The sequence below is a fragment of the Gopherus evgoodei genome, chromosome 8, assembly GCF_007399415.2.
Source record: "Gopherus evgoodei ecotype Sinaloan lineage chromosome 8, rGopEvg1_v1.p, whole genome shotgun sequence".
NCBI lineage: Eukaryota > Metazoa > Chordata > Testudines > Testudinidae > Gopherus > Gopherus evgoodei.
Genome location: NC_044329.1, coordinates 78,276,112 through 78,720,005, shown reverse-complemented (window position 1 = coordinate 78,720,005; position 443,894 = coordinate 78,276,112). Strand labels below are relative to the sequence as shown.

General features: G+C 43.5%; 4 protein-coding genes, 1 long non-coding RNA gene and 1 other non-coding gene across 12 annotated transcripts; 3 read left to right on the top strand and 3 right to left on the bottom strand.

Moving 5' to 3' along the window:
• Positions 1-35,206: 35,206 nt before the first annotated feature.
• FNBP1L (formin binding protein 1 like) lies at positions 35,207-155,280 on the top strand. Of its 3 annotated transcripts, XM_030571877.1 has the most exons (17): positions 35,207-35,360; positions 108,434-108,549; positions 120,935-120,988; positions 122,816-122,963; positions 123,423-123,485; positions 126,267-126,371; positions 126,986-127,114; positions 132,340-132,486; positions 133,945-134,148; positions 136,484-136,642; positions 140,173-140,187; positions 149,283-149,392; positions 150,204-150,336; positions 150,845-150,939; positions 151,650-151,798; positions 152,152-152,310; positions 153,562-155,280. In XM_030571877.1, exons 1-17 carry the CDS (start codon positions 35,337-35,339, stop codon positions 153,567-153,569), a joined length of 1,818 nt encoding a protein of 605 aa, XP_030427737.1. In that variant the 5' UTR covers positions 35,207-35,336; the 3' UTR covers positions 153,570-155,280. The 3 variants fall into 3 exon arrangements, with proteins under 3 accessions (XP_030427737.1, XP_030427736.1, XP_030427738.1); XM_030571876.1 differs by lacking the exon at positions 153,562-155,280 and having other exon boundaries at positions 152,152-152,860; XM_030571878.1 differs by lacking the exons at positions 136,484-136,642; positions 140,173-140,187; positions 153,562-155,280 and having other exon boundaries at positions 152,152-152,860.
• Positions 155,281-157,950: 2,670 nt separating this feature from the next.
• BCAR3 (BCAR3 adaptor protein, NSP family member) lies at positions 157,951-288,191 on the bottom strand. 4 transcript variants are annotated; one of them, XM_030573728.1, is made up of 14 exons: positions 288,165-288,191; positions 286,351-286,477; positions 281,748-281,862; positions 253,166-253,493; positions 216,092-216,131; positions 176,137-176,265; positions 174,418-174,860; positions 172,291-172,391; positions 169,536-170,179; positions 164,389-164,504; positions 163,279-163,450; positions 161,870-161,981; positions 160,092-160,304; positions 157,951-158,379 (listed from the first exon to the last, which is right to left on the bottom strand). In XM_030573728.1, exons 2-14 carry the CDS (start codon positions 286,438-286,440, stop codon positions 158,201-158,203), a joined length of 2,682 nt encoding a protein of 893 aa, XP_030429588.1. In that variant the 5' UTR covers positions 286,441-286,477; positions 288,165-288,191; the 3' UTR covers positions 157,951-158,200. The 4 variants fall into 4 exon arrangements, with proteins under 4 accessions (XP_030429588.1, XP_030429585.1, XP_030429587.1 ...); XM_030573725.1 differs by lacking the exons at positions 281,748-281,862; positions 286,351-286,477; positions 288,165-288,191 and adding an exon at positions 262,438-262,807; XM_030573727.1 differs by lacking the exons at positions 216,092-216,131; positions 253,166-253,493; positions 281,748-281,862; positions 286,351-286,477; positions 288,165-288,191 and adding an exon at positions 210,026-210,091.
• An 86,097-nt stretch (positions 288,192-374,288) lies between these two features.
• Positions 374,289-374,373, top strand: TRNAR-UCU. The gene is given in 2 exon segments: positions 374,289-374,325; positions 374,338-374,373. It is a non-coding gene; the product is annotated as a tRNA-Arg (tRNA).
• Positions 374,374-374,691: 318 nt separating this feature from the next.
• LOC115656401 lies at positions 374,692-380,454 on the top strand. Its single transcript, XR_004001654.1, has 2 exons — positions 374,692-376,469; positions 376,557-380,454. It is a non-coding gene; the product is annotated as an uncharacterized LOC115656401 (long non-coding RNA).
• Positions 380,455-380,887: 433 nt separating this feature from the next.
• Positions 380,888-391,962, bottom strand: DNTTIP2 (deoxynucleotidyltransferase terminal interacting protein 2). The gene is made up of 7 exons (XM_030572876.1): positions 391,838-391,962; positions 388,135-389,903; positions 386,292-386,421; positions 385,286-385,381; positions 384,507-384,671; positions 383,077-383,186; positions 380,888-381,314 (listed from the first exon to the last, which is right to left on the bottom strand). Exons 1-7 carry the CDS (start codon positions 391,922-391,924, stop codon positions 381,221-381,223), a joined length of 2,451 nt encoding a protein of 816 aa, XP_030428736.1. The 5' UTR covers positions 391,925-391,962; the 3' UTR covers positions 380,888-381,220.
• An 8,391-nt stretch (positions 391,963-400,353) lies between these two features.
• GCLM (glutamate-cysteine ligase modifier subunit) lies at positions 400,354-431,678 on the bottom strand. Of its 2 annotated transcripts, XM_030571903.1 has the most exons (8): positions 430,974-431,678; positions 424,810-424,875; positions 423,233-423,317; positions 412,760-412,816; positions 409,179-409,381; positions 406,967-407,081; positions 404,182-404,272; positions 400,354-404,080 (listed from the first exon to the last, which is right to left on the bottom strand). In XM_030571903.1, the coding sequence occupies exons 1-8, from the start codon at positions 431,097-431,099 to the stop codon at positions 404,068-404,070; spliced, it is 756 nt and encodes a 251-aa protein (XP_030427763.1). In that variant the 5' UTR covers positions 431,100-431,678; the 3' UTR covers positions 400,354-404,067. The 2 variants fall into 2 exon arrangements, with proteins under 2 accessions (XP_030427763.1, XP_030427762.1); XM_030571902.1 differs by having other exon boundaries at positions 400,354-404,272; positions 430,974-431,675.
• Positions 431,679-443,894: the final 12,216 nt, after the last annotated feature.

Genomic DNA, 443,894 nt, shown 5'->3' with positions numbered 1-443,894 from the left:
GTTAAGCCACACCCACTTGTTAAGCACCTGTACAGTGAAGTATAACAGCATGGGGAAATGGAAATTGGGTTTATGTGGATCCCCCTTCAACAAACTTTTGTGTATTGCTCAGCTGCAGAGGCAAGACTAGCAGAAGATGAATAATCTATTGTACAAATGTACAACAGTTGTACCACATCAAATCCAAACTTATGTACATTTAATTATACGTTTGAGTAATATTAAAACAAACATCACAAGTACTGTGAAGGAGCTTTACTTACAGAAAACAGAACTTGAATGTAGGATGGACACTACTTGATACAATTTATTTAAAAATTAAATAATTTCAAGCTTTAGATATGGTTGGTCACATCTGGTAGTGTGATCTGTGTGATAATAGCCATCTTAAACATAAAATTGATCATCGGATGCTATGACTTATGTACTTTTTACTGCCTCTGTCTTCTGATGCAGCCCTACCAAGTCTATTGCTAACATTCCTAACATTTTAACAGCTTCACACAGCTTGAGATTTTTAGAATAACCTATCAGATACATGTGTTCTTCCTAACATCCTTAATAAACCAAAAATTATATTCTCCCAAGACCTAGTGTAGGCAATTGTACGATCTGTACCAGCGATGGCATTAAGGGCTACTTACGCAAAGCTGCCATGAGCTAGAGGGAATTGTGAGAACTGACCTAAAAATAACTTTTGCTTCAGAATTTTTAGATCGACACATTTAAATGGATATAGTAACTTTTCCAACCGGACATTTTTATATCCCTCTCCCTTTAATATCTAATACTTCAATAATAGATGAACATTCTGTAATTTGCATGTTTACAGAAACCAGTAACAAAGCTACATTTATTTCTAATTTATGGAGATAGTTTTTCATTGAATGCAATTTTGTTTCTTGTTTACAAGACTGTAAGCTCTTTGGGGTAGGCGCCATATTTGTATAGGATGCACATCTTGCAGGATGGGCGAAATGTGTCTTTTTATTTAATTATATGCCTGAATTCTTTTTCTAAGTGCTTTTTTTAATGTAAAATGTTTGAGGATTTTTTTCTGATGCACAGAAGTGGTGAACACTCACCTGCAATCGCAAATAGATTTTCACTTGGTGCTTACAATTAGTACAACCATATTGCTTAGGTAAATATATCTCCCTTTCCTGTCTCTAGGTGACTTATTATGTACATGTTTAAACATTCATTCTATGTCATTGTTAATCTCTGGGCAGAGATCATATATTTATTATTGCTGTTAAGCAGCATACAGGCTGCAGTGAGGAAACAGATGGAGATAAGACTAGATTCAGACGTCCCCTGTGACATGTTTGTGGCAGTACTGCTAACGAGCCTCAGCAGCTCAGATGGCCCACACAACATATGCAGAGCCGTCTGTGCTGCCGCTGTAGCAGAAGGCATGTTGGAGTGGGCTCAAGGCAAATTTGAAACGGCTCTATCTGGGGCAATTTTGCACCTCTGCAATTGTTCATGCAAACTATTGTAAGCGGTCTGTCTATTAGGTCAGTTCTCAGTTACTGGAGACTGTAGTTGTGGTGGTGCATGAACTAGGCCATCACACTCTTTGAATTGAACTGGGGAGGCACAGGTCTTTTCCCCTGTCCCTGCACCAGTGGGCTGAAGTCCCCATTGGACACCACAAAGAATTTTTATAAAAGCAGTTTCCTGGAAGCCAGAGGGAAGCGTAATTTCTGAGTAGGCAGCAATACATACACACTTCTTGGAGCACCAGGTTATATGCAGAGCTGGGCTGCTTCTAATTGTCTAAATCTTTTGTGGAGCTTCTGCACCCTAAATGGAAAGACTATTAATTCTCAGGAAGAAAAACTCAGTAAGGCTATGTCTACACTACAGACCTTATAGCCACACAGCTGTACTGCTGCAGTTGTGACACTGTAGGGTCTCCCGTGTAACTACTCTTTCCCATTGGCATAATTAAACCACCTCCTACAAGTGGCAGTAGCTATGTCAACATAGTGCTGTCTATAGAGGCACCTGTCCACACTGGTGCTTTTGTTGGTGAAACTTACGTTGGTCAGGGTGTGTGTGTGTTTTCACTTTTTGGCTGACAAGTTTTACCAACAAAAGTGCTAGTGTAGATGTAGCCTTAGTGAAAGATTAGTTTTGTTGCTGGAACAGCAGCTTACACTGGATCAGTACTGCATGGTATGAGAGGAATTTCCATGCCTTTCCATGGGAGTACCATTTTGCTGTACTGTGAAGATTTTGAATTGGGTGTTAGATATTACTACTCAGTACTTATCCAGAGTGTTACATCTTCAAAGCACTTGACAAGGATTAAGCGGGCAATATTATGCTGCCTTGCATAATGTCCATGTTCCCAACTAGGCTTTGAAGTTAATCCCTATTCACATACTAGGGAAATAAGGATATGGCTACACTTACAGCTGTACAGCGCTGGGAGTTACAGCTGTCTTCGTATAGCTGTGTAGGGAAAGTGCTGCAGTGTGGCCACATTTGCAGCGCTGTTGGGAGTAGTGCATTAAGGGCAGCCATCCCAGCGTTCAAGTGGCTGCAACGTGCTTTTCAAAAGAGGGGAGTGGGGTGGACTGTGACAGGGAGCGTGGGGGAGACAGAGAATGGATTTTTGGAGCTGACACTGTGTCAGCTCCCTGCATTGCAAGTTCTAAGGACTGGAAGACACACAGCACCAACCTTCAATCATTTTAAAAGTTTTGACCCCTTCCCGCACCCCTCTTATTCACTAAATGCAAATAGCCTTCAGACCAGATAAGCAGCTGCTCCAAAATGGACTCCCTCCTCCCCTCCTCCGTGTTGCTTCTCTCCTCAAGCAAAGTGTGAACATTCCAAAGGAATCCCCTTGCCTGCCTCTGCTCGAGCAAACGAGCTGTGTTTGTTTTTTAGATAAGCAGCTCCGGGAGCCCGGAGTTCACAACAAAACAGCAGAGTGGCTGAACAGGCATTCTAGGATACCTTCGAATACCTCGGAGGCCAATTACAGCGCTTTTGGTGGCCACACTTGCGGAGCAGCGCTGCATCACCAGCGCTGCAATCTTTATGCCCCAGGCAGAGCAGGAGTACAGCCAGCGCTGCAGCCAGGGAGATGCAGCGCTGTATGTGCCTTGCAAGTGTGGACGGTTAGTAAGTTGCAGCGCTGTAAACCCACCACCAGCGCTGCAACTCTCCAGTGTAGCCAAGCCCTATGTGGTGGTGCAGGGTGTAAAAGATCAAGATGTTATCTGCATCTCAAGCTGTGGTATGCTGACTTGTCTAAACAACATGCCATAAAAAACTTTCTCTAAAGAAATTTGAAACCTAAATTAGAAAAGTAATTCTTTGAACTGAAAGCATTTGTTGTGTTCTCAGATGCCTGTAACCCAAACAGTGAAAAGTGTATTTCCCAAACAACACCCAGAACAGAAAGCAAAACTAAATCTCTCTTCAGTAGAAGAACTGTGTTTTCCACATTCAGGCAAAAATATAAGCTAAGAAAGAGAGTTTCATCAGGATAGCAGTCCTTGCAGTGTGAGCATGATGAAGAGCCTGACTACTCCATTCCACCCCACAACCAGATTTTCCAGTTGAGGTCAAACTTCCAGATTTTGTAACTGCTTTGGAGAGGATGATTAAGGAGATTGGTATGGGAGACAATCAATGATGGCTATCACATGTAATTCAGATGGCTAGCTGCTATGATTACTCTTTAGAGACAACCACTTCCCAGACAAATATTATGAAATATAGACAGTAGAAAATGAATCTTTAATGTAAATATGAAATGTACATTTACACAACTCCACCCTGGCCCTTAGATTTGATCTCTTTATAGTGTTCTTTCTCATTAACTTCCTGCTGCCAGTTGTGCCAATCTTGATGCCTCCTTGTTACCTTTTCTCAATCTCATTTTCATATTTTCTTTTTCTGCCTTGTTCATGGGAACACACTCCCAATCTCAATCTACCCTACTTTTATTATTCAAATTCTTCAGACTCACTGCTTTCATGAGGCCTGTAGAACAAAAACATGCAGTGCAGTTCAACCTATTCATAAATGATCTGGAAAAAGGAGTAAACAGTGAGGTGGCAAAGTTTGCAGATGATACAAAATTACTCAAGTCCAAAGCAGACTGCAACAAAAAGATCTCACAAAACTGGGTGACTGGGCAACAAAGTGGCAGATGAAATTCAGTGTTGATAAATGCAAGGTAATGCACATTGAAAACATAATCTCAACTATACATACAAAAGATGGTCTAAATTAGCTTTTACCATTCAGGAAAGAGATCTTGGAGTCATTGTGGATCATACTATGCAAACATCTGCTCAATGTACAGCGACAGTCAAAAATGCTAACAGTGTTAGGAACCATTAGAAATAAGAAATATATATTGCCAATATATAAATCTGTGATATGTCCATGCCTGGAATACTGCATGCAGTTCTGGTCACCTCATCTTAAAGAAGATGAATTAGAAATGGAAAAGATACAGAGAAGGTCAACAAAAAATATTAAGGGTATGGAACAGCTTCCATATGAGGAAAGATTAAAGAGACTGGGACTGTTTGGCCTGGAAAAGAGATAACGGAGGGGAGTATGATAGAGGTTTATAAAATCCTGAATGGTGTGGAGAAAGTGAGTGAATAAGGAAGTGCTATTTACTCCTTCACATAACACAAGAACCAGGGGTCACCCAATTAAATTAATAGGCAGCAGGTTTAAAACAAAAGGAAGTATTTCTTCACACAGTGTACAGCCAGCCTGTGAAACACATTGCCAGGGGATGTTGTGAAGGCCAAAACTGTAACTGGATTAAAAAAAAATTCGATAAATTCATGGAGGATAGATCCATCATTGGCTATTACCCAAATGGTCAGGGATGCAACCCTATGCTCTGGGTGTCCCTAAGCCTCTAACTGCCAGATGCTGGGAGTGGATGACAGGGGATGGATCACTTGATGATTGCTGTGTTCTGTTCATTCCCTTTGAAGCATCTGGTATTGGCCACTGTCAGAAGACAGAATACTGGGCAAGATGGACCATTGGTCTGACCCAGTATGGCCATTCTTATGTTCTTATTTAAAATTAAGATGAGAGGAATATGAGCATTTTTAATCTTAACTTAAGGTAACTTTCCTCTGGATTTCCCAGTGCATCTTATTCTTTTGTCCGTTGCCTAGAGATTGCACATTCTCTGTGGCAGGGATTTCATATGCTTATACTTACCAAATAAGTAATAGTAATAACAATAATTATTATTACTGGTTGAAAAGCAAAAAACTAACTGAAAAAAATTGAAATTGTTTCCATTGTGCAGGGTTCAGAACAAACCTATTTCATTTTTTTTATGAAAACTTCCACAATTTGTTCTTACTGGAATTTACCGAAGTAGAAGATTTGGAAAAATGACATTTAACAAAAATCTGGCTTTTAGTAAGAAAACATGGGTTTTGGTAAATGTAAAATTTCAAAAAAATCAGTAACTTCTGTAAAAAAAAAAATCAAGGACATTTTGTGACAAACAAGATTTTGATTAATTTTGAAAGTTGCATTTTAAAAAGTTTGGTGTTTCTGTTTTGTTTTTTTTTTACAAAGAACGTTATGTGCAAAATTTTTGATGTGCTCTACTAGCTATGTATTGCAACAGAATTAAGTAGTTTCTGCCCTTATATCCTGCTCACCTGCGCAGCCCAGCCTGTGAAACAGTCCAGAGGCCAGAAGTGCTCATTTTGAGAGCATGCTCAAGAGCAACGTCCCAGATCCACCATTCCTTTTCTTCAACCAGCTCCACCTCTGCCATTTGGCCTGTTTGTGGGTTACCTCAGACTGCTGGGTATTGGACATAGTATCTCCAGACTATACCCCGCAATTTTAGGTGCCCCTCATTCCTGCCCCCGCATCTTCCCCATCCCTCTTCAGGGACCCTTCTCATGAGCAACTCCTCATTCAGGAGGTCAAGATCTTCTACGCCTAGGGGAGGTAGAAGAGGTCCCTTGGGACATGAAAGGAAAGGATTTCTACTCCCAGTACTTCCTAATCCTGAAAACGAAAGGAGGCCTCAGACTCACCCGGACCTGCAACACCTCAACGAGTCTTTCAAGAAGTTGAAATTTTGCATGGTTTCACTGGCCTCCATCATCCTCTCCCTGGATTCGGGAGACTGGTACGCCGCTCTCGACTTATGGGACTTTTATTTTCATATTCCTTGGTCACAGGCGTGTCCTTCGCTTCATAGTGGGCAGGCACCATTTCCAGTTTATGGCGCTGCCTTTTGGCTGGACTTTGTCCCCAAGGGTGTTCACAAAATGCATGGCACCAGTAGAAGCTCACCTGAGACATTGAGGGGCCAAATTTTCCCATATCTTGATGATTGGCTCATCAAGGGCAGGTCTCAGGAGCAGGTGCAGAGGAGCCTTGATCTGGTTAATTCCACCTGCCACAATCTGGGGTTGTTAATAAACAGAAGTCCACATTAACGCTAGTCTAGCACATAGAATTCATGGTGGCGGTCCACAACTCCATGCGAGCCAGGGCCTTTCTCCTGGAGGCACATTTTCAGGCCATGTTGGACTTGATCTCCCACTTAAAGAGCCACCTGCTCTCTACGGCCCACACTTGCTTATGTCTGATGAGCCACATGCACATACATGGTCACCCATGCTCAGCTCCATCTACAACCTCTGCAAGTGTGGCTGGCCTCAGTCTATATCCCTGTAGCGAGGCAGTGGGATACCGCACAGCCCCGCTGAGGGACGAATCTCCCATACCACCACCGTGGCCTGAGGAGGCTGAAACCTACTATTACTGCCTTGCCTGAGGGCCTGAGCATTCTGACTCAGGGTTTGTTGCCCCGCCCTGACCTAGGGCCGGGCTTAAGACTACTGTTACCACTCAGCCCTGTCTGAGGGCCTGTAGTGATGTGGTGGGATACCCCGCAGCCCCACTGAGGGACGAGCCGCGGCTGAGCCGCACTACAATCCCCAACAGACACAGGTTGGACCAGGTGGTCAGGGTGTCGGATCACATCCTGTTGTCCCTGCATTGGTGGTTGGACCCCAAGCCAGTGCTGCAGGGAGTTCCCTTCGCAACCCTGTACCCATCACTGACCCTGGCCTGGGATTTGGGTTGGGGAGCCCACTTGAGCGAGCTGAGCACCCAGGGCCATTGGCTGCGGGACTATCTTGCCCCCTATATCAATGTCAGGGAACTCAGGGTGGTTTGCCTAGCTTGCCAGGCATTCTTGCCCCACCTGAAGGGCAAGGTGGTGCCAGTTCTGACAGACAATACCGCCATGATGTATTACATCAACAGGCAGAGTGGTGCCAGGTCCTCAGCCCTTTGTCAAGAGGCACTCAGCCTTTGCGACTTTTGTGTGCAGCATGCCATTCATCTGGTCGCCACCCACCTGGGAGACATCATTAACATCTTGACAGATCGCCTCAGCAGGACCTTCTCATCTCGCCGGGAATGTTTGCTCCATCCAGAGGTGGTCAACATAATCTTCCAGAGGTGGGAGACTCTCCAGGTGGACCTGTTCACATCCAGACAGAACAGGAAGTGTCATGTGTTCTGTTTCATTCGGGGCCTGAACAGAGGTTCCCTTTTGGATGCCTTCCTCATTTCATGGTCGGGAGCACTGATGTATGCCTTCCTGCCAGTGCAGTTAATTCACAGGGTCCTCATGAAGGTCAAGCAGGACAGGCAACGGTTATCCTGGTAGCCCCTGCAAGGCCCTGTCAGCACTAGTTTGACATGTTGCTGAGCCTTTCAGCAGCCGCCCCTCTTCTGCTGCCTCCTTGGCCGGATCTGCTGCCCCAGAACCATGGCAATTTGCTGCACTTGAACCTGGCAGCGCTGCATTTGACAGCTTGGCTACTGCGTGGCTAAGCGCGGACGAGCGGGCATGATCGAGCAGTGTCCAACAAGTCTTGCTGGGTGGCAGGAAACCCTCCACCAGGGCAACATACCTGTCTAAGTGGAAATGGTTTGAGTGCTGGGCTTCAGAGTGGTGTCTCGTGGCTGAGCAGGCCTCACTGCAGGGTGTATTGGATTATGTGCTGCACTTCAACCTCCAAGGCTTGTCCTTCTCTTCGATCAAAGTCCGCCTGGCTGCCATTTTGGCCTTGGATCCTCTATTCCAAGGCAGGTCTCTCTTCACCCATCCTACTTTTGAAGGGTCTAGATGCCTCTATCTGCATGTCTGGGACCCTGTCCTGCCCTGGGACCTGAATCTCATGCTGTCCAGGCTCATGGAACTGCCATTTGAACCTCTGGCTTCCTGCTCCCTCCTGCTTCTCTCCTGGAAGGTTTCATTCCTGGTTGCCATAATGTCGGCTCGCAGGGTGTCTGAGATCACAGCGCTCACCTTGGGGCTGCCCTATATGGTCTACAAGGACAAAGTCCAGCTGTGACTGCATCCGGCATTTCTGCCCCAGGTCGTTTCTCAGTTTCATAGTGGCCCAGACATATACTTACTGGTCTTCTATTGGAAGCTCCATGTGTCTGACGAGGAACACAGGCTTCACACCCTGGGCGTCAGGAGAGTGTTGGCATTCTGCATAGCTAGAACAAAGCCGTTCCGTAAGTCAGCACAGTTGTTTGTTGCAGTGGTGAACAGGATGAAAGGTTGTCTGGTGTCTACTCATACAATCTCATCCTGGATTACAGCCTGTATCGGTTACTACTATGATCTGGCAAAGGTGCCTCTGCCAGTGATCATGGTGGCACACTCAATAAGGGCACAGGTGCCTATCCAAGAAATCTGTGGGGCCATTTGGTCATCTGTTCACATGTTCGCATCGCATTACGCACTGACCCAACAGGCTCGAGACGATGCTGGCTTTGGCAGAGCTGTGCTGCAAGCTGCAAGACTGTGAATTCTGAGCCCACCTCCATTGATACTGCTTGTGAGTCACCTAGGATGGAATCGACATGAGCAAGCACTCAAAGAAGAAAAAATGGTTACCCACTTTTGTAATCGTTGTTCTTCAAGATGTGTTGCTTATGTCCATTCTATTACTTGCCCTCCTACCCCTCTATTGGAGTTGTCGGCATGAAGGAACTGAGAGGGTGTAGGGCCAGCAATGCCTGATATACCGACGCATGGGCCCAGCACTCAAGGGGGTGCCATGGCTGGCCCTATGGATACCGCTATGGCAAAAATCTCCCATGACCACACGCATAGGTGCACACACACCTAGAATGGAATGGACATGAACAACACATCTCCAAGAACAACAGTTACAAAAGATAGGTAACTGTTTGTTTTTTCCCATTGCAGTGATGGTATCCCCAGCTTAGCAGGATATAACTATTGACTTTGCATTAATTCCCTTGTGCAGGAATAGATAGTGGTACAACGGTGGAACCATCTGCTTTTCATTCCCTTGTAGTTAGATGAGGAGGGAGGGGGACAGGGACATGCAGAGCACTTTGTTTATGTACACAGGGATGTCCCTTGAATCCTCCTGAGTGATCTTGATGAAACTTCCATGGAGGTACTCTGCAGTCCTCTCCCAAAGGTTTCTAGGAATGGCAGCCCATGCCCATGGGACACTTTCCCATGCCACTCTGCAGTAACTTCAGCAGGTGCAATGGCAGTAAACAGTCTATTGGCATACAGGCCTAGGTGGCTTCTGGACACCAGCAGCAGCTGTGCTCTCTGTGCCTTTTTTACCCTCAGGAGCGAGATATCACCTAAAATCACCACAGTCTGTGGAAAATGGAGCCAGTAGTCAGTGCCATTGCGCTATTGATGCCAGTCATCTCTGTGTTCTTGGGGAACCAGGGTGCAGTATCCAGCCTGACTCATGAAAGACACCCTCCCCCACAGCCTCTGCTTAAACCAAAGCCCATCAGAGGAAAAAGCTTGCAGAGAGCAATGAAGGGCAGTGGGAGACACACCTATATCCCTCATGACAAGAGTGACAAGATTAAGACATCTCCATTAGCATACAAAATGGAGAGCAGAGACAACTCCCCTAGCCTCATCTGCATGAGAGATGGGACAGGGAGACATCTCAATTTGCATACAGAATGGAGAACAGAGAACCGCACTGAACTCTGGGACCAGATAAAGCAGAGTACGTCCAGACTACCCGCCGTATTGGCGGGTAGCGATCAATTTTTTTGGGGATCGATATATTGCGTCTCATCTAGACGCGATATATCAATCCCCGAATGCGCTCCCATTATGGTTAAGTTGGTTGCATCTCTCTCTCTCTTGCTGAACTTTACTCTTTTGTGGTTTTAGCTTCCCCCATTCACTCTACAGCAATGCTTCTTTTACCTAAGCGAAAGATCCCTGCAGCGCCAAAAATACTGTGGGGTTTGCTCATCAGGTAGGTTACTGCCAGTACAATTGTGATGTGAGAGTGGGGATAGGGACATGCTGAATCTGGGATGCATAAGAGTAACTGCTTGAAAGTGCTGCTTGACCCAGTCCATGGAGCCTACGGGCATATAAGGAGAGGCAGCTTGCAAGTGCTGCTTCATCCAGCCCAGTGAGTCCAGAGACATGTAAGGGATCAGCTTGACAGTGCTGATTGACACGATCTGCTCAGACTTGCTCTGTTAGAGTGTGTGTGTGTGTGTTCGTGTTCGTGTTCATCCGTTCTGGGACTGGAAAAACCCAGCCCTAGGGAACCTAGGTCCTGCAGGATAGTTCCATTGCGAGGGGACTTGCAGAAGGGAGAAGTAGATCTCCATATGAAAATACAAGTGACACAAGCAGTATATTGATAGAATTACAGAATTCTCTCCCCCAGAAGAGTAACCTGAATAAATTAGCATACCCCAAAGTAATGGGCAAATCTGGTAACACTATTCTCATAATTTCCTACTATACTGCTCATTTCCTTTACCCTCGCGTGTCATACTCACTATGGCTCAAGCTATGAATAGTGCCTTATTCAGGGCCGGCGCTACCATTTAGGCAGCCTAGGCAATCGCCTAGGGTGCCAGGATTATTCAGGGGGCGGCATTTTGCCAGGGGGGCGGCAAGTGGCTCCGGTTGACCTGCTGTAGTCTTGCCTGCGAAGGGTCCCGTTGATCCGTGGTTCTGGTGGAGCTGCCGCAGGCATGCCTGAGGGCGGTCGGCTGCTTGCGCGGCTCCGGTGGACGGCCTGCAGGCATGCCTGCGGCAGCTCCACCGGAGCCGTGGACCAATGGACCCTCCGCAGGAATGACTGTGGCAGCTCCACCGGAGCCGCGGGATCAGCGTGGGAGGCGGTGAAATGGCCATGTGCCTAGGGCGTGAGAAACCCTAGTGCCAGTCTGGCCTTATTATGCACACACTCCAAAGCAGAAGTGTCAGTGTCTTGTTTAAAACTTTGAGGGGCAAGGGAAGGGATTTCTGAATCTTAACTTTTGCTTTCCTTTGTGACTATACTGACATTATTATTTGTGTGTTTTATCTGTAGCTGCTTCTGTTGTAGCATGAAGGGGTTGCCCCTCCACCCCCGCAGAATGCCTGATCCAGGCATGGAGGAGAAAGAAGAGGACTCAGGATGATATGTTCAGTGAGATCTTGCAAGCCAGTGCTGTGCCAGACCGTGAGCTGAGGGCCTTGAGGGTGAGTACTGCAGACTTTATAGAGAAGGAAAGAGCAGAGAGTAGGAAGACCCAGGAGTAGGAGAGGAAGATGCACCAGGGCATAATGGGGCTTCTCCGGCAGCAAACAGATGCTGCAGACCTATAGGTTCAATGTTCCTGGTCTTGCTTCGCTTTGCAATCCATGGAGAGCTCCAGTATAGTACCCTGCACCCTCCCTCAACATTCCATGTGGCCTCAGGGTCTGCAGCCCTGCCCCTACCACTCCATACCAGGGACATTAAGGACAGCCACAGATTCACATGCAGTGAGTGTCATGGTTAATGTATGTGGGACAGGTTGGATCACAGAAACCCCCCTGGGTCTGCCACCTGATGTGCTGAGACAAGCTCAGAGGTAGTTTTCCCTGGCAGCTTGGAACTTCAGTCCCTTGCCTGGTTTGAGCCAGACACGGTTGCCTGCTGCAAACACAGATCCAAGTCTGAACCACGTCCCCCACAAGCTGCAGGCTTAACTGAAAACAGCTTCAGAAGTGCTCCTGTCTCCAGTACTCAAGATACCCAACTCCCAATGGGGCCCAAACCCCAAATAAATCCCTTTTACCCTGTATAAAACTTATACAGGGTAAATTCATAAATTGTTCACTCTCTATAACACTGATTGAGAGAGAGACACAGCTGTTTGCCCACCCAAGTATTAATACTTACTCTGGGTCAATTAATAAGTAAAAAAGTGATTTTATTCGATACAAAAAGTAGGATTTAAGTGGTTCCAAGTAATAACAGACAGAACAAAGTGAATTACCAAGCAAAATAAAGTAAAATAGGCAAGTCTAAGCCTGATACAGTAGAAACTAAATGCAGTTAAATCTTACCCCCGAGATGTTCCAATAAGCTTCTTTGACAGACCAGCCTCCTTCTGGTCTGGGCCCAATCCTTTCCCCTGGTATAGTCCTTGTTCCAGCTCAGGTGGTAGCTAGCCGATTTCTCATGACTGCAGCCCCCTTTGTCCTGTTCCACCTCCTTGTATATCTTTTGCACAAGGCGAGAATCCTTTGTCCCTCTCTGAGTTCCCACCTCTCCTTCTAAATTGAAAAGCACCAGGTTAAAGATGGATTCCAGTTCAGGAGACATGATCACATGTCAGTGTAAGACTTCATTACCACTTGCCAGCACACATGTATACAGGAAGACTTACAAGTAAACAGAACCATCTACAGTCAGTTGTCCTGGTTGATGGGAGCCATCAAGATTCCAAGCCACCATTAATGGCCAACTTTGCATAATTACAATACGACCTCAGAGTTATATTTCATATTTCTAGTTTCAAATACAAGGATGATACATTTATACAAATAGGATGACCACACTCAGTAGATTATAAGCTTTGTAATGATACCTTACAAGAGACCTTTTGCATGAAGCATATTCCAGTTATATTATATTCACACTTATTAGCATATTTTCATAAAATCATATAGAGTGCAGCGTCACAGTATATGTAGCTAAAATGGACATGAACGTTCCTTCCCTTTCTTTAAGCTCCATACCATACATTTATTAAGGTTTTCTATGCATTTGCTTTTAACTTGCACAGAATTTTCTAAAGTATTTTCATTACTCAGTAAAACATTATTTTTTGGAAAATAATTAATCTTTATCAGTTTCCAACATATGCTGAGAATGCCTTGCAGTACTGAAAGCACCCACTTAGTTATTGTATGCTGTGACACAACTCGTAAGATCAGTGACAAATGCATTGTAATAATCATAAATCGAAGGCAAGCACCACAAAATTAATAGGTGCATTGTCAGTGTTATATTCTTAGATGTGAACCAAGTATCACGCTATTCCAACAGGCCCCCAAACAGCGGGGCCAGGTAGAGCACAGTACACCACAACGCATTACTGTGGTTTACTGTTAAAGTGCTCTTTCAAAGCCTCTTTGAGCCATATAGCTCTGCTTTGAGCTCTTGTTATAGCCCTTGTGTCTAGCTGTTCAAACTCAGCAGACAGCCTGAGCTGCTTCACCTCCACCTTGGTGGCAACTTTTCCACCTTTGCTTCACAGATATTATGCACAACATAGCAGGCAGCTATAACTATTGGGATATTTTTCTTACAGATATCCAGTCTTGTGAGTAAACAATGCCAGCATCCTTTCAATCTACCAAGAGCACATTCAGCTATCATTCAGCACAGGCTGAGCCAGTTATTGGATCTTTCCTTGGTTCTGTTGAGCTGGCTGGTGTACAGTTTTATGAGCCAGGGTATCAAGGGGTAGGCTGAGTCCCCTAGGATCACTACTGTCATTTCAATTTTGCCAATGGTAATCCACCAGTCCTTGCTTATTATTTTAAAGAAAAGTCTTGTGATCTTAAAGATGCAAGCATCATGCATCTTCCCAGACCAGCCAACGTTAATGTCGGTGAAGTGTCCCTGGTGATCCATCAGCACTTGCATAATCACAGAAAAGTAACCCTTTATTTTGATGTACTCTGTGGCAAAGTGCTCTGGTGCCAAATTAGGGATACACATGCCATCTCTCACTCCACCGCAATTCTGGAACCCCATTGCTACAAATCCATCCATTATGTCCTGCACATTGCCATGAGTCTCAGTCCTGCATAACAGGAGTCAGTCAATGGCCCCACACACTTGCATGACAATGGCCCCACAGTGGATTTTCCAACTCCAAAATGATTTCTCACTGAGTAGTAGTCTGTTGCAAGTTTCTACAGTGCTATCAGCACTCGCTTCTCCGCTGTCAATGCAGCTCTCATTCTGGTGTCCCTGTGGTGGAGGACTAGGGCAAGCTCAGGGTACGTCTTCACTACCCGCCGTATCGGCGGGTAGCAATCGATTGCTCAGGGATCGATATATCACGTCTCATCTAGATGCGATATATCGATCCCCGAACGCGCTTATATCGATTCCGTAACTCCACCAACCCGAACGGAGTTGCGGAATCGACAGGGGGAGCCACGGACATCGATCCCGTGCCGTGAGGGCTGTGAGTAATTCTATCTTAGATACTTCGACTTCAGCTACGTTATTCACGTAGCTGAAGTTGCGTATCTAAGATCGATTTTCCCCCCTAGTGTAGACCAGCCCACAGTGTGACGCAGTAGGGAGCGGGGCAGATTGACCTGGGAATGTTGTTTAGTTTTACTGGGACTGTCTGCATTGGGGATGGGAGAGCAGGGGATGACTTAAGGTGAGGGATGGGACCAGAGCCTGTAACCTGAGCCAAGAAGGGGGGTGGGGCGAGTTGACACCTTTGCCCAGGAAATTGGACAAAGGGGGGGGGAGAGAAAAAGGGGGGAGAGAGCCTGCTGACATGTTTTTTGATTTCAGTTTTGGGCTGGCTGGGAAGAGGCAGGGAAACCCACGTCTGGGATCTAAGATCCTTGCCCCCTAGAGGGACCTGGCTGAGGGGTCCTGGTTGTACCTACAAGCCCTGCTTGGGATTGTGTTCCTGTTGTCTAATAAACCTTCTGTTTTACTGGCTGGCTGAAAGTCACGGTGAATCGAAGGAAGTGGGGGGTGCAGGGCTCTGCACCCCCCACACTCCATGACACTCTGCACACAAGACCCAAAAGTGGTCCTGTACCATTTGCAGCTGCTTTGTTAATACTATCAACAACCTTAAATTAGCTCTCGCTATGTCCCACAGCAATCTATCCTCCAGGAAATCATCATGTTTCCTGCAGTTCTTGCATCTCTGCAAATAATGAAGGATCATGCATCCTGTGCCTGCAACACTCTTGACAACAGTGCAAAATTGTGCAGGCTCCGTGCGTCTGTTAGAGATGGCAGACAGTGACAAGTCCCGTGTGGATTCATGGGATCTTCAAAATAGGCAAAAAATTATCGGATAGAGATAGCATTATGAGGTGGAGAAAGTTATATGATGGGAACTTGACCCCACCCACAGTCTGAGTCACCCCTGTGCGACTTGTTTTTGCTCCATTATGCATTGCCAAAACTTTCCAGAAGACATGACACTGGACGATGACAAGTTGCACCCTACGATAACTACTTAACAGTGGTGCACCACATCGTGCATCAAAAGAAGTACTCCTGGTGAGTACACAAAGCACTGACACAAGGAGATAAGTATGGACACACACAAGTGATATAGTATCAGAGGGGTAGCAGTATTAGTCTGGATCTGTAAAAGCAGCAAAGAGTCCTGTGGCACCTTATAGACTAACAGACATTTTGGAGCATGTTTCGGATTCACCCATGAAAGCTCATGTTCCAAAACGTCTGTTAGTCTATAAGGTGCCACAGGACTCTTTGCTGCTTTTACAAGTGATATACTAACTGCAGCGGCTTTATGCCAACATAATTTGAGTTGGCAAAAAGTTGTAGTGTGGACATGTCCTACATCTTTGTCTATGCTTAACATTTGTACTGGCATAGCTAGGTCAGTCAGGCATGTGTGAAAACCACATCCTTTTAGTGACATAGTTGTGCTGACAACCTCCCCTGTGTAGACGCAGCTTTGCCAACAGAAGAGTGCTTCTGTTGGCGTAGCTAATGTTGTTTGTGTTTCGACACACGGAAAAACTCCTTCTGTCAGTGTCTTCTTCATCGACACTAAGGGGCTGTCCCAGCCTAGGCTCTGCAATGTAGACATTGCTTATATTAAATTGAATTTTTATTACAGATTTCATGCTATGATTTAACACACATACTTAAGACTCTGTAGATTTTACTATCAATTTCTCTTTGTAATTCTGACTAAGCTTCTATTGCATTCATAAAATCATACAGGCTCCCTCTAGTGGTTAATTTAACAATTGAAAATGTCCATATCTATTAATTAAAGACTGTACGCCAGAGGTGGGCAAACTATGGCCCACGGGCCACATCCAGCCCACAGGACCGTCCTGCCTGGCCTCCAAGCTCCTGGCCTGGGATGCTAGGCCCTGACCCCTCCCCTGCTATCCCCCCTCCTCTGCAGCCTCAGCTCACTGCTCTGCCACCGGCGCAATGTTCTGAGCGGTTGGGCTGTGAGCTCCTGTGGCAGCACAGCTGCAGAGCTGGGGCCTGACCCGGCACTCTGTGCTGTGTGGTGGCGGTGGCATGGCCCAGCTCCAGCCAGGCTGCGCGGCTGTAGTGCTGCCAGCCACCAGTGCTCCAGGCAGCATGGTAAGGGGGCAGGGAGTGGGGTGGGGGTTGCATAGAGGGCAGGGGAGTTCGGAGTAGTGGTCGGGGTGGGTGTGGATAAGGGTCAGGAGGAAAAGGGGGTTGAATGGAAAAGGGGTCCTGAGGGGGCAGTCAGGAAGGAGGGGGGGTTGGATGGGGTGGCGAGGGGGCAGTCAGGGGACAGGGAACAGGGTGTGTGGATGGGGCAGGAGTCCCAGGAGGGCCACCAGGGAACGGGATGTTTGGATGGGGGAGTCGTCCCCGGGGGTGGGGGGATAGGAAGTGATGGCTGGGCCACGACTCCCTCCTCTAACCGGCCCTCATACAATTTACGAACCCAATGTGGCCTTGAGGCCAAAAAGTTTGCCTGCCTCTGCTGTAAGCCCAAACCAGGAGAAAATAATGTATTAGTTTTCCATCACATGATGTAGGAAGCTCCTATGACTGCTGCAGTTAAAAAGCCCTTTTGACCCCATCGCTGCTGTGTATGGTACTCTCTGAGTATCAAAGTGGGGATTTTCTTTCTCCCCTTGATTGTCATTTGGTGGATGTGAGAGAGGTTTGGAAAAAAAAGAATATGGGGCCCTATATGGCAGATTACTATCGGGCTAAAAGTCCACTTTTTTTGAAGCTGTTTCACTAAAATCACTGCTAGCTGCTTGATTTGAATGCCACATCATTCTCACTTCTGACTCTGTGATTCAGCTGATCAAGAAAGGAGACAATAAAGAAGCACTTTAAGACAGATATTCTCTCTCTCTCCCTGGCTATCGAATGTGATTGCAAAAGTGAGATGGACAGGGTAAAATTTTTTCTTGTCAAGAAAAGATTTCTTCTTCCCCAGATTTTTCACTGTTGCTTCTAAAAGGGAGGGTAAGTATCACTGTAAGACCCCCCCCCCACCAAATGGCTTATATTTTCACACTGAAGGTAGTAATTGAAGTGCATTGTCCATGTTAGAATCTCCTGTAGCTGGAAAACATAAAAACCCCACTCTTTTTCCTCACTGAGGAAGGTACCACTTTTTCAGTTCAGCAGTTTGCAGGGGGAGATGGTATCCTTTCTGGATTTTTCTGAGGCAGATAAATGCTCCTGCATTTCAGACCTACGCATCCCTATATGCTAGGATTGTTTTCTTTGTACGGTGCCTTTTAAATATAAGATGGCTGTCTGCTATGGAGGCTGGGATGTGAGGGGATTCAAGATGGAGGATCCAGACCTCTCAACCTGCCCAGGCCAGAAAGTAAGATGTAGTGTGTGACAAAAACCCTAAAAGACGGAAATAAAATTTATGAATGCAGGAAACTTAAAATGATGTGGTATTTATGTAAATAGGTAACTCTTTTTATGACCTTGTTTGCCTTGGGCTTTTAGCAACTAGTGTAGGTGCACTGTACAAACCCCTAGCATAGATATGGTTTACACTAGGGCTCCTTACTTCAATTTCAAAGCAGGGTAAGCTGTACTAGTACGAATAATCCTGCATTTCTGCGAGTCAGGTCTGTACAAAAGTGGTGCAGCTGCAGGCCTGGCCCACAACATTTTGGCACCTGAGGCAGGGAGCTCAAATGACGCCCCCATGCCCCATCGCTTGGGCCAAAACTTTGAAAGGTCTCAATTCTGTCGTCTTCGTGTTCTACTCCTCTCATGGTACTGCTCTGCTACCTACCCCAATAAAGGAGAACTAACAACTTAAAATGCCTTGTTAAAAATTTTTAAGTAACACTTAACTTTCAAATGCCTGAACAGCAAATGTAACTCTTCTTGTCTGCATAGTAAACACTGGCATTTTTATCTGTTTGAATAGTCAAAGTGGTGCTTTCCGTGCCTTCTTGGTTGCAATGATTTGAATTGCTTCCTGAAGGTCCACAGTCTGGGCCAGCTCATGCTCTATTGAGATGGTTGCAAGGCCAACCAGCCTTTCCTGTGTCATTGTGGAGCGTAGATGTGTTTTTATTAACTTCAGCTTGAAGAAGCTGTGTTTTCCACTGGCAACTGTTACAGGAAGTGTTAGAAGTATGCACAGAGCAACAAAAGCATTTGGAAAGAGAGTGGTCATCTTATTTGTGCATATATATTCCAGAACAGCCTTTGGAGTTGATCCTGCTGAAATGTATCTTGAAAGGGCTTTCAGTTCATCACTTAAATCAATATCATGCATGTCATCATGTGTCAACACTATCTCCAGTGCCCTGCATTGCTGGTGTAGGTCTTCTTCAGGTATAGTGAGAAGTTTTGGAATATCATACAACATCCCAAATATCCTTGAGCTGCACTTAATGTTCTTTAACTGACTGTATCGCACAATCTAGCACCTGGTTAAATAATTCAATTTTGAATTGTTGTTTGGGGTCTCTTATGGGATTATCCAGTGCCTCGTAATCAAAATTTCATCTTCTTTGGTGACTCCTGTATTCTTGAATGGATGGGAAAATAGCTTCAGTGTGAAGATCCTCTACCAACTTCTGTGCGCTCTTCAGAACATTTTGAAATCCCTCATCTGACCATAAGACTGTAGGTATGACTTTGCTTTGTCCAGTTGTTCCACTGCTCCAGATATATCAAGGTCAACACCTTGGAGTCTCTTGCTTACAACATTTATTTCAAATAGTATGCCATGCCATAACACTAAGCCACACAGAAATTTGAAGTTATGTATGTTTCTGGTGATTCCATTTCCCTCTGCCACTGTTCTACCACAAACAGTTCTTGTCATAGCATTATCCTCCATAATGACAACTATGGCATCATCTAGTTTCCCAATTTGGTGTCTGATGGGCTTTATCGCCTCCACTCGACTTTCCCATCATGTGGCACTCAGTGGTTTCAGTGTCAGAGAGGATGTTCCAAGGTGTTGCTTCAAAATTTGCCATCGATGAGTTGATGGCGAGAAAAATACATAGATGCTTTGAATTACGTTAAAAAATTCAGCAGCCTCACTAAAAGCTGATGCTGCATCACTGATGACCAAGTTCAATGAATGAGAACTGCATGGGACAAAAAAAGCTTGAGGGTTTAACTCTCAGATCTATTTCTGCATGCCTCTGTTCTTTCCTTTCATGTTGGCTCCATTATCGTAGCCCTGACCTCTCATGTCAGCTATCGCAATTCCTGTACCTTCCAGCTTTTTAAGAAGCACATTTGTCACACCAGCTCCTGTAGTATCATCAATGTCAATAAATTCTAGGAAATGGTCTGTGACAGTCACCATTGCAGGGACATTTTCACTAGGTTCTGTTGTTGTTACAAAACGCACCATTAAAGTCATTTTGTTCCATGTGGCTGATGTCAGGTGTGCAGTCCAGAATAACAGAATAATATCTTGCTGACTTCAGATCTGCCACAATCTTCTGTTTGACTGTTGTTGCCGGTAACTGTATGATCTCATTTTGAATTGTTTTTCCAAGGTAGTGGTGTGTGTATGTTTCTTGGGTGGTGACTCTTCTTAGATGCTCCTGGAGTACAGCATCAAACTCAGCCATCAGCTCCACAATTTTAAGGAAGTTTCTATTGTTTGGCACGTACAGCTGATCTGAAGTGCCATACAGTGCTAGGTTTTGGGTAGCAAGCATTCTCACAATGGCAATGAGCCTTTTCAGAACATTTTGCCAGTAAAGAGACTTTGATGCAATCTTCTCTGGATGCTGATCATCTATGGTGGCCTTTAACCTTAGTCTCATCTCAAGCTCTTTCCACTTATGGAATGCTCTCTGGTGATTTGCTGCCTTCTCACGGCATGCCAGATTTCTAGCCAGATTTTTCCAGTCTTTTGTTCCAGAACCCAATGTGGCTGGAACATTAGACTGGAAGAGTTTGCAACAAAATCAGTATGCAGTGTTCTGGAGTTTTGAGTACATAAGCCATGGCCTCTCCACTTGGTCACCATTGGGGATTTCACACCAGTAATTTGTTGGATGGAAACTTCTATTTTCCTTGTCTTTGGGGAACATGAAGTTTTTCACTTGCTGTGGTCCATGCAGTACAAGGAAGTCCTTCAGGCTACTGCTCAAGTGGGTCCACAGTCCTGGATCATCTGGACTTAAGGAACTAAACTCAGCAGCAGCTGTTTCTTGTGCCTCCACCACACTCTTCTCTGATCTACACTTTTCTTCAGGAATGTGCATGGTTGCATCCATTTGAGATGAAGATATGGATGCTGTACTAGCTGCCAGGCCACCTGCACTCTGACTAACTGGAAGATCAGGCATCTCCTCACCACTCACATCCTCACTGGGGCTGGAAGGCTCACTGTGAACATTTGTGTCTATGTATCTCAGGAGAGCTCCTTCCTGCTTAGATAGAAAAGCTTCCTTTACTTTCTTTTTCTGAATGCTGCCCCAGAGGGTGTTTCCTTTTTTCACTCATGACTGCTGTTCTGTGCCAGCTATAGTGGCTCTCAACACTCAGTTGAAGGGGACAAATACGCAGGTTGATAGCAGGGCCTGAGTGAAGGAAGATATCAGCGTCTTAAGGACCTAACTGGCTCTTACTACTTCAGTTGACTGCTAGTTCTCCTCAAGTGGGCTCAGGGAAGCAGCAGGAAACAGGAAGCTCCCTGAGGAGCTGGTGTTAATCAGTCCAGGCTCCTTGGGGTGCTCCTAGAGAGGTACCTAAGAGGCTCTTCCTCCTCTCTCTCCCTGCAGGTCCTGCTGCTTTCTGTTATTCCCTCTCTGCTTTTCTCCTGCCTGCCTGTATTGTCTCTTGTGCCCTCCTTCCTCCAGCACAGCACTCCGCCATCTCTGTGCATTTAGAGCAGAGAGAATACATATGCACCAGCAGCAGACACAATTTTCTACACTCTGGATCCTAGTAGCACCCCCCCACAGTCTGGCACCTGAGGCGACGCCTCAGTTCGCCTCATAGTAAGGCCAGCCCGTGCACCAGGGTAGCAACACTTGTGCTTAAAAATCCAGTGTGGGAAAGATGAATCCTAAACACCTGAGTTTCATGATTTTTTATATTTTTTATAAATAATTTCTAACAGTGAAAGGGAAGGGGACATCAATTGTGTGCACAACATATGTAATGAGACTAAAATGAGGGAAGTCCTTTTGAAATTAGAAACATCTGAAGGAACTTTTGCAGCAAAGAGGAGCTACTCTACTTTCTCTTATAGATGTTATATTTGTTCTTTCTTTATAGGTTTCCTTGATCTAAATTATCTAGAACAGGGGTTCTCAACCTTTTTCTTTCTGAGGCTCCCTCCCCAACAAGCTATAAAAACTCCACGGTCCACCTATGCCACAGCAACATGTTAGGAGGTAGCAAGCAGGGCAATTGCCTGGGGCTCCACAACACCGATGGCCCTGTGAAGCAAAGTTGCTCAGGCTTTGGCTTCAGCCTGGGTGGTGGGGCTTGGAACCCCAGGCTTCAGCACCATGCAGTGGGGCTCTGGCTTTCTGCCCTGGGCCAGACCAGGTCTAAGGCCACCCCTGCTTGGTGGACCCCCTGAAATCTGCTCAGTGGACCCCAGAGCCCTGGTTGAGAACCACTGATCTTGACTAAAGGGTCATGCTTTGCTCTTTGTATGACACAATCTCTTGGAAGTGTATCTTTTTTTCCTGGTATGCTGTACATATGTCAGGGAATCAACTCATGTGAGTTGAGTAGAAAGAATGGGGTGGCTTACACTCCTGAACTTTCCTATTTTATTCTGCCCATTGGTCTCATAGTGTAAAGGAAATGTACATGTTATGTTAAGGAATTACTTTACTGAGTAGCGGTAACACTAGGTTTGACCAATCACTATAAAGTAAGACAGTAAATGACCTTATGCTGAAGTATAGTTGCACTAGATATTAACATTGCACCAGAATTTGGCCTTCGCGTGGGCAATCCTGCTGTCTTCCATACTCTCCTAGTTCGAGAAATTATTGTAGAGTGGTGGTTGTTATTATTTATTATTTTAACTGATACCACTGCGGGGAGCCATCGTGAGCATTATAGATATCTGGTAGCGCACGCTCTGCATACCATGAGTTTGGAGACCAATGCTAGGGGCACTCCAAACACTAGGCTGTATTAACTCTATCCCTTATTGTGAAATGGAAGAGATCCTATAGTCAGTCCTTCTCCAGACCAAACTGCCATTGAAGATTATTTAATCTATTTAGTGTATCTGGGAATTTTATATTCTGTTCAGCACTGTATTTTGTGCATACAACAGGATTGGTTCTGTGTATTTGCTAGAGGCTACACCAAGTACTGTAGATAACAAAAAAGGAATATTTCATGCTATCATATATTAATATTATTGCTAATTTCAAACAGATGAATTGCAAGCTTCTGCTGGTGTTTGCTTTGCATTGCCAACCATATTTCCTGCCATTTACCATCTAGACAGAGCCATCCCTAGGGTACAGCAAATCGAGGTGACTGCCCTGGGTCCTGCGTTCTGTGGGGCCCTGCATGCACTTCTTGAGAAGGCGGGCACCTGGAGGGGAGGGGAGGCAGGTGGAGTGAGGAGCCAAACAAGGAGGTGAGCAGCAGGTGGGTGCAGGGGGGGCGAGGAGCCCCCCTAACAACCTCTCCCTCCCCCCAATGCGTGCTGCCTGCCGGCAGACTCCACCAATCAGCATCTCTCGCTCCCTCCCAGCACCTGCTGCCTGCTGTGGATCACCTGTTTTGCGGCACCTGGAAGTGCTGGGTGGGGAGAGGAGAGGAGTGAGGGCGCAGCATGCTTGTGGGAGGGGGTGGAACTAAGCAGGGAAGAGGTGGGGTGGGAATTGGTGGGGCTGGGGCGGAGTGGGGGTGGGAAGAGGTGGGGCATGGGTGAGGCCTTGGGGGAAGGGGTGGAGTGGGGGCGGGGCCTGGCAGAGCCAGGCGGGGGGAGCACTCTGCGGCAGATAGAAACTTGGTGCCTATGTCCCGAGCCCCACATCCCTCTAGGGATGGCCCTGTATCTATAGTATAGGTTTTTACACCTCTTTTGGTACTCAGAGGAGTATGTATGTTGCTGATAGAATGAAGGAATATATATTAAACTTTTTTGTCCAATATTTACTGGTATAGTTGTGTGTCTGCTATTTTTAAGTCATTGTAACTGGGTAGAATGAGTGGTTCTTGTCCTAGCTTAAGTCAGATTATTTATAATGTCATTGGCAGTGCAATAGCAGGTTGCTGATGGTTCCTATGCTATGATATACAGTAGGTACCTGAAATGTTCCTGTTCCAGGGGGTTTTATGGGCCTGGGATTCCTTTCCTTTTTATGGTGGTATATTTATCACGTACCCATCTTTGTGACTTGATGTGAGCAGGCTGGCTAGCACCATTTGCTCTCTTTATGGCATACAGTAGGGTTTTTACTGTGCAATAACTGATGATGGGCCATTTATTTTATGCTTGGGGGTGAATGAATCTTCACTGAAGCTGGTGTGTGGCACTGCTGCCCTTCATTCAGACACAGTCAAACCCTTTTGTGGAACCAGAGAGCTGAAGGAATAGGAGCCATTACCCAAAACACAAACGTAGCACAGCTAGAGTAGATGCTGACTACATGTTGCCTGAGGGCTTGCCTTGGAGACTGCTACAGTAAACTGTGGGTCTGTGGGATGGATCAGTGGAACTGTGTGTATGTCTGTGAGTGAGAGAAGCAGCAGAAACAAATAGAAGGACATAGAAGGAGCAAAGAAGTCTAGACATAGCCAAAGAAGCCCAGGTAGCATGATCCTGGAAAAAAAAAGCCGAGGGGGAACTTTTGGGTACAGTGGCGGCTGAAAAGAGGCCTAGAACTATGAGCAAAGAAACTCTTTCCTGTTTTTGATTCCACATATGTTTAGGGAAACAGGACTGCGTACATTCTTTGGAAAACCTTGTAAACAAGATGGCATCAGAGAATATAGCTTACTCCATCAATTTCTCTGACCAGAAATGAAACCTTGAAAATTAGTTAACTACTCAGGTCAAAAAGGGGTAAGAATATGTGTGACTAGGGTCTGAGTGGGGGCCATCTGAGGTCACTCAATTAGGGTGAACTGAAAAGAATGGGGCAGACAAACCCCAAAGCTGGTGGATAAGTCATACTTAAATTTACCAAGCCAGCATAAAACAGCTTATTTATTACCTCGCTGGTTATTCAGAAGTCCAAAACAACACAGTTCCCTTAAAGCACCCAGCCTCAGGCCACCATCCAGATACCTAAGTCAAATATGATGATGATTCCTCTAAGTCTTATTTCATCATATAAAATAAAAGGTTCTATCAATCCCAAAGATCGAACATATTACCTCCCAGGTTAATGAATATTCCAGGTCTTACCCAAATACGTGTATCCAGCCAATTTTTATTATCTAAACTAAAATTTATTTAAAAGAAAAGAGAGTGAGTATAGGTTAAAAGATTAATACACATACAGACGTGAGTTCAATTTTTGAAGTTCAGATACATAGCAGAGATGGTGAGCTTTGTAGTTGCAAAATGTTCCTTTAGAATTTTAGTTAATAGATTATAGTCCAATGTCCAATATCTTATCCAGGGCATTCCAGTTTAGGACTGGGATCTCAGTTCTTATGGCTTAAGCTTCCCCTGTATGAAGTGAAGCCTCAAGCAGATCTGAGATGTCAGAATCAGGAACCAACAGTCTTTCTTGTTCTAGCATTCACTTGACCACACAGTCCTGGGTAAACAATAGACTTTTGATGTAACCTTCTGTTTTCTACACACCACCAGTAATTAGTTACACAAATTAACTTAGGGCAGTTTATCACAAACTTCAGAGACATATAGACCCTGACATTACTTCACCCAAGATCAATCTAAGTGTTAATGTTTCTTGTTGATCTCTGACAGACAGTGACAGATAGGAATTGTCTATTTACATGGCTAGCTTCTAAGATACATACAATTAGTATTACTTCTAACAATATAGGTTTGCATTTCCAAGTTCTAGCCTATTTAGCATACAATGGCCCTAATTATCATTCACATACCTTTCTAACATGTCTTTAAAGGTCGGCTTTGGGTCGTTCAACCTGCAAGCTGTTTAACCCTTTCTGGCCATAAGTTATATTTTGTATAAGATTTGTTGCAATTATATAACAGTGGTAGCAATAATGATTTGCATGGTTATATTTTAATTAGACAATGTCACAGTATGATACAATCAATTTGTATATAAAGTAGAGTAATTCAAAATACTGTCAAGATACAGTACAGAGAAACAAAAGCTGATGTGTACAGGATGCAAAGATGCAAACAATTATACTCACTAGAGATGACCGCAAACCACAAAATTCCACTATAGATCCAGAGTTCCAGCACCCCAAAGCTGGAAAATGTTCACACTTGAGGTTTTGGTTTTGTTGCAATGTCGTTCATTGGATAAGGCACAGTGAACTTGGAGTCATCAGACTTAGGTTCTACTTTTTGTTCTGCCATCGAGTCTTTGACATTTAATAAGTCACTTGGGGCCTGATTCTGCCACTGTTTCTCTTGTAAAGTAGTACCTTTCTATAGAAATAGTTTTATGGTACTATGCAACATGGGAAAAACTAAGCAGCAGCATCAGACCCTTAACCTCTGTTTGCATTTTCCAAAATCCTTAGGTTTGGGGGATCTGGGCCCAGGCAAATGAGCAGTCCCAAGGTAGCAGTGAGTCAGTGAGAAAATCAGATTCTTTCAGAGCAACTGCAAAGTGTGTGTGTGTGTGTGTGTCTTCCTGAGGAAATATGTGACAGAGAAAGTACCCTAGTGAGAAGCAAAGAGCCAAGAGGAAGAATACTTACAAGGGAAGAAGGAAGAGGACAATATTTGTTTGAGAGATCAAAAAGTTGGGTTTATCTGGCCTTCATTTAATTTTAATCTGACACTCTAGATAATGAGTTTGTCAGGAGTTACTCTGTATTCATTCAAAGCCCTTAAAAAAACCCACTGTAATTCTTTCTTCAAATTTTATTTTAGTGTTTTTATGCTATTATTTCTATGGAATTATTTAAAACAGTCTAATAACAAAGTTGCTTCCTTATCAAGATTTAACACAGAGACAGAGCTACAGGCATATCCCTTTAGATGAGATCATTGTTTTGATCACTGAGATACACAAGTTCCATGTACACAGTATGTCTTTACTATACACTATTTCAGTTTCTATTGTTGGTTTATTTATTGAATCCTATTATCCTTTTAATGGGACAACAGCAAAGACAAAGAAATTAGTTGTGTCTCAGTTGTAATGCAGAGTACATGGATTTCCTACAAAATACCTCAAAGCAGAAAAGTTTCCAGTGGGGACACTTTTCAGACTCAGTTTCGGCTTTCTTTGATGCTAGAATGGAGTCTAGAAAGGAAAACTTCTGGCTATATATTGAGTTCTTTGAGTATTGTGGGAAAGAAGAGAAATCATAGGATCTGCAGCAGTGTAGGGGTTTGCAGGCTCAGTCCCAGTGACCAAAAAGGGATTGGGCCTTTCTCAGGTCCCACCATTTTTACACATTATGCCTGATTTACACTAGAGTAATGAGATCACAGTCAGGCCCATTGTTCTTAAATTACACCAGAAATTATTTTTCTTTTGTCATTGTTTTGGTGTTAATGCAATAGGCATTTATGTTCTGTTATTTGCCAGTAGATGGCTGTCAAGTCCAATACAAATAATTAATTGCCTCCTGACTTCAGAAATGCATTATGCAAAAATGACTGCTTGAACCTCCTGTTTAGTTAGCATGTTAATTAAATACACATTTATTTAAAAAGTTCCACTATATAGATTAACTACCTAGCTAGGATACTTATCACATTAATTAAAACATTGACAAAGGGTTTTTAAACATCAATTGTGTGCAATTATATAGTATAATAATAGCCATCAGGAGTTCTGTAGAGCTCATTGTTAAAACAATTACAAAGCTCTGTACACTTCTTACAGCATTAACAACAATTGTTTCAATCCATTAGTTAACTAAATTTGTTAATTTAAATGTTATAGACAATCTACAGCATAGTTTGTTCTCCTAACATTTTATAAAGCTGCTTCTGGACCTGTAATTCTGCTAGAGAACAATAACTGGAAGGGTTTTACTTTTTAGAAGGGAAGTATCTTTCTCTGGTATACTGGGTCCTTTTCCACAGTATTGTCTTGTATTTTATCATATTTTAGTTTGACCTCTTGTGAATGTGCCAAAAGACTTTCATATAAATATATATACTTTGATAGTGTAGATGTTTGTGTTGCGTTACTGTATGTAGTGCAGTAAATGTCAGATTAAACTAAAAGGGAATTGTTTTAGCCTGTCAGAACACAGGGATGCTGTACAGTTCCTGATCCATAGCTGCACATACTTCAGTTATGTATTCCCCTGTGCTTTGACTCAGCAAGGAGAGGAGGATTTCAGAGTGGAGTTGGCCAGGCCATGGTGGTTGTGGGGAAGGCTATGCCAATCAAAGCAGAGGGATTTATAGTATTCATGCAGACAATGCAGGTGTGAAGAGTTGAAAAGCACATTTCAGGAAAATAACAGCTTGAAGGAATTCCCTGCTAACTAGGTAATAAATATATTCAGGGTTTATAAACCACCCAGCCACCAGCCTTCATGTTAATTTAGCTCAGGAGACAGTTATACATCTCTACCCCAATATAACGAGGCCCGATATAACATGAATTTGGATATAATGCAGTAAAGCAGAGCTCCGGGGGGGTTAGGCTGCACACTCCAGGGGATCAAAGCAAGTTCGATATAACACGGTTTCACCTATAACGTGGTAAGATTTTTTGGCTCCCAAGGACAGCGTTATAGCGAGGTAGAGGTGTATTTTGTCAACAGGAAGCACCCACAAATTATCATTTAAAAGGGTAATATAAAAATAAAGCAAGGAAAAAACCATGAATGGAATGAAATTTCCTAGTTGTCTGCAAGGAGTAAAAATCCCAATTTAACACAGCAAAGAAACTACAGGTTGCCACAAATTGGGGTAAATGGCATCTCATACAGAGAAGGTGGTACCTGGAAAGTATATGTTTGATCCACTGGATTCCATAAGAGAATCCAGCAAGAGAGATGGGACATAATGGAAGGAAAAAAAAAGATCTCTGATTATAGAAAGATATAAATTCCAGTGCTAAAAGGTCATAAACAGCAATCTTGCTTTTCTGTTGTAGTTAATTGGGCAAATCAAGCCAGGAGTTAATCATCCATTTTTGGCAGCCCCAAACGCAAAATTTGAGACTATGAAAAGGCAAGCGTCTTTTGTCTTTAGAAAGCGTCTCTTTGGGGAGTACCAGAGGGGTTTCTCTGTTAGTCCAAATTAATCACACAAATCGCTGTTCTGTCAACTTAATTTCCTTAGGTACTGCTGTAAACTGAGCAAAAACTGCTCAAGTGAACAGAATCTCTGAGACATAATTATTTTAATAAGTGGAATTCAGTCTAAAAATGAAATCAGAAGTTTTAAGTTTTAAAGAAAAACCTATACTAATTTGTCAACCATGGGAGAAAAATTATCTGTTTACATATAGTAATAAATAACCAAAGGTAAATGCAAACTGTCACCAGCTTCCACTAAAAGGAAATGATGGTTGCATGGGTACCAGAATGATATGATTTGAGGAGTGCTTCCTGGAGCCTGTGCCAGGTATACAAATTACTTACATACATTTTTAATTAACTTCCCCCCATGTCATCCAGAGTAAGCAGAGATTTAAAAAAAAAAATCTGGTTGGTATTAAAAAAAAGACTCGTCTTAAAATATATTTAGAGATATATATCTGCTGCAGAAGTAGAAGCTGCACTACATTACAATGTGATTTAATAACTCCTTGGGAAAGAGCCAATTAGTATAGAAAACTGGAGACCAATTGCCTTCTTCAGCAGGAATTCCAGAAATAAATGATTTATTAATGGCAGACATATTTCCAACAATATTCAGCACAGATGTACTGGACTGTTTCCCACTTTTACAGCTATGTCCTCAGGTGCTGATTTTTTAAGCTAAGCAGATTTGAGCCTGGCTCAGTATATGGATAGGGGTCCTCCAAGGAAAATATAGGATCATGCTGGAAGAGGGTTTGATTCATGATCTCACACATCCCTCTAAGTCAGTATTGAATTAATGCCCCTGCCTGATATTAGGGTGGTGGTGCTGGATTTGCTTTTGTTTTTTAATTAGAGTTAAAATTAGAGTCTTGATTATTTGTGGTCTTGAGTGGTTTGTCCTTTTCAGATTTCAGTCTGGGTAATTACTTTCTGCCTATCTAAAACTTCCTTGTAATTTCAGTTGGATACAGTCAAACTGTTTTTGTAGTGATACTGTGAGCCGCTGAAACAGCTGCTGTTTTCTACTGAAGAGGTGGTTGAATGTCAATGGTTCAGGGAAGAGTGAAATGTACCTGGGCATGTAGACATCTTCGAGATGGATATAAACCTAATCCCTATATCTGGAATATAAACTACAAGATTTGAGATGTTCAAAAACTAATAGAAATTTGGGACCCAATCCTGAAAACAAATATGCACATGCTTAGATTTAAGCATGACTTGCCCCACTTAAATCGAGTGTTCGAAGGATGTGGGGTTTGGATTTGAATTCTGCAGCATGAACCTCTCTCTGTCATTCATTCATTCATTCATGTGTGCAGAAACACACAAAGATAAGTAAAAGTGTTGCAGAATCCCACAATATGGAAAGAGCTGTATAAATATAGGGCCTTTGTTATTTTGCGTATTTATATAAAGTTTTTAATCCTACAATGCATTCACTGTTAAAATCTTAATTTGTTTTGCTTTGTTGTAATGCTGTAATAATGTAATACAAGAATTACACAGTTTTTGTCTCTCAGTTTTGGAAGAACTCCACCCTTCCTCCAATTGTTTATAGAATATTTCATGATTGTCCAATTTCCCCATAATTGTTTATACAATTTAGTTGCAGAACTGACTGCAACTCCAAGAGGCACAGAACAGAACTTGCAGTCCAGGGGAGAGGGGCTTGGGTGACTTTAAGACACCTTTGTACCCTCCTGATCCATCCTGGGCTGCTTCGGGGCGTGGAACAGTCTCTGTCATAAATTATACAGGCCAGAGGGGCTGTTTAAATTATATACTATGGATTACAGCATTGCCTGGAATCTGTGCAACACTGAATGCTGTGGCCCCTTCCCAGTCAATCCTTAGTATATCCCCTACACCAGGGCTTGTGCAGGAGTCCTTGAAACACAGCAGTATGGCTGTCTTATGTACCTGGATTGCAGGACTGATGCCTGCTTGCACTGGGGGAATCCTCCAACAGCCAGCATTGGGGCTTTATGCCACTCTGGCTCTTCTACTTGATTTGAAGGGAGCCAGAGTAAGGGCGAGGATCTCACATATGTATACAATTTTACCCCCTATTTCATAATTTTAAAGTTCTAAATGCCAAAAACAATTGTATGCAATCTGTACTAAATAATAAATGCATGATAGTACTACTGTGAGATCCAAATGGTTCTACAGAATTGAAAATATCAACTTGAAAGCAATGTTTCCTGCGGAGAAGCTCAATGTCTGATGACTGCAGCCATGATATATTCTGTCATTGAAAGTTCCAAGCAGTACTAAATCACCAATATGACAGTAAGTCTGGTTATATTAATATGAATAGAAAAGCCCCTGACATTTTGTGGAATTTTTGTAAAATGTATCAGGTTGAATTGGGAATATTTAATTAGTTCTTATGCATGAGTTCCATAAAAAATTAAAAGTTCAGCACTTTAAAATACTTGCAACTCTTCAACCAACCAACATTATTGCAAGTATTAAGATGGAACCTCTCCTGGATGTAACTTTCATATATAAAATCTCACAGGTCATATTTTTCAAAATTGTGGGCCACAAGTTGGGTAACTCAAGTTGTCTGAAGTTCAGCACCCAAAATTAAGGCACCCAGAGTCACTAATCAGTTTTGACAATCTTGGTCCTAAGGTAATAGCGTTTTCATTCCTTTTCACCTTTGACAGTAAGATTTCTTACAACTGGGACAAGTTACAACTTTGACCTTAATTTGAAAGATGAGTTCTGTGGTAAAAAATGTATAGAAGTGAACACATTATTCTAATTTTGACCTACTCAGGATCTGAACCGAAATTTCCAGCATTTACAAAGAAGTAGATTAACTTACTGTCTTCTGAAGGTTTTTTTTCAATAAGTGCAAAACCATAACAATTTTAAGGTTGACATTTCTCATGTCCTTGTATCTAAACAAAAAGGTAAATCTACTTCTACAGTTTAATAAAGATAATTTATTTTCCTAGATGTGAAAGCAAATTTATCTTGAATTATTTAATTTTTTAAAAATGAGTTATTAGTGTTTGAGGAATCAAATGTGTATGCAGTTCTGGTGAGCTTTTTTTATTCATATTAATATAACCAGACTTACTGTTACATTGGTGACCTCTTGTGCTTGGAGCTTTCAGTGACATAATGTATCATAGATGCAGTCATAAGACGTTGAGCTTCTCAGTAGGAAACATTGCTTTAAAGTTGATATTTTCAATTCTGTAGAACCATTTGGATTTCACAGTGCATTTATTAATTAATCCAGATTGCATAAAATTGTTTTTGGCACTTAGGACTTTAAAATTATGAAATATTAACTGTCCAAGTACAGGCAGCAATCTGAGTTCTACACAAGTGTGTGTGTGTGTGTGTGTGTTTGTGTATGTGTGTGAGTGTGTGTAGTTTAGTGTCTAGACTAAAATATAGGGATCTGTTAGGGTAAATTCAAATTGTGAGCTCAACTGTAAAAAGTTTGTGAACGTTCATAAGATGTCATAATAACATATGATAACAAATGTGGATGAGAAAATTGGACTGAAATAGTCCAAACAAATGACCTACTGATATAACTCAAGGACTATGTTAAGATCATGCCTGGTAACAAGAAAATGCGGGTCTGGAGACTAACGAACCAAAATTGAGGAGTTGGGTATTAGGCCTAATTGGTAGCCAAAATAATGAGGGGATGGGCTATTCCATCCATCACTTTCTTTTTCGGTCCTTAAAGAAAGAAACGTTGGGGGAAAAATACAGAAGAATGGAGGGAGGTTACTAGAGTGAGTTTCAGCATCATGACTGCCACTCCCATCATCTGCTGTGATCCTGAGCCTTAGTCATCCTGATCCTGAAAGATGTCCTGACATGACCAGGCCACAGAGGGGTACCTAGATGACACTGGAATTCACCTGGAGCAGGGAGGGGTGACAAACACCACGTGGGATGAAATGGGATTACAACTTTAACAGCAGCAACAACAGCTCCAGATCATTTCTACGAACTTCTCTTTTACTCAAAAGGTCAGTTATTATCATCTTTGATACCATGTGAGAAACTGTCAAATAAAGGTCTTTTTTTCCCTTCTAAAAGCTCTCTTCAGCTAATGGGAAGAGGAGCAAGGAATATTGCTAAAATGAAAGCCTTACTTTAATACTTTACATTTCAAATGCTAACTGTTTTTCCTTCTTTTCTGTATCTAATAGAAGGTTAAAAGAATTTTTAATGGTGTGTTTGCCATGGTACTAAGCAGACTCAGGTCTCTGTATACTAAACTCTGAACCTTATTTAAAACTGTTTTAATGTTGGACTGTGAGAGAGTCATGTTAACACCTCTGACTCTTTGGACCCATATATTCCATCTAAATTAATATATTTTATTGCCCTAGTCCTGCTTTCAGGGAACATAACATCTGGCACAACACACACACAAATCTGCACGCATACAGGGGACTTGATCCATTTCCTGCTGTAAAATCATTGATTTAAACAATTACTCTAGGAATGAATTTGGCCCATGATCTTTATCATAACAGCTGTGCAGAGACATATGTTTCATACAAGATCATCTGTTTATTATTTTGATTATTCCTTGCTTTACTGAAAAAAGAAAGTTGATGGAATTCACAGAGACGTATTAAAGCTTAACTTTGTCCCTTTATAAGATTAAACCTATTTAAACAAGACAATGAGGCAAACTACCTAAAAGGTGACTTGCAAATTAAATTTTCCCCCCCTTCTTTGCTTCATGATAACATATAACAAGGGCTTGAAAAGTGTTTCTCCGCACCCCTCTTTGCTTTTTTTAAAACTTAGAAATTCAGATTGTCTATCCTGAAACACTAGGGATGACTAGAAAGCTAGCAGGTTAGCCATGGTAGACATATATACCAAGGAAGTGAAACCTCATTGAAAGGGAATTTGATTGTTTAAAAAGTTGTTAACAAAAACCAAAGAGTTTTAACTTAAATTTTTGAGAGGAAAAATGTTTAAGTTAAATAGATGTTAATAGAAAACAAAGTTTTAAACAATCATAATAAAAATCAGCTCCTTTTCAACACCTCCCTTCAATTAACAGCTGAGGAAGCATAAATTGTCATGAGTTATTCTTGTCTATCAACAAAAATTGGAAAAATAAGACCTCACAGTTCTAAGATGAAAAACAAGCAGAAAGAGACTTTAAAATAAGGACTTTTTCAGGATCTATTAATGCATAATTATAAAAATAAGGTGGTCAAAAACAGCTTCCTCCTCCTTTCAGGTCTCTCTTAGCATCACAATAGTGTATCTAATCAAAGCCTTAGCATTGTTCCCTATAGTTCTGGTTAGATGAATAATAATGCTTTCAGATACAACTGCACTGGCAATATTGATTTAGAAACTGAGTCCTGCCTGAGTCGTCATTCTCTGGGGAATGGCGTGGCCTATAGTGAGGTACAAAGCTTTAAGGGGAACATCTTGGTCAGGTGACATACAGCACGATTTTATGAGAACCTGTAATGACATGAAATCCTTGTTCATAAGAAGAAATGTTACATAACAACTGTGCTCATGTATTATATTTACTTACTGAGTCAGGAATAATTTCCCAGTCCCAGTTCAATGCTCAGCAGCAGTAAATTTCTGTAAAGATCCCACTTAACTTCCTTTATTTGCATGATGACTTGATACAACCATTAGACAATAAACAAGTATTATATCGCTCCCTCTGCCTGGATTCTCTAGGAACAGGCTGGGTTGGGATCAGTACAGGAGAAAAAGGGAGGGGCTCTTTCTTCCGAACTTTTACAGCAGGAGGTTTCCTGAGCGGGCAGGGGGAGGCTGCCAGAGAAAGCCTTGGAGCAGCGGCGCTCACCTCTTGCCCTCCTCATGCTGGGAAACAGCCCGTCTTCCCTGACCTGCTCCCCCGCCTTCCACGCTAAAAGCCTCCCCTAAAGCGAGACCCCCAAGAGTTAGCCCCGCCCGCGAGACTCCCCATAGGGGGACGTTCCCTCCCCTGGGGGGGCAAGGACGCCCCCCATTTCCACCCCCAGAGCCCACCCCGCGGAGGGAGACCCTGGCTCCCCCTCCCCATAGTGAGAGCCCCTGGAAGGAGCCCTAGAGGGCTGCGCCAGGGCTCCCCTACGGGCCGTGTTCCGTGAGGAGGTAGCGCTGCCCTGACCTTGTTCCCGGGCCTCCCTGGGGAGCGGCGGCCTCTCCCCTCCCCCGTAGCCGGGCCCGCCCCTCTCCCAGCCTCCTCCGCGGCTCCCCCTCCCCTTGTCCCCAGCCCGGTGGAGCCACCGCAGCCCGACTCGCCGCAGCCACCTCTCGTCCTGCCGTGGTCGCCGAGGAGACCCCGGCCGTGTGCAGCCGCCCCGCACCCCCTTCCCTGCAGCCTGCGCTGCCCGCGGAGCCGCCATGAGCTGGGGCGCGGAGCTGTGGGTGAGTCGCTGCTGGCGCCTCATTGTGTCTGGGATTCACCCGCTCCTAGTCTGCCGAGGGGCTCCCGGGGGAGCGGGGCCGGGGGCTGGCGGGCTTTTGTTCGGCTGCCGAGAGGAGGGACAGGCCCGTGGCCCTCGCGCCCCATGGCAGCCGGGCCGAGGCGCTTGGGGGTGGGCACTGGGGAGGGGGCGAGTTGGCCGAAAGAGCGGGTGAGTGGGGCTGGATGGGCAATGGGGAGCGCTGGGGAGGGGGATTGGGGAGGTTGGGGATGGGCAGCGGGGAGCGCTGGGGAGGGAGATTGGGGAGGTTGGGGAGGGGGATTGGGGAGGTTGGGCAGCGGGGAGCGCTGGGGAGGGGGTTTGGGGAGGTTGGGGATGGGCAGCGGGGAGCGCTGGGGACGGGGATTGGGGAGGTTGGGGATGGGCAGCGGGGAGCGCTGGGGACGGGGATTGGGGAGGTTGGGGATGGGCAGCGGGGAGCGCTGGGGACGGGGATTGGGGAGGTTGGGGATGGGCAGCGGGGAGCGCTGGGGACGGGGATTGGGGAGGTTGGGGATGGGCAGCGGGGAGCGCTGGGGACGGGGTTTGGGGAGGTTTGGGGATGGGCAGCGGGGAGCGCTGGGGAGGGGGATTGGGGAGGTTTGGGATGGGCAGCGGGGAGGGGAATGGAAGAAGAGGGCTTGGCTAGGCGGTGAGGAGGACTGGGGAGGGGTATTGGGATGGGAAAGGAATAATGGGGAGGGGGATGGAAAGGGGAGATTGGGGATGGGCAGTGGAGAGTGATGGGGAGGGGGATTGGGATGGGATTTGGGAAGGGGATGGCTTGGTTGGGCAGTGAGGAGGACCGGGGAGGGGGATTCAGATTGGAAGGAGAGGTTGGGGATGGGCAGTAGGGGGATAGAGATAGGAGATAGCGTGAGGGTTGGGGGCTGGGTATTGGGATGGGAATAGGGTAGATGCTGGGCAGTGGTGTGTGGAAATGGCAATTGATGGGGCTCTAAGAGAGTGCTGCATGCATTCTAGTGCCCATCACTGCCGTGGCTTGTCAATGGTAATGAGGGGCAGCTGGTGGGAGATGACATTGGGGATGACAATAAGTGCCTTTAGAATAGTTTTTTGTGAACCCACAACAGTATATCAACAAACAAGTTTTTTTGGTGAGTGAGGAAAGGGGTGAAAAGGACTTTCCAGTTTGTTCAGTCCCTTTTGGTGCGAATCAGTTGTGCCTGGTATCCTGTGTCAGAGGATTCAGAGAATGCTGAGCTGCTGGGGATGGGCTAGCAGTAGATAGCAGGAGGTGCTGTGGTGAAGAAGAGTGGTTAGTGAGTAATGTAAGTAAAGTCTGATCCTGTGTGTATTTAGGCACCTGAGCAGTCTCATTCAGTTTGGAGACAACTCACATCCGTAAAGCTACTCTCATGTGTATTTGCAGGATCAGAACCGTAGTTACTTAAACAGGAGGTTGAAAAGAGAGGACTGTATCTATACATGCCTATTGATGGCACATAATTGTCAGAACAGTTCACTGTTTTTGAAAAAAGGAGAGTGCCACAAGCAAATAATTTTGAGGTTTGCCCCTTACTATGTACAATTATTTTATAATAACGACCTAAAGTATTATAGCATAATACTGAGTATAGGGCTGTTACTTTCCTGTGGTACTTTTTGTACAAAGGGTGCATGGCGGCAACCCAGGCTGTAGCCTCTCCTATGTGTCCACACTACATCTTTGTTGTAAAAATTTCCACCATTAGTACAAACAGTTTAATTCTGCTAATGGTAGTTAGCAGGGGCGGGCAAACTTTTTGGCCTGAGGGCCGCATCAGGTTTCGTAAACTGTGTACAGGGCTGGTTAGAGGAGGGGGTCCTGGCCTGGCCCTAACCTCCTATCTGCCCTCCACCCCCAGACTCCTGCCCCATCCAAGCCACCCTATTCCTTGACAGCCCCTCTGGGACCCCTGCCCCATCCACACACCCTGTCCCCTGACCATCCCCGGACCCTCGCCGCCCCATCCAACCCCTCTGATTCCTGACAGCCCCCTGGGACCTCTGCCCCGTACAACCACCCCTTCTCCCTGTCCCCTGACTGCCTCCTGCCACCCCATCCAACCCCCCCTCCTTCCTGACAGCCGTCCCCGGGATCCCTGCCCCCATTCAACCCCCTATTCCTGCACCAACTGCTATCCACACCCCCGCCCCCTGACCACCACCCTGAACTCCCCTGCCTTCTATCCAACCCCTCTGCTCGTGCCCCCTTACTGCGCTGCCTGGAGCACAGATGGCTGGTGGCACTACAGCCACACGTCCTGGCTGGAGCCAGGCCACGCCACCGCCGCCACCACACAGCTCAGAGCACTGGGTCAGGCCCGGCTCTGCAGCTGCACTGCCCCAGGAGCTCACAGTCGTGCTGCCCAGAGAGAGCACTGTGGCAGTGGCAGTGGCAGCGGAGTGAGCGGGCTGAGGCTGCAGGGGAGGGCGCACTGCAGGGGAGGGGCTGGGGGCTAGGCTCCCTGGCCAGGAGCTCGTGGGCCAGGCAGGACAGTCCCGTGGGCTGGATGTGGCCCACGGGCCATAGTTTGTCCACCTCTGTTGTAGAAGGACTGCTAGTGTGGACAGGGCTCCAGGTAACCACCAGTATTTTAAGTACCAGGATGTCTAACCCAGTTCAGGATGAATCAACATGATATGGTACGTTTTCTATACTAGTGTGCCCGCCGTTGTTACTACAAATGGCACAGTGGTGGTTGCAATGGTGGGAAATTTTAGGGAAAAAATCTTACTGTCTAGAAGGGCTCAGTTTTCCAATTTTAAATGCCTTTTGTCATAGGTAAAGCTAGGTATTATGATGATGATTACTATAGATTAGGGCTGTCAAGCGATTTAAAAAATTAATCACATGATTAATTACATTGTTAAATAATAATAGAATACCATTTATTTAAATATTTTTGGCTATTTTCTATATTTTCAAATATATTGATTTCAATTACAACACAGAATACAAAGTGTGCAGTTTTCACTTTATATTTATTTTTTATTACAAATATTTGTGCTGTAAAAAACAAAAGAAATAGTATTTTGTTTCAATTCACCTCATACAAGTACTGTAATACAATCTCTTTATCATGAAAGTTGAACTTACAAATGAAGAATTATGTACAAAACCCCCCTGCATTCAAAAATAAAACCATGTAAAACTTGAGTCTACAAGTCCGTTCAGTCCTACTTCTTGTTCAGCCAGTCACTCAGACAAAAAAGTTTGTTTACATTTATGGGAGATAATGCTGCCTGCTTCTTGTTTACAATGTCACCTGAAAGTCAGAACAGCCGGTCTCATGGTACTGGCATCTCAAGATAGTTACGTGCCAGATGTGCTAAAGATTCATATGTCCCTTCATCTTCAGCCACCACTCTAGAAGACATGAGTCCATGCTGATGACGGGTTCTGCTCAATCCAAAGAAGTGGGGACAGACACATGTTCACTTTCATCATCTGAGTCAGATGCCACCAGCAGAAAGTTAATTTTCTTTTTTGGTGGTTTGAGTTCTATAGTTTCCGCATCACTGTGTTTCTCCTTTAAGACTTATGAAAGCATGCTCCACACCCCGTGCATCTCAGATTTTGGAAAGCACTTCAGATTCTTAAACTTTGGGTCGAGTGCTATCTTTAGAAATCTTACATTGATACCTTCTTTGCGTTTTGTCAAATCTGCATGGAAGTGTTCTTAAAACAAACATGTGCTGGGTCATCATCCGAGACTTCTGTAATATGAAATACATCATAGAATGCGGGTGTAAAAGAGCAGAAGACTTACTAGTCTCCCCCAAGGAGTTCAGTCAAAATTTAATTAATGGGTTTTTTTTTAACAAGCATGGAAGCATGTCCTGTGGAATGGTGGCGGAAGAATGAAGGGGTATACAAATGTTCAGTATATCTGGCACGTAAATACCTTGCAATACCGGCTACAACAGTGCCATGCAAATACCTGTTCTCACTTTCAGGTGACATTGTAAATAAGAAGCGGGCAGCATTGTCTCCCATAAATGTAAACAAACTTGTTTGTCTTAGTGATTGGCTGAACAGTGAGTAGGACTGAGTGGACTTGTAGATGGTAAAGTTTTACATTGTTTTGTTTTTGAGTGCAGTTATGTAACAAAAAAAAATCTACATTTGTAAGCTGAACTTTCACGATAAAGAGATTGCATTATGGTACTTGTATGAGGTGAATATACTATTTCTTTTATCATTTTTAGAGTGCAGATATTTGTAATAAAAATAATATAAAGTGAGCAGTGAACACTTTTGTATTCTGTGTTGTAATTTCAATCAATATATTTGAAAACGTAGAAAACCATCCAAAAACATTAAATAAATTTAATTGGTATTCCATTGTTTAGCAGTGCGATTAAAACTGCGATTAATCATGATTAATATTTTGAATTGCTATTAATTTTTTCAAATTAATTGCATGAATTAACTGCAATTAATTGACACCCCTACTGTATACTGATTTATTTGTTTAAGAAGAAAGTGTGGAGTGAAAAGACAATTTTTTTGGTAAAAACACTTTACTGGAAAAATAAATGTTAGAGCTTTATAGTTTGAAGTTGTTTAATCAGTATTGCTTCATTTTATCCCCGTCTGATAGTTGGTCTGTTATGCTAAATGGAATACAAGGGATTTGTTGGGATGTTTATGTGACAGTGTAACATGTTAATTGTATTCCAGATAAGACACCTGTTTGAGAGGTATCAGTACTTAGATAGAAAACTGTTTGGAGCATGGATTATCTTTCTGTTCTGTCACTGTGCAGCACCTAACTCAATGGGACACCCCAGTCCAAGACTAGGGCTCTTATGCGCAATGATAATATTGGTTCATTGCCTACTAACAGTAGGCTAACAGTCCTGCTACACTGCCTTCGCAAACTAAATAAAAAAATATAAGTGAAAGTTCTGGTAATTTTATTAACAATAGCAATTTATAGAATTCGTATTAACAGCACAAATAACTAAATTGAATTCACACCTGTGCAAAAAATAAAATAAAATGTGTAGCTCAAATCTTCAGATAAGGTTACGGGTTATTGCTTTCAGCTTTTTGGTACTTTGGAAAAGTAGAGATTTTTGTGTTACGAGGACACTGGATTTTCTTGTGTAAGCTCCAAAACAATTATAAGGTGTTTTAGAAACACAAAAAATAAGTCGACTAGATTTTGGCTGTTTGGGCAGTTTCCCAAGCAGATTCACTTTCTACTTGTGAGTGACAGTTAAATGGCTGTCCTCAAAACCTTCAGAGTAGTAAATATAAGATTGCCTTCATCCTACATGTAAAGCGGCATAGATGAAAGAGGTGGATCTTGAAATTGCACTTATTTGAATGACCAGCATTGTGTACATAGGAGGCAGGCAAATCAGTTGAAAGATAAACTGATATGGCCAAGGGAACTTACAGTTAAAGTTTACCAGTTACCTATTAAGTGTTATTTTGCAGTCCATTAATTGTTCATATGCATTAATTTTGAGAACGCTGTCATGCTTTTTAAGCATAGAGTTTGACCCTGCCATTCTTACCCATCTGCAAAATTCATATAATTGTTTGTTTTAGCTAAGTACTCTGCCTCTTTACAATAACAAAACATGAGATAGAGTAAGGGCTCTTATTAAGGATACAGAGGTTCATTATTAAATGGTGCAAGTTCTACAGACTCTAAGTGTTTTTTAAAATGCTCAATAATAGAGATGTATATACACTTCTACCCTGATATAACGTGACCTGATATAACATGAATTTGGATACAACGCGGTAAAGCAGTTCTCCGGCGGGGCGGGGCTGCACACTCCAGTGGATCAAAGCAAGTTCGATATAACACAGTTCACCTATAACACAGTAAAATTACTTTGGCTCCCGAGGACAGTGTTATATCAGGGTAGAAGTGTATATTTAAAAAATAAACAATCCATTTTCTTTCTGTGTGACTACCAAAGCAATGCTTTGTGTTCCTCCTGCTGACTGCAACATCTTTCATCTGTTCCTTAACCTGTTCTGATATCAGTTCATGTGAAAATAAAGATGTTTTGGTATAAGACAAAACATAAATTAAAGTGTTTTATGAGAACAGCCACTTCAGTCTAGGCTAAAAACATTTAAGAAAAAAAAATCAATATTTGTTAAGCTTCAGAGGGGCAGATGTGAAAAATTTATGGCAGGGGTTCTCAAACTGGGGGTTGGAACCCCTTAGGGGGGCAGCTGTCACCCTCCATCCCAAACCCCTCTCTGCCTCCAGCATTTTATAATGGTGTTAAATATATAAAAACGTGTTTTTAATTTGTAAGGGGGGGTCACACTCAGAGGCTTGCTATGTGAAAGGGATCACCAGTACAAAAGTTTGAGAACCACTGATTTATGGTATCCTTTTATATTTAGATAAAGCAGTGGTGAAAGGGATGAACTGATTGACCCATAGAAGTCCAGAACCCATACAGTTGTCACTCTCAGGGTACGCACATCGACCATGTGCACACTAGCCATTTTTCTAAAAAAAGGAAAAAAAAAAAAAAGAAAAAAAAATCTTCAGATTGTTGTTAAGCCCACTGCAGCCCCAATAGTCACTGATAGTGATGACTTGGAGAGTTAGTGTAAACAGGGCACTTGCTGTTTCTAGTATTTCATCCACCCTGTTGTATAGACCTGCTCTGAGCAGGTTTAGATGAAACAGTACTGAAAGTTCACCTGGCTGCCTGGAGTCTTGCCTTTGCTAGTACTTGCACCAGGGCTAGTAACAATGGGAAATTTTCAGAAATAAAGCTGTTGTACATTAGCAAAAGAGAATACACAGCCTATTCATCATCTAGATCACCACACCACATGGATATGTAACACTTTTAAATATAAATCTTTGATAATTTTGCAGTTTTATTAAACAAATGCAATTTAATGTGTGTGAATATTTAAAATTCCCTTAACTCTTTTCCCTGTGCTTGAATAGGATCTCTTTCTTTTGCTGCTTATTGTTTGAAGTCCTGCTACTCTCAAAAATCTGAGTAGCATGGGCAGCTGGAAATTGGCTTTTCTTCTCAAGTCCGGATGCTGCTTCTGATTACTTAAGAATAATGGTGGGTAGGTAGAGGTGATGAACTGGAGAGAAGTCTTAGTGAATTAAACAAAAGCAAACCAACACACATTATGTTTGTGTTGTATTTCTTTGATACTAGAGATTATACAATTATACTGATACTAGAGATTATACAATTATAGTATTAAATGTACATTGTAGTTACAATTTTTTAAAAATAGTCTTCATAGTCCATAGCTGTATCAGACATACTACAATAGAACTTTTTTTTTTGTGAATTAATGTTTTCTGCATCATTTAAATGTGGATATTTTTTGCAAACAAACCATTTTATAAGTACTACACTCTCCAGAGTTTGCGTGTCTCAGGTAATATATGCACGTATTGGTTGCTCTGAAATACACTGCTGAACTTTGTACCTTAGCACACCAAAAATGCGTGTGTATTGGCTGAACAGAATGCTTCCTGTTGTGTGTTAGTGCTTACATATATATGTACATTCTTCTTATTTGACAGCATTCCTTTCAAATAATATGAACCAAAAATAGTAAAAAGGCTTGTTAGTTTAAGATGACATATCTATAGAACTACTTTCTTCTACAGTTTTTCTTCATGGTGCATAAAAAATTGATCCATCTCCATTATTTCCCCACTCACATATCTTGTTACAAGTTTCTGATCCATTTTTAAGAGTGTTTTCCCTGAATAGCTTTGTTCTCACTAGTGTATTTGTTTCTATGGTCACCCCTCAGCATATTCTAAATGCACATGTGTCATGGTATAATTCCCCACTCTGAACCTTAGCGTCCAAAAGATGGGATACCAGCATGAATTCCTCTAAGCTCAATTACCAGCTTAGTACTTGTAGCACTGCCACCAACCAGGAATTCCAGTGCCTGGTACACTCTGGTCCCCCCAAAACCTTTCCCGGGGACCCCCAAGACCCAGACCCTCTGGATCTTAACACAAGGAAAGTAAACCCTTTCCCTCACCGTTGCCTCTCCCAGGCTTCCCCTCCCTGGGTTACCCTGGAAGATCACTGTGATTCAAACTCCTTGAATCTTAAAACAGAGAGGAAAATTCACCTTCCCCTCTCCTTCTCTCTCCCCCTCCCAGACTCTCCCTGAGAGAGAAAGTAATTCTAACACAGCGAGAAAATTAACCTTTCTCTCCCTCTTCCCTCCTTTCTCCCCACCAATTCCCTGGTGAATCCAGACCTAGTCCCCTGGGGTCTCACCAGAATGAAAAAATCAGGTTCTTAAACAAGAAAAGCTTTTAATTAAAGAAAGAAAAAACAGTAAAAATTATCTTTGTAAATTTAAGATGGAATATGTTACAGGGTCTTTCAGCTATAGACTCTGGGAATACCCTCCCAGCCTAAGTATACAAGTACAAATTAAAATCCTTTCAGCAAAATACAAATTTGAACTCCTTCCAGCCAAATACACATTTGCAAATAAAGAAAACAAACATAAGCCTATCTCGCCTTATCTACCTAGTACTTACTATTCTGGACATATAAGAGACTGTATCAGAGAGACTGGAGAGAAACCTGGTTGCACATCTGGTCACTCTCAGAACCCAGAGAGAACAACCACCAAAAACTAACAGCGCACACACAAACTTTCCTCCCTCAAGATTTGAAAGTATCCTGTCCCCTGATTGGTCCTCTGGTCAGGTGACAGCCAGGCTCACTGAACTTGTTAACCCTTTACAGGCAAAAGAGACATGAAGTACTTCTGTTCTATTAACCCTTAACTATCTGTTTATGACAACATGTCTTTACAAAGTTTAAAATATTATTTGTCATTCTGTCTTGGTGAGGATGCACTGTCTGATGGTTAGACCAGACTACAGGGAGTCTTGGGTTCTGTTCCCAACTTATCTAGCTGTCACCATTTATGTTCTTGTGTGAATTACTCTGTCCTTCAGTTTCCCTATCTGTAAAATTGACTAATATCCACTTCATATAGGATAATTAATATTTGTAAATCTGAGCTCCTCTGACAAAAGATAACATGTAATGACAAAGTATTACTGCTATATTTTATTATAGAATGAAAAATGCTGCTATTTTATTAAAGCAAATATATTTTTCAGGGATTTAACTAAATTTTAAATTTGCGTACTGGGTATGTAGTGAGCTCATGCTCAGTTCTGTAGCTGTGAGATGGTTACACATTTAGGCTTCATATCTGGAAAGACTTAAGCACATGCTTAACTTTACACACTGATTTCAGTGAGACTACCCATAGTGTGTAAAGTTAATCATGTACTTAAGTCTTTCCAGATCTGGAGCCTTAATGGTTAAAAACAGCATTGGTAGGTATTATTTTACTTTCATCCTCTTGCATAACTTGCATTGTTTCATGCCTGCTGTGTAAATTATCCAAGATGAAAATAGAGAGGTGATAGTTCATTACTAGCTGTTTTTGCTGAAATGTTTGGAAATGATAGAACCTGATTTGTTAAATTAATCTCTATTCATAATGAGTCAGAACTGTTGAAAATATTTAGACCTTATTTTATACTGTAATGTTTCAGCATGCTTTTGTGCATATGGAATTCTCCTCTGTGACATTAAAAAGCATACAAGTTACCTATTTTTATATATTTTTTGTATTTTAATTTTCTTCTTGGAGTTTTTTCAGTTAAGCTAAATATGAAATATCCTTCTATGTACTCACTCCCATTCCAATCATGCAGTGAGCTCCAAAGACATGGGAGTTTCTAATAAAGTCCAAGGGCATTGTGGTCTGCCTACATGGAGCGCAGTGCACGATCAGGGCTTTTGTTGTTGTTGCAAATTCATTAATAAAACGAAGTCTAACACTGGGCCTTTTTCATTAGGTGTGAAAAGTGACAAAAGAAAAATATATTAATTAGAACCTCACTAATCTATACTAAATCTAGGCATTTTCCCCTTCTTTGCAAATATTTAAGAACTCAAGCTGGAATAAGATCCTTTATGTTACTAAGACTTCATCATTTTTGCAGAATGTGCTATAGAATATTTACCAGTATACTGCTGTGAGTGCCTTGGGAAGGAATTCATGCCTCCTTCCATATTAGGAAAGTGCCCAGTACATTGTGAAATAAACTTTTAAGTATTTTCATAATTTAAAAATAAACTACAGTTGACCAAATACAAGAACAAAGTATATATTGTTATGCACTTATCTTTGGTTATTTTCACTGTTGATCAGACTCAAAATCAGGTCAAGTCCGTTGAAGTCAATAAGCATCTTCTCATTGACTTCAGTGGGTTTTGGCTGAAGTCATTTGAGTGGTGCTGATTAACTGCAGCTCCCATTAATCAGCAAGAATTGGAGTGCTCCTTAACTCTCAGTATCTGGTCCTTACTTGCTAATTTTCAAAATTCATTAATTAGCAATGGGTCTCCCAGTTGTTACCGTGAATTAATACAGTTGTACTTTATCTGACTTTTATGAGCCTAAAATTTTCTTCATGCAAGTATTTTCAGTAAAGAAAGTGTTTGTTTATCAATTAATATTTAGTGGTTTGGAACTATAACCTTTCTGACAAATACAAATAGGCAAATAAGAATTTGTTACACCGATTCACACTAATGACTGTTCTTTCTAGTCCAGCGCGTTGTCTCTGATGGAGACCAATACTAGATGCTTAAAAGGAGGTACAAGAATCCTCACAGTGAACAGGCATAGAGTAATCTGCACACTTGAGAGGTTTCTTCCTAACCTCATTGATTAATGGTTGGCTAATGCTCTGAAGAATGGGGGTTTGTATTTCTTACAGGTTATATACTATGCAACGTAACTGAACAGTCTCATTTTCCATATGTTTTATTCTTTTATGAATCCATCTGAGCTCTTGGCCTCAGTCATATCATGCAGCATGATTTCCACAGACTAATTGTTCTGTTTACTCTGTGTGTGTGTGTGTGTGTGTGTGTGTGTGTGTGTGTGTGTGTGTGTGTGTGTGTGTGTGTGTGTGTGTGTGTGTGTGTGTGTAATATATATATAGCTAGTCCCTCATAACTGTCAGAATCGCCAGTCCTGATTATTATTGTAAAACAATATTTTAGAAATCTATGATAGGTGTTCTGTAAACTTAAAAAAAAAATCCTCTAGCCTGAGGAAATGTTTCTTTAGTTTTAAATCTTAATGTGCTGTGAATTGATTTGCTAGTATGTTCACACATACAGTGTGAAGAACACTATTTCATCTAATGTTCGGATTTCCTATAGATATTTTTCAATATGTTCTCCCATGCCTCCGTTTGCATCCTCTCTCTGTCCAAGAACTGCTAAATAGTAGCCTCTTAGGCCACGTCCACACTACAGAGTAAAATCGAAATTAATAAAATCGATTTTATAAAACAGGTTTTATAAAATAGATTTTACGCGTCCACACTAGGGCACATTACTTCGGTGGTGTGCGTCCATGGTCCCAGGCTACCATCGATTTCTGGAGCGGTGCACTCTGGGTAGCTCAGTAAAAGAATGGGACCAATAACTTTGATTTCCATCCACATTAACCCTAAATCGATATAGTAATATCGATTTTAGGGTTACTGCTCTCTTTGAGCAGGAGTACAGAAATCGATTTTAAGACCCCTTAAAATCGATTTTAAGTGCCTTGTAGTGTGGACAGGTACAGCGTTAAATCGATTTAATGCTGTTTAAATCGATTTAACACTGTAGTGTGGACCAGGCCTTAGTGATCCTCTTTAGTTGAACATACAGGTTTCTTTGAGCTGTGCAACGAAATGCAATGAGGATGGTTCTTGTGGCTAAAGTGTAGTCTGGAAGAATTGTGAGTCCAGGGATCTGAGTTCTATTTCTGCATCTGCCATAGACTTTCTGTGTGATCTTGAATAAGATGTTTAAATATCTCAATGCTTTAATGAGTATGATCTTGGGTAAAATGTTTAATCTCTCAGTGTGAATTGATCTGCCCACAGCAGTGCTTTTCGTCGTTAAAACTTTTGTTGTTTAGGGTTGTGTTTTTTCACACCCTTGAAAGTTTTAATGATGAAAGTGCCAGTGTAGACATAGCCATACCCTCTGCTGTGACCCAGTGAGGAAAACATCAGAAGAAAATTTCATGCTGAAGAGCCCACAGGTCCAATTATTACTCCAACAGCATTTTGTTTTAGTTAGAAATATTTGTCTGTATCTTTCCAGCAATTGTCTTGTTCACAAGCATCTGATCCTTTCTGCTACTTTTTCCAGGAAGAGTGAGTCACTGGCCCCAAGATTTTTCATCAGTTTATGTTCTGAGTTGGCAAAAATACTGCCATAGATGTTCAGCTAAGGGATTTTCTGCTGTCTGTTGACTAAATGTGTGCATATTTTTATGTATCCCTTTCAGAATCTTGTTAGGTTCCTCTCCCACCCAATTTGAAACACTGCTAATCACTTGATGGCTGTTAGAATTACGTCTGTTCCTGATTTTAGTTGTGAAGCCTTGTGAATGTATGTCGATTTGTAAATCTGGATGATTTTCAAGGAAGTCCATGCAACTATACATAGGATGTTACAAATCCTGGAGTGCTATGGAATGCTTAGCATTGGAAAAAATGTCTCTACCTTCCTTGCCAGAGTCCTTATTCACAATTCTGAGAGCTGGCTATCGCAAGGGAGTCTAAGTGCTACTACTTCCAGTTTGATTTTCTGATTGAGAATAGCAAGAGGTTGTCTGAAATTACAAGGGTTGCATATCTCAGTGATGCAGAAGATTTCTTCAAAGAGAAATCCGGTCAAAGTGATGTCTGGGACATGATTCTTTGGAAGTGCAAATTACAGCATCACAACGGTGGGAGGGAAAAAGTGAGAATATGGGCAAATCTATTACCAATCTTTTAATTTCTGTGTTTGGAGATTGTTTCCCTTCTCTAGGTAATAACTGTGTTGTGGGCTGCTAACATTCTAACAAATGTTTGAAAAACAGAAAATAGTATTGATTGTGGAGTCTAAAGATAGATACACTCAATTAAGGTAGCAACTTAGAAAAAAGGGCCTGCCCTAAAGAGTCATTTGTTTGTTTACTCCTGATACTAGGTTAGTGCATATTGTGTAGTAGTTGGATGCTTTCTCTATGACATTAGCAGAACAGCTTCTTAGCCTATTCAGTGAAGCCATTCATTGATTATCTTAGTAATTCTATATTGAAGGGAAGTTCATATACTAACACTTATAACTTTTTTCAGAATATTTTGTTCATAATGCATGCACACAGATTGTTTATGATGATGTACAATTTTTGTTGGTAGGAAAAATTGTGAGAGGGCCAGACTTGTTCAGTTTTTTCCTTGTGTTAGAAAACAAATTGGTCAGTGAAGGCTGAAATTCCAATCAGCTTGCCTCAGTTGCCTCTAGTGAGATTACATATCCCAGTCCCAGTGCTGTCTTGGCAGAAAGTTTATGGATTCATCTTCTTATCCATGTCAGTGCTTCCAACTGTATGCAGAGAGGAAATAGAGGAGAAAATAACATCTTACAGTGATGAAAACAGAAGGTTTTCATTAAAATGCTGACCCTCAACACTGACTCTTATTGCAGTTAATTCCCATAAATGTAAACTGTTGGCTGTTCATTGTACTTAGAATTTTATTCCAAGATGAGAATAACATCATCATAATTCCTTTTAGGTGACTCACCAGATTGCAAATACATTAATGGCTTATAGTCCGCTGTTCTTGTTTGCCTGTACGTTTCCTAGATAGAGCTGTAGAATGTTGAAACAATTAAATGAGAGATTTTGGATAGCTTTCTTTTTCTTCTCTTCTGTTGCTCCTGTTGTCATGGTCACTTTGCTTCTGCCCTATGACTTGGGTCATGTGAGTGTATCCAAACTGGTCGTAGCTGATCTTTGTCATTGTATATTTGCACACTGGGAACACATCTTCTCTTGGCAGTTACTTGTTCAGTCTGTGGTTTACAATCCAAAATTGAGATTTTTTTTATTTACTTCCTCTGGGGGAGAGGTATTGTCTTGTTGTTAGGGTACTGGGCTAGGAGTAAGGAAACTTGAATCTTGTTTCTGGCTTGCTGTGGACTTCCTATTTGCCTTAGACAAGTAAATTAACTTCTTTACCTCCATCTGTAAAATGGGAGAAATATTTCCCTTCCTCAGATAATTGTTTGAAGCTTAATTCATTAATGTTTGTCAAGTGCTTTGAGATCCTCTAATGGAGGGCACCATATAAGTACAAAGTGTTATTATTTTTAGTTATTACTACAGGTCAGAGCTTTCGTTTCATGTGGAATTGAACATTTTTTAAAACAATGGAAACTAAATTTAAGGGCAACAAATTCTATTTTTTTCCCTAAATCTCAATGATCAGAGTTATTGCCTAATTTAAATAAAATGAAATTTTAAATGATGTCTCATTATTGTAAAATATTATTTTCTCCCAACTTTTGCTTACTTGGATCCTTTTTTATCATTTGTACAAATAAATCAAGCAATATGCTGTAAATGTTAACTAACTAGTTACTCCATAGACTACCATTTTAAAATATGTTTATTTACAGTATTCATCAAATAGTAGTGCATAGCAAATTTTATTCATTAAAGTGAAAAGTTGGTTTATCATTTGGTATGTATTGTTTGTTCATTTAACACTTGTACTTATCAAATATTTGTTTAAGAGGGCGGTATAGTGCAAATTCACTTGATACAGGCTGGCACTCAACTGATTTTTTTTTTTTTTTGTTATTCCATATTTACTATAAACGATTAATGCCTTTCAAGCATTGTATGACAAATCGCTATGTTTGTTGTGATAGAGTGTGGAGTGTTAGCTGCATGTACTGAAAAACCTTGAAGTGTGGCAGCATGAAAACATCATAGGAATGGGGCAGTTCATGAGGCAATTTTAAGAGCCCCATGAAATTCTTTTTATTTTTAATAGTTTTGTTTTATTTTTCAGGAATTTTGTGTTATGTCATTTATCTGCATGGGAAGGGTCGGGTCAGGAACCTCCTCGGTGTGGGAGGTTGCAGAACAAGCCCACCCTGCACTCACTCTGGTCCTTTCCCTTGGGTTTGGGCTTGGCTCCCTGCTCTGGGTGTTGGAGCACTGCTTAGATTTGTCTTGGTCACCCCTCTGTCATGGTGGCAAACTTGAGAGAATGTGGCCAACTGTGACCCCCGTGTGCTAGGTCACAAAGCCAGTTACTCAAATTTAACCCAACTGTTGCCCTGTCGTGATGGCGGAACGACCAGGCCAAACCTGAGTGACACTGCAGCCCCATGCTCCAGGTTGCAGTGCCTTGAATGAGGGGCTGGGCCATACCACATGGGACAGGAGCTTCTGCTGCAAGATGAATTTTTTGTTTTGTTTGCTGTTTTTTCAATTTATTTCATGTAATTTTGTATTTGAAAAAATACGGGGCTCTAGTCATTTTCTATACATGGTATCAAAGTTCAGTTAGGGGATCTGGCTTAGAGCTGAGCTGATGAAAGACAATTGTGTGAAAAGATCTTGAACTACTCTGTAAGTCCTTAGGAAAGGAGCATTTGAGTGTTAATTGGTACAGCTCCTTTCTGATGATTGAGGTGTCCAGATCTACTGCATGGACATGAACATATAACTTCCCAACTGTGGTTTATTGAGCTGTAGCTGGTAGCTTGTGGAGAGTTGATTTTTCAGGTAGTAGCTCCTTTCTTTGTTTCTAGCTGCTAGATTGTTAGAGCTCTGTGTGGATACAAAAATATCTGGATCCGCATCTGCGGATCCGCTAGCCGTGTTTTACCTGTGTCCGCGCCTGCAGCAGCAAGCCCTCTCACAAGGGCTAGTGATGGGGGGAGAAAGGCATGGGCGGGGTCTTGCAGGGAAGAGGCAATGCGAGAGTGGAGACTGAGGGTAAGGGACAGTGCAGGGGCAGGGCCTTGAGGAGAAGGGTCATCGTGGAGGGGAGAGGTTGGGGGAAGGGTGTCACATATGCTATGCTTGAGCGGTGGCACATGGCGGCAGCAGCAGTGCGTGTTGCATCACAGTGGGGCAGAGGAGTGGGGTGCCAGGGCCCCGCCCACTCCAATCCCTGTGGCCAGGGGCGGGCCCTGCTGCTCAGGAGCCGGCAGACCAGGCGAGTGTAGCCAGAGCTGCTGGGCCAGGCCATGATGAGGATGCTGGCGCTGTCCAAGGGGCCTGAGTTGCTGGACTGGAAGCGGCGCAGCAGGTCGGTGCTGGACAGCCCCGATTCACCCAGCCCCAGCCACTGGCTGCTGGCCACTGGCCCCGAGCATGCTGCGCTCCCTGGGCTGCCCGAGCTGGACTCCACGGGCCAGGTGCCACCGGTGAGTAGAGCCCTGCGCAGTTGTAGCTGCATCCGATCCACTATCGGCAAAAATGGTTTGTGGATATGAAGCGAATTTGCAAGGCTGTATAGATTGTATTAAAAGAAGCTAAAAAATATTACTTTCCTAATAATTCTTCCATGTAAGCAGTTGTAACAGGCACAGTGATGGTATGTACTTTTGAATAGGAGGAGAGGTCTGTGTGTTTGTCTCAGGGACCACCTCCCTTTCTTACACAATCTCTGTGCTATGATGTGGTCTTCACTATGAAATGGTTTGAATACTTGTGCAGTAGATGTGTAAGACTAGAAGCTGAGATTCTGTTCATGATAATATTAAGTTCTTCTTCGAGTGCTTGCTCATGTCCATTCCAGTTAGGGGTACGCATGCCGCATGCACGTTCATCGGAAGATTTTTACCCTAGCAACACTCGGTGGGCTGGTCTGGTGCCGCTATGGTGCCAGATATGTACCCCTGCCGGCCCATCCGCCCCTCAGTTCCTTCTTACCACCTGTGTCGGTCATTGGAACAGTGGAGCGCAGCTTAGCTGGTTTTTATAGCTATTTGCTCGTTTTTATAGTTATTGTGTATATAGTTCGATTTTCTATAGTTCTAGTTAGTCTATTTTTAGTAGTTCTTCATAATAGTTATTGTATATAGTTAAGGGGAATCGGAGGTTAGCCCCTTCTCCTCACCTGGTACCGGGGCCCATGCCCGGTTCACCGGGCTTCAAACCGTGCTCGGCCTGTCATAGGCCGATGCCCACAGGAGACCCTCATGACTTCTGGTTAAAGTGCTTGGGCGAATCCCACCTCGCAGACAAGTGCCACATCTGCAAGGCTTTCAAGCCCTGGACAAAAAAGGCACAGGACATTCATCTAAAGCAACTTTTGAGGGAGGCAGCTCTAACTCCTCCATCTTCGGCACTGACTGCGGCACCGGGGACAAGTGCCTCCGCACCGGAGCGCACGGCTACAGTGAAGGCTCCTCTACACCAGGCTTCACCGGCCCAAGCTCCTGTCTGGCACTGCTCTCTCTCCCCGAGGAGCAAGAAACATAAGACTCCTGCGGCTCCTGTATCTGTGCCGCAGTCAGAGCGTACAACTAAGTTGGACCGCCTGGCACCGCCAACTGCCGCGGCACAGAAGTCTTCTGCACCGTTGATTCCGGTCTCACAAGAGCCGTTGAGTCCGGTGCCTATCAGCTCTGCAGCACATGCCATGGTTGAGCTTATCGTGCCCTCCACGCCGAAGACGTTGTCCATGGCACGGGAGTTGATTGCCTTGACGGAGCCCGAGCTGCCTCAGCCCCTAGCACTGCCGGTGCGGGTTGTTCAATCGTTAGGCAAGCCCGCCATGATGAGACCATCCTCACGTCTCCAGTCACGATCCAGGTCCCACAGGCACTCTCGGTCCTGTCATCGATCCCGATCCCGCCGTTGCTCGCAGTCACGGTATCGCTCTCCATCTAGGTACTGGTCGTACTCGCGGCACCGTTCAAGATCCCGGTTGCCGTCCCGATACTCTCGGCACCGGTCCAGGTCCTGGCACCACTCACGGCACCGTACCTCTCACAGCTGGTCTTGGCACGGAGATTCAAAGCACCAGTCAACCTCCCGGCACCGCGCTGGTCGCAGGTCCTGGTCTCACTCTCGGCACCGGTACGACTCCCAGTACCATTCTCCGGTACTGCGTAGAGAAGGATCGCATGGACGCAGAGACCCTGTCCAATCGGCCTCAGCTCCTCTGTGGCCTTCTCGTCATCCATCCGTCTCATCCCATGAGGACAGTGCTTCATATGGGGACTCGGATACTCACACCCATGGCCCAGACCAGGGACCTCATCAGGGTCCTTTTGGACACCTTGGGCTTATCACCAAGCCCAAGGGGAACGCGCTGGTCCATCACGCTCCAGTCCCTCAGAACACCGCGTGCCAGAGGCCACTGTTAGCAGACCTCCCCCGGCTGGTACGGAGGAAGCTCATACTCACGCACTGGACCCGCACGATGTTCCGGCTCCGGAGGTCCCGCAGGATCAGGAGTCAGTACAGGACACACTCATCCTTGGGCTGTCATCCTCCTCTTCTCCGGATGAGGCAGTAGTGGGGAGGTCATCATCAGGCCTGCCTCCGATTGACCTTAGGTCATACCAGGACCTTCTGCGGCGTGTTGCCCAGAATATCAACTTGCCGGTAGAGGAAGTTCCAGAGGTGGAAGACCTGGTAATAAGTATATTGTCGGCAGAGACACCAGCTAGAGTGTCTCTCCCCTTCATCCATTCGATCCAGGCTAGAGCAGACACCATCTGGCAATCCCCGGCATCCATCCCGCCCACAGCCAGAGGGGTCGAACGGAAATACATGGTGCCTTCCAAAGGGTGTGAGTACCTATATGTGCACCCCCCTCCCTGTTCATTAGTTGTACAGTCAGTCAATGAACAGAAGCGCCACGGCCAACAAGCCCCTGCACCTAAATCAAGGGAGGCCAAGCGAATGGACTTGTTGGGACGGAAAATCTATTCCGCGGGAGGTCTCCAACGCAGGGTAGCAAACCAACAAGCTCTGCTGAGTAGGTACAACTACAACACCTGGGACGCAGTAGGGAAGTTTACAGAGCTGGTCCCGCAGGACTCCCGCCAGGAATTTACAGCACTCCTGGAGGAAGGAAAGAGAGTAGCGTGGACCTCCCTACAGGCCTCGTTGGATGCCGCCGATTCGGCAGCTAGAAGAGTTGCCTCTGGAATAGCCATGTGACGTATATCATGGCTGCAAGTGTCAGGCCTGTCACCTGAACTTCAACATACTATACAAGACTTACCATTTGATGGCCAAGGCTTGTTCTCACAAAAGACGGACCCTAGGCTTCAGAGTCTAAAAGACAACCGCGTAATTATGCATTCACTGGGAATGCATACGCCACAGACTCAAAGACAGTCCTTCCGCTCCCAACCTCAGCGCCCATACCCCCCGCCTAGGCTGAGGCAAGACTTTACCAGAAGACGAGGTCATACCAACCACAGACGTCAGTCTGGACCTCAAGGGGGTAACAATTCCGGTCCCACCAAGCCAATAGTGGAACCCAAATCAAACTTTTGAGGGTGCGCCTGAGAGCAGTGTACCAATTGCCTCCCAGGATCCTTTTCAGTTCTACAGCCACCTTTCCCCGTTCCGCCCTGCGTGGTCCCAGTTAACTTCGGATCTTTGGGTCCTACACACGGTGGAGTTTGGATACCATCTTCAGTTTCTTTCTCCCCCTCCCTTCCAACCCCCCTCCTCACCCCTCTTCAGGGACCCCTCTCACGAGCAACTCCTCCTGCAGGAGGTTCGGAGGCTCTTTACAATCGGGGCTATAGAGGAGGTACCGGGGGAATTAAGGGGCAAGGGGTTTTATTCCCGATATTTCTTAATCCCCAGGGCAAAAGGGGGCCTCCGGCCTATCCTAGACCTGCGAGGACTGAACAAATTCATAAAAAAGTTCAAGTTCCGCATGGTTTCCCTGGGAACCATCATTCCTTCCCTGGATCTCGGAGATTGGTACGCTGCTGTCGACATGAAGGACACATATTTCCACATTGCAATTTACCCCCTGCACAGACGGTATCTATGCTTTGTCGTGAATCATCAACATTATCAGTTTACCGTCCTTCCCTTTGGCCTCTCCTTGGCCCCTCGGGTATTCACAAAGTGTATGGCAGTAGTCACCGCTTCCCTACATCGTCGTCGAATACATGTCTTCCCATACCTCGACGACTGGCTTATCCGAGGGACTTCCGAGGCACAAGTCACCAGTCATGTGACCATCATCAAGCACCTATTCATGCGTTTAGGCCTGATAATCAATTTAGAAAAATCCACTCTGGTGCCTGCGCAGAGGATAGAGTTCATTGGAGCCATGCTGGACTCCACTCTTGCAACGGCCAGTTTGCCTCTACCTCATTTTCAGGCTATAGTCTCCCTTGTACAAAGACTTCAAAGCTTCCCAACAATCTCTGCCCGCACCTGCCTTGAATGTGCATGCAGCCTTGGCCTCCTCAGTCAGATGGCTGCATGCACATTCATCACAAAGCACGCCAGACTGCGTGTGCGTCCTCTTCAAACTTGGCTTGCCTCAGCCTATCATCCGGGCAGAGACGCCATAGACATTATACTCACAACTCCACCGAGCATTCTAGGCTCCCTCGAGTGGTGGCGGACGCCATTCCTGGTGTGTGCAGGTCTGCCGTTCCATCCACCGCAGCCCTCCACGTCCCTAACAATGGACGCCTCATCTCTTGGCTGGGGTGCTCACCTAGGGCCCCTTCGCACTCAAGGCATTTGGTCTTTGGAGTTGACGTTACATATAAATGTCCAAGAATTGCGAGCGGTCCGACTAGTGTGCCAAGCATTCCAGCATCATCTGCAGGGCCGTTGTGTTGCTGTGTTCACGAACAACACAATGGCCATGTATTACCTAAACAAACAGGGAGGGACACGGTCCTCCCCCCTTTGTCGGGAGGCGATTCATCCGTGGGACTTCTGCATAGCCCACTCAATAGACCTGGTAATCTCCTTTCTCCCAGGAGTCCGGAACACACTCGCAGATCAACTGAGCAGATCCTTCTTGTCGCACGAGTCGTCCATCTGTTCGGACATTCTCCATTCTGTATTCCAGAAGTGGGGCTTTCCCCACATAGACCTCTTTGCCTCCCGAGAGAACAGGAAATGCCAGGTGTTCTGCTCCCTACAAGGTCGCTCCCCGGCCTCCCTCTCGGACGCGTTCCTAATTCCATGGAAAGGTCGCCTATTTTATGCCTTCCCACCATTTCCTCTCATCCACAGAGTTCTACTCAAGCTCCGCAGGGACAGAGCCCAGCTAATACTGATCGCTCCGGCATGGCCGAGACAGCATTGGTACGCCCTGCTGCTCGACCTCTCTCTGGCAGACCCGATCCCCCTGCCACTCTGCCTGGACCTCATAACGCAGGACTTCGGCAGGCTTCACCACCCGGATCTGCAGTCCCTTCATCTGACAGTGTCATGGTATAATTCCCCACTCTGAACCTTAGCGTCCAAAAGATGGGGTACCAGAATGAATTCCTCTAAGCTCAATTACCAGCTTAGAACCTGTAGCGCTGCCACCAACCAGGAATTCCAGTGCCTGGTACACTCTGGTCCCCCCAAAACCTTGCCCGGGGACCCCCAAGACCCAGTCCCTCTGGATTTTAACACAAGGAAAGTAAACCCTTTCCCTCACCATTGCCTCTCCCAGACTTCCCCTCCCTGGGTTACCCTGGAAGATAACTGTGATTCAAACTCCTTGAATCTTAAAACAGAGAGGAAAATTCACCTTTCCCCCTCCTTCTTTCCCACTCCCAGTCTCTCCCTGAGAGAGAAAGTAATCCTAACACAGAGAGAAATTAACTTTTCTCTCCCCCTTCCCTCCTTTCTCCCCACCAATTCCCTGGTGAATTCAGACCCCATCCCCTGGGATCTTACATCAGAATAAAAAACAACCAGGTTCTTAAACAAGAAAAGCTTTTAATTAAAGAAAGAAAAAACAGTAAAAATTATCGTTGTAAATTTAAGATGGAATATGTTACAGGATCTTTCAGCTATAGACACTGGGAATACCCTCCCAGCCTAAGTATTCAAGTACAAAGTAAAATTCTTTCAGCAAAATACAAATTTCAACTCCTTCCAGCCAAATACATATTTGCAAATAAGAAAACAAACATAAGCCTAACTCGCCTTATCACCTAGTACTTACTATTTTGAATCTATAAGAACCTGTATCAGAGAGATTGGAGAGAAACCTGGTTGCGCGTCTGATCCCCCTGAGCCCCCAGAGTGAACAACAACCAAAAACTAACAGCACACACAAAACTTCTCTCTCTCAAGATTTGAAAGTATCCTGTCCTCTGATTGGTCCTCTGGTCAGGTGACAGCCAGGCTCACTGTTCTTGTTAACCCTTTCCAGGCAAATGAGATATGAAGCACTTTTGTTCTATTAACTCTTACTTATCTGTTTATGACAGACAGTTGCTGTCTGGTTGAACCAATCGGAGTTGCGTTGTTCCACCTCAGTGCAACAGGTGCTGCTGGGAAGCAGAAAGCCTTCCACGTGGATGACATATCTTGCCAAATGGAAGCGCTTCTCCCACTGGTGCGCCCAGCATGACTTTATCCTAGAAGGTTTATTGGTCCCCATTATCTTGGACTATTTATGATCCCTCAAGGAGCAGGGTCTGGCGATCTCTTCGATAAGGGTGCATCTTGCAGCTATTTCCACCTTCCATCCTGGGGAAAATAACAGTTCTATCTTTTCTCACCCTAAAGTTTCCAGATTCCTCAAAGGCTTGGAGCGGTTCTACCCTCAGGTCAGCGCCCAACCCCTACTTGGGATCTAAACCTCGTATTAGCGAGGCTCATGGGTCCCCCCTTTGAGCCTCTAGCCACATGCTTGCTGCTGTACCTGTCCTGGAAGACAGCCTTCCTCGTCGCTATCACCTCGGCTAGGCGAGTCTCCGAACTTAGAGCTTTGACTGTGGATCCCCCATATATGGTATTCCACAAGGACAAGGTACAGCTGCGACCGCACCCGGCATTCCTCCCTAAGGTGGTCTCTGCTTTCCACGTTAATCAGGACATCTTTCTACCAGTCTTTTTTCTGAAACCGCACCCGTTGCGTCGGGAACAACAACTGCACATTCTGGATGTCCGCAGGGCTCTCGCCTTTTATATTGAGAGGACCAAAACCTTCCGACGTTCGCCTCAGCTATTTGTAGCTGTGGCAGAGCGCATGAAATCCGTTGGGAAGAGATTGGCATGCCCTTCATCTTGGGTGACATCCTGTATCCGGGCATGCTATGACTTGGCTCACGTCCCAACTGGCCATCTCACCGCCCATTCTACTCGGGCTCAAGCCATTCTACTCGGGCTCAAGCCTCATCTGCCGCGTTCCTGGCCCATGTTCCCATCCAGGAAATATGTCGCGTGGTTATCTGGTCTTCCATCCACATCTTTGCATCGCACTACGCATTGGTCCAGCAGTCTAGAGACGATGCCGCCTTTGACTCAGCGGTCTTACATTCCACAACGTCTCGCTCCAACCCCATTGCCTAGGTAGGGCTTGGGAATCACCTAACTAGAATGGATATGAGCAAGCACTCAAAGAAGAAAAGACGGTTACTCACCTTTGTAATTGTTGTTCTTTGAGATGTGTTGCTCATATCCATTCCACACCCGCCCCCTTTCCGCACTGTCAGAGTAGCTGGCAAGAAGGAACTGAGGGACGGATGGGCCGGCAGGGGTATATATCCGGCACCATAGCGCCGCCACTCCAGGGGGCACCCTGCCGGCCCACCGAGTGTTGCTAGGGTAAAAATCTTCCGATGAACATGCACGCGGCACATGCACCCCTAACTGGAATGAATATGAGCAACACATCTCGAAGAACAACAGTTACAAAGGTGAGTAACCGTCTTTTATAGCTTGTTTTTGTATAAGAATCAGTAAGTGCTTATTTATTAACATGGTTTTCTGTGAATAAAAAGTATTTCTTCTGTAATATGTAGATGTAATTTCAGCCATTTGCATCCTTTTTTTAAATTAGTCCATTTGTTTCTTTCTGTTAGTAATCACATAAAACTATCTTTAATATTCCTAATGTGATTATTTATTGAACAGCTACAAGGAATCAATAATTGGAGAAGGATTGACTTTGACATTGATCCATGTTCGGTAACCTGCTGCTGTTACATCCGAGTAATTTTTGAACACAAAGCTATAGGGCCTGCCATACTTCTAGCACTATATAAATAATAATAAAGTAGGTGTTTGGAAAGTGCAAACACATTTGACCATCTAGAAGAGCACAAATAAAATCGCTCCCTGACCTATGGGGGCGTAAATAAGTTTTTAGTTTCATCATTTCCTTCTGGTCATCTCTACTAGGCTGATATCATCGTGTAGAAAAAGCTGAGTCCACTGGAGAAAGGACCATTCTTATATTGCTTTGTAGTGAACTCACTGTTTCAAAAATACTACTGAGAGGCTCCAAAAGGATTGTTAATTTGATGCTGGACGTTGAGGGAGAGGTGGAGAGGAATACAGCATGGCTTTCTAGAGCAGGGGTCTCAAACGCAAATGACCACGAGGGCCACATGAGGACTAGTACATTGGCCCGAGGGCCGCGTTACTGACACCTCCCGCCCCGGCCACCCTTGGCCCCGCCCCCTCCCTCCCTGCTTGCCCTGCCCCCACGCTGCTCCAGGAAGTGGCTGGAATGTGGGGGAGCAGGGACACGTGGTGTGTGTGTTGCTGTTGCTTCAGGCACCCCCCCAGCATCTCCCTCTGGCAAGGATGGGGAACCGCCACCAAAGGGAACTGCTGGAGGTGGTGCCTGAAGCAACATCAACACACACCCTTGTGCCCCTCCTCCTGCAGGTTCCGTCCGGTTCCCGAAGCGGTGCTGGGGCAGGGTAGGCAGGCAGGCAGGGAGGGAGACTGCCCTGCCCCAGTGTTGTCAGGCCAGAGCTGCTCTAGGTAAACGCTGGAGGAGGGCAGCGGGGGTGGGGGGCTGCAAGGACCTCACGGGCTGCAGAAAATAACTACTACCCGCAGACCGTATGTTTGAGACTCCTGTTCTAGAGCCATCACATTACATTTGGAAAAATCATATATTTCTAACAATCTCCCCTTTACAATATTGTATTTAAGCAATTTGGGTCCTAAAACACCTCTTAATTTTCTTAATTGAGGATTCAAGTGAAAGCAGTTTTTTTGACAAAATGTCTCAGTATCCATTAATAATCTTTTATTTTTTTGATCTTTGGTCAAAATGTTAAGAACAAGTTGTTTTCAGTTTTTAAAAAAACTAAAAAATAAAGAGGGGAAAAAAAAAGCCCTACACCAACCAATAAAATGGTAGTAACTTGACAAAAAAAGGACAGATATTTTTAAAAGGTGTGCTCGTCAATTCTTGTAGTAAAAAGTATTTATTACATCCCACATATTTTTGATTGCAGATTTTTGTAATATAAGCATTATTTACAGAGAAACAGATGCTGTTTACTTGAACATCAAAATGCTGACCAACAGATTTAAGATTGGAAAGAAAAAGTTACTTTGCTGCCATATTATGACTCTTTTTGTTTCAGCATTTTAAAAAAACAAAAACAAAACAAAACATAAGCTCATTAGAATGATAGGAGACAGCACCAAACAAAATACCCAGATGACAGATAGGGCTTGATCCTGTGAGGTTCAGAGTTTAACTTCTACTGAAGTTAGGACTTGTGGATGCTTAGCAACATACATGTTTGTAATACATTTCTAGATTGTAACAAGAGAAATCAATGGAGATGTAGCTACTATAGTACATAGGAAAGAGACTACACCAGTAAAGAAAAGCAACCCCATGAATAGGTGCAGCCTGCTTGAAAAAGAAATAGCAAAACAAAGAAAGCAAAGATATTAGAAAACTTTGGGACTTTAACTCCTTACTCATATTATGTCATGATAACAGTATCATCTCTGACAATACCTGTTATCATTAACATGCAGATATGACTCAAGTATCATGATTGGCTCCTACATGAAACCACTTGTCAGAAGCAATGTTTGTCTTGTACAGCACCAAACACGGTAGTACTTAAATAAGAAATAATTGCTGCCAATCCAAGCATAGGACAGAGTTCTTCACAAATTTTCCTCTGTCCCCTAGTTATATGACTGTCAGTGGTTGTAGTTTAGGAATGTCTACAGATCCAGACTAACACGGCTACCCTCTGATACTAGATAGCCAAACAAGAAGCTAGAATTTGGTATAGTAAAAGACTGGAAACTAGCAAAGGTATTTCAGGAGTGGGTGATAACATAGGAAGATTTAAAGCTAAACACTGCTATTTAAAAAAGAATGACAAAAAATATAGTGGTTGAAAGGGGATGTGATATATATAGTATCTGGATTTTAGTAAAATGTTACGACTCTCAAAATCTTACCCTCAGCATGAATTCAGATTAGCACCAAACATGGCCTGAGAACTGGCTGAAAGACCATAAACAAAGAGTGATAAAAAAAGCAGGGTTGAGTTATGAGGGGCATGTTTAGTGGGGTACTTCAGGGGTCTTGCTTCAGTTTGGTCTTTATTATGGCTTTGATCTTGCAAATGCTTATGCTTGTTCTTTACCAACATGAGTAGGTCCACTGAAGTCAATAGAACTACTTACTTGCTTAACGTTAAGCATTTGCATAAGATCTTTTAAGATCAAATCCTCTAGAAAAGTGAATAAAACAGCATGTTAATGAAATGTGAAGGTGCTGTGTGGATATAATAATGATGCACACTTGTGGATAATCTTGCCTACTTTAATATTATAAAACAGATTTTCATGGGATGTATTTCTGTGGTAAGAGGCACAACTGTATTCTGAGCTTTAAATTTGGCATATTGGCTGCCACTCCCTGTAGATTAGTGATGGGCAACATGCGGCCCATGAACTGCACACAGCCCATCAGGTAATCTGCTGGCGGGCCAGCAGACCGTTTGATTACATTTGGATGGCCGTCTGCAGCTCCCAGTGGCCACGGTTTGCCATTCCTGGCCAATGGGAGCTGCGGGAAATGTAGTTCTGGACCGCAGCTCCCGTTGACCAGAAATGGCGAACCGCGGTCACTGGGAGCTGCAGACAGCTGTTCAAATGTAAACAAATGGTCTGACAGGCCACAGGTTGCCCAACATTGGTGTAGATCATAGTTACTGTACTGCATCACACTAATCTGCAGGAATTACTGGTAATTTGTGATTTTAAGTCATTGTTTTGTATTTAAAAAGTCTGAGAGATTTCTGAGCTTGGATTGCTGGATACTGGGCTAGTTCAGAACATTAATACAGGTCACTGCTTGTGTTTATGAATGCGGAAAAACTGATAAGTTCAAATGATTTATATATGAATGTTAGGTTTATCATCAAAACTACACTAAACTCATATTTTCTGTTTCTCTTCTTTATTGACTGTTTGCAAAACATGTGCTCCTTATGCCTCATTAATTCATTAAACTTTTAGACGGTAATATTTCAAGAGACAATAACTCTTATACAATGTGATCTAGAAGATATTGCAAACCTAACTAAACCTAGAGAAAATAGCTGGTTTTAAGAGCCTTTGCAATGGGTCAAAGTAAATCTAGGAAAAAATGCAGATTGGAATTCCTGGATGAGTAGCCTATCTAGAGAAGATGGCATAGTGTTGGATAGAGGGGGAAAAGAAGAGATTTTGACTAATCTGCTGCCAGGAAAATCAGTGTGTGAGTTTTTTTTAATAGCTCAGAAATAACTTGAATTAGTGTACAGTAGGTAGGTTTATGAAATATGAAGGGGAAAATAAGTATCTCAATCGTTCAATTAAAATAAAAATAATTAAAACTAGAAGATGATTTAGCTTGCTTCCCATTGATTTTTCACTGACTGACAAGTCTTAATCTTTTGTTTGTACCGTGATACTCGAATACTTATTTTCACAGCAACAAGTTGTGATGCTCTAAACAAAGGACTTAGACCTTTAGGTGGTGACTAAGGGCAAGAACAGATGAATTTTTTTGTTTTTAATGGATCTGGGAGAAAGACCTCTTGTATCCTATTTTCCACTTCACAGTCTCATCCCCGCTTAGGTCCTGCATTCTCGCCGAGGTCTAACACAGCCTTTTGAGGCTGGATTTGACCCCTCCATAATATTAAATAACCTCTGCATTGCATTGAAGGACCCTCATCTAATATTTGTGCCATCTCCATTCTCACGCACCACACCCCACCTATCTTTTCTCTCTGGATCTGGGTAATTCAGCCAGTATCAGTATCTCTGAGAAGAATGGTCCAGTGGCTAGGGCACTAGCTTAGTACTTGGAAGACTCGGGTTCAATTTCCTGATCCACTCCAGACTTCCTCTGACGCCTTGGACAAGTCACTGTGCCTCAGTTTTGTAACTGCAAAATTGGGAGAATAGTACTTCCTTGCCTCGTAAGGGTGTTGTGAGGATAAATACATTAAAGATTGCAAGGTGCTCAGACACTACTGTGATGGGAGCCATAGATAATGACTTAGATTGACAGATCTCAGCATTAATGATCAAATCCAGATTAAAATTGCATTAAAGCAAAATATCATTTTATTTAAAAGTACAAAGAAGAAACATTAAATAAGGGAAAAAACCTGTTGCTCTCCTTTGGAGTCTCTCTCCCATTTGTCCACATCTTTATTAAAATGTGGTTCCCAAAACTGGTCGTAGCACTCCAGTTGAGGCCTTACCAGTGCCAAGTAGAGTGGGGCAATTACCTTTGGTGTCTTACATACGACTCTCCTGTTAATACAGCCCAGAATGATATTGGCCTTTTTCACAACTGCATGACATTGTTGACTCTCATTCAATTTGTGATCCACTGTAACCTCCAAATCCTTTTAAGCAGTAGTACTATTTAGCCAGTTATTCTCCATTTTGTAATTGTGGGTTTGATTTTTCTTTCTTAAGTGAATGGAGTTTGCACCTGTCTTTACGTAATTTCCTTTTGGTGATTTTAGGCCAATTCATCAAGGTTTTGAATTCTGATCCATTCCATCCAAAGTGCTAGCATCTCCTCCCAGCTTGGTGTCATCTACATATTTTTTAAGTATACCGTCCACTCCATTATCCATATAATTAATAAAACTATTGACTAGTATGGAACCTGGCACAGATCTCTGTGGGACCCCACTAGATACGTCCCCCTGGTTTGAAAGTGAACTGTTGATAAGTATTCTTTGAGTACCATCCTGAAATTACTGTAAAATGGGTAGAAAACAAGTTGCATCTAGACCACATTTCCCTAGTTTGCTTATGAGAATGTATGTGAGACTGTGTCAGAAGCTTGGATGAAACCTAGATATATCATGTATACTGCATCCCTCCATAAATTAGGCCAGTAATGCTGACAAAGAAGGAAATTCGGTTGATATGGCCTGATTTGTTTTCAACAAATCCATGTTAGCTATTCCTTATAAGCCTACTATTCTCTAGATGCTTACAGATGTACTGTGTACTAATTATATGTCCATCACATACCCAATGTGAAACTGTTTTTCCTTGTTCTCAGTTTTTGATTATTTTGTTAATTATTGTATCCAGTTTTTGAGCTATAGAGCTGGAATAATACATATTTTAAAATTCTAGTCCTGTCTCTTATGTGATTGATTGGCGTTGGTCTTGACTGGAAAATCCTAAAAGTATGTACTCTGTGTATCATCTTCAAAGGTTAGGCCTTAGTGGAAGGGGAAGGAGTCAATAAACATTAACAACAAATTTCACCAGTCTTTGTTTTTAATTTTTTTAAGAGTGAGAGGCTCTTCACCCATCTTCCTGACCCAAAACATGAACATAAGAACGGCCATACTGGGTCAGTCCAAAGGTCCATCTAGCCCAGTATCCTGTCTTCCAACAGTGGCCAATACCAGATGCGCCAGAGAGAATGAATGGAACAGGCAATCATCAAGTGATCCATCCCGTTGCCCATTCCCAGCTTCTGGCAAATAGAGGCTAAGGACGCCATCCCTGCCCATCTCGGCTAATTGATGGGCCTATCCTTTATGAATTTATCTAGTTTTTTTTTTTTTAAATCCTGCTATAGTCTTGGCCTTCACCACATCCCCTGGCAAAGAGTTCCACAGGTTGTGTGTTGTGTGAAGAAATACTTCCTTTTTTTGTTTTAAATCTGCTGCCTAAATAGAAGCTCTTGTCTCTCCAAACCGGCAACCAGGATATTGGATTGTCCCAAGTCTGACTGTAGGGCCATTTTACATAACCCTTGTATTGGGAGTGCTTTTTCCCCATCTTTATTCATCTATACTGCCGTTAGAAACCTGCAGCTGGCCCATGCCAGCTGACTCAGACTCATGGGGCTTAGGCTGAGGGGTACAGAGATTTGGGCTCAGGCTGGAAGCCAGGCTCTAGGACCCTGCAAGGTGGGAGGGTATTAAACAGTTAATTGCTTTTAGCCATGTTGTTTCCCACTTAGTGATTCAGAATTCTGTCTGTCTCATGACACCAAGAAAGACCACATTGAATTTATTCATCTGAGTTCCTTCTCATTTTTGCCATTAGATTTTATTAGCTTCTTCATACTTACAAAATATTCATTTGACCTCTCCTTTTCATTTGCACTTTGCTGGAAATTATCAGCATTTCTCTGTTCTTGTTCCATGCTTTAGTTTTTAGAAATGTCCTCCCTCCCCACCCCTATTTCCTCCCCTGTCTTTTTTATTACCTCTTTTCTTACTCTTGGACCTCTCTTGAATTTTATATGGTTAATGACCTTTTATACACCAATACTTGACACTTCTTTCCTTCCCTTCACTTTGTCTGATGCAGTCTCTAAGTATACATAACTAAACTGTGATGGCCCTGTGTAGTTTCTATCATGTTTAATTGAGTTTGGTGTTTCATTTTCCATGTACTAAGATTCAGTGATCAAGAAACCTGGAAAGCTGCTTGTTTTACTGATAACTTGTTTGCTTTTTTGATTATCTAGCCAGGGAGAGTAGGCCAAAGAAGTTCCTTGCTGTGCATCTAAAATAGATGGCTTTCTTTGAGTTGCCATGTGCCAGGCCCTTGTAGTGGATTTTTCTAGGAATCTTTATGAATAAACTGAACTATGTATATGCTCGAGGACCATCAAGAGAACAAACAAAATACACTTGAATAACTGGCTTAATACAAATGATTTGCAAATATTGATAGTTGACTTTTTATATTTAATTCTGAGATGATAGTTTTTACCTGATTAATATGATTTTAACTAGCTGAATTTTAATTTGTTAAATAGCAATATTTATAATGATGTATTGCTATTATTGACCCTCTTTGACACTGCCAGTTCCAAAGTTGAATTTAGGAGGAATGGAGAGGGCATTTGATAAATTTGAATTACAGGGGTACCAGCTGCTGTATAAAATCTTTTTTCAGTGTGTATTTAGCTCCCCTTTGTTCTTTAGGGGGCAGACAGCTTAGCTCTGTGACATATATGGCTTTCTCTTGGGATTATAAAAACAATGACTTATCTACTATGGCATATGATACAAACAATACATAACATTTTTAAAAGGATACTGTCAAGTGGTCTTAGGTCTGATGTTTCAGTAGTCTTATATAACTATTTCAGTCTGATGGGGAATGTCTTCTGGATATTCTCTTTTGCTTTACAATACACCATTTTGTCGCTGAAAAGATTGAAAACCTTCTCCCTAGAAACTCCTTATGCAGGACTTAAATCAGTAGATTGGGGGTTATTTTCAGGCTTTTAAGATGATTTTTATTAACAGAGTAGGTGCAAAAATAAGTTCCCAATAATGTCCTGTCAATGTTGGCTACCACAGATACAAGTAGGGCTCATACCACTGTATTCATTTGATGGAACAGTGCAGAAGTACCCGCAGCTTATATCCTTTAATGTCATATAGAATATCCTGTTGTCTTGGAGTTGTACTTAAAAAAAAAAAAAATTGCAGAAAATTTCAAGTAAAAAGAATGTTTCCTTTAAAAAATGCTTTATCTATTCAGTGTTTCTGCCAAGATTTCAGGCTCTTGATTTCACCTCAGTGCTAGCTTTTATAGTATATTTGTTGTTCTCACAGCACTGGTTCATTAGTATTCAGTATTCTGTTTGCTACTGTACTTGAGCATCTGCTTGGTTTTGTTTAAACACTCTACCAACTGCCTTGTTGTTGTACTGTAAAAACAGTTCTTCCAGCGTCTGTATTATGTAAAGATGAGTCTGGTGGTTATTTCGGACTCTAATGTGCTTCTCGATCAAAGGTGTCTGTTGGGACCTGTTGACAGGCCTACTACATTGTGATCTATGCAGCCTGGTTTCTATTGAAGTTAGTGAAGCTATAATCTCATCCTGGGAAATGGATGTGTTTGTCAGTTTACTCAGCCTGTCTCTTGGTTTGAGATTTATTTACATTCATTTTGTGGATACTGCTAGAGACATAGCTAATCAAAACATTTAATACAAGTTTAATTTTTGTTAAAGGTACCTTTATGTTTAACATAACCAAGCAATATTAAGATGTGATAGCTTAAAGAATACAACTAGAGGTACTGGTAGTAACTCGAACTGGGCAAATAATGGATTTTTTTGGTTTGCTGGGTTGAACTGAAAACCTAATTTTTTTTTTTAATTTTCAGTGAATTGAAAGTTGAAAAATGTTGTTTTGGGTGGAACAAAATGTGTTTGGCCTAAAACAAAAAGTTTCTTTTAGATTTGGAGCAAATTTTAACATTTTAAAATGATATTTTTAAATACAATTAAAGAGAATTTCAAAATGAAATGTCATTTCAGACTGAAAAATTGAAAGATTTAATTTTTTTCAGAATTTTGTTATTGTGACCAGAATGATTTTGCTAAACTGACACACATTTGCAAAATTTTGTGGTGATATCACATCTGCATTTTTCAGTGGGGGAGGGGGGAAATTTCATTTGAAAAAATGTCCCATTTCTAATAACAGCTAAAACTCACAACAGCTTAGAGAGTATGTTCACTAAATTATTTTAAAAATCGCTCTCCTTTTACTAGCCATTGTGTATGTGAATGGTTTGATTCGTTAAGTGATCCTTCATCAGCTGTAAGAGATATTAGCCTATTCTGTGAAATGTTTAATAAATACATTTTTAGATTCATGCTGATACATATTGTACAGGTGTTACCCACAACCAGTGTAAAGATTGCCACAAAAAGAGACTTTTTAATTCTCTTGATTCCAGACACAGCAGTGGGTTTTTAATACTAATGCATTGGTACCAAGTGAGGATTTCCAATATAATTTCCTAATACAAAATGCATGAATATTAACTGCAGGCACTCGTGACATGAATCGATTTTGCATACACAGAATCTCATCTGAAAAAAAATTGGGATTTTAAATTAGTGAATACAGCAGAGGAAGAACACTTTCCAAGTTGGAATATAATGTTTGTTTCTAGTCTAAGCCATTTCTTTCAGTATTTCCAAGTAAGATTTGTTAACTCTTATCTGTGACTGCTACCAAGATCATCACTTTTTGGTTTTATTTCAGTAATAAAAATGGGGCTGAGGGGATGCTGAAATTTACATGCACTCTCTGGATTCTTGCTTCCACAGGAAACATGTTAATAAGAAATGTGTTACTGTAATACCACTAGATGTGTTATTCCTGTACACCACCTGGCCTTCACATGGTTCTTCCTGCAAGCTAGACTGTAACAAATTTACAGAACAGTGAAGTTACTTCATGGCAAAGAAAACTGGAAAATGAGTCCTAATGTGAAAATTCCAGAGATCCCTATATCATTCTGAAATATCAAATTTGTATAAAATAATTTTTAGAGAGACGATTTAGTTGTTAAAAGAAAGGGAGCTCTGGAAATATTTGTTTAAAGAATAAGCCAAGAGATGTTCAAATCAGGGGACAAATAGTGATACACTCCTATCTTAGGTTCTGCCGGATGCTTTGTTCTGGACCTGGATAGTGGGGATACTTCAGCTTTGTACAAAAACTTGGTTAACCAAATCTCAGCGTGCCAGTTAAAGAATTACTTATTTTTTTCTCCTCCACGCCTTCTGCTGATGTGAAAGCAAATACTGACAAACCTGATTCTGGGGCGGTGGAAGATCAAATCTGTAATATTAAACAACTTGGACAGCTTTTTTAAGTGGATTGTCTCTTCCTCCATATAGAAGAATAATCTTTTAAAACACTTAGCAAGAACAATCTTTAAATAGGAAAAAGAAATGAAATTTGGCAACAAAAATGGCTGGTTGCTGAAAAGTATGTAATGTGTGACCATCTCCTATCCATTCTGAAGCGCTTCATATTAACCCTCTTCCCCAAACCCAAGTAAAAAATCCTCTTGCATAAATAGAAAATGTGATCATTTGGAATCTCAAAAACCAAGTTAAGAATTTTTGTATTAAATTTGTATTAATTGACAACAGGAGACCTCTTTCAAAAAGAATGTGAGGTTCTCTTTTATACTACTTACTAACCTTTTTGAAATATATTTTAGAAACACCTAGTGCTTACAGTCTTTAGTGATTTACAGCTTCAAAGCACTGTACAAATATTGGTTAATCCCCACTATGCTGTAGGTGAGTGTTGTTCTCATTTACAGATGGAAGAGTCATTTCACTCACTTTCCCCTGGGATTAATACTCCAGGTTCTATTGTCTGCTGGGCTGACCACAGTGCATATTGTGTGCTTGCCTCCTGTTCTTGAAACATATTTAGTCTGGGATCCAATAACAATGATTCAGGATAGTAGTTTGGCTACATTCAAGGAGGGGATGTTATGATGAATTGGGGAGTCTATCTCTACCATTTAGGAATTCTAGTTGATAATATTAAGTTGTTACTCTGAAAATTGCTGCACTGTTGAATGTTTCTATGTAAATGTAGAATCCACCATTGCTGACAGCGTAATAAGCATACCTCTGCCAGATCAGGGACAATGGTCAGTCACGTATTCAGGTGGAAGCAGCTGAATGACAAATGGGTTGGTTGAATGTGAGAGAAGTTACTTCATCCAGCTTGTTTGCAGGGAGAGAGTGGAAAATCCCCAAACAGAGCAAAAAGATGTAAGTGATTAAAGCAGGGGTTTAAAAAGGAGTCAGAGGCAGAAGGCTTTAAAGAGAGAGAGATAAGTTGTAGGCAGGAAAGGAGAAGAGATGGGTTTGCTTTCATAGCAGAGAGTGGGGCCAGTTGAGCTGCAGGGCCAGCTCTGAGTCAGAGAAATCAAACTGACCTGGGGGAGAGAGGCTCCCTGTCTCAGAAATCAAGATACAAACTGCATCAGAAGGATACCAGACACCTCCCAGAGGACCCTACCACCAGCCCGAATAATGTTTGAGAGTGGTGAGAAAACTGAGGCAGGGAACTGGATGTAGGATTTATTTCTGTATAGATCTGTGTCTTGTCCTATTAAGTAAAAAGCAGTGGTACTTTAGGACCTAGTGCAAAGTCTTTGTGTATCTTATGTGGCGTTCCTGTCACATGCCCTTAAGAGTTAATTTGTGAACCCAGAGTGTCCACAGGGCCAGAGTTCTGAGAGGGACTATATATACACTACAGGGGAATCCAAGGGGTCAGTACTGATCTCTGGGGCTAGGCAGTTGCATTGTGAGATCTCACCTCTCAGGAGGCGGGCTGCTAGATAGAAAGTCTGCACCCTCAGAGAGCCTAGAGACCCCAAGCTAGGGGCAGTGCCCTGTGTTCAGACACCAGAAGCTTAAAGCACATGGGGATTCTGTGTCTTGTGAGTTCCCAAGAGGGGGTGTTCAGCTAGATTTGTGACAGTGGTGAGGTAGCTATCTACAACATTGTGACAAATATCTTTCCATGCGTTTAGTATGATACTGTCTTCCATGTTCCACTTAACTCTGGAATCTGCTTAGTCATTGAGAGCAGTGGCTGGCAAAGTGAGGGCTTTCTTTAGTTAGTGTCAGTTTCAAGATATCTGCACCTGTATTTTCCCTTCTGTGGTCGCTTAAGGGCACCCACTTAAAGGTTTTTGGCTCCTGGGTTTCACCTCTCTTGGGCAAAGAGCTGCATTTCATTCCCTTCTGACTGAGGGTTTTAATGCTGCACATCTCCCTGCCTTACAGTGCAATATCCTCAGCAAGCCAGTCTGCCTGTGCTTTGTGCTCTCTCTCTGGGGGCTATAAACATTGCTGGCAATACAGTTACAAGTTACCACACAGCTCCTACTAAACTGGCACATTTATTGTTAAGGTAAAAACATTACAGAGAATGCGTATAAAAGCAATAAAAGAACCTAAAACCTACTAGGTATCACCACCAATTTCAACATAGGGCTCTGGTAAGTCTGTCCTTCAAACTCCACAACTGGGTTTTCCCTGTGTTTACAAGCTCATGTCTGTCTTTAGCTCATGAACCAGAACCAAGGCTGAGCAAATCAGCTGTTCCTTTATACAGTTGGGCTTTTGATCTACAGTCTCTGGGAACAGGTAGTCACTAGTTGACAGCCCTCCCCTCAGAGTGTAGCTTCAAAAGGCACTTTTTCCCTCTCCAGAACCAGAGTCATGGTGTTCACCACTCCCCAGGAAATCCACTTAACACATATTGTCCCAAAAAATCCATGCTTGTCTTGTTCATTTCAATATAGTCATATGAACTCTTTACATTTCCAAGGACTCGCATCTGTTAGAGTTAGAAAATATTAGGGCTATCGATTAATTGCAGTTAACTCATGCGATTAACTCAAAAAAAAATCACGATTAATGCTAGTTTTAATCACACTGTTAAACAATAGGATACCAATTGAAATTTATTTTCTCATATATTTTTGGATGTTTCTATATTTTCAAATATATTGATTTCAGTTACAACACAGAATACAAAGTGGTACACTGCTCACTTTATATTATTATTTTTATTACAAATATTTGCACTGTAAAATTGATAAAAGAAACAGTATTTTTCAGTTCACCTCATACGAGTACTGTAGTGCAATCTCTTTATCGTGAAACTGCAACTTACAAATGCAGATCTTTTTTGTTACTCAAGAACGAAACTGTGCCAAACTTTAGAGCCTACAAGTCCACTCAGTCTACTTCTCATTCAGCCAATCGCTGAGACAAACAAGTTTGTTTACATTTACGAGAGATAATGCTGCCCGCTTATTATTTACATTGTCACCAGAGAGTGAGAACAGGCATTCACATGGAACTTTTGTAGCTGGTATTGCAAGGTATTTACGTGACAGATATGCTAAACATTTGTATACCCCTTCATGCTTCATCTGCCATTCCAAAGGCCATGCTTCCATGCTGATGGCACTCATTAAATAAAATGCATTAATTACATTTTGACTGAATTCCTTGGGGGATAATTGTATGTCTCAGGCTGTATTTTGCCTGCATTCTGCCATATATTTCATGTTATAGTAGCCTTCGATGATGATTCAGCACGTGTTTCGTTTTAAGAACACTTCCAATTCAGATTTGACAAAACACAAAGAAGGTACCAATGTGAGATTTCCAAAGATAGCTACGGCACTTGGCCCAAGGTTTAAGAATCTAAAGTGCCTTCCAGTGTCTGAGGGGGATGAGGTGTGGCATGCTTTCAGAAGTCTTAAAAGAGCAACACTCTAATGCGGAAACTACAGACCCAAACCACCAAAAAAAAAAATTTAATCTGCTGGAGGCATCTGACTCAGATAATAAAATGAACATGCATGATCTGCACTGTTTTGGATTGTTATTGAGCAGAACCTGTCATCAGCATGGACACATCCTCTGGAATGGTGGTTGAAGATGAAAGGACATAAGAATCTTTAGCGAATCTGGCATGTAAATATCTTGCGATGCCAGCTACAACTGTGCCATGCGAACGCCTGTTCTCACTTTCAGGTGACATTGTAAACAAGAAGCAGGCAGCATTATCTCCTGCAAATGTAAACAAACTTGTTTGTCTGAGCGAATGGCTGAACAAGAAGTAGGACTGAGTGGACTTGTAGGCTCTAAAATTGTACATTCTTTTATTTTTGAATGCAGTATTTTTTTTGTACATAATTCTACATTTGTATGTTCAACTTTCATGATAGAGATTGCACTACAGTACTTGTATGAGGAGAACTGAAAAATACTATTATTTTGGTTTTTTACAGTCCAAATATTTGTAATAAAAATAAATATAAAGTGAGCACTGTACAGTTTGTATTTTTGTTATAATTTAAATCAATATATTTGAAAATGTAGAAAACACCCAAAAATATTTAAATGATATTCTATTATTAACATTAAATTAATTGTGATTAATCACACAATTAATCGTTTGACAACCCTAGAAAATATGAAATATCATGATACTTAGGTACTATGACTATAAATCTAAATGCCATATAAATAGAAAACACCTGTAGATAATAGTCGTGCTCCTCTACCAGGGCAGGATAGAAATCTCTTATAAACCCCATCCATCCGTCTTCTTTATTTTTACTGCTTGCTTCCCAGATCATCCATCTCTATTACAAACTTCTTGTAGGAGACTTATTTCCTCTTATGTTCAGGATGTGATGAATTGATAGTACTAACACAAACAAGACAAATGTCTGTTTGTAGTTTCAGTTGTATTTTTCTTCTTAGAGATGTGTTGGGAAGCAGAAATGTTTGACTTGGATTTACTTAAACATTGTTGTAGCATGAATTATCTTTATAAATAAATCTTGTGTCTTGAGGAAAGAATGTAATTTGGTTAGTCTTCATGTTGAATTTCTTTAGCTGGAAAAAATATGAGACACTCTTCTGATTAAAAACCTACAAGAAATGGAAGCTCCAAAGCTAGAGAACTCAGGCCATGGCTACACTTGCAGATGTAGAGTGCTTTGGGTTAAACCAGCCTTCGGAGAGCACACCAGGGAAAGCGCTCCAGTCTGTCCACACTGACAGCTGCAAGCACTCTGTCGCGGCCACATTCGGATCACTTGAAGTGGCATTTGGAGCAATGCATTATAGGCAGCTTTCCCACAGAGCACCTCTTCCCATTCAGGCTCTGTGGCTTGTGGGAAGGGGGCATGGGGTGTGGGGCATTCTGGATCCTATCCCAATGCCCTGTGATGCATTGCTTTGCATCCCAGCAATTCCTGTGTTTCCGTCCACATTTGGCTCCATCTTTCAACAGTTTGTGTGCAGCGCACTTTGTCTTCCCTTTCGGTCTGCGGGAATGGAGCCCGAACTGCCGCGGAACATGCTAACGAGTCTCATTGCTTATCTCATTCACGGACATGCTCTTCACCGTGGAATGCTGCTTTTGGGCTCAGGAAAGAAGCACTAAGTGGTGGGATCACATCGTCCTGCAAGTCTGGGATGATGATCAGTGGCTGCAGAACTTTTGGATTAGAAAAGCCACTTTCTTGGGACTGTGTGTTGAGCTCGCCCCCACCCTGCGGCACAAGGACATGAGATTGAGAGCTTCCCTGCCAGTGGAGAAGCGGGTGGCTATTGCAGTCTGGAAGCTGGCAACTCCAGACAGCTACTGAGTGGGAAAGTTGACAGTTGGAATTGTGTTGATGCAAGTTTGCAGGGCCATTAATCGCATCCTGCTCAGAAGAACTGTGACTCCTGATAATGTGCCTGATATTGTGGCTGACTTTGAACAAATGGGTTTCCCTAACTGCAGAGGGGTGATAGATGGGATGCATATTCCTATTTTGGCACCAGCCCACCTAGCCTCCGAATATGTTAACCGAAAGGGGTATTTCTCCATGGTTCTCCAGGCGCTTGTGGATCACCGTGGTCATTTCATTGACATTAACGCAGGCTGGCCTGGAAGGGTGCATGACGCATGCATCTTTTGGAACACTGGCCTCTTCAAGAAGCTGCAAGCTGGGACTTTTTCCCAGACCAGAGGAAAACTGTAGGGGAAGTCAAAATACCCATTGTGATCCTTGGAGACCCTGCTTACCTTTTCATGCCATGGCTCATGAAACCCTGCATAAGGAACTTGTACAGCAGCCAGGAATGGTTCAACTACAGGCTGAGCCGGTGCTGAATGACTGTGGAGTGTGCTTTTGGCCATTCGAAGGGCCGCTGGCGATCTCTTTATGGGAAGCTGGACTTGGCCGAAAACAGCATCCCTGCGGTTATATCTGCCTACTGTACCCTCCATAATATTTGTGAAGGAAAGGGTGAAAGCTTCACTCAGGCATGAGCCTCAGAGGTTCAACACCCTGGAGGCTGAATTTGCACAGCCAGAGAGGTGGGCTATTAGAGGGGCCCAGAGTGGGGCTGCAAGGATTGAGGGAGCAATTTTAGGCTGAAAGCCACCAGTAATGTCTGGTGCTCTGCACGGGAGTTAAGTGCAGTGGCTGTGTTTGGTACACTGACTTGCAGTGATTGTTGCTTTCCTGGGCTAAGGTATATTTTGCTTTATGCACTAATAAAGTATGTTTTCAAAGTAAAAAACTCCATTTATTGAAAAGAAAATTCATTTATTGAAGAAAAACAAAGTAACACAGAAATACCAAAAGGGCGCAAGGGGGTGGGGTGGGGACCGGTTCACTCATAGGCTTGAGTATGTCGTGATTTCATACTCTTGAATCCTATCTGGAATGCTGTGCGCTGAGTGCTGCCCTTGAGGATGGCTATAAGGCATGTTGATGGGGGTTGAGTGCAGTGGCTAAGGGTCGTAGTTTTCGTGGGTGGGTGGTGAAGCTGAGTGTATATGAGGCAGCTGGGGGCGGTTAAGAACTCAGATGTTAAGGAAAGTGGGTTGGAGGAGACATAGGGGTACGAGGGGAAGAGTTTTGGGACGAGCTTGTTTACAGACTGCTGCATGACTTCATGCAGCATGTCGTCTTTGCTTTTACGTGGCCTCTTCTGGAATCTTCTAATTCTGTCGGCCGGTGATAAGAATGATGGCTGAGATCTCAAGGTTGCACCTAGATAGGCCAAATGCAACACTTAACAGAGGCAGCATTGTACACACCACACAGAGCAATGATTTCCATGCACTTAAGGAGGGCAGTCACAAAAAACATACTTTGCGTGTCCCAAAGCGAGCACATATAACCCATGGGAGCCCCAGAAATGCTGAGTAAGCACAGAGTCCATGGGGACTGATTGTTTCATGTCTGTACTGTCCTCTGGGTTTCTGTGCCATGGGGAGAGCCAACAGCTGCAGAGGGCACCTACACTGAACATTGTCTCAACATTCTCCACAAGAGTTTATCCTGGAAGATACCTCGCTGCTGAGGGTGACCAGGGAAGCAAGAGAGGGTCTTCTACTACAATGCGGCTTCCGCCCTGGCCCATACGCAGCTTGCCTGTGTTCAATAATGGTTCTCCCACCCCTCACGGCACAGTGGTGTGGACACATTAGCCTGACTGGGACAAGAACCATGCTGGCTCTCCCAATAAACCTGCGCAGGCGCATTGCCCCATTCTGGCTGAGACTTTTGAAGAGATCACCGATGCCAATTACCGCAATGTGATAGACCACATCAGTGCACTATTCCGCATGCAGCCCTTACTCTTCTCGCCCAAAGAGCCTGTACCTAAAAACTTCCTTCCCAAAAAGAAAGCCGCTTACCAGGAACCTCCTCTGTTGTTTGTCCTTCCCCAAGCACCGGATGCTGCGACTGGCTTCCTTCCTCCTGGCTCGAGAAGAGCTCCTGGCTGCATGCATCTAGGGATTCTGGGATGTCTCCCCTGCACCTCAGCACATCACTTGCGCTTTCCTCCTCCTCCTCCTCTTCCCTCCAGCTCCCTTGCTGTGCTGGGCTCAGAAGTGTGAATGATGATCTTTGCAGTGGAGGTGGAATCACCCCCAAGTATTGCGTCGAGCTCTTTATAGAATTTGCAGGTCGTGGGGGCAGCACCGGAGTGGCCGTTTGCCTCACGGGCTTTGTGGAAGGCATTCCGCAGCTCCTTCACTTTAACCCAATACTGCACCATATCCCAGTCATGGCCCCTGTCCATCATGGCGCTTGATATGTGCCTGAAGGTATCGTAATTCCTGTGGCTGCAGCGCAGCTGTGACTGCACAGCTTCCTCCCCCCAAACACTGATGTGGTCCAGCACCTTGCCATTGCTCCTTACTGGGAAGGCATGGCTACCTGGAAAGGTGCGCTGAGAGCACTCCACGCCTGGCTGAGCAAACAGGAAGGGGATTTTCAAAATTCCTAGGGAATTTAAAGGGCGGATCTAATGCTTGGTCACCTGAGGATAGGACAGCAGAGTTCAAAAGTCAGAGTGGCTAGAACAGGGATTGTGGGACACTTCTGGAGGTGAGTCAGAGCGTATTAGGTGTCCACACTGGCACTGCAGCACTCCGAGGAGAGCACAACAAATGTTATTCCTTTCGAGGAGGTGGAGTACCAGCCGTGGAGTCAGAGCACTCTGTGCCTTGCCAGTATGGATGGGGAGTGAGGTAGGATGCTCTTGGCGGCTTTATTGTGTTATAACGCGCAAGTGTAGCCAAGGCCTCAGTTTAAACACATTCTCTCCTAGATAGGAAATTCCTTAGCAAGTGATAAAAGTGTGCCAATTTTAATGTAGCATACTTTATAAAAACAGGCCTGTAGCAAGCATACACAATAGGGATTCCTTTTTCTGTGAAACTTGTTCCTGATTTGTTTGGTTCTGTGTGAAGCCAAAGAAAATGGAGATGTTAAATGTAATATAGTTCCTTTTTAATTGGTGTAATGGAAAAGTCCAGCTGAGATCTTATCTCATGCAGGGGAAAATAATCTTCTGAGGCTTTATCTTTGTTCTGTTTTATCAACTATTTGGAGCGATAGCTTCTTACAGTCTATTTGTAACTTCGCGAAGAGAGAGAAAACACTAATCCTATGATGTATTTTGTTTTTATTGTTGCCCCTTTCACTTTTTTAGGCTTTAGAGTGTTGAGCCCAGGGTACAAATATGAGAATCACATTCCACTGAAGAAATGCATAAGTATTGTCACAACCCTCCTCCTGCCTGTAGCCCACCAGATTGCTCTGAGGCGAATCAGCTGTAGAATCCCTGGGTGTTTTAAGTTTCTGGAATCTAAACTGAGCCCCACCACTATCTCTGGTTTGAGGTCCCTAGAAATGTTCTTGAGGTGAAGATGATCAGTCAAGCATCCCAGTCTGAGAGCTGTGACCACACAGTCCCCTTCCTAGCCTCTGGAATCATTCTCAGACTCCCTGTAGTTTAGACATACCTTCTCCTAGAATCCCACTGAAAGTATGAACCTTTGGGTTTACCTCTTCCAGGGATCATGTGGTAAATGTAGCATATAATACCAGACATTTTGTACAGAATTCTTTCACATTATTGTTCTTTATTTAATCACACCAGAAATACATGGATCTTCACAAATCTTCAGTTTCCTCACAACTCTAGGGCTTTGGGCTGGGGTCAGAGTCCTTTGGGCCCATCCAGAGTTCTTCTGCTCCAGGGCATGGCTTATGTTCTAAGACATTGAACCTTCTCCCTAGAATAGCTTGCTTCCTCTGGTCTTGGACAGTCCATTCCCTTCCTTCCTCCTGCCCGAAGTTTGGGAATCTTGTCCCCCACCCTCCGTTCCTGAAAGTCCTTTTATAAACTTGCTATAGTCACTAGTTGCTTTTTTCTGTTTTGGTGACTTTCCACCGCTCTACATTCTTCCCCTTCAGATTGAGGAGGAAGTATTTTTCCCCAGATTGACAAACCTCCTTTAGTGTATCTATTGTCTAGTCAGTACTCAGTGTTTAAATTTAATTACTCCCCATTGTCGTCAGTCTGGTGTATACTTGTTGCAAGTCCTGTCAATGGATGGATACACATCAACATGGAGACTTTCCATGATACAGAAACTTCATAATACCAGCCTGAATTCATAAGTTGTACAGACACAAGGCTGGCTTTAGGCCAATTCACCTGATTCCCTGCAATCGGGTCCTGTGCCAGGGCCCCGCGCCTTAGGCGCCTTTTGAATTTTTTTTTTTTTACTCACCTGGCTGTGGTCTGCTCCAGTGTCTTTGGTGGCAGGGAGTCCGCTCCGGGGGTCTTCGCATTTCGGCAGAAGGGGGTCCTTCGGTGCTGCGGAAGACCTGGAGCAGACCCCCTGCTGCCGAAGTGTCACCGAAGCCCTGGACTACCGCCAGGTATTCATTTCGGGCCCCACTGATAATAAAGCCGGCAGACAGATCCCCCAATCCATCTATTATTTACCATTAAAATATATTAAACTTTTCACACAGATTATACATGACTGACTTGGTGCTGGAGAGAATACAAAACATAGCAGACACAGGCATACAGTCAGTACAAGTGAGAGTAGTGTTATGTCTCTACAGCATAGCCTGTTTGAAATTTTACAAGATCCTTTGATTAGTGCTGAACCAACTAAAATATTACCAGGAATGAGCTGTTTGCTGACATGTTTTGTTTTGGGGGGTGAGGTGACCAACCCTGTTGTCTGAATCGGTCTCTCTAGTGCGGTGTTGTTGGCAGAAATCCATACCGTAGTATCCAATGTATTTTTATGCTGAAAAATGACACTAATGAAGTGTCAGTTTTGCCATATCACAAGATATACCATGTTTAGTGAAAAATCTGTAAACGGGAAGATTACTTACACAAGTTACAATAGTAACACGGTGTTTCTATTGCTGTCACTAGGGCAAACTGTTGCAAGATTTTGCATTGCCTATAAAATTAAACCACGGTTCAAAACATGGCTGTTAATTTGGTGCCCCTGAGTAAGTACTCTTTGATTAGGGAACTTTTTTTTAATTACCTGCCCAGTGAGCATCTAACTAGGTCCTTCCATCAGGGAGGTAGGGAAGGAAGCAAGAAGGGAGACTCAAGAAGAGCAAAACTGAGGTAAGGGAGGGATGATAAAATGGTGGTGGTTGGCCAGGGAGACACAGCAAAAGTAGAAACTGAGGATAAGAAGAGTAGAAAGGAACTCTGGTGGAAATAACTGGGAGAATGAAACAAAGAAATGGCAGCTACCTCTTTTTCATACGCAGCAACAACCACAATATTTAGATTAATGATCATTATTATTATTATTATGCTTGCACATCTTCCTGTGTTCCACTGTATTCAAGAAAATGTCTTGTAGCTCTTAGTTTATGGCAGAAGGTAGTTCCTGATGAGGTACCTTGATTGTAGCATGATAGATGCAGAGAGACACAGACACCCCTCCTCCGCCCCGCCCCAAGCCAGCAAAAATAAAAACAGGATGTAATAGTCTGTTGCTGATGATGTCATTCCTTGTTTACTTTTGCCTGCTTAACCAAATGCTGTTTATCTGGTGTTTTCTTCAGAAATATTGGTGCTGATTGGCTGCAATATGCATTTGTATGGATTCAACATCAGACGCATGCTGTGATGTGGAAGATGCTTGCTGAACACAGTGCCTTCTTAAAACTACTTGTCAAGTGCTGGAAATGGGCCATTTTCATTATCAGTACAAACAGTTGTTTTTCTCTTCTGCTGACAACAGCTCCCCTTAACTGATCACTCTCCTTATAATGTGTATGGTGACACCCATTGTTTCATGTTCCCTGTGTGTGTGTGTATGTATATATCTTCCGTCTGTATTTTCCACAACATGCATCCGATGAAGTGAGCTGTAGTCCATGAAAGCTTATGCTACAATAAATTTGTTAGTCTCTAAGGTGCCACAAGTGCTCCTATTCTTTTTGCGGATACAGACTAACACAGCTACTACTCTGAAACCTACAATAGCTACAGTGCGTTCTAGAAAAATCAGAACTGAGCTATTTTGAACCTGTGCTTTGTGTAGGTAGCAGGGAAAAGGTGATCATCAAGGTTTAGAAATATGTATTTCCCACACAATGAATTTGTATACCGTTCTAGTTTGCACAATGTATATGTCTAAATTGAGTCTGGTTTATGACGTTCTTTTGAAAACATTATGCTTTTTAAAAAGCTCCATGGGCGAGTACATCACTGATCTGTAGCTTTAATTGACCATATTTTTAAGAGGATAATGGGGGGGAGGGGGGATCCGTTTTAGTCTCCATATTGCTGTCCTTCCTTTCTTTTTCCTTATATGTTGAGCCTTGCAATGAAGGTACCTGTGTATTAGGCTGAGATGCTTTATGAAGGGTTTTGGGAATGGAGGTTGTTCGTAGCTATGAAATGTTCATAACGCTGAACAAAACGTTATGGTTGTTCTTTCAAAAGTTTACAACTGAGCCTTGACTTAACACAACTTTGAAACTTTAGTATGCAGAAGAAAAATGCTGCTTTCCTTTATTTTTTTAGTTGTTTATTTTTAACACAGTACTATATTGTATTTGCCATCTTTTGGGTGGGAGGAGTGTCTCTGCTGCTTCCTGATTGTGTACTTCGCTTCCAATTGAGGTGTGTGGTTGACTGGTCAGTTAGTAATTCTTGTGTTCGTAACTCTGAGGTTCTGCTCTACAGAATTTTATCTTGAAGCCTGCCAGGGTGAAGAAAAGGGGATTTTTGCTGGGTACTTTCTGATCTCAAATTTAAAATAAAATCTTCTGAGATAAACTGATGCATAGCTGAATCATGTTTCATTTTAGTGTTGGTTATCTGAATCACAAAATGCAGAAAAATTCCACAGTTTTGAAGTTGCCAACTGAGACATATGTTTTTAATATAAATACTTCATTCAGTTACTTTACATGTTAAAATAAATTTTGCTTTAAAATCAGTGAGTGAAAATAGATTTAATTATGAATAAGGCAACGTTTTTGTGAGATAATACTTAGAGACATTGTTCAAGCAGAGACAGGAAGTCCCTAGTTTGCTATCTTCTTAACTCTGATCAAACGTGTTTTAGGTTTTAAAATCAAGTGAAAGGAAAAAATATAGAACATAAAATACAGCTACTCACAGGAAAAGAAAATGATGGATTTTATGTATTTTAAAAATTGCTTTCTTCAGTACATTAAATAAAGCAGTCACAGATGGTAGTGAAAGAGAATTCTTTTCAGCTCAGAATAGGAATGGACCCTTTGGAAGACACAACCACTGGAGCATCAGTTTTTGTCCACTCCATTGTAAAAGAGTTTCAAATAACTTGTCGAACTCCAGTTAAGAGAGTTTGAGAGCCCAATGAGCTGATATAATTGTCACTCTGTTCATTAGATTCCTAGCTCAAGTCAGCATGGGCCTTGAATCCTGCCAGGTGCTGAGCACCCTCCACTCCCATTAGTTTCAATGGGAGGTGACAAAGCTCAGGATTGAGCCTATGGAGATTAATTTGATTAACAACATTTTTAGTCTCCTAATTTCCACCAATAAAGTAAATAAATTAAACAAAATAAAATACAAGAAAAGATTTAATCCAGTAAAATTAAAAACATTCAGTCTGAATAGTTTTGTGCACAAATGATAATTGTAATTTTCATGTTACCTAGAAGTGAAAATATTAGAAAATGAAACTACAGAAAGTAGTCTAATATCTCTGAATCTGATTATATATGTGTGGCATGATTGCTCTGTGTGTAGTTACAGAACAGAACATATAATATATATGGTGCAGTGCATTTAACATTTTATTCCAGCACTATGAATTGTATTCTGTGAGTTCATTATTTAGCATGGATCCAAAGCTCTCTAACAGTTTAGAAGAAATGTATTATTTTGGAAAGAGACTTCATGTTTGTTAAAACCAGTAGTATAGACCCACATTTAATGTGTACCATTATTATTACTTGGTGAGGGTGATTCTAAGGGACACGCCTTGTCCTGGGTCCATTGATGTAATTGGAAATTCTACTTTTAATAAAGAACAGTTTATGGCCCTAAATATTTCCACAAAGATAAACAGTTCTGTTTTAGTAGTTCAGTTTTATCTACAACTTATTCTTTTTTGAGTGCTTACTCATGTCCATTCCATGCTAGGTGTGTGCATGCTGCATGCACAGTTACCAGAGATTTTTCTTTTAGTGGTATATGTAGGACTGGCTCTAGAGCCCCTTGGAGCCACATGTGTATGCACCAATATAAGGGATGCCACCAACTCCACACCCTCTGAGTTCCTTCTTACCGCCCATGATGGTTGCTTGGAACGATCTCTCTTGCAAGACTTCTTTCCCAGTCATTTGGACTTGCAGTATATTGTATAATTTTTGTAGTTAGTGTATATAGTTCTTAGTTAGTATTAGTGTACATAATGTGAATAGTGGTCCCTGTCATCACAGGGGCTGGGCCTCAATCCGTATGCCTCCTGTGGCAAGCCCATGCCAGTGAGTGACTTGCACTCTAGCTATCTAAAAAGTACCTCGAAAAAACTCGTGTTAAGGAGAAGTGCCAGATCTGCAAAGACTTCAGACTGCGCACTCAAAAAGATATAGACATTTGTCTGAAGGCCATACTCATTCATGGAGGCAGCCCTGAGACTGGCTGTGGTGGGGCGATGACTCACCGGCACCGTACCGCCTGTTGGTCGTCTAGGGAATTAGCTTTTTCAGCATGGAGCGCCCTCTGTAGGCCGGTGTCTCACCTGCTGTTGTCCCCTGTGTCCCTCTCAGGCCCCAGTGTCAGGGTCCTTTCCCCAGCAGTAACCCACAATTTGGGTCTCTCCCCCTCCCCCAAGGGAACCCCCAACCCTCCATCTCACCTCAGCTTGCTGGGGCAGACTGCAGTCTATAAACCACTCACCACCGCTCTCTGTCTCTGGTCCTCAGCCCTCTTAAAGGGCCAGCTGTGGTCTCATTGGGGTGTAACCCTACCTGTGTCTGCTTCCCCCAATCAGCCTAGCGTTTCTCTGCCAAAGCCCTCTCCAGGGCTGCTTTAACCCTGTCCAGGCCGGAGCAGAGTAACCACCTTGCTATACTGGCCTTGGAGCCAAGATGCTCCGAATTGGTGTCAGCACTTTGGCTTCAGTGCAAAGTGCTCCACTGGCACTATGCTCTGCTTGGCACTCTTTTTCATCTCTGGTGCCGAGGAAAAAACATAAGAAACAGTACACCAAGAGAGGGCACTCTCCAGTGCCAAAGAGGGACAAGTGCAGAGTGACTAGTGCATTGAGATCCACGCTGGACCATTCGTCCTCTCCAGAGCCACTGTTGTCTCTGGCGACTCTGCCTAGAGTGCCAAATCAGGTTCGGGACCCACTCCTGACAAGTGGTCATGGGACTTCACGCCTGTGGGCCTCTTTGACTCTGGAGGTTTTCGAGCAAAGAGCTCCTGTGGACAGAAGAAATTAAGGAGTGGCAAGCATCATCGCAGCACTAACCATTATGGCACCACCCAGAGAAAAACCCTCCATGGTCCCATTTCAACAGTCTCCGGCCCATCATTGGTCACTAGTTCCCTGGCACCGACTGGAGGAAGAAGCAGGTATGGTGCATCCTGGGTCTCCAAGGGAAGAATCCTATTCAGAGTCCAAAGGGGAATCCTTCACTCCACTGAAGAAGTATCGGTACACAACCTGTGCACCGGACTTTAGTACCAACCCTCCAGCTCGAATTGTCCCAATACAGTGGCAGTATTGGAACCGATGGGGGTTTCCACAAGTAGTGGGACCCGTTACCCATTGTTCCTTTTCATACTCGGTGGTATCCAAGAGGCAAGCCACTGTTTCATCCTACCCAAGACCTGATCCTGACTCTGGTACCAATGTCCCAGAAGTGGCCCCAATTGGAAGTGGTACAGGTGGAGGAAGAAGAAGCATTTCCTCCGTCAGTGCTAGCCGCTTCCTCGTTATCCCCGGATGAGGCAGTTGCAGGCCCTAGTAACCGTTCCTGCTGAACAACTACAGGGGCCATCAAGAGCTCCTGAAACAGGTCACCAGAAATTTGGTGCTGATAGCTGAGGAGTTGAAGGAGTCTGTGCACGGCTTAATTGATATCCTGGCTGCAGTGGCTCCCTCCAGAGTGGCCCGGCCAGTTAATGAGGCAGTGTTGGAACCTGTTAGAGTGCTATGGCAGACCCCTTCATCTCTGCCCCCTATCTCAGAAAGGGCAGAGGAAAAAATACTATGTCCTGGCCAGTGGGTTTAAGTACCTCTACGCATGCCACCCCTCTCCCCCGCACCGGGGTCCCTGGTGGTGTCGACTGCAAATGAGTGGAAGAGACAGGGGCAGTTGAGCGCAATTCCAAAAATAGAGGCTAAGAGACTGGAGCTGTTTGGACACAAGGTTTATTCAATGACTAGCCTCCAGCTATGTATCTCTAACCCGCAGGCTCTGCTAGGGAGGTATAGTTTTAATCTGGGGGACTCAATGGCCAAGTATAAGGATTCCATGTGGCAGGAGTCGAGGCAGGAGTTCATGGCCATCCTGGAGGAAGGCAAGATGGCAGAAGGATGCCTGGAGGAAGGCAGCTTTGGATGTGGCCAACTCAGCAACCAGAACGATGGTGTCAGTGGTCACCATGAGGTGCTGTTCGTGTCTCCAGTCATCGGGCCTCTCTCATGAAGTGCAACTGTCTATCCATTACTATCCCTTTGAGAGTACTTCCCTGTTCTCTGAACAGACTGGCTCCAAGCTTCACGGCATGAAAGACTCAAGGGCCATGCTTCGGTCCCTGGGCTTTTACATGCCCCCGTCCTCCCAGAAGCCCCAGCGGCCTCCCAGATTTCCAGCACCCCCCAGGCAGGAGCCCTACTAAAGAAAGGGAAAGTGCTATAAATGTTGTCAGCCCCTGCCTTCTGCCTCAGCCTCCAAATCAGGTTCACGTAGCTACACTGGCAGCGCCAAGCAAGCCTTAGAAAGGTACTCCCAAGGACAGCATACCAGTCTTGACTATGGAGACACCCCCACTCCCCCCCCCCTTTTTTTTTCTTTTTGGACCACCTGTCATCCTTCCACCCACCATGGTCTTGCATAACATTGGACTGGTGGATGCTCAGTACTATAGCAGCTGGATACACCCTCCAGTTTTTGTCCACCCTTTCCTGCCATCCCTAGCCTCTGTCCCTCTTCAGGGATCCTTCTCACAAGCAGCTTCTTATTCAGGAGGTGCAAGCCCTCCTATGTGTGGGCGCTGTAGAGGAGGCTCCTCGAGGCTTGAGAGGGAAAGGGTTTTACTACCAGTATTTCCTAATCCCGAAGGCCAAAAGGGGTCTACAGCCCATTCTGGACCTGCCTCACTTCAACAAATACCTCAAGAACCTGAGGTTCTGCATGGTCTCCCTCACCTCCATCATTTCCTCTCTTGATCCAGGAAACTGGTACGCCACCCTCAGTTTGAAGGACACTTATTTCCACATCTTTGTCTTGCGTGGGCACAGGAGATTCCTCAGGTTTGTGGTGAGTCAATGCCACCACTAATTCACCATGCTTCCCTTTAGCCTCTAAATAGCCCCACGGGTTTCACAAAGTGTATGGTGGTGGTTGCAGCATTCCTCAGACATTGGGGTGTTCAAGTCTACCCATACCTGGATGACTGGCTGATCACAGACTCAGGTTCAGCACTGTATTGTTATAGTATGGGCCACCTTTCAGGCACTGGGTTTATTAATAAACGAGCAGAAGTCATCTTTGGTCCTGGTTCAGAGAATAAAGTTCTTTGGGGCACTGATCGACTCCACCCAGGCCAAGGTCTATCTACCAGACTATGCTGCACCTGATCACTGAGGTCACAACCCACTATCTTAAAACCACATGGGTTTGCCTCAAACTGTTGGGCCACGTGGCAGCATGTACCTATGTGATGCAGTATGCGTGGCTACACCTCAGACTCCTACTGATGTGGCTGGTGTCAGTCTACTTCCTGAGCCCACACCACTTGGACTCAATATTCACAGTTCTGCTGGTCATCCTGGCTTTACTGGCTTGGTGGAGCTGTTCTGTAATGAAAGGATTAGCCTTTGCTGCCCTGTATCCATCGGTAACCTTGGTTTCAGATGTGTCAGACCTGGGGTGGGGTGCCCAACTTGACAGTCTCAGGACTCAGGGCCTCTGGTCCCAGGAAGAACTCTCCCTGCATGTAAATTTCAGGGGGGCTGCCCGGTGTTCCTTCCCCAGATCTCAGGCAAGGTGGTATGGGTCTTCATGGACAATACAGCCTCAATATTCTACATCAACAAGCAGAAGGGAGCTGGATCTTCAGCCCTGTCCGAAGAGGCCCTCTGGCTGTGGGACTTCTGCATGAAACACACCATTCACCTGGAGGTGTCACACCTCCCAGGGGCCTGGAACACACTGGCGGATTGTCTCAGCAGGTCCTTTTCCTCTCACCACAAGTGGTCTCTTCACCTGGAGGTTTCCCGTGTCATCTTCCAGAAGTGGGGGCCTTCCCAGGTGGACCTGTTCGCCACCAGACAGACAGGATATGCCATCAGTTCTGTTTGCTCCATGGGCTCAGCAGGGGCTCCCTCTCTGATGCCTTCCTACTCTCGTGGGCAAACAGACTACTATACACCTTCCCACTGGTCCCATTGATTCACATGGTCCTCCTGAAAATCAAGCGAGACAAGGCAAAGGTTATCTTGATAGTTCTGGCATGACCACGCCAGCATTGGTTCAGAGGCATTGGACCTCTCAATAGCAGCTCCACTCATGCTTCCATCCTGTCCAGACTTTATTTTACAAGATCACATCTGGTTCCTTCACCCAAACCTCACCTCCCTGCGCCCAACAGCATGGCTGCTGCATGGCTGAATGCTGAAGAGCGGGCCTGTTTGGAACAGGTACAACAAGTCTTGCTAGGTAGCAGAAAGACTTCCACCATGGCTACCTAAGTGAAAACATTTCACTTGTTGAGCCTCCGAATGGAATCTTTCTCCATCCCGTTCTTCTCTACAGTCTGTCTTAGACTATCTGCTACACCTAAAACGGGTTCACTTAGCAGCAATTTTGGCCTTCCACCTTCCAATGCAGGGCAGACCAGTGTTCTGTCATGAGATAACGGTCAGGTTTCTCAAAGGCTTGAAAAAACCATGACAGGATCCCTGGGGTACAGCCTGGGACTGTGGGACCGCTGTGCCCCCTTAACTTTCTCCAGCCTGGACTGTCTCTCTCAGTGCATTGCTAGTGACCAGCAGCAAACCTCTCCAGGCTCTGTTATCACTCAGCACAACAGCATGTGAAGCCCCACACCCAGCTATATTGCATGAGTGCTTCCAGAGTCACTCATGAATCACACAGGGAAAGGCACCAGCCAAATCCCTTCCAGCACTGTACCCCAAGAATATATAGTCTTGCTCTGCTCAAGATAAGCAGTGCAAATTTATTAATTGGTTCATCACTTCATCAAAGGAAAGTGGATATACACCAGCCTTTGCGAAACCTGAACAGATTTGCCACACAGTTCATACGAACTCACTGGTAAAGATAAACAGTAAACAAAGTTTATTGACTACAAAAGCTAGGCAAAAAATCAGAGTTAGTTACCAAAAGAAATAAAATATAAGCATGCAGTCTCAACCCTACTAGAGTAAGCAGTTTTTCTCACCCCACTGGACACTGCAAACCTTAATATACAGATTTCACCCATGAAATCTGGGCCAATCTCCTTTCTTAGAGTCTTGTCGTCTTCTCAGTATCTCAGTTGCTTGCAGTGCAGGTGGGGACAGAAAAGGCCCCGCATCTGGCCACTATATCTGTTTTATAACCTCAGTCCCATGTGCTTGGGGAGCACAAAGTCCAGACATGTCTAGGGGCTTTGCTGAGTCTCCAGGCAAGGTTGAGCAATTCCCCTGGTGTGGCCTCATGTAGGTGAATCATTGCTGGACAATGGTTGTTGATGGGTTGATTGATACCCTGCTCTGGTGTTGGTTAATTTCCTTGCTCTTGCCTCTGGGGAGCTAATATCTGGCTGATTCCCCAACTTACAGCATGTTTTAGTGATAACCATACAACACAATTTTCATAACTTCATATGTATTAATGATATACATAATGGATAGAGAAATGACTTTCAGCAGGTCATAGCCTTTCCCCTGATACTTTACAAGGCATGTTTTATATGTAAGATCACGATTGTATAAAAATGAGGATTATGGGGGTTACAGGACTCTCTCCCCCAAGGTACAGAATGGCACAAAAGACTATACCCTCAGATTCACAACCTGATTCCCCCATGGGACCTAAACCTGGTCCTGTTGAAACTCATGGGGCCTCCCTTCAAGCATTAGCATCTTGTTCCTTACTGCTTCTCTCTTGGGAGGTCGTCTTCCTGGTGGCAATCGCCTCGGCCAGAAGGGTCTACAATATCAAAGCCCTGATGTCAGAATCCCCTTATACAGTGTTCTTCAAGGACACGGTCCAGCTGCGCCCCCATCTGGCCTTTCTACCAAAGATGGTGTCACAATTCCGCAACAACCGGGACATCTTTCTGCCTGTCGTCTTCCCTGAGGAATGTCAGCTCCATACATTAAATGTTAGATGAGCCCTATTTTGAGAGGACTAAGCCCTTCCACAACTCTACACAACTGTTTGTAGCAGTACCAGAAAGGATGAGAGGGCTGCCAGTGTCATCCCAAAGAATCTTGTCCTGGATAACTGCCTGTGTCTGGGCTTGCTATGAGCAGGCGAAGGTTCCGCATCCAGCCATCGTAACCACTCATTCCATGAGAGCTCAGGTCTTGTCAGGAGCATTCCTCGTGCAAATACCAGTCTAGGACATCTGCAGAGCCGCAACATGGTCATCAGTTCATGCCTTTGTGCCTTACAATGCCATCATCTAGCAGGCCTGTGACAATACCAGTTTTGGAAGAGTTGTGTTGCAATCAGTGGGCTTGTCTACACTGGCAATTTACAGCGCTGCAACTTTCTTACTCAGGTGTGAAAAAACACCCCCCTGAGCGCAGCAAGTTGCGGTGCTGTAAAGCACCAATGTAGACAGTGCACCAGCGCTGAGAGCTACACCCCTTGTGGAGGTGGGTTTTTTAGAATGCTGCGACCATACAAGGTACATTAAAGCATTGCCAGGTTAGACTAGCCCTGCATGTCCGGAAACTCTGAGCCCACCTTCGAGGGTACTGCTTGTGAATCACCAAGCATGGAATGGACATGAACAAGCACTTGAAGAAGAAAAAACAGTTGTTAACCTTTCTGTTGTTCTTTAAGATGTGTCGCTCATGTCCATTCTATGACCCACCCTCCTATCAACTGTTGGAGTTATCGGCAAGAAGGTATTGAGAGGGTGTGGAGCCGGCGGCACCCCTTATATCAGCGCATGCATACATGGCTCCAGGGGGCTAAAGCCGGTCCTACAGATACCACTAAGGGAAAAATCTCTGGCAGCTGCTGCGTGCACACCTAGCTTGGAATGGACATGAGCAACACATCTCAAAGAACAACAGTTATGAAAGGTTAATAACCATTTTTTTCACTTTGGTGTTGTAAGGATTAATGTGTATGTATATCTTTAAACATGAAAAACATTAACTTGTATTATTTATATATCTAATTTATCATCACCACCTATATGGGATTTGTGCACACAATTTGTGCAGCCTTGTTATGCTTTGTACCATCACTTAAATACAATTCCCAGAGCTGCTCTGGCACTTAAGTAGATGGACAAGTAGATGCAAGAAACCATGTTGAGTTGATGTGTCAACATGAAAAAATTAAATGTCGTGTTAGAGCTTTTTGCTCTGTTACAACACCCTGAATGTGCTTTCATTCATTTATAATAAAGTGTTTGATATTCTTAATGCTTTCATTGAGTGAGATGGGAATTAGAATACATTTTGAGACAATGTAAAGTTACCATCTGAGTTAAAAAAAAAAATTCTTGTTCAATTATCAAGATATTTGGGGTGGTATTTTCAAAAGTGCTTAACGTTGAAGTCAATGGGAGTTTCTTCAGTGAGAAGAGAATGAGGGCAACACTGAGCACTTTTCGGAGTATCACCTGAAGTTTTGTCGTCTACTTATTTTTTCTGAGCAGTCCATAGGCATGATCTCCATGTCTGTGTATTTTTGTGGAATGAAAATTATTTATTTTGGTTCACTGGGCTAATTTGAGCATGAGCTTTCATCTTAATGTGGTGTTTCCTCATCAGAATAAATCAGATTGCCATGTACCTCTTAGTAAAATAAATATAGTACTTTTTTTGTTGGATATTGTATTCACTTCCTTATTTAAACATAACTCATGTTTCTTGTAGAAGTGTCATAATACTTTTTATGTGTGTCTGCGTGTGTGTGTTTGGTGTTTTAGCATTAATTTTAACTCACATTTGGAAAAAAGGAATCTCGTAAGCAATTTGTCCTTTATTTAGCCCATCATTTTTGGAGATGTTCAGAGTTAAAATTACCAAGTTAATATAGAATCATAGAATATCAGGGTTGGAAGGGACCTCAGGAAGTCATCTAGTCCACCGCTCTGCTCAAAGCAGGACTAATCCCCAACTGAAACATCTCAGCCAGGTCTTTGTTAAGCCTGATCTTAAAAACCTCTAAGGAAGGAGATTCCACCACCTCTCTAGGTAACCCATTCCAGTGCTTCACCACCTTCCTAGTGAAAAAGTTTTTCCTAATATCCAACCTAACACTCCCCCCCCCCCCCCCCACACACACGCTCCAACTTGAGACCATTATTCAACACTGGGCAAGTGGCTACGTTATTTTTCAAAGAACTTTCAGAAGCAATCTGACTGCATCTATATATCATATGAAGGTTTAGGCATTCCCACAGAACTCTGTAGTGGCTCCAAAGAAATAATGAACAGTTTTGTCATGTCACCTCTCATTCCTTTTCAGAATTAACATTATACAAGATCTCTTTAGTTAGTTTCTCTGTTACTTTAACTTGGCAAACACTAGGAAATGCAGTATAAATGCTGAACTTCTTTATCCTCTGCATTTTTTTCCCCATGAAAGCAAATGCCTCCTTAGAAAAATTCTGTCCACTTAAAATGAGAGTTGGGATAAGCTGGATAAATCTGGCTTTATCTGATCAGTCTATTTTAAGAGGCTTATATTGTAATATGTAAGAGTACTAAGGTAGTGCAGATAGTTGCAAAGCAGTGCTAATTACGAACTTCTCCCAGTAGTCTGAGTCAGAATTTCTCCTGGAGTCTAATTACAGTATTTATTACTATTATAAATTTAGCTTATTGAACTAAAGGACAGTCAGCAGTTGTAAACACTCATATACCATAGGGATGAGTATAGGACAGGGGTTCTCACAACAAATTCTTTGTTGGCCTCAGAGTGCAGACCAACTCTCACTGGTGGCCGCACTGACACTTTCCCCTAAAATACTTAATTAAATTTAGGAAAAACAATTAAATATGCACAGATACACATCCAAATCATTGTAATTTATAGTTGTAGGGGTTTTTGGCAGACTCAGTCAAAAAAATAATGCTGCCTCCCTGTTTGGGAGTGATATTTGTATATTTGTTAATATCACAGCACACTTAGTAGCTGCCTGGGAGACTGTGAAAAGTGATGTGATACTTAACAGACTCACAAGTATCACTTTTCACAGATAACTAGTAAGTCTGCTGTGGAAAGTGATACTTGCATATTCGTTTATATAACTTTTCTCAGCAAGTCCCAGGACCCATTAAGCCCTGGATGGGGAGAGGAAAAGCCGAATGGGGATGCAGCAGGGGCCAGAGGTGATGGTTGGATGGATGTGGGGCCAGGGAGGCAGCAGGAGCCCAGGGCAATGGGGTGGGGGGGATGGATGCAGGGCCGGGGAGGCAGTGGGGGCCCATGGAGATGGGTGATGAGTTCCACTGTCATGTGGCCAGAGCCAGGGCCTGGTGTCTGCTGCTGTGCGGCTGTGCCAGGAACTGCATGGCCAGAGCTAGGGATCAGAGCCCACTGCCATGCAGCCAGAGCTGTGGGTCAGCGCCCAGAGTCAGTGCCTGCAGCTGCATGACTAGAGCCCGAAGTTGGGCGTCGGAGCCTGGTGCTGTGTGACTGGAGCCAGCACTCACTGCTGCGGGGTCAGGGGTCGTCACCCGGAGCCAGCTCCCGCCACCGCATAGCTAGAGCCCAGGAACAGAGCTGTCGGTTGGTGCCTGCTGCCGTGCAGCTGGGGCAGGGGATCAGCGCCAGGGTCTGGGGCTGAGGCTGCACGGCTGGAGCTGTGGGTCGGCACCTTCCACTGCACGACAGGAGTTTGGGACTGCAGCCGGGGGCCAGCGCCTGCTGCCACATAGCTGGAACCAGGGTCTTGAGGCTGAAGCCCTACAGCTGGAGGCCAAGGCCCCATGTCCAGAATTGGGGTGCAGGGAGGGTCAGTACCCACTGCTCTCTGATTGGAGCCTGGGGTCACGCGGCCAGACTCCTGGAGTGCTGCCGCTGGATCCTGCTGCCCAAAACCCCTCCCCGCAAGGTGGGTCAAGAACTCATCTTGCTCCTGCAGTGTTGTGCCCCACCTTTCCCCAGAGATAGTGCAGTAGACTGACCAGGCTGCTTAAAATCTGCTTAAAATCTGTGATTGTTTATGTAGCATGTTAATGATTCTTTGCAAAATGTTGCAAGTTTAAACAGGTAGACCTGTTGAACTATTTGAACTTTTAGAATTCAGGCTTGATATCAAAATGGCTGCATAATGTTATCCTCTACACAAATGTGTACTAGCTATTTTTACCAACTTCCTTATAATGAGAAGAAAAAGAGTTGGCTAAAGAATAAAGCCAGCATCCCTAAGGTAAAGTTTTGTAACTCCTTGTGCCAGCATGAGGCTTAACTATTTGTGAATAGTCAGGACCTTGTCTATCCATGATTCCACAGCTGCAGAATGCATTCTCTTACTGCAGAATTGTTCATCAGAATCCAGCCTTTTATTTGCGTGTGTACGTACAAGGTTTAGAGAAGGTTGACAGCCTGTAGAAAAAAGAACTGGAAGAAAGCTAATGTTTGCCACTGTTTCAAAAGAGTAAATGGAATGACCTTGGTAACTGTAACCAGTATGGAGTAGTGAGCTTGCTATTGATCCCGGGCCAAATCATGGAAAAGGTGAAATGGGATGAAATCAGTGAAAAATTAAAGGATAGTAGCATAATTAATGCCAATCAGCATAGTTTTGTGGAAAATAAGTCTTAACAAGAAACTTGACTTTTTTAATGAGATTACGAGCTGGATAAAGTATCTCTTCATGTAATTATTTAGACTTCTGTAAGGCATTACCTGGAATACTGTTTCCAGTTCTGGGTGCTACACTTTAAGAAAGATGTGGACAAATTGGAGGGAGTCCAGAGGAGAACAAAAAAAAAAAAAAAAGTTTAGAAGAATGATCTATGAGGAAAGGTTAAAAAAATGGGTATGTTCAGTCTTTATCAGTGATTTGAAAGAAAATATAAAATCATTACTGGAAAATTTGCAGATGATTCCAAATGGTGGTGGACTGGTAAATAATGCTTGTGAGAGATCAGCTACACAGTTGGTAAGGTGGGCTCTTCATCAACATGTATTTTTTAAAACAGCCAAATACCAGGTAATACAACTGAGAATAAAAAACATAGAAGAGTGGCAGCTGTATCCTGAAATGCAGTGATGCTGAAAAAGAGTAGCAGTCATGGCAGATAACTAACTGAACATGAACTCCCAGTGTGATGTTGTAGTAAAGAAGACAAATGTAATTCTTGGGTTTATAAATAGGGGAATGTCAAGTAGGAGTAGGGACGTGATATTATAGAATCATAGGACTGGAAGGGACCTTGAGAGGTCATCTAGTCCAGTCCCCTGCACTCATGGCAGGCTAAGTATTATCTGGACCATTCCTGACAGGTGTTTATCTAACTTGCTCTTAAAAATCTCCGATGATGGAGATTCCACAACCTCCCTAGGCAATTTATTCCAGTGCTAACCACTCTTGACAGTTAGGAAGTTTTTCCTTATGTCCAACCTAAACTTCCCTTGCTGCACTTTAAGCCCATTGTTTCTTTTCCTATCCTCAGACGTTAAGAAAAACAATTTTTCTCCTGCCTCCTTGTAACAACCTTTTTCATACTTGAAAACTGTTATTGTGTTCCCCGTCTTCTCTCTTCCAGACTAAACCAACCCAATTTTTTCAATCTTCCTTCATAGGTCATGTTTTCTAGACCTTTAATCATTTTTGCCACTCTTCTTTGGACTCTCTCCAACTTGTCCACATCCTTCCTGAAATGTTGTGCCCAAAACTGGACATAATACTCCAGTTGAGGCCTAATCACCGTGGAGTAGAGCGGAAGAATTACTTCTCATGTCTTGCTTACAATACTCCTGCTAATACATCCCAGAATGATGATTGCTTTTTTTTGCAACTGTGTTACACTGTTGACTCATACTTAGCTTGTGGTCCAATATGACTCTCAGATCCCTTTCCACAATACTGCTTCCTAGGCAGTCATTTCCCATTTTGTATGTGTGCAACTGATTGTTCCTTCCTGCATTGAATACTTTGCATTTGTTCTTATTGAATTTCATCCTATTTACTTCAAACCATTTCTCCAGATCATTTTGAATTTGTATTGAAATTGTATACAACATTAGTGAGACCTTTGCTGGAGTACTATGTCCATTTCTGGTGTCCCTGTTTCACAAAGACTGTCAAAAGCTTGGAAAGAGTTCAGAAAATAGCTCCAAGAAGAATTTGTGGTCTGGAAAACATGCCTTTATAGTGAGAGACATAAGAAACTCAATCTATATAATTTATCCAAGAGAGGATTAAGAGGTTGCTTGATCAAGGTCTACAAATACCTACAGAGGCAAGAGATTTCTGATCGTGGATGGGTCTTCTCATAAAAAAATAAAGACTTATCTAAATCCAATGGTTGGAAACAGAAGCTAGACAAATTCAGACTAGAAATAAGGTGCAGTTTTTTAACGAGGAGGGTAATTAACCATTGAAACATCTTACCTCAAAATTTGGTGGATTCTCCATCATTTGAAGTCTTTGAATCAAGACTGATGTCTTTCTAAAACATATGCTATAGCTTATACAGAAGTGATGGGCTTTATGCAGAAATTACTGGAGGGATTCTATGGCAGGGGTGGCCAACCTGAGCCTGAGAAGGAGCCACAATTTACCAATGTACATTGCCAAAGAGCCACAGTAATACGTCATTAGCATCTCCCCGCTCCCAGTGCCTCCCACCCAACGGCAGCCCTGCCAACAGTGCCTCCTCCTCCCTCCCTGCACCTCCCGATCAGCTGATTCATGGCATGCAGGAGGCTCTGGGGGAGAGGAGTGAAGGCATGGCAGGCTCAGGGGAGGGAACAGGTGGAGTGGGGGCAGGGCCTCTGGCAGAGCCAGGGGTTGAGCAATGAGCACCCCCCTGTCCCCTGGAAAGTTGGCGCCTGTATCTCCAGCCCCGGAGTCGGTGCCTATACAAGGAGCAGCATATTAACTTCTGAAGAGCCACAAGTGGCTCCGGAGTCACAGGTTGGCCACCTCTGTTCTATGGCCTTGTTATGCACAAGGTCAGACTAGATGATCATAATAGTTCCTTCTTGCCTTGAAATCTATGAACAGTGCAGCAACTGAGGACTGGGGAGCTAAGGAGGTAAATTTTTGAAGCTGGCTATAAACTCCCTTCCCTGGCATATAGAGAGTATAAGGAGGCTCTGAAATGTGTTTCTTGGTCATCATCATGTGGACTCTGCTGCTGGCTGCCTGAAGAGTCTAATAAAAATCCATCCTTGAAAATAATGATGCTAGAACACAGTCATCAACAGACTTTGTCTATGAGCATTTCCAGCTCTGAGCCAGAGGCTCTGTACGTGTTCTTATGGGGTTGGGGGATGGGAATGAACAATATATTTTTTGGTCACAGAGCATATAAACGTTACCACAGAACATAAGTGTTGCTGCCACGGAATTTGGTGCCACTACTGTAGAGTATATAAGTCCCTGTTTATAACTAGGGTAGAAGTGAGTTCTAAGTGATTGCAAATACTGAAATAATGCAAGAACCTGTGGTTTGACCAGATGTAGCTCTCTGCACTTCTGTTATTCACTGGCTAGCAGGTATAGGGTGCATCACAAGATATGGTGATTGCTCCAGGAAAAGGGAAGACCTTATGCTTATGCTGTAGCATTTGCCACTGGACCCCACAGAGACCCTCTTTCCTTTTCTCTTGATTGGCAGTCAAGACTGGTGTTGCAGAAAACTAAGACTCAATCTAAGACTCCATCAAGGAAGAAAAGGAGAGCAGAAGCTTAATTCAGGTTAGGAAATGTTCTCTTTCCTCTGGCAGAATATCAGCTCAGCAGTGGGGACTCTGCCTCTCACATCTTAAGTGTTGTTTTGATACTTCTGCCCTAGACATCTTCAGTGATGCCCCCAATGGCCATTCCCTCAAATAAGTAAGCGAGGCATTCCAAATTAGATCTTTTAAAACAAATCTTGGAAAAATGTCATTTGAGATTTGGAAGGCTTGAAGGTGAGAACGGTGGTGTAGTCAGGCTGTTTGTTCTAAACTGATTTTTTTACTTTTTACTTTAAAGAAAAATATTTACCAAGTAAGGGTCAATAGTTTAATTTCAATAAACCACTACTCTGAAGTTAAAGGTTTGGTTTGTTAATATGGATAATATTCTACCCATCTTGACTTGGAATTCACTGTTTCCATTTGCAAAAACAATGAGGAGTCCTTGTGGTACCTTAGGCCTGATCTACACTGAGGCAGCGGGGGAGCGGGGAGAGAATCGATCTAAGATACGCAACTTCAGCTGTGGGTATAGTGTAACTGAAGTCAACATATCTTAGATCGACTTTCCTCCCGTCCTCATGGCATGGGATCGACGTCCGCAGCTCCCCCTGTCTACTCCGCTTCCGCCTCTCACCCTGGTGGAGTTCCGGAGTTGATGGGATCGCTTTCGGGGATCTATTTATAGAGCCTAGATGAAACCCGATAAATCGATCCCTGATAGATCGATTGCTACCCACCGATCCGATGGGAAGTGTTGATGTACCTTTAGAGACAGACAAATTTATTTGGGCATAACGAAAGCTTATTTGTTAGTCTCTAAGGTGCTGCAAGGACTCGTTGTTGTTTTTGCTGATACTGACTAATACGGCTACCAGTCTGAAGCCTGTTTCCATTTGGTTACTTTATTTGGTAACTAATTTGCATTTGAGAAGGCAGGTACATATAAATGAATAAAATCCCCAATATTCTGTGCATTTTGGAGTGGGATATCTAAACTACTTGAATTTTTACATGCCTAGTTCCCAGTAACAATTATGTTATTCCTGAACTACTGTTAAAATACATCCTGTTGAATGATCTACACTGACTAAGTATGGACCTTTGTGGAATGTCAGACTTATTTCATTTATGACTCTCAAGTTTTGAACTGCATTCCAGTTGGTGAGTGGGCAGTGTAATATCCACTAGGACCATCCATCAACTAATCTCTGCAACCCATTAATAGAATGTCAAATACAGTGTTAATTAAAAAATTCTGTAACACACTTACATGTTTGGCTGCTAAGAACAGTGTTTCATTAAATTGGGAGCTGTTGCTTTGTCATTTATTTAATAGCATGTAGACAAACAGCCCTAATTATACAGTCTACCTCATGTATATTTGTCTTGGGAGGTCAGTGGGAAAATAGTTTCTGCTAAGGCAGTAGACCGACATTTTGTTCATTATCTTGTGTCAGTCTTTATTAGCTAATATAACTTCCACACTTTCCAGAAAGGAACTACTTGTATATCTAAATATTTAATGATTTTTTGCTAAAAGTGCCAGACTTAAAATTAATTGTAATTGTACACACCAGACCACATTTACCCAGTTAACTTTGTCCCCTGTGTTGCACAGCCTGCTCATATTCAGAATAGATTAGGCTTAGTTTTGCACAGGTAAGCCAATTCAAAACTGATGTAAACATCAGTAAACAGTGTGTTAAATTTCCTAATTAGGTGGTTAGGAGAGCTTTTAGTACTGGCAAGAAAGGTAGCATCTAAGCCTTCCCTGTCAGGTGGTGACTGTGATTTTGCCTTTGTTGTCTTTCTGGCACAACTCAAAGCTGGTTTGTGTCTCATCCCATAATGTGGCTACCTTTGCAGCAGTGAGGAAGAGTTCCTCTGGTCTTGTGGGAGCAATGGAGGGACTGAGGTGAAACCTGCAACCAATTTTGCTAAAAATATGAGTATTGGGTTTGATTTCCACGTCCAAACTGAATCCCTCTCTACCTTAGAAGTTTTATGTTGTTGTCATTCTTCTTCTGCCTGCTGACTGAATGAAACTTCCTTGGCTGTTGCTTGTTCATCTCTGTATGACTGATAAACAACATAAGGCCCCTTGTCCCTCTCTAGGGAATGAGCACACTATCTGCAGCACTCCTATTCCCTTCAGAGTAGATTCCTTGTTGTATATAGAATTGTAACAAAACAAACTGCTTGTTGGAATTAATAATAATATTTATTGATATGGGAAACCACCAAACACTAATTTAACTGTAAATTCCTCTTTTAAATCCAAAGGCCAAACGGTATTTTATGCAGTTGCTCTAAACAAGTCTAACAGTCTAACAATAAGCAGTTTCTACATCCAATACAGTAACAGTATTTATAAGCATGTGATCAGTATACTTACTAATAGGCTAAATCCAGGGAGTGCTTAGACCCATATTTGTCATCTCCAACTTGGTCAGGCAGCAATGAACTTTAATAAGAGTTTACTTTTTATACCCTTTAACAAACAAGTGATGTCATTGCCAATAACTGACTTCAGCTAATTTGCTAGCTTTAGCAAAAACCTAGTTTGCAGCAGTTTCTCCTTGATTCTTTCCTTCCTTCAAGGCTTTCTTTTATTCTCCCCACCCCCTTGCTTGTACAGCAGAACAGTGGGAAGGTTTGGGTCTGTTTCTTTTGAGACAATTTCCCTTTGTCTTGTTACTGCAGTTCCTTTTTACTTTATTAGTTACTTAGGGAACCATACATCCTTCCCATGCTAAAAGTAACACTATTTTCTGTTCTCCTGGCCTTAACTTTCTTGCTGATTGGGGTCTTTTCCCTACTGGCCATGAGCTATAAGGAGAAAATGTTATTTTTTTAACCAAACTTAGGCTAATTTTAATTTTTATTCTTATCCTACACTGCAGAACACATGTATTCATTTAACATATTTTCTTTATCTGGTAGTCATTGAGAGCAGAACGTTCTACAGTATGTACAGGATTTGGAGAGAATGAAATGTATACATTGAATGTGTCCAGTTTTTATCTTTGTTTTCATAGTTATACTGTAAATAGGAGTTTATTATATTTTTAATCAAAACATGAGATGTCTTTTGTAGATTTAAAAAGAAAAAAAGCAGTTCTGTTTTGAGGCATCTATTTTTGCTGAGTCTAAATCTGTCCTTCAAAGGATACTTAATTTTTCAGGAAGCTGTATTTTAATCATCAGTCTTTTTCCAACATCCAAATATTCCACTCAGTATTGAACATGAATTCTTCAGATGAAGACAAGAAACAAACAATCTTTGTGAAGTCAACTCCCTATAAATGGAGTGGAGCATACCACTCCTATTGATCATATCAGCAAGGGCAGGCTACTGACTTGCTAAACTAGGGTTTCAGGCCCTGGTCCAGCTAAGTGCGTAAGCACATGCTTAACCTGAAGCATGTTAATAGCCCTGTGGACTTCAGTGAGACTGTTAATATTCTTAAACTTAAGCTTGTGCTTAAGTGCTTTGCCAGATCAGTGCCTTTGTGTTATAGGTAGTGCATGTAAGCCACCTATAGTTAATGTTGCTTAGACATTTCCATTATTAAAGGATCACTTTCATTTGTTTCCCATTCAGTCCTTAGGTCATAAATATGCTTTTCTCTGATTCAGGAGATCAAGTTTAAACTCTTAATGATGGAGCAAGCTTTATGTCCAGATTCAGATCCAGGGCTGGAGGACATCTCTATACATAGACTTCCCTGGACCACTAGTGCCCCATCCACAACAAGATCTCAGACACCAGAGCTATTAGAGGTAGGCAGCACTCTGCACCAAGTACATTTACAGTACTGTAGACCCTGTCTTCATCTGCCTCTAAACAGAAGGAGGTAAGGAGTAAATCTCCAAAAAGATCTTGGTCACCAGCACACTAGAAGGCTACAGAGACCTCCAGTCCCACAGAACGCTCCATGCAGGATCTGAGTGATGCTGGTATTGCAAGGACAAAGAAAAAAGGTCAGTCTAAGACAGACTCACAGAGTTCAGGTGCTTGGACCCAGACTGGCAGACACATGGTTGAAAAGAGCTATAAATCCATCTCTGAACAACACTCTCTGTACCATATCACAGAAGTCAATGGTACCAAAGACTGCGAGGCCTCTTACGGTACTGAGGGAATGTGAGCCAACTCACATTGAGGCCAAGCATTCAAGGCCAAGAGTTCTGAAGCCATCCTCCACAGGTCCTCTGCCAGGCCAGTTTTTGTTACCATCAGTACTGCAAGAGTTCAGGTATCATAAGCTCTTTGGAGCCAGCCTCCCCTATTAATGAGTGCCAGGCATTTCTCAGCGTCAAGATCCTCTCAATCACTAGCCCCTTTATCACCTCGATAACTGTATTTGCCCTCGTTTACTTTGCAAGTGGAACAGCTCTCTCCCATCTTGGATTTCAGGGTAAGTTTCCCCTGTCTATTCTAGGACACATTACTCTCCTGCTTACAATTGATGTTTTGCAGGAGGGTAGACCTCAAATGATACCCACATCACAGGAACACAGATGAATGCCTCCACTTTTTGTCATTTGGCCCCCCTCAGTGGCCTCACTGGGATCTGTCGGCATTCTGTTGTCAACAATTTCCTATGAGGTCTTTCCCGCCCTCTTGTGGGAATAGAGAAGGGCCCATTTTCTTCAGTCCCCTCTGTCACCACCTATGCCAGAGGAAGAGACCTTTGAGGAGCAAGAAGCAAGGCAGATAAGGAGGTGACACCTCTTACAAATATTTTTTTTCTTATCAACAGATGAAGCTGGCATGCCTCCACCACCTTTTATGATAGATGAAATTCAGGCATTTTCAGGACTTTATGAAGTGAATTGATGACATACTTCAGAATCCCTTAAAGGAGGTTCCGGAGTCCTGCTATAAACTCCTTGATATTTGACCCACCTCGTCATCTCTGAGAATTGCCTTGCAAGTGAATGAAGCTGTTATGGAGCCTGCTGAGACTGTTTGGCAAACCCCAACTACAGCATTGCCTACCTGCAAGGGCATGGATTAAAAAGTATTAGGTTCTGGCCAGGGAATCTGAGTTTCTATTTCTCATCCAGCTCCGAACATCCTAGTAGTGGAAGTCGTTAATGCACAAGACAGGCAACATAGCTCAAAGTCTGCCTCATTCAGTAAAGACCATAAGAGACTCAATCTTTTTGGCCACAAATCCTACGCATCAGCCACACTTCAGATTAGCAAAGCATCAGATGCTCATGGCTAAATACAACTACTTAATTATAACAAATTTTATTTCCTTTATTAAGCATCTGCCAGAGGAACATTGTGACCAATTTAAAGCCAATATTCAAGGGGGCCAGTTTCTAGCAAGGACATTGCTTTAGGCCTCCTTAGACATACCAGATTCTGCAACATGGTCTGTATACACTGCAGTGGTCATGAGAAGAGACCTTGGCTGCAGATGTTGGACAGGGAGAGGTTCAGAGTACCATTGAAGATCTCCCCTTTAATGATCTCAAGGTCTTTGTGGACTCAACAGATACCTCCTTTCCTCTAGTTTTCTTGCACTTAGCATATCTCATTTCAAGGATTCAGGAAAGTCCTTAAATGATAGTAAAATATTGCCTTCAACTGCTGGGACACATCAGCTTGTGTTCTTTGTAGTGTAGTATGTCAGGTTAAATCTTCAGAGTCTACAGGGAGGTCTTTGAACAGTTTACAAATCAAGCAAACACAGTCTAGGCTGGTTACTCTCTTCCCCGATGGGTTCTGCACTCAGTAGGTGGAAGGACCTCACAAAGATGTGCACAGGTGTTCGGTTCATTCAGAATCTCCCTACCACAGTGAAAACATCGGATGCTTTGCTTTGAGTTGGCGGACACATCTGGGACCTCTTAAGGTGCAAGGCAAATGGTTGCTACAAGAGCAGCTTCCACACGTAAATCTTTTGAACAGAGAGCTGTCAGAAATGCTTGCTACAAATTTTTACCTCTAATCAGATCAAAGTCAGTGAAGATCATGACAGTATGGTATGCGTGTATCAACCATCAAAGAGGAGCATGTTCCTCATCTCTCTGGGCTGAAGTGATAAAACCCTAGAATTGGTTCGTAGCCAAAGTACATAGTTATCTCAGATTCTTACCTACCAGATATTCAGTACACCATGGCAGATGACCTCAACAGACATTTATTTCTAAATTATGAATAGGAACTAAACTCCAGAGTCCTCCACACGATATTCTTAGCTTGGGAGTTCCTGGAGATCAATAAATTTGCCACAGCAACCAACTCAAAATGCATCAGGTATTGTTCTGGGGGGCGAGGGCGTCTCGATCCCCTATCTCTAGGAGACTCATTTCTCATCTCGTGGATGAAAAGACTTCTCTGCGCATCTCAACTGACATCATTACTGTTAAAGATTCTCAGCAATATCAAATAAGATTGGGCCAGAGTAGTACTGATTACACCAATGTGGCTAGGCAAGTCTGGTACCCCTATCTAATGAGACTCACCTCTCATCCTTCCTGGGAGCTTCCGATCAGTCCTCACCTACTGATTCAAGATGTCGGTCAAACACTTTACTCCAACTTCCAGATTCTGAGATTCCAAGCATGATTCCTCAATGGTTTTTGGGAATAGAGATATCTTGTTCCTCAGAAGTACAAGTTTTATTAAACCATCTTCAAGAAATACTTACCTCCAGAAATTGAAATATTATCTTTAGTGTAACAGGCATCAGATTTCTCGAACTCACTCTCCTCTTCCTAGGATATTAGATTATCTGTTGGAATTGAAAACATTGGGTGTTTCTGTGAATTCCATTAGGGTTCATTTAACACCAGTAACAGCCTTTCACACCCTTATAGGGTTTTTTTCACTGTTCATACTACAGCAAGATTCCTAAGAGGTTTGTTGAATATCTCCTCACAAATCAGAGACCTACTTGTAGCTGGGGCCTTAACCTAGTCCTTAATTTCCTTTCTGAAGCATCTGTTTGAACCACTAGCTATATGTTTGTTGTTAGATTTATCTATGAAGATAACCTTTCTGATAGTGATCTCTCTTGCCCAAAGGGAATAAGAATTGGGGGCTTTAATGGTGGATCCCCCATTTACGGTATTCAACAAAGCTAAAGTGTTGATATGGGGTCATCCAAGATTGTTACTTATAGTGTCCTCAGAATTCCACATTAATCAAACCATTCATCTCTGGTTTTCTTCCCCAGACTGCATCAGACTAGTCAAAATGCCCTATTCCATACTCTGTATGTCAGGAGGGCATTGGCCTTCTACCAAAACAGGACCAAACCATTTAGAAAATGTCATAGATTGTTTGTATCCATTGCAGGCAGAAAAAAGGGTTTGGTAACTTCAAAACCGAGGCTATTAAAGTGGATCTGTGGTTGTGTTAAGACTTGTTATAACAGAGCTGATGTCCAGTCCCCTTTGAGAGTGATAGCATATTCTTCAATAGCACTATGTCCTTACTTAAGGATGTACCAATTGCAGACATCTGTAGAGTGGTGACTTGGTCCTCTGTTCGTATCTTTTCTAATCATTATGTCCTGGTGTCTGTGGCAAGATCAGATGCTGCTGTAGGCAACTCAGTTCTCTCTTTTCTCTTGGACTCTGCTCTCAACCTCCTGCATCCTTAGGGGGGGTACTGCTCAGGAGTCACCTGGAGTGGCACACCCACAGGAACATTACTTGAAGAAGGAGGAGAGTTTACTAACCTTGTGCAGTAAGTTGAATTCTTTGAGGTGTGTCTCCCTGTGGGTGCTTCACTACTTGTCATCCTCTACCTCCTCTGCTTTGAATTTGCCCTTGTGGGACTTTGCAGTGCAGAAGGAAGAGTGATTCGCCTACTCAGCCCCATACAGTCTTGCATGTGCAGGCTGAATGGACACCACTACCAAAAATCTCTGATCAATTCCAGTTACTGCACATGGTGAGTAACCTCTCTTTCCAGCAGCCTTTGTTTCATTCAGTGCCAAATTATTCTTCTCATGGAAGCAAAAGCAGGACCTCCTATCCCTAGCTGTCCTCGCTCAGAACCTGCAGCTTCTAGAATAGGGGTCTCAAACACGCGGCCCACGGGGCTATTTCCTGCAGCCCGCCAAGTCGCCTGCGCCTCCCCGGCCTGCCTGCAGGCCAGAGGTGGGCAAACTACAGCGGATTGCCCCCCTCAAGCCCTGCGCCGCTCCCTGAAGCAGCTGGTATCATGTCCCTGCGGCGGGGGGTGGGTGGGGAGTGGAAGCAGAGGGCTCTGTGTGTTGTCCTGGTTCTAGGCACACCCTCCCCACCCCTCGCAGCTCCCACTGGCCGGGAATTGGGAACCACGGCCAATGGGAGCTTCGGGGGAAGTACGCGGAGGAGCGGCAAGCAGCGCACGGTCTCTCCTCCCCCAGGGGCTGCAGGGACATGGTTCCAGCTGCTTGCCGGGGCCATCCCAGAGACGCTCTAGGTAAGTGGCTTTGGGCTCTGGCCTAGAGCCCTCCTGCCCCCTGGCCCCTAACTCCCTGCACTGAGCCCCCCTGCTGAACCCCAACCCCCTGCTGCACCCCACACCCCAACCCCCTGCCCTGAGCCCCCTGCCTGCATTCCAACCCTCTGCCACACCTCATGCTCCTTCCTGCACCCCACACCCCAACTCCCTGCTCTGAGCCCCCTGCCGCACCCTGCACACCTCCTGCACTCCCTGCCCTGTGCCTCCACCACACCCCTCCTACACCCTCTGGGGGTAGAGAGGGGGCGGAGTTGGGGTGTGGACTTCTGTGGGAAGAGGCGAGGCAGGAGCAGGGCCTCATGAAAGGGGTGGAGTGGGGGCAGGGCCAGGGGCAGCGAGGGAGAGTGTCAGTGATGCAGCCCTCGGGCCAATGAACTAGTCCTTATGTGGCCCTCGTGGTCATTTGAGTTTGAGACCCCTGTTCTAGAGTGAGATGGAGGAAGATGAAGGAAAGAAAGGAAAGCTTTTCAGTGAGGAGGAGTGATCCTTTTGTTAATGGTAGAAGGAGAGATGTATATTACTTATACAGGTTCATCTTTGTATATGTCAGTGGTAAATAAGTAACTTTCATTAACTGATCTCTCAAATTATTTGTTTTTTATTTGATCCTGTAATATTGGAAAGATATTCTCTGTGGTTATATGTTCTACAATATTAACAGTTTGATGTTCCAGAATATTAAGTTAAACCTTGGCAGCAAATCAAAGTAGTGGAGTAAGCAGCCAAAACTAGGACAGCAAAGGAATTGTTTTGCTCTTCACTGAAGGAAGTATTTTTTTAATGGCTCTGACCATTGACTCCCTACCAAAAACACCTTATTGGGATTTCATTTGGATACAAGGCTAATATTGTCAAAAGTAATTACAAAAACAAGAGCAGAATATAAAAGAGCAAAGCTTCTGAGAAAGTTAAAATTTATGCTTACATATGATATTTTAATGCCTCTCAAAAAAAACCCTGTTTAAACAATGCTCAGGGTCTGACTTCAAAGAAATCTAGAGTGAAGGCCAACACTGTCTTTAAATCACCATTATAGCACAAATTAGATGTGTGGGATGTATTTAATCTATGCATCAGTGCCCTAAACATCAACAAGTTGAGATTTGAGAACAATCTTAATTCTGAATTTCTTCCTTACGTTTGTCAAAACTGATAAAATGTTGTTTGATCTTATATACCCTAAATGATGGTGTATTTTTACTACCAGTGTCTTCCAGATGTCATTTCAATCAATGTTATATTGTTTAAGACTGCCAAAGTGCACTGTACCTCAGCATTCCTTGATGCAACTTCAAATCACTGTAGTGTGCATTGGAACAAGAAGACTAAAGTTGTTTATAGGAAAGGCTGATATGACTCATTAAGTTAAGGTGCAATATTGAGTCAGGGCTGTGGTGGTGCATAGCTTAAGATAATGAAGAAAGTAATGTTCTATTATGCAAACTTTAAATATGTAAAGGCACCACGATTAGCCTTGCCTAAACCTCATCACTTTCTTTCTCTGGTATTAATTTTTAATTTTATTTTATAGCTGTATTATTTACCTATTAGGTGTATCTGGACACAGTTTCTATGGGGGACACTGTATGATAGCTTGTATTTTTTTTACATTTGCTCGTGTTTTTGAGATTATTGAGCAATTGTTCATGAGGAGGTGTGCTAAATATGGTCAGAATTTACAATAAATATTGTCATCTTAAAACACAAATCCTGGACTTCTCTTCAGCATGGCATAGTGTTTAAACTTTTCATATAAAAATATGAATGTGTGCAGTGTGGTTTACCGAACTGCATCTTCATTTTTTGTTAGATATTTCATTCACATTTCCCCTTTTTATTTTTGGATTCCTTCTTCACCCTCAATGAATGTTTGCTCAACCTGTTGATTTGCCACCTGTAACAGTGAAAATTCAGCTTTGAAGGTAGCAGTATAACAGGGGGTTTTGATAATTTCTAAAGAAATCTGCTTTTTTTTTAATCCAGTTTCTGTCTTCTGTTGCCAGTTTGTCATAGCCCTGTTCATTTTTAGAACTAACTTTGCTCTGTCTGGAGACTGTCACCAGCACCTATCATGGAGTGAGCATTTGCTGATGTTTTTAACTATCTGTTTTTGAAATACGGAATGTATCCACCTTTGTTGTACAGTATAACTTAAGTATGTTTTCTGTCATTGAGTGATCTTAAGGATGTAAATACTTTTTTGAATGCCTAGAAACCAGACCTAGGGTCTGTGTTGAGGAATTTTTAAATTACTAAAAAATCTCTTGTGAAAGAAATTGTACTTAAATAGTTTGTTAACCAGTTACAGAACACTTGTCTCCACTTATATTTTCAGTGTTGTGTTGGAAACTTTCCTTGATTGAAAAGGATTGTTTATTTTTAAAGTAATACAAATATTAATGGCCATTACTTTTTATGAAAAAAAAAAACAGCCGTGAGTAATTTTTAAATATGAGTACAGGTGCTTTTACATGAAGAGCCAAAAGTATGTATGCACATGTAATTTTAGCATACTTATATTCTGGCATATGAGGGTTGTGATATGCATAGGACTGGCTTTATTATCCCCGTTGTAGTGAGTTATATCTAAATATCAAAGACCACAACTTCATAACTAAATGAAATTGATAGAATTTTGTGATTTTTTTTTTTAAACCTTGTGTAGCTAATTGAATTTCTTTGTTTTGTTTTGAAGGATCAATTTGATAACTTAGACAAGCATACGCAGTGGGGCATTGACTTCTTGGAGAGATATGCAAAGTTTGTAAAAGAAAGGATAGAGATTGAACAAAACTATGCAAAACAATTAAGGTAAGTTGTATTTATTTATTTTTTAAATCCTACTCAGTAACAGTTACTCTGAATTATATTATCAGGTTGGTAGATAAATATTTATGATTCTGTTGTTCAAGGTCTGTTTTTCATCAGTCATCTGAATTAGATCATTAGTTACTTTTTACGAGAGACAGATTTTTCTGATTTACCAATCCGAAGTGCTCTCCCCTCTTGTGTCTTTTGAACCTAAAAGATGTGCTCAATGGAATCTTGAGGCTTTTTAAGAACTACTGATACTTCTGCCTGGTTTTGGGGTTTGCTTCTAGCAATCTTTTCACATCAGCCAGCTCTTTGGTTTCTTCTCTGTTCAACAAAGTTTAGCAGCAGAAGCTTTAGCATCCATTTGTTATGTTGATTGGCGGAATTCACTTCTTTGTGTTAGAAATCTGATAGAAGTCATTCGTGAGCAGAATTTCAGAAGGTAGGAATATAAGAATGTAAAGAGCTCAAGAAGTGGTTGAAGTGTGCAGAATGAAGCACCATTTCGCAGCTCTGTGTTGGCTTGTTTTGCTCGTTCTATCTGTTTAAATGAGGAAACCATTTTATTTGGACAGTTAAATCAAAAACTTTTTCACAGACAGCGCAAACAGGTCACCTCTTTGCTTAAGTAACTGAAGCTTATCTTTTGACTACCTTACAGAAGGGGCCCGTCTTATTGTCTTCAGGTTTGTCTGTGCCTTGATTTTTAAAATGTTGATCCTTAATTATAAAGGATTGTGTTGTCCATATGTGAACTCTTTTACCTACTGTGTTCTAAAATTTATATTATCTGTATTATTATGTCAATATTATATAAAAACAAACCTTTCATTCTTTCATTTTTAATATTGTTTTGGATAAGATTTGTAATTCCTCCTGAAGAGTATAGTGCCTTGGAATTCTTGCACAGTGCATTTTGTAAATGAAAAATGTATACCTTTATAATTTGCTCTAATCCAGCGGTCACCAGCCTGTAGATCGTAATAATTGGTCAAACCTGGAGGCTCTGCCAGCTGATCGTTATCCCCGGCTGCTAAAAGTTGGGCAGAGCATTGAGACCAAGGCAGGCTCCGTGCCAGCTCTAGCCCCTCGCCACTCCTCGAAGCGGCCAGCACGCCCCTGGGGGGTAGGGGGGGCAGGAGTCTCCGTGCACTGCTCCTGCCTGCAAGCACCATCCCTGCAGTTCCTATTGGCCGCAGTTCCCTGTTCCTGGCCAATGGGATCTGTGGGGGCGGTGCTTGCAGGGAGGAGCAGTGCGCAGAGCCACATGGGCCCCCTCAATGGGCTGCAGGAGTGTGCTGGCCGCTTCTGGGAACAGCGTGGGGTGGGGGTAGGCAGGGAGCCTGCCTTAGCCCCGCTGCTCCTCCAACAGGGAGCCGCCCGAGGTAAGTGCCACCCAGCGGGAACCTGCACCCCAACTCCAAGCCTCCTCCCAGAGCCAGCACCCCAAACCCCTTCCTGCATCCCAACCCCCTGCCCCAGCCCTGAGCCCCCCTGCATACAAACTCCCTCCCAGACCTTGCACTCCTCACCCCCTCCTGCATCCCAGGCTCAGCCCGGAGCCCCCTCCCACACTCCAAACCCCTTGGCCCTAGCCCAGAGCCTGCACCTCCTCCTGAACCCCAACCCCCTGCCCCAGCCTGGTGAAAGTGAGTGAGAGTGATGGGAGGGAAGGGGGCGGGGCCTCAGGGATAGAGTGGGGTTGATCCTGAGTTGCACTTAAATTCAGAAAGTAATCTTGTGCATAAAAAGGTTGGAGACCACTGCTCTAATGAGTCATTTTCTTGAGCACAATTAAAGAGGAGCAAAAGAAGAAATGTGTTGTATAAAACTTATAATGTCATCATATGTTACATGTTACATGGTTTCTCTAAAGGGAAATTGTGTTTTACTAATCTATTAGAGTTCTTGGAAGGGGTCAACAAACATGTGGACAAGGGGGATCCAGTGGACATAGTCTTTGACAAGGTCCCTCACCACAGGCTCTTACGTAAATTAAGCTGTCGTGGGATAAAAGGGAAGGTCCTTTCATGGATTGAAAACTGGTTAAAAACAGAGAACAAAGGGTAGGAATTAATGGTAAATTCTCAGAATGGAGAAGGCTAACTAGTGGTGTTCGCCAAGGGTCAGTCCTAGGACCAGTCCTATTCAACTTATTCATAAATGATTTGGAGAAAGGTGTAAAATGTGAGGTGGCAAAGTTTGCAGATGATACTAAACTGCTCAAGATAGTTAAGACCAAAGCATACTGTGAAGAACTTCAAAAAGATCTCACAAAACTAAGTAATTAGGCAACAAAATGGCAAATGAAATTTAATGTGGATAAATGTAAAGTAATGCACATTGGAAAAAATAACCCCAACTATACATACAATATAATGGGGGCTAATTTAACTACAACGAATCAGGAAAAAGATCTTGGAGTCATTGTGGATAGTTCTCTGAAGACGTCCATGCAGTGTGGAGAGGCGGTCAAAAAAGCAAACAGGGTGTTAGAAATCATTAAAAGGGGATAGAGAATAAGACGGAGAATAGATTATTGCCCTTATATAAATCGATGGTACTCCCACACATCTTGAATACTGTGTACAGATGTGGTTGCCTCATCTCAGAAAAGATATACTGGCACTATAAAAGGTTCAGAGAAGGGCAACTAAAATGATTAGGGGTTTGGAGAGGGTCCCATATGAGGAGAGATTAAAGAGGCTAGGACTTTTCAGCCTGGAAAAGAGGAGACTAAGGGGGATATGATAGAGGTATATAAAATTATGAGTGATGTGGAGAAAGTGGATAAGGAAAAGTTATTTACTTATTCCCATAATACAAGAACTAGGGATCACCAAATGAAATTAGTAGGCAGCAGGTTTAAAACAAATAAAAGGAAGTTCTTCACCCAGCGCACAGTCAACTTGTGGAACTCCTCACCTGAGGAGGTTGTGAAGGCTAGGACTATAACAGGATTTAAAAGAGAACTAGATAAATTAATGGAGGTTAAGTCCATTAATGGCAATTAGCCAGGATGGGTAAGGAATGGTGTCCCTAGACTCTGTCTGTCTGTCAGAGGGTGGAGATGGATGGCAGGAGAGAGATCACTTGATCATTACCTGTTAGGTTCACTCCCTCTGGGGCACCTGGCATTGATCACTGTCGGTAGACAGGATGCTGGGCTAGATGGACCTTTGGTCTGACCCACGACAGCTGTTCTTACGTTCTTATGTTACCAGGGAATCAAAGAATCGGCAGGTTATTGGTTGTTTCAAAGTTTCAGGAACATGAGTCAGGACAGGTAGAATTGGATATGCAGTAGGTTAACAAAGTCGTTCAATGATATACATATTTAATTTGTTCTTAATTTATGATTGGAAAGAAGTTGGCTTTATTATGTGTCAATTTATTATACTGTCAGTAGATATTTGTAATGAGCTATCAGATGTTTTTGATACAGTAACTGTTGTTGATGAAAGAGAAGAGTTTTGTTTGTTTTACTTCCTCTTTGTCAAATCAAAACAATTCCGGAGATTAACTCCTTTTTATTTTTATTCTGTTCAGCACATTTCTTTCATGCTAACACTGTTGCAGTGGGAGGTACAACTTTCTATTATATGGTGCAGAAGTATAACTAGCATAACTTCAATACAAAATAAGAGTCTGAATTTGTCCAGCTGCTTTAAACTGGAGTGAGGCAGAAAAAGCCACTCCTATGGATTCTGGATGAGTGTTATTCTCTAATTGTGTAATATTCCATGATCTCTAGAGTCATCTAGTTGATTTGAGTCAGTTATAGAAAATGTTTTGCTTAAATCATGACGGTGATTATGCCCTGTTGACTAATGTGTACTACTGGGTTGTTGTTTTTTCTTCATAGCAGATTAATGTACGTTTCAAGCCACCTTGAGACATATTTACCAAAATTACTGTATATATAAGAAACAGAGAAACTTTATTTAAATGTAAGTGTAAAAGTTAAGATGGAAATGCAAATTACCACCATATGTGTTTGTTTCTTAAATCTGTTTTCCTTTGATTGGAGCTGAAAACTTAAGCTGTTGTTTATTATCCAAATGTGGATGTGGCAAATTTTCTTTTAGTGATTACCTTAAGAACCAAAGCACATGAACTCTCATATTCCAGAGAGGTTGTTTTTTGTACTCAGCTACCACGTAGTTCCTTTCTATGGTGTTTTGTCTTCAGTTGAGTGCTTTTTCTGATAACTCACTGAGATATTAAACCAGTTTTGTGATCAGTGCTCACCATAACTGTTAGTTGGTGCTATTCCAATCTTTCAAGCTACTAGAGTGCCATTAAAAGTGGAGCTTTTTCTTTAACTATCAAAAGGCCTGGAAGTTCTAATTGCATTGCTTCATATTCTGTGAAAGTAGACTTTAAATATAATTCACTTCCAAAATCTCCCTTAATGGAATATAAAGATTGCGGGACAAATTCAGAGTTGGTTGCTCCAACTGTATTGAAGTCATTCAATCAAAACAACTTTTAGAATGTCAGTGAAACTGTGCCCACTTGTAACGCAGCTTACAGCACTGTATGGACCTAAAGACCATATGCAAAATTCAAGATAACTACACCTCTATACAAATATTTACAGTAAAATGCTGTAATGTAGTGACACGAGGCAGTTGATGAGATTTACATAATTCCATCCTATGTTACAGAAAATAGACACATTTCCGTGAAAGCTAGTACTACTTCCAAAGAGGGTTGAATTGGGAGATCCATGATATACTTTAAGAGTACTAAGCATCTTAACCCCTAGATTTCATTAAGCAATAATTATTGCTTGCCACCTCATCCCTGAGTCTTTTCACCAACCCAGAGAGCAAAGTGGTGTATTCCTGCCACTAAAAAAATCGACCATCTTACTTTCAACTGCAATAAAATGTTTTTTAATCTAGCGCCCTCATTTTGTCCCCACTTTATTTTTAATTATATTAATTTAGTGCTTGCGCATGCTGCTGAACTGACCCTGTTAGACTGTGAAATCATTTGTTCATATACAGACTTGGGCACAGCACAGGTAGTGCAGTCCAAGATTCTCCACTCCACCCTACTGGTGCATGTAAATCCTTTTCTTGAAAGGCTACTGTTAGAGATGAGTAGTTCGGTTTCTGTGCCCTTAGTAATGCTAAGAATCTCTGCTGAAGCCATTAATTAATGTGAAAAGTGGTGCTCGTTTGTACACTGTGGATATGTGTCCACTGAGTAAGGGGCCATAACTAGACTGGAAGGATTAGATTTTTATTGGTAAATATTGATTTCACCGTTCACACAAACTGATGAAAAAACATTTCCACTGATACTTTGCCTATTTGTAAATTTCAGTTAAGAAAAATGCTGCTTGAAAACTTATTAGAGTTTGATTTAAGGATTTTTACTTGATATATTTTGACATGTGAAGTTGACAATTTGTGTTTTAACTGTTATAAAGCTTTAACTTTTTCAGTCTCATACTGTTGTTAAATTATTATATATGACCCTCCTATAATTTCCTACAAATGCAAAAATGTAAGTAGATAAAAGTTGGGGGAAAAGATGCTTAAAAATAAAAATTGATATTATCCATCAAAATTATTTTTAAAAAATATCAAATTCTGCCAAGCTTAGCCATAACTCATTTCACATAGGCTGGCAATGACTTTCAATCATTGCTAACCTGGATGGGATTTAAATTGATGCCCTAGTGGTAGAAAGAGTCATATTTCATTGTCAGCTTTCTAACAGCTTTTTTCAACTCTTATTTTCTATCCTCACAATTACAGAATGAATTTTCTTTATGCTGTAAATGAAAAAGATCCTAATAATATGCTCTGCTAAAACAGACTCTTATTATTTTCCAGTGTGTTTGCTTTGTATTGCAGAAGATAATTACAATGCTAAACAAACTGTTCATCATAAACTCTTTTAATACATCTTGTGACCTTAAAGATTCAAAACGTTGTGGGTTGAGGGTAGAAGAAAAGATTAATCTGAGTTGTCATTAAGAACCTGACAGAATAAAATGCTTCATAGTCTAGATTCTTATTCTTCAGCTTCACTTTAAGTCCACATGCCTGTAGTGAGCTTCATTTGGGCAGATCCCTATGTCAGTGCTTTGCAGTTCCTTTTCCTGCATAGAGCTGGGTGATTTTAAAAAAAAATTCTTTTTGCAAATGGTATTTTTGCCGAAAAATGTATTTTTTGGATCTCTGAATCTATTCACAATTCAGATAGAATTCAACAAATAATTGTTACTACTTTTTTTATTTCAAAATGTCAAAAAATTCATTTTGATGATTTTGAAATGCTATATTTCAACTTTTTATTTTGAAATGGTGTTCCACTTTGAAATTTGGCCAATTTAAAAAAAAAAAGTGTGTGAGTGAGTGAGAACATCATTTTCAGGTGTTCTCTCTCTCTCTCTCTCTCTCTCTCTCTCACACACACACACACACACACACACACACACACACACACACACACACACACACACTCTTTTTTTTTTTTTAAATTGGCCAAATTTCAAGGTGGAACACCATTTCAAAATGAAAAGTTGAAATATAGCATTTCAAAATTGTCAAAATGAATTTTTTGACATTTTTGAAATAAAAAAAGTAGTAACAATTATTTGTTGAATTGGGTTGACCCAAAATGTTTTGGTTTATTTGAAACAGCCCCTCCCTCCACCCCCAAATTCTCGATTCAGCAAAATGTTTGGAAAAAATAAAATTTGGTCCAGACCTAACAGATTTTTTGTTTGTTAGATTTTTTTTGGTTTGGCCTCATCATCTGGACAGACCAGTATATTTAGAGTCTAAGAGCTAAGCTCAAGTTTAGATACAAATGTCAAACATTTTTCTTTTTTCCAAGAGATATCTGTCAGCAAATACTTTCTAGAGTGCTGCCTGAGTGTCTATTCCTTATGCCCTCACAAACTCCCTGAGGCACCTAAGGGTTATTTTCCAGGACATCAGTTTATTTTCTCTTTGCTTTTCAAGACTTGGTATTCTCATTTTAGAATAGCCTTTTGTGCTCCTTCGATTGTTCTCTCCGTGCCTTCCATTTTTCCACTGACTCTTGCACTCATGATCTGTCTCTCCATGTTTATTATCTTTTGCACTTATTGAAGCCTGAGATATTTACTGTTTGCTGAGTCCTTAGAAAATTTGACAAAATTTGATGCGTCAGATTACAAATTCATGTCAGCTCAAATGCGGTCAGGATCCAACTGCTGGCTAATTTGTTTTAAATGCTACAGTGTGTGTTGTTTTTGTTTGGGGGGAAGGTTGTCATAAGGTATTTCTGTCTTCCTAGAAATGATTAATAAAAACAGCATCACACTGAAAAAATAAAACTAGAACAGAAATCAGCATGCTGCTAAGTCATCAGTAATCAGGACCCTCCCCCACTGCCATTCTAAACTGTATGCTTTATATTAAGTGGTTTTCCTTTCTTATCTGTAACATGCCAGAAAATCTTCTCTTGAAAAGCCTCTTGCACAGTTGCCTAGCTACAGCATTGTTATGCTTGTTATGGATTTCACCTTCTGAATAATAATGAGGTGTATTTTAGAAGTTCCCTGTTTATAATGGAAGCCTCTATATAGAGTATAAGGCAGGAATATAAAATAATACCAGAAAAAGCAACATAGGAAAATAATTTTGGGTGCCAAGGAAGAGGTTTTGTCTTTTTTGACATGAGAAAAAACACAAACCTATCCAGATTATATGGAGCCTTGTCTGCTTTTAATCTCTACCAGCACAGCAAGTAGAATTTCCACACAGACAATGGACTCCATGATACTGGAGAGAAATTTTTGTCTACACGTCGAGAGTTAGTATTGCCCTCTGAAGTAATTTTTATTCAAAAAATGATTTAGAACAGTAAAAGTTGAATTTGTGAAATAGTTCTGGGCATCGTAGGTATACAAGTATTTATCTGTGTATCTTATTGGTGGTGTTTATATAATCTTTTAAGTTGCACATTTTCAGAAGTTTTGGATGGATTTTTTTTTTTTTTACTTTTTAAAAAGTAGGAAATTGCATGTCAAAATAAAACAGTATAGTAAAATAATGTCAAGCACTGAAAAATTAGGAAAGTTAGAAACTACTCTGGATATGAATCAGGGTTGAGTAGTGACTGAGGTGGTTGTCTGCACAACTCCTGCCTCATTTGTTGTGGAAGTTGGAAGGTGTGCATTGAATGAGGCAGATTACTGCAGGAAGAGAAAGGAGGATCTCATGATTCAAGTAGCTGAGTGCCACTTTGGAGAACTGAGTTCTGTGTCTGCCTCTGCCACAGAGTTCCTGTGGGAAGCTGGGCATTGCCAAGCCAGGCAGCATTCCATGTGCATGAGGAGAGGGAAGTAAACCCACTGTTCCTTGGCTCACAGATCAGATTATGATCTCTTCTTCCACACTGGCTGCTGCTTATATTTTTGTGCACTTCACCATTGAGCATTGCTTCATACCTCTTCCATACAGAGGCAAGTATCATTCTCCCCAATTTACATATAAGTTAAGAGAGGTTGCACAAGGTCACTTCTGGCGAAACTGGGACTAGAACTCCAGTCTCTACTATGACAGGCCCGAGTCTTGCCTACTCTTTCATACTGCCTCTTCTACAGAATGTTGCAAATCTGTGTACTTACATCTACTTTTCTAACTACTAGGTACACTTCCTTCACAGAGGTAGGAATAGAATGCAAAAATCCTGATCTCCAGCATTCTATTGCTGCTTGTCGGTGGGTTACCCAACAATTTGCTGAAGTGTCACAACCTCCCCAAAGGGGCTGGTCCAAATGGAGAAATAACACTTCTTTAGTTCAAGTGTTAGATATCTGTCCTGGGAATTGCATGGTTCAGAAATTAAACCTTAATGCTGACTTGGGGAGGGTTTTTTCTATTTGCACATGATTTCTTCCCTCTCCCCATTCTCTTTGAATAACTATCTTATTTAAGTATCAGAGGGGTAGCCGTGTTAGTCTGGATCTGTAAAAGCAGCAGAAAGTTCTGTGGCACCTTATAGACTAACAGACGTACTGGAGCATGAGCTTTCGTGAGTGAATACTCACTTCGTCAGATGGCATGCATCCGACAAAGTGGATATTCACCCATGAAAGCTCATGCTCCAATACATCTGTTAGTCTATAAAGTGCCACAGGACTCTTTGCTGCTTTAGCTTATTTAATTCACAGTGAGAAAACATCCTTAGAAACTTTTATTTTTGTGATAACTGTGTTGCAACAAAACATAGGTGATCCACATTTTGATGCTTTGTCACACTGAAAAAAGTGAAGGGTGAGAGTATTAGTAAAGTAAGTAGACACAGTATGGCTTTTGAGTTACACAGCAGAGCAAGAGAGTGCTGTTCTTGCAGTCACCCTTTCAGTGTAACTGCTCTTTTAAATCCTAGAACTGTGAACAAAGGGGAAACCTGGGCAAAAGCTATCCTAATGCAATATGTAAATAATATGCTAATTGGTACTGTTTTTTTATTGTTTGGATTTAAAATATATAGTGTTGTTTCAGTGGATAAAAATCTGTGGCAAATGAAATACAGTATGGGGTATGCAGTACCCAGGGTATGCAGTATTGGGTATGGTATTAGCAGCCTAAAATGGAGAATATACAGCAGTTAGTTCTGCTATCTGCCTTTCAGATTGCAGCTAGTAGATAGATTTAATGGTGAAGAAAGTGCAGTATACATAGTATTTTACAGAAATATCTGGGGAAGAAGTTCGTATGCTTTCAAATGCCTATAAACAAACTTGACACCTCTTCACACTGTACTCACTGCCATCTTCTGTTGGCTGCAGAAGACTCTTAACAATAAAGTTGGGTGATACAGATTCTGTTGTGAAAGGTTTTAATAAGTACTGACAAGAACTAATGCTCTGCAAAAGTCCATGGCTATTACGGAAGGAAAGCTGAAGAGTCTTCTGTTAACATGACCACACTGGACACTAGAGCTACTGAAGTAGATTCTTAAATTAATTAGCAGAAAATTTTCAGTAAGTTCAAGGAAAAACTGAAGAGAATAACAGGTTGCATAAAACATGATAAAATCTGATTGTATGATAGAGACTATTGGAATTACTGGAAAATCAAATAAAATGTAAAAATATTAGATTTAAAGATGTGCCAGGGGCCAGAGATGTGCCAGATCCTCTTGTATTTTGTTAAAGCGATGGTTTATTTATTTGACTTTGACACAGAAAATTATTCTGTATTTGCTGAAAAAGATACAAAATTCCTTCTAGACCGAGGCAGGGAGATAAGTAATGGAGCCATAATTGCAACTTTTGTGGTTTATAAAAAGCGAGAGAATTTTGAAGGCTGTTAGAATAAAAAAGATACTGCAGTATGAAGATGTGATATTTGTCCACATACTGAAAATAGAGGGATGGGGAGAATTAATTGTAGGTTTGGTTTTTTTTAAGGCAGGACTTTCATAGTGTTCTGCAGATATCTTTCTGACTTTAAGGAAAGTTATTACCTGTGACAATAAATCTTACTTTTGGGACAGTAAATCTGGTGCGGCCTGGCAGGAGTGGGTGGAATATATGCTTTGGAGAAGGATTGTATTTGAAAATTGACACTCAAATATTGTTTCTCTCTCTCTCCAGGGCCGGTGCAAGGTTATTTTCGCCCTAGGCGAAACTTTCACCTTGTGGCCCCGGCCCCCACCTCTGCCCCCGGAGCATCGCTTATTATAAACTTTCAAAAATGAATATTGCATAATGTGGCATTGTTCATTAGAATTTATACACATTCGGCTTGAAAACGTATTAATTTCATTATTTAATCTACATATTTAATGAAAATAAATGAATAATCTGACAGGGGTGGGGCTGGCTGGCTTTGGGCATGGGTGTGCGGCAAGGGTTGGATGGAGACTGGGGGTGTGGGGCTAGCTGGCTTCTGGTGGGGGTGTGTGGCAGGGGTCGGGTGGAGATGGGGTGTGAGGCTGGCTGGCTTTGGGCAGGGGGGTGCAGTAGGGGTTGGCTGGAGATGGGAGTGTGGGGCTGGCTGGCTTCAGGCAGCGGTTGGCTGGAGACGGGGTGTGGGACTGGCTGGCTGGCTTTGGGCAGGGTAGGGGTTGAGGAGCTGGTTGGAGATGGGGTGTGAGGCTGGCTGAAGGCAGCTGGTGTGGGGCTGTCTGTGGGCAGGGCAGACGGTGCAGCAGGGGCTGGCTGTGAGCAGGGTAGGGGGCATCTGGCTGGCTGCAGGCAGGGGATGCGGGGCTGGCTGTGGGCAGGGCAGGAAGTGTAGGGTTGGCTGGGGACAGAGTGGTGGGTACCAAGCCTGTCCCTAGATATTCTGGGGCCCTACGCACACCCCCTCCATGGGGGTGGGTATGTGGTGCCCCAGGCATCTGGAGGGGGTGGGAGCGGGAGGGCACCAGGCTTCCATGGGGGGGCAGGGCTGGCTTGGTGGGCAGTGGGGAATCACCCCCCAGGACTCACTGGCGGCTGGGTCTCTGCACTTCTCCCCTCCCTGGCCCTGCTGTAGAGCTCAGGGGAATGGGGGAATGGGGTTGTGGCGGGGAATAGCCGTGCACCTGGATGCTACTCAGTGCAGTCTTGATCAACACATTTGCTGCACTAAGTCAGACACTGATGACACAGGGATGCACTGCTACAGAAATAACTGCAGGATTATTGCCTAAATTTTGAAATGCAGTAGAATAACATTATAAAGAATCCTGTGACATGCCAATGCAACATAAGGTGCCCACAATCTTACAGAAAGGAAAAAAAGAGAGAGAGTGAGAGAGAGAGAGAAAGAGAAAGAAAGAGAGACAGGGTCGCTAGGCAACCACTAGGCAAACTAGGCGGCCGCCTAGAGTGCCAAGATTTGAGGGCACCAAAAAGAGGTGCCCAAAATGTCTGGGAAGCTCACCCGGTGCCGGCTAAACATGTAACCCTCCTCCCGCCACTGTGAGAGGGGGCGCTGGCTGCGGCTTTGATCAGCTCCAGCTGGCTGGCCGGGAAGTATCTGTATCATTTGTGTCTCCAGATAGGATAGTAAATGTAATATAAACCCTGCTGTTTGTGAGCCTTTTAAGTTGCATGTGAATAAATGAGGTGATTTAGTTACTATGGCAACAAGTGCCTTAAAATATATATTACTCTGTTGGCTTCACTGCATTTACACCAAAATGAGTTTGCCCTGTGAAGACGTATCAAATTCTTGGTTCAAATAGTTTACAGTATGTGACCCTAGTGCTGCAGAGAGACCTTCACTGGTATAAGGCTCTGCCCATGAATATCCATTGTTGCACTGGGGCCTATTTTTTATCACTGCGTGTCTCTCCAATTTTTTTTTTTAAATTGCAACTAGAAAAGTGCTTTTATAATAACAGTATATATACTTTTCACCTTTAACAGAAATCTGGTTAAGAAGTACTGTCCCAAACGTTCATCAAAAGATGAAGAGCCCAGGTAAAATATATATATTTAAAGTTTTACATAGATAAATAGCAAGTACTACTGTATATTGTTTAATCTTTTTTATCCTTAATGGAACTTTTTCTGTGTAAATATTTTTGACAGATAAATTAGCAAATGAATGAAATGAGGACCTCCTCTGTTTGGCCTCTTGTTCCATTGCAATTAAATATCACACTTCACTGTTCCCACTATTGATGTCTTAAAGTTTTAGGTGTTGTCAATGTGGTAATTTGTATTAGCAGCTTTCCAAATTAAACTTCATTTAGCATAAGAGTTTGAAAGTGAAGTTTTAGTGCAATATATAGATATATTCTCACATTGCTTTTATAGGATTGGGAATAATTTGGCCTTAATGTGTGTGTTTCTTTTTCTTACAATTTTTATTAACCTTTTGAGAATCCTGATAATGTGCTACCAGTGCAGCTCTGCAGATTTGGGTTTTGATTGCATGCTGAATTGTCATTTATTTTTGTCTAGTGAAACTCAAGTGTGTTTATTACTCTGGTGACTTGCTTTGGCTCTGAGAGGCAAAGTAGATTTGAATGACCATTTGTGGTAGTAACACTACATGTTAAGCAACGCCTTTGTCAATAGTGTAAAGATACATCTACACTGCAGTGGGGAGATGTGATTCCCAGTTCAGGTAGACGTACATGCTTGAGCTAGCATGCTAAAAAATAGCAGTGTGGCTCCGGTGGCACAGCTGGCATCTTGTGCTAGCTGCCTACGTATGATATAAGATTTCCCATGGAGTTGTCCTTTGGAGGCTAGCCTGAGCCACCACCACTGCTGCCATTTTTAGTACACTAGCTCCAGCAGAGCTGGCACATATAAACCTACAGTCACTCCCAACTACATAGCCTAAGAGAAGTACTTGTTTTGCTATCCTTGTTGTTGATGATTTTTGATATCTGATTAAAACACAGTGCTAGTTTTTAAAGTATAAATAATTGGACTATGTATGAAAGAATGGTGAAAACCTAAAGGTAGCATGTGGGATGGATTTCACATTGCAGTCAGGGAAGTGCTATGCAGAAATGCCTTGGGGAACCCCACCAGAAACACCTTCAGTTCTATTCAAACCCCCTCAAAGAAATTTGGACTGCAGGAGTCAGGATTTCCAACTCTACAGTGGAATTCAGGCCCTGCCAGCTTTAAGAAGATGGCAATATTCCATAATTAAAGAGAGATGCGTATTTTAATATGGTGACTGTTTTTGTTTCTTTCCTCCCTTCCACACACACTTTCTACCCCTATTTTTGCCCCTCCCCTCCCCCTTTTTAGTGCCAGCCATAGTGGCACCTTACCTCCAGCCAAGAGGTGGGCAGGCAAACAGGCAGCTGTCTCCAGAGCTGGTAGCAAACTTGTTCTGTAGATCATCCATCGGGATGCATATGAGTGGTATGATTGGCATATTCCACCCTCAAGACCAAGCACATCATCTCTGCAACAAGTTCAGCCTCCGAGCCTAGGGACCTAAGTCCGTTCCCAAGGTCAGGCCTCTCAGTTGGCAGCTTAGGAGATACCACTATACTGCAGGGCCTTCCAGGTAGTATTCTTATTCTTTCTTTTCCACTCCCCAAAATCCATGTTCTTATAAACTGTGTATGAAGAGACATTAGAATGTGGTACGTCTTAGGCCCAAAATTAGGCTTTCCCCACTGTGCATTTTCATTGTAGTTCAACATTAGTCTAAGGCTTATTTTACAGTGTATCTAATTTTAACACATTCTGTGTTCTCTTAATGGCTAAGTAAAGAAATCCTTAGTGAAAGTAAAAATCAATTTCACCTTGTGTTTTTAATGTGTATTTTGTCAGGTTTACATCATGTCTAGCCTTTTTTAACATCCTTAATGAGTTAAATGACTACGCAGGACAACGAGAAGTAGTAGCAGAAGAAATGGGACACAGAGTGTATGGAGAACTAATGAGATATTCTCATGATCTAAAAACAGAAAGAAAAATGGTAATTCCTATATTCTTATCCAACAGTAGTGTATAAAATGACTGTTTTCATTCAAAGAATCTGTATATTTATTTGTCTAGTCAGTAGTATAAATGTGATGGTAGTTTCAATTATAAGTTTTACGTGCAACTTAATATAACATCAGAGGAAGTGGGTATTCACCCACGAAAGCTCATGCTCCAAAACGTCTGTTAGTCTATAAGGTGCCACAGGATTCTTTGCTGCTATAACATCAGAGTAGCTCTCTTGTTATGGTGTTCAAAATATAAATATAGAATAGTGTACAAAAATAACCTTGGTCTATAGTGCTGTTCTTACATGGATGGTGATATCTCCAATAAAGTATCTTGATAAATTAGTAAGCAATTGACAAAGCATACTGAATGTAAACTAGAACAGAAACCAGTAATGTTAACAGTATCTGAGATTTGTGAAAATGTCTTATTTATGCCCTTACAGCATCTTCAGGAGGGACGAAAAGCTCAGCAGTATCTTGACATGTGCTGGAAACAGATGGATAATGTGAGTTTTTCTGTTAATATTAATAGCGGACAGTTCTACACAACTGTTGCCATTATGTTTGCTTTTATGTTTTTGATCAGTCGGTGTTTAGTATTTAGCTGTATCACTGAATGATCACATTAGATTTGTTGTTCAGTAGCCAAGAGAGAATACAATGTACTTGTAGTTCATTACCTAATTAATTTCTCTGTAAGTTGTTACTCTCTGTCGGAATTACCCTTTTGGGGGTTATGTGACATAGAGAAGTAGCTTTCAAATATATTAGAATGTTCTTGAAAATAACACTCAATCCTATACCCCAGAGGCATCTACTAGCAATCTTTCAGCCTAGCAATCCTTCAGCTATCAGTCCCTTTTCTCCTAGCCTGTTCTCATTGTAACTACCTACAGTTTATCTAAGAAATAGCTTATTTTGTGGAGCAGTTTCACTAGTTATGTTCCATCTTTTCACATTTTTATAGATTTCCTGCTGCGTCCTTAGTAGTTGTAGTAGATTTTCTAAGTTTCTGTTCTTACTAATTAACCCAACTGTGTTTAAAGACTTGAAGGTATGTAGCATTTATTTATGCATTATTTAGGAAGCTTCAAGTCTGTCATCAGCATTGGACTTAATCAAGATAGCTTGTAACAAAAGGTTTATTCAAGAATGGCGCTATAACTAATGTGTATTGTATAGTCCTTCTTTGTTTTTCACTTTCAGTCAGCATAAACTCAATTAAATAGAGAAATACAGGCAGAGTACTCCAGGGTTCCATTCTTTGAAAGGCCCAGTTTAAAAGGAGGCAGAACATAAACTCTACTTTCCATGAATCAGTGTTACTTTTGAAGTGATATTGACACATTTTCCCCCTGTGCCAATGCACCATCCTTAGAATGTGTTGCATCTTGGTCAGATATCCTGAAACAATGGTGGAGAGGTGGAAGATTCATATTTAGGAAGGCAGAGTCAGAAGAATGAAAGAAATTTTTGAAGACACACGCTTTACATGAAGGAGAGGATAAGCAATAGGATTTCAAAATACTTCGTTTGTAAAGTGTCAATAGAGGGTAGCAGTTGGTTGCTGAAAATTGTTCCAAAAGGTACAACGTTCTTTTTTGGAAATCTTGACTATTGTTTCTAAATTTTTGGAAAGGAAAGTGCTAATCAGGAAGATGATTACAAAAACATTTGCACTTCTGAAACATTTCCATTGAACCAGTGCCAAACGAAGGAAGAAAGAGAGAAGGGAAATAATTAAATCATTTTAAGGTGAACTAACTTTAGAACAAAAGTGAAAACTGAGTTAATCCCAGATTTCTATGCTAAGTGGTCCCCATTTACCAGACTGAGGGGCATGCAGTGCAGAAATAGATTAACTGACCTTTCCCCCCCCCCCCCCGTGAAATCCACAGGCTACTGCTCAGTTCGCTGAAGATGGTTATTTAAAACTTATTTCTGTGCTGAATGCCCCTCACATGCCGAGTAAATTGGAGAGGCAGATCTGGGTTTGCCTCAGTTGTAATTTTTAGCTTTCCAGATCATCTTTGAAACTTCAATCTTACAAACACTAACTTCCCTCTGAATGACAGAATAAATTAGAATTACATATCACTGCACAGGAAAAATTTGGTGATTTTTCTGGAGTCTCTCTTTCTGGAACCATCTGTCTTGGAAATCAAGGTGACTAAAACTGAAGAATTCTCAGTATCTGCATAGGAATATATTTCAGTCACTATGGAAAACAGCATTACTGGTCCTGAAAAACACCATTCAGGTAGATGCTAGCACTTCATGTGTTCACATACTTTAATCATTTATTGGTGTGTATGTATCTTCCTTAATGCATTGTTTCAAGTCCCATCTAATTCTGGCTTAAAAATAAGGAATTAATAGGGCTTTAGTCAACCTGATGGGTAACAGCCTTTTCTCACCCTGGATGTTTAATAATGGGGCATAAAATAGAGCTATCATGTGTCAATAGTCAGAGACCACTTTACAGTAAATGTGCTGAGAATTGCAGTCTCAGTAGGTTGGCAATACCGACAGTGCACTTCTCTGTGAGATACTCTCAAAATATATGAAGATAAGTTGTCTTTGGCTACAAAGTCTTACTACAAACCTCTGAAGGCTTGATCTATGCTGTGAAATCTTACCATATCTGACAGATTTGTCATCAGTAAGGTTAGCTGATATGATGCCAAGTATGGGTTAGTGTGGTCAGTGTAGACCAGGACAAACATTGTTCAGCATCATGTCAGAGGGTCTAATTGTGGTTAGCTGAGACACTGCTGAACACTATTTGTTCTGGTTTATGTTCACTGCTAAACCATGCTCAGTATCTTGTCATTTAACATAATTGTAACAAATTGGTTAAAGAAATTAATTTTAAAATTATATAGATGTCTGGGTCCAGATTTGGATTTTCTTCCCCAGTATCTTCTTGCGTGCCCTCACTCCCCCGCCATCTGAATTTGAGCTAAAATCTGGACCCAGCTGTTCTTTATAAATAAATTTGTCTCTGTAATTGGGTGTTCGTTATTTGGTTGCTTGTATAATAATTTTAAAACCTATTTTGAACATTTCTGTGCTGGCACCCCATTAAGGTAAATGGAGCAAGTTAAAACCTCTGGAGAAAGGGTGATTTGCAGATCGAACAAGACAGCAGTGCTTTGATTTTCAGAGTGAAGGCTCTTCTCAGCCAGGATTAATGGAAACTTTAAATGGAAGCTTAGATATCTAGGTTTTGAAGTTGCTGTAACTGTTGGTTTGTTAGTACAATATAGTTTTCATGATTTTTACAGAGCAAAAAGAAATTTGAAAGAGAGTGCAGAGAGGCAGAAAAGGCACAGCAAAGCTATGAAAGACTGGACAACGACACCAATGCAACCAAGGCCGATGTTGAGAAGGTAAGACACATGACACTTCTTCCTGTCCTCCTTCTTGTTGTTACTATTATTAGAAAATGTTAATTTTTGATGGCTTTATTTTTTGTAGCAATATTTGAACAGCATAATATATTTATTTACATATTTTAGGCAATATCAAAGTAACAGTATAATTCATCTTTTAAAACTTAATATACAGTGTAGTGAGGCAGTGTGTCAACATATTGACATATTTTAGTCCTTTTTTTAATTATTCAAAGGTTGATCACAGAGCAAATTACAGGTAATGTCTAAGACAGAAGCTGTAGATGGGGTTATTCGTCTGATGTAATTTGTGGTGTAATGTGCTTAGAATCTAGTTTAATGGATTCTATTGTATTTTTCTGAACCACCTTTAGTCCAGGGAAGTTTTTTATGGCAGTTTCTAAATATGACCTGTAGATTGACATTACAAATTTAGTGGCACTCACATTCCTTCCCGTTTTGTTAATTATAGGAAGAAATGTTTGTGCCTCCACAGCTACTGTGACTAATGTTTTTAATGTAATTGGTGGGAAAGCTAGTTAAAGTAATGTTACATTTCTTTTGAGAGAACGCGAATGAGGCATGTTTGTACTGATGTGACTTCCCATTAGGCTAAGCAACAATTAAACCTGCGTACACACATGGCAGATGAAAACAAAAATGAATATGCTGCACAACTACAGAACTTTAATGGAGAGCAACACAAACATTACCACATTGTCATTCCTCAGATTTACAAGGTAAAACAGTATTTAATAAAAGTAATTTCTTAATTTTTTGAGGGGAAAGAGGATTTCAAAATTTAAAGAAAGAGATCATCTTGGTAGATCACTTCAACACCTAAACTGATATAAGATATCTAAAGCATATAGGTCTAGGTTTTTATTAGGTTACATTTATTGTTCATAGCAATTAGATTTAGAAATGTAATTAAAATACTGTTATAGTTTCTGAGAATATTGTTATAAATAGCAAGCTTCTTTTTGTTTGCTTGAATACTAGCATCATATTGCAAAAGAAGAAAATGTTTCTTTCAAGGACATAGATTCTGTGCAGCATTCATTTAATACAAAGTGATCAATGGATGGCAACAAATTGGAAATCCTTCAAAGGTCTTGAAGTCTGTTGAAGCATTTCTGATAACACTGGGAACTTCACAGGCTACTCCTCATCACTCCCATAACCGCCTTGGTCATTGGGGCACCATCATTGATGAGCAATCAACCAATTGTCTCCACCCCTGATGACTGTGTGTCAGTGCTTGAGTGTCTGCGCAGTCCATTCCTGTCCACTCTTTTACATTGTCAATCCTTCTCTTCTTCTGTCTACCTCTTCTACTCTTCCCTTGTATTGTCCCTTGGAGGATGATCTTGGATAGGCCAGATGATCTTGTTACGTGTCCATATCACTTCAGTTTGCGCTTCTTCACAGTCTTCAGGAGGTCATCATATGACCCAGCGCGTTGGGTGAGAATTTTACAGAAGTATCTTATCTCTACTACCTGCATTTTCCGTTCAAGTTCTGCCGTAAGGATCCATGTCTCGCACGCACACATAAAAATGGAGATGACCATAGCGTGCAGCAATGTCAGTTTGGATTCCAGAGAGATGTTCTTATTCCTCCAAATTGGCTTTAGCTTTGCCACTGCTGCTGTTATTTGCACAGTTCTTGCCTGAATTTCAGTGATGATTGCTTCTAAATACTTGAACTGCTTCACTGTCTCCATCTCTTGTCCACTGACAGTGATGGAGCTGATCCCATCATATTTGTTTGTCATCAGCTTGGTTTTCTCTGCACTGATTTCCATGCCATATTTTGCGGAGGTTTCATCTAATCATTTCACAAGATTGGCAAGTTCATCTTTGCTGCCTGCCAGGCCATCAATGTCATGAGCGAACGAAAGATTTGAGATTGTTTGCCCCCCCAATTGTGACTGTGCATATGTGATCTTCTAGGGCATCAGTCATTATGCGCTCCAAGTAGGTGTTGAACAGCGTGGGCAAAAGAAGGCAGCCGTGCCGGACTCCAACAGTGGTGTGAAACCATTCTTCTATTCTGCTCTTGACGAGAACTGCACTTCTGGCCATGGCATACAGTTGTTTAATGGTCAGAATAAGCTTATGATCAACGTTGTACTTCATGGTTGCCCAGAGAGCTTTGTGCCGTACTCTGTCAAATGCCTTCTTGAAGTCAACAAAGACGTGGTAGATGTCCTGCTAGTGTTGTAAGTACTACTTACGTAGAACACGAAGGTTGAAAATCTGTTCTGTAGTACTTCTTCCAGCACAAAAACCAGCCTGTTCTTCAGCGATGATGTTGTCTGCTTGTGGCTTCAATCTGTTCAATATGGCTTTCAGCATCACTGGGATGGCTAATTAAGCTTATGGTCTGGTAATTTTGACACAATTGCAGGTTGTCTTTCTTTAGCAGAGTGATGATTAGTGACTGTGTTATGTGTTGTCTTTCTTTGGCAGAGTGACGATTAGTTACAGAGAGGGCCACTCTCTGGTCTGCCAGATCTTGTTGCAGATCTTGGTGAGTACATCTATTACTATTTCTCCTCCGAATTTCATCAGTTCAGCTGGGATGTTGTCAATACCTGCAGCCTTTCCATTCTTGAGTGATTTCACAGCTGTCTCCACTTCTTCACATAGTATTGGAAAGTCCTCCTCCTCTGTTCAATCTGGGCTGTCTAAGATACTAGGATCTGCATTTGTCTGGTGGTTGTATAGATCAGAGCAGTATTTTGTCCACCTATTGATGATGTCCCTTTCTTCTATAAGACTGTTCCCTTCTTTGTCTTGAATTGCGTTAGCTTTGGTCCATCTTTTCTTAATCAGATCTTTTACAACTTGGAAGGCCTTTGCTATTTTTATTATTGATACACTCTTCAATTTTAGAGCATTGTTTTTCAATCCATATCTCCTTGGCCACCTTCATTCCTTTCTTGATCTTTCTGCCAATCCCTCTATATTTATCAGCTCCCTCAGTGCTGTTCTTGTCTCTCTTAAGTTTTCTTCTAATATCACACATTTGTAGTATTTCATTTGTGACCCATGGTTTTGTCTTCTTACGATGTTTCCCAAGGATGTCCATTGCTGCCTCATTCATCACAGCGTTGAAATTATTGGTCATTGTTTCTACGTCTTCCTCTAGAGCAAGCAGTGGGGCAAATTTTCCACCGATCATTGCTTGGAATGATACTGCAATGTTTCGGTCTCTGAGTCTGGTGAACTTTGGCCTGACGATTTTCCTTAACTGCAACCAAAAATTTAGCATCACAAGGTCATGATCACTTCCAATATCAGCATCAGGAAAGCTCCTTGTTTTAGCTCTGTTAATCCAAGAACAAAATTGGTGCGTGCCAGGTTGATCATCTGGTTGCTTTATGTGCTCCTAATGTGTTTGCAAGAACCAGATTCTTATCGCTGACAACCTCCAAAAGTCTCAATCCTCTCTCATTGGTTACTGCATTGCAGAAAGGGCCACAATAACCTTGCCAATCTGCCTATGCATCAGTACCCACAGTATCCATTTCAATCTCCTTGTACAATCAGGATATCTTTCTTGTGTACCTTATCAATGATGTCTTGGAGCTGATTGTAAAAATCTTCAATTTGATCATCGTCATAGTCTGTTGTAGGGTCATAGACTTGTACCACTGTCATTAAACGGTACTGCCTTTTAGACGGACGTCGGTCTGGGGGCAAAATAGGCCCACTGCTCCTCCTGCATCTCATAAGAGGCGACTAAAATGGGGCTGCCTGGAGAAGGATGGGCTCCACCAGGTTAGAAATTTGCCCAAGACTCACTATGTGGTGAGCAGGTCAACAATGTCCATACTGGATTGATCACATCCCAGGTTGTTAATGACTACGCCATCCGTCTCCCACCAGGGTGAGCACGACAAGTATACTGCTGGTGTATACAAAGAGGATCCGTGGAAGATATAACATCTCCATGGCCACGTGGAATGTAAGGCCATTGAGACAATTGGGAGGTTGAAAGAACGCACATATGAAATGGTACAATACACCTGGCACCTCCTAGGAATCTCTGAGATCAGATGGAAGAACTTTGGAGAAGTATTAACGGAAGAAGACCATATACTCTATTACAGTGGAGAGGACAAACGTCAACGGTGTAGGATTTCTTGTGCATAATGATATCAAAAATTCAGTATTAGGATGCCGCCCAGTGTCCAGCAGCCTGATTTTCATCCGTCACAGGCTACTACTGAGAATCAAAGTGAGAGGAAACAGAGGAAGAATGAAAACCTTAAATTTATTTACATGTTTAATAACCTGAGAATACTTGAGATTTTCCAGGAGCATGGGAGAGGATCACAAAAGAATTGTTTGTTTGAAACTCTAGGAATCCCAAGAGGAAATTTTTTTTCCTGGAATGCTACCTCCAGTGGATCTGTCAATAGAAGACTAAGGAAGGAATTGTAGTACCTACCTGAGACTGCAGAAATCTGTGTATTAAGCAAAGACCCAAGAGGAAAAATTTTGATCATTTTTGTTTTCTCTTTTGATCAGAGACTTGGTTTATTACATTTCTCCAGGGTTAAAATACATTTTTTGTTATGAGAGATTACTCTTGTTTCCTGAAGTCCTTAGCAAATAGGATCCCAAAGACCTAGTTTTGCTTTATTAAAGTGTCTTTCAACCTTTTTTCATGTGCGGACCCCTAAAAATTTTCATATGGAAGGTGCAGATTTCTTTGGAAATCTTAGACATAGTCTGCAGACCCCCAGGGGTCAACAGACCACAGGTTGAAAACCTCTATTCTGTGGTAACAAAAGCCTTTTGCAGACCCCTTAGATATAGCCTGTGGACCCCCAGAGGTCCATGGAGCACAGAATGAAAACCACTGCTTTCTAAGGCTCTTACTTAGCACTTCTTTTTATTGTTTGTTTGCAAATCTTGAGTAGTATTTACAAGCAAATAATTACATGACTCAGCCGGTATAGTTTTATCTCAGGGATATTATATGAGATGCTGCTTGAGACATCTGCTTCTGTTAGGATAGATTTAGCAAAGGCTTTAAGCCTACCTCAGATGCCAGTTATTGTAACTAATAGGCTGAGTTTTGAATAGATTTTATAGTGTCTTTTTATAGTAAGAGTGGGATGAGCTCTAGATATGCATCATTATATAAATAATGGATTATTGTGTTTTGGTTTGTTTTTAAATTTGCTCAAGGGTGTCTGGGATTTTGAACTTAATGGTCCCTTTTTCTGTTTTAAATGTAGGACTAGCCAACATCCAATGAGATAGTTGGATAAGAAATGGTTCTAGTTGGCTTTCATCACAAAGCTTATGTAACATTGATTTTTTTCCTTGTTTTCCAGTACACATCTCTTGCAGGAAAGGGTTTGTGTTTTAAATGGGATATTAGAATTTTGTCCTATTTGTACATGATATTCATATCCTTTCCCCATGTTTTTATTAATTTCTGTTCTATTGGCAATGTGTGTGAAATGGAAGGAAAGTTCAAAACAAAAACAAGACTTAAAAGAAAAAAGCCTCAATTTTTTGTCAGCTAAGATTAGAAAGAATCACGTGGGTGCGGGAGGTTAGACGATGGGAAATTCAGCCAGTTGTCCTACACAGTTTTCCAAATTTTATCTGAATTGTTTCTTAATTAAAGGAAGTGTCTATGTGATTAAGGGGGTGGAGAAGCAGACTCTGACAATAGGAAACCTTGTGTTTCCAAATATTGTCTTTAATAAAGAGTATCCAGTCTTCCTGATTACACTGTGTTCTGTACATCTTTTGCTAAAAAAAGTGTCAGTGACAAAATGTATTTAAAGAATATTATTTTTATTTAGTTGTATTCAGTTTTGTCCTTATACTGGACAAAGAAGTTCCATACTTTGATATAAAATGGCTCCTGAATCTGCAGGATGAACAAGGAATATCAGTAAACAAAATCATATTATCTTTTTTCTTCTTTGTAGCATCTTCAAGAAATGGATGAACGGAGGACCATCAAGCTTAGTGAATGTTATAAAGGTTTTGCTGATTCTGAGCGCAAAGTTATTCCCATAATCTCTAAATGTTTAGAAGGAATGATTCTTGCAGCAAAATCAGTTGATGAACGCAGAGTAAGTGAATTCAGCTCATTTTCTTTTTTAATATGCATGAGTAAGTTAACTAATATGGGAGCCATGGGGCATATTATTGAAAGGGGGGGAAATACACTAAATATTTCAGATTTATATTGTCCACTTATCTTTTAATCTAAAAGAGCGATATCCTGAAGTTAACGTTGTCTTTGAGCGTTTTACCTGACTAAAAAACGAGTTGTGACTTCAGGATTTGGTCAAAATGTTAATTTTCTGTTTTGATGTCAGTTGTCTACATCAAAAATTTTTCATGCTTTTTCATCCTTTTGGCTCATCTCTGTTAATGCAACCCCACTGGTACTTAGTACTCAGGTTGGCTTTGCACAAATGATCATTCCATCTTAACAGTCTATTTTGACAACTAGGGTTGGGTAGCCAGGCCTGGATTAAACCAGTGTGAGTTTGTGATCGGGATGCTTCTTGACTGGGAACTAGGCTGACATCAATTTATTTTACATGAGCTACTGAAGAGCTGTCTGAAATAGACAGACAGCAGTTTGATCTCGCAGCTAAGCGTAAAGACTGGAATGGTTATGAAGTCCAATACTCACAAATTAGAAAATTCCAGAATTGTCTGCTTGTGCAAACTTAATTGACCCTGTGGTTCATATGTCATTTAAATTACATGATCACACTATATATATCTAAGATACTGTATTATGGGATCCTACTCACTCAAATGGAAGTTTTGTCACTGACTTCAGCGGTAGCCGCACTGGACCTTATGTTAGTAATATCTAAAACCAAAACATTTTATAAAAGGAATTATATTGGGAAAGTATTTTTCATGTGTAATTAAAACAATTACAAAAAACAGTATATATATGAAAGCTCACTAATATGTCTGAAATAGGATGTATAAAATTAATTATTACTGTGGAATGAAGGCAGATGCAATATTTGGTTTAATCTATAATATTAATATTTAAAACTCCTGTGTGTTACAGTATCTAAGTGTTATTTTACAGATGGAACAATTGAGTCAGAGGGATTTATTGACATACCCACGGCTATAGAGGGAGTCAGTGTCAGAATTGATCCTATAAACTTTGGATATCATGCTTCCTGGTCCCCCGGCTTAGCCACTAGACTGCACCTCTGAATAGATTAGATCAGTGGTTTTCAACATTTCTTCATTTGTGGACCCCTAAAAAAATTTTGAATGGAGGTGTGGATCCCTTTGGAAATCTTTGACATAGTTTGTGCACTACTGGGGTGGTCTGCGAACCACAGATTGAAAACCCTTGGTTTATATGATAGTACAAGTGCTAACAGGAAAACTGTATCTTTAAGTATAATTATTCATTTGGAAAGCATATTCATGTCTGGAATTATCTTTTATGCAGTCCATATTGCTTCTGTTGTCTTGGGTGAGTATGTTTAGAGCATAGCCAGTGCAGATTTTTTTTAAAGCTCACTGATGTTGCTTATATACAGGATTCTCAAATAGTGATAGACTCCTTCAAGTCTGGGTTTGAACCTCCTGGAGACTTCCCATTTGAAGATTACAGTCAGCATATTTACAGGACTGTCTCTGATGGAACCATCAGTACACCAAAGCAGGAAGGAATGAAGATCGATCCAAAAACCACTGTGGGCAAGGCTAAGGGCAAGCTGTGGCTTTTTGGAAAGAAGCCAAAGGTAAGAATTGTGAAGTTACTATTCCCAAATAAAAATGTGCTCAGGATTTGCAGTTTGTGGTAGAAGGAATTACTTCTTCTAAAGGTGACTCACAAAAGAAAATTAAATTACATGCCTTCCCTTTTACTTTGCAGGTAGAGGTAGCAAATGGATTCTACTATTTGTTGCTGGTTTTGAAAGTTTGTGATAATATTTTCATAAACATGGTTTCTGTTTGAAAACATGAAATATTTGGTCATATAGTAAAACATCTAATTTTTCAGAGTTTCTTATGGACAGGTGCCAAAGGGAAATCTTAAGACTAAACAAATAAAAGAATTAAGAGTTATAAAACTACTTTTGATAAAAATGTTAGAACAGAGATGTTACTCCTCTCTTACTTCTGTGCATGTAGGTTTAATTGATACTTTCTGTGAAAGATGCCTTCATGGACCAACAAAAGGGGCCACTAATACTGATGTTGGCTATTTAAATAAGTAATTGAACCTACAAAGATTAAATTACATATATTTTAGATCTTTTTTACTTGTTCCGTATTAGACCGTATAAACGAATCATTTAATTATTCCCAGAAATTTTAATGAGGACTCTCAATGCTGCTAGTCATTAGCAACTTAGTGAAATAGGAAAGCTTTATTATGATGAAAGAACTACTCTCCAGACTTCTTTCCACTTGGGATTTATGTTTTTGCAGATAATATTCCAGATATACATACAAGTCTTCTCTAAGGGAAGAGATAGAATATCTAATTCCTGCATCCTCCTCGTAGCACATTTTCTAATTGCTCCTGTGTGATACCAATGAAAACCTGGATTATTTACTTTTCATCCACTGTAATTATTAACTGTAATATATCACTTTATCATGCTAACATATTTTACTAGTATTTGTCTAGAGGGCTACACAAGAGATTAGGACTGAATTTAAATTAAAGAACACCATCAATTTGAAAATCATACTTCTGCCTGAAAATTTTAGCCATGGCCTCATCATGGTGTAAATTGGCTAGTTCCATTGAAATAATGAAGCTGTGCTGATTTACACCTGCTGAGGACCTGTCCTTTTGTTCTTACTTTAGTTATAATTAACACCTAAGATGACTGTAGTTGAAAGAAGGTATCAGGAAAAAAAATTCTCTCTCTTCCCCAGTTTTACTTTGTACATTTGATAGCACTTTGTATATTGTCACTGTTTCCTTTGTAGAGTCATGCTACAATTCTGCAAATACTTACCCACTGAGTAGTGCTGCTGAACAGAGTGGACCAAATCATGTGTAAAGTTTTGTCATATATAATGGTTACGTGCATTGCAGAATGGAAGCTTATGTCAGTGTTTCTGATTTTCTGGGGGGAAAAAACAGTAACAAGGGAGCATACTTTTTTATTAAGTATTTTTTTTAAAAATCAGAGTATTATTTAAACAATTTGTAACAGAAACTGGATTTTTTTAAACTGACTTTTAAAAATTCTGGTTGACGAACTAGCTGGATGTTGACGTTAGCCTTTGTGACTTGATGTATCTGTGAATCTGGTGGGTCTTAATTTGCATGTCAAGATACTCAACCTCTTTGTAGATGGTAGTTTTTTGCAAGAGGAAAGAACTATAGAAGATGGAGGAGAAGTGTATAGCAGATGAGGGAAAAGCAGATTGGAAAAGGAGTAGGGAGGAGGAGATGAGGTTAGAGGTGGGTGATTTAAAACAAAAGTGGAGGAAGAAAGAGGACATTAAAGAAGCTGTAATGGTGAGGAAAGCCATACACCTAATGTTAAAGTCCAAAGACAGTGAATCTACCTTACCTACTTCAGTAGTTCCCCACAGCTGGGATTACAGATTTGTGTCTCTGTGTCTGGCCTGTTTAGGGACATTATAATTGTAATTCTGGGTTTAGCCTATCACATATAATGGAAAAAACTTTACAGAGAAGGAGGAGCAGTGCAGGGTGAGGAAGAGCAGGAGTCCAGAAGGATAGTGACAAGGGTTAGGGAATACTGAAGATGCTATTGGGAAGTATAAAGAAAGGAGACTATCTCAGGTACGTGGGTATTGCTAGGATCTTGGAAATTGAGTGGAAAGTATTCTTAAATTTGTATTCTTTATCTGCACTAATTTTAACTCAAAAGACTAATTCTGAATAAAACAGTTTAGAAACATGACTATCTTTGCTCTGCAAACTGTTTTAATGTTGATACAGTTATGGTGGTAAATCTTCTAGTAAAACGTGCTATGAACCGTTTTTGTGTTGGATGGAGATTTTGTTACTGAAAAACAGAATTTTCATTTTAAAATTACTTTGAACATTTGGCTTATTTTTTCCTTTCTTTATTTCCATATTAGCCACAGTCCCCACCCCTTACCCCTACTAGTTTATACACATCCACTTCTCCTAATGGGTCCCAGTATCCCATATTCTCCATTGAACCAGTGCATTATTGCATGAGTGACATAAAAACAGGGAAGCCCAGAATTCCTTCTTTCAGAAGCCTCAAAAGAGGGGTAAGTTTGATCACCAGTTGAAAATGCATGATGGGCTATGAAGTGTGTTTGTGGTGTGGCTTTTCTGATACCCTCCACCCTCATTATAAGGCTCGCTCTGGTATAACACTCTGACAAAACGTCACTTTTAAGGTACTTTGCTCTCTGTTACATCATAGTTACCTTCATTTTAAAAATAATTTATAACATTAAAAATGTTTGACTCCAAAAGGAAAGTGTTATAAAGAGGGTGCTGAGTATGTGTTTGAAATCTTTTTTGTTGTTGTGCACATTCACAAATGTCTTACCTCCATCATGTAATGCATTTTTGCAGTAATTTATCATTGGGTGTATAGTCATCACTAAAAAAATTGACATGTCTTATTTGCTGATGTCTTACTAAAATAGTAGAAGTTGATTTCCGAGAAACTGAATTACAAGGGGAAAACCCATCTCTCATTATAGTTTAAATGTGACAGTGTGCAGTTTTTAACACATTAAACCATCATTCATTTCTTCTAATGTATTATAATTTTTTTAATGTAATGTACATTGATAGTTAAACTGCTTTTGCTTCCTAAAGGTTTTTATTTTTTGTAAAATACCTTGCCTCAATTATAAATTACTACTAAATGTCACTTTCTGAGATTTATTAGGGGAATGCATTTATTAATTTATAAAGCATATTCAGCAAATTTGTTCTGTTGACAAAAAAATTGAAAAGTTGAAATGGTTTCCTAGAAACATATATTGTACTAGTGAAAAATGAACTGGCAGTATCCCATTATGTCAGTGAAACAGTCTGCCTTGTTTATGTAAAATTTATAGCATTTGTTGATATCCATAATCAGAAATTTAGATATATATGGTTGGATTTATATAATTCTTTTTCTGATATTGAAAATGAAATAAACCCTCTGTTTCACACTGTATACAACCATGGCGGATTCTGTTGCTCTAGAGTGGAGCTCAAAGTCCAACATCATATGACATTCCAGTTAATGATTAGAGGAGCCCTGGCTGTTAGTTGATTATATTTCAGATTATTTTAAATTTACATTCTTTAATTTACCTTATCTAGTGCCTGGTTACTCCAAACCCTCCAGTTACTCTGTATACCATCCCTTATATACAGAAGCGTAGGTTGCAGAAAACCCTTGTGGACATCTAAGATCTTTATGAAGGACAGATTTCCCCTTCCTCTCCTTCTGTGTTCATTGATCAAAACTTGCTTTGGTCAGGAGAGTATAAGGAAACTCCTTCAATGCTGTTGATTAATGAGGTATGGGAGGTTCTTGAAATTACACTAATCTTTTCTGCTTTCTCTTGATTACTGAATATGCCTGCTAATTACTCAGGAAGCAAGGCCCGATAGGAGTTTTAATCAAGTAGGCTATTTTATTACATGTAAAAATCATCTAGGGGCAGTTTTATTATATAAACAGAAAATGAAGTGCCTCTTAAATGAAGTTTTTTATTTTAAAACGCACTGATCGCAATGCAAAACAGAAAGGTTAGCGAATGTGATCAAATATGGCATTAATTAAAATTTATAAAGATCATTCAAGCTTCTACAGATCTGAGCTCAGCTCAGTGGAAGTCCCACAATACCAAACATTATTCTCTCTTGTAAACCTTCAGGGCAGCAAATATTATTGTTAGTTTCATTTTGAAAAATTTTGCAATATCATGCAAGCACTTTAAAATACTACTTTAACAAATGTCAAGGGAATTGATGCATCCTTTTGCAAGCTGAACAATTTACCATAGTTGTAAAAAAAAATTCCTGTCATATGGCAATTTAATATTGTATACATTTTCCATCAAAATATATAAAAATATTTCAGATATTGTACATTGTCACTATTTAACACACACACAACTGTGATTTCCACTCTTTTACTGCTGTAAAACATTTTCTCAATGGGATTGACATTCTCTGCTATCAAATGGCATTTTAATTTGCTTCGTTTTTTAATTTAAATTCACCAGTAAATTGCCAAATAATATGCAGAGAAGCTGAGTATGTTGGATATTTTGTTTATCTGCCTTGTCCAGGATTTTGCTCAAGGAATATTTGAACAAGGCAATAAACAGGAAACTGCTCTCATTACTCTGTGCTTCGTGCATCATCAAGAGTCCCCATCAGCAACTGTGTGTAACAGAAAACAAATTAAAACTGTAGGGGTTTTCTTTGTTCACTGTTACCATTGCCCCTCTGAAATGAGCAGAAATGTAGCTATGTTGTTTATTTAATGAGAAGGAGAAACCCAAATGTCATTCCATGCTATAAATTAAGGGAAAGTGATTCTGCAAACCAGACACATCAGATAATGGGTAGTTTTTGTCACTTATTTGTTAAAATGCATTATTATTTATTCTACTTCCAATTTGTAATTGTCAAAGAGTTTAATGCTGTGAAAGGTGCCAGCTTGATATCAGTTTGAATGGAAATGCAAGCTTTAAAACAGACCTATCATAAGCAATGAAACTGTAAGTCTCACCCATGCTTCTCGGCCAGTTCTCCTCAGTGCGTGTCTGGGGAGATTACCTCTAGAAAGCAGAGTAGTTCAGTCTATGTCCCCATCACATTAGTAGAATTTACTGAGCTTGCTAGCCAGGGTGTTTTTAATAAAGGTGGATTTTTAGGTAGAAACTTGTTAGAAAGTTGCTTAAATGGGACCTCTAACCTTTCATGTATGCCACTCGTCAGCAGTCAGAGCGTAATCCCGTTTGGTCACAACTGATGTGGTGAATATGAATCACTGATACATTGATGAAACGGTCCTTTCTAACCCCTTCGTGGTGCTCTGCTTGAGAAGCTTAACATATTTGGTAGGATCACTCTTGAGTGTATGGCACGTCCCTAGGATATGGCACCTTATTGGAGCTGTACCAGTCTTCTCTGTCATAAGGTATTGCTTTGTCCCAGGAGAAAGTCCTGTTTATTCTCACCAGTTTGTCTATAGATTTTAATATTTTTGAGTATAGCGCAATGATCAATTGAACAGTTTAAAATGTAAAATTAAACTTTTAAGCTTGAAATGGCAGAGAAGAGATTTTGCGCCTTCCACAGGAAACCTCTTTATTTTTGTTCTGTTGGGATATTAACAATTTTGAAGTGATGCAGTGTATTCCTAGTCATGATTTACCAAATTTTTGTATATGGTAGACCAGCCCATCATCATCAAATTCTTCAGCTTTGTGCAGTGTTTGCTTTATATTTTGTTTTTCTCTAAATATATATTATTTAATACTAAAATAAATAAGTTGTTAAATGAAGCCATGCGTTGTAATTCCACAAGGCAAACTACCCATTATCATTCAGTGTAAGCTTTAATTGCCAATAATTCTCTCAGCATAGGTGCACTTCAAACTTGTATTTTGCTGTTTTTTTGCTGATAGTGAAGTGCATCATTTAATTTTGAGTTTGTAAAATTTTACTTTAAATATTTTAAAGATATATTTTTAGGAATAAACCTTCACTTCCTAAATGATGATTGCATGTAAATAATTTCCCGTTTCTTTCTGTTTTCAAATGAACTGTTCAGTGGTCGGTGAAGATGGTAAGCCTGTGTGCTGATCTGTCTGCTGTACTTCTGATAAAATAGCATGAAAATAATCTTTTGAAATTGTTTCCATATCATAATTGCTTTGAATCAGGGGCTGAAATACATTTTCAGATTTTTCACCTTGCATACATGGCCTTTCGTTTTAATCATCCATGTTCAGTGTGAGCTAATTGGACATGTGATCTGGATGCAACTTATGTATGACTTAGAGTGAAGGTGGACAAATTTCATGTGTTGGTCATAACGAAAATATATTTCATGGTTTACCAGGGATTGATAGAAAAGCTGTTAAAACTTTGCAGAATAGTTATATGAAAAGATTGTGCAAGTTGTATAAAAAGGGAAAGATAATAAGAATAATAAAGGTCTTTTGGACTTAATTTTAGTGGTTGAAGGAAAAGTACATCTCTTTCCACTTGTACTGCCAAAGCTCTCAATTTGAATGAAAAATTCCAACACACACCTATCGGCATTTAGTTTCCTGGAGTGAATAAATGATATTCACAATAAGAATCCTGTTCTTCTAATTTTACTATAAGGTACCACTGATGTAAAAAGGCGGCTGGGGGTGGGTGAGAGAGGCAGGAGGAAAGTTTGTCCTTTCTTGTTTCTTTATGATGCGTAAAGAAAGCAATATGGTGGTGGCTGTGTTTTTTACATTAGAAATATCGGATCGTGATTTTCCTGGTTGTACTGAATGACTGAAGTAGTAGTGGAATGATGATAACACAAGTGACAAGGGACTGAAAACCATGCAGTTGAGAAGGGAAGAAATTTTTAGACACATTGTTTAAAACTTGGTGTGGGCTGGTGTTGGGTCAATGAATGCCCATTTAACTCAAAATCCTGACAGTTGGGAGAAACGCACTGCTTGTTAAATTCTCCCCTTTTCAGATTGTCTTTAATGCCAGATTCTTTTCCAGTGTTTAAAACAAACAACTCTCTAAATAACTAGCACATGAAGGATGCAGCATTTTTATCAACTGATATTATTAACTGTAAGGCTTGAACTTTTTTTTCTCCTCTCCCCAAACGCATTCTCTCTGTCTCTCTCTCTCTCTCTCATGCATATCTGTCGCTCAGGTGTGGGCTTTTGGCAACAACCTCTTAAAATTCATATGTATAAATACCCACGCACACTTAATTGAGAGGACATATAGGGGCTTATTCCTGCAATATTCTGAAGTGAGGGAACTCATAGTGCCCATAATCCATACTATTTTGGGGAATACAATGAAAAAGTTGACAATGCTTCTGTAGCTTTGATTCAGGGTAGTTTCTATAATCCACAGTTCTTCTTCGAGTGCTTGCTCATATCCATTCCAGTTAGGTGTGTGCGTGCCGCGTGCACGTTCGTCGGAAGATTTTTACCCTAGCAACACTCGGTGGGTCGGCTGGGCGACCCCTGGAGTGGTGCCGCCATGGTGCCAGATATATACCCCTGCCGACCCAACCGCCCCTCAGTTCCTTCTTACCGCCCGTGTCGGTCGTTGGAACAGTGGAGTGCAGTTTTACTGACCTCCACCTCCCTAGCTACTCGTAGTTCTCTAGTTATTTTGTTGTGTATATAGTTCAAAGTTATATAGTTATAGTTAATTTTTATTGTTCATAGTTAGTGTATAGTTAAGAGGGGTTCGGGGCTTAGCCCCTTCCCCGCACCCAGTGCCGGGGCCCTTGCCCGGTTCACCGGGTGTCAAACCGTGCTAGGCCTGTCATAGCAGATGCCAATAGGAGATCCACACGACTCTTGCCTTAAGTGCCTCGGGGAATCTCACTTGACAGAAAAGTGTCGCATTTGCAAGGCTTTTAAGCCGAGAACAAAAAAGGAGCAGGACTTTCGGCTAAAGCAGCTCCTCATGGAGGCGGCTCTTACCCCTCCGCCTTCGGCACCGAGCGTTGGTCAATCGGGCAGAAGCGCCTCCTCGGCACCGGACCATGCCGGTACTGCCAAGGCCTCTCGGCACTGGCCGTCGCCGGCACCGAAGTCGACTCGGCACCGCTCCCTCTCCCCAAGGTCGAGAAAGCCTAAGACTCCTACTGCTTCTGTGCCACCTGCACTGCAGCCAGAGAGCTTGTCTAAGTTGGATCGCCCAGCACTGACACCTGCCCCAGCACCGATGACGTCAGCACCGTTGATTCTGGTCCCACAAGAGCCGTCGAGTCCGGTACCTGTCAGCTCCCCGGTGCGAGCCGTGCTTGAGCTTACTATTCCATCCACGCCGGAGACATTCTCAACGGCGAGGGATCTGATTGCCATGACAGAGTCAACGCTGCCTCAACCCCCGGCACCGCCGGTGCGGGTAATACAGTCTATTGGCAAACCTACCTTGATAAGACCATTCTCTGTCAGCATAGCAGAGCGGCACCGTTCACGATCACGGTCCCGCAGACGTTCCAGGTCCTGTCGGCACTCCTGCTCCCAACACCGCTCGCAGTCCTGGTACCATTCTCCTTCTTGGTACCGGTCGCACTTGTGACACCGGTCGGTATCCCGTTCGCCGGCCTGCTACTCTCGGCACCGTTCCAGCTCCAGGCACCGTGACTCCTGTAGCCGCTCCAGACGTCGAGCCTCGAGATCTCGGTCGACCTCCCGGCACCGCTCCAGTCGCAGGTCCCGATCTTGTTCCCGGTACCGGTATGCCTCCCGGTACTGGTCCCCAGTGCCGGGTAGAGCATGGTCCGCTAGAGACAGAGACTTTGCCCAGGGCTTTTCAGCACCTCCATGGCCATCCGGACACGCATCAGTGTCATCCCACATGGACAGCTCTTATGCTCAGGACCGCGATTCTGATGTGCCCACCAAAGTCTTCCAAGAGACCAAGGACCCCATCAGTGGTCTTTCTGGACACCTTGGGCGTACCACCAGGCCCAAGGCGTACCAGTAGTTCCGTCCCGCTCTGTCTCATCAGAGTACCGAGTGCCAGAGGCAACGGTTAGCCGTCCCCCTCCGACTGCTGCGGAGGAAGCCCCAGTTCACGCACCGGACTCCCAGGTTCCACTGGAGTAGGAGGTCGCCCAGGAGCAACAGGCCACACAGGACCCGCTTGTCACCGGCATCTCCTCTTCCTCTTCTCCAGATGAGGCGGTGGCAGGAACATCCTCCTCGGGCCCTCCTCCAATCGACCTGAGAGCCCATCAAGACCTCCTAAGGAGGGTAGCACTCAATATGAACCTCCAGGTGGAGGAGTTCCCGGAGGTAGAGGACCCGGTAGTGGACATTCTATCAGCGGATGCCCCCACCAGAGTGGCCCTACCGTTTATTCAGACCATCCAGGCGAATGCCGATACTATGTGGCAGTCCCCAGCCTCTATCCCCCCTGCGGCCAGGGGAGTCAAGTGTAAATATATGGTGCCCTCTAAAGGGTACGAGTACTTGTATGTCCATCCTCCTCCCTGCTCACTAGTCGTCCAGTCCGTTAATGAGAGGGAACGCCATGGCCAGCAGGCGCCAGCCCCGAAATCGAAGGAGGCTAGGCGAATGGACCTACTCGGCCGCAGGGTGTACTCGGCAGGGGCCCTACAGCTCCGGGTGGCAAATCAACAAGCCTTGCTTAGCCGCTATAATTATAACACCTCGGTGGCAGTGGGTAAGTTTACGGAGCTTCTCCCTCAAGACTCCTGCCAAGAGTTCACTGCCCTCTTGGAGGAAGGGAAAAAGGTGGCCAGAACTTCCCTCCAGGCCTCGTTGGATGCAGCAGACTCAGCAGCCAGGACTCTGGCCTCGGGTGTTGCCATGAGGCGCATCTCATGGCTTCAGGTTTCAAACCTCCCACAGGAGCTGCAGTATACCATTCAGGACTTGCCATTTGATGGTAAAGGCCTCTTCTCGGAAAAGACTGTCCCCAGGCTGCAAAGCCTGAAGGACAACAGGGTCATAATGCACATGCATACGCCGGTGACCCAACGCAGGCCTTTCCGTCCCCAGCCTCACCGCCCATACTCTGTGCCTAGACGAAGACAGGACTTTGGCAAGCGGCGCGGCCGAGGTGGTCGCAGACTACCGTCAGGACCCCAAGGGGGCCAAAATCAAGGTCCCTCGTTACCACCACCGGGACCAAAGACGAACTTTTGAAGGTGCGCCCCTGGGCGGCGTACCAGTTACAGGCCAGGATCCCTCTCCTCCCTTCTCCAACCGTCTCTCCTACTTCCTCCCGGCGTGGTCCCAGTTAACTTCAGATCGCTGGGTCCTACGCATGGTGGAGTATGGGTACCACCTCCAGTTTATTTCAACCCCACCCTCTAACCCTGTCCCTCTTCAGGGACCCCTCTCACGAGCAATTCCTCTTACAAGAGGTGCAGACGCTCCTTGCCATAGGAACTATAAAGGAGGTACCGATGGACGAAAGGGGCAAGGGGTTTTACTCCCATTATTTCCTAATCCCCAATTCGAAGGGAGGTCTCAGACCTATCCTAGACCTGCGAGAACTCAACCAGTTTATGATAAAGTTGAAGTTCCACATGGTGTCCCTGGGGACCATTATCCCATCTTTGGATCCTGGAGACTGGTATGCCGCCCTCGATATGAAGGATGTGTTCTTTCACATCACCATCTTTCCTCCGCACAGGAGATACCTTCGCTTTGTAGCCAACCGTCAGCACTTCCAGTTTACGGTCCTGCCGTTTGGCCTTTCTACAGCCCCAAGGGTATTTACAAAGTGTATGGCCGTAGTCGCCGCCTACCTCCGCCAACGTCGGATACGCGTTTTTCCGTATCTGGACGATTGGCTCATCCGAAGGGCCTCCGAGACACAAGTCACTCAGCATGTGGGCATTGTCAAGGACCTATTCACACGTCTAGGCCTGATGATCAATATAGAAAAATCCACTCTGGTTCCCACGCAGAAGTTAGACTTCATAGGGGCTATCCTGGACTCCGATCTAGCCAGAGCCTGCTTATCACAGCCTCGGTTTCAGGCAATGGCAACAATCATCCGAGGTCTACAGAATTTCCCGACGACCTCAGCTCACACTTGTGTCTGTCTCCTGGGTCACATGACTGCCTGCACTTTTGTAACCAAACACGCCAGGCTCCGCCTCCGTCCTCTCCTAGTTTGGCTGAACACAGTATACCGCCTGGGCAGGGACCGAATAGACATGATAGTCACCATTCCCCCGAGCACCTGGGCTCCTTAGAATGGTGGCTAACTCCCTCCCTGGTGTGTGCAGGGATGCCGTTCCATCCGCCCCAACCCTCAATGTTCCTGACGACGGACGCGTCATCTCTCAGCTGGGGTGCTCACCTCGGTCACCTTCGTACTCAAGGCTTTTGGTCATGTCAGGAACTGGCATTACACATAAATGTCCGAGAACTGACAACAGTCCGTCTGGCGTGCCAGGCGTTCCAGCAACAGTTGCGAGGCCGTTGTGTCTCAGTGTTTACAGACAACACAACGGCCATGTACTACGTAAACAAACAGGGAGGGACACGGTCCTCCCCTCTTTGTCAGGAAGCCATCCAACTCTGGGACTTTTGCATAGCCCACTCCATAGATCTGGTTGCGTCCTTTCTCCCAGGCGTTCGGAACAATCTGGCGGATCGACTCAGCAGGTCTTTCTTGTCTCACGAGTGGTCGATCCACCCGGACGTTATGCATTCTGTTTTCCAGAAGTGGGGATTTCCCCACATAGACCTGTTCGCTTCCTGCGAGAACAGGCAATGCCAGATGTTCTGCTCCTTCCAAGGTCTCTCCCCGGGATCGATCTCGGACGCTTTCCTGATGCCATGGAAGAGCCAGCTCCTTTATGCCTTCCCACCGTTCCCACTGGTTCACAAGGTCCTGCTGAAACTCCGCAGGGACAGAGCGCGCATCATGATCGCTCCAGCATGGCCCAGGCAGCACTGGTACACCACGTTACTCAACCTGTCGATAGCCAACCCAATTACCCTGCCACTCCACCCAGACCTCATAACTCAGGACCACGGCAGGCTTCGCCACCCAGACCTGCAGGCTCTTCACCTCATGGCGTGGCTGCTGCATGGCTAAACCAGTCAGAGTTAACATTGCTTTGAATCAGTACGACAAGTTCTCCTGGGTAGCAGGAAGCCTTCCATCCGGTCAACGTATCTGGCCAAGTGGAAGCGTTTCTCCTGCTGGTGCAAAACTCTTAATCTTACTCCCACTGAGGTCTCGATCCCCTCTATTTTGGACTACCTCTGGTCTCTCAAACAGCAGGGCCTAGCAGTATCATCACTGAGGGTACACTTGGCAGCCATCTCTAACTTCCACCCAGGCAAAGGTGTTCGTTCCATGTTCTCACACCCTATGGTCTCAAGGTTCCTCAAGGGCTTGGAGTGCTTATACCCTCAAGTACGCCGCCCAACCCTGACCTGGGACCTCAACCTGGTTTTAACCAGACTTATGTCTCCCCCATTCGAGCCGTTAGCAACCTTCTCGCTACTATACCTGCCTTGGAAGACAGCTTTCCTCGTAGCCATTACATCGGCCAGACGAGTCTCCGAGCTTAGGGCTCTTACGGTGGATTCGCCGTACACTGTGTTCCACAAGGACAAGGTGCAGTTGCGACCACGCCCGGCATTCCTCCCTAAGGTGGTTTTGGCCTTTCATGTTAACCAGGACATCTTTCTCCCGGTCTTCTTCCCGAAGCCACACTCAACGCGACGGGAGCAACAATTGCACTCCCTGGATGTCCGTAGAGTGCTCACATTTTATATTGAGCGGACAAAACCATTTCGTAAAATGCCCCAACTCTTTGTCACAGTAGCAGACCGAATGAAAGGCCTACCTGTTTCCTCTCAGAGGATCTCATCTTGGGTGACGGCGTGCATCCGCACTTGTTATGATTTGGCTCATATTTTCCCAAGCCACATCACTGCGCATTCTACCAGAGCTCAGGCTTCATCTGCCACCTTCCTGGCTCGTGTACCTATCCAGGAGATATGTCGCACAGCTACTTGGTCCTCGGTCCACACCTTCGCTTTGCATTATGCTCTGGTTCAACAGTCCAGAGATGACGCAGCCTTTGGCTCAGCAGTTTTGCACTCTGCCACATCTCACTCCGACCCCACCGCCTAGGTAAGGCTTGGGAATCACCTAACTGGAATGGATATGAGCAAGCAGTCGAAGAAGAAAAGACGGTTACTCACCTTTGTAACTGTTGTTCTTCGAGATGTGTTGCTCATATCCATTCCAAACCCGCCCTCCTTCCCCACTGTCGGAGTAGCCAGCAAGAAGGAACTGAGGGGCGGGTGGGTCGGCAGGGGTGTATATCCAGCGCCATGGCAGCGCCATGGCGGCGCCACTCCAGTGGGCGCCCAGCCGACCCACCGAGTGTTGCTAGGGTAAAAATCTTCCGACAAACGTGCACGTGGCGCACACACACCTAACTGGAATGGATATGAGCAACACATCTTGAAGAACAACAGTTACAAAGGTTAGTAACCGTCTTTTTTGATGTTACTAGTGCATCTGTTGTAAAAACTCCATTTCACTCTCACTTAGCTCATGTTGATAGTAAAAAAAGCGGGACTTAAAGATTACATAATTGTATGTAAAAATTCATGATTGCGATACGATTTACTAACTGTAGTTACTATTTCTTCTCAAGTATGCTTTCAGGCATTATTGACCAAATTCTTCAAGGGAAATATATCAGTAAGGGATTTGGGATGAATACCACGATTGTATTCTTTTCTTTTGGCAGTAAAGTGGAAAACAGACACTCTAGGCAGATTGCAAACCATATACACCTATTGCTTTCTGGATTTCAGTTGTAATTATTATTTGGTACAATATTTCATGCTGTCTGTTAACTTACTAAATTGGCTTTGATTGCAAGGGCTGAACTAGGAGGACCTGTGGTTCAGTTTTCCTGTGTAATTGTTTATAGAGCCATAAATTATTTATTATGGACCTAACCCAGCTATTGAAGAAACTATTAGCATTTCTGTTGACTTCAGTGGGACAGGTATTAGGCTGTAGGCGTGGTTGTATCTGCAAAGCAACTTACAGCAACTAAACTTTATTTTACAGAAGTGTATATTTAGATAATTTTGGAAATACTGATGATGGGGTGTAGTTCACCAAAGTTAATAGAATTTAGACAATATGAACAAATTTTTTTGGTTTTATTCTAATATTGCTCCTGTTCATTAAGTGATTGTTGTAATATTATGAAGAATGCTTTGAACTGGCATTACTGTACATTAAAAGTACGTAGGGGTTACAAATTTTGCTGACTTGCAAGTTTACCAGATCTGCCATTGGCAAATTAATTTGCATGGTCTATACCAGAGATCGGCAACCTTTAGCACGCAGCCCGTGAAGATAATCCACTGGCCGACCGGGACAGTTTGTTTACCTGCAGTGTCCGCAGGTTCAGCTGATCACAGCTCCCACTGGCTGGGGTTTGCTGTTCCAGGCCAATGGGGGCTGCAGGAAGCAGCGGCCAATACATTCCTTGGCCCACACTGCTTCCTGCAGCCCCCATTGGCCTGGAACGGCAAACTGTGGCCAGTGGGAGCTGCAGTTGACCGAACCTGCGGACGCTGCAAGTAAACAAACTGTCCTGGCCAGCGAGCGGATTTCCCTGATGGGCCATGTACTAAAGGTTGTTGATCCCTGGTCTGTACTATAAAACAAAGAAACTAAGTCTAAATTTCCTCACAGCTTAGCTGAGATGGTTATTAATTTTGATTTATTTTCTGCTAGTGTGTATTCTAAGTCAGTTTATTCCCTATTCATGTATCACTCTTGTGATATGTATCCAGTAACGATTTTATTAAGACTTCTTGTTTGATTATTTTTTTGACGTGCCGAAAAGTGCACTAGGCACTTCAGGGCATATGCTGAGAGAGAGATCATGTCTTTTTAAATGCCTATAATCAAACTTGTCACATGATGTGACAGAACAAAACAGTAGGGAGGGGACAGAGTGAAGAACAAGGGGCATGACAGTAAGATCATATGTAATCGGATTAGGTGTATGCTTGATATAGCTGTGTGTATAGCATAGTTGCTAAGAAGGTTCATCCTGCTACCTCATGTCAGAGAAAACTGTGTGTGGATTGTCAGTAGAAATAGCTATAGACAGAATTTTCCAGTGTTTAATAGTATTTATCTTTGTTGCAGGGTCCCGCTCTAGAAGATTTTAGTCATCTGCCTCCAGAACAAAGACGTAAGAAACTGCAGCAGAGAATTGATGAACTCAACAGAGAACTACAGAAAGAAACAGACCAAAAGTAAGTGTGTCCTTCACAGCTTAGTCCATTTTTTGGTCACCCTTACCTTTGACCATATCTCTCTAGGTTTCTTTTTATAAGCCAGAGTTTTCAAAAGTTAAACTGCTCTTAGTAGTATGTCAATTGTTGGTCTGTCCACTTTTAAAGTATATGTGCTCCATCGTTATCAACTTTGTTGTTTTAGCAACCGATTATCCGTTTTTATATTATACATTACAAATACTATATCTAGAGTTGTGAATGCTCAACAGCTCTAAAAATCAGACCTTAAGTCTGTCAAGCTGGGCATCTAAAACTAGTGAATACATTAGAAAACGTGGGCATTAATCGTTAAGAAATGACCATATGCCAGGAACCAGGCATCAGAGGTGAATTATAATGAGATTGAAGATGGGTGGAAAGACCCAGTATTTGAACTGTGTATGGCTTTGCAGAGGGAGTGCAGGCGGGGGGGCATAAGCACAGTGGGAGGGAAGACAGGATACTGGGCTTTGCCCTTGGGGAGAGGCTAAGGAAATGAGGGCCTTGTATTATTGAGAGAGTGGAGGGGACAGAACTGAGGAGGGAGACGGTAGCTTCTCTTGGGGCAGGAAAGAGAGAATTTTTATATTCATCCTCTGTGTCTACGATGGTGGTGGTTATTATTTGTATTACTGTAGAACCTAGAAGCCCTAATGATGGACCAGGAACCCACTGTGCTAGGTGCTGTACAAACATTGTTTTAATATTTATTGGACTGTTAAAGACAAAACGTCTTGTAATGTAACTGCCACTTGTAATAATTCCTGGGCATTCATATACCACACTACAGGGATGCACTCATCAAAATGAAAGATGTTTATGAGAAGAATCCACAGATGGGGGATCCAGGCAGTTTGCAGCCAAAATTAGCTGAAACTATGAGCAACATGGATCGTCTTCGAATGGAAATACACAAGAATGAGGTTAAAAGCTATTAAATTCTTCCTTGGCAAGTGTATTGAAATAGGAGTATGCTGGTGTTCCCTGTACGTCACAAACATAGGAACTAGAAAATTTCTCTGTTTGAAGAAGTTAGCCTGATTCAGTTTTCCATGGAGCATCCTTCCCCCTAGTATGTTGATGTAGGTAGACTGAGATGATATGCACTGAGTAATTTAATGTAAATTATTTTCTACAAATTTATTTTTAAGTGATTCATGTTAAATGGTTCCAGATGTCAGCTTTTACCGTTTTCTTAACACCACTGCTGAGTATGAAACTGAGATGATAGCTTTGTGCATCAAGCCAAGTAAATAGGAAACTTTGCATGATGATTTGGAATTTAGCAGATATCTGGATGTATATTGGCACCTAAATTCTACACCATTAAGTGTATTTGAAATAGTACATTTGCTGATATATAACATCTGTTGGTTGAGACTTCTCTGGTAATATTGACCCCAGACGTTTTCTGACTTTTTTCCCCATAAGGCCTGGCTCTCTGAAGTTGAAGGTAAAGTAGCAGCAAGAGGAGACAGAAGGCACAGCAGTGACATCAACCACCTTGTAACACAGGGAAGAGAGAGGTCACTATTTTAACAATACCTACATTGAAGCTTTACTGGAATTCTCAGTAGATTTTTTTATTTTTCAAAGCTACTCCTACCATGTCTATCTGGCATCTAAGTGTGGGTGATACCCACCTCTCCTTCTCCCACATTCCCAGATTCACTATGTATGTCCTTCAAATGGCCTCTTTTGGCCATAAGGTTCTAGGTTTTACTTCTTTTCATTCTTGCCACTTCAGTAAAATAATTTTCCATTAAAACACATGCATACACAGACTAGTCAGGTAATTCAAGGTGAAAACGGTATATGACATCACTGAAGGGTCACTCTTTCAATTAATGTCCCCTGTTGACTTCTATAACTTCCCAAGCATCTCAGGTAGATTTTTTCCACATTTTGCTCCTCTATCAGATCATCCCCATTGCTGTATCTTCCTAGTTAAATGTTAAATTTGGGCTGTTCTAGAAGCAGAGCTCAGTGCAAGCCTTTAAAAAACAGCTCTGCTCCTTCAGAAAACAACATGCATTAATACTTAATCCGTAATTAAATATTGCCAACCTGTTTTCCTCATGTGTTCACACAGATAGCCTAGAACAACTTTGAACAGCCTTTTCTGAGTTGCACTAGGGTTCAGATATTTTTTTGGATATGGAAATGTAACTTTTAAAGTTGTGTGGGTGGTTTTTGAGAAATATACAGAGTCCTTACTCTATTCATTGCATTATAGCCCTGAGGGAAGCTACACGGATGACGCAAACCAGGAAGTTCGAGGTCCACCACAACAGCATGCCCACCATAATGAATTTGATGATGAATTTGAAGATGATGATCCCTTACCAGCTATAGGACACTGCAAAGCAATTTATCCTTTTGATGGTAGGGTTAACTCTGTGTATTGTGTTTATTTGATTTTAAAAAACAGAACAAAAAACTGATAGATTATTTTGTTTTAAAAAAATATTAGCAGCTGCATTTAAGGTCATGAGAAGTATTCCATAGATCAATTTAACTCACTGGCAGAATAGTATTTTTATATTGATGTAACACAAATAATAGAAAAACAGCTTCTGGCATATATTCAGCTTTACAACATGAGACCAGATTTTTGTCTTCAAGCCTATGTTTGTCCATATGTTCCCTTCCATAGATTATCAGTACTTCCTGTTTATATAAAGCTTACTTTTAAATTGTGTCTGAGCTGTGAGACACTTTTTTGTCTGTTTTCCCAGGTCACAATGAAGGCACTCTGGCAATGAAAGAAGGGGAGGTTTTGTACGTTATCGAGGAAGACAAAGGAGATGGATGGACAAGAGCTCGAAGACAGAATGGAGAGGAAGGCTATGTGCCAACATCATACATAGATGTAACTCTAGAGAAAAACAGTAAAGGTGCAGTAACCTATATATAACAACTAAGCTAGCAGCTTACTACTCTACATTCCATAGGGAAAATACTGAATCACACAATTTCATAGAAGGTGTTAGGATATCTGAAGGCATTTGTGTGGTCTGTTGTTCACCATGTGAGCTTGGCTAGAAATTTTTTTTTCCCCAGAGATGTTAGTACTAAAAGTAAGAAAATGTTTTAATTTAATTTAATTGCTTTGCAACATTTGTCTTATTTCTGCATTTATCTCTCTGAGATCCTTTAGTGTTTTCATTTTATAATTCATTGGATCTGCTCCACTGATCAGATAATCTTGTTTTTATACTACTATTTTTAAATCCGTTTTTAATATTCACTTGATTCAGAAAGTAATTTTTAAAAAATTCTGTCGGTACAACAATGTACTTGAAAATAACCCCTGTTCCAAATTGCAATTTCTGAAAACCTCTTCAGGCTCTATTGTTCCTGCATCAGCAACTCTAACTACCATATACTTAAAACTCTATAAATAAATAAATAAATAAATAAACAAACAAACCACTTTACAACTGACTGAGCTCAGTTACTGAAAGTGTTCATAATTGTCCTTTCTTCGTAAATATATTAGCAGCTTTCACACCATAAAAAGGAAGATATTCTCCTATTCTCAAAGGTTTAAAAAAGCATAATCCACTCAAGATGGTCCATTAAAGATAAAGTACTGTATGATGACCTACCGTTTTAGTCTCCTGCCAGTGGCTATGACCCTAGAATGTTGTCTATTTGATACTACATTGGCTTGGAAATGTTTTTGATGTTACTATATGGTAAAACATAAAATGTGTCTTTCTGAATTCCCATTCTCCTTTCCATTCTTGAAAAGCTCTTAGTCTCTTTTTCTGAGTTCTAGTAAATGTTTTACATTCCCAGTGTAAAGGATCTTGTACCATAGCTAGAGGCTTTACATTTCATCACTTGTAGGTTAAAATTCAAACATTAGATCTACAACCATTTTCCTCAACCTAATTTTAAATAATAAAGGATAGGAAGGTACATTGTACTACTTGATTACTGGACAAATAGCTGTTCTGGAATGTATATTGATAATAAGTTTGAAAGGGCTTTTGCTTGCGATCAGATATGGTTAATTGTTCAGGGATTAAATAGAACAGCTATTCTATGCCATTTAGGATGGCTGATTAGAATTGAGAAGGCTTCTGTTTTCCAGAGGCTTTCAGTAACTCTGTTCTTTTCTTTTTCCTCTTGGACTGCAGGTTCCTGAAGCGGGTTTCTGAGAAAATGGGCGAGATGTTGAAGGAGGTTACATGCAGCTGCTTTTGGGGGAGGGCATTAGGCTGGGAGGCCCAGCAAAAAGAGGGAAAAGCAAGTTGCATGAATGCATGCAGACATACATTTGTTCACTAACATTCTTGGCATTTCCATACATATGTTCTGAATTGTTACAAATTCTTAAATTTCTGAAGCAAAAGAGAACTCCATTATGGCAGAATAGAAAGGCAACTAGATTTTAAATACTTCAGTCTCATTTTCCTAAAAGACATACAAACTATTCATCAGTTTGTATTACAGTTTGGCTGTCTCAGCTGTCTTCTTTTTCTACCCCATTTTAATTGGCAGTCAGAACCACGTCATTTGTCCACATCTGCCAGTGCCACCTTCATGCTCGCCCTAACCTCCTCCTGCATGTCTAAAATTGTCAGACACCGCTACATAACACTTTATTATCTCCATTGCTTCTTATTTTATTTTGCATTTGTAGCAAAACCACTTTGTTTAAATATTTCCAGCACTAAAGTTTTCATCCCAGTGTCCATGTTTGCTGCTATAACTATTCCAATGCAACCATCATTACATTCCAGTTTTCTTGGCATTATAACTGATGTAAACCTTTATGTATTTATGTTGATTTGGGGAAAAGACTATATCTCAGCTCTAGCCCCTGATGTAGTCACAGGATCTCCAAGAACTGTGGTTCATCTTCAGCACTTCAGTAACCTATTGTGAGCACTGAAAACCTGGCATAACAACAAAGAGATTCACCACAACAAGACAAATGACTGTTTTTAGAAGTCAACTGCTTGCCATTCAAATGCTGCCTTAAAACTAGAGAGTGCCTAAATCTGTTGATTGCCAATCCTACCACTACAGTATCCCACAAAGGGCTTTGTGTCTCAGCTCAGTATGACCACCTGTAACTCATTCCAAAGTGTAGCAGCTGCTGAGGTAGGCAGGGTAGGTGTTTGTTTTCTAGAGCTTTACCTTAACATAATACATGGTGCATCATAAATTTTATGCATTGAAACTAAAGATGTCTAAAAAACTGTATGGAAACTTTGATTGTTTTTTAATTTTGGGTTATGAGGCTCCAGTGGTAGTCTGTTTTTAGGTGATGCTTCATTGTATGGACCAGTTGAAATTTGAGTGATACTTTGTAATGATCTATGTGCACTTTTACTTGTAAACAATTGACATTTGGATATGTTTATACGTGTAAATATAGCTGGCTGCAGTGCCCCTATTGCTTATGGTGTCTTTTCTCCCATTTGTGATTCTATTAATAAAATAAATCTGATCTGATTCAGTGGTGAACACTAGAGTAGAGGGAGGGAGATTTGTATCATTTAAAGCTTCATAAGCCCAACCACTTGCTGTTTGGGGAATGAGATAAAATTGGCTCTTTCACAGGGTTTGAAGCAATACTTGGACACAGCAGTGCTGGATTCCTTTTTTTTCATTTGTTTGTTTTGGTAAATGAAAATTCAGTGTTGTTAGAAATTGTACTACCAGTAATACTAAATCTGAGTGATTTCTTGTGTGGAAGTGTATTCCTTTATGTATACCACTATTACACAGCTGACCTAGTGTATTACATTTGGGGGCTATTAAACTCGTTTAGATTTTTGGATATTGTATACAGGGTTATTTATATAAGGTGACATTACTCAATACTGACAAACTACATAATGTAGTTTTTTGTTGTTTTTTTTAAAAATGCTTTTTTATTTTGGAAATGTGAGCTGTTTTCTTGGCTAGAAGCCTCACAGGTCACTGGTAACACTTCCTGGTAAAGAACTAACTGTTCTTTTCATGCTACTGTTTGTTTTTCCAAAAGCAGAATTTGCTTCCGTTGGAGGCAAATCACTTTCTTGAGGGATAGTGCAACCTGTATGAGGGTTATTAAATATAGAGGGAAAATTTGTACTTGCACAGCTAGTTCTAACTCATTCTGAAATTTTGAACATGAATTGTCTTAATCTTACATTTTCCAGTAATTTTTAATCTCTTTGTGCACATGTGATTTCTTAAATGTTAAATGCTTTGTTTAAAAATAGTGTTCTCTGTTGAGAATATTTTAATGGAATAAAAACTTTTCATGGTCAAGCTAGCTTCCTTTTTGTCTTCTGTTACAAAACCATCCCTGTACATCTATCACATTTTTTATACTGATATGTTGATAGAGGGCCACATTCTGTCACCCTTACTTACTTGGTCTGTGTTGCAGTGAGAGGAACAAAAGTGGCAAAATCTGGCTCTGAGTTGCTGAAATATATATATATAGCCTCTAAACATGTTTATTGTGGCTATAATTTTATTTATACAACAATTTGTATATGAAAGTTACGTATCACAAGAAACACCGTGTGTGTATATAATGAGTTTATGGTGCCAATATCAAACCTGTCTTGACCATAAGCTTGTTCCATTTTTTTTTAAATGTGTCTATGTCAAGCCCTCCCAGCTGATTAAAATACAAGTTTGCCATTTGATGGGCCAGATTAAAATCTGTGCCAGGTGAGCTCCCCATCCCCAGGAGGGATTTTTAAGTTGTTATACTCATTGAGACATTAGTGCACTTCTAGCTAGCCATCCACAATAGTCATATTAATGCCTACCTCACACTACAGTAATTCATTATCATTATTGTTTCCTTAAATGATAGGACCAAAAGCCAGACCTCTAAAAGGCCAAAAAGGTCATTAACTGTCTCCACCTGCTACAGAAAGTAAGTTAGTATGCCAGGTAGTGGGCTCTGGTCTCAGTGGAGGAGAGGGTCTGTCTGTGACTCAGTGTGAGGTCCAAAACAACATTGAGCTTTGCTTATACTGTATTTAAGTGTGGCCCTGGAGCAGCACAGGAGTGATTACTGACTAATAACTGAGGTTACTACATGGAAGTTTGCTTCTCCTCCTTAGTCCCCATGTGTACTCTCGCCCACCCCCCAATTATTTGGGGATTTGCATACTTAACTACAAGATCTCCTAGCTAACTTGAGAGCAGGGATTTGTGTAACTGAGAAATAACCAAACAGCAACTCCACACTTCAATGAGACATTTCTAGTTCAGTGTAAGAGATTTTAATCGGCATCATGACTTTGTCACTGAGACTGTGATTATTTATTTTTCCTAATCTCTTACGGGGAGCCTTATAAAAATCCAAGTAAATTAAATTAGACTCTCACTTTTATCTACTATTTGAACTTCCTGAAATAATCCTAAAGCACTAGAGATGGTTTTTCTTGTAGAAGCTGATTATAGATATTGCTATAAAATATACCAGAGGTATGTTACTCTTAGATGAGGCTTCTGAGTAAGCCCTTTCTAAGGTTTTTCTTAACTTTTTTTTAATTGATAAACTCATTAGCAAATTTTCAACATAGGTGCAGTTGTGGCTCAACTATTTCATAAAATACCATCCAGTGCTGATGACTTATTACAGGTGAGCTTATCTCCATGAACTAATTCCTTGAACTTCCAACACCACACTTAGAGTGCTGTATAGAATCAAGAGGAATTGTATAATCTGACCGCAAAGATTGATACATTAATCTAGCTACTACTTACTAACCTCTGTTTCCTCCTTTTTGCTATAGAAAACCTGAGATATAGTTGCAAACCTCTAGCTGATGGTGAAGTTGAAGACATTTTAATTATCTTGATTGCTTAGCTATTTGTTCTTCTCATCCCCCCCACCCCAGATTCATTTCCAATGCACATGGCATAGTTTGTATTGGAGCCTGAACAACAACCCAGAACACTCTAGTATTTAGAAGTTACTCTGGACTTTTGAATAGTAACTTGTGCATTACAATGTCCTGGGAGACAAGTGGTATCAGCTCGTGTGTTTTGTGTACATTAGGGTACAGTTTGAAATATTCTTTCACCAATCAACTAGTTAATTTTCTACCCCACCAGTTCCACTGGAGTCTAATCCCCCCGGGACAGTATAAAATCACCTTATTTCCTGTGATTATAGTGTACAATGATCCACTGTATAATATTTCACAAAGATATTTTAATTCACAGCTATGTACAGGTTCATATTCACTTAAGGAATATCATACAACTGATTTTCTAAAATACCTTTTTTTTTTTACAGTACACTGTGTCATTACTGATAACATTAAAACACCAATAGTAATGACTAGTAGACATCAATAGACACTTTTGTAAATCAGAATACATTATGCAGACTATCTTAAATTTGACTGTTCAAGAAATTATTAAAAGAGTCCTGTGGCACCTTGTAGACTAACAGACATTTTGGCGCATGAGCTTTCGTGAGTGTTGCATCCGATGAAGTGGATGCAAAGCTCATGCGCCAAAATGTCTGTTAGTCTACAAAGTGCCACAGGACTCTCTGCTGCTTTTACAGATCCAGACTAGCATGCCCCCCCCCCCGATATAAGAAATTATTAAAATGACATAGCTGCATATTAATAAATAATTTCATTTAGAAATCAGTAGTTTTAAAACAATTCATAAATGTGCATTGTGCAATTTACAAGTCCTAAAGATTCTGTGAACGCTAGAGGCTTGTACAGTGACAAATTGGCAATTTCTTTTAATTAAATGGCAAACGAAGTAGTTAATCTTAACGGTCCATTTGATATTTCATTGCTCTACCTGTTTCACTGGAGGAGGTTCTAATTTTCGGGAGAGTGCAGTTAAAATCTGGTTGAATTTCTCATATCGCTCTCTCTGATTAACTTGTGCTCCTTTGCTGCCCCATAACAATCTCATTTGAAATTCTGTCTTGAAGATCTCACTCATCTCATCATCTGGCTGAAAACCTAATGAGGAAAACAGAAAATGCATAACTTTGTATGACCTGAAGAACTCAGTGGCTCAAAAGCTTGTCTCTCTCTCTTGAAATTGGTCCAATAAAAGATAATACCTCACCCCCCCTTGTCTAACTATCAAATCAGCTTTTACTTGGCAATGGGCCGGGGGGGGGGGGGGTTCTAAGTTTATTGTACTTTTCCAAAGTACATCTATGCTAAAATGTTGGGTTCTTTTTATGCGATTGGCTTTATCTCCCAAATAAATATTTGCAGATATTAAAAAGCTGGGTAAATACTAAAAAGCACTTCCCTAGACTATGCTGTGGGGACACGTAGATGACTCTGGTTTAATTAAAGATCATTAGCACAGGATATACTGAGAAGCGAGGAAAACTTTGGCTCTTGCTATTGCATAAAAGGTCAGACTTGGAGATCATAATGGTCCCTTCTGACCTTAAAAATCGACAAAGACGGGATGGTGTAATGGCAACTCCTGAAAAATGTAGAGCTCTCAGAGTATATATTTGCCTGTAATAACTTTATAATATCAATATTTTTAATTTCCCTGCACCAGCTGTTTAGTGTGATTAAATATTGGTCGTAATTATTGCCAACACACAAGTGGAGGCAGAATTTTTTGCAGGCAAAATGCAATCACTTGAGCTGGAATTTAGTCAGATTGGTGGGGTTAATGGATACTTATTTTGAAAAGTTCTATGGGCTCTTTAATGCAAGGCTCTCAGTTTTATGGTACTTCCAGAAGTACAGAATCCCTGAAAACCATGCCGGGACTTTGCTTCCTGAGTCAGAAGGCAGACTACCACCTACTGAACCACCTTGACCAGTCTTAAATTATATGAATGGTTGTAAATGGTCCTCAGCTCCTTATCAACATATGTCCAGAGTCCTCTTGGCTAATGTATGTGTATATTTATTTAAAAGGTCACAATGGCTCTGACTTGACAGATAAATGTGCTTAGCAAAAAAGTGTATAGTGCAATTGTATCACCATGCTGCTAACTGGGTAAATACAGCATACAGTCTAACTAGAGCCAGCCTATAGAGTGTATTCTGCTATGGTGGCCTGGAAGAGACTTTGATTTAGGAAAATCTCAGCCTTGTGAGGGAGAGAAGAATGTATTTCTTGCAGCAATTCCTAGTCGATTTAAGTGGAGACCTCCTCAAAGATATTCACAGTACTGTACAACAAGAGTTCATACAGAAGATGGGTTATGAGCTAGTGACAAACCTTCAGTAAAGGGAGAGTCAGATACAAAAGGAATTTAGAGAGAATGTAATCGCTACTACAGAGACTGATACACTAACAAAAGGCAATAAGAAGCCATGGAGCCATAGGTTTAACAAGGAAATACTCCTTTTCATACAGTGTGTTTCCTTCTGTAGGGCATCTGCTGAGAGTTGCACACACTAGCTGTAGCATCATGCCCTCAGACTAATCCAGTTGAGGGAACAAAGGTAAATTTCTGGTCAATCTCCCCGTTTACTTTTTAGCTTTCTCATATTTGCCAATTGCTGTAGAAAAAGCCTGTACCAGATTTTCTAAGCTGTTATTTCAGTTACTAATAAGAGCCTGGACTCTTGGGAGAATATGCAGTCTCTCTTCATTACTTTAACAACACACCTCGCACATTCTGTTCACTCTGAGAAATATTGTATTGGCGAAACGTGCAGCAAGATTTTACTCCTGCCAGTGGCCCTACCTTCCAGTATCCTCTCCGCAGTCATTCTGTACATGTCAGCATTTTGTGCTATAAAACGAGCTGTGGCTAAATGCTTGAGCATTATTTCACAACTTTGATCGGTGTTTTCCCACAGGTCCATCCCATCAAAAATGACAACCTGTCGCTCCATCAAGGTAACCGAGGGCATCAGCAGGGGCACAGTTATGTTTTTTTGTGGAGCACAGATGGTCTCTGGAAGAGATGCAACACAGCCAGTCACAATCTTAAATCCTGCTCATGTAAAAGTGAATTATAGTACAACATTCTTCCCTAAACCAGTTACAAGTAGGATTTGTTTTGAGTATTCTTCCCTTCCATAATATGCTTTAGTAATCCTTCAAATTAGCATCCTCACTATTCATCCCTGCCCCCCAGCTTCCATTTAATATCCTGATAAATCTAGAATCTACTGTAATGCTGCAAAACTGAATCTGTGTTCTCTGCGGAAGTATTAGGGATTGAAGGCTAGTTCCACAGAGGAATTTAAACAACAAGGAGTACTAGTGCATCAGTGCCACTTTAGACACTTATGTTTAAAATTCAGATCTTCAAAACCCCACTCAGCTGCCACCTTATCCTGAAGATCTTAAGTTTATGCTATTAAAGTACACTGCCTGTGAGCACATGCACAGCCACCAAAGTCCTGATGCAGACAGGATTTACAACCCAGGCATTCAGCTCCTGCTCCTATTGGAACATGGATGCAGCAGGCATGAGTCTGAAGTGGGAGCAGCCGCAGCTACACCTGGCTAGGAGTTTATGGGGCTCTGAGCCTTCCCACAAGTAGAAGCAGCAGCACAACATGACCTGACAGGGCAGAAGAATTAGCTCAGGTGGGAGACCCTGATCCGCCTCCTTCCTTCTGCATGAAGATTGGTTTCCACTGCTGCTTCCCTCTCCCCTCCAGGATGCAGAGTGAGTAAGGGTACGGCTACATTGCAATCAGAAGTGCGACTACGGCTCCTATAGACATACCTGAGCTAGCTTTGATCTAGGCACCTTGACTGGCAATAGCAGTGAAGCTGCAGGTGACAACAGGCTGGCTGCTCTCATATATATCCTGGGTCCCCAGTGGGCTTGTAGAACTAGCTTGGGTGTGTCTGCAGAGGCTGCAGTCTCACTTCTGATGGCAGTGTAGACATACCCTCATAAGAGTCTGCCATGCCACAGCTCTTCCTCCTTTGCAGGGGGAAAGGGAGGCTCTTCACAGATTTGCAGAAGCAGAAGGGCCCTGTCAGTTCCCCTGCCCTTCTCGCACTCCATAGTGGGTGTGGGGAGGGAAGATGCTGGGAGCACAGAGATGTTATACACACTGCACACATGCACACATCCACTCTTGTTTGGCTAGCTATGGACTTACTTGCAGATGTGGACTCCTCTGATTTATTCATCTCTGTGCTGTGTTCCGTCACAATGATGCAGTGTCACTTCAGCGCATGATGACACATAGCCACCAGAATGAGTGAAATGCCCCTTCTGTACTGATCTACTATGCTCACCGGGCTTTTCTAAGGCAGACGTACAGCCTACCTCTTCTGTGCTATGGGAGTTTAAGGCATTCACAAACTTGTGGGGGTAGGACTATGCCTATTCCTGTCTAGTCCATTATTTTAGAGGGGAAGCAAGTTAAAGGCAATTCAGACTGAAAATCTGTCATTTGCAGTAAAGGCCTTAGTGCAGTTCCCTTAATGAAAACAAAAGTGGTGAAGGCCAGTGTCACACAAGTCTGCCTGCAATCCCTCATGCTACACACTCACCTCTTCCTTCATGCAGAGCTTTGCTGAATGGCTTCAACTGCTTTTCATATGTAATGGCAGTTTGGGTGTAGTGGTGCCGTAAAGTGATCCATGTTTGTTCTAACCTTGCGATCTGTTCAATGCAACAGAGAGAGTCCTATTTTCATTTTGCAACTATTCTTATGTAAAGCAACTATGCTGCTTCTGGCAGACACCAGAGTGTTAATTTGGATTGGTCTGAATCATAATAATATGATACCATCGTTTGTTTAAGCTTATGCAACGATTTGCCTCTTCCACTGGATGCTGACATTAATAAGTAATAATACCTTGATACAATTTAATACCACTGAATAAAACCTCCTAGTATGTAAGCAAAATAATTGTATGTTCCTTGAGGAAAAGCCACAACCCAATGTTCTGTTCCCATGAATGGCCTTTATGGTCATCTAGGACAAGTTTCAAATCACCACAGGCCAAGATACAGCTAACAAAATCCTCTCACTCAAAAATTAAGGCAGCATTCCTGGTGCCACACCTGGCAATCTCTCCTTGCAACTACTGTATCACTTTCCTTGTGTTGTAGTAAACTTTCAGACAAACATACAGCTGATGCAGTAACAGCATGTTTCTCTGATGAGTGATTTTAAAAGGGCCCTAAACTTAGTTTTAATGTCAGGGGGGGAAACGTCCAATTTTTTTTACAGGATTGACAAATAATTGCTGTACCATGTCCATTTGCACACAAAAAATGCACATTTCTTTATTTACAGACCAGCTATTCTAAGTACTCCGTGTTTCTAAAGCTGTTATTCAAGATTAGATATGAGAACTGTCTCCCAACTGGCATGTGGGAGTGGAGAATTTTGTTTAGATAAATGTTACTAGCTGAATTCAGATAACATCCATTCTTTTGGTATTTAGCATTTCTCTTTTTTACTGCTGGTTGCTCAACATTCTCTCATCAAAGTGTTAATCCCAAAAGGTCATCTATACCCTGCAGGATCATACAAAAAGCTTTCACCAAAGAGCATAATAAAGATATATTCAAAAGAGGCAAATTTCTGTAACTGCAAAAAATAGTTGTTTGTTTCATAACAAATTTTTTTTAATAGTACAGAAGAAATGTCTTGATGCTATCATACCCGCTTTGCTTTAAAATAAACAGACCTTTATTCTATAAAGCAAAGTTCCCTTCAATGCCAGCATTAGAAGAAAATGAGATTGTTACAATTAAAAGCTTTGTAAGTTCATAATGGCTAAACATATCTTAGCTCTTATGACCATCTGTCTGTCTACATGGGGATGGGCATTCTATAATGCCCATTCCTGTCATCTCTAAGCACTTGTCTAATGGCTTTAAAATGTTGAAAAAAATTAACTAACGAAAATTAAACTCTTTGAATACCATAATGGGAACATTATTTTACCTGTGGCATTTCAAGTGCTTTCATGACAGCAGAGAATGCATACAAATCCCCCAGGGAGTCCTTCAATTCCACTGCTACCTGGATGATCCTGTTTAATGTTGCAGCCCTCTCTTCTACGTTTCCTGTGCAGCCCAAAATATCCACAGCTATTCCAATTGCCATAGTGTTGTGTCTAGAGAGAAGCAAGTCAGTGATGTCTAGAGTAAACTACTGAAATGCTAAGATGTGATCAAATAACAAAGGCAATACTTAAAAGACCTCAATGTCCCTAGGCAGGATTAAATGTTTGCTACTGACAATGCTGCTGTTACATGGAGCTCAGTGACAATAGTATGCTTATGTGATATAGACCGACTATAGATTGGAGGCTTCAGGGTAACAGATCTGCCCCTATGTTACTGCACATCTGCAATGGGGTGTCCACCCCACACAGGGCCTGAAGGGGTAAGGTGGCTAGATAAGCCAATTAGCCACTTCAGCTGTACCTAGCAGAAGAGCCAGGGATTAATGAGAAGAGGTTCTGCTGGACAGGAACAGGTGGTGCCTGTATTAAGCCCAGGAGCGGAGAGCAGCAAAGGCAAGTAGTTTGTAGTCTCTGCCTGGGAGAAGGGAGATGTGGTTGGGGCAAAGAGATAGGTAGCCTGCAGTTACTCCCTGGGAGGAGGGAGTTTGGGCTGGTAAACTCAGGGAAGGGGGAAAGCCAGAGGGCTAGGAAAGGCTCAGGGGAAAAGCAGCAAAGAATAGGACAGGGCAGACCTTGGCTGCTGAAGAGAGGGCCCCAGAGCTGGAACCTGGAGCAGAGGGCAGGCTCAGGTTCCCCTACCAGAATCAGACCCTTAACAGCTGTTTTTTCCCTTCAAGGATTCCCTCCATGGAGCTGCCTGATGATCTCCAGGAGTCCTCCTAAGCACAAAGCTGTACAATATCTCCATGTCCCAACAAAATTACCCCTCAGTGGATTTCAACATAGTATACAAGAATACTGTAAAGTGTTTATTGGGGAAGGAGGGTGTTTCTATCTGGAGATATAAGACACACCAATACCAACTATAGACTGATACTCTAGCCAAGTGTCCCAGGAGTGAAGCACAATGTAACAAGAATGTATACCTTTCAATTATATCCAAGCGCAGTTGGTGTCCATAGGGCAATGTAATGAGCTCCAAACCTGATCTCACTCCCATCTTCCTCCTCATCTCTTCAGAGACCTCTAGTATCCTAGCAACCTGTCAAGCGCAAAAGTTCTCACACTGAGCCAGGAAGTTAACTTATTTAAGGAAATGAAGAGTTTGATTCATTCGTAGTGTTACTCTAACTCGCTGTGCAGCTAGAACACTAATATAAAGTCATTTAAAAATATCCCTGTTAAACAGAAACATGCTGAGTACATTACACACAAGGAGGTTTTGTGCAGAACTTAGAAGTGCTTTCCTTTAGTGAGCCAAGTATATGAAAACAAATAAGAATTATGGTCAAGAAATAAGGACTAATTCTTTGATCTGTTTTTTAAAAAACAACAGAAAACAAGCAGCATCATAAGGAGATTTTCTTCTAGAGAAGAAAGCCAATCCCACAACAGATCTGATCTAGCACTCTACCAAAAGCAGATCCCCACACATCAACAAAAGCACGGAGTGGTCTTGTGGCTTGATCTTTGCTCTGACACTAATGCGCTGTGGCCAAGATACTTAACCTCTTTGTCTCGCTTTCCTCATCTGTAAAATACTGTTAACAGTGCTGTTTCTTCACTCCACGGGGCTGTTGTGAGGATGAATTAATGTACACAAAGCATTCTGAATTTGGAAAGGACTATGTGAGTGCTCCATGTCTGACAATAATTCATACAAAAAAGCCCTCTATTTTCCCTCCACGCTGCATTAGTCCTTGCCTTTCAAATACAGGATGATTATTTGCAATTTGCACAGCTATAACAACTATTAATCTGTATTAATCTTAATAATGTTCATATTATCTAATGAGTATTGTTTTAATGTTCATATGCTGACAAATTTCTAATCTAATCTGCCTTTCTATCACCATAGCATCTAAATGCCAACCTCTGTCTGCAGAACTGAATTGAGTCAATATGGAGCTCTAGTTACACCATGACACTGGGTTCCCAGTGGCTTTGCCCCCCTGGACCATCCCCATTCCCTCCCAGAGGGACAGTAGTGTTGGCACAGGGCCTCATGGAGAGGCCAAGGTTAATCTGCTTGGGTGAATGGATCAGACCCACTGCTCATCTCCTCCTGCCATACATAGTTCCCTACTTGAGCGGAGCTAGTGTGTGCCACCAGAGCATTAGGGCTGGGAGTTAATAGCCCATTGATATGAATGAGACAGTTTCTCCTCTCACAGCTATTGTTCCAGGCTTTCTGCAGACAAGCAGGCCTGGTCTACACCTGGGGGGCGGGGAGGATCAATCTGAGATACACAACTTCAGCTATGAGAATAGTGTAGCTGAAGTTGACGTATCTTAGCTCGACTTAGCTCCCATCCTCACGGTGCAGGATCAACGGCTACGGCTCCCCCGTCGACTCTGCTTCCGCCTCTCGCCCTGGAGGAGTTCTGGAATCGACGGGAGCACATTCCGGGATCGATTTATTGCATCTAGATGAGACACGAGAAATCGATCTCCGATAGATCGACCTCTACCCGCCTATCTGGCGGGTAGTGTCGACGTACCTGCAGACATCACTACCTCAGTTACACCTGGTCAATATTTAGTGTTCCTTCGCAATTCTGAGGGCTACAAACTTTATTTTTTAAATGAAAGCTGAGATTCTGATGTAAACAGACTTCAGAAGCTTGTGTCCTACACACAAATCTATAGTGCGCAGGCTTTAATCAGGCCCTCTCTGTATGCAAATCTGTCGTAATACTTTAGAATTCTATGGTACCAATAGTATATAGCCAATTCCAAACAGATGGCAATCATTCAGTCCCAGCAGCACAGGCAGAGAACAGGTTGTCATTTCAGGTTGCATCTAAATTAGTCCGATGCTGACAGGGGGGAAAAGCAAGATTAAAAGAGAATCCATAGCACTTTGAAAGAGTCAAACTGAGTGAAGCACAATGTAGCCATCAGAAAGAAGCATCTCCAGCCACATTTGCTACAGGTCTTTTAATGTTCCATTATGGAAGCAGAGGTTTTAATTAAGTTTGCTAGGCTAATTACAGCAGCTAAGATTTCCTACTAAACTAGGGTACATATAAGGGAAGTACTTCAGTCAACACACACTTTTGCTATTAGATGAAAGCCATTATCTATGGTAGAAGGAGAAAAGGTACTAGATTAGTTAGATTGCGCTGGGCTTTCAAAAAAATAAGGGCTAGAGAAGTGTGATTATTACTTTTCTAAAGAGGCTTAGAAAACATGACCTATGAGGAAAGTTTGAAAAACTGGACAAATTTAGTCTTGAGAAAAGAAGATTGAGGGGGACTTGAGAAATCTTCAAATATGTTAGGGGTTGTTATAAAGCAGACTGTGAACAATTGTTCTCCATGTCCACTGAAGGTAGGACAAGAAGTAATGGGCTTAATTTGCATTAACTAAGATCTAGGTTAGCTATTAGGAGAAACAGTCTAACTATAAGGGTAGTTAAGCTCTGGAATAGTTTTCCAAGGGAGGTTGTGGAATCCCCATCACTATAGATTTTTAAGTTGGACAAACACTGTCAGGGATGGTCTAGGTTTAGTAATTCCTGCCTGATGATGTCCATTTTAGTCCCAGACTTCTATGATTCTAGGACTATAAGGTAGCCAAATCCTGGCATTTTTTCCGGAAAGGCGGTGCAGAGGTGTAGCTGCTAAGTGGAGGTTCCCTGAGCCATTCTGTGTATGAGGGACAGATGGGCCCAGGAGGGCCTAGGGGGGCACATTTAGAAGCAGCCAGTGGCACTGCCTCAGAAAGAAACAGTGTATTCTACTTCAACACCTCCTGGTGGATGCCAGCAGGTGGTCAGGGTGGGTGTGCTAACCACACCCCATACCTGGCTAATCAAGGATAGTAAGCATACTAGCATTGGGGGAGTACTAGCAGTAGCATTTTGCTGGGGAAACTGGCACAACCTTACAGTGTGATATCCATGTTAGGCAGGTTCATCTGTCATTACTCAATAAACCTGAAATCTCTGCTGCACCATTTGTTCATTTTTCTGGCTGACAGAAGTCACATGTCCCATTCTCCAACCTGACTCCTAAATGAGTCTTGGAGAAACTGTGCAGTTCTCCGTGTAAGTTATTAGAAGCCACAGGGTGGAAGAAAAAGCCCTTGCTAGGGCACTGAGCACACAAATCTTTTTTAAAAACTGACCAACTCTCTTCTAAATCTCATGCTCAGTGAGTAGCAGATGAGACAGTGCTGTATCTTTCTGAGGCAAGTTTTACAGCAAACATTGGAGAGAAGAGTTTGTTTTGAGTTATAACAAAATGATAGTCACAGCATTATCCATTTCTGCCTCAGGAGGAGCCATTGCCCCTCTCTGAATATTGGGCAGGTGATGTACATTTCTTTAACATATTAGAAACACTATCACTTCTCACTAATATAGTTCCCAAATGACTGACGGAATTAACTGATGCAATGATTTCATCTATACAGCCTCATGTGAGTGCACAAATATGCCATTAGGAAATCACTACAATGTACCATCTCTTTGGCTTCCAGCGCACTTTTTACAGGAAGTGCCCTCCTAACAAGAAGCAGCAGAGCTGGAAAGGCCTTTCCATTCTTTCTGCAGTGGGCTGGCTGGTGCTACCATTATTTAGAATTGATCAATAACCATTCAATTCTAATGAATAGATTGTATAGAGAGTTTAAAGGAGTGTAATGGAGCTGATGGCAGTAAGAAGGAAATGCTATTTGAAACTGTGCACATGTAATACTGACAGACCCCGGTCGTTGGTGGGTGGGATTCAACCTGGAGCCTTTGGAGCTTAGGGCATGTGCCTCTATCACATGAGCTAAACACCAACGGCCTCTTAGCTAAGGCTGTAAGGCAGACTCATTAATTGCTCTCTAAGTGGCCTTAGTGCCACTAGATGGGACAGAACACTATACCCAGAAGATGTGTGGGTTACACACAGATCATGTCATTTGAATCATAAGCATTGCAATTATGACATACCCTAACTTTCCTGGATTTCATTATCATAGAATCATAGACTATCAGGGTTGGAAGGGACCTCAGAAGGTCATCTAGTCCAACCCCCTGCTCAAAGCAGGACCAATCCCCAGACAATTTTTTACCCCCGTTCCCTAAGTGGCCCCCTCAAGGATTGAACTCACACCCCTGGGTTTAGGAGGCCAGTGCTAGACCCAGTGCTACTGATTTCAATGAGAAATGCCACTTTCTCTCTCTCAAATACTGTGTTTCTAATGGGTACAGCACTCACAACCATCCACTTCAGATGACTGAGAATTCAAATGGGTTTCATGTCCCCTTTAAATAAAATCATTATCCTGTAAAAAGGGCTGTCTGTACTTGAATTTCTCTCTTCCTTTTCCCATGTTGCCGATTCCAGAATCACTGCTCAAAGATTTGCCAGTATAACCAAACCTGCCTCCTTGTAAAAATATCTGTGCACTTCTGATGCGTACCAAGGTGTGCAACTAGGGGATACAAGTGGCACGCAAGGAGACAACTGCATCTAAAGGCTCTGCAGCCACCTTTCACTACCTCTCATTCTGTCAAGGCCCAAAGACCCAAACAAGGGTTAGAAGAGCAGTATTCAGACAAGAAGCTAAAACAGATTGTATTCTATTCAGGTTCTTGTCTCATGCCCACCATTTTGGTATCTGAGTGCCTTCCAGTAAAATGAGCAATGTGTGGTGTTCTCTCTCTCTGATATGGAATTCATTCCTTCAGAATAAATACCATTTTTCCTAATCTCAGTTTCATGATTCAGCATTTCTGCTGTAAATAAATCTACAACAAATAAAGAGAACATCAGATTTGTCTGGAATGGAGGGAAATATAGGTCTAAAATTAGTGACAACTAAGAGGGATTTTTGGTCCAGAGACAAATTTGTAATCATTCCTCCAAGGTTAAAAACTCTTCTCCAACCTTACCCCTTGAGAAATCCCTGCAAGTCCCCCTAGTAAATACATACATTACCTTAGTCCCAGATCTCGCATTTAATTCTTTCAAATCTCTTTTTTAAAAAAGCTTAATCTGGCAGGGTATCCAGCGATATGCAGAAAAGTTATTTCCCTTTACAATTATTAAAAACCAAATAATAATAAAAAAATTACCTTGCAGTCCATTCTAAGTATATGCCGCGCAATAATCTTTGGATTACTGTTGGTGAATAGCTCCTTAACTCTTTTTAACATTGGTGTTTCAAGTGGCTTGTTTTCAGGAGGGAGAAGTTTGGATTCAAAATCATTTGGTTTAAAATTGGATACTGTCTCAAGAACAGGTGCTACAAACATGCTGCCCTCTTCAGTCATCTCAGTCCAAGCTGCTAATGGATCCATTGAGCTCTGTAAGGCATCATCTTCATGGATCAGATAACTTGTTTCAGAGTTCCCTGAGAGCAATCCATTCTCTTTAGCTATCAGATGCTCCCCGTAGCTGCTTTTCTGAGACAGACATTGCTGTGTTGCTCCACAGTCTACGGAAGTGGCGGGGTTTAATTCACAGTAGTGTGTCTCTGAACTGTGCCAAGCTAAAGGAGACTGAGGTTGCCTCAGCGAGGGCACTTTGTTGGGCTTAGGTGGAGGCTTGGGACAGAGCTGGCTGTCTGATCCTCTAAGAGCTTCTCCTACTGGCGACTTGGAAGCGACCCTCTGAACTACCATGGGGCTTAGAGTAGGTTCACTGCCTGTTCTAAATGCAGGGGAATTTGAACATGGGCTGGTATCTACTTCAGGTAGCTGAGATGGATGCCTCGAACCTGTAGGTGAAGAACAGAATCATTTTTTATGATGTAATAATAGCATCTAAGGCAATACTACATATCATCCCAAGATACACTTTACAGTTCTTTTTTTGTTGCTGTTGTTTACTGGGGAAGTGTTTCAGATCATGTAAATTCTTCATTCTGTCAAACACTGTTTAAGACATATATTTTAAGAGATGAGCTACCAAGCAAATTCTCCTCACAAAATTCCAGCTACAGGGAGCAGCTGGGCTGTAATGTCATCCTGTGGTAACACTGACAATAGCTCACATCCCCAGAGCACACAAAGGCTGTACAGTCAGAGCTGGAAAATCCTGGCTTGGAATAGGAGTGAGTTTGTAACTTGATCTGCCAAATAAAAATGGAAGCTTATAGCTGCACCACACAAGGCCTGTGAGTCATTTTTAAGAATGACAAGTTTTGAAATGAAAGAAAAACTTCCTTAAAGTGGAGTCTGGGCATGTAGCGAGGTATGAAAAGAATGAACTTCAGGGATTCTAATTCTGTATCCCTAGAAGACAGTTGACTCAAATGTGGGGGAACGTGTGTGCACTGTAATATTTACACACATAGGCCCCATCCTGCAGTTAGCACACTGGCAAACATCCCTTTGCCATCAAATGAGGGCTGGCAGATTCTTAAGACAGAAGTCCCCGAACCGTGGCCCACGGAACACTTACTGGTTGTGTGCAGAGAGCTGACTGATCACATCATGCTGCTCTTACTTCTCATTACCAGCTGCTGCATTGCATTAAAGACTCCCAGACTGTAAGGTCTCCAGAGGAGGGACTGTCTCCTACTACATGTCTGTATGGTGTCTAGGGGCCTTGCTCCTGACTGGAGCCTCTGGCCACCATCACAATATAAAATCACACATGAGACACTTTCCTCATTTTACTTTTCAGGGTAATTGCAATAGTTACTACAGAAATGTTGTTGCAGTCATGAATGGGAGGAAGGCCATTCACCTAATTTGCAAATGGGAGGGAAGGCAGTTTGTGCAATTATGTCTGGGAGTATGGTGGAAGGAGAGATGCTCATGACTAGACAATCTCTCTATTAAGGTGTGGGCCACACTACAGAAATGTTTGAGAACTCCTGCCTTTAGAAATCAGTTTAAAATCCACAACACCCATTTTATTTTATTTTTCAAACAGATTTAGTGCTCTAGAAAAGTTCAAGATTGACAGCCTTGGAAACCAAAGGCCAGAATTTATCCATAGGGCTACTCACAACCTCAGTGCAAGCTTCCTCACACAGTGCTCCTGTTTGGCATATAAGGGGGTTCCCTTACAATTTTCCTCTCTGGGTGTAGCTTGGAGAATGGGTGTGGAGGGGGTGGGGAGAGGAAGGTAAGCAAAATTTCTCAGACAATTGTGCAAGTGCTAGTAAGTCTTCTATCAATATGGTAATGCAAATGAAACTGACCACATTCTTGTAAATGTCATACTGCTGCCGCCCAGGAAAGTTACATGGGGCAGCAGCAGCAGATTTGTGATATAAGCAGAGAGAGGAAGATCAAAGGAGGATAAGAGGAACAGAGTGTACAGCTGCCCCACTTCCTCTTCCCTAACCACCAGCAGTAACAAGTGGTGGAAAATAGCAGAGTACTGATTCTGCATTAGCTGCATTGCCTGAGTAACAGCAGCAAAACGTACAAAATTGCATCAGGTTTACTGCAGCTGCTCAAGAAGCTATGGGCAGGATGGTATCAGTGTAACTGTTGAGGGTCTTGTAAAACTCTAGGGTTGAGATGGTGACACTGCCAAGAAATGGGGACCTATAGTGCCAATCATAATCATCATTTTTCTGATGTGTAAACCTGATCACTAGGGTGCCATACCAACCTGATAGGTGCCTTCAAAATAGAGTACTTGGTTGAGCAACTATAATGAGCCTAACAACTCCATTTCCATGGGCCACTGAACGGTCATCAGATGCTAACTGTATTCAGTACCCTCACACCTGAGACTGAATTTCATGTGGGCTCCAGTCTCTCAAAATCTCTAGCATATTAAAATGTAACCTGAAGACAGAATAGAGGGCTGACTACCTGCTGGCATGCATCTTCTAAGGAATTATTAGAAATCTGCCTACAGACATACCTATTGGCAGGTAACTTTCTGACTGGTGAGCCTTTAGGGGGAATCTTTTCTCCTGGACGTGATCCAAACTAGCTGGCTGGCTACCACTTTTTTCTTTGTTTCTGAGGGGGGAAAAAAGCCAACACAACAATATATTATTAAAGTGCAGTAGGACACTTAATATGCAGGCCCAATTTTCAGCTGTGTCAGAACTAAGGGAAGTCCTCAGCTTCCCACTTACAGCACCTTAAAGGGTCCCTTATGCTGCCAGAGCAGCCCAAAGGGGGCTTAGTATGGGCGAAGATCTGGCTCTTAGCATTCAGTACTGAGAGTTATTGCTTTGTGCAACATGGTAATAGGTCTGCAATCATACAACATGGCAGGGCAGAAATTAATGCTTTATTCTCAACCTTTTGCTTGCTGTGAACCCCTCTTACAGCAGAGGAAAGATTTGTGACTCCTTTTCTCTCCTAGCCATAAAGAAAGGGAGGAGGATTGTATCCCCAGGTTGGAGTATGTGTCACAACCCTCAGGTTAAGAACTCATTCTCTAACACAGTGATACTCAGACCTCGGTGGTTCAGAAGCCAAATTATCGATCAACAATAGAGGCACAGTAGTTTGAATTATTTGTTTCATTTACTATAGAACTATATATTCAGATTTAAACAATATGACGGGAGAAATATTTAGTTTATTCTCACAGCAAAATGGTTGACCAAGTATTATTATTGTTTTATCAACTTCAATTGGTTAATAACATAGTAAAAACATCCGGATTAGTTAGTAATTAAATCACACCATTGTTTTAATATCACGTGCCGCAAACAGCTGCAGGAGATGCATTAAAGAGCCTCTTGCAGTTTGCGAGCCTCAGTCTGAGTATCACTGCGCTAACAGAAAAGAAAGCAGCCCTTCCATTTCTGCCATGGTTCAGCCACAGGACAGTAATTAAGGACATGCTTTAGTTGATGCTCCCAGGAAAATCAGATGCAGAATAGTTATTTACAGGCTTTGGATGAACGACTTGTTCAGCCAACATTCAGTTTTCATAAAAGGCATTAACTACCAACTGCATTTCTAAGTTCAAGAGCAGACAGCATTAGCAGCCCAACCCCACTGCTGCACAGACACACCTCTGCATCAGTCTGAAGTCCCACTGACTTTGCTGCGATGACTCATGGGCTAGCCCCTCCTCCCCCAGAGTCCCATTCAAGTTAGGTGGCTCCATAGAGGCATAGGGGTCCAGCTGTGTAGATCAGATTCCAGGATCCAGGCGAGAATCTCAGACAATGATTTGGAATTTTTGTAATCAGAAAGTTGCTAGAGCAGTTTGGTTCCCTCTTTGTTGGCATGCTAAGACTTTTTCAATACAACACCTGAATTGGGCAGTAATGAAGAACTACAAAGGCTGTCTCCTTCCAAACAGTCAGCTTTATTAGTGCACTTTTATTTTACTCTTTTTAACCATCTTAACCCATTGGTGGCATTTTCTTCACAGCAGCAAAAGAAAAAGGCCTCAACTTGAGAGTAACAACAAACCTTTTACTTTTTTTAACCTTCAATTTAAGTTTAGCATTTTTATTATTTCTAAGCTACTGCACAAGCTGCATCATTATTGTATTTACAGAGACTGAGTCCAATTTCATTCACTCTGGTTTGACACCATTGACTTTGGTGGAGAGGCTCCTGAGTCACACCAGTGTGAGTGAAAGGAACCAGCACTGCAGAGCCTATACACTATCTCGCTGAGAAAATGGATCTCACTGCAAAAACCCCAAATCATGTTTTTTCAAAATCTGATTACACCATTCATCTAGCTTGTTAGAATATCTGTACTTAACTGGGCTGCTGCCATATTCAAATGGCATCAGTAACCTCTGTGCTTTACATTCATATAATTGAAGACAGTTACCTTAAAGCTCCTTATTACAGCTGGTAGTCCTCTAAGGCCTGAGTCAGTGGGAGTCTTTTTACTGACTTCACTGGGCTTTGGATCAGGGCCTTAAAAATTAGTTATTAAAGGAGATCATGAGGCCTGGTTCTTTCCCCTTGAAAGTAGAGGACAAAACTCTCATTGACTTCAATGGGAGCAGGATTGGGCCCTTGACTCCCCTTTACGGAAGATGGTGGAACAAGAGAAAAGTACCTTAAAAGATTTCCTCTGGTTAAGCTGTGCTCCTGGGACTGCACGCCGTATATACTGAGGCTCAGCCTTTTTGCAGTCTCTGTTTTTCCTTCAGTAATATTGCATTCTCTTTGTCGAACTGGAGATACTCCATACTTTTCCTCTAGACACCTCAGTGGCACGGTCCTGTTGATAGGCTGAAAAATTATTGCTCCACTCTGCTTTGATATTGGCCTGCGATTCCCCACATAACATCTCACTAACCCAGGGATGCTGTCGAAACTTTCAAGTTCGAACTGATACTGAACGCGGCAGTAGGCTTCATTGAGTCTGAGGACTGTTCTGTGGATTTTGAAATGTTGAGCAATGTTTTTCCACTGACAGGTAAGAACAAAGTTTCCAGGACTGGAGAGAGAATCCCTAATCAGGAAATCTCCATCTCTCTGAACTAGGCTTTCTGCCACCTTAGAGAGAAAACATAGAAAAACAAAAACCCCACATTCAGAGTCAGAAGAGGAATACTCAGCCTGGGTTAGTATCACATCACTAGAGTCTTGTTATTTAATCCAAAATGTAGGGCCCAATTCTGGCTGCTCTGTGAGCACAGGTTTAAAACCAGAAAAGACAGGATGGAGGAAAAGCGTGGGGCAGAATGTCACCCTCTCTAATTCAGGCTGCTTCTAAAATCCAGAGGCCATTCTACAGACTTTCTACAAGAGCACTCTGTGAGGACCTTCTAGGACAGGGCCAGAGAATGAGGTCCACATGTCTGTGTGCATACTTCCCCAATTTGTCAAAAGAAACTCAACTGCGAAGGGGAATGAAGTTACTCAGAATACTGGAGTACATAACACAACTTCTGATCTCTCTCTCTCTCTCTCTCTCACACACACACACACAATTTTAGAGGACATTGTTGCAGGCAACCAGAATTTGTCTTTTAGTTATTACTTCCAGTTACTTCAAGAGAGACAAAGAGCTATTCTTAAAATGGGTTTCATGTAGTCTTCTCTGTTTTGCAGTATGCACATAAAAGCTGAAAAAACCCGGCTTCTTTCTGAACCAAGCTGGTCCTTCCCATTTGACAAACATTAATTCATTAATTTTCAAACCACAGAGCTGCCTGCTTCTGACTGCTCTCACTGATTTTCAGCATCTGCTGATGGCCCCAGGAAAGCTCATAACTGCAAGCACAGCATTTGCCAGGTGCATGTTGATGATTAGCCAGCAGGGGGAGCTCGTGATGTTTTTGGTGTAAAAGACCAAAATAAAAAGATAGCGACTCCAAATAACTATTAATTATTATTACTACTATTACTACTAGTATGCTCTTTTATAATTTCAAACTCAAGAAAAGTAGAAAATTGGAACATTTTAAAATTCTGGATAAAAATACTAATCTAAATTCAGGCCAGCGGCTGAACAACAATAGTAGGGGACAGAGTGTAGCTCTTGTCTATAGCACAGAGGAGCATTCTTACCTTTCCTCATTAGATGATTTTTTGTTTGTTAAAGTATAAGAAACAGTGGATTTCTTCCCTCAGTCTCATTTCTCACCAAGGCATATTAAGTAAACAATATCAGACACCGCTCTTCTCTCACACTGGAAGACATTCTGTTTCTATTGAATTGGTGACCTCATGCGGACTCTGTATGTGACACTCCAGTGTTAACCTGACTGTGTCTGTATATGAAAGCCCACAGCTTTGTCTGTGAAGGGAAGACCCAGGAGGGACATACCTGCCGCGGAATGCGTCCATGGTACCAAGCATGGCTACGTAAGTCTTCACTGCTCAACTGCAGCTCTTCCTCTAACTCTTTCTTCAGCTTTTCCGGGGTGTTGTCCATAACCTGCCTCTCCTTAGAAAACTGCAATAAAGATTAAAAGGTTTGACTCTGCCAGGTTTAGTGATTAACATTTTATATCACTTAAAACTTTCATCCCATATGTCACACACTCTGCAATAGCCACTGGAACACAGGTGCTACATTTCAAAAGCTGACCTGCCTTTGATCTCTAATCTGTATTTACAAAAACTAGTGTCAGGTGAGAAGGTGCGTAATGACGACACACTGTACTGAGTGCATAATAAATGGAACATTTGTGCATCAAGAGATAACATGCACCTACTGAGCCACCTCAGTAATTGCATCTGCCCAGTAAGAATTCCATGGAGGATAAGCAACAGAGATGGGTCCAAAGCCGCCACCCCAAGACTTTGCAGTTTAATTCAGGTCTGAACTTTGCTCTTTTGCCCCATTCTCAGAAAGAATATCCTAAACTACCAGGGCAGATACAGAGCGCACAATTCAGTATTTACGTTGCATGTGAAATATCTGCCTTATTAAAGGCAATTTTTCCTTCAAACACTTAATTCTAAGTAGAAGTACAGACTCATTGAACCCTGCATCTTCAGGCAATTCTCCTTATTCCTTCCTGATGAGAGCAAAAATCTTAGTTCCCATTAGGGCACCTCCCTACAATGTGTAAGGTCTTCTGCGGGATTCTTCCACCTCTGTAATATATCAACCATAAGATCTTCTGTGGGATTTCTCCCCCTTTCAGCAAGCACAGGATATTCAGGGGATTGCCATGTCACTCTATTCCCAAATGATGTACCACTTCTATCTGGGGTCCTTAGTCCTTCTCTAGAGTGTGACTAGGGTGACCAGATGCCCCAATAAAATTGGGATTGTCCCGATATTTAACCCTTTGTCCCGTATCCCAATCGTTGTATGATCAGGACCCCATTTGTCCCGATATTCAGATAAGGAGGCGAGCGGGAGGGGTAAGTAGGCAAGTGACGGGAAGGGGGGTGAAGAGGCAGAGAGGGGTGGGGTGAGGGTGAGGAGGCGAGTGGCAAGCCAGCGGTGGGGGGGGGAGAGGAGGCAAGCGGCGAGCCAGTGGCGGCGAGCGTGAGAAGGCAAGCAGCGAGCCAGCGGTGGGTCACGGGATAGCTGGGAAGTGAGGAGGCGAGCGGCTAGCTAACGGCACGTGGGGAGGCTAGTGGGGGAGAGAGGCGGTGAGCAAGGAGGCAGCAGCAGGTGTGGGGGCTAACGGGGGAGTGAGGTGGTGAGCGGGGAGGCAGCAGCGGACGGGGGGGGCTAACGGGGAGTGAGGAGGTAAGCAACAAGCCAGCAGTGAGCGGGGGTTCTTGGGGCAGGCATGGGGGTTTCTGGCAGGGGAGTGAGGAAGTGGTGAGCGGTGGGTCGGGGACTGAAGAGGGACACAGCAATCCAGTGGCAGGCCGGAGGATGAGGAAGGGAGCAGTCACAGGGGGGTCGAGTGAGGAGGGGGCGGGACCTGGGGCAGAGTGGGGGCAGAGCCTGGGAGGAATGGGGCTGGACTGTGGGCGAGGCCGACAGCACCCCAATGTATCCTGATATTTTACTGTTGTGATCTGTCACCCCAAGTCTGACTTTGGTGATCCATAAAGACTGTGGCTTCTTCTCCAGAGAAACAATAAGGATACTGTTGTCCAATTTTTCATAGTTCTCATAGGGGAGAAGTTCTTTGGACATTCTAACTTCCTCCAAAAGGCCTGTGATTCAAACCCTACATTTGATGTTGCTGAAATTCCTACAAAAAGCCCCAGATGTTCAACTATCAAATATTTTAATGAGATTCAGTTATTTGTGGATGCCGACATGATGCTCCGTTGATCCTGGAGAGAGACATATGTTACCTCCAAAGGAAAAAAAAAAAAAAAAGCCAGAGCTAAAGTGACACAGAATGTTATGCCCCTGATAGGAGGTAGGTTACCATGAAATAATAATCACAGAACTCCCCGCCCCTCCATGGCCATACCTTTTTGTTTGTTTGTTTTAAAAAGTTATTTGGGTGGGATCCAAGGCCCCCGGAGTCCTTTCCCAGGACATTTTGATTGAATGGTACAGTTTACGCATTGTTTATAATAAGACTGCAGAACACTGCTGTTCACCCACTGATCACAGTCTCTCTAGGAACACTGTGCTTTCTAGAGTTTCCATCCTTGCATCCTTTCAGCATATAATGGAGAGCAGATGATGTGTGTTTTGTGCTCTCATCAACAAACCTTGGTGCAGTCTGGAATAGACCAAGTTACAACCATTTGTTAGAGAGCATATTCGTGATGGAAAAATGTCAGGCAAGGTGAGCGTTCCACTGCCCACATCATTTAAACAGATTCATTCCAAGATGAATTTTCTTCCTATTACTTCCAAGGAAAAACTATGTGCCTCTTTAGACAATAAACAGCTGAAGGTTTAGTTTATACAGTTGAGGTCAACGAAGCACTACAGTAGCACTTTAAACTCCCATGCAATTTTGTTTGTCAGCCATGTTACCATGCTGTTTACACAGGTATACGTGCTTAACAAGGATACTCGTGTTGTGCAAGAAGGGACAAGTCCTGCTCCTTCTCCTGCAGCCAGGATGCCATTCTGCTTCAGGGATCGGGCAGGATTTGGGGGGGTTGGGTGTATATCCTATACATGGAGCTCCCTGCATAGCAGAATGCAGTGATGGGAGGGCACAGAAGGCCACAGCTTGGGTGCTGAAAGAATCATGCAAATGGCTGCGACAAGGACTCTCACCATTGAAGTAGAGGAGTCTCCACAAATCAGCTCCCTGATTGCTTTGCAGCCTGTAGGGGAGAGGATTTGTAGTCTCTCCATCCCACACAATACCTCTGTTTGGTGCCTGGCTCAGCTAATTGGGCCAAGCACTCAGTGTAAGATTCCTCCCACGTTAACTGCATAATTGAGAAAAATGGGGGCATAGATATAAACAACAGGCCAAGTCATCCCTCCCTGCAGTAAAGCAGAGTAAATGAACATTGCACTGGGGATCTTCAGGGGGTGGGGTGGATTGAGCTGTCCTTCCTGCGGCTGTGGAGCACTAACCAAGCCACTTTTGCAGCTGCTACTTCAGCCCTCCACAGCTGTTTCACTCTCCCATGTGGTGCATGTGAGTTTCTGTGCATGAGTGGGTATCCAGAGCCATAGGACTCAGCTCCAGCACTCTCATCACATAGCTGCCCAGTGATCTTTAAATACAAGGGAAGGTGTGAAAGATTAAAAATATTATCCTACAATAAATGGGTTAAACTAAATGAGATACAATTATAGCATTTGTATGGACTAAAGAGGCGAACTGTTGCATCTGCGTGACAACTTCATGCCAATTATATCTTTGCAGTTACTTAGGGAAGTTAGTGTACAAATCTAGGATGGGATTTTCAAAAGTAATAAAGGGAGTTAGCTGCCCAATTCCCATTTTAAGTGGATAGACGTTGGGCACTTAAATTCCCACAGGCACTTTTTAAAATATCAAAATAACTCAGTGCACAAATGTAATTCTAAATATCTTGTATATTCATCTACTGTATTAGATGGAACACATTTATCAGACAGTGTTTCTGTAGTGTACTTGTTCATGAATTGTAGCTCCTAAATGAAGAGTTTTGATGCAATCTATTGCTTCCTGAAAATTTTCTGGATATAAAAAAGCAGTAGTTATATTATTAATCAAGAGTCACTCTAGAAATGAGTGCATTTCAATGGTAGGTGACGCTATTACTATATAATGGAATATGACTTTGTGACATGCCACAGGACCAATCAGGATGAAAGATGCCAGACCTTCAGCTCAAGAGTGAATTTCATTCATAATGAACAATGCTGACAACTAACCTTTATCTTACAAATGGAGGCTGAGTTATCTACCACAGCTGTTCCAATCAGGATACAGGCATATATTTAATATAATACAGGAAATAAATAGTGGGTAACTGGATTATTCACTAAATTTAAAATGAAAGTAATGAAACAGTGTGCTCATCAAGTTACTTCTAGCATCATCATAAGAAAAACATTTCTTATGAAAGGAATCCAACTTAACCAAATAGTTAAAATTCATGATCAGCCTTTTAAACTCTCAACAAACTGGAACCTAGAATAGATTGTTAACTCTTCAGGGGAGGGATTGAGTTTTCCTATGCATCTGTACAGCACCTACCACAACAAGGGCAGCCTACAGACAGTACTACCACTCACCCAAATCTATTTATAGAACTATGGTGTTTGTACTTAGAGAGCAGCAGCAAATAAACCATATATTAGACTCATTTTTCTTATTTTTTTTTTTTTGTAAATCGAGCAGCTTTTGTCTTAATTTTGGGTCTTGGACAGAGACAAACACTGTCAGCAGTTATCTAATAATAATAAACAATAAAGAGGTTTGAATGGAGCACTGCTTCTATCATGCATTTGCAGAGAGATGGTGTGGGCGATAAAAGTAGTTTCAACCTCTAAATATGATCCTATTATTCCAACCCGTGTTGTGACATAATTCACTTGGGCAGAGAAACAAGGAAGCCTGCTGCTCAGATTCCTCAGGATCTCCAAGCAGTAACAACAACAACTTCATATGCAGTCCTGATTCTGCAACAAGAACCATGTAGGCAAATCCCTGTGCCTGCATAGAGCCACTTTGACTTCATTAATCCACAGGGCCTGCCCAAGAGAGTCCCTCAGTGGTGAATTCTGCTAAGAATCCCAATGGGAACACATGGTCCCAAGCTTTTCATTTTCAGTAAAACATTTCAAATCACCACTGCAATTATTTTACCATTTTTCCAATTAAACTTGCAGCGTTTATCACGTTGTGCGACGGATTTCCCTTCAAGTCTCAAAGCTAGGATCACAAACTGCCATTAATTCCACAGGCTTGTTTTGATACAGTATGTGATTTCACATTTCAAAGGCAAATATAAGCTGTTAGGTGCAATGGCGATTGGAAAATACCACTGAAGTTCAAGAAAATCAAATTCTGAAAGATCCACTCAAGTTTTGCCTGTTTAGGATAAACTATCAAAAGTGACTTGGATTATCATCATATATTATATGTATGAAATTTGACAACCTATTGTTCTGGGAAGTTCCTATTAAAATATACTATTCTCACATCCAAATGAAAATGATTATTTTTATTTGTGCAGATGGGATTCGTCCAAAGAGACCTCTTTACTACAGCAAGCCCTAGTTCTTAACCCTCCATTCAGAATGAATCACATTAGGATAATTTTGAACTGTGCCCATTGCTCTGTAGCAATTTTGGGCAGGTCTGCACTACAGCCTAAAATCAATATAACTTGCATTGCTTAGGGGTGTGCAAAAGCCTTCCCTTCCACCCCAAGCGAGGCAAGTTTTGTGCTGTTCTATTGACATAGCTTCCGCTTCTCGCCGAGTTGGAATAATTATGCCAACGGGAAAGCACTCTCCCTCGGCATAGCGCATCTTCACCAGACATGTTGCAACTGCACTATTGCCCTTTGTTTGCAAGCTAAACTAATAATTGTTGTTTATCTTGTAGACTACAGGGGCAGATTTCACTCTCCCCTACACCAGTGTAAATCTGGAACAACTCCATTAAAGTCAATGGAGCCACATCAGTTTAATACCAGAATGAGGAGGAGGAGAAGAGTCAGGCCCACTGTGTTACATACATCAAAGCTTATGTTGCTTCTACTTTGAAGGCTTATCTCAATTCTAATGTGAAGAAATAAACCAAATCTAGTTTCTATCTGAGTCTGAGAGACAGATACTATATAGTCAGAGGATGGGTAGAACAAATTGAATAATCTTAATTTGCACTAAAAATGGATAGGAAGTAATGATAATTATAAGAAATCCTAACCTAACCCAAACTGGCTGGAATTATGAAGACACAAATGGTTTTCTTTATAAGATTATGTTGGAAACTGTTCAAGATCTTTATTGCACAAAATCTCCAGATGCATTTTTGGTTACCCAGGGGATTCACTGTCATCTCTCTGTGTATCCCGTTGGTAAAGTATTATTTACTCAAAGCACATCTAAGGACTACTACAGTTGTTTCTGTAGGTCTCAACTTTCCTGATAAAAGGTAACCCAAAACTCTGATCAGGTTTTTATCAGACCATTCGCTAATGTCTTCTGCTCATGCAGCTTCCCTTATGTCCTTCATCCCAATGATAGTATTTCAATTATTTCCTGCTGCTATGGGTACAGTTTAGGTAGCAGATATTTAAATTAGTCCCAAGAGGCAGCCTTGATATTTCTGATTCTTCTTGCTTTGAAAGGAAAAAAACTCAACTTTTGAGAGGGCAGCAAAGCAATCAGACAGCAATATTATGATTAGAAATCAATGAATCAATTAGGGAAAAAAGGGGGAGTCACTTGAACTAGGAATTGAACCAACCCCACACCTTGCCCAACATTCTAATAAATTCAGCTACATATTCCTCAAACCCATCTTCTCCCCAACACCCCACAGGCCTCCTGCCCTTGGTTAAATCCATCCTGAAGTCTTTGCTAGCCTAGTTGCAATCTTCATATCTCACAGGTTCTGGCACTTCCTTAGAATAGATGAAGGGAGGAAGGAGGTATGCTCTGGCTTCAGATACGGGGAAAACCCAGAATTCACATGATTTGAACAGAGCAGCTGTCCAGAGTGCTAGACTGACGACACCAAAAGGAATAGCAGCACAGGTGAAGGGGATGTTGGGGATTTGGGAGGTGAGGGAGACCAAGACAGAAGAGAATAGGAGATGAAACAGAGGAGAAGTATTGAGGAAAAGAAAGGGAAAATTCACGAGGTCTGGAAAAGCTTCCAAAATGTAGGGAGTGAGTGGGGCTCATCTGAATCCAACCCCAGTTTTCTGAGGTTGCTCCTCTCTCATAATAATAGGAGAAGATTTGGCCTAGATAAGATGACAAGAAAAACCTCAATATTTGCTGTAAAACTTGTGGCCTCTGTTTAAAATGTACACTTACTGCAGTAAGTTTAACTCTGCACTCTTTTGACATTTGATTGTGAGTACCTGGCACCGCATGCATAAAGATATTAAAAGGTATCAGATACAACAAAACATACTTTACAATTCCCTAGCCCCTAAACTACTAAACAAGACAGACTTACATTAAGTATTTCACATGTATAGGTGCAAAAAATATCCCCAATGGGATGCTATTTGGGATTGGACTCATTAACTTTACTATTTGAAAGCATTCTGTTTGGTCCTTATTCTCTTCTGCTCAGTGGTTTTATTGCACTTTGCAGATAGCTTGTAATACTGCAAGCATGCAAAACCCAGAGTAATTTCAAACACTACTTTGGGGGAAGTGGAGGGATCAGAGACTCTCTTGCTAAAAGGTACATCTTGAACCACAGTACTAACTTCTCTGCATAGATTTCCCCTAATTCCTCAGAAAAATGGGAAGTGTTTGTGGGACTAAGATGGTGTGTGACAGATATTGCAACTGCATGCAACATCTTTAGGGACCATAGTATATTAAGTGTGTGAATGGTTTATGTACCACTGTAGGCCAGGAATTGTATGCAACTCCAGGGAGAGGGATGCCACAACTCCTCCATGAACTAAGAATAGTGGGGGGTGATTAAGGTGAATCACTCCGGGACTGTAAACACCTCTAGAGAGGTACCAACCCCTGGGGAGGCTTGCATATATTAGTTCAAACTGGATTTTCCAGAGACCAACAGATAAAGAAAGATCTTTTGGCATAAAAAGGCTGTGTTTAAACAGACCTAGTGCCTTCTTTCTGATCCAGCAAATGAACAGGACTTTCTGTGCAAGGGCCCCAACCCCTGCAGAAGGATCTGGCCTACTGGAGCCTCATAATACTGATGCATGCGTGTTCTTTTATTGTTTTTAACATTTTCTCTGTAATACTTTTACCTGAGGAATAAATGTGCTTGTTTAGAAGAAGCTGTGTGTTAACTGGTAGCTACTGTTCATAGCCCTTGAAGGGAAAGCAAAGCACAGGTGCTGGCCTTTAGGTAGTCTGACTTGCTGGGGATATTGCAGTGTAAGACAGGGAGCTGTGCAGCCTTAAAATCCCCAGTCAGAAGGGACTGGGACAGAGGTCCTTAGCCAGAGATAAGTGATGGCTGGACACCTGAGACCTGACTGGGCATTCCTGGACAAGGTGAAACTTTTAAGTAAATGAATACAATGGCAGCAGCTACAAGAGGGGCACATCTTGACTATAGCATATAGCCCATGTTATTAGGTCAGGTACTGGGGAAATCCAGAGGAGGAAAGAAATTCTCCCCAAAGTAGTGTTCCATGGCTGATACTGCAGACTCGGGGCTTCAACACACCCTGCAGCTCCTGCACTCCCCAGTCATGGAGGAGAATGGCAGGTGGCTACCCATTTCTACACTTCACAGGTGTGGATCCCTGCGTAATCTCCCTGAAACCCACGCTCCTGGCACAGTGGAATCTCACCAGTTCTAATGAGATCAGAGCCCTCTATATGTAGGGGTGTGGTAGACAGAATTTGGCTCAAAAAAGGGAGACATAAAACTGTTCGAAAGTGAATGACATAACTAGGCAGGGCCAAGCCCAACTGCCATCTTGTTCAGAAGAAAGTTTTGAAGTTCAGACTGATTTAACTCTCCCTTTGAGATGTTTCTATTTGATTCACTCTCTACATTTGAGATGGCCAATATATAGACCTTAAACTGAGCCAAGTGAACTCTAGAATTAACCAGAGACCTGAACTAAGCCAGATAGAGTAGAATGACATTTTATGGAAAATCCAAATGGGCACTGGCTGAAGAACCTTGTATCTTTGGTGTTAGCTGGGAACTTTTGGAGGAACAACCGGTGAAAAGTATCAGTAATCAGACAAACTTCAATATCATCTCACTGCCTTTTTTGAAATTCAAGTAAGTCACACAAGCTGAGTGTCCACCAGAAGGCAAGGAGCGTGAAGCCCTTCTGCCATTTATGGAGATGTTCCTGAATGGAAGAGCCGCCTGACCATTGATCTGGTTTATGCCCAACAAGCATACAATACAATATCACAGGGTTCAGTCCAGTGCTCACTGAAGACAACAGAAAGAATCTCATTGGCTCCAGTGGGCTTTGGGTCAGGCCTATGTTGTACAATCCTTAACTCCAGTAAGGAAAATGATACCTGCCGCATAACCCAACCGTAAATATAACTTAATCCTTAATTCCTGAAATGACACCATTCACAGACCAGGGTATATGGTTCACCTTTAGATAATGGAGCCTAAAGCTCTGAATTCTAAAGTTCCTATTCAGCTGTTGAATGGTACTTGTTCAGGCAAAATTCCCCTTGATTGCAATGGGGATTTTTGTCTGAGTAAATCTTAAGGACTGTAAGATTTGATCCAATGTGCTTATGCAAATATACGTGAGAAATGCTCATGTCCAATCTATTACTAAGAAGCCAAATGCTGATGTATGAACTCAAGCAAAGTTCCCATTTCAGCAAATGGGAATATGTTGAAGCAAGTACAGAGTAAAAAGTAAGCATGGAATTTAGGAGTTAGAGCAAAGAAGGAAAATTGTGGTAACAAAGGCACAAAGTAGTCTTGGATAGTTCTCAAACATAAAGAGAATCCTTTACCTCTTTTCAATTTACGTTAAGGAAATAATGTCTATTTTAGCAACACAGTCTGTGGAACATCTTCACTACACCCACTATAGTCATGCTCGGAAAAAAAGCTGGGGTAGGAGAGATATCAGTTACATGTGTGTTAGCGGGCATGTGGGAGTTGAAACCTTATGAATTACGTAAAAGTAGCATGAGCACTCAGAGAGAGGAACTTTCCCCTTGAAAGATCTTAGGACATGCAGACAGATCAAGAAGGAAAGAAGATCTTTTCAAACACAATTTTTTTTTAAAAATCACCCTTGATACCAAGGGTGCAAAACAAACCTCATGCAGATCCAGAAGCAAGTCAATAGGGAACCAAAGTTCAGAGAGTTATGTGAAATTTCACAGTATCTTGGTAAGTTATTTCTTCCCAGCCCAGCCTCTCCAGTAACAACAAATGTTATGCCAAAAACAAAGAGCCAAAAGCTGGGCTGTGGTGACTTGCTAGCTCGTGGTAGCAGACGGAATATTCTTCACGTGAATGCTGAAACTGGATATGTGAAGCCCAAAGATACCAGTGAATCAGATTTAGATTGTCACATAGTGAAGAAATATTAGTTAAAAATCACCATCTATAAAAAGCCATTGCAAATGCCGTCTTTCTCTTGGATGAACTTGCAAGAGTGGCCTCTTATAAAAGGCTGCCTGCCTGGGTTACATTCATAACATTAGGACATTACTGGGTGATGTGGTAGCTCTACATACTGGAAGTTTCAAAACCTGGCAGCCATGAGAACCTGAATGGCTTTCCCCTTTTGAACAGCTTCAGATGAGGGTGACTCATCAACTGTATAATTAGGATGTTACGAACAAATATAATACTTGAACAGGTTCTCCCCTTCCAATCGTAAAGAACATATTAGCTGAATAGAAGTTGCAACATGTTCAGGGCTAAGATGTCTGTTTACCATTTTTACCATGGTTGCATCTGAATTTCCAGATTCTGAATCCCAAAAATGACAGATCGAACTTTTAAAAGGAACCATTTTCACTGGCTTGACGCTCACATAATAAAGGAACACAGTTCAGGGGGAAGTAGCAGTGCCTCTGCCCATTTCTACTGACAGCTGCCAATCAGACTGCAATTTTCTGTAATTTGCAGTAAACAAATGCACCCCTGGTATAACTCTACTGATGTCAGTGGATTTATTCAGGATGAACTTGTCCCGGTAACTGCACAAAGCTGATCCCTAACAAAATCAAGGATAAATCTCATATAAATATAATCTATTTCCACTGAAGTCAATGGGTTTACACTGGTGTGAGAGAACAACTAGTCCTGAGTTCTTATCAATGCTGGCACCAAAATTCATTGGCGTGCTAGAGAAAAGAGGCATTCAGCTTCCCATCTTGGATCCCATGTTCTCTTGCCCCCTACCCATTTCCATGTCTGACTGTTTTCCCCTCAGCAAGGGTGACCCATTTCCAAAATGTAGGCCCTTCTTAAAATAGCAGTTCATTGGATTTAATTAAAGATAAATCAGCAGTGCCTTCTGGAACACATGTATTGAAATCTATTTTAAATGCTGGAAATCTCTTTAAATAGAACCTTATTTTTGAAAGAGACCAGCTGTAATTTCTTTCTGCATAAAAGGCTTTATTCTTTTCCCATACAGCAAACACTATTAATGTTTCAGTTTCTCCAGAGACTATATGGATTAGACCAAATGGAAAATTACCATGACAACACCAGTGTTATTTTAGATATTAGAAATTCATGCCAAGTCAAACAAAGGGCATGGACGAGAATGATCGTTTTAATTCAGTTCTGACAGCAAATAATAAACCCCAACTTCATTCTGAAAGTTGTAGAGCAACAGAATTACAGTGAGAACCTTTAAAATCCCAATTAAAATTAAAAGCAATAAAGTTAACAGGACAGAGTCTCCTTTCTTTGACACCGGTGACTACTTCAATGTGGTTGCATCAGTGAAAAAGGAGAAGAGAATCTACAGTGGGGTCAAATTTGCAAAAGTGCCAAAGTGATTCAGGAGCCCAAATCCCTGACTGTCAGGGAGACCGTCTTTAGGACCTGACGAGCATAAGTCTCACTGAAAGTCACTTTTGAAAACAGGACTAGGCTCCTTAATCACTTTGGCACTTCTGAAAATGTGACCCCTAATATTTTGAAAATGGAGATGAAATAATTCAGGACGATATAGGATTTTGTCCTGGAAACCATATATAGTGAATGAAAGGTGAATAAAATCTAAATCACCAGTGCACAAAACAAGCTTGCACTCTACTGAATGCAGTTAGATGGTCTGGTGAGGCACCGTGCACCTATCACTCGCTAGCACTGTCAGCAGCATCAACAGGCTTGGGAGAGAGACACAGCCAGCCTTCCTCAGCGAGGTAGCTGTTTGATGCAGTGCTGGGCATCTGATGGAGCTGAAGCAAAAGGGGAAGAGGCTCCAATCATGCAGCTACATACTGGGCTTGTGCAACAATCTGTAGCATGTTTTTTTGTTTTCAGACATAAATCAGGAACTAAGTCTGGGTTCTAGGATTCATTTAAACACAAACTAGTCTGTAATTACAGGAAGCCAGTCTCTAAAATAATCTTAAGGTCTGCATTAATTACACTGTACAGTGACTGCATTGTGTCTAGATAGTGACGGCATCTCCATCAGTGAGGACACTGTCTTATTCTCATCACAATGACAATACCTGTTTATGCCAATAGATGCTCATCTCTGAAGGCCTCATTGCACCTTCTTCACACATACAAGCTGCCATGTGGGCTCCCACATCTACAAACTAACCCCACGAGAGCAGCACAAGTGGAGAGCCTGTTTATGTGGTTTGGCCCTTGTGGTTCTTATTAGGGATGGGGCTGAACAGTAAAACTGATCCAAAGCCCTTTGAGGAGACTTCGATCACAATTGATTGTGGCTCATATGGAATGTGTCCCACCCAATGTCTGTAAAGCACTTAGCACTTTTAGGATATTATAGAATCTCACATTTTAAATCTACAATAAAATCGGAATTGCCTGTAGGGTTTTAAAATAATACTACAATAAAAGAAAAACTAATGACCTTGACCTAAGACAAGTGTATGAGATGCTGCCACAGAAAAGAAGTACCTGTTCATTATAGCATTTTGGCTCCTTTGGACCAATTCCAAGGCTTAATTAAAGCACTTCTGAATACTATTACCTGAACAGAAAGCAAAGACTCTGAACATAGTGGTGTAAATTTTCAAATTTAGGTGCTTAAATTTAGGCACCTAAATCTATATTTAGGCATCTAAATCAAAGCGGCCTGATTTACAAGGTACTGAGACCTTGAAGCCATAGGTGCTGGAGCTAGGGTCCGCAACCCCTGGCTTGAAGGGGTTTCCATCATATACAGGGTTTACAGTTTGGTTCAATGGCTCTCAGCACCCCTACTATACAAATTGTTCCAGCGCCCCTGCTTGAAGTTACTATTTAATTCCATGGGATCTGCTGGTGCTCAGTATCTCAAACTCAGGGCACTTTGATTTAGGTGCCTAAATATGGATTTGTGCATTTAAATTCAGACAAGCAAGTCTGAACATTTTTAAGCCTCTCCTTCAGCCGAGAGTACACTGTCGAAAGGTACTTCCATTATAGGACCATCACACACTGTATCTAAATGTCATTTTAAAACAAGCACTGTTGAATATCAACTAGTATGCAGTATAGTCACTGTTATTGCAGAAGGGCACCTACCTTAACTCCAATAATGGATTTACGGTGATAAAAACAGCAAAGAGCTGCTATGAGAGTTTGAAAAACATTACAATCCTTAGGCATTTTCAAATCCTCTGTCCCGTGGACCCTTTGGATTAAAAGTAAATGGTCACCACCAGCAACTTTCAGGAGTTACTTGTGAGCTCTTTTGTATTGACTTCGGCCTGCCAGGGCTCATACACTCCCCCTTACTCACACATCAATTTGGGACTGTTTCCTCAGCTAATGCTGATACTATCAGTTCAGTGGCTTCTGGCAGACTAGCTTGCAGCCTGCCATGTAGAGAGTGCCAGAATCCTCATGTGATCTATCACACTCACCAATGAAATTCTAACCCTCCGAGAAAGTGCCTCTATTTGGGTATCCCGTTGGATCAGACTTGCAGAGTACAAATTATTAAACCACAAGCTCAAGGCAGACTCTTCTTCTCAGCAACGTACAACACCTGAGTCACTCACTGCACTCCTAAAGGTTTGATTGCTCACTCCTGCTGTCTCTGTTCAGTCACAAAGTATCTACATGTTTCATAAATAATTCTGTTCAGCACCCAAGTGATAAGGAGAGAGAGGGAGAGTGGCTGCCTAGGGCTCATATGCCTCTGTTACTCTTCATAATCAAAAAAGGTGTTATATCCTTAGAGTATAGATAACCAAGGAAAATGTCAAATCTGTTTATTTTTAATTAGGAAGCTTCAGGCAGCCAGTCACAGGAAAACAATTGGAAGAAGCCAATTACATCAGCACAGCCATTATTAGTGATATAGCTAATGCAACCTTTTGGAGTTTAATTAAGACCATCAATGAACAGCCAGAGCCTGGTGCAGGCCCCACGTAACTGGGAAAGCTGTTAGAAAGGAGAACATACGTGTAAGTTTGAAAACTCTTCAGTGTGGAAATAAAGTTAAACCTAGTCCTCACAGAAAAGGAAGCAGTCATATTTACATACATGCTGTGCCTGTTAAAGTACACCGCTACCTCAATATAGCACCACCCAATAAAACACGAATTTGGATATAACGCAGTAAAGCAGTGCTCCGGGGGGCGGGGCTGCGCACTCTGGTGGATCAAAGCAAATTCAGAATAACACGGTTTCACCTATAACACGGTAAGATTTTTTGGCTCCTAAGGACAGCGTTATATCGGGGTAGAGATGTATTCCCTTTCATCTGTTTCTTTTAATCTCTTCTTGTATTGTGGAAAAAAGTAAATAAAGCATTGCTGATTGGCTCTCTCAATACGGTCATATTTCCTTTTCTCCTACGCTTTTCCTTTCCAATGCATTAGTCCTAGATTATGCTCATAATAAAGAAAAAAAAGCAGCACTTAAAACTTTCCTCAAAAATATACCGTCATAAATTGATTGGTTTGTATATGTATCACTGCCCTCCACTGGATGGAAACAAAACTGGTCAACAATATGTCTTAGTCCCTGTATAATTAGGAACTAACAGAGACTCTTTTTTAACTCAAGTGTTAGGGACTTGTGCCTTTGGAGGAAAGACTGGATTTCTATACAGCTTCATTATTGTGACAGTCTGAATGGCTATGATATGCAACACAGCAATAGCTGTGAGATTCCTTCATGACCACAGAATTGTTACAGTATTTTAAGAAGTTAAAATCTATAGTATCAGTGGAGAGGAAAATTTTAGGAAATGATGGGTGAACAAAGGAAATGGCTGTAGGCAAAAAGCTGGATTTAATTTAAAAAATAACTACTGTCCACAACATAAATAGCTTCTGGAACTCACCACCACAGGATACTATGGAGGCAAATAGTTTAGCAAGATTCAAAATAGGATTGGACATTTTTATTTATGATAACATCTTCAGATTATTAATTTTAGTCATTTAATTTTAGATGGATTTTTTTCAGCCAGTAGTTACTGAAACAGATTCACTGATGCTTGTTCCAGAAGCAGTTCAGTGAGAGATGGTTTTCATGCAAAGCTCCTTTCCACAGTGTTTGCCTGCTAAGATCAACTACAAACACACATACTAAAATAAAGAAGGAGGGGTTGTCGTGTTAGTCTGTATCCACAAAAACGAGGTGTCTGGTGGCATCTTAAAGACTAAGGCATTTATTTGGGCATAAGCTTTCATGGGTAAAAAACCTACTTCTTCAGATGCATTCCATGCATCTGAAGAAGTAGGGTTTTTTACCCACCAAAGCTTATACCCAAATAAATCTGTTAGTCTTTAAGGTGACACTGGACTTCTAGTTAAAATAAAGAAAAAGCCCTATTGTCCAGTGGGTGCCCTTCTGCTCCTGACCAGGGTGTAAGTGAGACAGCTCTCAGAAACTCGTGTGCAGAAACACTGGCTACTGGCCTGTAAACTCACAAAGTGTCAAAAAAAGCCATGGTACCAAAATGTGGCCACTTCTTATGGATACAAAGCACACCAGGGTTCACTTCTCTTAGTATTTTAAATGGAAATGAATTACAAAACACTGGTCTGATCCTGCAACCCACACTTGTGCGAGTATCTCCTTGGGAGTCAATAGGCCAAACTCTGATTCTGTCTCATCTGAGTTTTTCCAGATTTACACCATTGCAACAGAGCAAAATTGGCCCAAGGTATATGCGTATATGGATCAATCACAGAAGGATGCCAGACCAAAGTTTACTTGTTCAACAAGGCCTGATCCACTGCCCACTTAAGTCAATGGAAAAAACCCTAAAGACTTCAGCGGGTGTTGAATCAGATCACCGCTTTCCGAGAAGTCCCTCACCTCAGAGCTCTACGACCTATCAAAGTTTTCAGTTATTACTTTCTTAGTGAATTGAAGCCTGCTGCCTCTCACAACAGTACATCCACTCCAAACATCTGTGAAATGTTGGAAGTAGCTGACCATGGAAATAGATAAAGTTTAAGGGCCTGATCCTTTACTTGAGGTGGGGTGTGTGGTGTGTATGTGAGTCCCCAATGAACTTCAAGGAGCTCATCTGCATGTCTCGGTGTAGAACTGGGCCCTAAAGTGGCAATTACCCATCTTGGGAATTCAGAGTGTGTGATTTCAAACCATCTAGTTCTTTCAAGACTGGCACTCTCTGTTCCAGTATTTATTTTAATGGGCGATGACTGAACTCTAGAAACCACAGATTTGAAATGCAGACAAATAAACCTGTATATTATCTGTACACCTGGATCTCCTTGGGGCTGGTGTGTATGCTGCAGCTCTTCACTGGGGAATAAACAGAGACTGTCAAGTCAGTGCTGACTCTCACAGCTTCGCTTTCACTATCCTCTTCCTCCCTGTAGTAAAGACACTGTGCAAACCTACCACCACATGGTTTCAGTCTAGTAGGGAATGAGGCTACTATCACTATAGAAGAGCTGTCCAAATAACTTTCATTTTAACCACAGACAGTGGACATCTAGTCATCACAGTGCATGCAAAATTCTGCTAGTTCAGAAGCACCGAGTTCAGCGGCCGACAGGAAAGTGGTGGGTGGGAGGCCAAAAGGCTTCAAATAATAAATAAATAATAATAGTAGAGCACCATATTCTGCCCTTCCATGGTATATCTCATCCGAGAAAGCCAAAGCATCTTTCAGATATTAAATTTAACCTTGCAATACCGCTGTGAGACAGGTATTATGGGTACAGATGGACAAAGTCAGTCACCTGGGGCCAGAAATTCAGAAGAATTCAAGTCCCATTTAGATATCTAAATAAAGGCTGTACTTTCAAAAGATCTGCACCTAGAATCTCTCATTGTGACACTTATGGCCAGACTTTCCAAAAACACTTGGCATCCTTACACTGTCAACTTTGCTGAAAACCTGGTTCATTGTTTTGGTGCCTAAATGGGAGCTCAGCCTTTCAAATAATCTGGCCTAGATTATGGACGCTGAGCTCCTTTGAATGTCTGTGTGGCCCACAAGAGCTGCAATGATTTGTCCAAATCTGACAACATGCCAGGGCAGAACCAGGAGTGTAGTGCAGGCTTCAAATTCCCACTACTCTGCTTTCTCCAGTAAACAGCACTGTCTCTCTTTTTTAGCTGACCGCAGTAGCCACTTCAAATCAATGGGTATGTATAATCAAGTTTTTAATTCAGATACAGATTCTGACTAATTCCTTCATGTAAGAAACTACAGCACAGTCTATCACCAAGAAAACATGACCGGTTGTGAAGAGGTTCAAATCATGTCATCTTTAGGACTGGTTCTAAATTCACCCTTTCAGATATCAAGATAGATTAGATACAAAAAGCACAGAATTACCAGTCTGTGTGGACGTGGGGCTTTTAAATATATGGGAATGGATGTGTGTGTGAATTCTGATCCCACCCTCCCAGGGTGTGCAGGGCTGGCTGAGAGAGCGACTCTCTAAGAAACTCCTTCTCAAAACTGCACCTTCAGCTGAGGATTCAGACAGAAACGGGCATTGGGAAAGATCCAGACATTGTCTTGGAGTTTGGCTTTTTTCATGGTCAGGTCTAATTTAGTGCACATTATTCCATGACCATGGAAACAAGGGCATTTCAGGCCACCTATGGTAAACAGCTATTCAGTTAGTTGCTAAAGGCTAGAGAAGTTTAATAATGCTGATTCCTTAAGAGGAGGGAGTGAAGGCTTAGGACAGCAGAGAGGTGTAGAGTGCATCTGATGTGGGTATTTTGTAAAGGGCTACTACAGTATCTAGGCCCAGTGACTAGAGTGTAGTCCAGACATCCAGCTATAAACAAGGATGATTACTGACCCTGCACTATGTATATGTATTCCAATGCCCACAACCATTTTACACATACACTCATGTCTTAAATGACAAACTAATAGTTTTGTAAACCTCACTTGGAGCTTGTCTACATGGGGAAATTTACTGAGCTAATTATTGCAATATAAACATACAGCTGTAGTTTTACTGGTATAACTCTCTGCGTGGATACTTATTCTGGAATACAAGTGTTTTTTTCCAGTTTAGCTTATGCAACTTTGAAAAATTTCCTCATGTAGACAAGCGTTTAAGGCTTAGAGAACGATTGTGCCAGCTCTGCTCACGATCAGTGATATCTTGCCATTCACTGATTTTCATGGGGCTCTATGGAGTGAGGCACTGCTCAACATGAGAGGTGGTGGCAGAATCGGGCCCTTAATGAAGAGCCTTAATGGCCAGGTTCTGTCCCGATATATATCATTGACTTGAATGGGGTTTAACAAGCTGTAAGTCAGAATTTGGCCGTAGATTTCAAATTTGACCCAGACCAAGTTCAATCTCTTTCAGGTTTTCAAAGACAAACCAAAAATCACAACCAGAGATTGGAACAAGGACAGGAAAAGTATGAGATTTCTCTTACTTGGTTTTCTTCCAAAGCTTCTGAATACGACCTGGTTGCCATTCTTTCCTTCTCCTCTATAAAAATAGAGGAGTTGGTCCTATGCCTCCAATAGATCCCCAATGGGCCAAACCTCCTGACTTGAATGGGTATTCACAGACATAATTGGATGTGATTTGGCCCAATATTTTTTGATGTGGAGGTGCGTGTTTCTCTTTGGAAAGGCTTGTGAAGCAGCAGATACAACAAAGCTAAATTACTGCATCCACAATCTGAGATGAACAGTATGGCACAAATCACAAATAATAACTGGCAACTCATTCCTTCCTGTCTGTGAGAGTAAAGAAAAGAATCTGTTCAGAAGTGACTACTCACAGTGGCTGAGTGCCAGAAATAATGATCCTGGCCCTCAAGAAAAATAATACTGTGCAATTTAATATGACAACTGCTGGCATCCTTTACAAAAACAGCAGTGTAATTGTCAGGAAATAAAGACTTATTTCTTTAGATAATGAATACTGCATCATTATACTGAATTAATCCTAGCCAAAAAGCATATAAAAATGGGATATTTGTATTTATCAAGGTTTAATGCCAGCATTCCGTTGCTCTGTTTGTGTCTGTGAGAGAGAGAGCATGCACATATGCACCCCCTCCACAAAGAGTTAAAGAAAAGTCCATCTGCTTTCATTATTTGAGAACAAAGAACGCAGGACATACCTACAAGATGGGGGACTCTATCCTGGGAAGCAGTGCCTCTAAAAAGATTTGGTGATCATGGTGGATAATCAGCTGAACATGAGCTCCCAGTGTGACACTGTGACCAAAAGAGCTAATGCAATGCTGGGATGCATAAACAGGGGAATCTCAAGTAGGAGTAGAGAGATTATTTCACCACTTTATTTGGCACTGGTGCGACCACCTCTAGAATATTGTCTACAGTTCTGGTATGTACATTTCAAGAAGGATGGTTGATGAATTGGAGAGGGTTCATAGAAGTCACAAGAAGGATTAAAGGATTAGAAAACATGCTTTATAGTGATAGACTAAAGGAGCTCAATCCATTTAGTTTAACAAAGAAAAGGTTATGGGGTGACTTGATTACAGTAGATAGGTATCTACATGAAAGATGAGTATTTAATGTCCTTCAGTCTAGCAGAAAAAGGTACAACACAATCCAACAGCAAGAAGTTGAAGATAAAAATTGAAGAAGTTTTCAAACTGAAAATAAGGTGTAAATTTCTAACTGTGATAGTAATTAATCATTGGAGCAATTTACCAAGGGTTGTGAGGGATTCTCCATCACTGACCATTTTATAATCAAGATTGGAAGTTTTTCTAAAAGATTTGCTCTAGGAATTATGTGGGGGAAATTCTATGACCTGCGTTATACAGGAGGTCAGAACAGATGATCACAGTGGGCTCTTCTGGCCTTAGAATCTATGGCCTGGTGTGACATGTTACTAAGACACAAGACTGGAACCTGGCCTGATTTGTGGCCTCTTTGTGTTGCACTGCTGGCACAAAGCAGCCATAAAGCTGGTGTAGCTGGTTATGGGAGAATCACCAGAGTGTGAGGGAATCCTCTGTTAGCGAAGAAAAAGTCTAGCAGCTCCTATGCAGTGCCACATACCGGTAAGCTGTTTGTAGTCAGCCTTTGGGCTGCTCTAATTTACACAGGGGAACCAGCTTGGTGCATAGATGACCTAGGAAAATAAAGAACTCAAAAAAGTGGTCTAAAGACATTTTTTCACCATCCCATCCTGCATACATCTTGACAGCCAGCCACGCTCTGAGTTGCTGAGTGCAAGAAAATAAATTTCCTGTGTCATATACCTTCAAAACATCAACAGCAGACTTGAATTGTGTCCCCCCCCCACTCAGATCTGGGACTGTTACAGCACTTTTACGCTGTTCTGACCAGATATGCCAAACCCAAGGAAAAAACACAGAAATTGGGCTTGTTTTTGGCTTAATTGGCTTGTGAGTTGCTTGTTGGCTAGTTTTTGGCTTGTAGCTTGTTTGGCTTGAGCACCTTGTTGCCACTCCCCCTCCCTTTTTTTTTTTTTTAATCGGCTCCCAGCAAGCCGGGGCAAGGGTGAGGGAGAATCAGGGATGCACAGCAAGGTGCTTATTTAGTTGGGGTGCTTATTTACCACGTGAAAGTTGGCAACTGAGATTCTGGCATAAAGGGCCCAGGCATAAAGGACAAGGTCTTATCACCATCCAGGAACTGAAGTACTGCAAGAAGAGACAATCCTGCATTTCAACATAATAAATGGCTCATTAAAATAATTTATAATAACCTTATGAAAACAGACAAATAGTTGAAGTAAGGACACACTCGTGTGTAGCCTAGATTCACTAACAATCAGTCTACACACTCACAACTACGATAACACGCTGAATCAGATGGGAAGCTGTCTGGGAACTGTTCTCATTTATTCATAAAGATTTCAGCCTTGCAAATCAATTATGTAAAATAGTAGATTGTATCCCATAATGCAGGGTTGGGCAAACTTTTTGGCTGAAGGGCCACATATGGGTAGGGAAGTTGTATGGCGGGCCATGAATGGTCATGAAATTGGGGGTTGGGGAGCAGGAGGGCTCTGGCTGGGAATGCAGGCTCTGGGGTGGGGCTGGGGATGAGTGGTTGGGGGTGCAGGAGGGTCTCTGGGCTGGGACAGAAGGGTTCGGAGGATTGGTGAGGGAATCTGGGCTGGGGCAGGGGCGTGGGACAGCACCAGGGGGCCAGGCTCTGGGCAGCACTTAACTCAAGCGGCTCCCAGGAACAGCAGCATATTCCCCCCTCTGGCTCCTATGTGGAGGTGCGGCCTGGCAGCACTGCATGCTGCCCTGTCCATAGGTGCCATCCCTGCAGCTCCCATTGGCTGCGGTTCCTGGTCAATGGGAGCTGCAGGGGTGGCACTTGGGGCGAGGGCAGCGTGCAGAGCCCCTTGGCTGCCCCTACGCGTAGGAGCCAGAGTGGGGACATGCCACTGTTTCCAGGAGCCGTGTGGAGTGGGGCAAGAACCCGACCCTGCTCCCCAGCTGGAGCGCCGGAGCAGGGAAAGCTCCCAATACTGCTTCCCGGCGAGAGCTCAAAGACCTGATTAAAATGTCTGAGGGGCCATATGTGGTCCCCAAGCTATAGTTTGCCCACTCCTGCCATAATGGAATCATATGTATTTCAGCCCGAACCAGATAAAAAAAATGGGTTGAGACACCTCTTTTAGTCCATATTCAATCAGCAAACTATTCAAACATTCGAATGAGCCTCATATGTTCTTCAGTGAAATATAAATATCCTGATCCCATTTTAGGTCTCTCTCCAAGAAAAACAGCTAAAAAGGCTGCACAGACAGGAAGACGGATATAAAGAGGAAAGGCTTCAAAGCTAACTTCACATAGTGCAATGTTCAATATCATACATTTCAGATTTTATATAACAGGCAACCAGTCACCGGCATGTCCTGATGAATGGCACTGAACTACTGACACCATATGGGACACAGGGTATTGCAGATTACAGCAAGCATACATGAAGTCTAATCATGGTTATAAATGCTACAGCTATAAAACGGCATCTGTAGGAGTGTGAGCAAATGTGTTATAAATGGAATCTGAAAGCAAAATTAACCACGTGATTTAAAAAAAATTGAGTCTGAAGCATCTAACCTGTAGGATAGCAACACTCTTAACTTAAATACAAGAATTTCCCTTTCCCTTAACAGGACCTTCTTTATTAACATGTCAGAAATACACAATTCAGCCCATTTGTATTGGCCATCATTGCCGTCAGCAGAGCTCCCACTCCCCATTCTTCCTGGTAGTTAGTCCTGTCCCATCCCCTCTGTTAATCTTCTGAGGAAGATGCCTCCACACAGTGGCACTACCTCCCTGGTTATTCACAACAGAATAATGCACGTATTTTAGAAAGTGCAGGTCATGGGGAAGAGGAAGGGCGGAAGATGTCCAAAATGGAAGGGGGTGAAGGCACTCCTGAAACTGCTACCTAAAACTAGCCCCTCCCTAATTCAACTGCATGTGGACCTAAACTAAATATACAAAAGTCTGACATCAAAAACCTATCACTCAGCAGGCATTCTGCCATCTGTGTATAGGGCAATCCTTACTGGGACTGGCCTTTTCTTTCCCATACACTCTCCTCCCTGTTACCTTTGCTTTTTGCAGGCTGTTGTAGCTGTGGCTTCTAATCATAATTCAGTAGACACAGCAACAGGTGTAATCTCACTTGTTTGCACTGCAGGGGAGTGGTGTGGGAGAGGTCAGTGTTATTTCCTTTTTCTCTGTTTGATGGTTCTATGAGGCAATATAAGAAACATTCTATAGCTGTCACAACAGTGGCAGAGATGGCAGCTTGCCATCTATCTGGTTTTCAATACACTTTCAGCCAGATTTTTTAAGGTATTTAAGTGCCTAAAGATGCAGATAGGTGCTTAGTGGGATTTTCAAAAGTGCCTAACCAGGTTAGGCACCTGACTCGCAGTAACACCTACCTGCATCTTTAGGGACCTATATATCTTTGAAAATCTAGCCCAAATTCATAACTACAACTGGCCATTTTCACACCAAAACACACTGTCACACACACCCTGGCAGGAGGCTTATCTGCAGCAACCTCTTTCTTATCCCCTTCAGCCACCTCCTCTTCTTCCCTTTCTCCCGTTAAGGGCTGATGTAAAAAGCTGCACAGAGGAAACCATTTACAGTGCACACCACCAGCAAGTTTCATTGGTCCTACAACATCCAAGAACTATGCTGCATGTTCCTGAGCACCATCTATTGTCTTCCTAACTGGTAGCATATATACAGCTATAGAAGACTCTTGTAACACCTCTTCTCTCACTTCGCTCTTCTTTAAATTATTTTTTTTTAATGTACCCCTCAGACAGTTTTTCTTTCATTGCCATCATAGTTGGTTCACATTCTCTGTCAGCCCTTGTACCTGGCCTTTTCTCTTCCCCTCTGTTGCCGACCCTGTCTAGGCTGTCACCAGTCTAATATCTGTCTTGCCCGACACGGTGCTGAAGGGGCCCTACCTCTAAAATGGACTGATTTCCTTCAGCATGGCAACACCACAAAAATGTTTCATGTTTTAATAATCGTAGTGAGATTGTGATCAGTTCGGAAAACCAGAATCAGTTCTCCTCTGGCAGGATGGGCAGCATTTTCAACCGTGGAAGCCTAAAGTTAACAGTTTAATTCCTATTAGACACCTAAATAAATGACCAGATTTTCAAAAATGCTGAGTAAGCAGCTCCCACTGAGCACAAAGTGTTGTTGGATGCTCAGCACTTTTGAAAATTAAATCTATATTTAGGAGGCATAAGAAAAATAACCTGGGAGTTAGTTTTAGACTCCATTTTTAAAAATCTTGACCAGTGAGTGCATGTGTTTGGAGATGGTTGGCTCTAGTCTATTTACCCACACAAAAAACTTGGTGTAGTTGAGTAGAGGCTACAGGATCATATTAGTGCGCTGAGTACATATTATCTTTCAACAATTTTTATTCAAGTTATTGGGATTTTCAGAAAAAACCTGGCAACAGTTAGTCCTGGATGAGCAGGGTAAGGCATTTGCTGAAGTAATATTGTAACATCCTGGGTATCCAAGTGAATGAGGAACATACTAAACAATCCAGCAAACAAAGCAGCTGGAGCCATTACACTGCAGCATGTGCCTACCCTAGAGCAGATGGGAGGTGACATCACCCCATCCAAAAGAGCACTTTGTTCCACCTAACATTCTTCTCTTGCAGCTTCTCTTGAAACCCAGACCCACTTGCAACTCAAAGAAAGAGGGAAAAGAATGGAACTATAACATATTAGGAGGTCTTGAAGCAGGTTCTCTCACAATGAAGTGAGTGAGACACACCATGTAAAAGGAACAGTTTTATTCCAATCAAAAGCACATACAGAGAAAGCTATAGCATTGTGCTACAAAAAACAGGGAAAAGGAACTTCAACCTCAAAGGACCACTCCTTGAACAGTTATACAGCCTGAAATTATTACCATAATCTGCCTGGCAACAAATTACACTCTAACTCCCCCTTGTGGCTCATAATATATTAAAACGTGCTGCAAAATCTGTGGCCCAGAAACCCCATAGGTACACCCCCAGATTTCAAATAGCCCCAACCTTTGGGGATGTTTGAAATCTGAACCAAGATCTAAACTTTGTGGTTTGAACCAGCATCTGTTAATATTGTTTATTGACAAAACTATGGCAGAAACTGGACTTTAAGGAATTTGCTTTGATTGTAAGCTCTTTGAGGTAGGGACACACTACACATAAAAATATTCATATGGTACCCATAAAAATGGGAGCCCATTTCAGACTGTGGCCTTTGAATGTTACCATAATAATCCTTGTAATAGTTAGTAAATAGAAATGATACATGGAAAAAAAAAACAAGTACAGCTGTAATCTGGTTTCCTTCCAGCTATGAAAGAAAGTCAAACACAGGCTCCTGCCTTTTCTACATGAAACAACTGAACCATTGTGGAATTGCTCTCCTTGAACGAGTGTTGATGACAGTATCAGAGACAAAACCATTTCCAACACCATGTCAGGATCCCTTGGATGGTGTGATCCACTCACATGGATTCAGCTACCACCTTTTACCATCCTAGGTAAGATCAAAGCAACGCTCATTGAATGGGGAAAATGTTTTGAAGAACAAGCCAGGATACTCTCTTTCCTTTCTTCAAGGCTGTCTGCCCCTATTGGTCACAGTGGTGCCAAGCCTCAGCATTCTGTTCAATTCAACGCTTAGCCTAGAAGACTAGGTACCATCAGTGATGAAAAATGCCATCTTCCAACTCCAGCTTGCTAGGGAACTTCACTTCACCCCTGGCTCCCAAATAAGGTTCTGATCCATGTGCCTGCCATCTCCACACTGGATTACTGTATCTGTATCTGGGGCTGAAGGAGACAGCAATGCCAGGCCTCCAACTCCTCAATAGGACTGGCTGCCACAGGTGCATAATATGGTTGCTTTGATCTCTCCTTCAGCTCCCAGTCCATTTTTCTTGCCAGTGCAAGTCCTTTGTCCTGATCTTCAAAATAATCAATAGATCAGGACCTAGCTAACTCAGTGACCATAGCTCCATCCATTACTCACCATGATCACCTGCACACCTCTGGGACAATACTGCCCACAAAACACAGGATGAAACATGTGAGAACCAGAGACATTTTGCACTCGCTCAAAGGAAACAACCCCAGCAGCCAAAAAAGGTGCAATATAGAAGGGATAAGACTTCTGTGCCTGTATGGATGGCTATCGAAATCCAGCTCTACTGCAAATGATTAAGTTATTTCATGTCACAGAGAGAGGAATAAAATCAACTTAGAACACATTTTAGCAACAATTCTACTTCCAGGTGACACCACCACCAAACATGTAATCAATCAATTTTCCGCTGTGTTAATTAATAAATCAATTAGTTAATGTTTGCATGAGCCTTTGAAAATTAAAAGTGTTGTACAGGTGCTATGTATTACATACTGCATTGCCTATTCAGTACCACACCTCACCCCCACTTTATACAACATGTAGTGACAGGACTCATGGTAACAGGAGACCCATGAATGACAAAAGAGAATGAAGACCACAGTGTGCATAATGGGATGGCCAGGGATGTTATCATTACCCCCTTCTCTCTCTCCTCCCCCCCCCCATTATTTTTATTTTATTTTATTTTATTATTTTTAAAGAAATGCTCCTGGCCTGGAACCTGATGCAAATCCCATTAAAGTGGGAAAGAGTCCTTCCATTAACTTTAATGGGTGTTGGATCAGGCCCCGGTGCTCAATGTCTATCATGTCAATACAAGACACATTTTGTCTTGCATTTCAAAAATAATCGTGCAAAGGGCAATGATCTTCAATACAAATTTATGATTTTATAGGGTGCATGATTCTGAACCACAAATAAAATCTTGTGTTGCCATTCCTTAAAAGTAAGCATTGTCCTGTATTTTTAATTTCTTTGAAAAGCAGGTGGCCTCTCTACTGTTATCCATACTTTTGCCTCATTGGCAATGCCATTTTGATTCAGTGAACTTATTAATAGCAGCATGACTCTCAGCATCTGGAAGCCATAAATATGGATATTTTGAAGAAGAATAAAGGACACGCCAATTTCTTCCAATGAAATACATGGGAGGATTAAGAGCATTGTCATGAAACTCTGGACAGTCCCCGAGACATAGAAACAGGTGGCATGTTTCATAGAAATATAGACTTTAACCGAAGGCATTTACAGCATAGATTTATGTTTTATCTCACAGTTCCTGGAATATTTCTTCCCTCCAAAAAGTAGCACTTTTGGCCAATTCCAGGGATACACAACAATGGAAATTGGTTTGCAAAACTGTTTACCACAAAAGAACAACCAACAAGAGATGTGTGGCTTTTGCTAAAGAACAGGGAGAGATATTTGATGCCTTTACCACAGATAGAGGTGCAGAGGAAGAGGGATTTGATGGACTGAGCATGTGTTTAAGATTCAGAAGTTCCTGGTTTCTATTGCTAGATCTGACTCACTTTCTCCATCTGTAAAAATGGGTTGATAATAGTTATCGACCTCAAAAGGGGTGAGATGCGGATTAATTAGTTAACAGATGAAAGTACCATCTGAGCTTTAAGTATGCCTACTGGCGCCAAGGTACCATAGAAATTGGCGCAATATACTTTTACAAGCAAATAGATTTTCAGCTCAAAGCTCAGCTATTGCAACTGTAGTGAATTTATAAGCTTTGATGTTTCAGGATCAAACAGAACTAAGAGTTAATGATTAAAAATAAATAAAATCAGAATGTGGTTATTAATAGAGTCAGCGATTTATAATGAAACTACAGAGATAAGATTATTCTTTAACATGCAATCCTGGAAAGTAAATGACAGTCACAGAAACATCATTTTATGTATACCCAAGTCAGCAAAACTACAGCAGTATGTAAGAATAGCCATTGCTCCATACACCAGAGTCACCAGTCCTACCTGCATCAGTAACACAAGTGGACAGAAAGAGTGCAAGAGTCAGCATTACAGAAAGATCACCCAATGAAAGGTGTGGGGGGGTAACTTTGTATTAATAATGACTACCATCCATTCTTGGATGAACTAGAACCATGAGTTCATTATTTTTCTCATTAAGATCTGAATTTGAATACATGGTAGGCATTAAAATTCTCTCTCTTTTGAGTATAATCAGGAACATCTAGGCATGGAAAAATCAAAAAGACTAATCTAGGAAACTGTCTACTGGCCAAGCATGAATTAGCCATGCAGTAGGAAATTGTATTATATAGTTTTACATAGTGGTAGGCACACTTCTGGCATATTCACTGGGGAAAAAACAGCTTGGATTTATGTCATTGTAACAAAAAGAACTATACGTGAATTACTATTTTCCAACTTTTCATAGACTGACCTGATGTCAGCCACATCGACAAAAGCCATGAGGATACCCCTGAAACCTATATTTGCACGGATAAAATTCCAGCAACAATCATGGACAATACTATTATTGAGAAATTAGAGGGATTTCCATGAATTTAAACATATAGGGTGAAATTTTTAAAGGCGCCTGGGGGGAGTTAGCTACATAGTTCTCATTACATTTTAATGGGATTTGGGCATCTAAATCCCTTAGGCTCCTTTGAAAATCCTAGTTGTAACCATTAGACCAAATACATTGGACTGATAGAGCTTTTCAGGGAACAGTAGAAAAAATATTTAAAATTTTAAAAATATGGACTGTTCATCCTAAGAAACACAAAGCATATGGATCCAAAAATGTTTACCAATGTAGTTGTCATCTTCCACTTTACTTCAGAAAAGCACTCTCATTTCACAGTACAGATAAAAGCTTTAAATCTTCTGACAGCCATGCTGGAAGTAAATGACTGTTGCTATAAACCATTTAAGTGATCATCCTTTCTCAATTATCTTTATTTTTTAAAAAGTGACAAACTCTATTCATAATCATTCTACCGACCTACACTAGAGAGCAATGCATACCATCAGGCACTCCTCAAGTATCAGATTTTCAAATATTTCTTTTTTTTGGTCTGGAGAGAGATAATGAACTGGCTCAACAATCATCTAAATTACTGACAATTTGTTCTTTCTGAACTGTTTTGGTGATCCACAAAGGGGTTGTGTTAAAGTCACGTTTTCAGGTGAAGTTCTGTTGAAAAGTTAAATGTAAAAAAACTCTTTCTAAAAAGCTTCCTGAAGTGACCTTATAAAATAGCCTCCATGCCAGTGGCTTTCTTCCAGTTTGACAGTTTGTTCATAATTACCACAGAAGCTTTGTAAAGTATATTTAATCAAGTATGTAGGAAGATTTTCAGATTTCTACTAATGGAGACATATCCCGCATGTTGTTACCCTTATTATTTGCCCTCCTATCTGGTGCTGCTGCTACTATTGCAACAGGGGAAAAGAAACAAAACTGGAAAATTTTGGATCTGAAAGGAATTCTCTTGCTGCTTGGGGTTGACAAGTTCTATTGGAGTCTCCATCCCAGCTCTGATTCTTAATGGATAATGCTCACGGACAGGGTTAGAAATCTGGCAAACTCACTGCTCACAAGTCATAACATTTATTTCATTGTGCAAGTCTCCAGAGGACAACATTAAACAGAAGCTCATTTTATCAGCATGAGCAGATCTAGATGATGCAGTTGGGAGTTTTTCTGGAATGGGCTGATTTCTGGACAGGGTGAGGCTTCTGTAAAAGATTATCACGGTGTCTTGGGGGAGTCCTCTCAAAACACCTTCAGTGCCACAGTGAAAGGATTCTTTCCCAACCCATTGACATTTGTGAGGCCAATAGGTTGAAAAAAATATTTTCTTCCTGCTATTCTCTTGGCACTCTTTCCAATGATCTTTTTGACATGCGAATGACCAACAATGGCCAGAAAATCAGTAAGAAATCATGATTACTGCCAATGTCCATATAAGAGCCAGACAGCTGCAAAAGTTAGTTCTGTTTTAATGTGGGAATAGTAATAAAAGGTTTGGTCTCTACAATATTTTGATTTACCACCCAGTAAATGCTCCCACATGAGCCGCAATGCTTCCTGCAGGTGAGATCACTCTCTAAAATACTGGACTGCACTGCAAAGCTACAGAAAAAGTAGGTTGACAGAGAGGCTCTGAGGCCAAGCAAAGTTTTGTTTTCAGACACATTAGAGTTAAGCCCTCACAATGCTGCTGCCATTGCTATAACAGTGTGACTCCTCTCACAAGTAAGATGGAATAAAACCTATAGAAGAAAATTAGGGTGACCAGATAGAAAGTGTGAAAAACTGGGGGGTGGGGGTTATAGGCACCTACATAAGAAAAAGCCACGAATATTGAGACTGTCCCAATAAAATCAGGACATCTGGTCACCCTAGAGAAAATATAGTTAGGTGATATGGGGCTACGGTAAGCAGGCACAACTCATTTTCAATGGAGCGTCACAAATGAAGGATGACAGCACTGCAGTTGTAACTTCCTTATGGCAGTGGTGAAACTGTTTCTCCACACTGATCTCTAAATATAAACTTTCTTCATGACCATACTCAGCAGTCAGTCAGTCACAGATTTTGCAATTCTTTCCACTGAAGCTTTAATTCACATTTCCACAGTAAGCCCACAACTCATCAGTGATGCATTAAATTATTTCTGTCACTATTAGCATACTGCATGGAAACACTGTGCAAGATTTCCATATAAGGAGGCAATTAATCCATTCTTCCATTTTCCCACCCTCTCCTAGCTACAATAAGAGAAAATAAACACTTTATTACAAAGATCTTAGCAGTGGATAGGGGAGTGGTGGGTGGCTATATTTAGTTCATACAAATTTGATTGTAAGAGCTCAAATACAGTCCTGTTACACATTCACAGCTGGCACCTTTTGAGCCTTTCGCCCATCCCCCATAGAGCAATGGAGTTGGTTCTGTGGATGTGCAGACTCAGGCACCAAAAAAAAAACACCAAAAAAAAACCCCCAAACCAACAATCCCGGCACATGCAGCCAATGGATCCATTCTTTGGTTCATAAAACTTGTAAAAATCTCACAGAATGTACAATGTTCTATTGTTTTTATACATCTCTTTCATGACTTTGTTAGCAGCCTAACTCAAAGTAGACTGGCCTGTTTTCACTTCTGGAATAAAAGGGTATTCTGAAAGAGCCATTTAACTGTGGCCATGGTTTCAGCAGTACTGTGAGCACAAAGGAAGTGTTGAAGTCATGTTGCCACTTTTCAGTACTCAGGCTCCAACACATCAGTACGTTTTTTTCCCCTTGGAACTGGTTTATGCATAATTAGCTCTCTTTTTATCAACTGGATGACATAATGCATCATTATTCAAGATGCAGTAAACTGCCATTTGTGAACTTTAATTTAGATTCAAGTATGAGAAACTCTATAACGTGCCTATAGTTTTCTCTGAAACAGAAGATGTTCAAAGGATTAATGTTACAAATGAGCAGTCTAAAATATCTGGTGTCATTGAGCAGCATTAATAGGAAGGAAAATGAATCCTTTTGCTGCCACTCTGGGTAAAGCGATTTCTAAACAGGTCCCTCAATTTACCTCCAAATGCAACTAATTATTTACTTCAGCTCCAGACAACAGTTTTTGGCAAGGAAAGAAAGTATGGATGAAAACTAAAATGATACAACAAACCTATAAGGGTGTGTTAAATAACCGATTATAAACATCTCCATCTTTTATGGTGATATCTGGCTGCAGCTCCTGGTGTGCGTCTAACACCACTATGCTTTGTTTATTGAATCCAGCCAGTAACTATATTATTTTTTTCCTTACTCCACAATGAATCCCCTCCATTCTATTTAAAACTGAACTGCAGCTCATCCGGGAATGTTTGTCATTTCCAAGCAGGAGCACTTTTGAACCAAGTACTCCATGGAAACAAGCATAAGTGACCTTCAAACAAGCATATGTTCATATTACAGACTGGCAGAGCCCAGCTCCCCAGTTCACAAATAGAGGACACTGCCAGGAGGGAGGGGGAGCTGGAGGGTTCCCAGCACACCCTGAAGGAAGGAGGTGGCATGCAGGAAACTCCATACAAGTCCAGTCTGACCAGCAGCAGAGACTCATAGAACTGGAAGGGACCTCGAGAGGTCATCTAGTCCAGTCCCCTGCACTTATGGCCGGACTAAGTATTATCTAGACCATCCCTGACAGGTGTTTGTCCAACCTGCTCTTAAAAATCCCCAATGATGGAGATTCCACCACCTTCCTAGGCAATTTATTCCAGTGCTAACCACTCTGTCAGAAAGTTTTTCCTAATGTCCAACCTAAACCGCCCTTGCTGCAATTTAAGTGCATTGTTTCTTGTCCTGTCCTCAGAGGTTAAGAACAACGTTTCTCCCTCCTCCTCATAACAACCTTTTATGTACTTGAAAACTTATCATGTCCCCTCTCAGTCTTCTCTTCTCCAGATTAAACAAACCCAATTTTTAACCTCATAAGTCATGTTTTCTAGACCTTTAATCATTTTTGTTGCTCTTCTCTGGACTTTCTCCAATTTGTCCACATCTTTCCTGAAATGTGGCACTCAGAACTGGACTCAATAGTCCAGCTGAAGCCTAATCAGCGCAGAGTAGAGAAGAAGAATTACTTCTCGTGTCTTGCTTACTCCTGCTAATACATCCCAGAATGATGTTTGCTTTTTTTTTGCAAAAGCATCACACTGTTGACTCATATTTAGCTTGTGGTCCACTATGACCCCCAGATCCCCTTCCACAGTACTCTTTCCTAGGCAGTCATTTCCCATTTTGTATATGTGCAACTGATTGTGCATGGTGTGTACATGCTGTTTCTCCCTCTGGATCCCAGGACTCTGGCAGGAGGGTATGCTGGTGTCAGGCCATGCAGCTGGAGTCTGGGGAAAAGGGGATATAAGTGTCTGGGCTGTGGGAGGGACCCCATAGCTGGGCTTTGAAGGGAGGCGTGGAGGTGTCTGACCCCAAAGCTGGGCTCTGTAGGGAAGGGGTTACAGGTGTCTGTGACAGGTGGGCCTCGTGCAACTCCCTCCAGCATCCACCAAACACCCACCTCCCAGCACATACACAGACCCCTCCAGCACCCACCAAACAGGGCCAGCGCAACCCATTAGGCGACCTAGGCAGTTGCCTAGCGCACTAACATTTGGGGGGTGGTGATCACAGCAGATGAATCTTTGGCCACCATGATCATCGGTGGTATTTCAGGGGTGGGACCTTCTGCCGCTTCTGTCGGGAGTGGGACTTTCCGCCGCCAAGGGCGATAAAAAAGCTGGTGGCACTCCTGTTCCCAAATACGCACCTCCCCATACACATACAAACCCCTCAAGCACCCATCAACTGTACCCCCTCCAGCATCCTCCATCTGTACTCCTTCTCCAGCTGCCCTTCCTCCTTATCTGGGCTGTATCCTAGAAACCTCTATATGGCAATCTTACAGGGGTAGGGTGAAAAAATGAGATTCAACTAAAAGACCAGCGGGGCAGAATTTTCCCCCCAAGATGTGCCCAGCTGACATGTGTGACACACCCAGACTGAGGTGCCGAACAAAAACATAACAGAGAAACAGGAACTGCGTTGTTGTAGACTGCGTTTAACTCTATTCCCAGGGGAATCTTTTTTGTTGTCTTTATTGTTACAGACAGGTATTTTGAAATAAATAATCAAAATGATTGAAACCGGAGTGATTATATTGTGTTATTTTGACAAATAAAATATGCAGAATTTAAAAATATTGTGTGCAGAATTTTTAGGCGCAGACTTCCCCTAGGAATACAGTGTAGCACTTATGTGATATTTTGGAAAAACTGCAATTGGCGGGAACCAGCTTCCACGCTGCACTTCAATTGCACATGGCTATGTTATCATCTGGGTAATGCCAACAGGTACAATCTACTTGAATGCAAGGAAACTAAATCTACCCCATTATACACTGGTTTTATGCCATGGTAGATGAGAATAGAATCACATGAAAGCCCTTTACCCCAATGAGTTTACAATCCACACAACCTGATAAACAATGGAGTGTAAGAAAATGTAGCATGAATGAATGGTCACATTTTCTGTGTGATTATCATTAGCACCATACTTTATATTTGGGTACTTACATTTACATTTATTTTCAACCATCTAATTTAACACTTCGCATTAGGAAGGTCTAAGGACTTGTGAATAGGCTCCCCTGTCCTCTCCTGGAAAATCCTGGCTGGCAAGTCCTCTTGGTTAATTGAGCAGCACACAGGTCCACCAAGGTATCTTCACCATGTGCATTTATTGTTTATCTCCTTCTTAAACTCCAGGCACAATACAGCCATATAGCAGCAGTTAGGAGGAGAGTCCTTTCAGCAACCTGATTTAGCTTTTTTAATTGCCTGCTTTCCTTCCTGGGTTCTCCAGCTGGTGAGCTAATTACCTCATTAACTCATCAGGCTACCAGTTCCCTCCTATCTTAAAGCCACTCAGTGCCCTGCTTGTTCTAGGTGACCAGGTGTTGGCTTTAATAGAACCCAATTTGAAACAGCTCATGGCACCCCACCACAGGGCTACAGAGCTATGTTTTCTTGCCTGCATCAGACAGTTTGGTCTCAGGAAAGTTCTCTTGCTCACAGCTAGAACCGCAGGAATCCCATCTATTCTGATATCACATATCAACAAAGTGAAATGCTCTTGGTGCTCTTTTTATTGATTTTTTCCCTTCCTCATTTTATTTACTTCTAAGGGTTAATTCTGTTGCTTATCTCTTATCAGTGCCACTTCCTTCTATAACAGGCTTGTGTCAAAGATTATCAAATAAGAAGAGGTGAGGTAACTAATGGAAAATCTTGAGTGTGCTTCAATTCCATGAGCTCAAGCAAAGCAAACTAAAACTTTGTGCCTCTGCACTGAACTTTGAGACTTTACAGGGACTTTATTGTTCTGCAGTTTACAAATACTACTTTCCAACTATAGCATCTTTTATACAAGAAGCTGAGACAGCTTTATAAACATTGATATATACCTCTACCCCGGTATAACACGGTCCTTGGGAGACAAAAATCTCACCATGTTATAGGTGAGACCGCGTTATATCAAACTTGCTTTGCCCCCCCAGTTCCTTGTTCCCTGACTGTCCCCTCTAGAGACCCCCATCCCTAATCACCCCCAGGACCCCAACCCCCCTGTCCCCTGACTGCTCCGACCCCATCCACCCACCCCCCACCCCGATAGGCACTCACCGGCAGCAGCTGGAAGCGGAGCAGCCCGGCCCCAGTTCACTCCACTCCGCCAGCTCCCAGCTGTGGTGCTCTGCTTCCCACTGTTGGTGAGTGCGGGGAGGTTGGGGAAAGGACGCTCCCTGTACTCACTGGCAGCAGGAAGTGGAGCGATGCAGCCCCAGCCCGCTCCACTCTGCCAGCTCTCAGCCGCAACGCTCCGCTTCCCATCGCTGGTGAGTGTGGGGAGGTTGGGGAAAGGACATCCCCCGTACTCACCTGCAGCGGGAAGCGGAGCGACGCAGCCCCAGCCTGCTCCACTCCACCAGCTCTCAGCCGCAACGCTCCGCTTCCCATCGCTGGTGAGTGTGAGGAGGTTGGGGAAAGGACGCCCCCTGCACTCACCTGCAGCAGGAAGTGGAGGGCTGCGGCTGGGAGCTGGTGGAGAGGAGCGGGCTGGGACTGGGCTGCTCCGCTTCCGCCGCTGCTGGTGAGTGCAGGGTGGGGAGGGAGGGTCCCTTCCCCCAAGCAATATGGCTGGGGCTGGGGTGAGGGTGAGGGAAGAAGAGTGGGCTGCTCCCAGCCCCCTGCTAATCCCCTGGGTCACTCTAGGACTGCGGGGCCCCCAAAAGTGCCCTTCCACAGCTTCTGCCCCCCACCAGGGGGAGCCCCTGACCACCCCAAGACCCTCTGCCCCTTATCGAACTCCTCAGCCCTGGCCTGGCCCGGCACCCTTAACAGCTGCTCAGAGCAGCGTGTCAGAGCTTTACCGTGTTGTATGCGAACCCGTGTTATGATGGGTCGCGTTATATTGGGATAGAGGTGTATTAATCCTCACAGGTGAAGTACAGCAGGTTATAAATAAGCACAATGAAAAAAAATTTAGAAGATAAAATTAAAGATGCAAAAACCAAAAAGATTTAAAAACTACATTAAAAGAAAATTAAAGACTAGCAGCTACTGAGACGTTCCCTTCTTTGTGCAGCAAGATCAAGAGTGAGGTCACAACAATTCTGGAAATCTTAATTATCATCGGACATTGCACAAATCACAAGATATTGTTCTGTGTTGGTCCTACACAAATAACAATTATTTATAAATAAATAAATAGAAATATCCTATCTCATAGAACTAGAAGGTACCCTGAAAGGTCATTGACTCCAGCCCCTTTCCTTCACTAGGACCAAGTATGGATTTTGCCCCAAATCTCCCCTCAAGGATTGAACTCAGAACCCTGGGTTTAGCAGGCCAATGCTCAAACCACTGAGCTATCCCACCCCACTTCTTATTCCTATATGTATATTTTAACTAGCTATTTAGAAGCCACAGGATTTTTCCCATTAGGGAATTTTTATTCTAAGGCAGGTCAAATTCTGGGCCTAAACTACTTGACAGTTCATTAAAATGAGGGGAAGTGGAAGACATGGGGCTACTACGCCCTCCTCCTGTCTTACAAACTTGTTCCCCCATGCTTCCCTCTCCAGCTCCAAAATCTTAATACTTAACAAACATCTCAACTACTGACAAAAGTATGGGGCCTACTCCTGCTGGAAAGGTTACAAGCATCAGAATTAGCACTTAGTCTATTATCTTGTCACAGAATCACTTCCTGTTACCAAGCACACTGGTGAATGACCAACACAGAACCTTTTCTTCCTCCCTGCCATATTCATAGATTCATAGGCACCAACTTTTCCAGGCACTGGTGGGTGCTCGGCCTCACCCCTGCCCTGACTCCACCCCCGTCCTGCCCCATCTCCGCCCTCTCCCTGCTCTTATTGGACCCCTTCCCCAAATCCCTGCCCCAGCCCTGTTTCTTCCCCTAGCGCGCTGCGTTCCCTCTCCTCCCCCCTCCCTCCCAGCACTTGCCACCGCGAATCAGCTGTTTCACTGCAGGAAGAGCTGGGAGCGAGGGGGGAGAAGCAGAGCTGCAGCGCGCTCAGGGGAGGAGGTGGAGGCAGAGCAGAGGTGAGCTGGGGTGGGAGGTGGGGCTGGGAGCTGCCAGTGGGTGCAGAGCACCCACCAATTTTTCCAGCGGGTGCTCCAGCCCCGGAGCACCCACGGAGTCAGTGCCTATGCATAGATTCTAAAGCCGGAAGGAACCACTGTGATTGCGTAGTTTCACTCACATATAACACAGGCCATAGAACTTCCCCAAAATAATTCCGTCTATTTTTTAAAAAATCCAATCTTGATTTTAAAATGTCCAGTGATGGAGAAGCCATCACAATCTTTGGTAAATTGTTCCAATGATTAACTACTATCTAAAATCTTAAGCTTCTTTTCTACTCTGAATTTGTCGCATTTCAAAGTCTAGCCATTGGATTGTCTCTGCTAGACTGAAGAGCCCATTATCAAATATTTGTTCCTTATATAGGTACTTACAGACTGTAATGAAATCACCTCTTAATCCTCTCTTAGGTAAGCTAAACAGAGTCAGCTCCTTGAGTCTATCACTATTAGGCATATTTTCCAATCCTTTAATCATTCTTCAGGCTCTTCTCTGAACCGTCTCCAACTTAGCCACATCCTTCTTGAATTGTAGACACCAGGACTGGACATAGTATTCCAGCAGTGGTTATACTAGTGCCAAACACAGAACCACTTCTCTTACTTGAGATTCCCATTTATGCATCCCAGGATCACATTAGCCTTTTTGGCCACAGCGTCACACTGGGAACTCATGTTCAGCTGATTATCCACCATGATCCCCAAGTCTTTTCCAGAGGCACTGTTGCCTAGAGTCCCCATTGTGTAAGAATGGCCTACATTCTTTATTCCTAGATGTGTAACTTTAATACATATGTATTAGAATGCAAATTCCTTGCACCTGGCTTACCAAGTGATCAAATCACTCTATCGGTGACCTTTCGTCTTTATTATTTACTCTCTCCTCCCCAATTTTTGGTGTCACCTGAAAATTTATCAGTGATGATTTTGTCTTCTTCCATGCCATTAATACAAATGTTAAATAGTGCAGGTCCAAGAACCGATCCATTCATGACCCACTAGAAACAACACCTGCTTGATGATGATACCCCATGATGCTGCCAGGTATGACCCTGAGTAAATCATCAGTGACTACAGGGCTCTGGGAGTGAGACGCCTAAATACCTTTGAGGATCTGAGCCTAAGGGCTCAGTGGTGTAAGATGCCAATTTAGTGGAAATTGAGGATGCCAGCATTTTCAGGAAGCATTCACATCAAGAAGAATCGCCCCGAAGCATTTCCTTGGATGTTCCTATATTGCTTGTCCAGGATTGAGTTTAGAATGAGCATTAATGTATGCTCCAGAATGTAAATGATTATGAAAAGTTTTAAAGTAACTCCAGAACCTCACTGTTGTCTGAGGGTCAGATAAAACATACTATGCTGTCTTGTTTCAAATTACTTTAGACATACTACAAACACCAGGAGTCAGACTCTCAGACTATAGGGACAATATTTGTAAAGGTGTACACAAAAATATTGTCCAATTAGCTTAAATCATAGAATCATAGGACTTGAAGGAACCTTAAGAGGTCTTCTAGTCCAGTACCCTGCACTCAAGACAGGGCTAAGTATTATCTAGACCAGTGGTCCCTAAACCTTTTTGGCTGGTGGGCGCCAGCCGAAGGACCACTATGACAGTGGAGCACCTGCCGAAATGCCGCCCGAATTTTGGCGGTGACACCTCTCGATGACACTGCTTGCCGTCGACAAGTGAAGTCATTGAGAGGCGTCCCTGCCGAAATTTGGGAGCAACGCCTCTCAATGACGTCACTTGTTGACGGCAAGCGGCGTACGCAAGAGGCGTCCCCGCCGAAATTCGGGGGCCATGCCTCTCGATGACATCACTTGTCGGCGTCATCGAGAAGCGGCCCTGCCGAAATGCCGCTGAAATTCGAAGGAATTTGGGTGGGTGCTCTCCCGGGGGCCAGGACGTGGGCACTGCATTGGGGACCACTGATCTAGACCATTCCTGACAGGTGTTTGTCTAACCTGCCCTTAAAAATCTCCAATGACAGAGATTCCACAACCTCCCTAGGCAATTTATTCCAATACTTAACTATCCTGACAGGAATTTTTTCCTAATGTACAACCTAAATTGCCCTTGTTTCAATTTAAGCCCATTGCTTCTTGTCCTGTCCTCAGAGATTAACAAGAACATTTTTCTCCCTTCTTCTTGTTAACAACCTTTATGTACTTGAAAACTGTTATCATGTCCCCTCTCATCTTTCCTCCACATTAAATAAACCCAGTTTTTTCAATCTTCCCTCATAGGTCATGATTTTTAGACCTTTAATCATTTCTGTTGCTCTTCTCTGGACTTTCTCCAATTTTCCACATCTTTCCTGAAATGTAGCACCCAGAACTGGACACAATACTCCAGCTGAGGCCTAATCAGCGCCGAGTATAGTTAATGTTAGTGTGTAACCTAGCAGCCTTGCCTTTACTAGTGTGGACCAAATTCAGACCTGGTTCTAGCTTTTTAGACCAGAGATGAATTTGTAGCTGCATTTGTAAAGAGGAAAGTGCCAAATCTATAGGCCTAAATTTCAGATTGGCAGGCGGCGGAGGGTAATCTTTTTGAGATATGACCTATTTCTTTCCTCTACTTCCCCAAAGGCCCTACCACACAGTGAGAAATGTGGGATCATTTAACCAATTTAATTCAAACATTTAAAAAAAAAACTTTAAAAAACAGTTACTAAATAGAGAATATTCATGATGTAACAGAGGCATCTGAATATCAGAATATACTCTCCCCAAAAAGAAATAGTCCTTGGTGGCGAAGCTGATTATTAAGTACTCTATTTTCTAAGTGTTTATTTCACACGATATAATTACTTCTTTTTCCCCCCAATCTGGCTAATTTGATTGCAGTACTACCAGATTGCATAGGATTGGATACTGAAAATAGATTAATAATTGGCTATCACTGATTACGTACACTATAAAATATTTGGGAAAGGATTTTGATGTTTTGAAGTGATACGGTACCTTCACATATTCCATAGCTGGATCCAGGATATTCTGACCTCTACAAAGGAAAAACACAGTAGTGAATCAAATGTTTTCTTATGCCAAAGTGATGCTTTCAAGAGCAATAAGTTAAAATAGTTATTGTTTAACTCTAACCTAGAAAAATCAACATTTTGTTGCTCTAATGCCTCATACTCTCTCTGTTCTAACAAATATAAGCAGCCTTGTTTCCCTCTTGAATGTCATTACTGAACTCTATTAATTCATTTGAAAACTCATTACACAGTTTTGAACAGAGAAAATCTTGAGAACAGCATCTCAACAGATGGCTAAAAATAGCTAAAAGACTATCTTTTGTAATTCTAAATGCTCTCTAAAATTCTTGAATATTATGCAAGTGAAGGGCATTTATCTGCTTTAGAATGAGGAAGATAGCTTTCTTCACTGAAAGGACTGAAAGCAAATATTTTGTCTGAATACTTAAATGCCTTGGAAGACATTCCCCCCCCCCCCCAAACTTGAAGTAACCCACTGAAGGATTTCCATTTGTTATATTTACTTGTGATCATATTAAAGTAATGAATATAAGTCATACAAATCATACTGAAATAATGAAAAGGCAGTTTTCTAAGTGCTTCTAAATTCAAATGAAGAAAACAGATCTGGTTTTCTAATTGATGTTAACTCTAAAAGTTGTCTAGAGAAGACAGGGATAATGCAAGAAAGTGAAAAGTGAAAGTACAGAATCTTTCAGTTTCATTAGAGATAAAGCTTTGATGCGTAGGAGGGTGGGAGTTAAACCTGTATTTATAATTGAAGAAACTAATGTGGTTCTTGCAAGCTCTGCTACACCCATAACTAAGCCACAGTACAGTCACTGTTGTAATTACTTGCCATAGAAATAGAACATTAAATCAATAGGGCTCCATTTCTTTTTTTTAAAAAAGAATCTTCTTGCTACTTTCCCCTCTGCACAAATGGCAAATATTCCCAAAGGTGTAGAAACTAGAAGACAGTCCACTCGTCACAATTACAGCTCTTTCTACAAAATACAATTAATAAAACCCCCAAGTATTTACAAGATTTTTGGAAGAGGACTGGCTTACAAAACCTACAAGTTGTGCTTGGATTGTTTCTGTAGAACTTAAAGGCACATATAATACCACAATGTTCCCTTTAAAAAACCCTCACAACTAACACACAGACAAAACCAGACACACCTGTAAGGGAATATGAGTTTGATGTGACAACCATGAAATGGAAAATTTGTATAAGGCTATTGACAGGACTTAAATTCTCATGTATTTCCTGGAACCCCCTATATTCCTCCTCTCCCCATTCGGGGCTTGGAGCTTCAGCCCCATAGGTTTAAAAATATTTACTGAAGCTCTGCTCTGGACAGCTCTGGCTGAATTTAAGCCCTGGCTATTGATCATATTACATGTGGAAACAGCATCTTGCACAAAGGGGGGTTGTTATGATATTATGCTTCTAATGTAATACGCAACTTCAAAATGTGTAAGAGTTGAGTTTCTCTGGAATCAGTCTGACCTGGAATTCTTTGTCTCCACTTTCTCAATGTTGTCTGAATGTAGCTTTAAATAAACTCAATAAACTAAGGTATTATATATCTAATTTGCCGGTCTGGGCTCTTAACTTTTAATCCAAAACATAACAATTGGGGAAATAAAACACCATCACCACCCCCCAAAGACATTTCTACAATGGGGAAAATTTAGCTGCCAGGCTGGTATCAGTAGCTGCTATTGTTTATTACAGAGTCATTCACAAAGGCCCGAATCCCATTCCCAGCTAAATTAATGTGTTTTGCTGCTGAATTCAGTGGGAATAGGATTTGGTACAGTGTAAAAAGCTGCTTTTTAACAGTGACTTGCAAAGAAAAACATATAGGTTTGTACACTTATTTCTCTTTTATGATGCATAAATAAGGCCTGAAAGAGTAATTATTTATTTGTTTGGCTTTCTATTTGATTATTACATGAAAAATTAGGAATGGAATTTTCAAAAAACACTAACTAGTGGCCCAATTCTACTTCTATTAAATGCTGACTGCTTTTGAAAATCCTGCAGTTGGGTCTTGTCCACCCTGTTTTTCCTGGACAACTGAAGAACTATGTGTCATGATATCCAAAATACCAAGAGAGTGAAACATGAATATTAAAATTAACAACTAATTTATTTGATAGCTTCTGAAATAGTAATGAATACATTTCATCCTGTTCTATGCTTAGTTATACTCTGTTCAGCTATACCCATTGTGAGGAATGGGGGATTTTCCTAGTGTAGATAAGACTACAGAGTTTTCTAGGCTAGACAGGGCCTAGAGATATCTAATGAAAAAAAACCTAAAAACTTTAAGAAAAAACAAATCCATCCAGATCTTTATCCAACATAAAGAAAAAAATAATTCACATACATTTTTCCCCCTGTACAGGTCACCCACATAGTAATAATTCTTTGAAAGTTCGTAACACCATCCATCAGAGATATTCAAAGCCCTTTGCAAATATGGATTAATTTTACAATAGCCTTATAAGATAGAGTGGGAGGGATTATGTTCTCCACTTAAAAGATGGAGGAAATGACACACCAACAGGTTTAGCATTTTTCCCAAAATAACACACCAAACTGGTGGTAGAGCCATGAGTAGAACCCAGGATCTGCTGAATCCCAGAGCTGTATTAGCCACATGTTCTGTCTGTGCTGTATGCACAAAACAATCAATAACACCCAAGACCACCATATGTAAGTATGAAAAAATGCACACACAGTCTGATTTTATATTAAGCAGATTGGGTTACCAACAGGAAAAGGGTATTTTGAGATTTCAAATGACTTCAGGTTGGATGGCAGGTGTTGCAGTCCCAGCCATCTCTAAATGAACTGCAGCTGACAATTTGTATCAATACAATATAATATTAAGTTCTGTCTTTCATGTAACATTATTAAATTTCAAATAAAGCTAATGTTTATCTTTTTATTTAACTTGAGTTTAGAGAGCTCTTGATTGGTCTCAGTTTACTTACAGTATGTTTGAATTAGAGAGCAATGCTTGACTTGTAAACTAAATTATGGACCCACAATTTACATACTACACATTTTACATTTGGCTCCTAATGATCAGATAAAAGCCTTATTTCCATGTAAACAAAGGTACATATTATGTAGGTGTGGCTTAATAGCTTTCCCCTTACAGTGCTAATAAGCACTTTAAAAGAAAAAACATTATAACAAAGCAGTTTGTCACTTAGACATTTACATTTAAACCATCAATTACCCAAGTGATATGTTTCCCCCTAAACCACAGCCCCAGGGCAGACAAGCTTGTCTCTGTCACCAACAGAAGTTGGCCCAATATGAGATTTTACCTTACCCAGATACTAGCCTGAAGCAGATAGTAACAAATTTTGGATCATCTGAACACCCTGCGGTGGAGTCAACACCCTTCCCCTCTTAACAGCAGAACAAAATCTGCCAGAGTTTCTTTCGTGTTGATATAATCTGGGATTGGCAGGGTTTGTAGCGGTAGTTCTCAAGGTACCTCGGGCCACGTCTACACTACAAACATTGGCCACCGCAAGTTATGTCGGCATAAAGCTGCCATAGTTAGTATATCGCTTGTGCGTGTGTATACTTGGCTCCTTGTGACCTTCTGCACGTACTCACCAGAAGTGCGTGTGTCTATGCACAGTGCTGTATACCATGGGTAGATATCCCACTGTGCACGGTCTTTTAGGGAGTTTTGGCAATGTGCGCTGGAGCAGAAACAAGTTGCTCAGGAGTGACAGGAAACAAAGGGTCAAGTTCCCAGCATGCAATTTTTTCCATCCCATATTGTCATCTATATCCCATAATATCAGCACCTTCTTGAAAAATCCAATGAACCCACAGGACCCTCCTTGCTGTCCACCATCCCTGACAGAACCATTGAACCTGCACAACTCTGCACTATTGTCATGAGTATTGCAGGCACAGGACACATGATCCTTGAGTATTTGCAGAACTGGAAGAAGAACCGAATCAGCAGGAAACATGGTGATTTCTTGGAAGACAGATTGCTGTGGCACATAAGAACAAATTTAAGGCTGTTGGTGGCATTCACAGAGCAGCTGCAGATGTGCTAATTCTGGGTCTGAGAAAAGAGAACTGACTGATGGGATCACATCATAATGCCAGTTTGGGATGATGAGCTGTGGATGCAAAAACTTTCAGATGTCCAAGGCTATGTTCCTGGATCTCTGTGCCAAACTCCCCCAATCTTCCCATGTAGATACACCAGAATTAGAGTTGCATTGACAGTAGAGAAGCAAGTGCCAATTGCACTCTGGAAACTTGCAACAGCGGATTCCTTACCAGTCAGTGGGAAATCATTTTGGAGTTGAAAAATCCACTGCAGGGACCATTGTCATGCTAGTGTACAGGGCCACTAATTGTATCCTGCTATGCAGGACTGCGATGGTGCAATGTACAGGACATAGTGGATAGATTTATAGCAATAGGAGTCCCAAACTGTGATGGAGCAATAGACGGCACGCATATCTCTACTGATCAGCGGGGATGCTTCGCTGACATCAGTGCTGGCTGGCCAGAGAAGGTGCATGACTAAGGCTACAATTTTGTCATGAACATTTTTAGTAAAAGTCATGGACAGGTCATGGGCAATTAACAAAAATTCATGGAAGCCATGACTTATCCCTGAGTTTTACTAAAAATGTCCATGACAAAACAAAGGGGGGGGGGGTTCCAGCACATTGCCCTGCTGTGGCTGAGAGCTGTGGCCTCTGCCCCGTGGCTGGGAGCTGGGAGGGACCCCCACCCAGGGCAGCTGCAGAGCTGCTGGGAGATTCTCCTCCACCACCCGCAGCAGCTGGGGAGCAGCCGGGGATTGCCCCCTCCACCAGTGGTGGCAGAGGTACCCCGCAGCTCCTGGCCACCACAGGAGATAGGGGTACCCTGCAGCTCCCAGAGGCTGTGGGCTGAAGTCACGGATTCCGTGACCTCCGTGACCAAACTGTAACCTTATGCATGACACTCGCATTTTTAAGACTACAGAACTGTTCAGAAAACTACAAGTAGGGACATTCTTTCCTGACTGGCAGATTACCATTGGTGATGTTGAAATGCTAGTAGTGATCCTGAGGGACACAGCCTACCCCTTGATCCCCTGGCTCATGAAGCTGTACTCCAGCCACGTCAACAGCAGCACCACAAAAAGATTCAACTACTGGCTCAGTAAGTGCAGAATGATTGTTGAAGGCATTTTTGTTAGACTGAGGGGATGATGGCATTGTTTATTCACAAGATTAGATCTCAGAGAGAAAAAATCCCAATGGTTATAGCTGCCTGCTGTGTCCTGCATATCTGTGATGCAAAGGGAGAAAAGTTGCTGCTGGATGGGACATGGATTGGCTGTCTGCTGAGTTTGAACAGCCAGACAAAGGTCTAGTAGAAGAACTCAGTGTGGAGCTATATGGATGAAGGAGGCCTTTGGAGAGCACTTTAATAGTGAGGCACAGTAATGCATTGTGGTGTACTGTGCTTTACTTGGCCTTCCTATTTTGGGGCCTGTTGGGAATTGTGTGCTGCTTGGTGTACATTTGTGAATATAACACTTTCAATGTACCTATTAATTTTGTGGTGCTTGCTGTACAATTAAATTACACTGTATCACCAATCTTATGAGTTGTGTCATACTGTACACAGGGCCGGCGCTTCCATTTAGGCGGCCTAGGCAATCACTTAGGGCGCCAGGATTATTGGTGGGTGGCATTTTGCCGGAGGGGGCGGCAGGCGGCTCCAGCGGAGCTGCCGCAGTCATGCCTGCGGACAGTCGGCTGCTTCCGTGGCTCTGGTGGACCTCCCGCAAGTACCACTGTGGCAGCTCCACCGGAGCCGCGGGACGGCGAAATTGCCTTGCACCTAGTGCGCTAAAACCCCTAGTGCCGGTCCTGACTGTACAGTAACATGTAACTAGATGCTTTCTATATCACTAGGCATTCTGCAGCATATGTTGTGAACTAATAAAAATGAATTCTTTTACAAATAATAAAATTTTATTCAGTAACAAGAACAGTGAGGGGAAAAAAATCTGTGCAGTGTAAAAGCAAATACATGCAAAACTTAATAAATTAATAGTACAGAACTTAATAAGTGCAAAGAGCATTCATGTCCATTTTATCTACACGTCAACCATGGTTCTCACATGTCAGCATATGTGAAGCTGTGGCTGTCCTTAATGTTTCGTAGTATGGAGGATAGGGATGCCCCTGACACCACATGGAATGTTGGACGGGGGGGGGGGGTGTAGGGAGATGCTGTAATGGAGTTCTCCATGGACTGCAAAGGAAGGCAGCATCTTTCTCTGTTGCTGTAGAACACCCACTATGTATGTCCTGGTGCATTATCCTCTCCTTTTTCCTGCTGGGACTCCTGGGCCTTTCCTGGTCTGTTCTTTCCTTTTCAATGTAGCCTTAAATATTCACCTTCCAGGCCCTCTGCTCACGGTCTGGCACAGCACTGGTTTGCAGGATCGCACTGAACAGGTCATCCTGAGTCCTTTTCTTTCTCCTCCTCATCTGGCTCAGGTGTTTCATGAGCGTAGAGGGGGAATGCTGCAATCGCAGCAGCTGCAGATAAAACACACAGAGGTACCATTGTCAGTACAGTTGCAATGGAAAGTGAAAGTTGAGGTTCAGGACTCCCTTCCTTTGCTCTCCAAAGTTCTAAACAAGACATGCTTTTTGACATGTCTGCTTCAAAGTGTTTGTGCACAGCACCACGCACAGCACTGTACTAGCTATTGTGAGTTTGGTGCTCCAGGCATGAAGGAAATGAGAAGGAATTGCTTGGTTGGATTAAACTATGAGTATAGGGCAATGGCACTGAATATAATCACGGTTTCCCACAGGCAGTGGTGATTTTAGCTGATATCTCAGTAACATAGCACAGTTGCTGTTAGCACCCCAAAGCCTATATGCTGCTAGCCTGTTAACTTTGGTAGGCTCCATTGCAGTAATCACAGAGTAGTGTGGGAAAACATCCTACCAAGGAGGAAGAAAGAAACCCTTTGGGAGAGGATTGCAGAATACCTCCATGAAAGTTGCATCAAGATCTCTCAGAAGGATTCAAGGGATGTCCCTGTGTACATAAACAAGCTGCTCCACATGTCCCCTGGAATCTCTCTCTACAGGGGAATGAAAAGCAGAGGATAACTCTACCTCTCTTTGTTGTACTGCTACCTCTTCTAGTCTGAGTAAATTAATGAAAAATCACTAGCTAAGTCCTACTAAGTTGGAGATGCCAACTGAACATCATTGGGAAATTCATTTATACACTTACCTGAAGTTTTCTTCCCTGCATCAGGCTCACCCGTGCTCGACTGGAGGGACTGAATGACTGACTGTGGTTGAGTCTCAAACAAGGACCCACCAGTTGCATTTCACACATCCTTTTCCTCCTCCTCCTCACTGTTCATAGCAGATATCTGGGTCTAAGTCTCCTTTGAGGTACCTATGGTGGCACACGGGGTGGTGGTGGGGTCTCCATCAAGTATCAGGTCTGAGGCTTGGCAGTGGATTAACTGTTGGCCTCCCTGGTCTTCTGATATGCCTGCCACATATCCTTCACTTTCATGTGGCATGTTCATCCCTTTTCCTGAATCCCCCATGCAATCTGCTCGTTGATGTCCATTTCTACAGATGCTCCACAGCTGTGTATCCACAGCCTCTTCTCTACACAGGCCCAGGAGATCCAATATCGCCAGTCTACTCCAGCTGGGCAATCAGGAAAAGGCATTTCAAAAATTCGCAGGGTTTTAAAGAGGGAGGAGTGTGGCACTTCCAATCTCTGTAAGCATAGATGCTGACTCCTTGGCTGGAGCACCCATGGAAAAAAATTAGCAAGTGCTTAGCACCCACCAGCAGCCAGCGCTCCACATCCCTCCCAACGCCTCCCGCCTGCTGGCAACCCTGCCAATCAACTCTTCCCTCCTCCTGCCCAGCGCCTACTGCCCGCTGCAAGCAACCGTTTTGCAGCATGTGGGAGAAGGAGGAATGGACACGGGGCATGCTCAGGGGAGGGGTCAGAACTGGGTCGGAAAAAGAAGGGCCAGGGGTGGGAAGAGATGGGTCCCTTGGAGAAGGGGATGGGGGCTGTGGTGAAGCAAGAAGTGGGACAGATGTGAGGACTTGGGGTAAGGGGTTGGGTAGAGATGGGACCTGGGGCAGAGCAGGGGGCTGAGCACCCTCCAGGCCCAGAGGAAGCTGGCGCCTATGTCTGTGACCCCTGAGCAATGGAGTTCCCAACTGTGACCAGAGTGGTCAGTATAGGGCATCGTGGGATAGCAGTTGGAGGATCGAGCTCAGTAAGTCGACCATTTGAGGAGGTAGTGTTACTCTGTGACATTAAACGGCACCCTTTTATTCGGGGAGACAAATTTAAGTGTAGACACATGTACAACTAAGTCAATGCAAGCTGGCTTACATTGACATAACTTTGTAGTGTAGACTAGGTCTCAGTATGAGGCTTTAGTTAAGGCAGGAATAAGTGTTGCCTTAATGCCCCCCTTTTGCATGAACTGCTTTTGGCAGTGGCATTTAAGAGGAGAGAAGACGCTCCCCCATTCTACTCCATGGTATTTATGTCAATTTTCAGAGTGAGGTATTTGGTACAGATATTGTTTTATGTCGTCTTAAAATGGTTTGTGCATTATTAGTGAGGAAGCAAGAAAGGAACTAAAAAAAGGCAATAATTGGGAAATTTGGGGGCTGCTCTAACTTGTGCTCTGCTGCAGTGTCCCTTTATGGGCTGTTTTGCTGCACCCCAGAATTGGAGCCAGAGTCTCAAGTATTTGAAAATGTGGAACCCAACAGCTGAGCTACTCCACCAAAGAAACTCAGGATCTTTGTCTCCTGAGCTAATATATTCAATTCTGGAGTATTTGTCCTTAACTGGAGATGATTTTCCGTTCCCACTATCTTGTGGGATTGTAGATTTAACTGTTTCCGCCTGAACGTGTCTAAGGCCTTGTGGGCACTAGCAGGGTTTGCCAGATAGCTACACTGGCCATCTTTACTCCACTCATGGATTCATTTTTTCATATGGTTCTGTGTGTACGTTGTTCATATATAAATAGTTATTGCCAGAAATATAAAGTTATTAAAATGTGTATATTTCATTTAGTAGATATTCTTATTTTAATGCCAGGGATAAAACCCCTGTTCCAGCAGTTAGTGTTAACATTAAAAGGCACTTGCATGTATAAAGCCCCCTTGTGCTGAAATGAGAGAACATCCCTTAGGGGTTATTGGTAAATTAATTAACCAAAAAGGTTAACAGTTCAGGCCATGGTACAATTTTATCTCAAAGCACAGGAATTCACCCTTACAGCCTCCATTTTCATTGCTAAAATTTGCATGGCCAGATTGAGAAAACAGCTCTAAAGGACAATTCACTGGAGGCTGCTTCTGTTTAGACTGATCTTATTACTGTATAAACCTCTGTGCATGGGAATGAGGATAGACATGTCCCTCAGTGTAATTTCCAGAGTGTTATTGAACTCTACCTCCACAATATACAAAAGTTTGGTTTTAAACTTCATACATGAGAAACATACCAGAAGCTAGAGAAAATTACCACCCCCCCCCCCCCGTTATTTAAAACAATATAGTGTAAGGACAAAAATACTTGTAAAGAACAAAGAATCTAACCCAGCATTTTTCAAATGTGGCCACATACGGTCACCAGGGGCTTGCAGCCACAGCCTCCTGGGCTCTGATGGGAAGGGGAAGGAAGGGAAGGGGAGGGCAAAGTAGTGGCTCCTCTGCCTCGCTGTTGCTCCTGAATGTACTTCCTTGGTGTTGGTTGCTGGGGCCGCTAACAGGGGTTGGGCCAACACCTGTGGCACCACACTGGAGGAGCTGGCAGCTGGTGAATTCCCCACCTTCCTGGGGTAGTGGGGCTCAGGACTGGTCTCCAGCTAGGTAGCAGCAGGCTCCAGCCCCTATCTGTGGGGTTCAGGCTCTAGTCCAGGGGTCGGCAACCTTTCAGATGTGGTGGGCAGAGTCTTCATTTATTCACTCAGATTTAAGGTTTTGCGTGTCAGTAATACATTTTAATGTTTTTAGAAGGTCTCTTTCTATAAGTCTATAATATATAACTAAAGTATTGTTGTATGTAAAGGAAATAAGGTTTTTAAGATGCTTAAGAAGGTTCATTTAAAATTAAATTAAAATGCAGAACACGTCCCCCAGAGCGGTGGCCAGGACCTGGGCAGTGAGAGTGCCACTGAAAATCAGCTCACATGCCACCTTTGGCAGGCATGCCACAGGTTGCCTACTCCTGCTCTAGTCCCTTGCTGCCTCCCTCATCCTTCCATCCAGGCCTTAATTTGTCCCCAGGCTTGGCAGGGCTGAGTAAGTCTGCTGTCAAAAGTGATACTTGTATATTGGTTAATATAATTTTTGACAGCACACTTACTAGCTAGAAATAAATACATTACAAAGATTTGGACATGCCTATGTGCATATTTATTTGTTTTTCCTAAAGCTAATTAAGTACTTCAGAAAAAAGTGTGAGTGCGGCCACCAGCAAAAGTTAGTGGCTGCAGTTTGAGGCCACCAAAAAGTTTGTCTTGAGAACCCTAATCTATGTTAACAATAATGATTTAGAATAGTATAGCAGAAAAAAAATTTAAAATCTAGTTTATTTTGTTCTGTGCATTTTACATTTATCTCCACCTGGACACAGACAATAAACTAGTCACTTCTACCAGGGCCGGCTCTACAGTTTTCACCTCCCCAAGCAGTGCACCAAATTGCCACCGCGGTGGGGGCAGTCAGTGTGCCCTTAGGGCGGCAGGCACGTTTCCGTGGCTGTGGGAATTCGGCGGCAACTTCTATGTTTAGAAGCTTGGGGGCAAAACAACAGGGACTGCTGCCCCTTGCAGATTGCCACCCCAAACACGAGCTTGGAATGCTGGTGCCTGGAGCCGGCCCTGACTTCTACATTAGTTTACAGTCAGATCTGCTCTCAGATTGTGAAGTACAGTGACCAGGCACACAGCTGTAATGTCTGGACTGCAGACCCTCCAAGATAAAGTATATTTATTGGCAGAGCAAAGTGGATCTACACTCAACTTGATATTTGTCTGTAATGCAATAACTTTTGAACACATCATCTGATTAATTCTAAAATTTCAGGGAATGATCAACACATCCCCAGGGCCAGTGCAACCATTTAGGTGACCTAGGTGGTCGCCTAGGGCGCTGGGATTTGGGGGGCCCCATTTTCTTCAGCAGCGACCGCGGCGGCCGGAACTTCGGCCGCCCTGGTCGCCAACGGCATTTAGGCGGAGGGAGCTGGGGCAGGGTAGTGCGGGGAGGGCTGCCTGCAGCAAGTAAGGGGGGGGCGGCATGCAGAGGAACTCCCTGCCCCAGCTCACCCCTGCCCCTTCTCCTCCCCGAGCACGCCATGGCTGCTTCAATTCTCCTGTCTCCCAGGCTTGTGGCTCCTAAGCTCATTGGTGCCGCGAGCCTGGGAGGCGGGAGAAGTGAAGCAGCCACGGCGTGCTTGGGGAGGAGGCGGGGCAGGGGTGAGCTGCTTCACTTCTCCCGCCTCCCAGGCTTGCGGTGCCAATCAGCTTAGGTGCCGCAAGCCTGGGAGGTGGGAGAAATGAAGCAGCGATGGCATACTTGGGGTGCTCGTGCGTGGAACAGGGGTGAGCTGGGGCAGGGGTTACCTCACCCAGGGCGGAGGGTAGGGGTGGAGAGCTGTCACAAGGTGGGTGCCTCAGGGTGGAGATGGGGAGCTGCTGCGGAGGGGGGGGCACCTCAGGGAGGGGGCTCGGGGATGGTGCAAGATGGAAGTTTCGCCTAGGGCGTAAAACATCCTTGCACCGGCCCTGCATATCCCTGAGCAGAAGAACCCTATTTATTTTGGTGGAAGTCAGAAAAACAGATGAGGGAAAATGTGGGGCATGCATAGCCCCTTGCATCTGGTTAGCAGAGCCAAGAGCTTCAACCACCTCTGTAACTTTCTATAGATCAAAGAACTGGTTGATGGCAGCCATTAACACATTCCAGCACAACAATGCCTTCCCAGTTGAGAAATGTTAACACAGTGAGTAACTTATTTCCACACAGAAAGAGAAGAAATAAGAATGGGGACAATGGTATAGGGGGAGACACAGAGCCTGCTCCTGGGCAAGCTGGGGAGGGGATGTTGTGGGATTGCAGGAAGTCCATGAAATACAGGGGAATGGCACACAGGGAGAGAGACAGAGAGAGAGAGAGATGTGTGTGTGTGGGCGAGAATAGAAAATTGCAATGTCTGTAATAAATTAGCCTATGGAAGCAACAGTGTCACTCACACGAGTGATATACTAACTTTCGTGGCTGTACGCCAACATAACTTGCATCAACCACAGTTTGTTGCATAGACATGCCCTGACCCCCAGAATTAAGAAAATAAAAATAAATAAAAGCACCTTTTTCCCATGTGTGGTGGTTTTTTTTATAAAGGAAAATATTTCTCTTTGTCCAATGTTTTGTAACATTTGGTCCTAAACTGACCTGACAATTAACATTAAGGCCCCAGTCTTAATGTTAATGAACTCCACAGGAGATCCCTGTGTCCATGCAGAGCCCCACTAAAGTCTGTCTATTCACAAAAAGTTGCAGCATCAGGGCATAAGATTAACAAACTAATACTGATGATGATGTATGTATGTAAAATGTAACCTATAGTTCCATATGTAGAAAGTGTAGTTTGGTTGTGGTATAGGAGACTCTAACTGGCTTTCTAGTTATACTTTATATAATTAAGTAAGCACTGACATTTCAAAGGGAAAGAAACTGCTCCACCTGCCATGTGGGCAGCACTGAAGCACAGAAAAAAGACTTGTGTCCTGCTGTGAAATAATATCCCACTGATGCCAGTGTATTGTTTGAAAACAGATTTACAGGAATGTTTAAGTGAAATAATTCTGTCATGTTTTTCCTTTTTTAAATAAATGGTTTTTTTTAAGAGAGAGAAAGAAAAAAACACATTGAAAGTGTTGCAAGAAAAGGGAATACTTCTCTTCTGTACAATCTTTCAGTTAATTTCTCCACAGGTGACTGAAATTTGCTATCTGATCCCATATATATATGTGAAAAGAGTACCTGTGTAGATGTCTCATCACAAAATAAATGGATGAGTGTTTAGAGAAACAGGAAACACCTCCTAGCTTTTATTAAGTAGCATGTAGATTCACATCTGATACATCCAATAAACAGATACAGTCTTGGACAATAAAGTATGCCCAACCAGCCTATTCCTATTTAAAGGAAATTGTCAACTCATCATCATCTCATAAATTGGGGAAAAAATTAACTAAAAAGTAAATGTTGTTTCAGGTGTTACACTGGTTTGTAGTTTTGCAAACACATTTTCCTGTTTTGAAAAAGGAATCAAATGGGAAACAGATGAAGACCTTGATCCTGCAAACATGTGAGTAACTTTATATATGTGAGTACTCCCACTGAGGTCAATGGGCATGGCAAACATCACTATAAATTAATGTTTTATTCACTTCTCTCCATAAAATAGGAGAAACCAGACATATGTGAAAGTGTAAATGTTAACAGAGATGGACAATACTCCACAATTTTAGCTTAATTTTGATTGTACTTTGATTTTCAAAATGCATCTACCATATGTTTGAGGTGTTCATACAATAAAGGCAATTAAAATATTACAAAACAAAGCATTACACAACAAGCCCATCTGGACTATTGATCATCAGGATTATCAATGAGTATCCCTCCCAAACACCTAAACGCCCCCCTTCTAAAAGCCCGTGAGAACAGCTTGTCATGAAGGTCAGTAGGCCTGTGCTCTGTTGAACTCAGGGAGAAGTGAATCCTAGAGTGTCCCTAAAAACACCCTGTGCCTCCAATTCCCTTGCATTTAAACCAGGGGACTGTTAGCTCAAGTGGATCTCACCACAAGGACAGAGGAGATTTTTCAGATACTCAGGGCCCAAACTATATAGGATTTTATTAATCAAAATACACCTTGATTGATTGCTCCCAGAAAATGTGTTCCTTCATATATTCCAAGGCCTCACTCTTACAAAGTATTACCTGAGTGTTTCATTTTAGGCACTTCATTGTAATTGAGTCTCCTGGGACAGTCAGTGGAACCACTCAACATTATTGTATCTTTCTTTATTATGCTTAACCTTACACATTGTAACCGTCTCATTATTTTAAGAGACTTTTATAGAGTGCACAAACCCCACCTAAGCACAGGGGATGAGAGGGCCAATAATGACATGCACAGTAATTCTTAATGATCAGATAAACTATCTGCTCTAGAACAGCAGCTTGTGATAGCAATGGACACGTCAATGCTAGATTATAGCACTTAATCTGAAACCACAGGAGAAAAGCTTGCTGAAAGAGATGGCTTGAGTGGTTGTCAGAAGGCCAAAAGATTGAAATTTGGCTAAATATAAACAATTTGGATACACCAAGAAATTCAAATCTTTGTGACAGGAAAAGTCTTCAACAACAAATTCAGCATCAGAAAGAGGTGTCCATATTTATAGTTTCTAACGGCTAGTTTTCAAATGACCAGTTATAAAAGTTATATTTAATATCATCATGAATGTAAGGCCCTGTCTACACTACAGCTACACCCACGCTGAGACAACATGGCTGCCCACTACTACCGTTAAAACAGAGTTCAGTCTTATAGCACAGACAGTTTGAATATGCATTTTTAACTGTGTCCCTGGAATCATGCCAAAGATTTGGATACAAATCAACTCACATCCAAGGCTTTGGCGTTGTTTGGGAAAACAAAGTGGAAGTACTGGTATGTGGTAACTGAGTCAATAGACAAAAGTGTAATAGTCAGGTCTCTTGATATAGTGGTATTTTCAAGATAGACAGGGCCTTTAAGGGGCTTCCTCTTAAGGATCGAAACATGTCCAGAAGGAAAGAAGTTAATATTACAGGTTATACTGTTACAATTCCATGTTCTCAAAAACAATGATTAGACAGTCTAGTGAAAACCTGACTTTTACACATGAAAAATATTCTAGCTGTGTACAGCCTGCACAGGCTAAAACAGTCATCCCAAAAAAATTAAAGGAATAGATAAGGTCAGAAACAGAATCCCTCAGCATCTGCAGCACAACATCTTATGTAGTTTACAGAAGCAGGCAAAACGTTTGGAATCCAAACCATTTCCAGTCCTACAGTCCAACTTATTTACCAGACTGACCCAGATTTCAAAATGTCATTATGGCCAAGGAATGGAATTGGAACTGAAAACTGCCTTTGCAACTGTAAATGCAGAAGAAATGGATATTGACATGAGTTCAGCCAGTAAAAGCATGAACATCCTGTATAATTGGAAATATTCCCTGTAAATTAATTTTCACTTTGTAGATTTTTTTAATTTGCACAAATTAATGCATAGTTTTTCTTACTAGCAGCTGCTAAGTATCAGTACTTCCCAGGAGAGGCTAGGCTGGAGCATGAAAACAATGTAATGCAAATATGTGACCAACCTCTTCTGTGCTAAAATACTACACGGCATTCAAACAAAATGGTTCCATTATATTTATGTATGTTCTTAGGATTGAGGGAAAGCAGCTCTTCTTTCATGCCACCAAATACTAAGCTCCACATGACACACTTGTCATTTATCTTTGGTAAAGGAAGTCTGGTAGGAATTCTGCCCATATAAAACAACTCACAGAGACATTAATGTGCATACATATTAACAGGCCATGGTCATAAAAGTTACTTCTTCATGCTCAATCTTGCCTGGCTTAGAGTTTGTTACAATCTTAACATTTGGCCCAGGTTGCTTGAAAGGATCATGAAGCTTCTATAAAATCTGGGTCCAATTTCAGGCCCCTGGACCAGTTTATAGTTTCAAATCAAAACTACATGAAATTCTGTATGATAGTTTTGCTATGAAACCCATCAGCTTCAAATGAAGTTCATGCTGAATTTTTCTATCTATCTCAGAAATACCTAAGCCTAAGCACTCTTATCACTTTATCTGAGTGCCAAACATTTTGGGATTTGTTCAATCTGAAACAAATCAAAACTCAGGGAATCAGCTCCCAACATAGATTGAAACAAAAGAAAATATTGGCATGAACCCCTATACAGTAACACTGCAGCAATTCACATAACTCTAACAGGAAACTTTGATGGTGCATGAAGAAATTCATCAATTCTGGAAAAAATAATCCACACACTTGTTTAGAAAGGGATAGACTGAGTTGAAATGACATTCTCTACTTGGCTATTAAAAATGTAACTCATTACTGGTAATTGGAATTGAGCATCCATTTTTCTCATTATGCTATCAATTGACTACAGAGCTTTATTTTTTTCTTTAAGTGCCTTCTTTTCAAGGTACTGTAGTTATAAGAACATACAGAAAAATTGAGCAGTACAGGTGCCATCATATACCTAGCAATATAAAGAAGTGGTGTATTCCATTATCTCTGCCTTTGGAAACACCAGTGAAAGGATAGGTTTCATAGTGGCAGCCATGTTAATCTGTATCGGCAAAAAGAACGTTCTTTTTTCAGTGAGAGGATGGCTTCAGACTTGGAAAGTCGTTCATTTCTGACACTTTGCAAAACCAAGTTCTTATCTGTTATGCCTTCTTGGATGATCTTCAGAAATTCCTGTGCCTCTCCTGTGAAAGAACAGCTGAGAATGCTCACATCTTAGCTCTTACATTGAAATCATATTTGTCTATAAGGGTCTGGCAGTTGTTATGGGGGTGCTAGTGACAGCCAACTGAAATCTTTTTTCCTAATGAACCTCTCTCCTCAGCTTAAGATCCAGGGCAATGAACTATGCAAATGTCTTCAACAGTTCCCTTCACCACCAGCTTTGTACAGAATGGGTGGGACCACTAACAGGCAACATTCTTATGCGCAATGATAATACTAGTCTGCATTATTTTTAGATGTAACATATTTATGAAGGACATCTTGCCATGATAGAGAGTAAGGGCAAAACTGCATGACCTCCAGCATTGGAAGACTAGCTTCCAACTTCATTGACAGAGGGTTTGGCTACACTTGCAGCTGTACAGGGCGGGGAGTTAAAGCTGTCTTCGTACAGTTGTGTAGGGAAAGCACTGCAGTGTGGCCACATTTGCAGCGCTGTTGTGCGTGGTGCATTATGGGCAGCTATCCCAGCATTCAAGTGGCGGCAATGTGCTTTTCAAAAGAGGGGAGTGGGGTGGAGTGTGACAGGGAGCGTGGGGGAGACAGAGAGAGTGGATTTTTGGAGCTGACACTGTGTCAGCTCCCTGCCTTGCAAGTTCTAAGGACTTGAAGATACACAGCACCAACCTTCAATCATTTTAAAAGTTTCAACCCTTTCCCCCACCCCTCTCTCATTCACTAAATGCAAATAGCCTTCAGACCAGATAAGCAGCTGCTCCAAAACGGAGCCCCCCACTCCCACTCTGGGCTGCTTCTCTCCTCAAGCAAACACTAGGGGATCCCCCCTCCCTGCCTCTGCTCGAGCAAACAGTAGCTGTGTTTGTTTTTTAGATAAGCTGCTCCAGGAGCCCTGAGTTCACAACAAAACAAAGAGAGGCATCACAACAAAACAAAGAGTGGCATCACAACAAAACAAAGAGTGTTATCTTTACTTAAAAAGCATTATGGGAAGGTTCCTGAGGTCAGTTACAGCCTAGTAAGATTAATTACTGTTTACACTGGCACCCCAGCGCTGAAATTATTCCCCAGGCCGAGGTGGAGTACAGCCAGCACTGTAGCCAGGGAGATACAGCACTGTATGTGCCTTGCCAGTGTGGACGGGGAGTAAGTTACAGCGCTGTAAAGCCACCACCAGTGCTGTAACTCTCAAGTGTAGCCAAGTCCACACTCAATAGGAATCATAATAATCAAAAACTAGGTGACTTCAGTTACTTTGCTTCCTTTGCTGGCCAACAGTGCCCCCATTTGTACTGTTAGAAAAGAGATGGGTCATATTCCATGCCCCTCAGACTTTTGCTTGACTGAGGGTTTGGTTGCTTTTGTGGTATGCCTATTTTTCAAAAAAATTTGTAGATTTTTTTAAATGTGAACATGTGGTTTGAGGGGTTTAATAATTAGGCACATTTGATACATTAAAAAGTAAACAAAGCTTTGAAGGAACCTGCTTTTTAGCATCTGTATAAAATCTATATTTGTGTAGATATTTCGTTTGGCAGAAAACCAGAAAAAAAAAGTTTTCAATAGGAAACTTCTTACTTCACTAGAAGAATGTTCGTGACTCTTCACACCCACCTCTCATAGTACCAGATCAGCTAAATTAAGTACTTCATATTACTATTCTCTCCGGTGGTGTTCTGGAAATACACAGTTCACCAAAAGGTGTGGGGAAAGAACAGGGGCGGCTCTAGCCATTTTGCCACCCCAAGCACAATGGCAAGCCACGGGGGGTGCTCTGCTGCTCACCGGTCCCGTGGCTCCGGTGGACCTCCCGCAGGCGTCCCTGCAGAGGGTCTGCTGGTCCCACGGCTCCGGTGGAGCCTCCGCAGGCACCCCTGCGGGAAGTCCACTGGAGCCGTGGGACCAGCGGACCCTCCACAGGGACGCCCGCGGGAGGTCCACCGGAGCCGCCTGCCGCCCTCCTGGCAACTGGCAGAGCGCCCCCCGTGGCATGCCCCAAGCACGCACTTGGCGCACTGGGGCCTGGAGCCGGCCCTGGGAAAGAATCTGGGCTGATCTCCAGTCTTGCAGAAGACTAGACATTCACAAAAATCCAACCCAAAACTAAATAAAAGGATGTAGAAAGTGGTGGGTTTTGGATGTCAGCCAAAGAAAGCAACCCAGAATGACTAAGTCTCATTACAAGGAAATACTTTTGAGTAATTCCAGTGTTTAAATAAAAACATTCTGCAAATTAGTCAATGAACAAGATCCGTGGACCTGGCATCAAGGGAAATCTTTATATTTACTTGACAACATTCAAGAAACACTGCAGTTTTTCCTGCAGAAGAAGGGTTCCATCTTGATAGTCAGCAGATTTCAAGAGCTCTGTCAAGTGACATACACAAAAGGGTATGTAAGAGCCAACCAATGGATGCAGGTGATTGTGAGTGAAGATTCTACAATATCCAATATGACTACAGCCAAGAATTGTTCAATTCCCTCCACCGGTGTTCCATAGAATCAGATTCAAGGTCTTGTCTTCACGGCTAAACGGGGTTGCATTTTTTATCTTGCTGTAGCTAACCTAGTGAAGCCAACCCACTTTAGCTTTATAGCAAGGTAAACTAGTGACCTCAAAACAAGTCCCCTGCAGGGGGTGAGGGGTGACCTCACCAATTTACCTTACTGTAAATCCTTGTTTTTAATGTGTTTTTATGTCAGGATAGCTCACGTGTGTTAGTTACCCTGTGGGGAAAAAATTACATCCCTTTTAGCAGTGAAGACTAGACCATAAAATAAAGGGACAAACTTTACCAGTATGTAAGAGCAGCAAAGAATACTGTGGCACCTTATAGACTAACAGACGTTTTGTAGCATGAGCTTTCGTGGGTGAATACCCACTTCGTCAGGTGCATGTCAGCCAAAGTATTACTAGTATGAGTCAACTGATTAATTTCTTATGTGTTAGGTTCTGTGCAATTTCTGGCATCTCCCACGATAGCATGGGAGGACAAAGACAACATACATCCATGTGACCACCAAAGTAATTTGTTTATGGATCATATTTTATTCTCTGTTTGTCTAATGCACCCTATTCCTGTAGCATCAGACATCTTCCCTCACTCAGGCCCTGCTACCAGCCTGCGTATTTGTCCCCTTCAACTGAGTGCTGAGAGCCACTGTAGCTGGCACAGGCAGCAGTCATGAGTGAAAGAAGGAAACACCCCTCTGGGGCAGCATTCAGAAAAAGAAAGCAAAGGAAGCTTTTCTATCTAAGCAGGAAGGAGCTCTCCTGAGATACATAGACACAAATGTTTACGGTGAGGCCCTAGTGAGGATATGAGTGGTGAGGAGATGCCTGATCTTCCAGTTAGAGTGCAGGTGACCTGGCAGCTACTGCAGCATCCATATCTCCATCTCAGATGGATGTAACTATGCACATTCTGAAGAAAAGTGTAGATCACAGAAGAGTGTGCTGGAGGCGCAAAAAACAGCTGCTGCTGAGTTTAGTGCCTTAAGGCCAGATGATCCAGGACTGTGGACCCACTTGAGCAGTAGCCTGCGGGACTTCCTTGTACTGCATGGGCCACAGCAAGCGAAAAACTTCATGTTCCCCAAAGACAATGAAAATAGAAGTTTCCATCCAACACATTACTGGTGTGAAATCCCCAATGGTGACCAAGTGGAGAGGCCATGGCTTATGTACTCAAACACCCAGAATGCTACATGCTGTTTTTGTTGCAAACTCTTCCAGTCTAATGTTCCAGCCACACTGGGTTCCACAGGAACAAAGGACTGGAAAAATCTGGCTACAAATCTGGCATGCCATGAGAAGGCAGCAAATCACCAGAGAGCATTCCATCGGTGGAAAGAGCTTGAGATGAGACTAAGGTTAAAGGCCACCATAGATGATCAGCATCAAGAGAAGATTGCATCAGAGTCTCTTTACTGGCAAAATGTTCTGAAAAGGCTCATTGTCATTGTGAGAATGCTTGCTACCCAAAAGTTTGCACTGCATTGCACTTCAGATCAGCTCTATGTGCCAAACAATGGAAACTTCCTTAAAATCGTGGAGCTGATGGCTGAGTTTGATACTGTACTCAAGGAGCATCTAAGAAGAGTCACCACCCAAGAAACGTACATACACCACTACTTGGAAAAACAATTCAAAATGAGATCATACAGTTACTGGCAACAAAAGTCAAACAGAAGATTGTGGCAGATCTGAAGTCAGCAAGATACTACTGTGTTATTCTGGACTGCACACCTGACATCAGCCATATAGAACAAATGACTTTTATGGTGCATTTTATAACAGAACCTAGTGAAAATGTCACTGCAATGGTGACTGTCACAGAGCATTTCCTAGAATTTATTGACATTGATGATACTACAGGAGCTGGTATGACAAATGTGCTTCTTAAAAAGCTGGAAGATACAGGAATTGCAATAGCTAACAGGAGAGGTCAGGGCTACGATAATCGTGCCAACATGAGAGGAAAGAACAGAGGCATGCAGACATGGATCCGAGAGTTAAACCCTCGAGCTTTTTTTGTCCCATGCAATTCTCATTCATTGAACTTGGTGGTCAGTGATGCAGCATCAGCTTTGAGTGAGGCTGCTGGATTTTTTAATGTAATTCAAAGCATCTATGTATTTTTCTCTGCATCAACTCATCGATGGCAAATTTTGAAGCAACATCTGGGAACATCCCCTTTGACACTGAAACCACAGAGTGCCACACGATGGGAAAGTCGAGTGGAGGTGAAAAGTCTATCAAACATCAAATTGGGAAGACAGATGATGCCATAGTTGCCATTAAGGAAGATAATGCTATGATAGGAACTGTTTGTGGGAGAACAGTGGCAGAGGGAAATGGAATCATCAGAAACGATACATAACTTCAAATTTCTGTGTGGCATGACATTAGTGTTGTGGCATGACATACTGTTTGAAATAAATGCGTAAGCAAGAGACTCCAAGGTGTTGACCTTGATATATCTGGAACAATGGAACAACTGGACAAAGCAAAGTCATACCTACAGTCCTACCGGTCAGATGAGGGATTTCAAAATGTCATGAAGATTGCACAGAAGTTGGCAGAGGAACTTCACACTGAAGCTATTTTCCCACCCATTCAAGAGTACAAGAGTCACCGAAGAAGACGACATTTTGATTCTGAGGCATGGGATAATCCCAAAAGAGACCCCAAAAAACAATTCAAAGTTGAATTCTTTAACTAGGTGCTAGATTGTGCGATACAGTCAGTTAAAGAACATTAAGTGCAGCTCAAGGAACACAGCAGTATTTGGGATGTTGTATGATATTCCAAAACTCCTCACTGTACCTGAAGACCTACACCAGCAATGCATGATATTGATGTGAGTGATTTAGGTGATGAACTGAAAGTCCTTCCAAGATACAGTTCAGCAGGATCAACTCCAAAAGGCTGTTCTGGAATATATGTGCACAAATAAGATGACCACCCTCTTTCGTTGCTCTGCGCATACTTCTAACACTTCCTGTAACAGTTGCCAGTGGAAAACACAGCTTCTCCAAGCTGAAGTTAATAAAAACACATCTATGTTCCACAATGACATAGGTGAGGCTGGTTGGCCTTGTAAGCAACCATCTCAGTGGAGCATGAGCTGACCCAGACTGTGGACCTTCAGGAAGCAGTTCAAATCTTTGCAACCAAGAAGGCACAGAAATGACCACTTTGATTATTCAAACAGATAAAAATGTCAGTGTTTACTATGCAGACAAGAAAAGTTACATTTGCTGTTCAGGCATTTGAAAGTTAAGTATTACTTAAAATTTTTGAACAAAGAATTTTAAGTTGTTAGTTCTCCTTTATTGGGGTAGGTAGCAGAGCAGTACCATGAGAGGAGTAAAACAGCAAGAAGGTAGAATTGAGACCTTTCAAAGTTTTTGCCCAAGCGAGGGGCTATGGGGGCGTCATTTGAGCTCCTCGCCTCAGATGCCAAAATGCTGTGGGCTGTCCCTGCCCACAGCATTTTGCTGACACCATGTTAATTTTTGCAGTGTCTCCCTTCTTCCCATTGTGATAGTTAAGTGTCTGTCTCTCCCACTCAGTAGTTTGATGGCTTTGTTTGCCTTTTCTGTAAATGTATTTCTATTGCCTCTTTGCTCAGTTTATATTCTTTATCATCCATACATACACCACACAGTAATATTAACTATGAGCATGTTACCAATTTGCATATTATACCTTACAGGACACCTTTTAGCTATAGATTATGATACTATCAAATTGGGTTACATTGAGCTCATCAGGACAGTTGAGGCTCATTGCTAAATACCACGGAGCCCTTTGCTTTATGTCATTGGGGTGCTCTTAGGGTCACAGGGAAATGTCCCTATTTGGATAACAAGATATTTCATATAAATTAAAGTACATTACACGATATTAAAATTACATTTCACTTTACCAAGGGTAGATTGTATATTTTAAATATGTATTAATGGTATCATATGTGAACTACTTGTTTTAAATCAATGCCTGGGAAAAATAGCTTCCCCTCCCCCAATCAACTTATATTGAAAGATGACTTGACAAAGTATCAGGAGATATCAGAGGAATTTTTGGAAATAAAAACCAATTTACATAAGGGACAAATATAAATTAATGCTCACAGTTGCAGAAGAGTATTGTACAGTCTAGACACCTATATTTTTTCTTCTCTTTACTGTATTCTGTTTCTTTCCTTGGCAGTTTCAACTGATCCCTGTGTATGGTCTCCATTGTGTTAAGAATAAAACCGTGAAAACTTTAAATTCTTGGAAGAGTGTATTGATATATAGAGTCTCAATTTTTTTTTAATCTATCCCAAAAGCACAATAATTGAGCCTGCAACCTTGACACTCTGAATCACAATTCAATATCTAGGATCCTCTAACCTCAGTTCATAGCAACTACAATGCTAAGCATTAGAACCCTGCTCTATTGTTATGCCAACAGAGCAATGGAGGTGGACAAGGATTCTCCCAATTTTAATAATGCTTTCAGATGAAGTTTAAGTGAAAGTAGAACATTATATTAAAAAAAGAACAAACGGAACACAAAAGAATTTATTCAGTGCTGTGTTGGAGTTCTCATAACTGCTCAAACTGAGCTGTCCTAGTGATTGCCTCAGATGCACTTGCTCACAATGCAGCTCGTACTCTGAGGAACTGATCTCTGACTCATTCACCACGAGATTCTACACAGAAATCAGCAGTACAAGAGAGATATTTATTTGTCTTAAACTGTAGGAATGCTCGGTGCCAGTGAGCTTAGACATGTGCCTTCACTCATGCTGAGTACAGCCTCCTCACTACACCAACACTCCCATTGATTTCAACATGCTCAACATCAGCGAGAGCATCAGAATGTGACCCCTGCTGATTATGACAAAATCTCACTACAGGTAAATCATAAATGTGCTCTGTATTTGTGTCTAAAGGTACAATCTTATTTTTTAGTTACTGAACAAAGGTGCAGATTCACAACATGAGACACCAGGGAGAATGGCAGAATATGGCAATTTCTAGCTTTCCTAAAAAAAATAAAAAGGAAACTACTGGAAGAGTATGTTCACATTCAATTTAAGCAAGGGGGAAAGAGTCTGGCCCCATATGTTGCCATCATATATATATTTACTTATGGATGTCACAGCTCTTTTAAACACTTACTCATGGTCTGAGTGGACAGTGACTTCAGTTCTAATATTAGTTGCCAGCACTGTATATGTTAGTCAAGAGCTACCACCATACATCTCTGACTAACCTAACAAGGTGACTGGGAGACCAACCAGATCTCCTACACAGCAGTACAAAAGTACTATTAGCCGGCTGTTCTAACAACATCCCTTATTATTTGAGTAGCATCATGTTCTCATTCTGAGTGAGGCTTGTCCTTCTCCTCTCAACATTTTTGTTCTTGCTGAGACTACTGCAATATTCCTAATAGTTCCAGTATAAATATATGTAATCTGGAGGCCCTATTCTCTCAAAGAGAGAAGGTACATCTCTTGTAAACTGTACCTTTAAAGTAATTGTTATGTGAAGGAAGATTGTAAGAAAGCAACAGTGCATGACATCACATTCTTCTTTTGATAACATCTCTAGGTACGTGCACTTTCTGATCACATAATAATTAAAAGGAGTTCAACAGGTTCACAAGCAAGCCCAAACAAGCAGGAAGCAATTACACCTCATGACCACTGCCCTATAAACCATACGGAGAGGAATATTACGTGCTCTGAACCTGACATAACCTTATTCCCAGATTCTGGACCTTAGCGTCCAAAATTTGGGGGTTAGCATGAAAACCTCCAAGCTTAGTTACCAGCTTGGACCTGGTACTGCTGCCACCACCCAAAAAATTAGAGTGTTTTGGGGCACTCTGGTCCCACTGAAAAACCTTCCCTGGGACCCCAAGACCCAAATCCCTTGAGTCTCACAACAAAGGGAAATAACCCTTTTTCCCTTCCCCCCTCCAGGTGCTCCTGGAGAGATACTCAGACACCAACTCTGTGAAACTACCCAGAGTGAGTCCCCCTCTCCGTTCCCAATCCTGGAACAAAAGCACTTTCCTCTTCACCCAGAGGAAATGCAAAATCAGGCTAGCAATCCAACACACAGCTCTCCCCTTGATTTCTTCCTCCCACCAATTCCCTGGTGAGTACAGACTTAATTTCCCTGAAGTAAAGAAAAACTCCAACAGGTCTTAAAAGAAAGCTTTATATAAAAAGAAAGAAAAAATACAAATGTTCTCTCTGTATTAAGATGATACAACACAGGGTCAATTGCTTAAAAGAATATTGAATAAACAGCCTTATTCAAAAAGAATACAAATCAAAGCCCTCCAGCACTTACATTCATGCAAATACCAAAGAAAAGAAACCATAGAACTTACTATCTGATCTCTTTGTCCTTACACTTAGAAACAGAAGACTAGAAAATAGAACTACTTCTCCAAAGCTCAGAGACAGCAGGCAAGCAGACAAAAGACTCAGAGACACACTTCCCTCCACCCCAAGTTGAAAAAATCCAGTTTCCTGATTGGTTCTCTGGTCAGGTGTTTCAGGTGAAAGAGACATTAACCCTTAGCTATCTGTTTATGACACGCCCCCCAAATTGCAGACAGTGGGGAAGCTCACTGGCGGCAATTTCCTTCTAGAACTTGAAAATAAACAGATTAATACAACACATGCACCTTTACATATACTACTAAGTATATAACTAACAGACTTTTACATTTTAAGAACACTTTTTAACTACTGGATTCTGGGAAACTCTCACGGGAGAGTGCATCAGCAACTTTGTTAGAAGCTCCTGTGATGTGTTGAATTTCAAAATCAAAATTTTGGAGAGCTAAACTCCAACGAAGAAGTTTCTTGTTGTTCCCCTTGGCAGTATGAAGCCACTTTAGTGCAGCATGGTCAGTTTGTAGTTGGAACCGCCGTCCCCAAACATATGGGCGTAGCTTCTTCAGGGCGTACACAATGGCATAGCATTCCTTTTCACTGACTGACCAGTGACTTTCCCTCTCAGACAGTTTTTTGCTGAGAAACACGACAGGATGGAAGTTGTGATTTGTTGCTTCCTGCATGAGCACTGCTCCTATACCACGCTCAGATGCATCTGTGGTTACTAGGAATGGTTTGTCAAAATCCGGGGCCCTGAGTACAGGGTCAGACATGAGCGTTGCCTTAAGTTGGGTAAAGGCTTTTTGACACTCATGAGTCCACTTAACGGCATTTGGCTGGGTCTTTTTGGTTAGGTCGGTCAATGGGGCAGCGATTTGGCTGTAGTGTGGTACAAATCGCCTGTAGTATCCGGCCAAGCCTAAGAAGGATTGGACCTGTTTTTTTGACCTTGGGACAGGCCACTTTTGGATAGCATTCACCTTGGCCTGTAGGGGGTTTATGGTTCCTCGACCCACCTGGTGCCCCAGGTAAGTCACTCTGTTTTGGCCTATTTGACACTTTTTGGCCTTAACAGTTAGTCCTGCCTGCCTGATGCGCTCAAAGACCTTTTCCAGGTGGAGTAGGTGTTCGGGCCAGGAGTCTGAAAAAATGGCCACATCATCGAGGTAGGCAACTGCAAATTCTCCCAGTCCAGCTAGTAGACCGTCTACCAGCCTCTGGAAGGTGGCGGGTGCATTTCGAAGGCCGAAAGGAAGGACATTGAATTCATACACCCCCGCATGGGTGACGAATGCTGACCTCTCCTTGGCAGGTTCATCTAGCGGTACTTGCCAGTACCCCTTGGTTAAGTCTATGGTAGAGATGAACTGGGCACGTCCCAACTTTTCCAATAGCTCATCAGTACGTGGCATTGGATAGTTGTCCGGACGAGTTACAGCATTTAGCTTACGGTAGTCCACGCAGAAGCGTATTTCCCCATCTGGTTTGGGTACCAGAACCACTGGAGATGCCCATGCACTGGTAGATGGGCGGATTATACCCATCTGTAGCATGTTCTGGATCTCCCGTTTTATAGCAGCTTGGGCATGAGGAGACACCCGGTAGGGTGGGGTTCTGATTGGGTGAGCATTACCTGTATCAATGGAGTGGTATGCCCGTTCAGTCCGTCCTGGGGTGGCTGAGAACAATGGGGCGAAGCTAGTGCACAGCTCCTTGATTTGTTGCCGCTGCAGACGTTCCAGGGTGGTTGAGAGGTTCACCTCTTCCACGCCACCGTCTTTTTTTCCGTCGTAGTAGACACCGTCAGGCCACTCAGCATTATCTCCCTGGACTGTAAACTGACAAACCTGTAAGTCTCTGGAATAGAAAGGCTTGAGAGAATTAACATGGTACACTTTAGGCTTTAGTGAGGAATTGGGAAATGCTATGAGGTAGTTTACAGCTCCCAGGCGCTCTTGGACCGTGAATGGCCCTTCCCATGATGCTTCCATCTTATGGGCCTGTTGCGCCTTCAAGACCATAACCTGGTCTCCTACCTTGAAGGAACGTTCTCTGGCATGTCTGTCATACCAGGCCTTTTGCTCTTCTTGAGCATCCTTTAGGTTCTCTCTAGCAAGGGCTAAAGAGTGTCGGAGGGTGCTTTGTAGGTTGCTTACAAAGTCCAGAATGTTAGTTCCTGGAGAAGGCGTAAACCCCTCCCATTGCTGCTTCACCAACTGTAATGGCCCCTTAACCTCGTGACCATACACAAGTTCAAATGGTGAAAACCCTAAACTGGGATGTGGTACAGCCCTGTAGGCAAACAGCAACTGCTGCAACACTAGGTCCCAATTATTGGAGAATTCGTTGATGAATTTTCGTATCATGGCCCCCAAAGTTCCATTGAACCTTTCCACCAGGCCATTGGTTTGATGGTGGTACGGGGTGGCAACCAAGTGATTCACCCCATGAGTTTCCCACAGTTTTTCCATGGTCCCTGCCAGGAAATTAGACCCCGAATCTGTAAGGATGTCAGAGGGCCAACCTACCCTGGCAAAGATGTCTGTTAGGGCCAGGCACACAGTGTTAGCCCTGGTGTTGCCTAGAGCTACTGCTTCTGGCCATCGTGTAGCAAAGTCCACTAAAGTCAGTACGTACTGCTTTCCTCTGGGCGTCTTTTTTGGGAAAGGGCCCAGAATATCCACAGCTACTCGCTGAAATGGGACCTCAATTATGGGGAGTGGCTGGAGAGGGGCCTTGACCTGGTCTTGAGGCTTTCCCACTCTTTGGCATACCTCACAAGACCGGACATACTTGGCAACGTCCTTGCCCATCCCCTCCCAGTGGAAGGACTTCCCCAACCGGTCCTTGGTTCTGTTCACCCCAGCATGCCCACTGGGATGATCATGGGCTAAGCTTAAGAGCTTCTCCCGGTACTTAGTTGGAACCACCAACTGTTTTTGCGGCTGCCATTCTTCCCGGTGTCCACCAGAAAGAATTTCCTTGTATAAAAGTCCTTGGTCTATAACAAACCGGGATCGATTAGAAGAGCTGAGAGGCGGTGGGGTGCTCCGTGCCGCCGCCCACGCTTTCTGAAGGCTGTCATCTGCTTCCTGCTCAGCCTGGAACTGTTCCCTTGAGGCTGGGGTCACCAGTTCTTCCTCAGACTGTGGACTTGGGCTTGGTCCCTCTGGAAGCGATGTAGGTGATGGGGTTGTTTTTGTTGCTGGTGAACCGCTCTCCGCTGGTGCACCTGAGGGTATTTCAGGCTCTGGCTGAGCCTTTTGGGTATGGCTGTCTTTTGCTTCTGCCAGTTCTGGCTTGCTGGCGCCCTCTGGCGTTGAGTTTGAAGATGTGGTTGCACTTGCTGGTGCTGGTTGCTGTTCCAGTTCCGGGCCTGGGACTGGAGATGCTGTGGCTGTTTCAGTGGTAGGCATGGAATCCGGGTCCACTGCCTCTGTCTGGGTCTCTGGTAACACAGACGGGGCTTCTGTGGACGGCTCAGGAACAGGAATGGGTCTGGAAGCTTGCCTGATTTGGCTACGGGTAACCATTCCCACTCTCTTGGCCCGCCTCACCTGGTTGGCCAAGTCTTCCCCCAGTAGCATGGGGATAGGATAATTGTCATAGACTGCAAAAGTCCACATTCCTGACCAGCCTTTGTACTGGACAGGCAGTTCAGCTGTAGGCAAGTCTACAGCTTGTGACATGAAGGGGTAAATTGTAACTTTGGCCTTTGGGTTGATGAATTTGGGGTCAACGAAGGATTGGTGGATAGCTGACACTTGTGCCCCCGTGTCTCTCCACGCAGTAACCTTCTTTCCGCCCACTCTCAAATTTTCCCTTCGCTCCAAGGGTATTTGAAAGGCATCCGGGCCTTTGGTGTGATGGTGGTGTAATGAATTGCACTCGCATGGTGTTCTTGGGACAGTTGGCCTTGATATGTCCCGGTTCATTACACTTAAAGCATCTTCCATCTGATGGGTCACTGGGCCGAGGTGAGTTACTGGAGACTGGTGAGGTTGAAGAGTAGGGTATCTGTGGCTTTACTTGGGTGGTATGTAGGGTCTTTGGCTGTCCTCGGTTGTAGGGTTTATGGTCTGTGTGCCCCCTGGGGTAATCGTTCCCCTTGACAGTAGCTTTTTTGCTTTCTGCCAGTTCCATCCATTTGGCTCCAATCTCCCCCGCCTCAGCGATAGTTTTGGGATTTCTATCTTGTATGTACCGTGTGATGTCTTCAGGAACACCATCCAAGAACTGCTCCATTTGTATGAGGAGGTTCACTTCTTCCAAGGTTTGAATGTTGTTTCCTGTTAACCAGGCCTCATAGTTTTTGCAATGTAGTAGGCGTGTTTGGGAAATGACACCTCTGGTTTCCATTTTTGGGTTCTGAAGCGCCGACGGGCATGATCTGGGGTTATCCCCATCCTGTATCTGGCCTTGGTTTGAAAAAGTTTATAGTCATTCATTTGCGGCTTGGGCATTTCAGCTGCCACCTCTGCTAAAGGTCCACTGAGGTGTGGCCTTAATTCTACCATGTACTGGTCTTCGGGGATGCTGTACCCAAGACAGGCTCTTTCAAAATTTTCCAAGAAGTCCTCGGTGTCATCACCTGCCTTGTAGGTGGGAAATTTCCTGTGCTGTGGAGCAATAATTGGCGCCGGGTTGTTAGGGTTGGCTGGCACATGCAGCCCAGCTTTTGCCAACTCCAGTTCATGTTTTCTCTGTTTTTCCTTCTCTTCATTCTCTTTTTCCATTTGTTGTTGTTGTTTTTCCATGTCTCGGCGGTGGGCCGCCTCATCTTCTGCTTGTTTCCTTCGGTAGGCCACCTCTTCTTCTTCTAGTTTTCTTTTGTGTGCTGCCTCTTGGGCTGCCTGTTCTCTTTGGAAGGCTGCCAGTTTCATGTTTTCTTCCTTTTCTTTTATCTCCATCTGTCTCCTGTGTTCAGCTTCTTTGAATTGGTCTTCGGCCTCCATTTTTGTCCTGGTAGACATGGTTCCTGTTTTCTTGTGTTGGGGTGCCCTCCGGTGTTTCTCTTTTGAACTGCAGGCTCTGTTGCCTCCTGAAGTCTGCCTAGCAACAGTGCTTTTTTCCCTTTCTCTCTCTAGCTAATGTTCAATTAAGGGAAACCAGAAAAACCACTTTATTTGCATGCATATAAGTGCTGGTACTTTGCCTCCTAATGGGAGGGCTATTGCATGACAAAAGACCCTTAACAGTCTTCTCGCTTAACATGCAAACCACAAACTGCTAGAGAGAGCAGAAAAAAAAATTTCTCTCTGGTTCCCTTTTAAAACCAAACTGTTTCTCTCTGCTAAAAAGCCCTTAGCAGAGAAAAGAAAAATATAATATTCCTACTGGCTTCTGGATTCTGTCTATATCCCGCCGCTGCCACCATGACATAACCTTATTCCCAGATTCTGGACCTTAGCGTCCAAAATTTGGGGGTTAGCATGAAAACCTCCAAGCTTAGTTACCAGCTTGGACCTGGTACTGCTGCCACCACCCAAAAAATTAGAGTGTTTTGGGGCACTCTGGTCCCACTGAAAAACCTTCCCTGGGACCCCAAGACCCAAATCCCTTGAGTCTCACAACAAAGGGAAATAACCCTTTTTCCCTTCCCCCCTCCAGGTGCTCCTGGAGAGATACTCAGACACCAACTCTGTGAAACTACCCAGAGTGAGTCCCCCTCTCCGTTCCCAATCCTGGAACAAAAGCACTTTCCTCTTCACCCAGAGGAAATGCAAAATCAGGCTAGCAATCCAACACACAGCTCTCCCCTTGATTTCTTCCTCCCACCAATTCCCTGGTGAGTACAGACTTAATTTCCCTGAAGTAAAGAAAAACTCCAACAGGTCTTAAAAGAAAGCTTTATATAAAAAGAAAGAAAAAATACAAATGTTCTCTCTGTATTAAGATGATACAACACAGGGTCAATTGCTTAAAAGAATATTGAATAAACAGCCTTATTCAAAAAGAATACAAATCAAAGCCCTCCAGCACTTACATTCATGCAAATACCAAAGAAAAGAAACCATAGAACTTACTATCTGATCTCTTTGTCCTTACACTTAGAAACAGAAGACTAGAAAATAGAACTACTTCTCCAAAGCTCAGAGACAGCAGGCAAGCAGACAAAAGACTCAGAGACACACTTCCCTCCACCCCAAGTTGAAAAAATCCAGTTTCCTGATTGGTTCTCTGGTCAGGTGTTTCAGGTGAAAGAGACATTAACCCTTAGCTATCTGTTTATGACAGAACCTTTTACCCAGACTGATTTGTTGGAGGGTAGATAGAAACAAAACTGTTCCTGAACAACCTTTCAGCTTGTCCTCAAGCACTATTAACAATAGATTCAGTTAACGTCACCCTTCTGGCTGATCTGATCTGCCACAAGAACAGAGCTCATATAAAAGCAGCAAAGAATCCTGTGGCAGATCCAGATTAACACGGCTACCCTCTGATAATAGAGCTCATATAATTTCCCTCCTTTAATCAAAGGTTGTGTTATGAAATCTGATTGGTAAATACATTTTTACAGTATAACTAAATCCCAATGTAGAAGTTCCATTCAGTTATTTTTCTTAACCATGCCGATTCTGACATTCAAGCAGCAAAATGGTATCTCATATTCTTTGTACCTTCTTAATCCACTGTGTTATACTCAAATTCGTTCTGTTTTCCTGCCATTCTTTTGGGATTGTCAACAATACTTTGCCTATGTTCAGTGACTGTATTTTTACAACTTTGAACCCCAATTCTTCTCTATCACTTATTAAATAAGAGTAATAAATAGTATCCCTATTGAAGTCAGTGGGAGTTTTACCATCGACTTCAATGGAGCTAAGATTTCACCCTTTGAGTGCAACATCTGGGCAAACCTAACTAGATATCCCACAAAATGGGATGAGGAGGATGTCCAGAGCCACTGAAGGATCAGCATCTCTGAAAATCAGGACATTTAGGGACTGATAATCAATCATTCTATTAACTTCAGTGAACACTCTATCTGAGGGCTTGGCTACCCTTGCAGGTGTGCAGCACTGGGAGTTACAGCTGTGTTCGTACAGCTGTGTAAGGAAAGCGCTGGAGTGTGGCCACACTGACAGCTACCAGCACTGCAGCGTGGCCACATTTGCAGGATTTGCAGCGCTGTTGGGAGTGGTGCATTATGGGCAGCTATCCCACAGAGCACCTCATCTCATTTTGGCGCCGTGGGTTGTGGGAAGGGGACGGAAGGGTGCAGGTCACTCTGCTTCCTGTCCCAACGCCCCATGATGCATCGCTTCACATTCCAGCAGTCCCTGTTTTTCTGTCCACGTTTGGCGCCATTGTGACTCTCCCAACGGTTTCTGTGCAGCGCGATTTCTGTGGGAAATGGAGCCCGAACTGCTGAGGAGTCTGCTGACGAGTCTCGCCAGCACATCACGTTTGGAAGTTGAGCTATTCCTCAAGCTCCAAAGTGATGAGGGGTCCGACGATGATAGCAAGTCGCCTGATGCGTACGACACGACATTGCTTGTGGCATTCACGGAAATGCTCAGCACTGTGGAATGCTGCTTCTGGGCTCGGGAAACAAGCACTGAGTGGCGGAATCGCATCATCATGGAAGTCTGGGATGACGAGCAGTGGCTGCAGAACTTTCGGATGAGAAAAGCCACTTTCATGGGACTGTGTGCTGAGCTCGCCCCCACCCTGCAGCGCAAGGACATGAGATTGAGAGCTGCCCTGCCGGTGGAGAAGCGGGTGGCTATTGCAGTCTGGAAGCTGGCAACTCCAGACAGCTACCGATCGGTCGGGAACCAGTTTGGAGTGGGAAAGTTGACCGTTGGGATCGTTTTGATGCAAGTTTGCACAACCATTAATCGCATCCTGCTAAGAAGAACCGTGACTCTGGGAAACGTGCAGGACATTGTGGATAGCTTTGCACAAATGGGTTTCCCTAACTGTGGAGGGGCAATGGGACGCATATTCCTATTCTAGCATCACCCCACCTAGCATCCGAGTACATTAATCGGAAGGGGTATTTCTCTATGGTTCTCCAGGCGCTTGTGGATCACCGTAGGCGTTTCATTGACATTAACACAGGCTGGCCTGGAAAGGTGCATGATTCACACATCTTTCGGAACACTGGCCTGTTCCAGAAGCTGCAATCAGGGACTTTTTTCCCAGACCGGAAGATCACAATAGGGGACGTCGAAATGCCCATTGTGATCCTTGGAGACCCCGCTTACCCCTTAATGCCTTGGCTCATGAAACCATATACAGGGAAGCTCGACAGGAGCAAGGACCAGTTTAACTACAGGCTGAGCCGGTGCAGAATGACTGTGGAGTGCGCTTTTGGCCATGTAAAAGGGTGCTGGTGATCTCTGTATGGGAAGCTAGACCTGGGGGAAAGCAGCATCCCTGCGGTTATATCCACGTGCTGTACCCTCCATAATATTTGTGAAGGGAAGGGTGAAACATTCAGTCAGGAATGGGCCTCTGAGGTTCAACGTCTGGAGGCTGAATTTGCACAGCCAGAGAGCAGGGCTACTAGAGAGGCCCAACACAGGGTTTCAAGGATTAGGGATGCCTTGAGGGAGGAATTTGAGGCTGAAAACCAACAGTAATGTTTGGTGCCTTGCACGGGAGTGAAGTGCAGTGGTTACAAGGTTAGTAGGAATCTGTTTTTCCTAAGCTGATTTGCAGTGCCTGTTTCTTTCCTGGGCTACGGTATCTTTGACTTTCTGCAATAATAAAGACTGTTTTCAAATCCAAGAATTCATTTATTGAAAAGAATATACTTTTATTGACAGACACACAACATTTTGGGAACCTAAAAGGGCAGGGGGGTGTGGTAGGGAACTGTACAGTCACAGGTTTGAATATGTCCTGTCTGGAGTGCTGTGCAATGACTGCTGCACTTCAGGATGCCTATACTGCAGGGTGATGGGGGTTGAGTGCGGAGGTAAGGGTCGTAGTTCTAAGGGCTGGTTGGTGAACGTACAGATGCTGGAGGCAGCTGGTGGAGGTAAAAATCTGGATGCTGGGGAAGGGGGTTTGGAGCTGACACTGGGACACAAGGGAAAGAGCTTTGGGACCGGGGGGAGGGGCGCGGTAGTGCTCTGCCTGCATGGCTACGTGCGCCTGGATAGGTCCCCTTGGCGCGCCAGGATGCTTATCAGCTGCTTTGTGCTTTTCTTCCTGGCCGCTGCGTTTCTCTGGTGGATCCTGCTTTCCCTTTCCCTCCAGTTTTTCATTCTCTCTGGCAGAGTGATCCATAACTGCTTTCAGCAGGTCATCTTTGCTTTTTCGCGGCTTCTTCCGCAGGTTTTGGAGTCTTTGAGCTGTTGATAACACGGGCAGCTGAGAAGTCAAGGTTGCTTGTGGAAAAGCAAAAAAGGCAACAGTTAACAGAGGCAGCATTGTTTATATCTCAAACAAACAGTTATTCCCACACAGTGAAGGAGTTTACAGTCTTCACTTTAGCATAATTTTCCCATACCAAAGAGAGCGCACATAACTCACAGGAGCCCCGAAATGGTGAGTAAGGGGGACTGACTGCTTCAGGGCTGTGCTGAAGTTTCTGTGCGTTGGGGAAAGCAAACAACTGCAGGGGGCACCTACACTGAACACTCTCCCAACATTTTCCACAGGAGTTAATCCTGGAAGATATCTCGCTGCTGTGGATCACCTGGGAAGAGCAGGAGGGTCTTCTACAGCAATCCGGATTCCGTCCTGGTCCCTATGCAGCTTGCCTGTGTGCAGCAATGGTCCCCCCCACCCCTCGCGGCACAGTGGCGCGGACGCATTAGCCTGACTGGGACAATGACCACAGTGGCTCTCCCTATAAACTTGCGCAAGCGCATTGCTCACGCTCTGGCTGAAACTTTTGAAGAGATTACCGAGGCCGATTACTGCAACGTGATAGGCCACATCAATGGGCTATTCCATATCTAGGCATGCATGCATGCAGCCCTAACCCTCCCTCCTCTCCTGAAACATTTCCATCCTGAAAATAAAAGCCACTTACCAGGAACCTGCTCCTCTGCTTGTCCTTCACCAAGTACCGGCTGCTGCGACTGGCTACCTTTCTCCTGGCTTGAGAAGACCTCCTGGCTGCATGCCTCCCGGGACTTCAGGGTGTCTCCCTCACCCCGGTACCCTCACTCTCAGTTTCCTCCTCCTTCTCCGTCCTCCTCTCCCTGCCCCGCTCTGAAGTGTGCATCGTGGTCCTCGGATTGGTGGTGGGGTCACCCCCAAGTATCGCGTCTAGCTCCTTGTAAAAACGGCAGGTCATGGGGGCAGTGCCAGAGCGATGGTTTCCCTTGCGGGCTTTGCAATAGGCATTCCGCAGCTCCTTCACTTTAACCCTGCACTGCACCGCGTCCCGGTCATGGCCCCTTTCCAGCATGGCCCTTGATATCTGCCCATAGGTATCGTAATTCCTACGGCTGGAGCGCAGCTCTGACTGCACAGCTTCCTCCCCCCAGACACTGATGAGGTCCATCAACTCGCCATTGCTCCATGCTGGGGCTCGTTTGCCATGTGGAGGCATGGTCACTTAGAAAGATTCACTGATTGCACTCCACATCTGGCTGAGCAAACAGGAAGGGGATTTTTAAAATTCCCGGGGCATTTAAAGGGCGGGTCACCTGAGGCCAGGGCAGTAAAGTTCGAACTGATAAGCAGAGTGGCTGAGCAGGCATTCTGGGATACCTCTGAATACCTCTGGAGGCCAATAACAGCGCTTTTGGTGGCCACACTGGCAGAGCAGCGCTGAATCACTAGCGCTGCAATTGTTATTCCCCAGGCAGAGGTGGAGTACATGCAGCGCTGTAGCCAGGGAGATACAGCGCTGTATGTGCCTTGCAAGTGTGAACGGTGACCAGCGCTGCAACTCTCCAGTGTAGCCAAGCCCTGATACAGGTTCTTAGACTTCACTCATTACTGTAAGTAACTGAGGCTTCCAGTAGTGCTCCCAAATACTTCAACTGGAATTGGATTAAGCTTTTATTTACGTGTCTAAGTTTAGGTACCGACATCTGAAAATTTTGGCCAGAATATTTTGATCTTTACTGGGACAGCTAAATAGACCTGCCTTCCACCACACAAGAGAGATTTCTGAATCTACAGGAACAAAGCAACAAAAATTATTAAAATTTAGAATATTTAAAACTTAAACCACCACCTAAGACTTTTTTTCATTTTAATCTATGGAATAAGATGCAAAAAATTCCATTATAATTAGCAAAATGCATCGGATTTCATTTTTTGCATAATAATTACACAGAAGCAGACCTAAAACCTGGCTTGTGACTCAGGGCCATCTCACTAAGGGCTGACTTAAGTTGAGCACCGACTCATGGTCATGCCCATGTTGACTCAGCCATGCCAGTGTAGCCTTATAAGTAGAGGACAGGAGTTCTAGAAGAATACAGTACAGCTCTTACAAAACAAACATCTGGGTTAAATTTAAGAAGGTACCTGAAGTGGAGTTTCTCACTCTTCCTGTCTTGTAGGGGATACTCCTCTATGATATCTTGAATCAAAGGTGACTGCTGCCTGTGTGTTCTGGAGAATGGCAGGGTTCCCATATGGCTAAACATATCACAAGATCTAATGGGAATGGTTCCCTTTTTCTTCCTTGGGAGAGTGCCATGGATAGAAACATCGTGATAGGAGTCGAAATGATGCTCAGCCAGAGGAGGTTTGCTGCTCAAAAGATCCATAGAAGCAGCCAGTGAGAACTGATGGTTCACCTGCGTGTTCCTGGGGAGACTTGCAAGGTTTCCAGTAGCTATCATTCTCAGCTCTGAAAAATAAAAATTGCCCACAGCGTACATCACTCACAAGTGCGGCAGTTTTAAATGAAATTAAATAACACTGTTAGCAGTTGTCTCTATTAACATCGCACTTCTTGTATCAGAAGGCAGACAATATACGCTTTTCAAATATACACTCAATTATAACCTAATCTCATAGGTCCCAATTCTGCAGATTATTATACAAATGTGCTTAACCTTTATGCATGTGAATAGCCCCATTAAAATAATTGACTTAAGCACATATGCAAGCGTTTGCAGGATCTGGGCCATAACCTGCTATTACCTACAAGGTTTATCTTCTTATCTGTTGTTTTACCCTGAGTTCTTAGAAACCATTCCATTTGACAGGTCAAACATCAGTCTGGAATCATTAACTGAAACTAAATTGTCAGGAAAAAAAACCAACAATGTACAGACCAAGGCTCAGTTTAAAAGATTGCAAGTCTAAACTCAGCAGTGGGGGCACTACAGACCTAGTTAAGTAATAAGCATACTAGAGAACTGGGGCAAATATTTTTAATAGCTTGTAAGCTAAAGGATCTTATCCAAAAGATAAGGACAATAGATTAGTGGAATTCTTTTCTGTAGGATACATAGGCCAACTGAGTCAAATTCACTGCTGGTATAAGGGGGATGCACACTTTACATTAGAGGTGAATTTGGTCAGTTGTACCCTGGCTTACAACAGAGAGGTGTCTCTGAAATACCTCTGCAAACATGAACAAAATCACAACACTTGGTGTAAATTCATAGGGTCAGATTCTGGCCCCCTGATAAGGCTGCTTTCTGCCACTCCACAAATATAAAGTAGCATTAAGTGACTATCAAGGGATGCTTTGGTTTAGGAGAATCCATAGGTCTAGTAGTGACGGCTACACTGGCTCCCACTCCATCCACTTCCAGCTTCAACATTAGAACATTATCAGAGTGCTGGGGGTCTTTGAGGGTTATTGTAGCCAGGCATAATTTGGAGCAACACTGAGGCTGATTTCAGTTGTGTCAAGGTTCAGCTCATAAAACTACCTTTACGCTCTCCCCACCACTTTAGCTGCACCACAAAGGCCTCTTACGTTTTTGAGAATCTAGCCATGGACAGCACAAATGTGTTGGTGACTTGACAAAAACTCCCTCACACTTTTTTTTTTTAAATAAACTATCTGTAATTAGAGCAAGGTATTTATGGTAGGACCTTGATGACATCACTTGTAATGTAAAAGTGAAAAGTTCCATGTGCAGAGGCTCTGTAGAATTGCCCTTGCATGTGGTGTAATGTTTATGGGAAGTTGTGCTCTTGTAGCTGTAGTCAACTAAAATGGATTTATTAATTATTATTATTATTTAAAAAAAAAACAGTTTCAAGAGGTCTTTCTGAAAGATTATAATGTGATCCTTTGATGTGACCACTAAATCACAGACCCTCCTATTGTTTATACTTTTATTCTGAATGTAGTTTGGGGAAGTCACTTCTACTTGGTGGCATCAAAAATATTGCATGTTCATTCAAAATTAAACTGCGTTGTACAGGCTGCTTTGCATTTGTGATTACCCATGCCAACATAATTGATTCATATGTAGATCCAAAACAGAAAATGCCTGATATAGATCCAGGGCCAGATTGCCAGCTGGTATAACTCCATTGTTCCATATACTAAACATAATATTGAGGCACAAAAGTTAACTATTCCCAATCAAAGTCAAGAAATGAAAAAAGTGAAGGTTCTCAAAACTCGCACTAACATTGAGGCTGGGACCTTAATGAGTTACGCACCCAAATCCCATACTTACAGGAGTTTGGAAGTACCGGCCTAACTTGCCCATAATGAGCCAATTTTTAGAATTGCCTCTGATTTTGCACCTAATGATGGTACTTACCATCTTCATAAAAAATCTTGAGACTGATAAGCGCAAAAGTATTTTTTTATTATTATTATTTATTATTTTATTATAATAAATGTACTTTCCTCACTCTCCTTAACACAAACATATGAGGGATTTTCCTCAAACTTGCTAGTAAATTCATCTCTGGGCTGAGACAAAGCATATGAAGTTTTAGCCTCAAAAGTTACAAGCATGCAAAAACAAGCAGATACCATAGAAGTTGCAATATAACTTCAGCTATAGTTTTGGCTACCAACAAAATCTGTGATATACAAACAATAACCATAGACTTCAGACTACTTTCTATGTAGCAATATCAAGAGAAAGAGGACCACCCACTTCCACCTGATATTGATTTCTAAAATAACAACCTGACAAACTTTCAGTGAAACAAGAAAGGCTCATCAGGTTTACTTTTCCAAGTATTAAACCACGAATTTGCTACTGAACATTTTAAAGCACCTCCACCCCCCACATCAGCTATACTAGGGTTTCTCAAACTCGGGGTCGGGACCCCTCAGGGGATCATGAGGTTCTTACATAGGGGGTCACGAGTTGTCAGCCTTTACCCCAAACCCCGCTTTTCCTACAGCATTTATAATGGTGTTATAAATTAAAAACACTTTTTTATATATTGGGGGGGGGGTCGCCGCACTCAGAGGTTTGCTATGTGAAAGGGGTCACCAATACAAAAGTTTGAGAACCACTGAGCTATACCATAAGCCCAGTTTTCAGATGCATACACCTTGACGGGATATACAAGTCCAGCATTTGGATATTTAAATTCACACTTAGATATACAAAATGAGCATTTAAGTGCTGTTTTGAGACCTCATGAGAGACATGAACATCCCGCTTTCACATTTGATAAATGATCTCCCCACTTGCAAAATATATATAAACTATACTTTAATTTTAATATATAAAAAGTTGATTGCAGTATTTCCCCCCCTCAAAATAGGTCTACTCAATTTGTCTATAATCATGCCTGCTAGCATCATCACCAAGGGTCAGAAGTAGGACTTGCTACTCCTTGATAGACTCCTAAAAGCAAGTCAAGATTCAGCAACACAAATAAAACAGGGCAGCCCAGTAACGCAAATAACCAAATTATCTGCCAAATTTTCCTTTTACTGAATGTCAAAGCTCCAAAGAATGAGCCCCTTTTCAGCTGGAGATCCTGGAATGTTTCAGCTGTTTCAGTGTATGAGCCAAGCAGGAATGCTTGAATTTACTGTAGATGAGGTCCTAGAAAACTACACTCATTATTAGAAAACACTCTGCCTTCCAAAACAGCTTCAATCAACAGCTGACACAATGGGTCAACATACTAGATGGTTTCTGAACAAAAGGGACTGGAATCCCAGTTCTGAACACTACTGCTTGCTAACATGCAGTCACACTAGAGTAAAAGCCTGGGAAATGGTATAGCTTGTGTCTATTTAGGGCAGAACAAAAACTGATTCAGTCTCCTATAATGCTAAATCTAGGGCAGGAATTTTGTATTTTCATCTACAGCACAATACTTCTGTCCCCTTAATTCCTCCTAGCCCCACAAGCAGAATAAAGACAGCTTTTGACCATCTGTGAAGCAAATTAGCCTTAGTCAGCTACAGAAGAATCAAGACTCCAGATCCAGATCTCAGCTAATAGACAAGATGTTTTCCAGATTCCGTTCATGGATTCTGAAGGGATCCATCCACCCTTTTATTACCTTGTAAACGGAGGAAGCCCAGATCAAGAGGTCTTTAAGTGACCATGTACATTAATGAATGTGGATGCATTGGGAAATTTTGTAGGGGGATTGGAAACAGGGTGGGCAAAACCAAACAATATTACATTCTGAAAGAGAAAGATTCTATTCATCTCATTGCTCAGACACCAACCTAATATATGCCCTATAAATACCTAAGATGGAGTATTCAAAAAGCTATCTTGACTCTGATTTAGAAATAAAAATGTCAACATTATGGTTCAATCTGCCTTCCTAAAGCAGACACCTTCCCCCATCACAGGAGGCTACTTCACAGAGTAAGTGGTCCTTTTGGAGAAGGAACAATAAAATAAAACTAAAGGTGAAAACTATAACTACAGTCTGTCCAGGAGAAAACCCCTCATTTGGCCACAGAAATTAGATTCACTCCTGTCTGCCCCTTTTGTATTTGTGAAATCCCTATTTACAGCCTGATTCAAATCCCATGAAGTCAATGGGAGTCTTTCCACTCATTTCAAAGGACTCTGGATCAGGGTCTTATACTGTCTCTTTTCAAAATGCTAAATGATTAGTGCATTGTTAGATATTTATGAAAGCTGATTCATATCACACTCTAGTTCTGCTCCAAAGCTCATCAGACAGAAAGATGCCCATTGACTTCAGCAGGGAGTTTGTATCAGGCTCTTTGGATATATGTCTGTCTTGGTTTGGTTGTACCATCACTGACACTAACCTCCTTCCTCAGCCCTGTCTCTCACTGCTCTCTCTAGTAATGGAGTTAAGAGGGATGTAGCAGAGTAATATGTGCATATCCAATTCAAGTAAATAAACTATTCCGAGACATTTAAAGGGACACAATCAATTTAAAACACACACCTGTTTAAAAATGTTTTACTTACAGTACTATTATAAGTAATCCCTAAGAATACTGTAACAAAGAGATTACAGAAAAATATATATTTTTCAGTTTGTTTACTTTGCACATTTTCAAGCACTTTGTGTATAGTCCCTTTCACATTTTCAACATATAGTCAGCAAAGCCCTGATCCTGAAATTGAATTGGCACTGGCAGCCTTCTGCACTCAAGCGAAGGACCCATGCAGAGTCAATGACAGGATCAAGACCTTCAGTTTTCCCTATTGCTGGTGTGGGTGGTTTTTCATATCAAGAGGGAAGAACCACACATTTAAAAAAAAAATGATTGAAAAACCACAGAAGTTGGCAGGTGGCTTGGATAGATGTAGTAGCTAAAAACTATTTTGAACTTTAAAAAAAAGAATAGATAGATGTCATGTTGATTTTCTCCCTATCACGGAATACACATTTTTCTGCATTAGTGTAAAGTAGCCAAGAAAATACTTAAAACTCAAACAAGTATTCTTGCACCAACAGGTGCTTGCATAAAATTATCTGGGACTAAAAAATTATTGCATAACACCAAGCCTTTGATACAGGTATTATAAAATTAATTGGTACTCTAGCCTCCATGGCAAACTGGCCTGAATACTTTGAAAAGAATACAAAGGTTCAGGGAATCCATAACCTGATATGATAAAGGGGGTGAGTATGGGAGAGCATAAGCAAGAGTTCAAAGGATCTAAACCTCTATCAGTAACAAGTCAGAGTCTGCCAAGCATCAAACACATGAGATTACAGACAGACTAGAGCGTTGAAACAGCTCCTGAAAAGAGGTCAAATGTACTTACAATTAAAAAAAAAAAAAAAAGAAAAGCCAATTAATCCTTATCCTATATTATGATAAGCTCACAACCTATTTGAACAGTTTTTTATAACCATTATTCTGAGTCAGTGGAAAGCATAAAAAACCAGGATGACTTGGGTTTCCTCAATATCGGTTTCAAATTAAAATAAAACTGTGGCCATCTTATATTTCATACCAGATTTTTAACTCACTAATGAGAAAAAAGTTTAACTGAACAAATCCTCCTCTGTTTGTAAAAAAAATTTTCAGATTAGTCTTTTTATCATATCATTTCATTAGATTTATAACAACTGGCCACAAACTACATTTTGGTTTTTTTTTTAAATGAATGTATGCATAAATATTTCTAATATTTCAATTTTAAGCGTTCTTTGGGATTGTTAGTCATTTAAATTGTAATATGATCAAGTTAGTTTTAAATCAAAATCTACAAAATTTAAAATGCATTTTGTCACGCAGAAAACCTCTACTAAATCATAATGAACGTTTCTATGATGACCATTTAAAAAAAATTCTCAGCCAAATTCTGAGATCCTTACTTAGAAGCTCATTCTGAAAGATTCTGAAAATCTGACCACCTCTCAGAAGATGCTGAGTGCCTTCAAATCCCAATGAAGTCAAGCCTTTAATTTTTACAAAGTCCTTAACCAGGAAAAATTCCCACTGATTTCCATTTCCCTAAATCAGGAGACCTGGGTTTTTAACCCAGCTCTGCCATGACATGCTCTTATTTGTCTTGGACATGTCACTTCACCTGTTTCTCAGTTTCCCAATCTATACAATGCCTTGAGATCTATGAATTAGAAACAAAGCTATATAAAAGCTCAGCATTAACTATTCATATTGCTAGGACTCAGTAAAAACTGAGTAAGTATCTCATAATTTGGACTTTTCATCATACTATAAAATTCCCTGAAAATGTTACATACTCCTGTGAAGGTAATATGAAATTAGACCCACACAGTGCAACTGCTCATTGTTGGCTGATCTGCTATTTAAAATCAAACCCCTTGACTAGGGATAAAAAAATCTTTAAATGAAAATCACTGTTTCCCAGGGGTGCTGGAACAATTTGTACAGTGGGGGTACTGAGAGTCATTGAACCAAACTGTTACTCCTGGGGGAATCTGTGCCGCTGCATGTGTGCAGAATTCATGTCCCCTGTAGATTTCTTTGCTTTCCCACAGAAAAATGACTTTCTGACAGGGAAGCAAAGGCAATCTGCAAGTCACATACTACTCCCTAGCAGAGCAGGTACATCGTTTCAGGCACCTGGAGCAGCCAGTGGAGAGGTAAATCACCACAAGGCTGGGGACACCCAGAAGCCAGTGGCTCCTATCCTGAGCCAGGATCAGCTGCTAGTCACGGTTGGGCTGGAGGCAGGACAGGGCTTCCTCTTCTGCTGTAAGCAGTGTCTGGGGCTGTATCAAATCCACCCCCAGAAACCTCCCCTAGCTGCAGGAAGCTCAGCATCCTCCCCTGTTTCCTGTTGCCATTTCTCCTCTGTTGTGCTGGAGACGGGTCACTGTACAGGGAGCTGCTCCCCTTTCCACCCAACCCCCATGCATATGGACCTCCCATACCCAGACACCACTGACAAGCTTCATCGGGTACTTCCAGAAGTCTCCTAGCCCTCCATACCCAAACCTCACCTCACTGAATCTCAACCCCTGCTTCTGAAGCCCCCTGCCTCTGGACCTCTGCCCCTGCACTCAGACCACCCACCACTGAGCTCCCTGCACTCAAACCTCTACCCTGAAGAGCACAACCCCAAGCCACCACATCCAGACCCCCAATGAGCTGCACCCAGATCCCCAGCCCAAGCCCCACTCCCCCCGCTGATACCTCCACACCCAGACCCCCCTCCACTGAGCCCCAACCACCTTCATCTGGAAGTCCCTGCAGAGTCCCATTACCCCTGCACCTTGAACCCTCCCGACAAGACTCTGTGCATCCAGATCCCATCCCACACCTAGACACACACCCCCAGAGCTGCCGGCACCCAGATCATCCTACACAGAATCCTCTCACTCAGACCTAGATTCCCCCACACTTGGATCCTATCTGGTTAAGCCTGCCTGCCTCACACCCTAGTGCACCTGGTGCAGAGAGGCAGGCCCTAGGATTTTTCTGGGACAGGTCCAGGCCTTGTGCTGTGTCAGGGTCGGGTACAGTCTCACCACTGAGTCTGTGTCCTGGGTTGGGAGGGGGCTGCAGGGTGATCCCCCACCTTCAGCAAGCTAGTGGCCTGTGCTCCCCACTGCCATGCTGGAGCCTCTGCATGTATTTTTTGACAAATAACACTTGCAGAATTTTAAAATATTGCGCGTATAATTTTTAGGCACAGAATGCCTCAGGAGTAAACTGTAAACTCTGTAGATGATGGAGACCACTTTAAGCCAGGGGGTGTGCCAGGCCAGCACCCCTAGTTCCAGTACCCATGCTGTTTCCCCTCTGTGCAGACAGAGATGGACAAACTGACAAGACCACCTCTGTTTTTGGCATGTTATCATGCTGTTCTAGTCCCATGATTTCTCTCAGTTACCAGGAACATCCACATGAACTATTTCAGAGTTCTTTCCAATAGTAAACATACAACTCGTCTATTTTGTACTACTAATGGATTTATGTAAAAAACAGTAACAGAAGATTAGGACAAGAAGCAGCATTTTAGTATGAGCTCCTCAAACAAAGCAAAATTATATAATCAATAACAGATCTCATCATTTGTGCCTTGACACTCAACATTGTATCTTTCCTTTGGCTGCTATGTGGAACACAAGCCTGAATGCACCAGCTGCTTTTGACTTTTAAAATAATAGTTTACCTATCTTTGTGTACTGAAGCAGTTTCCACAGAGCGCATCTCTAAACTCCGAAATCTCTAAACTCCGCAAAGCTCTAAACACCTAAAATCGAGGCCAGATTTAGTTCAGAGCTACCAAATAGTTTAGATGAGTCAGATGTGAGCTCTTCTCTTTTCTCCCCTCCCCCTAGGAGACAAATACAACCAGCTATTCATTCGTCATCCAAGAAAAAGAACAATGTTGTCAACACAGTTACATGGCAGGCTCTCTCTCTTTCTTTGCTAGCTTTCGAAGAGATTAGTTGAGAAGTTTGTCTCCTCGAAATGTTCTGCCTCCAGCAGAGCCCCATTCAATTAATTTCCAAAGCAGTTGAGCCCCCTTTGATGCAGTAATCAGGATAACACATTGTAAACAAGGTCCACCACACCAAACTATTAGAACAAATACGTTATTTTTACACACATATACAAACCCAGCATATTTTTAACAAAGCTCACTGATCATCTGTATATGCAAGTGCAAATGCCAGCTCCGTCTGTTCAAAGTAAATTAGTCGGAATATTTATGGACAAATTCCAGTACATCACTATTACCATGGTAACACTTTTCATTTAATTAATGGCTGTTCATTATATAGCTCAAAGAGCTCCACATTAAAGTCTCCTAAAAGCACCGCGGTCGAATCATTGTATCGTTACTGGGATAACAAAATACATAGAAAAATAGCGATGTAAAATCTTTAAAGGCTTCTGGTTCAGTGACTTGTCTCTGCATAATCTGAAGTTAGACAAGTAATAGGAAGCCACTTACCTCTCTGAAGCGCCTCGCACACTTTCAGATCAGTGCAGCATACCCTTCATCTCGGAGCCAGATGGGTTCGGGAAGGCAGGCAGACACTGGCAGCTCTCAGTCAGATCTCACAGCTAAACCAGAACCACGTGGATTGAAGAGAATTCTTCTAATCTTTTGAAGTTCTAATTGAGCAGCCTAGAGCTCTGTATACTGCGTGCAACAGCTCAGCAGCTGCAGACATAGTTCTGAGAGACGCACAAGCCAGCACTCAAGCAGTGATTTACTGCTTTCCAGCCACACCCCTTGGTAGACTATTCAGGCTGAATATCGCTGAACCCCCTACATAAATGCTAGTTACATGCGGTGACCTCCCGTTGCCCTTTTCCATGGATTTGAGAACTTTAACTTCTCCCTGTAAGATACCACTGAAGTGATGATTTATCACTTCCACATACAACCTTTCCTGGACAATCCAGACAGCTACTGTCACTTCACTCCCAGATAATGTAATTATATTAGGAGCTATTTCTGCTCACATCTAGATATGGGTGCAACTAGTTTGCAGTGTAAAGTGTATTGACTCACAAAATCCCATGTACCTGTAAATGGTCGTGACCAATTAAAACAGCAGGTGTTGGGTGCAATACAGAAACAGCTCTTTCCCTCAATGAATTAACAAGGGCTCATTTACACTGAGAAAAGCAACATATGTAGAGATCAGGCTGCTCCAAGTAGACAGAAATGTTGTGTCCGTCCTCCCCATCGTGCCACTGCAATGCACTGCATGTGGACTGGTACATATACCCAGCTCATCCATCTCCTCTCTCAAGCTAGCATCGCTTTTACTTCTTGTTTATACTCAGATGTGTCCTCCTCATGCTGAGGGAATTCCTTTGCACCTTGCACCACTTTGAGAGTTCACTTACCACCACATCTGCAACATCACCTGAAGCTACCACTATCTTAACTCTCACTCTGCTGAATCACTGATTTCATGCCTTGATCACTGAAGCCCCCTCCTGTTGTTCACTTCCAGTGCTAGGCTGTTCATAACACAGCAACACGCCTTCCAGGGACAACACGTAACTGTTCACAGTGGGGGAGGGCAGTCTAAAGGTTCTGGGAGGCACATGACCACCTCACAGCAGTTTTCAAACTTTGGGGCATGCCACCCTAGGGGTGAGTGGTGACACCAGGTGGCTCAGACCAGCCCCATGTGGTAGAGTTCAGGGAGGGAGCGCCACCTCCATCCCCAACTCACTTCAGCAAGTCACCCAGCCAGTCTGAGTTTGTGGGGGTGCAACAAAAATCTGGAGTGGAGGGTACATGAGCTTACATGCCTCCCACCCCAGGGATTGCCTGTGAATTGGCTTCTCACCTCTAGATGTAACATTCAGGCCAAGGGTGCCTGTTTCCTTTGTGACTTGTCGGAAATCCCTTGGAGCTTGAGGATTATTGTCTTCCATAAAATGATAGCCAGTTATCCCTGGTGGATCCGCAGGTGGCTAATGAAGCTGATCTAGGGTCCACAGATTTTGTCACAGTTGGGGCAGACATTTCCCAGTGGAAGGGGCTGATCCACAGAGAATAGCCACATGCTAACTACACTCTGCTACCAGCATTTGCTCAAGTAACTGTAGCCTTTGCTTAGGACCCAGAGGTCTTAGGTTCAAATCTGGTTGTTGCTAATGTCACACTTACAGGGCTAGCTGCCCTTCTGCTCTCTGAGTACATGCCTTTACCTTTCCCCTTATGAAATCATGCAATTCTCCCATGTCAGACCAGGACCTAAACTACAGAACCCTGTGTATCAACCATGCTAAACAGCAGGTCCGACTGGATTCAGTACCTGTGGTTCTTCCCTTCAGGAGCTTGTGACCAATGAACTATGAAGACCCAAAACCAAACTACTATTTATTTAGCCACAGAACAAAGCAAACAAAATAAAGGGGATTTTTAAAACAAGGGGTCTGCATGCTTGCTTTTCTTACCTAAGGCCCTAGGCAGGTCTGTCAGGCCCCCAGACTCCTAACCTCTGGATCTCAATCTGTTCCCTTTTCTCTCTCTCCCGCTGGCCTTAAGGACCTCTCTCTAAACCCAGCCAAAAGCTTCTGTTCTCAGTTTCCTGCAGCTTCTTTGTCAGGCTCTCCAAAACTCACCAGCTGAACTCAGCAGTGTGTCTGGAGGTGGAACTTGAAAGCCAATGGCTCTTTCACTGTCCCTTAAGTGTTGGTGGATAGACAACTCAGTGAAGCCATTATACTATTTTCCTGCCTATGTGCAAACAGCCTCTTCTTGAATTAACTTAATGTATTACATTAAACCCTTTATAACAACCAGGCAAGCATACAGAACATATAGTGTTCATAAATTATTACAGTCACTTTCAAATCTATCACTGACCTAACCAGAGGATTATTGCTTACATGCAGAGGTAGGCACATCAGCCCTCATCCTGAAAGATCTTTCTGGGACTGCTACTTTTTTCAAAGATATGCTCACATTCCATATTGGATTTCTTCTCTTTTCCAGTTCAATATCCCTCTTTTTCTCCTTTGTTAGATGCTGATCCTTTGTGCTGTCTCCAGTTATCCAGAACAATCCAGAACTCCCTCCAAGATTTAGTCAGGGGTATATTGTAGAAGTCATGGACAGGTCACGAGCCATGAATTTTTGTTTGCTGCCTGTGATCTGTTCAGGACTTTTACTAAAAATACCCATGACTAAAACATAGCCTAAGCCATAATGTATAGGTGGTGAACGTGAAATCCCTGGATAGTGGATTTAATTTCTGCAAGGAACTCAGAATAACCTCTTTCTTGAAGCTTATTTTTATGCATTATCCTGAGTATTTATCTGTCTTCAATCAGACCTATCTAAAATTGGATGAAATGTTACATTTAAATCACATCACAACAGAATGAAATCCAAAGTGAAGCTTGTCAAGATAGTAATAAAACATGGACCTGAATCTGCAGCATAAATGGAGCCTATTCCCATCAAGAACCTTTAACTGAGAACAAGTGCTTTAAGGGATGGAGAGACAAAGGAAGAGGCTGGGACTGAGTACTCTTCTGAAGAAAGAACAATAGCAGGACAACTTGAGAGCTGAGTGGAAGTCAGGAAAGGAGTCTTTGCTATTGGAGTGGGGAATAGAATTCCTCCAGAGAAGAGGAGAGGGTCAGGAATATTTGTAATGAGAAAGGAGTAGCCAAGCCCCCGCAAGCTGGAAATAAGGGAAGATAGGGCACTGAATGAGTTACAGAAGAGTTAAGATCAAATCAGGTACCTGTGCTGAGAGATAGCACATAGGTGGGAATCACTTTCAGTATCTCAGCACAGTTTATACCTCTGCACAGTGTTCTAAGAGAAGACTCAATTTCTGTCCGTAGGGGTTGTTGGTATTTTTGTTTGTTTTTTGTCAGCTCAGGCTGCTGAGGTTATTTTCAAACTGTAGTTTCATTTTCTCATTTTATGGTAAAATTTTCAAATAAATCCTAAAGAACAAAAATTAAAGAAGCTATCCCACAGACAAGCTATGGGAAACAAAGATCCTTCAGCAGAGGTTTCATTAAAGGGATCTAGTTTATTTCCCAAAATGAGTTAAATGTAGTGTCAAGTACAATACTTATCCTTCAGTCCCCTGGCCAATTGTGATAGCTTTACAAATCACATTTTCCTGTTTAAAACAACACCACTTCCCCTCCCCTTCCACTGTGGAGAACACACACACACACACCCCAGGTAAAACTGTGAAATTGAGTATACACAGTGTTCTTAAATGCACAGAGTAAATAGATTTGGGGGAAAAGCAATTTCTCTCTTGAGGTGTAGTTTGTAATAGGTAATAAAAGGTTATGGACAGTATCATTTTTTAAAAAATTGATGGTTTCTCTTTACATTTTAGCAGCATATAGTGTAGTGCTCCTAACCTGATCTAACACTCATCAAATCTAATCTTCAAAATGTAAACTGCGTGGCTCCAAAAGGCACTGGAAGGATCCCCTCCCCTTACTGCACAATAGGCCAGATGCATTATGGAGAAATTCTTCTTCTGATAAAGCATCAGGTAGTGGTTTCTGCCAGAGGCAAGATACAAGAGTGGATGGAGCAGTGGTCTGATCTGGTACTGGAAAGAAATGTACATGGCCTCTATCCTATATTCTATTAATACAATGCATAATGTACAATAGCAGCAGCCATAAGGTTTTGCTGCTAAGGGCCATATCTTTTCTGTCAGGCTTCTGCTAGTGTTGGATGAATAGCTTAAAAATCAAAATAAAGCAACTGCTATTTACTGGCCATACAACTGCCTTTATAAAAGAAGAAATTAGAGATGGACCTGAGTTGAGACACCTGATTCAGCTCTGCCCACCTTCCTCCCGAACTTTTGGTAAGTTCAGACCTTGGTCCAACTTTTGATCAGAACATCACAACCCAGGACCATATCTCTAAAACAAATGCGCTAGACTAAGTCCTGGTGCGGTGATACTCAGACCTCAGCGGTTCAGGAGCCCAGTTAGCAATCATCATTGCCCAAAAGAGCCACAGTAGTGTGAATTCATTGTTCCATTTACTACAGTACTCTATATTTGTATTTAAGCAGTATGATAGGGGAAATATTTAGTTTTATATCTATATATTATATATTGATATATTATTCTCTCAGCAAAATGACTGACCAAGTATTATTTCATCAATTACAATTGATTAATAGCATAGTAAAAACATCCTAATTGGTTAATAATTAAATCAGTGTTTTAATATCATGTGCTGCAAAGAGCTGCAGGAGATATTAAAGAGCCATTTGCAGCCTGCACGCCTCAGTCTGAGCATCACTGCCTGGTGTAAGAGTGTGTAACTCTATTGACTTCAACTCGATGAATTTGGCCCAAGGAGCTTATTTTTCTTTTTTACTTTGAGATAAGAACACCTGATCTTAAAAATTAAAGATTCTAAAGGTACTGGAATCCATCTCACTAACCTCACCAGAAGACAAAATAACCCATTCTAGCCAGACCCTGCCTCCAACATCAGAATGTACAGGTAGAAATAATACATTACAGACCTTCAATGATGGCTGGGGCACATGGCTGCCTGCATTGATGGAGCAATGGGAGAATGGGAAAGAAATACGGTGGAGGCAAGAAAGATATGGGAGCCTCAGCTAGGGCAAGAGAGCGAATATGGAAGTATGGGGCGAGTGATTGGAATATGGGGTAGGAGTGGGAGAAGAAAGCTTGAGCAAGGGGCTAAAGAGGGGCATGGAGAAAACAGAACAGGAAAGGGTAGACAGGGAATAGAAAGCAGAAGTAAGGGAACCAGGGGAAGCAAGAGAGCTGTGACTGGGAGCTAATGGGAGATTATGGAAGAAATGAGTGAGAAAGGAGAAAGGCAGAGGCACAAAAAAACATGGAGAGAGAGATTTAGAGCCTGATCCAAAATCCATTGAAGTCAATTGAAAGACTTGCATTGACTTCCATGGGCTGTAGATCAGGCCCTAGAGGGCGAAAGAGAACAGGACACAGGGGAAAGAGCCATGAAAGGAAAGACTGTCACATGGGGAAAGAGGGAGGACAAAAACCAATCCGCGGGTTTCAAATTGGTTTTGTTTAAATAGAAAGTTTGGTAACAAAATATTATATAAACTCAAATGTGAGGGTGGGCTGAGGACTCTTCATTGTTTTTGGGGGGTGGACAGTGGAGTCTAGTGTCCCTGCCACATGTACAGAGGAGAGGATAAAAAACAAATAGAACCACGTAAATCCAATGTGGGCCCTTTTTAGAGTATATATGAGTATTTCTGAGCCAAGGTTTTTGATACATGTTTGTTGGTGTTTTAACGCCATATAATTTGTCATGAAATTGTTTCCTACAATTCCAAATAAATCATAGATAGGCTTCCTTCTTCGAGTTTTGTTTTGTTTGTCTAAGAACCTTCTAAAACACAGAAGATTGCACTTGACATGTTACAATTTTCTGGGGGGAGGATGCCTACTACATTTATGTTTTTATTGCCTTCCCAAAGCATCCTCACTTTTGTTTGCCTAGCTACAAGCCTGAGCAGTCCTAAGACATGCTCACTGCTAATATTGCCACATAACTCAAGAAACAAACAGTATAAATGCCAGAAAGAGAAAAGCAGGGAGACTTTGGGCTTGTCTACACTACAGGAACTATACTGTCACCACTATGGTGCCGTAGCTATGTTGACATAACCACACAGCACAGAACAGCAGTTCTCAACTTGAGGCCCATACGCCACATGCAGCCCAATTAGCACACAGCTGCAGCCCAGCTGTGTGCTAAAAAAATGCAAAATTTGCCACTCTGGTCTGAAAGGGGGTGGGGCTGGCTGAGGAGGAGACAACCTCTGGCAGCCTGCTGGAGTGCTACTGCCAGCAGGGCACTGGTGAGTGCCATAGTGGGGAAGGGTGTGGGAGAATGAGTCTCTGGGCAGGTTTGTGAGGAGGGGGAGCACTCTGGGCAGTGAGAGGGTGGGGGTGCCCTCCCCTCTAGGAGGGGCCTTGGCAGGGGGTGCTGGGCACGGGGGACTGTAGAGGGTTTTTTTTGTTTGTTTTTTTGAAGGGCGTGCGGGGGGGGCTGCGATTCTCAACCTGTGGCCCACGTAACACCTTCTGGGCCCTGAGAACCACTGGTATAGACACAGCCTACACCAACAGAAGGTTTTTTTCCATCGGTGTAGGACCACCACCTCCCAAAGCAACGGTAGCTAGGCTGACTGAGGCATTCTTCCGTTGACCTAGTTGCATCACTGGGTGTTATGACAGCATCACTACATCGCCCAGGGGTTTGGATTTTTCACACTCCTGAGCATTGTAGCTATATCAACCTAACACTAAGTATAGCTCAGACCTTCAAAAGTATATAAAAGAACAAAGTTGCTCAAATGACACTGGAATCTCTTATCAATGTCTACAGTTTTACAAGGGGCAAGACCCACAACCACCACTGGGGCTTACACACAGAAATCCTTGCCATATTCATGGATGAGTAGAACTCATCATCTTCATGTGGCTATCTTTCTGGAAAATACTGATACTACCCTCCCTTTAAAACTAGGGTAATAGAAGAAGGAAACCTTTTGCAATCATGAGCAAAACCAGACAACTCTGGCTGGAAGCTGATCTCTGGCCTGGTGATACAGACCACAACCACTAGGTCAATTAGGCAAAATAAAAAGAACCAACATCAGAAAAAAATACCTTTTAAAGGTGACGTACAGAGGAGGGGGAAAAGGTGGGGGCTTGTGTACTTCTGTGCTTTCTTATGATATGTATAAAGAAGGCCTACATTCTGTAAAGGTTCTTTTTCTGCTTGTTTCTTACATAAGAAATTCAGGTCTTGTCCACTCTGGAAGATTCTACAGTTTTTGAGAATTAGTGAAAGGATAACACCAAATGATTCAAGACAGTGAAAGGAGTTTTTGAGAGAGGAAGGGATTTTTAGTAAAACTGTTAAATTTGTTTTGGTTACATCTATTTAACTTCACTGCCTAATTAACACTTTTGGAAAAGGAAGTCTTTGTTAAAATATTTGATATACCTACCACCTCAACTAAGGTTCACAATAAACATGCTTTAAGATATCCAGAAGGTCCTCCAGTAAAACTGACAAAGACCAGACTTGATATTTCTGATATTTCTAAGGTTAAAAAAAGATGAAAATAAACCTTTCAAACGGACACATACACTTCCTCTTCTGACCCCATAAAAAGAGAGTAAAAAGAGCACACTCCCAATTAGAAGTAGTCGTCTTAGGTCACCTTTAAAGCTAATTAAAGAAGATATTCACAGGGTACATCTATACAGCAATTAAAGACCAGCAGGTGACACAGGCTCATAGGGCTGTGTAGACATTTGGGCTCAGGTTGGAGCTCTAGCTCTTGGACCCTGGCAGAGGGGAGACTCCCAGAGCTTGGGCTCCACCTGAGCCTGAACATCTACACAGAACCTTTACAGTTCTGCAGCCTGAGCCCAAGCCAGCTGATCCAGGCCAGAAACAGATATTTAATTGCTGTGTATGCATATCCAAAAGAGACTTAGCCAGTGGCTCCTAACCAAAATCCACCAGATTTCCCCAGAAATTCCCATGGATTTCAGAGAAAACTGAACCCATTGTGACAAATTCTTAGTTGGGCCATGGCTACACTGGTGCTTTACAGCGCTGCAACTTTCGCGCTCAGGGGTGTGAAAAAAACATCCCCCTGAGCGCTGCAAGATACAGTGCTGTAAAGCCTCAGTGTAAACAGTGCTGCAGCGCTGGGAGCGTGGCTCCCAGCACTGCAAGCTACACCCATAAAGGATGTGAAGTACATGCAGCGCTGGGAGAGCTCTCTCCCAGCGCTGGCGCTGCGACCACACTCGAAAGTGCAAGTGTAGCCATACCCTTGGTTTAAACTGGTGTAGCTCAATCAGCTCCAATTACATCAGCTAAGAATCTGAGTCTAGAATTTAACAGAAGCCACCATCAGGAAAAAGAAGAGGACAACAGATAAATCTGTAGCCAATATACTAGATTCTGATGTACTATTCAGAAGTGAAATGCTAACATTTAAGTATACTACTTTTTTATAGCCTACCAGATAGAGCTGTTTGAAGTTTGCCAGTGTTGGTTTACTGGGTTTCACTGCAATGTTTTTCAACACTTTTGATCATTGTGAGTTCTCAGTTCTTGAATTTCAGGTTTCAGCGAACCCAAGGAACTCGCAGAAAATTAGGTCAGAAATGCTGAGTTTTGCCTGGTGTCAACATGAAACCACAATTCAGCCCAAATTCACTTAAACTGAGTTCAGAGCCACCCTAGAAACTGACGTAAGAGGCTTCAAAACCTTTTCACATATCCAAGCTGACTTTTGAACTGGTGATGAAACAAGAAAGCAGATAAGATTTGGATGCTCTGAGGGTTCACTGCAAACATATTACATAGTTCAGATAGCAATCCTTAACTAGCACACTCATCATTGCAGGTCATGAGAGACAGGCTTATGGCAAGGGTGCAGGACTTGGAGTCAGGAGAACTGGGTTATAGGTGTAGCTCTGTGTCACCTTGTAAGAAGTCATTTAACCTTCCTACACTTCCATTTACTACTCTAAACTACCTACCTCACTGAAGTGTCGTGAAGATTTGTCTATTATAGCACTTTATAAGAGTATCAGATGGAAGATGCTAGGGAAGTACAAATATTTTCCTCACAGCACAGGGGAACATTTCTTGCTGCTCTGACTGGACCAATTCTGCTACTGTTTCATGGAAAATGTATAAAAATATGCCACAGAATTAAATCAGTTTTAGGATGTGAACTGGTCTCTACTGATAGATTTAACTGTCCTGCAAATTTCCAGGCAGTGTAATTTATAAATGAATAACTCAGGGTTTTTAAAAATTGTCATGTTTTTATGAATAAGAACTAGGCAATGAGTATAGATTTACTTCACAACATGGTTGGGTGCTAAGTAATGGGGCTAGTGACTTGACATTATTACATATGCTAAGAATACTCTGGTATGAGTCATTATATTCCTTTCCTGCTAGTTTTATTCCATTTTCAGAGAAAGCTGAAGGCTTTTGACTGGCAAATGTTCAGCGAGGGATGTCATTATAGTAGGATGCAGGAAGAGATTTATGCATAGACTTTCAGAGTCTTACATATAGGGGTTTCAATGGGAGTTTTGCCTTCTTGAGGACCATTGGGTCTGGCACTAGATCTGATGCTGAAGCTCTGTCAGCTGCACTGACTGCCTTCAGTTCACATAGTTCATGTCAAGATCTTAAGCCATAAAATAATATAAAATCAACCTAATTAAGGGATGACTAACTGCCCTACTTCCTGTCACAGCAGTTGGGAATAGGAAACAAGGTCTGTGTGACTTTTATAATACTTGTCCCGTGATACATCTGTGCCATCCTAGTGCTTATTTGGTACTGTGCCTTTAAAGGGAAATTGCCAGCACCCTTTAATGATGAGTTATTTAAGAGAAAAAGGGCCTAAACTGGTCGAGTGCTGTGCTTCCTCAGCTCTCACCAAAGTCCATGGGAGCTGAGGGCACTCAGCACCTCACACAAATGGGCCTTCGGTAAAGAAGCAGCTAGAAAGTTTAGGAAGAAATTCTCTTTGTGGTCAGTGTGACAGATATTATGAACATCTGGAAGATCCAATGATTATTGCATCAATGCTATAAAGATTGTAAGTATAGATGCCTTCATGGAGGGAGCTAAACAGTATCCCGCAGAACTAAAATCACTGGAGATACTTAAGGCAAACCCCCAGGCAGGCAGCAAGTCTGGATAAGTCAGACTCCCTAGGGGAAAAGGCATATAGTAGTTTGATCTGGTTTAAGAGGGGGTCAAACAAAGAACACGCTGTATAACAGCGACCATCCTGACTGAGGAAGAGAGGTCACTCTCACACAATCAAAGAACTGACATGACACTATGACCAAGAGGGCCAGATCATGTGGAAAAGTCCTAAAGTACTTTGTTCCTGTTTGGGTCTCCATGTGGAAAATGGATGACTCCTTGGTAAGCTAATTCCTGTAAATTATCTGTTTATTGTTTTTAATGTATGTTTTCTCTGTAGTGCTTTGTTTTGAATAAGCAAAACTTTGCTTTATGAAGGCTGGCTGGTCACTGGTTAACCCTGTCCTTGGCCCTGAGAGAACAAGACTGCAGGCGCTGAGCTAAAGTCAGACTTGCTGATGTGATCAAAGTGCTTTGAAGGAGGAACTGCAGCCTAAATTCCTGGTCTAGGAGGAGAGTCCCTGAACTCTGCCCCAAGAAAGGTGACAGCTAGAGACCTGAGATGTCAGTACCATACAGTGCTGTTGAGAAGGCCACAAAGGAGTCAGAGGTGCAGTTACCTAAGGAACTGTGACAGGCAGATTCTCTCAAAACTGCCTGCTGCAGGGTTTAATGCACGTTCTTCAGGGTTAACCTGTACTGGATACTGTTGGAAACTGGATAAGATGAAGCTCTGGCCTGGTCTTGTATGAGAATTCCTGTGTTTCAAAAGATGTAAGAGGGAGTTAGAGAGTTTCCCACAGAAACTAAAATCACTGGAGGTAATTAAATGTTGGAAAGATGAATCACCAACTTATCATTAACATTTCCCAGTTTGTTAGTCCAGGCTAGACTAGGAAACTCATCAGCTGCTGACACAGGTTGGCAACAATGGTGTCCCCCTGAGCCAGTGCTGAAAGCTGTTTAAGTGCTAGTGTAGATTGGACAAAACTTTTCCCAGTACCACTTCAGAAGTGTGAATGGGGATCCAGATCTTTTAACCGTGCATCTCTAACATTGTATTAACAGATTTGTTGGGGCTTTTTGGTAACACACACACATTAGACGAGAAGGAAGACACTGTGGTTTGGGGAGAGAGTTGCATGAAAGGGAGCCCTGGGCCATGTTTAAAGAAAATAAATTCTATTCCCTTTTGTCTCTATTCCTCTGTTCCATTCCACTCTATTTCTCTCATTATAGTGGCAACAGTGTTAATGAAAGTGGAAAATGAAGTAATGAAAGTCCCCATATCTCTGAAGAGAAATCAGTTTTATTTGCATATCTATCAACTTCCCCATCCCCCCACCCCCAAAGAGAAGTCGTGAACCAATGAAGGGGAGCAAAGATGACATTATGGGATGGTTTTCAAACCTCCCCCTGCTTGAGAGGGGAAGAGTAGGTGGAACTGTCTTCACAGTGCCCTTCTTTACAGCAACAGTAGTTTTGTGACAGTGGCCCCTGCTACATGGAAACGAATGGTTTTTCCAATTTCTGTGTGACATCTCAAATGAAAGTCATGAAGTAACAGCCTCAGTGTGAGACACATGCTGAAGATGTTTTTTATTCACCTTCTGACTGACATAGAGCTCTAGGATAAATAGGGAGCCAGACAGAAACAGTAAGAATAAACAAAAGTTTGAACTTTCAAAGGACTGGGTTGTAGTTTTAAGCTCAGCTGCTTTTGGGATCTGAGACTGCCCGAGGGCTCATGTGGCACATAAAAGCCAGACCTGTATGTTTATAAATTTGTAATTGCATCTACATTTTTGAGCTCCTCATTTAAAACTGGGAAAAAGTGGGAGAAAACTTTCCAACCCTTGAACTTGTGAAGGAAAGCAGAAAGACAAAGACCACACAGGTGTTGAGTCATCCCTAACTGTTATGCTAAAGGAAGTGTTCAAAGCAGCCTCCGTCTATTGGCAAATGTACCAGAATACTTTGGCTCCAGTCTGGAATCTGCAAAGCAGACAGTGAATACTACTGAACTGAGAAGTCTGGCTGTGATTCCAAGGATTTTAAGGAAAGCAGAAGAGACACAGTGGGCAAAAGCTGATCGTTTGAGAGTGACTTGTGTTCAACAGCAGGACCAAGTAGGCTCTTTTGTTAATCACTTTGGCTCTCTGATAACTCTTTGCTAAAGACTAAGGGTATGTCTACATCTACAATTTTGCAGCGCTGGTTGTTACAGCTGTATTAGTACAGCTGTATAGGGCCAGCGCTGCAGAGTGGCCACACTTACAGCAACCAGCGCTGCAAGTGGTGTTAGATGTGGCCACACTGCAGCGCTGTTGAGCGGCTTCAAGGGGGGTTTGGGGAACGCGAGAGCAAACCGGGGAAGGAGACCAGCTTCCCCGTGGTTTGCTCTCGCGTTCCCCGAACCCCCCTGCAAACCGCAGGGAAGGAGACCTGCTTGCTCGGGGGTTCGGGGAACGCGAGAGCAAACCGGGGAAGGAGACCTGCTTGATTACCAGAGAGGCTTCCTCAGGTATGCTGGGATACCTGCTTATTCCACGGAGGTCAAGAAAAGCGCTGGATCACCAGCGCTGGATCCTCTACACCCGAGACAAAACAGGAGTACGGCCAGCGCTGCAAACAGGGAGTTGCAGCGCTGGTGATGCCCTGCAGATGTGTACACCTCCTAAGTTGCAGCGCTGTAACCCCCTCACCAGCGCTGCAACTTTGTGATGTAGACAAGCCCTCAGGTACCTCTTTATATATGGTTATTTACTAGCCTAGTTGAGGATGGATTTAAAAAAAAATACTGCACTATATCTGCATTGCTTGTCTCACTACAGTATAGTCTATATACAGTGTGGAAGATTATAGTGCTGGAACATGTGACTGCTAGAGACTGTTTTCTAGGGGATGAAGCCCTTTTGTGCTTGCAGGTACCTAGAGTTAACACATGAGAGGCAAGTACTTTATTGCTCTCCCATTACCCTTCTTAATAGCACAAATCTTAGGCCTGCTCTGCCTTGCACCATGAATGAAGGAGCAGAAGATCAGAAAGAAAAAACAGTGCACTTAACTTGACACCACTGCAAAAGGAAAAGAAATTCAACAGTAGCACAAAGTTACTTATAAATAAATTTATAAGTAAAAACAGCTTTCCAAACCTGAAACAGGAAGATAGTGCATGTTAATTGCACATCAGCTTGTTGATCTCCTTTTATATTGAATGGCAATAAACTAGATGATGCTTATATTTGTTTAAATATAGCAACATTGGCCTTTGTTTTTTAAACCACACAGACTAGGCTAATGGATCCATAAAATATCTAAACGTAGATCCCATTAAAACGGCAAACTCTTTCTCTCCATCTCTCATTCTCTCTAGGAAAATGTATACAAACAAACTAAAAATATCAAGACATATTACATAGCCAGTCTCTCAAAGATAAAGATTTAAATATTCCCTTTTTGGGCAAGAAAATATTTTGATAAAATTATATTTTATTTCTACAAAATTCCTCAGATATAAATGAAGTAGGTTTAAGCCACAAATTCTTGTTAATCAGAATTCAGCTAAATTGGAATTGCACTGAAAAATGAAGTGTTAACTTTTTGGAATTCTGCAAAAGAAATTCTCTTTCTACTTTTTGATACTGGTCACTTTATTTTCTATTCTTATGGCTACTGTCCAATTTCATCTATATACAAACAGCACAATGTTTAGGTTCATGACAATCAAGGTACCAATGAATTCTTAAGTTAATAGCTTTTAATGCTAGTAAAACCTAAAAGTTATCTCAAACCAGAAATTTACATTTAATATTTACATTCCCCTTTCTATAGTGACATTCCCATCACACTTCAGGACATGTTTAAAATACAGTAGACCTCCCCAACACAACTGAAGCACGGTTTGGTCTCAAGGCTGGCCCACAACATTTTGGCACCTGAGGTGGGGAGCTCAAATGACACCTCCATACCCCCTCGCTTGGGCCAAAACTTTGAAAGGTGTCAATTCTGCCTTCTTCCTGTTCTACTCCTCTCATGGTACTGCTCTGCTACCTACCCCAGTAAAGGCGAACTAACAACTTAAAATGCTTTGTTAAAAATTTTTAAGTAACACTTAACTTTCAAATGCCTGAACAGCAAGTGTAACTTTTCTTGTCTGCATAGTAAACACTGGCATTTTAATCTGTTTGAATAATCAAAGTGGTGTTTTCCGTGCCTTTTTGGTTGCAAAGATTTGAACTGCTTCCTGAAGGTCCACAGTCTGGGTCAGCTCATGCTCTATTGAGATTAGAGTGACCAGATGTCCCGATTTTATCGGGACTGTCCCGATATTTGCTTGTTTGTCATGTGTCCCAACCGATGCTCAGTCGGGACACTGGACAAACAATTTTTCCCTTCGCTCCGGCGCACAGGCAGAGCCCGGAGGGGCTCTCGCCCCATCCCCGCTCTGACTCTGTCCCCTCCTTTCCCCATTGGATCCCTCCCCAAATCCCCGCCACCTGCTCTGCCCCCTCACTGCCCCATTGGATCCCGAGCTGGGCCTGGGGAGGAGATGCCTCTGTGCAGCAGCCTGGGCACATGGGCCATGGCTGGCCAGGGCTGGGAGCGCTGCAGTGCAGCGTGGAGGTTGCTCCAGCCTTGCAGCCCACAGGGCAGCGCGGTGGGTCTGGGGGCAGTGTGGAGTGGGCATGGCCCAGGTGGGCAGCACAGCCCGGGGGCGTGGGCCGCCCGCCGGAGACACACAGCAGAGAGGGGCTGCAGGGGTGAGACTTGTCCTAGGCGGGGTACCCCAGCTGGCTCCTCGCCCCTGTCTGCCAGCCAGGATCCCCCAAACCGATAAACTTCCCTGCCACTGCCAGGCAGCCTCGCGCCTCTCCTGCTCGGGCTGCACTCCAGGAGGAATTAATCTGCATGGGTGTAGGAACTGACTATCAGGGCTGTCTACACTACTCTGTTAGTTGACATAAGGCAGCGTATGTTGACCTAATTATGTCAGTGTCTACACTACAGCCTTCCTCCTGCTGATGTAAGTGCCGTACTACATTGACATAACAACTCCATCTCCATGAGAGGTGTAAGGCTTATGTTGGTATAGTTAGGGCAACACAGTAACTATGTAGACACTGCCTCCCTTACATTCGCTGTTGCCTGTCTTGTCAATTTCACTGGTACCCATTCCCCTAGAGAACTGGGTGGCTGGACCCCACTCCCAGCTGGGAACTATGGGCAAGAAGCCCTGGCAGCTTCCCCCCACTGGGAACTGGGGCGAGAAGCCCTCGTAGTTTTACACACACACATAAACACTCTTTCTCTCTCTCTTTCTCTCTCTTCCCCCCCTGCCCCGCCCAGCTGGGAGCCACCCTCGAAAAGCCCTGGCAGTACTCATGCCCCCACTCCCAGCTGGGAAGGGGGCAATTGTGTTAGTTTCACAACTTGGTGAGTCATGAAATTGACAAGGCTGCATGGTTTCTGGCAGGGAGTGGCGGATGGGCTGAAAAGCCGGAATGGGATGGGGGGAAGCACCAGGTGGCTTCCCTTGCTCCTGGTGGTAAACAGGGAAGGGAGGGTAGGGGCAGCCCGCTGAAACCCCAAGAGCCTTTGGAGCAGTCGGGCTCCTGGCAGGGAGCTGCTAGTGGAGCTGAGAGACCAGGCTCTTAGGTCAGTGGAAGTGCTCCTTGTTGAGATGCACACCACCGACCCAAGGAACGTAGTGTGGACATGCACCACCGCAGTGATTACTGCAGGGGCTATAAGTCAACCTCAAATAGGTCAACCTACATTTCTAGAGTAGACATACCCTATGTTGGCTCCAGGCCCAATATGGACTCTCCAAGGTGAGGGTTGCCCTGGCATGGGGGAGATTTCATTGGTTTTTGGCTTCTTTGCACTACCTAAACAGCAAAAAAAAGAGCCAGACTGCAGCAGAGAATATGGCCACATGTAGACAGAACCAAAGAGCATATTGAAAGGATCTTAGTTACTGATTCAAAATATATGATGCCTCATTCTAATTTCATCTAGGATGGATTAAATACTCATAGGAAACAAGTTTCGAAGTAGCCTCCATGTTAGTCTGTATCAGCAAAAAGAATAGGAGTACTTGTGGCACCTTAGAGACTAACAAATGTATTTGAGCATAAGCTTTCGTGGGCTAAAACCCACTTCATCGGATGCATAGAATGGAACACACAGACAGAAGATATTTATACATACAGAGAACATGAAAAAGTGGAAGTACCCATACCAACTATAAAAGGCTAATTAATTAAGAGAAGCTATTATCAGCAGGGGAGAAACAGAAGTCAAATACTTCTGGGAGGTAGAATCAGGAAGCACACAAATGGCAGACATGCTTTTGTATTTAACAACAGAGTTTGCAGAGGTGTGGAAAAATCCTCCACCTGTCTATTTAACCAGACATTTTTAGAGATGAAAAAAATCACCATTAAGACATACCTGTGTATCTTCAATAACACCTAACATCTTTTGAGAGTGTTTGCAAGTTAAAATAGCTTCTGCCTTGTACTCCACAGAAAACTCCTGAACAAAAAGTTTAGTGCTAATCTGGGTTGTTTTAAAAATTCAAATTAAGACAGAGTGAAAAAGTATCTTTTACTAATGCAGTGGTATAATTTTTGCTGAGAAATGCACATTTATTTAAGAGTGGAAAGTAAAGAAAACACTAATGCTTCAGTGTCTGACTTCAGTACAGTTCAGTGCTGAAAAACAAGTGTTTTCAGTGTAAATGATTAGGTACTCTTGCTCCTAGACACAGCACTTTGTCAAAGACAGACACAAAACAAAAACACTTCATAATAGGCTGGAGACTAGATAACAGCCATTAGTCCCTATTGTGAAAACAAAACAGTCTGCAGTCACGTTTAACTGACAGAACTGATCTGTTTCACAGTGTTCTCAGAGGTTTTTTTAACATAATGGACCATCTCTGGGATAAGTCTATTGAAGACAACACAGTAACTCATGGGATGAAATTTGGCACCGCTCTGAAATGAATAAATATTTTAGTTACACACAATTGTTCATTAGCTAAAAAGAGAAACTGAGGGGGAAAATAGCACCCAAAATTCTTTATTTTCCAGAACAATGAACTACTGACATTTTCATTAGAACTCAGCTCAGGAAACTCCAGCACTTCATTACCAAACCAGCCAAGTGATACAGCTTTCAGGGTAATGGAATGATATGTCTAGATGACATAAAATATATGCTGTAATTCAGGAATAAAATTCTTGGTTCAAATTCATCTCTGCTGTGATTCTATTGAAGCCATTGGAGTTACACTGCAGATGAATTTAGCCCTACACATTTGAAGCTATACAGTCTCAACAGGAATATTATTGCTGTGAAGTCAGAAAAACAACACTGTGTAGAAAGACTATTTGCAAACTGTTATGTCATTAAAGGCTTCATTGCCCGAGTCTTTATTTTTCATATTTTCCTTATCTCCAAGGACTCTGCTAACAGTAAATGTTTTATTTTTTAAAGTTCTTATCCACATTCTTCAGAAACGTTTTTGTGTTTGTTGATCCTTCATTGGCACTGAAGTTACAGATACAAACATTTTCATTTGTTTGGTACGATTCTTGTGAGATAAGCCTCCTTTCCCTGTTTTATCCGCTCACCTATGAGTTTGCAATTAAGGAACAGTGATGGTTATTTTATTGGATTTTTGGCAGATCTGTTGAGTTGGTTGAACTGATATAAAATGTCTATAAACCAATTCAGTGGGTGACTGAAAAGCTTAGCAGCACCTTTGATTATACATTTATTTTCTAGTGTGAATAACCACCCATTCACCACTGGAAGGCAACAAGATTCCAGTCTTCACAAGTAAATGAAAGTGGGTTTCACTCAAAACATCTCCTAGTCTCATTGCAATAATCAAGTTTTGTAGTTTCCTGTTATATTCACAATATAGATTACAAGAATGAGATACTGAGTTTACATTTTAATGACTCGTATACTCTGATTTATGGAAGTTAAACTACCCTACTTGACCTCTTCAGAATTATGTAAGTTTTTCTATAATTGATTTAAAAAAAAATCAGAAAAAATTACATGGTTGCATGAGCATACAATTGTTTTTCCAACCCTGACACAAAGAATATCAGTTCCAAACACAGAAGATTAGCGTACGTCAACACAGAATATTTATGAATAGTATCACTACACATGGTTCTAGTCCCAACCATGTCTTCTCACCTCATCTGAAATGAATGAAAGGCAGGAACATTGTCAGAGTAAAATGTTGGCTTCTGTGCAGTCTGTGCCAGCCTTTGCCCAGGATACTTTATAATTATTGGGCAGACTATATCATAATTAGATCTTGTTATCTAGAGTAATATTTCTTGAAAGATCCTCTTCAATGTATCAAGACTAAATAGTATCATTGTACTGAGTTCTCACTCAGAGGAGAACATTTTGAAGAGTTGCCATACTAGAACAGCTGTAATGAGCCCCTCTGAGCAGAACTTTGGTGCTTAATTGGGAAAGGGACTTGTTTCATAATAAAAAAAAAAAAAGAAGGTATTTTAATTAAATCCTAACAGTTCAGAACAGGGACCCATATAGAAAAGGAGAGAGGAAAGTGCCTCTGTTATCCATTTTCCCTTTAGACCAAACACTCCCTGCTCACTTCCTCTTTTCTCATAAGCATGAAGTAATTTAAGCAGAACACAGCTTCATCTTGGCTTTTTGGTTACAGTCTTTCCAAATGAGGAAAAGGGACTCATCAGCCTTTTGGCAATCATACTATCTGCTAAAATCATGATTTGTTCTTATGATCAAGACTGAGTGCTAGAAAGTGACACATATGGAGACCTCTATTGACAAACACCAAAATGAGAATGGGTTAATGATCCCTATCTTCTCTCCCAAGTATCCCACAAGTAACTAAACCATCAGCCATTCTTGTTACAGTCTGAATACTGTAATCTTGTGGGCCTCATCACAAAGTTGTATGCTAGGCTGGATCAACACTCCATGATTGGAAAGTAACGTTAATCCGTTTTCCAAACCTCTAGGAAACAACATGGCAGACTTCTTACCTCTTTTTCTTTCTGCCTCCTGAAGCAGCAGGATATTGGAAAGGATGTGCGTTCGGTGGATTTGGTTCTCAATTCCCATTTTCCTAAGATCAACTTCTGTAAAATGTAGTAAGTCCTGTAGCAAATCCCAGAGAAAGAGAACGTGCTGTAGAGAGATATTACTCCATAGTAAATTAAATTCTCCTTGAGCCACTTTGATGCCTTCTGTTATTGTGGGCTAAATAACAGCAGGTTTAGGAAAATATTTATACATTATGTGAAGTCCGTTTTCAATGATAAATCCTGTCACTGAAGAAGGAAGGATTTCACACTGTCATTAAAACTAGTTAACCAGTCTTAAAGACATTTGGCTAATTATATGATTATAACAACATATGATGTAGCAGCACTTGGGTCAATGTAACTTCATGCAGATTAAAAAATGTTTTTCTTAAAAAAGCCAGAGTTGCGATGAACAAAATGTGCACTTTTCTCAACACACACGGAATGGTGAAGATTTTTCACATTTAATTTGGGATCCATGCTGATGGATATTTTTAACAATAAAAAAGGATTTCTTTTCATTTATTACATTTTCAGAAATGGAAAATATCACAAGCTAAGACTCTTAGAAGAAAAAAAGTTAAAATACTATTTTCACTTACATTAATGAAGGGAGATACAGTTCAAACTTGATTGGGGGGACATGAAAAATTATGGACTGTAAAGATTTTGGATAATGAAGAGACTACTTAATGTAATTAACAGTCACCAGGGGACATGACCCCATTTTGAATGACATGAGTTCTGAATAACTGAAGTTGAACAGTTATCTTCTCCCATCTCCCCAGTCTCTGCAAAATCAGAATTAATTTATCAAAATAGGCTGCTGCATAACTCAGAGAATTATTTATGAAGGTTTAGAATGCTTCAATTTTACATAAACGTCTTTAAAAGAAGGGGGGTGGAAAATCAGCATTGTAGTTTGGAGGAAAGCCTTTAGATCACATATGTTTCCTTTCCCCTTTGTTATTTTGTCTTTTGTCTGTGGAGCATAACAAGGTAATTCTTTGGAATTTGCTCCACTTTAGTGTTGGCAGGTGGGGCTCATAACATTCCAATCTATTGTGGTATATTTTATGAAGTTGGGCATCTCAACTCTCGGATCATAAAAGACAGATTGCATCGTTACAGTTACTTTAAATGCACCGCCAAGACCACCGGCAAAGAATTTATTTTTTAAGTAGAGCCACAAACTAGCAAATCTTTATTCTTTTAAATAAAATCATAGTACCTGAGAGACACTACTGGATTTAGAGCACCCATTTTTATTCTCTGAATCCCCATTTCAGATGCCAGTAACGAAACAGTTCCATAAAGCTGTAGAAGGAAGACTGCACTATTTTTCATTTGAAAGTGTGAAATCAAATGTGAGCATTTCCCAGATGTTGATGCATTAAATGATGTCAGTAGAAGGGGCAGGACTTTCTGATCATGAAACTATTATGCTTATCTCCCCTCCCCCTCACCACACACACACTTACCAAAAGGAGAAGATACTAAAGGTGAAGTCACAGAGAAGTGGGAAAGGTTTTTAAATTAGTGCTAACACTGGCATAGGATCCCTCTCCTCCTTCCCCCCAAAATATCAAAACCAAAAAACTCAGTCTGGTCTTCTGCCTGTCCAGCTTTTGCCAAACATAAAAGAACGGCAACACAAAGGCAACTGGTGTTTACAGCTCTGGTTCTAGACAACATACACTGGTGGTAATATAGCGGGGGCTTTTACTGGCAGATTTCTGAAGTAGTGTTAGAGAAATTTTTATGACAGCAAAAAAATGATACACAGATGCCATGATTGTAGAAGGGAGAATAATCTCCTATTTCCAAGTTTTCCTGCTTTATTCGAGACTCCCACACAACACTTTATGTTCCTCTCTAAGAACCAGTTAAAGTACAGGATTGGGAATCAGGAAACCTATGATCTACCCCCAGCTCTGCCACTTGACCAATTCTGTAGCTATGGAGACTTTTCCTCTCTCTGCCTCAATTTTCTCATTTGTAAAATGAGAATGATGATACCCTCTGCTGTAAAGACAAAAAGCCCCATGTAAATAGTAAGTATTATTATTAAAAATACTAACTCTAGATAGTAGATAACATAGGTAATAATTAAGCCATCTGACAACTTAACTCCCAGTTCAGCAAGGTAAGTAAGCACATGTCTAGGTAAGCATATGAGTAGTCCCATTGACTTTGATGGGACATAAGTCAGGCACTCTGAATCAGTCTATAGTATTTAGCTCAGAAACTGGGGAAAGAGCATAAAGATGGCCATGAAGTGGAACCTCCAGAAACTGTAAAACAGTAAGTGGAAAAGTGACTGGAGGTGCTAACTTAGAAAAATCCATTGTATTCAGAGTGACGCACTAAACCTATTATTAAGTTTTGAGCAGCAGCTGATTTCTCTCCCAGATAGGTTTTCAGGCCTATTAAAACTAAAAGAGTAATTTTGCTGTATGTTTCTTTCAGTTTGTTGTTTGTCAACTCAGCCCTTCCAGGGTTCTATATTGGGATCTTTTGTGTTACAAAGATAGCATGAATCACATAGCAACATGTTTCAATTTACTACTGCATTTTACTGACTGACTGTTTGGGGACCTAGGTTAGCATAGAAAATGAGTCTTTTTATTAGCTTTCACAGACTCTAAATTATCTTTGAAATCCTATTATCTTTATCGTGCTTGGATTACCAGATTACCCCAACATCTAAGTACACTGGTGGACCGGCAGCACAGCTGTGACATGAAAGCCACTTTTAATTAAAACCCTATTGTCTGTCTCTGTATAAAATTTGATTGGGGGGAATGACTGGTGAATAACTGTAATTCATTTACAAATGAATCCCAGAATGTCTTCAGTTGATGAAAATACTTTTAACAATAATATTTATTCTATTTATTTTTTAACTTTGTGAGATATAATTGAAATATTTAGTGATAACAATAACAGTTCAAAACAATGTACAACTGTTGATAAACATGTACGCTGAGTGCAGTGCAGAATACTAGAGGTAAAGGATATTATTTTTTTCTGGGAGGTGGGGGAAAGAAGTTACTCATACATGCCAACAATGCAGACAGAAAACACAGGATGGTAGACAGAAGGGTGATTCCGGTTCTGACTTTCATACATAGGTTTATAGAGGTAGGACTTTCTCAGAATTCTTGCAGAACTTCTAGAGATATTGCTGAGAGCCCCAAGATGATTGATATGAGGGGCTAGGATTCCTTCTGGTATTGCTAATTCAGCACAGTGAGGAAGAGACACAGCAGAGGTTACCTGTAATTTCAAAAGGCTACCTCCTTCCACTCACTATGTGAGTGGAAAGATGTCATAGAAATTTTTTTCTGTACATGCAGCAGGGCAGGATCCCTTTCTAGGACTCAAGAGTACTGGGAGAGGGGGCCTGTAAATTTGCCATCCTGCATACCATGACCCCAAGAGGAAATGGTCTGCCAGAAAGATGAGGTGGACGTCCAGTCCTCCAGCCAGCTAACATGTATGCTGTGGTCAACAGTACCTGCTAACCTGGCATGCACCTGGGCCCTGTTTAGAGCAGCAGCAATGTGTGCCCAACAGAATCGTAGGTTGGCTAGCATGATTCCTGTAAAGAATGACGCATCTGTCACAGTGCTTCTTTTTCTGGCTCAAATTTTTACAGTGAAGGGTTTGGACTGAAGTGTTTAAAATGGGGTTAATAGGTATATAATAGTAATAGTACTTTGCACTGCTACATAGCCCTCCATATTACATACAATTAATTAATCCTCACAACATCGCTATGTTGTAGGTGTTATACACATTTTACAGATGAATAACTAAGAGAAACTATGGTTACACTACTAGTGAGGGGTGTGATTCCCCTGTTCACACACACATACTTGCCCTAGCTCTCAACCCCCCCTGAAACTAGTGGGTACATACGCAACAAGGCTAAGCCATACCTCTGCTGCTGCTTCTCATGCTACACTGCTATTTCTACTTGCACTAGCTCACTAAGAGCTAGTGCGAGTATGTGTACACAAGCAGGGGAATCACACCCCAGACCTGTAGTGAAGATGTAGCCTAAACGACTTGTCCGAGGTGACACAGCGAGTCAGTGACAGAGTGGGGAACGGAATATAGGAGTCGTGGTTCCCAATCCTCTGCTCTATTCACTCTATACAATCCTGCTGTCGTTAAACAGAATCACATACAAGACTGGAATCAAGTGGGCTACTGCATGTCATCTCAAATTTTACTGTTCCTATTTGATATTTATCTACTTTCAAGTGGTAACAAATTGCTCTCATGATAGTTACCAAACTAATATTGATAAATGTGGTCAGGATGAAAGTGGGCTGGTACAGTGTACTGGTAAAAAGCTGGTACTGGACTGTACACAGCCCACGTTAAAGCGCTGCCACAGCTTTAACGTTGCTGCCCCTTCCCTGTTAGTAGGGCAAAAGGGGCAATGATGTTAAAGCACCGGTAACCTATCTAGTTTGAGACTAATTATGTTGAGTGGATTGAGCCACTTGAGACTTCCATGGGAATTTTCCTGAAAAAGAGAGTTTCTTACCTCTACACCATTGTATTGTTTATCAAAGAGGATGCAGTATTCTGGGAGACCCAGCTCGGTTAACCAGTTAGAAATGGATAGATGCTTCATAATCTGTTACTCTCCTCACCTCACAATGCCTTTGACTCTGCAGAACAAAACAAACAAAAATCTTTAGCTAATGCTAATAATGCTCAGCATCAGTGGAATTCCAGCAGAGCACTTAAAATAGCCACTTTAATAGCAAATGAGCTCCTCTGATTAATGTTATCACCATTAATGCCAAAGATATGAAGAATGATCTGGTCATTGTTTTAGAGCTCCTGTTAATTATGTTATGGTTATGTAAAATTAAGATTGAAGGACAGATCCTCAGCTGGTGTAAATTAAAGTGAATGGAACTATGATAATTTATGCCATCTGAAGATCTGCCCACATGTCTATATGTAATTTGTTGTTTCATTTGTAACCTTGATGTTAATGGGTATGTCAAAGGCTCTGTGTTTCTTTTGGCCTTCTCAGAAGGTGAATGACACACAGGCCTACAATATAATCATGTAATCAGCAAAAAATGCTCAGTCCTTGTATTTATAGAAGATATTCCTCAATACCTTTGTCCAGCAACCATGCCTTAGTTCCTCCTTCATGTTGAATAAATTGAGTCATAAAATGTATGAGAGGGAGACAAGAGTGAATGGGATTGTAACTTGTGTGCGAATGTGGAGGAAGTGAATGGGCCTGTGTGATTTGTAGGGGACAAAGAACGAATATGATCCTGTGGTGTGTGTGTTTGTCATAGATTCACAGACAACCTGGTCACTGAGTTACAGAGTATCCCATAACCAGGAGATAGAAGCTACTCATTTGGTTCCATCAGGATGCTGGCAGCTTTGAATTTGAGCCCTCTGTCAACGAGACCTCCCAGAGCACTTTTTTCACCAATTTCTGTTTTTCTGTTGCTAGGACTCTGTTTTGGTCTTCATCTACAAGATCTGAAAGCCCACTATTGGGCCCACCTCAATTAATTGATGGATTGGTGTATTGATTAATTTCTAAGGCCTGGTTTACACTACGTGTTTAAACCGAATTTAGCAGGGTTAAACTGATTTAACCCTGCACCCATCCACACAACGAGGCCCTTTATATTGATATAAAGGGCTCTTTAAACCAATTTCTGTACTCCTCCCCGACGAGAGGAGTAGCGCTGAAATTGATATTGCCATGTCGGATTAGAGTTAGTGTGGCCGCAAATCGACGGTATTGGCCTCTGGGCGGTATCCCACAGTGCACCGTTGTGACTGCTCTGGAAAGCGATCTGAACTCGGATGCACTGGCCAGGTAGACAGGAAAAGCCCCACGAACTTTTGAACTTCATTTCCTGTTTGCCCAGCGTGGAGCTCTGATCAGCACAGGTGGCGATGCAGTCCCAAATCCAAAAAGAGCTCCAGCATGGACCATACGGGAGATACTGGATCTGATAGCTGTATGGGGAGACAAATCTGTTCTATCAGAGCTCCGTTACAGAAGACAAAATGACAAAGCATTTGAAAAAATCTCCAGGCTATGATAGACAGAGGCCATAGCACAGTGCTGTGTGACAAGCATAACGGAAAGCCAAAGAATCAAATGGACGCTCATGGAGGGAGGGAGGGAGGGGGTATTGAGGACACCAGCTATCCCAGAGTCCCCACAGTCTCCGAAAAGCATTTGCATTCTTGGCTGAGATTCCAGTGCCTGAAGGGTCAAAAACATTTTCCCGGGTGTTTCAGGGTATATGTCGTCAATTTACACCCTTCTCCCCAACCCAAAGAAGAGGGAAAAAAAACGTTTCTCACCTTTTTTCAGTGTCACCCTATGTGTACTGCATGGTGCTGGTAGACGGGGTGCTGCAGCGCTGAACACCAGCATCCCCTTCCTGGTGGCAGATGGTACAATATGACTGCTATCCATTGTCATCATCAGCCTGAGAGTGCTCCTGTCTGGCCTCGGTGAGGTCAACCGGGGGCGCGTGGGCAAAAATGGGAATGACTCCCAGTCATCCCTGGCAGATGGTACAGAACGGCTGGTAACTGTCTTCATCATAGCAACTGGAGGCTGAGCTCTATCAGCCCCCCCTTCATGTCTAAAGAAAAGATTCTGTACTGCCTGGACTATCATAGCAGCAGGAGGCTTCCTCCCCCTCATTTTATCTCACTAAAAAGTCAGTGTTTCTTATTCCTGCATTCTTTATTACATCATCACACAAATGGGGGGACACTGCCATGGTAGCCCAGGAGGGCTGGGGGAGGAGGGAAGCAACGGGTGGGGTTGTTGCAGGGGCACCACCTAGAAGGGCATGCAGCTCATCATTTCTGCAGGATCTCTGGGATTCTGACATGGAGCGGCTGTGCTCTCTGGTTCTCTAGTACACTTGCCCCATATTCTAGGCAGGACTGACTCTATTTTTAGACAAAACATAAAGAAGAGAATGACCTGGGGAGTCATTCCCATTTTTGTCCATGCGGCCCTGGCCGACCTCAGCAAGGCCAGCCAGGAGCACCCATGACAGCAGCAGATGGTACAGTATGACTGATAACCATCATCTCATCGCCAGTTTACAATGGCATGGCAGACGGTGCAATAGGGATGGTAACCGTCTCTGCTACCTTGCAAAGGCAAATGAATGCTGCTGTGTAGCACTGCAGTACCGTGTCTGTCAGCAGCATCCAGTACACATACGGTGACAGTGACAAAAGGCAAAATGGGCTCCATGGTTGCCATGCTATGGTGTCTGCCAGAGCAATCCGGGGAAAAAGGGCGCGAAATGATTGTCTGCCATTGCTTTCACGGCGGAAGGATTGAGTGACAACATTTACCCAGAATCACCTGTGACACTGTTTTTGCATTGGGATCTCAACCCAGAATTCCCATGGGCAGGGGAGACTGCGGGAACTATGGGATAGCTATGGGATAGCTACCCACAGTGCAACGCTCCAGAAATCGACGCTAGCCTCGGTACATGGGCTTACACCGCCGAATTAATGTGCTTAGTGTGGCCACGTGCACTCGGCTTTATACAATCTGTTTTACAAAACCAGTTTATGTAAAATCAGAATAATCCCGTAGTGTAGACATACCCTTAGACTACAGTGGCTGATAAGGGTTGGTCTCCTGAGCAGCAGCACCACCAGGAAGATTACCACCAATACTATTAGAATGAGAGACTTGAGGAGCACACAAAAAACAATTGTAATTTATCGCAAGTTCCTTCATTAACAAATCCACTAAGCAGATAAACAATCCCACAACAGCAGATAGAGAGCACAGAATGTTTAGCCCTATAACAGGAATTACTCACATTTCCTGCTTGGAAATCAGGGCCTGTCAGTCACTATCTTGCTCATCATCATCACCACCAATAGCTGTCATCTTGGAATCTCCCATGGCACCCAGGCCAAGTTATACCTCTGATGAGTTACCCTGATGCCTATACGGGGTAGTGCCTATTCATGAAGCTTTCAACCACTTTTCCTTAACTATATTTCTACATCCAACCCAGTAACAGCTTACTGTATGTGCTGACAGGGCCTGTGCCCAGGGGCTCTGGCCCCACCCTGGCTGCTCCTTCTCCTACCACCCTGCCCCTCAGCCCTGCTCCTCTCTTTCCCTTGAGGCCTTGCTCCCAGCCGGGCTGGAAGACAGATGGACAGAGTGTGAGTGAGTATATTTCCCCCGCCCTCTCCCGTGTGAAGCCGGCCAGAGGCCCCAATCTCTTCACCCCCTGCGCTGAGCCAGCCCAAGCCACTTGCCCAAGCCCCCTTCTTCCCTATGTAGGACTGGCTCGAGTCCCACTGCTCACCCTCCCCCCAGCCTCTTTTTGTCAAAACTGGGCATTTCTACTATCTGCTCTTGCCAATTGGTGGTCAGTTCGCAAGAGCAAATGGGACAAAATGCCCAGTTTTGACAAAAAAGTTGGGACGTCTGAGTCCAAAACAGGATGTATGGTTACCCTAGGCCAGGGGTCCCTGAATTTGTTTGGTTGTCCCCCCCAGTTACCTGGTCCGCAGGAGCTGAGGCTAGAGCTGGGAATGGGCGTCGGGGTTGCGATGGGGCCAGGCTTGATGTCAGGGACTGGGAGTGGGGCTGGAACCAGGAGTGGGGCCAGGAACAGAGCCATGGCTGGGGGCTGGGGTTGGGGCTGGGGTCAGAGCAGGGTTTTGTGGTGCTCCCTTCTCACCCCCCGTGGTGGTTGACCCAGGCCTCCCCATTTGTTCCTCTATGCTACCCTAGGGGGTACTCTCCACAGTTTGGGGACCACTGTCCTAGGCTGGGTAAAAGCCACGCAGGGAGCCAGAGCAGCTGTGGGCAACCCATGACCCTCCACCTGCCATGGACAGGGGACCAGGGTGCCCAAGAGCAGCCTCTGGCCTGTGTTCCTGCCCAGCAGGGTGCACTGCCCAGGGCAGATGGAGGGTCCAGGCCTCCCCACAGTGGCCCGGACTCCCTGGGCAGCTCTTACCACAGCCCCTACTTCCAGCCAGGCCAGTGGGCAGGGCCTTCTGGGAAGGGGAGGAGCAGGGGGCAGGGCCCATGGCAGGGGGATGTTGGGGGCCCCAAAGTTCTTTGTGCCCAGGGCCCCAATAAATCTTAATCCACCTCTGACCCCACTAAAGCAGGGTACCCCTTTTTTTACAGGCTAACTTGTTAGTTCCCCTTATATTCATTAATATTTATGTCACTCAGTCACCGTAACTAGTGATTAGCACACCGCTGACATCTTGTGTCTGCAAAAAGCCCCAGAATACTCTAATCAGCTTTAACTGGTACATTGCAATATATATTTCCTAAATATCAGAACATCTATTACTGTTAGGGTTGCCAACTTTCTGACTGGAAAAAAAACAAACACGCTAGTCTGCTCCCACCCCATCTCTTCCCCAAGCCCTGCCTCATCCCTTCTCTGAGGCCCCGCCCCGTGCTCAGTCCATCCATCGCTCGCTCTTCCCCACCCTCACTCACTTTCACCGGGCTGGGGCAGGAGGTTGGAGTGCAGGAGTGGGGGGAAGGCTCTGGCTGGGGTTGCAGGCTCTGAGGTAGTGCCAGGGATAAGAGTTTGAGGTGCAGGAGGGGGCTTCAGGGCTAAAGGGTCTGGAGTGTGGGAAGGGGCTCCGGCCTGGGGCAGGGGCGTGAAAGAGTAAGAGGGCATCAGCTGGGGGTGCGGGCTCTGGGGTGATGCTGGGGATGAAGGGTTTGGGGTGCAGGAGGGGGCTCTGGGTTGGGGCTGAGGGGTTTGGAGTGTGAGAAGGGCCTCAGGACTGGGGCAGGGGTTTGGGCAGTGGGTGGGGTACAGACTCTGGGCGGTGCTTACCTCAGGTGGCACCCAGAAGCAGCCAGCAAGTCCCTCTGGCTCCTAGGCGCAGGGACGGCCAGGGGGCTCTATGTTCTGCCCCCGTCTGCGGGAGCTTCCCCTGCAGCTCCCATTGGCTGCAGTTCCCAGCCAATTGGAGCTGCAGTGCTGGTGCTCCAGGTGGCACCTGGGGGCGGGGTTAGGGGCAGCATGCGGAGCCCTCCTGGTTGCCCCTGCACCTAGGAACCGAAGAGACATACCAGCTGTTTCTGGGAGCCGCGTGGAGCCGGTTGTTGTGGCCAACCAGACTTTTAGCCGCCAGCTGACCAGAGCCAACAGGGTCCCTTTTCAACCAGGTATTCCAGTCAAAAAACAGATGCCTGGTAACCCTAATTACTGTAACTGTTTCATCTTGTAACATAGGGTCACTGATCAGTTAGCTGCTCATGTCAGCCTATCTTTAGGCTTGATGCCTTGTTTTGTTAAGTTAAATATTTTACAGGCCTCAGGTTGGAAGGCCCTGTGTTATAACATTAATTAATATTTATATTTCACTTCTATAGCACAAATATACCTGATATCTTTTATCTTTGGCTACAATGACTCACAAACTATGCCACTCCACTTTACCCATTCTGGATGATTGTGGATGGCACTAGGAAAAGACCATACACTTCCTTCTTTGAAGGTGAAGTAAGAGCATACCTTCCCCCACCTGGCAAACATGGAGGCATTCCAACTGCCTCAACTCTCAGCAGGTAGCCTCCACCTGTTATCACTAGTGTAGTGCAACTTGCTGTACCACGGCCTCAGACTGTACAAAGACAGTGGTTTTGAATCTTGTCAGAAGAGCCCTTGCTGGTAGTTTGTGGGTAGATGGCTAGTCACATAGTGCTGACTCTCCTTGTTTCCAGCAGCTCCATTGCATTAAATAGATAGAAATAAATTAAATACTCTCCTAATATCACTGTTCCATGGAACAAACTGCTGTATTTGACAGAGTTATGGACTTGTGAATAGGAGGACACATACTCACAAGGCAATTTCTATTAGAAGGTGGAGCACACAATGAATACATTTGAAAACCTCCAATCTAAACCTATGACTTGAAGCCTGAAAGTTTCAGGACTTCTCCAAAATATATGAGCACTAAGACCAGAAGAAGGACATGTTAATGTTCAAACATGCCACAGTCTAAGTCTTAAACATATGTGTTATCTTTTAAAATATTTTTCCTTTTTTGTCCACTGTGCAATAAAAATAATTTTGACCAGCTTTGCATAAAACCCAGTGGAATTATGATTTTTCAGCAAGAAAACACTTATTTTAACTTGTCTATCTACTCTAAATGCGTCACTTCAAATTCCCACAGGCTGATATATTATGGTCAGCAAAGAGCCCTAATTGCTTACTGTCAAACAAAGTGATCTGTTTAGTGTTGTAATAATTCTTGGAACATTGTAACAGTGCTGAGGTTATACATTTAACTGCAAAGCCAAAAACACTACCTTCTAAAGAAATGCATGACATAATGCAGGCATTGGGTGCCTTAAAATACAAATATGTCTTATTACCGGAAATGTTTAATAGGAATTTAGGCTAGAAAAATTGCCTTTATTATCCTGCAGAGGCTCTCAAAACAGACAGTATTTTGGAAGACACTAAAGGCTTGTCTACGCTGCAGCAATTGATGCGGCAATCTTCTAGCGAAGACCGCTAAATCTACCGCCGATCACTCTCCCGTTGACTCCTGTACTCCACCTGATCAAGAAGATTAAGGGGAGTGGACAGGAGAGCATCTCCCATTGACGTCACATAGCATGGACCCCTTGGTAAGTGGAGCTATTCACATAACTCAAATTGCGTAGCTTAGATTGACTTTTCCCTTTAGTGTAGATAGGGCCTAAGAATTTACTCTTGATAGTCACTTTGGAATGGAGCCCAAAAGGGCTATGTTTCAAGGCCACGAACATACCATTATATTGTGAAAGGTCCCCAACTTCGGGGGAGCTTTTGGACTTCAAGATGATCAATAGGAAAGATACACTGGTTTCTGGTGAAGAAGGGGAATGGTGAAGGGCAGACGGCTGGGATTATGAGACTGGTAAACAGAGCTACCCAGACAATGGAAATTGCCTTCCTACAAAATTTTTTACATGGAATGATGATAATCAATAGGACATGGTATTATCAGGGTATAAAATATATAGGAATGACAAAGTAGGTTGTGTTGGTGGGAAAGTGGCGCTATATGTGAAAGAAAGCATAGTAAAAATCTTAAATGAATCAAACTATACCATAGAATCTCTATGGATAGAAAATTTATGATTGAATAATAAAAATATAGAAGTAGGACTATACTACAGACCCACTGACCAGGATGGAGATGGGGATTGTGAAATGCTCAGGGAGATTAGAGAGGCTATAAAAATAGAAAACTCAATAATGGCATGTTTCAGCTATACCCATATTAACTGGGTACAGGTCACCTCAGGACAGGATGCAGAGAAAAGTTTCTAGACACCATAAATGACTGCTTTCTGGAGCAGCTAGTCCTGAAACCCACAAGGAGAAAGGCAATTCTCAATTTAGTCCTAACTGGAGCACAGGATCTGGTCCAAGAGGTGGGTATAGCTGAACCACTCGGTAATAGTGACCCTAATATAATAAATTTAACATCCTTATGAGAGGGAAAGCACCAAAGAAACCTACCACAGTAGCATTTAACTTCAGAAAGGGGAACTAGACAAAAATGAGGAAGCTAGTTAAATGGAAATTAAAAGGTACAGTTATAAAATGGAAATGCTTGTAAGCTGCATAGACACTTTTTAAAAACACCATAATAGAGGCTCAAATTAAATGTACACCCCAAATTAAAAAAAACATAAGGGGACCAAAAAGTGACACCATGGCTAAACAAGAAAGACGTGGTGAGAGAGAACAGGGTATACTTTAAAAATTGGAAGTTAAATCTCTACTGAGGAAAACAGAAAGGACCAGAAACTCTGGCAAGTCAAGTTTAAAAGTAAAATTAGGCAAGCTAAAAAAGAAAGAATTTGAAGAACAACCAGCCAAAGACTCAAAACGTAACAGCAATTTTTTTTGCAAGTACATCAGAAGCAGGAAACCTGCCAAACAATCAGTACCTAAGAACATAAGAATGGCCATACTGGGTCAGATCAAAGGTCCATCTAGCTCAGTATCCTGTCTACCAGCAGTGGCCAATGCCAGGTGCCCCAGAGGGAGTGAACCTAACAGGTAATGATCAAGTGATCTCTCTCCTGCCATCCATCTCCACCCTCTGACAAACAGAGTCTAAGGACACCATTCCTTTCCCATCCTGGCTAATAGCCATTAATGGACTTAACGTCCATGAATTTATCTAGTTCTCTTTTAAATGCTGTTACAGTCCTAGCCTTCACAACCTCCTCAGGTAAGGAGTTCCACAAGTTGACTGTGCGCTGTGTGAAGAACTTCCTTTTATTTGTTTTAAACCTGCTGCCTATTAATTTCATTTGGTGACCCCTAGTTCTTATATTATGAGAATAAGTAAATAACTTTTCCTTATCCACTTTCTCCACATCACTCATGATTTTATATACCTCTATCATATCCCCCCTTAGTGTCCTCTTGTAGGACCTCAATGGAGGACCATTGAATGATCAAGATGCTAAAGTAGCATTCAAAGAAGGCCACTGCAGAGAAGCTAAATGAATTATTTTCATCAGTCTTCATGGCAGAGGATGTGAAGGAGGTTCTCACACTTGAGAGATTTTTTAGGTGACAAATCTGAGGAACAGTTCCAGACTGAGGTGTCAATAGAGGAGGTTTTGAAACAAACTGACTAAAAAGTAAACAGTAATAAGTCACCAGGACCAGATGGTATTCACCCAAGCATTCTGAAGGAACTCAAATATTAAATTGCAGATCTAAGTGTGAGTATGTAACCCATCATTTAAACCAGTGTCTGTACCAGATGACTGGAGGCTAGCTAACGCAACACCAATTTTAAAAAAGGTTCCAGAGGCAATCCCGGCGATTACAGGCCAGTAAGCCTAGCTTCAGTACCAGGCAAATTGGTTGAAACTATATCAAAGAACAGAATTATCAGTCACACAGATGAACACAATATATTGGGGAAGAGTCAATATGGCTTTTGTAAATGGAAATCATGCCTTACTAATCTCTTAGAAATCTTTGAGGGACGTCAAAAAACATATGGACAAGGGTGATCCAGTGGATATAGTGTACATTGACTTTCACAAAGCCTTTGACAAGATCCCTCACCAAAGGCTCTTAAACAAAGCAAGCAGTCATGGGATAAGAAGGAAGGTCCTCTCATGGATCAGTAAATGGTTAAAAGACAGAATACAAAGAATAGGAATAAGTGGTCAGTTTTCAGAATGGAGAAAGGTAAATAGTGGTGTCCCCCAGGGATCTGCACTGTTCAACATATTCATAACACAAGTGCTGTTCAACATATTCATAAATGATCTGGAAAAACGGGTAAACAGTGAGGTGGCAAAATTTGCAGATGATAAAATAATTATCAAGATCGTTAAGTCCGAAGCAGACTCAAGATAGTTAAGTCTAAAGAATTACAAAGGGATCTCACAAAACTGGCGGAGTGGGCAACAAAATGGCAGATGAAATTCAGTGTTGACAAATGCAAAGTAATGCACATTGGAAAACATAAATCCAACTATCCATAGAAAAAGATGGGTTCTAAATTAGCTGTTACCACTCAAGAAAGAAATCATGGAATCATCGTGGATAGTTCTCTGCAAACATCCGCTCAATGTTCAGCAGCAGTCAAAAAAGCTAACAGTTTTAGGAACCATTAGGAAAGGGATAGATAATAAGACAGTAAATATCAAAATGCCACGATATAAATCTACGGTATGCCCACACCTTGAATACTGTGTGCAGATGTCGTCACCCCATCTAAAAAAAGATACATTAGTATTGGAAAAGGTAGAGAGAAAAGCAACAAAAATGATTAAGGGTATAGAAAAGCTTCCATATGAGGAGAGATTAAAAAGATTGAGACTGTTTATCTTAGAAAAGACATGAATAAGGGGGGATATGATAGAGGCCTATAAGATCATGAATGGTGTGGAGAAGGTGAATAAAGAAGTGTCATTTACTCCTTTACATAACACAGGAACCAGGTTTCATCAAATGAAATTAATAAGGCAGCAGATTTAAAACAAAAAAAGGAAGTACTTCCTCACACAATGCACAGTCAACCTATGGAACTCATTCCCAGTATAATGGGGTTAAAAAAAAAAGAATTAGATAAGTTAATGGAGGATAGGGCCATCAATGACAATTAGCCAAGATGATCAGGGATGTAACCCCATGCTCTGGGTGTCCCTAGACTCTGACTGCCAGAAGCTGGGAGTGGACAACAGGGGATGGATCACTTGATAATTGCCTGTTCTGTTCATTCCCTCTGAAGCACTTGGCATTGGCCACTATCAGAAGACAGGATAATGGGCTAGATGGACCACTGATCTGACCCAGTATGGTCTTTCTTATGTTGTTATCCTGAATCAGGATGAAAAGTCAAAAACACAAAAGATTTCAAGAGAACGGATTTCCAGAAAAATTCTATTTCAGAAGAACTGAAACAGGTTTTCAGGTTGCTGACTGTCTGCCCGCCGGCAGAAAGTGAAGTTGCCAAGAGCCTTCAAAATTGACAAGAGCATCTGGCGGGCTGCCAGCCAGGCAGAGAGGCTGCAGGTGGAAAGCTGATTCTCTCAGTATCTCTCCTCCTCCTCCTCCCTACCCCCAAATCTGGCTACTCCAGTCAGGCTGTAGTTCCCCACCTTGAAGGCTCTTGTCATTTTTGCTTTCACCCTGCAGACAGAAAGTGAAATGGATAAGAGCCATTTTATGAAAGGGGCATTTTCCACTGGACAATCATGATGAAGGAAAATTCCCAACCAGTCCATCCAGGAAGCCTAAGAAGAGCAGGCATATTGAATAAGAGGCATTTTTCTGGTTCACACACTTTTGTATGTTCAGCTGCCTGTTGCTTAATCAGGAAATCTGGTTAAATTAATTTACCAACTTCTTCCTGGAAAATATAGTTTTAAGACTTTGAATTTACATAGTTAAATGTATTTTACATGTCTTTGTGAATATCTCTAATACTATTCTAATATTTGGTAATAAAAAGTCTACAATAATTGGTGCAGACTCATTGTACTTTTCATTCTAGAACAAAGAAAAAAATCGAATACCAAGAATAAAAGGAATTCCATGATTTACACAGAGCAAAGAACACTTTAAACAACAAAGTGATAAACAAGGGCTATCTAATCTCACTTGGCCAGCTGCATTTGCTCTGCTATTCATTTACACCAAGGAAAAACTAAGCATTCTAATATAGGCTAACCAGGATCTGGTGGCTTTATGACAAGACACCTAAATGCATTGTTTTCAATGTGCTGTATTCCTGCCTCTGTGGTCATTCATATAAATTACTTCTGCTTATTGTTAAGTCTTCATTGCATTCTGTGCAAGCTTTTCCCCACTGCTTTGATAAGCCCTTGTTTTTCATCTTACTGTCTTTCTTCCCATCCTCTTTTTGTCTACTATTTTTGTTGAAGGCAACAATGTAAATGTCACACAAAACGGTTTTTGTTTTACCAGTATTGAGTAGCCATTGGGGTACTACCTGGTTCCCAAAGAACGAGAGGTTCCCCTCTCTTTGAACAGCTTCTGGGGCAGGAAAAGGATGATTACAAAGTGGTTACAAAGTGGTTATACTCTGCACCCACCATCATGGGGATGGGGTGGGACCCCAGGCTGGGAGAGATTTCTGGTTTGTTTGTTTTTTTCAGCTAAAGATGACATGTTTTAATTTCTGATTATTATGATGATCCCTTTGGAGACCTTAGTGAGTACACTTGTGTTCCAGCATCTTACAACATAAAAAATACAGAATATAGATAAACATAGTGGGTGAGATTCTGGGAGATGCTGGGTGTAGGTGCCCACCAGAAAATCTGCCAGAACTGGGAGCATGGGAAGGAAGTTGGAAGCCCCTATTTGAGCTCCCCTGTACTTTGCAGATCTTCCATGCCAAGAACTGCAAAGTGACTTGTAGAGTGTGACCTACTATGGTTTGAAGGTCTCCGTTCTATGTTTGTGTGTGTTCCTTTGGGATAGGGACTGCCCCTTCTTGTGTGTCGGGAAGCATCTAACATATTGTGGGTGCTACCACAAACTAGGGCTGCCAGGCATCAGGTTTTTTACCAGAATGCCTAGTTGAAAAGGTACTGTGGTGGCTCTTTTAACCAGGCCGTTAAAAGTCTGATTGGCAGCGCAGCAGGGCTAAGGGGAGGCTCCCGTCCCTGCCTAACCCAAAATCCTTCCAGAGCCCATACCCTGTACCCCTCCTGCACCCTAACTTCCTGCCCCAGCCTGAAGCTCCCTCTTACACCTCAAAGCACTCATCCCTGACCCCATCCCAGAGCCCTCATGCCCCCCCCACTTCAACCCTCTGCCTCAGCCCGGAGCCCCCTCCAGCACCCTGAACTCCTCATTTCTGGCCCACCCCATAGCCCATGCTCCCAGACGCAGTCCTCATCCCCCCAGGACCCTAACCCCCTGCCCCAGCCCTGAGCCCCCTCCCACACCCTCAAACCCCACATCCCCAGCCCCACCCCAGAGCCTACAAACCCAGTTGGAGCCCCTAGCCTGGTGAAAATGAGTGAGTGAGGTAGGGTGGGGGAGAGAGAGCGATAGACTGAGGGGGGATGAAATGAGTGGGGGTAGGGTCTCAGAGAAGGGGCAGGGCAGAGGAGAGGTCTTAGGGCAGGGGCGGGGCCTCAGGGCAGAAGGTGGGGCAAGAGTATTTGGTTTTCTGCACTGAGAAAGTTGGCAACCCTACCACAAATACAACACCAAATACATCCTTTTGTGTAGTCAGCAGCCAACTCCATGACAAACACTACACCCTCAACTATTCCTGCTTCTGGATAAATTTCCTTCATGTGGGGCAGTGTGCTTGGATGTTGCTAACCAGAATATTGGTATCTTCATTACTCTGACTTTGGTGCTCACTTTTGGAGGCAATTTTGTTTAATTCCCAAATCTGCCATATTGGGGTCAGGCTATGCCTATTAGTCACACACCTGTATTTCAGGTAGGTGCAAATTCATGCTATCTCAGCAGAGCACAGGGACTGCAAGGGCACCTGAGCTCTGAATGGCAGGCAGGTTCAAAGGCGGGAAGGCTTCTTGAACCTTCACCCTGCCATGCATACCCACACAAGAAGCAGGCACAATCATGACCTGATTTGTTAGTTATTATTCATGGGCGAGTGCATGTTCAGGAGATGGTAATGAAGAGCCAGCATTGCTTGTGGCATGGAAACTCTGTCTAGAGGTGAGAGCACATGATGGGGACTTGTAACTTTAGGGTGCTGTTGCCTACCCTAAAACTGACTCATAACATGACTTTGGGCAAGTGACTTAATTGCTTTATGCCTTGGTTTCCCCATTTGTAAAAAGGGGTTGATATTACGCAATCACAGGCTACATTTAGAAAAGTGCTTATAATGCTTTGAGATCCTTACATGGAAGGTATTGAAATATCTATCACCATCATTTATGTGATTATAGAGCTTTTCACATTGATGGATTAATAGTGATCTATAGCAATTAGGCCACTAAATAGCTATCCCATGCTACATGAAATGAGATTACTGACAAAAAGTAGTCCTGCTAATTAATGACTCTTTCTGTGACAGTAATGAGGGAGAGGGTGTTTCCAGAAGTGTGTGCTAGTCTGTTGAAGCCAACTTATCTTTCACTCTGTGCACATGTTACATCACTGTCAGGGTAATCTCAGAATAAGGAAACCCTAGAAAAGTAAAGTAGGCGCAGGTACACAGTCGAATAGCTGGAGTGGGTCTGGAGCTAACCCCAGAGACTAGTGTTCCATGGGTGGCTATCATATCCAGTTTGTTTTATTCTGATGTTTTCATAGGGCCCAGACAATTTGTATCTTTTCTTCCATCCTCTGGTCACCCGCTCCCAAACAGCGGCAAGAGATGATGATATACTGCTGTTTATCTACACTCCAATGACAATCAGTGAGTTTAACCCAATGCAGCTCTTGGAAAATGGACAGTTATGTGTTGCAAAGAAAACTAAGTAAAGACATTTAAAATTAGCAGCTGATGTATTAACTACTATAATTTTATGGACTGCCAAGCCTCATACATTGCTCTATGGATAAGAACAGGATGGGGGGAGGAAGGGCATAATATAACAAGGCATAACACTACATCATAGGTGAAATCCTGGCCCCAGTGAAGTTATTGCTACACTCCCATTGACCTCCAGAGAGAGAGAGAGTTTTATCCCATGTTTCATAACTAGGGGACTGTATGCCAAGTCATGTTTCCACATTTTCTTGTCCAGATTTAAAGAGTGTTTGCTTTTATTTCTTGTAGTGTCCTTTCCCCCTCATAAGGACCAATTTCAGACAGTTATACTCCACTTCCTACTCACCATTTGCCACCATCTATGACACATCCAGATCAATGTTTTATGAAAAATATTTTTGATGGACAACCCTATGTCTAAATTCTATTATAATAATTTATACCAGTTTAACTTTGCTTATCTTCCTGGCTTTCTACCTTCAGTGGACACAGCTACTCATCTTAATAGTGAGTAACACCAAAATTATAGGGACCTTTAGGGAACGATCAGTCACGTGATTTCCACTGGCATCAATGAAAGCTGCAGGTGCTCAAAATCTCTGGGAAAAAAAAAGGCCAAAGTAAAAGAAGCAGTGAGAGGCCAGAAGGCATCCTTTAAAAGGAATATAAATTCTAATGAGGAAAATAGAAAAGAGCATAAACTCTGGCAAATGAAGTGTAAACATATAATTAGACAGACCAAAAAATAATTTGAAGAACAGCTAGCCAAAGATTCCAAACGTAATAGCAAAATATTTTTTAAATCGAGCAGAAGCAGAAAGCCTGCTAAACCACCAGTGGGGCCACCGGATGATCGAGATGCTAACAGAGCACTCAAAGCTGATAAGGCCATTGCGGAGAAACTAAATGAATTCTTTGCATCGGTATTAACTGTTGAGGATGTGAGGGAGATTCCCAAACCTGAGCCATTCTTTTTGGGTCACAGACCTCAGGAACTGTCCCAAATTGAGGTGGTTTTTGGAACAAACTGATAAACTAAACAGTAATAGATCTCCAGGACCTGATGGTATTCACCCAAGAGTTCTGAAGGAACTCAAAATATGAAACTGCAGGACTACTAACGGTTATCTGTAATCTATCATTTAAATCAGCTTCTGTACCAATGACTGGAGGATAGCTAATGTGATGCCAATTTTTAAAAAGGGCTCCAGAGGTGACCCTGGCAACTACAGGCCAGTAAGCCTCACTTCAGTACTGGGCAAACCAGCTGAAACTATCGTAAAGAACAAAATTGTCAGACACATAGATGAAAATAATTTGTTGGGAAATAGTCAACATGGTTTTTGCAAAGGGATCATGCCTCACCAATCTACTAGAATTCTTGGAAGGGGTCAACAAGCATGTGGACAAAAGTGATCCAAGTGGATATAGTGTATTTAGATTTTCAGAAAGCCTTTGATAAGATTCCTAATAAAGCCTCTTAAGCAAAATAAGCAGTCATGGGATAAGAGGGTAGGTTCTCTCAAGGATTGGTAACTGGTTAAGAGATAGGAAACAAAGGGTAGGAATAAACGGTCAGTTTTCAGAATGGAGAGAGGTAAATAATGGTGTCCCCCGGGGATCTGTACTGGGCCCAGTCCTATTTAACATATTCATAAACGATCTGGAAAAAGGGATAAACTGTGAGGTGGGAAAATGTGCAGATGATGCAAAACTACTCAAGATAGTTAAGTCCCAGGCAGACTGCAAAGAGCTACAAAAGGATCTCACAAAATCGGGTGACTGGGCAACAAAATGGCAGATTAAATTTAATGTTGATAAATGCAAAGCAATGCACACTGGAAAACATAATCCTAACTATACATATAAAATTATAGGGTCTAAATTAGCTGTTACCACTCAAGAAAGATCTTGGAGTCATTGTGGATAGTTCTCTGAAATCATCCACTCAATGTGTAGCAGCAGTCAAAAAAGCTAACAGAATGTTAGGAATCATCAAGAAAGGGATAGATAAGAAGACAGAAAATACCATATTGCCTCTATATAAAAATCCATGGTACGCCCACACCTTGAATACTGCGTGCAGATGTGGTCACCCCATCTCAAAAAATATATATTGGAATTGGAAAAGGTTCAGAAAACGGCAACAGAAATGATTAGGGGTATAGAACAGTTTCTGTATGAGGAGAGATTAATAAAACTGGGACTTTTCAGCTTGGAAAAGAGGCGATTAAGGGGGGAATATGATAGAGGTCTATAAAATCATGAACGGTATAGAGAAAGTAAATAAGGAAGTTTTATTTATTCCTTCTCATAATACAAGAACAAGGGGCAACAAAATGAAATTAATAGGTAGCGGGTTTAAAACAAACACAAGAAAGTATATTTTCACACAGTACACTGTCAACCTCTAGAACTCTTTGCCAGAGGGGTGTTGTGAAGGCCAATACTATAACGGGGTTCAAAAGGGATAGATTCATGCAAAATACGTCCATCAATGGCTATTAGCCAGGATGGGCAGGAATGGTGTCCCTAGCCTGTTTGCCAGAAGCTGGGATTGGGTGACAGGGCATGGATCACTTGATAATCTGTCTGTTCATTCCCTTTGGGGCACCTGCCATTGGCCACTGTCAGAGGACAGGATACTGGGCTTGATAGACCTTTGGTCTGAGCCAGTATGGCCGTACTTATGTTCATGTCTTTATTCTTTCTGTAAAGTATGTACTATGTACACCTCTGCTACTGCACACAAGTGTTAAATAATAAAACACTGACTGAGGGTTGCTTTTTTCTTTTTTTTTTTAAGATGATCACAGTGTATCTGTTTATGCTTAGCTAAATGGTTTAGACAGCATTTTCTTGAGTGAGCTTGTACTTCTTCAGGCTCAGAAAGCATTATAGAAGTGCAGAAAGTTTCTGCAAACTGAATAAACCCAAAGACATAAAACATTTTCTTCCTACATGCCTCAGTGGAGTAGTTCATTATAAAGTGCTGTGGACAACAGATTCAAAACTTTTGACAAAAGCTAAGGCTACACAGCAGGGAGATTTTTAGATTTCTAAATAAGGATCACTTCCAAACAACAAAGCATTAGGTTAAGCACAAAAGATAATTGTCATGGAGAAATAGCTGCAATGAATCCAAACACCTACATTAGCACATTTAAAATTGCACCAACAAAAAAATTGTTGTAGTTCTAAAAGACGGGGTATGTGTAACCCAGACAATAAAACCCAAAGTGGAAAGAAACCTAAAATATTTGGGGGCTGGGAACTACAGTCATTTAGGCAGAAATTTTTCAACAAATATTTGTCACAATTCAGGGCAACTGCCCTGTATTTCCCCCCTCTGTGGTCCAGGAAGGGCACCCATTCTTAGTTTCCTGCACCCTAGCGGTCACCTTCTTTGGTCAGAGACACATGTCTCCCTCTCGCCCGCCTGATCTGAGTTTTTCCAAACTTTATAGTTCCCTGCCTACACTGATGTTCCCAGCAAGGCAGAATGGTTATTAGCAGTTTTTGAAATACTACATGGTCAAACCTGTACATCCAACACAGTTACTTCATTAATTTTAATATCATATGTGGGTAGGGAGGGGCTCATCAAGCAATGAGAGAAGAGAAAAATGAAATATAGGAACAAGTTATTATGGGTGATGTTTCACTTCTGGATATTGCATATGATGTTTCTTTTCTCGATACACTAGTATTATTAATCTTTTAATGGCTTCATGTACAGACCCTTAATTTTCATTGTCTTTCCATTTACAGCTTTTCTGTCACTTCATAAAAGTGACAATTTAAAAATATGGAATAGTTTTGGGGGGTTTTGTACCATAAATTATCAGAAAAAGAAGATGTTGATGGGTTTTCTGTTAGGCACCTGATTTAAAGTGGATTCAAGCACAGCTAATGATGTTACTGCGCAGAGCTGCTGGCAGTTTAGAAAAACTGAGAACACTAATATTTTTATTTGTACATAGAATGCAAACATACGTACATCCTAGGGATTCCTGTAGTCCCAGCCAGAATATCAGAGAGTAGAAAAGGCAACAATTACCCTCAATCTCACATATACAAGCAAATAAATGAAAATGTGAACCCTTTGGGGCAGTGATGATGGCTTCTTATCTGTACAGAATCTAGTTTATTATTGGCATTATATAAATAATTACATAAAAAAACCTATGCTAAAATATTTATCATCCAGTATTCAAAAGTGAGGAAATATCAGATTTAGGGGTGCCTGTGAAACTTTAATTCTGCCTCCCTATGAGTCCACTCTGCGCGCTGAACAAGTCATGTGGAAAAATCACGTGATTATGTAATTAAAAACTTATCATAATGCGTACAAAGCTAATTCTCTCGCCTCCTCTCTTCCCCCTCTACTTTCAGGTGAGTTCCTACACCATGTAATGCTGGCAGATTGGAGTATGTGATGCTAGGGTGGTATGCTGGGTCTGGGGGTTGCTTCCAGTGAACCGGCATAGTCTCTCACTCACCGTTCCCCATAATAAAGATGCTCCATTAGCTCTCAGGTGTTCCCAGTGCAGTGTCTGCAGCTACTGCTTCTGCAGCACTGTGGGCCTGACCTCAGAATGCTCATGGTTCTGTTATTTCTGCATGCTGCCAACATTTTCATGAGGAACAGTCAAGTAAAGGGAACCAGCAATTTTCAACAGTTTCTCTCTCCAAAACCTGAACAGGACAAAGAACATTTCTCTATCCCAAGGAATCCCTCCTGCTGCATTTCAAAGATTTGCAGCAAACAAAGATGTTAGCACTTCTCAGAAAGGGCCCAAGGAGAATCTTTTACAATGGTAAAATATTAAGCAACCTAAATATAGGGAGTCATTACCACTTTGCCCAATAATAAAGACTAAACAAGAAGTTACATTCCTCAAGAATCAGCCATGATGAAAGCAACAACAGTATGCAAAGGAGTGAGGAATACAATTATATCTGTAAAATACAAGACTGAAGTCAGCTGTCATGAAGTACTGCACAAGGCCTGCAGCATGATATAATCCCTAATGTTGCTGTCATAAACCTAGTCCCAGATTTGGACCTTAGCGTCCAAAATATGGGGTTTAGCATGAAAACCTCCAAGCTTAGTTACCAGCTTGGACCTGGTAAAGCTGCCACCACCCAAAAAATTAGAGTGTTTTGGGGCACTTTGGTCCCCCCAAACCTTCCCTGGGGACCCCAAGACCCAACTCCCTTGAGTCTCACAACAAAGGGAAATAAACCTTTTCCCTTCCCCCCTACAGGTGTGCCTGGAGAGAGACACAGAAGCAAACTCTGTGAATCTAAACAGAGGGATTCCACCCTCCCCGTTCCCAGCCTTGGAAAACAGAAGTACCGAGAGTTAGTCTCTCTTTCCCCCTCACCCAGAGGGAATGCAAAGTCAGGCTAGTAAATCTAGCACACACAGATTTTCCCCTGACTTCTTCCTCCCACCAATTCCCTGGTGAGTACAGACTCAATTCCCTGGAGTTCCCCACTAAAGAAAAACTCCAACAGGTCTTAAAAAGAAAGCTTTATATAAAAAGAAAGAAAAAGTACATAAAAATGGTCTCTCTGTATTAAGGTGACACATGCAGGGTCAATTGCTTAAAAGAAATATGAATAAACAGCCTTATTCAAAAAGAATACAACTCAAAGCACTCCAGCAACTATAGACATGTAAATACAAAAGAAAAAAAAACAATAACCCTTATTGTTTTTATGAACTCTGTACTCACAGCTTGGAAACAGAAGATTAGAAAGCAGGAAATAGAAATCCTCTCATAGCTGAGAGAGCATACAGGCAGAAGACCAAAGAACAAAGGACTCCCACACAAAGTTCCCTCCACCCAGATTTGAAAAAGTCTTGTTTCCTGATTGGTCCTCTGGTCAGGTGGTTCAGATTACTTATTTCCAGGTGAAAGAGACGTTAATCCTTAGCTATCTGTTTATGACAGTTGCCAATGGAGATTCTCAGAAATCTAATCCAATTGTTAGCCATCACAACTATATGCAATCATGGAATAGATACAATGTGTTCTTGCTTATATGATAGTTTAGATTAATTTCCCTTTACCTTCTCTTTCTCCACCAAGCTGAAAAAAGTAGTCTGGTCAGTTAAATAAAGATTAATTTTCTTGGAAATACACCCTGGAACTGTGGGGATATGAAATACAAGGTCTGTTTATACCAGGAATTTGCTTCAACATCAGTAGTTGGTGGCCAGCCAATGGATTTGTACCTGTTTGAAACTGGGGGTATGGCTACACTTACATTTGTGCAGCACTGGGAGTTACAGCTGTGTTCGTACAGCTGTGTAGAGACAGCGCTGCAGCGTGGCCACACTGACAGCTACCAGCGCTGCAGTGTGGCCACATTTGCAGCATTTGCAGCGCTATTGGGAGTAGTGCATTGTGGGCAGCTATCCCACAGAGCACCTCGTCCCATTTTGACGCCGTGAGTTGTGGGAAGGGGACGGAAGGGTGTGGGTCATTCCGTTTCCTGTCCCAATGCACCGTGGTGCTTTGCTACACATTCCAAGCAGTTTGGTGCCATTGTGAGTCTGCAGCGCGGTTTCTGTTACAAATGGAGCCCGAGCTGCTGAGGACCTTGCTGATGAATGTTGCCAGCACATCACAATTGGCAGTTGAGCTATTCCTTCAGCTCCAAAGTGACAGTGAAGTCAGACGATGATATTGATTCGCCTGACGCGCAAGACACTAAATTGCTTGTGGCAGTAACGGATGTGCTCAGCACCGTGGAACGCCGCCTTTGGGCTCGGGAAACAAGCACTGAATGGTGGGATCACATCATCCTGCAAGTCTGGGATGATGAGCAGTGGCTGCAGAACTTTCGGATGAGAAAAGCCACTTTCATGGGATTGTGTGAGGAGCTCGCCCCCAGCCTGCGGCACAAGGACACGAGATTGAGAGCTGCCCTGCCAGTGGAGAAGCAGGTGGCTATTGCAATCTGGAAGCTGGCAACTCCAGACAGCTACCGATCGGTGGCGAACCAGTTTGGAGTGGGAAAGTCGACCGTTGGAATAGTGTTGATGCAAGTTTGCACGGCCATTAATCGCACCCTGCTAAGAAGAACCGTGACTCTGGGGAACGTGCAGGACATTGTGGATGGCTTTGCACAAATGGGTTTCCCTAACTGTGGAGGGGCGATATATGGGACGCATATTCCTATTCTGGCACCACCCTACCTGGCATCTGAGTACATTAATCGCAAGGGGTATTTCTCCGTGGTTCTCCAAGCGCTTGTGGATCACCGTGGGCATTTCACTGACATTTACTCAAGATGGCCTGGAAAGGTGCACAATGCACGCATCTTCGGAACAGTGCCCTGTTCAGGAAGCTGCAGGCCAGGACTTTTTTCCCAGACCGCAAGATCACAGTAGGGGACGTCGAAATGCCCACTGTGATCCTTGGAGACCCCGCTTACCCCTTAATGCCATGGCTCATGAAACCATATACAGGGAAGCTTGACAGGAGTAAGGACCGGTTCAACTACAGGCTGAGCTGGTGCAGAATGACTGTGGAGTGTGCTTTCGGTCGTTTAAAGGGACGCTGGAGGTGTCTTTATAGGAAGCTAGATTTGGGGGAAAGCAGCATCCCTGCTGTTATATCCGCGTGCTGTACCCTCCATAATATTTGTGAAGGGAAGGGTGAAACATTCAGTGAGGAATGGACCTCTGAGGTTCGATGCCTAGAGGCTGAATTTGCACAGCCAGAGAGCAGGGCTACTAGAGAGGCCCAGCACAGGGCTACAAGGATTAGGGATGCCTTAAGGGAGCAATTTGAGGCTGAAAGCCAACAGTAATGTTTGGTGCCTTGCCCGGGTGTGAAGTGCAGTGGTTACAATGAATTGCAGTGCCTGTTTTTCCCTTGGGGTACAGTATTTCTCACTTTCTGCAATAATAAAAAATGTTTTAAAAGGCAAGAAATCATTTATTCAAAATACAGTACATAAAAAAGCAGGGGGGTAGTGTGCTGGACTGTACATTCAGAGGTTTGAATATGTCCTGCCTGGATTGCCGTGCAATGCCTGCTGCACTTCAGGATTAATATGCTGCATGGTGATGAGGGTTGAGTGCATAGGGTAAGGGTCGTAGTTCTCAGGGCTGGTAGGTGAACGTACAGGTGTTGGGGGCAGCTGGTGGTGGTAAGAACCAGGCTGCTGGAGAAAGGTTTGAGAGAACCTTTGGGAGTGGGGGGGGGTTAGCATGGTACTGATCTGCTTGCATGGCTACGAGAGACTGCATATAGTCTGTTTGGCTCGCCAGGAGGCTTATCAGCTGCTTTGTGCTTTTCTTGGTAGCCAATTCCTTTCTCCTGCTTTGTGTTTCCCTCCACTCATGCATTTTCTCTCTCCAGTCCTGCAGCATCTTGCTCTCTCTGGCATACTGATTCATAACTGCTTTCACCAAATCTTCTTTACTTTTCCTTGGTTTACGTCTCAAGTTCTGTAGTCTTTCAGAAGGCTGTGATAGGGCCGGAGGATTCAAGGACACTTAAAAACACAGAAATAGAAACATTTAATACAGAGGCTGCATTGTTTATTATCACAGTGAAGGAGTTTGTAGACTATTTGTAGCATCATTTACACATAGCAAACATAGCACAGAGAGGCCACAGCAGCGAAGACATGGTGAGTAATGGGGTGAGTGTTTCTGCCACGACTCACCTGGGAAGGGGAGCTGCTTGAGTCAGGGCTCACTGGGGTTTCTGTGCATTGGGGAAAGCAGAGAGCAGCTGTGGGGAAAAGTGCACTGAACACCACCCCCACAATTGTCACAGCAGTTACTCCTCTGGGAAGGGGAGCTGCTTGAGTCAGGGCTCACTGGGGTTTCTGTGCATTGGGGAAAGCAGAGAGCAGCTGGGGGGGACCTGCACTGAACACTATCCCTAAATTTTCAACAGGATTTTCTACTGCCAGATATATCACTGCTGCGTGTTATCTGGGAAGAGAGGGAGGGTCTTCTACAGCAATGTGGATTCCACCCTGGTCCCTATGCAGCTTGCCTGTGTGCAGCAATGGTCCCCCCACCCCTCGTGGCACAGTGGCTCGGACGAGTCAGCCTGACCAGGACAAGGACCACGGTGGCTCTCCCTATAAACTTGCGCAAGCACATTGCCCACGCTCTGGCTGCAAGTTTTCAAGAGATTACCGAGGCCCATTTCAGAGACGTGATAGACCAAATCAATGGGCTATTCCACATTTAGGCATGCATGCAGGCAGCCATAACCCCCCCCCCCAAAAAAAAACATTTCCATCCTTAAAATAAAAGCTGCTTACTGGGAACCCGCTCCTCTGCTTCTTCACCAACAAGTTCCAGCTGCTGCAACTGGCTAGCTTCCTCCTGGCTTGAGAAGAGCTCCTGGCTGCATGCCTCCTGGGACTCCAGGGTGTCTCCCTCCATCCCAGTAGCCTCACTCTCGGCTTCCTCTACACCCTTCCCCACTTCTCCCTGCTCTGAACTCTCCATCGTGGTCCTCGGATTGGTAGTGGGGTCACACCCAAGTATGGCATCCAACTCCTTGTAAAAATGGCAGGTCGTGGGGGCAGCTCCTGAGCGGTGGTTTCCCTCATGGGCTTTGCAATAGGCACTCCACAGCTCCTTTACTTTAACCCTGCACTGCAACGTGTCCTGTTCATGGCCCCTTCGCAGCAAGGACTTTGATATCTGCCCATAGGTATCATAATTTCTATGGCTGGAGCACAGCTGTGACTGCACAGCTTCCTCACCCCAAACACTGATGAGGTCCTGCAGCTCGGAAGTGTTCCATGCTGGGGCTAGTTTGGGGCGTGGAGGCATGGTCACTGATTGATTGATTGATTGCACTCCACACCTGGCTGAGCAAACAGGAAGGGGATTTTTAAAATTCCCGGGGCATTTAAAGGGCAGGTCACCTGAGCCCAGGGCAGTGGAGTGCGAAACGATGAGCAGAGCGGCTGAAAAGGTATGCTGGGATACCTCCTAATACCCTGGAGGCCAATAAAAGCGCTTTTGGTGGCCACACTTGATGACCAGCGCTGCATCACCAGCGCTGGAATTGCTACACTCCAAGCAGACCAGGTGTACAGCCAGCGCTGCAGCCAGGGAGTTGCAGCGCTGGCTGTGCTTTGCAAGTGTGGACACAGAATGAGTTGCAGCGCTGTAGCCCCATCACCAGCGCTGCAACTCTCCAGTGTAGCCAAGCCCTGAAAAAGTGTATCAGTGCAAATCATGGCTTATAGTGAGTGTTTTATACTGTCTACTCTATGGGTCTGCAGGCTGGCTGCATGAGGTCAGCTATATCCCTAGTATAAACAAATCCTTAGACTAGAAAGATCCTACAAACAAGATAAAGTTTTCACACTGTGATCCTGCCTTTGTTTTCCCTCCCCTGCAATGTCCCCAGTTTCAATTAACTAAGCTGAATCCTTGGCATTTAACAAAATGTTTTCTAAGAGTAATGCTATCATGCTATCAGCATCATAGCAAAGGTGCACTCAGTTTATTATGAAACATATGTTTTATGACTTTTTTCAGTGACAACTTAGATTAAAAAAAGATTGCACTGACAACTATAGCTACTAACTACTATAGGACAATTCTTACTTACTAATCAGTGTGTCTTTAAGTGATGTGAATAGAAGTCATAAGAGTGAAGGGAGAATAAGTATTTTTAGCTCATCTATTTTAACATTACTATGGTATGGCGTATCAAAAATAAGATCCTATGTTTTGTTAAACTGATGCAAATATGCAAGATCATTAATCAGCTAATCATTACATAGTCAATCTTTATATAATAAAGAAGTTCTTCCTACAGGGATACTAGTTTATTAAAAATAATTGTAACACCAAATTAACTTTGTTTCTAACACCTCAGAATTCTTAAACCTCCTAAAACCCTGGCCAGTTTTAAGGAGTTAATTGTCTTCAGGACTGGACAGTTTCCTGAGTTTGTATGTAGAGCATGAGGGGACCCAGTAGCAGGAGGAGAGAGTTTTTTTTACCCTGGGAGGTGGGTTCAGGACAGGATTTTCACCTGGAGTGAGTCCAGACCTTCCTCACTTTAGGATTAAGCCTAAGGGCATGTCTATACAAGGACACCCAGGGACGTTAAGGTGAATTAACTTAATTAACTTGGTCTACACTTTAAAAAGAGATCAACCTAGCTAGTTCACACAGGGCTTTGCATCTGGTGTGATGTAGTTAGGTCAACCTAACCCCCAGTGTAGATGTGAGTAGGTTGATGAAAGAATTCTTCCACTGACCTAACCACCCCATCTCGGACAGGTGGTTTAATACTACATCCATTGATGTAGGAAGCAACTACACTACAGTCCTAAAGATGTGAAGTTAAAGGGCATTAAACCCCTGTGTGGATGCTCTCATTTGGAAGTAAAGTGACTTTAGGCCATGTATGATACAGGTGCTACACAGAAGGGGTTTTTCCATCACTGTAGGTAATCTACCACCTCAAGCGGCGGTTGCTAGGTCAATGGAAGAATTCTTCTGTCAACCTAGCCACTTCTACACCGGAGGTTAGGTCAGCATAGTTAAAGTGCTCAGGGTGAGCGTTTTTTTACACCCCCGAGTTACATAGCTATGTTGACCTAACTTAAGTATAGACCAGGCTCTAGTTTGATTTAGTTTAAAGATTAAGCTATAGCAAACTAAACCTACTTTACTTCTGAATGAGAGCATCCGCACAGGAGTTTAATACACTTTAATGTCATACCATTAATTCATGTTAACTCTCCTGAGTGTTCCTGTGTAGACAAGACCTAAGAGAGGTCTGGAAACAGCAAAATTTTGGGCATCCTCCTCTAATCAGTCTATTCCTCTCAGCACTACACACTTGATCACTTTGGTGTCACCTTCCTGCATACTCCCAAATGTTCTTGATCTGCCTTTCATTCAACTCCTTCAGACTTGTATCAACCATGTGTCTACGCTTCAATTTGTCTCCCCATTTTAGCCATAGTGGACACCTTTGAAAAGCCTGAGCCACAAGCCTCGAGCTGAGCAGTGAGGACAAGAAGGTGAAGAGGAGGAGGATGGAGGACATGAAACTGGGGGAAGGGGCCAGCTACACCGCAAGTCAGGACCTTTTTGAGACTCCATGGCAGTCCAGTAAGTCTTGGCACTCACGCATGGCCAAGCCCAATGCAAGGGAAGGAACCTTGAGTATGTGAGTAATTGTATTTCCCATTACAGTGATGTACTGATGGCATCCCAAAATTAAACAGGACACAGCTCCTGACTTTTTCCATTCATCTGCTCGTACAACAAAGAGGTAATGTTATCTGCTTTTCATTCCCCTGTAGAGTTAGGCAAAGGGGGCTATGCAGAGCACTTTGTTTATGTGCACAGGGATGTCCCTTGAATCCTCCTGAGAGATCTCAATTAAACTTTCATGGAGGTATTATGCAATCCTCTCTTGAAGGTTTTTAGGGATAGCAGCCTTATTTCTTCCTCAATGGTAGGACACTTTCATACACCAGTCAGTGAGAACTTCGGCAGGCATCATTGCAGCACAGAGGCTAGCAGCATAGAGGCCTGGCAGCTTCAAGACACTAGCAGCAGCTGTGATTTCTGTGCCTGTTACCCTCAGGAGTGGGATATCAGCTAAAACCACCACTGCCTGTGGGAATTGATGCCAGGATTCGGTGCCATTGCCCTATACTCAGTTTCATGAAACCAAGAAATTCCCTCATTTCCCTTACCCCATAGTGCACTATACTCACTCCCTCTGGTACTCTAAGTGGTGCCATAAGTAAGCACTCTGAAGAAGCATTTCTTGCTTAAAACTTTAGGGGAGTTCTGAATATTAACTTTCACTTTCCATTGTGACTATATTAACAATGGTGCTTCTGTGTTTATCTGCAGTTGCTATTGTGACCATGAGGGGCTCCCCTCACACATGTGTAACATCTGACCCAGAGAAGGAGGAGAAAGTAGGGGACTAGGGATGACATGTCCAAGGAGATCTTGCAAGCCAGAACTGCATCATGCTGTGAGCCTGGAGAGTGAATGCTGCAGACAGCCTGGAAAGGAAAGAGCAGACAGCAGAAAGGCCTGGGACTCCCAGAAGGAACTAGAGAGGGAGCTGCACTAGGACATAATGAGGCTTCTCCAGCAGCAAACATAGATGCTGCAGCCTCTTGTGGAGCTACAGGTTCAACAATCACTAGCTTGCCTCCCTTTGGAGTCCACAGAGAACTCCATTTCTCTCTCTCACACTCACACTCACACCCCATTTCATGTGGTATCAGGGACCAGCTCCTTACCCCTACATACCAGGGAACATTAAGGACAACCACAGCTTCACATAAAATGACCTGTGAGAGCCATGGTTGCTGTATGTATAGGTAAAATGGACATAAATCATCTTTCCCCTTGTTAAATTCTGTTCCATTAATATAAATTTTTTTTCATGTATTTGCTTTTAAATTACACAGATTTTTCTTTGCACTATTTGTCACTGAATAAAATTCTATTAGTTGGAAAATAATCTTAATTAGTTCCCAACCAATGCCTATCAGTACTGAAAGCTCCTACCTACATGTTACTGTACAGTGTGATAACTCATAGGATCCATGATAACCAGTGTAATAATCATAAATGTACAGCAAATACTGCAAAATAATGTATTGACAGTGTTATATTCAGAGATGTACACTGAGCACCATCCAATTTCCTAACAGGGCTCAGTACAGAGAGGGCCAGGTAATGCACACTACACTACCATGCATTAATGTACCTCACTGTTAAAGAGCTCTTTCAAAGCTACCCTTCGCCGTATAGCTCAGGGTTAAAAACTCTTCTAGTAGCCCTTATGTCTGGCAGTTATAACTCAGCAGACAGCCCTCCACCATCTGAAACATTTCTCCCTTTGCCTCACAGATATTATGCAGGACACAATAGGCAACCATAACCACCGGGAAAGTTTTTTTTCACTGAGATCCAGTCTTATGAGTAAAAAACACCAGTATCCCTTCATTCTACCAAAAGCATCTTCAAGTGTCATTCTGCACCTGCCAAGCCAGTAGCTGAATCTTTCCGTGGTGCTGCTGTTGAGGTAGCTGATGTATGGCTTCATGAGCCAGGGGAGCAAGGGGTAGGCCGGATCCCCCAAGATCACTACTGGCATTTCAACATTGTCAATGGTAATCTGCTTGTAGCTTTCTGAATAGTCCTGTGTTCTTAAAGATTTAAGCGTCTTGCACCTTCCCTAACCAGAGAACATGGATGTTGGTGAAGCATCCCCAGTAATCCACCAATGCTTGCATAACCATAGAAAAGTAGCCGTTTCTTTCATGAACTCTGTGGCAAGGTGTTCTGGTGCCAAAATTGGGATTTGAATGCCATCTATTGCTCCACCACAGTTTGGAACCCCATTGCTGCAAATCCATCCAATATGTCCTGCACATTGCAGAGAATCAATCAGTCTTATGTAGCAGAAAAAGATTAATGCCCTGCACACTTGCACAGCAATGGCCTCCGCACTGCATTTTCATCACTCCAAAATGATTTCCCACTGACCGGTAGCAATCTGATGTTGCAAGTTTTCATCATTTGTTTCTCCACCATCAGTGCAGCTCTCATCTTGGTGTTCCTGTGCTGGAGGGCTCAGGCTAGCTTGGTAAGCAAATCTAGGATTGTGGCCTTTGCAGAACTTTCAGATGCACGCCACTGCTGGTCATCCCATGGCTGCATTTTGATGTGATCCCCCTAGTTAGTGTTCATTTCTTGGGCCCATAAGCGACGTTCCACCATCTACAGTTGGTCCATGAATTCCAACAACAACTTTAAATTAGTTCTCGCCAGGGCCGTCCTTAGGCATATGCAGAATATGCAGCTGCATAGGGCAGCACATAATTTGGGGCACCAAATTTCGTGGTGTCCTAGGCAGGGCATGCTGCATATGTGGCGCTGGCTCCAGTGGCCAGCCCCATCCACTGGCCAGACCTCCTGCTCCGCCCCCGCCCTGCCCCCATTTGACACCTTCCCCCAAATCCCCTCCCCTGAACAACGCAGCCCATGGGATTAGTGGGGATACTGGAGGCAGCAGAAGAGGTCGGGCCACCCCCACCCTGACCAGCAGCAGAGCTGGGGGAGCAGAGCAGGCTGAGGCCAGGTCACTCTCCTTCCCACTGCCACCGGTGAGTACAGGGGAGGGGACCCCGAATCCTGCTGCCGGTGCCAGGCCCTCTGCTAATCCCCTGCACTGCCCTGGGCCTCCCTGCCCTGCTGCTGCCCCCCACAGCTCCTGCCCCCATGGCCCAGCAGCCCTTGAGCTCAGTGGCCACTCTCCCACAGGGGGGTGCAGGTGCTCGGGCTGTGTCATAGGCTCCATGCTCCTGTCAGAGATGGACAGTGAGGATGGCCACAGGTGTTCATCAGATTTTTTTTAAAAGGCATGAAAATTATCAAATATAGATGACATTATGGGATAGAGATAGTTGCACACTGGGAAGTTGATTCCTTGCTCCCACTCATTCCTGTGCTACTCATTTTTGTCCCACCATGTATTGCCAAAGCTTCCCAAAAGACAGTGGCGGGTTATACATTGAGATACCTACTCATAATGCATAGCTCTGTGCATTGACACAAGCAGTCCTGGTGAGTGCAAGAAGTGCCAATGCAAGGAGCCAAGTATGCATATGCACAAGGGATAAAGCCACCACAGTGAGAGTATGCTGACATAATTTTATCTACCAAAGTTTGTAATGCAGACATTGTCTAACACAAGGAAAATAGTAGAGCTGGCCAGAGCACAATTGTTTCTCAAAACCTTTTGAGGTTTCAAAGTTTGTTTTCATTCTTCATTGAAACGAAAACAAAACCTTTCCAACAGTTTCACACAACAGAACTGTGTTGAAATGTCCATTTTCAGACTGAAAAGGTCAGGTTTTTGATTAGTTTCTCTCTCATTGGAGAGCCCACCTTACCATCAAAAACTTAATTGAAATGGATACATTTCCATAAAACAGCATTTTTAAGGAAAAAAATATTTTGTTGAAAACGGTCTCATCAACTTCAGACAATAGACTAGCCAGTTTTACTTTCTGCTTGGATTAGAAGCTGCAGGAAAGTGTACAAATCCAAACTATTTTCACTGAATTTAAAAAACATTCATAAAACATTTCTAAAACAATTATTCTTTTAAAACCAAACACAAGTACTGACAACCTCGAAAAATTATGAGATTGGCTTAAATGTGTTTTTTTTTTAAATTGGGATTCCCTTTTTTTGCATTCTGGTAAGCCATTAGGGTTCACATCTGTGTTTCATGGATAAAGAAAGAAGCTTGAAAATGTGAGCTAATAATTTGCTTTAAAAAAATCCTGAAATTTTCATGTAATCCCATGATGCTAGTACTTTAGGTAAAACATTAAATATCATGACACTCATATCGTCATCACTGGAAATGGCAAAACATTAAATGTTGGGCTTAATCCCAAATGACATTAAACACTTATCAGTTTCTGTTAGTTCAACTTGTCTGCAGCCTATAACATGCTGTAAATTTCCTTTCAAATCTTAAATTACTTTAACAATACCACAATCAGTCAAACACAAGCAGTCTGCATAAATATATAGTATGGTCACTGGAAGCAATTGCATTTTTTCCATTAGCAAGTTACACAGTTGTTTAAAATTCAGTGGGCCTGTTTTTCATTTACACTAAAAGTCTTGACTACACTAGAAAGAGTTTGCTGGTATAAGCTATACTTGCAAACTCTCCTAGTGGAGACACAGTTATACCAGAAACATAGTTCCTTTGCTGGTATAGTTTACACCAGTTCCTCCAACAAAATAAGCTATACCAACAAAAGGATTTAGGGACAGTATAACTCAATCCACAGTGGGACTTTTGCTGGCATAATTATGTTGATTAAAAGGTGTGATTTTTACACATTCCTAACTGACATAGCTAGGCTGGCAAAACCACTCAGGCAGAATGAAGAGGCCTTAAAGTGGATGTAAATTACATTTATTTACTCTCACTTTAAGGTCCCTTTACGCTGTCAAACCAGTGTACAGTGGCCTTGGTATAAATGAGAAACTGGTGGTAAACAAATATTGAGTCAGCTTCCTTCCTTCAGCAATGTCATCTTTCCGTGTAGGACCGTACATTCGCAGAATCACATCATGAAAACCTCGTGACTAAATCCTCTGCTGCTGTAAAATGGTATAGATCCATTATATTCAATAGAGCTATGCCAGTTTACTCCAGTAGGGAATCTAGACTGCTATCTCATCTGAAACTCCCTTTTGTTATATCTTTCCACTCATATTTCATATCATCTCTGTTCCAGGAGTGATTTCCATGTGAATGAATCCCCTGCATTTATCTGAATAGACTACACTGTTTAAGGAGTTGCATCTCCAAGAACTAATGCTGTCAGACATTACACATGCTCTTCAGTCTGAACTGAGACAAGTAGTTTTTGTTACAATAGCTCAGATCAGACTGACCTAGTACCCTAGCCAGTTTACTAGGAATATAGAGTATCAAATAATTTACTGAGCCAGCCCATCCATACCTTCATTCACATATTCTAATCCTAATTTAATTTACTTCATAGTTCGTTTGTTCACTTCATTGTTCCAAACTACCATATCAGGTTTCAGTAGCCAACATTCTGACAATGTTTGGAAGGGCTCATCTATGGAGTGAAAACTCTATAGCCTCTGAAAAGAAATCATTTACATAGCTATTGTGAGCAGACTAGCCTCTAAACTGTCCCTGCAAACTGGAATTTTCAGCTCAGTTTGATGAATACCAAAACCTATTCACAAACTGCAAAGAAACATTAGCACAAAGGATAACTCAACTTACATGTGTTCATCTGAACAATGGTCTATAATGATAAGATCCTACAAACTACCACTCAGCATTTAAATACATGCTGAATCAGTAACCTCACTTGCAAATTAAAATTAAAGCTGTAATTAATTATACATGGATGTCTTAATGTCTATTCAAACTCCTGTACCAGAAGAATTCAGTGATACAGATTAAGCCTGTTTGATTTTATACATATATTTCTATTTTCCAAATGTATCCACATAGTAGTTTCACAAACACTTAATTACTCCATCATATGCCAGAAAATGCCTGAGATTTGAGCCTATAGGCAGAAGCCAATACCATGTACTGGTAGCATACCAGGACACTAGGGGCTTGGCTACACTGGAGAGTTGCAGCGCTGGTGAGGGGGTTACAGTGCTGCAACTCAGGATGTGTCCACACTTGCAAAGCACAGCCAGCGCTGCAACTCCCTGGTTGCAGCGCTGGCTGTACACCTGGTCTGCCTCGGGTGTAGCGATTCCAGTGCTGGTGATGCAGCGCTGGTCATCAGGTGTGGACACCAATAGTGCTTTTATTGGCCTCCGGGGTATAAGAAGGTATCCCAGCATACCTTTTCAGCCACTCTGCTCATCGTTTCACACTCCACTGCCCTGGGCTCAGCTGACCCTCCCCTTTAAATGCCCCGGGAATTTTAAAAATCCCCTTCCTGTTTGCTCAGCCAGGTGTGGAGTGCAATCAATCAATCAATCAGCGACCATGCCTCCACGCCCCAAACGAGCCCCAGCATGGAACAGTTCTGAGCTGCAGGACCTCATCAGTGTTTGGGGTGAGGAAGCTGTGCAATCACAGCTGGACTCCAGCCGGAGAAATTATGATACCTATGGGCAGATATCAAAGTCCTTTCTGCTAAGGAGCCATGAACGGGACACGTTGCAGTGCAGGGTAAAAAATAAAGGAGCTGCGCAGTGCCTATTGCAAAGCCCGTGAGGGAAATCGCCGCTCAGGAGCTGCCCCACGACCTGCCGTTTTTACAAGGAGCTGGATGCCATACTTGGGTGTGACCCCACTGCCAATCTGAGGAGCACGATGGAGAGTTCAGAGCAGGGAGAAGCGGGGGAGGGTGTAGAGGAAGCAGAGAGTGAGGCTACTGGGGTGGAGGGAGACACCCCAGAGTCCCAGGAGGCATGCAGCCAGGAGCTCTTCTCAAGCCAGGAGGAGGCTAGCCAGTCGCAGCAGCTGGAAGTTGTTGGTGAAGAAGAAGCAGAGGAGCTTGTTCCAGGTAAGCAGATTTTATGTTTTGGGAGAGGAGGGGGGGGGAGATATGGCTGCCTGCATGCATGCCTAAATGTGAAATAGCCCATTGATTTGGTCTATCATGTCTCTGTAATCGGCCTCGGTAATCTCTTGAAAACTTGCAGCCAGAGCGTGGGCAATGTGCTTGCGCAAGTTTGTAGGGAGAGGCACCGTGGTCCTTGTCCCGGTCAGGCTAACTCGTCCGCGCCACTGTGCCGCGAGGGGTGGGGGGACCATTGCTGCACACAGGCAAGCTGCATAGGGACCAGGGCGGAATCCACATTGCTGTAGAAGACCCTCCCTCTCTTCCCAGGTAACACGCAGCAGTGATATGTCTGGCAGTAGGAAACCCTGTTGAGAATGTAGGGATACTGCTCAGTGCAGAGCGCCAGGTTCGCGGTCCCCCTCCCTGCAGGTCGGCAACTCCCCCCCCCCCCCCGCTTGCAGGTCGGCAGCTTCCCGGTCCGCCTCCCCCTTGCAGGTCGGCAGCTTCCCGGCCTGCCCCCCCCTTGCAGGTCGGCAGCTTCCTGTTCCCTCCTGTCCCCTGTGCAGGCCCCCAGCTCCCTCCTCTACCCAGTGCAGAGAAACCCCAGTGAGCCATCAGGCAGTTCCCCTTCCCAGGTGAAGTCGGGGCAGAAACACTCACCCCATTGCTCACCATGCCTTTGCTTCCGTGGCCTCTCTGTGCTATGTTAGGTATGTGGGAATGATGTTACAAAAAGTCTACAAACTCCTTCACTGTGTGATAATAAACAATGTAGCCTCTATGTATTACATGTTTCTATCTATGTTTTTTTAAGTGACCTTGAATAATGCAGCCGGATCACCACCTGCCCGTCGCTTGCAGAACTTGAGGAAAAATCCGCGAAAATCAAAAGAAGAATTGATCAAAGCAGTTATGAATCAGTAAGCCAGAGAAAGTAGGAAGATGCAGGAATGGAGAGAGAAAATGCATGAATGGAGGCAAACAGAAAGCAGGAGAAAGGAATTGGCTACCAGAAAAACCTCGAAGCAGTTGATAAGCCTCCTGGCTCGCCAAACTGACTCTTTCCAGTCTCTCGTAGCCATGCAGGCAGATCTGTACCGTGGTAACCCACACCCCTCCCAAAGCTCTCTTTCTTGTTCCCCAGTATTTGCACAAAACACCCTTCTCCAGCAGCCTGTTTCTTACTACCCCCAGCTGCCCCCAACACCTGTACGATCACCTACCAGCCCTGATAACTACAATCCTTACCCTGTGCACTCCACCCCCATGATGCTGCAGCATATTAATCCTGAAGTGCAGCAGACATTGAACAGCAATCCAAACAGGACATATTCAAACCTCTGAATGTACAGTCCACCACACTACCCCTCTGCCCTTTTATGTACTGTATTTTGAATAAAGGATTTCATGGCTTTTACAATAGTTTTTATTATTGCAGAAATTGGTAAATACTGTATCCCAAGGGAAAAACGAGCACAGCAAAGGCACCAAACATTACTGTAGGCTCTCAGCATCAAATTGCTCCCTTAAGGCATCCCTAATCCTTGAAGCCCTTTGCTGGGCCTCTCTAGTAGCCCTGCTCTCTGGCTGTGCAAATTCAGCCTCTAGGCGTCGAACCTCAGAGGTCCATTCCTCACTGAATCTTTCACCCTTCCCTTCACAAATATTATGGAGGGTACAGCACGTGGATATAACAGCGGAGATGCTGCTTTCCCCCAAATCTAGCTTCCCATAAAGACAACGCCAGCGGGCTTTCAAACGGCCAAAAGCACACTCCACAGTCATTCTGCACCGGCTCAGCCTGTAGTTGAACTGGTCCTTGCTCCTGTCAAGCTTCCCTGTATATGGTTTCATGAGCCATAGCATTAAGGGGTAAGCGGGGTCTCCAAGGATCACAGTGGGCATTTCGACGTCCCCTACTGTGATCTTGCGGTCTGGGAAAAAAGTCCCAGCCATCAGCTTCCTGAACAGGGCACTGTTCCGAAAGATGCGTGCATCGTGCACCTTTCCAGGCCATCCTAAGTAAATGTCAGTGAAACACCCATGGTGATCCACAAGCGCTTGGACAACCACGGAGAAATACCCCTTGCGATTAATTTACTCTGATGCCAGGTGGGGTGGTGCCAGAATAGGAATATGCGTCCCATCTATTGCCCCTCCACAGTTAGGGAAACCCATTTGTGCAAAGCCATCCACAATGTCCTGCACGTTCCCCAGAGTCACGGTTCTTCTTAGCAGGGTGTGATTAATGGCTGTGCAAACTTGCATCAGCACTATTCCAACGGTCGACTTTCCCACTCCAAACTGGTTCGCCACCGATCGGTAGCTGTCTGGAGTTGCCAGCTTCCAGATTGCAATAGCCACCTGCTTCTCCACTGGCAGGGCCGCTCTCAATCTCGTGTCCCTGCGCCGCAGGGGAGGGGCGAGCTCAGCACACAATCCCATGAAAGTGGCTTTTCTCATCCGAAAGTTCTGCAGCCACTGCTAGTCATCCCAGGCTTGCAGGACGATGTGATCCCACCACTTAGTGCTCGATTTCCGAGCTCAAAGGCGCCGTTCCACGGTGCTGAGGACGTCTGTTACTGCCACAAGCAATTTACTGTCTTCAGCGTCAGGCGAATCAATATCATCGTCTGACTCCTCACTGTCACTTTGCAGCTGAAGGAATAGCTCCACTGCCATGCGTGATGTGCTGGCAACATTCATCAGCAAGGTCCTCAGCAGCTCGGGCTCCATTTGTAACAGAAATCGCGCTGCAGACTCACAATGCCGCCAAACTGCTCGGAATGTGTAGCAAAGCACCATGGGGCGTTGGAACAGGAAGCGGAAAGACCCGCACCCTTCCATCCCCTTCCCACAAGCCACAGCGCCAAAATGGGACGAGGTGCTCTGTGGGATAGCTGCCCACAATGCACCACTCCCAATAGCGCTGCAAGTGCTGCAAATGTGGCCACACTGCAGCGCTGGCAGCTGTCAGTGTGGCCACACTGCAGCGCTGGCCCTACACAGCTATACGAACACAGTTGTAACTACCATCGCTGCAGAACTGTAAGTGTAGCCATGGCCTCAGAGGCTGTGGACTGACAACACTTGATGGATGTTCTTTATTTAGCAGCGGTGCACCTTTCCCCATGTCATAATGACGTTTCTCAACTCTGATCTTAAAGCATCACCTCTAGCATTGGGGGAGTGGTTCAGTCTTCATGCTCGTTCAGTTCAGGGCCTCTTTACAAAGATTTTCAGGACTGCTGCCAATTGTGGCTCATTACAAAAGCAACTTTTCCTCTCCTGGAATTGACACCTTCTCATCAATTATGGGGAGTGAACTACATCCACCCTGATTGTACTGGCCCTGTCAACGCTGGTTCTCCACTTGTGAGGTAACTCCCTTCTCTTCATGTGTCAGTATAACAATGCCTGCATCTGTAATCTTCACTCCATGCATCTGAAGAAGTGGATTTTTTTACCCACAAAAGCTTATGCCCAAATAAATCCATCAGTCTTTAAGGTGCCACTGGACTCCTTGTTGTTTTTAGGGATACAGACTAAAACAGCTACCCCCTGATAATTGTGATACTGTTTTCTGTGATTCAGAGCCTTATTCATTTGGAATGGGACTGAGGCCATTGAGGTTTCATTTTTTACTATTATTATTATTATTATTATTATTATTATTATTATTATTACATTATTTGTAATACCATAGCGCCCAGTCATAGACCAGGATCCCATTATGCTAGGAGCTATACAAAACAGAACAAGAGATAGTTCTTTTGGGCAGGGACTAACATTTGTTTGGTTGGAAGGTGTCAATGACTGTCATTAGTAGGGTCTTTGATCTATAGACAATCACAGACTTATGACTCTACTGCACTTTCCTCATTAAAACTTTTGTCGCGTGGGGATGTGAAGAAAAAAAAACAAAAACCAAAAAACCCCAAACACACACCACACCCCTAAATGACAAAAGTTTTAATGATGAAAAACACCAGTGTGGACAGCACTTCAGAGGTGGAAGCTGCTCTCCTGTCAATGAAGCTACTGCCCCTCATTCAGGGTGTTTTTATTTTGTCACTGGGAGAGCTCTCTCCTGGTGACAAAGAGCGGCTACACTGTGCACCTTAAAGGTGCGGCTACAGTGGCACAGCTGTGCCACTGTAAGGTGTGCAGTATAGACATAGACTAAGGCAGGGGTCGGCAACCTCTCTCACCAGTAACTGCACACCGCACCATAGTAACTCTAGCTCAGGAACCAATCCATGCAACAAAACTCGATGCCAACTCTGCCCACATATCTACACCAGCGACACCATCACATGACCTAACCAGATCAGCCATACCATCACTGGTTCATTCACCAGCAACGCCCCTCTGCTATGTACATCGGCCAAACTGGACAGTCTCTACGGAAAAGGATAAATGGACACAAATCAGATATTAGGAATGGCAATATACAAAAACCTATAGGAGAACACTTCAACCTCCTTGGCCACACAATAGCAGACCTTAAGGTGACCATCCTGCAGCAAAAAAACGTCAGGACCAGACTTCAAAGAGAAACTGCTGAGCTTCAGTTCATCTGCAAATTTGACACCATCAGCTCAGGATTAAACAAAGACTGTGAATGGCTTGCCAACTATAAAACCAGTTTCTCCTCCCTTGGTTTTCACACCTCAATTGCTAGAACAGGGCCTCATCCTCCCTGATTGAACTAACCTCATTATCTCTAGCTTGCTTCTTGCTTGCTTATATATACACCTGCCTCTGGAAATTTCCACTAGACGCATCTGATGAAGTGGGTATTCACCCACAAAAGCTCATGCTCCAAAACGTCTGTTAGTCTACATGGTGCCACAGGATTCTTTGATGCTTTTACAGATCCAGACTAACACAGCTACCCCTCTGATACTTTCAGAAGTAGTGTGCCGAGTCTTCATTTATTCACTCTAATTTAAGGTTTCATGTGCCAGTAATACATTTTAACATTTTTAGAAGATCTTCCTATAAGTTTATAATATATAACTAAACTATAGTTGTATGTAAAGTAAATAAGGTTTTTAAAATGTTTAAGAAGCTTCATTTAAAATTAAATTAAAATGCAGAGCCCCCTGGATTGGTGGCTAGGACCCAGGCAGTGTGAGTGCCACTGAAAATCAGCTTGTGTGCCGCCTTCGGCACATGTGCCATAGATTGTCTACTCCTGGACTAAGGGCTTACACTGGCAATTAATAGTGCTGCAACTTTCTTGCTCAGGAGTGTGAAAAAAACACCCTCTTGAGCACAGCAAGTTTCAGAGCTATAAAGCACCAGTATAGACAGTGCACCAGCGCTGGAAGCTAAGCCACTTATGGAGATGTTTTTTTTGTTTGTTTGTTTTTAAGAGCGCTGGGAGAGCTCTATCCTACCACTGCGCCGTGACCACAAAAAGCACATTAAAGCACGGCTGTGGCAGTGCTTTGGCGTTGCCGGTGTAGACTAGCCCTTAGTTAAAGCTGCTGGGTGTGCTAAACACTCTCCTTTTAAGCTCAGTGAAAGGAGCAGTTAATCTCCTTTGCGTAGTGGTAGCTGGAAGCAACAGAAAGCTATTATTCAAGGCACAGGGCACATGCAAAATGTGATGCCAAATCTACACTACAGACCCATATCAGTATAACATCACTGAGATGTGTGAAAAATCCACACCTAAGTGCCTCCAATAGCTGGCTGCCCAGTTTCAGAAGCCTCAGCCCGCTCAGATGGTGACCCTGCCTGTGCTTACCATGCCCATACAGCTAGCAAAAATGGGGCCCAAGGATGACCCTGAGGCTTTCCTCATGATGTTTGAGCAGGTTGCCTGAGCTATGGGCCACCATTCTGGCCTCATATTTGATGGGAACTGCCCAAATGACATACTGTTGGCTCCTGGCTGACAAGGCCTGGGATTACAGATGGGTATAGGCCGCAGTGCTCAACACACTGGACATCACCCTAAAAGTGTTCTGACGGCAGTTCCAGAGGAAGGGGCACCCACCAGGCGCCCGACCCTGGATTGTTGCCCAAGAGCTGAAGGACACCTGCTGCCAGTGGCTCCAGCCTGGCCACCACTCTGCCACCGAGGTAGTCAAAGAGCTCGCCCTGGAACAATTCACCCACAACCTCCTGCCTCGGAGAAGAATCTGGATACTCCCACACCATCTCGCTATTTAAAGTGTAGCAGTTGCCCTCATGGAGGACTTCTTGGCCACTGAAGCCCCCAGTCAGACCAGGGACCAGAGCTGCAATGTTGGGGTTGACCCTGAGAAGCCGGGAGAAGTGCTCCGGCCCGCAGCTTGATGCCAGATACACCTCAAGGAGCCAAGGCAGATGAGGGGGCACCAAACTCCAGTGAACAACCCTGAGGTACCAAGAGGCACTCAAGGCAACCCCCGTAGAAGGGAGGCCTTAGAACCCAAGCCCCCCTGCTGAACCAGTACATGCAGCCCGAACATCTAGAGCCAGGATCCTGTTTCTCCCGTGGCCATTTCAGGCACTTGTGGCAGGAATGGCCCGTGATGGATTGTATCTTTGGCCAGGTCTGCACAGGGAAGTCCCACACCTGCAAGCGGCCCACTGCAAAGGTTACGATCCCTGTAGCATTTGACAGACAATCAACCCTCACCCTTGTCGACTCTGGCTGTGGGCAGATGCTCATACGTCAGCAGCTGACTCCTCCAGTGGACCCTGGCCTCCGGGTGATCCACCTACAGTGCATCCATGGCGATGTGAAGCTGCCCCCGTGTCCCGCTAACCATGAGCTGGGTGATCCGACTAGTGACACCGAGGCTTGCATACTCTGTGATCCTGGGAAGAGACCGACTGGACTTCCCCAAAGTCTTACACACTGCAAACCTACCTCTCCCCACTTTTTGGCCAATGGCCTTAGAAGGAAACCCCCTTGAGGTAGAGTGTGAGCCAGAGGAGGACTATGACCTTGACGAGCTGGGTGGAGAGACCACAACCCCACTGCTGACTAACTAGGTGTCAACTTTAGCCAGGATCAGAGGGAGGACTCCACATTCAGCCAGGCATATGAGCAGTTGGCTGCGGTCAGAAAGATATCTGATCCCCCAACAAGCAAACCATTGACCCCGGTTTGAGCTAATGGATAACCCTGTTCACCGGGACTGCTGAACCCAAGAAACCCGGACCCAGCTGGTGATGCTCTGGCATGCTGTCTTGAAACTGGCCTATGACATCCCCACTGCAGGCCACCTGAGGCACGAGGAGACTCTGGCCTGAGTCCTTGATTGGTTTTTTTGGCCCAGGGTGCATCAGTACATCAGAAACTATTGTAACTCATACCCCAAATGCAAGCTGATGGCCCTGAGGAAAGTACTGAAGACTACCCTATTTCCTTTGCTGATGATTAAGATTCCCTTTGAGCAGGTTGCCATGGACCTCGTGAGACCCCTCCTGAAGAGGGTCGCTGAGTTCCGCTACATCCTGGACTATGCCACCTGGTTCCCAGAAGCAATTCCACTGTGGAGCATCATGGCCTAGCTCCTGAAGCTTTTTGCCTGGGTAGGCTTGCCCCAGGAGATTTTTGCCAATCAAGGCATCAACTTCACCTCCCTCTATTCCAGCAACTGTGTTGACTCCAGGGAGTCAAATAGCTATGCTGACACTGCTGAAGAAGTTTGCCACTATGCTGATAATGAAAATCTCTGGAAGGGATTAAAGACTGCCATTTGCTCGGCATGCGCTGAGAGTCCATTGGCTATGTGTCACCCACCATCTCCAAGATTGGTTTGATGAGAACGATGCTGAGATTCAGGACCTGCTTGATCAGGAAAGAGCAGCTCATTGCATGTGGCAAAATACCATATCACATCAGCAGAAGAGTCATACAAGCAACTGAAGGCTGAAGCCCAAAGGAAAATCCATAACATCAGAAATAAGTGGTGGTGAGAAAAGGCCAAGTAGATTGAGTTTCATGCTGATAAACATGAGATGAGGAGTTTCTTTCAGGCAATAAGGGCCATTTACGGCCCATGCTCCCACGGACCCGCACTACTCAGAGCCATAGGCACAGAGTTTCTAATCCCAACTCCACCCCTTCCCCCAAGACCCTACCCTACTTCTTCCCACCCCATTCCATCTCTTCCCATCCCTGCCCCACTCAGTTCTGCCCCCTCCCCTAAGCATGCTGCTACCTCACTCCTCCCCCCCACAGTGCCTCCTGAGTCCTGACATTGCAAAACAGCTGATCTGCAGCAGGCAGTAGGCATGGGGAGGGAGGGGGAAGCACTGATTGGCAGGGCCCGCCAGCAGGCAGGAGGCACTGGGAGGGAGAGGAAGGTTCTGGTAGTGGGGGCTGCCAGTGGGTGCACCATTTTTTTCTGGCACTTATGCGCTGAGTACAAGACAGATCAATGTGTTTTAAGAACAGCAAAGCCATCAAAGCCAGATGGAAGGAGCATTTTGAGCTACTCATGAACTCTGAGTCAAATGTCTCTGATGCCACTAACAAATCTATACCTCAACGACATGAAAAAGAATCTCTTGCTGAACCTCACCCACCCTCGAAGTAATAAGGGTGATAAATGAAGGGGAGACGGAAGAGTAGCTCCCTTTTATGGACACCCAGTCAGCCAGTTAGCTACAAAATCCCTGCTAGAAGCTGTTCTCCACTTGCTTTACCTGAAAAGGGTTAAAAAAGTCCATAGGTAAAAGGAAGAGAGTGGGCACCTGACTAAAAGAACCAAGGGGAGGGCTAGAATTTTTTTAATGGGGTGGGGGGAAAACACACCACACACTTTTCTTTTGTCTGTTCTCCAGAGAGAGGGGACAGAGCAGAGACAGGGCTGAAACTATGCTGTAGTTTCATACCTGCTTTAAGCCAGGTATGAAAAAATCAGATCATACCTAGAAACTACTTATTGAAAACCCCAGATAGGTAAATAGATCAGGAAATGTCTAGGAAGACGCGATTAGGTTTATTTCTTTGCGGCTTGTGGACTCCTCTGTGCTAACCCCCAAATGCTTGTGTTTGCTTGTAACCATTAAGCTGGACCTCAAGAAAGCCATTCTTGATGCTTAATTATATTTGCTTTTTAAAAAAAAATAAAAATCTAGCAATAGCCTACGTTCTACATGTATTTTCTTCTTTTTGTTTTTCATAAAATTTCCCTTTTTTAATAACAGGATTGGGTGTGTGTGTCCTAAGAGGTTTATGCATATGTTGTTTAACTGGTGGCAACAGCAGATTTCCTTTGTTTTCTTTCTCAGATCTTCCTCATAGGGGGAGTGAAAGGGCTTGAGGGAAGAATTCCCAAGTGCGCCTTCCTGGGTTCAAAGGGTTTTTTTGCATTTGGGTGGTGGCAGCATCTACCCATCCAAGGTCAGAGAGAAGCTGTAACCTGGTGAAGTTAATACAAGCCTGGAGCAGCCAGTATTAATTTTTAGAATCCTTGCAGGCCTCCACCTTCTGTACTCAAAGTGCCAGAGTGGGAATTCAGCCTTGATATTCTCCACGATCAGATGACTGCCACAGTTCTCTGTAATGGCCTTGAGATGGAACCTTTCATCATCAAAACTGGGGTTAAGCAAGGATGCGTTGTTGCCTCAACCCGGTTTTCCATCCATTTAGCAGTCATTTTGGTCCTCGTTAAAGATCATCTCCCCAGTGGAGTTGACGTTCAATATAGAATGGATGGGTGGCTCTTTAATATTCGACGTCTCCATTCGAAGTCTAAAGTCTTCAGGGGGTCCACTACTCATCTTCAGTATGCTGATGATTGTGTCATCCTTGCGCACACTGAGAATTAACCTCAGTCCATACTGGATTTTCTTGTACAAGCTTACTGAGGCCTAGGACTCTCACTCAATATTGAGAAGAGTGAAGTGCTCTATCAACATGCTTCAGGACTTGCACATGACCCACTACAAATCACCATAAAGGGTCAGACTTTGGAGACAGTTGAGCACTTTTGTTATCTCAGTAGCCAACTTTCTCAAAATGCAAAAACCACACACCCACTCACCCAGCCACCCACCCCACAATGACAGTGAGATCCACCACAGAATCCAGTGCGCAAGTGCTTCCTTTGCGAAATTGCTCCAACGTGTTTTCACGGACTGTGACCTATGGCAAGACACCAATCCAGGTCTATAAGACAATTGTTCCAACACACCTCTATGGATATGAAACCTGGGTAACCTATCGACAGCACCTCAATAGTTTGGAGAGGTATCACCAATGCTGCCTCCGGAAGATCCTTCACCTCAAGTGGCAAGATCGCCACACTAATGCCAGCATCCTTGCTGAAGCCAATGTCACCAGCATTGAAGCAATGATCCTCATGCACCAACTTCCCTGGGCTGGACATTGTGTGCAGATGCCAGACTCTCACCTCCCAAAACAAGTCCTCTACTCTCAGCTCACCCAGGGTCAGAGATCCCATGGTGGTCAGAGGAAACGCTACAAAGACACACTGAAAGCATATCTTAAGAAAACTGATGTGGACATCACAAGCTCGGAAAAGCAAGCCACCAACCTACCCCAATGGCGCCGTATCCTCCATCAGGCAGTGGCCCACTTCGAGGAGAAGCGCCTTGCTCTCAAATCTGGAGAGAGAGACAGGAGGAAGAAAAAAGAAAAGAACTTTCTCCCAGCAGGCCGCTGGCCTGCCACAAAATGTCTGTACCTACTGCGGGTGGATTTGCGGTTCCAGGATTGGACTCCTGCGTCATTTCAGGACCAGGGCCGGCTCCAGGGGTTTTGCCGCCCCAAGCAACAAAAAAAGCTGCGATCGCAATCTGCGGCAATTCAGTGTGAGGTTCTTCACTCCAAGCAGGAGCGAGGGACCCTCCGCCGAATTGCCACCAAATACTTGAAAGTGCCGCGCCGCTCTGGAGTGGCTGCCCCAAGCACTTGCTTGATAAGCTGGTGCCTGGAACCGTTCCTGTTCAGGACCCATACGTAAATCCATGGAAGAGATTATCCTCAAATCGACGGCTCACCAATCCATCAGATATCAATAATAATTTTCTCATTATGAGATGCAATATACTAATTACCAAAAGAGGGGCACAAAGATATTTACTTTAAGTGTTAAGCTATTATTCAAAAAAAATCACTCAATTTATACAAACTCCTCAAAACTGCCTCTAGGTTCTATTGTTGACAAAATGCATGTAGCAGAGAACTGCTGTAGCAAACATAATGATGAGGGAATTTGAAAGGGGAAAGAGTATTGATCTTTCCTTTCTGACACTATAGTATCTCTCTTGGGATTTGAACTAAGATAAGTGAATCAGATAATCTCTGTTCATTGCCCAGTGAACAATACACCACAAAAGATCCATACATTATTCCAGAGAAAGTGCCCAAGAGGACTGAGCAGTCTTGGAAACTGAAATTGTCTCTTGAATCTAGACAGTCTGCTTGAAGGTCACAGTTGTAACATTGCAGTGTTTATCTGACCTGCAGATTGTATAGTGAAGTGTTGTTAGTTCCTCTGGGATGATCTCATGAGGTGTGTATGACCTCATGTGTCCTGTAAGTGTTCCCAAAGACAAGGAAAAATATTCATCTGGATGAATGGACTATAAGGTGGATAGAAAGCTGGCTAGATCATTGGGCTCAACGGATAGTGATCAACGGCTCCATGTCTAGTTGACAGCCGGTTTCAAGTGGAGTGGCCCAAGGGTCAGTCCTTGGGCTGGTTTTGTTCAACCTCTTCATTAATGATCTGGACGATGGCGTGGACTGCACTCTCAGCAAGTTTGCAGATGACACTAAACTGGGAGGAATGGTAGATATGCTGGAGGGTAGGGATAGGATACAAAGGGACCTAGACAAATTACAGGATTGGGACAAAAGAAAGCTGATGAGGTTCAACAAGGACAAGTGCAGAGTCCTGCACTTAGGACAGAAGAATCCCATTCACTCTTACAGACTAGGGACCGAATAGCTAGGAAGCAGTTCTGCAGAAAAGGACCTAGGGGTTACAGTGGACGAGAAGCTGGATATGAGTCAACAGTGTGCCCTTGTTGCCAAGAAGGTTAACGGCATTTTGGGCTGTATAAGTAGGGGCATTGCCAGTAGATCGAGGGATGTGATCATTCCCCTCTATTTGACATTGGTGAGGCCTCATCTGGAGTATTGTGTTCAGTTTTGGGCCCCACACTACAAGAAGGATGTGGAAAAATTGGAAAGAGTCCAGCGGAGGGCAACAAAGATGATTAGAGGGCTGGAGCACATGACTTACAAGGAGAGGCTGAGGGAACTGGGATTGTTTAGTCTACAGCAGAGAAGAATGAGGCGGGATTTGATAGCTGCTTTCATCTACCTGAAAGGGGGTTCCAAAGAGGATGGATCTAGATGGTTCTCAGTGGTACCTGATGACAGAAAAAGGAGTAATGATCTCAGGTTGCAGTAGGGGAGGTTTAGGTTGGATATTAGGAAAAACTTTTTCACTAGGAGGGTGGTGAAGCACTGGAATGAGTTACCTAGGGAGGTGGTGGAATCTCTTTCCTTAGAGGTTTTTAAGGCCTGGCTTAACAAAGCCCTGGCTGGGATGATTTAGTTGGGAATTGATCCTTCTGAGGTCCCTTCCAACCTTGATATCCTATAATTTCATAACTAGCCAAAAGAAAGGTTTAAATTTATTGAAGAAGCAGCTACTCGTAGGGCCAAATTCTGCTCAAACCCACTGAATTCAATAGAATTGTACAGGTGTAATTGAGAGCAGAATTTGGCCCATAGTTTCTAGAAATGGATTCGAGATGAAGTTTTCATCCAGACTAGAACTTCCCTAGAGTTGAACAGGTTTCATAGTCAATGTTCTAGTTCTAGACCCATCTCTAAGTTTCAGCTAACTCCTCTAAAATAATTAAAAGATTAAAACAGTAATGTGTATTTAGTAATTCAGTAAACTTCAGTCAGAAAATATAGCTCTGCTACATTGATTCACATCAAGGAAAACCAAATGACATTAGTTAAGAGATCAGCACTAACCTGATGGCACCACTGCAGCAAATAGAGCAATATGCCTTTTTTTTTTTTTAATGAAAAAGACAGACAAGGCTCCAAGACTCTCATATATTTTCCTTCAATTAAAAAAAACAAACAACAATGATAACAAAAAAAACCACACCCCACACACCCTTTTATAAGACACAAAAGGCCAAATATCTAAAGAGTTTTCAGCCTGTCATCTGCTTACAACCCTGTGCACACAATCAACGGCAAGTACAAACTTGAACATGTAGTTAGCTGAAGACATAAATGACTATATTTAGATGTCTGGCCACCAACAATTCAGGTAGTTAGAAGGCTAAATGCCTACAGTAGACGGTCAGCAAAAGAGTTATGGACGCAAGATTAAAGGTTGTTTAAAATAAAACTTCAGTCAATACTTTTAACAGGACAGTTTTTCGGCTGTACCCCTGCAGGAGTGCCTTCTTGGCGCTGCCCCTGACCCGCTGCTGGATAACTGGGCCGTGGTGGCTCCCCCTCTCCACTCACCCCCAAAGGTCCCCGCTGTTTGCCGTGCTCCTGGGGCCAGTGACTTGGGGGGGGGAGCGGGGGGAGAAGCCTTCAGGGGCAGGAGGAGCTGGTGGCGCTGGGGGGCTGGCCTGGTGCTCGGGAGTGTGTTGGGGCAGCTCAGTCTGGTGCTTGGGAGTGGTGGGTCGGGGAGGCTAAGCTAGGGCATGCAGGCCAGGGCTCCTCCAGTCAAGGGAGGCCACCCCAGGGCTTTTCCTATAAGGGGGGGCTTTGGGGACTTCAGCATGCAGGGCCTTGGGCAGAAGGGGCAGGACCAGCAGGCTAGCCTCCCAAAAGTGGGGGTTCACCTGCCACCCATGAGTGAGCACAAATGAGAACAGGAGCATGAATGCAGCACACTGATCCTGGGGCTGATTTTGTATTAGAACAGTCTGTAGCATGAATTAGGCCATAGAGCTGATCCATACTGCACTGCCAATGGCTCTCAAAAATTGTGTTGGCAGCTGAGGAAGCCTAGAGTACTGGCTTACCCTCTTTTCCCCCAAGCCATGCTGGGGTCAGGAGGAGGTTGTTCTGGAGACACAGTGATGACTATAAACCATTGGGGGATTTTCCAGCACAGAAGACTGACAGAAAAATTAGCTCCAGAGAATACATCAGCCGGAGACCAACACAAATGCCCCAAGAGACCTAAGAACAAGTACCAACTTTTTCTAAATCTTGTACACTATTTCTTTAATCATATGGGATTAAAGTCATAAATGCACTGCAGTCACAATCTTTCACAGATGTCAACTGACCATCTCTCTCACCAACAGAAGTTGGTCCAATAAGAGATATTACCTCACCCACCTAGTCTCTCTGAAGCCACCTAGGCAGGTCAGCCTGATACTAGCATTCAGCCTTGCTATGCAAGAAACCCCAAGAACAATTTCTGTTCCAAGTCATTTGATAAGGCAAACCATAAGCTCCTGAATTGGAAGCAGGGCCTGTCATAAACAAATAGCTAAGGGTTAATGTTATTTTACCTGTAAAGGGGTAACACCAGTAACCTAAAACACCTGACCAGAGGACCAATCAGAAAACAAAACTTTTTCAAATCTGGGTGGAGGGAAGTTTGTGTGTAAGTTCTTTGTCTTGGGTCTGACCCTCTCGGCTCTGAGAGTGATTTTTCTATCTCCTGCCTTTCTAAATCTTCTGTTTCCAAGTTGTAAGTACAAAAATAGTAAAACAATAAGGTTTATATTGTTTTCTTTTGTATTTACATGTGTGTAGTTGCTGAAATGTTTTAAATTGTATTCTTTTTGAATAAGGCTGTTTATTCATTTTTTTCTTTTAAGCAAATGACCCTGTATTTGTCACCTTAATACAGAAAAAACATTTTTATGTCCTTTTCTTTCTTTTTTATATAAAGCCTTCTTTTTAAGTCTTGTTGGAGTTTTTCTTTAGTGGGAACTCCAGGGAATTGAGTCTGCAGCTCACCAGGGAATTGGTGGGAGGAAGAAGTCAGGGGGGAAAATCTCTTTGTGTTAGATTTACTAACCTAACTTTGCATACCCTCTGGGTGAGCGGGGAAGTACTTGTGTTTCCAGGACTGGAAACAGGGAGGGTGGAGTCCCTCTGTTTAAATTCATGAAGCTTGCTTCTGTATATCTCTCCAGGAACCCAGGGAGGGAACACCTGGAGAGGGGAAGGGAAATGGCTTATTCCCCTTTGTTGTGAGACTCAAGGAATCTGAGTCTGGGGGTCCCCCAGGGAAGGTTTTGGGGAGACCACAGTGCGCCAGGCACTGTACAGATCCCTGGCTGGTGGCAGCTTTATCAGGTCCAAGCTGGTAACTAAGCTTGGAGGTTTTCATGCTAACACCCATATTTTGGACGCTAAGGTCCAAATCTGGGAAAAATGTTATGACAGGGCCGGCTCTAGGCCCCAGCGCGCCAAGCGCGTGCTTGGGGCGGCATGCCGCAGGGGGCGCTCTGCCGGTTGCCAGGAGGGTGGCAGGTGGCTCCGGTGGACCTCCTGCAGGTGTCCCTGCAGAGGGTCCGCTGGTCCCGCGGCTCCGGTGGAGCATCCGCAGGCATGCCTGTGGGAGGTCCACCGGAGCCGCGGGACCGGCGAGCGGCAGAGCATCTCCCACGGCGTGCCATCATGCTTGGGACGGCGAAATGGCTAGAGCCGGCCCTGATTGGAAGCGATGGGTTAACATGCTTTATCAGCTACTCCGTGGGTCTGCTGAGTTCCAAAGATAATCTGCCTCAGTTCTTCTTGTCCAGAAAGGCATGGGAGGACCCCAAAGTCTTTCTGATGAACACAAAAAAAAAAGTCAGAGAGCAAGAAAAAGATCACATCACAGGGTCTTATAAAGTGGTAAATGCATTTCAGACTGAATATTGTTAGTAACTTCTTCCCCAATTATGCTCTTTCCAGCTAAATACAAATAAATTAGATGACATCCTGGTACACAGAACCAGTAACCACAGCCACCAGCCCATATAAAACTAAAGGCTATGCCTCATCACACAAAAAAGCAGCAAAAACTTGATGCAGGCTGCTATTGTAGCTAACTGTAATGTTTAATCTCACATTTAAAGTCATTCATTGGTGGTAGCAGCCCAGTGGATCATGTAAGAATGTATTGGTCTCTTTCTAGAGGAGGGCTGGCTTGATACTACATTGATGGGCACTCAAGTTAGAATAACCTCAGGTCACACACTGGAAGGCAAGTGAAGGTTGAGAGGAACTACATTATACTATTTCCCTGGGGATTATTATACATTTGCACTCCAGTACTCCCTAAAGTCACCAGATGAACATCATTATACTACAGGGAAAAAGTCTCCACCTCTCTCAGTGGTAAGATCAGTGCCAGAGCAAAGCTATGGACATGGAAAGGAAGAATAGGATTCTAAAGCACATAATGTTGCCTCCAATTGGACGGGCAGGTAAAAACATTGGAACCAAACTGATAGCTCTTGCTATCATAATCAAGACAGGGGCAGAGTTCATGTCTGAATAATTCTCTTTGCTTTTAAAGAAGATTTTGAAGTTTGCATATTTTAATATAAGTAGTTTGTGTTTCTTTTTACGGATACAGATTTGCTAAAATAACTCAGATTTGCAGATTGCATTAAAACAAAACCCAAACAACTTTTCAGTACGTCATCATATTTATACCTTGCATAGAAAATGATGCCTATGAGCACAACAAAATTTAAGCGCAGAAACAAGTACAGTCATGTGAAAATTTACTCTAAAGCTATGCTGCTGTCAAAGTGGGAAAAGTAGACATTATACTGACTGGACATTACAGCTGCTCCTTTTCAAAACCTTTTTACTGTACTCTAACATTATCGGATCAGATATTTACATGAACGTGGACAAGTTTACATCTTTCAAATCTTTTACATGTCTGTGTCTCTCTCTCAAACTGATAATTTTATCCTCAACCTTTGATAATAAAGTTTAAATAGAACCAAAACGAACATTTTTCTATAGTCTTCTCTCTAATTTCTTCAAAGGCAACTGAAAAGACTTCTTAAAATAAAATGCATTTTTCTCTTTTCCTGTCAGCGTAGCCATGTTAGTCTGTATCCACAAAAACAAGGAGTCTGGCAGCACCTTAAAGACTAACAGATTTATGTGGGCATAAGCTTTTGTGGGTAAAAAACCTCACTTCTTCAGATACTTCACTCTTTTCCTAATGACTAAGATTGCTGCCCTAATTTGTCAGAAAATTCAGATGACTTCAAGGAACTACCCTTAATAAAACACATTAGAAAATGTCTTGCTGCATTAGTGGACTTCCAAAGTGTATAGTACATGCAAGTTTTATGAAAGAGAAAGACAAAGTAAAAATCTTGCTATGGTTATAAAAAGAGTATTATAAGGAAGTAGATAACACTGAACGTTATCTAGTTCCTTGTAGATTTTTACAGCACCTTGTCATATTACATGTTTAGATTTTGCTGGACTTGGAACTTTAAAAGCCATGCTGACATGCTGCAGAATAAGTGCCCTTGCTAAGCAATCTAATCAAGATTTTAAATTTCTCTGATCTGTAAAATCTGTACATAGCTAAACAATAGCTCTGGGAAAAACTCTTGATAGGCCTCACAATTTCTTTATTAAAACATTAACATCAATTCCATAAATATAAAGCTGTATTGATTAGAGAATATATACAATAGTTCTTACTATTCAAGGTGGTTGTTAAGAGTCCATCAATATCCTTAAAACTGCAACAGCGTCTTGTCAGAAGACACACCTTGAAAAGTCCTTCCGGCCAATCAGAAAATCAGACCTGGCTAGGAGACAGCAGCTGATGAATCACAGTAGCGATAGTCTAGTCAAGCCTGGGGGGGTTGTTTTCTTTTAAATGAAGGAGAAAGCTCTGTGCCGTTTCCCAAAGGAATACAGGGAGCTGTTTCATAGTTTTTTTGGATTCCTTTCTTTCTAGATGAAACTACATCCCAGCTACATTGCCTGTAAGTTGTAATAAATGAATTACAAAAATACATATTTCTCTGTTGACACATTTGCAGGGTATTTCTAAGAGAAAATGTCCATTTACAAATTGAGATTAAAAGTTTTAGAATTAAAATGCTTTTATAAGGATGTAAGCACTTTAAAAAAATTAGCTCACAAACCCTCTTTCCTCCAGCCAGATCCTCAGTGGAACTACACATATTTACACTTGTCAAGGTTCCTTCCCCACTCTGAACTTTAGGGTACAAATGTGGGGACCTGCATGGACACTTCTAAGCTTAATTACTAGCTTAGATCTGGTAACTCTGCCACCATCCAGAAATTTCAGTGACTGGAGCACTTCCTGTCCCCTCAAAACTCTCCCCTCCTTGGGTGGACTTGAGGGACTTCACCAATTCCCTGGTGAACACAGATCCAAACCCCTTGGATCTTAAAACAAGGAGAAATTAAGCATCCTCCCTCCTTTCCCCCACCAATCCCTGGTGAGTCCAGATCCAATCCCCTTGGATCTTAAAACAAGGAAAAATCAATCAGGTTCTTAAAAAGAAAGCTTTTAATTAAAGAAGAAAGATAAAAATCATCTCTGTAAAATCAGGATGGAAAATACTTTACAGGGTAATCAAATTCGTATAGCCCAGAGGAACCCCCTCTAGCCTTAGGTTCAAAGTTACAGCAAACAGAGGTAAAATCCTCTCAGCAAAAAGAAACATTTACAAGTTGAGAAAACAAAATTAAGACTAACATGCTTTTCCTGACTATACTTACAAGTTTGAAACATGAGAGATTGATTCAGAAAGATTTGGAGAGCCTGGATGGACGTCTGGTCCCTCTTACTCCCAAGAGCGAACAACTCTCAAAACAAAGAGCACAAACAAAGACTTCCCTCCACTAAGATTTGAAAGTATCTTGTCTCCTTATTGGTCCTCTGGTCAGGTGTCAGCCAGGTTTACTGAGCTTCTTAACCTTTTACAGGTAAAAGAGGCATTAACCCTTAACCATCTGTTTATGACAACACTAGATGAGGACTGGGTCCCGCATTTTTAAATGTTGTGACATAAGCCAATACAGCCAAGGGTCTAATAGCTAAAGCTAATACTCATTCTGCCATTTGCCCTAACCATCCGCGTGCCAATGCATGGGTGTTTCCTAAAGGACATTCTCTAGCACTTTGGCTAGTCTGATCTTAAGTGCTCTATTAACTTTGTTTTGCATATTTTAAAAAATTCCAAAAGAGATGTGTATGAGAATTGTCACAATAGGTCCTATTACTGCCTGTTGTGAAGATACATATGTATGTATGTACACTCTCTCTCTCTACACACACACACACACACACACACACACACACACACACACACACACACACACACACACACACACACACACACACACAGTTTTTCAGCAGATATTGACATGATGCCAATGACTCCATCAAATCCAATAGAGTCTTATGCATTATTAGATAAAGTCTTACTACTCCAGAAGTATCATTATAATTTATCATGCATCGTTATTATTTGTATCATAGTAGCACCTAGGAACCTCTATCAGGATCAATCTCCCATTGCACTAGGCTCTTTACAAGCACATAGTAAGAGACAGTTCCTGCCCTGAAAAGGTTAGAATCTAATAAATAGAAAAAAAGAGAGATGTATAAAGGTGTAAATATAAATATTTATTACAGTGGTTTCTTAAGCTTTCCCATACCCCATGTTACAACAGAAAAAAGGTTCAGGAACCCTTCGCATCTAGCCAGATGGGTGGCAGTGACCCATCTGAAACCTATTCATGAGTATGACCCTCTGGAGTTCACAGCCCTTTGGCTGAGAGCCCAAGATTTCTGTGATTTATCACAACACTTAATCTTTAAAGCTTCTGTCAGGCTCCTCAACTTCAGAGTCTTTCCCTGTATCTCAAGCTTTTCTAGGACTCTCCTTCAGGTCCCACATGTTTTTCTCCACATCTTCCTCTTTCAGACCCCCTCTCCATATTTCCAGACTTTCTAAACATTGCATGGTCCACCTTCCTTTAACGATTACACTAAGCCACATTATCTGAAGGTTTCGATGATGCATGCATGGTCTACTTCATGATATTGCCTCTCACCTTTTCAACTAGTGCCTGCATGTTACATTTGGATTGTTGTAAATCCTGTGCACTAGATAACTAGCCTCTAGGCATATTGCTGAAACACAATGGGGGTTGTGGGAGGGAAGAAAGCTTCCTTCAGGATATACAGTGCCTATCATCCAAAAGATTTTAGAGCCCTCACTATTCATAGCAGCACTCTGCAGAATATATAGGCAACTAGACAGTGCAAAGATAACAAATGAATACAATTGACCTTAAGGCTTTAATCCCTTCTTTGAATGATGTATCCACTATTTTAAGCACTTATTAAATATCTTTTAAAATGGTGGTATGATGATGTTTGAGCATCCTGGATAATTCTTCAGTGAAACTGAATATTGATATTGAGTCCTCCCCTACAAACAGCCCCCCAATCTGAAGCAAATACTCACCAGCAACTACATACCACACAACAAAAACACCAGCCCAGGAATTAAACCCTGCTGCAAACCCTGGTGCCAGCTCTGTCCACATATTTATTCAAGGGACACCATCACAGGACCTAACCACATCAGCCACACCATCTGGGGCTCGTTCACCTGCACATCTACCAACGTTATGTATGCCATCACGGACCAGCAATGTCCCTCTGCCATGTGCATTGACCAAACCAAACAGTCTCTATGCAAAAGAATAACAGACAAAAATCTGACATCAGGAATCACAATATTCAAAAAAACCCAGTAGGACAACACTTCAATCTCTCTGGTCACTCAATAAACAGACCTAAAAGTGGCAATTCTTTAACAAAAAAAACAGACTCCAACATGAAGCTGCAGAACTTAAATTAATTTGCATACTGGATACCATCAGATTAGGCCTGAATAAAGACTGAGTGATTGGGTCATTACAAAACCTAAACTGAGTTTCCCCAATACGAACTTCTCCCTACTGTTAATCACACCTTCTTGTCAACTGTCTGTAATGGGCCACTCTCTTACCACTTCAAAAGAGATTTTTCCTCCCTTAGTATCCTGCTGTTAATAGATTTAATCTTGTTGGACTGACTTCACACTTCATGGATTTATACCTGCTCCTGTATTTTTCACTTCTTGCATCTGATGAAGTGGGTTCTAGCCCACAAAAGCTTATGCCCAAATAAATTTGTTAGTCTCTAAGGTGCCACAAGGACTCCTTGTTTTTGCTGATACAGACCAACGCGGCTACCACTCTGAAACCTGTTCAATGATTGTTATACCTTTTACGTTACAATTTTATATATTCCATAAACTGCCAAAAAAGAACATAAATAGTGACCAGCTCCCCTCCAAACTGTACCTTTAAAAAGGATTAATGTTGTATATTAGAAATCAAATGCAAGTACCAGCTTCATAAGGTATTATCATTGAAATCTCACTGTTTTTCTGCCCAGAAGTCCTGCACTGTCATATCACCCACAAAGTCTGATGATTGTGTTGTAGGGATTCCTCTGGGAATTTAGGGCCCAGTCCTGCAAAGGAATCCATACAGGTGGATCCTAACATCTACTTGGAGTCCCAATAAGCCAATGAGCCTCTACATGGGTGTCAGGGTTCGCCCATGTGAAACCCTTTGCAGGAAGAGGGCTATGACTATGTTTGCCTTGAGTTTTGGTTTTCAATATAACATTTATTTTTAAATGCGTTCTGCAACATAGCCACTGAATATTGGCAAATAATAGATCAGCAAATATGCAGCCTTGTTTACAGTTCCGTTATTCAATTACTCTACCCAGAGTGAACTATGGTGCACAGTGAGAAAGGAAGCTAGTGTCCTGAATGATTCATAAAGCTTGCAGGTACCATACCCTCAAAGTGCTAGCTGGTTATCATCACTTGTTTTGCTCCAGTAATGACTGGTACGATACTGATAAATATAGACTATACAAACTAACAAGTTCTGTCACATTACCTTACAGCCCATGTCCGTTTATGGGAAACTAAATTAACATACTGCAGTTAACTCTGTCCTTAGGAATAATATCCTTTTGGTTGTTTAATCAACACTCGGTATCTGCCAACATTTTGGAAACAAAACTAAAGGCCCTAAAAGAACAAAAAGACATTATTTCACTGTAGTGCTCTAAATCAGCACTGAATAGTCGTAAATTCTAGCATCAGAGCTAGCACTGCACATTCATCACAAAGAAAGAAACCTTTGTTTATGCACCATCCACACAGAAGAGCCTTTGATGTACTGTTTTGAGTTTCTTCATATAGTAACTTCTGCTGAATGATGAAATGCAGTAACTTCAGGGACAGGCTCTACATGCCAAGGACTGTGAGGCTGAATATGACACAAAGAATAGGTGGGAATCAGGTGTTAATCATCTTCTAGCTCAATGCTCTTCATTTATGGCTGTTCTAGAAAAGAATGGGGTTCCTGAGTGTATTAGAGTAATGCAGAAGCTTTAAAATGTGCTGCTTTGAAAAGTGACTTTAAAAAATGGCACTGAGAGATTCTGTGTTTACTTTCCCTCAATGCCTTCTAAAGGAAATTTGCCGAGTTTATAAGTAAAAATAAATTTCTTCTAATTGTCAGCCTTGAAAACTCAACCTGGATCTGAAAGTCAAGCTGTATTGCTTCTGGCTTGTGCATCATGCTCTAGCTACTTAGGTGCTTCTATAGCTCCCATCAATGTAGTAGATGAGAGCTTAATTATGTGTCTAGCCTCTGTTTGCCAGAAGCTGGGAATGGGTGACAGGGTACAGATTACTTGGTCATCTGTTCATTCCTTTTGAACCACCTGGCACTGGCCACTGTCAGAAGATGGGATATTGGGCAAGATGGACCTTTGGTTTGACCGGTATGGCCATTCTTATGTTCTAAGATTCAGCAGGGTATTTTACCTAATCTACATCTGTGAAACCCCTTTGCCTTCAAATTCTATCTTCAGTTAGGTCTGGGGAAGACAGAGTAGGTTCTGATCCTATAAATGATCTAGAACTCAGACAGGATTTGGATTGGGCTAGACAGAACATGGTGGTTTGGCATACGGACAGCATTGTGAAGCTGCTATGGTGTTCTACAAAACTTCATCTTTTATTTTCTTTTAAGAGAAAGTTTCTAGCCATTATGGTTGTGAAGAAAACCTCAAAAAATGTGAACTGAACGTAGTTTAATGCAGAAGAGTTTTCAGGAGTTGTGAAAGTCTGAAACAAGAGCTCTGAGAAGAGTGAACTGCCCCACTTGTTTCAAAGAGGTGTTAGCGGAGATTCCCCAAGATGATCATTTAAATGTTAACGTTGTTAACTATTGTATCCCTCATGTAAGAAAGAGGAGGAAGAATCAGATCTATACAACCTACCATAAGCAATGTCTCATTTTGGTGTCACTAGTGGGTGACACTGTCAGTGCAGGGCAACTGCACCTTTATTCTCCCTCTGTGGTCCACCAGTAGCACCCAGTTTTAGTCTTCGGTCTGCAGCTATCACCTCTTTGGCAGAGTCACATTTTAAGTAATTAAAACACCAAAGCACATTAAGTCAGAAATCAAGTCAGAAACTATACACAGTGCGTGTAAGGTCACGCTATATGGACGTCGCCATTTTGAGAGCAAAATGGCATCCTTCATGTGGCAAAAGTGCCAGTATGTCGTTCTGCTGAAATCCAACCCCACTACAATGCAGCCCATAGGGAACTGTGGGAAGACACAGGAGCACTATCAGCACCCAAGTTAAATAACCAGGGCTACAGCCTGCACCTACACTTCAAAGTGAGCAGGTTAAAGCCCAACTTAAAGTACAGCCGGGGCTCTAACCCCTACCTCCAGCCAGATAAGCTAGCCCAGGTTCAGAGTACCTCCAAACCTGAGTTAAAGGTTTGTGTGGGGGGATGGGAGGAGCGGGAGGACTAAACCAGTGCTTAATTTGTGCCAGGCATTGCCAGGGCTGAGCCCCAGAACCTCTACACTTGCTGTGTCACTTACAGGGGCACTGGAATAGTCAGGTGGCATGGCCCTCCCACTTTTTACCAGCTGTAAAGGCAAGAGATGGGCAGAGAGGAGTGAGTGGTGGTGGGATCGGGGGAGGAGGGGCCGTGTGAGGGCCCAATGGGTGGTGTGGCGCAGGACCATGGTTTGGGCACCTGTGGCCCCTCCACTTTTAGGGCACCTCCTCCACTCCTGGTCAGTTATGAAAGTAAAAAAATTGCTTGAGCTCCAACACCTAATTGGTTGAACCCTGGCACCTCTTTCATTACAATTTAAGCATTGGACTAAACCCTTGGTAAGAGCACAAGTTAATTCTGTAGTGAAGACCTACCCTCTCAGTGCAATTCTTAGATCTACTTTTGTTGATGAGACTATTCCATAAAATTCATTCTTCAAGACTTATTTATCTACCAGCTGGTTTGTGGGAACACTTAAGCTATTTAGATTATTCCTCTGTTGTGTTTCTATATACAAAACATTAGATTAACTGCAGTTATAACAGTCAGGAAAGGAAAAACATCATTTATACAAACAGGTGAAAATTTGCATTTTGCAGAATTTCTGGAGCTATGGCAAGAAAACCCCCCACCCCCAAAATACTGATTTTAAACATACCAACACACACAATTCTCACCACATTAGAAAACTGTACTTTACTAGACATACCTGAATTGTTCAACATTTATGTCACTCAGCCATCTGCTTGCCTGGCTTTTTAGCATCTCATTTAGATTTGCACTCATGTTCTCTAGTAACAGAAATCCCTGTTGGTTTACTATATTATTTTCTATACTCTTTTAGCAAAGTGATTATTTTGTCAGATGTGGAAGCAAATTCAAAATAATTAATATTAAATAATGTGGATCTATTTACACACAGAAGGATGACAAATGGATAAACAAACAAAACAATACTGGACATAGCTTACATAGGTTTCAGTCACACAGAACTGTATGTGAGCCTAGAGCCTATAGTTTTTAACTTGCTCCCATTGATATGGATGGGAGTTTTGCTATTAATTTCAGTTGTAACAAGCCTGAGGCCATGGCTACACTGGAGAGTTGCAGCGCTGGTGGTGGGTTTACAGCACTGCAACTTAGTAACTGTCCACACCTGCAAGGTACATCCAGCGCTGCAACTCCCCGGCTGCAGCGCTGGCTGTACACCTGGTCTGCTTGGGGTGTAACGATTGCAGCACTGGTGATGCAGCACTGCTCGTCAAGTGTGGCCACCAAAAGTGCAGTTATCGGCCTCCAGGGTATTAGGAGGTATCCCAGAATGCCTGTTCACAACAAACCGGAAGAGTGGCTGAACTCCATCCGGGCTCCCTGGAGCTGCTTATCTAAAAAACAAACACAGATGCTGTTTGCTCCGGCGAGCAAGTGGAGGCAGGCAGGGGAATTGTTTTGGAATGTTCACAGCTGTTTGCTTTTGAGTAGAGAAGCCACACGGTGGAGAGGGAGGGGGGAATCCATGTTGGAGCAGCTACTTATGTGGTCTGAAAGCTATTTAGTGCTTTGCTATTTGCATTTAGTGAATAAGAGAGGGGTGGGGGAAGGGCTCAAAACTTTTAAATTGATTGCAGGTTGGTGATGTGTATGTTCCAGTCCTTAGAACTTGCAAGGCAGGGAGCTGAGAGCTCCAAAAATCCACTCTCTCTCTCTCTCTCTCTCCCACTTTCCCCCTCACCCCGCTCTTTTGAAAAGCACGTTGCAGCCACTTGAACACTGGGATAGCTGCCCACAATGCACTGCTCCCAACCGCTGCAAATGTGGCCACACTGCAGCGCTTTCCCGACACAGCTGTACCTCCCAGTGCTCTACAACTGTAATGTAGCCATACCGTATAACAATTATTTGCAATTGTATATTCAGCTTTAGAGCTAAAAGGCCTGATCCTGCAAAGGCTGAGTGCTGTCAGTGCTCATTGAAATCAACATGGAGGTAAAAGCACTCACAATCTTTTCAGGCTGGGCTCTAAAGCAAGGTATTTTCTTTCCAGGCAGGATTTCTTAGAGAAGGATGGTTTATAGCTGAGAGGGGAAATAAAGGACTTCCTGATGGCACAGTTTTGACTCAGACTCTACAGTGAAGTCACCAGTCCCAGGAAGGGATACAGATTTATACCATAGGGTGCGGAAAGCTCTGCAGTGTTGTCTGAGCGAAAACAAGTACTGGATGGGGATAGCTAGAAAAATAGAGCAGAGAAGGAAAAACTCTGGGATTAAAAAAAGAACTGGCTGGGTTTGTGTATTCTCCTGGCTCTTTTTAAGGAAACGTACTATGTAGTACAGCAAAGGCTGCTGTTAAGGGACGTTTGGACATTTTATTCCTCCAAGCTCTCTGACTTGGAGTTGATGGGAACATTTGAAAACTCAGCATTTTCACATTAATATATACTGAGAGAACAAGCAGATCACCTTACTAATTCTTCTGGGAATTAAAAATATATTTATTTGCCTTTTCTACATGACTAGTAGTTTCATAGCTACTTTATATTCAGGTCATAGCAGTGACCAGGGTTTCCAGCTTAGCATCTGGCTGGCAGCCTCAAAGTCAATTCTATTAAAGTGAATTTCCCCTCCTCTCCATCAGAGGGGAAGTCACTGCAAACTACAACCAAGTTTGAGGATCAGAGTCACAACCGCCCAATATGCTGATAGCTACCAACAATCCATTCCTAAAACTCGCCTATAAAACTACATGCTCAACACAGAGACAGCCTTAGACTGCAACTCTTCAGTGCGAGGACTATGTCTACAGTGAGCACCTTACAACAGCCTGGCTGGGCCACTACAGCCATGCCGTTGTAAAGTGTGCAGTGCAGCAGGTCTTTGCTGTCAGGAGAGAGCTCTCCTGGCTAAATAAAACCACCCCTATGCCCCCAATGAGACACTCTCCCACCAACCAAGTGCTGTTCACACTGGTGCTTTTCGTCTTCAAAACTTTTATCATCCAGGGAGGTGTTTTTCTCACACCCCTGAGTGACAAAAGTGCAGCATAGACATAGCCCTACAGATAGTCACAGAGAAGACAGACACGCTGGGACACCTAAAGGAACATAGGTATTGACTCAGAACCTCCCCCTCCCCCCAGCACTTCCCACCCACCCACCAACAGGCCCCAACAATCAGCACCTCCCTCTCCCTCCCCATGCCTTCCACCCGCCGCAACCAGCTGTTTCACAGCATGCAGAAGGATTGGGGGGAGGAGGAGAGGAGCAAGGACACAGCACACTTAGGGTATGGCTACACTTGCAGCTGTATAGCACTAGGAGTTAAACCTGTCTTCGTACAGCTCAGTAGGGAAAGCACTGCAATCTGGCCACACTGACAGCGGCCACATTTGCAGCATCTGCAGCGGCATTGGGAGCGGTGCATTATGGGCAGCTATCCCAGCATTCAAGTGGCTGCAACGTGCTTTTCAAAGGGGGGGAGGGGGAGCGTGGGGAGAGATAGAGTGGATTTTTGGAGCCCACACACTGTCAGCAGCTGCCTTGCAAGTTCCAATCCCTCCCCCACCCCTCTCTCACTCACTGAAAACAAATAGCAGCAGATAAGCAACCTCCCCAAAATGGACCACTGCTCCCTCCCTCCCGCATGCCATGCCGCTTCTCTCCACAAGTCCCCTCCGGCCCCCTCTCTTCAAGCAAACACTAGCTGTGAGCGTTCCAAAGGAAGCCCCCCGCCTCTGCCCATTCACAGCAAACAGTAGCTGTGTTTGTTTTTTTGATAAGCAGCTCTGGGAGCCCGGAGTTCACAACAAAACAAAAAGAGGCATCACAACAAAACGAAGAGTAATCTTCACTTTAAAGGCCTGTGGGAAGCTTCTGAAGGTCAGTCACAGCTTAGCAAGATTATTCCCTGTTTACACTGGCACCCCAGCCCTGCAGGAGCAGCGCTATACTCTTTATTCCTCTTGTGGAGGTGGAGTACATGCAGCACTGTAGTCACGGAGATACAGCGCTGTATGTGCCTTGCCAGTGTGGACGGGGAGTGAGTTACAGCGCTGTAAAGCCACCATCAGCGCTGTAACTCTCAAGTGTAGCCAAGGCCTCAGTGGAGGGGGAAGGGATGGAAGAGGGCAGAAGAGGTGGGGCCGAGGGTGGGGCCTTGGGGTAAGGGGTGGAGCCTGGGGTTGAGCACCCTCAGCGCATTAGAAAGTGGTGCCTGTGCAGAGGAAGACAACATATGATAAAAAAATTTTCCTCACTCAGACCCCTGTGATGGGTTTGCTCTACTCACTTGTGGATGGTGCTGCCTGCTGGCAGTTCTGGGGATTAGCTCAGTTAGCACAACACCCCTTCAAATAGTTATACCCAGTCAGTTTCTCCTCTGCAGCCCTTCTCTTACTCTCAGAACATAAGAATGGTGTACCGGGTCAGACCAAAGGTCCATTCAGCCAGTATCCTGTCTACCGACAGTGGCCAATGCCAGGTACCCCAAGGGGGAGTGAACCTAACAGGCAATGATCAAGTGATCTCTCTCCTGCCATCCAGCTCCATCCTCTGACAAACAGAGGCTAGAGACACCATTCCTCACCCATCCTGGCTAATACCCATAAGGAACTTAACCTCTATGAATTTATCCAGTTCTTTTCAGGAATAGCTACTCTCCTCTTTGTGACTCCAGGTCACTATTGTGGTTTCCCCTTCCAGCCAGAGTGGGGGGAGGCAGGGGGGGAAGTGTATCAAGCTTTCTGCTCTCTAGCAGTCTTCTGCTTCACTGCCTGATGGTGCCACTCCTGCAGTGGCTAGCAGGGAAACCCAGGCCTACTCTCTACTCCAGGTTCCAGGGACCCACTACACAGCAATCAAGATCCATTCTTCAAGTTGCTTCTATATCTCCTGCCCCTCCCACTTCCTCTGGGTTTGCCAGTCTCTTCCCTCCCTCCTCCCAAACAATAACTTTTGATAATTCATCTCTGCAGCTACCAAACACTCCTCCCTCCTACCAGGGAGTGACTGCAGACTCCTTCCCTAGCACCCCTTCTGTTGCCAGCCTCCTGGCTTGTGTAGAAGCCCTCTCTAACCCTCACAGATGAGCTTCTCTCTAATTAGCTGCTTCCAGCCTAAAGCTCCCTTGTTTGTAGCCTAATTAGATGATTGGGCTCACCTGAACTAATTCAGCTCTTGCAAGGCAAGTGTGGAGAGCACACCCCATCACAAACCCTCCCCTTCACAACTGCAAATATTCTCCTATTCTAAATCACCTACCCCATACCTGCCACACCTGGGCTCTCAAGTCGTTGCTTTCTTGTCTTAGATCTTGGACCATGAGCTGCCACCTGTCCTGCTCCTCCATAGCACCTCTGAGTTTCTCCTACAGGAGCTCCAGGGCACGTGCAGCCTCCTGCCAGACCTGCTCCACAGCTAACTTCTCTGTCAGCTAGTCCTATTGGTATCTAGGAAGTGTCACTACTAAAGGACCTCCCGCCAGCCTAAGAGGAGACTCCACAGGTCCGTGATACCAAATAACTGCAGAGGACAACTAATGAAATAACAGGAACAGGAGTGAGGTCACAGGGCTAAACAACAGGAACCTGACGAGGACAGAGCAGAGACCACAGCTCTGTCAGCTGGTCCACCCAGTCCTCCAGCACCCTGGCTCCCAGGAGCTGAGTCCCCACTGTTTTGTGGTTTTTCCCTCAGTGTTAGACCTCTCCCAGGGAGGAAAGTAATTAAAACAGGGACTTTCTCCTCCCCCTAGTTTCACCTCGAATTTCTTTACCTGTCTCTTGGGCTTCTCCACCATTCTTATGGGCTCCTTACGGCCCCCTGGCTCTTTCTTTCTCTCTCTCACCTCAGTCCCTTGCCCTTTTCTTGAATCTCTTTTCCCTGTGGCGGCAATGCCTCTTTATATGGCCCTTTTCCCCACAACAAAAGCATGTCCTCCTCTGGCCCAATTGCTTATTTGGTGGGGCTCTCTGGGCCCTCCATCTCAGTCCTTGGCTCTTGGTAAGCCTCTTTGCCTCCCTCTAAATAGTGGCACTCCCTCTTCAGGTGCCCTCTGCTCCCACAGCCATAGCACCTTCAGGGCTAGGCTTCTGGTCTCCCAGTTCTGGAGCGCCTTTCCCATTCCTGGCCGTTACGACGACTCATTTCTTTCCTGCAGGATTCTGTACAGCTTCTGCTGATGACCAGTTACCCACATTATACAGTCTTGTAAATACACTTGGGTTTCCCACAGTCTCTGCTGGTTCTCCAATATCTGTCTCCACATTAGCATGGACCCACCCCTGTTGCATCTCAGCTCTCCTCTGTGGAAGCAGCATCTCTGGCATCCACCCCCTTTCTCTGTTTTAGCCCCTTACAGCAGGGTTCAACCCCCTCACAGTCTCTCTCTGCCCCTCACCTCAGGGTTCTTGTCAGACACAGTCTGTGATTGACCCCTTGTATCAGAGGTGACCATCCTGCCTTCATTCTCCAATTGTGACAGGTTTGCTCTTCTCACTATAGGATGGCGACACCTGCTGGCAGTTCTAGGGATTAGCTCCGTCAGACTGATGCCCCTTCCAGCAGTTACACCCTATCAATTTCTCCTCTGCATTCCCTCTCTTGTCTCAGGAGGCACAGCTGTTGTCCTCTTCATTATTCAGCCCTCTGACCAGGTCACTATTGTGGTTTCCCCTTCCAGGGGGAGTGTATCAAGATTCCCGCTCTCCAGCAGTCTCATGTAGTCTTCCACTTCACTGCCTCTCAGTGCCACTTCTGCAGTGCCTGGCAGGGAAACCCAAGCCCATTCACTACTCCAGGTAAGGGTCTGATGTGAGAGGAGAAGTCTAAGATGACTCCAAGGTGGGAGCTTGAGTGATGGGAAGTATTACCCACAACAGTGGAGAAAGGTGGAGATAGAGGGAGCGTAAGAGAAAAATCCCAGTCAGGATTGTGCTAGGTGCTGTACAAACATCAAGTAAAAAACAGTTCCTGCTCCAAAGATTTGACCATCTAATCAAAGATCAGCTGAAACAGAGATGGTAGCTGAAATTGTGCCTGCCGTGTTTAAGTCCCTGGGCCATATCTTTTGGTCTGACAGACCTTCTGGGATTCACATGTATTGCCTCCCTGGTACTAGGACCCATCTTCTGACTGTGTCATCCACCCTGTGGCCAGAGGGGATGACAGGGAGGATGAGAAACCAGTTGCAGAAGGATGTCATTGTTCCTGGCCCACGGTGCTGAGCTGGGTTAGATGGCACAGTGGTTAAAATGCTGGCAGCCATTTAGTGTTCCCATTGCTACTCCCAAGATGATAGTGTGACAATGGGAAGTCTGAAGAAGAATATTAGCGTAGACAAGGTTTTGGCTTTAGAGGTTTGCAGACTCTTCAGGTATTGTCTTCAGAGTTACTTAATTCCACAGAGATATAACAAAGCTATCAGAGATACAAATTTCTGTTGTGAATAACTCTACCTTCTAAAAACACTCCAATATTAATCTGCATTGAGGACACAAAACAATTTTTCATTTCTAAACTAAGACCCAGATTTAGAGCTCTGCTGTAGCCCTTTTAAGGCACAAATAAGGATGGCAGAATCTGGCCCTACATAATCAATCTAAAGAATTCCCCTATGAGATAGGAATGATCACCTTCATTTTACACATAAGGAAACCCAGGTTAAATGAGTTGCCCACAACCACGCAGCAAGTTAGTTACAGAGTCAAGATTAGAACCGAAGAGTTCCTGGCACCCAGTCCAGTGCTCACTCAGACCACATTATTCTCTATGGACTTGGCCATACTAAGAAAATTTGGATGCATAATCCATCACTGATACATTTCCACCAACTGAGAATTATAGGCTCAAATGTTGCCAGTGTAGACGCAGCCTATTTAAAGAACAAACCTTTATGACCTAACACACATTTTCTGGACCCGAAAAAGTCACAGAAGGATAATTTAGTTAAAAGAATAAACTTCCAATGCAAAATAATGTACATTAAAAATGATCCAATGAAACAAATAGATGGAAAAGAAGAACGCACACACAGTACTGTGCTAGCAGTTAGTTTAATAAAACAGTGGAACCCTCTTAAATGAAAGTCTGTAAAAAGGACAAACTACTTAAATTAATATTGTTTCTGCAATTAGATCATGCATTTACTGTGCATGTATTACACACAATCAATAAATCATATTCAGAACTGGGTGAACTGGCAAAGAAAACAAAATTCAATCAGGAATAAAGCTTTTCATCCTTTGAGAATGTGCTTAGCAAGCTCTTTCCAAAAGTAGTGACGCTTACCCCTGCCTTCCACCCCACAAAGTTCTGAACAGTTTATAGGACTCTCTGACCTCTAACAGGCTTTCAGCTGGGAAGAAAAACTCTCCATACAGTACAACTAGTGCAGAACTTTTCAGGTAATCAGTCACACCCTCATGACTCATATGAAGGTGGCATGAATCTATTAGCATTCTGGCATCTCCGCCCTTCATCAGAACAGGTTATACTTAATGCAGGGTAAAAAAGCTTTGCTCAGCAAAGAATGGTAATAATAACATTTTAAACTTGGATTTGTTACACAGAGGGAGTTCCAAAGACATTCTTGGCAAGAACCAGCAAAATCTCCTTTATTAAAGCGAGCACACAGTGCCAACTCTGTTCACTCCGAAAATGAGATGTGCTGGGCCAAATTTTGCTCATATTTACACCAATATAAATTTGAAGTAACTCCAATGACTTCAGTAGAGTTAGTCCAGATTTATATTGATGCAACGGAAAGCAGAATTTATCCTACTGTTCCCCTGTTCCCACACTGAACCAAATGACCTCTCTACTCTCGTCGCACTGCACCACTATCCTTAACCCTGCACTTGTTTAATATATGCAAACCATTCACAGAGCACACTGATGAAAGTGATGAAGGAGAATACTGTATTTAAAAGACTGGAGAAGGTGAGGATTTCCCTGGTCTGCATTCTTTTTTAACATTATGGTTGAATTCTTGTCCTCATCATTTACACTTAATTATGTACAAAGATTGTATAACAAGAGGCTGGACTGTCTTTCAACACCTTCATAAGCTCAATTTAGAAGAAATATTATGTATTTTTTCAAATTATTTTCCCAAGTTGTTAAAAACGAATTTCTTCTCATGCCATCAGTCCTTTTCCTTCCTTTGCTTTACAAGCAAACCACTCCCTGGTACAGGCAGCACAGTCACCACAAGAGCAGATTAAAAAGGATGACACCACATTGCTATTTTTGCAAAAAGGTGAAATAACTGAGTAATGGAGTAGATAAAAGCTGGCCCAGTAGAACTGCTTCACTCCACATGATTTGGTGAAATTATATACAGGGATAGGGTCACTTGGTGAACTGCAGCTGAGCCATGTATTCTTTAACTTCAGCTTTCAGTGAGGTTTGGCCCAAGAAACAGACACAGACAGACACATAAAACAAAACAGTGGGCACCAAGTCAATAAGAATAAAAGACGGTTACTCACCTTTGTAACTGTTGTTCTTCGAGATGTGTTGCTCATATCCATTCCAGTTAGGTGTGCGTGCGCCGCGTGCACGTTCATTGGAGAAACTTTTACCCTAGCAACCCTGGCGGGTCGGCTGGGCGCCCCCTGGAGTTGTGCCGCTATGGCGCCCAATATATACCCCAGCTGACCCGGCCACCCTTCAGTTCCTTCTTGCTGGCTACTCCGACAGTGGGGAAGGAGGATGGGTTTGGAATGGATATGAGCAACACATCTCGAAGAACAACAGTTACAAAGGTGAGTAACCGTCTTTTCTTCTTCGAGTGATTGCTCATATCCATTCCAGTTAGGTGATTCCCAAGCCTTACCTAGGCGGTGGGGTCGGAGTGAGATATGGCGGTATTTAGAACTGCTACGCCAAAGGTTGCATCATCTCTTGATTGTTGGATTAGTGCATAGTGTGAGGTGAATGTGTGGACCGATGACCAGGTCGCTGCACGGCATATCTCCTGGATAGGTACGTGCGCCAGGAAGGCTGCCGACAACGCTTGAGCTCTCGTGGAATGTGCCGTGAGGTGGCCAGAGGGGACACGAGCTAGATCGTAGCATGCGCGAATGCATGCAGTCATCCAGGAGGAAATCCTCTGAGATGATATTGGCAGACCTTTCATCCGTTCTGCGACTGCCACAAACAGTTGGGGAGATTTTTGGAACGGCTTTGTTCGCTCAATGTAGAAAGCGAGCGCTCTGCATACATCTAAGGAGTGTAGCTGCTGCTCCCTCGGAGAAGAGTGGGGCTTCGGGAAGAAGACCAGGAGGAAGATGTCCTGGTTGGTATGGAAGGCAGACACAACCTTAGGGAGGAACGCCGGGTGGGGTTGCAGATGTACCTTGTCTTTATGGAAAACGATGTAGGGCGGGTCCACTGTGAGAGCTCTCAGCTCGGAGACCCGCCTGGCCGATGTAATGGCCACCAGGAAGGCCGTCTTCCATGACAGGTACAGGAGCGAGCAAGTCGCCAGTAGCTCAAATGGTGGAAGCGTGAGCCTGTTTAGGACCAAGTTAAGGTCCCAGGTAGGAGCAGGGCGACATACTGGGGGGTAGAGACGCTCCAGGCCTTTAACGAATCGAGCGACCAAGGGGTGGGAGAATATTGAGCGGCCACCTTCTCCAGGTCGGAAGGTAGATATGGCCGCTAAGTGTACCTTCAGGGAGGATGTCGCTAGGCCCTGCTGCTTAAGGTACCAGAGATAGTCTAGGACCGTGGAAATCGGAGCCTCCAAAGGGGTCACACCCTGAGTAGCACACCAGCAAGAGAAGCGCTTCCACTTAGCTGTGTACGTTGATCGGGTGGAAGGCTTCCTGCTGCTAAGGAGGATATGCTGAACCGGTGCGGAGCAACTCAACTCCACTGCATTCAGCCATGCAGGAGCCACGCCGTGAGGTGGAGGGCTCGTAGGTCCGGGTGACGGAGCCTGCCGTGATCCTGTGTGATCAGGTCTGGGTGGAGCGGTGGGGGGATTGGAGGGTCCACAGACAGATCCAGCAAAGCGGTGAACCAGTGCTGTCTGGGCCACGCAGGTGCGATCAGGATTAGACGCGCTTTGTCCTTGCGGAGTTTCAACAGGACTTTGTGCACCAGAGGAAACAGAGGGAAGGCATACAACAGGTGGTGGGTCCATGGCAGGAGGAATGGGTCCGTGATCGACCCAGGAGAGAGACCCTGAAAGGAGCAAAACTCCTGGCACTTCCTGTTGGACCTGGTCGCGAACAGGTCTATGCAGGGAAATCCCCACTTCTGGAAGAGGGAATGGATGACATCCGGTCTGATCGACCATTCGTGGCATAGGAAGGATCGGCTGAGACTGTCCGCCAGTGCGTTCCTGACCCCTGGGAGGAAGGATGCCACAAGATCTATCGACTGGGTTATGCAGAACTCCCAGAGTCGAATGGCTTCCTGACATAGGGGAGACGAATGGGTTCCCCCCGTTTGTTGATGTAGTACATGGCCGTTGTGTTGTCTGTGAATACCGAAACACAACGGCCGTGCAGGTGTTGTTGGAACGTCTGGCAGGCGAGGCGGACTGCCCTCAACTCCCAGACATTTATGTGGAGTGACAACTCGTGGGACGACCAGAGGCCCTGGGTACGCAGGTGCCCTAGGTTGGCCCCCCAACCCAGGGATGATGCATCGGTTGTTAGAGTCATCGATGGTGGCTGTGGGTGGAACGGCATCCCCGCGCATACTAGGGATGGGGTCAGCCACCAGTCGAGGGAGCGGAGGGGGCCGGAGGGGACTGTCACCAATACGTCTAGGTGGTCCTTGCCCGGGCGGAATACCGAATGAAGCCATGTTTGGAAGGGTCTCATTCGGAGCCTGGCATACTTTGTCACATAAGTACATGCGGCCATATGCCCCAGTAGTGTGAGACAGGTGCGAGCTGAGGTGATTGTGGAGGCCTGCAAGCTCCGTATGATCGAGAAGATAGTCTGGAAGCGGGGCTGAGGTAAGTAAGCCCTGGCTTGAGTAGAGTCCAGGGTCGCGCCTATGAAGTCCAACCTCTGTGTGGGGACCAGGGTGGATTTCTCGGCATTGAGAAGCAGGCCTAACTGGGAGAAGAGGTCCGTAACCACCTCGACATGCTGCCGCACCTGCGACTGGGAGGACCCCTTGAGGAACCAGTCATCGAGGTACGGAAACACATGGATTTGCCACCAACGGAGGTGGGCGGCCACGACGGCCATGCACTTGGTAAACACCCTCGGGGCCGTGGAGAGGCCGAAGGGTAGGACTGCAAATTGGAAGTGCTGATGTCCGACCGTGAAGCGAAGGTACTTCCTGTGCGGTGGAAAGATGGCAATATGGAAGTACGCGTCCTTCATGTCGAGGGCGGCATACCAGTCTCCAGGATCCAGGGATGGGATAATGGTTCCCAGGGAGATCACGCGGAACTTCAACTTGAGCATCCATTTGTTGAGGCCCCGCAGGTCTAGGATGGGTCTGAGACCTCCCTTTGACTTGGGAATCAGAAAATATCGGGAGTAGAACCCCTTTCCTCTCTCATCTAGAGGTACCTCCTCTATAGCTCCTGCTGCGAGGAGAGATTGGACCTCCTGCTGGAGGGTTTGCTCGTGAGAGGGGTCCCTGAAGAGGGATTGGGAAGGGGGGCAGGAAGAGGGTGAGGAAGCAAATTGTAGGTGGTATCCTTGCTTCACCGTGCGCAGCACCCAACGGTCTGATGTTAACTGGGACCACGCCGGGAGGAAGTGGGAGAGGCGGTTGGAGAAGGTAGGGGAAGGATCCTGTCTTGAGGCTGGTACGCCATCCCCGGGCACACCTTCAAAAGCCGGACTTGGGGCCCGGTGGTGCCTTGGAGGGCCCTGGGTTTTGGCCTCCCTGGGAGCTGGACTGGCCTCTGCGGCCCCCCCGGCCACGCCGTCTACTGAAGTCCTGCCTCTGGCGGGGTGGGAAGTATGGGCGGCGTGGTTGGGGCCTGAAGGGTCTACGCTGGGTGGTAGGGGTATGCATCCCCAGTGAGCGTATGATGACTCGATTGTCCTTCAGGTTTTGCAGTCTGGAATCCGTTTTATCCGAGAACAAACTCTTGCCATCAAAGGGTAAGTCCTGGACGGTGTATTGCAGTTCCGGGGGCAGGGTGGAGGCCTGAAGCCAGGAAATGCGCCTCATGGTGATTCCCGAGGCCAAGGTTCTGGCTGCTGAGTTGGCCGCGTCGAGGGAGGCCTGTAGAGAGGTCCTGGCCACCTTCTTACCCTCTTCCAGGAACGCATTGAATTCCGGGCGTGAGTCCTGGGGTAGTAGCTCGGAGAACTTATCCAGCTCCGCCCATATATTGTAGCTATATCGACCCAATGGGGCCTGTTGGTTGGCCACATGGAGTTGCAAGGCCCCAGCTGAGTACACCTTGCGACCCAGGAGATCCATCCGCCTAGCCTCCTTGGATTTGGGGGCCAGTGCCTGCTGGCCATGTCATTCCCTGTCGTTGACAGACTGGACAACTAGGGAAGAGGGAGGAGGGTGGACGTACAGGTACTCGTACCCCCGAGAGGGTACCATGTACTTTCTTTCAACTCCCTTAGCCGTCGGTGGAATGGAGGCTGGAGACTGCCAAAGGTTATCGGCGGTGGACTGCATAGTTTTGATGAATGGCAGGGCTACCCAGGTAGGAGCGTCCACAGAGAGGATGCTCACTACTGGGTCCTCATCCTCTGGGACCTCCTCCACAGGTAGGTTGGCGTTAAGGGCCACTCTGTGGAGGAGGTCCTGGTGGGCCCTGAGGTCTATTGGTGGGGCCCTGAAGCTGAAGACCCGGCCACGGCCTCATCTGGTGAGGAGGAGGAGGAGGATACTCCAGGGATGAGGGCATCATGGGTGGTCTCCTGCTCCTGGACCGGTTCCTGCTCCAGCTGACCCGGGGAGTCTGGTGGCAGTTGCTTTTCCAACTCAACCGCAGGGGGGCGGAAGACAGTGGCCTCTGGTACCCGATGTTCTGAGGTGGCAGAACGGGTCTGGTGCAGGGGGCCACCCTGGGCCTGATGGTATGCCCAGGGTGTCCAAAAACCCCACTGTTGGGATTCCACGCCCTGCGGGCGGGAGTCCTGGAACACTCCCAGCGCTACTTCGGGATCTTGGTCCCGGTCGTAGTAGCTACCTGCCTGGGAGGATGCCGACGTGCTTCTGGACGGCCATGGTGGAGCAGTGAAAGTTGGAGCTGAAGTTCCAACAGACCTTACACCTCTGGGTTGTGGTGACCGGTGCTGGTATTGGTGACGGTGCCGAGAGCGAGATCGGAACCTGCGACCGGCTCGGTGCCGGGAGGTCGACTGAGATCTCGAGTCTCTCTGTCTCGACCTGCTCCTGGAGGTGCGGTGCCCTGCGCGGTGCTGTGAGCTGGAGCGGTACCACGAGTATCGGGTTGACGCTCGAGATGTCGACCGGTGCCGGGAGCCTCACCAGTGCCGGGAGCGTGAGCAGTACCGAGGTGAATGCCGGTGCCGGGAGTCTGATCACAGTGTGAAAGACGTCTCGATGCGGAGCGTCCGCGGGACCGCGATCTGGAGCAGTGCCGGTCTGCTACGCTGACCGAAGCTGGTCTGGTCAGGGTCGGCTTGCCCATTGAATGCAGTACCGGCACCGGTGGTGCCAGGGGTAAGGGCGGTGGCGCATCGGTGATTGCGATCAGATCTCTCGCTGCGGCAAACATCTCCGGGGTAGATGGTGAAGCAAGCTCTACCACGGTAGGCACCGGGGAGCCGCCAGGTGCCGGACTCGACGGCCCTCGTGGGGTCGGAGTCAACGGTGCTGGCTTAGTCGGTGCCACGGCAGGTATCGGTGCCGGGCGGTCCGGCTTTGGTGCAGGCTCTGGCTGCGAGGCGGATGTTGGCGGGATGACTTGCGCCTTCGCCGTCTTCGACCTCGGGGAGAGGGAGTGGCTCGGAGCCAGTTTCAGCGCCGGCGGGGGCCACTGCCGTGAGTCCTTGGTGGCAGCGCTCGGTGCCGTGGTGGTGCCCTTGCTTACCGGCTGGCTTGTGCTCGGTGCCGAGGGCGGAGGTGTCAGGGCCGCTTCCATAAGGAGCTGTTTTAATCTAATGTCCCGCTCCTTCTTGGTTCTCGGCTTGAAAGACTTGCAGATCGAGCACTTAGCCGATAAGTGTGACTCCCCGAGGCACTTTAAGCAGGAGTCATGGGGGCTCCAACCAGCATAGGCTTGTGACAAGCCGAGCACTGCTTGAAACCCGATGAGCCGGGCATGAGCTCCGGCTCCGGGTGCGGGGAGGGGGGTGATCCCCGAGCCCCTCAAACAATCACTAACAACTACACTATTAACACTATCTAACTAACTAACTATATAACTATATATATATACAACAATTAACTACAAGTACGGTATAACAACGATAAGGAGACTATGAGCTGCTAGGGAGTGTGGAGGTCAGCGAAGCCGCGGTCCACAGTTCCAACGACCGACACCGGCGGTAAGAAGGAACTGAAGGGTGGCCGGGTCGGCTGGGGTATATATTGGGCGCCATAGCGGCGCCACTCCAGGGGGCGCCCAGCCGACCCGCCAGGGTTACTAGGGTAAAAGTTTCTCCGACGAACGTGCACGCAGCGCGCGCACACCTAACTGGAATGGATATGAGCAATCACTCAAAGAAGAATCATACTTCTGCATAGCAACTTTCATTCCAGGATCTCAGAGTGCTTTGCAAACAATTTGCCTTCACAACAATGTGAAAGAGGCAAGGTGGGAGAGGTAAATAGCTTTTATTGGATCAACTTCCATTGGTGAAAGAGACAAGTTTTTGAGGTCCCCAGAGCTACAACAACACTGCAATTCACACCATGTGACATAGGAAAGTATTAATATCTTCATTTTACAGATGAGGACACTGAGGCACAGAAGAATTAAGTATCGAATCAAAGGCAATACAGCATGTCACTTGCAGAGCTGGACCTAGAACCCAGGAGTTCAGACTTTAATCACTAGATCACACTCTCACAGATACACACATTCCTGCTCTGAACCATGTCAGAGGCACTAAAATGTCATCTCAATAGAGTCACCAAAACTCTAATAGAGCTCCGAGACTGGCCCTGCCTAAGTATTTGGCAGTCTGACAGTAATTTCTGCATTTAAACTTGTGTTACCTCTGAGAACATGTGAGTTGGTCATGTCTAGACTTCAAAATGAACAAGTATTTTCAATTTAGATGAAAGCCAAGGGTTTGGCAGGTCTGTCTCCATACAGACAGTCAAATCTTTGAAACTCCAATTCCTCCTTCAGTAGATATATGAAGCCATTCTTCTTCAGGACTGACTCAGAATCTGAAGTGAACCAAAGCATTATGTCCCAGATCTTTGAGGCTCTGGATGAGGTAGAAGTAATATTGATAATCTGTTTAATTACAATGGAAATGACAACACCACAATGAGAGACTGAGTAATGTTCTGAAGAATGCCAAAGAAAACAACCTGAAATTGAACAAGAACAAATGCCTAAGCAGGCTGAATGAGATCAGATATCTAGGACACATATTCAGTAATAAAGGAGTTTGACCATATCAAAGAAACATGGAGGCAACTGTACAAATAGATTCCAAAAAAGGAGGCTTTACAGAGATTCATAGGTATGTGAATATATTTAAAACATCATCCCTAATTTGCCACAATAAAGTTCTCCACTCAGAATACTGCTTGAGAACAGGACAAAGTGGAAATGAGAAGAGTGGCAAAAGAAACATTTTGAAGAATTAAAGTAGTCAAAGCACCCTACTATAATATTCTGAGATTAACAAAGAGACTAAGATCTCTGTCAACGCAAACTCAAATGGATTGAGATCACCCAGATTTTTTATGCTTCCAAAGCACTTACTAAAACACAATAGAACTACACTCAGACTGGGAAAAAAAAAGAAGGTAGGAATATTTTGGTTGTGAGTAGTTACGTGAATATGAACAGAAAAAATGTCAAATCACAAACAGACTGTTGGAAACTATTGGAGACTATTGAGCACGGTATGGTCCACACTTCAAAAAATAATCATGAAATTGCAAAAAATAATCATCAAATGTGAAATACAGACCCTGTAAGGAGCTTATTATAGTGCACGTGAATTCAAGAGTACCTATAAATAGTGAAAGCAAGGTACTGCTGGAAGCAGAGCTCGAAATAAATATGACTCAAATTCTTTCCACGTAGGAAACAGAAATTGGTAAACTCAGTTAAAAGTCACTGATCCAACTCACAATAGCACATGTAGGATCTGCCTCAGAACTGTGAACCTCAAATATTTGCCTAGAATGCTGTCTAATGGATACCCAGAAGACATGGCTCAAACTGGCCCCTTCAAGCTTCCCATTACCCTAAAGGACAGCCCTCTGAGAGGTTCTACACATGAAACCGTGAACAGATTTGGCACCAACAGGGAGCTGGCTTGATGTAATTGTTTGGCAAATTGTTAGCTCTTCACGTCTCCAAAATGGATTTGTTCACAAAATTAGTGACATTCATAACAAAGGGCTTGAATCCTGAGAAGTGCTGAGCATCTCCTGAAACAGGCTAAGTATCCTCAGCTAAAGGAAGTTGATGAGACCCGAGGCTGTTCAGACTCTTGTACAGGGGTGAAAGCAACTGAAAGGACTTAATGTTATGCTGGAGTCCTGAGTGGGGGCGTGACCTCAACCAGAAGAGGTGTGGCCTCAACCAATAGAGGTGGGGCCTTTAAAGATTTAAAGGCCCTGGGGCTCCGGTTGTGGCTGGGAGCCCCAGGGCCTTTAAATCACCCTGGAGCTATCAGCTGCAGAGGAGGCTGGGAGCCCCGGGCTGTCGGGGCAAAATAAAGGGCCCGGAGCTCCAGCTGCTGCAGAGCTCCGGGCCATTTAAAAAGCCGCCCAAGCCTGGCTGCTGGGCTCAGGTGGGTATTTAAAGGGCCAGAGGCTGCGGCTGCTGTGGGGAGCCCATGGTCCTTTAAAGCGCTGCCCAAGCCCCACTGCCGGAGCTCTGGTGGTGATTTAAAGGGCCTGGGGCTCCCCACAGTGGCAGGAGCCCCGGGCCTTTTAAATCCCCGCCCGAGCCCAGCTGCTGGGCTTAGATGGGGATTTAAAGGGCCAGAGGCTGCAGCTGCTGTGGGGAGCCCCGGAGCTGCCCAAGCCCTGCTGGGCAGAGCTCCAGCAGCAGCGCTTTAAAGGGCCTGGGGCTCCCCACAGCGGCTGGAGCACCAGGCCCTTTGCATTCCTGCCCAAGCCTGGCAGCCGGGTTCTGGTGGGGATTTAAAGGGCCAGAGGCTCCGGTCGCTGTGGGGAGCCCCAGGCCCTTTAAAGCGCTGCCCAAGCCTCGCTGCTGGAGGTCCGGCGGCGGCACTTTAAAGGGCCCAGGGCTTCAGGGCCGGTGCAAGGAAGTTTCATGCCCTAGGCGAAACTTCCACCTTGCACCCCTCCCCAGCTAACCCCACCCCTCCCCACGGCAGCTAACTCAGCCCCCCACCCGGGGAGCACCCTCCCCCGCAGCAGCTACCCCCCTCACCGCGACAGCTAACCCCTCTCCCCCTCGTCCCCCCACGGCAACTAACCCGCCTGGGGAGACTTCTCCCCTTCCCCCTCCCGGCAGCTAACCCTGTTTGGGGAGACTCCTCCCCTTCTCCCCCTCCCCCTCCCGGCAGCTAACCCTGCCTGGGGAGACTTTCCCCCTTCCCCGCCCCAGCAGCTAACCTTGGTTGGGGAGACTCCCCCACCCCCTCCCCAGCAGCTAGCCCTGCCTGGGGAGACTTCCCCCCTTCCCCCTCCCAGCAGCTAACCCTGCCTGGGGAGACCTCCTGCAGAAGCTAGGCCTGCCTGAGTAGCCCGTCCCAGCTCACCTCGGCTCTGCCTCCTCCATTGAGCAAGTTGGCGCTGCTCTAATTCTCCTCCCCGCCCAGGCTTGCGGCGCTGATTGGAGGAGACTTAGAGCTGGGCTGTGTGCTCAGCGGAGGAGGCAGAGCGGAAGTGAGCTGGGGCAGGGAGCGGTTCCCCTGTGTGCCCCCCCATCGTTATTGTGGGCAACCCTCTCCGCGCGCCCCCCCACCCAGCTCACCTCCACCTCCTCGCCTGAGGGGGTTTTTAGGCGCCCCCAACCACTAGGCGCCCTAGGCCCTAGGCCCTAGGCGCCCTAGGCCCGGGGCTCCCCGCAGCGGCTGGCGCCCTGGGCCCTTTAAATCACCGCCGGGGAAGCCGGTCCAGTCCGGCATGGCATACCAGCTCTTGCTGGTATGCCGTACTGGACCGTACAGGCTTACTTTCACCTCTGCTCTTGCATAATCAAATTCCAAGTTTTCATCTCTCTGTAACATAGATATAAACCACACTGGATTGTGGCTTATCTCTGTTCCAAAATCCTGACAATGGCCCTCAATTGTTCAAAATTTCTCTTTGGCCATCAATATCTGAGACAGAACTGCAATGCTTGAGGTGCAGGGATGATGATTTAATTAAGTGGTGTGTGATGTATTTTCATGTTCTTATGTTACCCAAGTTGCTCTAGAGACTTGTTTCTTTGTTTGTTCATAGAAGAAGGTGAAAGGCTAAAATCAATGTAATTTGTATTTATTCCAAAAGATGATAATCTAGGCACCAGGTATGTGAGTAAATATGAGTGAATTTTAAATAATGCCATTCCTCCCCAGTTCCCATGCTGATCATCAGTTATTTCACATGACAAAATGAATAAGGGATCACAGTCAGTGCATAGACACCAGTAATTATTCATGCTGTGGGGAAAAAATGTGCAAGAATAGGCACCATATGTGGCCCTGGTCATGGTAAATCATCCCTGCACCTCAATTAACTTGGTGCAGGAATAGAAGCAGAGGCAAAATGGTAACTCTGCCCTGCCCCTATCTTGGAGCTTGCTGTGATCCCAGGTATATGTTAGCACAGCCTCTGAGCTGCCATAACACGTGTCCCAGCTGCAACTACTTTTTTATAGGCTGCTCTAGCAGCTGGGAATATTTGGGTCATAGGAACATCGTGGCCATGCCAACTGCCTCCCTGACATGTCCCAACATCCCCGCCTTCCCCTTCCTCCCTCTATCCTCTGCAGGAATCTGTTGTGGGCAATGCAAAGCTATCTATAATGTTTTCATGCATGTTAGGTACCTCACCTATGGCTCCATGGTGCAATTGGATCGCACGTTGGACTTCTAGATGATGAAAGGATTCAAAGGTTCTGGCTTTGAGTCCCAGGAGAGTCATGTTTTTTGGGGGGAGGGATAGCTTGGTGGTTTGAGCATTGGCCTGCTAAACCCAGGCTTGTAAATTCAATCCTTAAAGGGGCCATTTAGGGATCTGGGGCAAAAATCTATCTGGGGATTGGTCCTGCTTTGAGCAGAGGGTTGGACTAGATGACATCCTGAGGTCCCTTCCAGCCCTGACATTCTATGATTCTATGTCATGGGGGACTCCCTGAGAGGTTGTTAGGGTGGCTGTATGCAAGCACAGCCAGTGTAAAGCTATCGCAATACATCTGTAAGTTTAGTTCTCAGTGTATTCAGCATAAAGACATTTCTGACAATTTCTCTCACAGCTAGATCTGTGAAAATCAAAAAGCAGAGTCTGGTATACTTGTGCTGTCCTGATAATCAGTCAAAGCTACATTCACAGATTCTCAGAGGGGCAGAACTGAACTATAATTAGATTACCAAGCCACACACAGTACCAGAAGAGTAGTGTGGACTTTCTTAGCAAAAGGCTGTAATCATCCCACAATTATCTCTGTTGCAGTTAACCCATAACAGCTCTGCAAGCTTCGCCCATCTGGCAGCATATTTTAAGGATAGGTTTATGTGACAACCTGCTGGGATTCCTAGAATCAGAGTCACTGTGTTACCCCCTCTGCCTTATGAAGTGAAAGCTTTTGCTGTTGATGACAACTCTCTGGTACAGCAACTTGTGTGCCTTGCCAGCAAACTCTCCAGGGCTCTGCCAGACCAAACCTTGCCTAGCAGGTAACAATCAGTGAATTACAGCTCCTGCGTTCCTCAGAGCTGTCTCTCTGCAATGGACAACCCCTATCATGGTCTGCCAATAGAGGTTATTAAATTCACTGCTCCCTTAAAAAGACACCTTACTACCTTAACTGGGATTAGCAAACACTCTGTTTTAATTAAAGCATTAAACTGGTTTACAGTAAAAGTAAAACAAGTTTATTAACAAAAAGACATAGGCTTAAGTGCTACCAATTATAAGAAATAGAGCTGGAAAGGGCTACAGGCAAACAAAAGTGAAAACACACTTCTATGACTAAACTTGGTTTAACAAACTAGAGTCTCTTGTCCAAAGAAATGTTTCTAAGTCTCTTTTCCAACATGGCTGCCCAGACTCTCTGGCCAGGACCCTTCACAGAGCTCAAAGTGCTCAGCTCCTTTGTCTCCTTGGATGAAGGATAATTTAGAGGTTCTCGCCCTCTTTTTAAATAGTCCAATAAACCTTTGAAATGTTTTCTGAAGGGTATCCCCAGATAAAGGTCCTTTTCCCTGTTGGGTGTAGAGGCCATGCTGTCTCATGTAGAATTCAGGCTGGTTTCTTCCCCAATGGTGATTTTTTTACAATGCAAATGATCTCTTCCTGCAACCTCCCATACAAATTAATAGCCCATTGAATCTGGCCACACCTGCTTTGAGGTGTTGGCCTCTTTCCTTTGTCTGGAGAAAACCTGGTTTATCAACTCCCCCCCAGCAAGCTTGGTTTAAAAACATTTTAGTCATATATCTCCAGCATATCTATATATTCTTTTGTGGGTTTACTCTACTTACATCGTGCAAGAATATTAATGATCAGCGAGTTATTAGTTTTCCAATTATATTTACCCAAAAGATGGACCGTAATATGTTATGACAACAATGTGCCAGCTGGCATTGGGGAGGTCTTAAGGTCACGGGTTCCCTTTCAGGGGTGATTTTTAGTGGTTCCCCATGCCCTCCCATTTCCCAGAGACATGTCCCTTGGGAATTGCTCATGGGGGGGCATCCTTAGTGCCTCACACACATCCTGGAGGCAGGTTCTACTCAGCTGACAATCAGATGGGGAAGGTTCTTAAAGGTCCTTAAGGGGACAGTGTACCTGAACAGCAATTTCCTGGTTGATAGCCTGAAAAAACAGGAGAGATCTATCAGGCTAAGGATTCTCCCAGCCCCTCACCAACAGTGAGACAGGTGATTATGTGCAGAACCCTCAAATGTCCCTGCAGAATCAATTGCACAAGGACCCACTGAAACTGTCCTTTTAGAAACATTTCCTGCTCCCTTCTTGTAATGACATTCAGATTAGTACATTGCTTTAAGAGCTACAATGATAAGAGCTAAGTAATAAATGTTGTAAAGTATACCCAGATAGCATTGTAACAGGCACCTTATAAATGTGTGTAATAAAATAATCCAAAAATCATCAAAAATGTAATGAAGGTGCTTGATCATTGCTACAGGTACTTCCCATGGAACATCTCACCTATGTGGACTTCAAATCAGAAGACAAAATAGTTATCTGCTGTCACTCACAGGATCTAGTAGTTTGTCAGTGACCTATTGCACCTTTATGACAGTTCAAAAGGACTGTAACAACAGTAGATTTGGCACCAGGAAATTCCTCCTGTGGTACAGAGCCAGCATATCAGCACTACAACAAGAACGTTTCCCAACCTTCCTGAAGCTAGAGAAGTGTGAGCATGTCCAGAGTATCCTTCCCTCCACAGGAAGCCAGATGCAAGCAAAGGGCAGTCTTGAGACTGCCTGTGTGACGGGGGCGTGACTCAAAACTGCAGCGCCTCCCTCTGGTTGTCCTGGGAATTAGTTCTGTGCCCTCTTCAGGTGGTGTCTTCCTTCCATGCCAAGTGCAGTCTACTGTTTAACCATTTCCCCAGTGGTGAGGAGCAGGGGGAGGGACCCAGCCCCACCCACTACTCCGGGTCCCAGCCCAGGAACCCTATATATAGCAGCCACTTACTGCCTCCTCTCCGACTCCTCTGTGGATCTCCCTGAGCCACTTCCCTGCAGCTCCAGTTCCCTCTTTGCCTTAGCCTCAGGGCCTCAGCCTGCAGCACTGTTATGTCCAGGGTGCTTGCTGCCCTCAGCCTGCAAGGCAGTCAATCTACCTCCTCCTCAAGCTCCAGGGAGTGACTTCCTCTGCTCTGCCCAGCAGCCCTGCTTAAATGAACCTGCGGGGCCACGACTGGCTGCTCCCTTCAGACCCTTTCTAATTGGCTGCCTCCGGCACAGTCGCCCTAGGGCTGCTTTTAACTCCTTTCCTGCTAGTGTGGGACAGCTGCCCCAACACACTGCCCTGACCTGCACCTGCAGTTGAAGCATCCCCAAGCTAGCTCCAGAATAGGGAAGGCACAAAGGTAACAGAAACTCACTTTTTTCATCTTCTTAGGTTCAGCGCAAAGCAGAGCTTTGGTACAGGGATGAATCAGACTCACAAGATCTTATTCTGCAAACTGTATGTATAGCCCAGGAACTGCTAGAATTAGACATCTTATTTCCCATGCAGCAGCACCACCTGCTGGCCAAACAAACAAAGCAGACTTTGCACTGGAACTCTAGCCAGGACAAAGGAGGAAATTAATTTATTAGAATAATTTGGAATATCCTTTTCGGCGTCTTTTGTTTAACTGTTTTATTAACCAGTAACCTTTACTTATTTTACTTAGTGGAGGAAGGGTATGGGGTCAGTTTGTCAGCTGGTAAATTCCATGTAGTGTGTGATACAATCTCCAGCTTCCCAGATTAGCCCAATAACATGTCACACTTAACATCAGCAAATGTCTTAATGCACCAGGAGGATGACACAACAAAGCGGATAGCTATATGAGTCAAGAGATGTATGCCTTTTAAAATGTATATTTTGGGGATCCTCTGGAAGTCTCTATTCCCTATTGTATCCATCCTCAGAGGAGAGCTGAATGTGGCTCTAGGTCCATGAAAAGTCCCTTAAGTCTTCTCCAATAATCTTACCTCCTTCATCACATAGCAGGACTTCTTCAGGGACCTCATCAGCAGCCATCTTATCCTCCTATACCAGGATGTAAACAAATTAAGCACACAGAAAATCTGAAAAAAATAGAAGAGGCTGGTATGAATCTCAGAGGCCTTCACATGCACATATTCAGCATCAGACTTCTCACTATGAACTCAAGTCTGATTCGTCACTGTTTGGCAGTTTTTGCAGTCATTTACCCCTATGCTAAGCAGGCGTATAATTATATCAAATCAGAATGGAAACATTTGAAGAGTTTCTTTAAATACATTGGGAGCAAGGGAAAAATGAAGAAAAGCATAGGTCCTCTACTTAGCAGGAAAGGAGAACTAATAACTGATGCTATCAAGAAAGCTGAGGTATTTAATGCTTATTTTTGCATCAGTCTTCTCTAAAGGGTTAACGGTGACCAGATACTCAACACAACAACAACACAGGGAAAGAACATAAGCCAAAATAGGGAAAGAACGGGTTAAAGAATATTTAGACAAGTTAGATGTATCCAAGCTGACAAGGCCTGATGAAAGTCCTCCTACGGTTCTTAAGGAACTAGTTGCAATCTTGGACCCATTAGCAATTATCTTGGAGAACTCAAGGAGGACAGGTTCCAGAGGACTGGAAAAGGGCAAACATAGTACCTATCATTAAAAAGGGGAACAAAGAGGACAGGGCAAATTATAGACCAGTCATCCTAACTTTAAGACCTGGAAAGATATTGGAACAAATTATTAAGCAATTTGTAAGCACCTAGAGCATAATAGGGTTATAAGGAATAGCCAGACAGGGTTACTGGCCTAGTGGGATGGGGGAAAACATATTTTGACACAGTCCCCCATGACATTCTCGTAAGTAAATCAGGGAAATGTGGTCTAGATGAAATTACTATAAGGTGAGTGCACAATTGGTTGAAAGACCATATTCAAAGAGTAGCTATCAATGGTTCATTGTTAAAGTAGGAGGACATATCTAGTGGGATCCTATGGGGTCAGTCCTGGATCCGATAGTATTCAATTTTTTCATTAATGACTTGGATAATGGAGTGGAGAGTTTGCTTATAAAAATTGCTCCTTACACCAAGCCTGGGAGGGGCGGCAAACACTTTGGAGAACAGGTGCAGCATTCAAAACAACCTTGACATATTGGAGAATTGGTCTGAAACCAACAAAATGAAATTCAGTAAAGATGATTGCAAAGTACTACCCTTAGGAAGGAAAAAGTAAATGCACAATTACAAAACAAGGAATAACTGACTATGTGGTAGTATTGCTGAAAAGGATCTGGGGCAAGGTTATTGTGAATCACAACTCTAGATGAGTCACCAATGTGATGTAGTTGTGAAAAAGGCTAATATCATTCTGACGTGTATTAACAGGGTTATTATATATAAGACATGGGAGGTAACTGTGTCCTGCTCTACTTGGTGTTGGTGAGGTATCAGCTGGAGTACTGTGTCCATTTCTGGGGGTCACACTACAAGAAAGATGTGGAGAAATTGGAGAGAGTCCAGACGAGAGCAACTAAAATGATACAAGGTTTAGAAAATATGACCTATGTGGAAGGTTAAAAAAACTGGGGAAGGTTCTGTCTTGAGAAAAGATGACTTGGGGACCTAACAGTCTCCAACTATGTTAACAGAAGTTATAAAGACTGTGATCAATAGCTCTTCATGTCCATGAAGGTACAATAAGAAGTAATGGGCTTAATCTGCAGCAAGGGTGATTTAGGTTAGATATTCGGAAAAACTTTCTGTCAGGATAGTTACACTCTGGAGGCTTTTAAGAACAGGTAAGACAAACACCTGTCAAGAATAGTCTAGGTTTACTTGATCCTGACTTAGTGCAGGGGACTGGATTTGATGACTTTCTCGAGCAACCTTCCAGCCCCTCATTTCTATGATTCTATGATTTTTACAGTCACTTTGCACTGGAATAAATATGGTATAGCCAATCATAGGTGTTCACAAATCATGAGATTTAAAAAATAATAATACATTGGGGGGGTATTTGCCTCCTGTGTTTTGAGATTTTAGGGTACACTCAGCTCACATTTTTAAAGCTTTTCTCATATCCATGAGGGCTAGAAACTTCTTTTTTTTAAAAGAAAGAAAGAAAGAAAGAAAGAAAGAAAGAAAGAAAGAAAGAAAGAAAGAAAGAAAGAAAGCTGAGATTCTCACATAGAGTTTAAGGCCAGAAAGGACCACTCGATCATCTAGTCTGACCTCCTGTTTATCAAAGGCCACCAACACGACCCAGCACCCACACACTAAACCCAACAACTGCAATCAGACCAAAGTATTGCAGTCCACAAAGGTAGCCTGTTATCTGCCACAGGCAGAGAATAGGAAGGACTGAGGTGCACCATTGCTTGAGGCCCTTGCAATGACAGGGAAACGATTAAATGAAATACACCCAGATAATGCTGGAAAGTGACCCACACTCACTTGCTCCAGAGGAAGGTGAAAAAAAAACCCCCAAGGTCACTGAAAATCTGACCCGGGAGAGAATTCCTTCCCAACCCCACATTCGGTGTTTAGTTAGTCCTACATATGTGAGCTAGAATCAGCCAACCAAGCACCTGAGAGAGACTGCTCAGTGCCACTTCAGAGCTCCGGCACACCCCACTCTGTGTCACATCTCCAGCCATGATCCCCGATGCTTCAGGGGAAGGAGATACAAAAACCTTCCAGAATATATTTGGGGGGGAGGCGCGAGGGGGAGAATTCCTTCCTGACCCCTGGTGGTGGCCAGTTAAATCCCTGAAGCATGAGCTTTAGGAACACAAAACAAGCCTGAAGTGAGCCCCCAGGCTACTGAGCTTTGCCCTGCACCATCGCATGCATGCAACCCAATCATGCAATTGCATTCATAAATGTATACAGTTCTTTCTTAAAAACTAATTAAGTTGTTTATCCCCACAACTTCTATTGGGAGGCTCATCCAGAACCTCACCCCACTGATGGTTAGAAATTTTCTTCTAATTGCCCGCCTGAATTTGTTCACGGTCAGTTTATAGTCACTTGTTCTTGTGCCAACACTATCCTTTATCTTAAATAGATCATCACCTTGCCTGTTACTTACCCCCCTAATGTATTTATAGAGAGTTATCATATCCCCTTCTAAACCTTTTTGCAAGGCTACACAAGGCAAGCTCTTCTAGTCTCCTCCCATAAAATAAGCCCTCCATTCCCTGACCATCCTAGTAGCCCTTCTCGCCACCTATTCCAGTTTAAATTAATCTTTATTGAACATGGGTGACCAGAACGATACACAGTATTCCAAATGAGGGCTTACCAGTGTCTTGTGCAATGGCATTTAATACTTCTCTATTTTTACTGAAAATGCCATGCCTAATACATCCTAGGATCACATTTGCCTTTTTAAGTCATGTGCTTATCATGTTAGTGCCTATGGGTCTTTTCTACCTCTAGCTACTATGATCCTACAACCTGTTCAAAATCCAACAGTCCTTAGGGCATGATTACCGCTCTTGACTGAAAATCCTGATCTTGTTGTAGTTAAAGGAAGTTTCACATGGACTTGGTGCTGGAATTTTACTCCCTGTGTTTCTGAGGACTTGATTTAGCAACAGGCACCCACCATCATTTGGAGCAGTGCCATAGGTAGATTAATCACTCAATAACTCAATTGTAATCTACACTTGTTTTCATTTAGATTTGGGATAATTCATTCATGTAATCTGTAGAATTTTCACTCTCTAATTTATCCTGCTTTTGATCTCTCCACCCACACATTTTTTACAGAGTTCAAAAATATCTTTTAATTGGAACAATCTCTCTCTCTCTCTCTCTGTGACTTTAGTCACAGGCTTATCATTCCAACATCAAACACAAGTGCTAAGTAATTTACAAACAAAAATAAATACATAAATCCTGGAGAGCTAACAATCGAAGGTCCCAGTCCCATAAAGACTTATGCATGTGCTTAACTTTCTACAGTGTGAGTGGTCCCGCTGAAGTCTTTGCAGAACTGGGGCCCAAATGGTAATACTGTGAAGAAGAAAAAGTCATGGTTAAGTGTATTATTTCATTTGGGTATCTAAACTACAGATTCACCTATGAATTGTACACACAATAAATGCTGAAAAAAACGTGTCTCTCATCCCTGCCCATCTCTTTATTTTACACATTTTTTTTACATCTTTTTTACATTTTACAGATTGCAAACTCTTTGAGGCTGGGTCTGTGTCTTTTACTAGATGTCTGTAAAGCATCTAGCACAATGGGATCCCGACCTGGTTGAAGCCTATAATTATTAATTTAATTAATAAATAAAATAATATAAACTACATGTGCAATATTGGGTGTCATATTTTGATATTTTACTTTACGTAGAAAGATCTTAGAATTTATTTCTATTGGTACTTTCAGCAGGTCAAAGAAAATCTTATCTAAGAAATTCTGTCCCCTCTCTGGGATATATGAGCCAGATTTTGCACTCTATATTTTGCAAAGCCATTTTATGTTCTTTGTAGTCATTCTGAATTGACCTATTGTGACATTATCATAACAGAAAACAAGACCCGCTCCGAAGTAGTTTGGAGGAACTTGTACAAAAACAGAACATATAAATCCAAAAGAAAAGAAGCCTTAGAGTGTTGCACTTTTCTGGCTTACATGCTTTATAAGCACTACCATTTGTGTATAAGGGGCCAGTGAATGGGAATTTATCAGTTCTATGATTGCCAAGATGGCCTGGTAATTACTGCAGAAAAATTCTACAAAAGCCATATTATCTGCCAAACAGATAATTACGTTCTGTTTAACTAAATCCCTGCTGCAATTTAAACTGGATACAGTAGTCTTCACTTGACATCCTAAACCACTGGGTAGCTTTGCTGTGCATTACATAGTCACAGCTGCGCAGTTGCACCTCAGAGGTGGTTGCACTTCAGAAGTATGTGGAAGAAGTATGTCTAATTTATATCACATTTGTTTTTCTCAGGTTTGATTCCAGGTGCAAAAGTGTTTCTATGCCTTCCACACCACAAAGACTGGTCTCCAGCCTGGAAACTACTGAAGTCTCCAGTACAGATTGCACAGGACTGTTTTTCTGTCAGTCCCCTAGGTGTTTTGTCTTCCAGATTTCCACACACTACACCTCTACCTCGATATAATATGACCCAATATAACACAAATTCAGATATAATGCGGTAAAGCAGCGCTCAGGGGGGCAAGGCTGCACACTCTGGTGGATCAAAGCAAGTTTGATATAACGCAGTTTCACCTATAACACAGTAAGATTTTTTAGCTTCTGAGGACAGCGTTATACCGAGGTAGAGGTGTATCTGTGATTCAGCTGGTGTCCAGAATCACTGCAATAACTCGTGTAATGCTGCAATTGATCAGATTGTCACAAATAAAACCGTCATTGTTCCAAATTCAGTGGGTGAAGCTGTAGTTGTCTTAGAAATGCTGATTTTGTTTTTTCACTGAAGATACGCATTGCAAAAATCAGCAGCCTAGAAATAATTTTCACATCATAAACTTCAGAGAGTGCAAAGGTTTCAAGAACAAAAAGGAGTCAGATGGCACCAAAGGTTTCAAGCAGACTCAACATATTTTTTTGTTTTACCATTGCCGCTATGGCTTCAGAAGTAGAGCCTTCAAGTTTATGTTCCTTCATTTTTATGACAAAGCCAAAGCAATGTAAAGAGAAAGGATTATTAATACTCCTATCAACAAACACAGTGCTATAAAACATGCTTAATACATCCAAGACTGATTTTATTTATGGACACTGATTTAGTGCTCATTGCTATAGTACCTAGCGGGACCCAATCCAACAAACACATATGCATACTTTACTTATGTTCATACTTGTAGGATCAGTTCCACAGTATGTTCCAAAATAATTTCTCAGTAATAAAGATAATAAATGATTAATAGTGAATAATAAACACAATCATGTTAAAATGAATAAAAACATTAACAAAATAAATGCTTAGTGCTAGAAATAACATCATTACCAGGATTTGTTAATGTCTATACAGCATTTTGAATATGTGCTGTGCTATTATCATTGATCTATTTTGTATAATAAATGTATAGTAGTAACCTAATGAGTTGAAATAAAATAGAGATTTAATATTATATTCACTAGTATTGATTAAAATATAATTAATCAGCAATAAAATATACTTTAAATTCCTTTAAAATAACTCTCTTTTTTAAAAGTTTTCAAACTAAATTTAAGAAGCAGCAGTTTAAGAAAGGGCTGTAGGAGTGAGTGGGGTTGATTAGGGATGTGATTCTTTTCAGGACTTGACCTAATTGGGTTAAGTAAAGAAGGGAGGACCCCGTCTCTGACTGCCGAGCGATCGCCCCTAATATAGCAGGACGCAACGCTCTGTTTATAGGTTGTATGGCTGATATACAAGAAGTCCAACAGGTGGCTCCGTGGCGCAATGGATAGCGCATTGGACTTCTAGAGGATGAAGGGATTCAAAGGTTCCGGGTTCGAGTCCCGGCGGAGTCGCGTTTTTCTTTTTAAGTTACTTAATAAAGTATTTTAATTTTTATTCCTAACAACCTTTCCCGCCGCAGCAGGGACCGACCGGAGCTTCCCGAGATCCGGCCGCGGGAGGAAACTGCCCAACCTGGGCCCTGCCTTCAGCCCCCGCGGCCGGACTCGGTGCCTCAGTCAGCAGGCGCTCGGGGTACGGGGAGGCCGCGGCGGGGGAGAGGGCGGCTCGGTCCCGGGCCAGGGCTCTGCGCCCCCGGCCCCGCTGCGGGCTCGGCCCGACGTCTGGGTGCCTCTCCCAGGCGCCCGGGGCGTCCTTGAGCTGGGGAGCGAGTCACCTCCACGGGCCCGCTGCCCCAGGCAGCCGCTGCAAACCCCCCGCAACCACTCGGGCAGGGGGAGCCCCGGCCCGCCAGAGGCCTAGCGCAGGGGCGCAAGCCGGACACGGGGGGGGGCTGAGCCGCCTCTGCGCGCGTTGCACGAAGGCTGAAGCCGAGCGGCACCCGGGGGCCCAGACCGCGGCTTTCCCCGAGCCCAGCCCCTTTGTAACACAGGAGTCCCCCGGGAGCCCTGCACCGGGAGCCCGCTGGCTGGTTCCCAGCCCTAAGAACAGGCGGGACAAGGGCAGCAGCACAACGCCCGGGGGACTCAGCTCTGGTCACTTAAACCTCCGAGCACCTGATAAATGGATCTGGCCCTGGGGTGAAAGCAGGGACTGAAGACGTGCACGAGCAGGCTTCAGCTAGCACCAATCAGGCTTTGTATTAGCATGAAGCCTCCCTGGGAAGTGTTTATCTCGGCTTCATTTCTATTATAACTTAGTCTTGCAAAACTCGGTTCTAGATGGCTGGGAGGTGTTTACATGAATAAAATATCATGGGGTTTTATGCTGCTAAAGGGATTCTAGTCTGGGGCTGGTAGATTTTCATTCCACTTTTATAAAGCTAGTACAGATGGTGTATACAGACAGTCCTTGACTTTACAACCTTTGATTTACAAAGAACAGCACTTAGGTGGTTTCTGAATTGATACACAGATTAAATTTATGACAGTTGGTTTCAATTTTATGATGCTCAGGCCTACAAGGGCCTGTATTGCAATTCCGAGTTATGACATTTCCACTTACAACACAATTTTCAGGAACCCCTGGTCACAGGGCCAAGGACTGCCTCTACTTATAACATCTTCAGGCCAAAGTGCTTTGAGACCTCTGGTTGTAACAGCTGCTGTTATATAATAAATGGTAAACAGCAGGTGCATCTCATTCTAACATGACCAGTAAGTCTGCAGCAAATACGTGTCTTTCCTTCTGTCTGGTTTCATAGATACCAAAGCCAGAAGGACCTATTGTAATCATCCAGTCTGAAATCCTGCATAACACAAACCATAGCACTTCTCCAAAATAATTCCTAGAGCATGTGTTTCTCTAAAACATCCCAGCTTCATTCTAAGATTGCAGTTACAGAGAATCCACCATGTTCCAATGGTTAATTACTAGCATTGTCAAAAGATGTATGCCTTAGGTCAAGCCTAAATTTGTCTAGTTTCAACTTCCAGCCAGGGGTTGTGTTATAACTTTTTTCAAACAGCCTCTACCCCGCATTCCTTATCCATGAACTCATAATTTATCTTTTTCTTCTTGTAAAAATATACTCTCAACTCCTCAAAACAGCACTGATCATTTGAGGAAGAAAATTTTCAAACAAGTTTATTTAAAAGTTAGTCAAATTCATCACTGAGGGCACTGCAATGAAGTTAGGGTTGAATTTGGCCTGGTATGTTATTATTTTCCTTCTTAAAAAAATGCACATTAAAAAATGAGACAGAAGTGATTAAAAAAGCATTTCAGTCATCTTTAAACCTAGTAAAAAACAGGAAGCCTTATTTTAACACTACAAATTAAACACTAGCAAAAAAATCTTCAAATTTCAAATCCTCTTTTAGTCATGTGCATTAACAGTCTTTTCCATCTTGCATAATCTCTTACAGTTACAGCTCCAGCTCCTCCTCCTGCCAATTGCTTTAGTTATAATCATGCCACTTGTCTGTCAGATTTTTTTTAAAAGTCACTAAGGGAGAAGAAGTGGGCCCAACAAACTTACATAAAACATGTGGCTACTAACAAAATGCAATACTGACATAGCATAATGGTCCTCTACCACACAAATGTGGTGGTGACAGAGGCATTTCTTTCAAAGCAGGAGACATTAATCCAAGCACCATATTCACAGCAGTGAATTAATTTTGTCTGAGACAGTTTCCCTCTCCTTTGTGCCAGTTGACTTATGCAGCTTCAAATCTCTTCTGAGAACTCACATTTTGCTTTTGTTTCCACCATTTATCTCAGCTCTGACTCTGACCCATTACAAAAAAAAGTGAAACAGCATGAGATTGTTTATGGAATCTATTTTCTATGTAAATGCTTCACTTACCCAACAGATGTATTTCCTTCCCATTGTTTACTGTTTCTCCTCCACCATGTCCCTATCCTTGTACTCACCATACTCTAGTGCTATCATTTATGGCATTTACATTGCAGGGACCTTTTCTTATATTACAAATCATTTATACAATAATGTTGTGAATGTACGCAGTATTTTACAAAGCTAGATAAGCTACCCCAAAGAGCTTACACTATAAATGAGTTCAATAGGGAAAAAGTTGGATTTCTGAATGAGACGTAAAGGAGGATTACTTGAAGAGGAGAATGAGAGCAGATGAGGATAGGGAAAGCTCTCCAGAGACAGGGGGCAAGTATGATAGAAGGCACCCAGCTAAGAGTGGAGAAAAAGAGCAAAAAGACCAAGGCTTTTAGGTGAAAAGAAATTTGAACATGATGCAGTAAGAGACAAAACCAATAGAGGAATTCAAGAAGAAAAGTGATATGGTTGGAGAGGAAAAGCAGAAGACTACATTAGGTACAGAATTTTGAACCAATTGAAAAGCAGAAGGATGTGAAAAGCAGGGAGGCCAGAGAGTAGGTTATAGTGATCAAAGAATGATGAATGGCATATGGACAAAGTCTTTTAGTGGACAAAGGGTGGATTAAAGAGAAAGTGACAACTTTGTGAAATATTCACTACATGGTTAGAAGAGAGTCACATAACATGAAGCACAGAGTGGTATTCTCTGTGGAAAGGAAGAGGAATGAGAGGAAAGAGAGACATTCCATTTTGGAAAGACCGAGCTGGCAGTCGGAGAGACAACTAAAAAAAAGACTGGATAGTCAGGGAAAGGTGAAGAAAGTATGAGAAGTCAGCTGCATAAAAGTCGCAGTGTCTTAATTTTGTTCACTACAAGGCATATTAATAGTACCAAGCTGATCATGGTACCATTGCTGATCTGATTCTTTACTAACAGTTTCATTATATTTTATTATTTTTATTACGGTAGTGCTTGGGAGCCCTCGTCATGGACCAGGACCGCATTGTACTAGGCACTGTACAAATAAAAGACAAAAAGGCAGTCCTTGTCCCAGAAAGCTTACAATCTAAGCATAAGACAAGAGACAAAAGATAGATATAGACTGGCAAGGAGTACAAGAAAACAAATCTACTCTTAATATTCATCAGAGAATATGCAACAGTCTAGGGACACCTAGGCCATCAGCAAGTGCATACTGTATACAGAAAAAAGAACCACATCACCTGCAGCTCCAAAAAAATCACAGGTTTCTACCCCCTGAACTAAAGAGGAATCTCTCTCAGCAATAGTAGAGCTTATGTTTTCAGGTCAGCTTATAGAAAGCAGTATGATTACAAACTGAAATATCTGACCAGGTCATTCCAGCACGGGACAAACAAGCTAGTATATTACATTCTGTTTACACACAAAAATGAAGCTTCTCAAAACACACAGTTCTTTTATGAATCTATTTTTGATAGGCTTGTTTTATCTGTGTTGCTTATCAGTGATTTGGCCTTCTGATAGCCTTCCATCTGACAGAATATGAAATAGAACCAATGTGTTCTTTAATTAGAACTCGAGTGCAGCAATATGCTCATGTTTTAATTCTACATTTAAACAGTTTCTGACATTTTCTTAGTATCTTACCTTTTATATCAGTCTTGTATAAATAGTGCAGGCATGATATTATGCCTCAATAATGTTAACAGTCAATAAGTTAGCTTTTGATTTAAAATGCCATACCTTCTTCTTATTTTAAAATGTCACTAAAAGTCTTTTGCACAAAAAATATATTCTAATTTTAAAATAGCTACAAAAATTCTGTATATTTGTATACAAGTTCATATGGCCATTGTTCATAACACACTCAAACACTTCAAAACATTTCTTATTCCAATTTTGTTCTTTCCTGTTTGTCCAATATTGATATTGTTCTGCTTCCACATTTCTTACAGAGCACAACAGAGCACAGGTCTTGTTTTATTTCTTTGTTCTTGCATTATCATCAATGATGTATGCACAGGTCTGATACACAAATACAGGAGTGACGATATTAGAACAGAAACTACAGCTCAGCCAAGATTTGCAGAAGTGATGGGTATCTGTATGTCCCCAACTTGACACTTTAGCTCAGCAGTTTCAAAATGCAAAGCCTCTAAGCTGTTGAGTTGGGCACCGAAAATCTGTAATTGTTTTTGAAAATCTTGGTCCTAGCCTGTCTCCAACAGTGACTAATGCTGGATTGCTTTAGAAAAAATGTAAATGCAAGACAGCGAGGCATGGGGGAATTTCTTCCTAACTTCAGTTGGTGATCACTGTATGGCTTGAGCCATGAGGGCTGACAGCTCTAAGTCTATCCTAGCTGCTCAGAGCTCAGGATATTTTCCGACACAAATGTCCAATCTCTTAATACAAATTTTTACTACACTATTTAAGTCACATTTCCTTTGGTCAGGAGCTATAAAATAGGATCGTGAAGGCCATCTCTACACATTTTACATCTATCATCTCTCCTCAGTTTTTCTTTTCCTTTCCTCTCCTGGAGAGTTCATCTCATACAATCCCACTATTACTGAATGAAGTACCAATAATTTCCTACCATCAACTTCTGTTCTACCATTAAGTTTACTGTATTATTCTCTATCCTAACATTAATAATAAATTAATATATTAGCTGCAACAGCAGTACAAAAATACTGTAGGGTCATTCAAAAGACAGCCTAAACTTTTACTGAAAATACACGTGACTATGCAAGGTGATGGACTGACAGGTTGGGGAATTGAAGTGCATGGCACCTAGAGAATCTGCAAGGGCAGTGCAAGCTTCCCAGATCTATGTACCAGTTTCCCTCAATCTTGATTTGGAGGGACTATCACTAGAGTTGAAAAGAGTTGTTGTTCCCTCATCCATTCAGTTCTTAGCTTCTCAGCTAAAACTGCCAACAAGAATAGCAATTACCATAATACCAGTTGTGGTAGTCTGTGTATACTAGAAAACTGACTGACCCCATGGAGTCATTTCATATCAATGGCTAAACAGACAAGTGGTAAAAATACATAACCCTCAACAAAAAAAGAGTGGATTTAAAAAAGATAGGTATGTGGAATCTACAGGATAATCTGCACCATGCTATGTTCAGTCTTCAGATGTGGAACACTCCACTACCAGAGACCAAGCCAAACAAGAATAATTACTTTTAAAATAGCATGCAAGAGCCATATCCATGCACAAGTCATTTCTCATTAACCACTGCGAAAGAACAGCCCAGCAACTCCTCTTACTGAGGCAACAGATAAGGAACAACTAACTTATTTGAGCAATGTAACAACGGAAAGATGACGTGTAAGCTCCTTTCAATAGAAAATGTGCTTAATAAATTATGTAAATAGAGGCTAGACTCTACAGAGACCAAGAAGTAGACAAAAGTGATGAGGCCTTAGATTTGGCAGTATCCCTTGAAATTTATATTTTTACCTTTTAAGTTAACATTAAATTTGACCAATACAGTACATGAACATCCAATTCAAGATAACTTTGATAAAGCATCCTGAAATCTGTTAAAACTCATCTCCATTTGTGAACAACTTATTTTTCCTTTATAGCACATAATAAAATGTTATTTTTACAGTTCGGGTGTAAGTTTATGATTTTGAAGTATCATGGTTCAGTAAATCTGAATCACTGCTCAATGAGATTTAAAAAAATCAATGATTATTACTGTAGGTTGAATACATGTGTTTTTATAAACTCCTTCAGTAACTAGGAGGCTTTAGTGACAAGTGCCTGCAAGTTTTCTAGTTTCTCACAAAACTAAAAAAACAGGATTCTAGCTTTTAACAAAGGTTTTTCCCATTAAAAAAAAAGACTGTTTTAATCTCAGCTCTTTCACATGCCCATTTCCATCAATTATTTATTTGTACAGGATGTCTGTTTTTTCCTTTTTCTTTGAAGAATGAATCATGCTGTCTCTGTTGCATGTCTATACCAGTCCACAAGGGCGGCTCTAGCCATTTCGCTGCCCCAAGCACGGTGGCACGCCGCGGAGGGCGCTCTGCCAGTTGCACGGCTCTGGTGGACCTCCCAGAGAGGTGCCTGTGGAGGGTCCGCTGGTGTCGCGGCTCCGGTGGACCTCCCGCAGGCGTGCCTGCGAATGCTCCACCGAAGCCACGGGACCTGCAGGCGGTCCACCAGAGCCATCTGCCGCACTCCCGGCGACCGGCACAGCGCCCCCCGCAGCGTGCGTGTGCTGGGGGCCTGGAGCCGCCCCTGCCAGTCCACAACACAAAATCCCATTACATGTCTCAAATCTCCTTCTTCCCTGTCAAAATATTACTGCTAAAACAGGGCCAGCCCTGCCCTAACTCAGTCAGTATGATAGCTTCAATCTTAAACCAATTTTATAATTAAAAACAAAAACAAAAAAGGAAACTTTCATCTTGTTATTTTCTCCTAGTCTTATTTGTGAAATTTCTTCTTCTTCCGATTCTTCTTGCCTGCTGCAAGAGCTGCCTGTTCAGTCATGATCTCCTGGTACTTCCTTTTATTGTATCTGAACAACAACAACAAAAAAATCAAATTTACTTATATTAAATATGTCAAATCAGAAAGTAAAAGATGAGTGTAACCTACAAAATCCTAGATACAAAATAAATATTTTGCCAGAGTAAGTTTTGCCTTGTGTTTTCTGATACAAACGTCTTTAGTTTGATAAGAGTATGACTAGGAAAGGAGAAGTGACACTGGTAATGCTCATGCGATAGGCAAATATTTGGAATCCTTTTTGAAATACCGCTGGCAGAATTATCACCACCAAAAACTTAGGGGAAAGGGACTGTTGCATCACACAACATAAATGAAACATTTTAGTCTGTTTACAGGCAAGCTCCTCTGAGGAAAAAAGCAATAATTAAATGAAATGCAATTTTAAAAACACCCAAGTATTTTACATTAGCAGTTCTTACCAGTAGCAATGGATTTTTACATCATGCACATATTAGACTTACATGTTTTATGGTTCGCTAAATGGCTGTCTATTTGTTAACGATGACCAGGCTCAGCCAGAGCTGTGATGCCAATACCACTAATGTTGTCAGCAGTTTATGCTGAACGTTATATGTTAACCTCTCAGTGTACTCTTTGATGTTAATCAGTTTTATTCTACTGAAGATTTGCGAGAAGACTAAGATGAATATTCAATAATACATAGAACATACACAGTGAAGATAGGTTAACTTTAGATGTTTTCCCAGGGCAGATTCTCCTGTTCCTGCATCAATTAGCAGCGTGAACAATATCAGCATTTTAGTGCTTGCTGAGGCTGCTTGCCAACAGGAAACTTGACAAACAGTTGTAACACCCAAGTGCTTTATTCACTTACTTTATTAATTACTCAAAAACACTAGAATTGTCAGGCTTTGTGAGCAATTCATCTTTAAACATTGCTTTTAATATATATTTTTGAATTAAATCAGTGACTATAAAAGAGTACTGGCTAAAGCTAATCACAGTGGTAGGAAGTAGCTATGGAAGTTTCCCTACCCTACATTGCCAATACATTTAAAATCCTGACATGCCATCAACTCCTTGTATCCCAACCCTGGTTCTTTTCATTTATATGAAAAGATGAGAAACTGCAGCTGGGTATCATTTTAACAAACCAATATCCAAAAGGGCTCAGATTTGCCAATCCACCCCAAGAATTATAGACATCAAATATTAACTCATTAAATCATTCTTTAAAAAAAAAATTTAAATAAATTTGATTATCACGAAGGTGCCAGACTGACAACCCTGTAAACTGAAATCCCATCTATATGCATAGTTACAGCACAGGTAGCAGCAGAGCAGGTTCACTTTCTTCTCCACATCAACATGCCTGAATCCTATTCTGCAAAAGTCATTTCCGGAAAAGCAGAGGTAGGTCAGGCCCAGTTCAATAGGCTCTGTGGCAAGACTGCCACTTGTGTTGACTTCTGTCTCCATTATGGAACTAAACCGAGACCACCAACTCACTTCCTATAGTCCATTAGATAACTGATAACTTTTATATAGTGCACACTGCTTCCAATATTATCTAATTCAGTAAAGCATGAATTGATCAACTCCTATTACTCTGATCTCTGGAATGAAAGTGTCTCGTGCTGGCACTAAGCTGGCTCTAATTTTTTTTTTTTTTTTTTTAAATACAAGAAGTAATTCAAGTTAACTGAAAGCAAAAAATAAGTTACTCTAATCAAAATTGTAATACTTTGCTGTCTCATATGGATCATACTGGTAGTATTATAGTTATGATGCAGCTTATTTTTAAATACCTCCTAAACTCAGAATCTGCAAGCAGCTCTTCAACAATGGTTCTCTTCCTTTGTTTCTTGGGGATTCGAGCATGGTAAAAGTCTATCGGCGTGTCAACCACAGTCCCAACCTGGGAAAAGAAAATTTAAAATGAGCCTTCCTGCAACATAATACCTGGGTTTTTGCTTGTTTTTAATGACAAGTCCCAGGTGTTTTAGGAGAAAAATGTGAGGAATCATGAAAACCTGTAATGCAAAGTGCCAAAAGAAACAAGCAGTGTTTTGTATGCATAATCACCATTTTCCCTCTTGTGTTTAATCCAAAGAACAGCATGTGAAAACAGTGCAGTTCTGAACATAGAGACTATCATGGTAATCACAACCTAGCTCTCAAAATTTATATAGGATTATGTTTTTGTTTACCTGAGAGAGGGGCAATCAAATCTTTCACAAGTCTTGTCTTTATCACTACAAAAGTTATTGCTCAGCAATTACTGTTACCTTTTAACCCAGTACAGGATTTAAGGGCCCTACTGTGAAAAATGTTGAGCCCTCTTCAACTCCCATTGATTCATGGCTGATGCTTCTCTGGGTTCTGATCTTTCACAGCAGTTGGTTTAGTCACCATGGGGATAAGGGAGGCCCATGGAGCATGTATTTCCTACTGTGGTAAAATGTGTATCTTGATCTTAATTAAACAGAATGCCACCAGATACTATCCTGACAGGAAACTTACAATAGCATATAACAATGCTCAGCCTTGTAAGCAAGCCACCAATATTTTGAGAAAAATGAATATTTGTAAATGTCTGCTGAACATGCCAAATAGCTAGAGGCAGAAAAGGACTAAGAACCTAACTAAAAATATAAAAAGACAATTCCAGATTTCCTGCAAATTGCACCAGTTTCCAATTACCATCAAACCACAAAATACATTAAGCTGCAATACTACAGCAGCAATTTCAGTGGATCAGTGACGTCAGTCCACAAAAGAGAATCTTGACTAATAAGAGAACTGATTATTACTACTATTATAAACTTGTAAAAAAGACTGATATACTAGAGAAGACCTGCAAATCTGAAAGGTTAGATACAAATTTATTACCACTGTGTGGCGTGAAAACAGATTTTGAAAACAAAGGGATGTATTTCCATCCTGTGACATCAGTTACAAGTCAACAAGTGAAAAAACAATACAAAACACAGGCATATATAGAAGTACACAGATAAGGATAAATAGTTGGTTGCAACAAAATCCCACTTGCAAACTGTAATCAAGTTCAAAAATTGTAAGTAAATGAAAAACAACATAATTTTATAGTCTATGCGTCTAATTGTAAAAGTGAGTTCAGACAAATGGACATCTAAAAGTAACTAGACAGGAAATAAGCATAACTGTTCTGGACCAGAAGAGTAGTAATAGGATCTCTTTATTTTTCCTAGTTCCTCACCTGAAAGTATTTGGGCAGACCATCTCTATCATTCTTCTTGTAAAAACGTTTGGGGTCCATGGAAGCCCTCATCTTCAGAGCTTTTAGATCATTTTTCAATTCATTTGTCATTTCTGGAGCTTTCATACCAAACCAGCCATCACCTGTTGTTTTCTCTCGCTCTGCCTATGACACAATATCAAGAACAATAAAACTGCACTGAAGAGCGTTAGTGCTGGAGAGGAAGGAAAAAAGCAAAAGGTGCTGCATTTAAAATAAAAGTTTGTATTATTTAAGAGTATATTTCAGGGAACTTTACAGTCTGATTTTACAGATAAGCATTAATTAACTTTAGCAGCTGGTGCCTCCCAAGGACCTGATCTCAGTTAACCAAACATTCTGAAGAACAGAACAACAAACTATGCAGATGTCACCAGGTAAGCAAAGATATTCTTATAAAAATACAGGGAAACAAGATGACAAGGAAGCCCCCAAACCTTTTCAAAACATGTCAATTTAATCAACTCTGCAACTGGGACAATGATTTTCCTCAGGTCAGGCACTGGGACCAGCATCTGCTGTTTCAGTCTTTGTTCTGGTCTCAACAGTTCCAGAAGGCTGAATCTCACATTACTGTTCAATGCGGATATGAATTTGCAGTTCATAAATCAATATACTTAAGAGGGCGACGCACGCATGCCACCTCTGCATTTTCATATAACGAAGATTAAAGGCAGGCTTATTATGATTTAATAGGTCAGATGTTACCATGCTGTAGCAGTCAGAGGCTATCCACTTACCTTTCGCTGTTTCTTTATCTGATGGATTGACTCCTTGAATGGTGGAACACAGTCCTTTTTTTCAAAATCTGGAGTTATTATACTCTTCTTCAAGAGCTAGAAGATATCATTACATTATTGTTTAAATCATGCTACTGATGAGACTGATTTGAATTGTATTACACATTTGGTTACACAAATAAGACAGCAGAGAAATGATAGGGAATCATAAGCAAGCATCACTTCAATAAAATGGTTGCTAAGTGAGACAAGCCTCCCCGCCCCATGATGGAGGAAGTGGGAGTTCTTAAAACCAAAGAGCACAGGGCTGGCCAGCTACAAAATGCAGCAGGCTGGCACTGGAAGAACTGAGCTAGCAGACCCTGCTGGCAGAGTAAATGAGCCCATTAAGGATGGGATTGTCTAAGAAAATAGTTTTGCTGGAAAGCAATGCATGCCTGTCACCCGCTGACAGTCAGCCTAAAACCCCAGCCCGAACAGGTATGGAGGGATCAAATGTCTCTTCAACTCAGCAGTTCACATATTAAGCATTGTTAGCAAACCTACTTTTGCTGTGCTGTTTTGCACCAAGTTTTAGTTCATGCTGAGGGTATAACTGTCTGAGGGCACAGTACCAGACTCAATCTCATTCACAACTGACAGCATGGGAATTATTATCTAGGATTGCAACGATGCAGTGTAGCAGAAACTCAATTCATGAAATATAATCTCTAGATAAATATCTGGCATGCACTTGAGTGGACTGGACTTTTTCCTATTCTGAAGGGATAATCCCCAGTATTTACAATGCACTGAGGGCTCTTTATAGACTCTTACACGCCATATACATTTAATTCCTAACATAAAAACAAATTTAAATAAATACTTTTTGCCATTCAGAATTTCTCTTTCCTCCAAACTCTACTAGTAAGGCTTTTCTTTTTAAATAAATGTCACAATTGGATTCATTTTAGCATCTTTGAATCCCAGACATCTGTGTAAATGTATAACCTTAGATTCACATTACCTCATCTTTCTTCTCCCCCTTTAACTGTTTAATTGCACTTGAGCCAGCTTTTTGTTTTCCTGCATCAAAGCTAATATATAAACCTCCAAGCCTCTTGATATCTAGACCAGGATCTATGCTGCTTGATAATCTGAAAGAGAAACGGCTAGTTAATCATTATAGTAATACTAACAAATTTATAGTGATCTTCCAATGTGCCCCCTGAAGCAAGGCAGGATTCAGAGAAAATGTCTTTTATCCTTCTTCTCTGTACTCCTGGTGCATATCAGATAGCTGTCATAAAGGGGTTTCTAGATTGCAATGCTCAAAGGAAATGGGGTTACACAACTAAAAGCTGAAGCTGAAAGACAGATAGGTATAGCAAATCATACTGTACTTCCACTTGGCATAAAGCATAACATTTATTAATAAAAGTTTGTTGGAGAGAACCAGAGGGCAATCACTTCCACAAAGCCTCCTCTGACTTGTTTGGTGCATCCCTATCTTGGACATTCCTATTTTATGTGAGATTATGTAGATTATCTGTGTTATCAAAATATTCCCTTTCAATGTTTTTTGACTTTCAAAGTGAAAAATTCAAGGTCACTGCCTATCTTTTATACATTCTGTAATTTGTTAACGAGGAATCCAGACAGAAGAGCAAGAAGCAACAACAAGTAAAAGCAGAACAACAAGCTGGAGGTAGAAACATATTGGATTCTTGAACACTAGTGTCTGTATGTTTGCCAGCATCAGACACACACAGAGACTTAGGAATACAAGCAAGGGCATTACAACAATGCATTTTCAAAATTTAGTTTCTAATAATATAAAGTAATATTGCACCATCTGCCCCCGTACTGCATTCTGGCAATACAATTAACTAATTCATAAAATGTTTGATGGCCAATGTGAGAGGGGTGTTTTCTGTCGAAAAGATTTAATGAAATGTCTACGTAAAGCAGGGTTTTTTAATATGTAGTAACCAAGGAAGAGGTTTAAAGACTTGGCCCCGGCACACTATGGCAAATTAGTTAGGCTTTGATATGGAACCACCTGGGTTCTAGGCTCAGGTCTGGTGCTTAATATGCTTTATTTTAAAGCAATTTTTATAAATGCTAGGAATGATAAAAGGCAGAGATCTGTTTCCATGTGTGGCTAACTTAGCAAAATAGCAAACTATTTCATCAAATGAACTGAAATAGGCTGGGGTCACAAATACTCATTATTAGCTTGGACAGTGCCCGTACATTCCTGTTCCTCCCTTTCATTTAAGTTTTAAAAACCTCTCTCGTTATTTACCTACCTTAAAGAAAAAACAAGGAATGATGTTTGTTTTTTCAACTTCCCAGTTTTTTACACTTTATTTCAAAAACTACTTAAGATGATTAAATGATAGTGTTTTCAGTACTAAGAATGTTGCATTCCATCTAAAGAGCTCTGTAATTCACAGGAACACAAACTATGAATTTTGATGAGATTCAGCCAACAAAAATAGGTATTGGAGTGGGTGGGGAAAGCCACTCCTGTGGTGAGGAAAGGTACCACAACAGAATGGAAGGAAAGAGCCTCAGGTGGTGATAAAAAGATTTTTAAAAAAAACAGACAATGAGGGAAACACCACTAAAGGGTCCTTAACGGAGAGCCACACTGGTGGAACCTCTCCACGTCACAGACCTATGTCTGGATATAGGCATAACAGAAAGACTTGTTGAATTGTGGAGCAATAATTCCACTTTGCATTTCAAGCAACTCCAGTTTCACACATTGATTGTATCATCACAAGAACTCTCTTGTTATTATACTAACAATATCCCTGTTAGAATTATATGTGGCTTCTTAAGTTATCTGTAAAAACACTTACATATTAGGCTTTTTATTTTTCAATAAAGATGCATCTTCATCTTCATCTACGAACTCCTCCTCATTATCTTCCAGATCTGAGGACTCATCTCTTTCACTTTCTTCATCCTTCCTTTCTGCATCACTCCTTCTTTCTTCATCCTTACTTTCTGCATCGCTCCTTCTTTCTTCCTGTTCTAGGTAATACTTTTTGCTGTGGCCCAAATCAGGTTCTGTGTCAATTACAAACAGTTCTCCATGTAATGAATCATCTTCTAAAGTTTTGTTCAAGGATGACTTATTATTTCTGGTCTCTGCTAAATACAGATTTTCTCCTACATCACCCACTTCTTCCACATCACTGTTTTCAGTTTCATCGGTCTCATCACTGCTCAGGAGCAACTCAGCAGATTTCTTTTCATTACATGATCTTTTGGTTACAGGTGGGGAGGATTTGGTAACGAGTTCTGCTTGACCTTCACCATTGTTTACATTGATATCAGACATTTCGCAGTCACCATCACTGTCATCACCAATTGGTGATCGGTGTATGCCCTTTTGCGGGCTGGTGGTTGTGCTACTTGGCTTGTCTGCTGCCATTAATTCATCTGCATGGGTGAAAGATCTCTGTGTAGCCTCCTCAATATCTGCTTTTTGGTATTCTGGAATTGTATTTCTTTTACTTGGGCTGGTCTGCCTTTGGGACTTAAAGGATTCATCAAGGCTCCCATGGTCAGATAGAAAAAGAGAAGCACATTCTTTTCCAGTTATGTCTCTCTCCTTTTCTAACATTTCCTCTGTGTTCTCTACAATTTCCAAGTGTGTCTCCTTTATTGTTTCTTTTTTAGGAGATGCTATGGTACAGCTTTTTTCTGTTTCTTTAGGACTGCTGGGTGTTGAATCAATTAAGACTTGTTTTGGGTCATCACTTGGGTCTGTATTGGCAGATTCAGTCTGGCATTGGGTCTTGCAGGGGCTGGGTTGTTTATTACTCTGAGTGATGTATCTATTAGGTGAAAGAGAGGATGCTTGCTCTGTATCAGAATCAGATTTTGTGACATGTTCACAGTCAGATATGACTACTGGCTGGGATTTAATTCTGTCCTCAGTTAACTTCTCATCTTCCAGCACAACTTCACTAACTTTTTTCTCAGTTTGTCTAATGGTTTCTGCTTGCGATTTCATTAGCATACTCCTAGTTATTCTTCTGCTAGTTACAGATGACTCCACACAAAGACCCGAGCACCATGACTCTGCATCAGAAACCTCTTCAGCTTGGGCTTCACAAACTGGATCTGGGTGGAGTTTAGCTTTGCATTTCCTGCTTCTCGTAGTTCTTGTAGCACTAGTTGTACAGATGCCAGACACAGTTGAAGAACATGACTCAGCTTCAGAGACATCTTCATCTTGAGATTTACTTAATTCACTCAGAAGAGCTGCCTTGGTAGGCCTATTTTTGGCTGGTGAATCTGGTTGGTAAGGAATTATGATTTGTCTTCTCCTTGTTATCCTTATAAATAAAGGTGTCTCAAGTTCAGACATGGCAGAGTAATTTGATTCTGCTTCATCTCCATCAGCCTGTGGCTCAGCACTTGATTTTGCTGAATGCATTTTTTTGTCTCCGTTCTCAGTTGCTTGTGCCTCTGAGGGACCACCAAGATCTGATTTTGTTTCAGCACCTTCCAACCCTTCATTCTGAGATTCATGAATGACTTCTGGCTGCAAGCTTCCTTTAGTTCTTCTCCTGGGTGTCTTCACAGAAACAGGAGTACTAACTTCAGCAGATGCCAGCTACAGAAATAAAAAGGAACAACAACAAACAAGACATTTCCACAGAAAAATACACCTTTAAAAGAATCATACGAGTAATTCCGGCCTCAGATTCACAAGCATTTCTACTTTTTAAATAACTGTCTAGAGAAAGTTAACCTGATGACATACATTTTGCATTATGCAATGCTTAGTACCACAACCTGCATTCATCACTCATTTGCCCACCTATGCCTTTTGCAAACTAGCATCAGACTTTGCCCACCACATTGCCTCCTCCTGGCAGAATCCTACTTCCTGAGAGGAGGCTGTTGGAGGCCTCATACATATGCTTTTATGTCCAGCAACTGATTCCTAGGGTTTCTTTTTCTGCCTTATACCTCCACACAGTCCTTTATTAAATCTGTCAAAGTTAACTGTGATTTATTTATGTAACTGGACAGCTGAGAATGGCCTTAGTTCCAGCAATCTCCAGCTGCTAGAACAGCCTTATGGACTGTCCTCTAGAACCACAAAGGTGGTATAAATCACTGTTAGGACATCAGACCCCACACCAACTGGAAGTCTATCAGACCCAAGAATCAAGCTACCCTCTGGGCAAGAATAAGCAAAAAACACACCCCAAAAATACATAAACTAAAGCAAACGCTCTGAATCTAGTTCAGCCTAGGTTTGACAGGCTGCCACAGGAAGCAGATTCCAAAGATGGAATTCCTTAACTCAGACAGCCATCCCTAGCTACTGACTGTTTAAGCCTGGGAACTGATCGCAGAAGCATCACAGGGAATTGTAATTCCCACAATAAGGTACAGAGTCAACCTTTCAAAGAGCTTTGCCCCAGACCAGTCATGGCTACAAAGATTACCAACACCATGAACTGGTACTAATAAATAAAAGTCAGTACAAAGACTTGGGTTCAAACATTATGTAGTCATTGAAGCTTGTTCCACAGCAGGCAAATGTATTCTGCAGTAGGAGGAAGCTTCTGGCAGACAGAATATACTATGTTAAGGAGGCTACACTATCTGGAGAAGTCCTAAACCCTTCTAATCCAATGGCATCTATGCAACGATGCTTCAGCATCCATGGCATGGATGACTGTTGCAAAGTCTGTATCGCATAGAAATACTCAAAACCTCTTGGCTAGCACTAGATGATGAAAGGCACAACAAGCCACACCTGCTATCTACAAACTGATAATGAATCTAACAGAATTCCCCAGGCTGCGATTCCTATTTGTCAGCACACAGTCATTTTATTCTGAACAGCATCTGTCATACAGGGTATATCCCAAAAGTCTCCCATCAGTTAAACAGTTAGAAAGCCATTACAGAAGAAAGAAATGCAGAAGTGTGTCCAATTATTAAAACCCCTTCAGGTCTAGGGAGCCTTTCAACTGTGCCCTACCATAGTTCGGCGCTACAGCTAATACACGATACTTCACTTTCAAGCCGGGGGCGGCACGCAATCGGACCGCTGGAGAAGGGGGCCAGCCCGCCTCAGCAACGCAGGCAGGAGAGCACCCACCACCACCGGTACCTGCGGGAAAACCAAGAGCCGGGGAAGGGGAGCACAACGCGGGCGGCTGCCACTCCCCGGGGCCACCCAAGGACACCAGCAGACCAGCCAACCCCCCGTCAATCACTTCTAGCAGGCCCATCACCGGGATATCTGGGTTGGAGTCACCCACCGGGGGAGCGGAGACGGCGGCCAGGCGGAGCAGCACTGCCCAGCCCTGGGGCACAGCCCGCACCTCACCGCAGCCGCCGGGGGCTCCAGGCTGCTCACTCGGGTCGAGCTCCGGCCCCCTTCGGCGGAACAGGCCCCGCGCTGCAGGGCTAGGGGAGCCGCCCGTGCCGGGGGCCGCACACGCTGGGCCGTGCCCGGCCCGCGGGGCGTACAGACCAGCCAGGCCCTGGCACGGAGCCTGCCGGCGCCTCCCGCTTCCTTCCTACCTCTGCCGCAGCCGGGACAGCGGGCTTGGGCTCGGGCTCCGGCTCCGGCTCCGGCTCCAGCCGCGCTGTTCGCCGCGTGGCCACCATCTTCCCCCGCGTGCCGGGGTGTGCGCAGCGCAGGGCAGCACCCCGTCCGCTGCCTTCCGGCCTGGGCCGCCGCGAAAAGCGCTCCGGCGAGACACAGTGCCCCCACCCCCGCGTTCCGGGGTGTGCACAGCGCAGCGCCCCGCCCGCTGACATCCGGCCGGGCAGCAGGCGAAAAGTCTTCCCTCATAGGTCATGTTCTCTAGACCATTTTTTGTTGTTGTTGCTCTTTTTGGACTTTCTCCAATTTGTCCACATTTTCTTGAACTGTGGCACCAAGAACTGGACGCAATACCCCACATAATCAGTGCAGAGCAGAATAATGACTTCTCGTGTCTTGCTTACAATACTCCTGCTAATACATCCCAGACTCATAGCTGCCAACTCTGTGGGTGCTCAGGGCTAGAGCACCTGTGGGGAAAAATTAGTGGGTGCTCTGCATCCACCAGCAGCCAAGCTCCCCTCATTCCCACCCCACCGCCTTCTCCTCACCTGTGTGTGCCGTGTCTCTGCTCCTCTGCCCACCTCTGAAGCGTTTCCTTCCCGGCTGCTAGGGTGACCAGATGTCCTGATTTTATAGCCACAGTCCCGATTTTTGGATCTTTTTCTTATATTGGATCCTATTACCTCCCACCCCCTGTCCCGATTTTTCACACTTGCTGTCTGGTCACCCTACTGGCTGCTGCCAAACAGCTGTTCAGTGGCGTTAGCATGCTCCGGGAAGGGGGGAAGAAGCTGGAATGTGGCATGCTCAGGAGGAGGCAGGAAAGAGGCAGGGCCAGGGTGAGAATTTGGGGAAGGGGTTGGAATGGGGTTCAGGAAGGGATGAGAAGAGGCAGGGCAAGGATGGGGCCTCATGGAAGGGGTGGAGTGGGGGTGTAGCCAGGGGCAGGGTGGGGGTCGAGCACCCACGGGAAAGAGGGGAAATCAGCGCCTATGCCCAGAATGATGTTCAGTTTTTTGCAGTAGCGTTACACTGTTTATTCATATTCAGCTTGTGGTCCACTATGACCCCTAGATCCCTTTCCACAGTACTCCTTCCTAGGCAGTCATTTCCTGTTTTGTATGCATGCAGCTGATTGTTCCTTCCAGGGCCGGCTTTAGGAAGCGCAGGGCCCGATTCGAATATCCAGTGGCGGTCCGGCTCTTCTGCGGTGGGTCCTTCACTTGTTCCGCGGCTTCCGTGGCACTGAAGGACCCACCGCCAAAATGCCACCAAAGACCTGAAGCAAGTGAAGGACCCACCGCCAAAGTGCCACTGAAGACCTGGACTGCCACCAGGTGAGTAAAAATTAAAAAGGCGCCTAAGTTAGGCACTCTTCTTTAGGGCACGGGGGCCTCTTAGATGCGGGGTCTAATTTGGGGGAATCGGCCTAAAGCCGGCCCTTGTTCCTTTCTAAGTGGAGTACTTTGCATTTGTCCTTATTGAATTGCATCCTATTTACTTCAGACTATTTCTCCAGTTTGTCCAGATCATTTTGAATTTTCATCCTATCCTCCCAAGTACTTGTACTCCCTCCCAGCTTGGTATCGTCCACAAACTTTAGGTGTACTCTCTATGCCATTATCTAAATCATTGATGAAGATTTTGAATAGAAACATCCAGAACCAATCCCGGCAGAACCGCACTTGTTACGCCCTTCCAGCCTGACTGTGAACCACTGATAACTACTCTCTGGGAGCTGTTTTCCAAACAGTTTTGCACTCACCTTATTGTAGTTCCATCTATGTTGCATTTCCCGAGTTTGCTTATGAGAATATCACGGGAGACAGTATAAAAAACTTTACTAATGACAAGATAGACCATGTCAACCACTTCCTCCATCCACAAGGCTTGTTACGCTGTCAAAGAAAAATATCAGGTTGGTTTAACACGATTTGTTCTGGCAAATCCATGCTAGCTGTTACTTATCACCTTATTTTCTTCTAGATGTTTGCAAACTGATTGCTTTATTAGTTGCTCCATTATCTTTCCAGGTACACAAATTAAGCTGACTGGTCTGTAATTCCCCAGATTTTCCTTATTTCCTTTTCTATAGATTGGCACTATATTTGCCATTTTCCAGGCTTCTGGAATCTCTCCTGTCTTCCATGATTTTTCAAAGATAATTGCTGATGGCTAAGATATCTCCTCAGTCAGCTCCTTGAGTATTCTAGGACACATTTCATCAGACCTTGGTGACCTGAAGACATCTAATTTGTCTAAGTAATTTTTAACTTGTTCTTTTCCTATTTTTGCCTCTAGTCCTACCTCATTTTCACGATGGCATTCACTGTTAGGTGTCCAGTCGCCACCAACCTTCTTGGAGAAAACAGAAACAAAGACATCACTAAACACCTCTTCCATTTTCACATATTCTGTTATTGTTTTCCTCCCTCGTTGAGTAACGGGCCTACCCTGTCCTTGGTCTTCCTCTTGCTTCTAATGCATTTTCAGAATGTTTTCCTGTTACCCTTTATGTCTCTAGCTAGTTTGATCTCGTTTTGTGCCTTGGCCTTTCTAATTTTGTCCTTACATATTCGTGTTATTTGTTTATATTTATCCTTTGTAATTCATCCTAATTTCCACTTTTTGTAGGACTCTTGATTTTTAGATCACTGAAGATCTCCTGGTTAAGCCAGGATGGTTTCTTGCCATACTGCCTATCTTTCCTACACAATGGTATACTTTGCTCTTGTGCCCTTAATAATGTCTCTTTAAAAAACTGCCAATGGTCTTCAGTTGCTTTTCCCATTAGACTTGCTTCCAATGGGAATTTACCTTGCAACTCCCTGAGTTTGCTAAAGCCTGCCTTCTTGAAAGACATTGTCTTTATTTTGCTGTTCTCCCTCCTACATTCCCTAGAATCATGAACTCTATCATTTCATGATCACTTTCACCCAAGCTGCCTTCTGCTTTCAAATTCTCAACAAGTTCCTCCCTGTTTGTCAAAATCAAATCTAGAACAGCCTCTCCCCTCGTACCTTTCTCCACCTTCTGAAATAATTTTTTTTCTCCAATACATTCCAAAAACTTGTTGGATAATCTGTGCCCTGCTGTGTTATTTTCTTAACAGATGTCTGGGTTGTTGAAGTCCCCCATCACCACGAAGAATATAAGATTGTTCTTATTTGCTGACTTTTCCTAATTTGCTAAAAACTGCTATCAGATGTAGCTAATTCCTACAGATAGCAGTTTCTCACAGACTAAGGTGTGTGAAACTGCTACCCGCGTCCTGGCCACCGGGAGAGCATCCGCCGAAATGCTGCTGAAATGCCGCAGCGGCATTTGTCGGGGATGCCTCTTGACTAGTAATGTCATCGAGAGGCGTCGCTCCCGAATTTTGGCAGTGGCGCCTCTTGATGATGCCACTGGCAAGCGATGTCATCGAGCGGCGCATTTGGTGGGTGCTCTGCCGTTGCAGTGGTCCTTTGGCTTGCCCCCGCCAGCTGAAAAGGTTGGGGACCACTGCCCTAAACCATCCTCTGATTGCCAGATGCTGGGAGTGGACAATGGGATGGTTCATTCAGTGATTGCCTGTTCTGTTCATTCCCTTAGAAGTACCTGGCACTGGCCCCTGCCAGAAGACAGGATACTGGACTAGACGGACTATTTGTCCGACCCACTACGGCAGTTCTAACATTCAGCAAAAATTACAATAGATTTTTGCCTTTGAGAAAGATGAGGAGATAGTATACTGCCTTTATTGAATATTTTAGAATCAAGTTGTACACACAAGCAATGGCATGCAGAAAAACACTAAGGGCTGGATTGAAAGTCAAAAGAGTGGAAGCCAGATGATCCAACAGAATAAACATCTGCTCTAAAAATAAGAAGAAAAAATTAGAATTAAAAATTCAAGGCATCCCAGCAGCAGATAAGACAACTTGGGAAACTGCTATGAGACTCTATGCAATCAGATACAGTGATAAGGGATTGTTTGTTTCTGAGGGTATATATGTAAAATGTTTCACTGAATTAAATCTCAGGGATTATCTACTCTGGCAAGTTAAAGTGCTCTAGCTTGCTGGCTCAGGGGTGTGAAAAATCATCCCCCCTGAGCACAGCAAGTTTGAGTGCTTTAAAGTGCTAGTGTGGACAGGCTCAGCTCCCAGTGCTCGGAGCTAATCCCCTCGTCGAGGTGGAATACCAGAAGCATTGGCACCGGCAGCAGCGCTTTGAACTTTGTAATGTAGACATAACCTCAGTAGGTTAGATCAGACAAAGAGGAGCTGCATTGACTAGGCATTGGGATGCCTGTGCCTTTAAGAACCCAGCTCTGGGAAGCCTATGCTGAGAGGTGCTGTCTGTGAGAGGGGCAGGACCGGCGCTAGGGTTTTGAGCGCCCTAGGTGGACGGCAATTTTGCCGCCCCGCGCGCTGGTCCCGCGGCTCCAGTGGAGCTGCCGCAGTCATGCCTGCAGGAGGTCCACCAGAGCCGCGCGAGCAGCCGACCATCCGCAGGAATGACTGCGGCATCTCCACCCGAGCCGCGGAGCACCGGACCGCCTGCAGGCACGACTGCGGCAGCTCCACGGGAGCTGCCTGCCGCCCCCTCCGGGACACCCTGGGCTGCCGGCTGCCGGGGCGGCGCCCTGACCCAGGGGACACCCTGGGCTGCGGGCTGCCGTGGCGGCGCCCTGACCTGAGGGACACCCTGGGCTGCAGGCTGCCGTGGAGGTGCCCTGACCTGAGGGACACCCTGGGCTGCAGGCTGCCGTGGAGGTGCCCTGACCCAGGGGACACCCTGGGCTGCGGGCTGCCGCGGCGGCGCCCTGACCTGAGGGACACCCTGGGCTGCAGGCTGCCGTGGAGGTGCCCTGACCCAGGGACACCCTGGGCTGCCGGCTGCTGCCAGCAGCTCAGACTCCCTCTCTGTCCCAGCAGCAGCGGCTGCTCAACCATTTAAAAAAATTGAGGGGCGCTTTTTGGCACCCCCAAATCTCAGCGCCCTAGGCAACCACCTAGTCCGCCTAAATGGTTGCACTGGCCCTGGAGAGGGGAAATAAAAAAGCCCCTTTGCCCCCCATCATTTTTGCAAACACTGGTGTCTCAGTCCCGTTGGGGTAACTATTACCCCCTCTACCCCTGCCTGTGCCAGGCTTTGCCCTCTGTCACCCTCTGCCAGTGCCTCACCCCAAGCTTAACTCCTGCTCCTCCCCTCCAGCCCTGATTTTGCCCTTCAACCCCTCTCCTAATCCTGCCTCCAGCTGCTTGACACTGCTGACCAGTCAATTTTTGCCCATGATCAGACCCTAACCACCCCCCTCATCCATTTTGTTCCCTTTGCCCCTTTTTAATCCTTGTAAAAAGCAGTCAGCAGATTACTAAGCACAGTTAGGGCAGGGTGAAGGGCAGTGGTGTCAGCAGATGTTACTGAGAATGCTCAGATGGACTGAGCATGCTCAGTACACCCTAAGTAGCACATTCCTACAGGAAGCAATTTAATACACTGGAGGTGTGGGGACACCTGGGGGCTTGGCCCCACCTCTGCTGACTACTCGGTGTCAGGGTGGGCCCATCCTCACAGAGTCTGGGGCCATATGGGAGCCTTAATCCCCTGCTGGGGGACTCTAGTTCACACAGGTCATTTCAGCATCATTCAGCACATTTCTGGTGCCCCTCAAGCAGGGGAGCCCCAAGTGGCCAGTGCCTGTGGCACTGGTTTGCAAAGCCGCTCACAGGGTGTTTGGAGCAGCCCCACAGCTGGTTCCTGATGGCCAGGGACTGGGCCCTTGAAGGCTCTACAGCAGCCTGCTCAGCCCAGCCAACAGGTGTCATAGAATCATAGAAGATTAGGGTTGGAAGAGATTTGAGGTAGTCATCTTGTCCAACCCCCTGCTCAAAGCAGGGCCAACCCCAACTAAAACATCACAGCTAGGGCTTTGTCAAGCCAGGCCTTAAAAACCTCTAAGAATGGAGATTCCACCACCTCCCTAGGTAACCTGTTCCAGTATTTCACCACCCTCCTAGTGAAATAGTATTTCCTAATATCAAACCTAGACATTCCCCACTGCAGCTTGAGACCATTACTCCTTGTTCTGCTATCCTCTTTGGAACCCTTCTTCAGGTAGTTGAAGGCTGCTATAAAATCCCCCCATACTCTTCTCTTCTGCAGACTAAACAAGTCCAGTTCCCTCAGCCTCTCCTCATAGGTCATGTGCCCCAGCCCCCTGATCATTTTCATCAGTGCTGGGTCTACAATGGCACCAGTGGCACTATGGAGCCGGGCCCATGCTCAGAAGGGATCCCAGCCTTCTCTGCTTGCACTGCACCCTGAGATAGGTTGACCAGATAGCAACTGTGAAAAAATGGGACAGGGGGTGGGGGGTAATAGGCACCTATATAAGAAAAAGTCCCAAAGAATGGGACCATCCCTTTAAAAACAGGACATCTGGTCACCCTAGCCCTGAGACCCCACCAGCCCACTGGCTCCCCCCACCCGACCCTGCCCACCACCTCTTGGCCTGCTTGCCAACGGCTCCTTTTCACTTCCTGGCCCCAACCACCAGCTTCTCTCTGCCCTTTGGCCAGACCCCAATGCACCTCCGGCTCCAGGCAGTCTCTGCTTTCCACCACCTGTGGGCCCCACCTGTCTCCCTGGAACTGAGCCACTTGGGACTGGTGCAGAAGCCTGGCCAGCTGGGCAGGGGGTGCGGCAGTGTGGGAGGCTTGGCTGGGCCCCTCCAGGCAAGTGGGTCCTGAGGGAGGCTGGCTGGGGCAGGCCCTGGCCTGGCTGATTGCACCACACCTGGGGCCAGAATGATTCCCCACCCCAGGAACTGCACTTGCAGCTCTGCCCGGCAGACAGTCGCCTCCCAGCAGGGTTGGTGAATGCGGCCGGAAGGCAGGGCATAGGGGAGGGAGTGCTGGGCAGGGGTGTTCTTGTGCAAGGTGCTGTGCAGTTGTGGCAGGGTTTTTTTGGGGGGGGCACTCTGGGCATAGTGAATTGGAGGGTTGTTCCAGCGTTAGATGGGGGGGAGTAGTGTCTGTGGCATGGCATGGGCCCACCCCTGAGGGGAAGGGGCATGCTAGCAGCACAGGACTGGGCAGGCCACCGTGCGTCTGGCACCTGCCCGTTTGTGAATAGTGCCCTTGCATCAGGATGGGCAGAGCAGGTCCACTCATGCCAGGCCCCACCCCCGCACCATGCTCTACTGCCCTCATGGGGGCCCATAAAAGGTTAATCCGGCCCTGATTTTCATTGCCCTCTGCTGGATTCTCCAATTTGTCCACATCCTTTCTGTAGCAGGAGGCCCAGAACTGGATACAATACTCAAGATGTGGCCTCACCAGGGAGGGGAATAATCACTTCCCTCGATCTGCTGGCAATGCTCCTACTAATGCAGCCCAATATACTGTTAGCTTTCCTGGCAGCAAGGGCATACTGCTGACTCATATCCAGCTTCTCATCCACTGTAAGCCCCAGCTCCTTTTCTGCAGAACTGCTGCTTAGCCACTCGGGCCCCAGCCTGTAGCGGTATATGGGATTCTTCCATCCTAAGTGCAGAAGTCTGCACTTGGCCTCATTGAACCTCATCAGATTTCTTTTGTCCCAATCCATGTTATCCAAGTGTCCATGTTATAGGAGGAGCACTGACTTGCGGTATGTCTGCATGGCCTGCAGAAACCCCACAGCGAGCCTCAGAGCCCGCAGGTAGTGCCAGAGTCTCGCTAGTGTCTCCTCACTGCACTAGAACACCCAGGGACAGCTAAGCAGGGTTCTGCTCATCTAGGGCAGATTCCCCTTATGGTGCACGTAGCCTCGGTACAGTAATCTTCACCTTACAGCATCTTCTCCACTCCTCTAAGCCTGGCACAATAGTTAGGCTCCCTTGAGGAGCTGATTATTCCTCTGCCTTCTGCATTAAAGCAAATCTAGAAATAACCCCCCATGTAACCCAAGTTCCATTCTGAGCTCACACACCAATACTCTTCATCTACAATGCCACCAACGATTTGGCAGACACGGTAGCACTGCTGGAAGAAGAGGTTAGCGGTGACTAGATGGGAGTTGCAGGAGGGTGTAGCATTCAGGCAGAAGTCTACAGGACATGAAGAGTTAGCAAGTTACTAGGTCAAAAGTATGGGTTAGGCTTTGTGGCTAAAATGCTCCCCATGAGTTCGAGCTCATACTCCAGTTTGGGTGGGGGTCTCAAAGTGGGGGTTAGGACCCTCTGAGGGGTCACAAGGTTATTAGATGGGGGGGGTCATGAGATTTCCACCTCTACCTTAAACCCCACTTTTCATCCAGCATTTATAATGGTGTTAAATAGACAGACAAACTTTTTTTAATTTATAAGGGGGCGTTGCAGTCAGAGGCTTGCTGTGTGAAAGGGGTCACCAGTACAAAAGTTTGAGAATCACTGCTCTAGTTAGTTTTCTAGCATGCTAACTGCTATTCATGACAACTTGTTTGGGAAAGGTCTAGCTGGAAATCAATAATCCACCACTACAGACTCAAACAACTCATTTTATTTTAACACATTCAGTTACTAGGGAGCATTCAGCACTATAAATATTTTGTTAAAACAAATGCTTTGTTTTCTATTTGTTTCATACATTACAGCTCTAGCTAAACATTTTATCAACAAAAGAAAGCCAACAAGAGAGGATTAAATAAAACCATGCAGGATTTTTTCAAAAATTTACACATTTTGCCTAATGACCTAAAAGGACTAAGTCACACATTTTTACTGTATTTCCCAGAAGCAAGGCTTAATTAGGATTCTCCCTTTCACAATCTATTAGTGACAAAACTTTAAGATTAGCTAAATTAGGCAGCTAATAGTAAGGGAACAGTTAAGTGACCACTACTAAATCTAATCATAAGCATTTCTAGGCTTTTGAGGTGCTAGAAATAGGGCAGAATTTGGCTCAAAAAATCTAACTTGAAAAGAAAAGAAAAAAGCATTCCACGCTATGTTCCTGGAATGTTGTGCACTACCAGATGGGAGAACAAGTTCAAGTCTCATTCCTAATGTACTACTCCAAGGGATCAGCAGATCTGAGAGGGGGTTCATAGAGGAGGTGCTGTCTCTGTCACTCAAAATCAATTCTTAGTCAAACAAAAAAAAAAAAGTGGTGTCAGTGTGCTACAAAGGAAGTTGTCTTGTACTTCGTTAGATTTGAAAAAACATTTCTCCAAATATACTTGGCAAAATTTACATAATCTGTATTTTAGTAACAAACATTCAATTTATGAAAGGGAATCTTTAGTAAGTGCAATACAGGGACTAGATAAAATTAATGAAATCTTGCAATTATCTTTGTCATTATTTGATCACAGGAATAAAACCATGCCCACACCAAGCAGTCTACTTCCAACATTAAAAACAAAATTGTATATAATTATGTAGCTTAATTTATCCTAGTCATTTATTTTATTACACAGAAAAGCTTTTGAGAAAACAATTAGAGGAAAACAATATACAGCACAAAAACTCCAATTTAACCTTTAAGACAATTAAAGAGGCTACATCCCAGGATTAAATACATAATCAATAGATCTAAACTTGCATAAAGCACACTTTCTGCAAGAAGTAAGTTACACACAGTTAAAGGGTGCTTTGATTCCCCCCTCTCCTCCTCCCTTCCCACAAACAGTTCATGTAGACCAATGACAGTTGCAGTGATATAACCCTGGAACCCCAACTCCCAAAAAAGAGAAATGAATGAGATTAGGAGGGAAGTAGCACTAACATAGTGGCTTGGTTGAAGAATTTGGGACTTGTTGTTACGTGTAAGTGGGATTTAGCTTCAGATTGGTGAAGGGCATACATGTTCTAAATACCACCTACTCCCCACTATGTCAATACATCGAGGCATATCTCGAGTGATCTGATGTTCACCATATACAATATGTCATTTAAATGATGGAAAAGCAGAGACATTCCTGCTTGCCTCCCAGAGATACCAATGCAAGCAATGATAGAGAAATTTAGAATTCATACAAAGCGTACACAAAAATGCAAATCTCAAAGAAGGACATATACTAATAATATAGTAATGCTAATTTTCACTTCTTCAAATCTTCCCTTTTATATTCCTCCAACTTTAATTGCTATTTTGGTTAAATACAGTAATCACTAATCAGGTAATGACTTGAAAAATCACTGCCTGGTTGTAATGCTGCTTGTAGAGCTAACAAATTCCCATGCCTATTCCAATTGGTACAAAAGTTATTTCTCTCTCCACAAAAAAGTAATTATTAATATGGTTCTCAATTAGGAACTAAACTAAATCTGTGCACTTTTAAACTATTCTTAGCTCAATAGTCAGTATTAATGTTTTTAGTCTTGTAGATTTAAACATATACATGTCAAGTAAATGTGAATCCTTGTCAACAGTCAAACTGTGGTATGCTTTGGATGCAAAGGATAAATAAAATGATCACAAGAAAATGCTATACATCAATACCGACCAGTAAGCAGCACACTTGGCACATAAGTTTTAAATAAGGTTCATTTTTTAAATTTTATACACAGATGACCCTCTATGGCCAAAATTCGTTTTCTTCTGTCAAAAGAAAATGTTTCTAAAATTGTTGCCTCTGCATTATCAGTGCCCATTCTCTTCCTTGTCCACCCCATATTTATCAAGTAATTGAATAAGTCTAGAATATTTCCTAGATATTTTAGTCACATATCTAAATATTTAAGGACTCAGAAGTTTACTACTAAACAACATTTATCAGTGTACCAAGTCTTTGAAAATAATGAAGACTAACTCAGTGGAATGGATTAAAAAGTTTATACATCTGACCATGCAAGAAAGCATTGTGATTTTTCTATGACAAAAATACACAAAAAAGTTCATCTAAATTCATTCCTTTAATCTACAAGCTCAAAGTCTATATAAAACTAAGTTACCAATTACCAGACTATGGCTTGATCCTGCTCCCACTGAAATCAATAGCAAAACACTTATTGACTTCACTGGACTACAGTGAGCTACTGATAGGAACTGCACTGAAGAGATCTATACCATCTAAACCACACTAGATAACAAAATGTTTTTGCAGTAGACAGACTGTATTTTTAAAACGCAAAATTCAGTCTGTGGATATATTCCTGGTGAAAAAAGAAACCAATAGCCTGTCTTAGATCCAGCATTAGTTTCCTGTAGGTTCAGAAGCCAACAGTACTGCACATGTAAAGCTGGCAACACAAGGGAACAAGAACACAGGTTTAATGCTTGTTTGTTATTCTGTTCTCTGGATGACACCTGAACATCAATTAATTCCCCAGGTAACCCAAAATTAACAGACATTATATCCTTTGTACGTGATCATACAATGTACAGCCCATCAACATCTATCTACTTATCTATTCTGATTTTAGTCACATTCTTAAAGTATCTGTGGCTCTTGAGCATCTAGTACACAGATTAGGAAAAAAACAGGCACATTCTGGCTACAGTTTAATTTATTTTTGACCACGTAATTCCACGTAAAATACACAACAATACATTGCACAATTTAAGACAGAAAATGGCATCACTCCTGTCCACATGCTAAACACAGTAAGAGCAATGCGGTACAGAAACAAACAGGATGAGCTAATATAATTTAAAAAATATATTTTTTTAAAACACAAAAGGCCTTTTGTATCATAATGAAAAGTAAACCAGGTTTTCATTCACATGAATTAAGCAGCTTACTAGCTATACCAATTAATCAGATTCCAATTAGTCTGTTTACTTAGAGAATTTTCCTATGGATAAAAAAGAAAACTACTTAAAAGTTACTCAACCGCTCAAATCCTATATAGCTACCTAACTAGTAGGAATAAGCACTTCAGAAGAAATTCAGAATGTTAAGTTTCTTTCTTGAAAACAAAAATATATAAATTTCTATATATTACCTTGATGGAAGCCAAAATATACTTAGTGATAATTTTATATTAGTCATAAAGAAAAATATTTTGCATTTCTTTAGATAATCTCAATTAGAAAACAGTTTAATGAACACAAAATATTTCATATAGTAGTAAACTGGTCTCTACGTTAGGAAAGAAATGTGCAGTATTTGACAATGCTGTCAGAGCTCTGTGCCTCTGGACAACCCAGGCCTTACTGTCACCATTTCTGGTCTTCTTTATAACTTGTGATGGTTTTCACCTCTGTGCAAAGTTTTTATGCAAAAAAGGTGGTATGTTTCCAAAGCATTAAGACAGCAGGCTGTTGTCAAAAGAAAAATGTATTAAGAGACATTTCTTTTCGCTTGCAGGATATAGCCTTTCGATTTGATAATGCCCCTGGTTTGAACAATGACTGAATACCGGAGAAGCCACAAGGGAGTCCATTCATGTGCCCGACTGTTCTGGATACTTTCCTGAAGAGCTTCTTGGAAACTTGCCTCACAAAGCAGTTCTAAAATTAGAAACAGGTATTTACATTTTAACAAAACAAAAATGTAAATAATTCCTTTAACTGTACTTAGTAAGAGGTTATCTTTTTGTTAAAAATGTGTTATTTATCTCAATAAGCAATGTGACAGCATGAAGTATATGGTCACATTGCTGGATACACACACACCTCCCCCCCCCCCCCCCGAAATTTCATGAGGCACAAACTCAAAAGTTAAAGAATTTATAGTATAAGAAAGTTTCAGAACATACTTCTCTCCTGCTCTAAGTAATAAACTGAACTGGCTTTACATAAAGTGTTGATTGAAATGACATTAATCATTGAAACCATTAGTTGAAGATACCAAAAATAAGATCAAGAGGTAGCTATATATTTTGGAGGAGAGAATTAAATGACAGTCTCTTGTTTGACATTGATTTTAGTTTAAAAGATCTAGATTTATATTTAGAAAAATGTAATATGTTTGACCAAATCCAGCAAGGTACTGAGCATTCTCAGTTCCCACTAAAGTCACAGTTAAGGGTGCTCAACACCCTGCAGACTGGGCCCTTAATAGTTATAAGTCTAAAGAGACCAGGTCATGTCCTGCACTGTAAATGCTTCCATTATTCTATAATTAAGGCACAATGCCCCTTATTAGCCAGCATAAGATTGTGAGGTAGGGAACAAATCCCACAAACCCCCACTCCACACCCCACCCTGCCTCCCCTCTCATGATAGTTATTGGTGTGTATGTATTAACTTTCAATTTATTTTGGTCTGCAGGTTGCAGTTGGGAGTTTCAGAGGATACTGTAGTTCCAGCCAGCAATTTCCAAGGGTCACCTGGACTACAGCAACTTTGCCGATATGTGTTTCATCCCTGATGAAAGACTGGTGGACCTGGAAATATGTCATGGGTATCCTGCTGGCTTTTGAAGTCATATTCAGTTTGTTGGCATAGGCTCTCTAAGGACTTATGCGGAACGGTTTGTTGACAAATCAGCGTGGGTTTTATTTGGTTTAGTAATGAGATATTTCTTGTACAGTATCACAATTCTGGGTGCTAGCTTCTAGCAGCAGGGGTGTTAACTCCTTTTCAGTAGGGTAGCTACTGGTTTGGTGGCCTTGATTTAAGCAGGCTGCTAAGCCCTAGTACTGTGATGCTTGAGCATCAACAAGGGGAAGGCAGGTAACAGAGAGAGCATTGATGGCACTGCCCATTTTCACTGTTCCAAGGCCAGACTGCCTCAAGAACTTACTCTAGTATGGAGTAAATTTACAGCCTCTTGCCCAAAAATTCAAGATATCTGTATTTGTCCTGGTTCCTGCCATTCACAAGTTTGCTTAAATAACGAAAACATATTTCTTTCAGCAGCAGAGGATTCCCAGGAGTTAAAGCATAGACTAAATGTAGCCCAGGCAGCTATAATTTTTCAACTCAGGCTCTGAATAAGAAGACGGGAGATTCCTTAAATAGTGGTGGAAACTATACCCTTTCTCACAATCCTCCATATGTTGAGCTTGCTACCTCTGCATTATATCCAACCTGCACCTGCATGAAAGCCAAAGCTTCTTGCAAAAACAGATTCCCTTGCAAGGCAACAAAAGAGAGCTGAAGATTCGTATTTTACAGTTTACATAAGCAATCAAACAAATTTAGAAGCGCAAGTACTAATTTTTACTATTTAAAAATTAACTAATGTATAGCATTTTATGCTGGCATATCCATTGCTCAAAATGTACTGATACTTATAAATGGCCCGGCAGTTTCTGAATTCCATTACAAAGTCTCATTCACTCCCAAATCAAGCTTCATCCAGGTACAGTATAAAGTAATTTAGACCATATTTAATAAGACCTTAAAGTTTCATTCTACTAGTCACATTTTTGTTAGCAAGATACACCAGGTAATTAAACACAGAAATAAATACCTTACTAAAAAAAAATTGATCTCCACTACACTTTTGCCTACAGCCATTTTAGTTAAACGGAGGAAGTGAAAGAAAATATCTTGTCCAAGTTATTTTAGTTTACAGTTCCAGCAATGCATTTGTCTAGATGTGAATAGGCTGAAACAGATTAGTCCAGATTCAAAGAACCACCAATTTAATATTTTAAGAAGATTATTTTATAACAGCATTCTGAGGAGATGGCACCATAGGAGGATTTGGAACCCAGAAGAGAAACTATGTGATTCCACTATAATGTAGTAATTATGTTACCAGGTCATCACAGATATTAACACACACTAACAAACTTTACATTACATTACAGGTTAAACAGGGCTCTCTCATCCTCTACCTTCAAACATACTATTTCAGGTTAACCAGGGGTATGTTGCTACAAAGGCTCTCTCATTGCCAGCTTCTGTGTGACGCTCTTCCATGTCTTTCACTGTTTTGAAGGGTACAGAATGACACTTGAGAGACTACATGCTTTGCTGGAATTAATAAACCATACATTTTAAACATGGTACAGTACACAATATTTTTAGACAAGGCATCCCTTCCCACTGCTTTATTGTTTTCCTATTACAATATCCCAGAAGTCCTGTTGTAGGATTGCTTTTATTTTTTTTCTTAAGGCAAGCACACAAGAACTTGAAGTCAATAAATGATATGAAGGTATTCATTTGAATCCTATGCACAGAGCATTAAAGGTTAAAAAAAGGTTGCACTCAAATTATTAATTTTGTCAAGTTCAACTACAGCCTTACCTTTTGGATCATTATGAGTCAACAGCTGGATGTCAAATTGTTTTGCAAATGCTGTGAGGTCAGGTGGCATCACACAACAGGAAGCTAAATTTACCTGGTTACTATGTGGTTTCACCTGAAAGAGAGAGATCCTTCAGCTGGAAAGGCACATTAATATGTTTCTTCTACTTTACATAGGTATAAGCATTCTTTACTGTTGAATAAAATCTGCTCTGTATGGTTATTTTGAGCATTTTGACTTGACCATTATTTTAGGCACCAAAAACTGAACAAAGCACAAGCCTGATCCTGCAAGATGCTGTCAAGCACACAAGTCCTACTGGCTGTAGTAACTGAACTCATCTCCTTGCAACACAAGGCACAGAATGATGACAGGGTCTCACTTCTGTAGACTCTGCATAATGAATAATGTCTGGCTTCTTGTCTATTGTGGTCATTAATATCAGCAGCCCTTTGTTTCAGTAAAACAGGATGGTAGTTCTAAAAGAAAAACACTAGACTACAAATAATGCAATAAATAATTAATTTTCATTCTTCTTGGGGATATAAATTTGCAGCTGTCCACACACCTAACTAGGGGCCTAATCCAAAACCTACTGAAGTGAAAGGGATTTGTCTCCATTGAATTCAATGACTTTGGATAGGGCTCTCACAAACAAAGAATACACACATTCATCATGTCAGTACATTAGTGACCAATGCTGGCCAGAGTAAGATTTTTTTCCCCCTCCACTTTACTTAAATAGGACAGCAAAAACAGTACAAATCAAGACTCTTACCAGGAACCATAAGGATACATAGTTATGAACTCATATCACTTTTACAGAGCTTGGAAGATTCTGAATAAACAAACAGTTAACATACACTAACAATAATATGATTAGAATGTAATTAGCTCAATAACAAGTACATGGCAGAGATAAATGGAGACTTGCATGATTTCAATGTTATGGAAGTGACACATTCAGTCTCTGGGAGAAGGTCAGTTACATTCCACAAAGAACAGTTCCCATTGTTTGATCCATGTGCAGAAGGCTACAATTTGCCTTGCCTTTACAATTAAGCTTGGTATTCTAATGATATCTTCCTGAAAGGAACTGTATCCAAATAGAGGCTAAAAAATGTAAAAAGATTCAGGTAATATTCCTGGGGGAATTCTGTGCCACTGCATACATGCAGAACTCATGTCCCCTGCAGATTTCTTTACTTCCCCACAGAAAAATGCCTTCTGACAGGAAAGCAAAGGGAAGCTGCAAGAGCGGTCACACGCCCCTCTCTAGCAGCACAGGGCCATCATTTCAGGTTCCTAGAGCAGCTGGCAAAGAGGTAAATCACTGCGGGGGGAAAAGAAGGGGAGGTGGCTGGGGACTTCCTGTCAGGTGGCTCCTACCCTGCTTGCAGCTCAGCTGCCAGTCTCTGCTGGGCAGGGCAGGACAGGACCGTCCTCTTCCTCTCCAAGGCTGAATCAGATCGACCCCCCCCAAACCTCCCTCAGCTGCAGGAAGCTCCACTCACTGTACCTCTGCCTCCTGTCCCCATCACTCCTCAACCACAAGGTGAGGGGCAATGTACAGGGAGCTGCTCCCCCATCTGCCCAATCCCCAGGCATCCAGACCACCCCATACCCAGACTCTTCTGCCAAGCCTCACCCTTCCACCCCCTGAACCACCCACTGAGCCCCCTGTACCTGAAAACCCACCTCACTGAGCCTCACCCTGCATCCAGCACCCACCACAAATCACCTTCCACTGCACCCCACCCCCCCGTGCATCCGGAACCCCCCCTGCACCTGGACTCTCCTTGAGCCCCACCCCTGCACCCAGACCATCCCCAGTTGAGTCCCCCACACCTATACCCCATCCCCTGGACTTGGACCACCCTGATGAGCCCCCTGAACCTGATCTCCACCCTACTGAGCCCCAACTAGGTGCACCCAGACCTCCACCCCACAAAGTCCCACTGCCCCACCACTTGGACCCGTGCTGAGCCTCTCATATCCAGACCCCCCCCCCTACTGAACCCCAAGAATCTTCAAAACTCATCCTTTGCCTTCCAATATACCTTTGAGAAACAGATTAGTGTAATCAATATTTTAATTTTAAAATGAAAGTCTTGTTTTTATAGCTGTTTTTAACTGGATATGTGGCATACTAAGAAAACAATAGTAAATACCATGCCTCAGAGCTACTATGGTTGAATAGTCTGTCCTTACCTGTGACCACAGGTACAGTTGCTCTAACAGTGTTTTATCTAGATCAGAGGTACCTATGGAGACAATCTTTTTGTGCTGAACTAAGTTCTCAAGTTCTCCCCAGTAAGGCTGTAAATACTCCAAAGAAAGATTAATTCCATCTTCAATAGGAGGTGGAGCAATGATCACAGAATCTAATTGGGTAACCCCAAGGGTAGAACATGCTGAGGGGAAAAAAAAATAAAAAAATAAGACAACTCACGCTGATAAGAAGATAAACAGTAAGCATGATAAGATATCTTTCAAAAACATAAGCATATACTCAGCTTTACGTCACTCATTTCTGAATCACCATTTTAGAGCCTCAAAGAATCTTTGTACCCAATGACAGCAACTGAATCTCTGTATCTAGCTAAGAATCAAATATGGAGCTAAAAACTGAATTTCAGATACAATCTTGTGGTGAAAAATGACTTCTTGAACAGAGTCTGTATCTCTTTATTCCTTTTTCATTATGAATACCTTTGATTTTACATCAGGATTGGCTGATTTATATCATCCTTATTACTGGCTGCAGTTCTGACCTCCTGCTCTAGCCAAACACTGGTAAAGGACCATAAAGAAATACTCGGAAGGGCTATTCACATGCACTGTGACTGAGGAGTTAATTGAAAACCAATACTGAACAGAATGGATCTGGACTTCACATGATTGTGATTAAAAGTAAGATTGTGCCAAAGTATGGGACATCATATACATTGGAGAATTTTGTAAACGTTATCCAAGTTATGGGAGGCTTCTGGGATAAACATGAATGAAACTAAAATCAGCTTAAACTGGCAGGCCACCCACTCATCTCTCTGAATTATCTGTTAAGTGCATATCTGAAAGCCTTCTAAATTACAGTGAATTGAAGCATAAAGGTAAATCTCATTTTCCTTCTGCTGCTAACAAACTCATGGTCACCTGGCATGCTACGAGCATATGTCTGCACTATGAGCTATGGGTGTGATTCTCAGCTCACATACACATACTTACGCTAGCTCCCATTGAACACATGCTAAAGAGAGTAGCGTAGTAGCATGGGCAGCAGCATGGTTAGCCATGCCAAGTACAAACCTGCTTGAACCTAGGGGCATGTACTTGACACATACAGCTTGTGACAATCCTCATTGCTACCCGTGCTTTGCAGTTACACTACTATTTTGACTCTGCTAGATCGAAGAGAGCTAGCACAAGCATGTCTACATGAATTGGGAATCACACTCCTAACTCTGTGTAGATGTACCCTCAAAGTGACCGCTTTCCACCCTCTGCTAACTTACCCAAATTAAGATACATTTGGAAGAGGACAATGTCCAACAAGAAAGGTGTAATTTGAATTAGATTAATTATGTATATTATTCTAGTTTACTTTGTACATTAGCAGAGCAGAATCTGTCAATAGTCGAACTATAAAAACAAAACTATAATAAAACTGAAAATGACTTTGAAATCTTGTTTACATAAAGGCTCGAAGGGGGCAATTGAAAAGAATACTATAATGGAATTAGAATATCTGTTCTTTCTCAATCCATTTCTGATCTGTAATTTTTATCTATGCCTGGTCTCCAACCCCTTTAATGGTTTTCTATGAAATGCTATTTGACAGTCATTAGTCAGATTTTGATGCCTTTGAAAAAAGTGGAGATATCAATTTAATTTTCCTTATTGATACTAGTGATATCTTCAGGGATTTTAAAAGTACTAAAGTTAAATTAAGTAAGAGATTCACCATCTGTAATGTCTATTCTTAAAAATCAAAATGCTTTTACAAGTGATTCCAGGAGTTTCACACTCATTTGTCAAACAAATTTTAAGCATCGAAAGACAAGAGACCTAGACATTTTCTGACCCTCAGGACTCCTTCAAACCCAATGAACTTTCAAGGTGGTAAAAAGGTCAGTGTTCTTGCTTACTTCCTTTAAGAATCTGCAGTACATGCTTAGCTCCTCTTTGGACAAACAAAACTTCAGACAGATGCTGTCAATATAACACCTTTTATTAGCATTATATTTTAGGGTACCATATGTCTGTATTTTCCTGGACATGTCTGGCTTTTTAGTTCTTAAATCATCGCCCAGGAGGAATTTTTAAATAACTAAAACATCCAGGAAAATACAGACATATGGTAACCCTAGAGGGGAGCTGCCAGAGCTGCAGAGTGGGGCTTGCAGTCACCGGCAGTACACAGAGAGCCCTCCACCCCCACCCCCCAACCCAACCCGACCCTAAGAGCCAGAGGGACCTGCTAAGGGGCAAAGTGGGGAGTCCTGGCAGTGCTTACCTGGGGCTGCTCCCGGGAAGCATCCGGCAGGTCCCTCTGGCTTCTAGGGTCGCGTTGTTGGGGGGGGGCGGGCGGGCTCTCTGCCCGCTTCCAGCACCTGCAAGCCCTGCTGCTCTGATCGGGCAGGAGGGAGCCGGTGCAGCACGCGGAGACCCCTTCCACCTCTGTGCCTAGGGGTCGCCCACGCTGCAGGGTGAAGAGGCGAGCAGGGACTCAGTGGCAGGTGGGGGGTGGTAAAGAGGCAAGCAAGCCAGCAGCGGGTGGGAGGGTGAGGAGGCGGGGCGGCGAGCCAGCAGCATGCGGGGGAGGGGTGAAAAGGCCAGCAGCAGGCAGCAGGGGTTGAAGAGGTGAGAGAGCCAGCGGCAGGTGGGTAGGCGGGTGGGGGTGAGGAGGCAAGCAGCGAGCCAGCAGCAGGTTGGGGTTCTCGGGATGGGCATGGGAGTTTCTGGCAGGGGAGTGAGGAGGTGGGTGGCAGGTGGGAGGAGGCGAGCAGTGGGTGGGGGACTGAGGAGGGAAGCAGCCTGCCAGCGGGTGAGGAGGGATGCAGTGGGGGGGCTGAGCGGGGAGGGGTGGGACCTGAAGCAGAGTAGGGGTGGAATGTGGGTGGGACTGACACCCCACATCCCGTGGAGCGTCCTCATTTTTGAATGTTCAAATATGGTAACCCTATATATTCGCTTTTCATAATATAAATTTTAAATTTGCTGTTGCAGCATTAATGTTACATTGCTGAAACAAGCATATACAATATGAGACATCAATATTGCAGTTTCTATAGTGTTCAGAACTAGGCAGGGAGCAAATTAAAACTGGAAAATATTTACTGTTTCAACAATCACCTCAGCATCAGATAAGAGAACCAACTACACATCTTATGCCGAATAGTGTTTTGTTTGTTTGTTAATTATTTTGGTATAAAGCGACTTTATTCCTGCAAATAGATCCACAGAGATGGGCTCTTGTACTTACCAGAACAAGGGGCTGTGCACACAGATCCAGTTGAAGTTTGGGGATCTAAGAGTCTATATTATATTTAATCCATTAATATGAACAGAACCAACATTTAAATTAGAACTTAATTTAGTTATTTTGGCCGTTTTACTTTTAAGAGTATTACAACTCCTAGAGAAATTGCAGAATAAATCAAGGCAAATGTAAAACTCCACTCTTCAGCACAGAGGAAGATAACCTAAAACCCAAGTATTACAAACTGAAGAATTTTTGTAACAATCAGAAAGTAGAAAGCATTGCACATAAGTTTCAGTTTTGCACTTACCCATATCAACTGCATCTCTGATTGAAGAAGAGTTTGATCCTGCGATGAACAGTTTTGCTGCACACCAAAGAAATGTGAGTTAATAACTAAAACCAGCTCCTGCTATTAGAGAATATACAGTAAAATGCATAGACCAGTTACATTTCCACTATGTACTAGCATTGTATCAATCGTACATTTTGGCAAGATCTAATAAAAAGTGCTTAGGACACATGCCAGCCTCTTAAGGAATTGAGAGATGTTTAAAAGTGGTGTTCTAAAAGGTGAAACTGAACTGTAGTTAGTATGTTTTGGAGATATTTTCAGAAGTCTCTTAAGACAGGAGGTTACCTAATAAGGGTAGTCTCTCGTACAGGTGAAACGGAGAAGTAAGTGTTTTGGTACTTTAAGCAACAATCATAATGACAAGTTTGTTTTTAAAACAGTTAACCTCATAGAACCAACAGACCTCCCCCCACCAACTTACTGAAGCTCAAAATTTAACATCTCTCTCTATAGTTTGACCTTTCCCCCTTAAATTCATCATATTCCATTGGATAGATCATTAAAAAACAACAAAGAGTACTTGTGGCACCATATTGACTTCATCCTGTTTATAATAGCCCACTTTAATTGATTTGTCTCAACCCCTCACTGGGTAAGGCACTCCCATCCTTTCATATACTGCTATACATATATATATATACACATATATATGTATATATATATATATATGAAGTGGGTTTAGCCTATGAAAGCTTATGCACAAAGAAACGTGTTAGTCTATACGGTTCCACAACTCCTCATTGTTTTTGCTGATTCAGACTAACAGGACTACCATTCTGTAACTTGGATACATTATAATAGAATTGCCTCCAGTGTTTTCCTTAATTACAAGATTTTAGTCATTTTTTTAGACAACCCTGGTGTTAAAGGAAAAAGGAGGCAAAGGTTTGCAAAAATGCATTTAAAATCTGCTTGGGGAAGGTAGAGTAATTAAAAACTGTATAGAGTACCAAGACATGTTAATACAGGTCTTTTCAGTGAACAGCAGAGAAATCCTGAGTCATCCTAAACAAAAATATGAAAGTTTGTACTGCTGTCATCTGGCTTATCAGGCACTGAAGGGTAACATTTATGGATATTCTGCTTTTAATAACAGCACATGGGTCCTTTCTATAACATTATCTGAAGATTTATCCTTGGACTGCCCATGAGGGTATCTATATAAATATTATGTGCACTCACACACTTTCAAAAAAAAAATAAAAATAGACCCTTGGGTCTAGCAAAGCTAGTTACAAAAGTCTTCATGCCACCTGGATACTCCCCAACAATCCTCAGAGATGCCAGGAGCCACTTCATCCCCAGTGCAATGCAGGAAAGCCTGAAAGCTTCCTTAAGAACTACCTTATACAGTATGAACACCAATTTAATTAAATCCTTTTAGAAACTGATTTAATTAAGTCAATGAAACTCCCTGGTGTGGGCTCTCAAACTGGTCTATGAGTGCCTTACTCTGATTTAGCTCAGGGCTTGTCTACACTACAAAAATTAGGTTGGTTTAATTTAGATCGACCACCAATCACTGCGGTAATTCAGTTAGCCATTGATGTCCACACTACCCTCCTTCTGCTGGCGGTGCACATCCTTACCAAGAGCACCTGCACCAGCTTTAGTGGGGCACTGCAGTACACTGACAGCTGAGTGTGGGGTTCACAGGTGGAGCCCCTCCACCTACCTTGAGGCGACAGCCAGCACTGTGAGCCTGGCTGAGGCTCAATTTCACAGCTAGAACCTGCCACAAGTGAAATTTACATTCTTGCCAATTTCATGGCTGCCTCAGATCAAAGCAGCAGGGGCTCAGAGCCAGAGTCGTGATTTAACAAGAATGTCAATTTCATTGCTGATAGGCTTCCTGCTTTGAAACTGATCCTCCGACTGGGCTCACAGCTCAAGCTATCAGTCTGGGGTGGTGTCACGGAGTGTGGGGGAGTCCGGCCCTGCACCCCTCTTCCTGGGACCCACAGTGACTCTTAGCCAGCCAGCCAGCCAGCCAGCAAAACAGAAGGTTTATTGGACAACAGGAACACCCGGTTACAGCAGAGCTTGCAGGCACAGTCAGGACCCCTCCCCTCCCCCTGGGCTTTCAGGGTGCTTGGATCCTAGCTAGGATACCCTGAATTCCGCCCATACAGCCCCAAGCCCAAACTCAAACTGCTTCCCTCCTGCCATTCCCTTCCTTTGTTCCCCTTCCCGGGCAAAGGTGTTGACCTTTCCCCTCCCTTACCTAGCTCAGGTTACAGGCCCTGGCATCGTCCATCCCCTAAAGTCCTCCCCTGCTCTCCCACTCCCCACACAGACAGTCCCTACTGCATCACATCTCTCCCCCCCTTCGAGACTGAACTGAGCGGGGTCACTCTGCCCAGTGACCTGGGGAAGTTCAGGGCCCCCTCTCCGGGACAACGCATCCGCTGTCAGGTTGGCACTTCCCTTCACATGGACCACGTCCATGTCATAGTCCTGCAGGAGCAGGCTCCACCTCAGGAGCTTGGCTTTGGCTCCTTTCATCTGGTGCAGCCAGGTCAGGGGAGAGTGGTCGGTGTACACGGTGAAGTGTCGCCCAAAGAGATATGGCTCTAGTTTCTTAAGGGCCCACACCATGGCCAGGCATTTCTTCTCGATGGCCGCGTAGCTTTGTTCCCGGGGTAGCAGCTTCTTACTCAGGTACACGATGGGGTGTCTCTCCCTCTTTTCATCCTCCTGCATTAACACCGCCCCCAGTCCCGTGTCTGAGGCATCAGTGAACACCATAAAGGGTTTGTCAAAATCTGGGTTTGCCAGAACTGGGCCACTAACCAGAGCCTCCTTCAGCGCCCGGAAAGCCTCCTGGCACTGCTCAGTCCAGATCACCTTGTCTGGCTTCCCCTTTTTGCACAGTTCAGTGATGGGGCCGGCTATGGCACTAAAGTGGGGCACGAACCTTCGATAGTACCCCGCCATCCCAATAAAGGCCTGGACCTGCTTTTTGGTTTGGGGAGCAGGCCAGTCTCTGATCACCTCCACCTTGGCTGGTTCCGGCTTCAGGCAGCCGCTCCCCACCCGATGGCCCAGGTAAGATACTTCAGCCATCCCCACCTTGCACTTCTCAGCCTTTACTGTTAACCCAGCCTTTCGGAGTCGGTCTAGGACTTGTTTAACCTGGGACATGTGGTCCTCCCAGGTCTGGCTGAAGACGCAGATGTCGTCAATATACGCCACGGCAAAACTCTCCATCCCCCTCAGTAGCTGATCCACCAGGCGCTGGAAGGTGGCCGGCGCTCCCTTGAGGCCGAAGGGCAGGGTCAGAAACTCATAGAGCCCCAGAGGGGTGATAAAGGCCGATTTCAGCCTGGCATCTGCGTCCAGCGGCACTTGCCAGTAGCCTTTGGTAAGATCCATAGTGGTGAGGTACCGAGCACCTCCCAGCTTGTCTAGGAGCTCGTCAGGCCTGGGCATAGTTAGGCATCAGATACGGTGATGGCATTGAGCTTTCCATAGTCCACACAGAACCGGATTGACCCATCCTTCTTGGGGACTAGCACCACTGGCGAGGCCCAAGGGCTGGAAGACGGCTGGATCACCCCCAAAGCCAGCATGTCCCTGACCTCTCTTTCAAGATCCTGGGCAGTTTTACCAGTGACCCGAAAAGGGGAGCATCTTATAGGGGCATGTGACCCGGTCTCCACCCGGTGGACAGTCCAATTAGTGCGTCCAGGCTGGTTGGAAAACAGCTGTCGGTACAGATGCAGCACCCCTCTGATCTCAGCATGCTGGCCCGGGGTCAGTTGCTCAGAGAGGGGAATCGCCTCCAGGGGGGAAACCAGCTTTTGTCCCAGGGAATAGATCCACTAAGGGGTCATCTCCCTGCCCCTCCCAATGTCCACACACGGCCAACACCACATTCCCCCTGTCATAGTATGGTTTCATCATGTTCACATGGTACACCCGACGGTGATGTGCCCGGTTTGACAGCTCCACCACATAGTTTACCTCATTCAGTTGCTTGATAACCTTGAAGGGCCCTTCCCAGGTGGCCTGGAGTTTGTTTCTCCTCACGGGGATAAGAACCATCACCTGATCCCCGATGGTGAAGGCACGGGCTCGTGCTGTGCGGTCATACCAGACCTTCTGCCTCCTCTGGGCTCGGGCCAGATTCTCCCTGGCCAGGCCCATGAGCTCAGCTAGTCTTTCCCGGAAGGTCAGGACATACTCCACCACTGACTCTCCCTCGGGAGCAGCCTTCCCCTCCCATTCGTCCCTCATCAGGTCTAGGGGCCCCTTAACCCGCCTTCCATACAACAGTTCGAAAGGTGAAAACCCGGTAGATTCCTGGGGTACCTCCCTGTACGCAAACAGCAGGTGAGGTAAGTACTTGTCCCAATCTTGCGGATGCTGGTTCATAAATGTTTTTAGCATCATCTTCAGCGTCCCGTTGAACCTTTCTACCAGCCCGTTGGACTGGGGGTGATACGCTGAGGCCCAGTTGTGCTGGACCCCACATTTCTGCCATAAGGACCGGAGCAGGGCCGACATGAAGTTGGACCCCTGGTCCGTTAAGACCTCCTTGGGGAACCCCACCCGGCTGAAAATTGTCAGCAGCGCATCTGCCACTGTGTCTGCTTCGGTAGAGGACAAGGCCACCGCCTCGGGGTAGCGAGTGGCAAAATCCACCACCACCAGGATGTATTTCTTCCCTGACCGGGTCGTCTTGCTGAGGGGTCCCACTATGTCCATGGCCACCTTCTGGAAAGGTTCTTCTATGATGGGTAAAGGCCTCAAAGCCGCTTTCCCCTTGTCCCGGGCCTTCCCCACCCTCTGGCAGGGGTCACAGGATTGGCAGTACTGTCGGACATGGGTAAAGACCCCAGGCCAGTAATAGTTCTGTAGCAGCCTCTGCCTGGTGCGCCGGATTCCCTGGTGCCCTGCGAGAGGGATGTCATGGGCCAGGTACAACAGCTTGTGACGGAACTTCTGGGGAACCACCAGCTGCCTCCTGATCCCCCATGACTCTACTTCCCCTGGGGGAGCCCATTCTCGGTACAGGAACCCCTTCTCCCACAGGAACCTCTCCTTGCAACCTCTCCTCATGGTCTGTACTGCACTAAGGTCAGCCCGGTCCCTGTGCTTCCGCAAGGAGGGATCTTTCTGCAACTCGGCCTGGAACTCAGCAGCTGGGACAGGAATGGGGACCGGCTCTCTCTTGCTGGCTGGGTCTGAGGCCGCAGCCTCTCTGCACCGTGCCCCTGGGCGTTCCCCGCTCCCTGAGTTAGGGTCCTGCACCTCGGGTCGAGTACCTTCCCCGTTGTCGGGGAGCAGTGCCATTTGCGACTCTGACTACGAGTCACGACCAGGGCACTCTGGGTGTTACTAGGCCAGTCCTCAAGGTCCCCTCCCATTAACACATCAGTGGGCAAATATTGGTGTACCCCCACATCCTTGGGGCCCTCCTTGGCCCCCCATTTCAGGTGTACCCTTGCCACGGGTACCTTGAATGGGGTCCCGCCCACACCCATCAGGGTCAGGTAGGTGTCGGGCACCATCCGATCTGAGGCCACCACCTCGGGCCGGGCCAGCGTCACCTCTGCGCCCATGTCCCAGTACCCAGTGACCTTCCTCCATCCACTTCCAGGGAAACAATGCACTCTTTCCGGAGGGGCAGCCCCGCGCCCACACGGTAAACCAAAAACCCGGAACCTGGAGCATCCACAGGTGGTATGTTGCCAACCCCCCTTTCCTGGGAATGTAGCCCCTCCTCCGATTGGGTTTTTACCCAGTCCACCCTCTGCGGGTTGGGTCTGCTTGGTCTGTCCCTGAGCTTGGGGCACTGGGCCCGTATGTGACCTTGTTGGCCACAGCAATAGCAGCCCATATCTCGTGGGTCCCCTTGAGTGGGTCGGAGGGACCTGCCGCTGGATGTTCCCCTTTTGGGGGGGGTTCTCCATAGGCCCCCTTTGGGAGGTCCCATGATGACTCTCTCTCTGCATTGAGGTAGGCCTGCTCCTTCGAGACTCCTCCCTGCCATCCCCTGCCCGACTGTCCACAAATTGGTCGGCCAGCTGGCCTGCATGCTGCGGGTTCTCCGGCTTCTGGTCCATCAACCACAGCCTCAGGTCGGACGGGCACTGCTGTACAGGTGCTCCAGTATGAATAGGTCAAGCAGGTCCTCTTTAGTTTGGGCCCCAGCTGTCCACTTGCGGGCATACCCCTGCGCCCGGTTGACCAGTTGTAGGTATGTGACCTCACAGGTTTTAGGCTGGCTCCAGAACTTTTTCCGGTACATCTCAGGAGTCAGCCCAAACTCGCGGAGCAGGGCCTGTTTGAACAGTTCGTAGTCCCCTGCCTCCGCCCCTTTCAGTTGGCTGTACACCTCCACGGCTGTGGAGTCCAGTAAGGGGGTGAGAACTGCGACCCTGTCTGCAGGGTCAACCCTGTGCAGCTCGCAGGCATTCTCAAAGGCCGTCAGGAAGGTATCTATGTCCTCCCCCTCCTTACGCCGGGGCAGCAAGTGCTTATCAAAGCTCTTTGTAGGCTTGGGTCCCCCCTCACTCACCGCAGCCGGAGCCTCACTGCTCCTCAGCCGGGCCAGGTCAAGCTCATGTTTACGCTGTTTCTCCTTCTCCTCCCACTCACGCTGGCGCTGGTTCTCCTCATGTTCACGCTGGTTCTCCTTCTCCTCCAACTCTCGCCTCTAACTCGAGCTCTTCCCGTCTCAGCTCCCTTTCATATTCCAGCCGCCTCCGCTCCACGGATGCCGAGCGTTGCCAGGAGGATCCCCTGCTGGGGGGTGAGCTTCGCTGTGAGGCTTCCCTGCTGGCCGGGGGTGTCACGGTGCCCTCGGTATACACTGGGCTCCTCCCCGCCCTTCCCCTACGCCTAGGAAGGGGGGGTCTCGGGAAGCCCTCGTCCGCCGGCTGACCACTCCCAGCAGGGACAGACACTGGTGCCTGCGCTGCATCTGCTCGGCTGCTTCCCTCAGAGACAGGGCTCCGTTCATTCATGCGGTCTCCCTGCTCCAGCTGGGCAATCAGCTGGTCCTTGGTGCGTCTCCCTGGGCGCAACCCCCTCTGCTTGCACAGCTCCAGCAGGTCGCACTTGCGCTGCTTGGCATACATCTTCCTGCTGGCCACTCACAAGCCGGGGTGCTCGCCGCTCCCCACGGTTTCCAGGGGGACCCCTAGTGCACCAGCCCTTCGTGAGGTCACCACCTCTCTGCCAGGGTCGAGCTGCCGACTCCTTCGCCCCTGGGACCGCTCGCTGCAATCCCCCGGGGGACCCTGTTACTGCAAAGTCCTTCTCACTGGGCACACACTCCCAGGGGTTAGTCACCCCTTCGTTTTACTGCTCCCCAGTCACTTACTGCAGAAAGCGCCGTCCACGGGGTGCAGTATATCCCACCGCTGCCACCAGTTGTCACGGAGTGTGGGGGAGTCCGGCCCTGCACCCCTCTTCCTGGGACCCACAGTGACTCTTAGCCAGCCAGTAAAACAGAAGGTTTATTGGACAACAGGAACACCGGTTACAGCAGAGCTTTCAGGCACAGTCAGGACCCCTACCTCGAGTCCTTCTGGGCTTTCAGGGTGCTTGGATCCTAGCTAGGATACCCTGAATTCCGCCCACACAGCCCCAAGCCCAAACTCAAACTGCTTCCCTCCTGCCATTCCCTTCCTTTGTTCCCCTTCCCAGGCAAAGGTGTTGACCCTTCCCCTCCCTTACCTAGCTCAGGTTACAGGCCCTGGCATCGTCCATCCCCTAAAGTCCTCCCCTGCTCTCCCACTCCCCACACAGACAGTCCCTACTGCATCACAGGTGGGGATCCAGCTGAGAGTCTGGCACTGGGCTGATAGCTGGGGGAGGGGCAGCTGTGAACCTGACACCAGGCTTAATTTCACAACAGAGAGCCTACCAGCAGTGAAATTAACATTATTGTCAATTTCAGGGCTCCAGCTGTGAGTCTCTTCCTCCCTCCCAGAGTAGAGAGAATAGCAGCCATGAAACTGACAAGAATGACAGCCAACCCCCCCCCCCATGTAAGTGACACAGCCTCAACGGGGACACTGCATCACCCAACTACACCTCTACCCCGATATAACACGAATTTGGACATAACACAGTAAAGCAGTACTCCGAGAGCTGGGGGGGGGTGGGGGATGCACACTCCAGTGGATCAAAGCAAGTTCGATACAATACCGTTTCACTTATAACGCGGTAAGATTTTTTTTTGGCTTCTGAGGACAGCGTTATATCAAGGTAGAGGTGTATATCCACATAAGTGCTACATTTTTTATGGAGGTGAAGTTATGATGTCAGTGTAGCAGGCCACTTACTTCAGCAGAAGCAGAATTCTAGCATAGACATGATATAATTAGGTAGACATAAGCTGCCTTATGTCGCCCTAACTCTGTAGGGTAGACCAAGCCTCAGTTTCATTAAGAACTAGGAGTATGTCTACATATAAACCTCTTCAGCTCCTCAGTGAAGACATTACCTGCACCATCCGGGTGGGGGAAGGTGGAGGTCTCCCACCAGAGTAGGTACTCCACCTTCCCAAGAGATAGAATTCTCCCATCGATCTAGCACTGTCTGCACTGCATCATTCAAGGGTGTGAATTTTTCATACTCCTGAGCAACAGAGTTATACCAACCTAACTTCCTACTACAGACCAGGCCTAAGGATTTAGTTCAACTGCTGCTCAAGGTATATTTACACCAGCCCCTCGCAGCAACACACTCAAAGACTGTTCCAGCAGCTAAAGATTGCTGGAGCAGTGCTATCCCACATACCCTATATCAATTTAGGGCTTGTCTACATCAGAAAGTTGCAGCGCTGGTGAGGGAGTTACAGCGCTGCAACTTTGAAGGTGTACACATCTGCAGGGCACCACCAGCGCTGCAACTCCCTGTTTGCAGCGCTGGCCGTACTCCCGTTTTGTCTCGGGTGTAGAGGATCCAGCGCTGGTGATCCAGCGCTGGTAATCCAATGTAGACAGTTACCAGCGCTTTTCTTGACCTCCGTGGAAGGAGGAAGCCTCTGGTAATCAAGCTGGTTTCCTTTCCCGGTTTGCTCTCTCGGTCCCGGAGCCACCCAGCAAACCGCAGGGAAGGAGACCTGCTTGCTCGGGGTTCCGGGACCGAGAGAGCAAACCGGGAAAGGAGACCAGCTTCGCCGCGGTTTGCTCTCGCGTTCCCGGAGCCAGCCAGCAAACCGCAGGGAAGGAGACCTGCTTGCTTGGGGTTCCGGGACCGAGAGAGCAAACCGGGAACGCCGCGGTTTGCTCTCTCGGTCCCGGAACCCCGAGCAAGCAGGTCTCCTTCCCTGCGGTTTGCTGGGTGGCTCCGGGACCGAGAGAGCAAACCGCGGCGTTCCCGGTTTGCTCTCTCGGTCCCGGAACCCCGAGCAAGCAGGTCTCCTTCCCTGCGGTTTGCTGGCTGGCTCCGGGACCGAGAGAGCAAACCGCGGCGTTCCCGGTTTGCTCTCTCGGTCCCGGAACCCCGAGCAAGCAGGTCTCCTTCCCTGCGGTTTGCTGGCTGGCTCCGGGACCGAGAGAGCAAACCGCGGCGAAGCTGGTTTCCTTTCCCGGTTTGCTCTCTCGTCCCGGAACCCCCCTTGAAGCCGCCCAACAGCGCTGCAGTGTGGCCACATCTAACACCACTTGCAGCGCTGGTTGCTGTAAGTGTGGCCACTCTGCAGCGCTGGCCCTATACAGCTGTACTAATACAGCTGTAACAACCAGCGCTGCAAAATTTTAGATGTAGACATGGCCTTAGTTACATGAATGCAAATCTCACCAGCCTAAGAGTGTTTATCAGGAAGTTGTACCAATTAACTAAATCCATTTCTAAACCAATGTTGTTAAATCAATACAATTTGCCCAAGTAGACATGACCTGCCTGAGACAGAGAAATCAAATGACTTGATCAAAGTGAGTTAAAAAGATGGGAATGGAATTCTAGTATTTTGAATCTCATTGTATATCTACACGGGGATAAAAAGCCCTGGAGCATGGCTGCAGCTGGCCTGGGTCACTTGCAGGGCTTGAGCTCAGGGGACTAAAAATTGCTGTGTAGATGTTGGGAGGGAGCCCAAGCTTTGGGATCCTCCACCCTCTCAGGGACCCTGAGCTTAGGCTCCAGTCTGAGCCTGAACCTCTACATAGCAGTTTTTCAGACCCAGAATCCAAGTCTCATCAGATTACTCAGTATGTCCTTTTCCAGAATTTCTCTTCCTCTCTCATTTCCACTCTCCTCTTTTCCTCCTCGTCCCATCCCAGAAACACTCTTCTCTATTTACTTAATATTAATGAAGAAACTTAAGCCCTGCTCCACCTGAACAAATCCTGCTATCAAACCAAAGTAAACAAGCCTGCTAGCCAGAGTAAAGCTATTTAGTTCTTTTAAGTTCCCTAAATTTAAAGTATATTCTGCAAAGCAAGAGTACATTTTTTCATTCCTTACCTGACACTTTCAATTCTTCCCTTTCTTCAGGATTTATCTTTTCCATTGCTTGATCTACAGTACATTCCAGGACATCTGGCATTTCCTGCAGTAAATACATAACATTTAGGAGCAGTTTGTCAATATTAGAAAGTTAATAATCTTCTGAAGAATGCATTACCTGTTACAACAAAAGCCTTATACCAGGATAAAAAAATATGAACATAAAATACAATAAAGGAAGTAACCTAGTGCTTCCACACTTTGGCATTGGAGTAGGCTGGGCCCCTCTAGAGCAGAGAAGGAGTGGGTAACAGGTAAGAGAAAGGCCACATCTACAGTATAGGCACTCCAGCAATACTGCTATAGCACTGCGGCTGTTCTGTTGTAGCACCTTAACGTAGATGTTTTCTATAGCAACTGAATAGGTTTTTTCCAGTGGTTTTCAACCTGCGGCCCAATCAGCACACAGCTGCAGCTCATGTGACATCCTCAGGACCATACAGGTAGTACTGAATGCATCCCACAATGGTAAATTGGTTGAGAACCACTTTTTTTCCATTGCTATAGGTAATCCACCTCTCTGAGTGGTGATAGCTAAGTTGACAGAAGAAAACTTCCATCAGCACAGCCACATCTGCCCTGGGAGTTCGGTTCCATAGCTGGGTCAACCTAACTTAAATGTAGACCAAGCCAGAGTTACATGACAAGGTCTGTCTCTGCCCTCAAATACAGACGTGCTTTTGAGGCTGCTAGTAAAGTAGCATATGGCTTCTTGAAAGCCATCCATGTTCTTTCAGCTCCCACAGGGGTCTTTAATATTAATCCAACCATAGGAGAAGCCCACACATACAGGGCTGCAGGCTCATGCAGCAGCCAACTGGCCAAGATTCTCTTCCTCCTCACATAACACTGAGCTAAGCTACAAGAACACGTCTAACTTGGCTCCTCAAGGGGACATCATCCCTCCACCTACCATGCCGCTGTCCTCAAGCCAAGGGAGAGGAGCCAAGAGCAAAAGCAAAACAAAACAGGAAATATTTTACCTTTTTTATTTTTCCAAATTTTAGTAGGTGGGCTCTAATATTGAAATGTGACCATACAAAAAGCCACAGGACCTTCAATATTGTCAAGCGGTCAGGATCTTGGTCTCATGTGTTATCTGAAAGTTGGCACCTCAAATGAAAAGTGTCACTTCTGAATCAGCAACAACACATCCTGTAGTATTCTAACATTTCACTTAGAGAGAACTCCCTTACAAATAGTGGCCAGGCCAAATTGTTCAGTCTGCATGATCTTACAAAACAGATCTATAACTCAGAAACTCCACCATGTTTGCACATACATGTACTGTAATTCATTTTCAAGATGAGCTATACTATCTGAGATTTGCCCCAGTATGTAATGACAAATCATGTTTTTAGCCAGGAATTTATGCTGATTAAGTCTTATTTCTGTTGAACAACATAGATTAATCAAAAGCAATATTTGTCTTTCCAGTAACCTATTTAATTTCACAAGTATTGAACCAAGCTGTGACAAAGGGAAAATATTTGATCAGTTAAATTCTATTTGCAAAGAAACTGTAGACCTCTCACCTGGTTTAGATCGAGGCTGATCTTTGAGCTCCATTCATTCAGTGTTTTTTGAATGCAGTCACGTAGCTATAAAATAACATTTCATTATATTATTAATTCATTTTTAAGAGTTATGCCACTATTGCACAGACAAAACAGGTTTATATGAACTTCATATGAAAGTTACAGGAGCTGATTGAGAGAAAAGGGCCACAGAGGAACAGAAAAGATTTTTACTTCAAAGTTCTATTTGTTGCTTGTACAAATCAGTTTGGTTCTGCTTATATATGCTATTCTCACTCCTCTTTTACCAAGACTGGGTCAATAGTGGAGGGTACTGCACTTCATAAACCTCTCAGGTCAGTACTGCCTTAACCTAAAAGCACTCCTGAAATCTCAGGCCTGGTCTACACTATGCGTTTAAACCGAATTTAGCAGCATTAAACCGATTTAACCCTGCACCCATCCACACAATGAGGCCCTTAATATCGATATAAAGGGCTCTTTAAACCGATTTCTATACTCCTCCCCGATGAGAGGAGTAGCGCTGAAATCGGTATTGCCATGTCGGATTAGGGTTAGTGTGGCCGCAAATCGACGGTATAGGCCTCCGGGCGGTATCCCACAGTGCACAATTGCGACCGCTCTGGAAAGCGATCTGAACTCGGATGCACTAGCCAGGTAGACAGGAAAAGCCCCGCAAACTTTTGAATTGCATTTCCTGTTTGCCCAACGTGGAGCTCTGATCAGCACGGGTGGCGATGCAGTCCCAAATCCAAAAAGAGCTCCAGCATGGACCGTACAGGAGATACTGGATCCGATCGCTGTATGGGGAGACAAATCTGTTCTATCAGAGCTCCGTTACAGAAGACGAAATGCCAACGCATTTGAAAAAAAATCTCCAGGCTATGATACAGAGTCCACAGCACAGTGCTGTGTGACAAGCATAACGGATAGCCAAAGAATCAAATGGATGCTCACGAAGGGAGGGAGGGGGGGATTGAGGACTCCAGCTATTCCACAGTCTCTGAAAAGTATTTGCATTCTTGGCTGAGCTCCCAATGCCTGTAGGGTCAAACACATTGTCTTTCAGCAAAGAAAGAGCATCTTCCTTTAAGACAATAAAAATCTTGTGTAAGCTAACAATTTAATCAGACATTAGAAGAGCATTATATCGTAACACTGGAATCAGAGCTTTCAGAATAGTTATAAACCATTCATTAGGTGTCCATCTCCTGAATGGAAGTGTCTTTTTCCTCTCTTCTAGCGATTACTAACTGCATTTTTTAATATATTTTTTGTACTGCCAGTGCGCCCAGATCATCTATCACCGAAGAGACTAGAATTAAGATCCTAACTTTCAGTAACACTTTCCCTGAGGTCACAGATGCAGAATTAAACCTATTAGGATTGTGATCATACAACTACATGGATCATATTATATCATTACTACACATTATTTTATACTGCAGGCTTTGCTTTAGTAAACACATTACTAAACAAGAATGTTCTATTGGGCCAGAATACTGTGGAGAGCTGGAAAGACAGTAATTGGACATGTACAGGACACAACTGATTTGTAAGCCATTGCTCTATTTTTCTTTGTAGGTTATTTTTAAATCTGTATGGATACTCATAGATTTACTATCATTCTCTGAACAATTTGCTTCCAATCTGCCAGGAGGGAGGATGAGGAGCGGGCCGCAGCACATTCAGGAGAGGAGGTGGGAAGAGGCAGGGGTGGAGCCTTGGAGAAGGGGGTGGAATCGGGGCAGGGCAGAGAAAAGGTGGGGCCCCCGCACTCTCCCTGCACATACCCCACTCCCCCAGCTCCCTGCCTTGAGACACTCAGGGCAGGGGACCGGGAGCACCCCCACAATCTCAGCCCACACCCTCAGCCCCCTGCCCTCCCTGACTCCTGCACCCCCCCCTCCATTCCCACCTGCATCCCTCGCAACAAATGGGGCCTGCCCTGGGTAAGCACTCCACATCCAATCCTGAGCCCCTTCCCGCATCATAAGTCCTGGCCAGACCCTGCACCTCAATGCTTTTTTACATTTTTTTTTTGATCAAGCGCTCTTATCCAAAGCACTTTACAATAGTTAGCTAACGGTACAAACAATATTTGGAAAGATCATTAGTGGTCTGCCGAGACCCTCAGCAATTTTCAAGTTGTCTGTGGAAAAATACACAATCAAGTACCTCACTTTATTTTCATTTACTTCCTATTACTTATAGAAGAAGCATGAAGAAAAAAAGAATGAAAAATGGGGGCAGGGGGAGATAAGTGAGAATGTTCTTTTTCTTGGCTGGATCCCAAAGAGGGGCCCCAAAAATGAAGCTGAGCACAGGGCCTCACTAACTCTTAATCCGCCACTGGTTCATTGCTAATACCTGCCAGATAAAGTTGGAGCCAATCAATATGGATCTAAGAAACCCTGGGGTTAGCCTGTTTGTAAGTAATTTGATTAAATACTTGTAAGTGTTGTTACTGTTTGCATGTAGTAAATTGCTTATTATTTAGACTGTGTAGGCAGTTTAGAGCTATTGTATAAATACCATTTGTTCTTTGAATTTAATAAAGGAATTTATGGTTAAATCCGTGTTGTGATAATACCCTGCAAAAATAATAACTCCAACACAGTCCCCAAACATATAAGTGGGGATCCACAAATGTAAAAGTTTAATATAAGAGACAAGAAAATTTGTGAATGTTAAGAGTCTAAAGATTGTTTTAGAACCATCTGAAATAGTAAAGAAAGGATAAAAATTCTGCACCAGGCAGACGGCACACAAGTCTCAACAGGTAGGAATTAAGGCCTCTGGATGATTACAAAAGAGGTGGGGCTGCATTGAGACTGTTTGGGCACAACTCAGGAAAGTGACCCAGGATCCATTTCCTTCAGGGCAAAGAAAACGTACTGCTGAAGGTGTACATTATAAACATTGCTCATTAACAACTCTTCCACCTTCTCACATCCACCAAATAAAATTGGGATTAAGAAAAAACATTTTCTTCAAGAAATATAGCATCTTTTGTTTACTTTGGCCATCACTTTTGTAAGCAGGTTCTTAAAGTTGGGCTCCTCAGGTCATAACTTGAGGCTCACATTTTGTAAAACCTTGGTCAAATTCTTATCTGAATCAATAAACACCTTAGAATATTAAAGTGGCATTGTTAAAATTTAACTTAATTTTCCACAGTTAATGTTGTTTGTTCATTTTTTGGATTTCAGTCACCCGGAACAGTTAATTCTTATAAACAAAAGTAAAAATATTCTCTCTCTCTCTCAGGAATTAATAGAAACCTTTATCTTAACCACACGCTATGTAAAATGTTGTTTATAAAAGCCAAATCTTGGGCTTAAGCTGACCCAATAGCAATGTTAGTTTACAACTTCCAAGAACTGGATGCCCGTTTTTGGAGTCAGTTCTGCATTACCTGGGCTTTATCCACAGACTAGGCACAACCAGGGCAGCAGCTATACAACCCCCGCCCCCCTGCCCAGCTAATTTCTTTTCTGGAGGGCTCACTCCTGGAATGAGAATATAGTTTGATCTCTATGCTTATTCAGTTCTTAAGCTTTCTACTGAGACTGACAACAAGCATGCCAGCTGTGATGAAGAAACTTGTCCACTAGCAATTCGTCTGAGATCTCACATTCACTTCATTGAGGCCACTGAACAGGTGTCATACAGCAACAACTCAATTACAGTCAGTAACTTTAAAGATAAATGTTTCATAATCTCCTTACCCACAATCTGTGCCAGCCAATCACCCTTTTCAGCATTTATCCGTAAGTCTACTCCATTGCACCTCATCTTAATAGTTATGAAAAATAAAACTTTAGATCAATTAAGTTGCCAATGCTGCTTTCATTCAACTATTCTAAAAATCACAATCCTTGTAGTTACTGAACAATTCTCAAATTGCTAGGTAGCTGCTTCCACTACTATTTCTTGTGATAATGCTGAGATAATTTTCATGTATTTCATAGCATGGATAAGATCTGAAACTATGGCACTATGAACTCTAAAAGGTGGCATTCCCACAGTAATATTAAGGGCTTGTCTACATCAGAAAGTTGCAGCGCTGGTGAGGGAGTTACAGCGCTGCAACTTAGGAGGTGTACACATCTGCAGGGCACCACCAGCGCTGCAACTCCCTGTTTGCAGCGCTGGCCGTACTCCCGTTTTGTCTCGGGTGTAGAGGATCCAGCGCTGGTGATCCAGCGCTGGTAATCAAGTATAGACACTTACCAGCGCTTTTCTTGACCTCCGTGGAATAAGCAGGTATCCCAGCATACCTGAGGAAGCCTCTGGTAATCAAGCTGGTCTCCTTCCCCGGCTTGCTCTCGCGTTCCCCGAACCCCGAGCAAGCAGGTCTCCTTCCCTGAGGTTTGCTGGGTGGTTCGGGGAACGCGAGAGCAAACCGCGGCGAAGCTGGTCTCCTTTCCCGGTTTGCTCTCTCGTTCCCCGAACCCCGAGCAAGCAGGTCTCCTTCCCTGAGGTTTGCTGGGTGGTTCCGGGAACGCGAGAGCATACCGCGGCGAAGCTGGTCTCCTTTCCCGGTTTGCTCTCTCGTTCCCCGAACCCCCATTGAAGCCGCCCAACAGCGCTGCAGTGTGGCCACATCTAACACCACTTGCAGCGCTGGTTGCTGTAAGTGTGGCCACTCTGCAGCGCTGGCCCTATACAGCTGTACTAATACAGCTGTAACAACCAGCGCTGCAAAATTTTAGATGTAGACATGGCCTAAGAGGAGTCTCAAGACTAAAACACACATCAAAGTTTCCTATCATCATCATCATCATACTGTGCACTATTGCATCTTCTTATGTGCAAGGCACAAAGGAATGGTCCTATTTACTTTATAGCCAAAAATGTACAGTTAAAACTACTACCTAAGTGAATTCCAGTATTGTTGCTTGAGTACCTTTATACACATTTTAAAATTCATTAGCACCTTTCCAGAGAATCAGGTTTCACTATGGCTCTTATTAGAAAGGTAATACCCTTCTTCCTCGAAAACATATATTAGAGCAAGTCTGGGTACTCTTTGATCCATATCAGTAAAGACCATAGCTGTAATATGATTCCATATCACAATCACGAGGCACATCACGGGCAAGACCAGAACACAATATAGTGGCAAATTTTTTTTTTTATAGCAGATGGACTGTCATGGAGTCACAGTCTGGTCTCTCAGCATGAAAGCAGTCTCCTGGGAGTGACTCCTTTAGTGTGCCAGACTCCAAAGACCCAAGCATTTCCACAGTAGCAGGCCCATGGCCTCTATGACTGGCCTTCATCACCAACACTCCCTGCAGCAAATCCTGCCAAGCCAAATTCCTTTGGGAGGCCTGTACTATGCCCCTTAGGGAGCAATGCTCTCAGTGAGTATTTGCCATATTTTATGTACCATAAGTTAATATCCACAACAGACCAAATTCAAAACCAACCAAGGCAGCTACAGGTCCACTGAGGTTCACCCACTTATTCAAGAGTCTAGTGTTCTTAGTTGGTAAAGAGGAACCAATCCTACTACTTTACTCAGGTAAGTACTCCTTCCTCAGTCAATAATCAGCTCCTGATGAGGTATGAGGTACTGGTACAAGAAAGGTAGCCCAATTTAGCCCTACCTTAGCAATCATTAGAGCTGCCCAGAGGGCAGCAATTCCTTTCTGCAGCAACTGTTTTAGGTTTCAAAATTTCTGAAACCTCTGGAACGTTTTCACCAAAGGAGCTATGCCTAAACGTCTGTTACCAGCTTGTAACCTAAGCACCTGTGATGGGGGAGACCCGGGTTCCAGTCCCTCCTCCAGCCTTAGTCAGGGAGATGTGGTATGAAGACTTTGCTGGGCATCTGGTCTCTAATAAGACAAGTTAGTCTATAAGGTACCACAGGACCCTTTGCTGCTTTTGCTCCAGAATAACACGGCTACCCCTCTGATACAAGCTACAGAAGGTGAGCCGCCATCCCCCCCCTGCCCGGAAGTGACTGCTCGCAGCAGCTCTACCCCAGTGACTGCCACCCCCCTCAAGCCCTAGCGCAGGGGACGGCAGCGGCTTCATACCCCAGTCACCTCCTCTCCATGCGGACGAGGGGGGCATTTCACAGACACCTCCCCACCCGCCCGACCCGCAGCCGGAAGACTTTCGGCCGCCCGGGGGCAGCCTCTCACCTCCTCGCTGGGGGTGGACGGGCACTTCTTGCGCAGCCGGCCCCAGTTCAGCAGGTTGCCCGTCTGCAGGTTGAGCGTGGCCGCGTGGTCCAGGAGGAACCTGGCTCTGCCGCTGTCCGTCCCCATGGGAGCCCGCACTCCGCCCGCCTGTCGCCTTCGCTGGGTCGGCAGGTTCCCGCGGCCCTGAGGACTCGGAGCCGGCAGCGACTGCTTGCGAGGGAGCGCCGGGGTCTCCGGGCAGGAGGAGCCGGTGGGCTCGGCTCAGCGCTGCGCTGCGGAGGGCGATGACTAAGGAGAAAAAGTGCTTTGTAACCGCGGCTGGTCACATGGCGCGGGGCGGGGAGCAGGTGATACAGCCGCGGGCGGGAGCTCGAGGGGCTCCTGCTGGAGCCGGGAGGCGGAGTCCGGGAGCGAGGGCAGGCTGGGGCGAGCCGCTCAGGCGCCGCCCTGCGGGCGAGAGGCAGAAGCAGCCCGCCGTCGCTAGGCCTTTGCGGTTAGTGCGCATGTCCGAAACATCCGAGCATGCGCATCCGCGCCATGAAGCTTTTGCCCTCCTCTGGGCTTTTGGGTCGCTATCTAGTTGCGTGGGCAGCGCCCTCTGGTTACAGTCAGTGCCAGGGGTTGAGCGCTCTTGCCCCGGGTGCCTTCCCAGCCGCGCGTGGTAAGGGATTGCTACTGCAGACTAATGTATGTAATCAGTATGTTTCTGGATAAACAGCTCTGTGCATTAGATAAAAAATAAAATATCCAGTAACAGCATTTCACTCCAGGGGTGTCTGCAATTTAGCAGTGGATGAAAAGATCCCTGTATGTAGGGGTCAGATTAGCTCCCAGTGAAGTTTTTGGGAGTTTTACCCTTGACTTCAAAGTGAGCAGGAGCAAATTGTAAAAGTCCAGTAGTCCTACAAGGTGCAGAGTACTCCCAGTGCTCAGCACCTTGCAGGCTCAAGCCCTGTGGCCCAACCTTACAATGAGTCTATGGGCAGATACAGTAGTCAACCTGCTATAAGCATTCTGCAGTCTTTGTAGATGAAAGGTGCTATACAACTGTAAAATAATATTTTTCTAAAATTCCACCAAAATTAAACAAATCTTCAGTATTGTTAAATGTAAACATTATAAACACAACAGGCCTGCTCCGTTACCACTCAGTATAAAAATCCAGAATAACCTTATTGACTTCAGTGGAAGTATTCCAGATTTAAACCCAGAATTTGGCCCAGTTGAACTATATATGATCTAAAGTAGAAGAGAATTCTTCTTTTGTTGTCTGCAGCTGGTACTTGGGAAGGAAACCTGCTGCTACAAGACAAACCTCTACCAACAATATATTTTAAATAACCAGCTAAATGAATAAACATAAAAGACAAATGTAAAATAAAGTGTCAGCATCTCAGGAAACAGAAATGAAAAAATCAGTTGCTATAAAAACAGATTTCCTGATTATCACAATCAACACAAATCTGTTTTTCTCATGTGTGGAATAATAAATCCTCCCCTTTATGTGTACACTAGGGAGGGATATAACCCTTTCTGTTACCTGGAATTTGCTGCAGCAAGCTGATATTTATCATGGTCTGTTGGTCTCCAATAATGTTTAACAAAAGACTTGGAATAATTCCAACGGGCTGCAGCTAGAATGGAGGAAAACACAGTTAATGTTGTTAGATGGCTAAACACCTCTTACTGATGCACCAGATCTGGTTACATCAGTACTTGCTTGTTTCCTGGTGGCCTTTAGCCGTGATTTAATCACATTATCCTTTCAGGCCTATGATGGCCACCAGAAGAGAGCTTGGGGCTTGGCTACATTTGCAGTTGTGCCGCACTGGGAGTTACAGCTGTCTTCATACAGCGGTGTAGGGAAAGCGCTGCAATATGGCCACACTGACAGCTACCAGCGCTGCAGTGTGGCCACATTCACAGCATTTGCAGCGCTGTTGGGAGTGGTGCATTGTGGGCAGCTATCCCACAGAGCACCTCATCCCATTTTGGCGCCGTGCGTTGTGGGAAGGGGACAGAAGCGTGCGGGTCATTCCGCTTCCTGTCCCAACGCCCCGTGGTGCATCGCTTCACATTCCAGCAGTCCCTGTTTTTCCGTCCACGTTTGGCGCCATTGTGAGTCTCTCAACGGTTTCTGTGCAGCACAATTTCTGTGGGAAATGGAGCCCGAGCTGCTGAGGACTTTGCTGATGAGTGTCGCCAGCACATCACGGTTGGCAGTTGAGCTATTCCTTCAGCTCCAAAGTGACAGTGAGGGTCCGACAATGATATCGATTCGCTCAACGCGTATGACACTAAAGTGCTTTTGGCATTAACGGAAATGCTCAGCACCGTGGAACGCCGCTTTTGGGCTTGGGAAACAAGCACTGAGTGGTGGGATCACATTGTCATCGAAGTATGGGATGATGAGCAGTGGCAGAACTTTCGGATGAGAAAAGCCACTTTCGTGGGACTGTGTGAGGAGCTCGCCCCCACCCTGCGGCGCAAGGACAAGAGATTGAGAGCTGCCCTGTCAGTGGAGAAGCAGGTGGCTATTGCAATCTGGAAGCTGGCAACTCCAGACAACTATCGATCGGCCGCGAACCAGTTTGGAGTGGGAAAGTCCACCGTTGGAATTGTGTTGATGCAAGTTTGCAGGGCCATGAATCGCATCCTGCTAAGAAGAACCGTGACTCTGGGGAACGTGCAGGACATTCTGGATGGCTTTGCACAAATGGGTTTCCCTAACTGTGGAGGGGCGATAGATGGGACGCATATTCCTATTCTGGCACCACCCCACCTAGCATCCGAGTACATTAATCGGAAGTGGTATTTCTCTATGGTTCTCTAGGCGCTTGTGGATCACCGTGGGCGTTTCATTGACATTTACACAGGCTGTCCTGGAAAGGTGCATGATGCACGCATCTTTCGGAACATCTGTTCAGGAAGCTGCAGGCTGGGACTTTTTTCCCCAGACTGGAAGATCACAGTAGGGGATGTTGAAATGCCCATTGTGATCCTTGGAGACCCCGCTTACCCATTAATGCCTTGGCTCATGAAACCGTATACAGGGAAGCTTGACAGGAGCAAGGACCGGTTCAACTACAGGCTGAGCCGGTGCAGAATGACTGTGGAGTGTGCTTTTGGCTGTTTAAAAAGGTGCTGGCGTTCTCTTTATGGGAAGCTAGACTTGGGGGAAAGCAGCATCCCTGCGGTTATATCCGTGTGCTGTACCCTCCATAATATTTGTGAAGGGAAGGGTGAAACATTCAGTGAGGAATGGACCTCCGAGGTTCAACGCCTGGAGGTTGAATTTGCACAGCCAGAGAGCAGGGCTACTAGAGAGGCCCAGCACAGGGCTACAAGGATTAGGGATGCCTTAAGGGAGGAATTTGAGGCTGAAAGCTAACAGTAATGTTTGGTGCCTTGCACGGGAGTGAAGTGCAGTGGTTACAATGATTTGCAGTGTCTTTTTTTTTTCCTGGGCTACAGTATCTTGTACTTCCTGCTATAAAGAAAACTGTTTTGAAAGCCACAAATTCATTTATTGAAAAGAAAATAACTAAAAGGGCAGGGGGGTGGGGTGGTGAACTGTACAGTCAGAGGTTTGAATATGTCTTGTCTGGAGTGCTGTGCAATGACTGCTGCACTTCAGGATGAAAATGCTGCATGGTGATGGGGGTTGAGTGCAGAGGGTAAGGATCGTCGTTCTCAGGGCTGGTAGGTGAACGTACAGGTGTTGGGGGCAGCTGTTGGTGGTAATAACCTGGATGCTGGAGAAGAGGGTTTTGAGCTGACATTGGGGCACAAGGGAAAGAGCTTTGGGACTGGGGGGTGGGCCGTAGGGTAGTGCTCTGCCTGAATGGCTACGAGTGACTGGATACAGTCTGTTTGGTGCACTAGGATGCTTATCAGCTGCTTCGTGCTTTTCTTCTTAGCTACTGCCTTTCTCCTGCTTTCTCTTTCCCTCCAGCACTGCATTTTTTCCCTCCAGTCCTGGAGTTTTTTACTCTCTCTGGCAGACTGATTCATAACTGCTTTCACCATATCTTCTTTGCTTTTTCATGGCTTCTTTCTCAGGTTTCGTAGCCTTTCAGCAGTCTCTGATCCAGCCAGTGGGGTATTCAAGGACACTGTTATTAGAAAGACAAAATTGAAACATTTAACAGAGAGGCAGCCTTGTGTATAATCACAGTGAAGGAGTTTACAGTCTCACTTTAGCATACTTTCCACATACCAACCAGAGCACAGAGAACACACAGCAGCGAAGAAATGGTGCGTAACGGGGAATGAGTGCAGGAGTTAATTAATCCTGGAAGATATCTCGCTGCTGTGGGTCACCTGGGAAGGGGGACTGATTGGGTCAGGGCTGTACTGGGGTTTCATTGCATTGGGGAAAGCAAACTGCTGCAGGGGGACCTACACTGAACACTATCCCAACATTTTCCACAGGAGTTTATCCTGGAAGATATCTCGCTGCTGCGGATCACCTGGGAAGAGCGGGAGGGTCTTCTACAGCAATGTGAATTCCGCCCTGGCCCCTATGCAGCTTGCCTGTGTGCAGCCATGGTCCCCCCACCCCTCGCAGCACAGTGGCACGGACGCGTTAGCCTGACTGGGACAAGGACTGCAGTGGCTCTCCCTATAAACTTGCACAAGCGCATTGCTCACGCTCTGGCTGAAACTTTTGAAGAGATTACCGAGGCTGATTACCGCGACGTGATAGACCAGATCAATGGGCTATTCCACATCTAGGCATGCATGCATGCAGCCATAACCCCCCCTCCTCTCCCGAAACATTTCCATCCTGAAAATAAAAGCAGCTTACTGGGAACCCGCTCCTCTGCTTCTCCTTCACCAAGTTCCAGCTGCAGCGACTGGCTACCTTCCTCCTGGCTTGAGAAGAGCTCCTGGCTGCATGACTCCTGGGACTCTGGGATGTCTCTCCCCATCCCAGTACCCTCACTCTCGGTTTCCTCCCCCCCTCCACCTCCTGGCTCTGAACTGTCCATTGTGGTCCTCGGATTGGCAGTGGGATCACCCCCAAGTATCGTGTCCAGCTCCTTGTAAAAATGGCAGGTCATGGGGGCAGCACCTGAGCGGCGGTTTCCCTCGCGGGCTTTGCAATAGGCACTCCGCAGCTCCTTTACTTTAACCCTGCACTGCACCGCGTCCCGGTCATGGCCCCTTTCCAGCATGGTCCTTGATATCTGCCCATAGGTATCGTAATTCCTACGGCTGGAGCGCAGCTGTGACTGCACAGCTGTTATAACCTTAGTCCCAGATTCTGGACCTTAGCGTCCAAAATTTGGGGGTTAGCATGAAAACCTCCAAGCTTAGTTACCAGCTTGGACCTGGTACTGCTGCCACCACCCAAAAAATTAGAGTGTTTTGGGGCACTCTGGTCCCCCTGAAAAACCTTCCCTGGGGACCACAAGACCCAAATCCCTTGAGTCTCACAACAAAGGGAAATAATCCTTGTTCCCTTCCCCCCTCCAGGTGCTCCTGGAGAGATACCCAGACACAAGCTCTGTGAAACTACGCAGAGTGAGTCCCCCTCTCCGTTCCCAATCCTGGAACAAAAGCACTTTCCTCTTCACCCAGAGGAAATGCAAAATCAGGCTAGCAATCCAACCCACAGCTCTCCCCTTGATTTCTTCCTCCCACCAATTCCCTGGTGAGTACAGACTTAATTTCCCTGAAGTAAAGAAAACTCCAACAGGTCTTAAAAGAAAGCTTTATATAAAAAGAAAGAAAAATACAAATGTTCTCTCTGTATTAAGATGATACAACACAGGGTCAATTGCTTAAAAGAATATTGAATAAACAGCCTTATTCAAAAAGAATACAAATCAAAGCACCCAGCACTCATATTCATGCAAATACCAAAGAAAAGAAACCATAGAACTTACTATCTGATCTCTTTGTCCTTACACTTAGAAACAGAAGACTAGAAAGTAGAAAGTACTTCTCCAAAGCTCAGAGACAGCAGGCAGACAGACAAAAGACTCAGACACCCACTTCCCTCCACCCAAAGTTGAAAAAATCCGGTTTCCTGATTGGTTCTCTGGTCAGGTGTTTCAGGTGAAAGAGACATTAACCCTTAGCTATCTGTTTATGACACGCCCCCCAAATTGCAGACAGTGGGGAAGCTCACTGGCGGCAATTTCCTTCTAGAACTTGAAAATAAACAGATTAATACAACACATGCACCTTTACATATACTACTAAGTATATAACTAACAGACTTTTACATTTTAAGAACACTTTTTAACTACTGGACTCTGGGAAACTCTCACGGGAGAGTGCATCAGCAACTTTGTTAGAAGCTCCTGTGATGTGTTGAATTTCAAATCAAAATCTTGGAGAGCTAAACTCCAACGAAGAAGTTTCTTGTTGTTCCCCTTGGCAGTATGAAGCCACTTTAGTGCAGCATGGTCAGTTTGTAGTTGGAACCGCCGTCCCCAAACATATGGGCGTAGCTTTTCCAGGGCGTACACAATGGCATAGCATTCCTTTTCACTGACTGACCAGTGACTTTCCCTCTCAGACAGTTTCTTGCTGAGAAACACGACAGGATGGAAGTTGTGATCTGTTGCTTCCTGCATGAGCACTGCTCCTATACCACGCTCAGATGCATCTGTGGTTACTAGGAATGGCTTGTCAAAATCCGGGGCCCTGAGCACAGGGTCCGACATGAGCGTTGCCTTAAGCTGGGTAAAGGCTTTTTGACACTCATCAGTCCACTTAACGGCATTTGGCTGGGTCTTTTTGGTCAGGTCGGTCAATGGGGCAGCGATTTGGCTGTAGTGTGGTACAAATCGCCTATAGTATCCGGCCAAGCCTAAGAAGGATTGGACCTGTTTCTTTGACCTTGGGACAGGCCACTTTTGGATAGCAACCACCTTGGCCTGTAGGGGGTTTATGGTTCCTCGACCCACCTGGTGCCCCAGGTAAGTCACTCTGTTTTGGCCTATTTGACACTTTTTGGCCTTAACAGTTAGTCCTGCCTGCCTGATGCGCTCAAAGACCTTTTCCAGGTGTAGTAGGTGTTCGGGCCAGGAGTCTGAAAAAATGGCCACATCATCGAGGTAGGCAACTGCAAATTCTCCCAGTCCAGCTAGTAGACCGTCTACCAGCCTCTGGAAGGTGGCGGGTGCATTTCGAAGGCCGAAAGGAAGGACATTGAATTCATACACCCCCGCATGGGTGACGAATGCTGACCTCTCCTTGGCAGGTTCATCTAGCGGTACTTGCCAGTACCCCTTGGTTAAGTCTATTGTAGAGATGAACTGGGCACGTCCCAACTTTTCCAATAGCTCATCAGTACGTGGCATTGGATAGTTGTCCGGACGAGTTACAGCATTTAGCTTACGGTAGTCCACGCAAAAGCGTATTTCCCCATCTGGTTTGGGTACCAGAACCACTGGAGATGCCCATGCACTGGTAGATGAGCGGATTATACCCATCTGTAGCATGTTCTGGATCTCCCGTTCTATAGCAGCTTGGGCATGAGGAGACACTCGGTAGGGTGGGGTTCTGATTGGGTGAGCATTACCTGTATCAATGGAGTGGTATGCCCGTTCAGTCCGTCCTGGGGTGGCTGAGAACAATGGGGCGAAGCTAGTGCACAGCTCCTTGATTTGTTGCCGCTGCAGACGTTCCAGGGTGGTTGAGAGGTTCACCTCTTCCACGCCACCGTCTTTTTTTCCGTCGTAGTAGACACCGTCAGGCCACTCAGCATCATCTCCCCGGACTGTAAACTGACAAACCTGTAAGTCTCTGGAATAGAAAGGCTTGAGAGAATTAACATGGTACACTTTAGGCTTAAGTGAGGAATTGGGAAATGCTATGAGGTAGTTTACAGCTCCCAGGCGCTCTTGGACCGTGAATGGCCCTTCCCATGATGCTTCCATCTTATGGGCCTGTTGCGCCTTCAAGACCATAACCTGGTCTCCTACCTTGAAGGAACGTTCTCTGGCATGTCTGTCATACCAGGCCTTTTGCTCTTCTTGAGCATCCTTTAGGTTCTCTTTAGCAAGGGCTAAAGAGTGTCGGAGGGTGCTTTGTAGGTTGCTTACAAAGTCCAGAATGTTAGTTCCTGGAGAAGGCGTAAACCCCTCCCATTGCTGCTTCACCAACTGTAATGGCCCCTTAACCTCGTGACCATACACAAGTTCAAATGGTGAAAACCCTAAACTGGGATGTGGTACAGCCCTGTAGGCAAACAGCAACTGCTGCAACACTAGGTCCCAATTATTGGAGAATTCGTTGATGAATTTTCTTATCATGGCCCCCAAAGTTCCATTGAACCTTTCCACCAGGCCATTGGTTTGATGGTGGTACGGGGTGGCAACCAAGTGATTCACCCCATGAGTTTTCCACAGTTTTTCCATGGTCCCTGCCAGGAAATTAGACCCTGAATCTGTAAGGATGTCGGAGGGCCAACCTACCCTGGCAAAGATGTCTGTTAGGGCCAGGCATACAGTGTTAGCCCTGGTGTTGCCTAGAGCTACTGCTTCTGGCCATCGGGTAGCAAAGTCCACTAAAGTCAGTACGTACTGCTTTCCTCTGGGCGTCTTTTTTGGAAACGGGCCCAGAATATCCACAGCTACTCGCTGAAATGGGACCTCAATTATGGGGAGTGGCTGGAGAGGGGCCTTGACCTGATCTTGAGGCTTACCCACTCTTTGGCATACCTCACAAGACCGGACATACTTGGCAACATCCTTGCCCATCCCCTCCCAGTGGAAGGACTTCCCCAACCGGTCCTTGGTTCTGTTCACCCCAGCATGGCCACTGGGATGATCATGGGCTAAGCTTAAGAGCTTCTCCCGGTACTTAGTTGGAACCACCAACTGTTTTTGCGGCTGCCATTCTTCCCGGTGTCCACCAGAAAGAATTTCCTTGTATAGAAGTCCTTGGTCTATAACAAACCGGGATCGATTTGAAGAGCTGAGAGGCGGTGGGGTGCTCCGTGCCGCCGCCCAAGCTTTCTGAAGGCTGTCATCTGCTTCCTGCTCAGTCTGGAACTGTTCCCTTGAGGCTGGGGTCACCAGTTCTTTCTCAGACTGTGGACTTGGGCTTGGTCCCTCTGGAAGCGATGTAGGTGATGGGGTTGTTTCCGTTGCTGGTGAACCGCTCTCCGCTGGTGCACCTGAGGGTATTTCAGGCTCTGGCTGAGCCTTTTGGGTATGGCTGTCTGTTGCTTCTGCCAGTTCTGGCTTGCTGGCGCCCTCTGGCGTTGAGTTTGAAGATGTGGTTGCACTTGCTGGTGCTGGTTGCTGTTCCAGTTCCGGGCCTGGGACTGGAGATGCTGTGGCTGTTTCAGTGGTAGGCATGGAATCCGGGTCCACTGCCTCTGTCTGGGTCTCTGGTAACACAGACGGGGCTTCTGTGGACGGCTCAGGAACAGGAATGGGTCTGGAAGCTTGCCTGGTTTGGCTACGGGTAACCATTCCCACTCTCTTGGCCCGCCTCACCTGGTTGGCCAAGTCTTCCCCCAGTAGCATGGGGATAGGATAATTGTCATAGACTGCAAAAGTCCACATTCCTGACCAGCCTTTGTACTGGACAGGCAGTTGAGCTGTAGGCAAGTCTACAGCTTGTGACATGAAGGGGTAAATTGTAACTTTGGCCTTTGGGTTAATGAATTTGGGGTCAACGAAGGATTGGTGGATAGCTGACACTTGTGCCCCCGTGTCTCTCCACGCAGTAACCTTCTTTCCGCCCACTCTCAAATTTTCCCTTCGCTCCAAGGGTATTTGAGAGGCATCCGGGCCTGGGGATCTTTGGTGTGATGGTGGTGTAATGAATTGCACTCGCATGGTGTTCTTGGGACAGTTGGCCTTGATATGTCCCGGTTCATTACACTTAAAGCATCTTCCATCTGATGGGTCACTGGGCCGAGGGGAGTTACTGGAGACTGGTGAGGTTGAAGAGTAGGGTATCTGTGGTTTTACTTGGGTGGTATGGAGGGTCTTTGGCTGTCCTCGGTTGTAGGGTTTATGGTCTGTGTGCCCCCTGGGGTAATCGTTCCCCTTGACAGTAGCTTTTTTGCTTTCTGCCAGTTCCATCCATTTGGCTCCAATCTCCCCCGCCTCAGCGATAGTTTTGGGATTTCTATCTTGTATGTACCGTGTGATGTCTTCAGGAACACCATCCAAGAACTGCTCCATTTGTATGAGGAGGTTCACTTCTTCCAAGGTTTGAATGTTGTTTCCTGTTAACCAGGCCTCATAGTTTTTTGCAATGTAGTAGGCGTGTTTGGGAAATGACACCTCTGGTTTCCATTTTTGGGTTCTGAAGCGCCGACGGGCATGATCTGGGGTTATCCCCATCCTGTATCTGGCCTTGGTTTGAAAAAGTTTATAGTCATTCATTTGCGGCTTGGGCATTTCAGCTGCCACCTCTGCCAAAGGTCCACTGAGGTGTGGCCTTAATTCTACCATGTACTGGTCTTCGGGGATGCTGTACCCAAGACAGGCTCTTTCAAAATTTTCCAAGAAGGCCTCGGTGTCATCACCTGCCTTGTAGGTGGGAAATTTCCTGTGCTGTGGAGCAATAATTGGCGCCGGGTTGTTAGGGTTGGCTGGCACATGCAGCCCAGCTTTTGCCATCTCCAGTTCATGTTTTCTCTGTTTTTCCTTCTCTTCATTCTCTTTTTGTTGTTTTTCCATTTCTTTTTGTTGTTTTTCCATTTCTTTTTGGTGCTTTTCCATTTCTCGGCGGTGGGCCAACTCTTCTTCTTCTTGCTTCCTTCTGTGGGCCAACTCATCTTCTTCTAGTTTTCTTTTGTGTGCTGCCTCTTGGGCTGCCTGTTCTCTTTGGAAGGCTGCCAGTTTGATGCTTTCTTCCTTTTCTTTTATCTCCATCTCTTTTTGTTTTATTTCCAGTTGTCGCCTGTGTTCAGCTTCTTTTAATTGGTCTTCGGCCTCCATTTTTGTCCTGGTAGACATGGTTCCTGTTTTCTTGTGTTGGGGTGCCCTCCGGTGTTTCTCTTTTGAACTGCAGGCTCTGTTGCCTCCTGAAGTCTGCCTAGCAACAGTGCTTTTTTCCCTTTCTCTCTCTAGCTAATGTTCAATGAAGGGAAACCAGAAAAACCACTTTATTTGCATGCATATAGAGTGCTGGTATGACTCTCAATGGGAGTGCTATTGCATGACAAAAGACCCTTAACAGTCTTCTCGCTTAACATGCAAACCACAAACGGCTAGAGAGAGCAGAAAAAAAAATTCTCTCTGGTTCCCTTTTAAAACCAAACTGTTTCTCTCTGCTAAAAAGCCCTTAGCAGAGAAAAGAAAAATATAATATTCCTACTGGCTTCTGGATTCTGTCTATCTCCCGCCACTGCCACCATGACATAACCTTATTCCCAGATTCTGGACCTTAGCGTCCAAAATTTGGGGGTTAGCATGAAAACCTCCAAGCTTAGTTACCAGCTTGGACCTGGTACTGCTGCCACCACCCAAAAAATTAGAGTGTTTTGGGGCACTCTGGTCCCACTGAAAAAAACCTTCCCTGGGACCCCAAGACCCAAATCCCTTGAGTCTCACAACAAAGGGAAATAACCCTTTTTCCCTTCCCCCCTCCAGGTGCTCCTGGAGAGATACACAGACACAAGCTCTGTGAAACTACGCAGAGTGAGTCCCCCTCTCCGTTCCCAATCCTGGAACAAAAGCACTTTCCTCTTCACCCAGAGGAAATGCAAAATCAGGCTAGCAATCCAACACACAGCTTTTCCCTGATTTCTTCCTCCCACCAATTCCCTGGTGAGTACAGACTTAATTTCCCTGAAGTAAAGAAAAACTCCAACAGGTCTTAAAAGAAAACTTTATATAAAAAGAAAGAAAAAATACAAATGTTCTCTCTGTATTAAGATGATACAACACAGGGTCAATTGCTTAAAAGAATATTGAATAAACAGCCTTATTCAAAAAGAATACAAATCAAAGCACCCAGCACTCATATTCATGCAAATACCAAAGAAAAGAAACCATAGAACTTACTATCTGATCTCTTTGTCCTTACACTTAGAAACAGAAGACTAGAAAGTAGAAAGTACTTCTCCAAAGCTCAGAGGAAACAGGCAGACAGACAAAAGACTCAGACACCCACTTCCCTCCACCCAAAGTTGAAAAAATCCGGTTTCCTGATTGGTTCTCTGGTCAGGTGTTTCAGGTGAAAGAGACATTAACCCTTAGCTATCTGTTTATGACAACAGCTTCCTCCCCCCAAACACTGATGAGGTCCATCAACTCGCCATTGCTCCATGCTGGGGCTCGTTTGGCGCGTGGAGGCATGGTCACCTGGAAAGATTCACTGATTGATTGCACTCTACACCTGGCTGATCAAACAGGAAGGGGATTTTTAAAATTCCCGGGGCATTTAAAGGGTGGGTCACCTAAGGCCAGGGCAGTGGAGTGCGAACTGATGAGCAGAGTGGCTGAACAGGCATTCTGGGATACCTCCGAATACCCCGGAGGCCAATTACAGCGCTTTTGATGGCCTCACTTAAGGAGCAGCGCTGCATCACCAGCGCTGCAATCCTTATACTCGAGGCAGAGCAGGTGTGCAACCAGCGCTGCAGCCAGGGAGATGCAGCGCTGTATGTACCTTCCAAGTGTGGACGGTGAGTAAGTTGCAGCGCTGGTGATGGGTTTACAGCGCTGCAACTCTCCAGTGTAGCCAAGCTCTTGGTTGCTCATTTACACGTCTGAAGAACAGCAAACTAGGAACGACACTTTACAGATTGAACCAAACCCAGTACAGCCACTTGAAAAATAAATTACAAATACTTTTGCTGAATCTAGATCACACATTGCTATATCTAGGTAACAGTATATCATCCCTTACCCTCAAGGCTTTGCTTCCAAGCATTTGAGATCAGAAGACTCTGGAATCATCAGTAATTCTAATGTGGGCAGTTTGACTGTTGGT

Excerpts from the sequence above, each read along its gene's own strand:
- DNTTIP2 (XM_030572876.1), bottom strand. The coding sequence starts at position 391,924 with ATGGTGGCCACGCGGCGAACAGCGCGGCTGGAGCCGGAGCCGGAGCCG. Across the intron at positions 384,672-385,285 it reads AGATAAAGAAACAGCGAAAG|GCAGAGCGAGAGAAAACAAC; the intron begins GTAAGTGGATAG and ends ATTGTGTCATAG. Across the intron at positions 381,315-383,076 it reads GCAGATTCTGAGTTTAGGAG|ATACAATAAAAGGAAGTACC; the intron begins GTATTTAAAAAT and ends GTTGTTGTTCAG.
- FNBP1L (XM_030571876.1), top strand. The coding sequence starts at position 35,337 with ATGAGCTGGGGCGCGGAGCTGTGG. Across the intron at positions 108,550-120,934 it reads AACTATGCAAAACAATTAAG|AAATCTGGTTAAGAAGTACT; the intron begins GTAAGTTGTATT and ends CACCTTTAACAG. Across the intron at positions 123,486-126,266 it reads GCTGGAAACAGATGGATAAT|AGCAAAAAGAAATTTGAAAG; the intron begins GTGAGTTTTTCT and ends TGATTTTTACAG.
- BCAR3 (XM_030573728.1), bottom strand. The coding sequence starts at position 286,440 with ATGAAGCATCTATCCATTTCTAACTGGTTAACCGAGCTGGGTCTCCCA. Across the intron at positions 216,132-253,165 it reads AGTGAGAAACTCCACTTCAG|AGGTCAGAATATCCTGGATC; the intron begins GTACCTTCTTAA and ends TTTCCTTTGTAG. Across the intron at positions 161,982-163,278 it reads AAGCACTTGAAATGCCACAG|ATCGCAAGGTTAGAACAAAC; the intron begins GTAAAATAATGT and ends TGCATTGAACAG.
- GCLM (XM_030571902.1), bottom strand. The coding sequence starts at position 431,099 with ATGGGGACGGACAGCGGCAGAGCCAGGTTCCTCCTGGACCACGCGGCC. Across the intron at positions 423,318-424,809 it reads TCAGCCTCGATCTAAACCAG|GAAATGCCAGATGTCCTGGA; the intron begins GTGAGAGGTCTA and ends TATTTACTGCAG. Across the intron at positions 409,382-412,759 it reads CAGAGATGCAGTTGATATGG|CATGTTCTACCCTTGGGGTT; the intron begins GTAAGTGCAAAA and ends TTTTCCCCTCAG.